The sequence below is a fragment of the Falco rusticolus genome, chromosome 7 (genome assembly GCF_015220075.1).
Source record: "Falco rusticolus isolate bFalRus1 chromosome 7, bFalRus1.pri, whole genome shotgun sequence".
NCBI classification, from domain to species: domain Eukaryota; kingdom Metazoa; phylum Chordata; class Aves; order Falconiformes; family Falconidae; genus Falco; species Falco rusticolus.
This window is the reverse complement of record NC_051193.1, coordinates 23,146,645-23,707,906: the sequence shown is the minus strand read 5'-3', so window position 1 is coordinate 23,707,906 and position 561,262 is coordinate 23,146,645. Positions and strand designations below refer to the sequence as shown.

The following is a 561,262-nucleotide window of genomic DNA, read 5'->3' as shown; positions in this document are numbered from 1 at the left end:
CTCCTGCCACATTTCAAAGAATAACTTCAGCTTTTTCCAGGATAACTGTGGTGTCAAATCTTTGCTAGCATCAGGCTGTGACTGAAGAACTGGAATGCATTTCTTCATGCAAATAAACTGCTTAAGCAAACCACTGATGTTTGGGGAGCTTGGGAGCATCTAGGATGTCTTGCGTGCAAAAGCTGTTTTGTAGATCAGAGTAGGAATCTGTCTAGAAACTGCTTTTGAACTGCTTCTGAAATTTTTCTTCCCACCTGGACAAATGAAGTGGTAAGATATGGAATTAAGTCATGCCTGCTACTGAATGAGGCTGCCAGCAAATCAAGTTAACGGGGCGGTATTCACAGGCTCTCAACTAGGAGTAAGGGAAAAATAAGTCATCTTTGGCAAAGATTGCATTGTGTAGTCCTGTGCCAGGCCTCTGCCAAACACCTCGCAGACGATGGGCAAGACTTCGCTTCCCAGTTCATAATGTAGAAGAACTAGGCACCGCTGGCACTTCCAGGACTTGGAGAATGCCTCATCCTTGGGAAGCGTGCTTATTACTTACTAATAGTCCAGCAATTTAAAACGTACTCTTGCACTTTGAATACAATACCCATTTTCAAAGCTTAAACCCACCATTTTAATCTGGCAGTGTTAATACACCTGGGTGGGAAACAAAGATGTCAACACTGAGAAATAGTGCATTGAGGATATACTACTTGGACTGAGCAAACTGAAGTTAAATTTGGGGCCTGTGCTGATAAGAACTGTGGTTAAAAGAGCTGGCACAGCACCCTGCCAGAGCAGGGAGGGTGCATTTCTCCAGATCACTTCTATCCCTAAAATAAGGGCTTCTCTTTGGTTTTGAATCCCCCTGTGGCTGCTGAATTGAGCACTGACCTTAGTAAAACCTTTAGCTGCCACTTAGCAGAACAAAGTCACTGTCACTCATGTCTCCCTTCCTCACAAGGGGTTCAGACACAAGAAGGGCTGTGCAGCCCTTCTCTAGACACAAAAAATTTCTCACGTCTATCAGTGCATTGAAAGCTTTCCCATTCACTCTTATGTTAACATTCTTATCCTGGGAAGGTTAAAGTTCACCAGTTTCCCAAGAAGTTCCTTCACGGACTGTTTTCAGCTTAAAATTTCAGAACAATTCTTCCATAGATGCAGCTGTTGAGCATTTGTGCCCTTGCAAAGAGGAAGGGAATGTACTGAACTCCCCCACACGCTCCCTGTATTGAGTGCAAGTGTTATGTCTGCAACCCCTTCCCAAGAGCCACCCAGTCATACTACAAAACAATCAATGGCACTGTGTACACAATATAATTTGTCCTGTTGTACAAGATTTTTCCATTGCAAATATTGATCTGACCACCACCCAATGCTAGCAGACTGAGTCTGGGATTGAACAATCCCAAAAATATTTAGTGTGCCAGAAGGATTTTCATCTCATGACATCCAAGTTCTTTACAGGCTCCCCATGATGAATGAGGAAACTGAGGTATGACTTCGGAGATGTCATACCTTTGCTTCACAAAGTCAGTAACTTTTTATGATTGAAGGTCTGGGCTCCTTGAACAATCCATACGTGTCATCCCACACTCAGGAAATTCCATTCAACTTTAGGCTAGAATTTTCTTTAGCTCTGTGTGTGTGTTTACCCTGAGGCAGGGTCTGCAGCAAATTCCAGAATTTCAGCCAAAGAGAATTTAAGTCAAAGTACCACTGAAGCGGTCAGTTCATTCAGTATTGCACCGGTTACCATGCTAGTTACTTCTCTGTATGTCTGCCCTTGATTTGGTGGTTTAGTTGAACTATGGTAAGGGCAGCAAATCTGGGATTATATGTGCTATTTTATGTTTTTGAATCTGTACAACTCTGGCTTTTTTAGATCTGATAAGTAAAATTTATTCTGATTATAAAGAACATCTTTAGGATGTCTGTTCCCTCTTCACCCCACCCCCAGTTGTTTTTCTACCCTCTTTGTCCTCAAGATGTTATGTGGAAATCCATGGCACTAAACTGGTAGTTATGTTCTGAGCTCGGTTCTGTTCACCCAGTAGCTTTGGAGGATTTTGTCTGTCGTCTTAGAAATTTCAAGGATGTCAAGTCTGACTTCTCCTGATTTTGCTAGGAGGTCTCAATGATTTCTCTTAAAATTTTATACCCAAAAGCAGTATCTAGCCTGTGCTTTCAGTCAGCGTACAGCACTGCTGTACATCTGCCTTTTGGGCCCATGTGTCAGACAAATGCCACAGCCACGTAGCACACAGCAGTGACAGGCTGTAAATGTGCTCTTAATGTTGCAGCAAGCGGTTTTGTGCCAGATCAGGTGTCAGCTGCCCTTTAAGAGCTGGTGGAAGGACAGGATGAGAACTGTACCATGTGCACTGGCTAATTTGATGGAAATGCGATTATTGGGCCATTCTAGAAACAGATCAAATTTGCACTGTGTGTGATCCAGGAGTGCAGAAATCTGGAGATAACTGTGGCTCTGAGCTTCCCCCATCCAAAATGTAAGCTGGCCACTGAAATTAGGTAATTGCTAACAAAGAATAGATAATGGCTAACAGTTTGACTAGAAGTTCTTTGCCCTCTTCGCTTTCTCTCAGTAGATGGGGTGTTGTCATTTTGTTAACAACCTGGTCACAGGCAGGGCACTAATTCCTGTTCCAAAATCTAGTTACTCTGCACAAGTGTCCTTTCCCCTACAAACAAACAGTCCAGCAGCCCCAGCAGGGCCCTAGCAGTCATTTACTGTCCAGAAGCCCGGTGTAACTTAGCATCACCACTGTATCTCCTTCCTGGGGAGCAAACCCCCAGCTATTCCCTCTCCTTTAGCCTCAGCTACAGTGAGCATGCCCAACACATCACAGCTGCACTATAAAAACGCCTGTAATGGGTACTGTTGTTAATTTAGGAAGCTGGTGGTGAATGGTACTGACTGACCCTGGTGCTGGTTTTAGTTTTGTAACAGCCAGCTCTTTTACTTCAGGGGCTTGGCTGCTTGGTCCTGCCTGTAACCCCATGGCAGCAAGGAGATACAGATCTCAGGGTAAAGGCGTCTCTAAGGGCATCTTCCTGCTCTCCTTGCTCACTAGCAATGAGTGTAGTTTCTATTTGAGGACACATGAAGTATTGGTAGCTATATAGCTGATAACTGCCCTTGCCCTCAGTGCCTCAGCCCTGCAAGGTGGAAAAACATGAAAGCAGGGAAAAGAGATGGCACTGATCAGCAGAGGCTGCTTTTCAGACCTTTACAGTTTGTCCTGTACCGTGCAGAGTTGTTGCCAGTCTACGCTGAAGGTTAACGGTGACCTTTCTCTGCAGCTTGTGTTTGTATGGTACTAGAGTCGCCTGGGTTCTCTGAGCCTGCAGTTAAGCCAGCTAGCAAATGATACACCCAAGAGGTTATACAAGACCAGAAAAGAAAGTGTAGTAGTTATCCACCAGTGTTTAGATATTTCTTAATGCCCAACCGGGCTCCTGTTAGACACCACCTGATGCCTGGCTTGCAAGGGGTCTCTTCCTGGCATCTGTGTGCTTCTAGTCAAACTGCATTCCGTAATCAGTGAGGTCTGAGCTGCAGTTTTGCCTAGAAAATTACTTCTGGAAAGGTGACTTGGACCTCAAGTACGCCTCTTGAAGAAGCAAGATGAGAAGGGATCCAAGGTAAGAGTTGCTACTGTATGTATTATGTACATGATCTGCCAGCACACTGGCTAAGTGTGCCGGGGTTATTTGTAATGCAGAGCTCAAGCCAGGGTCCTCAGGGAGGTGGCGAACACCTCAAATGTGGACCAGCCGCTGACTGCTCAGCTGTGAGCTGGCCAGGAGGCCCCTTGTTTGTGATTGAGCACTGGCTGTGTTGGCTGTTCCAGAGCTGGGCCTCCTGGATCTCTCTGTTTCTAGTCTGACACTACTTTGTTTCACCAAGTTTTACTACTGGCTTGTGGGCTTTTCGTGCCATATGCAGCAGCTGAAATCTGTTCTGTGCAGAGGTGGGCCTTGCATTGCACTTCATGTATGGTTGTGATGGGTTAAATGTTAATTTTAAACAGATTTTCCTGTTCTTCTCCTTAATTAATATGGTAGAAGAGAATAATATGCATATCTGAGTCCAGTTTAAGGGTACTGATGGCTGGATTACCTACTTTCAACCTTTGAATTCTTGTTGTGGTTAAAGGAATAATGGAACAGATTACTGCTACAGTTTTTCTCAATCTCATGGCCATGGTCCTCAAATGCAAAATCCATCTAGAAGAGCAGCAGGTGTCAGCCTCGGTCCCTTTCTGTTCTGTTCCGGCTTATCAGGGAAGTGACTTCTGGTCTTTCTTGCTGCTCTCATTTAATGGACAGGTGATGCCTGTTTCCTATGGCCTAGTCAAGATTTCTAGAGTTAAGTTAGAGGTCTGAAAATTTTTAGCACAAGATATTTGTTGTCTGTCATGCAAACTGAAGTCCTGCGGTGCTAAGTCAAAACCAGCTCAGTTACTTTATTGTAACTTCTCTTAATTTGTTTGTGTATACATACTAGCCACAAGCTAGGTAATTAGTTCCCCCTCCTTTGCAGAGCAGCTGGCAAAAGTGTGTTTCTTGCTCTCTGGCAATGTCAGTGAAGAGTTAGTCTGCTTATTGTCAGTGCACTATGAAATAGGAGTTAACTTGACAAATACACAACTTTGCCACTCTTGTGTCCCTTCATATTGCTTGGTGCCTCCTTGCAAAGAAACGGTAGCCAAAATGGAAGTGGAGGCTTATCAGAAGTGTTTGTCCAAAAGAATTTGAACCAAATCTCTTGAAGTTTAGTTTAGGAATGCCTCCCATTGGAAAGAACCCATCTTGGTTTCCCATCTTACATGAAAATTAAATGGTCACTTGAATGTGTCAGTTTTGTTGCCCAAGTGTTACCCAGCTGGAGAGGGAACAATGTTATTAAGGCAATATTATTAAGGCAGTAACCTACATTTGACCTTCCTGCTTTTCCTACTGATGAGGGGTGGGTGACGCCTAAAACGTGGGTGTATTCAGAGGGTGTGGGTATTTCTTGATATCTCTATTCTATTTCTGACAAGTGCTGCCACACCGATAGGGCAAACTGCCTAGGTATGGCTTGGTAACTACTTATCAGCCAAATTCTTCAATGTAAATAACAGAGGAATCATGAAAAAACGTTGCTGCTGCTTTTTCATTTCCTGAACAGTCTGGAGTTAGCATGTGGGACCCAAATGTTATGACACTGAGTAGATTTTGAAATGTCTATAGCCTCTTGCACTTACAATGGTATTTACTTGACAGTAGATGACAGGGGTAGAAAGGAAACCAGTTTCCTGAGTTTAACAGCAAAAATATGAAATTACATGATGGGGTAGGAACAGCAGTCACCATTCCACTAGCTGTCGGTGATGTAGACCATGCGGTACGTGTAAGCAAAGGTGATTTGTAACAGGATTTCAGGGTAACTAGGGCTGGGTACTGCAATGTCTTGTGTGAGGCTGTCTGGGCTCCCAGAGAAGCGAAGTGGCTTAGCAAAATCTGCGTGTCACATAATTAAAGGAGATGCATTTCAGTGGTTTATTTTTTCTCTTTAATTAAGATAATCTGAAAAATACCTCCCTAAATTTATTTAAGTATTTGTCGGTTTATTGCAGTTCTCTTTGTGGAAGATTGAGTGTTCAAGAAGAAAATATATTAAATCTCTCATACGTTAGGTTTCTTCTTATGCTGGACATAATGAGCAATGTTGTAGTTGTCTCTGACAGCTACTATTTACAGTGCTGTGGCCTCGTTGAAGGCTATTGTGGACCATCTTTCTATCACTATTCAATTCAGATGTGGTCACAGAAACCTGTCATTAACTCCTTGAGCCTGAACAAGAGTGCTGTTCATATAACCTCGTGCCTCAAATGCCATTTGAGTTCCTGCAGTTCCTCTGAGCCTGTGCTAATGCAAGGTACTAAGAGCCCTTCAGCACTGATGCAGATGTACTGCAGAGTAACTTGGGGAACTGTGGGAAGGACCAGTGTGCCTGTGCAGAGGACTGCGCAGCAACTGCAGGGAATTAAAGAAAAAGAGCCTGCAGCAACTTTTATTCCGTTCTTGAGGCAAGAAATTATAATAAGGTACTGCAAGTGCCTCTAACCTTCCTTCTGTTTCGTTTAAGGAGTAATTGTGTTGACCATTTTGGCTTTTTCTTCAGTCTAGATTTCTCTTTGTCTTTCCTGCTGGGTCTTAGCTAACAGTGTCTCCCTGTCTGTGCCTTGTGGGTAGCAATTTGATTCATTTTCATTGAGTTGGTTCAGTTTTAAGAGTTGAAACCTTGGCAAACAAGGTCATTCTGCCCCCAGAAATAGCATGCTGTGCTTCAGATCAAATCACTGATTTTTTTTTTTTTTTTTTTTTTTTTTTTTAACCGTCTCAAAATATTGAAAAGGGAGTAGTGGCAGAAAGTATCTATTGATCCCTTGATAAGTACAGTGGCAGTTGGGAACGTTCTTAAATACTAAACTAGAAAGACTGATAGAGCTGAAATCTGAAATAAAGTGAACCTGCACAGTGCGACTTCTCTGAAGAGGGTTGGTTTGTTAAAAACAAGGACATTAAAAGTGTCTGGAAAGGAACCAGGACACCCCAGAGGTGCAGAGGCTGTAGATAGCAGTTAGAGACAGAAAAGCCTGTGGGCAGAAGAGAAGGAGAGGATCAGCCAGATGGACAGAGGAGTTGAAAGGAGAATGCATCGATGACATGGGTATGGAGATCGCATGAGGAGGTAACGGGCACTTCTCTGTGGTGTTCGGAGGAGGGGGATCAGGGCAGTGCAGCACTGCTGGAGGTTTTGCTTATTTGTTGGGTTTGTTGGTTTTTAAACATGAGAGAGCCCAGTGAGGTGTCAGGGGAACCATCTGACCAAGCAAGCCTTTGGCTCACCATCTGTCCTTATTTTGCTGCCCCAGAATCCAGTGCAAAGCAGAGCCATGGGTAGCATGGGTTTCATTCTGTTAGGAGATGGCTGTGATGGGAAGTGCCTTATGTTTTCTTACTAGTGATGTGTCTCAATCCTTCAGGTTCTCCTCTCCCTCTGCATTCCTTGTTTTTGTATTTTCATCTGACTGACAAAGAACAGTGGAGGGTTCCCCATCTTTCTCTCAGGTTACTCCCATGCTGTAAGGGGGTAGCTTGAAAGGGGGCTGTTAAAAGGAACTTAAGAGAGCTTCTTCCTTGCTTTGTACAGCTAAGAGCCTGCAACATCAAAACTATATGCTTTCTGTGTGTGCTTTCCACCTCACTGTCAAAAATGCGTGCATGGGCTGTGCAGGGAGAGGAGGGGATCCATGGCAAGAATATGGCTGCTGTGACCACGAGGGTGGCTCACAGGCTGGCTGGAGGTGTTCCTCCATCCTGGAGAAACAGCACTTGTTTCCTTCATCTTTTTCCTTTAGTGCGGTTAAGTTCTGGGCCGGATTTTCCTCCCAGATTGGCCAAGCTTTGTGACACTGATGGCAGCACAGTGTGCCGAGGGCAGGAAGAACTGTGGTAAGAAATGCAAGTCCTAATCTCTCTGAGGTGAAGACGGTTTTTGCAGACAGTGTAGGCCAGGAGGTTCTGGGATGGGGCAGGAGTAAGGAAGAGGGAGGCATGGTCAGTTGGTTATTTCCTGACTTGTAGTTGCAGAAAATAGTATTATGGGTTGCCCTTGGTCAGCTGAAGCAGACCTTGTGTGTTGTTTGTTTTCGGTAATAGAATATTTTCCAGTCTAATGACTGGGGCTTCTTTTCATCAAAGCTTTTCAAGATAAGACCCTGGCACAAAGCCTCGCTGCCCATTCCTTTCGGCTGTCCACCAGCCATCCTCGTTTTCTTCAATGACAACTACAATGTCTCCTTCAGTGATGTCCAGTTCATCCATATTCTGAAAGGAAATAGAGAAAGGAAACAGGGTTAATCTGAGAGCACAGGAGAGCCCAAGTATGTATCTCATCTGATGGGTTTGGGGTTTTTTTATCCTGCCTTTCATCAACAGCCTGCCAGTGTCCTTGTGTTTGGGAATGAACCTGAAATACCAGACAGTGAGGGATTAAGCACTACTGAGATGGCTATTTCCTTAAGATCCTCAAATTTCCCCAGGCTTCATGGTATCTCCTCCTGAGCAACTTGACTGTTGTAGCATTGGGGAATGCCAGAAAGGGTTAAATACGACTGTCCTAAACCATGACCCTTCCATAGGCTGCAGCTGTTGCTACATAATACAGTGGACAGCTTAATTCCCAAGGGAGATGACAACAGCGTCTCTACTAATCCAGGCCTGAAATAGGTTTCTCAGTTCTTTTAATATGGAACAGCAGGACCAGTGGAGGTACAGTGACTCTTCCTCCGATAGGTAACTTCTACCTCCGAGACAAATGCAGTAGTTGCAAGTAAGCTAGTGCTGAGCTCACAAGTGGCTATCAGCCCATTCAGTGCTGCTGGTTTTTCTATATTCCATATTTTCCATAGGAAGCCGCTCTGCTACCTGCAGTGTAGTAAAATACAAAGCAGGGTAGGAGAGGCTTCCAGATACATCTGATGCATCAGCTAAACCTAAATTTAATGTACATGAGTAGGTGAGAACGGACTCAAAAAGTGAGAAGCCTCAATATACAATTTACTAAAAGTAGTAACAGGGTCTTTTCTCAGCAGGGAAAATCTCTGTGTGTCATATTTTCAAGGCAACTTCTGGAGTAAGGATCTGACAAAGATATCCTGCAGTCTCCTCAGGGGAACTGCCATTAATAGTGAGGTACTTTCAGCTCTGCTTGGGTGAAATTTCAGGCAGATAATAATACAGTGTTTAAAACACAGAGCTTATAATAAACGGTGTCAGAATGTTACTGTACCTAAGAGAAAGCGCTCCTTCCCAGCCCTTTCTCTGCTTTCATAATTTCTCTGGCTATCTAATTTGTCACATGCCAGCATTTCTTCAATGTTGGCTATTGATGGCAGATCCCTTTGGTGTGAGGGTCTCTCTGCACTGTTAGCTGCTCCTTCTGCTAATCTAAAGCTAATAAAAGAAACCTTTAAACTGACATGTAATTAAACTGTGAAAGTCCCATTAGGGGAGGCTAATGGTTTAGCAAGAGTCCAAGAGGTTCTGGAGTCCATCTGGTAAGAAAACATTAATAACCAGTCCATTCATAGCCTTTTACTAATGGTACTGTGCCTACATAGGTCTGAAGCCAGTGGGAGTTCAATATCCCAGGTAAGGATGCAGGTTGCTCCTTGTAACAATCTTTTGGTACGTGGACCATGTCCACTGTGGTTCTGCAACTTGCAACATTGGAAGTACAGGGAAAGAGTGTCATTTTTTATGGACATTCAGCCCTGCAGCCCTCTCCAGCATGGAATGCCAGTGTGTTAAACTGGAGCAGGATTCTCCAGATGCTAAGTGAGATCAAATGGAGGAGAGTTCCTAGATATGTATCTTACATACACGTATTCTTACATTCTACAGTTTGTAGCCATTTGCCCTAGGAAAACATTTCACAAGAGACTTACGTTCAAAATGCACAATACTGCATACTTAGCCATCACCCCCTAAAAAATAAAGTTTCCTTGTGTTTGCTGTCTTCTGTATCTCTAGAAGGAGGTTGTAACAGCTGAGGAGTGATTACACTAATCAGTTGCAAAAAATCTTATTATTTCATCTTGAGGCAGCATGGTCTAGTGATGTGCACCAAGAACTGGCAGTTGGGATTCCTGGCTTCTGCATGTGACCTTGACCGATAATTCTTGAACTACCCCTGGCTGTGAAGTGAAGATAACACTTCCTTCACAGAATTAACACTTTCAAAATGTTTGGATCAACATAATCTATTTTAAATCTGATGCTATGAGGTATTTTGAAGACTTTCATTACCTGAGCTGTGTAGTCATAAAGTACTCTGTAGTCCTGTGATGATGTGATTCCAGCTTGTTCATTTACAAAAATGGATGCATAGACTCTGTCTGTTTTCTCTCCTGGGCCAGGGGATGACACACACACAACAAAACCACCACAGAAACAAAGAGTTCAGTTGCTTATAAATGCATAGGATCATATGCAAGAGTTCACAAATACAAGGGTTTCTGTTCTCTCTGTCTGGAGATGTACATGTATAGAAAAGCTGCTGTGAACTGTAGGTAAAGTCTTACACAAAAACTGTGTCCCATTAATCAGAGGACAATGCACTCATTGAAATTTGTGGGAGGTCAGAAACTAGCTTTAGCCTCATCCAGGTTGGGAAAAATGTTTACCCTGCTAAAGCACAATCCAAATGATCTAAATGGGAAATGCTGTGATTAATGTGGTTTAAAATGGTTGCTACTGGTAGTATAAAATTCTGGTAGTTCAGTGACTCACATAAAGCTTTTCTTTTTCCCTTGAGAAAAATGCAAAATATTGTGCCGACATTTTCCAGTAGTTTACATAGTTCCCAGATAGCTATTTGTCACTGACATATCTTTTTTGGCAGATGTTTTAATCCAGCTTGTCATACTTAGGGAAACCTTTTACTCCTTCCCAGCATCTGCCTGGCAGCTTCCCCTGCTGTTGAGGTGAGCAGAAGTTTCCCACATAAAACCCCTTGGTGGGATGACAGTGCTCCGACACCGCACGGAGCGGCCAGGGTGCCTGTACCTTCCCCCAGTCAATCTGTGGTTTAGTTGTCCTGCTCTAAGGAGCACCGTCAGCTCCTTGACTTCTCAAATTTTGAAAGACAAGCATGGAAGCAGTTGAAAACTCCGAACACAGTGTGTTTGCCATTCCTGAGGGTCTTCTCCAGGGAATGTTCTCCCCTCCAGTCCCTAGCCTAAGGACATTCAGGAAGAGTGACGACCCTCAGCTGCTCAGCACTGCGTTGCTCTACATGTGCCCAAGCCCAGGCTGGTGCCTGGTAGGTCCAGCTGCTGTTTGATGGCACTGGAGAGTCCCCCCTGGCTGAGCACCAAATAGGATAGTCTGGCTTCATTTCTGGATGCCCAGGCAGGCAGGCCTGACAAAGGAAATTGTTCTGGGTACGTTTTAAATCTGTTCTAAAACAGCTTTTATTTTCATCAGGCAAGAATCACAGTTAAAATGTTTTTGTTTTAAATCAATGAAAATGTCATAACCTGTTACTTTCTGCATAGTCAAAATGCTATGTTTTAAATGTCATCTGATAAATGCCTAGCTGCAAGGTTTACAATAAGGCAGTGTAACTGTGAAATGAGATGGATATTTGCATTCATAAGGCATGAACCTGGTCTGTTAAAAACTTTAGGTATTCTCTTGGGCTTTTTAGAGGTAGCGTATTCTACCTTAGGAGCAAACTATTTAAGTCATACCGTGTCATTCTGAATGTACAGTTCCCTTTTGCCTAGACAGAGGTTTTGAAGACTATATGGATTATTTGGCAGTTCAAACTGTGAAATTTGTTTAATACACATCCAATTAAATTTGTTTCCAAACTACTCTTTACTCTTGACTGCCAACATGTGAATATTTGCTGTACCATTTTCTGCTCCGTGTCAAAGACTGATTTAGCAATATGATCTAAAACAAACACGTCTGATAAACTTATTTCCTGAAGATACATACCAAGAGGAGGGGCTGAAGGACTGGCAATCTCCATGTTGTTTTTACTGCTTCCATGCAGTAGTCCTGAGAATCTGCAGAACGAAGAGAAGCCAATGACAAAATGAGTAAGCAGGGCTGGGTATGTGCATTCCTTCATCTCAGCTGTCTGACTCAACCTTCCCTCCATCTGCTGCAGCACTGGGTAGATGTCACCTCTTCCTGTGGCTGACTGTTTTCATTTATGCTGTAGATATATTTATCTTCAGTTAAAAATATATTTTTAAAAATGCAGAACCATTGGCCATCACTAAATTGTCCACAGAATGGATCAGATACTATTTTGTTGTTGATTCAAAGGCTCGTGATGCAAAACTCCCATTATTTCACAACATTAATATTATGAGAATTATTAGTTGTGTGTAAGAAATTACCATCTCTTTGTCTTTAAGGAAAACTCTGATACAATTTAACATACAAAGCTTGTATAATAGGCCTTTTGTAAAAACTGAGTTTAAGTGAAAATTCTTTTTTTTTAATCTATCCCTAGTTATTTTCTGTATCACAGCTGGGTACTGGAGACTAACTAAAATGAGAAAATGGGTTAAGATTCTCAAGCACAGCTAGAAACAGCATCTCATGCTTCAGGCATATTTCAAAGGTCTGATTTTTCAGCTGGTGAACACTCAGTGTTTCTGGAAGACGGATGTCCAAACTCAACACTTTCTGAAAAACTTGGACTGAGTCTCTCTGCGCTACTTGCCCATGCAGAGCACAGTTATATTCTCAATGGCAGTACAGTTGTCTGCTGTAACTATAGAATGCAGTGTTAGAATTCATTATTATAGAAGACCCGGTTTCCCACTGAAAAGCAAGGTATTGTATATAAACCTAATCAGCCCACTAACAAGCCTGGACCATATTTTAAAGGGGAGTTCACAGCCTGCTCCTTGCCATGTAATAAGGCTTGTCAAAGTGTAAAGCTCCTCTGCTTCAAATATGATGCCATTCCCACTGTGAATTAGCCATTTTAGTATAAAATATTTAAACCAATAGATCTACCCTGCCCATCTGCTGATATAACTGCATTCATGCTACAGCATTTACCAGCATAAATGGATCAGAAAAGGAAAAATCACCTCCCTAATCATTACAGTTATTCTGCTAAGTGTTTTCTCCTTTGCTCTAGATACAGAGCACAGCTCTTTGTTCTGCTCAGTGGGGCGGTGCAGTAAGCTGGGAGATACTGCTGGAAAAGACGGCTCTCCCCAGCCTTTGCTCCTAGCAAGATTCACCTTTGCCCTCCCTTGAACAAATTATTTTTGTTGCTCTGTGCTGTGACTCACGAGGAAAGAGGAAATAGCGGCTGCTATCCATTGCTGGCCAACTAATTGTTTTATAAACTCATCCCCTCTCTCCTCCCACTAGGACATGGCAAAATTACTCTGACTGTTTTTAATAGGTTTACTTCTTTTGTCAAGTTATATTTATAGATACATAGCTGCCTCTTGCTACGATGAAGGAAGTAATAACTTTACAAGTCCTGTTGCCTGTCATCTTACATTGCTGTTCATACAGAGAGATACCTATTCTGGGAACTGAAGCGTGCCACTCACCTCTTCATCATGCCACAAGACTGGGTTGGGCTGCTGTTGCTTCTGTTTGGTTCTCTGCTGTAATAGTTTTCATATCCTATCGCATCTGCAACAAGAAAATAAAAATAAGATGTTCAAACAGGCAAAACTTTTTTCTCCCCACCAGAATGCAGCCAGATGCAACTGTCAGGGGTTGCTGCACCAAACCACAATACAGCACCTATCTGCTCCTGCCTGTAAAGCAGCTGGAGCAGCTCAGGGGGGCTGGAGAATTAAGAAAAGGCATTCAGATGATTTTAAGCAGGTGTGTCCTTGGTAGAAAGGCATGCTTGTCCTGAACCAAACACAGTCAAGGTCCTGAAGAACCATTCTAATGGCTGTGGCTAACCCTAATTAAGAAGGCAGTTAGCTCCATGACTGTTTCCTCTGTTGCCTTAAAGCTCAGGAATTAAGGGAGCAGAGCGTGGTCATTGTGAGCCTGGGACCATGTTCATGATACAGCTGGCTGCAGTGTGTTTTGCTTCTTTTTTTCTTAATGTACTGACTCAGGAATTCTTGTCAGAGCTGGGGAGATTTCTGAACATTATTGCCAGCAGCAATAATGAGGAATTTCCTGGTCTCCCCTTGTGCTTGAGTGTCTCCCTAAGTTTCATATCTCCCCTGTCCACCTCTGTTGTTTACTCACAGAGATCTGGGGGTTCTCTCAAATATAGTTATGTTAGAGTTCCTTCACTCTCCCTTATGGTGTCGTTAAGGGTGAAATGGAGACCATTTCCAAGTCTAGCTTTACAGATTAAATAGTTACAGATGGATTTATTTATTTTGCGTCTCATAACATCTAGTCTAGTTACTTAGAGCTGGTGGCCGTATACCCTTTCTGCCTTCTCTGTGGTAAAGTCAAACATGAGTTAAGTCTGTGATACCATATTATCTCAGTTCTGATACCTGCAAAATAAGAAAAGAGATTGGACTTCGGCTAAAGGTTGTGTTGACATTCTCACATTGGATCAGCCAAGATCATAAGCAGAGCAGGCACATACAACTAGTGAGTATGAAAAACCCCTACAAATAAGGCTCACATTAATTAGGGATTTTTCTGACCAACTTAAGGGTCTCCTGTTACCCTTCTAGATTGTTACCTTGGTATAGTTTCTAGTCTATAATGCATTGTAAGATTAGGTAGAAGAGGGGAGTGAGCAACAGCATCAAGAAACCCAAAAGGTTTGGTCAAGATGAAGGTGCAAAACACGTGGCTTTCCTCCTGCATTTTGCAAGCAATAAAACAGGCCAACAGCTCACCATGTGCTACTGTGCAAAGTCATTAGCCAGAGCTGTGGAGATACTAGGATATTACTTACAGAACTTCTAGAAGATGGCAAAAAAATCAACAAAAAAGCAAGCCTTTTTCTTCGCCTTTTGTAAAGCTCTCAAGGGTTTTTCCACCTGTTTCTTATTAGAATTTAGTCCTGTCATAGCCAAGAGTTGTTTGCAGACTATTGCCTAGGCAACCGGAGAATGAGAAATCTCACACAGAAAAAAAACAACAAAACCTAGCTGAGAATTACAAATGTCTTAGTATACAGAAGTTGTTTCACACTGTTGGAAGGCAATGTTCTCCCTTCTGCCAGTGAAAATGTAGTTTTTCCTTGATAAATGCTTCTATATCAGTGAATTTAAATTCCTTCTGTGAAGAATAAACTATAGCAGCAAAATGGCATCCAGTGCACCAGTTTCGATATATTAATTAAAAAAAAAAAATAATCCCTATATCCTAATTCTTAATCATCATAGGTGTAATGACAGAAAGGCTGAGTGAAGAACGCCTTGGGTAGCTCAGTGCTGAGTTAGTGGCAGCGCCCAGCTCCACGGAAGCAGTCCCTGGGCTGTAATTGCTGCCAGCTCTGCACTCTGCAACAAAACCAGAGGGGTGGGAGTTGTTCCTGTATGAGATAATTATCCCTTGGGACAGGGCCTTCAGACTGCTGGTGTTTGTACCTATACAACTCCCAGCATGAAAGGTTTTTGTCAGTATAAAATTTTCTTATGCCAGTATAGCTTATTTCCCCGCTCTGAAGGGAAATAAGCGCTGCGGACACTGCGGGGGGCAGGGTAAGGGGGTTTGCCTGTGACTTCCAGTCCGGTGTTAGAGCGGTTAGTGGAAGTGAAACAGTATCTGTGCACGGATTTTTTTTTAAAAAAGGAGCCACAGATCTTTTCAGCCCAGATTATGTATCATCAACTAATGAAGAGATGCAGCAGATGCAGTAGGGGTTTTTCTCTCCTTTTACAAAGGCTGTGAATCTTTGTTTACTGCAGCAGCTGCACAGAAGTGCAAGCATTCACTCAGTCTGTAGGTATCTTGTATTGCTTGTTGAAGTGCGAGGGTGGGGGTTGTATCTGGCTGTGTGAAACATCAGGTAGCCTATCCTTAGATAGGTGATGTGTTTGGAGAACTCCTACCCTGGAGCAGCATGTTTTCGTTTTGCAACTGCTCTTAGCTCTTGCTGTCTTGGTCTTGTTTCAGCCCAGATGTCTTCGTCATTGAAGGTTATAAAAAGGCTGCTTTGGCTTTACCGGACAGTCTGCAAACCTTACATGGCTTCTGCATGCTGGGGCAAAGCCAATTTCATTCAAAATTCCCCCCAGTTAGAATCTTGCCCTTATACAAACAACTTCCTGAGTGGACAAAAGATGCTATCCCCCATTGGGCAGGTGGAACAAAACAATACAAAGTTTGGTCTTCTCTGTGCTATAAATTAAAAGGCAGCATGTCTGTCAAGGGGACACCAGGGTGCAATTACACAATAAACTGGCTCTGACCTGTCACCGTTGCAGGAAACTGAAGTTGCCATCTCTGCAAGGCAGTTTGCCACCTCTTTAGCGGTGTCAGTACTGTGAAATAAGCCTGGTTGCAAAGCCGGGACAACTTGTGTTCTTCTTTTCTGGAATGTTATTTTTAACCTGCATCATTCAGCTATCCCACTCGCAGTGCCGCAGAAGGAGCGGTGGCAGCACAGTGCGGGGGAAGTGAGCTGCAGTGGGTAGGAATGAATAGCCAGAGCAGAAGCTCTGGCTGGCTTCAGCTCCAACAGGCGTGTAGCACACACCTGCAGCCTCAGCCTGATGGGTGACTCATCTAACAAGACCAATTGGAATAATTACCTGGAGGTTGTGTTCCCGTCATTTTGGTCTTAATGAAGTAGTCTATGTCTGACTCTACAATGCAGTTCTCCAAGCTTACCCGAACCTCTTCATATAGCTACAAAACAGAATAAAAAAAAATTAATTTAATTTTTAACATTTCGTATTGAATCAACAGTTAATGCTTTTCTAGTAATTTCCCCTTAGGAGACACTTTATACTTGGTACCTGTCTGACCTGGATGGATCTTTGGCCTGTCCCCCATACAAACATTCTTGTAAACGCAATTGTTTATTTGTGCTCTGGATATTCTTTTAAGAGAGGAGGATGAAGACAGTCCAGGGCTTTTCAATGCAACAAATTAACAGGAGGAAACAATCATTCAGCGTCATAACTAGCGTATTCTTTGTCTTCCAATTTTGAGACCATGACTGGATGCCTTTCTGAAAGTTGTGCTTGAGCCCAGATATACTCAACTGAGCGTTCTGGTAGCTGGAAGCATTCCCCAGCAAACTGAGGGGAGACAGCAAGTGCCAGCAAGTGTGACACAGACTGTCTGCAGGCATGTTTACATCTGGAGGGAGCAAGCTAGACTCGGAGTACCCCCCCTTCACTGAACATGCGCAACAGCCGGTTTGCTGGAGACAGGATGCACAGAGAAGGGCGAGCTAGTGCTGGTTGTTAGAGCCTTGCTCCTCTGCACATGAAGCGAGTTGGCAGGTGCCCCTACCTCATCGTCCTTCACACACTGCATGGAGAGCTGGTTGCAGTGAACCCACAGCGAGTTGCGGAGGACGGTGATGCGGTCACACTCCTGGAGCTGGAAGACCTAAAGCCAAAGAGGAGATGTGATGTAGCCTCATGGTAGTTATTTATTTGCATTGCAGGGAGCAACAGGGCTGGGGCTTCTCTGGGTCAGGTTCATAAGTCTGCAAGGATCCTTTGTAAAGGATGTGTTTACAATTACTGGAGAAAATACATTACTTGTTCATGCTCAAGAATTTGTTTTAATTGATTGCATCAAATTAAAGTTATGTTCTGTAGACAAAAATAAGCAGAGGAGAGGAATCAGGATCTGGATTTGACCACTACCTCTACTGCCAAGGATTTCTGAGTCGGTGTCTTGTCTGCCCATCACACTGAAATGTTGATGTTTAACTGATCAGTAGAATGCTGGTGTGAAAGGGCTGTATTTATGATAAAGGTAGAGCCAAAACTATCCATCTCTGCCTTCTAAAATGTCTTTCCAAACTTTTCTCTTTTCAAACTTTGAGGCTCTCTTGAGTTGCTTCTGTTCGTTTCTAAAGTTACTTTCATGCTAAAGAGAAGGCATTTTTCTTTCTTTTCATCTGTCTGTTTTTCTCATGTTGTGGCACAGCTTGAGAAGAATGAAGGGGGAAGAGAGAGAGGTGTGAACTGAGGTGGGGGAAGAGGCAGATAAACTAATGCTTTAAAAACTTAACAAAAATCAAAAAATCAAAACAAAACAACAAAACCCACCCTGATCTCTAAGTTGTACTGTTATAAGTAGAACATCAATTTTTGGTTTTCTATGAGGTGTGAAAAGCTCAGATGCTTCGAGCCATCTGTTTCCATCTCCACTTGCTAGTAATTATGTCCAGAATGCCACAAATGTATACAATGTTCAGCAGAACACTCAGTTGGGCATACTGCCTGCCATTGAATATCTTACTATCTAAAAAAAAAACACCAGAAAAAAGTCTGTCAAGGGTGTAAGCTGGCGTTGCAACCGGTTTCTGACAGAAAAAGCTTTTAAGGAAAACCTGAAGGGTGGAGAGTATTTCAATATCCATTCTGAACAAAAAGCCTATGGCTGCAGCCTAGCCCCTAAGGGGCTGCTGAAATAGCACAAAAGCCAGCTGGGAATTTTGCGGATAAATGATGTCCTGTCGGGAAATGCAGATCATCAGAGAGGCAAGTGTAGTGACTCCGGCCTTGTCAGGCCCTTTGCAAAATACAGCTGGGTGGTGTGTTAGACACAGCCCCTGTGGTTCTTTCAGCTTGTGTCACCAGACTGACTGTGAACCGGGGCGTCTCATGCCAAGGAGTATCACACAGCCCCCATGATGATGGTAGTCCCAGCACTGCCACTTGCTAGCCAAGATTTTTGGGCCATGAATGTGCAGTGCGCAGCCAGACACCTAAGCAACCTTGGCACTTCCAGATTCCCCACTATGCAGCCAGTAGTTTTAAGCAGGAGGTGTCAGAAAAGTTACCACAGGGATAACTGGCTTTTTGTACTGGTTACTAGTTTTAAACGCCTCAAAAAATCTATTAGTTCTTCTATCTACAACCACTTCTAAAAGAATGTGTTAAAGATGCCCTTCCTTTATGAATGCTTGTTTGAACTAAGCAGCAGGCAAGCCACAAGCTCTGTGGGCTATTCAGAATTTAGACACGGAGGAGAAATGAAGTGTGTTAGGTTGTGGAACATTTTGCTTGTTTGATGGCTTTTTAAGAAAGGGGAAAATGTGCATCTTGGGAAAAAATAAGGCTTGGCACAATTCCTGTGGAAAGTCTGCTGTGCTAGCCATGGGACTTTCCAGTTCTCCCAGATAGGGAATATTTAAGAGGAAGCAGAGAACTGGAAAGCTATGCTCTTGGCATTTTATTTTATCTGGAAATAAAGCCCGCAATGAGTAAACATAGCGAAATCATACTTCAGCAGATGGGCAAATGTACTTGAAGCATTAATATGACCAAATGTGTGGCTGATTTGGGTTCCTGTAAATTGTGCAAAACTTACTAGCCGAGTGCAAATCTTGTCCATCCTCAAACATAATGGAAACAGTTTTTCACCACCACCTTTCCACTGAAAGATTAGTCCACAGCAGACGGCAAATATTCTTGCAAGTGGATATAAAGTGCTACACAAAATAAAGATTCTGAGTGCCTTAGATATTTTTGCTCTCAGAATGCTATGGTACGTACTTCTTTAGCTTAGCCAGAAAATTTTATTTTTAATCTCCATTGAACCTGTAAGATTTAAAATGAAATGAAGACAAAAACCTCTCCTGCATTGGAACAAGTAGCCATTCTGGATGCTTTTTGCAAAACATAATCTAAAGGGCATCTCAAAGCTAGTGTATTCTTACGTTAAGTTGTAAGTGAAAACTGGCAGAAAATGCTTGCAAATAGATTGTACCAGTTCATATATTGTTCCCCTTCCCACACCTCTGCACTTATTCCCCTCCTTAATATTTACATACATATGCCAAACAGGCAGGGAGAGTGTAAGCAAGACAGGTAGCAACTATGCCTAAATCAACTCTAGTTTTTGCAGTATTTTTGCAAAGACATCTACTGAGATTCCATATAAAGCAAACAGCAAAGCCCTTGGGACAGTATCTCAGATCTTAGACTGATATCTGCAAGTAGGATAAAAAAACCAGTGCAGAAATACATTGCTACAAAAGTCAATGTTTACCTCGCAGGTTTTGATGTGTTCCTGTTCCCACTCTGTCCTGACCTTATCCAGCTGCTCAATGTTCTGTTTGTACACATTCTCTGTAAACACAGACACGCGTAATAGAAATCCAACAGTTAGGAAACAAAAAAAAGATACAGGCTTTCTTTTTTTCCGCCTCTTAGGACTTTGCTGCAGTTCTTACACTTTAGGCCTGGTTTGCTAGAGTATCACAATAATATGTGAACCTGAAACTGGTGGGTCACAAAGATATGTTTTTTTCTTTGCAATATATTAGAGTAAGGAATCTGTCTGTATGGTTTGCAGATCATCTATAAACTTTACAGTGGGGATAATGCAAGTCAGAGATGAAAAGCCTGGACTATACTTGGGCACTGAGCCTCCTTAGGCTCTTTCCGTGCTGAGCCAGACAGGTAAGGCATGGAAACTTTTACAAGCAGTGAGGGACAAGTCTGAACTCATGAACCAGTTCAGATGCCTGCTGGTGGGTCCTTCTGGGTATATACTTTGTTTCTGGCTTGAGGATGCTACCATGCTCATGTACAGGGAACCTGAGGACTGCGTATCTGGTTTGGGCTGGCTGGGAGCAATTCAACTGTCATTCTTTTGTGCTTTCAAACTTGCTTCAAGAAGAGTTTTTCTTTTCTGGGTGAAGTCCCTAAAGGAGGTCTTATATAAATTTTTTAATGAAAGCAGGAGAGTTGCATTTCCACAAAGGAAAGTGATTGTGGGTGACTATCAGGTTGTCATTCTTTAGAAGCTTCTTCATTAATCTTTGGGTAGGTGACTCTGGGAAACCTGACTTCAGACAGAGCCAGCCTGGGTGATTTGGATGCTGCTTTACCAAAATCAGTGTGGTGGTAGATCTTTGCTGAGAAAAATCTTAGTTCAGTTGCAAATAGAGCATCACCTGCTTCATTTGCTGCGCCTCTGCATTGCTTGGCTTTGTTCTGGCTCTGAAACAGGAAAAGAAACAACCCAAATTAATTTCTGACTGTATTTTTTGCTTCTGACCAAGGGTTTTTGCTGCCTGCTCCCTTTCCTTTTCTAGAGGAAAGGCTCAAACTTGCAAACACTTCTTGGCTGTCCTGCCTTGATGCATGGTTCTGTTGAATGTGCGCTATGGAAGAGAAGGGACCAGAATTTCACAAATGCAGCCATAGGTCTACTGATTTCAAGGGAAATGTGGTGATTTACATCTTTCCATTCAAATATCCCTGCCATAAGAGCTCAGTGCTACTGTGATCGATCTGAAGTTTCTGTCTACTGGCTGAATTGTTTTTTCTGAAGTGTTTGATGCACTTTTGAAATAGATATTTATAAGCAGAAATAAATGGCAGTTAGAATTCTTCATTTTCCAAGCTCCTCATGTAATACACAAATGGAAAGAACACAGCCTTTAAAACACTCTGCAAATGCTAGATTATTCCCATAACTCAGAAGCCTAAAAGCAAAATTCACTGTAAGCAGAAATTTTCTTTTTTAAAACCTGCAGCTTTTAACAAATGAAAATACAGCTGTTATTGACAGCTCTGTACTCCCAGATCTTTCTGCACAGATGGTGATGACAGTACATTAATGCACAGCTCTAGACATTCTTCCATTCTGCCCTTCAAGGAAAGGCTCAGGTACGGTTTCTTATGCCCATATTCCTCATCACAGCTGGTTAGAAAATGTGTAGTAAACTGGGAACATAAGCTTCATTCTTACTTGCTTCCTGGCCCAAACTGTTTGTGAGTGCAGAATTAAACAGCTGACGTGTTTCTTGTGAAATGCCTCTGTGCCTTTCAAACATGCTGGCATGTGTGTGGAAGTAATGAAGCACCCTGGGATCCTTCTGCATGAAAGGAGCTGGGTCAGATTTTGATGCCATTGTAGTTGCTAAGTGTTCTGGTGTAATTTCGGTAGGGCCAGGATTTCATCCACTCTTTACAGCTAAGCTAGAGGGTTTTGTTCATCAAAGATTAGCAAATGCTAGAAATAAAATGTAAAGTTCTGATCTGCTTCTAGTCTCCATCCCCCTGTCCTTGAGATGATTTTTGACCCTTTTTGCTTACACTGCACTGATTTTTATTGAGCCAAAGGGAGTTAATTTATTTTGTTTTCTCCCGTCTGTTCTGCTGTAAAATGTTCCCATTAAAAGTTAGTGAATTGTCAGCTACCAGTATCAAGACAATGCAATGAAGGACTGCAGTGTCTCAATCTCCAATGATTTATTTTTGAGTTTGTAAATTTAGTTGAAATAAAATTAACCATAAGGAGAAAAATACTGAGGAAAAATATGCATTTTAATGTCAGATACTATGCCTACTAAATGTAAGTGACCAAAAGGCAAAACTAAGTGCATGAATACTTCTGACTTGTTTCTTTATTTCTGTGAGTAATCTCTGATAAAAATCTCATTCAGTTTCCCTTCAGAATTCATAGAACAATTAGATCATAGCCTGGCATAAATGAATCAGGTAATTTAGTCCTTTCCCAGCCTTTTTAAAAATGCTTGGTCTATCACAGAACAAGATCAGGATTACTAAAGGAATTTGTGGAGGAAGACCTTCTTGGGAGGCGATTTGGTTTAATTTTGATTGTAAGAAGTTAATTAGAAGGGAAAGCAGCCCCTGGCATCCCAAACAATGGGTTGTTAAATTGTGTTCTCTTGTACCTGGTAAAGGAGAAAACCCCACAGTTTTCTGTCTGTCATCTAATGTACCTTTTCTGTTTGCTTTTGGTTGCCTGAAGCACTTGTCCGTTCGAAGGACTGCTCGGCCTCATCCGCCTCCTTGCACTTCTGTTCATAGGTCTTCTTTGACTGTATTGAAATGAAATCAGATGTGAGGGTTTGGGTTAGGGAACAAGGCTGGATTGTCTCCAGTGTGATGTTATAGGCATTTTGCAGTCTGGGGGAGAACATCAGTGCCCAAGTCTGGGCAACAGAAAAATTTTCCAATGATACCGTAAGACGATAGAACTGAAAAACTGGAGTTGGGGCTGGCAGCAGAAATTGGGTCCTTTTCTTGCAGTCCTGAAATTGTTTGCTTTGTACAATTGCAGCCAGCTCCCTGCAGGGGGGTAGTCACAAATGCACAGGCAGCTCTAGCACCATTGGTGCATCAGATGTCTGTCTGAGCTACAGCACAGAGACAAAATTGGGGGCCCATGTTCCCAGGGTGCCATTAAGGATGGGCTGTCCTTTCTGCAGAGTGACTTGGAGCATCAGGTGGCTGAAGTCAGCATGATGCCTTGCCCATTGCTCCAAGCTGTGAGACAGAGCCAGCACCCCATAGCTAACAGTCTCAGTGTAGTCCCCAGAAGCAAATAAATCCTGATTTGCACCAAAAGACCTCCCTGTCTTGGAGACTCACTTAGAACAACCATGTTTAAATAAAAATTGTCAGTACAGTTCCAGCTGTAGCGCTGGCAGGTGTGCAACTACTTTTCTTTAGAGGCAATTGCCCATTGGAAACCAAAACCAGCTGCCTGCAGTTCCTGTACATGCAAGCTTTCCACTTGGAGAGGTTTCCTCCTATTCACAAGATTCCCTCACCAATTTAAAAATTGTATTTACAGTATGAAAAATTACATTTGCTTCTGTAAGTATCCTTGCCTAGAAAGAATGAAATCTGGTTTGACCTGGAGTAATGTTCATTCCACATTAACTTTCTGCGTATTTGTTTTGGAGACTCTTCAGTGGGTGTAGCAGGGAAGATGAGCCTCCTTCTAGTAGCAGGAGGCACATATTTCCCCCTCCCCATTCTTTAAATATAGGTACATGTGATACAGATTCCACCCTGTCTCAAACTGGGGTCAGTCTGTATCAAGAAACCTGCACAAAACCCCCTTGCTTACCTCCATCGTTTTCTTATAATGGGACAGTTTGTTCTTTTGCATGCGCTCCATTGCAGACTCGTACTGTAAGAAACACGCAGAGGTAAGAACTTCTTGCTTTGGACTTTCTCCTCCCCTTTTTAGTGTCAGGATAGGAAAGCCATTGTCAGGGCCTTTCTAGAAGCCATGTGCCTGTGGGGAAAATTACTTCACTCTGTTTTTATAAATGACAGGTTTCTAAGTGGTACAGAGAGCATCCAAGTGCCAGGTAAAAAAAAAAAATCCAAGACAATTCTGCTTCAGTGGTTTCCATTAATAGCAGAGAGGATGTAGATCTTAATTTTCTTCCTCCCTGTTGTTTTCTTTTTTTTCCCATAAGGAGATTAAATAGTGTAACACCCAGTCACAGTGCCCATCAGCTCTGCCAGCAGTGGAGTTCCTGCTGGTGCAAGAGCCGGATCCCACATCTTTGCAGACCAAACTGCTTCTCACCCATGTGAGCAAGGGTAGTTGTCCATTTCAAACACAAACGTGTAATTTTTATTCCATTGCTTCTGGCAAATTTATGCTCAATGTGATTTGATTTCCAGACTGTCATCTGGTCAGCAGTGGAAGGACAGTGCTGAATTCGCTTTTATTGCTTTAGTTGTGGTATGCACAGCCTTATGTGACAGTGCGATATGCTCCTGTTTGGCAGGGTATGGGTTTCTTCAGGACTTTTGGTCCTTTAATCTTTATATTCTGCTCAAGCAAAACTCTGGGGCTACCCAGAGGCTTGCTTCACGTTGGACTAAATAGCACAGTCCCAAAAGCAGCTACAGTGAAATATGAATCACAGCATTTTGGGAGGTTACCAAAAATGCTGACACCATCTAGCATGTATAATGTTGACTTCCTAACAGCCACATGCTGGATGGAGGAAAAAAGTTTGCCTAAGGCTCCAGAGCAGGTTTTCTTTTTTTTTCCAGGCCCCTTCAACTGTTTCCAGCTGAGTTGTAGGCTTATGTTTTCAACAGAGAGTGTGCTTCCCTCTTTGCAAATCCTAGTGGCAATGGGTGAGGAGTGGGATAGAACTGCTGATGAACTACGTGCTGATGAACTACGTGCTGTCTGCTTTTATATGCCTTATTTGCTTCATCAGATCACTGTGGAACTCAAATCTCAGCTTTACCCACTTCATATTCAGAGTTCTTTGCTGTTTCAAGTTCCTATGTCAGGGTTGTAGATAAGATTTTTGTGGCATTGGATACTGGTCATATGCCTTTTAATTTGTTTAAAATTAGAACAGAACTGGATATTTTATTTTACTCCTCTATCAGTCAGTGCTTTCAGTGTTAAGTGGCTGTCCCATCTTTGTCTTCAACCCCAGAGAAGGTGTGAGAGTTACCACTGTTGTCTCTGTTGAGAGATACTTTTTCAAGGGACTTAGAGCTTGGTAAAATCAGAGGGGATGAAACCACCTTAAATATACTTGTATGTTTTTATTATACACCATCAACTAGGTGCTATTTATTAAAAAAATTTGTAATTCGACATGTATTGGTGTTGCATTCAGCATGATACTCATTTGCTTTTATGTTTTTAAATGTTTGTGTTACCCCTTTATTTTAGTGCACGTTGGAGATCATGCAGGATTATACAAAAGAAAGCCAATTAGCAAGGGTATAAAAAAGAGAAAAGGAAGGATTAAGTTCTTACAGGAACAATAATAGAATCTGCAGTTACACTGGAGAGAGTAAAAGTAACTAAAGCCTCTATCTACTGAGTGCTTTCTGAGCACTGCTTTATTTCCAGTCTAGTGTATGGAGTGCACAGGGCACACTGGGCATGCTTTATCATATTTTACAGCATTCACAGCCTATGACTGGACAAAGGTCACCAGCGTGGACCAGTGACCCATTCTGTTTCAATATTTCTGTAGTTCCTCACCTTTTTTCTTTGCTCCTTCTGTCTTTCTCGGAACTCCTCTATGCCTTTCAGTTCATCCTTCAGCATTACTGCCAGCTGGATATGAGAGTTTCCAACACTTTCGATTTCTAAAGCAAATCAGAATTCATATACAGTCAATAGAAAGGTCTTTAAATATGAAGTTACATTTTTCAGGAGATGTTTCTGGGAGTGACTTGCAGTGAACAGGGCAGCCTTAAAAAAGACCTTCCTATGTTTCTGCATGCACTGATGTTGTCGAGGGTTCACACAACCCGAATGGGGCTTATTGCAGGTCCTCTCGAGTGCCTGCAAAATGCATGGGCAAGACTCCTCACTGCAGAACTGCAACACCTGCTCAGAGCAGCCTTGGCAAGTGCAGAGCCAGCTGCATTTCTTCATATCCCCATTTACCCCAGCCACCCCTTTTCCTTCTGGAGCTGGAGATCAGATGTTGTGGTGCAGAGGGAGGGAGGGAGTTCTGACCTGCTCCTTCACCCCCTGTGTCTGCTTTCCCTCCACTACACTGCTGGATTGTCATTGCTCGTGGCAGCTGTTTGCCAGTTGCATCCAGCCTTGCACAAATGTCATTAGACAAGGTTGCAAGCTGAGAATTTCCGAGGGTCAGCAAAGACACGCTGAATTTCAAAGCACCTGGCTGGTGCTGTTTGAAGTGGCTGGTAACTTCTCTGCATTTATTTGCTTTGGTGCCTCTGAAATGGAACCCCACATTTTCCAGAAATGTTGAGCTCCCCCACCCAGGCTCTAAAAATACCTTAATTCACCAGCTGCTTTTCAAAAGGTGCTTTCATCTAAACAGCAGGTGCCAGTAGCCAGGTATGCTGTCCTGTTGGCTGTGATGGTGTAGCATTTTCTGTGTGTGAAAGGTTTCCATTCAACCTTGGACGCGTTTAGAAAGCATGTTGTTTTGACATCAGTGGTTTGCAGAAGAGGGAACAGAGTTGATGTTTTGTGACTTGATCCAGATAAAACTAACTTGAGCAATAAGCCATTTTCCTTGCTACCAGAGAGTGGATTGAGTGCCCAGCCTTGGAGGACTCTCAGTGAGTGTCCTTTCCCTCCACTCTCCACACTACAGACTGGGATTAAAAATTGGAAATAGAGGGGGGCAGAGGATGAAAGACCCCAGAGGAGATGAACACTTCATGTGCCTCTTACCTGGGTCAGAAATAAACATGTAAATACTTACGTTGCTTGAGCCTTTCAAATGCTGCCTTCAGTGTGCTGTGAAGGAGAAACAAGTGCACTTTATTAGTATAAACTTCTAAGGATGGGTTGTGAATCTAGAGAAAAAAACTTTCCCTCAGAATCTCAAAGATCCACATAGAGATAAAACTCTTAATAGTCTGGTAACAAAAGTTGATCATGCTAACAAGCACAATATCATCAATTTGTTACCATCAGGATATGTAATAAAATACTCCATGAAGCAAGGAATTGCACTATTCCTTATGTGCAGCCTCTTTTTTAATCCCACTGTATTTGTGACTGTGAATGTTAACAGGCGTTTCTCTGTTCTTGCACCTTGCCAATGGATACAACTGAACTGAGTGCAATAAAGATGGGCAAGGGGAATTGGCTTTTGGAGCCCTAGTCTGAAGGGCAGAGCGAAACCAGCTCCACCCTCTGTCTCGAATGCAGCACCAGCAAATTTTTCCTTCTCAGTCACCCTTGAAGCTGGAGCAGCTCTGCTCTGCAGCATCCTCCATACTACGCTTTCTGAGCACCCCCATGTGGCACAGCTCACTCTCCTTTCAAAGACTCACAAATGGTGTAGGCAGCCTACGGAGGCTTTGAAACCTTGATGCTCCCAGGGGTTTTCGACATCCCAGAAGCACAGCATAAATAAACCACGCTGTGAAATCAGGCCTCAGTGCTGGGCTGTGAAGAACGGGTGGGAATGAGCAGAAAGAGATGTTACGCTGTTCGTCCAGACGGACCTACGCAACTAAGTGGGCTTACAAGGTAGAGTTACAGAAGGGCATGAAAGGGTAACGACAGATCGCCTGATGTCCTGGTTTTTGGCAAGCCAGAGTCCATTTTAAGAAAGCACCAGAGATACCAGCATAGATGTGATGGGAGAGGAGAGAGCATAGTCTGTAAAAAGCATTTCCACTTCATAATTTTCTCTAGCTCTGAGTTTGCAGGCTGGCAGGTCATTTATATATGCAGAAGCCAGGGCTGTGGTGTGATTTGGAGCTTTTTCTTTTTCTTCTTTTTTTGCATCTTTAGCCTTGATGGTTTGGTTATGGTTTTTTTCAGTACTTTGCCTTTATAGACTGGTTTAACTGAGTAATTCAGAGAGTCCCTTTACACCCTTACACAGGAAGGCAAACAGGCTCTTCTAACCGGAAAACCACAACTCTTTTTAAATTTCCTTTCTTTTCTACCTTTGCTTGGTGAATAGACGGTGAAATTACCCCACCTTCCTTTCTGGAGGGTTTCTGTTTTAACGTCAATGTGGTCTACAATGTTCTGTTCTTATTGTAATTTTTAAAAATATTCTTTCTGAAACTGAGAGAAGCCTCTGCCAGATGAACTCTACAGACCATTTTCCAGCAGCCGTGTTTACCCCCTGCCTCCAGTAACCTAGATCCTGATAACACAGTTAGGAAACCAACCAAATACCTATCTCCTCTGAGGCCATGGTTAACATTTGTCTTTCCTCCTGCCACACAGGGAAGATCCAGTGTGGGTTTCACTAACATTCTTCTGTGGAGCCCAGTGGCAGTAGCAAAGCATGGGGAAACAAGTTCAGAAGCATCTGGTTTCAAATAATTTGCACCTGGGATTCTGTCTGCATTGCAAAAAAGAAAAGAAGGGGGACATGTTGTGCTCTTTTAACAGGGAGGTAACTAATTCACCACCAAGTCCTAGGCCAGGCCAGAGTATTTCACAAGAGAATCATGTCTAACATTGCTTAGTGGGGATGTGGTGAAAGCATCAAAGAATTAATTTTGCCAGGATGTTTTCTTCTGGTTCTCAGAGGAGCTATAAACAGAAAGGCAATGCCACTCCGTGCAACTGGAAGGATTTCTGTACGGTCCCAGCTGTGGTGTGATGTCAAAGCCACCTGTAGTGGAGAAAAGGCATGAGCAGCACCCTTTCTCTGACCAGTGGAGTCTACTTTTCTGTCTCTATAAATTCACAATATCAAGGCATTAGCTAGCATGAATAGTCGTATCAGCTGTTAAGGGAGGCCACGCCGTGCAGCAGGCCAGACTTAGTGTCAGGTTGGCTGTAGCATATCTTTCATGAAAGAGCAAGAAATCCTCTAGTGCTGTGGTGTGTCTGCATACGTGTTTTGCTTCTGGTGCTTGGATATTTTCAGATATGTGCCAGAAGAGGAAACAGCCCCAAACTGAATGGAAAGGGGCCTGTATCGTCACTTTCAGGGCCAGTTAGTGGGAGCGTGGACACATCATCCCTGACTTTGCTGGGGTAGAGGAGCAAGCAGGATGGTATCTCCATGTACCTTCTCTTCTATGTAAAGCTGTGCCCATAGACTCAAAATTAGACCCCTTGTGACTCCAGAATGACCTATGCCATTCATATCAAAGCATAAAACAATCAAAACAACTTTTGTGCCTTTAACATAAAACTGTTTCCTCATGTCTCTTGGAAAGAGAGCAGCACTGCTCAAAAATGTCTATCCTCATCACCAGAGGACTTATCTAGGTTGGATTTAACAAGAACTGAGCAGAGGCTTAGGTCTTTCAGAGTATGTGCTTGAGCCCATTTTCAGAGAGTCCTGAAAGTTCAAAGTACAAGCATATAAATTGTGCAGGTTCAGAACATTTGAGTGGAGAATAACTAGTCATGGAAAGATGTGACCTTCCAAAATGACTTCTAGATTCAGTTCAAAAATGCCTGCTTTGTGTGAATAATACAGAGGATTCTGTATATTGTGACACACACTCTATATTTATACACAGGAAGCAGCAATTGGCATTTCATTACAGATTCCCCCATCTCACACTCATTGAAATACTCTATTTCAGGCGCTGCAGAAAAGGGCAGAGCAGACATGGGCTTGAAGGAACTACCCTTTCCCAAGGTCTGAATGAGATGGTAGTGGAAAAGAGGGAAGGAAAAAATCAGGAATTCATATACATGAGAAGAGACAAACAGAGAAAATGACAAAAATAGCTGTTGTCAGACTAGGCAGAATTTAACCAGCTACTGCATGTTTACATCAGTTATTTTACGAAAGAATGGAGTTTCCAGAGGCTCTATTTTAGCTGAAGCCAAGGATGTATCTGAAAACTGAGCTTCATACCATATTTTGTTTTCATATTGTTCTGCTAAAGAGCTGCCCAAAGCTACTGCCTGGAAATTCCGTCACCTTGCAGCCTGAAAGGTGTTTCCTCTGAAAGGCACAAGCTCTGCTGAGAATCATCTATAGTGTGTTGAGACATCATTACTGCATGTGCTACCATCAAATACTTGCAAACTTGATCTCAGTTTGTAACTCAGCTGAAAATCCCCAGTTTCTGCATATCCTGTCCCCTGTGTGCAACACAGAATATGGTGAGCGCAAAACTATACCGCAGTTTAAACTTAATAACATGTAGTTCCCTCTCCCCAGCTGGATGTCGGTGTAACCTGGCATTTGCCAAGAATACACGGCTGTAGCTTTGTAATCAACTTTTTAAAATTTTATTTTATGAGTAGAGACTATGAAATTGTGATTATTATTTTTTTTATTTAAAAAAGTGGGATAACAGGGCTTTGAAAATAGTATAAGGTAGGAATGAAGACATCTTTAAAGATTTTAAACACTTTAGCCCTGACATGTTCTCCTTCTAGTGCTTTCACTAAGACTTCCCAGCTACCCATGTTCCCAGGCATACACATTCTCAGGACTGTGCTGACACATCCAGGTGATTAGCTTGAAGGAAGCAGCCGACCTTTTCCATAGCCTTGGCGTTATTACGGACCTGAGTTGTTTGTAAGAACCAGAATAGGCAGTGGGAGTGCAGCTCACCAGTGCAGAGGTGTGTTGAGGAACCCCGCTGGAAAGAAGCTAATCTGCCTTTGTCATGCATGTCTGATCTCACATGGCAAGTGTGGTGAGGTGAGCTGAAAATCAACAAAGAAAATGGCACTTCTGCACTTAACAGGAAAGTACGTTGCTTTACCTTAAGACTCGGTAGATGTGAAAATGTTGCAGGGTTTCAAATAAGAAAAAGACACAAGAAAACTCTATTGGAGGCTATTACATACAAAGCTGCTGCTGGTGTGGCAGCCCCTGAACTACCATTTGCTAAGGCTAGAAGATTATTTAGGAGAAATGTCCTCTCATGCTTCCCCTATTCTTCTGTTCTTCCCTTGGGATCTAGTGTTGGGGACACAATATTGGGCTGAAGGGGTTTTGGTCTGAGCCTGTGTGAACCTTCTTGCAGTCTTACACTTAGATTCAAGTATGTGCATCCTTCTGTACATTAGAATGAACTTGCCAAGGCCTATAGCAACTGCTGAGTTAGATCTGTGTCATGGGTTGGAAAGAGGGTATCTTCCTTCCCTATAGGAAGTACTTTCTCCCAGCTGCAGTGCTCGAGGCAAGGGCAAGCAGCCGGAACGCCTGAATTTGCTTGAATCAGGCTGAACATTGAACGACTGTGTCCTTTGGCGGTTAAGTAGCGCTTACAGGGAACTTTTATTTCTTGAGCTGGAAGTTGGAGTGTTTGTTTGCTATGCCCATGGTAACCAGCACCAGCTTCTTTTAGAAACCCTGTCTTTGTTTTTTTTTAAATAAAAAATAAAACAAAAAGTGATTGCAGCACATCTCCTCATTGCGGCATGTCTACCTCTCTCATTTTAGTTTTCTTAGGAATTTTTCTGTAGCTGCAGGCTTGCTATAGCCATTTCCAATATTGGTTTGAAAAAGAACAGCGAGGACCTCACTGAAGTCAGCTGCACCTCCCCTGGCAGTTACAAAAACTCATCCCCTGCTAGCTCTCAGGTCAAAGCGGTTTCCCACATTTCTGGTGCTAAGGAATCTGCAGAGGTGGAGGCACAACGCTGTCCTCTTGTCCTAGGTCATGATGTTGTATTACTGCTGATACTCAGTAGTGAAGTGTCTTGACTGAGCGGGAGCAGTGCGGGGCCTGAGGGGTCACTTCTCCTCTGGCCCTGACAGCGCTGAGGGAACAGGCACCGGACAGCACGTGGGATGGAAACCTGGTGGCTGCTGTCACCTAGATGTTTCTCAAAGCAATGGAGGGTAGTCCCAGGACTGGTGTTACATTTCAGCGAGCCTTCCCTACTATCTTTCTGTTGAGTCAGCAGCATATTTCTTCATCTGTCTTTCAGTGAATAAAAATGGGCAGTTGAATCTAATTATACATTTAGCTGAGTTCAGCAATTTGCTCCAGCTGAAGCAAAAGTTTGGGGGAGAAGGGAAGAGTCTGAAAAGATGTTGAAATTGTTCTTTTCTTTGATTCAAAACTAAAAGCTTTTAAAGTAGGGGGGAGGCTTGGGAGAGAGCTGTTTTCTACAGCAATGGCAGCTGCCTGGTGCAGTGTGCCATAGACTTCCCCGGGCCTCTCCCCATTGCTTGTATTTACTGATGCTTATTCTCTTCACCTTCTTGTTTTGTGCTGGCCCTGACTGTGCTGAAGTAACAACCCAGGCAGCACCTCCCCACTGCTGCCTAATTCCTCCCTTGAGCAGACCCCTCTCCTCCCCAAGCGCAGGAAGCAACAGCAAGGTGGGGGGTTCTCTGCGTTTTTTGACTCCTTTCAGATCAGGGGGTCCGGGCAGCTGCCAGGGACTGCATTTCTGAGGTTGGAAAGAGCTGTTCACACTGCTCCTGGGTGGATACTGGCACACGAGGCCCTGCCGGGCTGTCCATTGCATGTGGTGGTGCTGCCATTGCCGGTTCAGTAGATCTGGCACTGGCTGAGCTGTGGGTTTGCCACGGACACTTTGCCAACAGGCCTTTGCATGGGGGGGACCGCTGCTCACGCTGCCTTAGTGCCGCTTCTCTGCTGCTCTGCTTTCCGTAGCGGCCCCAGAGCACCGCTTTGTCCTGCAGGAGTGATGGGAAGTTTTTGCAGCCAAATAATTAGTTTCAGAAGTTGTGCTAAACGGAATTGATTGGTCATGCAGTTGTTTCTCTTAAGGTCTTCTGGGTATTTTCTGGTACTGGAAGTTTTTGGGTGGTTGTTGCAGACTGATTTCCTATGTTCTTTTTATCGACTTTTTGAAAGGGTATTGGGTACCTTCCCGATATGGAGAACTACTGGGGTGTGAAATAATTTCCCAGGAGAAGTGACAGAAGCCTTAGTCTCTCAGATGTTTAAAAGATGACTGAATTTAAGACTAAAGGATAATAATTGTGCATTAGTGGGAAAATGAGTGATGTAAAATTAGTAATTCCGGCTCCTCTGCAATACCTAGCATGGCACAGGAAGTTCCGTAAAATCTTCTGCAAAAAACCCTGGAAGATACTTTTTTTCTTGGTGATTGTCAAATGCAAATTTTAGGTACAAATACCTGCACAACACCTTCATTAGACTTTGAGAAATACTGCTACCCAAAGCTGCATTTAAAGATGCAAACAGCCCTGTTCAGCCTGTCAAGTAGCTGTAATACTATTAGGACTCGCTGTGCTATGGCAATAATATGGAATCCTGTAAAGAGGAAGCACAGGAATAATGCACAGGGACAGCTGTAGCATAGTCCTTTCAAGCTTTTCTTATTATAGGTAGTATATAGGTTCCCTCCCTCTGGCCTCACTGAAGGACTGACCTTGGGAGTAGTAGGCGCTGTCAGCAATCAACATCATATAAACAAAGAGAAACTTCACACCATGTCAAAATTTTTAGGGCATTAAAACCAAATATTTAATTTTCATGAGTTGTTCCTGCCCTGAATAGACTGTAGTTTTCCCTGATTTTGAAGTGTTTACTCTAGACCAATGCCCATCATTGCCCATCTGTGTAACTCAAACAGCCAGAGGATGCAGAATGACAGAAAGCAAAGTGTCTTCTGTCTGCTTCAGAACAGATACAGTGAGACATTTGCTCTGATGAAAATATCAGCGCAAAGCTGGTCACCACCCAGGCCAGGCATGGGTTTATGGAAAAATAGTAAATGTTGTCGGTATATTCAGCCTTCTCTCTATGCCAAGCTATAAAATTGTTGGATCAAAGTGGAGCTGGACCCGAGTCCAAACTTCCCCCAACTTGAGGGGAACTTGGATCCATATCCCAACTCTGGGACTTGGCTCTGCCCCTAAATCAAGCTCTTATAATCTCTTAGGAAAGGTCAGACCCATGAGTTATCCACTAAGTCACAGAAGGGCAACCAAAGCTGTCTGTTTCTGAACATGTTTGCTCTGCCTACCCTCCATGGCCAGTAAAGAAATTTGGGTGGAGCCTTTTGTTAATCCTGGAATGCTGATCTTCACCTTTGTTTAGGGAAGAAGCCATCCATCCTTAATTCACTATTTTAATTTCAAAATATTTTTTCTTCTTCTTCCTTTTCTCTGATTAGATTTGTGATTTGAGACACTAGAAAGGTAGAAGCCATCTCCAGCAGTCTTTGCTAGGAACCTTGCTATACCTTACCGCACTGCTCAGGAGCAAGGGAGAGATGGAGCACCAGGGCAGGAGAGGCTTGCACATTCTCCAGAGTGAGCCTCAGTGCTCTCTGCGCTACCAGGCACTTGGACTGATGCAAGTTTCCCTGTCAGCCTGGATGCGCCACCACCAAATTGATAGCAAGTGCTATGGGTAATTGCTTGGCACTTGCATGCCATGGTGGTGCAAGGGTTTGAGGTCAAGTTTTCCAATAAAATATGAACAGGAAACCAAGAGTGATAAAGCTATGTAATAAGGAGACTGCAATTAAGAAATGAGATATGGGATGGATGAGGGTAGCAAGCCCCAGGGATCAATACAGCTGTTTTGTGTTTAGATTGAGGTCTTCTCTTTCAGACTTGTCTTCTGTGACCACAAATCTTCATCCTCTACCGCCTTATTGCTGTATTATTACTGGTTACAATAATGACAAAATATCTAATTATTGCTGCTACCATCAATAATAGCAGCAGTTTATCAGCAGTGTTTATGAAGTTAAATTCAGTGCCAACATATATCTTCCCCTCCCAACACAATTTATATGTGATCTAAGATAGTAGTAGAGGAGATAGAGAAAAATATGTCATTTTAGTGTATTTCAGTAGTTCCATTGATTTGTTTCAGATTAAGTCCCTTCAAAGAGGTTTGAGTTTGTATTCCTAAGCAAAGACTTTTTCCTGCTGCAGAAGCTAATTTTTGGTGTCTTTGCACTTTGCATTTGTTCTGACACAGTCTCTCAGTGTCTACCAGCTTCCCAGAATTGCCAAGCCACCATCCTAAACATTCCACAACCTTCTCCTTTCCCCTTTTTTCACATCAGTTTGCTTTTGGAAGCAAATATTAAACATTGTTAGGAATCCTGACATTAAAACTTGTCTCAGTAAAGACCTACCAGCAATTCTCAAACAGAGATTTTGTGAATCCTGCTTTGAAGGCCTCTGGTGTTTCCCCATTTTTCCTCTGCACTGTGAAGTGCTGTGTGACACACTGCAGCGAGCAGCTTATGACCCCATTCATAGGCAAAACACACAAGTCTGATACTGTTTCCGAAATACTTTTGTTTGTACTACTAATAAAAGAATTCCTTACTTGATTTCTGTTTGTCCTCCTGCTTTTCGGGCTATTTGAATCAGCTCTCTCCCATATCTCTCTTCCGCTTGTGCTCTGTTAAAAGAAAAACTTACTCAATTTCTCTTAGTGGTACCAGGATCACGTTTACATAAATACTGTAATTGCATACAAGGTACAAAACATGAGAAATAAAATTTCGTTAATTTCTCTGTCTCCTCAATCCTAGTGCTATTAGTTACCTCTCAAATAATTTGGGTGAGCTGTTTATAGAAGAAATAAGGGAAAATGAAGCCCATCTCCATGGCTTTGATTACTGTGGATTAGTACATACATTTTGTATGTATGTAGTATTTACATATGTACATACTATACGATTACATACATATATATGATTACTACATACAATTCTGTCCCCCAAAAGTTGGATTCAATTAGAAGAGGTGTACAGAAGTGTACAGAAGATGCTCAGAGTAGAGGTCCTTTTTTGCAAAAGAAACCTGAAAGATGGTGGGTGACCTGACTCCTCAAAATGAAGAGAGGTTGTGAATAAATAGGAGCCAGGAGCAGCAGGAAAAGTCTGTTAGGAACACGAGGTGCTGCTTGAACAGTGGCAGGGAGGCAGAGGGGGCAGGAGCCTTGCTAGCTGTGAGGCTGTGACTGTTTTACAGGTTGGGCAGTGTGATGTGATGTCTCACCTAATGGGGAACTGTAACTACTGACTCGGGAACATAGTTCTGTTTCTATAGTTAATAAAGAAATACAATCATTTCTTCACTGTTTTCCCCACCCCCAGCTCTGGAAGAAATGTCTGTTCTCTGTTTAAAAAGAAAAAATAAAAGTATTTGTACTAAAGATCTTATTTCCTTTCTCCTGGGTGCGAGATGGGGGCAGAACTGAGGTTTCAGTCTTTGAGTAGCTGTTAAAAACGATGGAATGGTCAATAATAAATAATGAACAGATAGCCTGGTGCTAGGGTTGGATGGGGGGGAGCGGTTTGTTTAGGGTAATTCCAGTTCCCAAAAGGGGTTTAAAAGCATTTCAAACAGTTTTCAGCCTGAAACTTGGCAATTAGAGAAATGTATTCTGTTCAAAAATGGAATTTTGACGTGGGTGTGAGGCCATGCAACCCCGATGGTTTGTTCTTCCATCTACCTTCCCACTCAGTCAGGCTGTGCTTGATTATTGCTGTTTGCTGAGTTCCAGTGGTTTGAGGGCTTCTCTGTGGGTTTTGCACAGCAGCTGTTGGGGTGGGTCTCTGGGAAGGTCATTGACGGCCCTTTCGACTGTTCCTCGGTGTCCGATGGCTATGAGCACCTTGCGTTGTAACCAGCTGTACCAGTGGCTCTGGTGCAACCATCTTCTGTGACCTGAGGCAGGCTGGTCCTGGTGCAACCATCTTCTGTGACCTGAGGCAGGCTGGTCCTGGTGCAACCATCTTCTGTGATCTGAGGCAGGCTGGTCCTGGGGACTTTCCCCTAGTCCGAGGAGATGGGCCAGGCTGGCGGAACCACAGTGCTTGGTCATACAGCAGCCTACAGTCGCTGCAGCCCGGGGTGGAGGCTGTTCTTGGTCTCTGTCCATGGCTCCCACGTGTCTAACACCAGATGTATAGTTAGTTAATTGGTGTCATCCTGCTCTAGAAATTGCTAGCGAGGTGTTCCTACATCACTGCTTTGGGATTCCTCCCGGAAGAACAGGGTGCAAAATATGGTGATAGGCCACACCGAGGTACCGCTTTATTTCCATGTTACTTGTATGAAATTTCATCGAAATGGAAATATACTCCAGAGACACATAATATTGCAGTAGCAGAATACATTGATTTTCTTCTGATTTTAATAATAATAAACACTTCTGTGTCAGAGACTTTGCTTAGTGCCAGTGGGTGTACAGCAATGAGAAGAGCTCCGGTGCTACAGTCCCACTTTGCTTGCTCAGTACAGTGTATCACAGGGAAAAAGCACGGCCGGCTCTTACGCCAGTCCCAGCTCCTGCAGACCCTTTCTGAAACCTCAGGCATGGGCCTGGCCTAGCCCAGGGTCAGAGGAGTGTGGCAGGAGGCTCACACCATCTTTTCACGTCTTGGTGCTGCCTTTCCTGCTTTCCAGTACTCTTGCACTCCTCTTCTACGTTTCCCTGCAGCTGTTGGGAGCTGGAACATATTTTGTGTTTTAAATATGGGGCTTTGTCCTGGAATACAACAGCTTTTTCCCTTCCCAGTCTCTTAGGCCCTCCTCTGGACCAGGCAGGGGTGTTTGTGAGCAAAAGTAATTGACCTGGGTGGAAAACTGATAAAGTGTTAGTGTAGTGAGGGCAGTTGGTTTCAGGACTTAGGGCAGCTGCTGCAAGAGTCCCTTTTGAAATTCTGGCATGAAGCCCATGGTATGGGCTGCCTCTAGGAACAGGGATTCATCCCATGCTTTGATCTCCTCCTAGGTCATTCCCATGAATGACATGAGGACAAGCTGAACAAACATCTTCCAGAAATAAACTTTTCTGCAACTCAATGCTTACTATCTTTTCTCCTTATCCTCCTCCCCCAACGTGCATGTACACACACATATGCACACTCACTAGAACGTTCTGGGGGTGTGCAAAAGTTCATGGAAACATTTGTACTTGTGGCTTTCAGATCTGCGCAAGGACTGTATGTGTATTTTTTATTCTTTGTGGGAAGTCCTTCCTCCCTCCAGCACAAACCAGGAAGAACCTTATCCTGTAACTTGCAGAAACCTGTGTAATGTTGTGAAGGAAACACAGGCATACATAGCATCAGGTGCATGCTGCGGTGCAGAGCCTTCCTGAAGCCTGCAATGTAATTCTGATCTCTGTAAGTTATGAGTCACAAAGGAGCTGTTTTAAACAGTGAAGCTAAACTACCATCAGACAGATGTGACTTCAGGACTGAGAGAGATATGGCAGTAAAAGAGCTTCCACTGGTGGTTAAAAAAAAGCAATTCAGAGAGCTTCAGAATTTGATGGGAGACTCGTCACACTCTGAAATAGTCAGGGTTCAGTTTGACAGCTCGCATTGCCTTGAAGACCCCGTGCCTGAAAAGTAGCCTTCAGACACCAACCTAAAACCCGAAAGCTAGCTGGGGACAGCATGGCAAGAAAAAACAGGCTGTGCCTGAGGAAAGCAGAACAATACTTGTAAAGAGACAGTTCTGAGGTGAACTGCTGTAGGATTACCTGCTCAATGTACACTCTGGATTGCATGGTCTTTTCTACAGGTCACGCATGAGCGTGTATGTGTCTCATGCTACATGTTGAAACCCAGCTACTTCAGAAGCAAATTTCAGGTATATTTTTCTAAGACTGAAGTACAAAAATGAATGTCAAAGGAGTCAGAGGAGCTGTGTAGTATGTATTTTCTCACTCACAAATGTGTCAGCTGTCCATAGCTGTTGTTGAGCAGCACCCAAGAAGCCCGTAAAGGTCAGACATGAACTACATTTTTATTCAAAGTCTGGTAAGGTTGGCGAGTGATGTTGGCTGTCTTGGGTGTCTGGGAGAGGCTTTTGGTAGCATCTTATGTAGCTTTGTCTGTATTTGAAAAATCACCCATTTTTTGGTAGTTGCAGGAAACTGAAACAGTGCCTGTAGCAACAGCATGTTCAAAGAGAAAGTCATTTGCTCCTCATAAAAGGGGAAACTCAGTAATGCTACTTGTGGAGGTATGTGCTACTCTGTGATCCTGGGCCACTAATGACCTGGGTGTTAATGGAGCTCTGGATTTCTGTCTTTCAATCTTCTCTTTCTCTTTCTCTTTCTCTTTTTCTCTTTTCTCTTTTTTCTCTTTTCTCTTTTTTCTCTTTTCTCTTTTCTCTTTTCCCTTTTCTCTTTCTCTTTCTCTTTCTCTTTCTCTTTCTCTTTCTCTTTCTCTTTCTCTTTCTCTTTTCTCTTTTTTCTCTTTCTCTTTTCTCTTTCTCTTTCTCTTTTCTCTTCTCTTCTCTTCTCTTCTCTTCTCTTCTCTTCTCTTCTCTTCTTTCTCAAATCTTCTCAAATCTTCTTAAATCTTTGAAATTTCTATTTGTTATCTGCCTTCACAAATCACATCAAAAGGCTAGGATTCAAATCACCCAGGCTTTTCTACACAAACTAGTATCACTACCAAATTCAGAAACAGCCTACTATTCCCTTCCAGATGCCCAACAGGGAAGAAAATGGAGGCTGTTCAAACATTTTCACTCTGATTTTTCTTACCTCTGCTTGAGCAAATCCTCCACATCTTTGCACATCCTTCTCCCATCCAACAGCCGCTGTATGAGCACCTCATAGCCAGTGTGAAAGGTGAACTCCTTGCACTGGAGACAGAAAGATAAAGAGCTGAGGTGATTTGTGCACATAGTTTGCAGGTTTACCAGATGCCCACTGTCAGTCATATGGAACAAATTAACTTTCTGGAAAAATCAAAAGCACCTTTAGATTTGCCCAGAGTAATGGCAGCTGGGGCAGGACTATGGGCACAGGTACAGCTGAGGTTTATCCAAAGTGAAAATCTGTAGAAGTTTTTATTAAATCAAGAGGGTTTTTTAATACTGAAAAAGAGAAGTGAGTCACAAATTTTGCTGTGTGGAAGGCAGCACTAGCTGTCTGTTTGGGGAAGTCACATCTAGCATTGGGTGTGGGGTCTTTGCAGAGCAGAGCTGTATGGTAGAGCAGCTCTTAAGGACAACAGATGCTCTTACCATACATTTTCTAGAAAGAATGGTCAGAACCAAGTCACTGCCACAGGACTCTCAGAAAAACAGTGATCTGCTGTCTAGACATGAGTGGAGAAGTGAAGGAATCTTGTGCTCGTATTGATCCATGGGGCAGCCGTTGTGCCACCCAGTCAGCGGTGGGGTGGATTAATGAGAGGATTCAGAGCACAGGGAGGCAATTTGCTGTTAGACAACATGGGTTCTGATGTGCTGTTATGTTTTCCTTTAGTAGTGCTGTAACAACTCTTCTCATTGTTGGAATGAGTCTGTCTCTGGTGTAAATTCAATGTGACAGGGTTTTGGGGTTTTTTTTTGAGTAGAAGACAGGCATGTGGGGAGCTTTGGAATGTGGACATTGGATCTGCAGGAAACTGAAAGTCTGTGTTTCTGAGACACTGGCCAGTGAGCGCTGCTTCCCTTGGTTCTGTGGTCACCACCCAAGCTCCTGTGCAATACATGGGACTCACTTGTGCCTTTGGGAATTTTTGCCGCCTGTCCTGCTCCACGACCCCAAGTGGCAAATGCAGCTAGCTAAGGCAATCTGTGATTTCCAGCCAGCCACACTGGACAGGCCAGGTTGTGGAGCTGGGTGGAGTTTGCTGCCCCAAAGCCTCTTATCTCCTACCAGGGCTCTGCACTTTGCGTGGCTCAGGGCCGTGTTGCCCTGCTGTGGGCTGCCACTGCAGATCCCTCCCCATCACATAAGTCCATGCATCACACTTATCCCTCTCCACGTGATCCATCAGAGCACAGCCCTGTCATCTCAGACAAAAATATCTGAGTAATGAGAAGAAAAATAAATTAGTCTTGCACTTCTTTCATCTTTTTCCCAACTTCCAGATTGCACTACTGCAATGGTAAATCGGAGTCACAGCAAAGTCAGCACTGCTGGGGAAATGCTGGGAGCCCAGAAAGGGAAGGGAATAAACAGAGTTCTGATGTGCTCCGAGTGTGGCACTGGGAGAGGAGTTTTGTGTTCTGCTCCAGGTCTCCCACTGACTCACAACAGGATCAGGACAAGCCAATTTTACTTTGAGAGCCTCAGTTAACCAGTACATAGTGATAATGTTATTGACAATGTAGTGGTGAACGTTATAGCATTATGGTAAAATCATAGACTGTGTAACCATAAAGAGAATGAATACGTTCCTTCCCTCAAGCAGTTTATGTACAATACAAGTGCTTATATGCGAACTGAATAGAGTTTATACATCTATCCACTGTCCTCTAAGCAGTTATTGTTTAATAAATGTGTTAGTTCATTGCTCTCCACCATGACTGCAAAGAAGACAGCTGTTTAAGTTTTGGGACTCGGGAAGGATCCAGGCAAGCAACTGCTGGACACTTGAGCTTGCAGCTTTGCTTCCGTATTGCTGGGGCTGGAGTGGAAGAGGGCGAGCTCTGGGGGTGAACGGCAGCGGCAATGGCAGCCCCAGTGCTGCTCACCCACCCTCGCCCTAGGACATCTGTGGGGATGGGCAGGCCTGGGGGGCAGCGGGTTTTGCTTCTTCAAGTAAACCTACAGGTTTTAGTAACATTTCCAGTGCTACAGTTTCTTGACAGCAGTAATTCCTTCTTCCTTAATGGACACTCTTACTACCAGCAGTGGGGAGAAAGGAAAGACAGTAGGATAATGGTTCACAAGAGACACAGACAAATGCCTCTACCAGCAAAGTGTCTGCACTACAGAGCTAGCAAGATAATAATGTAGATAAAAGAATATGGAGAGAATGCAATGGATCTGCTGTTACCACTGTTGCAACCAGAGGAAAACTATAGGATTACATATGCTTATCTGATGAATATGATCACCCCTTAAGAAACAGGATCTCAAACCCAAAACATCAGTTTTCTTAATGCTTCCAAGGGCAAATTACACACACACATCCCAGGGAGGGATCCTGCTGTGAAATATATGAAAAGAAACACATTTTGGACATTCACAGAGGAAAGTAGGAAAGGTTCTTGATAATACCCCAACAATGGACTTTTCACATCCCCCCTCTCCCTGTTTTTTTGAGGACATCCCAATGGCAGAAGGCATTGCTGCTGTAAAAAACTCTCAGAAATTGCTCCCTCTGCCTGGCAGAAACTACTCTGGTTAGATGCTCCACAACCAACTCACAGCCCAAAAATTTTGATTGTATATTTTCAGATGCAATTAACTACATCCCATATCTTTGTACACAGCTTCCTTGTCCCAGAAATGCTGCCCAGAGGTAAGTGAAAATATTATATGGGTTTCTATCATCCCAGCAGTCAGGCATATTGCCACAAGCAACAAACTGAGAGTGACAATCACACTGTAAAGTTACTCTGCTGTTTCTGTTCAACATATCTCTTTGTTTAGTAAATGCTAAAACTCACTTAGTGTCTTCCCCCACCTCTTTTAAACTGGCCTAGTTGCCCTAATGAAAGGATGGCAAATTCCGTATGTCCAAGAGAACTGCTTATTAAATTCCCTAAATGGAGAATGCAGCGTCAGCTCAATATCAACCCAACACCACGCATGCAAACACCAGAGTGCTGGGGGTCAGCCTGCTGACCAGCAACCCTTCTAGGGGCCTGATACAACTACCTAATGCACTCAATTCAGCCATTTAGACATCTTGTTCTAAACCATAAAAATGCAGAGAAGAAATGCCATATTGAAAAGTGCATCGAGGTTCACTCTGCCTTGGTGTCTAAGACAATTAATTTTGCAGCATGCCTAACCAGACACTCTCTGATGTCTAACAAGATACAAAACACAGTCTGAGTCAAAGGACCCCTTGTGAACTACGCTGCCCTGGGTGGCACAGCAGTGCAGCCTTCTTGGAGCTCTGCAAACAGGCTTGCCTCCAGGACATTTACCAGCATTTTTCACCAGCACTAATGCAAAAGGAACAGGTTACTGTTCCCTTACTGCTCCCCACTGCTCATGACAGATTCTGTGCTCCATCTTTTTGCCTTCCTACTTGCTTACTTCAATGATTTTAGAAATGCAAAAGCCAGATTTTGCTTATTATAATTATAGGAATATTTTAGCCCTGTAATGCAGATAGAAAGATACCCGTTTAAATGTGCAATCTGTAATAGCACTTGCACATTCCTAGATCGCAGGCTTTCTACCAAGCAGGGTATGGGAGTAGTGTTCTCACTGCTCATTCTGTGCACTTGTGTGTGCATGTGTATGTGAAGTGCAAAGAGCCAGGTCCTTACTCAACAGTTTTGCTTTTTTTCTGCTGCCCGCTAACATGAGTAAGACATGAACTTGTCAAAAATGGAGCCACTGCAGCCACGTGTGAAGGAGAGCTGAAGTCTCCTCTGAAGGAGGCATCACTTACTGCCCGCTACATTTGTGGGGGTTTTGCCCCTGTGGCTGACCCTTGTAGAGGGATTTGGCTCCAGATAAATGCAGGTCTTAAAAGGGCTTCCTACCACAGGTACTCATTTAATCTTTCTTCATTTGGGGGGCATCAATCTCAAAATTTGCTTTATTGTCCTCACTATGTGTTCCTGAAGAACATGGAAGCCGTATTTCAGAAACCACAGCATCCAAAACAGAAAGCAGGGCTGCCTCAGCCTCCCGGGCAGCAGGTCTGGCTGTGGTCTAAATAGCACGTGCTTCTGGCACTTCACAGGCTACAGCAAGGAGGGAGAGGAAACACAGGCAGCTGACAGCCCAGGTTTAGACAAGTTTAGGCTGCTATGGTTGCTCACCCTGCAACATGGCTTCTTAATTTCCAACCACAATGTAGCTGTAAATCATATAGGCCTAAGTTTACTTACACAAACATTTCCCTTTCATTTCAACAGCTCTTTTTCTTCTTTCATGCATTACACAACTGCATCATCTCTCAACCTCTTCTTGAATCCAGATGAGCCTCCTTTGCCCTTTCCTGAGATACTGTTCTTTCATTCCGTTGGTTCCTGTGTGTTCTTGTAGTACCTGTTCAAGGCTGACTAAATCCCTGTTGGACAAAGATGATGCTCTACTACGCCAGTAAGGACTGATGCTTTGTACCATGGCATTCATGTGTGCTATCTGAGAAACACTTCTGGTACATCAGAGGAAGGTATTTGCCTTCTTCCACTATCAAATCACACCAGTAGCACCTAATTGAGCTACCTTCTATTGATATAACTCTAATTTTCTCCTCTTCTGCAATTTTACTTAACAAGGTCCCAGAGTGTATTGGACCTTTTTGCTTCTGATCTCTTATTCTCATTTTGCACTTTGAAATTTTATGTGCTGTCACCCCAGGCTTGAAAGTTATCCCGTACAATATTTCATTCTATGTATCTGTTTCAACAACAGCTACTTCCAGCCCATTAATGTCTTATGCCAGTATCTCCAATGAATATATTGAGCGAAATGAATCCCGAGACCAGCTTTCGAGGTCCCTTCCTCCAGCTCAGGCATTTCCATTTCAGCCCAAGCCACCAGCAGCTGCCCCACAGCAGTGTCTTTGCCCGTTTTACAGTTCTCCTCCTCCTGGGTCTGCTCTGCCGTTTCGGTTTTCTCCTCTCGTTTCTTAAGGATTTCCTGTGTAGCACCATAACAGGCCCCTCATTTTCTTTGTCAAGACAATCAAGACAGCAAGATTGCATCACATTAAACAACTGTTTAGCCTTGATAAGTTGTCTTGCCTTTATTCTGTTTTCCATTTATCACGTTCTGTCACAGTCAGCTTTCACATTGAATAGTTTTGCAAAGGCTGCTCAGGTACTGCTTGGGTACGTCTCAGCTGGGACTTTGTGATGATTGTAAGAACTAATGAATAGTCAAAGAGCTATTTTTTTAATTGGAAAAAATGCTTTAATTAGATAATGAATATATTCATTACATGTGTAAAACATAATTTGTTTATAACAAAATCTAGTTAGTTCTTTGGAGGAGGGTGATTTGAATCACCACCAGTAATTCATCTCATTTCCAAGAAAGTGATTCTGCATAGTCAAAGTGTTCGTGGCTGTGAAAGAGGATTTACTCTTTGTTACCTTAACAAAAAAGACAAATTAATCTGCATTGTCCAACAGACCCTTAATCACTAGTAAGAAAGTGCTTGACAAAGGGATGTCGGTGTTGCAGGCAGACTCACACTGTCCTGAGAGTCTTCCATTAACACTTCACACGTGCATCGGTCTCTGCCCCAGAGCCCGGGGTTTCTCTTCTCATGGGGAAAATCACAACTAATGGAGAAGTAGCATCTCCTCTCCTCTTCCCAGTTACAAAAATTGCTTCCCTCCAGTGCAATAAGCCCTGTTCCTCCAGAGATGGAAGGAAGGTGAAAGGGAGTATATGACTGAAAACCACAAATTTTATGCTCTAGTTTAACCGAAATAGCTAGAATACTTGAAAGGAGGCATGGAAGAGTGCAAGCAGCGGTGTTGGCAGTAAGCACACTGGGATATGCTTTCCTCTTTCAAATTCTTTTTTTCTCTGAGGCGTAAGGATGCTGTTCCCTCACATTAGCACTTTCCTAAAGAGACAGGCACCCTGGGACTGTGCCATCCCATCTAGTAAAATTTTCTCCATGGGCAATCACGCAGGTAAAAATTGGGAGTGAATTGTGGGAGAGATTATTCTGAGCTGGCTCTGAGCTGGCTCCTGCAGCCCTGAAGGAGAAGCTCTGAGGAGTTTGGTTTGGTAACAAAGGCCACAACTAGGAAAACTGATGGTGTCAGTTCCCTGCCCAGAGGGCAGAAAGTTATTAGGAATATAGCGGGGGGGTAATATAGTTTCTTCTTAACTTCCTGGTGGCTCAAAGCCTAGTAACCTTGTCCTGTGCCTTGCATCTTTAACTAGCTGAGAATCTCTTTTATGAGCCCTGTGCTGCTGGGTGCTCTGAGGGTACTGCAAGGATTTTAGAAAATCAAGTGTCTGTGTTTTGAAGTTATGAGGGTACTATTGCAATAACTTTAAGTAGGAAAGACTAAAATGCTTTCCTGGTTACTGAAGCATGGTTTTGGTAAACAGCTGTTACAGTGGACTGAAGCAAAAACATCCCAGCAGGCTTGTGTCCAAAGCGCTCACTAAATTGCGCGCCCTTGTATGTCCAACTACTAATATTCAGAAAGTGACGTGAATTGATCAAGTCATGGTGGTTGTGCTGTAGGAGCCTGCGGGCTCTTCTGTTGTGGCTGGTTTTCTTGGAGCATTTCTAACACCACACTGGGACCTGCTTTGCCCATCCAGAGCTTTTTTTACAGGTAGTTTACATACCACAGTTTATACCTCTAACCGCTCCTGCAGGGTAAGCTGGCTTGTCAGCAGCCCCAGGGAAGTGCAGCTGAGGTCCTATGTCCTGTTTGGTAAATGCCACTGCAGCTCCACCTCAGCTTGCTGCATTGCTCAGGGGAGCTGCAGTGCTGGCTGTCAGAAAAAAAAGCTTCTTTGCCAGCACCTCCAGCTGCAAAGCCTGCTTACTTGCTTTTTGCAAGGAACTAGGTCCAAGGTGGTACACAGGGAGAGTAACTCCGAAGATACAGCAGAGCAGCTGCACTACCCTGACAGGGAAGAAGGGCTGGAAAAGAAATAACCAGGTAACAGACACTGGGTGCATTGCCTGCTCATGGCAGGATAGTGCTGAGCTACTGTGGTGAGAAAGATAGTATCAAAATCTGCACGTTGGTTTGCATATCTAAGGTGGGCCTGGCTGCAAGTGTAGTGGTATGAGCCCTGACAGTTATAGAATCTATCTATAGCTATCAGGTATTCTTATAGCCCAATGATCCTTCATTTAGGAATTACTTGAAATGTATTATCTGCAAATATTAAAAAAAAATCTTCGAAAGAAACCCACTTTCTCTAAAGTTTGTCTTTGTTCTTAATGGTATTTTCTCAAGGCTTGTATCAGAAGTATTATCAAGATGGGATCTGGACTGAAAATTATACACATATTGCTAACTCACCTAAACAAAGTGTTCATACAGATTTTCAAAAGAAAAAAAGAAGCAGCTGAATCTGTTATGGGTATCTTTGGAATTAAAAAAAAAAATCAAACTTTTTTTCATCATAACTTACCTTGTTTAATTAAGGTAAGCTCTTGACAATTAAAGTAAAACAGAAACTTAAGATTCATTTTTCCAGGTTCAGAAATGAAAAAACTACTGGTGTGAGGAGGAAGTCTAGAGAGAACAGGGGATACTGAGTTTTGAACAAGCATCATTCTGCCGGTATCTTTTCCAACCGTCAGAAAGAAATCCTTTCTCTCCATAGCTGTATCACACATTATCTCAGTCCTGGACTGAAAGTAACCTGTTCTGACCAAGTTATATCAATGAACTGTATCATTGCATCACACCATTGTGTACTGGCACTGCTTAAAAAGAGCGTTTCTAGTTCTTGATCTCTTGATCTGCTAGTCTCCTTGTCAAGTGCTCAGTATTTACTGTCTGCAGGTGGGCAGCAAACAGATTGAATAGCCAACAGTCAAACATGATTTATAATCTCAAAGCACATTTGACTGGGCTGGACATGTTCTATCGTGTCATGGTCTTTCACTGTAATTGAATCACTTGCTTTATGTTTTGGGGTGGTTTTCTTTCCCCTGGGATACTTTAAAATTTCCTAGTATTCTAGGAATACGTTGACATGATACCAAATGGTTTAGGATGTTTACTGCTCTTTTTCTGCACCACTCAAGCTACCCTGAAATAAACTGTGAAATAAAATGGGACAGCAGTAAGCACCACTGATGTGTGTACCTGATGTCCAAGTGACAGCTTAAATCCCTGCTCCAGCTCAGCTGTGATACTGAGGAGGGGTGCCAGGCCCTACAGGGCCCTGGTGCAGCAAGAAGCAGTAAGGTATTGCTTCCCTTTATGTGAGATGCTGTCCTAGCTCTGCTCTACACCAGCAAGACATGAAAGAGCCTTTTTTCAACATAAAACCTGAGAGTCTCAGCCTGACCCTCTGCTGCCCTTGTCTGGAAAGGTGTTAGCAGCTGACAACCCAGCTATGCAACCTAATTAAGAGGTGAGCACATAAACAGGGGAGGATCATCTGTGTCCAGAGCAGAATAGCATGGCAGAAGCCTCTAATAGAGACAGTCTCCTCCAGCCAATGCTTGGTGTGATATTGCTGCAGCACAAACAAACCAGCAGGCCGCAACAAGGCTTTTACCATCAGTCAGATTCTACTGTCCATGTTGCTTCTCCTTCCTCCAGAGGCCAGACCACACTGCTCCTTCTCCACCTGACCCCCTCTCCCACCATCTTCAGGGCTATATAACTACTTAGTGGAATGAGCTACAGCTGCACATCATCCATGTCCATCAACCCACTGCCTTCGAGGCAAGGCCACGGCTGCAGATTATCAATGCTAATCAACCCACTGCCTTCATTGCTTTACGTGATATGAGTCCTTTTCTATAAATTTTCATGTGATAACCAACTGGTTAATGAGTTTAAAAGCATACAACTGTGCTGCATACTGCTGTACTGGGCAAAACCTCCTTTTTCTTATTGCCTGGAACTGGTTGGAATGGCCAGGAATGCAATGGTTGCTCGTGCTTTCCAAGATTGAACTGACTACAGAATTTATATGAACTTAAAAAATCAGTTGTTTTGTTTTGTTTTGTTTTTTAAAGTACATGATTTTTCCACATAAGCAGAAAAAAGTAGGTGGGCTGGAGCTGCCTGTGTAACATTTCTGTCATTTCTTGTAAATTCACTGGTTGCACATTAGAAGCATAAATGTTTGCTAAGGATGTAGGTGGCTGTCTTGGGACTTTGTGATAATTTGAAGAGTTGATACAGGCATTTTCAACATGAGGCTTAGTTTGCAATTTCACTGCAGCCTGTGACCTAAAGCTGAGGTGCAGTACTTGTCATGGTGAGCAAAGAGTATTTATTGCCAGACATAGCACAGATGTGAATGTTGAATGGGACCTTCAAAAATCAGCAGGAAAAAAACATTGCATTTGTAGCATTCCAACTGCCAACTCTGCTCCTTCCTGTAATGAGGTAGGCTGGAGAACCTCAAAGGAAAGCAGAGATTCTCATCAGACCAATCTACAGCAGCTAGGATATTCAGAAATAAATTGAAATTTGGGTTTCACAAACTACACAGTAGCATTGCAAAATTGGTCACGTTGAGCAAACCAGTAGCCTCCCTGTGGCCTTTTGCTCTCTATGACATTGCGGGTTTTCTCTGAGAAGGAAATGGTTGGTTTAGGGTTCTGCTGACAGAGGAATTTGCTCCTCAGCTTCCTAAGCCCTCACCCTCACTGACATCCTGAGCTGCTCAAGCGTTACAGATTAGACATTCTCATAGTCACAGCATGCGGTTTGCCTCTCTTCATATTTTAATCACCCCATGATTTGCATAGCTACAAAGTAATGGCTGCACAAAAGCCCTCTCAACTTTTGCAGGGGTTGCTGGGCTGGCAGACTAATAGCACACCAGGAACAGGCTTGGAAAGTCTCAGTTCCAGCCTAATAAAAGGATTCTGCTGTGCTTGCTACCTCCACTATAGCTTCCCTTCTTAATAATATGATTCAATAATATTCTGAGAACGTGCAATGCTTCCTAGGGAAGAAAAACTGTAGCTTAATTTTTGGTGTCTATAAAAGAGCAAGTGTTCTGTTTTTCTTTGCGTAGCCGTGTTTCTACATCTCTAACATGACTAATCACAAAAGCAGTCCTCCAAGATTTAGCCAGAGGACTGGGGAATGTGACAGTAACCTTTGAACTTTCAGCTTTTTTCAAACATTACATGGAAGGAGCTTTGCCTTTTGCAAGGCAGAAATAGAGCTTCGGGGACATGCCACAGTGTCACCTCCTTAGAGCTGTCCATCTGCCCATCTTTTGTAACGCCTCAGTTCAGGAACCTTCCACAAAGGACACAAGCAAAGTCAGGAACTGGAAACCTTGTGCCGTCCTTTTTCACAAGAACTCTTTCTGTGTACTGAGTAGAAGAAAAAGCATCTTGAGATGCTGTCATTTATTGGCTTATCCCAAGTGTCTGGTATCATAAAGCAGCTAGAGAAAACAATGCACTTTCTCTTGAACTGCGCATATTCTACCAGGTTGAGATCATGCTTTTATTTGCCCATTTCCAGGAGCTGTCACTGACTTCAGCCTTGCCTTAAAGTTCCTGCAGGTGGGGGTCTCAGGATGTTTCTGTCTACTTCCAGCTTCCATGCTCCTGCTGTGCAGCAGTTCAAACCCCTGATGCTTCTGTGCTAGAAAAAGGAGAAAGGGACCAGCAGCCAGATGTACGTCCCAAGTAAAAGTGTGACAAAAATTCAGGACATTCAGATATAACAAACTTCTGGAAAACCTTTTTGTTGGGGATAGTGAGATATGGGACAGGAGGAAGCCAAATCCCTCACTAGTTTTAAATTGGAGCTTGATGTGGCTATATGACATGAGTTTAAGGTGGTGGCATCCCTTTGTATTTTCTCCATGTGGTGACTTTAGACAATGGCTAAATCCATGAAGTAAGGTAGCTTCCTCCTGGGAGCCAACAGAGGGGCCTGATGTGAGCATTTGCACCTACCTTTCTTAAGGGATGGCACAGGTTTGCCATGGTGCCTTCCAGTCTGATAGATAAAGGAGTCAATGGTGAAATCACATGTTGCTTCAGTCTCTTATTCAATGATATTAGCTACACAAGAGAAACTGGAAGTAAACTAAGGAGAAATAGAATCTTAAAAGTAGAAGATACTTCTGTTTTATACAAAATAATTGTCTGAGTTTGTTTTTGTTTCTTTTCCTCTTTAGTTCATCCGCTTCCAGGTCTCTCTTACATGAGAGTTCCTCTCCATCTGCAAGCACTGTGGGCTCAGACCCAGACCGCTTTGAGCAAGGCAACGTGAAACAACCCTGCTTGTTCTGAAGGTCACAGGCACTGGAGCCAGACCTGCTTAGTTGGTACATTAATTTGTTTAAAAACCTATGTGTCTTTCTCCTCCCTGTCTTAAAGAACTTAGAATTGTTTCCTGTTAGCCCTGAAAAAGGCACTAAATACAACATACAGCTGCATCCACACTTTCTGCTTCCCCTATAAATGACCCAGGCATTTTGTCAGCAGTTTTTCTGGGCATGGAGAAAAGGGTAAAGTTTCAGGAAATCTTCCCAGTCTTGGTGTACAAGGGGAATGAATTAAAGATTTAGTTAATTTCTTAGTGAGGATTATTCCAATAGCTACATATTACCATTTCTGGTTTACAAGGGTTCTTCGCCACCGAAATAATAATTTTCAACATATCCTGTTACTCAATATGATGCAACATATTCTTACACTCCATTGGGTGGTGTATCACAAAGTCCTGGGGAATTGTGCAATCCAGCAGCACAAAATCAACTTTAGGCTTTTACAAATTCTTAAAACAGGGGTTTCATGTAAGTAAAGCCAAGCAATTTGTCCAGGTGGGACAACCATGCCACTATTACATTACCTTCCGGGAGGCATTTCTCTGTGTTTGCTCCTACTTGCATAAATGTCTCTCCACACAAAAATAATAAAAAATTGATTAATTCTGGGTATTTTAATGAGTTTGGTTTCCTGTTCCCCTTTTTAGTTAGAAATTTCACCTTAAACCTCCATCTCCAGAGGAAGCATTCACCAGATGTGAACTTTTTCATAGAAACCCACCTTTACCTTCCAAAACAGCTCCCCTACTTCAACTGCGTTTTCCTGCAAAAAAGATTTTGTCAAAAACATGAGTCCTAACCAACGTGTGACTGGGGTCTTTCAATGGCCAGTGACTCCTTTCCTTCTGGTGCTCCTGGGGATTTCCATCCTGCTGAACAGAAGCCCCAGGGCTGCTGTTCATCAGTCCTGACACTAATAACCCTCCAGTAATTACAGCACCTATTGCAGATAGTATGAAGTAATGAGACTCAGACCTCAGTGTTGTTGACCACCTGTTTTCTTTTTTCCCTTTTCCCCTACCCTTTACTTTTTGTTTTTCTTTCCTTTTAGGAAATAATGGGACCTGGACAGATTGAGACCAGCAGCAAACAGCATCTTGGTTTGAAAAGTCACTTTAAAGAAAAAAAAGTTTGTGTTTATTTATTTATTTGCTCGGAATGGAACAACAGAAGCTGGTATCTCTAAGCTAGCCCAAGCTGGTCAATTTTCACTTAATTCTCAAGATTCAGAGTAAATAACTGTTGCTTTCTATTTCAAGCAAAAATGAAGTTGCACAAGAGTGTTTTACCAAGAGCTATGGAACTTTTCAATTCCTCAGTCTTGTTCAGTGACAGTTTTCCACCACTTTGAAGAAGTACTAAATTCCATTTACAGTAAGGGACCAATTCTTTGGGGAACTGAAGAGCTGCTGGGATCTACATGCATATTGTCAACATCTTTTTTAACCTCGACACCCTGAGCAACACTGAGTGATCCCCATGCAGAACTGTGCCCCCCAGCCCTCACCTTGTCTCAGACTCCAATCCTCAAACTCTTACTGAGCAACACGGTGAACTTTGTACATTATTGAACTGTGGCTGCTAAGAAAAGTTTTATTACAAAACCTAGATTAAACAAGTGTTTTCTGTGCCATCTGCCAGCCAGAATCTACCTTGCTGCAGTATGGCATGAAAACAAAATCAGAAAAAAGGTCTTTTTCAGCTAAAAGGAGCTGAAGAATTACAAACAAAACAAAACTAAAATCTGTTTATCAGGCAGCCTAGTTTGCCTCCCATATCAGTATGCAATGAGTGTAACTGGATTGAAATTCAGAGTCTTCCACTGTGCCTGCAAAGCAGCACAAGGTCTGCGTCCCCAGTCAGACCCTATAAACTGAAGAAAGAGAAGTGGTGCAGCTCTGCGCTGCTGCATTGCAGGAGTGCAAGCCTTGTGGGAGGAAAGGGATGGGTCATGAATCACCCAGTCCTGCAAGAAAGAAAATACGTTGAAGTGAGATTCACAGGGAGACTCTGAGATTCACCCTGGAGACTGTCGTAGGAGAGGCCGAGAGCTGGGGTTGCTCAGCCTGCAGAAGAGATGGCTCAATGTGCATAAATACCCGGTGGGAGGGAGTAGGGGAGACAGAGCCAGGACTTCTCAGTGGTACCCAGTGACAGGGCAAGGGGTAACAAGCACAAACTGAAAATCAAGAAGTCCTATTTAAGTATAAGAAGGGGTTTTTTGCTGCAAGGGTGATGAGACTCTGAAACGGTTTGCTCAGAGAGGCTCTGGAGTCTCCATCTTTGGAAATACTCAAAACACTGGTCCTGTGCTGAGCAGGGGGTTGCCTGGACATTCTCCAGAAGCCCCTTCTAACCTCAGCTGTTCTGTGACTATCATCAGAAGCACCTCAGCAGGCTGCTTTAGCAAACCAGAGGACACCCTCTTCGATCTTTGTGTGAATTGCTGTTACAGATCCACAGGATCCGTTTCAAGCCATGTGCAACAAATACTCATTTAACTTGGTGGTGATTATTAGGTATGTCCACGTACGTGCAGATGAAAAGAGTTGATGAGTCAGCTATTACATATTTAAAATTCATACTCATGGCACAGTTAAAGTTGCCGTAAATAAGAATCCTCCATTTCTCTGAGCCCAAGCAAAACCAAACAACTTTTGCAGAGCAGGACAGATTAAAACAAACCAGACATAAATGTGTAAAAATGTTAACAAAATTGTCACAATGCTTCATCGATCAACCAATTTAAGCAGTCAAAACCCCTAGATAAGCCACTCAGTTTTAGCATGGTCATCAGAAAATTTTAATAAAACGTAATTACTTAACTGTCTAATTATTTCAGTCGCTGACCTAGAACAAGATTTTTGTAAACCCATTAATCTACCAGCTCTGGAAAGCATTCTGCAGCCTTAGGACCAGCCCACACTGTTTAAACCTCCCCAGATACTCTTCGTCCTGGTAGGGAAGATGCTCAGCCTGATGTGCCACATGCAGGCCACAAATGAGCAATAACCAAAAGCTGCAAACACAAAACTCTAGTCCTTCCATTTGAGCTCATCACCAAAGAAATAAACCACCCCAAATATGCTGTACTTGGTTCCTCAGAGAGCCTCCTAGGTGGTATTTTAGGAATACGGGAGATGGAAGTAGACATCGATGTGTTTGTCTCGCTGTTGATATCTGTGGTGGGAACATGAGTTCATTTGAGCTTCATTTTAGCTGTTAGGCTCTGCTCAGAAGTGATTTGTGAAACACCAGTGTTTCCACAGCCACAACAACTCACCAGGTCTTCTACTTGTGACTTCCTGTGACTTCAGTGACTTTTGGGAGATTGCACCCCCCTTCACGCACGCTTCTCATCGCCCCAGTGAGCTAAGTGTCCTTGCCAGACCAGCGGGGGGAATGTAGGAAAAAAATTCGTGTAAAAAACCAAATAAAGCAGCCTTTTCCGTGGAGATGAAGTTGACCTCCCAACAAACACAGACATCAGCTGGGGAGCCGGTTCAGCTTTTCTGAGTTGGTTCCCCCTTTATTCCCCGTTTCCACAGACACCCACCAGCATTGCCTTGCCCTGGGCATGAGCAGGGCCACCGCCACCCGCCTGCCTCTGGTCACACTGGAGTTCAGAGAGACGCGCTACGTACCAACCAGAGAGCCCGGCCTCCCCGTGAGCCACATGTGGTGAGATTACCTATCTTCATTGGCCTTGTGCCAGCAGATACAGGTGCAACAGGTGCAATCCAATCCAAATGAAACTCCGAGATGCCAGGGTGAGAGGTTTGGCAGCCACGTCCTGCCGCGGCCCTGCCAGGGCTGCCCGTTCCTCCCTCCCCACCAACCTGCTGCCCTCGCTTCCTCCGCGCCGGCCTGCTTAGAACAGCCCCTGCAAAACTTAACCTCTACAGGAAAGCAGGGTAGCTCCTGGTATAAAAAAACACTTCCTTTTTGAAGTAAAATGGTTGATATTGTATTTCTTCAGAACATTGCCTAGTAAGTCTAGGAAATAGTTTTACTGTGATGTTTATAATTGTCTCTGCACTCCTGTACTACAGTTAAGAGCCTTGTTAGATGTTAAATTATTTATGAAAGTAATTACATCTTTTTTGGCATCTATAATAGACCATTGTGTGAAAAGGCTACAGTAACAGTTGAAAGGCTCACCTATGAAGTCAACTTTGCATTGGACCTGATGCAGAATACAGCCTTAAGTCAAACCAAGAAAGATTAAGCAAGCATCTTTTTTTGTAACAGGCTCTTTATCTTAAGCACTTCCCCAGCTCCAACTGCTGTAGCACCTGGCCATAACCACAGGTAACGCACGGGCAGGAATGTGGCAAGAAGTCCACAGCAGGGCAGGGAGGCAAATCTTGCTATCTCATGTTCAAAGACTGCATCATATCTGCTGGCCCACACCTCCAGCTCACTCGTGCTTTTAAATCTGTGAGAATCCACAGGCGCTGAGCTTATCCCACTGCTGAGAACAAACAAGCACTTAACACTTTCACCTTTTTTTAAAAAAAAATCCTAAGCACCTTAGGACCCCCTGACACATTTTCAGAATTGACTTGGCCACTTGCGTTTGATCCAAAGCTGCCGAAGGGAACAGACTTGCTCCCACTCAACTCTTGGCACTTTGGAGCCTGCCCCAAAGCCAAATGCCTCCTTTGGAAGTCTTCCTCATTCCCCCTTTCCAGATGAGTGGGGCAAAGCCAGTACATGGTGCCAGTAAGCACCTACCTACCTCCTGGCCAGAAAGAGCTGCATTTCAGAAGGTTGCAACTGGAGCGTTGAGCAGCATGTTGGAGACAAACAAAATAGAAGGAAAAGGCAATGACAAGAATTTCAGAGGAAAAGCAAACAATGAGTAAAAGAACATAGAAAGAGACTAAGAAAGAGACTCTGTAACAGAAGGGGAAATATTTTCTTGATTACTGTTTGTTTTGTAAACCCCCCCCCCAAAAAAAAAAAAAGTGCTTAGATCTCTGCTTTAACATAACCCTGTTAAAATGAAACTCAGCTGGTGAGCTGGTGTTGCGAACTTACTCCCCATTAACAGGGGAATTTACCTACCTGTCTAACAAGATGCTGGAGAAGACAGGTAATATCTGTCACATTTGTACAGCAGCCCAGCAGATCCATTATTAATATTAATCCATTAGCAACTGCCCTGCACTGGCTATCAGAACTGATTCGTATTTTCACATCTCTAATATTTTCCAAAAAATATTATTCAGGGGTAGAAAGCTTCTGCTAAGAAGCACACTTTAGCAGAGGCTTTGAGCAACTTTGCCTTAAACCATTATGGAACATGTGCAGGTTATAAAACCAAAAATTGTAATAAAAACTTATACTAGTTTTAGCCCAGTCCATGCTACAGAGAAAAATGTAAAAAAAAAGCACAAGTATGAAATTTTAGTATAGTACTGTCACTGCTACATTTAATCAGGGAGAAGAGAGATTAGGTCACTGCTACATTTACTAGGAGAAAAGAGAGATTCAAACTTCTACCTGTTATGAGGAACCATTTGCATTTTCCTGAAAGACAGCACACCATGTTCTTACAAAGTTTGAGGAACTTTTGAGAAGCTCTGGGGAGGAATGAACAGAGCTCTTTCTTTGCTAGTTGGGGAAGATCTGCTGCTTTTAGGGTTACTTGACATATCTTACATTGCAATAGGTACTAAAGAAACTTCTGTGTACCCAAATGTTTACTGATGATAAGAGCAGGGAGTTGTTGCTCAGGTCTACGTTGTCAGGGTGAATTACAGAGACGGGGTGCAGCAGTGTCCTTAGGCAGGTCTTAGAGATCAGGGATCTGTATTGAGTGATCTGCTATGGTGCAAATACACTTTTTGGTTCTTAATCATAAAGACAGTTTCCGTTCACAGTACAAATCAAATAAAGGAGATAATTGCTCACTGAAGCAAACCGCGCAAATACATTTCCCTCTCACTAATCAGCATAACAGAACCTTATGAACGCAAAAGTAATTGCTGATCTTGTGATTTCAGAGTCAAGCTGTATGGTTTTGCTGCATTGTACAATATCCTGTAAGTTTTCATTTTAAAAGACTTATTGCATAGCTAAAACTACCATCCTGCAACCACGTTTATTTCTGCCCTCTTAATCAAGCTTGGTGATACAATGTTTCCAGCCAAACAACATTAAAAACAAAGATGTTTTTCTTTAAGGAAGGTGTTAGCATCAAAACTAAGCAAGGATTATAGTTGTGGTGATGTGACTAAGCACAGAAAAAAAGTTTAGGGAAGAAGAGCCATGAAGAACTGGCCTGGCCGGATTGTCAACTGGTGTTAATCACCCAAACCCTACTCCACTCCACGGAGTATGCCTGATTCATCCTCCCTAAAGACCAAGACCTTGAAAAGTAAATATACCAAATGTATCAGCTCTAAAAATCAGACAGCACGTTTTCAAAGGAAGTCCAGAAATGCAAAAGCTGAAGCTCCCAGGGCAGCACTGGCTTGCAGTTGTGTCCTACCCCGTGCATCAGGCTGTATATATACTGTGTATATATATATATAAACTGTATGCAGTTAGTAGCTGTATAAAAGAGGAGGCACGGATAATCTTGTGTAGGTGTGGTCAGGCACAGTTAGAGTTGACATCAAAATTAACTTTTGCATTTCCTTATTACATTTTTTTTTTAAACTCTTCAAATCTCGTAGTAGAGTGGGGGTGGGGAGGGCTTCCTGGAAGTGCTGGGAGGAAGGTGGTTCACTGAAATGTGTTCTTGCATCTGTCCTTCTATTTTATACCAAGAGAAGGATTATCGTGAAGAGCAACTGTATAGAAAGAAAGCACAAGCAGCAAATAGACCATGAAGGAGCTGTTCTAGTTGGCCTGATAGAAAAACAGCAGCAAGAATTCATATGCCTTCATGTCTTTCTTTAAGTCAGCCCTAGATGGTGGAAAAATGCTTGCCCAAACAAGAGACAACCATGTGACATCCTGTTTATCCAACTTTGTAATGTTAGAATTTTGTTGTTGGGAGAGTCTTTTTCCTTAAAATCTCCACTGAAGAAGCAATCGCAAGAGAACCTCAGGTTATCCTTGACAGAGAAATGACTAGCGTCTTTTTACCTTGTAACTGCAGAGAAGGAGCTTGAAAATAAGACACCAAGAGGTTCTTCAACCAGAAGTCAAATAACAAGAACAGCGCATGTCTACTTGGTTTAGTATTCACTGGTTTTAAGCCAGTTGTGAGTGTTCAGGCTTAGCACGGCAAGGGGCACGAGGTCTTTCTGCCGGTGCGGTACCCTGGGTGGCTGCATGCCTTGTGCCTGCCCCTCTGCACCTGGAGGCAGGCATGGACTCTGGAGGGGGCTCAGCCCTAGCAGCTTGCAAGCACCCGGCTGACTTTGCTCTACAAACAAACACGAGAATCAGGCTGAAATTAGCAAGAGTTCACCTGCTCTGGGGAGCCACTCCTAGGACTGAGGACACTCGCTGCAAGCAAGTGCTCTTAGGTCCCTTTCACAAATGGTCTCTGGACCTAGCACAGCAATTGGTTTATGTGGACTGGCTATATCCTTTACAACGCATCCTTCTGCCTAAAATCAAACACTTGGGACAACCAAACAGTACTTTTTTGCTTGGAGACAAATTTGTGTTTTTACTAAACTAAATGCCAAACAGGATTAGTTTTAAACTATTTCTAGAACCAAGCTGTATTTTAACAGATTTTTGAATTCCTGTATTTTAACCTATTTTTTAATAGAGGAAACACACATGAGATGCTCACTTACCCAAAATGCATCTTTAAACTGCAGCTGTGTCATTGTCGCCCTGTGGAGGGGAGGAATCCTTCAGCAGGGTCGTTCTCAGATGAGAGCAGCAACAGCAGCAGCCACAGCAGCGAGCCTTGTTGCCGTACCCCAGCCAAAGCAGAAAGCGCAGCACATCCACAGACCTGTCTCTTCTGAGGTCAAGCTGGTGAAAAAATAGCATTGGGCAGTTTCAGGCAGCTCAGGGTAATGACCTATAGCTGCAAAGGGACAGAGGGGAAAAAAAAGCTCTTGTTCACACACATAGACATGCATGCACTCAGCACCCTAACCCCAAACCTGTTTCTCTTCTGGTAAACAGTTAATATTGAAATGAGGAAGCAAGGAAATGTCAAATGATGTCAGGCTGCTCCCTGCCATGTGTGCATGTGAGTGGCTGGCAAATTAAAAAAAAAAAAAAAAAAAAAAGAGAGAGGGGGTGAGGCGGGGGGAAGTAGTACAATTCAATGATATGATTTGATCAGCTGCAGGAGGAGAGAAATCAATTAAAATGCAAAGGAAAACAGCACAATACAAAGAGATAAGCTATGGAGGAAATCACAAACTATCATATAGCACTGTGGTCTTACACAGAAAAGAAAAAGCAGCAAAAGAAATGTATGTGCCACATTTCTCCAGTACCTTCTGGGGCTGGCAGGTGCCCATGTATTTGCACATGGGAAGCGTAGCTCAAAGTTGCATTTTGCAAGCGACAAAGCTTTTCAAGACTCTGGTTAAATTAAGAACACTGTAAAGCATGCAGGTGTCAGCACACTTTCAGATACCTGAATGCCTGTAGAGAGAGAAAATTTCTGATTTGCATGCCCTCACGCAAATTCTTATATGAATAAGCAAGATATGAGAAATTTGGACGATCCAAACTCCTAAAAAACTTGATAAGAGAACTAAGAGTTTTTTAGCACCAGGACCTGAAGTGAAGCTTCACACATGCCTGAACTGGCAGCACGCCCAGCACCACACCCGGTGTGCCCTGACATCAGGGTTTCAGGCAGCTGGTTAAATAAGCTAACCGATCTGTTACAATGCAGCTGTAAATACTTGATAATGAGGTAATACATCTAACACTTCCATGAAACCATCTTCAAATTACTGGTCATACAGGTGAGGTTGCCTCTGTTTGCCTCCTTGGAATGTTTTAAGGATTCTTAAATATGTGTTTTTAAATACTCACTAGCATTTTCAGAGGGTAGGAAAAAAGAAGAAAAAACCTCCCTATCATGGTTGCCTGTGCAAAAATGTGTCCTTCCACAGCAAGAACACATCAGGCCTGACTTTGCTATAGCTAATTAATATTGCTCCTGATGCCCGGGTGTCACTTTTTTCTTACTGCCCCTGCAGCACCAGCCATGCCAGCAGATTATTCCATAGCGAGGAAGTCGCGCAACTTCACCGAGCTCCAGCGGGACACAGAGGTCTGCTCAGAGAGCAATGCAGCAGCTGGTGCCAGAGCTACCAGCAGTCACTCCCTAAGCAATTGGTAGGTGGCATTTTGGAGAATTGGCAAGTTTCCTTCCTGGTGGTCTGAAGAAGCCCAAGAGCATGCAGAGACTTTGAAGGGAAAAATGAAGCGCAAGCAAAGGAGAGCAAAAGAGAGAGTTTGCAGGGCCAGAGCTGCACAGCGGCTTTGATTGTCATAAGCAGCAGGGAAAAGCATTGTGTGAGACGGGGAGAAGGAGAAATGTGAGGATTCACTTGCAGAGGGTGCTGAGGCAGAATGAGTGAAGCTTTCTTACAGAAGGGAAAATTCCCTGAAAAAATGTAGTTTGAGGGCATGGACACTTCATAATGCTTGATCTGTAAGGAAAAAAAAAAAAGAATGTTTTATCTGTCTTTCTACATGTTTAAAACTAAATGTTTCCTCTTAGTATTTACGAATTACAGCTGTTTTGAAATGGATAGCTTTGATGCTGTTTGGGTTCATAAAAATGCATCAAATGCATTTTGGCCCTCCAAAGTGATATGCTACTTTCTCATTATTTTAGTTTGGCCCCAACCAAACAGCCAATTACTTGATTGAATCTCACGCTGAGCTCTGCCTGTGTCTGTCCCTCCCAACAGTGCTGGTGTAGCGGGGTCACCTCCCTGAGGAGCAGCCAGGGATGCCTCCCTACGTACTTTAAGCCTGGGCAGTCTTTGTGCTGCCGATGAGTTTGTCTCTTACCGTTGGCTGCAGAAGAGCCTGCATCAGCCATGTTTCTAGTTCAGTTATTTTGATGAGCTGTTGTCGGACATTAGCTGGTGTGAGCTGTAGCCCCCGGCTCTGATGAAACAGAGCTGTTGGGCAATGCTTCCTGTGGAGCCATCACTGCTCACGCATCCCAGTGTTGCTGGATTATATCCAGAGGGTGCTGTGCCTTGCAGTGGTGGTCAGGCTTTGCAGGGCTGTGGAAGAGGGAGAAAATTACCTCAGTTTTGCAGCTGAAGAAATTGAAAGCTACAGCAAGCAGTCCCGGCAAATATGACAGCCCTGGAAGTGAAGACCTGGGAGGGGGTTCCTTCTTCAGGGAGTCTTCTCCAGGTGGTTGTCCTTTGCAGCAGCTGAGGTGGGAGTAAGGTGTCGTCAGCCCATTGCACCAGCACCGGCCACAGAATCCATGAGCCCACACTGCTCAGTTCCTCTGCATGCAGCAGCATCACCTCTGCTTGGCCAAGGTATAACAACCTCTCTCCGCAGCTGGTAAGGAGCTCTCTGCAGAGCCACGGGCGTACCTGCCTGCTGCGCTGGCCGTGACCAGGTTCAAGAAAACTGGTAAAGGATTATTTTCCTTTTCTCCCATAAGCCAAAGCACCAAATAATACCTTAATACCTTGCAGTGGACATCTACTAAATTTATACTGAGCTGATCTACTACAACTGCTAGTCTGTAGGATGCAATTGCTTGTTGTGAGCTTGTTTAGCAGAGCTGGAAATAGTACCCAGAAATAGCAGTTCCCAAAGGCTGTCTTGCTTCAGAGACACACCAGCCTCCCGACCTCTCCAGAAATGTGTCTTAGTCCCTGTCCCAACTGCATGTATCAAGATAGTCTTGCGAGTCTTCTGTAAAACTGTCATGCTGAATGCTGCACCTGGAGAAGGAATCTTCCCCAAACCATCCTCTACAAACAAACGAAACAACACAGCACCCAGCCAGTTCTTAAATGCTGTGTCTCATGACTGGATTCACACTGGGTGAGCGGCCTGAGCTGCACAAGGCTGGAAAGGCTGAGCCTGGGAGGGAGGGGGCTCTGTGGGGCTGGGGGAAGGGCACCAAAATCAGGGAACCTGACAACACTGCTAACTACTGAGATCACCCTGAACTTCATGATGTTTTCCCCTACAAAAGCTAGGCAGATACATTTGTGCCAAGCAGAAGCACTTTCAGTGGGCAAGGGGCTTAGACTTTTGTCATTGTAGCGCGTGGGACTAGGCTGGCAATGACAAGTGATCAGCCACTTGTTCATTTACTTGCTTATTGACAGGCTGGATGCTTTGGAAACCGCAGGGCCTTCCAATTCCCCTTCCTCACCCTTTTAATGCGGCTTTTCATCTGATCTTCACATACAGCTCCACCCGCAAGTTTGGAAGTGTCAATAACACATCCCCAACAGCCACTGCAGCCCCTTCCCACCACTACTCTGAAAGGCTAAAAATCAGGTTTTCTGTTTGGTAAGACCAAGAATCAGTCTCCAGGCCAGAGTACGGGGGGGGGTGGGGGTATTCCAGTAATTAATTTGTTTGGCAGCAGAACGTATCATTTGAATCTGTTCTCTAGTGGAAAGTGATGAAAAGTGATTTAAAAAAAAGTCCATATTAAAACCCTTCAAATTTTGATCTGCGTCAGAATGGAAGTGCCATTTTGTTTTTAGTAACAGCATACTGCTTTGAGCAAAGATTTTTATTTGGGGTTTGGGTGGCAGGTTTGGACCTGACAGTAGTTAAAATATGAAGTGTCTACAAACAGGGCGGTGCTCATCCAGGGCTTCAAGCAAGACATTCTTTACAGTCATGTTTCTGATTTTGAGCAGTCTGATGGAGTCTACATTTTAGTCTACACAGAAATAGGATGAGGAAGTCTATGAAAAGTATTAAGACAGCATATAGAGGGATGTTGAATACTCAGGTCATTGTATTTGTCAAGATTCCCAGGGTATATTGGGGTCCCTTGGGATCATTGTGAAATGAAAATGGAAAATAGAAGGCACTTCCACAGTCCTTCCAAGCCTCTGTAACAGTTATATCTAACAGATACGGCTTCACAACACCTGCTGTAACACAGTCATGTTCAAAATTTAAACAGTCCAGCCTCTGGTATCTTACTGAGTTCTAAAGCCTAGAGACACCAACAGCAATGAAACCACTTCCAGAGCAAAACCACAACTAAAATACACAGTGTTTTAGCTGGTTAGCTGCACGTGCCATTTCTACTTCCATACAAATGGCTATCTGAGCTTCAGTGTGAGAAATGTTAGGGTCTTTCAAATTATCCACAATCGTGCCAATTTAAAATTTCTTAAATCACCTTGCCTTCTGTGAGAAGGCAATCTCTGTTCCCATGGAAACAGAAACAGCAGCCTCAGAGCATCCAGCTTGATTTGTTAGAAACTCCTCTGAACCCATCTATGGCTGCTGGCTGAAAGCCGATTCAATATGCTCCAGACCCTATGACATCAGCTCTGTTCGGCTCTCAGACACACTCCCTTTGCTTCTTTTAGAAGGAACTATTCAAACACCCTTCCAGAAGCACCGTTTCACAGTGCAAGACAGTCCTGCTGGCATTTGCTTCAGTAAAATTGACAACTAACAAAGAGTAATTGCATAGAGTGCATTCCTAACCAGTATCTAGCATCTCACAGTGGTTTCCAACAGAGGCCTTCCTTTCAGGGAAAACCCAGCCCCTGATGTTTTACCCGAAAGGTAACTGTGGTCTTCACCATACTTATGAAGCACATGAATGCATTTCCTCTAAAATGAACACCATGATACCCTGCATATCCTAAAATTATTGTTCGTATCGCAGAAATGTGGGGTCTTTTTGTGCTTGGTACATGTTTAACCATGGTTAGCTACCACCCTTACCCCTGAAAGTGTTTCAAAGACAAAAAAAGAAGAGAAACTGGGAAAATGCAATGTCAGAGGAGGCTTAACACGAACAGTAACTGGTAGTTCTTTGGAGAGAAGTACATCCACTCTGTGAAAGAGAAAATTAAAAGGATTTGGGTTTCTATCTCCCCTTCTTTTCGTAATTTTAGGTACCCGCAGAAAGATGTTTTTTATTTCTCTAATGTCTTGCATTTTACCAATATACTGGCTTTCTCCACCCCATTATTTCAAAGGAAATCACTATTCATATGGAAGCATTGCATATTCATTAGCCAAGTAGGCAATGCCTGCAGTGCTGAAGAGGTTTCCACTTCTCAGAAATTACTCTGAATTCTAGAAAGCAAGCAGGCTTCACATTCACAGAAACTGACAGAAGTTCAGGATATGCTTTGCAAAGAAATCATCTTACCTGATTGATACTACGGGGGTACGCACATAGGCAACAGCTGTTCAGACTGGCATTTGCAAAGACACCAATATGCTTTGTGCAGAATCATGGCATTTTCAGCTGAGCTCAAACGATTGGACCTTTGTCCAAAATGTACCGTTTCCAGCAGGTCTGTCTCTGTACAAAATGTCCCTTCTTCAGTAACGCAGTGAATTGTTTAGCATCATGGGAGGCAACAGTTTAGATGCCTTCATCAGCTTTTAGTAAATATTCTGCACATTTCCTCATTTAGAAACATCACCCATTGTTCCGTAATTATTTTTTTTCTCAGTAGAAATGCAAAACTGGAGCAAGTCAACAGTGAACATCTGAAAGATCTTTTAAAAGAATCTTTAAAAAACAACTTTTTTAGATAAATTATTTGCGTGTTTATGATTGTAAACAGCCTGAAATATTAAAGTCTATTTGTTTTAATTGCCAGAGAAAATGTAACTTAACACAGTTCAGACAAACTAGTTAGCACTGTAATCCTCTACCTGTTTGAGAAAACACCTTCTCAGATATTTTGCCATAGTCCTACCTCGATAGCTAGAAAGAGGAACAGGGAACTGGTAAAAGCATTTGTAGCATTTGTGCTTTTTGCAAATCTGAAATGCAGAAATGCTGATCAGCTGAATCACACTTCAGCTAGGTGAGTGATTATGCCTGATGTTTAACATTGCTCAGTCTTGGTTTTCTACTGTTACACTCTCAAAAGAAAGGTTTATCTCCGGCTTTCTCAAAACAATGTAACTTTTTATTTATAGCGAATTTCTTGTGGATTGTTTTTTCAGCTTCTTTCTTTTTGCTTTGATAGATCAGCGAGGCTGGTAAAATAGCATTCTTCATGAACAAGTATTTCCCTGCGCCTTCATTCAGAGACATTGGTATACATCCATGTGAGCAGCATTTATGCAGCACAAAGGATACTGCTTTAAGGACCAAATTCTTGTGGAATTACCCTTTAATGTGACTTTTCCTCTTGTAAGTAGGACACAAAGCACTTCACATGGGGCACTACCCTCTGTATAGAGAAGGTGTATTTATATACATATACAATATACATGTAACAAGAATAACTGCTACTTTAAAACCAATATTGAGATCAGTTTCCACCTGAGAGGTTTTTCTTGTTACTTCTAGCAAGCTCTGGGGTTTTTAAGACAGAAGAGGAAAGGATAGCTTGCAGTTTGAAATGCCACATCCTCAAAATAATTTACAATATAGAAAAAAACAAACATGTGTTGCCAAATTGTTTAGACAGGATCACTTTGAAGAGGATTATCTGTGCCTCCTGGTCCGTGCAAGGCAGGCCTCCACTTCAATCTCTGGCACCAAGCAGGGCTAACATCAAAGATGAATTACGTTCCCCAGGTCCTTTTTGAGCTCCAACTATCTCCAGGGCAGAAATTCTTCCACTGCCTCTCTGGGCCCATTTCACTGCTTAACCACCACTACCGTGACATTTTCATCTAGTCAGAATTTCTCTTGCTGGCACTTGTGACCATTGCCTCCTCTCCCTTCGTTGTGCACCTCTGAGGAGTCTGGCTTCTTCAGACCAGCAATGTACTTTTCCTTGTTCTGTCACCCACCCACTTTCCTTGAGATAACTGTGCTTCTGGTAGGATGGGGTTTTGTAGTATTAAATGGATGAGCTGCTTCATGTTCTGGAAACCTTTGCAAATCTAAGCTCTGTAACATTGATACTTTATCTACTTGCTGTCATATTAGTCTCCCTTTGCCCTTGTCACCTGACCTGACATGTTTAGAAATCACATTTTGCTAGATCATTGATTTTAGAAATGGAAGGATTTTGGAACAAACAGAAGAATTTTGTTCTCTTCATTGAGTTTAGTCAGTATTTGTTCCTCTGAAAGTCTCTCTCACTTAGACATCATGGAAGAATGATCAAGGAACCATCCTAATGCATATTCCCACTGAGCTGGGGACTGCCCCTGAACAGGGATAACTAATTTTGAGGGTGAGAATGAGGTTACCTCACCAAGAAAAATGCTCAGTCTCTAAGAAACCTGAGTGGTTACTACATGGAGACAAAGTGCTTTTACTAGCCTTAATATTTGAATTAGGAATATTCTACATTATGCTGCTTACACAGTGAGATCAGAGACCTTCAGCACAACATGCTGAAGAAGGATGCCTCCTCACCGTAAACCACGGTGTATTAACAAAGAAAATGTGACACTTAACCTTCACCATCTCTCTTTTTATTCTCCCCGCAAGTCAAAGCTATGGTTTCAATTCTGCGTTTGAACTTTCTGGTTTTCTTCAGACTGACTGTTTTGAGTTGTTCCAACTGACCAGAACCTGAACTGTGCTCATAAAACTTCCACAGGTAGAAGTTGTGCTGTTTAATTGAGTACAATCGCATTCCTCAAAAAGGGGATTCTGGGTTGAAATGTAGCATTAGCTGAATCTGCTCTTGCTTTCCAAAACATCCCTACAACCTCATTATTTTTTGTTGTTTGGTTAGGTTTGTGATTGGCAAGAAAATGAGAGAAGAATCAAAGTTCCAATAGCAGTGGGGTGGATAGGAACACAGAGAGACTGCCAAGGCGTTATGTCCCTAAGAAACCAGGCACAAACACTCTTACTTTTTCAAAGTTTGGATATTGTGGAAAACCTTCTGTAAAACTTGGCAGAGGGGAGGGAGCTACCAGACACTGCTCTCAGCCTTCACCGAACAGGGAAGCTCTGAATTTTCTACAAAGAATAGGGCCAACAGCAAACATAAGGACTAGGCTAACCTGAGTTTTATTGTGCGTGACTTTCACAGGCTCTGGTAATCCCCGATTCAGTACTAGTCATTCCTTCTATAAATACATAGAACAAAATATGCCACACTGGAGTGCTGAAAATCTCTACTCTGACTCCTTAGAACTAAGGTTTCTATTTAATTTCTATCTACAGTGCATCAGTTGTAAGCGCTACTTTGCTTCATTGCACTTTTTCTCAGTAGAGTTAAAAAACACTAGGTAAGAGACTGTCAGTGCAGAACCCTGACAATCCTGGAGCTACGCTCGGGTAGAATACTTGGATGGAAATCATTGAATGTAAGTGGTGGGCTGCCAATCTGCGCAACCTGAACACTGAACGATCAAAAGCCACGAATCTTTCTAAGATTGTGAAAGCACTGTTAAGCTTCTAACCCTAAAGTGAAAGAAGCCTAACTTTAAAAACATTATCAGAAATCAGAAGTCTAGATTAATTTGCTCTAGGAATTACAGAAACATTCAACAGAATACAGCATTATTAAAGGACTGAGCTTAGCATTTCTCCAAATCTACATTTTGGTTACATTAACGATTTTACTGTTTTCTTTTGAAGTACATTTTCAGTGCCCATAAAATTACATTAAGAGCTGCAAAGCAACAGAAGCTGTAGTTCTAGTTCTGTCTTACAGTGAGCTAAGCTTTAAGAATGCCTCTCACGATTGGCTTACAAAAATATTAAAATAAGCAGTAAATTGGGTATTTGGCACAGCCTCCAAGATGTCGATGTATAAATCAGGGGTCCTCAAACTATGGCCCGTGGGCCGGATAACAGCCCCCCAGGGTCCTCAATCCGGCCCCCGGTATTTACAGACCCCCCCGCTGGGGGTTGGGGGGGGGGAACCAAGCAGCTGCAGATGACTGCCTGCCACTTCATCCACACACCGGCCCCTGTTTAAAAAGTTCGAGGACCCCTGCTATGCTGTTTGGTATTTTACTAGTCTTACTACACCACTTCTTATTCTTGGTTTATGCAAATTATTGCAATTCAGCAAATGACTTGGAGCTGAGTAAAATGCAAAGGATAGTGGCATCCTTCCAAAGGCATTATTTTTTTCTCCTTGTTTTGGAAGTTGAACTTTCAAGTTGATGACAAGATTTTTAATACTAAATATGCAGTTGAATACGTCATTAAGACTCGTTTAAAAATGCCATAAAGAATAATAACAAATGGGCAACTCTGGGTATATTTCAAAGACGACAGCAACTGTTTTAATATTCCTAAGCACACTGGATTTAATTAGACTTCTTTTTTTTTTTTACATCAGATCCCACCACCACCACGGCAATAGTTGTACTCATATTCCCAGGAACTAAACCAAAAACTATGGGTAGAAAAAACCCCAACCACTAATACTGAAAAAGCATTTTGCATGTCTATCATTATGATACCTAAAAATATACAGTAGAAGTATATGTAGTTTTTGTTCTGAATCAAAATTGCTCGCCTTCTAATGGTGATACTTCATAACTTATGTCAAAAGGAAATGTCTGTTTATTCTGAGAATAATTAAGAGATGATATATTGGGAAAAAAACAAAGGCAGAACTAACTGCTTTCACTCAAGAAAAAGAAATTTGGCAGGAAGGAAAACATCAGTCAAGAAGAACATTGCAAGAGCATTACAGGAGCTAGTTACCTAGGAATCAAAAAAAAGCCTAATACACTCTACACTACCTGTTCTTCAAGGCTGTCTTTGTTTAGAATACTCAGCTAATTTCTGTGACTTTCTGTGAGATAAAAAGCAAATATATGTACTTTCCTAAATTTATTCTGCCATGCCATTAACCTCTCAGACCATGTCAATCAATCACTTAATAGGACAGTACTCACTTTCATGAATGGTAATTGTGGAGCTCTCAACCAAAGCTGACTTTCAGAGTTTATTACTACAAATACTATATAATACCTTGGTGCTTTGGAGTTCCATATCTTGCAAAATAAAAAAAACCCCAAACACAATTGTTTTTGCACACTTGTCCAGAAAGTGCTAAATGCATGTTGCTTTTTTTGAATCTTCTTTGGCATCTGTATGAGATGATGTCTTTGGTTTATAAAAGCCAAGAATGTTGCCATTGTACATTATGTACATTGCATACACTGTTCACGTTTCAAGAGTTGTTATAGGTGGCCCACAGTAATTAATAAATGGACAAACACAGAAAGACAGAATATTTTAAGTTTTAATCCAACAAATGAAGAGAGTCTCAACACTGTAAAATACCATTTATTGCTAATGCTGTAGAATTGTACATTAAAAACAAGTATTGTCTATAGATGTAAAAATAGCAAGTCTTATGATACAATAAAACACTTTATAGAAACCATTTAAGTTGAAACCTCTTAAACAATTGAGGCATTAATCTAAGTGTTTCTCCAAACGTATTAAATAAAACACAGTTAATACTGACTCTAAACATCCCCCCATCTTCCCCACTCCCCACCATAATTATACTAATTAGAAAAAATAGTAGTCTCTCAAGTTATACTACGTTTTGCATTCTTTCAGAACCATTTAGATTCTCCACTTTCTTCAAGTACCACAGAACAACTCTTCACGATACAGTACTACCCCTGGAGTAATTTATTTCCCAACACAATATTATTTTGGAACTAAGTAAGATTAATCTTGAAGGCCAGAAGAGGCCCAAGGAAGTCTGCAGGAGGGCAATTAAGTTTTGAATGCACATTATTTACACAAATATTAGTGTACTGTAATTACAGCATAAAACTTGCAACATAGCTCACAGGGGCTTTTAACAAAAGCTCCAAATGAAAGAAAGGGAAGAAAAACCGATTACAAAATAAATAATCTAAAGTTCTTCATGATAGAAACGTTCATCGTGAAGCTGCCTACCATAATCCGTCGCTTCACTGTTAAGAAACAAATCCTGGTTCTTAAGAATTTCTGCTTCAGAAAGCTTTTTATCATCATTCAAATCCATTTCTTCAATAAGGTGAAGAGCCTTTAAAATAAATGGAACACCATGTGCACAGTTAATAGATACTAGCATTTATAAATAATGCTTTTAGAATGGCTTTGTCAAAGTCTTGCCACACCACTACTATTTGTAACAAGCTAGGCAAGATTTTACATTCAGCAAAGAGCCTTTCCTTCCTCAGTTTTTTTCCATTGGCCTCTTTTATTTGGTGGCAAAATCATAGTATTAAACCTCTACCCTCACTATCAATTCTAAAGCAACAAATCAACGTCAAACCCATAGCTTTACTTCGAGGGCAGAAGACAGTATTAAACCAGAAAAGATTAATCATCTTCCTGGCAGCCCCTTGTCCTTGAAATCCACGGGTGAGTGCAGTACATGTTTGTCTTCAGTGCATCATCTGCAGAAAATGTAAGCTAGCATGTCAGCTAGAGCCCCTGTGTTTTCAGAGAGCCCCTCTGGACGTTCAGGCACTGAATGACAGCAAGTCCTTGATGTGTGGGACCTCAACTAGGATTTGAGCTAATACAGTCTTCAAGTAAGCATACAAACCTTCTCCTTCCTTGCAGGCAGCATCTAACATGTTCTGTCCCTCACTAACAGAATCCAGCACACTCTGTGTAACGAAAGATATTAGATTTCTGTGAAATCTACACTCTATTTTACAAGGAGTTTAAAATCTGTCTATCTAAGTTGCACTGGGGATGAGCATCCTCTTTCAGAAGTGTGCACCAGTTATCTCAGTCACATTCTTACTCTGTGTCTGACAAGATAAGCATTGCTTACAGGTTAAGCTGTAGGCATGCTTGCTTTCCACTCTGGAGGCATCTGCTGTGCTAAGCCATGTTCTATTCCCTGAATGTCTGGAGACACTTTTCCACCATATGTGCATATTAAGAAAAACCAAACCCAAAACAAGAAAGGACAGACAGAGATTTGTAGCTGGATATTCTCTGTCTATTTACGATTTGCAAAAAAAATGCTCCATGGCTGTAATTCATCATTAAAATGTAACTAGAAAGTATGTGATGTGCATCATGAAAAAGGGTTTTCTACCTTCAACAGTGGACAAGAGAGCCATCTATGCATAGGAACTTCAACTTTGGGTAGCAATTCATGTTTTCCCTCATTTGCTGAAAGTAAAAGCCTGCTTTTCTGAAAAACTTTTAAATACTAAATCGTGACTGTCAAATGAAACTGCAAGTTAAAATAATTCCCAGATCTTTGCTTATTTATGTGTTATAAAAGGAAGTTCAGCAGTAAAACAAGAAAACAAGTGCACAATTTTTCAGCTGCAGCTTATTCACAAGTACCACACAGCTGAAAGCTAGCAAGCTAGTACAGCAGCTCTATCCCATCTATTACTCCTGAGAAAGAGAGGAGCCAGTATTACATGGGTGGGTTTTTTTTCCTTTGCTAAACATCTATTAATACAATGATTTAGAGAATCCTTCTGTTCCTACTTTTTCTGATTGGTTTGGTTCCGTGTAACTGCTTAGTGATTTTTGTTAAAAATTAACTATTACCTACATTTAAGCTGACTACACCACCAAAAAAGGACCGAACAAAATAACAGGGACTAATGTCAGCCAAGCAGATCTTAAAAGCACTCTGCATGGTAAAAACTAAAAGTTTATTAAAACAAAGCATCTTGGTAAACATATAATAATTCCTGTAAATGGAATGCATAGTAATTTTTCTCTTGTTATGTTATTTAGTTACCAGGTTTCTCAAGTTGTTTTTGAAATGCTGAAATACAACTGCAATATTCAGCTTTCAAGCAGCAGTTTATGACTTAAGTCAATGCTACCTTCTCTTTAGGACAGGTGATGATGCTAAGCCCTTATATTAACTGAAGAAAAATAACAGCACATTAGAGAAACAAAGAAAAAAAAAAGATTTCTTCGAAGCTAAAATTTGAATAAATAGCAAAGAACTGCTAAAAAAACAACCAACCAACCAACCAAGCCAACACAGGTATGAATAGACTCAACACCATCCAGAGCCGATGTCAGAACAGTATTGTTTCTGCAAAACAGGAACCAGCCAGCCTCAAGAGTCAGACGTTAGAAGTCTGTGCAAAGACTTGCAGATCCACATTTACAAAAATATTACTAGAGCAACTTAACAGCTTAGCTTCCTACAAGGTTAGATACGTGAGCTCCCAGTGCTGTGTGCTAGCCACATTGCTTTTTCTGTCATCAACAGAGCTGAAAAGGAAGAGGTGGGACCTCAGTAACGAGATGCTCCAACACAGCAGAAAAGCTATACTATTTGGCACAAAGCATCTCCCCTCTTTACTAGGCATTATGGAGGCATGGGAAGACCTGTTGTTCCTGCCATTCTGAACACCAAAATCCTCCAGTGCAAAGGAAAGAGACTTGGACCAATCAAGATAAAAAGTTACTAGTGGAAAGGCAGAAATCCTCTCTGCTGCAGTTCGTGACTGTAAAGCGTGCTTACTGAAACAGGTTATTCTGGAACACTCAGTGCTTCTACTGCCTGCTACAAAAAAATACAGACAGCTAAAATGAGAATCCACTTAAACCTATTACGATGTTCTACCCCTGATTAAACCATTTTAATTATCATCACCAAAGTTTGCATTACAGCATCTTGAATCATGGAATGCTTCCATTTCCGTGTACTTATGAAAAGACAAGTTTTTAGTTCTACAAATTATGGTGATTTATGCAGTCAGAAGAATCACAATCAATTTTTGTTTCAAAACTATGCTGTCAGTATACAACAGCTTATTTTAGTAGTGTATCTCAATAGATTTATCTACAATAATGAAAAAATAACCCATTACAACACTGTACCTTTAAGTCAAACCAGATAAGCTATTTAAACCTGTAGAAAAGCACTTTGCCAATTTACAAACGTTCATACAATTAATAGGAACTTCAAATTTGCCTAATGCAGTTCAAGGACCTGCATTCTTTGTCAAACTGAAACAAGGTTAAAAATACATGCAAAGATCTACTAAATGTTCTTTTTCAACTACTAAGATATGATAAATCTGAATGCATCTATCATTTTGTTGTGATACTTTCAAAATTAAAATCTAAACAGCAATCAAAACACATACCTCCTCTTGTGCAATACCCTGATTATTAGGTACTATCCAAGACAACAGCTCTTGCGGGTCCAGTTTTCCATCGTTATCCTTGTCATAGTCATTCACAAACCGATCCTTCTCAACAAGTATCCATTCTGGATCTTCCCTTGCAGCTAGTAAGACACATTTGTAAAACTGAAAGCCACTCTTTACCTTAAAGCAGATGTTTTCACCTTTTGCCCTTACCAAATTCACTTAATCTCATAAAACATTAATATGAAAGTGATCTCACTACACAAAGACAAACCTTACAGACCAGTCCCAATAGATTAAATCAATGCATCTGTCTACATATGAAAAAAAATATTTGTATAGAATAAAACAGGATTTTCAAGCTAAGATAATAGTAAGACTGTAAATTTACAGTAGAACTAAGCAGACATTTAATTCAAGGTTTAACATCAACTGAACTGTTTATTTTAGTATCTCCACAATTACCCAAATTGATAGTGGAGAAAGCATACTTTCTATCGACTGTGTCGCCAAGGAGATGGTTTCCTACTTATTGGGTCAGCTGATATATCAGTAGGAAAAACACTGAATAGGTATCTTACATCTGCAGTATTTGTCTTGACGAAGTTAAGATTACTCTCTCCATTAATGTAAAGCAATCGTGTTGCAGATAGCACGTGGACAGTACCATGTGACAGCAATATGAGCTGTACTACAGGCCTCAGACACAGGTCATCTCGGCACTTAATGGAGGGAAAAGCCTTAAAGTGTCCCAAAAAGCAGGCAAATAAATAGTGTTTTTCAGTATGTGGGATCATGAAATTATAAGGCCATACGAAGTTTTTGGTAACATTCTACTGTCAATTCCCTTGCCTTAACATCAAGGGAGGTCCATCTGCGACAGGTAACAGAGAAGGCAAAGCTCTTGATTAGTGCAGGCTCAACAGTCTCAGGCCAACACTGCAGGCTTTCAAATTAGTTTACTGTCTAATTTTTTTGTTTTCTAAAATAACTGGAATATATCCAAAGCAATTTCATTTACTGTTGTTATTTATTTGTTCATTTGTATACTTGTTTTCTATTATGCACTGCTATTGCATACTGCAACCTAGCCAGCAGCCTTAAACTTGTCTCTAACTCAAGAAATTTAGAAGCCATTCATCAAACTGATAGACACTGCAGACAAGCACAAATAGTTATTAAGGCTTCCTAAACGTTATGAAAGTCAAAAGTAGTTGGCATCGCAAGCAGATAAATAAGAGTTTAAAAATAATTAGGTTGCTACTATAAAAGAACAAAAAGACTGAAGTCTCTCTCTTTCCTTTCTACCATCTAGCTTTGCAAGCAGATTATCTCTTAACGTCACAATTCACCATACACAATTTGTTGCCAAAACCACAAGACAATTATGAAATCAGACCCACCATGTAGTTTATTAGTCATTTCAAAGTGTGCTGTACAAATGCTTTCTGCAGAAGAGATGGCCATTTGGAGAAAAGTTGATGTATTTTCTACAATTATAGCTGATTCTGAATTCTTGCTAACAAGTTTTAATGACAAAGCTGTTATCTTCTCTATTACTGCAAGGACCCTAGCAACAATTTGACTCCTTTCCAACAAATCTGGATAGACTGGCTTGCAAAAGCTTTTTTCAAGGCAGAGCAGGAAAAAGATAAAGAACCCTGCAGCTGCATCAGAGATCTATTGTTTTACTGGCTCTGGCAAACAAAGATGGTTATAAAAGGTGAAAATCCAGGTGGTTGATTTGAGTGATGAAAAACTGACTGTTCCCCAATTTCTCCATATCCTCATGTGGCTTAAACATTTTCTCCTGCTAACATGCTAATCCACACTTAAGAACTAGCACTCCTTAGGACCAAGCAGACTTTCCAGATGCCTCAAGCTACCAGTCTTTCTGGAACTGGAGGATATATCTGCCTTATCTTGCAGCAAGTAAAATACAACATATAAAATATTTCTCTATTAGTGACATAGTTAGAGAAAAGTATTGATAAACACCAGGTAAGTGTTCTTTTTCTTGCTAAAGAAGGAATAGGTAAGTTTAAGGAAGGGCAAGCGTGGAAAAAACAAAAAGTGAAAGCAAATAGCCTTTTGATATCTGGTACAGTGAGAAGGCTCCTTACACTTCCCCTCCACCTCCTGAAACACACAGAGCTTCCATCCTTCTAACGAAAAGCTAACAGCTATCACTTTAGGCTGACAAAAGACCCAGGAAGTTTAACCTTACATTCATACTGGCGGGTTTCACAGATGTGTTCAGTTAGCAAAACTGCATCTTATTTCAGCTGCATACCTAGTACATGCTTCAGTCTTTAGGAAAACAATACGTAACGTGCAAGGAAACAGTGGAATGTGCTATACGCAAACTACTGCCAAATACATACAGGGCAGACTGAAATAATGAGCTGCTATGCCCAGTACCAGGAAACTGAATTACTCTAACAGACAGGGTAATGTTACTCAGAACCTGTAGGTGGAGGTGTGTGAAGCTGAAAATAAAGGTGCATACAATTCACCCCATTCCAAAAGCTTTTGTCTGTTCCTTCCTTCATGCCCCAGCCCCTTTTCCTTACTTGGGTCTCTTCTGTAATCACCAAGGAATTCTTCCAGGCTAACAAATCCATCACCATCTTTATCATGTTCTTCTAAAGCCTCCTGAATGACAAAGTCCTTTTGTATATATACAAAAAGCAAAAATAGCAGTTTGTGAAGAATTAGCAACTTTCAATCAAGAGAAACAGCAATAAATCATTTTAGAGCAATAAGGTATTCTTTGAAGTAAAGACTCCCTCATTTCAAATCTGCTTTTCTGTTTTATGCAGCCTAGTCCAGTGATTGGCTCTTGTGCAACAAAACAAATGTGTTCTTAGGAGTTTAGGATGTCCGATCTTATGAAAACCAAATCTGAAAGGTGTACAGTGTTGGAATCCTTCAGCATAATTCAAAAATAGAAAAGTAGCTGAGACACATGAATTTGTACAAAGCTGTATCATCTCATTTCACTGTTCTTTTTGCATGTGATATATTCACTAATTTGCATTTTTTCAACTTCTAAGAAACTGTTAGGAAAACTGGTTGGTCTTCTGGTCCTGTGTTTCCCAGTGAAGCCAGTGTGCCTGTTCTCACAGTTCTGTCTTTTCTTGTTCGTCCATAATCAACAGTTATGTCAACACAAACAGAGACACTGTTTGCATGGCACTCCTCCTGGCAGCTGGCTCTGCAGCATCAGACAGCCAGAACTGAAGCTCTATTGCAGAAAAGCACCAATGTACTTTTAATTGAGGTCAAGTGTCAATACCGAGCTGGAATGACACCAACAGTCATAGCAGTGTTGAAACACATGACCAGTGACAAAGTGTTCCTGGCTGAGATAATAACCCCCCAACTCTGACCATAGTGCAGTCAATATTAAAGCTTCATACAGCCTTGAATGCTCTTTTTTTTTGGCCAGAAAAGTGTCTACTGTGTCCCTTTAAGCAAAGTGAGAGTAACCGGCACTTGGCCCTTTTCCTGTGCAGAGAAATCTTTCCTGTAAGTCCCCCTAATGGGAACTGAACTCTGACATAGGCACAAAACTTCTTCAAGTCAAAATCTCACTGATGTATTTCCAACCTAACAGAGTTTAGAGATGGTTAAGGCATCCCAAAAGTCTGGGATAGTTGTGCAATACTAGTTCTTGAAACAGATTTCAATACTGCTCCAGCTCCTGACCTCCAGCACTGGATCCACAATGCACTACCTGATTTTTAATTTGGTCTGTAAAAGCAATACACATTAACTGCTCAAAAGCACACTTCCTATAGTACTGGGGCTAAAGCACATTTATTAACAAGATGTTGTATCTATATACAGAGGCTGATAAAGACACTCTAAATCTTACCGTCATATACTCCACTTCTTCAGGATGTTCAAAAGCAACAAATTCATCCACATTTAGATCAGGCACATCATCTCTATTAGCTTTTTCAAAACGCTTTTTCTCCTTTAAATGAAGCTTAGAAAACATATTTAGTTAGAGCACTTAATGAAAAGGAAAACCATTTTAGCAGCTGGCTGTAAGCTCCATTAGAATATTGCTTCACATTACCTATTCATATTATACTGATGTTATATTTTCATTACAAAGAGCTCACCCAGAGCAATGAGGACAGCATTTTTAATTGAGGTAGTTTTATTCTAAGAATCACATAAAAACTTTCTTTTCAATTTAAGGAGACATTTAAAACACAGCAAGGCTTCAAAAACACAAAAGGGAAATACATGAAAAGACCAAGAAGTCTTGTCTTTATACATGCATCCTCTTCTAAAAGTCACTGATTCCCAAACTCATCTAGTGGAGTATAATTATTATAATTAATAGTAGCCACTACAAATTCCAAAATTTAATTTTAAGGGCATTTAACCTTCTGGATCCATATCTGATTTCTGTCAAGGGCTGTTTGTAGTTCAAAGAAGATCGTGAAATATTATGTATGTAAAATGTCTTTTCAGAAGCCATTTTAAGTGCTGAAGGATTAGACAGATTCTTTTAATACAAGACTGCTGCCCATTACATCTGATCATATTTCAAAGCACAGTCACTTCTCTAATCCATTTTAGGTATAAATATTGGCATGCCTTTTCAAAATAAGTAATATCCACACTAAGCAGGCAAGCTCTTATTTCTGAATGTTGTTGCACTTCCTGTTTCTGTATTCCAAATGTAGAAAAATATTGTATTTCTTTTCTCGTTTCATTTCATACAGTCTCTTCAGACAAAGTAACGACCCACACCATTGATAACTGATCTCTACTCAAACTGCATGTGATGTGAACTATAAAAATTTTGGAATCCTGTGATTAAGCCCATTGTGCCACCAGTGTGACTCTGATCTGGGTAAGGGAGTGGCCAGCAAACCACAGATCACAAATGCTTTAAAAATAACCATTTGAAATTGTACTTCCTAGTTTATATCCTATTTATTGACACTTCTCTCAAAATTAGGCTAACCTGATTAATACAGAGCATAACATGTAACAAATAAAGTATAAGATCTTAACTATTCTGCAAAATAATTAAATGTACTTTTGAAGAAAAGCTGACTTTAGGTGAGAGTTTAAATAGGAAGGCAATTCAGAAGGACTGACTACAGAAAGCATTAGGCTGCAACATGAGCTTGCAGAGGGAAAGTCTGTTTTTTGAAACAGGATTAACAAGGCTGCCACCTTCTGGTAAATTCATGGTTACTTGATGACAATTCTAAATCAATGCCGTAGTCTTAACTCTTCCATTTTGATCAGAGCAGGATCACCAATTTCCAAATGTAAGGAAAACGCTGAAGATGGCTGACATACGCTTGTACAATGCTGCTAATTTTGCTCTTTACAATGTATGTTGAAGAAGTCAGCAAGCATGAAAACCTAGCAAGCAGTCAAAAAGTATAGCGTAAGCAAGTGAGTAGGCTCTAGCTCAGCATGTGTATCTATAATGGCTGTATCTCGAACATGGAATCAACACTTTGACTGGTAGTTCCATTTAAAGCCTGGTTTTATTTAAAAGCTATGTAATTAGCAACCTCCAAGGTGCTACAATTTTTCAGTGAGTACAATCCCCTGTCCATTATCTATTTTAGCTTCAGTTCTGCCAAGATCCTATATTATCTACTACTACTTTTCTAAAAGCAGCCAAAGCAATCCTCAAAGGGGGGAAAACACAAAACAAAACAAACAAAAAAAAACCAACAGAAAACCTCAGGCCAGAATAGTCACTCTCTTTTTGGGAAATATTTACATATACTTACAAATGTGTAACTTGAAAGAAAAAAAGTTTTGCAGTGTGGTGATTCTTGGTGAACATTTCCCCCTGTCTCTCTTGCCTCTTTCCACTCTTAAGTATCTGCTTGCATACATTAAATCAATCCATAACTTCTGTTGTTTATACATACAGTTTTAGCCATCAGAGTTGCATTTTGATTGCTGAAAATGTCTGAATTGCTATTGCTTTCTCTATGGGTCTCTAACGGACAGAAAATGCTACAGCAGGCAATAGCAACACCCCACACCGGGTACTTGAGAAATAACTGAAAAAGTGGATAGAACAGTATAATGAAGAGGGTTAAAGAGCACAAGCATTTCCTTTACCTCCACCACCAGTGGTACTGGCCTCTGCTGAAGGCAGGACACTGGTTAGGCTGCAGACCTAATCTAATAGATTGCCATCTTGTTTTAAGATGATGGCTGCAGACAGTGCTCTGTGGTAAGACTGTCAATAGACATACTCTGCTCAGCTAGCAAAATATACTCGGGAGGTACAATTTCATTCTGTCTTTGTTTTGTTTGTAGCAGCTTTAATACTCCATTACTTTCCTTCAATTATTCCCCTATCCCAGATAGATGAAACTGTTAAAACATGTGCCAGCTGCTACTGTTTCTCTACCCATCTTATTCCATCAAAATAAAGCTTAGAGAAACTGATGCTGAAACATTTTACCTGTCGAAATGATTCTTCTTCTTGATCCTCCAAGACAGTGTCCTCATCAAAATCAATTACACGATCGTACATTTGCATATTATACTCCTTCCAAGACACTAATCCATCACTATCTTTGTCATAGTCATTGAAGTGCTGCTTAGCTTCTTGCATAACATAGTGTTTAAAAGACTGCTGTATCCAGGAGCTCAGCTCATCTGTGGAAAACATTAAAAAAATAATAAAATAAAACCAGCATCATCTGCACTATAAAACCTGTAAAGATACCACAGGTCTATTCAGTCTGTAATGTACTCTGCAATTCAGATGTAACCATATAGGCAAGAAGTTAGTTAAAAGCAAAACAATCCGTTTCCTCCATGCTATGGCTTTTTTCAAGCTAACTGAATGAGAGAATGGATCACAGCTACAGCCTTTGGGTTTACTTTTGTAGTACCATTTCCCCATTGATATCCTTAGGCTAGAATTACAGTTACTTTAATCTGTCTTCTACTGGTGCTGCCAGAAAAAGCATGATGCGTCCCTCTGATACACACGGGAAGTGGCAGGAAAAAATTATTACAGGTAGCGTTCACATAGCTATATAGTGAACTGGATCACTAAAAGCCTGTAAGAAGAGTCTTACTAGTTTTCAGCTGAGAAAGTACCCTTATTTAGCTCACTGGGACATGAATGATGGAGGAATTTTTCTATGTGAGGGGACAAAATATGGTTTTAAAGACAAGATCAACTATATCTCTTGAATGTCTTTCACATAATGTGCTGAAACTAATGAACAGCAGTTGTTTCAGTGTTTCTGCATCTGATGGTGTAGAGTTGAAACAGTGTGTAAATTTGGTGGGATGGCTAATCCCTGTAATAAACAACAGGCAGTTCACAGTGTGAAAGCTGGAAGGGAAGAGGCCTTAAGTATAGAAATCTCAACCGTACTCCACCCTCACAGTATATATTGTGCCTGGGTTTCAGTCCAATGGAACCTTGCCTTACCATCACTTCCCAAAGGAAAACTCACAGTGGGATGTGTTTTTACACTAAGAAACTTAGGGCATCAAAGCTTTTTCAGCTCTGTTATTTGTCAGCGTATTGCCAAACACTGCTTGAGAACTTTTTACTTATTAGCGGTGTCTCCATTTGGAAGCTAACAGTGAGAGAAGATGTGATATATTAATACCACTTCTGTAATATTACTTAATTCTGTGTGTGTGCTTGTGCGAGACTCTTGGGTTTTTTTTCAAAATCGCTGCCAAACAACAAAAGTACATTTTTGTAATGAGTTTTAAAATTAAATTAAGAAAGCATCATGATGGTGTTCTGAAAGAAAGGGCCGGAGTTTAGCAGGGACTTCACAAGTCTGACTGACAAAAGCCTGTCCGAGAAGAGGTATGTGGCACTACACCGTGATGAAACGAACACACGATCCCCCTGTGTCACCACGCAGTGTTACGGCCGCCATATACTTCCTTTGTCTCTCCAACATGCCCTCCGAGTTGCACAAACAGGGTCTGAAACACAGGAATCCGCTCGAGTCGAGGCGCCTCCAGCCCGGCAAGGCGCAGACCCCGCGCAAAGCCCGTACTCGCAGCTCGGCGCCCCGCTCACCCGGGCGCCCCGCGGCCGTCGGGGGCCGCCCCCCACCGCAGCACCGCACCGCAGGGGCTGGGGGCGCCCTGCGCGCGCGGGGGCGCTTCTAACGCCCTGGGCAAGCGCGTCGGTGTTTGTCGTGAGTCACCGGCGGTTCCACTGGGAGCGCGCACTGGTTGCCGCCCCCGCCCCTGAGGGCGCGGACAAGGCCCGCGGCCCGCTCCCCGCCCGGCCCGGCCCGGCCGCTCCGTTACCCGCGGTGAGAAGCCCGTCCGCGTCCGAGTCGATCTTCTTCACGATGGCCCTCAGCCGCCGCTGCTGCTCCGCCGGGCTAAGCCGCGCGTACTCCTCCGCCTCCTCCTGCGGCAGAGCGAACCGCGCGTCAGCCCGCCGCTCCCGGGGCCGCCCCGGAGCTGGCCCAGCCCGACGGGCGGCGGAAAGCGTCCACCCCGCGGCCTGGCCGGCCCGCTCCCGCCCGCCGCCGCGTCCCGTCCCGTTCCCCGCCGGGGGCCGGAGGCGCCGCCCCCACCTGTCCGCCGAGCAGCGCCTCCCGGTCGTAGTCGGCGCGGTGCTGCCCGTGCGCCGCGCCCAGGGCCGCCAGGGCCAGGCCTAGGGCGAGGGCCAGGCCCGGCGCCAGCAGCAGCGCCCGGCGCCGCATCTCGCCCGGCGAGCAGCGGGCCCGCGGCGAGGGGCGGGGAAAGGGGCTGTGGAGGGCGGGCCGCGGCGGCGGGGTCGGGGGCGCGGGCTGCGCCCAGGCCCGCTGTCACTCGGCGGAATCCAGCCGCCGGCCGCGCAGGGCTGGTGCGGGAGCGGGCAGGTCGCCCTCCTCCCCTGCCGCCCCTTCGTGCTGCAGCGGCGGGCGGCAGCGAACGCTGGCAAGGCACAGAGGATTTTCCAACCTTCCAGCACCAGAGAAGCCTGGCAGACTGCGGCGGCTGCTACCAGAACTTGAGACAAGTATCAACTGACCCTGGCGTGGGCGAAGACTGCCGGGGAAACGAGCTGTGTCAAAAGTTTCATACCAGGAAAGAACAAACGTCCCTCTTGCCTGGGGACCCAACTCGCAAGTAACACTTTCAGGCAAAGTCAAAGGGAAGCACTGCTTTGTGCGCGTTAACAAGCCGGGTCGATACACATTTTTGTAACTGACCCACACAGGTAATAGAAAAGAAAGCTGTAAAATAAATTTAACCTCACTGACCGCTCAGACAAACTAAAGACATGTCAAGTAAATGAGCAAGGGGCCGCTCCAGGAATACCATTCCTAAGAGCTGTCACAAGAAACCAGGATTGCTCTGATTCTGAGCACACTGAGGTCAAATTAATCATTCTTACTGGACTAATTGAGATTTATGTAAGACCACTGTCAGATTTGTTGTTTCTCCTTTCAATATTAGTGTATTTGTGGAACTCCTCCTTTAAACAGAAAGAAATCAGATTAACCTACCTGGATCTCCAGAAACGCAGCTGTTGCCAGGTTTAAGCAGCGCCCTCAGTTAATGGAGGTTGTCCGCTGGGCTGTCCTACCTCTTCCGTGGTGATAGCTCCGGTTAACCTCAAATGCTATTAACTGTGAAGAGCTACGACAGTTCGTTTTGAAGATCTGAGAGTAAAATACTGCAATAAATCAGTAAATGTGTTATGGCAATTTCCTGCCCATATAAGAAATGTCTTTCTATTAAAAAAGCTAATAATGAGTTATCTTCTATTAGTCTAAATGTCAAATTTCCCATCAGTATTTACATAAATCACATATACAAAATGTGAATTAAGTCATACTGCTTGTAGCATGTATAGACAAAGCAGATCCTATAAGCAATCAAAGAAATAAGAAATAAGATTTGATTCATTTCTGAAATGGTATTAAGGATTCTTTGCCTGCTTTGTCTGATGCATTACCAACACCCCAGAAAACGTCTTTGCTGCATATTTCAAGGGTTGACAAGCATATCAGATTATACATTTCCATGCCTAAATAATTGTAATAGCCTCCAAATAATAAAGTAAATGTAGATGTGCAGAGAGCAAGTTTATTAACAATACATTCATACGCCAAGATGACTGAAGACAGGAGGAAATGCAAGTAACTGGAATAATAAAACAAGTGAAACCAAAAAGTCATAATATTCTATACATTAGGAAAAAATCTGAAGCTCAGCAGGAGGAAAAGCCTAGGAAATCCTGTTTTTCTCTTGGTAGTTACCCTGTGTCAAAATATAATCCAGACACTTCCCAGCACACAGATAATCAGTCATATAATGAAATCAAGATCGTTCTTGTATGAGTGCATGGGGGGGGGGGGGAGGGGGGCGGGTTCTCATATTCCTCTGGTATTTTCAATGAAGTCCACAGCAAATGCATCACTATTGTAAGTAGAAACAAAGTACCAGTGAAGCTATTTTAAAATCAGAATACTAGTCATGCTGTATAAAAACTTTTTTATGCCCTGAACTTTTGGACTTTTCTGAAAAATCCCCTCTTCCCTTAAGCCAAATCGCAGTCTTTCACAAATCTGTTTGGAGCTGTTCTTTCAGCCACAAAGGAATTAGTTAGGTCATGTTCAACATGACTTCTTCTCTATTAGATCTGCAAATGTAAATCTGTTCCTGTTAAACTATCAGCATGAGTGCAGTTGTCCAGCAACACAAACAGCAATTTCTTAACAGTTATTTCTAGCAAGCAAAGTTACCTGTATGGTGTTTACTGTAAGTTCTTGACGCTTCTACATTTTAGTTTTATAAATCACTGCCTAACTTGAATAAACCTTAACAAATTTCTTTACTCTAATGCATGTAATATATATACTTTCAGGATAAATGGATTTACAATAGTTTTATTTAGATAGGCTTCCATTTTGACATATTCTCCTAATTTTGTTTTTATGACACGAATGTTTTGAATTGCATACAAGATAGTTAAGTGCATCTAAGGCCTGCATGCAAAGATTATCCTTTCTTCTTCCATTATAAAAGTTGTTGGATTTTGGCATGAGGATTTCTGTAAGGGAGGAAAAAACCGAGCAACAATTTTCTTATAATCTGGTTCAAATACCCTGTGTTTGGATTTCAAAATGGCAGTCACTTGCTTTAGTGGTACCCAAATACAACTTTCTGAGAATGCTAATTGTTTCATGACACCTTGCACAAAGTACCCTGAAGTATTTTAGACTCTGCAGACATTACAGACCTGTTTTTCTACTTCTTAGCATTTAGTGCAGTTATTAGTATCTGAGGAACTAGGTTATAAAATGATGCTCTTGTGATGTGGTATCTGATTAGGCATTGAACCAGAACAGCGGGATTTGACATGAGGCCCAGTACTGCGATGCTCAGCTCAGCTGCACACCATAGTCACAGCTGTGGAAACTCAAACACCTGCCTGATAAATAATAAACAAGCTCGTGGGTGACCAGTGACAGTACAAAAGATTTGGGCAAGGCCTGCAGGGGCCACCTGGCTCAGCTATCTGCTCAGCACCCAGTCGAGCATATGTGCTGTTTCTGAGGTGTTTGCGCGGCTGTTCCTGGAGAGTTCAGCTGAAGTGTGTATAATCTCCCAAGCCACCTATTCCAATCCTTGTATTATTTTAAATAATTTACTGTGGTAATAAGTTAGTATTTAGGCCTCCTCTCATCGTTCCTGTCACAGTGGGGGACATGGATTACTCTTTGTCTGTTTACAACCATCCTTTGACATGCCTGAACACTCCCCCTACACCCCCTTCTGTCATCTCTTCTGGCCGAACAGATTCAACTTGTCCAGTATTTCCTCACAAATTGTATCTTCCAGGCCCCAGAGGCCATGGGAAGGGCCGGCCCCTCCACACGAACACCGCCTTTCCCCAGGCAGGGTGCCCGGGCCGGGCGCAGCCGCCTGACGCTCACCAGTGCCAGGCCCGCGGGGCTGGGCCCCGTTTCACCGTTTACCCGCGCGTACGCCCTGCGCATCGTACGCGATTCTTTACTGGTCCGCAGACGCTCGCCGTTCTCCCTGTCCCAGCTCCCCGCCGGCGGGGAACGGGCTGGGCGCTAAGGCACCGACCGCCATCCCCTTAGCGGTCCCGTCAGCCCGGGAAGCCAGGCCTGACGGCTCACGGGGCCGGCAGGATGGACCCCGGGGATAGATGGCCCCTGGCGACAGCCGGCCCGGCAGGCGCCAGGGGCCGCAGTTGCCTCCTCCCGCCGCCCCGGAGCCCCTCCGGGCACTGCGCGCCAGACCGCGGCCGGCGGGAGGCAGCCGAGTGAGGCAAGGCCGCGGCCCCCTCTCCTCCCCGCGTCGGGCGGCGCATGCGTGGCAGCGGCCGTTGGGCCGGGCGCGGCGAGCGGCAGCGGGCGGGCACTGGCTCGGGCGGGCGGCCGCGGGCGGCGGGTGCGATGACGTCACCGCGGCGGGACGCGCGCGGGCGGGACGGCGCGGCGCGGCGGAGAGCGTGAGTGGCCGCTCCGCGCGCCCCGGCGCGGGGGAGGGGCGCGGCGGCAGGGCGGTGCGGGGCGCGGCGGCGGGCCAAGATGGCGGCGGGCCAGCCCTTTCCCTCCTCCGCCCCGCGGAGCCCCCAAGAGCCGCCCCTGCGGGCGGCTCCGGGCCCTCGGCCTGCCCGGGCGGCGCGGCCCAGCCTGGTCGCTGCGCGGAGCGGAGCTGGGTTGAGGAAGCGAGGCCGGCTGTTGCAGGCGGCCGGGAAGCCCGTGGCGGTGAGCGAGGCTGGGGGGGGGTCGGTCAGGCCTTGCCTTGCTGTGTGGGAGAGCTTGGCCCCGCACCGGCGGGCCGCCCTGCCTCAGCCTCGCGGCGAGGGGCCGGCCCCGCCTCCGCGCCCGCCTCCGCGCCCGCTCCCGCAGCCTGTGAGGAGACGGGAGGGGCCGGGCCGCCAGTGCGGGCTGCGCAGGTCTGCCGTGCCGGCGGGTGGGCGTTGAGTGTGCGGAAGGGAGAGGCACGCACGCTGGGAGAACTGGCTGTAAACGCTGAAAAACGGCCCTAAGGCGTATAAGTATCTGCATTTTAGAAACTGTGAACGACGCCCCTGGTTTGAGCCTGGTGCCCTTCCCGTGCTGTCAGAGAGAAAGCCGTGGTTACAAAAGGTGACGGTGCAGGAGGTCTTGCAGTGTACTCAGGGGTAGGGTTTGTCATTCTACACGTTCTAAACACAGTTTCATGTTTCTAAATTATTTCCAAGTGTGTTGCAGTACTAGGAAAATACTTGGGCCCTCAGGTTTTTTCCTCGAATATATATGTCAATTTAATGAGCTTTTGTTACATATGGATTATAATTCAGTTAATTCGGTGGGCGAAAGATACTGCAGTGTTTCAAGGGTGCTGGTGCTGGGCCTGTCCTGATGTCTGAAGTGATGCTGAAACACAATCTTACTTTCTTTTCAAAAAGTGACCTTACTTCAGCCAACTGCAGAATGTTCCAGTTTTCATAGGCTCAGTAGGTTGTCTTAAAGCATACAAACGTGCAAATCTTAACAACTGCCTGCTTCTTGACATGGGTTTTGGCTATTTTTTGGAAGAATCAGCAATTTCTGAGGAGTATTGAGAGTGAACAGCCCACTTAAAGCAGTGTAATTAATGATAAAAGACCAACAAAATCCAACTTGGTATGTGATTAAAGGTTAATCTTGTTCAGTTGCCTAATTTCTGGTAGAGTGTAAGTATCTTTAACTTGTGGTTAGCACCTCATTCTTCAGAAGAGTGAGAACTTGCAGGAGAATGTTTGCACTTTAGTCAGTAGCTGGCTAGAATTTATTTCAACCTTGAAGCTCAGAGTTTAATTTTATCACAGTTGTGGAAATTCTTGATAAACCTATAAATATTTAGTCCCAGGCACTTCTGCATTTGTGGCAATGGTTCTGAAGCTCAGAACCACTTTCTCAGAGCTGACTTCCTCAGAAACCATCACATCTGTTTTTAGAAATGGCAACACAAGTTTTCAATTTTATTTTGCTTCACCACTAATAACCTGGTTCAGATTTTTTAGTGTGTCTTTGATTCGTTTTTCTTCTTGAAGCAGTAACAAACTTGCCTGGTCCTCTATCACAGGAAAGATTATTCTGCTTGCCATTCAGTATTCTAGAGCAGTCCATGCAATGATATTTTTTTTTAGAGTTTTAACATTCTCTATATTGTTTACTGACTTACTATGTATACATTTACATTTTTCTGTATGGTCATTCTGTTTTCTTGGGCTACTTTTAATAAGGAGCAATGCAAACACTTCATAAATAAAACTATCTTCTGAAAGCGTTACTGAGTCATCTGATGTCTGTGACATAAATGCTGCTAAGTACATAAAATTAATTTTAGAAGTGGTTTAAGTAAAAACAATGAATTGCATTTATTTTGACACAGGTATGAAAACTCAATGGGGTCATCCAAAAATGTAATAAGTGAGCCTGTTGATGTGGAGGAAGGCTATAACATAATGGTAAGACATTCAGCTGTTATAACTATGGTAGGATTTTTCCTACTGAAAGAAAAAACTAGTTTTTCTTGTTGGGATTAATTGATAGATCGATTCATTTGTACGTTCTCTGAAAGTATTGATTCTAGAAACTGAATTAATTCAATTTATTAATGCCATGATGAGAAACCTTCAAAAAACGAACTTTACTGTAGAAGGAATTTGAGTATTACCTCTGGTTTGGATTGTTTCTATTTCTGTTAGTATATAGAGGTTTTTGCACTTTAAGATACTTGTTTTGGCTGATTCCCATTTTAAACAGATTTCACCCAACTTGCATTCCAGTGTAAGTGCATAATGTTTAGTTACACCAATAGAGTGATACTCTTTGAAGTAGCTGAGGTTAGAGCTGAAGTAATTTCTTTGAGAATGCAATGGATGAAATGGATGGGTTTGTTTATAGCAAGGTATTTTTATATATATGAACAGTTTAGTACAGATACTGTTTTTTAATGTGCTTTGCTCGGGTTTCTTTGGACCAAAATACTTAATTTGCTTTATTTCATTATGCTTTCCAAAAACTCACTTATATAGCAGTGCTATTTTTTTTTTTCTTGCTTTTCATTGTATTACATGGTAATATCTCTAGGTAGGTCTGTGGAGCACTAGATGGCACACTGTGGCTTTGAAACAAGCAACTGCGGACATCTGTATGAGAGAAACCTAAGTTATATCCTACTGTATAAGCATTGAAGTAAAAGCAGTTTCTCATTTGTGTTGGTTTTCCTACAACCTTAATAAATTACAGCCACTTTTCTGCTATATTCAGTTTTACTGTATTTTCTTTGTAAAGATGTACTGGTACAATAAAACAAAGTGGTTGCAGGCTTGAGTCCTCTGATGGTAAGAATGAAAAGAGGAGACATAAGTCTTCTGATGAGTGCTATAGAAAGTCAGCCTGTCCGTGCCTGAAGTGAAGTTTAGATTTATGCAACTTCTTTGTGGTTAAGTTTGACAGTATTTAAAGGTAACTTGGTCAGCAGTTTTATGCTATTGTGGTATGTGAATTTATCTTTACAGTATATAGTTTGGCTTAGTTTCAAATTATTTTCTGAGGAATAACTCAATACTCTGTAGAAGAGGCAAGATTTTATCTAATTGACATCTGTCAGTTGATACAAGTATTTCTTAATACATTCGGTTTCAAATGTCTTAGGATGGTGTGTTTTTCAAGTGCAAAGAAGTATGTCTATTAGGTAAGCAAAGTTCATCTTCAGTGTCTCTCATTGTTTTTGATCATCTGCAGCTTTATAGTAACAACAGCTAACTTCGGTTGCCAGAAAATACTTTCTGGGTTCCTGTCTTCTCAGTAAAATAGAGGTGGTTTTTTTTAATAAATATTTCAGATTATTCTGATAGATCTTGTGCCTTTCTCCAGGTTCTCTCCAGTAAGCTAACATGTGCAGTTTGGTCTCATGCAGCTTTTATCTTGAATAATAAGTTATGACTAACACAAGGTAACAAAAACATCTGTGGAGTCTACTCTGATGCTCTAGCAGCATTGACAATCAATTAAATGAAGGTTAAAAATGTGTGTCGTAGACATATCCACACTGAGGGCTGGGTAGTAACTCTCATGTCATATTGATGAATCAGTTTGCTTATGCAGAGAAATGGTTCTGCAAATTAATATGTATACCTGTTTTGGATATTTGAGGAAAATTCAGGAACTGCGCACCCCATTTTGAATGGTTTAACCATATATTGGATGAAATTAGCATGTCAAAACAAAAATTTAGATGTTTTTTTCCATCACTGTATTTCTTGTTTTCAGGCTTCTTTTCAACGTTCTAATAGCCATGACAAAGTGAGGAAAATAGTTGCAGAAGAAGGACGTACAGCAAGGAACCTAATTGCATGGAGTGTTCCACTGGAAAACAAGGATGATGATGGTATGTATTCAGCAGTCTTCCACCAGCTTTTTCTACTTCCATCCCTATGTTCACTGGAGTTGCTTGCCTGGAAACTTGTTTCTTACAGAGGATTTCTTTATTGAAAAAAAAAAAGAAAAGGAAAATAAAAGGTGATGTTTAGTGTACTTGGTATAGTTTTAAAGCTTTTTTCCAAAATGCACCCTGCAATTGACAGATCGCTTTATAAAACCTTCACAGCGATAGATTAAAAACTGTTTTCATTCTGTCTGTAAGCAATCTCTAAGGCTGTTCTGTTTTGCTGATACTATCAACGTACTTGCATAATATAATACTGTTGTCTTAAACTGACCTCTTCTAACTTGGGAGTTCAGAATTGTAGGGATGGCTTAGAACAATCCAACAAATTCTCTCTATGCTCTAAAACAAGTAAGTTTGGAAGTATCACTTCAGTCTTTGGTAAACATCTGTGAAGAATCTGTAAGGAAGGGGATATGGGGAGACAGTTTTCCACAGTGCAAGTCCTCAGAACAGTTTTGTTACTGTTGGAATATTCTCTTGTGTTATGATGACTTAAGGAGCCAGGAATTGACTTCAATTTTTATACTATTCAAGCTGTTCCAGATATCGGAATGCTGTTTGTAGGACTTCATCTCAAGTATTTTTGTAGCTCAGTCTCTGTGCAGGTGCTGCTGCTTTTGAGACTTAGGCAAGAGTGTTAGAAGTAAATTATTATTTTTTCTTTTTTTGCTGTGAAGGTGGTTGAACACTGGAACAAGTTGCCTAGAGAAACTGTGGGCAGTCTTCATCCTTAGAGATGCTCAAAACCTGGCTGGACATAGGCCTGGGCAGCCTGCTGTAGTTGACCCTGTTTAAGCAGGGAGGTTGGGCAGATCTCTAGCAGTTTCTTCCAACCTCAGCTGTTCTGTGATTCTGCCAGTGGAGAAGATACTTTACACAAAGTTATGTCTAAGTTAGAAGATAATTAACCCTTATGTTTGAAGCAAACTGACGCAAAGTTGTAACTGTCTGTAGCTTTAAGATGTATTTGTGATATTAATTTTTTTTAAAGCTGAAAAATCTGAAGTCACAGAAGACAGTGAAAGACAGTGGGTTGCTTGAAACCTATTTATATGTTTGTACATGGACAAACGGAATCGAAATGTAGAACCTATAAGGTCTCATTAAGGAAGTTGCATTCATTTCAGAAGGCATAGCTGTACCTCTGTTGAACAGTGACAAGCAGAATGACAGTTAATTTACATTACATCCTAAACCTAATTACAAGCATCCACATTTACAAGCTTTGGTTTCAGATTCTGACCCTTTCACTTCAGTGTTGTCCCAGCTGTCTTAGTACATTTTGTATAGCAGCATTTTTAGTAAGCACTAGCTGGTCAGCAGGAAAACATATACTGGAATCTTTGTTATCTACACGTAGGAATAGAAAATAGAAATAAATTTAAGACTTGAGCATAATTTGAGCAAGTAGAATGCATACCTCACAGCTTTGGATTTTATGCAACAGCTACTGAGTTTATTATCGTGAATATGTGAGTTTTTAGGTGGGCCAGTTCTGTGTTCTTGTGACAACTTTGTTTATGTCTGTCTCTGGAAGATGCATTTATCTGTTTGCTAGTCTTACATTTGCTTGCATATTCTTCCATGTGTTAGTAGATCCACTGATGTTGGACTAGTCACATGTCATTTACGCAGAATAGAATTGGGGGCCAAAGTATTTCTAGTTTCTAAATTACACTTTTGGGGAGGTAATAGTATGAATGAGTGTATGCAAAAGGAACATGGAGTATGTTTCTCCCAGTATTTTTTGAGCTACTTGTGAGTTGATTCAATTTCTGTTTAAAGAGTCTTTTTATTTTTAAATGCTACCTTGCTTGTAATATTCTTTTAGAAACTTGCAAGTAAGACTTGAAAATGAATTTTTGTGAGTTTTAGATGAGTGTCTGCTTTAACATTTTCTGCCGAAACATGAAGAATGAATGTAAAAGTGAATTTTTAGCCTTCATTAAATAGTTGTATGTATGATAAGTAAAATCCAGGTAGCTATATTAATTTCCTTCTTTTGATTGTATCAGCACCATTGTAATTTTCAGACTTTTTGTCACTGGTGCTTTTTCCTTTCTAAAATTTCTTCATTAAATCATAGGCTGACCTTTTTGCACAATACAAGGATCTGATGATGATTGCCTGATGGATAATTTCCCTGTGGAAAGGAACTTGTGGCTAATGAAAGTCTGGCAGAACCAGATCCTTTATCTCTTGACCCTTGTCTTGTCATAGGTGGTATATATGTTGATGTCAGTGAGCTCTGATTTACTTTATGCTGATCTTTCAGTATGTATTTTGTCCCTGAGGAGTGATACAACAATATTACGAATTAGGACAGTCCTAACTCGTTCAGGGTTTGTGTAAATCAGGCCAAAGGTTCAGGTTACCTGAGCCAATCCAGCAACTCTTCTGTATGGAATTCTGTCTTTGGACATTTTCCTCTGCTTGTAATGTTCAGAAGTGTTGCTTTGGCAGTAACAGTGTGTGATTTAACATTTTATATTACATACTGTTACTCATCATAAGATCCGTCCTCTGAAACAGTGAGGGTATGGGCATTTGCTATTACTAGTGGTAGTGTTAATAGAGGGTTAATAAACGCTGGATTCAGTTTTTCCAGGTTGTATCCTTTCTTTTTCTGTTTCCTTTTAAAATTGTGTGCTTGTATCCTTCTTACCATTTAACTTTTCCTCTGAAAGACTTGTGTATTTTTTTCTAGAGGACACGGGTAAAAGAGCAATAACGAGAAGAATTGCAATTGGAATGTTCCGATTCCTTAATGGAAATACATAGTTCTATCAGTAAGAAATATTTTCTTAAAAAGAAGAGAGATTGCTGGAATGGCAGGTGGCACTTCTGTTACATGTTTTGGGGCAGCATGCACCCTTGTTATGTCAGATCTGAAAATGTAGTTATGAATACAGATCAATGACACGAGAAAATCCAGAACGTGGTGGCATAGGTCTAAAAGAGATAGTGACTGTTAACACATTTCAACTGTTGAATTAGAATGCTCCTTCACAGAATTCATTAATATGCAGCAGATTCTGTTGGATAGACTAATTAACAATGCAGTTGACTTTGTGTCCCAGGAGGAGGGTCTTATAACTCTGAAAAATTCACTAGTCTGATACTCTGTCTCCATAATGAAATTTGCATTCCAAAGCTATGGCCACTAATAGCATATCACAGTCACTGCTCTTGGGAAATCATGATCATTCTAATAGAAGATTTCAGAATTTTTACTTTTTGTAATTATTTTACATGCCTAGCATGAAATTTGAGGCACTGCACGCAGATAAGCACTACACACGCATTTTGTTACAAAATTTAAGGGATGATACTAGCAACAGTTAAAACATCACAGAAGCTTGACATTTAAGTGTTAATAGAAGGTAAGTTACCTTTGGAACTTTGAGATGTGTCAAAAAATTGGAAGATCTTCTATTTGAAACTGTTACCTTCTTATTTTCTACTTGTTCAGAATCATTTGAACCCTAGCCATGCAGAATTCATTTGTAGATTAAGCATTTCAGCATAAGGAAACATATTTTATTGGTTGAAAGGTACCTGGCACATTTGGGGAGTCTGCAGTATAATCTACTGCTTTAGCAAGAGCCTGATGGAGTAAATAGGTTTTACAGTATGTGATGAAAGTCATGAAACTTGGCTTTCTTTGGCCAAGTAAAGGAGTTGTAACAGTCATGACTGAGAACACTGTGTGTAAGCCTTAGCAGCATTGGATCTGATTGTAACTGGCAGAACATAACCTGAAGGGAAGGGTAGCCTTTGAGGCTCATAACTTTCAAACCTTGAATTTCACTGAAATGAATGGAAATCCACTCTAGTCTTGGTAGGTGAATATAGGGTCATTATATTCTGGATGAGGCAGTGATTTTTGTAAAAGTAATTTTTTTGTTTTGTAAAATTAGTTTTGTGCAAAATATAATGCTGTAATACAATCCAGAGGTGGAAAACTAGAGAATTTTGGTTATATCCATGCTTAAAGGCAGTAATTTTCCTAGATCCTTAGCACTGTACAGTTAGAAAAATCTTACCTACTACTGCTCAGACTTTTTAAAATGTATGGTTTATAATAATATTAGAAACTTCAATGTGCTTCCTCAATTAGGCGTCAAAAATAATCAGTCTCATCTAGTTGTTTCCTCCAGGCAGATGCCTCTGCCTTACTTTAAATGAGGTTCAGGCAACCAGGTCTTATCCCCAAGCCTCATTTTTGCAAAACAGTTTCTTAAGGTGGGTGACTGCACCAGCTGGGCTGGATCCTGGGGTGCAGACTGGTGATATGTAGCAATGGCATTATGATGTAGACTGGCTGTCTTGCAGGTTTTGTACATAACATGGCAGAGAGGTGACAGAGCAGATTTGCCATACTGTATATAAGAACTGGAGGCAAACAACAAAATGCTTACCTAGTTGTATGCTCAACTTTGTTCAAGGAGATGAGAAAAAATATAATTGAAAATTGTTATCATTCCTGCTGAAGGTCTGGTGATGAACAGTGTCAAAGGCACTGAAACAACATATACAGTTATCTCTGCCATAGTGAGGACAGAAATGAGAGCTGTTATTAATTAAACTTAAAGGCAGTTCCCACATTTCTCACATCATTAGAAGTATCCAAAAGAGAGAGATAAGAGGGATGATTGTTGAGATGGTTAGTATAAAAGATAGTTTTTGAAAATAGTCTATCAGTGGCTTTTTTTTTTTTGAGATACTAGCACCTCAGCTTTTTGTGACAGGAATTCTTCACAAATCAAACCCAGTGTGCTTCATATTTAATTACCAGACAGAGAGGAAATGGACTTCAGGTGTAAAATACAACTGTAGCTCCCTGAATGCTGCATAATTTTGCTACTTCATATATTTCACATTGGCAACTTAATAGCTAATGAGATGATCAGCTTTGGTCACTATTGTTCTTTCCTTAAAATTCAGAAAATTCCTAGTGGGTAATGCCCTTCATACATCATTGAGTTTCTATGCATCTCATAGCAATGCTAGTATTGTATAGTTACATACCAGTAGTCACTGAACATATGCATAACCATTGAGAAGTGATCTTTTGTTCTCACTGCTTGTCAATATAAAAGGACAAAAGCAGAAAGGAAGATATCTTTTAATAACGAGAAGCACTTACTAGAAGAGAAAGAATACTAAAGCTCAGAAACGTGTCTGTTGCTGAAATACAAAACTTTTTGGCCTCTACACCTTAAGAAAAAATTAGTCCTTGCTACATACTATTTGCTTTTAAGTTCGCAAAACCTGTTATTTCTGTAAGTTTTGTTTTCCCTACGTGCCTACCTTGTATAGGAGTGCCTGAAAACTTGCTTTTGTCTTTACAGGGGACTTGTTCATGCGTTTCCCAGTTCTTAGATGATGGAATAGTGTTTTGTTTTTTGTAGAATCTAAAGACTGCAAATTAATTTTTTTTTGTTCAACTGTCTTTTTTTAATGTTAACATACCCATATTTGTAAGCCTCTTCACTGTGGAAGTTTGGTATGCCATTGCATTCCAGATCTTGTCTTTGCAGAATGTAGATCAGAAGAGAGACTTTGATGATTGAAATATTTCAGTTATCATAATTCTGACACGGAAATGATCTGCAGTTTAACCTTTTTTGTGGATAGAAATTTTTTATATGTATGGTAGCTGAATCAAATTTTTTTCCTGGATACTGCTAAATTGAGTTCAGTATATCAATTTGTACCTGTTGTTTTGGCTAATCTACATGTTAAAAATTAATTATCAAGCAAATAATTTTTAATTTGCTTCAAAATAAAGGCCTTGTTTAGTGGAATAGCCAGTGATGCAAACCAGCTGTACAAACCAGCTGTACAAATGCTTGATTAAGAAAGGTTTACAGCTGCTTTACATAACCAGCACAATGTAAAACAGCTGGGCTGTGTTAGGGAATTTGGCCTAAGAACTGTTCAAAGCTCAACTGGACAATTCTGAAATTCAAGAATGATTTCCATGGACTAGGAAGGAGCTATATTCAACTAATACATTTATTTGCTTGGCTTCATCCAGCTAAATATAATCTTGAAACTTTTACTTGGATGTAATCTGTGCTAGAGAGTATTCTTGCCATAGTATTTTTTCTTAACTTTCTTACATTTCTGGTAATTGGATCCTGTGATTTTCATGTTGTGCAAGCTAGATACTAAATTGGAGGAATAAAATGTAAATTTAATTTTTTTTAATTACCCATGAGCAAATTTCAATAAATGAAGACATATCAGGTAGATCTAGGCTAACATAAATTTATCTATGCAAAGATAACTTTTAATCAGTTAAGAAACTGGTGCAATGTAGTATTGAGACCTGAAATCATCCTTTGTGACTGTGGGAATTTTAAACTGATTTTGGAAGCATAGTTGCCAAAGTCACTTCATATAAGCAGTGGTTGTAGGCAGGAACATTTGAGAAGGCATTCCAGATCTTAAGGGGATTGACTTAACTCTGTGAATGTTTTTCTCTCTTCCTTTGGCGACCTAAATGTAGGTGAACCACATCCAGTCCAAAGTTCTGTTTTTCCCAGTCTGTCTTGGCAGAAAATATTATGTCTGCTGGTAGGTTGTTTGAACAAGGAGAGAAAAACTAAATACATTTGGGTTTCCTTAAGAAAGATATTCCTTCCCTTAATTCTGTAATATGTAATTGAACAGTCATTCAAGAGCAGACTAGTTTTAAAAATCTAAATAGAAAAAAAATCTAAACAGAAAAAAATAAAAGTATTTGACACGATATGATTTTCAGAGGCACTGAGCACTTAAGTAGGTTATTTTTGTTTAATGAAGTCTATTTCTTGCCTTTCTTTGCATTTTTTTTTTTGTGTTTTCTGGCATTATCTACATTCTGAACTGTGAAATATATATTTGGAATATAAAATCTTACAAACCTTTTAACTCATAAATTGTGCCCATATCAGTACATTACAAGATGAGATATGTACATTTTAGAATGCTCTAATTAAAAGTTTTATTGTGGATTAAAACAGTTGCTTCTTCCACAGGAAAATCAAAATGGCAAGCTGGTGGAAAAACAAAGAGGGTGACTCAAGGAGCACACAAGACTGTAAAACAGGTTATCTGCTAATTTCTTATTAACATGAAATTTATGCCATAAAAATGTTCTGTGATATTGTTTATACATTGTTGTCTGAATAATGCATATGTAATACTGTGCATACATTGTATTTTTAAAGCATAGAAGTTTCAAAGTCAAGTATTTAGAAGTTAAAAAATGCCAGAATTCAGGTTATATTCCTCAGCCTTTACTTTTGGCACTTCCTAACTTCTGGAATCATGACTCTCTGGCCTTAAATTTATTTTAAGGCAAGTGCTGTTCAGTAAAATGATACAGGATATTCTCCCTGTAAGCTTGACGCTTACACAAAGGTTGTCTTTCTGCCTGATTTCTAATTTGAGGAAATGCTTTATTTCTTGACCTCAAGTGTTAATGGCTGAAATCAATATATCCTCTTTTGGAAAAAAATTAGTCCAGGTGAGTAAAACTGAGAATTATAACTGGAAAGCAAGTCCAAATGAGAAGTGCCAAGAACAAGCTGCTCATAATATTTTTTTTTCTATGTGACTGACAGACTTTATTACATTAATAAACTGATACCTCAGTCTTTCCTCATGTTTAATATTGAACAGTTGCTTTTTTTGATTACTGGATTTAGCTATTATTATGGCTAATTTAGTATTTTGAGACTAAAATTTTGAGTCAGATTTTGATAATAGGGTGTATGGGAGATGTTAATTTTTAGTGGAGAAAAAAGGAAAAAAAAAAAGAAAAAATGTTCTGCTTTCATAGAGATGTATTTGCATCTTTAAAATAGAGGCATGTTATTTTCCCAGTTTAGTTTAGCAGCTATGAACCTTGTCTTCTCCCTTTGTGTATTAAATATAAAAATGCTGTGTATCCCAGTTTTCTTTTTCTGTGAGGGTGGGATTTTATTGATGTAAGGGTTTACCCTCAGAACCTTTTGGGTGTAAAAGTAATGTACTGCATAGTTTGGGCTCTGTTTATTTTAGTCATTTGGGATTATTTAAATACTAGGTTTTCAGGAAAATACTTGATCGTTACTCAGTAGCTCTGTGTGGGATCGCTATACTAAACCTGCGTTGTAGAAGCAGCGTATTTGTGGTGGGTATAGTTAAGGTTTGAAATTGGCTGCTGAGTGCCTGTGCATCTTGGCACTTCAGTTTGGCATTCAGCACCTTTATTTCTACTGCGTTTTAGACACTGGATACTGCTGTAAATTGGTGAGGTTTTTTGTTAACTCATGTTGAGCCTTCAGTTCTGATTTTCTTTTACATATAAGTGAGCCACTGATCTCAAAGAAAATACTTTCAAAAACTCTTTCGTATGATCTTATCAACCTCATCTTCCTCTCAGTTTGGCACTGGCAAATCTACATTCAGTGAATTTTGGCATCCTGAGGATAAGTATACACTTCGTACTTGCCAGAACTCCAAGGCAAGTTACTGAAACTATTTTGGGGTGAGGGGAAGAGATTCAGTTTTAACATTACTTTCATCATCCACACTGAGTTACTTGACATGTAAGAAGGAATAGACCCATGTTTCTTAACTTCAAAAGCACAGAAGCTTTCCATTTTCTGCAGCTGAAAGTTTGAACTATCACTATGAGGGAGACTATATGAGCTAGCCCCTCTGAATTTTTGCTGTTCTTAGGTGGGTTTTTTGCTCTTGTGAGGGCAAACTTCATTGTAGGCCTCCTAGATCATGTCTATGGAAGCCATCATCACACTTCGGGTAAACATGCATAGCATTTGAGGGTAAGGCCAAGACAAGCTATTTTTTGGTGCGTTTGAATCCACTGATTATTTTCTTATTTTTTTAACATGCAATGGTCTGCAAAGTTGTTGAAGACAGGTTAAATTTTGGGTAGGTGTATTGTCAAAGGCTAAGGACTCTGAGATTGCTTAGAAGATACAGAAGTAAGTACTTATATCCTGTTAAGAATGATCTGTAGAAATTTGCAGGACTGGAGCTTTAGAACTCTGTTCATCTGTGTCTTTGCGTCTTGCCAGTAGAAAGAGGCTTGTGCCTCAACTACTAACAAAAGTGAAAATTCTGATAAGAGTTAGTTGAAAGCGCTAGGCACAAAGATGTAGGTGGAGTTTAAGTGGCTTGGGTATAACTCCTTCTTGGTGAAGATACAGTATCATTGCCTTATCGTTCTTCAGACTACATGTTAGAAATACTTTGTCCTGTGCCCATACGTTACCTCAGAATACCAGAGAGCTTGAGAGATGATCGTGTCTGGAAATTGAGTTTCACTACTGTGTCACTGTCAACCTGAGGTTGACACTGAAAATTATGATCTGGTCATAAGTACATCTTTCTAATAAATACTGCTTAATTAAAACTTAATACCAGGAAGGATGAATAAGAATAATAAAGCTATATCTGTACATCAGTACAGAAACTAGTCTTGAGAAGTCTGTACCTGATCCAGCATTTCTTGCTTTCTATAGTGAAAGGTTAGTTCGATTCATTAGAAAGTCTACTTAAGATGCTTACAAGTAAAGGTTCTGCGGAACAATGTACAGATTAACCCATAAATCCTGTTTGCATTAAACATTTGTACAGAATATAGCAGTCTGTGTAAAATATAAAAATAGTGTTTGCTGCAACCCTTAAATTTAGGTGAGGACTGGCTTTCATTTCAGTAAAGTTGATGCCAGTCAAACTTAATTGCAAGTAGCTTATCTGAGTTTGATCTTTTTTCATGGCATTTCTGGAGGCTGAAGTACCAAACATGGGACATGATTTGGGTTCTTCTCTGAAAATTGACTTATATTTCCTTGAGTGATAGATGCCAGGCTGTGACAAATTTAAATGTACAGTATTAGAACTAACTTGTATCAGGAACTTAAATATTATTTCTATTAGCTAACCACGAACGTAACGCCTGCCTGCTTATGTGATCGTGTTTACATGAAATTTGCTAATTTAGGAGTTTGCATCCTTTCAAGGGTATTCTGGAATATGAGTAACTGTAAATGTTGCTTAGGGTTTAGACACTAGAAATCTGCTTACAGGGGTAAAAATGGAACTGCCACAATTTAGAGTAGTTAACACAGTTCAGCATGCTGTTTTCCTGGTTAAAATGTGGCTGACATAAAAGAGAGATGATAAATCAATGCCAAATATATGAATAACATTTATTGCTAAATATCAAAACATATTCCATAACACTGTCTCACAGATAGATTTGAAAATCCATCTTTCAAATAGTAGGAATTATGCGTAGTTCCCGTTCCAGAACTACTGATCCTTTATATCAACAGTATTAGCTGAATCAGTAGAATACAACATTACTAAGGGCACATTTTGTAAATTTATAAAGGCAGCAACAGGTAGCGCTGTTATTTTAACACAGCTATTTATGATTCTGTAGTTAAGGTTGTGTCATTATAAACTGTATTTTAAAGGAGGTGTAAATTAGCCAGTGTAAGCTTTGCTTTAAAGTTTTATATACAAGGCCTCAGCTAAGGTGCGTCTTGTTCTCCACGCAGCTCTTTAAGAGGTGACTCTTCTGTCATAGAAGAAAAAATACGAAATACTCTGACATATGAAACCTTTCAGAAACTCCTGTTCATTGGTCATTTATGACTTGCATCTTTTCTGAACATGTCTCTTGTGCATACATTAGCTGGGGTTCATATGGAGTACATTTAGAGCATTTTGAGATATATGTAAGGGTAGCAGAGATGTTAGTATGACTGTAGTAAATCAGATCCCATTTTTTCCCCTTTCAATGGAAAAAATCAGAATTTGAACACAAATATAGGTGAGGCATTTTGATAGCACTGGGTCTACCTCCCTAATTCCAAAGTGGAATTTTCTGTGTTTGATGCCGTGTGGTACAGGTAGTCAGAGCACTGGAGGAAATAAGCAGACTGGAACCCAGAGAAGCTACTGAAGAAATAGGGCTTCGGAGTTTATGAAAGAGTTTTGCAGATTCTTCGTGGCAGGGTTCAGTTCCCTTGCAATGGGAAGCTGTATTTATGGTGTGAATTTATCAAATAAAGTTCCTGAAATCTAGAGAAGACAGACATTTGTAATGTTAAATACAGTGATTGAAAAATTTGATTATTGCCTACTTTCCCATCTGTAATTTGAGCATGAGAAACAAGGAGTTAATTTACATGTTTCTTAAACATGCAGGGAACTTCTTGTAGCTTAGGCACAATTTGTTGGAATTCAAGAGGAATCCGCAAAGAACAAAGATCCTCTTAAGGAGAATGAGGAAAACTTTCTCTAGACTTTGTACAATCTTTGGGTCTCTAGTCTATATATTTTTGTCATTAAAATGTTAATTATAGCTCTTCTTTAAAAGTACTGTGATTGATAAGTCCATCTAAAACTATGCTATGGTCCTGATTACTCTGTATTGCCTACAGTCTAAAATGACTTCTCTGTAAGAATTCTCTTTCTCCAAGTATAAGCTTACCTGCCATTAAACTAATCTTTTGACACTAAACGTTTCCCAGCTTTTTACATAAGGGACAAAAAGGCTTGAATCCCAGTCAGTTGTTCTGTGATTTCTGGTTAGTGATTAGGTATTGTAGTTATAAACTCTGCTTATTGCCTTCTGTGCAGTGTTGGTTTTGATTGTTTTTATTCTGTCAAAAAAGTAGAGTTTTTAGAGTGGAATTTTGCAGTAATCCCTACAAGTGTATTCCAGTAAGAACTGATTTTCGGGAGATCTATGCCACAGTGGACCAATGCATCAAAACTGCATTAAAGGTGCTATTAAAATGAACGCATCAATGAAAAAAACCCTCAAACCCCAGACTATAATAGCATGTAGCTAATATCTCCATCACAAAATGGCACACATTTGGCCATTACTTTGGGTTTACTGGAGGTCCTTATCTGCCTGGCTACTATGGAATGCAGAAGCTTATAGAAGTCTGGCATGGTAGCAGGATTTTCTGTTTGTTTTTTTTTTTTTTTGCTGTGGGAGAGATTTTAAAGTTTAACAATGACAGTGTCATGGGACCAAGTGCTGATCTGGTATTTTCAGCCCAATAGGCGTGCTTCAGAATCCTTTGCAATATCCGGTGCAGATGAGTGACAGTCTCTCTCTGTCAGGAGATACGTATCCCCATGTGAGCGACTGAGCTGGATGCACAAGGTCAGCAGGTACATAACTTGTGCTTTAACCCCAGCCAGCAATAAGTGCCACACAACTGCTTGCTTGCTCACCTCCCTGCCCCTAGAGGGATGGGAAGGGAAATCAGGGGAAAAGGTAAAGCTTTAGGACTGAGATAAGAACAATTTAATAACTGAAATAAAATACCCGTCAATAATAAGAGTAATGAAAGGGAGGGAGAAGGGGAGAGGATTGAAATCCAAGGGGAGGAATGGAGAGAAAAAAGCCCCAAGTGTGATGCACAATACAGTTGCTCACCACCTGCTGGCCCATGCCCAGCCACTCCCCAGGAAGCGATCTGCAGGCCTTGGCCAGCTACTCCTGGTTTATATACTGAGCATGACATCCCATGGTATGGAATATCCCCTTGGCTAGTTCAGGTCAGCTGTCCTGGCTGTGTCCCCTCCCAGTTCCTTGTGCCCCTCCAGCCCTCCGGCTGGCAGGGCCTAAGAAACTGAAGAGTCCTTGACTTAGTATAAACATTACTTAGCAACAGCTAAAAACACCAGCGTGTTATCAACAGTATTCTCACACCAAATCCAAAACTGCACTGCACAAGCTACTAAGAAGAAAATTAACTCTATCCCAGCTGAAACCAGAACGCCACCAAAGAGGTGGCATAGGTACATAGTGATCCCTCTCTATGCCAGCATTTGTGGAGACAGATACTCTGCCTCTGCTCACATCACATTTAGCGTATTGGTAGTCCTTGCATCTGTGCAGCAAAGCAGTGCTAGATTAGTTAGCCTGCATAATTAACTCTAAAAATCAAAACAGATTTCTTCTAGTTAAAGCTGTTAAACTACAACTTAAAACAGCATCAGGGCACTTTCAGACTCAGTGTAACTAGGAGCAACTTGATTCATTGGCACAGCACTTATATTGGGTTGAACTGAGCTTGTGATGTTAACAATATGGTGAATGGAAATCTCAGTACAAGTAGTCTGAAGTGTGAAAGCTTCCTTTCGTAGCTAATTCAGTGCTTGCTGGCATCTCCTCTGCAGTGTAGCCATAACATACTGATCAAAGGGCTAGCCACATCAGCATTTCACTGACATTAATGCTCATGTATTAGGATGAGGGTTTAATAAGCAATAAAGTTGTATGTAATAACTTGGTGATGGAATATTTGTAGTATAATTATTAGTAAAATGTGATTTTCATCTCTGGATGCCCATACTTGTCAGAGTAAGTTATACAGGATATTGCATTAGAAAATGTAACTTTCCAATGTGCTAAGAGGCAGAATATATTGTACTGTTGTGCATTGTGAATATTTGGTTATAAATGTCAAAGAAACATATTCCGGTTCTACATAGCTGCCGCTCGTATTTAAGGTAAGAAAGCGTGTTTTAAAAAGCTCAAGTCAAGTTTTCAGTTAAAAATGTCTTGTTTACAGATGTTTGAATATATTGAAAAAAATATGTATTGCACAGAAACCCAACCCCTTACCAAACTTCTGGTTTTTTATTTTCCTTTTCCGTTGTATCTTGTTTTTTCAGAGCACTACCATAGACTGTAAATTAACAGCAGCAGCAGCTGGAGATAAAACCTTTGACAAAAGCCCAACAAAAACAAGACAGCCTCGAAAAGTTGATCTGCGAGCTCGATACTGGGCATTTCTATTTGACAATCTCAGACGGGCAGTTGATGAAATCTATGTTACATGTGAATCGGATCAGAGTGTGGTAGAATGCAAGGTAAGTCTTCAGCTGTTCTTTGCTTGTTGTCACATGTCTCTTATTATGCTTTTTTAATACTTTACAGGAAAGCCAAATGAGGAAATAGTGTCTCAGAAACATGTTACTGTTTGATTTGTATTTAGTGAGGGCTTGTAAATAGGAAAACTGATGGCAGCTTTAAGAAGATGCGTTCATTTTAGGCAGTGACTAATTTTTTAAATGTATAAATCTTGTAGGGATGTATATAATGTTATTATATTTCAGCTTTTAAATCAGTTTTTGCTTATTGAGTTCTGATTTTGTTAAATTTTCTGATTGAACGCAATTTTTTTCCCCTCTAATGTTAATGTTCTTTACTGTAGGTGGCACTGTTGTGATTCCGCCTTTTTCACATTCGTTTGCTTCCTGTCAAGTGGCTTAATTATACATTGCTCCCTTTTTGCAGTGATAGTTATTCAACTAATTCTCTCTGTGATGCTAAGAAAGTGATTGGTGGTCAAGTGTAAACAATGTCTGGTTGGGATGTCACTGTAAGGCAAGCTTCCTAGTTTTGAATAACCTGTGTTTGTAATAGCTTGTGCATCTGTTCTACATTTCGTGAGCCATAGAAAGACCAGTGTCATTTAATAAAAATCACTCATTCTTTAGAAATTGAATTTATTGCAAGCCTTAAGAGAAGCCAGAAGAATGAATTTGAAACGTTAAAGATAGGACTTATGTTTTCATATTAAACATGGCTAAAAACTCAACACATTCTGGAAATGATTATCTAATCACTGTAAAAAATCACATATATCAATTTAAGTGAATTTTTTTCTTACAATCTGCATCTAGTTCTATGCTGTAATCAGACATGGCCAAATTGACTCTGAGATTAACATGCAAATATGTTTCATTGAACGCAGGTTTGAAAACTGAACAGTAGCTAGAGGATTCCAAATTGCTGATTGGTCTAAACGCAGTTTAACATGTTGTTACTGAACTGTCTTCCTGCTCAGGGAACTTCTCTGGAGAATTTTTTTTGGTTTAAGAAAATCAGTCAGCCTTGCATGGTAATTAGATTACCATTTTAAACTAGAACAGAAGCGTATTTGTATCTTTATCACATATTTTGGGGTTAGATATCATTCAGCATTTGAATTGTGCTACTTGATCTGTTCTTGGATGGAGATACTACATAGCCTAATTGAAAAGTCTTCGTTTCAGTAGATGCTTGACAATGATGTATGTATCCATGTGTATCAGATTACTTGTTTGTAAAACAAGAGGTGGAAAAAACAAAAATTGAGTAAACAGGGGAGTTCAATGTCATATGTTGTAAAACTTACATAACATTCGTGTTGCTTTTATATTTTAAAAGATCCTTTTTCTCAGCACAAAAAAGTGCTTTACCTGAGTAGCTGGAATATGTGTTTGTTTTACGGTCTTTTGTTTGCGAGAGTTTCTTTCAAATGTTACTGTTAAATGATGATTATCACTCTTGATAAATCACTAAAATTTCTGTTAATTAAGCTATGAAGTATAAAACTGTTTAGTCTGGCACATTATTTTTACTGATGTTTCACTTCTATCAACGCTATTGATTATCATTATTTATTTTGGGGTGGCTATTGTTGACAGATCCAGTCTGGTTTCTGCTAGAGGTAGAGTTGTCAATGTGTTCTAGCTAATGAGTTACAGCAGAATATCGTAACTGCTGTCTTCTGAAGTGACTGCTTTAAGTAAGTCTTAATAGATAAGCATATAACATTTTTGGTACTACATACTTCAACTAGGGAATGATTAAACATGTTAGTGTGGATGTAGTTTTGAATTTGGATGGATTATTTGTGATCACGAACCACAAACAGATGCTTGTGGAAACTGTGTCTTCCTCACCTCTGATCCTGAAAAGCCAGTGCTTGCTGTTCTCCATCAAATGAAATACCTTGTCTAAGTATAGCCTTCATATTTTGGAATATATAGAAAGTGCGTATTGTAGTACCCCAACCTTTTAGGAGTTCATAAATTAAAATCGTGATCTAGTCTCGGAGTTCATTTGGCAAGCAGTATTTGTTAAGAAGCACTCATTTGATGCTGTTTCAAGAGTTCATATAGCTTAGTAGAAGGGCTATGTCCTGCCTTAAAAATAGCTTCACTCAGTCACTCAGATCTTTACAATCTGTCCATTTGTAACTCAGTTCAGGCAAATAATCATAATTTATCTAAAACACACACTTGTTTTAGTGCCTTGGCTTTGGTAGTCCTGTATACATTGCTGTCATGTTACTCCCAAGCAGCAGGTTTCATCCTTTGTCTTGACTGTTCTGATCATGCTTGGTCAATCTTGCAAGATCTTCTGGTCATGCCTTTTCTTGCTACTTGGAAATGTTAAAGCAATGAACAGAGTCTAGATTCCCTGTTGATGTCAGCTTGGGTGTCCACTGTTGCAAGAAAGATGGCTGTAGCAAGGTTCTGTGTTACTCCAGGGGTGGCTCCGACCACTTGAATGTGGAGGATTGGGAGGATGCAAAGTGATTTTATGCCTCTGAATGAGGCATATGTGAATAACAGCGTAGTATGAGGCATAATATGAATTCTGTCTGGTCTAATGAGATACCTCCCTAACTGCTGTCATCAGTAGAATATCAGTAATGTAGATGTGGCATGGCAAAATATGTTAAGCTTCCTTGGCAGGAAAATAACATCTGTAATGTGTGTAGTTCTTTGGGTTTTGGACTTAGGAGGCCAGGTTTAATGCAGTCATGCCATGTCTTGTCTGTCCTTACATAGTCATGATTTTTCGGTCATCCCTGCCATAACTTTTAATATCAGTGGACCAAATTAAATTAACTTGGTGGTCATAGATTTCATGGTGGGAGTATGTGACTAGCTTGAAAGCTGATGTTCTGTTAAGGTTCACATTGCAGAAAAAATTGTGTCAATCTTTATTAAACCAGGGAATTCAGAGAAACAAGAGAAGATAAATGTACTGAGGGAAGAGGGATTGTGTATGTGGTTGTTTCTTGTTTGAGTGAGGATTTTTTTTTTTTTGTTTTAAATAAGAATTAATTGAAGCACATGTCATTGTGTCATTTCTGGCACAAGAGGAATCAGTAAGGACATAATGGGAAAACAGGCTCCACTAGATCCACAATGTGCAGAATCTCTTAGGCTTTTTTTGCTTAGTGGTTTGTTGTGGTGTTTTTGTTTGTTTGTTGTTTTTATTTATTATTTCTCTTTGAGCAGGAGGAGTTCTTAGCTTTTTCCATTTGTATGTATGACAGTACTGGTCTTCTGGATATTTTAATTTTAAGATGAAAAATCCATTTATAATAAATGTTTACTAAAGCTCATGCTAAAAATGAGAATGGATTAACTGTGCTTTTATGTTCTTTTTTGTAAATTTATTATACTACATAGAAAAAGATCAAGTGGTTAAAGTGTTACAAGGTATAGTAACAGACATCAGCTCATTTGAAAATGGATTAATGTATTTCTGCTATACCTGAAGAATTGAGAGGATTTTGATAAATGGGAATTCCACATTGCCTTGTTTATTTCTCATACTCATTTGACAGAGTATCTTTGTTAGCTTTTTTCATGAAGTACCATTTTTATTTTTACTACAGGACATATGTGGGAAATAATACTAAATAAGCAACCAAAATGGTTAAACTGCTAACTTTTCCTTTGTTTAAGTGGGGGTTTGAAAAATTATTTCTGTTAAGATAAATCCATGTTATCAAAAACTTCCTTAATTTCAACTTTTAAAGTGATCTCTCCTCAAACTTATGTCTTGGTCAAATGGACATGTGCTCTTCTATTTAAACATCTTAGTTGTATAAAGATTGTCTTAAAAGAAGACCTGTGTGAAAATGAAACATGACAACTTCTGGTATTTAAAACCTTCAGATTAACCTGGTATAAAAGTTCTGGTGGGTTTTTGTGTTGTTTTTTTTAATGTTTTGCTCTATTGTATTCTTACAAGTTGGTATAGTTTTATTGATTACATTGTCACTGAAGATAATGTTTGATGCTCCCAAATCAGAAAGGGCTCTAGTGGCTGGTTGTGGTTGAAATAGAGACAAAAGGGTTGAGGTAAGGATACAAACAGTGGAAATGTGTGTAAGAGGATCGGTGGTTGTGTGTATTTTCACTCAGCTTTGGGAACTGCTGAAGTTGCTATTTTGCTATTGATCTGGAATTGAGAACTCTCAAATCAAGTATATAGATGTGGCTTTGATACTTTGTATATAAAGATACAATGAACATGGTTGAATTATTTGTAAAATAAAGAGTTCGCAAGTTTAAGCATCATCTTACTGTCCATAAATCAGTTTGTGCAATAGTGATAGAGATTAGCTATAGTCTAATAGATTTGGCTATAACCTTCAGCATTTCAAACTGCAAACTGTATGGATATACTATACATTAGCTAGGTTTCTGTGTGTCTGATATTTATATGAATATTTTACTGCCTAGTATTTTCTAGGTTTGGGTGTTGAGCTTAGGCAGAAAAGAAATAATGCCTTTAAAACTCTGTTTTCTAAAAGGAATTAAGCCCAAAATTATTTTTAGATGGAAGAAGGCAAATTATATAGTCAGTTTTGGCCAATGGAATTGTGGTTAATGCAGCAGAGAAATGTGTCTGCTGCTGCTGTTTTGTGGTCTTCAGGTGTCTCAGCAACTGAGTTTATTTATATATGTGTCTGTGTATATATAACAAAGAAACAACACACTACACATAAAACTGACAAGAGTTTGAGCAACTGGATTCAGCAGCTAAGGATACAGTAAGTCTAGAAGAACCTCAGACTACTTCAAATTTCATCTTTGGGTATTTTTCTGCATTTTCTAGCATTACTTACATTTCTATAAGGTTTTGGCAAGGGTAGTTTCTCTCCTTGTTTTAAAGCTTACAGATGCATTCTGAAGTTGATCTGCCTTGAGTATAGTTCAGTGAAAACAGTTTCGTTCTGCTTGAGATTCTTATTCCCTGTTACAAAATGGAAAATTCAGCAATTAAGTTCTGTTGTGCTGAGTCTTATGGACAGCACAAGATACTCTAAAGAGGTGGGTAAAGCCTTTCCCTTAAAAGATTTGTCACAATGTGTGGTGGTGTTAAGAGAAAGAACCAGCTGAAACAACTTTTGTTAAGCTTCCAATCAGGGTGATACCTGTGAGAGGGTTTGAGTAGATCAAAGGCCTCCCAGAAGGAGAGAGGAACTTAGGTCATTAGAGTCTTTTGCTGAGCATGTCTTGTGAGGGCTGCTTTTGGTTCTGGGCGCACTAATTCTAATGATTTCAACCTCTGCGTGCAGACTGACACTCATGGTCATCCAGGCTGATTACTGGCTTTTAAGACAGCCAAGAAAATAAAACTGTGTCTACACGTGTTGGAGCTGAAAGTAGAAAACATGATTTTCCTAACCTCATTGAAAAGCAAATCTGCAACAATTTAATGTAATGGCCAAGCTGACCCGAACAGGATCTTGATCCTATTTCCACTGATAGGAGCCAGTTCAACTCTGTCCCATGTTACTTTTTTTGGAGGATAAGTTTTGATCCCCCCCCCCCCCTATTTTTTCATTTTTACAAATGTGAAAAGTACCTGGTTTGAGGGAGGTAAAAAATACAGAATCTGGTTTTGATACATAAGACTTTTTGGGAGACATTATTTTTTTTATGTGAATGTCACTTACCCCCTTGTAGTGCTACAAACCCTAAGAAAGGTATCCCAAGAAGGCTTATGAAGTAATTTTTTCCTCAGCACAGGCCTCTAAATATTTTGTTTAGAAGCATTAGTCTTGTTCCAATGTGCTGGATTCCTCTGGGTCTCTGTGTGAAAAAAATCATGGCTTTCCAAAGGAATTAAAAAAAAACCACCCAAAACCAAAACAACCCAAACTGCAAAATCTGTTAAGTGTTTTTTAATTAAGGTATATTCAGCATCCTTTGTGTTTTTACATCCAAATTCTTTTAATTGCTAATTATTTCCCCACTAGTGTTCTCTATTAAGTGTGTTCTATCAATTTTGTAACATTTTGAGCATTAATGCCTTGTTGTATTGGTGTCTTCATTATTTGAGCCTCTAGAATATTTCCAGTTAGGAGGAGAATTTCAGCATGGGATAAACTCTGTGACTGCATCTATTTTCTTTTTATTTAGTAAAACCAAGGTGATGATGAGTTTCCCTGAAAGGCTAAGTGAATGATTAAGATACTGGAACATGTATAATTACTTTTCTGTGTTTCTCATAAGGCGGTCTTTCAGATCTGTAGGGTTTTATTATATTCAGGTTGTTTGAGGTCTAATTCAGTGGTTGGGATATGTCAGAAGTATGCTAGGCTGCCACTTACCACTCACTTTAAAAATACATCTTCTATTTCTGAATTTGGGGTTATTTAGGAAAAATATGTTTATGCCTCTTTCTAAATAAATACGCTGTGGCCGTATTGTGGCAGTCAATGCCAAGTGAAAATCTCTTCTGTGAGTGTTCTTCTGCCTCTTTTGGGGCATTTACATTTTAATTGTTGTCATCTTCCGCAGATGAGTCAGCAGTGAAGGACAGGAAAATGGGGTAATGATTGGGCATTCAATCTCACAGGTGGAAATGGATGAGATCTTTCAGAATGGTAATTATTCTAAAAAGCCAGATACTGAAGAGCTGGCATCTCTTCTGGTTGGCAGTCTGGATAATCCTGTTCCTGCCTCTCCATCTTTCACATCGTGTGTGTATGCATATATATGTGTATATATAAAAAATAATAATAACTGTGTGATTAAGTCCCTGCATGTGCCCCCTGACCACTGCATTCATTCTTATGGAGAAAATTTACTTTGGTAATAGTTAGGCTTCTCAAGAGCAAATCCTTGGCAGGTAGTGGGTTACGGCTGTCATGTTGTAGGTGAAACAATGAGGAACAAGCTGAGGCCATATGCAGTGTATTGAATACTTGGATCTAAGAGGTCATGTGTTCTGCAACTTCATCGTGTTTGCTGCTTAGTGGCTTGTGCAAGGTCAGGGTGAGAGCATTTAAAAAAGGCATACCAATGGGAAGAACTTTTGCTACTGGAAAATTATTCTGTTTTCTTCTTCTCTGCATCTGTTTTATAGTTTTCTTTTTTTTTTTTTTGGTAATAAATAGTATCTACCATGTACTGAAGTTGGTATAATGAGAGTCATTTGGCTAGAGGAGCTGCTTCCTTTTATCCTTTCCCAAAGTTGTAAGAACCGCCTTGGCAATCATCTTTGTTTAACCTAACCCAGAGCTGGCTTAAAGTGCTTATAATTCAACTGTATGAAAAAAGCAACGAGGAAATTTTTTTTAAGCAATTTTCATGTCAAGTTACTGAAACACCCAGTTAACCTTAAAAACATAAAGGGGCAAAGAACTACTTAGGTTGTCTGTTAAAAATGTACTCCAGGGCAAGAAAATTGAGTTTGTTTTGGTAAATACATAATCTAACATATTTAGTATAGATAATGGAACAATGTAAAATAAACCATACATTTCTAGCCTTGAGAATAAATTAAAGTATAGGTGTATTGACTGAGTTAGCTTCTCTGACATGCATTCTACTGTTTTGAGTTGCGGGAACCTTCAAATTCTACCATCTTCCATGCTTCCCTGTTTTCCTGCTCCTTTTCTGAGAATGGGAGAATAAATGGGGAAGATGACATTTCAAAGGCATGTTGGGATTTCCAAAAAAAGTGAACTTCTGTTTTTAAGGATTATAACAGGCCTATCTAGGACCCAAGTTAAGATTGTCCGGATTCAGGAATACAGGATTATTCTGATGTAGCTACTATATATATATATATCAGATGTTCTGGTTGATTGCAGACTAACTGATATGGTCAACCAATTGAAGAGACAAGAAGTACCTCTTTGAGATAAATACATAGAAACCAAAGTAATGACTGAGAGCTGGAGGAAAGAAGGAAAAGCACAGCACTGTTTGACATGCAGGAGTATTGATCACAGAATAGAGGGGAGAAAGAAACAGGAGCTGTATTGTGAGTGGTTTTAGTTTTATGTCACAGATTTCCCTTTCAGTGTTGCTTTATAACAGTATTGCTTTCTTTTTCAGTTGCGCTGGCTCTTTAAAAACAGTATGGGATGGATATGACCTTGAAAAATAATGGGATTTAAAATTGTTTTGACTCTAGTGCAGCCCTAGTCTACCCCATAAAGGTTCCTTTTTGTCAGCACCTTCTCAAGTGGTGCAAGTTTCCACTGCTTCAGCACCACAGGGTATATCTGCTACACTCGGTATCGTAGGTGAGCTAGAGAGCTGTATTGATGTCCAGGACCCCAGAGCCCTGCACGCCAGTATTGTGTGTCACTAGGACAAAGGGATGGCGCCAACCGTCCTGCTGTACGCGCCAGTAACTAGAATTAATTACAAACCAATCGAATCCGTTGCAGCCAATTGGTAAACTAATTGGTAATTTTAGCTGTGCATCTATATGTAGTTATCTGGATGCCTGTAACGACGCTTTCAGAGCCACTTTTGTTCTGCTTCATCCTGCCTGACAAAATGGCCCTCATAGCTTTAAGGAGAAAGATGTGCATCAGTGAATATGGGGCCGCTCCAGCTGCTTGTCTTGTTTGTATTCCCTTGTTCGTAAAACATGACTCGGGTTACAGCTGCATGGTTCTGCTCTGATCATTTCTGATAATGTGTAGCTAAACATTCCTTAAAATAGGTTAAGCCATTTATTGTATTTTTTTTCCTGTGCCAGTGAACCTCAGGAATATTACTCATATTCAGATTTTTTTTTTTTTTTTAGGACTATCTCAGTGGCAGACTTGAAAAGTAAATGATTCAGAATTAGATTTTGCTTTCTATGCTCTTATTGTTACTAACAGTCAGCACAACTTAGTATGGGCTAACTTAAATGGACATGAATTGAATTAGAAAGCTGAAATTTTATTAGTGAACATGAAAAAAGAACTGGCTAAAATACTTGAATTGTTCATTTCTTGCAGCAGACTTTACTTAAGAATTATTTTGGTGCTGTAAACTAACTGCCCTGTAAGAAAGATTTTGTTAGCTCTTTTGTGGAGTATTTCCAAACAAAGAACAACTTCTACATCAGTGGTATTCTGTTTGATTTGCCTTGTGTTTGACTTTCTTGTGACTTTTCCCTTACAGCAACCAGCATATGCTCTAGATCTGTCATACATGCTAGTTGAAAGGATACTTCTGTGAAAACTGAAGCTGAATTTCAAACATGCATTTGTGTTAAAATGAATAATCATCCGTATAATTTTACATGATAAAGCATTTTGCATACATTAGAGGTCCTTTTTCTATTAAAAGGACAATTAAAATTAAAGATGAATGAGACGTGATGTTACAAAAATGTGCATTTGTCACCTGTATTGTAGTGGAGTGTTTTTACTGTTTTCAGTGTTGAAAGTTTTACTGTTAAAATGTTAAAATATACTTAAGGACCAATACATTTTCATTTGTAATTGTTCCCAAGATATTTCTAAGTAATAATTACTTGCTTTGAGCAGAAAATTTCTCTTAATACTAGCAGGAATGACTTTGACCTACTAAAGATTTTGCAAAACAGCAATACTTTCTCATTAGTGTTTTTCATTATACCATAAAATGATGTCTGTATTTTAAACTCTGCATGTGAAGCCAATGTAAGTTTTCATAGAATGCAAGTTTCATATATGGATTTTTATGATTTTGCAGCTTTGTCATCGTAGAGTACTGTATACATTTTTTTTTGGTTTTTGAAAGAGTAGTTATGAAAGCTTCTATTTCTGCTTGATGTTGTCTCAAACCCTCTCCTTTAGAAATGTATTAATGTGCTTTGTTGGGTGATACCAGCTCTGCTGAGGATGTGTGTTATGTCTGGTGGCTGTGGTGGTCTGTGTGTTTTTTGTCACATTCGGTAAATGATTTCTGAGTTTGTGTGAAGTATAAGTGATTTCCTAGCTTCACGCATGGTAAACAATTGCTCTTTTCTCTACCTGTGACAGTAGATAACCGTAGTTTGCTCAGGGAGCAAAGCTAAGAGTTTAATCATAAGGTCTTTTGCTCTGCCTTCCTGTGAAAAAAATGGCAGTATTGTCTGATTAAAGACTGCAGGATTCCAACTTACCTTCTGATTTTTTATTGTTTCTGTATGTAACTTGACCTTACTGTAGTTACTACACTTGTACATTTGAGCAAACCGGAAATCAGTACGTACAGTCAGTAATTCCTGAAAGTTAAGGATATTTTTATGAGAAGTCTTTTAGTTTCCTGCTGTTTAGCCACTGGCATTTTATGTATGAATTTCTTCCTGATAGGATGTGAAGTCAAGTTAATTTTATACGTCTTTTCATAACAGTTAATTTTATTTAAGACCAACACATAATTTGCAAGATTCTAACTAGTTAATCAAGATCTGCAATATTTTGAGTAAAGCTCCAGCATGCCCACATAATTTCTGACAGTGTGTGCTTAATCCTACCCAGGAAGTATGGGATGGACTAGATTGCTCTTAAAATCCATCCCAGTTGAGGTTTTTTTATGATAATGTGTAAATCTTTCAAGTCATAAAGTATGTTCAAGACTACATTGTTCAGTAATTCATGTAAAAATGCATAAATTCTTAGATAACTATGTCATTTAAAAGTACTTTTAAAAATGGTAACAAATTACTTGGTTTGTGATGGTCAAGAAGTATAATCTGGGTATTGGAGTCTGGACACGTAATTACTACATAGGTGAGAATGTGCAGTTAGCAACTTTTTCACTTGTTAAGCTGTGCTAATCAGAGAAGAGAATGTGAACTTTGCATCTTGCATCTTACCTTGTTTGTTTGCCAGTAAGTTTATGTCAAACTTGATTTTATAAACCCAAGTGTAATGCTACTTTCTCTTTTTCCATTCAAAATACCATCATGAGAGTCTTTTTGATTAAAAACTGGGCCGGTATTTGTTGGTACAGTAGTGTTGATGATCTCGCATGACAATAGAAGGTCTGTCATTAATCTGGACATGTACAAGCAGACATCATTTGAAAGCTCTGCGCACTTGAAAGTCTGTAGGAACAGGATATGGTTTGCTGAACTTCGGAGGCATAAGAACTTATCTTTAGTAACGCAGGGATCCCAGGATTCTCCAGAAGGAATTCGCTCCATCTGATGCAGTTGCCTTTGTGTATTTTTGTGTATTTTTACTTCACAAACAGATTAATCATGACATTTTTAGTCTCCCGCAGGTCTATCAGGTTTTACAGGCAGTTTTGCTTCATTTGATGAAGTATGTCTAGCATATTTGAAAAGATAACTCTGACAAAATCCTGAAACTGATACTGCTGTATGTTCAGAATTATTTTCTTGCCAAATTTTGCTGTTTTGTCCTGAGACATTGATGCTTGCCGAGATCTTAGAAAATGTGCACATTTTTTGATAGGATAAATGTTTTAGTGTTTTTTCACATAAAAATTTAACTATTTGGGCATTTTTGTATTCAAGGTTTTTCTTGGTTTTATTTTTGTAAGAGGGTGAAGATTAGTAAATTTCTTATTTTCTTTTCAGTTCCTTTATTGAGTGGGGGAATTGTTTTAAATACAAAGGTTGATGTAATGGTTGCTTTCCAGGAAGTCCTGATGATGCTTGATAACTATGTAAGGGACTTCAAAGCACTGATTGACTGGATACAGCTACAGGAGAAGCTAGAAAAAGCTGATGCTCAAAACAGGTAATTAGATTTATATTTTTTTTAATCTGCATCCAAACATTGACACATAGTAAACTTCATTCTGTAGCAGAGATTCAGCAAATGGAACCAATTTTAATACTTGCTCTGGGGCATCAGGAATGAAATTTTCCTTTTGGGGGCAGAATTGATGTGAGGACATAGAGGGGATTTTATCCTCCCTGGTAGTGTTACCAGTGAACAGCTGTGCTGGAAATGGTAAAGAGTTTGAAAATACAGTATCAGAAAGGTAAAACTGATCACATCATTTCAGTTTGTGCCTGGTGTTGAATTTGTGCCTTGGTGCCTAAGTTTTAGCTTTGAGAGGTAAGTGAGAAGTAAGGTTTCATTTGTGCCTGTAAAGTATGGGAGACCTGTACTATGTGTGGACTTCTGTTTTCCTTTGCTAGGTAGTGAGTTCAGTCACACATCTGCCTAGGTAGAGACAAAAAGTAGACTAAATGTGACAGTGTTTTATTAGTTGGTTATGGGTTGTTAATCCTGCCAGTTGGACTGGAACCAGTTAAAAATAATTTATGTAAGTGCTTTTTAGAATGTCTTCACCAGCACTGGGTTCTACAAGTTTGGTTTTGTTTTTAATTGCCAGTTGTAATTTTCATGTAATCAGCTTCAGGAGTAAGAGTTAAAAATGAAAAAAATCGCATCAGCTTCAAAGGGATGCATGATGAAACTGCAATCCTGGCTTCTGCTTCAAACTGTGTTTGGATGAGAACTTTTTAGGTTGGTGGCAGTTAACTTAAGTCAGCCTGTTCAGTTATCTTTGCAAGTATACATTTATCAGTAAATGTTATTGCTGACAAAGTTTGTATGTCAGTAGAATAATAGGAGGAGTAGATGGTGATCCATTTGGTTAGTTCTAAAGTTTTCTGTGTACTGGAGGTATTTGATACCTGTATTAACCAAAGCAGCATTTGAACTGCACTGAACACTCTGTTCCCCAGAGTGAGAAAGCTTAGGATACCTTAAATGACTGTGGCCTTTTATGTGCATTGCTATTGTCACTTGAACTAGAGGATATTTCCAGTCCTACGCCTAATCCCTTCCTTGTAACTGCTTGGTTTGATGTTTGGTCCCACACTGACATTTAAATTAGCATTGTAGTCTTGAGAGTATGCATTATTTTTTATATGGGTCTGGCTAATATGTCTTGGAGTTGATGTAAAAACAATTGCTAAGATGTACGATTAAATTCAAGAGTATTCATTAATACTTCACTGCATTTGTTGGTGCTGTTTTTCCTTTAAGGTGGTAGAAGAATAGTTATTGCAAATTTTATTTTAAAATTTCTCTTCCCTGAATTTGCAGACCTACTTCATTAGCCTGGGAAGTAAAGAAAATGTCTCCAGGACGCCATGTGATTCCGAGTCCATCAACAGATAGAATTAGTGTGACATCAAATGCTCGAAGAAGTTTAAATTTTGGGTATGAAACCAACCAGATCATAAGTTTATTAACGCTAACTTAAGGATTCATGTGAAGCAGAGTTTGTGATTATAGTATTTTTCTATAGTAATCAATATATTATTTTGCTGTTTATTAAGTCCTATATGCAATTATTTGCATTTATGAAAGAAAAGCGCATAATCTGTAAAAGAAAATCTTATCAGGGACTTATATAATGAAGTAAAAAAAAATTATTTAATTACTGGTTGCTCCAAAGACCTGAAGATAAAATACAATAAGTATATTTCATGTTATCATTTTAATACTTTAATGTCTTCCCACTGCAAAACAGAGGTTGAACTGTCTGTAATTGGCATTTTAAAATTGCCAGTGTATGCAATGCAAATGGCCAACTGCATATGCAAAAGTTAAATATAGGCCAAAAAGAGTGAATGTAAAGTGAGATAATGATTCTGATGAATAGCAAAACTGATAGCACTTAAATGTAGAGCATGTTATGTACTACAAAAAAGCATCTTTTACTTGTGAAAAGGTGGTGGTTTGAAAGCAGTTCAGCAAAAATGTTGCATAAACACCAGTTTAGAGCAGGACTGTCTGGTGCTGTTTCAGTTCTAGAGAGCACCTATTACATATCCAATTTAAATCTTTCTCAGGGTGTGTTTTTTAGTTCATTCATGTTTGTTGGCATCTAGAGCACATGCTATTCTGTTTCGTAAGTGGTTACAATGTCCTCTTGTATTGGTTAAAATAGCTGAGGTATACTATTAGAATATTTGGTCAGTACCTCTGAGTATTGAGCTCTCTTAAATTTTGAATATCAAATATTTCTACAAACATACTACAAAGTGTGTTTGGAAATACTGGTCCAGTGGTGCTGATCTCTTTGTGCGTATTGATACCGATCTGACATTTCAGAGCTATCTGCTTAAATACATGATGATGGGGAGAAAATATGCAGAAGTAGTCTAATGAAAAATTAGAGTCTGGTGGAAATCAGCGCTCTTTTATTTTTATTAATATTTTAATATTAATATTTATTTAATTTTATTAATTATTTATATATTCATCTATTTATATATTTAATTAGTATTTATTGATTTAATATTAATTATTAATATTACTATTAGTAATATAAGCACAGAAGCTCAGCGTAACAAAGTTATGCTAAGCCTTTTTTTGAATGTAATTACATGTTGCTGTTGTTGCTGGAGCTGTTTTATTCACCATCGCAGGAGATAATTACGAACTGCGTGTGTTAAAGCAGCTAATAACAAGATGAGTTTTCTATCCATCAGACTTGCAGACTTTTTCTTCTGTCTTAGTCTGCTTGTGTGTCTCAAAGCAGGGCAGCGCCAGACAAATAAGAGTATTTTGTGTGTGTTTGAGAAAATGCGATAAAAAATAAGGGTTTTGTCATACTGGGTACTATGGAAATTTTTGTGTGCTAGGAATTATTATGAAAGGAACAGAGGACAGAAGAGAAGGTGGTGGTGTACCGCTGTAGAAATTCATAGTGAACAACTTGTACTTTTGGTTGTCTTCACCTCTCCCAAAAGCAGTATAGAAAAAGTAGGAAAAGTACAGAAACTGGAAATGGGAACAATCAGAAGTATCCAACAGTATTAATACAGAAAGAAAATAATTTTGAGAAGAAGTAACAAGAAGGCTGTGATAAGTAAATTCACTTACAGAGAAGATGAGTAGGAAAATTTTGTTCATTATTTTTCACGAAAAGGAATTGGGAATACTAACTGAAATGACTAAACACTAACCTTAAAATGACAGAAGTGTTTTTCAAGACTTAGTATGTAGAATTTGTTACTATACAATGCTTTGGATGCCAAAAGCATAAATGACTTCAGAAATTCGTATCACAAAGATTAAAGTCTATCTCTTGTTATTAAACACAAAGATTGTTTAATAAATTACAACAACTTTCCAGTGTAAATTGCTGCAAACTGGAGAGTATGCAAAAGGCAAAGTTGTTCTGTACCACATGGTTCTGATAGTTTCTTTGCTGGTCTGTATGGCACTGTTAGGGTACAGGGCTTGGCCTCCTCCTGGTTTCCTCCCATGAAGTGGTATTGCATCCCCATAGGATGAATAGGGATTATTAAAAACAAACAAACCAATCAGCCACATTTTTATATTTTGTGGAATTATTCCTGATAGGGTTCTTTTTGACGGCTGACTTGATAAAACCAGGAAATAATGACAAACTGATGTCTCAGTGGGGTTAAAGTCAGTGAACAGTCAAGTTATATGGGGTTTTTCTACCTGTTTATTTGAAACTTGTAAGATTTCATTTTCTTTGTCCTTGATTTGCTTTAGCTAGTGAGACAGCTGCATTTGTTGGGTTATTTTAATGAGTTGTAAAGCTTGGAAGAAAAATCAGTTGTATGGTCGTAGATAAAATGACTTGTTACAAAAGAGAATTGGACAGTTCTTGAATATGTGCTTCTTGAATATTACCATTCTGCAATTTAAAATTTTGCTTGCATTCACTTAAGTGGAGCAAAACCCTATATAACTTTAAGCCGTGTGCAGAAAATGACAATTTTTTTACAAAAAGCAAAATAAAATAATTAAACAGTCACTGCAGTTCTGTCCATCCAGAAATTCAAAGTTTGGGTGGTCAGTGTTATTTGGACCTTTCTGAAAGTTAATAGAATGGCCTTCTAGATTTACAATTTATTTTTGCTGAGTAGGTAATAGAAAAGAGATCTGTTCCTTTATTTCCTTCACCTTGGAACAAAGTACATTATGGATTTGTGTTGATCTACATTTACAATTAAACCTGCACGTTTTTTGACTTCCTGCCCATATGCTTTGTTAGACTCCATATTAGTAATGGTTGTAGCCTATTCTATACAGGTCATTGATGAAATAGGCTGGACCCAGGAAGAAGAGGTGTTATATTTGGCTGTAAATACTCAAGATATGTTTGCTTCTATGATTTCAAAATTTGGTATCAGAGAATGTTTCCTGTGGTGTTTTTCCATCACTAGTGTGTTGCATGTTTCTTCTGTCATTTAACATGTCAGAAACTTTAATCTGAGCGTTTAGCTGCTTGTTAATTTAGTTTCATTGACTACTAAACATAAGGAATCTCACCTGCAGATTTTTGTCGAGGTGCAACACTGTTTTCTATCTTCTGACTTTTCTGTGACTGGGAGCATGTAATAGGCTATTGAGATAGTTACCTGATAGAAAAAAACAACCCAACAACACCAAACCCAAAAACCAGAACATCCCACCTGCTGATTTATTGCTACATCCTTGTTTCTGTGGTTAGATTTACTTTTTTTCATTAGTTGAATTTAAAAGGATTTTACTGATGAGAAATCTACTGAGGCTTTAATGTTCAAGAACTACAAATTTAATTTTTATAAACTAAGGAAAGAGAAAAGGAGGCAGGTAGGTTTTTGGAACTAGCTGTCAGCCTGAGTCATTGAACACCAAGATTAAGTAGAAAGTGTCCTGATAAAGTTTTCTAATGAACCATTCTGTTACTTGATTGGACGCTAAAAAGAGCTGTGACTTTCATTTAGGAACCCTGCAGTGACAATTTCTGCAACACGCCTGGCTCCTTCTGGTGTAAGTTGGGCTGATAAGGTAAAAGCCAATCATGGAATTAAAGCTGCCAGTCCTGAGCTAGCAACAGCACAAACCTTTATGCCACCTCCGGTACAGAAGTCATCGCGGAAAAATGGCAAGTTATTTTCACAAACTGTGTGGTGTAAACAGAGTGTGATGACCTATTTTCAAACAAAAATTAAGTGTAATTTTGCAAAATACAATGCTTAAATTAAGTATTGAAATAAATATCAATGCAGCCTTACATTGTAATAGTTCAATTGAAAAAGTTGTGTTATGCGTAGGTAACATTCCACTGTGTTTCCACTAGCTAGAATTTGATCTGTTGAAATACTAGTATATAATACCCTGAGAAACGAAAGGTCTTTGGTCACAAACTAACAATCTGACTGTGCAGTTTGGAATGGCTTAACAATATAAAGAATAGTATGTGTCCAGGAATCTGTAAAAGAGCTCAAGATGGTTTTATGTGCCCTGGGAGATGATGTTATTAGAACAGTGTTCAAGTAACAACTGGTCATTTTTTCTTTGAAGACAAGAGTTGCCACATAAAGTTATGAATTGTTTCTCCAAAGATTCTCCTTGGAGAATGCTTGATGCGGGCTCTTTTGTTCTAGAAGAGATTTTTTTAGCTGTAGACATAAAAAAAACCTTTACCATTTAGGCTTACAAAGTTAGTTTATTTGCACATGCTGAAACCCTGGGATTGTCTTCAGAGATACTTTTTTTCCATTTATTTTTTTCATGTGTGGTCCCAGATGACTTTCTGCAAAATCAGCAGGCAGAATGTAGAAAAAGATATTCCGAAAGAAATGAAAAAGAAATATTCATAATTTGGGGTTTTTTTAAAAGAAAAATTACTGGAAGAGAATATATTAATTTAACATAGTTGTATGTTTAACCTAGTAGTAACAGAAGTCGTATGTAGTGGTTTGGACACCTGTGGTATACTATGGAACTAAAATGCCTTGTACAAGTGCCTTGCAATTTAACATAAGTGAGTTCAGTAGAATGCGAGTCTTATGCTTAGAAAAGAACAATCAAAACCATATTCTAAAAATGATTGATTGAGTGGGAATTGATTTATGCTGTTTGCTTGAGGGAGTATCTTGCTGTCTGTAGTTGCAGTAAGCTGGTTAGAGAACAGTAGCAGTTTCGCTGTTTTCAACGCTAACTGAAGGTGTAATTCCACTTTTAATTTTTGCCAGTAGTTGAAGCTACTCATAACGAAACCTTTTCCTGTTCATTATTGCTCATATTAAAGTGACGGACTCCAAGCTGTTGTTAAAACACCTTTATTAGGGATTCCTGTTCGTATGGAGAATTTTATTAGTTACACAGGGGATAAAACTGATCTGCATTTCTGTATGGATAATGTATTTTTAAGAGGCTAAAAGGGAAAAAAAGGACCTTATCCTTACGTTAGTTTTAGGCATTTAAATGGCTGAAGAGTTGGGGTGCTGTGATTTGTTGGCCATTGCTTGCATCTGATGAGCACCAAAAAGAGTGAAACAACTTAGGTCCTGTAGTACCTACTGGCTTATAAGTGTTCAGCAATTTTCAAAATAAAATGTACTATACAATTCAGACTTGAAATATTTCATTTTAAGAAATAAGTCACTCCTTCTAGAGGCTTTGTTTATTCTTGAGACTCTCTTACCTCTGAAATTCAACATTGGAGAATTTCAGTGATTTTCTCATGACTGAATTGTAATGCTTTTAACAAATCAAATTCTCTTTAGGAGCATGTTATCCTTTGTGCGGAGGCTAGGATCACTTTGGTAAAATCGAATTAACCTCACTGATTGGAGCATAAGAGAACCTGTGAAGTTTACTCAAAGGGAGTCACAGAGGCTCTTCACATGCATTATTGAAGCAGATAGGAGGCTTGTGTATCATCTGCTCTGCCTGTTCACCAGCTCGTGCACTCACAGCTGTTAGGTACACGGAGGCCTCGTGGGAAGGAGGATTCCTCCTGCCCCTCTGGAGTGCTCTCTTGCCCAGCTGGGGCTTACAGTGGCAAGATTCCCCTAAAACACTTTCTCCAGTGGTTTCCCAGCAGCATTATCATTAGGTCTCACAATGGTTTTGTGAAGTGAATGAGTGGTATGATACAGTTTCCTGTTTCACGGTTGATGGAATTTCCAAATTTAACTAAATGTAAGTCCTTAGGGAGATAGGAAACATACATTTTTCCAGATACTACTTTAAATTATTTTTTTCTGGATGCATAATTACATGCGGTTAAATCATCTTACCTAATTTCCCTCACTAAACTTACCCTCGCTATTTTAATAAAAAAATAATTTTGTCATTTGTGCTTGAGTGTTTTCTACAATATGAAGCATAGTCTACTGTTACTGTCTGACCAGTTTACAGCAAGAGAAGATTGGTTTAGTAACAGTAGTACACAGAGGTAACAGCCTAGCATGAAATGAATTCCCAGGTGCTCATGGTAAGAGGTGAGACAGGTTATACAAGTTTAGAGTGTACATTAAGACTGGAAGTAGGTGCTTACAATTAAAACAATTGTTTATTGTTTTTACATAACTTAGGAGAAAGGGCAGTCAGGAACATGTAAACTTCTCAGAAATATCCAGTGGGTTTTTTTCTGTTGCCATACTTGAAATGTAGTATTATTATTTTATTGTTACTGTTGTTATTATTATTATCATCATCATGTATTAATTCCTGTATTAATTACTCATTCCCATAGTTGTGAATAATGTTCTTTGTAATGTAGGTAAGACTTCAGACTTTGCAGGACATAGAATCCTCTACTGTCCTCATTTGGGCTCAAACATGCTGGCACATGATCTTGTGGAAGCATGCGTAACTTCTCAATATTCAAGAACAAATTGCAGGAATGTCACCACAGACAGCAAAGGATAGTTTATTCTGGACTGGGTTGTCAAATTCTTAAGCACAGTTTCTGTTGTAAATTTTACATTTGTTCTCTTTTTTTATATAACCCTCCCCTGATATTTTAAAGTGACCATTAAAAGCAGCCCGACAATTAATATCTCTCAAGTCTTGCCTATTAACTCACCATCTCTTGTTATGATTTGTAAATTTACCACTTCTTGCACCACTACCTTTTCTCTGTTTTGGTTTGAGGTTTTTTGTTTGTGTGTTTGATTTGTTTTATTGTTCTGGGTTTTACGTTTTCTGCTCTGTAACTGTTTCAGCTGAGTTCTTATTTCTAGATCTGCTTCCAGATTCTCAAGTAATCATGGTTTTCCAAAGTGCCTCTTGAATACAGAAATACTACTTCAGATTAAAAAAAAAAAACAAAAAGGGACTGAAGTTTAGTACTGAGTGGGGAAGGTCAAATAGGCGTTGGTAGGATATTACTTTCAAGTAAATTTTTAAGAAGGGACATGTATCTCCTGAGGTAGAACTCGTAAGAGTTTTGCACATACTTGTCTAGATTTATTTTATTAAAGTTGCCAGTAAGGCTGCCTGGCCAGTTTTTCCAGATGGAGTAACTATGAAAGAATAAGGCCGTGGTGACTGTGAGGGGCTCAAGATAACAGATGGCTTGTCACTTCCATGTAATACAAGAGCAAGCAGGGACAGGGAAGTTCAAATGAAACTAGAGAATGATCAAGGTAGTCAAATGAATTATTCATTAACAAAACTCTGGGAGTAATCAAACCCTGCATGTGATACTAAGTATGTGGAGATGGCTACTGGGCTATATGAAAAGAATTCCAGACTTGGGGAGAAAAAAAGTGAAGAAGGGGTGATGCCCTGCTGAGTATTAAATTTGCTTCAGATTAAGAACTTTGTGATCTAATGTCAATAACTGTAATTAGGTTTGCAAGCTTCTTGTTAAAAACATGTCTGGAAATGACTGAATACTAAATTGATAGTTGAATTAAAATGAAAAAGTAACTTCTTGTGCACAACTAGCTATCAGATGGCATAAAACTGTTAAACTGGTTACAAATATTTCAACAGTCTGAATGCATGCTTGCGTTAGAAACTGTTTTGCATTTAAAGAATTCACCAAACAATATTCTTTCAAACACAAGTATTTCTGTGCTGTTAAAATAATTGGATGAGTCTTGAGTAATTATTATGAATCTGAAGTGAACAAATACAGACCAAAAATTGAACATGTATGGTTCTTACTAAAAGTTTAATTCCTATGGTAGTAAGTGTGATTATGGCTTTGATGTGCTCTGAATAATTTCATTCTGATTAATTCTACTCTTTTGAAGTACTAAGAAATATGCAATGAAACAAGGAATCAACTAGACAAGGCAGGCAAGAATATATATTATTTATTTATTTATTTAGAATTAACCTCTGTAGATACTAGTAAAGATATCAGAAGATATTAGTACAATTATTATCAAGATATGTAAAAGATTAGTATCTCTTATTATGTAGATCTTACGAAGATTGTCTTTAGGGCGTATCTCCTGATCTTTTTTTAATGTAAAAAAGATGCCTTATGTAAGAATTTACTTCAATTTTCAGAGCAAGAAGTGAAATCTTGCAACAGTCTTGTTTTGCAAATGATGAGCAAAAAGAATCGCAATCCAGAAGTCTGCTGCAGTAAAGTGGTTGCTTGCCAGGGATATTTCTTGGCCAAATTTTATCACAAGCTATATACAGCAAAATATTTGTAGTCCTACCAATTACAAAGGTCAGTGGGGTAGGAGCAGCTGTGATATACAAGGGGTTGAATTGGTCCTTGTTGTCCCATGTGATGCAGGGCCATATTCTACACAGGCTGCATGTGTGGAGCTTTCTGCAGTAAATCTGTTTGTGATTCTTGTGGAATTAAACCCCTATACCCTATAGCATTGTTGGAGATAAGATTGTCTCTGAGAGGGTAATAACATGTTTTTATCACTTGATCCTGTAGGTAATAATATTTTTTCCATATAAAGATGACGAAATGAAAATAAAGCCACAGTTGCTCACAGGGGTTGGATAGAAAGTCTGTGGTAAACCAAAACCTATAATCTGTGTGTTTTTGACTGCCATTCCCCTCTCTTAATCAGTGGTGCATACTGGAGCCTATGCAAGTGCACATAGGAGGAATGAACATTGAAAAAAATTTTGCAGAGGTATGCTGTCTCTGGTTACCATCAGTAATCTGAAGAGATCAGCTATAGACATTCACACAAAATTTTGGAACTTTGCTTTAAAATACACAGTGAGTTTTCTAGAGTAAAAAATTTCAACAGTAAAATATCAAATTGAATTATCTTTTTGCATTTGTCATATTATCAGTGGTGTTAAGGTTTGTAAACAATTATATAATTACGTAAATGCAGCTATTGCATGAGCTGCTCAGCTAAGATAAATTTCAGTAAAACCTGTCAAATTCACTGGAGACTCATGATTTACACCAGCCGTTGGTCTAGGCTGCTGTGTTTCATCATGAGATATTAAAAGAACCCAGTTGTTAGCACTTAATGTTTGTGAAACGCTATATGCCAGGAGTAGCAAAGTATGAAAGTGCCATTAGTTCTGGTTTAGGCTAATTTCCAGTTTACTGATTACTGCTGATGTTGAAACAGCTGAACATCAGTTCAAGTCCACGTAAAGGTCGTTTAGTCCAGTAGGTATAATGTTTTTATCTTTTACCTAAAATAATCTTCATTTTTATTGACAGTCCTATGACTGCCACTTTGCCGCTTTGTAGTCCAGCGTTCTAGTGTAAAGTGTTGGTACTTGTTTTAGAGCTGCCAGAAACATGTGCCCTGGAGGGAAATGTAAAAAGACTCAAGGGCTTTTGACTGTGACAATTAATGTTAAGACAGGTCCTTTCTATGTACTGTAAATTGCTTTTAAAATAAGCATACATATTCTGAAAGGAGGAAAAAGTCTTTTGCGCTGTCATCTCCCTCTGGGTGTGTGGACTTGCATATAGATGTTATTGACAGTCCATAAAGATGGTTCACATCTTATAACCTAACCATCATGTGTTCCTACTGAAAGCAGTTGGTATTTTTAGAGAAGGTAACACTTCTATATTTTTTTAAAACCACTTTATATTTTGCTTTAAAAATCAAAACTCTAGAACTGCAAGTTTTAAGCTAGTCTTTTAAGTTGGCAATGTGCAATTCATCATAATACACAGATCATTCAGTTCTCTCACCACCCTTGGGTGTTTCAAATTACATTTTTTGACAACCAAGTAGACTCATTCCTGTTCATATTTATGTTATACTTTAATGTTTGAGCTCTGATCTTCATGCCTGAGCTACAGGTCCGTCTTTGTTAGTAAAAAGCTTTAGAAATACCCAGAGAATTAATTTGGTTATACAGCTTCTGTTCTATTCTAGATTTTTTTTTTCCCCTCTGTAAAGCAGGAGATTTAGTGTTGGGGTTTTGATTCTGTATTCCTCCAGGTAAAAACAATCTCCCACACTTTTCCTTTTAGGTGAATGATCCTAAAAATAGTTTATGCCAAAAGTATATGGGAAAATTTGTGCATAGTTAGGGCTTGAGTTTTAGCAAGAACTTTTGTTCAGCAAATAGCCACATGTGAGCTTACCTTTCACACTATTCAGTTGTACCATCAAGTCTCAAAAGAATCGCCTAGAGTTATTTCAAGATGGGGAGATTACATGCTGATATGAATTGCTGGCCACAAAAATGTTATATATGGAGAAGGGGGTTCACCTTGACATTCTAGAAATCTGATCACACTTAAGACCTGATACTTTAGGCAGACAGTTGTAAGTTTGAAGACTTTTCAGGTATGTACCAAGGTTAGGTATCAGAAATGTTGATCAGCAAGTTGTATTTAACAGCTATTTAGTCATCAAAGTAAATTGAAGAAAAACACTCTTTTCTCCTTCAATTTGCACTGCCACTTGCCAGTATTTTGCTATTTCTTGGAATCCAGGAAAAGATATTTTCCAAAAGCTGACACTGATTAGTGTACTTTTATTATCCGGATGAAACAAATGGTAAAAGTAAAGAAAACATTTGTGGAAGAATAGTGTGGCAAGTACTGTCCAGAACTTGCCTTACTAAGACGTGCAATTAGGTCTGTACTTGCAGAGATTAGCAGTTTCACAAAAGACCTCTAACATCATTGTTGCTGCAAAGAGCAAGTGTGGTTACTTTGTTGTGCTGAGCATCTCATGAAATAGCATCATAGGCATGAAAAACTTAAGTACATGTTGCCATTTTTCACATGGCTTTGTATGACTAGCTTAGCTTCTCCAAGTAACAGAAGTCCCAGGAATAGAATTGTTCAGTGTTTGTGAAACTGATAACATCCTTGAAGTAAAAAGCTTTTCTAAAGAATATTTAATTGATTTTTTTTTTTTAGTACTGATTTTTAAAAAGAAAATTTTTCTCACACAACTTGTGTAATACTGTGATAAAATAGTTGTTTATAATACTTCTATTTGTAAGTCTTCCTTTCTTAGAATGGGGTGTTTTGTTTTTTCTGTAGATCGAAAAGATGCAGAGGGCTGGGAAACAGTTCAGCGTGGAAGGCCTGTTCGATCTCGATCCACAGCTTTGGCAACAAAAACTCCTGTAGCTGCAGATTCACTCAAGTCCAAAGGCGACAGTGACAAAGAAAATGCCATGTCACCACCATCAGAGAATAAGCCTGGGAGTTTGCTCACTGACAGTGGTGCATCCAAAAGCATAGAGCTTGTGCAGAAAGGTCTTTTACATCAGTGTGAAGGTCCTCTTACTGAAAGGACTCAGGTCAGTACGATTTTGAACCATTTCCTAACCTTGCACTTTTTCTTCAGAGCATTTTTGAAAGGTAGTGGTGTCTAGAGCTTTTACTCACTAACCAGACTGGAAAAGGCTTTAAAAGTAATGGCTTTCAGTTACCTTTATGGATGCTGGCACATATAGGCAAGTTAAAAATCATGCGATGAATCATATTTTACAGTGCTGTAGACAGGTTCCCTGTGTTTTCCAAAAACTCAGCATTAGGCACATCACATACATAGAAGATTTCTAGTAGAAAGGTCCAACTTTTGCAAAGTTATGAGCAACTGAAATTTCATGGAGTTACTTGCATCACTCACTGTAAGGTTGTGCCAGGTGCTTTTTTGAAACCCTTTGACTCTTGTGACTTAAAATCATTATGTTACATTGTGTTAATTTTGCAAATGCCTCTTGTTAGTTCACAGCACATGCGTCAGAAGACAATGGGACCACTGGCACACCACTGCAAGAAGATTCCTTACAAACAGTTTCTGAGACACCTCTGGTTCTCAAAAATACTGACTGTACTTCAAAAACTCTGCAGATTAATGAAGCTTCCTCACTAATTGCTGATACTACAGACCAGCATCAAACGGAAGAAGCTAAAACTGAAACTGAAATGGATCCCTCAGATATTTCAAATGTGAGTGCTGCCAGATTGGTAAGAAATCCTGTAAGATTTCTGAGTAAATAATAAACACAAGGCTTAGTTTTCTCATTCTGTGTTTATTGTTAGCCTGCTGTAGAAATTAAGGAAAACTCTATAAGGTATGTACTGTAGAAAAAATAGTTTGTTGCACAGATACTTTTAGTGATAGGATTTAATTCTAGTAAAGTTTCTGAACTTAAACTAGGAGGATATAAATGTTTCATTTGGAATAAAGACATTTGTGCTCTCATTATGTTTTTACATGTGTTTGGCATAATTTTTCATTTCCTTCCACTATCAATCATTTTAAGTCACACTCATTAAATTCTTACTCCAGTTTTGCTAATTATTCAAACTGGAAACACATGGGATATCAAGATTCTGTTAGCAACAAGGGTAGACCTCTGCCTTCTAAGCTAGCTGAACTGCCCTCTTGGGTCTTCCTATATAACTAGCAATTTGGATGAATGCCATTCTTAAGCAACAAATGTGAGGTCAATATTCTGTTTTTATGTGGCTTCCCAAAAAGAATGTCCTTTCTCGTCTATAGAATTTGGCAGTTTTCAAGGTGTGTCTGCTTTACGGGGATTGTCTAAGTGGAGAATTGCAGTAATGCTATGTAAAATCCAGGTTATACTTTCAGGTTATGTTTTGGCTTGGTTTTTTTCATAAACTAGTTTAAAAACTTGATTTGCAGAAATTTTCCTGTAAATTGCTTTCCCTTTAACGTCTTTTATAAACTGGACTCATGCTAGGTAATTTCCAAGTCAGGTATCTGTTTCTTTTTAGAACAAATTTCTAGCATCTCATACACCAACATTGCTTCAGATTCTCTATTATTAACGGTTCAGGATGCTGACAGTTTGGTGGGATCTGTGTCTCTTGTGCGCATTTTACTACTCCTGATCAGATTGCTTTGAACACTTGATTTGTGTATTGTGGCACACTGTTTCATAGCCATAGTGGAAGTGAACCAGTTAATACTGGACGTTAAAGAAGGAAAATCCATCGGTCAGCATGTTCAGACTTACATTCTTGCCTATCTATCTTGTCATTCATGTTGAAAAACAAGCATAGCCTGAGATTCCACTGGTTTAACTACAGTAAAGTTTCCAGATACAGTTCATCTGCAGATGCATTTTCATCTTTAAGTTACACTTTGCAGCATGATTCCTTTTCTGGACATAACAGCAGGGCATGTCATTAATGTTGTAAGAGTATGCATTGCTTAGTCCCTAAGACCAGGTATTTAAAAGAATAATCGGGAAGAACTGCCTTCATTGCTTTTAATGACAGTGTTCATGTAATACATTTTGCAATGATGTGAATGATAATTAATTTCATAAGCATTTCATGTAGCCATTAAATGAATTGATAGTTGATAACCGTTTTAGTGGGGTTTATATTTCAATTAACTTCACAAAATACAGCAGTAAAGGAGCTACAAGTTATTAGAAGTTGAACAAAATATCATATCATTCATATTAACTATATGGAAACCACTTTCCTGTGCCTGCTACTGATTTTGGGTTTTTCTCTGGTGTGGTGTTTCCTGCAGTCTATGGCAGAAGTCCTTGCTAAGAAAGAAGAGTTAGCAGATCGCCTGGAAAAGGCAAATGAAGAAGCCATTGCTAGTGCTATTGCAGAAGAAGAGCAATTAACTAGAGAGATCGAAGCGGAGGAAAACAATGACATTAATATCGAGACTGACAATGATAGCGATTTCTCTGTGAGTGTTCTGTTTATTTTCAAGTACCCAATTTCAAGCTGTCTCCGATGTCAGTGGACTATGAATATAGAATTTTAGTGTTCATTTTTGCATTAATGTAACCTGTTCTACTTGCAAATAAAGTAAATGGTGTCATGTAATAATTATATCATTCTGTCTAAGGTATATTTAGCAGCAGCACAATGCTGCTGAGTGGTATGGAGTCCTCTGATGCAGTGGTCATCCTGCTGCCTACATACATACTACATAAATTTTAGTGCTGTGTGCCAAACTGGGAGACCTGGGATTTGTTATTTTCATTGCTACCACACAGGAGCTAGAAGCAGAAGTCTCCATTTCTACTGTTAGAAGCAACAGGAACAGGGTCTGTCTTTGGGATGGCTAGTTCAGTTTGGAAGTATTGCTGAATGTTGCTGAGCTGGCACTGCTTAGTATGTGTGTACACCTGCAAATTAGTTTGGTTTTACTGTCTAGATTGTATTAAATTTCAGGCTAGTATGGGCAATGGAAGCATATCTTTCTGCGGTATGTCTATGGATTGGAATGATGTTCTGGCAGATTATGAAGGTAAACTTTCACATATTACTGTGCTTACATTGAAATGACAGCAAAATTTAGAAGAATGCCCATTTTACTGATGGCTAGTTAAGGTTTCAGCATATTATTAATTATTCAGAATATTGCAGGATCTCCAAATACTATTCCAAGTTATATTATTTTTATGTTGTTTCCTTAGAAAAGATGGATTTGTGTCTTCAAACTGTCTGTGTTTGTCTTTATTCTTCAGCTGTCTTCCCCTGTCTCTCTGTTAGAATTTTAAAATTTGTTACCCAGTTTTATCTTGGCATTACAATAGAAGTGTAATAAAATCATTAAGCATTGAAAATGCACAGGGATTAGAGATGCTTCAGCCTGTGTTTGCACCTTATGTAGGCTTAAGAGAACCCATTTGAGAGAGAACTTCAAGATGAACTAAGCCTCATTATTTGCACTTCTCCCAGCAGAGTGTTTTGCATTATTCAGAATGTGTGTTTTCTTCCTGTACAGCTCGTGAATCATGGCGCCAGAGTAATTCTTGGGGAGACAGAGTGGAAGAAGAGCCTGCACGTCCACCTGGACATGGAATACACATGCATGAGAAACTGTCGTCACCATCACGCAAAAGGTTTTAGAGTTGTTACCTGTCTCAGTTAGCCAGTGAGAACAAGCAACCAAACTCAATGGCTGTGTGAAACTGTTCATAAATCTAGTTTAATTCTGTGAAAGTGTTACAGGAATCAAACTAGGCTTGTGATACATTGTGCAGTATGTAACACTTGCAGACTAGAAGACCAGTATTTGCATTTAGGGGAAATAATTGCTCTCCAGTGGCCTGTGTGTTTTCTCTTACTGAAAAGGACATAGAAATGTTTGCAACACTGTCAGTAAATGCTGTCTAACTTGCCTTTGCTCATTTGTTGGTTTTTTGTTTTTTTTAATTAAAAGAACAATAGCAGAATCAAAAAAGAAACATGAAGAGAAACAAATGAAAGCTCAACAGCTGAGAGAAAAGTTGCGTGAAGAAAAGACACTGAAGCTTCAGAAATTAATGGAGAGGGTAAGTTTTCTGTGATACAGGGGAGCTGGTCTGCTGCCTTTCAGAAAAGCTTTTTGTTTCCACATAGTCTAGAAGTGTTAAGAGATTAACATTAGGGGTGAAATGAAATTTTCCTTTGAGTCTTAGTTCACATAGTTTTCACAGGTGACTCGTGCATCACAGACATTAAAGAAATCATTATTTCAAATCATGAACTTATGTGAGAGTGTTGCTGACATACTGACTCAGGTTCAGGGAAGTGTGATAAACATAGAAATGTGTTGTGTATCCAACACAAATGCTAAAATTCAGCAAACTGAAGCAGTTAGCAAATCAGAGTCCTTTGGGTTAAACTCAATGCAGGCTTGTTTAGGGCATCAAAATGTTTCATTACTTTAAAGCTTGAAATAGTAGAAAATTATGAGGAAAAAGGCTGTATTTTCAGTTACTGTATTAGTGATCAATTCACTGATATATAGGAGAAAGATGTACGGAAATGGAAAGAAGAATTACTAGATCAAAGGCGCAGGATGATGGAGGAAAAATTACTCCATGCAGAATTCAAACGTGAAGTGCAGCTACAAGCAATTGTGAAAAAAGCACAGGAGGAAGAAGCTAAGGTAAGTTAACTTTGTTTTAAAGGGGAGGTATTTAATAGTTGTATATGTTTTGTATCTCAAAGTGCTCGTGAATAGGTTGTAAAGGATTTTGCAAGTTAGATACGAACATGTGTGAACAGTGAACTGGATAAATGCCAGTCTTTAAACTGGACAGTTTTTCTCTGATATGAATTTAAAATTAATTACTTGTTACTAGATATCATGGTGTGTTGGACTGAAAGAAAAGGTGGGTTGAAATTTTGAGCTGATAGTTGTTTTGCTGCTTTTGTTCCTCACACAGGGTATGGCAACATTTTTGATATTAACTAGTCCTTCTGGAAGGAGTAGATTATCTGATTATTAATTCTGTTTTCTAACATGTGGAATGAGAAGTGCGGAGAGCTCGTTGCCCTTCTTTGTTACACATCCATTCTAGATCCAGCATTCTGTGTCCTGAAGCAATAGTTGTTGCTGTGTTTTGTACCCCTCATATTATTAAACACTTAGAAACAAACAGAAACCCATAATTAGCACGTGGCAGTTATTCTAAAGTAAGTATTTTTTTCAATGCTTTTCTGACTTTAGTAAGCAGTTTTGTAAGATGAGCACTTGAGGAACACTCTTGGGTTTACCTTATTCGTATTACTTTGATAAACATTGTCATGGTCTAACCCCAGCCAGCAACTAAACACCACACAGCCATCACTCACTCTCCGCCAGCACTGGTGGGACGGGAGAGAACTGGAAGTGCAAAAGTGAGAAAACTCGGGGGCTGAGGTAAAAACAGTTTAATAATTGGAGACAAAGAAAATTGTGAGGAAAAGGCAAATAACAGGGAGAGAGAAATAAAACCCCAGACAGACAAGAGGTGCAAATGAAAACAGTTGCTCGCCACCACCTGACCGATGCCCAGCCAGTCCCTCAGCAACGGGCCCCCCCCCAACCTCCCCCTCGTATTACTGCTGAGCACGACATCGTACGGTGTGGCACAGCCCTTGGGCCAGCTGGGGTCAGCGTCCCGGCTGTGTCCCCTCCCGGCCCCCTGTGCACCCCCCGCCTGCTGGCTGCTGGGGCGGGACGAGGAGCAGAAAAGGCCTTGGCGCTGTGTAAGCGCTGCTCGGCTGTAGCTAAAACATCCTGTGTTATCAGCACTGTTTTCAGCATAAATCCAGAACAGCCCATACTAGCTACTGTGAAGAAAATCAGCTCTTATCGCAGCCAAAACCACCACAACAGGAATGAAGTATTTTAAAGACTGTTTTTTCCAGGTAAAGAAAGATACATGCAGTTCCTTAAAACTAAAATGTTACAGTATATAATGAGCATGTATCCCAGCTGTGATTGATGCAGCTGTTCATCCATATTTAAGACAAGTACAAAAAAACTGATTTCGTTTTTTTACTTAGTTGCTGTTTCTGCCTTTTGGATTAAAACTAGATTACCTAATTCACTCTAGCATACCTTCATTATTATTTCATTACACTGTTGTCACTTCTATAATCGTATTAACTAAATCACACTTGTCGTCATTCCCCAGCCAAGCAGATGTTTCCCGTATTGTGTGTGTTTAAATGTGTAAGATCTGCTGCCTCTTGAGGTTCTTGTGTTCTGGAAATAAAGGTTAATAGGGCCAGAAGGCTTTAGAGAAATAGCTGATGAGTAGTATAGCTGAAGATCATGGTAGCTGTTGCTGCCCAGCTGGTGATCTAAATTCCCAGTGCTTACTAGTTCACTGAAAATTCTGTAAATGGATTCCAGTCAGTAAACAAAGCAATAAATACTGTCCTACCACCTTTTATGTGACTTGTTGTTGTCCGTCTGTGTATATTCTCTTTACTCATTTCTTTTGTGAATTCGGACAGAGCAAGAGCTTTGAGTACAGCAAAAGAATTTCTATTTCAGTCATAGGTTTTGAGTGGTTTATAGCTGATAAATTTTTATGATTTTCATCAGTAACTTTAGTTCTAAAATTTTGGTTTTATTAAATCAATGTGAAGAGTTTAATTTTCCCATCCAGGTAAGTTTCTAAAGCATATGCATTTAAAAGCCTAAAGATGACAAGAACTGTGTTCAGCAGCATCATAGTGAGGACAAAATAACGATTACCTTCCTGAACCTAGTAGTAGCATATTGTTTGGTATTTTTAGTATACACATTGAGGTACTTTTAAGACAGCCTTTTGATGGTATTTTCTTTTTTTATTATTATTGTGTAACGCACTGTCCAGTGGTTGAAAAAAATAGTATGTTTGTGAAATAGGCTATAATGATAAGAAATATTAAGACAGTGAGCTTGTTCATTTTTCGGTAAGCACCCATATATTTAAAGTTGGATCAAAGGACCTGTTTGGATTCTACTAGCACTTAGTATTTTATTGCTTTATCCAGCTGAGTCTTGGCATTCCACTTCTGGTGAATGAGAGAATAGATTAATTAAGTCTCATTGCTGAGAAGACTTGAGATTTTCCTGGTTATTTACCCAGAGTTTCTTGGTTTTCTGATACAGTTAAATTCTTGTTTTTATATTCCATGGGCTATCCTTTTTGGAAAAAACCACACCAAACAAACCAAAACAAACCCCAAGAAAAACCCCAAACAAAACACAAACAAAACAACCAAAACAAAACAAACAGAAAAACGCAACAACCAAAGCCTTACTTGCAACATGGTAGTTTTCCAACCGATTCTGGAGAAGCGTCACATCAGTTTAATTACCAAATGGATAATTACAAATGGATGGAATTCCCTAAGAATGAAACTGGTTGCAGCTTCTCATATCTGTTCTCACACTTGCTCATTATTTGCAGGTAAATGAAATTGCATTTATAAACACCTTAGAAGCTCAGAACAAACGTCATGATGTATTGAATAAACTAAAAGAATATGAACAACGCTTAAATGAATTACAAGAAGAGCGTCAACGAAGACAAGAGGAGAAACAAGCACGTGATGAAGCAGTTCAGGTATAATGCATCTGTAGTTGCAGGGAGACAATGAAATATATATTTGTTTTTCGTTTTTGCCATCTTTGTTGCTTTCTTGCCTCCTTTGTTCAACTTCAGAAAAGTATGATTATAATGTTTCAGTAGTAAGAAAGAGAAAGGTACACCTTAAAACCTCTATAGCAGAGGTATTATAGCTGTTGGGTAGATGATTCATGCATGTCTTAAGCTTAAAAAAATTCTTACGTTTTGGTAACACTTAAAACTTTGAGAGAGGAAATGGAAAAATATTCCTTATCATATAACTACTGTCATAATTACAATGCTTTTCACAGGATCCGTGAAAACCACAATGCAAATGTATTTGTGTTCCTGGAATCCTGGTGTGGGTTGGTTGGGGTTGTTGGATTTTTTTGTTTCTTTTTTTTTTTTTAATACAGCGTTCCAATACTAAGGTTTTCCAGCCCATGCATCCACTTTTTTGGCACTGTTCTCTATGTTAGAATTTAAAACATAAGTTTTCTTTTGATGTAAACACAGCCTGTTTCTCTATACATAACCTCAGATCACCATGAAGGCAGGTCACCTGTGAATCCAGCTTGTGCCAGAACTTAGAATCACCTGCTACTGCTTGGCACTGCCTCCTTGTTGAAAAATGGGGCATGTTATTGAAGTGGCTCAGAAGCCATTTTTGAGACAGAAGGTACTCCAAAAGTGCCGGATAATACTCTTCTTGAGAGAATATATTGTTAAAAGTTACCGGATTTCCAAGGGTTGATTGTGTTATCAGTGAGAAGTACCCTTCCACGTAGTTTGTGAAAAACCTGATCTCAGTGATCCTGTTTTTTGTAGTTATTCATACTCCCTTATTCTCGAATGCAGTTTTCCTGGAGTCCCTTTCTGGTATTTTGGGTTTTTTTGACTCTTTCGTGTCTTTGCCTTTTTTTTAGTCCTTTCCTGGGTTGTGTAGGCATTAGGGCATTTTTAAGCTGGTAGCTGAACTAGAACAAATGCTGCAGACAGGCTTTCAGAGCTAAATCCCACTTAGGACCACGCTGTTCTCTCCGTATCCTTTCTGCCAGACAAAGGATCAAGCTGATGCTTCCTGCTATGCTTTTTCAAGGCCCAAGTTGCTTAACAGTTGAGCAAAGCCTTATATTTTGAGGTATGATGTAGCTTCCCTGACCGTCCTCTATGGAACTATGTGTATTGACCTCTCAAGGAAACTTTTCCTGCATTGTTGTGGAGTTGGCCCCACTCCTGTATAAAAACTTTTAACAGTTAGTATAACCACGAACAAATAATTCCACTTAAGTGAACTGCAGTGAATGATGTGAGTTCAGGCCTATAAATAGGAATTTAACTTCATGCAAAACCTCCTAAACCACTGGGAGAACACACCTCTAAACATAACTACTTTATATTTACTGTAACAGTGATGGACTTCATGGAATTGCATAATTTAAAGTCACAAAGTTTCTAAAACTGGTATAAAATTTCAGTATCTTCTGGGGTGCTTCTGTTTATCTAACTGAGCAATGTCTTCCTTGACCTCAAGTATTTCTCATATCCATTCAGTAAAGTCTACTTGCTTCTCCCTGACACTAAACTCTGCAGATTCACCTTTAAACCTTTCCTTCCATCAAGCTTATTTTAACTTTTAATTACAGAATCTACTAAAGTTTTTAATTTTTTTAGCTTTTACTTGCTTTTCCATTTAGTAGCACTGGTACCTTATCCAAAATCTGCAAGCTATACTGGCACATCTTCAAATGCAGCCTTATAGGTCTTTGTAAGGAATGTCCAGGAGAACTAATATTTTTTTATGATCCACTGGGTGTATTCTGTAAAACAGTTTGTATTCTTGGTAATTTTATAGTACAGTTGTACTAAAGCATGCCATATCTTGTCTTACTTATTTTATTAAGAAGGATATTAATGAATTTGTGCAATGTTATTACTGAAACATTATGCAGGAAAGAATATGGTTACTGTAAAAGCCACAGTTTTGATTATCCATTACCAAGCTATGTTGCCTGTGAAGGTGAAGACAGTGAAGTTAACATCACATTTGCTTATATAAAATGCTGTGCGTGAAACAAAAAGTTCACTTATTTTTGTAGTTCTTCATTGCTTGAATAAAGCATAAAGGGTAATGTTTTCAGCTTTTCATATGTCTACATTTAACTGTGTAAAAATGTTCATAATTCCAGCAAGTTTTCATTTGTGCTAATGGAATCTCATACAATCTCCTGAAAGGAAGATAATTTATTTGCTAGTGTAGTGATGTGTGTTTACAGTGTTGGAGTTTGTGGCAAGGATGTTATATGTAATTTTATATACATATGTCTTGAGATATAATTATATATAACATACATATTTACGTATTGTATATTTTAAAATTTATTTAAATATCTGTTTTTCATTTAATCTGTCATACAAAACAGACTAATTTTTCAGTAAAATTAGTTGAAGAACCCATTAAAATCTAGTTCTCCCCAGACTTTAAACCAAATAACACTTTTCCTCTTAGTAAAACTCACTGACTTAATGTTCACTCATAAATGTCTTATATTTAAATTCAAACATGATCTGTTTTTACATTTGTTGCTGGTAGAAGTATAGCCACTTTGTCAGAAAGGTTTACAATACCACATATAGTTTCTTAATCAGAGACCAGTAAAAATTTAATATTGAGAGAGAAATCACATAATCAGTGAGAGCACAAAAATTAATTGTCAGAATCAATTTTGTTTTATAATATCATTCAGTTTCAGAGTCATAATTTAAATACTAATATTCCATGGGAGCATATGTTATTTCTACATTACCTGTATCCTGTAGGATGTTAAACTTTTTTCAAATGCTGTCATTATTGAACAAGTTTTATAAGCTTTCATAGTGGATAGACTTTTCTCAGAAAGAACAAAATATATGGCTGGTTAATATTTAGCTTAGTTCATACAACCGTGCTTTCAATGTATGTTCAAGCTTCTGAATATACTTATATTTGCATAATATTCCTCTAATAAAATTGCAGTTCTCACTCCATCATGAAAGTAAGGTAAAATTCTATAAGCAGATGTTAAAAACCAATTTCTGTTAATTCCTTTTTGGTTTTGCCCTAAAAGAAAAGTTAGAATTTATTTCTCTATGACTAGGAGCGCAAAAGAGCCCTAGAAGCAGAACGGCAAGCCCGAGTTGAGGAGCTGCTGATGAAGAGGAAAGAACAAGAAGCACGAATTGAACAGCAGAGGCAAGAGAAAGAAAAAGCACGAGAAGATGCAGCACGGGAGAGGGCCAGGTAACTGCGGTAATTTTGTACTTCCCTACCCTTTTCAGCAAACTGCAGCTTCTCTATGACAATAGTACCTTCTTAACTCTTCAGGCTTAGTATTTTAAAAAGTAACATTAGATGATATTCCTGATGAATGGTTTGAAAGAAAGTCAGGTGAGTAGTCATAAATTCTGTAATAGATTTTTGTATTCCTTAGATACATGCACAATATAACATGCAAGGATATATTTTATTATATTAATCTTAGTTTTATTGCTTACAAGATCTTTTAATAATTTTCCTTTTTCATATTTTAGCTTAGTTTCCAAAGGAAGCAAGATTAATGTCACCGTGTTCCCCATATCCTCCACTCTCCAGTAACTTTTGTACTTACTGGCATCAATTTGATTTCACCTTTTTGTAGACACCAGAGATTACATTTGCGAAGTGCAAAGCTGGGAAACCAGGCTTCGTTAATTCTACTGCCTGTTAACTACTTGGTTTCATTTTGCCCATAATCAAGTTTGTAAAGGTTTTTCATATGGGCTTTTCTCTCTCTTTGTTTTGAGCAAAACATGAGGTACAGAGAGGATGACTGTTGGGTGGCATTGCAGCATGTGAGAAGGGTTTACTTTGAAGTCTGATTCAGGAAAACTGCTTTCTGCTTGTTGTTTAATTTGCCAAATTCTATTTGTATTCATCTCCTGTTATTCCCTTTCCCTACAGTTCCACTGCCACAAGCATAGCATAAAACCTAAATAGAAGTTATGTTTTTCCTATGACAAGAAGTGTTCGCTAGTGGTTCTTCAAACATTTTTATTGTCTCAGCTTTTCTTCAAAATTGTCTTGAAGAGTTTTTTTTGGGGGGGGGTTCCCCTCCAAGTAAAATATTCAGAAATTTATTGCTCACTTTCTTTCATCTTCCAAAGGCATGAGTAATCCTAGCTTGACATCATAAAGATATTCAACTCTCAAGTAGATATTTAATGAATTGTGGATTGGATCTGTGGCCTTGCCCAGAACTTCAAGGACTGGACCTTTCCCCAATACATTGAGCCAGAGTCACAATGAGATAGGAGTTGGAAGGGATCCTTCAGTATCTTATTCTCATTCACAGACATTTGAGGGAGATTAGGACTGACAGGGAGAATTTTGGTTATGAACTTTAGGGAAGATAAGACACTGCATGTGTAAGGCTTCTATGTTTCTCTGAAATTTGAGGAAACCCTCACAGTAAGCAAATGGGAAATAATTGTCCCGTTGAAACCTTTGCCTTCTCAGGTCTTCTACAGTTAGAACTTGTCTAAAGGCTCAAGGCTTGTAATTCTTGGCTCTTTGTTTAATAAATTTTAAATCTGCCACTTTACTTTGTTGCATCCCATTTATTTCAGTATGACATGAAGAACGGCAGTTTCCATTTGCCTTTGTTAGTACAGTGCTTCAGTTTTCAGATGCTTTGTACTTGATACTGCAGTACCTTACTTAATTTGTTTTCCTTTGCAGATGCTGATGAGTTGTTTTCTTTCTTTTTTTTTTTTTTTGTAATTTTGGGAAAGAGTAGGAGAGAATGTATGTGTGGTGCCCTACAATCTGGTGATTATGTTATGTCAGAATGGCTTCAGGGTCATTTTGTTTTATTAATAACAGTTCTGAGGTTTCTCTAACATAGTAGGTTTAGAGGAGGATTCAAGGTGTCCTGATTTGGAAGTTACGGGAGAGGTGAGATTGACAGGAAGGTGGCTGTAAACGTCCCTTCCATGTTCTGGTGGAACCTTGGGGTATCATTTGATGTTTTGTTTTGCTGGGCTTTTTTTCCTACTTGCTAGGGTTTGATGCTTATCCTGAAGATTTAGTACTTGCTGGAATGAGTACTTTCTGGAGTATCTGCTTAAAGCTTCTTCATTGTAAGGTTTACCATGTGCATCTGGTGGTGATTAAAGCATCTGTATGAAAGGAATAGTGTACTTAAAACTGACTTCAAAAGCCCTTCTGCCCTTACATACATAAATGTGATTCCATTAAGGTTTTAGATGTAATTTCAGAGTGTTTTATATTCCAGAGAGTTTAAATCCATAATATGGAAAATTTTATTCTTGTCAATAGGAATCATAAAACTGTGTAATATAACCAAATCGTGCAAAAAGCATGCTTTTCAAAAGGGCTTGTACAGGAGTAATGTTGATGCTCTATAAATTTAAACTTCAGCATTTTGTTTCAACTATTATTAGTCCAGAGTATGCAGTGACAGCAGTTTGTCATAGTTTCTAGGATTAAACAAATATTTAAACACACATATTGAAAGAAATAACTAAAATAAGCTTTGGGTCATGTGTTATTTGTGATTTGTTTCAGCTCATGTGTGAGTCAGGAACGCTTTAAAATGGAAACAAAGACTGTAGTTCAGCCTTTATATACCTCTGGGGAGATAGCACATAAACTACCTAATGCTTCTCATCCGTCATCTCTTCCTCACACCCCTCCTCCCCATGGTGATTGGAAGAACTCACTTATACTTTCTGAAAGAACAATTGTGTGTAGTGTTTATTGTTAGACTTGTTTCCTCCCTGTCGTCTTTTCTATCTGCTTTTATATTTTCTGTGGCTTTTTGTTTTGAAGTGTTACTTTATCTGAGACTTTTACTTTTACTGAAATGACAGGTTTTTTCTATGAGTTTTCTGTTTAGAAAAGAAAAAAAGAGAAGTCCACACAAAACAAAAACCACTGCAGTCTGGTTAATGTTCTTTATGTTATTCTTTCTAGTTTTGTCACTCAAACTACTTTATTTTTAGAATGCTTTTTGAAGAGATGGCTAATGGCTTTGAATGCCTTATTCTTTGTTCAGTTTTACCTCTCTGGCCCTTCACAGCTGCCAGAGTTTTAGGAGAAGTGTTTCTCTCCCATCCCATTTCTTTTGTACAAACAGCATGAGTAGCTGACTTTCTTCCTTTTTAAGGTTTAATAGCTTTTGTGGCTTACTGATCACCAGTAAGTTGTTCTTGTTTAAACCGTTATCTGCAGGTTTCTGCTTAATAGTTTTAGTAACAGATTAAGTTGTACCTCTTGTCCTTTTCTCAGACAGAAAAAAAGAAATCTTAATCTCTTCAAGGATTGCTTAGAGGATTCACAGTCTCTTACTGACATCTGCCTGCATGACAGCTGTGCTTTGGCACTTTGCTGGGGAGGGGAAGGAGAGTTGCTAAAAGCAAAGAGGACAACTGAAGTTTGAGACGATTCAGTTTTTGGAAGAGAGATATAGGGTAGACAGGGTCAGTGAGCAAAATAGGTCCTGACTGCAGTTACGTGCAGGAGATGACAGTAAGATAAGTGCCTGATCTTTTGCTATCCTTTAGTGTCTTGATTATTTAGAATTGCAATATTCTAAAGCGTCAGTTCATCACTCATGACTGTATAATTTAGGGTTGGTCAAAGTGTTATCTGTAAGTGTATATAGTCAAACTTCCACTAATCATCATTTTTACAAAAGAGACCTCCCTCATTGCTTTATGGTTTTTCTTTGATTTGCCATTGTACTCCTCCCCTTTGGTTCCCTGACTATAGCTATTGGCTGAAGAATGCTAATGGTGGCAGGGTATCACATTCATCACTATTTTGTGGCATTCTGTTGACTATCATTGCTCTGATTTGGACTGAGGTGCGATCCAGGTTCTGCTACAGAAGTTCAAGAGTCTGCCTTTATCGAAGCATCTGTATTCTCTGATAACTAAGTTGCTTTTTGTTGTCTTTGTTTTTTGCTGAGCCATCTTCAGCTTCGTTTTTGGGGTGCTCGTTCTCCATTTCAAGCATAAATTAGTCATATTATGCATGCTTTACGTTACTACAAGTTTTTCCTGTATTTATTACCTTTTGGATAGAGATCGAGAAGAGAGGTTGGCAGCTCTTACTGCAGCTCAACAAGAAGCCATGGAAGAACTACAGAAGAAGATTCAACTGAAGGTATAGAAGGATACTTTAGTTGAAAACAATAAACAAAAACAAATCAACAATAAACAATTTCTGCAAAATTACTTTATGTATGTATGTTTTATTTGATGAAGAAGTTATGGTGCGCTGTACAGTGTCCCGAATTTCTTAACTTTTACAAGAGATTTTAGACTTTTGCATTAAGAAGAGGACCTTGCTGTATAATGTATACTCTGTAGCTGGAAAAAACAGGACTGAGCTCTATGGAATTCATTAATTTCAGAGCTCTGAACATGATAACAAGTGAACCTGTACTTTCCAAGAAAAGTCAAAGTAATTTTAAATTAAATCATGAGGAAAATCAATACATAAAAACTCTCATGCCATTTAGTGGAGAGTTCACCAATGGTCACACAGGTGCTGTCTAAAGGTATTGAAACTGATGCTGTCAAGTGTGGCATGCTATTTCCTTTTGTTTCATGAATGGCTCCAGTTATTTCATAAAATAGACATAAGGACTGAGCCCCTTGTAGTTCCCCTGTCCAGCTGAATTGGGTGTCCAGTGGAGAACCGAGGTATCAAAAGTTTTGAAGAGATACCCACTATTTTTCAAGAGATGTAAAGACTTCTAAAGTGATAAACTATATTTTGAAGGCTCTGAGATGGAACTATATATTAAAGTTTCAGTTAATGGTAAATCATTTAAGTACTTATTCTAGAATGGTTTATGTATGTACAAGTAACTTCATTTCAGTATTATTCTTTGCTCTGATCCCAGTCTTTAGCACCATAGCTACATTTACTTATACTGTAAAATGCAGTTTTGCTATTAAATACCGGTTCATACCCCAGCCTCTGATTTTAAATAATAGTTGAGAGTTTGTTCCATTGACATGAAGGTTAGGTGTGAAAACCCTCTGAAAGAATCCAGTGAACTATGCCTGCTACTGCGGATAAATAACAAGTAATTTATTTTACTTTTAATTTGTACTTCGTGATTTCATGTGAAAACAGCACTACGTAAGTTACATATTTGTAGAATTGAAAGTTGAACTTGTATTCTGTGCTAGTGTTTCATTAAGAACAAAACCAGAACTGAAATGTTAAATGTAACAAAGATTTACGGAAGGATTTGCAGCAGATTATTAGTTGATAATAACCTATAAAACAAAAAAAGAAATTGATTTCTGCTGGCTTTTAATGCCTTTCAGAAATAAAAACTAGTTTCTACTTAACAGAAGTTCATCCTAACTGTACAATATTTGGTAATTCTTTGCACAGTTTAATCCCATTTGCTATAATTCACCATGTTTTTTCTTTGTTGCTTTATTTTCCATTCAGCATGATGAAAGTATTAGAAGGCACATGGAACAAATTGAACAAAGAAAAGAGAAAGCAGCTGAATTAAGTAGTGGAAGACATGCTAATACTGATTATGCACCAAAACTTACACCATATGAACGAAAAAAACAGTGCTCATTATGCAATGTAATGGTAAGTTGGATCTCTGTCCATACTGAATACTGTCGGAATTGCAAGGCCACCCTAAGCCTTGAAGCTACAAATGTTGCTTTATTCACAGATGGGAGTACTTAAATTTACTGTGTCCCTGCTCTGCTCTCGTAAAGTACAACTTATTTTGGATTCTTCTGTCTATAAATCAGGTGGTTTAGGGGAGATCTGAAAGAACTATAGAGTTTTAGTAGAATGAAAAGTGTGGACAGTACTCATTTATTAGCTGTCCCGTATAAGAAAAGCAAGAATTTGGGAGCATCAGGTGAAGGTAGTTAAAAGCTAGATTTAATGCAAAGTAAAGAATGTGGTTCTTTACACAGCAGGTAGCTGAGTTGTTCCTGTGGATATTTGAATTTAATATGAGTTCAGGGAATGATTGGACAAATTTCATTGGACTGAATTTCACTGAAAGTTACTAGATACAGATAAACCACATCAAGCTTAAGTAGTTCTTGAACTGTGGTTGGAGGCTTAAAGTGTTCAGGGGGAGTGTTGTGGTTTAACCCCAGCTGGCAACTAGTACCATGCAGCTGCTTGCTTGTGCTGCCTCCTGATGGGTAGGAGATTCAGGGGAAAAAAAGTGAAGCTCATGGGTTGAGGTAAGAACAATTTTTAATAGTTAAAATAAGTTTATATATAATAATTGTAATGAGAAGGAGGGAAAAAAGGAGAGAGCTAAAATCCAAAAGGGGAAAAAAAGCAAGTCATGCATGGTACAGTTGCTCACCACCTGCCGACCGATGCCCAACCAGTCCCCCAGCAGTGACTGGCAAACCCCAGCCAATTCCTTCAAGTTTCTATGCTCAGTATGACATCCCATGGTATGGAATGGCCCCTTGGCTAGTTCAGGTCAGCTGTCCTGGCTGTGTCCCCTCCCAGTTTCTTGTGCCCCTCCAGCCCTCTGACTTGGTATAAACATCACTTAGCAACAACTGAAAACATCAGTGTGTTATCAACAGTATTTTCACACTAAATCCAAAACACAGCATTCTGCCAGCTACTAAGAAGAAAATTAATTCTATTCCAGCCAAAGCCAGGACAGGGAGAATCAGTGTTCGTTTTGTCTCCTCTTCTGCTTCTCCTTTAGGTATCACTTTTTGGTCACTGTTGGAAGCCAGGTACTTTGCTAGGCAGATCTGCGATCTCAACAGGGTATCTCTTCTCGTATCCACCGATCCCTGTGTCTCAGGAATGGTGGAGGAGAGGAAGCCATACAGTCACTGAGTAGGAAGTGAGCAAGGAGATCTGTTCTGGTTGATAACTGTTTTTACTGATTTGCAAAGAGTGTGCATTACTGAATAAAGCCTTATATCCTACAAAGCATTATTTCTCTAAATTACTTGGTTTAATGAGATTGCACAGGATCACTTCAGGCAGTGCTGGAACAGAAACTCAGGTTCAGCAGACTGGAGTCTTGTATTTTCACTGATCATACATTTCAGAATGAAAGTTCAATATATGAAGTTAGATTGAAGTGAAAGTGAGATGAGAAACCAAGATTATTTTTTTTCTTTCTTAGTATACTGCTGGCTAGAAAATCATTGTGTAATTTACTCTTAAGTCCTGCATCAAAGATATTTATGTAAATTAGGTTAAAGAATAAAGTACTGTGCTTGAAATTCTGAACATACTCTTGATAAATTGACATATAATGTATTGTATTTAAAATACTGTTATTTTTAGGTTATGGAATTACCAAGGGAAAAAAAATGTACTATTAAATCATTGTCATTGCAGATTTCATCAGAAGTATACCTTTTTAGTCACATTAAAGGGAAAAAGCACCAACAGGCTGTGAGAGAAAACAGTAGTATACAAGGGCGAGAGCTTTCAGATGAAGAAGTGGTAAGTTTTTGTAACCATTTTTTTATTTCTAGTTTTAAATGCCATACAGCTGAGTAGCCTAAGAAAGTCTTTAAAATTCCTGTAAAGGAATTGAACAAGAATATTTGTATTAGCATGGGAATAATAGTGCCTTTTGAATATAGACTGTCGATGAAAAGCAATGAAAGAAACAGCGGATTCAAATACTTCAGGCAATTGCCAGTTGAAATACATGGTGTATAAAAAATACAAAAAGTGACTAATTGCTTTTCTGTTAATCCAAAGGTGCTTTTCATCTCACTATATTTTTCCTTTCATCATAAAAATCTGATGTGCTGCAGGTGTCTGCATCTTGCCTAACCTTTTTTTTTTGTTCCTTCCTGCTGCTTAAAATATCTTAGTCCTCTTTTAGTTATCAGATATGCTGTCGTATGCATCAAGATCAATAATGCTGAAAATCATAGTGCTAAACTACTTTAAAAATTTAGGATTGGAAATGCTTTGCAAATATTGGGATTTCTAGAAAGAACAATAATTAGTTTTTCAGTAGCTTCTTTAGAAGAGTTGGCATTTAGGGTGATTCTTAGGAAGCCCTGCGGAGATTTTATACTAAACCAAGAAACTACTGTTTTGAAGAAAAGACTTCTGAACGGTTGTCTGATTTAATTTCTTGCTGCTGCTGCCTGAATTGAACTACAGTATTAAGTCAAGCCTTTTTCTATGAGACAAATTGTAACAGTCAGACTTTGAGTTCTGTCTTACCCAAAAAATTTGTGAATGCCTGAGTATTATACCTGTCAGATGTTAGGAAGAAATACTGTGCAAGCCAGTTCTCCGGAGCCGATTCAGATTTAACTTCATTGTGTTCAGAAACCTGTTTCCAGCCAAGCTGATTCAAATGACACTGCTCTGTACTTCTAATTTTTGACTGTCTCCTCCTTTCCTTTGCAATTCTTGTTACTATTTTTATTTTGAAATCTTGTTTACAGCTCTTACATCCAGTAGTAGCATCTTATATTTTCCTTTTTAAAAAGCTTTGGAGAGTTAAGTCCCTGAGATACTGAAATCCACAGATGTGGTTATCACTGGAAAAACAGAAGAAGAAAATCAGAGAGATACAGTAGTCTGGAGGAATAAATTTTTGCTGAGTTTGCAGACCCCTTCGTAACTGTAACAGAAGTACATAAACTGTCTTTCAGTTTCTTTGTCCCACTTTACAGTGTTTGGTGGGAGTTCTGTGCGTTTGGATTTGGTTTTAGATGCAGGATTTACCTAACTGGATATATGGGAGAATGCTTCATACTGCATCCATTTTCCTAGAAATACAAGCTGTGAGATTTCACAGAATCTTTCATGTTGATACACGCATCAAAGCGTGGGGAATCTATAATTCTGAAATTTTCTAGTATCTGTCTGGCCTTTGCTTTTATCTGTCTAGCTACTGATAATTGAACTATGGCTCTTGCTGGGCAGCTGTCTCAGATGAATATGGAGGAAAACAGTGAACTAGATTTTCTTTTGACTGGGTGTTACACACTATTCACAACGTCTAATTTGATAATTTTAACAATTCCAGCTTCCAGAAGAAGGGATCATGTTGGAACAGCTGCCTTTGTGCCCAGTTGGTGAAAAAGAATTCCACTAGAGGGCACAGATACCCTGATTTTTGTGGTGTTCAACATCATATGCTTAAATCCTATGTTTTTCAGCAAAACATTTTTATGTGAACTTAAGATCAAGATTAAGGTTAAATGTATGGGATTTCTTGAATGTGTCCTTTGTGTGGGATCAAAAGGAGAGAACAGCTTTAACTGAATGAACAGCTTGATGATTACAATGGGAGATTTAAATATCCTTAATCAAGATGGTGCATAGTATTTGGTATACTGGCAACATACAGATACTTCCAATGGTAGATATTTAATATATTATTTATACCTATATTTTAATTAGTCTGAGTATACAGTGCTGAACTATGCGGTTGTAATCCGAAATTTCGTTGGTCTGAGGCCTTCTCTGTGTGGTGTGTTTTTTGTTGTTTTTTGTTTTCCTCAAAGAGCAGGAGTAAGATATACATGCTAGAGATATGGTCACTGCAAAGCAAAAGAGCAATTTTATTTATCAAAGCGATCTGCTTTGTGTACCTCTATTCAACATGCGTAGTTAATGCCAGACTTTGCCTCCTCCACAACTGAAGCAGTCAGTAATTTAAGTTCTGAAATACTTGAGAAAAAATTTCCACAGTATTATATAGAAGTAAAACTGTATTCCATGGAAGCATTGTAATATTCATAGTTACTTATTCATCACTGTTTTCAATTTTTTTAGTCAGTAAAGATATCTGTAGTGAGAACACACTTGTACTACTTAAAGTTATTACACTTGTCATCTGTGATGTCTTTAGATTATATACATCTTGTCTGTGTCGCTGCTTTGACACAAAATATTTTATTTATATCACCTTTGACCTCATAAAATTTTACCTTTAACCTTGTGCACTTGACACCTCACATAACTTACTCTTGATCTTTGACTCATATTGTGTTAAGCCTGTTAAGTATAATAGGTAGCTGCCTAGAAAGAAAGCTTTTTTAAAATTGTAATCTGACCACAGAATTTCTTTGCTACTACTTGAGAGATCACAGAAGGACTTGAAATATCTTTATTTTGATTGTATTGGTATCACAGAAGGTAAGATTTAAGTATCTACTTAAGACTTCGGAAACTGGTTTAAGTAAGTGGTTACATAATATGTCTCCATACAGTAAGGACTTTTGTTGATTTGGCTGTAAGCAAAAAGTTAAAAACTGTAATGAATGATCATTGAGACCAATTTCTCTGGCCCAGGTGGATGCTACTAGTTGATCTTGCCAGAAATACAAAAATAAAATACTATATTCTAGGGTTTTCCCCTTTACTGTAGCATCTATATGTTCTGTAATTTTACAAACATTTTCAGAGATAAGAGTAGACTTCGTGCTGAAGCAGTTTTCCATTGGTGTGGAATTAAGCATATATTGTGCAAGAACTGACAGCTAGTATTAGATCATCAATAAGATGAATTCACTTGTAGATGTAATATACTTGTTGCAAGTCACAAAGAAAATAGGTTTCTTATGAATTAAGATACTAAAGATGAAAGAATACGAAGTTACTTCTAGGTTTGTGTGACAGCTTCATTTCGTTTCAGGCTTTTGGGTTTTCTTCCTTTGAGTACTTATTAGTCTCCAGCTGAAAAGGATGTAGATTTCTCTTAAAGCAATTATCTATTGATTTTGAAACAGTGGATATCATGTGAAAGCAAATTAAGTTTTGTCCACCTTTTTTACTTGCTTTTTAACTTTTCTTTTGTCTGGTCTCTTACACATTAATTCATGCAGATTATGTAGATCATGTAAATACGTTAATTCATGTAGATGGCAAAAGCCTTTCCAGTGTGGTAGGCTTCAGCCTAAAAGTTGTCTTTCCATCATTATATTCTGAAACTTGCAGTGCTATCACTGTCCCACATGATTTCACCCTTATCTTCAGTGCAGTAACAGTGTTCTGTCTACATTTTCTCTCTCAGCTTAAATGCATTTCTTCTTCCATCAAAGTTACAGCTTTACCTTCTTTTTACATTGCTATTTTGTATGCTATTCGTTTCCTGTCCCCTCTCTTAATATTCATATTACTTCCAGTGCAGCAAAAGATGTGAACAATGTGTGCAATTTGGTTTCATTGACTTCACTGGAATCAATTAGTATGTTTGAAGTTACGACTAATGGTTTTGCTGAATCAAAGCCTGTGTGACACGAAAGGCTTTTGACACAAAGGCCGTCACCGTAAAGGTGCCGTCTGAAAGCCATAGGATGACACATAGCAGTTTTGATAGGTTCCCGCAAGAACCTTGTAGCCGTTTGGTCCTACCTGTAGCTCCTAGAGTATTTATTCATTTTTATGCCCCTCTGCTTTCCCAATACACATAACATCAGTAATCATTATAGCTTGCTTCCTTTTACCCATTGTCCTATCTCTTGTCTGTATCTCCTGTCATTTAAATACCATGGTTTAAAGGCATTTTTAGAGTATAAATGATGTAATTCTATGCAGTCTGTGAATGTTTCTAATAAGTGAAAAGTACTTCAAAAAAACGTATCTAATAGCTAACGTGGTAGGGAGTTGGTTAATTTATATAAGGTGCATGCTCGAATTTTATGTATTCAAAGCAGGATGGAGGAATGTTAATGAACCTTTGCATATGTAAAAATGTGCTTTTTTTAATCAGGGAAGAAGACTGTTGTCATGATATTAAATGAAACAATGAACCTTCTTAGAGGTATATTTAGATCAAATGCAAATACACTCTCATAATGGAGCAAAGAAAGTGTTGTTGTCTGAAGACTGACAGTGTTAAAATGTGAGGATTTGTAGAAAGACATCACTGATTGAGCCCACCCACATTCTTTTTTGAAAAAAACACACAGTGGGTGACTAAAGCTTACTCTGTAGTGTGGGTTGTCAGGTTGGCTGGGGTTTGCAGTGCAAGCCTTTTCTGGCATAGGTCTGTCTAGGTTGTAGTGGGGTCTGATTTACGGTGTGCATAACTGTGCTGGCGAGTTCCCCTGGTACGGACACTGTTACACTTTTGCCGGGATGTGGTGAGAGGCTGCCTGAGAGAGCAGAGTTGTGCTGGTACAAGTTCTGTTCCAGCCATAGAAGGTTTATAGCTAGCACATCACACATGCAAAGATGATGTTCATATGAGGTTGAATTTCTAAAAGCTTTTTAGGACTGAGGATTTGTTCTTCTTTAAGAAATTGAGCTGTTTTCTCAAAGTTGTATGCTGCTTCCATTATTTCTTACAGAGGAAATTACTGATGGAAAGAGATGCGTGAATATTTTCATGCCTGACCTTTGCTCTTTCTGTTCTGTATTTAGAAGGAGCTACCTTGTCTAGAGGCATGGTGATGTCTGGACTTCACTATTTTATTTTTTTTTAATTCACTATATTTTCATTAAAATTAAATTACATCTAACTATTGTTTTATTGCTTCAGCCTTAGAAGTATTGGGGAAAAGGCTGTTTCTTTTTCCTTCTGAATCAGTGTTTTCAAGTTCTATTTGAATGAAGAATAGTGTCCTATGAAGTTCTTTGGTAACCTATCTAAAATAACGATCAAGAAAAATGGAAAATAACACTAAAGATGAACAGGTTTTTTTCATTTCCTCTAATAGTGGAGTTTGAGATATTCATACCTGTGGGTATGTGGTCTTTTAAAAATTGTTATGCAAGATTAATAGTTCTCTTTTTACTTCTTGAACATTGTTGTGTATGTTACACGTCTGCTTGTATTCATAGAATCATAGAATGGTTTGGGTGGGAAGGGACCTTAAAGACCACCCAGTCCCACCCCCAGCCACGGGCTGGGACAACCCCCGGCAGCTCAGGTTGCTCCCAGCCCCGTCCAGCCTGGCCTTGAGCACTGCCAGGGATGGGGCACCCACAGCTGCTCTGGGCAGCCTGTCCCAAGTCTCCCCAGCCTCACTGTAAAGAGTTTCTTCCCAATACCTGACCTAAACCTGCCCTCTTTCAGCTTAAAGCCATTACCCCCTTGTCCTGTCACTAGGCCCTTGTAAAAAGCCCCTCTCCAGCTTTCCTGTAGGTCGCTTTCAGGCACTGTAATGTCCCCCGGAGCCTTCTCCTCTCCAGGCTCTCAGCCCCAACTCTCTCAGCCGGTCCCCACAGAAGAGAGGCTCCAGCCCCCTGACCATCTTTGGGCCCCCCTCTGGACTCACTCCAGCAGGTCCATGGCCTTATGTCGGGGGCCCAGGAGCTGAACGCAGCATGCCAGGTGGGGTCTCGCCCGAGCGGAGAAGAGGGGGAGAATCACCACAGCCTGCTGGCCACGCTGCTTTTGATGCAGCCCAGGATTCAGTTGGCTGCTGGGCTGCAAGCGCACATTGCAGAGCCATGTTGAGCTTCTCACCAACCAGCACCCCTGAGTCCTGGCAGGGCTGCCCTCAATCCATTCTCTGCCCAGCCTGTGTTTGTGCTTGGACATGCAGGACCTGGCACTTGGCCTTGTTGAACTTCATGAGGTGCGCACCTCTCAAGCCTGTCAAGGTCCCTCTGGGTGGCATCCCTTGCCTCCAGCATGTCAGCCGAACCACACAGCTTGGTGGGGTGCACTTGATCCCACTGTCCATGTTGCCAGCAAAGGTGTTAAACAGCGTCGGTCCCAGTACAGACCCCTGAGGAATGCCACTCATTACTGGTCTCCACTTGGACATTGAGCTGTTGACCACAGTTCTTTGAGTGCAACCATCCAGCCCATTCCTTATCCACCGAGTGGTCCATCCATCAAATTCATGTCTCTCCAGTTTAGAGACAAGGATGTTACACAGGACAGTGTCAAAAGGTTTGCACAAGTCCAGGTAGATGTCATCGGTTGCTTTTCCCTTGTCCACCAACACTATAACCCCATTGTAAAAGGCCACCAGGTTTGTCAGGTGCGATTTGTCCTTAGCATAGCATCCAGGAGGATCTGCTCCATGATCTTGCCAGGCACTAAGGTAGTTCCCTGGGTCTTCCTTTTTTCCCTTCTTAAAAATGGGGGTTACTTTTCCCCTTTTCCAGTCACTGGAAACTTCACTAGACTGCCATGACTTCTCAAATATGATGGCTTGTGGCTTAGCCACTTCATCCAACAGGTCCCTCAGACCCACGGGTGCATCTCATCAGGTCCCATGGACTTGTGCACCCTCGGGTTCCTTAGATGGTCTTGAAGCTGATCACCTCCTAGAGCAGGCGGTTCTTCATTCTCCCAGTCCCTGCCTTTGCCTTCTGTGACTTGGGCAGTGTGGCTGAAGCACTTGCTGGTGCAAGACTGAGGCAAAAAAGTCATTGAGTACCTCAGCTTTCTCCATGTCCCAGGTAACATAGTCTCCCGTTTCCTTCTGGAGGGGGACCACATTTTCCTAGTCGTCTTTTTATCGCTGTTGTACCTATAGAAGCTTTTTATATTGCCTTTGATGTCCTTGGCTAGATATAATTCTATCAGGGCTTTAGCTTTCCTAACCTGGTCCTTGGCTGCTCAATAGTTTGTTTTCCTCTCAGGCTACTTGTCCTTGTTTCCACCCTCTGTGGCTTCCTTTTTGTGTTTGAGTTTGTCCAGGAGCATCTTGTTCATCCATGCAGCCTCCTGGCATTTTCGCCTGACTGTCTTTATTGCTGCTGATCTTGGAGGAGGTGATCTTGAATATTAACCAGTGCTCTTGGGGCCCCTCTTCCTTCCAGGGCTTTATCCCATGGTACTCTATCAAGCAGATCCCCAGAGAGGCCAAAGTCTATTCTCCAAAGTCCAGGTATTGTGTTGCCAAGTGTGGTTTTAGCCATCTTTATTTATTCTGAGTTTCACTCATAAGTAATGAAAGTCCTTAGCATTCAGTTTTAAGCTCTTTTCTTGCGTTTGATTAAGTAAGGCTCTGGACAAAAGCTTTCATGTGAGTGTGATCTTTTTCAACCATGAGCTGTGTGCAAGCATTTGCAGCCCTGGTCTTATTCTGGTGTATGTTTGCACTCCAGTCTCTTTTGAACATTTAAATGATCAGTTATGACCATTACAGTACAAGGACATGACCTTGGCTCAGCTCTGGTGGTATATAATACTTAAGCAATTTCTGGGCAATACAGGGGTGCATACAGGGTAATACTTGAAAGGTGCATACAGGTTTGGTCATATGTTAAACAATATTCGTGTTTCTTTTCATCCGCAGATTTGCAGAATATAGACTTCATTGTATATTCATTTTTTTCTTGGCATCTGATTATAGTTTTCCAACAGTAGCACATTTTTCTTCTCTATTGCTCAGTGGAAGCAATCTGTAAATCATCTACAAACCAGAACTCCCCATCCCAATAAAGCCTCAGGTTCCAGTTGAGTTTGCTTTACTCAACCTTCCTTCCCCCCCTGAGGAAGGGAGGATTTTTTTAGAGAGGGGTTGTATGTTGCTAGAGGAATGGAATTAGGCCAAGCATCCATGGTGCATTTTCATTTATGGATGTTTCATATGTGTTGGATACCCGTGGTCCTTTCAGTACAGGAACTCTGGCCTTGTAATTCTTCTGTGAATACATTTGTCCTAGAAGAAGCTGTCACGAATGATCATGTAATTAAAAAGTTTAATCCATGATATAGTTTGCAGAAGGTATCTCCATACTCTATACATCAATTCTAGTATTTTTTACTTTGTGCAGAGCTTCTTACCTTTAATATAGTACAAAGTGTTGTTTTTCTTGGTAAAAACGTATATGATTAATTGTTTATTGGCTGTGTCTTTAATTGTGATAGATCATTGCCAACAGCTGCACCCTTCCTGCTTTTGGCTTGGGTATCTTTAATATTCACAGCCAGTAAGAAAAACTACTGTTGGCAGGGCCGACTGCGCTCTCTTTTCCCCCTTTCTCTTGCTTGCCCTTGCAGCCGGGTGATAATAGCAATGCTTTCCAGCTTCCTTCCCTGATCTGCAGAGTGATGCTTTCTGTTTCCAGTATGTGGAATTCTCATTCTTGTGGAAGAAACAGCTTTACTTTGCCTTCTGTTTCCACATGTTGGTGTGACAAGTTGGAAAGGAAGTGATACTAAAAACCCAAAGAAATACCTGAACCTACTATTCAGAGTATTATTTGCTATTTATCTTAGTGGCAGGCTGTCATATCATTGAATTTATGGACAAGCAAGGTGACTAAAAGTGCAGTCGGTATTGGCAGTAAAAGTAGTATTTAGTTTGGACATGCTAAAAAGCAGTCTTGGTCTCTCATTTTAAAAAATTAATTAAAATCAAGAAGTTAAGGAGAAACTATTTTTACAATGAAAGATAAGGCTTCAGTTTGGAATGAATAATAAAAACTTTTAACAATCTACGCTCATCTTCTAAAGTGCATTTTAACATAGAAATGTGAATAATTAAAATCTTGATTTTGAGAAAATGGTAATTGAATATCCATTATTTTAATAACCTGTTTCTTCACATATGAAACACTTAAAATAACTCTTTATTAATGGCAACAGATAAATACCTTTCTTGTTTTGAATCTTCTCTGTATTTTGGGGTGGGTCATCACTTGTGGTATTAGAGCAGCATTTGATCATAGACTTTTGATCTCTTTATGTTTAAGCATTAATGACCATTTGTGTTTCAAGCTATTATTGGTTATAATATTGAAAACTAAATTTTGCATTTAATGTAGTTCATGGTCTGCTTCAGCATCTGTTTTCCATATTAAATATTGTCCTAGGCTATGAGGGGAAAAAAATACACTGAGGAGTTTTGTTGAAACGTGTAATAAAATCATGAACAAATATTCCTGTGGTAACATGATTTAGAATTGAACCTTAAAAACCTTTTCAAAATTTGGCAAATATATAACTTAAGTGATTACATACAAGTAAGAAACTGTTATTCCTGACATTGGTAATAAATATTGAAAAAAAATAATTATTTTCTGCAGTTACAGGATATTGTTTATTTTGAAACAGGTAAAGATGTAAATCCAAAAGATATATCTGTGCTTCAGTATAGTTACCTATTGATTTGCTAGAGTATTTTCCCTATGTACCTTACATTTACACATAATACTCGGTTTGCTATTAACTTTTTTTATTCAAATGGTAAATGAATGACAGCAATTATTATGTGATATAGGCTACTGCAAGTATTTCTTTATAATATTCCTCATGTCTATTATTTTAATGCTGATATGAGAAGGCAAGTAAAAACAAGTGTTTGGAAGTTCTGAAGATTGAGTTTAGATAAATAGCTAGAGTCAGATAGTCTTCAAGTTGCCTTGGTCTGCAGAACTGGGTTAGAACACTCACAAGAATGTCTTTGCTTTCCAAACTTGGGGATTCAAAGTTGGAAAGAACACAGAAATAATAAGAATAAGCAGTCTTATGGTATTCTGGCACTTCTGCTTCAGTTCTGGTCAGAATCCAGAAATACAGAAAGGAATGAAAATGAAAAATTATAATAGAGAAAAAAATATATAAGCTTTTCAGATTCCAAGAAGGTAATTTTGGCTCAGTTTTCTGGGTGAAAGTCCAATAGCCAGAAAAGTTTTCCACTTACATGAATTGGTTAGTTTATACATGATGGAAACAGAACTAATTTAGCACTGTGTCACAGCCTGTGCAAAGCAGACTGTATGTTGGAAAGGTCAGGCCTTTACATGCCTGTTGCTGGACAGTAAAATTTTGCTGTGGTGCTGCTTTGCAGGAGCTTATAGAAAGCGGCAGAAAATACTTGATATACAAGGTGGTGATCCTGGCCTCTCCTGCCAGCGACTGACTGGCTTCGAACTGGAGGATTTTCAGAGCCTTCCTTCCCTGGCTGTTACCGCTGCGTATTAGGAGGAATATTGTGCTTTGTGAGAGCCAGCAAGGCGTAACGTGCTCACAAGAGAACAGAGGATCTTTAAGTTAAAACTGCCCTACAGCAGCAAATGCCAGGCTGTGATTTTCTTCTCAGCTTGAGCAAATACAGATGCTTTACTGCAATATTGTCCTACCTGTGCAATCTTGCCCCAGGCAGAATTCATGAAAAGGCAATGCTTACTTGAAAGGAAAGGGAAGTAAGTATTTGTGTTATGCTCACTCCTAATTTTAGAATGAGGAAATTTTGTAAGGAAGAATTCTGTTTGGCACACTGTACATCGCAATTTAATAAAGTTACTATAAATAATTGCTGAGTAGTGAAAAGAACAGTAGCTTATATGTAATACAGAGAGCCAAAAGTGTCACAGTAAAAGAGATTGGGTAGGAAAGTAATTTTACAGTTGTGTTCTAGTTTGATAAATACTTACATATCCAGCATTTCATTTTTCAGGGTCAGGTACATGGGTGTTGTTGCTGTAATCAGGTCATTAAATGGGGAGAGCTATTCTAGAGTACTTGTCTTGTGAATGGACATTGTGCGAAGAGGCTGTCAATTTGGAAGTTTATTCTCCAGCTGTTGTATTTTGTATAGATTACCGAGGTTCAGAATCTAGTTTATGGTATGGTTTTCCTCATGTAAACTGAAGTGGACTGTACTCAACTGTGTAGCATTTCAGCATTTTGTAGTATTCACTAGGCTTTTCATGGAAAAAATCTGCAATTGTTTGTTTTAGAGTCAGAAAAATTAAATTCAGAGAGCACTGATAATAATGCTGTAATCCTTGTAGTATAAACATGTCATATAGGAAAAAGGGGTGTAATTTAGTGTGTAGAGAAAAACTTGGTTATAAGTTATGCTTAGTCGACTGAATCTGTCAACATCAAGATACTAAATGAACTGGGTAGTTTTTCTGTTTCAGGCAGTTGAATGGGACTAGGTAGTAACCAGCAAGGATGGGACTTCATAGGTGACCGTACTCGTTTTAGCTTTAATGGTTTCGGCAACTTGATTTCTTACGTAGTTTGTAGATGAAGCCCATCTGTTGCATGCAGAAAGTTTCAGGATTCTTGGTGACTAAAAGTCAGAACAGTTGAGGATGGAGGGAGAAGAGAGGAAAAGGAAAGACTTTTTTTTTAAATAATCTAATTCCTGTTTTGTCTGCTTTGTGGTGGCTGCGGATTTATGTATGCATTTAATGTTAGTTTTTATCACCCTGCTTTTACAGGAAATTTAGTTTGGTTGTTTTACAAATTACTTCAGTGTTGTATAAAAGTTATTAAGAGGTACATGGCTCACTTAACAATGTGTCTATACAGAATGTCATTAAATATCAAATTGTATATATTTACCAGGTTACTTTTATATTTCATAAGCTTTTTCAGCTAGAGACAGCCTCCCTCAGAGAAAATAGGTACAGTATACCTTGTGAGTTTTAAAACTAACCTTTAGTTTTGGGGAATGCAAGTAAATAACACTGGAGAGAAATACCAGGAGTGTTTCTACTCTAATACATCACTGAGTTGTCACCGTATGGGTGTATGTGGAGGACTATAAACAGATGATGATGAAGAAATACATCAGGATTCAGTTCTTATTTCTGCATTTTGCAGCTATACATCATAACATAGTACAGACTTAACTGCACTTCGTGGTACAGATTCTGCCATCTTCATGGAAGCTGTTACCCTGTTTTGTGACATAGTTGATCTCAGCTGTGCAACTTAGAGGGTGAGTTATCAAGTATGGAAAATAATGGCAGAAATCTGATACATAACAACAGTCATAGCTGGTCTTAGTTTGATCCTGAGATAAAAGGTATTCTGTTAGAGCAAAATCAGCAAAATTGCTATGTTATACGGCAGTCTTTATAACAAAGCTGTGGAGAAATTGCACAGATAAAATAAGCATTGCCGGTATGGAAACTGAAACTGCAGTGAACATATTTTCTAGGTCTGAATACAGATTTTAGTAACGGAGGCATTCACTAGAAAAGAGCCTTTACTTAATAATTCTTTGCATTTGTAATGGTCTAAATTCTCTGAAGTTCTGGTGGTTTACTAATACCTGAGGGTTTGGGTCAGAATAGTATGCTCAACATAGCACAGAATCGGGCAAGTAATGCCCCTTCATGTGGTTGTAAAAACAAACCCAGATTGTCTCTGTGGAAACGGTAAATTAGTCTTGGAAATTCTTACTGCATTTAGCATTTACTTGTATGAAAATAATAGTAAAAAAAAAAAAAAAAAAAAAGAGGTAAAACCCTTTCAGGAGCAAGTGACTAGATTACTCAGTTATTCTGCATTACCTTTATTAGAAATAAAAAATCCCTGAAATTGAATAGTTTTGTTATTGCTTAAATAAAAGCATTCAGAGGATGACAAAAGATTGCTTTCTAAACACTGCACTGGCTTTGCTCACTTTCATAGACTTACGGCAATTACTTTTATGGTATGTTACCTTGTCCAACTAATGGTTGTGCAAGTAGAATTACTCATGAATTTAATGATTTAAAGGATTGGACGTATTGTAGTTCAATGTGACTCAGTGGATTTAAAAACCTTTATTTTTTCAGATAACTGGTAGAGGCTTAATAGAACATGGGAATAAATATTTTTACACTGCTCTGAAGCATAATATAGCAGCAGCTATCTTCAGGTGTCAGTTGTCATTCAGTACCAACCTAAGAGTTACACTTGTTTCACACCTGAATGGTGTAGATCTGCCTACTGTGGTAGTCATACGCTTTGATCTGTATCTTCAAAAAGTGATTGTTTTTGTGACACAAGGTATTATTATTACTCTAGTCTTACTTTAATGAGCCATATGTGTGAAGTCTGATATTAATCCAGACTGCCACACGTGAAAGCTGAGAGCTCTGGGAAACACTGTTCATGAGGGTGCTTGAGTTCATGTGAACAAAATGGTTTGTACCCATCCTGTGCGTTACTGACAGCAAGACCTCTTTTGGCCCTCACAGGCTGATAAATGAATGTGCTTGTTGAACTCTGTGGTTCTCTTCAGGTCATCTGTTAAGCCACAGATAAGATTAGGAGAAAGAGGTGAGTGTCTGCCAAGGGGATACGGGGCTTTGTCTCACTCATTTCTGCCTAGCAGAAGTCTGACAGCAGGTTTGCTCAGGACCACAAGTTGACTGCACCTGGGTGAAGATGGTCTGCCCCTCTTGTAAGGGGGTGTCCATTTCAAAGGGCAGCCTTAACTTTGTTTTGCTCTGATGTTGTTTTGAAGGATATAGTAAATAATTTTCAGATCTGATGAACCAAAAAACCAGTTTCACTGTTGAACAAAGATGTGGAATTATGGTGTAATAGTCCTTGTTTTGTCTATTACAAGTGCTTCATCTCATTCATATGACAGGAGGTAAACTAATGGTAAATTACAGTGCTTGGGGGGGGCTAGTTCAGTCTGGAAAGCAGCGATGTACGTATCAGACTTTTTTTTAATAACTGAGCATCCACAAAATGTCACAGGTTAAGTACGCTGAAGCTTGGTGGCAAAGCAAGGGTAGTGTCTTAGTCTGTTCTGAGGAAATCCTTTCTTTTCTTAACATTGAAAAACTCACAACAATTTCCTATGAAGTGTCAGCCTCATGACCATGTTTCTGTTTTTTAAATGAAAGTTTAAAGGAAAAGCTATTTTTAAGTGGGTGTTGACAGATACATCTCTCTGAGGAGACAAAAATGAACTGGGGTTTGATAACCAGCACTGGGATGGTTTATGTCCTGTGCTACTACAGACTGGTTAAGAACTAACTCATCAGGAGCTGGGATGTTTTGCTAGTCTTGTACTACCGAGTCATGCTCAAAGGGGACAGCCTTCTGAGATATCTTAAGAAAGTTTTCCTTTAAGCACTTACTGCTGAAATTTAGTGGACAATATTAAGGTGGGAGGGAAATGATTACAAAAGCTGTTAGAATTACTTTACATGTGGATATAACAATATCCATGGTTGGAACAATTTGGACAATATATCCAGGAAAAAATGTTCAGGTGTACTGGGAGTTCTACAGTGTAGGCAGTGTAGTAAAGTTATAGTCAGTCTTATTTTTTAATTTGGTTAAGTTATTATGCTTGATTCCTTATGTCTAATATTAATTCAGTATTCATTTTGCATTCATATGATTTAAGATATAAATTTCAATTAACGTTTTGACTGAATATATATTGCTAGGTTATATCATGCAGCAATGACTTACAAAAACTAAATGGTCTTTTTCCAGGAAATTTCACAGAGATTTATTTTGTTTTCAAGAGGCATAATATTTTCCTGAATTGGTGGAAGAAAATATAGGTTGTTCTCTGGAAAATATTGTCTACAAATTTTTTAATGCTTCACCTTTTACTTTGAATTTTAAGGATAGTTACCAAAAAGGAAGAAATGACCACATCGGGTTGTGGCACTAACAATTTTCAAGGATAAGTTTTCCTAACAAGCAATGGTGCCCTGTACTTCATAGTGTGTTCAGCATTCTTTAAGGAAACAAATATAAGCCTCAGTATATAAAAAATGGGCTAAATGTATTCTAATAACTGTCATTAAACCAGTTGTTTATTGTTACTTGTAAAAAAAAAAAAAGGGAACAATTGGCTGTTGTAGCCCAGTGGTGCAAGCAGCTGTAATGCAGTATGGAGGTGCGGTGTCCACCACTTGCATTGAGGTATTTGTAGGAGAGTTTTCAATAGTGTGAACGTGTCCGTTAGTCTTTTCATTACCACAGAAGGACATTGCAGAATACCAGGTTACACATACTGTTCAACCAAAGTAGTCTTAATTGTGGGGATTGTAGTGGTTTAAGTGGATCACTTTTAAAATTGTGTTGATTGAATTTAAGTTTCTTGTAGTGACAAGGGCTCTGAAGTGCATTGCTAGTTCAGAAGTGGTGGAATTCAGTAATGCATATTTAAATTGAAAAGTCAGTTTAGAAGGGGCATGAGTAGAAATCCTTCTTGATTGTTGAAATTTTAACTTGCTACACAGAGTACTTTAAGTAAATTTCTAACTTGAGGGAGCTAGGGAAAGATAAGGTAGTCGTCCATTAGCAGCTGTGGTTTTTTTTGAGATTCGTTTGGTTTTGGTCTTTTGGGGGTGTGTGTGGTTGCATGTGTAGTTTCTGCATAGTCAATTGGACTGTTGACATCAGTCATTGGAATTGTTACAAGCACCTACATGTCCCTTTGTGGTTAGCATGGATCTATCAAAATTGAGAACAGCTGTAGGGGAATAGCTTTGTTGGTTATTCATCTTTAAATGATAAATATTTCTTTCAAATTTAGACGTTGAACTGTATTGGGGTAGTCTATACTTACACTGAAAGTACCTCCAAGGAAACAGGAAATTGTTCGTAACATTTTAAAAAAATCTTGAAACAAAGCATTTATTTAAAATCATATGGTGTAATCACATTTCCCTTTCTTGCATGCCAGTATGTAAGAGCTGTACTATTTAATAATTAAAGAATTTCTTTATGGGCAGCAGAGATTTTACCAATATTTTGCTTAAATACAGATTTGTTACTGTGGAGGAAAAGTAATATTCCATCAATAAATGGTACCATTAGTGCATAGTTTCAATGTGTTACAAAAAAAAAAGTTAAGTTTAGATTTTCATGAAGAGTTAAATCACAAACCAGAATTAGCTCATTTAATACAATGAGTGATGTCGGTTGGGTAGGGCATTGGTTTCAGGTAGCTCTAAAAGGCAGCTTGGAAAAGATTTGGAAAAGATGGCAGCTTGGAGTTCATACTTGTTAAATAACAGTTTCTTGAAAATGAGGGACAATGCTTGTTCTCCTTATCTCAGTAATTATTCTTCCTTAATACAAAATGTCCATGATGTTTTCTCTCCAGTGTGAAATAAACTCTTACCCAGAATTTATTGTAAAATTTTTCTTCTTTCCTTAACCTTTTGCTAAATATTTACCATTGTTGTTTCCTGGGAAGATAATCTATAATCTCCATCATATACGGTAAGATTAAATATTATTTCAATGTTTTCTGCAGGAGCACCTGTCATTGAAAAAGTACATTGTGGATATTGTGATTGAGAGTTCTGTTCCTGTGGAACCATTAAAAGATGGAGAGGAGAAACAAAAAACTAAAAAGAAAGCCAAAAAGCTAAAGGCACGGATGAACTCCAGGTAGAACAAATATTTTTTTTTCTTTTAAGTTTTGTTCTATACTTCACCTTTCATCCTTTAGTATGAATACAGTGGAAGGCTGAAAAAAATGTTAAAATTATTTGCTTTGGGAGTGTCTTGAAAATAGCACTGATGAGCCTAATTTATGGCCACTTTCTCTGATTGAGAAAGAAAACTGAGTATCGATCTGGAGCCCTTGGTTTCACCTGTTAAGAGCTTTTCTCATAATTGGATGCCAGTGCCTTGCCAAAACTGTAGCCTCTTCTAGCATACAATAGCATGTTTAAATTTGTGTAAACCATGCCTATTTTTCTTTCTAGCTATTGATTTTTAAATGAAGTATCAAAGAAAATCAATAGTAATCAACAAATAGAAGTCAGCCTGCTGTAGTGTCAAATCCCATGACTAAATCTAATCATTTTTTGTTGCCTGTCACAACAACAAGAAAGTTAAAAATATCTTAAAATGGAAAGTGAGTTGTCAGACCTGCGGTTTCTTAGTCTAAAAAGTGACTTCTGCAAGTCAGGATGATATGCAGGACATCATTATATCATGAACTGGCAATGTCAGTCTTCACAGCTGAATAGTCCCCCACTGACATTGATACTTGACTGAATATTATAACGTATTTTTGCATTTATCTCTAAAAGTATTTCACAGAAGGTAAGAATCATTGTTACGTATTTTGTCAGCCTTGTTTTTAAGCAAGGGTTACAAGTAAGAGAAAAACACCTGAATAGATTTTTAGAGCTAGAGTGAAAATGGTATGTTTTATTAACTCATAGTTGTGCTAATAATGGCATGCTAGTCTTCAAAAACACCATACTTGTACAGTGTGTTAGTGTTTCTGATTGTTTTCCTCTTTGGATGAGCAAATCCACTATCTGGATACCACATTAGAAGAACACATTGTTGAAATTGGATACTATTTTATTCCAGGTTTCTAATTGCTTAAGCTGCAGAGTTACTCATATTACCTGTTGATTTAATGCAGTTATTGGGTCCAAGTTTAATTCTTTCTCAAGAGCTGCTTCTGTTGAATTTAGTTGAAGATTTGTCAGACCTAGGAATATGAGCTCAAATGATAATTTGTTATTGGCACTGATAGCTGAAAAACTTTCTCAGAACATTTTGAATTTGTATGTGTCAGACTGCTGGGTGAGTCAGCACATGCGTCATCAAAAATTACAATTAAAACAGTAACAAAAGGGCATCATTTTACAAAGGTGATACAAAGGTTGAAAAATACAGTGAAAGTTTAAAAATCTGAGAGGAGTTATATTGGCAAGATATGTTCATTAAGCTTGGTTTTAGTTTTAAAGGGTAACTAAACTTTTTAATAGGATTACTGTCCTTGAAGATAACAGAGTTAAATTGATGATTTTGTCTTGAGTCTTCTAATGTTAACTCAGAAGACTTACTAATAAAAATGTCCAGTAGCAATATAAAGCAGAGGTTGTTCCACAGAATTTCAAACAAAAAATTGATGAGGGGGAGAAAAACCCACATCCATTTGGGAAATTAATTTTAGCCATGCAAGTCTTGCCGGTCTTCTACAGTTACTATAATTGACACTTGAGTAATAGTAATAGGCATAGTAATGACAAATACTGCCTGGATGTTCCTGCATTTTAGCTTATTACTGGTGAGGCGGGGAGGTTTTCCATGTTCAGAAAAAGAAAGAAGACTATCGTAAGTTATGTGGCTAAAGTAGTTAAAGCAATAACCTCAGAATTACAATGTGAAATACTGAATAATGTAGGTAATGTCTGCTAAGTTTCAGCCCAACAGTCTGGACAGTACTACCACCAGATGGCTGGGAGTTTACGGCTCAAAATCAGCTCAAAACTTAGGTGGAATACATAGTTAAACTACTTAATTTATCGCGAATGCTTTGAAGGTGAAGAGAATTTTATGTTGATAATTCACATATAGTTTCACAGCTGTTAGCAGATTATCTACAAACCGTATTTTAGTACATACTTGCAAGTGTTCCCCTTCTCCAGAAAGTGTAATAGTTATAACAAATCCCTTGTACCTTAAGACTTGAAATTATACATTCATTTTGGTTTCTAGAAAGCTGTGATATCTTAAACATGAAAAAAATTAGTAACTGCATCTAGAGAGTTTCCTGTTGCTCTCCTGAGTTTTTAGATCTTAAATCAGTATTACAGTATCAAAGCAATGAAGGGCAAAGGTGAATGAGGGGACAAATTGTGATCAATGGGTTGTTAGATATGTTGAGAAGTTTTGTTAGTCTTATTAATTATATTTATAACCCTAAGCCATTAAACTGGTGCTATAGTAACAACTGATATATAGCTAAGTAAATTATCTCAGGTTAACATGTATGTGCTGCTAGCAGAAGACTACTTTGGTACCTGCACAGCAGAAGGAAGCTTGATAAAAGCTAACCTCAAGCAGTAAAGATGTAGTTACCAACTAGGAGGTATGTACAGTTGAGAAATTCTTTGCAGTGGATTTAAAGCACTCCAGTCATGTTCATTTAGTAACAGATATTTTAGGTAATCATTTACGTTTGACTGACTTGTCTGTACAGAACTCAAAGCTGAAATGTGTTGTTTCTGGCTAAGAGGCAGGAATGAAGGCAAAAGGTTAATAAAGGAATCTCACCTTCATGTTTTAATACTAAATTCAGTTGTGATTAATAGCTTTATTAATGATCCACAAATCAGAGGTAGTGGTAATGTAAAAATATTTGCCTGTAGCATAGGTTGTATGGATGAAGCAAGCAATTTGAGTAGGGTTGGAAAGCTTGGTCCACATAGGTGAACAGAAAATAGATTTATGTGAGAGAAATAATAGGAACTAAAAAATATTTTATTTTTTCTTGCAGTGCAGCAATGAAACACATTTCCCATTGGAAGCCGTTGTCAAAATCTTAGATTTGAAAAAAACAAAACCAAAAAACCCACAATTGGACATTTGTAAAGTTGGCAAGAATGCCAACTGACAGCAGTTAAATATTCAGAATACCTTGAAAATTAATAGGAAACACCATTGTTATGGTTGAAAGTTGCCCTGAGTCATATCTTTTTTCTACTTCTGTCCTCGGGGGCTTCTGGCACTTCCCTCTGGGGCTTGTTATGGTGCTCTTGGTAGAGATGGGTGGATTGCATACATAATCACAGGTTTAGTCCATCGTGGCAGTTAACTGTACACACCCCCGAAGGAAACTTTTTCTGAAGAATTTTCCAAGCCATTAATGATGTTGTCCCTTGTTATCTGGGAACACGACCTTCAGAGGTTTGAACAGCGTATCTCCCTGAAGTCCCTAGAGATCTATGTTGCATCTGTGAAGTCTTCATTTCAGAATAGTAATTGAAAGGGCAATTTTAACAGATCAGATGTTTTTAATGGCTGAATGCTTTTACTGCCTGCTGGATGTTTCTTCATCTCAGGGCTCTGTGTCTGAGAACTGAATTTTTGTGCATTACTGTAGTGTCTGGATTAGTTTTACTTTGTGTTGTGTATATGTTGTTAAAAAAAAGGCTACAGGATTACCACCGTGAATCCTGGTTTGCTTGATGAGCTTGTCACGATTTTCATGTGTTGGCACAGGCTGACTGAAGTCAAAACAAGCAGTGGAAAAGTGTCTTGTCTCTGGCTTCCTACTTTTTGGCACATGGCCAGTCTAAATAATACTTTTAAGGGAGTAAAGAGATTTGTGTTTCTGTTTCCAGCAGTAAAGCAGTCATTTGAGTGGAAGTATTTACGTCTATGCTGTATGACTAACAAGGTTCATTATGTTACAATACAGTCATTAGTTACATAAAAAATACTCCTGTACCTGTAAATATTAACAAATTATATGCTAATTATAATTTCTATGATGTAGCGATCTTCTGGTCTGCACTACCTTGTCTAAATAACTAATATTTTCATCAGGTGAATGTGATAATTCTATAATAAGCAGTAGGTTACTGCAGTTTTGTGTACATTGCTCGTTCCATTTTCTACCATTTGGAAAGTCAAATATACCATTTGTGTACTGGTGTTATTCTAAAGTAGTAATCTTAATTATAAATTGTTAATGGTCAGTAGTTAAGCATCAGTATGGATCATGACAGGGCAGAATTGACAGAAATGCTGTATGTTACTATGAAAGACAAAAACCCCAAAGGTTAGAATTATCTCACTGGTATTACATATTGTACAGTGTAGACAATTGTCAATAATAATTAATATTTTCTCCTTCAGGGCAAAGGAATATGAGAGTTTGATGGAAGCAAAAAATGCTGTCTCTGATTCCCCGTTTAAAGCCAAGTAAGCATTTAACTTTATATATTTTAGACAACACTTTTTGCCCCCCCGGTCTGTAGCAGAAGTGCTTCTGAAATTTCCAGTGGAGCAGGTGTCGTAAGGTTCTCACTCAGTATGGTATTGCCATCTTGAATTACAAATCACTTTCTCATACAGAAGGTCAGATATTACAAATGCAGTTTTTTCTGAGGGCACTGAATATCTTAAACCATGTAAGATGCAATAGTAAAGAGAACATACGTTCATCCTTTTCTTACCTAGAAACAAGAAGGTTCTAGCTTTGTACTTCAAGACTGGTGGTGAAAACTCAGCACTGGAATTCTGGGACTGAAAATCTTATGTTTGGCCTCCATTTGGTCAGAAACAAAGGTTCATATGGTGAAAGCCCAGCTATTTTATTGCACAGATGTCTTAATCTGGCATTGAGCTTTTTGAAGAGTAGACGTCCTTATTTTCTAGGATAACGCACAGATGAAAACAGTTGGATACTGAGATTAAAACAAGCCCTGTTATCACTGAAAAATTCCTCCTCCTTATTTTGAAACTGAAAATCGCTCAGCCTTTGCTTTCTAAGTCCATTGAAACTGGTTGGCAAAAGATGCAGAATATTTGGATTTCCAAAAAGCTTTTGATAAGGTCTATCACGAAAAATGAAAAAACCCCACCTATGTAACTGTAGCATAAGTGGAAATCAGTGTAAAAAATTGAAAAGAAGTGGAGTATATATGATCAGTCCTTGCAGAATAGAGAGGTTACTGGTAGAGTTCTGCAGTCCTATGATGATCAGTGTATTCATAAGTACCTTGGAAAGAGGGCAGGCAGTGAGGTGACATAGTTTGATGGTGATGCAAAGATATTCAGGATAGTAGGGACAAGAGCTGATAACGGTAATTTTGAAGAGAGTGAGTGACTTGGCAGTAAAATGTCAGGCAGGTGAAATCCAGTGTATATTATATTAAGTGCTACACACCTGGAGGGGGAAGGCAGAACTCAATTACATCTTCTCATATAAAGCATGGGCTTTGAACTTAGAGAAGCGATAGGTAGTTCCAAGAAAATACCAGCACAGCACTTTTAGCAGTTAAAGGAAATCCTTTGTTAAAACCATTTAGTAAGGAGCAAAAGCAGAACAAAGAATGTAATTATCTACAAATTCCTGGGTCATCTATATCTTTTGAATACTATGTGCAGTTCTGTTTCGTTGTCTCAGAAATGATATGCTAAAATTGTTAAAGGTTCAGAGAAGGCAGGAAAGGAAAACAGTAATAATATGTGGCATAACTTCTGTGTTAGGAAAAGTAAAGTAGCAGTTCTCATTCTGGAGAAAAATGGGAGGAAGTTTTAATGGGGCTATGTTACAGCAATGTACAAGGTCAAAAATGGCATGGAAAAGATGAGTGTTGCTTGTTTACTGTCTGTCCTGGTAGCAGAATGAGGGGGCACAGAATGAAGGTGGAGCTACCTTCAAAGGAAACCAAAGTCTGGTTCTTAATGTGATGTGCAATTAGGTGTATGGAACTCATTGACAGGCACCATGCAGATGCTGACAGTTCACCTGCATTAGTGCAGTTCTAGGATGCTACATCCAGCCCAAGAGATCCCTAAGGTGAAAGTGGGCAAAGAAACAGATTAGTAAATTCTCTGTATTTTCCCGAGACATCAATTTATAGTTTGGTGTTCAACAGAATAGTGGGCACATGGTATGCCTCTCTTGTAGCTGTGCTCACAAAGTCTGTAGCAGGTCAGTCGAGAGGCTGGAGTCAAAAACCTTCATCCTGAAATTACAACTTTCTGGGTTAGTGATACTTGTCTTCAGACTGAGTTAATAACCTGTACCAGGTCCTGTATGTTTTGTGGGTGCTTTCATCACTCATAGATTGCTGGTACACTTCATTTTTTAGAGGTTACTGTTAGTTAAGATATTCAGCTCCTTGTTGTTAGACTTCCTTGGTTGTATATACAGCTAGCCTGTATGCGGTATCTTTTACATGATCTTTTCAATAGTTTGAAAACCTGTTGCTAAATCTTAGTATATATGTTAAATAATAAAAATCCATCACTGAGGTTTAACATAAGAAAACGAAGCATCTCCACCAGATGGCACACCTGCGTAAACACATTGAGGAAGGAGTTTTGGTTTTGGCTTCATTTCTTAATAATCAGCACTTCAATTTTCAAGATTAATTTTGTGGCAGATTAAGACTAGCTTCTGTGTTTTGTTTTTCTTTACTACCAGAAAATAAAAAATTAGAATCTAGTTGTCAGAAAGTAGAAATGTGTGCATTTGAGTGATTCTGAAAATATTGATAACCTGTAGCGTTTGAGTGATTCTGAAAATATTGATAACCTGTACTGCTTTCATTTTAAATTTCTTTCTGACTTCTGATTATCAGTGATGTAATTTGGTCAATTGTGTCTCAATTGCAGTGAAAAAGACACTTGGATATTTTTATTTTTTTTTTTTAATCTCTTGACTGAATTCAGACTTTACAATTTTTATTTCTCTTAGCAAAATGGCAAGTGTGCGTTCAGGCAGAATCTTCTGTTCCATCTGCTTTCCCATTTTCTTCCTCTGTTGCCTCTGTTAGGGCTGTACCATTTTAGATATGAACTAGTGTGAATGGCCACTGTGTAGCTCGCTTTCCTTAAACATCATCTGGGAGATTTCTTTTGCAGTCTTCATGTAGAAACCTAGTGATCTAGCAGATGCTTACATCTAAATTTTTAAAACATAGTTTCATATATCATAGTTGTTGTTTGCAAAATGACACAACTTTTTACTTACCGTAAGGGCTCAAATGTTTGCGAGTCTCTTTGAGATCAAGGTAGCAGGTGGAAGCTCAAGTCTGAACGGACTTTTTGAGAAGAAAGAGAGGGCTGTCAGTTAAAGGAAAGCCTCGTTTATTTCTATTAAGATTTGTTTACTTTACACAATATGTAATACAAAATGGAAGAAGGATAGGAGGGGTAGTTTTACCTCTTTCTGTAAGGAAAAGAATGAAAGGGCAAGGCATTTCATGAGGCAAGAGTTTTAGCCCAGACCGTATCTGCTTCCATGGAGAAACATATTCTTAATAAAGGAAAAACTAATAGGAAAATACCTTTTTAACAAAACTAAGTTACAGGATCCTACTTATCCTACTTATCCAAGAACAGTAGGAAGAAGAATCAGCTGAGAGAAGCAAACAGTAGATCTCCACTGAAACACTGTTACGCTGGGAAGCTATGAAAATAGACTCCTGTCTTTTTAGCCAGGACACGGCGTGCTGTGCTGTGTGCTGGTACTACTGCCACTGTGCCTGGCTGCGCGGGAGCCAGCTCTTGCCAATACAAGGAGTCTTTAACAGTTCCCAGGAGATCTGTGAAGTTACTGAGAGAAGTCATATCACAGAACAAAGGGGTAAAAATTGACAGTGCTGAAGGTGGTGTTTGTATCAAAACAAATGCCAATACTTCTTATTTATCCTAAAGGAAGGACTGAGGTGTTCAGGCTGGAGTAGAAGTATACTAATGAACAGAAAACACTTTTTCATTTTGTGAGCTACGGAATTTAAAAATGAAAATGATTTTTTAAGGTTCCATTTAAAATGTGGCACAGTCGGTAGGTTTGTTTATTTGCTTAACAGAAGCAAATGCATTTTAGAATGAAATCATTAAATATAACTTTCTTTAATGCTTCAGTGCTTATGCCGCATTTCTTTACTCCTCTCCCCCCCCAGTTTGATTGTGTCTTTGCAAACAACTAAAACCATTTATGGAATGCAATTTCTTATCTGATTTTAGTTCTTAGTCATGTTGTCAGTTGTTGCAGAGGAAAGACAGAACCCAGAATTAGTCTTTGGCAGGTAAAAAGCCTTTTTAGATCCCCTTTAAGATTAATCCACCTTAATATTATGAGACCACTGATTTCATGCTGCAGCTGATAGATTGTTTCAGTAGTTCTTACTAGTTTAAGGTTTGCGGATTTATAAAACCTTTTGCACTAAGGAAGCACTGATCCAGGTGCTTTCTAAGCTTTACATTGGTAATACACTAATATCAATAAGCAGACAAGGTTTATCCTGCTTTGATAGACACGGTATGTATACCTTTTTCAGTTTGAGTACTGAATCTGATTCCTGAGAGGGGTTGTAAATCCCTCCAAGTACTTCTTTTTTTAGAAGATGTGTGGAACAGATCTTTTTTGTTAGTATCTATTAGAAAAATTGTGTACCTTAATGGGGTGGGGGGATAATTTGAAATACTGCCTTATCTGGTAGGTATTTTCCTCTCTGAACTATTTGATCTGGTGAGAGGAACTTTCAAGGAAAAGGGCTACAGACCTTCTCACCTGGGAGCAGCCAGGCTGTTGCTCCTGGCCTCTCTCCGCTGTGCGTTAACTGGTTAGTCACTGGTGGCACTTGGGTAATCTTATAAATGGTGGTGGACTCTTGGTGGTTTTGTAGTGTTAATTCATACTCTCTGGGAACTGATCTGAATGTATTTAGTGTCCAGTCTGTTAAGTTAGCCTGTCAATAGGTGTGTTGGTGATGGCTCTTTCTGTTTGCAGTGTTCTCAGATGTTCATTACAGCACATTTTTAGAAGGGAAGGAAAATGTTTACATAAAGTTCGTGTTATTTATGTCTATTTAGCATCTTCAGTTCAAAGCCCGTATAGTTCAGTGTTGCAGCAATCTACAGGTAGCAAAGCGTTATTTGTCATTCTTTAATACAACATGAAAACCAAGGTAATGAAAGATTGCCATATGCCTAAAGGGAGTTCGGAGGATTGCAGGGCGGAGAATTTAACCCCCTAATGTAATACTTTAGCTAGTCTCTCTCCTCATGCAAGAAGGAGTTGTTTTCTTTGTTTGTTTGTTGTTGTTGTTGTTTATTACCCTCTTTTTAAACTATGTAAATGCACACTTCAGATAGTATGGAAATGGGAAAAACTATTATCCTGAAAAAAGTCTGCAGCACAAAAAGAGGAGAGTTAAGAACGGAAAAATTATTTCCTCTAAGAGTCTGCTGGAGAAGAGATGAAAATATGGTGTGAAGTTTGTTCTTGCAGAGGCCTAAACCTAAATGCCTTTAACAACACAGTTTGTTCTTGTTTTCATTATGGTATATCAGTGCATTCGCTGGTGAACCATATAAACTTACCTTGTAGGTTTTCCTGGTGTAGTAGGGCTAGGGTCCTGTTGGAGTAGTTATAAGATATTCCATCAAAATACTGGTTGATGGGAAAAAGAATATCAGATAATTTCTGAAGCTGGAAGTATTTGTGCAAAAGTTACTTTCCAAACAGCTGTGTGAACTATAGAAGAGCCAAAGCGTAAATAAAACAAAATTCAACTAAACTTTAAAAAAAGGTAAATACTTGCTTTATGATTGGGTGGGTGATAGATTTAATCTTCAGAGAATCGCTAGAGCATTCTTACAGGAATTCAAATAAATAATTTCAGAAAATAATCTTTATAGAATTTTTTCATAATTTTTCAGATGGTTTCCATTTCAAAAACCGAAGGAGGTGTGTGAAGCTGCAGATTTAGATGTTTAATGTCTAGCAGTGTTTGGGACTGTGTCAAGATGTAGACTGGTGTTTTCCAGTGTGTACCTAGAGCAATCGGAGTACGCCACATGTGCCACTATGTATATTAATTTTACTGCGAGGGGTCAAACTGCAGGCGGTACAGAACAGTGCAGGGACTGTGTGTTGCTTTTCAGGGGATACAGCGTAACTCCACTTCGGGCTGGGCAGGAACACCACAGGCTTTCTCAGTTCTCTCCAGGCACAGGCTGCACTGGGAAGAATTGGGGCTGTGTGTCCGGCTGGCACCCGGCCGCCCTCGGCAGGAGCATGCAGGAGAGGTAACCTCTCCTTCCACACAGGAACTGCTCAGAATCCAGCGCTCTGCCCAACTGTACTAATCCTTCCTTGCATGCGTTCAGAGTACAGCCAAGAAATCACGGATTTAAATGTGGAAGTGCTGAAATAAATTGATGTTGCTATTTCAAGACTTTTTTTTTCTAGAGATAAAATGTAGCCTATAAATATTAACAGATCTTTTTCCTTTAGCCTATAAAATATTTTAAACCTGCTAAAAATATTTACCCCATGCTAAAAATAAACCCTTAATTCACACAGTTTTTTAATTTTGTTTCCATATTTGCCATATAAACCTTTAATATGAATATCCCCATTTTCCCAATTGCAGTGCAAAAAGATCAGATAATGTATTTGTGTTTGCTGAAGGTACCGTTTATTAAGGTTTATGTTATAGTAACATTCCAAGACCAATCAGCGCCTTATGTCATTTCTGGTATTTTGTCTGCATTCTGAATTATGTTTGTGGGCAATGCTAAAGTCTTAATTAGTGAGATGTAAATAACTTCAGATAAAAAGACATTAACTTTAACTTTCCCTTTTATTTAGCCCAGTAAATTTTCATTTATTTATCATTCCCTCTATGGCATAGTAAGCATTGGAGGAATGCAGATTCAGAGACAGAAGATTAAATAATCGTCTTGAATTGTTTGGATTTGCACTCAACAGTATTTCCACGTAGTCACTGGATCAGTTGTTATTAACCATGCTTTATTAATCTACATAATATAGATAGTTTGCATACAAAGAGTGTACAAGGAGTACAGTATGTACAAAGAGTTCTCTCTTTCCAAATCCGTTCATAGCAATGATAAATTCTATATTCAAGCACAAGTCATCTTGCATAGATTTCTAGTCCTTTGAAACGGTCCTAAAATTATTCTTATTTCTTGACACTGCCAAGAAGTCAGTATAAAGGATATTAAATTAAAATAATTTCTCCAGGGTTCACTGTGTGGGAGAAGGGAGTTTTTATTTCCTTCTCTTCCCCATGTGATCACATAGCATACATTACGCTTTTTTTGGCAGAAAACCAACAACATACAGTAGGGTATGAGGATGTAATAGGTAATTTTTTTAATGTGGGAGAACTGAAAATTTATTCTTTGTGTGCCTTACGGTATGATGCTGAACACACACTTAGAAAGTTTGAATTTTGGTAAACGTGTCCAGAAAGACTTTTAGAAAAAAAGGAAAGTTGGAAGTCTTTCCATGTTAACATGTTGTACAACTTGTTTTTGGCTTTTTTCTTGAACTGAGGACAGAGACTGGATGTGATGCATAACTTACATAGCATCTTTATAGGCTGAAAAGAAAGGGGATTTGTCCACAGAAGTAACAATGTAATATGATTATTTTCTATTTGAGTCTTTGTGAGGTAGTGTTTTAATAAACCTTACACGTTTTGTATGCTGATGCCTGATATAGATTAGGAGCGTCCCTTTCTTTGGCCTCTGTGGTTAATCCTGGTTGAATTCCATTCCTCTGATGTTAAATGAAGCAAATGGAAACCCGTCTTGCTGTCTTCTGTTAGATGAAGTTACAATATTGTGTGGTGGGTTTTTTTTCAGTGCTTTATATATGCTTTAATCATGGAATTTGGGTAGATGTTTCAAAGAGAGGTCTTTTTTGCTTAAGGTGCTAGGATATTGCCGAGGCAATAGCTATTCTACATCCTGTTCTGTGAGAATACCTGAAATACTGTGCTTCTGGATCATCTTTCTGGACTGCAGCAATTCAGCTTTTCATTGGTGCTGATCCACTCCTTATGCTCAGCAGTTAATGGTCATCTGATTTACTGTCCAAGTCCTGCAGTTACTTGTGTTTTGGCTTTTAATTTTCTTTCCCAATTTAGCTCATGGCTTACTGAGACAGAGGTTTCCTCCAACCTCATTTTCCACAGAGGAAATAACAGTGCGGAAAATCTCATCGGGACATAATCTCCCTTTATTTTTCTTGTCATAGAAAAATCCTGGTTGAATGTTAGTGGATTCAGCTGGCCAGACAATAAGAAGTCCAAAACTCCAAATTATGCAAATTGTTTTTATTTATACTTTAAAAGCATATACATATTTTTGAGAGTGTCTTGAAAGCTTTTAACAAAGCTCTTAATTTTTTCATAGAGAAGATTCAGAGTGCTTGTTTCCTATCGATTAACTGGAAACTGTCTATTCTTGCCCTAAATTAATATTCTGATTCTTTTTTTTTAATTTTATTTTTGATACATGTGAATATTGTGGTACATTCCCTGGCCATTCTGTCTCCTTTCTCTCCTCTCAGTGACCAGTTAATGTAATTTTCTCCTTGCCATTACTCTGTGGTCACGTTGTGAATGCTTTCTGGGCCTTTTGTACTGACCTCCCATTTTATGATAAGCATTGATACTCTTCCCCTCTCTTTTCCTTCCGATAGAGATGTGTTTGCTCCTAGTCACAACAGTGTTTCTCTCACTCATCCTGCTCATTTACCAGCTTTGTCCTACTTTCAGTACAGGTTGCTTGATAGCCAGTCATTAAGAGCATGCAGTAGCAGATGCTACGGCAGTGATTGACAAACACATAGCAAGTACTGAACGATAACTTCCTCCCTGCTTCTCTCGGTCTCCAGTTAAAGGACTCTTTAACATTGGTACCATCTGCCTTAATGTGTCTGCAGATGCAGGAGTCTACATCTGAGCTAGTTAGTGACTTCACATTCACAGCAAAGAAGGATAAACTCTAAGTGTGTTTTGACTGCTTTATTTTAGACCTTCGGGTGAGATGAATAGTACCTTGGAACTGCATATTCCTCCTCACTACCTAGCAGGAGAGCGTAGCTGAATAGCCCAGATGTAGATGCGTAAAACTGAAACGAATCCTAACCCACATGTGTCTTCATCTCTCGCACCTCTACATTTTGGCTTCATTACTGACCCTCATTAATAAAATGCCCTTTTCTGAGGTGGTCTGCAAAACTACTACTTTTCACTTATTCAGTAACCCTAAGGAGCCATTTCTTTTATGATCCCCGTAAGAAATAAGCCAAGTGGCCTTCCCTTATTCATCTCAAGAGCAAACTACTCGGCTGAGTGGGCAGAAAGGATTGTATGGTGGTAGAAAAGTAGGATGAAACCATGTTGAAAATGAAGATGGCAAAAACTAGCAGGATAAACTGGAGGGAGAATAGGGATATTACTGAACAGCAACAGAAATAAACATGTAGCTGATGAAGAAACACCTTTATGGCTGTACTGTTCACACTGTGGACTTGGCAGTCATGGATTAATGGTTGAACTTGATCTCAAAGGTCATTTCCAACTGAAACCAAATGATTCTGTGATTCTGTCTTTCTATTTCTGTGTCTTTTCCCTGAAAAAGCAAATAGTGAAATGTCATAGACATTCTCAAGCTATCTCCTTGCTGTATTGCATATTTTACATGCTGTTCCATATAGATGGTAGTAATACTTTTACACAGATTTTCTTGATTGCTTTATTGAAATTCAGTAAGCAGTTTCATTACAAAGATGAAAGTTTACATGATAGGAGAGTTCTTGCTTTAACTGTTCTTTGTTTTCTGTTTAATGTTGAAGGTTACAGCGATTAGCAAAAGACCTTTCAAAGCACCTCCAAATGCAGGATAGCTGTTTATTGGGGAACAACAAGGTTTCTGCTTTGGACAGAACTTTAGGAGAGATCTCTCGTATTCTGGAAAAAGAGGTATTGTGATTGTTACTGTGTAACTTACAATTAACCTATAAACTGTGTTGCCCTCAAATGTCATCAGTTTGGATTTGGGAATGTTTTAAACATGGGTTGATGAATGCATGACCACTGTGTAACAAGTGATGTCTGCTATGACACTTCTCTGTGGTGGTTGCAGCAGTGGATGCTTGTATTTAGACATCAAAGTTTATATAGATAGTTTTGCAGAAGTGCTGAAAACCCGTTTGACTGATGCTAGATCATCTGGATAATGACAAACTGTACTTTTGCTTTATTTTCATTAAGATTGTTTTTAACCTGGGCCGTTTCAGTCATCTAGTTTATAGTGCATACCCATGAACAGCTTTTTACAGGGGGCCAAAACAGCTAGCAGACAACAGAGGAAAGAACTGGAGCCAGCTTTGCTGTCACAGTCACCATGTTGTGGTGTTATGGCTGAGTTTTGAAGGAGCACAAATCTGTTCAGTTTTCCCAGGATACAACAAAGCCAGTGTGTCTTTGATGGAGAATGAACATATGATGTCTATAATACATATGGGATATTTCTGTGTTTCAAATTTTTTTAAAGTTCTATGTTTGTAGAACATTGTTCCGGTGTGTGGTAAATGTTGGATTTTTTAAATGATAGCATAGCATTTGCATCTTTTTTTTTACGGATTCATCATGGTCAGTCTGCTGCCACAGTGCTTTGTGTCTTGTAATGCGGTTTTTTGGTCCATTAGGACCACGGTATTTGAGTTTTCAGCTGGAACATTGTGTTCTGTTCTCTCTAACCATTAGAAAATAGTTCTCTTTCGTATCTATGATCAAGAAATCAAGAAGAATAGTTCTGGGAGAAACCAAATGAATGGAATCTGAGGAGGGTGTTGCATCGTTGTGGTTCAGGATTGGAATCTGTAAAGATGAGAGCTCTGATGCTTTTCACAGCTTAGTCAATGCGGAACACGATTGCTAATAGTGTATGTTTTTAAATACTGAACGCTGCCTGGCATGCAGAGGGTTCTGACATGTATTCTGTTAGTTACCTTGAGCTGCTGATCAAGTTTAGTAGTGTTTTTGAAAGAGCTGTGAAGTTTTCAAATTTTGCAGTGTGTGTTAATTTTTACAAAATTAACTTGTTACTTATGTCAAAGTACTGAAATCATGTTGTTGCATGAAGGCTATAAAAAGATGTATCTATTTTGAAAATTATCTACATAATTACTGAAAACTGTTTCTTGGAAAGTGGTGTTGTATCCAGCCTCTCGTCAATAGATGTTTTCTGAGATTTTTTTAAATGAGATGTGAATTGCAGCTAAAGTTACCCGTTAATTGTTCACAACATTTTACTGGTTGTTGAGTCTGCAGTGGGGAATTAAAAGGTAAATTTGTTACTATTAATAGACCTGCATTATTTTGTTGTTGGTTTTGGTTTTTACCTCCAAAACATTATCACTGGAGAAGTATTACTATATACGAATGTCCTAATCAATAAGGTCAAAAAAGATTGATTTCAATAGCTGTCACTGTGTTTACGGCCCAGATCATACATAGTCATTTATAGAAGTGGATAGTAATTCTCTTGTTAACTTGCAAGTCAAGAAATCAGCAGACACATCTTACATGTCAATGGGTAGTGAAAAGAATCTTGATGGTGTCAGTCATCGACTGAGAGGAGGAGACTGACACTGTTAATTGAATTTCCCTGGAGAGCATAAAAATATACCATAATGTAGAAGGAGGAATGAGGGAGTGGGAACCACACAAGCTGTCAGCCTGTGTGAGCTGATAACATTGATTTACCCTTGCTAATGGCCTGGGTTGAATAAAGAATTGCCCTGAGGGAGGACAGAGTTCACTACAATAGATCCTTGCCACTTACTAGAAATTCTTCAGGCTCAGAAGTCGTCATGCAAAAGTATTCTAAAATAAAATTGATCCAACCCCCCTCTTTTCAGCCATACTGTGAAACATTGCGTTTTTCTTTTGTTAATAGTTTACACTGACAGGAAAATGTATTTATACAGTCTCACCAGGGAAGTATTTGTTTTACAAACCATGAAATAAAATGCTGAGCTGCTGTTGTAATTGTAAATAAGAAAAATAAATACCATTAAATTTCTCAAGGAAGGGTTGTGCAGCTCATAAGAAATTCCATGACTGTGCTAAAAAAGCATTGAAGAGTGGGGGTTTATAATATTTATGCAAACGTGAATCACAAAAAAGCCATATACAGAAAACTGGCAGCCATGTCTCACTGGGTTTTGTCTTCAGGTAGAATTGAATCAGACTAACAGTTCATTTTTGGACTTATCTTAATCTGTTGTGTTTCGTAGTAATAAGTAAGGCTTTTTCTCACTTCTGAGCTTCTTTTATAATGTGAGAACATTCTATGATGAGGCATGCCTGCATGATTGTTGTGGTCAGACTTGCTTTTGCTTTGCATCCCTTCCTGGTCAGCTGGATGTAACCAGGTTCTGCACTTGGAGCCATGTGATTTCACCAATATAGCAAGAGTTTGTTTAAGGTAAAGTAAAAGGTTTTTATATCGGTGTATCCTCTAGATACTAAAGTTGAGAAATCTGTCTCTTGGGCAAAGATGCATCTTAGGCACACTATTTTTTTTAATTCCTGCCTATTGTAGCACCATACCTGCTTCTCATTAACACAGAATTCATAGGCTGCTGCCAGTTCCTCATGCAACACAGCAAGATCTGCAACTTTCACTTTGAATCCAATGCAAGATTTGAGTGCTAATAAATGAAAGAGTTATTGCTTTGCTTCACACGGTTGTTAGATCTCCAGATACATCTTGGTATGTCCACATTGGCTTACTTGAATGAAGCCCTACAACCACTAGAAGTATTGTGCCCTATGCCAGGGAAGTATTTGCAAGTAAGCAAGTTGAAGTACGGGCTTTGAAGCTCTGACATGGAGTATGGCCATTAATTGCCTAAAACCTGTGGTTCACACGTGCATTAATTAAACAAAGAAGGTACTATAAAGTCATAAACCACCGTGTTGTTCCAGTTTCAAATAGATTTGTACCCCTTACGTCATATGTCCTTGCATATGTTGCTAGCAACATCCGGCAGGAGGCACAAACCCCGGTGGTATTGTCGGGATGTATGTACAGCATGTGCTGCTAGGGTGCTGGTTTGGGTGTGTGCTCGGCTATTGGAAGGCAGTCCTTGGGTTTTGTGCATAGTCTCTCATCCTTTCTGGCAGAAATCCTGGGAGGGAGTTGTATTTGCCTTCACCTGTACTTTGTTTAAAAGTATATTAAAAAAAACACGCACACAGAGACATAACAGCAAAATGTATTTAAACGTTACCAGAAAACCCTGGCCTGATGTTGGCAGATTATCGTATGGGACTCTTGAAGCTCTTAATAAGATCTGATAACACTCAGTTTGAGATCTCCTATAAATGGGCCTTTGATGCTAAAAGAAAAACTCCTGCACCCTCTTGAAGAAGGCAGAGCTGATGTTTGAAACTGCAGGACTAAAGAAGGTTTCTGCCACAGTTGTTTTGATTTTATACCTGTTCATTCCTTGATGGTCTGCTTTTACACATCCATTACCAAGGGCAGCAGTGTTTCAGCTGTGTATGGAATCCCAGATTAGCTGCTCAGGTTTGACTTGAGCACTCATACAGAAATGTTCTGTCAGAGGGAACACTTCAGAAACCAATATATTTAAAGCTCTGTATCCTATTACTGTGACTACATGTACAGTTTTAAGTTGCTTATGCTTTCCCTCATTGTATAGAATTTCTCATTATACGTTTCTTTCCCTTGATGTTTAGAAGCGAGATTGACTGATTAAAAAACCAAAACTGTTTTCTGCTGCATAGACATTATACTGACTGAAGCGCCCATATTTCTAAGGCTGTGAACCTGACCTGGGTCAGAGGTTACTGCCTCTCAGATGGTCACCCTTAGAATTGCTGACACATCACTTCCCTAAAGTTCTTCCTAAAATTTGGGGTTTAGAGGGTTTTTGAGGGCCAGGTTTTAAAAGTCCTGCTTTTAAATGTTTATATATTCTAGGTGATTTTGGTAGGTCCGGGCTAGGCAGAGATGTCAGACACCATTATTCAGAGGAACGTGGCAGGATGCTGCCTTCAGTAAGGGCAGTGATGAGCAGCTGAGGGTAGTAGCCTTTTCACCTGGCTCAGCTGTGGCTAAAACACTGCAGTTAAATCATTTTAGTTAGATTTGTACAATGCTCACATGTGACATTTAGACAAGCCCTTAATGTGTCTCCCATCTTGGCTGGGAGTATGACACAGAGATGCAGTATGATTGTGAGGGAACCTCGTCGTGGTTTTTGGAATCCAAGTGCAGCAGTTGATCTGCTCAACTGGAATTATTTTTATATGCTGTTTCTCATCCAACCACTACTTTGAAAATTATCTTTATCACAACACAAGTTACAAGATTCCTTTAACTAAGTGGTTTGACAGAAGATCTTAAGAGATGCTTCTGAAGAGAGGGGTACAGCTGCAGGAGGAGGATGGAGGTTTTATAGATGTCCCTGCCTAAGCAGACAGTACAGCTGAAGCTCACATCCATCACAAGGCACAAAGCCCTAACAAACAAGATTTCACTGGTTCTGATGTTCATAAAACTTACTACGATTTTGTACAGTTTTGAGGATAGCTGTGTCCCTACTCTCCTTCAGGTGCTCTCGGTGCTGTGAAAATCCAAGTGAAAAATAGTGTGCCCAAATTAAGTTGTTAAAATGTGGAAGTAAAACGGAACCAGAAGAATAGAAGGGGAGACTTTTAATAAATTGGGCCATGGCGCTTGTAATTACTTAGGAACTCTCTTCATACTATGTATGAAGTCTATGTAGCTGCTTTGCAGTAGGCTACATTTCAAGATACTTACTTTTATTGCTAATTCAGAATAGTAGCATTTCAGTGAGAAGAATATACTTTGTTAGAAAAAGTGTGATTTTGTAACTGAAAAAATGTGTGAATCTGAGCTATTAATTGACTGCAGTCTTTTAATACTTCTTTTTAAAAAGGATCTCAATGCTTATGACCTCTAAAACGTACTCTCTCAGTGACCATTAATGGTTTGTTTTGTGCCAGGCAATGTTTTTGGTTTTGTATTTTTTAGATAGATTTTTCAGTGTCCTGCTTCAGCAGTCGTGATGTCAGTTATTTACATTTCAGGAAAATGTTTGTCATAGCTTTCAAATACATGGGGACTGTAGACAGACAGTGTTTATCCCATTGTAAAGCCTGTCAGAAATGGCTGGCTTTAACAACACGGTCAGGCCTGGAATTTACATTTTATTCTCTAAACTGTCAGGCCCACTGGGTATGCTGACCATAGCCAGTGTGAAGATTAATAGGCCAGTTTTTGGAAGGCACACTGAACTGCCAGGCTGGCTACTCCAGATTCCCAACCACCCACCCCCACCCCCGATAAAAACTCTGAATCACCATAAACTGAAAAAAACAAAATTAAAAACTGTTTTAAGAACTAAGGCATGGAACAAAACCAGCGTTACATGGAACACTTGTAAGCTTTTGTACCGTTCATGAGAAATGTCTTCAAAAGTTTCTATGGACATGTAAAATTGTGTGTGTGTGTGTGTGTCTATAAGTATGTATATGGCATGTACATACAGACTAAATAGATTTTAGAAGCAAATGCTCCACGCTATAAATACTCAGTATGGTTACATATTTAAGTATATTTGAGAATACAGTGGGAATTGTGATTCCCAGACTCTGACGCATTTAATTCTGGTGCTGCAAGTATTTGTGAAGCTGGCTCAAGCACCTAGGTAGCTGCATGTTTCTTCTGTGGCAGAGTAGTGTAGCCATCAAAGAGAGAATTCAAAGAGACTGAATATAATGGCTGGATTTGATTTTTCAAGACCAGAATTCTGGACCAGCTGAAAGGCAATAATGTATCTTTAGGCTTTCCTTAACTTGCTCTTGATTATATTTTAACTGGATAATGCTGCACATAATCATTGTTACATTTAATGAGTATTAGACAAGATACCGTAATTTGATATCAAACTTTTGAAGGAAGTTGAATTCATAAGGCTAAGGAAGTGTGACATAAGTAGGTAGTGTGTTTTATGCTAGATTATGTCACTGGAAAAATCATACTAGCTTTAAAACACACAGGCCATAGCGTAAGTTTTGTGATTTATTATTTAATAATTGAAGAAAACTCTCAAGTGTGAATTAGAAGCAGCAAATTTTAAACCTAAATCTTGGCTAAAAAAAATTGGTCCAAGTATAACTTAGTTCTCTTAATCAGCCAGACTCCCTAGAAGCAAGGATGATCAGTATCTCTGAAGAAAGCAGGGGTGTTAGCAGGTGGAGCAGTGATTCAGCGATCTTTTCATAATTAATAATTCTTGTATTTGGAGCATTGAAATTCAGCTGAGAATAAGACGGTAGCAAAAATTTGTGGTCCTAAAACAAACGGTGGTGATTGTTTTTCCACATAACATTATTTTGGTTGGCTTTTATGTAGGAAAAGGGAGGGATGGAGAGAAGATGGCAATAATAGGTGAGTTTGGGAGTTGTGAATGGGATAGATTCCTCATTTCAGTAGCAGAGCGTTTCTGTAGCCAAGCTACAGTCACTAGTTCAGGTTGTTAAAGAAAACTACCTCTCTAGAAGAAACCCAGCGTAAAGCTTCATACATGGATTCACTGAAGGCTGAAGAAATCACAGGAGGTGTCAGCTTATCTGTCACCCTCTTACTATATCAGAAAAAGCACCGTAGGGTATTATATATGAAAGTGAAAATTACTTTTTTAGTGAATTTACTAAGTCATGGACTAATGGCTTTATCCATATTACAGCCACGTTGTCTGTATTTTGTGGTCTTAAATATATATACATGCATACACCCAGGGGCACCTTATATGTGCGTTATTTAAAACCAATTATTGTATATAGGCTCACAACTGATCCATCTCTGTCTGACTGAAGCTTTAAAAAGTTATTTTAATATTTATGTTTAAGCATTATTATAGTAGTGAAAAGCTTGGTCAAGATACAGAAGTTTTATAGGCGTGTTCATGATTGAGAGGTGTTTGTATTTTCCTTGACAAGGTGATTTCTGCGATGCAGCCCACTTCTGTTTTCTTGTTTACTCAGCATCTCCCTTTTCTCCACTAGAGGACACTACTTGCAGAAGCAACAGCATGTCCTTTTAATCCTTAGAAGTTATAAAGCTATTTAGAAGTCACATATTCTTTTTGGAAGAAAAATGCTTGCATAAGATTTTAATTTAATTAATACTGGTATGACCTCTAAGGCCAAAGGTGTTATCTGCTAAATTAATTCACATGTTAATTCTCAAAGTCCTGTGTTTAGTTCTGGCAGTGTTCAAAACAGGCTTTAAAATATTGTTGATCTGTGTGTTGGTCCCAGTTTTGTTCAGTTTGAGTACTCCTGTTGGAGCATGCCTTCATCTTTCTGACACCGGGGTCAGCCAATTCCGTGGCACTTCACACGCTTTGAAATTGCACAGCTTTTTTCCCTACTGAGCCTGCTTATAGCAGCATGTCTCCTGCTTTTGGCACGGTAGTGTATTTACATAGGTAATCAGTATATATCCTGTCAAGACTTAAATGTGCAGTCATACAGGGTGTTCCATAGGAAAAAATAGAAATACACACATGCACAGTATTCCATTTAAAAAAAAAAAAAAAAAAAAAAGTAGCCACATGCCCAGTTTAATAGGTGTATTTATGAGTCAGTGTTGTTTGTGCTGTGTACATTTTATACTAATCTGTAGTGCAGATGGAGGTGGCCAGTCGCTAGTGCTTGAGCAGCAGTTCAGCTAGGCTGCGTTGGCAGCAGTGTGGCAGGACCAGCAGCAGGGCTGACCCCTGGCAGCAGCTGGCACAGCAGATTCATGGCTGTGGTTGAAAACAAGCCGGCAAAGGCCCCCGAGTGCCACATCAGTCCTGCACCCTTTCCACCTCCACCCTTGCTACGGTGCAGTGGGACCCTGCGGAGCCATTGGTACTGTCATGTTGTAACCTACTGCCTTTGCCTTATGTATGTGATATGTGTCTTTTGGCTCTTAGCCATGTGAAGATTTTGATACATAGTGCGCTGGTTTACACCCAAAAGCCACCTTCTATATTGGGCAGAGGGCATTTCATGGCCAAAGTGTTAAAAAAATAAAATAAACTCTGACATACTGCCCTAACTCTGCTTTCATCTTTGTTCTTTATGGAAGTAATTGCTTCTCTTACTTTTTTATAGATAATCAGAAGTTAAAACTATAAGGTTTGCTTTAGCTAAACATATGTTGTATTTCTGTACAAAGAATGGATTAATTTTTTAATCCATCCATTAATTTTTCAACTTTGTATACTCCTGCAGCAGCCAGGTCGAGAGCTATAGTGATGTCATGTGACAAGAGGTCATTAATCCAGTGTAAAGCTGAATTCTAAAAGTTTAAAAATTATTTAAAGTAAAAATGCAAACTTTATGAAGTGTGCGGAATTGCAGAACTTAACAGTAAGTCTGTTTTGCCAGCTAAGACTAGAATTCAGGCCCTTTGACCTCTGTATTTTACCACCAAAAATCTAATAGTTTTGCTAGCACAGAAGGCAACATATAGAATTCTGTATTCATGCTTCCTTTATTGCAAATGTTGATTGAGCCTTTAGCTATTCTTAGGAAAGAGTAGAAGCTGAGTTCAGAGCATAAACTCTGGAACTGATAAAGCAAGTACAATTGATGGAAAATCTGAGAAGTAAGTAACCCTCCTCAAAACGAGGTCACTGTTTTAAACTGTTTAATTGGGAGATCACGGATTTTTAACGTATACGTGTTCAGCGCTGAGAGCCAGTGGCACACAGTGCCACTAAAACTTGGTTTGAAGCAGGTTCAGCAGTGTTCAAAGCCTGGAGTATGGGATATTGTCTTGTATTTGCCATCTGAATTGCATATGGTCCAAACTGCTACTGGTAGTAGAAGCATGACCTGATCTATCAGTGGCAGCAGCAGATTTGATGGTAACAGCACTGTGGCTGTGAGTTCAAAGAGCAGGCTCTGGCCAAACATGGGAGGAGCTCGTGGGACAGCATTTCCTACCCGAACAGCCTTTCCCCGGCACTGCCAGGAGGAAGTCAGTAGCTCAGATATGTGTTGCAGGTTGGATGAGGCAGCTTTATGTCATCAGTAATTTGTTTGCCCAGAATTTCTATAATCTGAGAATTAGCCTTTTTCTCGAGATGAATATGTAAATAGGAACTTGTTACTGTAGGTCAGCCACAGAGTATTTTTTAACTTGTTTGCTGGAAATGGTATTAAAGGGCAAGTTCATTTCACAGATAAGGTCTGCAGCGTATTTATTTCAAGATTATTTGGAAATTAATTTACTGTGCATAATGAGTGTAGCTGAAGACTGCTGTGTTGATTTCTGGTTCTGTGGGATGCAGCTAAATAGTAACTTGCAGTGTGCTTATTCTGTACTCTTTTGTGGCTTTTTGCTGTCATATCAGGCTTTTTTTTCCTTCTACATCAGTTTAGAACTAATACATCATATCAGAATGGATATAATGGATATATATACATTCCAAGGTGTGCAGAGTTTCTTCACTAAGCATTTACAAGATAAGAAATATGTTTTAATATCATTAGAGGCACTGATTTCTCAGTGATGAGAAAATGCCCTATGCAGTCGCTTTTCTGCTGATGGGCAGGTGCCAGTTTAGAGGTCATGACAACTTAATGATTATTACAGTTTCTAAAGAAATGGAAGTTATTTCATTTAGTCTGTTGGTGTATCTGTACATATATTTTCTTGAAAGGATTTTTAAAATTCTACATCTGATTTGAGACCATCACTTCTGACTTGAGAACACATCACCTAGAGGTCTTTGTTGTCTGTTCTCATGTTTGCAGTACTTGACAAAACCCACGTTATTAATCTGCCCTGCAGTCCTTTGTTGCTGTCCTGTAGATGGGGTAATGGGCAAACAGTCCAAGAGGTTACAAGAGAGTACCCAAGGCAATCAGTGTGAAAGCTATGTTTAGAATTCAAGTGCTCTTGAGTGCACTACAGGGCTTTAAACAACCATCACTCCCTCTGTCTTCCTCCACATAATTTTATTATCTTTAGTTTTGCTTGATTGCACTTGTTTTCATAGTTTAAGTTCAGCAGAAATCAGGTCTGCTTTCTGGTGGTTGAAGGGTTTCAATAGCAAAATGTCAGCCATAAAGGATTTAAGATTCAGCGTTGCAAGAGATCTGTAAGTTTCCTACTCACTGGACAAGTTCTTGTCCAATAAACTGCTGACAGAGAACAGGACAAGATCACATAACTGTGCTTTTTATATACTTGTTTGGAACTTCTGTTTATGAGATTATTCAGAAAAAGTCGGATTGACCCTAACTAATGGAACCATCTACGGAGATCTGGGAGTGGTTGTTCCTGGTATTAGAGACTTAAACCTTTATCCTTGCTTTCCTCCTTTAATTGAGGCACTTACTAGATGCCCTGTTATTTATAAATGGACTAAACATTTCTTTTTAATAAGCACGAGTGCTGCTGTGCTTAGTGCTGTCTTTCATGATACTATAAGGACAGTTCTTATTTTACCGGACAATATTGGCTGTTTCCCATTATGCTATTTAGCATGAGTGAAAGCATCTAAACACATAACATGGAATTAATTAGTTTACCTGTCTTTCCTGTAGGGCTTTCACTCTCTCTTGGAACTTCACAAACAAGACTGTGAGGGTCCTGTCTTTATCAACAGAAGTGTTAATAGAGTGCCTCTGTGTGATTTTACTATTGAACTGAAAAGACACTGCAGAACTTGGAAGGAGAGCGTGTAAATAAGGTTCATCTGATTCAGTGAGATATATAGTGATTCAGTAAGGAGCCCTAGCCAGTATGGTTTACCTTACATGCTTGGCAGAACTTTGGAAACAGAAGGATGAATAAAGTGTAAAATGTGCATAGACGTAAGTTAAATTTATAAGCATGGGACCCTTAGTGTTTGCAGGACAGGCTTAAGAATCAGTTTCTTAGTAGTGATACTGTCCCTAGGCCTGGACCAATTTTAAGTCGCTTGACAGTATTTTTTCTTGTTGCATTTGAGTGATATATAAACTGCTCTCTTTTTCATGCTTTATTTTTGTTGTAGTTCAGTATTTTGTCTTCCTTTAAACTAAATATATGTGAAGTTGCAGTTAGTATGCCTTAGCTATTAAAGTGAAAAAACAGTGTTATCCAAATGGCTTAGATGCTGTAGGCTGAGCTCTACAAGGAGTGTGCACGTACTGAATGTCAACTCAGGGGGTGGAACACCTTCTGCGAGATAAGGTCCGTGAACCAGCCTACCACCTCAGATGTTAGGTAACCTCCGTCTCCTGGACAAAGCCAGAGACTAGTCAGTATGGCCTGCACCCACAGAAACCAGAGGAGCTGCCTTATCTTTAAGGCTTCAGAATTCGCGCTTTGCTTTGTGGGCTAAGGTGCGAGGGAGCATTTCTCAAGGCCTCCTTTCTGCGGCCTTGCACAGCATTACCTAAAGATCTTAGGTGCTTTAACATGTAAGCAATGCGTGAGGGGGGGTGTTGATACAAATATATGGTGAATATGTCCTTAATGTGAATGAATACCTCCCCGCAATGGTATGCAAATGCTACTGAACCAATTCTGGCTCATGTTTTAATCCTAAACTAGTTTCCCATTGACGTTCAGTGCTTGAAATTCTATTCTGGGTGAAGTCAATCACGTTTGAAAACCAGTTTGAGATTTTCAGATGGAATGGGGTATTATTATTATATTGATTTCACTGGAGAGAAGTATTACAGGAAACAAAATAATTCATTTTTAATAAAAAATGTTATTTTGGTATATTCTACAGTGATTTTCACTATATAGAGTTTTATGTCTGGAGGACTAATCAAAGAGCATAGATTTTCTACAGTCACAAATGTATCTGTGGTTTGTATGTACATGTAAATATACTTGCTTATTTAAAGGGGGAGGTGAAAAAAAAAAAGGGAGGAGCCAGCCCAGGATTCAGTTGTCAGGTTTGTTTTTCTAAGGCAGCTTTGAACTGCATTTCTTAGCCCCAGGCATTTTAGATAAAATCTTCAAACACTAGATAAAAGGAAAGAAGAAAATTCCTAAGACTGATTTCAACTATATTTTACTAATTAGTTATTCTTTCTTCCTTCAGCAAACAGTTTAACAAGTATAGAGTTTTGCAAGTTCAGTGTGTTCTTTCAGAAATAGGAATCAGAATGTTTCAAACTATTTGGGTTCCATTCAGAAATATTTCTTCTGAGCAGTTTAGTGCCTGCGGTTTGTTCAGATGGGCTTTCCAGATCAGCTCCTTGTTGGACATAGTAGGCAGGACTAGCAGAAAGTGTCCTTTTGGCTGATGAAGGAAAATACTGGGGGGTGTGTGGGTTTTTTTAATTACATAAAAATATTAATTGTGGAAGTTTGTCTTAGGGGGAGGGTTTACACCAGGGACTTTACGTTAGTTCAAAAAGATTTGAATAGTTAAAATGCGAGGTGCTAAAGTTACATAGAACTGAGATGGTAAAGCTGACATTAAATCATTTCAGCTCTTAAAGCTCTGTGTTATTTCTGATTCTGCTCTACTTATTAACTAATAATAATACTTTAACAGGAGAAATGTATGGAAGTGAGTACTTTGGTCCAGGACATTGGATTTCACCCAATAACTGTTGCACCAAATTAATAAATTATGATTTAACTGGGATCATATTTTTCTAGGAGATAATCAGGTTTGATTTAAAAACTTAAAGTGATTGAGAGTCGACTATATCCTAAGTATATTATGCTCATCATTAATTTCTCTTGGCATTTAAAAAAAAAAAATTATTCTTACCTGAACTCATCCAGTTTCAGCTTCCAAATACTAGCTGTTACTGTGCATTATCAGAAATCTTCTTCCCATTCAGGTACTTCCATGCTTCCATCCCATCATATTTTTACTCTCCCCAGCATATACTCAATTGTACTTCTGTTGTGTCTCATGGTGAGGCAGGTTTCTCTGACCTCATATCTTCTTTTTTACAAACCTTCCAGTTTGCCAAATGTCCTGTGTAAAGGGGAGCAGCAGCGCAGCTCAGAGGTTTCGGCCTCGCTCCTGTCCTGGAATGTTGTACCTGGAACCCAAAAGCTGTTATTAATGACGCTCACTTTGTTTCACTTTATGTTACTTTGTATTGTCCACTGACTTGTACAAATAAATCAGAGATATTTTCCATTGATTTGGTTTTATTTCAGAAGCATGCAGTTTATATTATCCAGCCGCTTTTATTAGTTAAACCCCAGCAAAGTAACAGCACAGGTCTGTCGGCTGTTTCACGTATTTCTTTGTTGACCATGTTAGGTATGATGAGGCATACGTGCAAATCACTGGTTTTTTAGCTCTGTGTATTTTTCTGTACCAAATGTCAGATAATGAGATGAAAACATTATTTTGAACTTTCTGTTTAGCCTGCTAATTTTCAAATTTGCCAAACATACTTCTATCATTGGGTAAGTGGTGCTTCTGAAGGTGCCACAGATGCCATACCCTGATAAAATCCACCCTATCTTGTTAATGAACACACAAACAGTTGTTCCCCATCTGCTGCCTCTGTCTGAAAGGTTAGGAAGCCCTTCCTTCTTGATCACAAAGGACATAATTATTGTCTGTAGAGGAGTCAAGTACAAAGACAGTTCATCCAGTCTGACCGCTACTACACTGCAGGCCACCAAAGATTAACAGCTGCTTCTCCTTTGATTAGGTTAGGTAATAACAGTTACTTTAGTTAATAATTGGATGGATTCCCAGGCCATGTAATTCAGGTTTAGGCTGTCATTTTTTGCTGGCATGTGGCTGAGCTGTATTATTGGAACGGAGCCTGTAATCCTATTAGTCAGTTGTCACTCAAGCCATAGGAGAAGGGAGAAGGGGAATTCAAATCCATTAAGGTGTTGTAACAGGTAGGTAAATAAGCTGGCCACATTTGCCCAGCGTGCAGGGAGCTTTCTCAATTAATTCTTGTAATTAAAATTAATCCTTTTTTAAAAGTTTGTTAAAAAGTGTAGTTTGTAATTAATCCATAAAATGGTTGCACGATTTGTTTAATTTATTGTTATTTCTGTGTAATTTGCCACACATGCATTAGTGTACACATGCTGTCTGCTGAAGTTACTTGATTCAAGCACTGTTCTGCTGAAGTTGATTGCTGTGTGCTCTAAATAAAAAGTTCATAATGGTCCAAAGATGAAAAATCCATACTTAATGTCATATCAGCTGTGTTGGCTTTCCTCCTGTATAAACAAGATCACTGTATTTCACAATGATAGACTTGAGAGGGATAAGGGAAACAAGGCTCTTTTCATGTACTGGTTTTGAGTGCTACATCTGCTGTTCTGAAGAATGTTACTGTTTTTGTAATGGTTAAGACACATCTAGGTGGCATCCCCAAGGTTTTTATGCTGCCTCCTCTCCCTGTTAAGAAATGTGTAATGACAGTAATAATTATTTTTGCCTACATGTTCATTTATCCCTGCTCTCCTGCGTGACCAGGCAGTTTCAGAGCCTTGAAATCCTTTTTTACTTAGAAATCAAATTATTTTAAAATGTCACTTGAAGTAGTTGTGAATTTCTGAAAATGTGTAAGCAAGTCAAATTTTTACACACTGCTTGAAAACCAGGTGTTTATATATTTTCTGTTGTTCAAGAAACTTGAATCACATTATATCAGTAGTCTCTGTTGAATAATGTTCCCAATCTAAATATGCAGCCACTCAAAGAACTGTTTCTACAGCGAAATTATGAAATGGATTTCATAAACACCTAGCTAAGTAATTTGAGAGACTAAGTTAGAAGTCTGGAGGGTTCTTTCAAGCAGCAAAAATGTGCCATACTGGTTTATGCTATTTTCAAATAGGGATTTCTGTCATTTTTCATGCTCAGTGCCTTGGGTGCTACCAGAGTAAATGTCATAGCTACCTGAGTGGGGCTTTCATTCTGATGCAGATTCAGTTGGGGACCACTTTCAATAAGAATATTATGTGAGTAAGGGCTTTGAATAACTTAGATGCCTTGATCTACTTCTTTTGAATTTCTGTTATGTTTTAATGTTACACGTTACGTATTGGCTAATGTTAACCTTTAGCGCTACGGAACATGAAGTGAGTTTGGATCATATTTTGAAGGTTATAAGTTGATTTTGAAATGACAAATTGGATGAGATAGCCTGCTTCCATATGTTTATGCTTTAAGAAAGGTTTCTTCAGATGAATATATATAGATACTTCAAAATTTGAAAATCACCCCAAGTACGAATTAATTCAGACATATTTTTAAATAATTTGTTATTATTTGGCTGTTGTACTAAAGAGAATGACAATGTTTTCCAACACTGGGGAAATGTTACACTGTTCGCTCCTTATACGCAGCTCATCAATATGAGGTCTGGTACTGTGGATAGCTGAGGGACTTGCCTGTGCATGATTCCTACTTTTGCTGTTTCTTCCAGTAACACAGTCACACAATATTCACTCTGAAAACATCAGTAATGCGGTGTTCAAGTGACTCTTCTGCTCCTTTGTGGATAGGGCATATTTTCCCTTCAGTTCCCATGACCTCCACTGACCCAAGGCCAAGCTCAAGGAGCTGTGCCTGGACCTGGGATTCCTGATGGCAGGACACTTGCATGGTGACCGAGGTCATTCACAAGCATGGTACACCAGCAGTTACTTTGGTAATCAACATTGTATTTCAGTAATTGGGTTAAAAGCTCTTGGAGTTCTCAGTCTTAAAAGAATCCTTGGAGATAAGTATATTAAATATCATGCCAAAAGTAGTTTATTCCTAATCCCTGAGTGGCAGTTTTATAGATCTTTGTATGCATGGTGAACAAATACTGCGCTCGTGTGTCTTTCCCAACTTTGCTGCTTGTTTGTTTCTTCCTTTTATTGAAGGTTTTCCCCCTCTCTATTCCATGCACATGGTTAGGAATTTTTTCCCCTGATGGCAGAGCATCAAAATGCAAAGTAATTTTTATGGGTAACCTAGAGAAGAAATTAATAGGACATAATCCCAAATCATATAAAACTAGGAGAAATTACAAACTTGCTTCTGCTTGATACAAAATGGTAGTAGTAAAGGAAGTTCTTTAAAATGTGAATACGTATTTTGCAAAGTACACTTGTAATTTAGCAAAGTGTAGACAAAAGTGAAACAGGCACCCTGAAGAAAGTCTGTCTGTAAAAAAAGTGATACTCCAGATTGAAGTGGAAGGAGAGCATGTACGAAATCAAACAGCTTCAAAAGATTAGTATTCATTTTAAATAGATATGTGAAGATCTCCTCTCAGAACAGGGAGACATTACAGCTTTGTTCAGTGTGGCTTTGATGACTGGTTTGGAGGGAGGGGGGAAGTTTCTTCCCGAATACTTCGTTACTAGGTATTTATGGAGAAAAGAGGAGTTCTGGAAAAAAATCACAGACAAGAAAAGTTAACATAAAAAAATCAAAGAATGGGTTAGAATTAATGAGTATATAGAGTTGAGAAGCAAGCTGTGTAGGAAAATGTTAACAGTGTACGATTTCAAGAATGGAGTAATTACTAAGGGGAGAAAGAAAATGAGTGCAATAAAATGAGATATAACTCCGAGTAATGGGATGAAATAGAGAAAGGGCATATTTGGTCTAAATGACAGGAAAGACTTCTTCACCACCAGAGCTAATAGGTTGTGGCATAATCTCCCATGAGAAATAGGGAAAGTGAGAAGTGGGAAGTGCTTGGCACGTTTAAAACTAGAGTAGCACTAACAAATATGCTGTAGCAAATAAATCAGCAGTGTCACATAAAAGTCTTTCTCATTCGTGCGCTGTGGTGCCAGCATGCCAGTCGTATGCAGAAACCCGCGTGCACATTCGTCTGTACTGGTTACGCGTGTATGTTGATTACCAAGGAAAATGCACACTTGAAATAACAAAATCTCTCTTTGCACTCGTGAAGTTTTAAAGTGGAGAGAAAGTTGATCTGTTGGAAAGGCCCCAGGCTTTGTCTGAGGGTGCTGAACCACTCTGCAGCACTGGTGGGGCAGGGGAGGAAGGGGAGAAGGTTGGAGAACTGGGGCCGCAAGCCAGGGTAGTGCTGTCTGCTTGCGGGGGGACTGTTGCTTTGCTCTTTGGCTGCCTTTTCCTTACAGCTCTGTCAGGAGGCTGGTGGCAGCGTGGCAGGCAGGCAGCGCGTGCAGCAGGTTTGTCCCAGGCGCGGTGGCTGTACCACCTTGGAGCAGAGCCCCGGCCCTTGGTTTCCTTAGCTGGAAGCAAAGAGGAAGTCAAAGAGGAGTGTATGAGCCAAGCTCAGCATTAACTCTTCAGTTAAGGCACACTTACTGGGCTAACTGACTAAAATTGACTGCTAGAAATTATATTTATCAGTTAGCCTGTAGAAAATCAGTGGTTGATTATCTTAACTGCTAGGTGAATTGGCACACAGATTTCCGTTCGAGTCAAGTTATTCTTTTGAAGTTAACCTTTTGGCTGTCTAAAAAAATCTACATGCAGTTCATATTAATTGTGGAAATGTTTTCTTTTTGAATATCTGACTTCTCTGTTTGAACAGTTTTTCTGGAGGCTGGGGCTTAAATAGAATATAGATGCTTGCTTGGAAGAAACAATGGAGAGAACGTTGCATGATTTTAGAAAGATGTAAGAAATACACTTTTGTGTTTACCTTTTGATGTCTAATTCTCACAGGGAAAAAATATTTCCCTTCTAAACCATATCATATCTCACTCAGTTACATTTCTAATTGTTCAAAGAAAGATTTAGTTGCCAGAATCACTAGGGGGGCGTTCTGTTATATGGTCTGTTACAGTATAATACATTCTTTACGGACTAATAATGATTGTATTTATAGAGCAGTTCCCATTCTTTCCTACATACCAAGTGCTTGCAGCATTGGGGGAGAAAAAAATGATTATTTCTTACTAACTGGAATATCCTTATCATTGACAAGATCAAGATGATTAAGTACAAGGTGCCAATAAAGTAATACGAAGTCAGCAGCTGAAAAGTAGGGAAGAAGAAGATCTTACTTGCTTTGTTTTAAACAGTGGGAGATAAAACCAGTTTTTCAGGGAAGGAATAATGTGTTGTAAGTTCTAAAATACAGGATCTGCTCTAGCAAAAGCTCAGTCATCTGCAAACTGGAAGAATAATGGTAAGATGGTATTTAAAGGTAAAATTCTGCTAAATGGAAGCTCAAAGAGGACACCTAGATTAAAGAGAAGCTAATCTAGAAAGCTAGGAACACAAGACTAGTGTAAATTGAATCTTTCAATTTATAACCAACAACTTAGCATAACAAGTACAAAACAAGCTGGATGTGAATGTCATACCTCAAAGCTAGAAGTATTCATCTGTTCTGCTGCATTCTGAACAAGCTGCAGGCAGTGGATTATACAAAGGACTTGGGGGGTAATAAGCTGGAGCTGCTAAAGAGATAAACTACAGTCATCTAGGTGACGTTTTCAGGCTTCACCTCTGTAGTTCCCCATAACTGAAGCACTACCAAAAATCACATCCAGATTTTTAACCCGATTCTTAAACTCCAAGCAATTAATGTGAGAAGACAGAACAGCTAAACAACTTGGATCCTCAACAGCATCTGTCGGGCAACATTTCTGTCTTCCCAAGATTAAGGATAAAGTAAGACGTCTGACTGGTGACACTGTCAGGCTTCCTTCCAGACCAGCAACTTAACTTACAGGGTCCACAGTCTGTGAAATAAGTAAGCAGGTGTCATCATCGTAATGATGGTACTCGTGTTTTAAAGTGATCTGCCTAAGCTGCTTTATGCATACCATGGACAAATCGGGGAACTAGCCTGGAGGTTGCCGTTTTTCCAGAAAGTTTATAAAAGAACAGGAGGCACCCACCTTGAGATTGTCTATGTTCTTTAAATCGTATACAAAGCAATAAAGTATAGCTTCAAAGATAACAGCAACAGATAAAGATTAACTTTGTTAAAATCCCTATAACTATGTCGTTACAAAAATACGGTATTCAACTGTCCTAGCTTTATGATATTTGACACTTATATATGATCTTTGGGGGAAAAGCACCTGAGAATTTCAGCTTTTGCTTAAATAATACTCTTCCCTGTGCACTGGCAGTGAAGTGCTTCTTTTCAAGTGATCAACGTGATAAATATATATATTAAGGATTTTCTGTGTTGACAAAACTCAGGACAATTGTCTATCAGGCCTATCTTTTATGTAGAAATTTCTTTAATTTCTGTTGGTTCTTCTCTGTGTTTGTGTTTACCTAGAACACAGCGGATCAGATAGCATTTCGGGCTGCAGGAGGACTGACTGCTCTTGAAAATGTTCTTCAGGCGGTGACTTCTCCCACCAATCCGAATGCGGTTTCACGGATTCCTTTTAAGTAAGTATGATCAGTCCTTCATTTGCCAGAATCACCAGAATATTTATTTCACGTCTGCTTCTTCACTGATTATTCTTCTCATAGTCAAGTCTTGAACTTCAAAGAAAAAAAAATCCTGCCGTACTCTACACTGCCATTGAAGGTGAAAGATATTTCCACTCAACCTCTGGTTTTCTGACTTGGTGATTTTATTTCTAGCTATGATATGTTTTGGCATGCCTAATTCTACAAAGTGAGAAAAGGGAGAACTATATTAAACAGAAGAGGAGACACATACCTTTAAAGTTAGTCTGTAAAGATCTCTAGTGGGAAGTGGGGAATTTTTTTAAAGGGTTGTAATTCAGTGGAGTCTTACTGCTTTTAAAATGAAAGAGTTGTAAGATACTGCTAGCTGAACAGGCTTCTACAAACAGGTAAATCAAAATTCTTGTGGATTAGAGGAATTCCTCTTTATAGCACTTAACAATGGAAGGGTTTAAATGTCTAATCCCTAAAAAAAGGTGACTAAACAGCATGTCTGCAAAAACTGATAACTCAAAAGCATGCTTTTTACCCTTTTAACCATTCAAAAGCACTTATGTGCTTCCAGAGCAGAGCTAGGCATGCTTTTAGTACAAGAGGAACCAAGCCCATGATAACCTGTGGTGTACCATTGTCATCATTTGTTTGTAGATATAATTTAATATTGTAATAATTGGATTTTAAGCACTACCTTGTGAGGGCTGGGATTAAAACTGCCTGTTAATATGTTACGGGACAGGTGTGAAGTGCAAGGGAAGAACACCAAGGAAAAAGCATGCTTTTAATGTCTTAACTTTGCTCTTCCAAGAGAATAGAATTCCTACCTTCCCACTAAGTCCTGCAGAACACACTTGCTGCAAATCCAGCCAGCTCCACTGATGAACAATCTTGAATTGGTCCTATGGTGAGCAGCTCAGCAGCAGCCTTTGGACTCGTTAATTTGCAGAGGCTCTAATTCTGAGTTATCCTCGTCAATGTGGGATAAACTTTGCAAGGGAAAGGACTGCACTTAGTGGCCACATAAAACTTAGCTTAAAATTAGCTTTAAATTTTTAGAATGTGCATCTTTTATACATCTTCAATTTTTGTTCTTTCATTTTAGGTATAGTCTCACTTTGGCATCCTTTGTTGAGCAGGTTTGAGAATATTGTCTTTATGTTACTGAAAACATTTTGGTTTAAGTTTGTTAGACAGTATGAGGATGGATTAGTTCTCAAAGGAATTTGTGTGCTGGTAAATAAAGCCTCATGTCAACTACGTTTGTATAACAGAAAAAACATCCAAGGCGATTTATCAGAGGTTCTCCTCTCTGTGACAGCTGCTGTCTCTCACACCTATTTCAGACCAGTATAACTGGTTTCTCAGATTCCTGAACCTATTCATGACTGAACTATAAAAAGAGTTTCTAAGTCTTTGAAAAAGTCTTTAAATGTTGTTTTATTAACACAAGTTTTCAACTATCTGTGTTTCCAAAAGAAATATCAAGGCAGAAAAGAGATTAATGTAAACTAATGTGACAGCCTTGCATGTTAAAAAAATCTACTTGAAGAACTTAGCTCCACTACTGAAATACAGCGTTTCATTCAACTTTACAGCAAATTGCGTTCTCCAGTTCATAGGAATCTGAAAGTATTGTTGTTTGGAAGTTATACATCAGGTTGCATGTCATTTAACACAGGATCTTGCTTTCTAAAGCTAACTGCTCTTACAGTTTTTTTCTGCTTGAGCCTATCTTAGAGGGTCTAGAGTCTGCTGGAAGCGTCACGGTGGACTTGATGTTGCTGTGTGTGATGCAGAGCCTCCTCTGTTGCTACTTCTGTGGTCTTCTTTCTGATAGAGAGCATACTTTGTGCAGAATCTGCAGTTCAGCTGTCTAGAGCAAGCAGTAGTTCCAGAGGGTGGGACTTTCTGAGAGCACTTTGAAACAGCCACAAACATGGCTAGTTTACAGAAACCATGTTAATGCGTATTAGTACGGTCTCACTGAAGTAGCTAAGAAATTCTTCTAATGTGTTGCTTTAAATACAGAATGTTTGAGAGTGTTTCAAAACCAAAGAATAATCCTAGAATATTTTTAGTTCTTTCAATGAGGAAGAACATTTGTGTAACTTTTCTTCTCATGTGATGTTTGAAATGAGTTTGAAATTACTTTTCTTTCTTTTGTGCAAATACAACTTAACATCCTGACTTTTAAAATTTCAATCTAGCGAAGCAGCAGATTTCTCTGTTTAAAGACAAAGCAGAGGCCTGTGGAAAGAAGTTGAATTAAGACCTCTCATGAATTGCCCTCCAGTCTTCCCATAGCCAAATGTGCTTTGCTAAAGGACACTACTGTACTTAAGATTGTTTGTGTGCTCTTGCAGTGTTTAACCATTTGTACTCATCTTAAATTGGAAATTTGTTGTTTTGTGATGAGGATAAGCTATTTACAAGTAGGTGAGGAGATTACATGGGCTATTATCTACATCTCTCTTTCTCCAAAATCCTGGCAGTATGGTGCAGCTCAGAACTTTAATCCCATGTCTACAAGATAAAGCTTTATTGTCAGAAGATTTAACAATATGCCTGTTGTTTTGTACTACTTCCAGATTGGTAGTTAGCCCAGCAGGATGGCAAACGCTGTGAAAAAGATGTGACGTTTGAGACAGATGATATATTTGGTGCTGGAGCAGTTTTTCTCCCCTTTAAATAAATCACTGAAAAAGGAAAAGAGAAAGCAGTGTATTATAGCAAGTTTTATTATTGGTGTTAACATACAAATTAGTGTCCAGCCGTGTTATTTCCTAAAGCAGCGTTTTGCAATTTGTCTGAATTTGTTCAGTTCTCCACAAAATAAGACATACTCAGCAGAATTTCGAGAGGCTTCGGAGTCTCACAGTATTTTTCTTATGCTTCTGCTGAAAAGGAAGTGGGAGCTGTGCAGTGAAACAATGTGTTGACTCGAGACCAGAAGATGCATCTCATCCCGTGTGTTGCATTGCATATTTGCTATGGGCAACTCGTTTAGCCCCTTTGTGCCATGACATGTTACTGGCCTTGAAAATTGTAACAGATCTGCTAACAAATAAGGCTTGTAGGGTTTGTTTAATTAACATTTGTGAAATACTTTGAGTTCCTTGGGTGACCAGCATTTTTAAATAGAAATTAGCAGTTGTTGTGTAAGGAACAATGGAGGACTTTTGTTACAAGTTAAGACATGATTAAAGTCAGTTTTATTATAATGTATCTTCTCTGTTCGTACAATATTTTGTATAATTTATTTAAAGCAAGCATTATCAGGGTGAAAAACCCGGAACCATAATTATATACATAAAAAGGAGAAAACAGTGCCTGCATAATATTATGGGTGGTATTGATACAAATTATTTTTTTCAGTTAGAACTAATTTGAGCTGAGAACTGGTTTTACAGCTTGTTCTTTGTAATTTTTAGTTGGTTTGGTGAGCATGCATTTCTTAAGCTACGCTGTTAGTGTTCATGCAGTTCTGTAAGATTGCTCACACATTTTTTTATGTAAAGTACAAAACAAGCTTTCTTGTTTTCTTCTGAGGGTTAGTAGTCCCTCTAGAGAAACATTCATTGAAAACCAGCAGTTTGTAGAAGGACATAAAGAAACTGTAAAGCAGATGTCCACTGTGCAAGGTCAACATCTGAAACCTGCAGCATCTGTCTCTTTTCATGATGTATGCCTGTCTGTCTCAGAGCTGGATTTCAGGCTCTCAGAGCTCAAGATATTCTTGAGCAGTGTTGCCTTCCCATGCAATATAGGAACAAATTTTATTGTTGAATTGAGCTTGGTGAAATGTCACAGAACTGTAGGTTTGAGAGCCAGATCTTGCAGTGAAACAGTTGATAAGCTAGGGACTGGAGAATTCTGTAGAAGACTTTTCAAATGCTATCACACCTGTAAATGTTGGGGTAAATTGGTTGTTTGTCACTTGTCATCAAATAGTTTATTCATAAATACAGTAACATTTCAGAATGAGACTGATTTGGTTTTGGAAGTGTCTTAAGGAGAATTGATGTCCAGTTTTGTCTTCTCTCTATTAATTGAGACTAGACTTCAGCTGGGGCTCATTTTTTAAATGGATATCCTTAAATAATGTAAACCACAGACAAAATAGTAATTGATTATGAGTCTTTGAGGGTTCCTGATTGTGTAATGGGCCCTGTGAGTGAAGTATAAAGGCCTGTGTAGTCTTTGAGAGGTAAAATTGGTATTTTTACCTAAAAATCAATTGTTGTTGTTGTTGTTGTTTCAATCCATATTCTTACTGTGGTGGCTCTTGAACCATTCCACCCTACAGCCATTCTGTGCACCATTTTTCAGTAGGAGGTCACCTCCCATTTCTTCTCAGCTCAGCTTTTAAATGCCAGTACTAAACACTTTTTTCCCATCAGAGTGCTGCGTAATATTCAAACTGGTTAAAAATGGGCAGTTCACTGCTGAATTAGCACATCCTAAACTTGATAATGTTTAGGTGTGTATTGCTTTACTACCAAATCAAGATTCCCGGGTTATTTTCTTCATTGATAATCACGTTATATTAATTTATGATCTTCAGAAGTTGAAAGTATTGTGAAAAAGCTTTACGCTTGAAACGGGTTAACTCGTTATATGTTGATGATTCCCTGATTTTTATAAAGCAAAAGTTGGAGTTCTTACCTGTATACCCTGGTGCACTATGGTGGGTTAGTTTTGTGTGGCTGGAGCTGTTGCTGCCCCAGTATTTTAAATAAAAGTAACAGTTTGTCAACTTGTTTATATCAGGCAAATTGAGGAAAGGGAAGATGTGCTGGCATAAAAGAAAACCATGTACATACATATAAACTGTTGAGATCTAGCTTGAAAATGTTGATTAAAATGAATCCTCTTCCTATTTCTGTGTAGTCATGTAAAATAAATATAACATACAGATACATATTTTTGTCTAGTTTAAAGATGGATTTCTTTTTTGGATCAAAGTTTGTGTACCATAATGAGTGTTTTTATAATTGGATTTACTCCAGAGGAAAGCCTTATATCAGAGGGCAGACTTACTGTGCGGTTTGAGTATACACGCTGTCTAACATAGCTTTAAAGCTGATTTGCAGGTGTGATACAAAGTTTAGTGCAACATCAGTAATCGATAAAGAGCTGCTTTATGTGAGGCTCATACTTCACTATTTCGATTGATTTTGATGTGTCTGGAGATAAAAGTTTTGGAATTAATAGCAGTTAGAACTTCCAGCAGGGAAAAAAAGGCGATGAGAAATGTATTGTGCTTTTCATCCCACAGAGTTTAGCTGATGGTTAAATAAAGTTCTGGCTTGACATTTGCAGCAGTGCGCTTGTCTCAGAGGCCTTGTGCAGAAATGGTGACAGTTGACAGCTGTCGTTTCCTTAATAAGATTAAAGTAAAGAAATTAGTTGTGCTGTCTTTAATCTGCCATTTAACACTGCAAACCACCTGGGGACGACTTCTGTGCTGACACTTCCAATTTTGAATTAAAAAAGAATTGTGGAACCGAATCATAGTTCAGAGCGTGCCATGATTAGGATGTATTTAGACGAACTGTAGTTAGCAAGCTTATGTTATCAATTAAAAGAACCCTCTTTATTGTTGTGAAAAATTAATTTGACATCCATTTGCCTACACCACCTTTTCAAATTCATTATTTGAGTCTCTGAAAACGCAAGTACTTTTTCTGACAGGAGATTCAGCTGGGAAATAAAAAAGCATGATGCATTATTACAGTGAAATTTGTTCTATATATAAAGTGGGAAGTTTCTGTGTTTTCAAATGTAAAATAAATGAATCTCTTAGGAATGAGGAATCCCATATATCAAAACACATTATTGCAGTGAATTAACTAAATCACCTCAGAAACTCTGAAATGCTGTCAAAATTATGCATTAAACTAACAAATTTGTGTTTGACGTTTTGGGTAAATTATAATGTTTATAATTAAATAGAATTAATCTTTATTTCGGAATAGCTGATAAAATGACAGATGCTGATTTAAAGCATCTTCTTCTCAAGTGAAAATAGAAACTACTATTACAGTTTCATCTCTCCCCCCCCCCCCCCCCCCCGTAAACACACGCACACAGGGGAGTAATCTTGCATGAAAAGTAAAAGCAGGTTCCTCATGAAAAGTTTTTGCAGCATTACTGAGGAAAGTGAAATAAATACCTTTAGTCAGGGTAAGAAAAGGGAATCCTGTTGCAAGGCAGGTTTTAAAAAACACACATGAAGCATGTCACATGAATTTTGTATAGGTATTGTCCTTGTAGGGTAAAAATTAGGTGAAATAGGTGAAAATTAACCTGTCTTTGATCAATAAATGATGATTTAATACTGTTTTAATATCATATGAACTGCAAATTGAAATGGATTTAATTAGGCAGTAGAGTAAAATTCATTACCAGTACAGTAAAATTAATATGACTGGTAATATGGTGATACTCAGAATGTTATTATGTTCTTACAGATCAAACCAAGCAAGGTAGCGCTTCTTCATAAAATTCAGAATTACTTCTCCAGCTGAAGAAAAGACATCCAGAAATGCAAATGAAAAAAAATTTTACTCTTGAATTTTCTGGCCTCAGAGCATTTCCAGCTTTTCTTGGCTTGAGAAGTAGCATATATGTGTATAAGATGTTTCCATTTCAACTCTGGGGAGCCGTGCTAAGTAATCAGATGCCACAGGAATGAATACAGCAATCAGTAAAGCAGCCTTCCTTATTATGTAAATAACTTTGTTGTTTAAAAAAATATTCTAGGAGAAAAATAAAGCATAAAACTCAACTCTCTCTTTGTGTTGAATTAGTCTGCAGCTTGTATATTAAATACCAGCTTTGATGATTTCTGGATGATAACTTATTGTTTGTTGCAGTCCCACTTTTCTTTGACCTTTTGACAGTGCTCACGATTTATTTTCTTCTGTGGAGCTTATTTGAACTTAGTCACATTTTTTCATGTTAAAAAAATAACAACAACAAAGTAAGAGTTCTTTCCCTTTTGGTTTACTTCAGACAAACAATTTGAAGATCCAGCCATCTTTATTATTGTGTATGTTTTCGATATGTTTGTGTTGTGTGTCTGTGTGCATATTTGTATAGTTAACAGTGATAGCTTTTGTAGTAGGCAAAGTTCAAGAAATGAATTTTGTGTTGATTCTGAAATAGTATTATCTGTACTCAGATTTATCTTCTCTGTGAGTATATTCTGTAGGACTGGTCCCAGCTTCCCTGCAAGTTCTGTTTTGAGAAGAACACTTCAATTGGAGCAGATAGAAATGACTGCACGTGATGCAAAGAATGGTTGGGCATGTTTTGTACATCTGGAGCTTTCGCTGACTTGTCGTGCTTATGACTTTCTGTTCTTACCATTGCAAACGTGTTACCTCCTCATGCCAGCCGTAGGTTGTAGGTCAGTTGATGCCATTGTAGTTTCATACCAGCGCTTAAAGGCTCTGTACAGCAGTGGTTCACAGGATGTCAGGAGAAGTTTCTGGATAGGAATTTCACCTGCTCAGTTTTGCTGGCTTGGTGCAAGCTACTCAGTTCTCTCCGTTCCCTGTGTTAGTAGTTCACAGGCGCTACACAACAGCCTCCCTCTAGAGCTGGTCCTGGTGTACTGTGAATTGCTGTTAATGACTTCATACAGGGGGTGTTTTTTCTTGAAGGTTGCACTAGGAAAGGAACCTCGTACCCAAATTACTTGTGTGATAAAGCTGTAAGCCACAAGAAAATAATATTACATATCCAGATTATGAAATTAACTGATACTCTGTGTAAGTTGTGTTACACGTTTAGAATATGAAGGAGTCCAGTAGCCATACAGTGCATGACTTAAATAAGTATGGCTTCACTGTTTTGGAAGTTATTAATTATTTAGCTGATTTCATGTAAATTTTTAGGTCTGTTTGGAATCCCAAATTTGAGAAGATGGATGTGAGTTGCTGAAGGTTTGGTGATGTGCTTCCATTTAGTTGCTTTTAATTTACTGAAGAAAAAAATAAAATTCTTCCTTTTCTTTTTCTTTCCTTCTGATTTTTTAGGTCACTCTGCAATACATTAAATGTGTACAGCCTCACCTGCAGTAATTGCACAGAAAACTGCACCTATGTTCTTTTTAGTAATAGGATCACATTTCTAATGGACCTGTTGATACACCAGTTTACGGTATGTAAAATACCTTTTTATAATTCAAAAAATTTTACATGCGTCATAAACATTAATTAGAGTATTTAGAGTATAAGAACACCAGGAGATACATGTGAATAAAGCCTCCAAATAATAAGATTCTTTTATTGTATGTATTTGTTAACTGTATCTGCTGTACTTCTATACAAAGGGATATTCTTGCTTCTGCTAATAAACTCTGCAAAAGCATACGTACCAGGAACTTTAGTGAGTGGACAGTGTTCTGTCTTTAATTCTTTCTGAGGTCCTCTTCTTTAATTTACCCTATAGTAATACTTAAAATATAGAATATTATGAGTTATCCATGTGTGTTTGATTCTTACGTGTGTCAGGATCAGGAGTATGTCAGGTCGATACGTTAGTGTGGTTTGATTTGCTGAAGTGGTTCAGTAGCAGGACTTTCTAACTCTGAAAGTTTTAATTTTCCAATGTTTCATTTAATTTGAAATGTCATTAAATATTTTATTTGAAAACTCATTTTTAATTCATAGTGACCTGCTCATCATAAGATATTTAGTCTTGGTTTTCTACTTATAAATTGTGTGTATGTATTTTCATGAGCCAAGCAGTTTGTTAATTGAAAAGTTATGTACATACTTTAAATAATTTAAATGACACTGTTAGAATCAACAAGCCATAGGACTGTTGATGAACACTTTAAAAAGATGGTCCGAAGGTCCTTGACACAAAGAAAACCCCAGTGCAACCTGTGCATTCTCCTCTAAGTAGCTGCCAGCTCATTGTTTTTCACCAAATCTTTCCAAGAGGATTCCAGGTATTAGATCCACCGCGCTCAGTGAAAGGTGTGTTTCTGTGCTGGGCCGGCCAGAGCAGGGGTGCGCGCTCGTTACACAAGAGGCGAAATCCTTCAGCACTTCACAAGTGACAGGATTCATTCTGATGCCAGACACCTTCCCTTTTCTGGGAGTAGCACCGTGCAAATGACCTACGCTTCTGAAGAAATACAGAGGGTACATCTTAGGAGATGTTGGCCACCTAGAGAGCAGAGATACTGCACAAGAAAATACACTACACGTAGAGCCAGTTTCAGTCCCTTGCCAAACACTACCCTTGAATTGCAGCAAAACTGTAATTAAAGCTTAGTGTTCCCCGTGATGCACAGTGGACTTTTTTTTTTCCCCTATGCATAAAGCTTCTTATGTTCTCTTCAGACAAAATTGGCCCTTGCACCAGCATATCTTCATAGTTCCGTGAAGTACATATTTAAGTATAAAAAAATAAATGGTGGTGCGTTTCTGACCCTGATTTTTCTCTCTTGAAAATATAATAAACCAGATCAAGTCTGAATTTTTCTTTTTCACAAAAAAAAATTTGGACAAATGGAGAACACTTTTTTTTTAATGGATCCAGCTCTAAATACCAAAATATTAAAAGACACCCTTCCGAACAATTTACGTGCCTCCAGTATTCCTAGTTTGATGAGCTTGGATGATGTTGCCTTTGCCTGTAATGTGTGTATTTCCACTTATTGTTGGAAAAAAAGCCCGAGGTAATACCCAAAAGTAATAAATGAGAATGTATATTTGTAAGGTTTTAACAAATTGTTAACAAGTATGCCAATATTTGCTGAATACAAACAGAAAGAATTCAGTTTTGAGAAACCTTTAAATATATCCTTGAATACAGCTAGTATGAACATTACTTCCAACCAATTTAATGTGGTTTTAGTTTTGGTTTTATTCATCGGTAGAATGCAATGTCAGCTTCAGTGTTGCTAAAATGCAGAGCTATATATTTTTAAAGAATAAAATTTAAACAAGTCACTTCTCATTGATGATAAAATACTTACTTTTCTTTATTCATGTGTAACATTTTCCTCCTCAAAATATTACTTAAGGAATTATAAAAAAAGCAAAACTATTTTTTCTCTGACGAAAGCTGGGATACCAACGGGAAATGGTAGAATAACAAACGGACTGTATTTCTTACCATTTTGTGACATCCAGCTACCCAGGTTCGTTGTTAGAAGTGTCCTGTTTAGACCTCCTTTTATCTAATACCTAAACAGACTGGTAGAAAACCTTCTGTAGGCTACTTGCCATTTTACCTTTCTTAGCCTCCTTGGCTCAGGTGACACAAAGTCGATGGCTGTTGAGGTCAGCAGTAGTGTGTTTCCTGATTTCAGTGGTTAATGGATCAAACCTTCCCAACTACATCCATGCAGGTCTTGTGCTCGAGCTGTAACTTCATTTATCTACAGACTGAGCTCTCTGCTCTTCTTTGTCTACTGTACCCGGAAGACAGTTGCAAAATAATGAGAACTTTTTTGATTGTATATTTTGGAAGGTTTCACACTGAGAGAAGTATACGTGAAGCTGAGCTGTGAGTGTGTAAGGATAGTTTTGGGTTTGTTTTTTTTTTAGACAGCCGTCATACACTGTTCCGTGAAGATAACTGGAAAAAACGTAGATATAAACTGTAAATATCTGTGCCTGCATTTGTAAATAATTTTTCGTTTAGTAAACAGATTGGGGGTTGGGAGTGTTTCTTGGATATCTGTCCTTTCATGATTTCACAATGAGAATGACAGTTTGGTTTTGAACTATACGTTCTCGGATAGATGAAAGTGACATTTCAAAAAGCTTTTGAGAATAACAAGCTGGACAAGACCACCTTGTCCAGTAAAACTCCTTAGAAGATTTTGTTCATTTATTCAGATCTTTTCCATCATAGCATACCTGCTGTTACCAGTTAAAGCACAGTGCAAATCAATACTCATTGTGAATTAGACACTGAGACATTTCTGCTGTGCACTTCATAGAGTCGTGGAATTCTGTTCATGTGCGTTCCTGCTAGTACCCTGCACATGCAATAAAATCTTTAGACTCTTAAGATTAATTGCAAAAGGCTAGAATCAGATTATTTTTATTACTCCTTTAGGTAGCTACATAACACAGCACCAAGGCCTTTTCTGCTCCTCTTCCCGCCCCAGCAGCCAGCAGGCAGGGGGTGCACAGGGGGCCGGGAGGGGACACTGACCCCAGCTGGCCCAGGGGCTGTGCCACACTGTACGATGACGATGTCGATGTCGTGGTCGTGCTCAGCAGTAATACGAGGGGGAGGTTGGTGGGGGGCCGCTGCTGAGGGACTGGCTGGGCATTGGTCGGGTGGTGGCGAGCAAACTGTCTAGGGTTTTATTTCTCTCTCCCTGTTATTTGGCTTTTCCTTACGTCATCATCATTATTATTGTTATCATATTTCATTTATTAAATTGTTCTTAAACCACGAGTTTTCTCACTTTTACCCTTCCAGTTCTCTCCCCCAGTTCCACCACGGGGGGAGTGAGCTAGTGGCTGCTGGATGGTGCTTAGTTGCTGGCTGGGGTTAAACCACAACCAAATTACTGGAAGTTTTTTTAAGGCAATCTTTGAGTGTGTAACATCTGAACACCCTAAAGTAGATCATTAGTGAACATAAAAACATGTGAAGTTACATTCTGTCTCCCCAGCGTTGTGCTGTTGTGGCACTGACAGTACTTCCAGCCCCTAATAACGAGACTGTGGAGAGTTTCTACCTTCTCGGTCACTAAGAGATCTAAAGCTCTCCCTCTGGTTTCAGTTCTCGTTGAAGACCTGAGGACCAGCACCCAGAAGTATCAAGGCTGGCAAGGAAGTACCTCAGATGTCAGCTCTGTGCATCAGATCATTTCTAAGGCAATTTGGTCAGTGTTGACAGTGTAAAAAAAAAAAAAAAAAAAAGCACAGAAACTTCATGTATTTTTCTTTCTTTTTAATAATGTAACTTTTAAAAGACCAAAAACTTCTGTTTTGTTTATTTACTCCGGTAGGCAGCCAGTATGTTAATCCTGTAGTAAATCTTAAAGATAGGGCTGTGGTAAGAAAAGTCATGACATATTGAAGTGTTCAGCAGTGGAGAGTTTAAACCTTTCTGCACCATCTTAAGCCTATAGACTGCCTGGGCCATTTCCATTTCTTTAGCTGCCACGTAGCAACTCTGACATCCTATAGATAATATTTTGAAAATACATATTTTTTTAGAGTGTTTTTGAGGCAAGCCAAATGACTTACACATGCAAAAAGCACAAAACTGCCACTGTGGGTGGGAGAAGAATACAGCGTAAGTGACCAAATGAACAGCAGTTGGGTGCTTCGATGGGTCTGAAGACTTTCCATTTGGGTTTAGCAGCTCTGTATTTAAAACTCTTCATGGCTGTGAAGGATTATGCTTTTTCCAAGACAAAAATATAAATGAGTTTTCAGTGACAGCTCTAAGTAGCCAACTGTAAATTGTTTGTTGGGAAGTTTTTTTGTTAGCACTGAGAAAAAATGTGCTGTGATATGCAGAGGTACTTCTGGTGACATGAGCCAGAGTGGAGTAGCGTTTGCAGCTATATTAAATGTGTGCCTAAGTGCTTTACTGGATTGGGGCCATATTGTTCAGCATCTTGCAGGATTAAGTCCTGGGTGGTGGGCAGAGCTGAAGAGCTTATGGCAGCTCCGCACAAGCAAGGGAATCCCTGCACAAGGAATTCTCTGCTGAATGGCTTAACAGTGTATGGAGACTGTCACAGAGTTGAGAATCTGGTCATCAGAGCGTTTGGTTCAAGAAGTGATTTAAAGAAGCAGGAGTCTTGATTAGGTCCAGCATTGGCAGTCATCATAAATGCTAAAATAACATTGAGATGTTGGATGTATCAAATGATTGAACAATAGTTACATTTTCGTGGATTTTTCTTTGTGATTTAAATACATTTTATACCAATTACTTGACAAATCACTCTAAGTGTGTAATCATACCTATAGATTTGTGTCAGTTAAACTGTGAAACCAATGAAACCTCAGAAATAAAAATGTGGAATGTTTTAATGTTTATTCATCCACAGCCCATATTCAGCAAACAGTTTCTCTGAATACCATTAACTCCGTGTGTAATCAACACAATGAAAGCAGAGCTTGAAAGCTTTCGTAATTACACTATTAAATCTTAAGATTTCTGACCCCCTTGCCTGATATACTAATCAACAAGCAAAGAAAGACATCACTTTTGGAAGCACTCCAATTAATTCTGAACATAAATCTCAACACATTTTCACACTATCCCATTAATTACTTCTTTGGTAAAAGAGCTGATCTTTTGTCACTCATTTGAGTTTGTATAAGCGGACAGTATTAAAGGTAGGAATTAAGTTCAAACTTACCCATTTTCTGTAAAACAGATTTCTTTCTGTCTCCTCTTTCCCATACACTGTATAATAGCCACATTTGTTCTCACTTTATATTAATACACACACACACTTCCCCAAAAAATTGTATGTGAAAAATCAGCTCTGCAATAAGTGATTGTATTAAGAGTGCCAGATCTATTTATTATACAGATTAGGAAGAGCAGTTTTATATTAAAACACAAACTTGTGTAGCTAAGGGCTATATACTTAGAAAATACAGTTGTCATATGTACATTCAACTAGAAGACAAAAATAAACATTTATTTATAGTACCATCCATTACAGCAAATGGAAGGCTCTACTGCAAAATATTAATAAATCTTTTAGGAAATAAGTAATATATAATTTTTTTATATTAGGTGAAAAAGCAGTGAGTAACATTTGTTAGGAATTTTTAAAACTTGGCATTCCTAGTACAAAGTCACCACATTTAAGTCAATTTATACATTGCAAAGCTTAATCCATCTGTTTCAGTAGGCAATTAGAACCGTTAGGCGTGAATTATTTTAGTCAACAGAAGTTACTGGAGCAACATAATGAGCAACATAATACTATTTTTCCTATTGAACTTGAATAAGCAGCTGAAGACTTCTCACTTGCTCACTTGGCTCATCACCAGAAACAGACTATTACAATGAGTTTTAAGTACCAAGACAAGGCTCAGAGCTGATGAATAATACAGAAATGTGCATGTTGTTCTTTGTTACCAAGTGTTACCAAATCCCTCCTGATACCTGTGCAGAGAGGAATGGTTTTCTGTGACCTCACTCGCGCATACCGAGTGTAAATGATTTTAACCTGGAATGAAAATAAAATTTCAGCCAATATTGATCACTAATTACAGTGCTGAAAGCCTCAAGCCATCTCATAAAAGTGCCTGGGCAGAGGTGTGCTGCTCCGTGGGGTCTGGCAGCGTTAAGCGCAGGGACGTGCTGGGAGCCCTGTGCCCTGACCCCCTGTGCTGCCAGCAGAGCTGCAGGGCAGCTGCCCACGCCTCGCCTACGGCGTGATCCTAAGAGGGCAGGATGTCAGCTGGTTTAAGTTGTCTTGGACTTCAGAAATGAAAAAATAAAAGAAAAAGATACAAAGAAATGACAAGCTCCATGACGATTTCCTTCCAGATGTGTATCCTGCATGTAGATCTGTCTTCAGATTTACATTTGTACATCTCAACTTCAGAGCCTTTCGTAGGAGTGGGCTCTAGTTTAATGATGTAGGAAAATCATATTCGTCTCCTCTGAGGCCTGGTCAGAGAGAACTGCATGTTGTGCTTCTGACATGATTGACAGGTGGCTGACATCTGATGGACAAGTGCAGTGGTTGTCAGGTGATGTTTTATATTGTGATGTTCAGGCCTTTTTTATTCATGGGACTTTTTCCTGCTGTTCTTAATCATTAAAATATAAAGATATCCGTAAAAGTGCTCAGGCTTTCTCTGTGCCTCATGTGAGACTGGTGGGTAGAAGGAATTTCCCATTGGCATCTTTTAGAACCGTATTATTTATGTCATCCTTTACAATGTTCCGTATGTCAGGTTGTGCCCTAGGATTCACACAGTTTTTCTGTCTTCTTAGATAGCGCCTGTAGTTGTTTCGGGATTTGTTTGTTTTGGGTTTTTTTGCGGGGAGGGGATTGGATTCTTCTCATCAGATTTGGTCAGGACAGTTTTGTAGGTTTTTTGATAAGTCTCCTTCTCTGTCAGAAATTTCTACTTTGAACAGTTGGCTTTCAATTTTTACAAAATTGGGACTCTTCATATTTGTCGACTTTGGAAGATTTAGCAGTTCTCTTCCTTTGTGAAAAAAAGCTGGCTGAGAGGACTGTGACTCAAAGACCTGGAGCCTTGCCTTAAGGGTCATCTTGCCAGGGAGGAGCACTTTGCTCTTTGAAATACTTGGTTACTCCGGGTTAGCTTCAGTAGTAAACCACCTGGCTGAGAAGTTCTGACACCTGCTAGGGAAAGGGAATTCTCTGGCAGGTTTTTTCAGGTGCGAAGGGGAACCACTGTAATTCACCTACCTTGACTCAGGGAAGGTTTCCCTCTACGCTGGCGTAAACCAGCCCTGCGTTACCTTCTGCCTGCACCTCAGCAGGTGCCGTAAGTGCTTCTGAGTTCAGTTCTGCAGAAGCTCAGCAGCACAACTGGGTATCTCCTCATAGACTGGAAAAGTTTTGTGTTCCCCAGCATCTTCACCGTTGTTACCAGCTGGCATCTGTGGCCTTGCTGCGGGTTGTCTAAACCTGCTGCGCAGGTGCTTCAATGTGCTGTTTTCTAAAGGGTAAACTAGTATCCTTCCAGATACAGGTTTGGGTTTTTTTCTTAGTTGCGGTTTGAGTTGCATCGCAATCTATCTTGGGTTTTTTGGTAAAAAAAATCTGTAATTTTTCTAACATCAAAATTCCTCATAAAATTCTTTAGAAGGACACTTACATCAGGCTATTTCTGTAATTTTTTGTTTGTTTTTTTGCTATGAAAGAGAAAGTCCATCAGGGATTAGATCTCATTGCAAAGATCGTTCTTGTTGCCTGCAAAGCATATTGCCTTTTTCTGTGAAGAGCCACAGTTGTACCTGCTGTGACACAAGAAATTTTGCCTTTCAAAATACTCACTTCTGTAATCGTCTTTGTTGAGGACTCAAACTGTTGAGTAGCCTTCTGATGGTACATCGTGTTTTTTTCAAAAGTCAGGTAGGGGATTGCTATACAGCAGTAAATTTCTTGCACAGAAAATAGCTATTTTTCTTCTGTATTACTGAATGCTTTGTGTATCCTAGACATTTAATATGCCTTCGTGGTAATGCAGCGTAGTAGTCAAAAGGAACCCTCTCAGTAGTTTGTTTATTCACAGTCAAATTTAAAGGAAAATAAAAGCTTTTTTGCTAGTGACTCATCAAAAATCCTGTGTGTGCTTAAGAGCACAATCATACTGATGAAATACTCTGCTGCTGTAAGGCTTCCTTTGATTCTTGTACACTAAACACTGTTTTGACTTGATACATTCTGTTTCAGCCTGTATTATCTGCATAAGGGGTGTAGACCTCTTCTTGTACCCAAAATGCTTTCATGTCCATGTGTGTGCTATAATATATTGCTTTTTTTTATGTACTCTTATGCAGCTTTCTAATTGTTTCTCTACAAACTTTTATTCTTTTTACTGAATTCTAATTGTTCTTTCTTTTTTTCTCTTTATTTAGGTTAGTGTTCCAGATGACCATAATGCTATTTCAGGCAGAAGTGCAAATAAGCAGATATTTGAAGGTTTAACAACAGGACTTCTGAGGATAACTGCTGTGATTTTCAGATGTCTAATCTCGAGCTTCCCAGATGGAAACAACCACCCTACTGCACTGAAGTTATTACAGGAAGTGAAAAGTAAATCCTCACAAGTGGAAGCCTTCAACAGCAGAGTCCAAGACCTAATCAGGTTAAATAATTAAAAAAAAAACACCACAAACTTCTCTAAACCTTCTTTACTACAGAGAAAGAAAATTACAGTAATTTAAGAAAGGAACAAACTACTCTGACTCGTAACTTAGTAAGAGTAGGTTGTGTGTGTGATCAAGACACCTATTGAAATGCTATATTCTCAAACAAAGATGTTCTTCAAAAAACTGCACACACAGAAATACAGAAAACCAGGAGTCTTAATTTTAGGCTTGGTTTTCTGTGCCCTTTCTGTGCGTTTCATCTCCTGATTACCTAGGAGTCAGTTTCCATATTTATATTATTTTCTCTCAGTTCTCCATGTCAACAATGTGTGTGCCTATTGCCCATGTGGTCCTGCATACCATACATGTATTCATAGAAGCTTGCCGTAGAATATATACTGCTGACTTAAAGATTACCCAGTAATTCCTATAATTGGATTTCAGCCTTTATAATGCAGCTGTATTGTAACAGCAATTTTCTTTTCTAAGTATATTTCTTGAGCAAAATGTCAGTTAAAATAACTCAGTGAATTCTAACAAGTCGACTAAAAGAGAATACTTTTCTCATTCTTACTTGAAGCATTCTAATTCTTTGGTAGAAATACTTGAAGCTGAATACATTAATATATATAATTAGTGTCTATATAATATATACATAAAACTAATACATATCCAACAATATACCAGACTTGCTAGAGCTGTGCAGTTTCACTAGTCATCAGTAGTCATCAGTACTGATGACAGCCCTCTGAAGAAGTGAAATTCTGATTATATGCTACTGCAAATGTGTCACGGTGAGCATCTTCAGACTTTTCCAAGTCTGGTCTGATGTTGACGGATACAAAAAAGACAGCTGGAGGAGGAAAGCAAAACAGATAGTTGTCATAGATACCAGTGACCTCTAAAAGTTTATTGTTCTCATGTAACCCGCCTTCTCCCCAAACAGGTTTTGATAGAGTGTGAAATTTCAGGATGTTGTATTCTCCTCGTTTATGAATGGGAGAGTGGGAGGTCTGCTTATTGATATTTGTGCTGGACAGACATCTGACACTGACTGGGCCAAGCACAGGCATACCCTTAAGATAAGAAGATACATGAGAATCCAGCTAGGTCCCTCACCTCGGGCACTTTAGGGGATCTGGTTATAAATGGAGAATGAAAGGCACAATGACAAGGTAATAGCGCAATTAGGAAAAAAAGAGAGAGGGCATTTTAAACTAGTCAAAAACAGACAAATTCTGTTATTAATGAGAATCTTTCACCTCCTGGTCGTTGTATCGTATGTCCTTGGGGAGTTGATTAAATGAGAGTTTTAGGAAGATGGGGAAGAAAGAGGAAAGTTGATTTTTTTTTTTTTTCTCTCCATTTGGGGCTACTAGACCTGATGCATAAACAACAATTATCTCCACACTGGGTATGAAAGGGGAGCCCGGTTATTTGAACTCTGCCACCATGGGTAAAAAGACTGGGAGATGGAGGTGATAGATAAGAGAGCTTTGACATTCCACTTGTCTGCATGCTCAGTTCTTGAGCGAAGGGAGTGCTTCATGCATCTTCTCATTGTCTCCAGATGCCATTAAGGAATAGTCCCAGCAGACTGAAAACTCTCATCCATTTCTTCTCTGCCAAAAGAGCCGCCACTTTGTGTCCAGGTGTGGGTGTAAAGGAATAGGGACAATGAATACGTTTTGCAGGTGTCAGTCAGACTGTAGAGATGTTCTTAGGCAAAAAGGAAGAGAATATTGATGAGAATAGTTGTACCTTTTTGTGAGTAATCACCTGTCAGTATTAGCTGTATTTTATTTAGTTCTTCGTCTCCCCCCCCTCTGTTTCACAGAGAGATTTCTAGCACTTAGCATTTCTCTGTGACTGTGATGTATCTAATACCCAGCTCTGTTCCTGGAGTTATTCTGCTAATACAGGAGGGCTTGCTTATCACCTGTATGATCAGGTAGATTGCTTAGATCAAAATCTGCAAGAAACCTAACGCTGGTAACCTTTCATGTTGCTAAATAGGACAGACGAGCTTACCTGAGCAGCGAGTGTGCGATTAGTAACCTCGGTGTGTCTTAAAGTGTGTTTAACTGCTACACTTCAGCAGCTTTAAAAATTAATACTGCAGTTAGACTTCTTGCTTTATATCCACTGTGGTTTTATTCTTACTTTCGTTGCTTCCAAAAGCTTTGTGTCAGCAGAGTAAACTTTGGCAGAAAGTCTAGCTCCAAGCACTGAGGAGAGACCAGCCGTTGAGCAACAACACTGTCTGAGAAGTGGAGAGGTTTTCTTCCCTAATCTTAGAAATCTCTGCTTTTTCAAAGTCAGACTGTAAGACATGCGAGGGAATAGTTATTTTTAATAACGATTTGTACAGCTCCTGTGACAAGCATTATCTGATCAGTATAATTTATTTACTGGAATCAATATTATTTAATAATGTTCTGTACTTAGTCAAGTCAGGATGGTCGACATTATGGAAAGATACAGTCAATGGTGTTCCCATCTCAAGGGGGCTCTAAGGGGCAATCACTAACAAATGGTCTTGACAAGCAAGTAGACAGAACAGCTGGTAGGACTGAGTAATATTAATAACAGGATGGTTTAGTGTAGGCTGTTGGTGTAAAAACAGTGAATTGGTTGATGGTGTCTGAAAGCAAGTGGTTCCCTGTGTCTGTTAAGTCAGGTAGAGGCACAGGCTGTATAACAGCAGCTGTTCTGATTTTGACAAGAAGTTTCTCTCACTTAGTAAGAGTGAAGGAAAATACAAAGAAAATTACAGGGCAAAGAGGAGGAGGTGATTGCAGCAGATTTTTTGCCTCCACAAAGGAAGTTATCTCACATAAGTCAGCAGAACGAACAGTTGAGATGGAGTAAAGTCTGAGAAGCTGAATGTTTGTGGTAAAAAAAGGAAAGTGTGTGAAGTTAGGTGATATCAGTAAGGTGACATGGGAAAAAATATGTCTGTGTGCACAGGTTAAGTAGAGTTGGTGATGATCAAAGTATGAGAGAACCTGGTGTGGACAGAGAGTTCTTGGTACAAGGATGAACAGCAAATTTTTTGGCCTAAGTTTCCAAGCCATTAGAAATTCAAAAAAGAAACTTAAGCATGAGTGATCTGATGATCAGCAATCATGATCTCATCTACTCTGATAATAAAAAGGAAAGAGGAGTTTCCAGTTTAAAAATTAAAAAAAAAGTCACTAGCATGGTTTTCTGTGTTTAGTTTTAGTTCAGCTGCTGAGGTTTTTTGATCCTGACCCCTCCGTACTGATGGTAGAAGGTCGTTACCTGCATGTTCTGTATAGTCTCTTAACTGTTGCATATATTGAAAAATGGAAAAAAAATAACCAAAAACTGGGCAGTAGTTGTTATGATACATGTATTGCAATAAAACCTTGTGTGGGTAACATCATTGTCTTCTTGAATTAGTGTGTTCTACAAAGTTGTCTCTCCATGCTAAAAGGAAATTGTGCTGTTGTAAAGCTATCAGGATTATTATAAATCATTTAACCATGACAAAATTCCATTGTCATTCTAGGAGGATGATAAAATAAACATTTACACTCATCTTTCTTGTACAGTATAATACAGATTATCCTACAACAGACAGATCTCTTAACAGAAACTACTGATAGTTACAGAGAGCCAAATCTGAAGTCACCATAATTTGAATTGTTCTATTGAAAGAACAATTTCTTGTTCAATTGTTCTTTCAATAACAGAAAGAACAGAAATTGTTCTTTTCAGTTTCAGAAAGAGTGTTGAAGTAATCACAACCTGCGTTTTGTATGGTTTGATAGTGGAGAAGCAGAAATTGCTTTTGCAAAGTTACCAAAACTGGCATGGAACTATTTTTTTAATACAATTTTTCCTCTGTTTCTAGTTACGTGGTGAACATAGGATTGATAGACAAGCTGTGTTGCGGTTTCCTCTCCATTCAAGGCCCTGTTGATGAGAATCCCAAAATAGCAACTTTTCTACAAAATGCCACAGCAGTGCTGCATGGAATATGTCGACTCTGTTTTGCTGTTAATGGGAGGTAGGTGCGCTTGGCCTGTCATCTTGAATGCGTTCATCAGGCAGCAGCCATTGTAACTGCCCCAGCGCTGCGTTCGTGGAAACGAGCATTCTGATGAGGCTGTTCCACAGGACTGGTCTTAGTCACACAATAATAACCGGAAAAGAAACAGTGCAGGAAATGCACTCTGCTCACCCTTTCACCATTGAACTGTAATTAGTTACCTGCACTGAGTCTTGATTCTTTTAAGTCATTTGTCAGAACTGCAAACTTTATCTCCTTTGCTCATCATTACAGAGAGGGTTTTGTCACTGGTAATTTGAAGTGTCCAGTCCTAAGGACTTCAAGAGGTATTTTATTATCGGCTGAAATCAACTCTTTAATTGATTTGTCTCTACAGCAGCCTAATTCAGCTCCTGTTCTTCAAAATACTGCTGTCAGTATGGGAATTATATTTCCTATGAAGGAAGGTATTACTGTATTTGTCAGGGAATTTTCTAATGCAAAATGTTTGTTATTGTAACCTAATCAAGGCTGTGGGGAGTGAGCATGAGGGATGTGGCTGCTAGCAAATCTGGACTTCTGTCATCTTCAGCGTAGGGCAGCCTGGCACTGTGAAAGTCAGAATTTCAGAGCCCTGGCATGCACGTACTGGAACCCTTAGACTGTTACCTATTTCAGGAAAAGACGAGGCTGACAGAAGTTTACAATGAATTCCTGAAGGATACAATGATGCTATGGTTGAAAAACTAGAGTTAATAAAATATGCAGCAAGAAACAAAGCTGTAGGTAAGAGCTGTTGCTGGTAACCTGGGGATACAGGCACATGGAAAAAGAACTGCAAGAAATATGAGCCCAAAGAGACCATCCCAACTTACTGAAATTTCCCTTTCTGAAAGCTGCCAACTTGGCATTTTACATTCCAGGACAGCGCTGCCAAAAGTCAAATGCTTACTTAAAAAAAAAAAAAAAAGAAATTAAAATCACCCTTCTCTTAGAGGAGAGGAATAGTGGTTCTAGCTACAAAAGTGAGTAATGTAATATTTGCAATTTCTGAAGCAGACACATGCCTCACCCAAATAGTAGCAATCTTTGAACCCCAAATTATACAGCAGTGCTTCCTTCAAGAACATCTGTCCTTTGTAGCAGAATAATAATTTTGGAGGGGTTGAGTGTTTTTCTTCACAGTTGCATGACGTATCTGATCTTACTACCTGCATGTAACAGCAATGCTTGGGATTTTATCCAGGTGTGCTGATTGTGCTCGATTTCCAGGTTGGATTGTTCATTTGAGCGTGAAAAGAAATGAGGGAAATGAACTTGGAGACTTCAAAACTGTTGTCTTTCACTTTTAGATCAAAAGCTTTGGTGTAAATGATTAGAAGGGCAGTTTAAATTAAATATCTTTCATCAGCTGAGCCCACTCTCATTTAAGAAGTGAATGCAAAGTGTAATTCTGTCGTGTTATAGAAGTCCATAGTATTCAAGGTGATTTAAATGGAAAAAGGTATTGCCAAACACAGATGAAGGTGGCAGAAACAGAGCTCAAATGTACCGAATTCCTGTGTCACAATACAGTAATACATGTTGTGTGTTACATGATCTGCAGCACAAAAGGCAGCCTCTCTTTGTGAGAAATACAGGTACCTCTTTCATTCGTGGTAAATGGTAGTGGGAGGCAGCGCAGCCTGTTCAGTCAGAATCCAGCATTTCTCATTCTCCAGCTCGGTTGATACGTGGTTGAGCACCAAACAAACATGCTGTACTATGCTCCTCTGTACACCGGAGTAGCTAACCACTCTGATCATAAAACTTTTGAAGTTGTTACTGAGAGGAAAAATGTCTAGTAAGTAGTACCAACACTCCGATGCTGCATCATGAAAAGAAGGTTTGCCAAAACAATGTCAGCCTTTCACCATTGTTGCAAGAGCAATTGTGAATTGTTCTTTTGATATATCCTCCTCTATAGAATGTTTCCAGTTTGGGAACTTACCTTTATGCTCCTCAGTTGTCATCGTGGGGGGCACAAAATGAATTCGTTTTTTTCTGTTAGAACTATTTCAGGCTGTTATTTGTCATATAAAAGTCATTCCATATTAAATGCATTAGAGTATTTTTATACAGTGTTCTTTATACTGCGTGCAGAGCTTAGTATGCTGCGCTGCTGCGTGGCATAGCGGGGAGCTGGTAGGACAGTAGACACGGGTGGCTAACACCGGGGCCACCTCAGGGCTCTCAGACCATCCCCAGTGCCTGCAACAGTGAAATCCGTTAAGAGCCAGAGGTGACCAAGCCCTGCATGATGCTCCTCCTTTGCTTTCAGACACCCCCAGGCTGTTACGAGTTCTGGGACTGTAACCTGCGGTATCTCCGGAGGGCCAGAAATTAAACACTAACTCATGTATTAAACAATTAAGGGATCCTGTCCTGTGGGTACAAAGCTAGGCCATTTCTGGAGCTCTGCTGTAGGAAGAGCTGTCAGTCTGGATTTCCCTGTATGCCTCGCAAGAGCATTTCATAAAAGTATCCCAAATTTAGTCGAATTTTTCTGAATTGGTACCCAGTGTTTATTTGGACACTTGATGGAAAACAACTTTATAGGCAGGAAAGCGATCTCAGTCAAGTGCCTCCCTGCACCTACCTCTGCATCAGGCAAGATGTCACAACAATCATGATTATTAGAGAATAGCCTCAAATTGTATCATATATGCACGTCGGCATTAAGTATTAAATGAGATCTATGGTTGATATAATGTAGACGATAAACTTTTAAGACAGAAACTTAAGATAGTTTTTTTTATTCCTGTGGTAGACTGGAAAAAAAAACCCAAAGTCATGGAGTTAGCTAGAATAAAGGAAAGTCTTGCTAATGTAGAAACATAAACTGGAGGATTCTCAATTTTAACATCATAAAAAGTTATTGAATTGAGGGAATCCGTTCTGAACATATGTTATAAACATATCTTATTATAAGAGAGGTATTTTCATTAATGGTCAAGGTCTTTAAAAAGATTTAACTTTGATATTGATCTTACTTCTCAGATGATCATTTTTGGTACTGGCTAATAAATGCTAGATTGATTCTTTTAATTGAAGTTTTGCTGTGGATGTAATAGCACGTTTTCCAAACACTGTGTAATATATACAAAAGATCATTTGTTGAAAACGTTAATAACTGTAAACCCATGTGAACCTTGTTTTGATAATTTTTGCGCCCTCATCTCTCACACAGTCAGAATCAGTGAGGGTGACTTGAGACGCCCAGCTGGAAGTCCCACTTTCCCTATGCTGTGTTGCATCCATTGCTAGCAGTGGAGGTGAGAGCTCCTTTCTCCCTCACGAGCCAAAAAAATAAGTGTATGAGAGCTGAAAATAGAGTACTTTCCCTTATTGTACGTAGTGAAAAATCACAAATGCAGTATGTCTGAGTATTGAGCTGTCCCTGCTGAGCAAAAGATTAACCTGACATTTGATACTTTGGCTTGAAAATTGTGGCCATGACAATGCTTAACTTTTTTGCTCACCATTGAGAGTAACAGTAGCCAGAATTGAAAACAGAGACATTTTTATTGACCTGAAATAAAGCAAAATATTAAATAGACTTTATACAGAATAATAGTGGTTTATACAGCCATATAAATCTGTCTTGCAATTTGTGTCCAATTCCAGATGTCCAGTAGCAATGTGCGGGACGATAGCCTTGTTTTCCAGAGTTTATTATTGTATCTATGAGAGATATAAAGCCTATTTTGGGTCCTGGAGCCCTGAATAACACATATGGAGTATGCTTGGCTTGTAAACACAAGACAGAAAACGATGAGCAAGCATGGAATTCAATGAGCGTTAATAAAAATATGGCCATGCTGCCGCAGCTTACCCTTCCCTAAAAGCAGGAGTGAAGACTAAGAGAATATGTGGCAAGTCCTTCATCAGCATAGCAAGGATCTCACTTACATTCCTGTCTTGTCCTGTACTGCCCAGCGTTCTCTGTATCCCTTTTTTCACCCATCAGTCTCTGCAGCTAAAGATTTCTGTCCAAGAAGTGCAGTTGTTACGCTGTGGAGGACTGCGGTTAATGCCTTATTTAATTTTTGCCCAGTTCGTACTAACCAGTGTTAATACGAACAGCAGGAGGAAACTGTCGGCAGTAGTGCAGTGTTGTAGGGGTTAACCGCTAGGATTCTCCCTAGGAGCAGTACAGCAAACTAGCAACAGCACCGGTACAGGGAGAAGAATGAGTTGTTCGTAAGGAGAATACTGCAAATAATAGTCCCTTCAAATTATGTAGCTTCCTGGGACATCAGCTTTTTCAGAATTTTGCTGTTTCCATGATGTAAGAAATGCCTGCAAACTCTCTCGTTAATCTAGGAACACGGAGTGTCATGGCAGTACTGTAACTAAATTGATAGTTACATGTTATCTCAAAACAGTGGTGGAATGCACACAAATCTGGGTCAGCAGCTGAGGAAGCTGTGGATTACCAGCCGCAGTGGCTGAACGCTGCAGGTACCTGCGGTTCGGTCCAGGAAATAGGGACTGTCACGCTACAGGTGGGAGGAGGTGGCTGGTCTGTGCTCAGTTTTATTACAGTAATTAAGGTAATGCCTGTTTTGGCTGCTGGCTGTCTAATGAGATGCCAGTGTGCCTGGATGCTGGTTATGCTTCTCGCCACTTACAAGGGACAGCAAATCCAGCAAGTACTGTGAACTACCTAAAACTTGTGATTGAAGTTACTGAAAGGTTTCAAATCATCGCTTGTACACAGTACCATGATTCCTCATGTAACAGTGTGAGTTATAACAAGGTCTGACAGGTGCTAAATACTTCTTTATGCTTCTTTTATTACTATTTCGCCTCTTTATTTTGACATTTCTTTCTAAATAAAATAGTTTGGAAGCAAAAAGTACAGACGATAGTTTTTAAATCCTAATAATTAAAAAACCCCGAGATTATATTCTAAGCCTTTTGAAAACTCATGTTTCCATTTGGCTCCATGTTTTTAATCAGCAGTATATATTTCAAATATACAAACATCATAATGTATAGCCCTAGAGACGCTTGTCCGCTTGTTAGCTCAGTCAGTTTTTAAAACAACATATTTTCAGATATAAACAGTTTTTTCCTATTGAAGCTTGAAGAAATTGTAGTTTTATACTTGCTCTGTGGAGTATGCTGTTTCTCATCAAGCTGTATTCAATTCCTGTTTTTAATTGATAGTGGTGTATTTTAAGCAAGGAAGTACCACTGTTTAATATCTTTCCTGTGATAGATATGTCCACATTTTTAAGTTCTTAAACCATTTTTGTAAGTCGTAAACCCCATATCAATTGCTGAGACCCCTTGATGGCAGAAGCTAAAAGTCTTAACGGCAACTCAGGATGAAAATTCCCAGCATTTCATTAAACTTTTTAAAATCCTGCAGGTTGTTTGACCATAATGTAAATATTTGCCTGTTTTTCTGTGTTAAATATAGAGACTTGGTAGAGTTTGAAAGCCTATCTGTTTTCCCGGGTATATAAGCCAATGTAAAAAATCTGGTAAGCCTTGCTTCCCTTTGGTGATTGATTGGGGGGGTTTTGTCCATGCTGACTATTTTACTTTGGCAGCTGTTGCAGACACAGAGTAAGCTGCTTTAAATAGGAGAGCTGAAAGGAGGCCCATGTATAAGAATCTCCTCTCTTAACTTTAGTTATGTAAAACGTAGGTTTCTTATATGATGTCCTCATCTGATGATGGGAGGGGTTTTATGGGTTTTTACTTCAGTCTGTGTCCTGACAGTTAGCACTGAATTTTCACTGGGCTGATCTTTGAGGTGGACCAAGAATCTGCTACATGTATGAAATCCACTGTTGTACAGACTTGATGAAATCACTGAAATCGGCATACACAAGGGTTCAATGCTTTATTTTCCAACATCTCATATACCTTTTTTTTTCTATTTTAAAGCCTACAACCAGTATGAATAACATCTTTTACCTTTTTATTGTAAACATTTAGGCTTAAAGTGATTATAACTGACAGTTAAAACCAACAGGAACCAGTGGCTTGTTCATATACACATTAATTGTAATACAGGCAACATCAAGAATAAACATTTTTAGCAGTTCCTTCAATCCACCAAACCTAGCAGACAGATCTATTTATTTTTTGAACAGCTTTGTGCTGTGGTATAACTTTAAAATTCCTGCTCTTTTCTGTTAACAAAAAAAAAAGCTTGCAGCTTGAGTTATTTTACAGTTGACTTTTTTATGTATGTTTTGATTCATTCACTGCACCAGAGCAGCGCAAAATGGTAGAAGGATTTCATCCAGCAAAGTAAGCTTTTTCATATGGAACTGTTTAAAAATAATGATGGAGTGAGAGTCGAAAGCAAGCTGACTTTAACCTTTGGTAATATTGGTCAAGTTTGTCATCGCATATAGTCACAAAAAATTCTGTGAGGTCTCATACACGATAATTAATTTGGAGTTATCATTTGTCCACGAGCGCTTTTTCATCGGTTGTATACTGTTGAAAAAGCTAAGATTGAAATTAGAAATCCTGGTTGGCAACAGGAGCTGTGCTCTCACGTGATACTGTGGCAATAAACATTCTAGTTGTTTGAGAGTTAGTTAAGTGATGGTTAGCACGTTTGGCTACTGCGTTCTGCAAATTAAATAATTGGACATCAGAACATATTATGAAGTGAGGAAGACCAAGGTGTCCACGGACATACAAAGGTGTAAAAGTGGTGGTCCCAGACCTCTCCCTCCTCATACAGCCAGGAGGTTCGTTCCTCGCTTGCAGCCATGTTCACATACCAGCACGACTTGAAACTGCAGCCGGAACCTGCATCAAGGCACAGCTGGTGAGGCAGGGTGGCTCTGCTAGCGCCATTCACACTTAAAGACCACAGAGCCTCAAAATGAAGAATTTGGGCATGGATTCTGGGCGTAGGAAAAGGAAAGTAACACCATAAATTGTTGTGCAGCATAGCCCCACCCAAAACGCACTTAGAGCTCTACTAGTTTTCCACTTTTTTTATTCTTTACAGAGTAAATGTTACGGTCATTACGAGTGTCACAAACCACCAGCTGAATGTTTGTGGTTCTTCTTTTGCAGCAGGTAAATGGCATCAAATCATAGTTTTAATTCTTTTTAATTTACTTCAGCTTGTCTTTCAGTTGGCTACTGCAGGATTAAGCAAACATCCCATTTTTGGAACCTGTGCAGTAAGTTTGGCCACATTTGTCTCCAGCTGGCTCTGGCAATGCCTGCTGCCTTGCAGAGTGGTGGTGGAGGTCTGGTGGGGACTGGTGGTAATGGGTTCACTTGTGTAACAACACAGATCCTAGAAAATGGGCACAGCTGTGTTGCTTTTGTTCTTACCTAAAGTTCTGATTGCTTCTTTCAAAGATTTGTGAAGTAATTGTGCAGTCTTGTGTGAGTTTTGTACAGCATAGGTATCACTGAGAATAGGGCCAGGGCACCAACCCCTGAGGCAGCAGCAGAGGACGCTATACTGAAAGGCTTTTTCGGTAGCAGCAAACACTCACAGACTGGAAATAGAAATAACTTGGAAATAAACGGTACCCGTAAATGCTAATTGCTGGTACGTTCATTCCTTACACTTGTGTTCTAACTGATAAAAAATAGATGTGAGTCATCTGAGCAGCTGCTTTCTAACCGTGAAGGTGTGAGTGGGCAGTGATGGAGGCAGACGGGTGCGAGAAGAGTGAGTTGCGTACAACCCAGATACCACCCTTGGTACTCACCTGGGCTCCGGGCTGTGAGAAGAGCCCTCAAAGGCTGTGGGGAGATACCTCGTAGCCTGAGTGCTAAAATAACCTTCCTAAGTCTCCTGAATCTTCCCTCCTTCACCCACAGCGCGTTGTCCTCCTCGCAGGAGCTGCGCACTGTGTCCCCCCCAGCTGCCAGGCGGTCCCCGCTGGGGGCACAGCAGGAGGCTGCTGGCAGAAGGACCCCGCTACCAACCTGGCACTGCTCAGGTTTTTAGTGCCCACTCGCTACCATACAGAAGACTTGCATCCACAGGAAAACGCAGAGGTGCTGGCTTTCCGTTGGCTGTTACAACTGCAAAGGTGCTGGTGGTCCTTCTTCATACCCCATAACCCCATACCCCATACTCCAGCATAACCATGGTTCCTTCTCTCTTAAAATATTTAAGCTGTATTTGAAGTTAGCCCAGTACCAGGGCCTTCTTTGGGACACAGAGAATGCAGGTTCATTATCTTGCTCTGCCAGTTCGGTGCGAGGAAGCAGTGGCGTGCTGTCACACACAGAAGTTCTAACTGGCAGACAGTGGTGTTGGGTGAGGTCGTGCTTTCTTACCTGCTTGTTTTGCTTCACTAGAAAAAGCGAAAGTGACAGAACAAGATGATGATTGCCAAAACCTGGTGGTTGCTGAATTCGTGGTTTAGTTGCTGCACTGAAGACCAAGTGGCTATATCATAAAACACAGGATTAGCCTGGCAGGGGTCTGTGTGGGAAACCCCACTGGAGCGGAGCGCAGTGTGTAGCAGGATCGTACAGGGCGCTTCTGACGCCGATACTGAAAAGATAACTTGGAGCCGTTGTGGCAAGGAAGAGCTCCTTGCTGGTTCTGCTCAACAATATTCTCAGCCCTCTGAGTGTCCAGTCTTTTCTGTGTTAAACTGAGGTCTTCAAAGTTACAGACTGTTTCAGAAAGTGGTTCTTGTTTCCACTGCTTTACCGTTTACTTTGCTCATATCACCTGGCATATTTTCCTTTAATTATAAAAAGGATATTATATAGACTCAGTCTTTGTAGTCTCTTTTGATATTGACACTTCTTTTTTTTTCTCTTTTTTTCTTTTTTTTTTCCTTTTTTTTTTTTCAAGATGGAGACACAGTAGATGACGTAAAGACCAGATTTGATGTAGCATATCTTCAGTGTTACTGTTCAACTGTATCTTCATATCTTAGTGTTCCCTTTCATTGCCAGTATAGACTAAATGTATTTCCATAATGAAGTTCAGGTGATTTACACGATGGATCTGAATTAGAACTCAGAGTATCTAAAACTTGTTGAATTATTTTTGTGGTTTATTTTGTATTTGCCTGTTTCCCACACATATTTAACTTCCAGAGTAATGACAATCTTAGTCTTCCTTAGTAGTGACTGTCCTGCATCATCTTCTGGATTATTAATAATGTGAAAAAACATGAACTGTGCAAATCATGGAGGGATTATGTTAAGTGCTGTTGAAAGTTTGTATGTGAGAATGGAAAGGGCATCCTGAGTTACTTGCCTGTCTGTCCTGATATCCTTGATAGCCAAAACCCTTCGCCATTCTGTTATGCGCATACCCAAAAGATGCCAAAGCAGCCCAGTTTCCATTTGTACAAGCTGTGATGGTTTCTGTCAAGCATTTCATGCTTATTTGTGCTTCGCTGCCCTACAGTCTCCCATAATAACATCTGACTGAAACAAGTAGTGTGTTTTCTTAACTGCTCAACCACTTCATTCGTAAATTCCTACAGAACTATTTGATTAAGATCATCTGGTCCTAGTAACTTACTTTGCTACTTAGGTAGGCAGCGTGTTCCAGTGCCCGCAGCCCGTCACTGAGGCAGTGAGAGGCTCCAGTTCTCCCACTCCCCTGGTTGCTGTTGCAAGGAAGAAAGACAGGGGTAGGCTTCTGACCGAGACAGAGCTTGCTTGAAGCCCCTGAAGTGCTCCCAAGCCTCCAGCTTTAAAGATGTTGACTTTCTGCACGGTCTGCCGCTGGGATTGTGAACCCGTTTTGGGAGCAAAGACACCAGGGTGTGGAGAAAGATATTTAAAGATACAGCTGCACTGCAATTAAAGAGCGCATGAGACGGTGCCCAGATTATTGAAAGTGTTTCTGGAAATGTTGTGGCTTCTTGACCCGTTAGACATCAGTTTTTTTCCTTTTTAACAGTTTACTGTTTTTCTAACATATGGCTTCTTAGAAGTACTGCATCCCGGGCAGGCGGTCTCCCCCAGTGCTGCTCTCCTCCTCAGATGGCTTTGTGTTTCTTTGACAGATCTTGGAACATATTTGACAATACACGTCAGGACCCCACAGGACTAACGGCAGTTCTGCAGTCTACAGATCTGGTTGGAGTCTTGCATATGCTGTACTGTGTTCTTTTCCATGGGACAATTTCAGATCCAAACACAGCAAGTCCTAAAGACAGCTATGCAGCGAACACGATCCAGGTTGCCATTCAGAGTTTACGTTTCTTCAATAGTTTTGCTGTTCTGGATCTGCCCGCCTTTCAGGTAACAGATGTTTTAAAACTTTTACTTAGTGTGCAAATGTTGATTATTGCATATACTTTTGGACTAAGTTTCATCTTTAAGATCTTAGTTATTGAAGGAACTTCTGCGATTAAATGTTTAGGTTTTCTTCATGCATAGGATTGGTAACTGTTAGTTATTTCCCCCATGTAGCTGTGGCTAACAAATTTAACCAAAAAGTAAAAATGTAGAATACATGGAATGCTGAATCTGATCCATTACTACTTCTGTTGAAAACACCTCACTTTTAGCATAGTACTTTATATATTTGATAAGGCCCCAAAATGTAAGAAAATCTTGGTCAAAAGCAAGAAATCAGTTTTTCTAATGTGAAGCATATTATAACTACAGTTTACATTTGTCAGTGCTTTCAGTGGCCACTTGCTTTAAGGTTGTACAACTGAAACTGAAAATTACTTGATAGGTATTTTTTTTTTTAATCCAAATGAAATTTTATCAACCAGAAATTTGAAATCTAACTTTTTGTAATTTCTATTCATGAAAAACAATCCAAAAAGATTGCATTTAAGAGTCTTGAGAAGGCAAGTCTTTTCTTACCTTTTTTGGTGAACAGATTTCTAGTCTAAGTGAATCATTTTGCCATACAGAGAAGATACAAATACCAGTATAATTCTCAGATAAATTGGCAAAGCTATTGATCATTAATATAAAGCACCTGTCAAAAAGCATTGCTTTGCAAAACACGTTCAGTAGCGTCAATCTTATACAATCCATCAGAATAGGTTTCTGTTTCATTTAATGTAATGTATGTCTAAGTTATACCACACTCCATCTGAAATGCATTAAACTCAGCAAGAGCTTTGCATGAGTAAAGAATGTAGTATAAGTCTCCTTCAGTTTGTGTTTCTTGACTTTGATTTTTAGTACAGCAACAAGTGGTTTGCACGTAGCAACATTCAGCTGTATAGATGCAGCTACAGGATCCAGTCCGGTCAGGTTTTCTTTATAGGGCACAGAAACAGTCTATTTACTGGAGTTTGATGTAAAACAGCTCTTAGGTACACCATCAACTCCCATTTCTTTCTGTAAATGAAGATGTATCAAAGTAGTTCTGTTCTACAGCTTGTTCGGTAGCTCTTGGTTAGAGACTGGTTGTTTATTTGTTGCTGTAGGTAGGACAAGTGTATACCAGAGGAGTGAGACTTGAATTGAGGCAGGGGGAGCTTGTAGGGGAGCCATAGCTCTGCCTGAAGGGCTGCTCCCTGGTGTCTCAGGAAATTACTATTAATTTTTAAAATACAAGCTTCTACTTACGCTGCCTGTATTTTTCCCTCTACCAACTACCATTCTATCTGAAAATTTATAACAAACCATCAGCATTAGTTCCCAAATCCCATGATCTGCATCAGTTTGTTCTACATAAAATGGGGCAAGATAATAATTATTGCATAATAAAACTAACCAGGGGCGATTACTTGATTCAGTTCATCGATGCAGGGCTCCGCTCAGGGAGTATCTGCTTGGCTGTCTTACTGGATTGTAAGCGTAGTATTGTTTGTGGTGGACAGACACACTTGTGTAGTCTCAGCAGCCATCCCTGTCAACGTATTAATGTGATTTGTTTCTGTAATGTTAAAAAAATCAACATACACCTGGGGCAGTTTGCTGTCCATTCTGACCTTGTGGGCTATAGGCTAGCAGACAGCAGAGGAGAAAAAGCGTGGTTTATGTACCGTCTGATTATTATCTCTAAGGAATAGTTTTATCATGTAATAGTAGGACTATAGAATAGGGGGTTTTGATTAGCAGAAGAGGTCTGGTATTCTAGAGTTTGTATTAGCACAGATGGCTCATGGGTATATATTTCATTTAATTTGACAATCTAAACAATTGAAAGATGGTAGTGAGAAACAACGCAGGATCCTGAGCTGATATTAATTCTGGCTAAAAAGGAAGCATAGTTTCCTTGAAAAATTAGTTTAACTTTTATACACAAACTCAGGTGCCCTTTGACCTGTTGTTATCAGGGAAGGTTAAACCCTGAGTGCTAGGTCACAGCATGCGTGGACAGCACTAATTAAATAAGGGTGGACCTGAGAAAATGGCATTATGTGATGTAAAGCAGTAAATGGTGGCTGTATTGTGCATTAAATTTTGAAAATATACTAACTTACTGGAACGCTTGAGGTTCAAGATAGCGAGAATCCACAGCTGAGTATTTTAAATGTCAGTGATTGTACTTTTGCTGGGTAGACTTGCTAAAATTAAACCTTACTACTGTCTGGGATTTATATATATGTACTTAACACAGGCTACAAGGTATAAAATCAAGAAAACTCTTAAATGAAAGAGATTTTCTCACAGGCCTGCATTGCTGTTTCATTAGAGTTAGTAGACTGTCACGCTCATTCCTTGTGCTTTAGTTTTCCCCTTTGACCTTGTGTCGTTCTGTCTGTTTGACATGTTTATTAAATAGAGGCTGTAGGCTGCACAGATAAAATCTAATTCTGAATCTCTACATTACAGCAATTTGCCTCCTTTTAGAAAGCATCCTAAGAAGCTTTGCAGCTGAGTGTTCTCTCCTTTTGGGTGCTTCAAACTTTTTTTAATGTTTGAAAAGTCATTATTTGTTATTAATCTTTGTATTCCATTCAGAGCGTGAATTATTAATGAGTAATGCATTTTGCTCCTTTGCAGAAATGGGGACCGTTTGGTTTCTTTTGCTTATTACTGAGAAATAGTGCTAGCATTGAGTTTTCCTGGAACATTTAATGTGTGTCAAATGAAATGGTCAGCATAGTGTCGCACTGAATGTCAGCTAAGCAGAATCCAGTTTTTCCTGTGTCCTTTTAAAATTTGCATTTATTCTTATTTTTGTGACTTTTAATGCTATAGTCCAGTTGTAATTGGTAAGTTAATGAAAGAAGAGAGCTGATTCTGTCCTCCTCCAAAGTCACCACAACAAAGAACCTAGTCTATACTTTGCCAAAAAAAAAAATCAAAGGGTAAAATTGATGTATATATAATTCACACAATTTCTGTAACGTACTGCTAGACTGTAACTTCTGTTTCTTGGCCTGTTTTTTTCAGTCTATTGTGGGTGCTGAAGGAATGTCCCTTGCATTCCGGCATATTATCAGCTCTCTGCTGTGGTACTGTTCCCAGCATACCTGTGAAGGATTGCTGCACGAAGTCATTATTTGTGTGGGCTATTTTACTGTAAACAACACAGATAATCAGGTAAGGCAAATGGAAAATGGGATCAGAAGTTATCAAGGGGCACATTCAGTCATGGATCCCTCAAGAAAACTAATCCCCTCAATGTTGTTTTTGAAGCGCTTGGGATTCCTGTGCGCACAAATGCATGTGTTTGCCAGAGAAGCTGAAGTTGCATCTTGACACAAAAACATCAATTTTATGTGGCCGTAAGCAAACTCCATATTCTTCCACAGACAATGATGCTGACATTGCACTGATTTTAACTAGCCTTACCCGCTGCCAAGATATACTTAGCAACTGGTATTTTTAATTCCAAGTTAACTTCATGTCAGCTCGATCAGATGGCTGTGGTACCAGCCAGCCAGGCTAGTCTGCCATGAAGACATGTCCTCAGATGCCAATGTAACCTTCTGTAGCCAGAGCCCTCACTGAAGTTTAAGCCATTCTTTCCCTTGAAGCTTTTTAGTAGTAAACCAGATACTCTGTTGAAGAAACAGCAGAAATTCCCGTTCAGCTTCCTTGATTGTTCTCCACTGTTGTCAGTGGACTCTGTAACCTCTCTTGCTAGCATATAAAATAACCCAGACACAAAACTTCAAAAAATATTTCAAATATTTCAGTCTTAACGAGTTTCCTCAGCTTATATAGCTTCTCAGGTTGTATTGGGCAGGGCAGAAGTTGGCACTGGCTTTTGATGTGACTCTGGATGTGTAGAAACTGCGTTATGGTGCCTACGTCTTTGCTATGATAAAATTGAATGCTGCATTCTGTGAAGTTACTCATTTTGTTCTCTCTCCGTACTTGTAACACCTGGTTCCCGCTTTTGTTCAACTTCTGAGGCAGGAGTTTAGGTGGAGGAGCTCAGTGCCCTCGCTTAAACTGACGAGCAGAAGAAAAAAGCGTTACAACTTGTCAGCAAAGGTTTAGAGAAAAGCTGTCCGATAACGTTCTTACAGTTGTTGACTATAATTGGAACGTTATAATATCTTGAAGTTGACAGTGCTGTCAGAAGTATTATATAATTACGTAATGTAATTATATAGTAATGTTTCTGTGGCCCTGGCCACAGCCGGAGGGAGGATCCTGCAGCCTTCCTACCCTGTGCAACCAAGCCCTACGCAGGACCTGGAGCTGACTGCAGGCGATACGTTTTAATATGGGCGCTCTGCAAACCCATGTGGTATTGCTGCCATTTTCCCACTGCTACACAACGGGGCGTGCTGGCATCCAGAAGTGCCAGCAAGCAATGTTGTCTTTTCTCTGCAGTTCAAAAATGTCTTTTCTGGCACACAAGTATAAACAGATGTGATTCATTGCGTGGAGGACTTGCAACTATAAACGTGCCAGGAGTTAGCACGGCAGCGGGATTTCCTACCAGCAATGTCGGAGCGGCCTGTAGCGCCTGTCACTGTTCAGCACTCCAGCCCTGGGGTGCGGGTCCAGCTGCGGCGTGCAGGCGCTGTGCCGTGGCACCAGCTGGCTACGGTGGCTGCCGGCAGGCGGTCAAGAGGCTAAGTGTGTGCAGAATGCCTCTGTCTGTGGGCATGCTTCCCAGCTGGTGACCTTGCAGTGTCTTGGAGTCTTCAGCTCATGCCCTTGGGGTTGAGATCAGGTGCCATCACTGATCTGCCCCTGGGCTGAGTTAATTTTCAAGATTAAAAAGGTAGCTTCTGCAGCTCTGAGAGTCAAGTTTAGGCCCTCGGTTAAACAACCTCAGTGTGTTAGTACTTTTCATACATTAAAAGCGGTCTTTTATGGTGGTTCGCTTTGGTGGTATTGTCCCAAGAGACGTCATGATGTGCTTAACTTTTTATGTAGTTGCTAATGTTCCAAATTAATAGGTTTTTAACAGAGGAAGTGGTATTTTGGTCTGAGGTTTTTTGTTTAAGAAAACATTTTGAGAACCTGAAGTATTCCTCACCTAGGTACTTGCAAAATGTGGAGAAGATTTTTTATTTTTTTTTAGTAAAAGGAAGTATTTTTCCTTTTGCTACTAGGCAAAGCAGTACAGCTTGCTTGGAGTCATTATTTTCAGATACTATGAGTGTTGTGACTTCTAGTAAAGGTATGATGCCTTTCATCAAAAGGGAAGTGCTTTTTATTCATTCAGTTGTGGTTTATTTTTTTATTAGGTTACAGGCTTCCAGTATTTTTCCTTTGCTGTTGATCATCTCAGCATCCTACTAAAAATAAAAAATTGGTCTCACAGTGAAAGTCTTCAATTAGTAGGCTTGAAATCCTGGAAAGAACAGCATAATAAAAATAGATACACCAGACTTGAGGCATGAAAACAAATTTCCGTAGAGCCTAGTGGCTCTTTTTATTTAGAATTTGAACACACTTTAAAGGAATCAGTAACTGACATATTTCAAAGCAGATTCACATTATTCCTGCAGTCAAATGTACATTTGTTTTGAAATGTTTGTAGTTTACATAAGTCCTTTCCTCTTTAAATTTCTGTTCCTTATTACAAACCTTTGTATGTCTTCATTCCTTTCAACTCTCAGAAAAAAAAAAGAAAAAAAAAAAAGAGTAAATAGTTGTTTGGAGTTTCCGGTATGCCTTTTGTGATACCCACATCAACAGATAAATATACAAAATGGCATACTGGAATAAAGAAAAAAGGGCATTATATTGTTCAAAAAAGTTGCAGTTTCCCAGTTTGGAGAATAGATAGATTTCTAAAAAGGAAATTTTACAGCCTGTCAACCTCAACATTGACCTTCTGTAGTAGTACTGTGATTTAAGTAAGTGAATTATTACCACTATGCAGTCAAAATAATAAAAGGGCAATTTCCTAAATATTTCACATTCATAGAAGAAAATCTTCCAAGAGCATCATATGCCAATCATTTAATGTAATACAGGTTTGTCTGGGTTTATTACATTATCTGCAGAAGCCTTTATATTTAGTTGAATGGCAGATTAAAGGAAGGTTCTTTCCCAGCTTCAGGCTCTTACTTCATTGCAGTTCCCAGGAGCCCCAGACCAGAGTGGGGCCTGACGGTGGCTGGGGTCCCAGCTGGTGTTTTCACCGTGGCTGGCTTTTGGTCCAGGCCCAAGTGATTCTGTCGAGGAGCAGTGAGGACAATGGATTCCTAAGGAACACATTCCTCAGTGTTTTGTTAGCGCTTACTCTGTTTATTTTAAAAAGACTACAGTTTTTCTGACTCTGCCCACATACAATATATTAGTAATATTCCTTTCCTTTTTTCATATTTTAACATTCATAAAGGTTTTTCAGGGCAGCTGCTGTCACTGAAGAAATAAATCAGTTATGAACTGAAAATTTCAAAAACCAAAGAGTGTTTCTTTAATATTTTAAACTCTTTAACATCCTTAGTCAAACCTAAACTGCGCTGTCTGTTCTCTGTTGGCACGTGAACTTCTGCTTGCTAGAGTTCAGCCGCCTGCCTTTCACGAGATGGCATCCTGTAACCATGCCACGGCAGAGCTTGGCTTCATTAGGCATCTGCTTTGCATGAAGTATGATCAAGGAAACGGAATCTCTTTTTTTGGCCACCATTTAATCTACTAACAAGCCAAAACAGGTCCCATGATACTAAGGATAGACATGTAAAACTAAACTGCATAATAAAAATAATGTCCAATCTTTCAATGAGCCAACCATACTATATCAGACTATAGGATTACAGTTTCTAATTAAAATGTTCCTGTTACTTAAAAATATCCTTCTATTTCATTACATTTTTATTTCCTTTCATTGTTTGATTTAATTATTATAATGAATATAATTAGCATGTGCTGTCAACTTGCTTCATTTGCATATTATATTGGATAATTGAATGTGGTCCTGTAATTAAATTAACGTGAATGACGGACGAGTTGGCTTCTTTCACATTGCAGTATTGGGAATAAAAATCTTTCCGTAGTCATTGCAGTTAGTGAATATTTTTCATATGAAAAGTCATCACAGATCAGATCCTCAGACTCAGCCTGACCGGCTCCAAAAGAAGTTGCATTGTTTGTTTGTATTGCTGTGTATTTATTTAAATAAAAATAGCTTTTGTTCTTTCAGCCTTTGACACAGACTGTATTTAGAGTGTTCTGGAAAAATCTCACTAACTTTTGGGATTTGTAGGATATGGAACTGTATACTTCTAAACTCTTGAACTTCTAAACATGTTATCACTAGCTTGCAAACCAAAATCTCTGTGAAATAGCTAGGGAAAAGCGTATGCAACTTCTAAAAACTTAATTACGAACTTAGGGTTTGTAGATAGAAGCAAAAACTTCTCTTAGAATAACCAATACAATTGGAAAAATTTGGATACACAAACCACATTGTCCTTGAAGAAGGGTTTTCATCCCTGGAAGTTTGTCTTCCAGTTGCCAAAGTCTAAATTCTCTGTCCTAGACACTTGTGTCCATAAGCATGAGACATTATTCTTACTGCACACTTACAAATAATTGAAATGTTGATCTCTAATAATCCATATGTTGAAAATAGAAGCATACAGAATTAGATTTGATAGTGTTATTCACATACTAGAAATTTATCCTTGCTATATAAATGAGGAAAAATTACCACAAGGCATGTTTTGGGCATAGTAGGTAGCTCCAGTCAAAGGAATGAGCAACAGTAAGATTACAGGATATTCTGGGAGAGGGATTTCTCCTATCTTAAAAATGGAAGATGTCACATAGCAGTATCACAGGTATAAATACAATGTTGAAAGAAATTAAAACATTGTATGGTAGGCACAGTCCTGAAAGGATTGTGAAAGTTAGAACTCATTCCCAGCACAAAGCAGGCATGGTAGATAGTCCCCAAGAAAGGCTTCACCCTGAGATTGTCTTTTCCCTTTTTTGTTAAATGATTGGTTTATAGTTAGATTTTCTTACTTTTTAGCTTTTTGTTTTCCCATGTGGCAAAGTCTTACTTCTGTCACAAAATAGCAGTACATTTCGTTATTATGCAGTAAGTATATATCACATATATTTGTCTTATCTATGTATGTGACACATATAATAATGATGGTTACATGTAGCGCTAGGTTGTAAGGGACACTTAGGAAGTGGCTTTAGATTAAAAGTTCCCTTCTGTAGGGAAATTCCTTTGTGCTTTTGACAGTGTATACTGGAGTTTCAGTATGTGGCTAGTTTCCGCTGGTGTGAAAGTGAAGAAAAATCCCCACCTTTTAAAATGGAAAAATTCTGAAAATTAGAAGTTGACAGGAAAACTTGGTAGAGCAGTTATAAAAATAGATGTAGAGTTTCCATATGGGTTGTTTACTAGAGGCCATCATTCACCTTTCATTATTTATGTTGCTTTTGGGGCTGTGGAGTGACTGGAACAATTTTGATCTGGTAGGTGGGGTTTTTGGAAATGCAGCACAAGTAAAGATGCAGGAATTGGTAGTTATTGTGTAGTTAATGTCCATATTTCTAAGTAAGTAGTATCTGAAATTACTTAATTCTGATTTTGTTAGTTTCTTTTCAGAGGAGGGATTTTTAGGAGTGATGGATTTAATGTTGAGGTTGTGGGTTTATTTTCTTCAAATCTTAAAAACTATCACCAAAAACCACTAGTCTTTTAAAGCTTTATAGGTTTGAACAAAAAAATATGCCTGGTAAATTTTGTGGAAGAGCTGATTTCAGCGAGTGATCCATGTGAAGTTGTAGTCTTGACTGCCATTCGGGAGCATCGCAGTGTGCGAACAAAAAAATCCCCATAGGATTAAACTCACCCAGTTAAAACGGAGTACATTAAAGCAGACCTGTAACAAATGCTTTTCCTCGATGACCCGTGCGTACCCGGAGCACATGAAGTCACCGAAGGGACGGGTGTCCCACCGGTGGTGGCACCGTGGGGCAGGCAGGGGGCACCTCTTGCTGCCGGGGCGGGCACCGGTGCCCCGGGCTACCAGGGGAGCTGGGTCTGGCTTAAGAATGATCGATGGCAACACACATAAAACGCAGCAGAAGCGTGTAGGCCTGCACGTGTCATGCATCACATCTTAATTGTATTTCTAACATTCCCAAATGCATCCCCTAATTATTTTTTTTCTTAAATAATAGGGTGTGGGGAATAGAATTTAATATGAGCGAAGGCTTGATGCCCAGTGGAGTGTTCAGTTTCAGGTCGTGGTGGCTGGGAGATTCCTGTCGGGGGGGAAGGGGCGCGTGTGGGAATTATACGAGAAGTGAAGCCCTTGGGTGTCCCTTAAAACCGAGAACACGGACGAATAAACCTGGCGCCCAGTGCCACGGAAGCCAGCGCTTCCAGCACCCTCAGAACGCGGCGCAGCTCGGGCTAGGGCCCGGCGGGCGAGCGGCGGGCAGGCGGCCCCGGAGCGCCGGCCGCGGCCTGTGCCCGGGCGGGAGGGGCGGAGCGGCCCGCTGGGCCCCGCGGAGGCCCGGCCACCCGGGGGGCGCTCAGCACCGCCCCGCTAAGGGGCCGCCCCCGCCCCGCTAACGGGCTGGCACCGCCGGGAGCACACGGCGTCGGCGGGGCCCGGGGAGCTGCTGCCGCCCGCGGGGCCCCCGCCCGGCCCCGCCCGTGGGCCGCGCCTGCTGCCCGGCCGCGCCCCGCTGCTGCGGGCGCTGGGGGGGGTGCGCGGGGGGTGGGCTGGCCGCCCGGGGGGGCCGCTGGGCTGCGGGAGGCCGGGGCGGTGCGGGGCCCGTGCGGGGGCAGGGCGCAGGGAAGCCCGGCACGGGAGCGCTGCGGGCACGTCGGCCGCCCCCCGCACAGGGCAGCGCGGCTCCCCTCGGGGCGGCCCGGCTCCCTGCTCTGCCTGGAGCTCGGCCTCGGCCGGCCCTGCAGCGCGTCCCGCGGCTCGGCGTCCGCAGCCCTCAGGCGCGGTCAGACACTCACACCCGGCAATTCACCTGGGGGCCAGAAGGGAAAAGGATCTAGTGAGCAGATGCAAAGGCTGTGCAGCTGGCCTAGGGTAGGGCTGGGGAGAGTGGCAAGAAGAGCTTGCTTTCCAAGAGGGAAAATCCTCAGGCACAAAAAGATTTTACGTGGTTTAGACTGTAGTATCGTAATTTTTCACACCTTCCAGGATTTTGACCCATACTCGCTGTGTTGCCGTGGAGGATGGCAGAAGCCTCTGCCAGTAGTTGGCTGATTCTGTCGACTAAGACCCTGTTTCTTTTCTAGCCTTTAAATCAAGAATTCTTCGTGCACATCAGGTGTTTCATCTGTGTAAGTACGCAGAGAGCTGTGCCCAGGGCAGCAGCTTAAATTCGCAGGTAGAGTGTTACCAAAGCTGAAGATGTTATCTCAGTGTGAAGGTGAATCTTCAAACGCAGAGCAGGGCTGCAGGGGCTGATCCTAATCGTGTCAGTGTTGAGAATAACGCCTCAGGATCTGAGACGTGGCATGATGGGGGGTTTATTTGAGTTTGCAGAATACATGATTCCTTCATATGATTGATGTATAATAATATTCTCTGATGAAAAATTATTAGGCCAACACTTAAACATGTAAATGTCCTGTTAACGTTATTTTGGAAGCTGTGAAGCTTACCATTTTCTAGAAAGCGATGATACCCAGCAATTTAACAAGGTACATAAGTGTATGATTAAGCATGAGAGCAACCTCATGTTTAAACATTTATTTTTTATGTTAATATGTTAAATGTTGAAATGCTATCATTTTTAAAGTTAGGCTTTTCCTTAATACCTTTTCTAGTTTGGGCATTAGATTACTGTTTTATCCTGTAGCCTGGGCATGCGTTAAATTCACAAGTAGCCTCAATCCATATTAGAATTGTTTCCATTCTCCTTTCATCACAGTCTAATGCAGCTTATCTTTTACAGTATCTGTTTAATATTACTTATTTATTGCTGACTTTATATATATGTACTTCATTTGTTATCTTGTAACTAAGGTGACTTGTTAGTTGTCTTGTTATCTTGTAACTTGGGTGACATTTTTTCCAAGAGCTTTGTACACAGAACTTCTTTATCTGGATTTCCTTTCGACTTTCGACACATTTTTTACATCTTCACTGCATCACTGTGTTTGTATTTGTCACTGTCCTATCCTCAGTGCTTAAATGGCTTAGGATGATTACACAGAAAGTGCACAGGTAATTTTTTCTTTGTTATGTATACACAGAACACAACTGAATCTGCGTGCTTAAACCATAGACTAGCTCTAAAAGGACAATGCTCATAATGTGGTTTATAGGAAGACTAACTTTTTCTGAACTCTGTTATCTAAAAGCTTCCATGTGATGTTAAAAAAATAAACACTGGAATTTTTCAAATAGGCAAAATTCTTATTTTGAAATTTGAATGTCGCATTCTGGAGCACTGTTTTTGCATGGAAATGGTGCTCTGATTCCTGATAAATCTAAGTAGGAATTTAGAACATTCCTTGCACAGAGCCTTGCCAATAGTGGAGTTTGCAAAATGGAAAGAAAAGAGCTTGACCTTAAAACAGAAGAGCGTAAGTGGTGACATATTCTGCTGATTAAATACTAGCGGTATGAGATCTGTTTATATAGAAGCAAAGAAATAATGCAGATCTAACTTTGAAGAGAAACTCTGGACTACTAATATAAAGACTTATTTCTTTTTCAAAGTTATAAATAACCTGACATCAAACAAAAGGATTCAGCTGTTTGATGGAATACTGTAGTTCCAGAGATTAGATGAAGAGTTCCTGTTCAATGAAGTTATTATTCGTTTGTACAGATTAGAATTGGCATTTATATAAATGATAAATAGAAAAGAAACATTAATAGTTCCCATACCGACAGTACAGTTTTAAGATCCAAATGTTTATAATGGCCACGTTCAAGTTTGGACCCCTAGGTCATACAAGATACTACAAGAGGCAAGGACTGCCCCTTAGAGAACCATTAGCTTTTTAGTCTGACTTATTCTAAGAAAATTGCATCTGAACATGAAATACATTATAGCAGAAGAGCACAGTCAAGTAGGAGAGTACATTTTAAGGCTTCATTTTGTAAAAATAAGAGGAAATTCTATTGAGAAGGTTGTTTTTCTAGGAAGTTAATTCAGCTCACAGTGAGAATCACTGATATTTGTTTCTAAGTACCTATGGAATACATTTCATTTGCAGTTTTTTCTCTCTGTGAGGTGAGGAAGGTTTCACTTCAGGAAGTTTTAAACTTTGCAAAGTTAATATTTAAGTGCATTTTCCTGTATCCATTTTACCTTAATGTCATTTTGTCTCACTTCTGATTGATAAAAGAGCTACAACTTCTCCTGCTTGGTCAGAACTACTGAAAACCACCAGCCTGACTGTGGAGTGCTAAGAATGCGACATTGTTTATCAGGCTTAGTCAGGCAAGAGTGGAGCACTGAAACAACTTCTGAGGTTTTGTTCAGATCTTGACGTTTGGCCTTTTCATGGCTACAGATTTCAGTTCTCTCCTTGGCAATCTTCCTCCTTTCTCTGCTATCTTAAAGCAGCAAGAAGTGATTTTTCTTTTCTTCTGTGGATGAACGAAACTGGTAGGCTACAGAAAGCACCTCAAAGTGACATTATCTGCCTGCTGCAGTGTTGCCAAGCCAGCATCCCTCTGCTGCTGGGGAGGCCTGGCAGAGCATGTGCGGTTCCAGGTGGTCAGATGGTAGCAGAGAGTTGCTGGACATGGTTTCTGCCTCCTTAGTTGGACGTCCCCCTACCTCTGCTGGTCTCATTTATGGTGGCTGTGCCTTCCCTAGCAGTGCCGTTGATGCCAGCGATGCATTTGCTCCGAAAGTTTCTGCATTTTTACATTGCATATTATGGCAGCATAAACCATGACATAATGTTAAGATATAGCAAAAGGAATAGAAACAATAAACAAACAATATGACCAAGTTAACATCTAAAGACATTCATGTTTTTAAATCTTCCAATGTTTTTGTGTAGTTGATTTCTGGAAGGCAGTGTGAGCCGGCAGGCAGAGTAACCACATAGCTGCTGGGGGGGATGCGGGACAGTTTTCAGGCTGCAGTGAGCTTTTCTGATATTTGTCATGTGGAAGGCGCACCTGGACACCTTTGTGTACAAAAGTGTTACTGGTGACTTCAGCGAAGTGTCAGCTTAACAAAAAGGAAGCTTTTGCAAAATCATTGCCTTAATGGTAATGGGAAATTTGTGACAGAGGAAATCGTGGGACCACACAACAGAATGAAAAAAGAACTCAGATAGGTTACAGCATCTGCTGGGAAAAGTACGGTGTTTCTATATGGCAACATTTAAATCATGTCTTCCAGTTATGTTTGCAAAAAGTCTTCAGCAAGTCTTCCGAAAATGAAACAAAAGCAGTGCAAGTACGCGCCCACATTCCTGAGAGAGCCTGGGGCTGGGGGCTCTTGTGTATATGCTGTAGGTCTTCCAGGGGCCAGCACCGGCCATGTCCCCCCAGCCCTGGACTTAAAGGACCCTGGAACAACGGATTGTCGTTGGCAGCATTGACTGCCGTGCCAAAATGGATGGGGTGAATGTCTTGTAGCAAATGCACCATCCTCTTCAGCAACTTCCTTTAACTTCCTAGGGAAGCTGCTTTGATGAGTTAAGATCTTACCCTGCTGTGGGCTGAAACTTGGCCTTGATAACCTGACCAGTGTAACTATATGGAGGAGAACAGCTTCTTGCTAGGCTTAAACCCACTCATTTTCAACCTGGAATACTCTGATGAGTTGGTTTTTTAAAATTACTATTTTGTGGCGGTGCTGGGAAGTAACCTTTGAGGAAATTATTGAACAGAATGGTAAATATTATTATAATTTTAGACACGTGATGGATGTCTTGTACCTTTCTAAATCTTCAGGTAATCTTCAGTAAATGGTATTATAATTGATTCATAGTATTATTCTTTGGTCTCGCTTAGTTTAGTTCACTGAGAACCTGGCTTTCTGAATCAGTTGAATACTTCTCAGTTCTTTCTTTTGCCTTTGCACAGACAAAAAACTTGCTGGTGGCTTTCTGTTCTTCCTGACCAGAAAATTAATTAGCCTCTTTGAAAGATAATTGCAGTGTTTTTGTGGTATATATGGACAGAAATAACTGATGTGAATGATGCCTTTCCAGAGCTGCAAGTGTCCAAGTGAAGCAAAACCTAAATCCATCAGTAGAACGAGACTAAATATTGCTCTAAAAAACAGCACTTCCACTCTGCAGTAATCCTGGACTAACTTTTTGTAGTACACAGGGAATGAAAAAGTTCTTGGTCTGGGACGGAACCATTTGGGGGTTTTTTGTTACTTGTCGCAAAATAGCTGACAATTTTTAACATACACACATGGAACCAGTGGAAGAAAATCTGTGATCATAATCTTTAAATCTCTGGAAGGTTACAGGCAAAGTTTTAAATTCAATCACAGCTTGGAAACAGAAATCTAGATTGTCACCAAAAAATTGCTGCTCTGTAGTTTAAAAAATGTAAATCTTCACAAGGCAGTTTGATTGAACTACTAGTTCTTGAAAACTTAATAGCATCCATCTACATTACATGTCAAATTAGGACATATGAATATATGAATTACATGAATATATGAATTAGCAGTTTGGCTAATATTTTTTCAATATTTTACATACAGTCATTCTTCAGCTTTCTAGCTGACGTTTTGTTTTCCTAAAGAAAATCCTGTTCATTACTTACAAGATGCTTATAAACTCAGTTACCTGATGATGAAGATTTAGTTTCAAAGACCAGAGATTCTTATTTTAATTTTCTTGTAAAACTAACCATTGACTTGGTAAGATTTTACTTTTGATTTGACATGCAACTGCTGTTACATTCTGTGTCATTGCTGTATCATTCAGAAGGTCTGGATTCTTTTAGTTAGGAAGAGTTGTTTACTCTGCTTTGACAAAAATTCATGCGTACACATGTAAAAGTAATTGTAGTTTTCATTCATAATAAAAGGAATATAGAGGAGGATTAAATGAAAGAAAAATACTTGTATATACAGCCAGTAAGTGGAATTAGGAAGTGTTCACCAGAACATCTTGCCCTTGCTGGCTCTCATGCAGAGGTTGCTGCTGTATGCCTGGGGTTATCGCCCTGTCCTTGTGAGCAAGGTGGGGAGTCATGCTTTTATGATTCTTGTTCTTGCAGGATCATGAGAAGGTTATTTTTGGGCCCTTGGACCTTCACAGAAAAATCAAGTGTCCTGCAGCATTCCCTTTGATACCCAGAAGATCATACCCAAGTTATTTGGGTCCATATGGTTTATTAGTTCCTCAGTAAAGGCCTTCAGTCCTGGGGGCATCTCCTTCGCAAGGTGCCAGGAAGCAGTGGCAGGAGAGGAAGGCTGCTGGAGCTGGCCTGTTGGGACTGTGAGGGAAGAACTGCAGGATCAACGATGGGATTATCCTTCCAGCAGTCAGTCACCTCGGGTCTGTAACCAAACACCGTACCTGAGAGAGAGGGGAAGCCTTATCTCCCAGCAAAATTATGAGTTCCCCTCACAACCTTATTAATGTTCCATACCGCAAGGAGCTTTTAGGTTTTTGATTGATTGTCCTTTTTTATTGCCCAAGTGCTGTGTGGCATATTGCTGGCTTTTGTCATTGTAGTCAGTTTTGAAAGGCTGAGTTTTATACTGCTTCAGACTTCCACAGCTCAAAGAATTGCAGCAATCGGCCAAGCAATATGCTATACAGTGAGTGTTGGCCCGAGGAAATTTGAGGAAAAAATGAATTCTGTCTAGATACTTTAGCAGTCGTGAGTCATGCTTTACTAAGTGATCATCTTCAGAAATACCAAGACAGTGGGATCGGGATGGTTATTGCACTTGTGAGTGCAGAGTGCACTTCCCAAAGAGTCACACGGGAGCATGGATTGCCTGCTAGGGCAGAAGAGACTGCCTGACCCTCTGGCTGTTGGAGATTAAGCACATTAGTGGAACCTGCAGAAGGCTATAAACTGGTGGGAGTGACAGAAGATAACTGATGGGCAACCTTGAAAGGTGTTGCTGAGTAAAAAAGTTCCCACAGGTCATCACATCAGTCATTGTTCCGGACAGTCAGCTAGTGTGGCTGCACTAGGCACAGCATGCGTGCTATAGGAAAGCTGGAAATTCACAGAGACCTAGCAGGGAAAAATGTTTTCTTAAAGGTGACTTTAGTAGAGGTTAAAAATAAGCAAAATCGGGTATTATGGTGGCGTATATTGTGCAGCCTTGCCACGTCAGCTTACACGGTGTAGAGGTTGCTTCAGTCCAGCACAGTAAAGCATTTTAAGATGCTCTAGCCTCTCATTTTCAGCAGGCTTTGACACTGAGAGCAGACGGTGCTGTTGGCCAGTGTTTTCTGGCATGCTACTCAGTTCCATCCCCACGCTCTGTAACACGGACTCCACCTCAGAAACGTATCAAGGTCTTGAGTTTGGCTGGGAGCATGAAGAGAAACTTCATTAATTCACCATGAAACAGCATTTCAGAAATGTATTTGCTGTGTCTCTTCGCTGTGCATAGTTTGGGTCTTCAGGGGGTTATTCTAATGTTTACTGTGTTGGGCCAAAAATAAGCTAAGCTAAGCAGGTGCACCTTGTTTGCAATTTATTTAAGCTAAGCACGGGCAGATCCAGTAAAGCTGTATGAATATCTATAAGTTTTAAGAATGAGCAAAATTTTTAAAATGAAATACAGAAAACAAAAGTTGACTGCTCTGGATTAAAAAAAAAATGTAGTTTGTACTAATTTGATAGGTCTGAATTCAGAAAAAGAAAACCGCAAGCAAATATTAATGGAACCTAGGCAAATATCTGAAGTTAAGCAGGTGCTTAAATGCTTGGCTGTACAGAAATACAGTGATTTAATTAGGATCTTGTTATGTTTGACAGGCATATCTGACTTTCAGGCTAGAGAGAGAGCAACAAGAAAAGCTAAATCTAGGTAAATATACCTGGATTCCAGTATGTGGCAGGAGGAAAAGCAAGCTTTCTGTGCTGGATTTCAGTAAGGAGTTTGTACCTTGTATTAGAGCATTTTGTAAGATGAGTATTCCAGGCCTGCAAAAGTCCCTGGGATCATTAAGCCAAGTGACTGTTTTTTGTGTTGGTTTTTTTTTTTAAAAAAAAAAAAAAAAAAAAAAAAGTCAAGATAAGTCTTCCACCATAAAGAAATCATAGGAAAGTTTTAGTTTTTCTTTGTTGATCATCTGCTAAGTCAAGTGCTGGACTTCACTTTCTCCACCAGCTGGCAGCGAAACAAGGAATACATCCTCTGCTAGAGGTTTATTTGTTTGGGTTTTTTTCCAGTAAGGGGTGACTCATGATTATTTTTTTTTCCCAGAGTACATAATATAGTGTATCAGGTTTAGTAGCTGCATTAGTACAATGAGCTGAAATCATTAAATTGATTCCACATGTGATAAATACCAGGTTAAAACAATCCGCAGCCCTTCTATATGCCTTCCTATCTTTAATGTTGATAAAACCATAGCAGTAAAAATGTTGAAAATAAAAATATAATGAAATAATAACTCCATGGAAGCCGTTTGGGTATCTGCACTGTTCGTTTGGCAAGAGTTCACTGATTATCCATGGCATTTTTAGAACAGGTAATGGAAGTGTGAAATGAAAAATTAAAAATCCCAAAAACTTCTTTTCCTCTGCCTATTCATCAAGTGTACAGTGGCCATTAAAAAGAAAGCAAGAGTTCTGTTGTTCTGTCCTGGATCATAAATACAAATTGTAGTTATTTTACTACAGTCACAATTGATTTTAAGTACTTTCCTGACTGTAGAATTCACTATAGAAAAACATGGACTTATATAATAACCTCTCAGGTGAATTTAAAGTACAAACAGTTATCACAAACTGGAAAGGCACCCTCTTGCTTACAGGGTGGTAGCCAGTAGTTAAATTTAGAATCATCCACATGTTTCAGTGATATTTTCCTCAAAACAGTGCCCAAATGTATGCTTAATTGTCTCATAGTTGGCTGTCTTTTAAAAATTCCTCCTGTCTTAAAGGTCATTAAGACATTTCTACCAGCATTTTGAAAGGTTTTCAATGTCTTTTTGGCTGGTGAACTGAAAAAAATGCAAACTACTACTTTGTTGATCTTGTTTTTAATCTCAACTGCATTATCAACTGAGAGTATGCTCTGAAGGTATTGTTAAAAGTGCTTTGAAAACTTGTAAATCCCTGTAATTTATGTTCCTGTGGTCTCAACTGCTTCTTTCTGTCCTTCTGGTTTTAATTTGAATGCAGTCTTGTCTGGGTGTGTACCTGTAAAATTGTGTTTTTCCAAGCACAATTTACAGTCGTGACCCTAAGTTTTACAGTGTTCAAACCTTATAGGAGCTTCCTCCTATGCCGAAAAGCCAACTTTGGGTCAAACAGCTCTTTCATATTATAATTGTTCAATCAAGGTTACTTGGAACAGATCCGATTTTGGCATTTTTTAGTTTATCACAAAGACTTTATAAGAATATCAAGTAAATTGGAAAGGTTCCTTTCCCGGGGACCAGTAATAGCATTGCCTTATTTCTTCAGATGTACACAGTTGTAAACTTAGCCTGCTTCATGACAACAGTCCCATTTATCTAAACAATTCTCCTTTTAGAGTCAATGGCACTGATAGAAACTGAGATAAGAAATACAGATGGGAGGATCTTTCTGAGTCTCTACTTACTGAAACTCCTTGCTGTGCAGCTTACAATCACCTTTTCTTTTTGGTGCCTGAGAATGCGTGGCAGACATCTACCATGAAACAGAGTCCTCTCTAATTGCCAGAGAGCACTCCAGTAAAGGATGATCGAGCTTTGCAAGGGTTTTTACAGTCCTGGTGATCTCTTTCGTGATCCCCCCCCCACCACCACCACTTACTGTGTTTAAATGGCAGGGGTTGGAGGGTTTTGTTTCATAGCTCTAACTTACAGTATTCCTTTCACTATAATTCTTTGTCTTTTGAATGAAGGTATTAAATTAGTCTATTTTATTGTAATCTGCAGATGAATCCCCTTTTCATTTACTTACTGTCTTTTTGGGTGATACAGGAAAAAGAAGTTTCACAACTTTACATTCTTTGTGTTCCCCTGCAATAAAAATAATACTCGCACACTAAAACAGAAGTTGTTTGGACTAAATGTTATAAGCTTTACTTTTAGTATTTACTTCTTTGCTGTGCTCATTTTTTTAGCATGACTTCAACATCCTTGGTGGTTACCAGGAAGAGAAGAACAGATAGATCATGTGTTTTCTTTTTCGTATGTTTGTATTTTCAGATCATTGTACAATCTGGCCGTCACCCCACAGTGCTGCAAAAATTATGCCAGTTGCCTTTCCAGTATTTCAGTGATCCTCGTTTAATCAAAGTGCTCTTCCCTTCACTAATAGCTGCTTGTTACAATAACCCTCAGAACAAGATCATCCTGGAGCAGGAGATGAGTTGTGTTTTACTCGCCACGTTCATTCAGGTAGCTATTGCAGTAATACAACAGTGGTGTGCAGGGTAATGCGACAGTTTTTCTCGCCTTTGCTGTGTATATGGAACTCATTTGACTTAAGTAAAACAAGTAAACAGCTTTGAAGTACTTTAAGGTTCTCTGTAGCTCTTTTCAAACCACAGATTATGCCTGTACTTGAGGCATCTTATAACACGAAAAGGTTACAGAGCAGTTCAGATTCTCGCTATCGCATGCAGAATCCTGTTTTCATTAAAGTTGTTGGATGTGCTAGGAAGATTTGATGCAGATCCTGTTGTTACAAGGTAATTCTTAATATATTTATTTTTTTAAATGTACTGTAAATATAGCATATATGAAATCAGTATATTAATGTATTTACATACAAATGTACAGTTGTATACTGTGTACAATAGATTTACAGTGAGAACTGAACAGAAGTGTATATATTTTATGCAGAAAATACACAGAACATATGTTACCAGTCTAATCTTGCAGTCTTTATTTTTGACAGTAAGCCACTGAGGTCATTAAAAATACTGTTTTGAATAAGGATTTACAGCATTTTTTTCCCCTTTGTCTAAATGTATATGCTGTGCTTTACATATGCCTTATGTTTTCTGTACATTTTACTGAAATTTTTTTCCAATGAATAAATTAAGTTTTCCTAAGTACTCTACTATTAAAAAATAATATGGTTTTAGGACTCTAGTGACTGTATCAGTCACCTGAAAGGTACTGTTGTTAATGCAGAAATGTGTCAAACTTTTTTTTTTTTTCCTACTGCTTTACAGCTAGTCCAGGGGTAGGCTACACGGTTTTGGAAGAGAAGGCACAAGAACTAAGTATTTACTAGAAGTCCTCACACAATATCAAACTTCTGAGTGCAACTGCTTTTTGTCCTTTTAATACTAAAATATTTGCATAGCAGATTAAAAAAAAAAGTTTGGAACTTAGTATTAAAAGAATTTTCCATATAGTAATGAGTTTCTGGTTAAATACAAAGCTATAGTTGATCTTTGATTTCCTTATGGTGAAATGACAGGTTTCAATGTAGAAATCAGTGACAAAAAGTAATTTAAGCATTACGAGTAAATGCAGCAAGTTTAGTTTGTCTTTTTCAGCCAAAAAACGTGAGTGCAGAGGAGAGTGTTCCCTATATGAATAATTAAGGTTAATTTACCTTGATTTCTGTGCTAAAAGCGAGAGAATGGCATTTAAATCCCCAGTAGCTACAGCAAACCCTAAGTATATTTACAAGGGTCAACATTATTAAGTTGATTTCCAATTAGAGGTATATCTCAGATGCCCAGTCTACATGTTCTTGCAGGCTTTTAGAAAAAGTTACGTTAAAATATAGAAGATATTTGTGTGCTGAGAAGAGTCATGTCTTGACTTCACTGGTACTTTAGTATTTTACCCATCTTAAAATCTAATCCCAAGTGTTGCACACACGCACACACACACACGCATGCACACAGAGAACAATTCTGAGAGGAGCTCAGAAATGCTCAGATACCCACACACACAGAAGGGATTTGCTTCTGTACTTTTATTTTGACTTGCTGCTGTCTGTCAAGCAAAGCTCTCATTTGCTTCAGCAGAAGGTTTGGGAAAGACTGTAAAATGTTTCCCCGTGACTAGAAAATGAGATTCTTCCTGTGCCAGGGAATACAAAAAGAAGTGCCGTTTATGTAGAAGTTTGGTGGTGTGTGCGAATATAACACTTAAATACAGTTTGTTAAATGTGTGCAGCATAAATCAAAGGAAAATGATTGCTGGATTTTACAACAACCCACGTTATATCTCCCAACAGATTTATTTCCATCATCTGAAGTTTGCATCATCCTTTTTATTTTTGTTACTTCTGTTCTAGATGTGCTGAAATAATTAGAAAACATTTAGGAGTATTCATGATTTGCTAAATCATATCTCTTATGTCAAATAGTACCATCTCTGCTCAGTGACTACTCGAACAAAAGATAGCGTCCTAAAAGCCCTCTCTGTAGTGGGGCAGCTGGCTTGCATAATCCTACGTGGTTCCGAGTGAAGTCGGTGTCCGTGCTGACTCCGGAGGATGCAGCATCCTGTCCGGCAGCGGCAGGGATCGCACATCACCTTGGGCACTTGGATTAACTGCACCTCAGCTGGTTAGGCAGCTGGCCGCAGTGCTGGCGGCCAGAGTTCATCACCTCTGTGGAAGAACTTCACTTACTCTCAGGAGATCAGGACCGCAGGCTCCTGGGTCACTGGGAATCACAGCTGGTGAAATCAGGATAATGCAGGAATTTTGTAAGAGGGTATTTGGAGTCAGGAGCAGAAATCTAAACCACCATTTGTTTTAAAGAAACACAGCTATAGTAAATGTTCTCTTAAATTAAAAGTCATAATAACTATTTCCTAAGAAGCTATTAAAATCTTGTTTTTTCTGTTGTGTATTAACAGGTTTTTGGTTTGGGTTGGTTGGGGTTTTGGTTGGTGTTGGGTGTTTTTTTTTGTTTTGGGGGGGTTGGTTTTGTTTTGCTTTTCAAAAAAAGTACAAATAAAGGTATAAAAATCCACGATGTCTTATAGAATTTAAATGCTGGCAGTATTCTGTTAATACATTGCAAACAAGCCAGTTTGTTAATTTACAAGTTTCATAATGTATTAGTATTTTTGAGTGACTGTGAAGACTTAAAAATGTTGGTTTAATTCCTCAATTTTAAGAGCAGAAAAGCTGATGCTGTTGTTGTTGTTGTTGTCGTGTCATCCCGTCCCCCCCCCTCCCCTGCAGGATTTTGCACAGAGTTCAGGCCAAATGGATAATCAGTTATCTCGGCAGAGGGGTACGTCTGCAATGAAATGTAACAGAGTAGCAATTCGGTAACAAAATGTGTAGATGTTATATTTTACTGTGATTTAAATCTTTTGAGTCCACATCATGAAAGAATTACAGTAAATTGCAATATGATTTCATGGTTCGGGGAGAGGCTCCGTAGCTCACATTCTGACTTAAACATACATGTCTTCCAGTCTGCTGCTCATCATATCAGGAATTCAGACTGTTAATCTTTATTAAATGCTATGTGATACCATGTCTTAAAATGTGATACTGTGTATGCAAATATATAATTAGCTGTCACAAGGGTTACCTGCAGAAGTTTTAGGTTGCAGAAGCGGACACATGCCAGTATACCCAGGGAGCCAAAAATTAGTAAAATACTGTCCTGTAATTACCCTGTAAAGTTTGTCTGTTTGCAGAAAAGTTGCAATATTCTCCCCTCCCCGTTGCTGTAAATATTGTGTAAAATACAGTTAACCTCTTTAGACTACACATTTGAAAGATTCTCAGCTAAGATGGCTATTGTTAAACATGTCTGAAATTCAAGTGTGTTGATGGGTATCTGGTCTTGAGTCACCCGTGTTTTGCATAAAGGACGTTGCTCGGCCAGTCATTTCTTCCTAACAGCAAGCAGAAATACACCACCATTTTGCTAGCATTTGGCAGAAGACGAGCAGCTCTAGGTGTAAAACATAACTTTGTGTTTAAAACTAAATTATAAAATTAACATAATTTTATGGAGATCTTTACTGTCAACATTATACCTCTTAGTCTGAAGCAGCCTCGTGCAGTTCTGCAGAACAGACTTTCCAGGATTGTGTTTGCATGAGAATCTGCTCAAGAAAAATCTAAAATCTGAGCAGAAAACTGCTTTTTATTTTCACTGTTCAAACTGGGTGAACTTTTAAACAAAGATGACTATGTGGTGACGTGTGAGCGTGATTGCTAAACATTCCCCAGTTGCAAAAAAGCTGATTTAATAATAGTATAAGCAGGATTATTTTATCCATTATATCACTTGAATGTGAAGGATGGTGTCCCCAGAAAACAAATGGGAACAGTAACACTGCTGGGAATAAAACCTGGAAGCGCAGGCTCCACTGTTGGGTGCTGCGCTGCAGCGTGCTCCTCCAAGGGTTGGGCCCTGCAAGGCTGTGCACACATGTGGAGCCCCGCTCACGCCAGCACAGTACACAGAGGAGTAAAAGCTGCATTTGTAATCGTGCTGTGAGCTTTGGGGGAACTGGGGAGCAAAACTTCTCTGCAACCCTTTGTGGAAAAAGTTGCTGCTAAGTGGAGGGCACGCCGTGGAGGCTGCCTGAACCCAGATGAGGCTGCATTGGTCCCCGGGAGCTCCAAGAATATAAAATGTGTAAAGGTGCATAATGTTCCGATGCATAAAGCAGAGCGCCTGATCCAGAAGCCTAAAAATCTAAGCCTTTGCTCATCAGAGCCCTCTGCTCCCATTTTTACAGCCAAGCCTCAGTGTCCAGAGCTCCACAGAAATGTCACCCCGTGATTTGAGAAGTTTTTGGTAGGGGGAGGGGAGCGAATGACTCAAAGTATGTCAAATTGGCTTCGTGTTCATTATTCTTGTTTTATTGCCATCTTAAGAGGGAATAACTTGGTAATTTTATGTTCTGTCTTCAACAGAAAAATTTTTCAATTCTCAAGATTATCTTGAGCTGTCCAACAGATTCCCCCGCCAGTCCTGGGAAGAAGCTCGACAGTTCTTCTTGAAGAAATAAGCATTGTGTTTGGTTTTACAGTCCCTAACATCGTCACGCTGAGCAGTTCCTGCTGACCGCCTTCTTCCAAAGGCTCTTCCGGAAAGTTTTCCGATACCCTGAATACTTACGCTGTAGATACATAATTTGCACTATTTATATCGTATGTACTGTAGATAACTTTCAAGTTCTGTTTTGTAATTTTGATAATTTGAGTGTATTTCATTCACATACCCTGTGTCATGATGTGGGTGTTCTCTGCCCTGCGATGTGGCGGTACTTGCCCTGCGGAACTGCGGAAATAAGATGGCGAATGGAGCAAACGTGTTCTGTATATCTTGTAATAAAGTAACTTATCCCGTCTGCAGCCTGACCCGCGGGGCCGGCGCTGGTGCTGGCGCTGCCGCCAGCGACGCGGGGCTCGGGCAGGGGGGGAGAACAAAGAGGGGCCGCGGCGTCTTCTCCAGCGCCCGGCGGGCCGGGCTGCGGAGGCTGCGGGAGCTGCGGGGGCTGCGCAAACCGCGCGCGTCGGCGGCGCGTGGGGCGGGCGGCAGCGGCGCGCGGCGTCCGGGCGGCGGGCGCGGGCTGGGCGCGCGGGCGCGACGGGAACGGCGCTGCCGGAGGGCGGGCGGCCCCGGTCCCGGCTGTGCGGCCCCTTCGCCGGCCCCCGCGGCCGGGCGCGGCCCGCACCTGAGGCGGCTGCGGCGGCGATCCCGAGCCGGCCGGCGGGCCGCCGCGCTGCCTGAGGGGAGAGCGGGGCCTCCGCGGGGACTCGGGTTCCACGGTCGCCTCTGCCGAGGCGGCGTGACGGTCCGCGCGGCCCCGCTCCCCGGTGACGGCAACAGCTCGCTGCAGTCCAGGCCCCGGAGCCAAAACCCGACCCGGCCGGAGCCAGGTAACTGGGGCGGCCCCGCGGCCGAGGGGCGAGGGCGGGAGACGACCCCCTTGCCCACCTGTCCCCGGGCCGAGGGGCACCGCCCGCCGCGGCGGCGGCTGAAGAGCGCCTGGACGAGGCGGCCTCTCCGCCTCCCCGGCGGGCGCGCCCCCGGCAGCCCGGGCTGCTCCGCGCCCCCCGACGGCAGCTGCGGATCGGCCCGCGGGCCAGCTCGCCCGCGGGGGCCCGGCCGGGGCCTGCTCAGTCCACGGAGGCGGCGGAGCCGTTCCCACCTCGGCGCCGCGGCTACGCGCTCCCTCGCCGCTCGGCGAGGTGCCTCGGGTAGGCCCGGCTACGCTCGCGCCCCCCGAGGGTGCGGACCCGGTTGCCCGGGGACGGGGCCGCAGGGGCGGCTCGACGTGTGGTGTGAGGCTGCCCGGGCCGGCGATCCCGCGGGAGTCGGCCCTGAGCGCGCTCCCGCCCGGGTAACGGGGACGCAGCGGGAGCCGCGGCGGCCGCCCGCACTCGCAGGTGATGCCGAAGGCAGATAAGGAGCCGCCGCCCGCGTCTAGACGGGGGCACGGATACGCGCGAGGGGACGGGACGGCCAGCCGCGCCGCCGCCTCCCCGGGGCAGTACCCGCGGCCGAGCCCCCGCCGCCCCCGGGGAGGAGGCGAGGCGGCCCCGCACCGCGGCAGGTGCGGGCGCGGCCCGGCCGAGCCCGGGGGCTGCTCCGAAAGGGAAACCTGCGCTCCGCCTCCCCGGCTATAAATAAGCGGCCCCGCTCGGGAAAGCCGATTAGCGCCGTGTGGGGAGGCCGTGCCAGCAACGCCGGGGCTGCACCCTCTCCGCGCCCGGCGAGCCCCGCCGCCGCCCTCCCGCCCCCCACCTTTCTTTTTTTCGTTGCAATCCTTTCCTTTTCTTATTTTCTCTTTTTTTATTAAGTCCAAAATATTTAATCCCACTATCCAACCGCTGACTCTGACAATAAATAACAATAACTTACTTTTGTTCGTTAAAGGCTCAAACAATCCGTCCTCCGTCCATTGATAATTTAACATTATTAGTACTGGTTTTCCCGTTAAAAAGTCTCGTTTCCGTGTCCCGTTTTTCCAGCGATGGTGCGGGGCCGGGCGCCGCGGCCCGGGAGAGGCATCGGCGTGAGATGAGACTGGACGACGCGGCTCCGCGGAGGGAGGGCCAGGCCGGCTCCGCGGCCGCGGAAAGGCGCGCACGCCGGGGGAGTCTCTCTCCCCCTTTTGTATTCTCTCTCTTTTATTCCCCCCCCCCCCCCTTTTCTTTTCCCTTCCAAAAAAGGGAAGAAAAGCCGTCCCTAGCGCAAGCGGCGGGCAAGGCAGCCTGTGACCGTGCCGGGGTCCAGCGGGGAAACCCGCGTTTCTTTGGGGAAAAGAAACATCGAAATCCGCAGGGGGAAAAAACCCAAAACAACGAATAACCAGGGCGGGGGCTCTCTCTCCGGTCTGGTGAAGGCAGCGAGGATCCCGGTGCTTTTTTGGCCGTCAGTAACATATTTTTTGTTTGTTTTTAAATAAGAATAATTAAAAAACAAAGGCGTTTGTCCGGCGCTCTGGGAGCAGCCCGGGGCCGGGTGTCTCATGCAGGGAGCGCAGGCATGCGGAAGTCCCGCGGCGGCGGGCGGCCGGGCCGCCTCACGTCTCGGCCGGGCTGGGCACCATGCTGTTGGGGGTGTCGGGGAGTTGGGAGGACAGCGAGGTCACGTCGCTGCCGGAGGAGGTGCCCAAGGAGCCGGACTCGGAGAAGGAGACCTGGAGGAGCAGCGGCGGTGAGGACCCGGCGCGGTTCCCCCCGCCCCGGCCCCCTCCGGCAGCGCCCGAGCCCGGCGGGCCGCGGGGCCTGCCCACTCCCCGCGGCCCGACGGGGCGGCTCAGCGCGGCGCGGCGCGGCTCACCAACTGCTGGAAGGCGGCGGGCTGCTCCAGGTCGCTCTGCAGGGCGAACTCGCTGAGCGCCTTCCAGGGCGGCTGGTAGGTCTGGACCTCCACGGCGCTGCCCTGCACGGCGCTCTCGTGGCGGATGGGGCTTCCGGCCACCAGCGGCGTCCCGGTGAGGCCCTGCAGGCTCTGCGGGCACACTGGGCTTCAGTACGGCCGCCGTCCGAGCCCGCCGGCCCGGGGCTCCCCCCCCCCACCTCCCTCCCCGGTGGGGCGGGCGGGCGCTCACCGTCTTGTCGCTGTGCTGCTGCTGCTGGAGCTGCTTCATGAGGATGGACTTCTTCTTGTCCTTGCAGCGCTTGTTCTGGAACCAGACGCGGATGACGCGGGGGCTGAGCCCCGTCATCTCCACCAGCTGCTCCTTCATCAGGGCGTCGGGGCGCGGGTTGGCGGCATAGCAGGTCCGCAGCGTGTGCAGCTGCTTCTCGTTCAGCACCGTCCGCACGCGGGTGGTCTTCTCTGCCACCTTGTGCGCCGGCGGCCGCGGGGCGGGCGGCCGCCCGGACACCGGCTCTGCGGCAGGCGGGGAGGGCGCGCACCGTCAGGGTGGCCGCCCGCCGCAGCCCCCTCCCGGCCCCCCGCCCCTCCCGCCGCCCGCCCCAGGAGGGGGGAGCCGGTACCTGCGAGGTGCGCGGCGGCGGGCGGCTGCAGCGCGGGGCTGCGCGGCCCGCGGGCGGCGGCGCCGTCGGGGGCCGGCCCGTGGTCGGCGCGGCAGAGCAGGTCGCGCTCCCGCAGGCAGAACTGGTCGCCGGGCAGGAGCTGGCGGCCGCAGGCGGCGCAGCGGAAGCAGTCCAGGTGGTAAACGTGGTCGCGGGCGCGCATCACCAGGTCGCTGCTGCTGAAGGCCGCCCGGCACTGCGCGCACTTGATGCCGAAGAGCCTGCGGGGAGGCGACGCGCAGTCAGGGCCCGCGGCCGCGCCGTCGGGGAGGCTCCGGGCGGCGCCGTGGGGGCGGGCAGCGGCCGAGAGTCGGGTTTTCGTTTGGGGGAAATTCGGGGGTCTTAGGGGGCTTTAGTGCTTTTTCGGGCTTTTGGTTTGGTGGTTTGGTTTTTTTAACGAGCGTCGGCGCATTCGGGGTCACCTGCTGTAATCCCGCTTGCAGTAGGCTTTGCCGTCGCGCAGGAAGCATGTGCAGGTCTCGTCCAGAGGCTGCCCGCACTCGGCACACTTGAGGCAGGCGACGTGCCACTCCAGGTCCGGCGACACCCGCAGCAGGAAAGGGTCCTGGATGCGGCCCCCGCAGCCCGCGCACAGGGCCAGCCCCGGCCGCCCTGCCGGGAGCGAGTGAGGCACGGTCAGGGGCAGCGGTGTGCAAGAGCAGAAGCACCAGGAATTAGGGAAAGACTTTTTTTAAAAAAACAACATTTTTTCCCTTTTTTTTTCCTTTTTTCCTTCTCTTTTTTTTTTTTACTTTTTGTAAAATAGGAAGAAAGATCAATAAAGACAGAAACACGGAGAGAAATAAAGGACAGAAACACAAACGGAGAGAAATAAATACAGCCAGAAATAAACCCCAGAATTTTGATTGAGGGAAATTAACGCCGAAACCCGGAGACATAAAAGTAGAATTTCGGAAAAAGGAAACCAAAGCAGAAACACAGAAACAGTAAAAGAAAAGCCGAGGAAAAACGGAAAGAAAGAAAGAAAGGAAGGAAGAAAGAAAGAAAGAAAGAAACTGAATGATGGAAAGGAACAAAACCACCGAAAACCCAGAGACACTTTAAATGGGAACATGGACAAATGAAAACGGCAAGAGACAAAAAATCGAAGAGACGGAGAAATAAAACCAAACAAAAACAGAAGAACAGAAAGAGAAAGAATTTAATTAAAACGGAAAGAGAAATTTAAAAAAAGAAAGGCAAACCGAAACACGGAAAGAAACACGGCAAGAAAGAAGAACAGGCAGAAAGAAACGAAGACAGAGAGAAAAACGGTAACGCGGGCAGAGAAAGAGGGAATGCGAGAAAGAGCAAGCAGCGGGAAGGAGAGAAAGAAATGGAAACAGCGGAAAGAAAGGAGATCAGCAGCGCGGATAGCCGAAGGGGCAGGCGTTCGGTAAGAAGCGGAGCCAGCGGGGCAGGGCAGCGCCGGGCACGAACGGAAACAGCGGCACCGGAGATGCCCCGGGCCGAGCCCGCAGCCGCCCGCGCCCGCCGCGGTGCCGCAGCCCTTCCCGGCGCTGTCACCGCGCCCGCGGGGCCGGGCCGGCGCGGCGGCCGCCAGCCCGCCCGACGGCAGCGGCGGCGCGGAGCTCGGCCCCGCAGCGTCCCGCGCCCGCCCCGCCGCGCCTGCCCGCCCCGGCGCCGCGCCGCGCTGCGCGCACTTACTCTTGGAGGGCTCCCCCATGGCGCCCGGGAGCGGCCGCGGGAGGAGGATGTCCACCATGCGGGCGGCCCCCTGCGCACCGGCCGCGACGCGCGATGCGGGATGCGGCGCTGCCGCTCCACCACTACCCGCGCCGCGCGGGGCGGGGGCCGCGCCCGCCCCCCCGGGCCCGCCCCGCCGGGCCGCGCCGTGATGTCAGCGCGCAGCGGCCGCGGGGGGCGGTGGGGCGGCGCTGACCTCACCGCGCGGCCCCCAGAGGCGATTGGCGGCCGCGGGGAGGGCGCCCGCGGATTGGCCGTGGCGAACAATGGGCGCGCGGTGGCGCGCGGCGGGGCGCGGAGTCCCCGCGCAGCCCCGCGGGAGCCCGGCCCGGCGCGGCCCGACGGCGGCTCGGACGGGGCGGGCAGCTCCTCGGCGGAGGCGCGCCCCTGTGCCCGGGGCGGCCGCGGGACCCACCTGGCTGCCGCCGCCGCCCGCGGGACCCTCCGGCCGCCTGGCACGGGACCCGGCGCCGTGCGCCCCAGCCCTGTGCGCGGAGGGGACGGCGGCGCCGGCAGCCTGAGGGGGCGGAGATGCACTGTGGCTGTGCCCGCTCTGTGTCCCCTGCTATTTTCCTGGACTCTTAGCCTCGCCCTTATGTTCTCCTTTTATTTCCCTTTCCCGCTCCTTCCCCTCCCTTTCCCCTTTCATTTCGTTGTCCCTTCTCCCGGCGCCTCGGCGTGCCGAGGGCAGGTGCCTGCGGACGGGGCGGCGGGACGGTCCCTGGCGCTGCGCGGGGGCGCATCCTCGCGGCCGACGGGAAAGGGGCTCCGCCAAGGGCGCCGGCGCGGACCTGCGCGTCCGCAGAGCGGTTCCCTGCTGGCGGGCGTGCGCGGGAGGGCCGCCCCGACGGACGCGAACGGGACCGCCGGCATCGTCGGGGCGGCCCTGCAGGGAAGAAGACGCGTGACGAGCAGCCGCGCGATGAGTTGAAATCGGAGCGAAAAAATAGCATTTTACCTCATTTTCGTGCACCTGATCCTGTGCTGCTCCTGCAGCTCAGCTTCTCCTGTTGCTTTTTTATCCCTTCCATTAATTTTTCCTCCCTTCCGCTCCCCCCCTCCTCCCCCCCAAGTCTCCATGGGCTTCCTGTGCATTAGCTGAAAAATAGGGAAAGCCTTTCAGTGGCCTTTGCCTCAGTTTTAAATTCCCAAAGACTTCACAGCTCAGTGGCACGAGTCTCTCCAAAGGTCCGTGACAGCCCATACATACTGGAATTGAGATTGCTGCTGTCTTGGGGCTTCAGTCCTGTCCCTCCCCTCCATGCAATCAACTTTTTAATTTTACACACAGAATTTGACAGGTATAGACCAACCTGTACAGCCTGGGAAAGGATATAGTGACTGTAAGTTTTGGCTAAGGAAGGGCGAGCTGTGCTCATTTTGCTCAGAGGAGGGAAGCCAGCTGAAGCACTTGGTTTTTTGTATGTCAGGCACCTAGTAGATACGAAACCCCAGAAGCTGAGGAGGAGAAGAGGACAATTTGGATATTTGGCTATTTGACCCACTCTCCACAGCCCAGCCACAGCCCCTGCTACACCTTTGAGGACCCCAAATGTTCAAGTTTGCACAAGAGCTGAGGGGAGAAGTAGGATGGTATTTGGGGTACCCGCCAGGGGCATGTGTTGCCAGGGATTTCGGCACCCCTGCATGTGCCAAGGTGTGGTGTGGCAATGACTCCTCAGGGCAGGGTGAGGCCATGTGTCCCCTGCCTGTGTGGCAGTGGCAGGGTGGCTGTGGCGCCTGTCGGGGTTTGTGGTCTGCTGTTAGTGTGGCTCACTTGCCAGCAGCAGAGCTGAGCTGGTGGTGAGTGACACAAAGGGCATTGGAAAAGTTTAGCTGGCTCTTCAAGCTGGGGTGACCTCATAGGACGGGTGATGGGAACTGCCACAGTGCTGCTGCGGCTGTGGGGTGGCACAGGGTGTCCTGCCCATGCCTGGGAGCCTGGCAGGAAAGGGGTGCAGAAGGGTGACTTCGGTCTGAGCTAGAATCCATGGAGTCCTGAGTGAGTCAGTATCTGCATGTGTTAACAATAAAACACAAAAATAAAATGTCAGTGATAGGAGAATGCAACACGTCTAAGAATACAGCAGCTTGGCAGGGATGCTCCACGTTGCATCACCCTTTTCTCACTTGAGGGCAGGGTCCTCTCTATTCTCCCAAACCTCCCACCAGCTTAGGAATAAGAAGGTTAGGTTATAGCCGAGCCAGCCAAACTTTTCCAAACTGGCACAAAGCTGTGCTGCAGACACACCTGTGACAGTACAGAGCAGTGCACTGACATCAGGCAGGTATGCTGGGACTAGACTCAGTTCATGACTGGGCAGGTAGGAACAGCGTGGGCAGTGCAGCACAGGCAGTTTAGCAGAACACCCCCAACCCCTTCCCCCCCCCCCCCAACCCCCCGCCAAAAAAAACCCCAACCACCAACCAAACCCAAAACCCAGGGAAATGGTGAAAGCCCTGAACCTCCTCTAGGTGATGTACAAAACAGCTACAGGTAATGCCAAAAGGCATAAAACCAGCCTGATACCACCATGTTTTACAAACATGTTAATTGTTGGTTCACTTGAGGGGGGGTAAGGAAGCGCATCGTAAAATCATAGAGTAATTCAGGTCAGGAGGGACTTCTGGAAAACCACTTTCAGGTCGCTTGGAACTGCTTGCTGGAAGCATTTGCTAGTCAAACCCAAATGCAGTCTCTCCTTCTGCACTGATTACTTCTTGCTTTCCTCCACCCAGTATCCAGAGTTTCCGATGACTTTCGGGGCAATTCCGGCTGGGTTTGGTGCGAGAGCTGGCAGGGGCTGCCTGGCTGTGGGGCGAGGCCAGCTGACAGCACTTCACGCTCTCTGCAGAGCAACTCTTTGCTTTCTGCTCCCAAATAGAAATACAAGTTCTCTCTAGAAAGGGGAAACGGTAACAATTTTTTTGTTTGCAGCAGATTGCAAAGGCAGTAAATGCTGATTCTTTCAGAGCCAGCCATGGATTAAGTCCATTATAAAATTAAAACAGATGGAACACAATTTCACTTACATTACAAAAAAGGACAGGAACCATCTGCAATAAGATTTAGCTTTGCAAAGCTATTGTTATCATGTTACCATTAAAACCTTTGATGAAGGGTTTTCTTTTCTTTCATAAACTTGTTCACATGAAACAAATGTTTTATTTATCCATCTTCCTAAGATAATCATATTTTATTTAAAAAGATGACATCTCTCAGAAAAACAGCTCTTGGTTCTAACAGAACATGTAAAAACAAAGAAATGTTGTAAAACTCCAACATCGTACCATTGGGGGCTTCAGTGGGGAGGATGTAGCAAAAGGAGAATTCCCTGTCCATTTTTCCTTTAAAAAACATTTCCTGGTGTTTGGGCACAATGTCTGATACTGAAAATAGATAATTAATGAGATAATGGGATACTGCATGTCACCTCCTGTCCAATGGGATTATCTGATGGCTAATTATGGACAGATTGTGATTAATGTGATTATGGATTGGATATTAATCTGATTCTGGATTGATCTAGTTATGTTTTAGTCTGCTCCAAATGGTTAATTGGATCTGAGATAATAGAAATGCAGCTTGCAACAGATTTTGCCACATCAGTTGATGAAGTATCTTTTGATCTGGGTGGGTTGCGAACAATAAATTATTTACAGCTGTTGAGAAAATGACTCTTCCTTAGAATGTAGTCATTCATTTTATTTTCGAGAGCCTTTGAAAACAAAATCAATATCCTTTCTAAAAAGAGATGTTGACAAAAGAAAGGCACGTACATAACTCACAAACAAATGTGACGAAATTAAACAGTGGTTAACCCGGTGGCCTAATGTCTGGTGATGCATTTGAATTGCTATGTGGAGCTTTGGGCTCAATTCTTCTGAGACCAGCAGGGGTTGGGAGCATTGCAGGGGAAGAGGGCCCAGCTCTGGGGAAAGTGGTATTGCACAAGAGCTACTGCCAGCCCTGCTATTGATTAAGAATCAGCCATGGTAAAATGGCAAAGGGAGTCCTTGCCATTTCCCCCCCACTGGATAAGAAGGATTCAGAAAGTTCATGGGTGCAGAGGGGACTCATTGGCCCATCTCATTTGGCCTCCTTCGCACCAGACCATGCAATTGGACCCAGTGTTGTTATTTTTGACCCTCACAGCGAGCCTGTTAATTTACAGTTGACCTCAGTCTTGTCTCCCAGAGCTGTATCTGGTCTTGATGTAGCCTGCCCATGCGGAAGAGGCTGCCCCGCTCCCTGCAAAGCCATCCCTGCTCGTTAACTGCTTTCACTGAAATGGCAAATTAAGTGTATATTTTAGGTTCAACCCCCAGCCACTGGATCTCATTATGCCATTATCTGTGGGATTAAAGGCAATGGGCAAGTTGTAGCATCTTAGACTTTGTGACAGGGCAAGCAGGAGGTGCATTAGCCTTTGTCAGCAGGTGGCATAAGCTGCAGGTAACTTCGCCAAGGAGGTAGTCCTCTCTCAACAGGCTTTGCAACAAAAATAGCAAGAAACAAGCAGGTCCCAAAACACTGAAAGCAGAGGCCTATTGCAGCTGCTGCACTTGCACTAAAATCTTATTCACTGAGATGAAACTGAAGGAAAGAAAGGAAAAAATAACTTCTCCTGAAGTGCTTGCAGGCATGGAAAGAGCCATTCCCCTGGGGTGATTTCATGTGCTGGCCATCCCTGCCTCTGCAGGAACGGCTTGGGCTGGCACGAGCAGGAATACTGGCATCTGGATTTCTCTCCAGCAGTGTAACAGGCAGAAAAAGCAGCTACCTGTTTAAAAAATAATGCTGGTATAACCTGGCAGAGGATCTTACACGCATATCCCATTAGCAACAAGGCGAGCTGCGTGCAGGAGGAGGGTGGCTGGTCGCGAAATGCCTGTTGCAGGTGTCCATGCTGGGAGGGGAGCAGAGCTCTCCCCACTGCATCGCTTCCTTCCTTCCTTCCTGGGCAGGACAAGGTGCCTTCCACAGTAACCTGAGCCTTTGCTTCCAGGAGGTTGTGAGGGTCACTTTTTGCCTGTGACCTCAGCAGAAGGGGCTTCTTTAACTCCTCTGGTGATCTTGTTCTCTAGCAATACGCAGCAAATGTGATGCTGCTCCCTGACTCGCTCATTACTTGATTGGCACATGGAAATGATTAGCAAGTGAGAGGAGTTTATAAGAAAGGGAAAACACCTGCCTGTGGTGGTTTTGTAGGCTCAGTGCTAGTAGAAGGGTTGTCTTAGCTATGGGGTGGCTTTGGGGCGCTCTTTCCTCTACCCCTGGCATTGAAAATAGGAGCTCGTGGCATTGTTCCCTTCCAGAAGGCTACTGTGAGGCCTCCTGAGAGACTAGCTGCCAATCTGAGACACACAGGTGAGTGGCTGTAAGGTGATCGGGGCAAAGTATTGAGCACACCTGTGGTAGTGTTTTGTTATAAAGGATCTCAAAGGTCAGACGTGTTGAGATGTATTTTTGTGCCAGTGAGGATGAGAAGCAGAGAGCAGGGCCCTAGGGAGATGCATCCCCTGTTGTGCAGAGGGTCCTCTACTTGCGGCTGTGGGGAAGGGTAATGTCCTGGGGGGGCTGAACCACTTGGGTCATGTGAGCTGGCAGTGCTTGGGCAAAAAGTATCTCAGCAGTAGAGATCTTTGCTGCTGCCACTTCTGAGGTGGGATTTTGTTTGGTGCCCTCCTCGCTGCTGCCTGTCTGGTGTTGGGCGGTGGGTCCGGCCCATCAGCTCAGAGAGCCCTGCTGAGCTGTAAGCAGGTTGCAGTTGCTTTAATGTTATTGGATTTTGACAGATTAGGAGGTGAATCCTTTCGTGTGTTGGGGAAGCTTCCCAAATGCAGCTCTTTGAATTTATCTGAGTCAGCTATCTCCAGAGTGATTGCAGAGGAGTAAGCTAGGGATGACCTGTGACAGAGGGGACCATCGTAGCAGTAATAAAAATAATTCCTGCCCTTCACTAAATCCCTCAGTCATGAGACTGTATTAGCTGGATTCCATATGTTTTAATTAGGAATTATGTATTCTAAAGGAACCAAAATCCGATTCTAGTGGAGACATGATTACATATTTGTGATTGGTCCTCATTTCATCTGGCTTTTGTAGAGATACCAATACAGGTACCTGCTCTTGTCTGCAACCATATTTTAAAAAGTTTGATTAATCTGTGTTATTGATTTCTATTTTTTTTTTTTTGTCTTCCCCTTCCCAACTGTGAAAAAATGTAATTCCCTTTCCAATGCAGAAATTGGGTCAGCAGATCCTAATGAAATAATCCTGGATAACAATGCACTGTACAAGGATCTACTTCCACTAATTAATGATTTTTTCTTTCAAAGTACTATCCTCTGCTTGCAGTGGACAGTGACTCCACCTTCAGCAGCACCTGTTTGTTGCATGTTTTACCACTTTTATTAATTGTCATGCCCTAGGTGGGAAGGTCAAATAGAAAAAAGCTTTTTGCTATGGTTCAGCTAATATGGATCATGCTGATATAATCCCTACCTGATTACAGTTATAAGCTCCTAAAACACTGGCCATAAGTGATAAAGACTTCCTTTGTGCTTCAGGGTGTAATCTGCGTCAAGCCAGTTTCAATAAGGATTACGTGCATCTGAAGTGTTGCTGAGGTTTTGAATAAAACTTATAAACAGAAAACAATAAAAAGCATGTCACATCTCTGGATTGGTGACACTACATCATGAAATCTGACCTGAAGAATGGCAGTATCACTCTGCTCATAAAAATACGATGTATGCTATTAAGCCAGACGCATAGTGAAAGGATGTATTTATTCTAGGCTATGATGCCATTAGGTCAACTTTGATAGTAACTCACTTTTGTTTTGGTCTGAGGTATTAAAAATCAAACTGAAATGACAAGGGTGGGTTTGGGGTTTTGTGCTTTTGGATTTTTTAGGTGTATGTATGTTCTTTCTTTTTGTTAAATATTTCATCCCCATGAGATGTGCGTGTTGGAAGTTCAGTTTTGGAGCTTAAAATGGGATGATGAAATTGTGTGCCATGCTTCTGATGAGTAAAACACCTTAATTAAGAATACATAATGGCCAAATTAATGATGCCTAGGATGTTATTTTGTATCCTTACTTTGTTGTTATTTTTGTTGGATTACCTAGGATGCAGGTAAGGATTTCTATATTGTATAAAACTCCCATATCTAAAAGAGTCATGCTGCACCATAACCGTTACTCAAACTGGTGGTAAAGAGCTGCTTCAGTTATTCACAGTTTTCTCAGACCTGTCCTGGGGTCCAGTGACTTCAGCAAAATCGTTCTTCCCCTTGTATTCAATAAAACTTCCCCTCCAACCAGGCATTTGCTCAAGCCAGGACAAGCACAGGCAGCCCCAAGTATCCGTTCAGTTTTCTTCGTTTTTGGGGGGACTGGTGGAGCCAGGGCAGAAGTTAGAGCAGTGCTGGAGCTACTTTAATCTGCATAATCAAGCACAGGCCCGGAAGGGGTTTTGCTACCTCCTTCAGCTCTTCCCTCTGCAGCCCTCCCTTAGGGCTTGGGCAGTTTAGGTAGTGCTCTGGGGCCAGGAAGCTGGAATGTGTGCAACAGCTGCTTTTCCTCTATTATAGAGGCATTTGAGATTTGACACAAAGTAAATTGTCCATTCAGAGGCTTGTGTTGCTGGCCCTGGTTAGCTGTTGCTGTAAAGCAGTAGTACTTTTTGGCATCCGATGCAAAAATCATGCGGCAGAATACATTTTAGATGTGATCCTGTGCCAAGGCTGTGGCAAAGCTGAAAAGCCTTTTTGAACAGTTTGCCTTTTGCTATTTCTGTGGGATGCCCCAGAAATGCAGAACAAATCAGTGATATGCTGCAGATCACTGCTTATTCTTGGAAGAGCAGTCCAGTGGCCATAATCGTTCAGGGATTTGTTCTTGTGTTTTCTTTCTCTAAACCACTTCAGGATGTAAGAAACTGCACTCGTGGCTCGCTGTCTGGTGGTTTTGGGGATAGGAAGTCAGTCGCGAGCATCCCCGATCCCTGTGCACTCGTGGCTCCTGGGCTGGCGCACTGGCTACTCCAGCAGGATGCCAGGTTTTCAGAGACCCGCAGCACGTACCTCAGCAGTGAATTTGGCCTGAAGCATTCTGCTGCATGGATTTTCAAATCCCTGTCCTTGCCACCTGGAAAAAAACCCTGGAGGTATGGGAAAAACCAGAAAGCTCCAGCCTGGCCCCTGGGGCACCCTGGTGCCGTGGAAGGGGCAGGAACAAAATGTCTTGCCTTGATTCTGAGAAATCGGACAAATAAGTAATAAATATTCGGAGCAAGGGAGCTGTTCCCCAAAGACGCTGAGGGGCCGCGCACGGGGCGCGGGTGAGGCAGCTGTAAGCGTGCCCGCTGCTGTCACCCCGCTGGGCTTTGAAGCTGCCGGGACCGCGGGAGGGCTGCGGCGCTGGGGAAGCGCGGCGGTTCCCGGTCTCTCCGTGCGCTCCGTCCGCAGCCGCCGATGGGGGCCTTCCCCCTCTCCTCCTTCGCAAGGCGCGTTCCGCTGCAACGGGACGGGGTCGGGCCCGGAGCGTGGGCGGCCGCCGCTCCCCGCCGCCATCGGCCCGCGGGAGCCGCGCCGGGGCCGGGCGGGAAGGCGCACGTGCCGCCCGCCTCCCCTGGCGGCCGCGCCCCGGCCCCGCCCCGCCTCCTGCCGCCGCCCGCGCGGTGCGGGCCTGCCCGCGGCCCTCTGCGGCCCCCGCCGCTCCGCCGCTGCCTGCCAGCGGCTGGCGCGCGGGGCAGCCCCGCCGCTGCCCATTGGCCCGCCGCTCCGGCCAATGAGGCGGCGGGCTGGGGCGCGGCTCTCGCGAGAGCGGCGCGGGCCGGGGCGGCGGAGCCATGTTGCGGGCGGTCGCGGCGCAGCGCCTGCGGCGGGCGGTGAGTGCGGGCGGGGGGAGGCGGCAGGCTGGGCGGGAAGCGCGCGGGCCGAGGGGCTGCGGCCCGCTGAGGGGCTGGCCGCCGCCCGCGGCCGCCCCCCCTCCCGCCGCCCGGGCGGCCGCCCGCCGGGGCGGGGTGGTGCGGGGCGGGGCCGAGGCGAGCCTGGCCGACGGGGCGTGCGGGACGGAGCTCACCCGCAGCCCTCTGCGCGGCCCCGCACCGCGCCTGTTCAGAAGCAAAGTTCGCGCGTGGGTGCGAGCAAGCCGCGGCAGCGGAGCGGCGGGGGGCTGTCCTGTGGCGGAGGCCGGGGGAGCCGCCGGGCAGGCCGGTCGTCTCCGCCCCCCGCGCCGGGCAGGTGTCGCCCTCGCAGCGGCGCGGGGCCCTCGTTACCGCCAGCTCCGCGCACCGTCAGGAAGGCGCTGGCGGCTCCGGGCGCGGCTTTCTGCGGCTTTGAGAGGGCCCGGCGTGTTTCCCAGTCACCCGAGCGCAGCTGCGTAGAAGTGCGGTCGCTGTAACTACCGCGGTCTGCGGACGACGCTGACGTGAACACTTGTTGCTTTTCCATATTGACCTTCATATTGCTCAGCGCTGGGGAGTGCTGGGCTTTTGGAGGCCGTTTGCTGCTTGGCATGTCATGCTGGCCATGTTACCAAATTTAACGACTAGGTGAACTCAAGGTTAGTTTGGGTAGATGATTCATGAAATGCCCTTGAATACCTGTTTGATCTTGTAGCATGCACTAGGAGACACTTAGTCCACTAGAACTGGGTGAAAAGAGCCCTTCTAAACCAGCTTTAAATCTCACAAGTTTCTTTTTGGGCTCTCCAAGCAAGGCTCATACAGGTATTACAGCCCTAAAATAGGAATTATGGATATACTAATCTGTTTCAGGTACTAAGAATGGCTTCCAAGAAAAGCTAAGGCAGACCAGAGCATACATGATCTAGTTAATCTAGAAATTTTAACTGTTGTGATTATGGATGCCTTTCAGTTACTGTTAGGCTGTAGGCGTTGCAGAGCAAAGGTCTTCATGATCTCTGGACCTCATAGGACATACAGTACTGCTATGTAAATAATACTTTGCTCTCGTGATCACTGCACAGTTCAGTTCCACATCCTGGAAACATGAGGTCAGCTCCTTGTTTTTCAGCCATCTGCATCTAAACTCATAAGTTCATAAAATAAAGCAAATAAAACATTGTGCATGTCTTCGCTGTGTAGGTAACAATGTTGTCTGCCAGAGACACAAAGCAGGGTCCAGCACAGCTAACGCTTGTGCAGTTAAAGATTGAATAGTTTAGAGAAGAACAGGATGTGAGAGACAGGGAAGATTGGTGTTGCATAACTTAAAGATGGGAGGACTGAGGAGGAATACAAGACTGCAAATATACAAACGGTCGGTGCAGAGGATGGAAATGGAATAAGCCATCTAGTGAGTTCACTTCCAATAGTGTGTTGTCTGTATTTCAGAAAGCTCCGTTGCTTTGATTTTTTATTAATGGTTTGCATGGGACATATTTGGAAGAGTTCATTCTGCATTACATCTTTCTGTTGCTGCTTCAATTCCCGTGTAATTTTAAGTCTTTATTGTGATTCCTAAATAAACCCTTTTAAAAAGTCTTCATTTATTCTGCTGTTCTTCACCACAGTTACATCTCCCTTTTCAGTTCAGGGGACTCCAGTGTTGTTTTTCTAGTTAGCATTTCCTGGAGTTAAATAGATTCTCAGACCTCTTCTGTAGCCAGACCTGTACCGAGGTTCTATGAGAGGGTCTCTGTGAGATACATAATTCCTGTTAAGCAGTTTAAAAATTTTAATTTCTGGCCAGTTTGCTTCTGCAATGAAGAAAATCAGCTCTTGAGATGACTTCATGGGTCCAGTTAGGTGCTTTTGTGTTGTAATTTTCTATTTCGGTTTCAGTTTCTCTGCAGAGGTTGGGAGACGAGTTTCCTGGGTGAAGTTTCTAGCAGCCTATTTAATATTCATGCATATATGGAGTGTGGGGCCATACAGAACACGCCTGCTGGAAAGACTTCTGGGCTGTCCCATCTTTTGTTCCTGTGTCTGCCGTGTGTGTTACCTGCAGAGCTGATTTCGTAATTCCTGCATTACAACAAGTGTCCTTGGAGCAGGCCGCAGGCCTGGTTTAGTATTGGCTGTAAAGGCCACTGATCCCTGCCTGCTCACCAGCTCACCAAGCAGCAAGCAAAGATTCACAGCGGTTTTGTCTGTGTTTTTTTCCAGCTGTATGTTTTGTAGCATATAAGCAGCAAATCCGTATTTTAAGAAGCGCTGGGCCTGCTTGTGTGCTGTTCAGGTGACCTGTGTATGTGCTGGAAGACCCAATGTATGTACAATTTGCATTGGTGTTGCTGTGAAGAGCAGGTCACCTGTGCAAATTGAGCGAGTACTTTGCGTAGATGGGGTGTTGTCCTCATGTAGGTTTATTTGTGCACATATACTGGGCATGTCCCGATTTCTAATGTTTTGCCAAAACAGTAGCAGTGGGTAGTCTTGGTTATTTTGTCTGAAGTCTAGAAATTCTGGTATTACGCTTAAACTTCACATTCTGCTTGTAAAACGTTGCTGGGTTTCTCAGGTAGGGAGCAAAGAGGCGCTTTGGGGAAACTCGAGATGATGGATTCAGTGAATCCTTTGGTGCTTTGCAAGAGGCTTGATGTATACAGCACATCTAGGCTAATCTTACCACCTTTCAGGCATCTGGAAGTCAGAGTCTAGGTTTGCTCTACAGTGAATGCTGAGGTGGTGGTGGTGAGTTAGAAATTTCAAATGGTTTTCCTTCATAAATATTTATTTTAGTATAAATTGAATTACTGTTGTCATCAGAGAGGAAATGAAGAGGTTTCTGCTGTAAGGGGAACATGGGTGCATAGCTTCAATTTATGTCTAAACTTTGGTGAAATAAATGTCCAGTTCTACTGGTTGCTGGCAGATGTGTTTGTAATTTACTGGCATGCTTAGAGAAGCCACTCGATTGCCCAGGTTTGTAGGATGTTTAACTGTAATTGATTTCTTTGGATAGCTTGATTTTTCCAGAGCTTTCCAGGAACCTTCTGTGGCACAAGTGCTGAGAGCTGTTTCCTCTTGAATTGTTCTTTTCAATAAATTGGTTGTTCTGTGTGTCTTATCTCTTGTGCTTTTTATCCTTGCTGTTAGCTGGTTACATTATATTCAACCTCCCTATTTTATCTAGGCTTCAGAGTAGGCATCCTGCCCGAGTACAGGTGGAGAAATTAGGTCAGTGAAATAATGAGCTCTTCTTGCCCATGCGCAGCTGGACAAGTTAGTGCATCAAAATAACTACCTGTCCTTTTCATTGGCTTACTGCAGATTCTCAGTTTTCACATGTGACTGGATGAATTACCCTCTGCTTTTACTGCAGAATCCCTATTACAACAAACAAAAGTCAGTTTGTTTTGGTTTTGTTTACTTAAAAAAATTTTTACATGTGTTGGTATATTAAAAAATTCAGACTCACATAGGAATCTTATTTGTCATCCAGTATTTTTACACAAGATCTAGAATGTGACTTTTATTTTAAATCTGGTCTTGTCTTTCTGTTCAGAAATGTGATGCATGTAGGTATAAAGTGACCCTCTGGTGTGTGGTTCCCACAAATACAAAATGTGGGATTGTCAGTTTAGAAATAATACCTAGTTATAGTGCTATATCTTATATATATATATATATATATATATTACTATAGTGGATATAGTAATATATATATATATATATATATTACTATAGTGGATATAGTAATATCCAGTCTGCTCAGGCAACATCCGTTGCTCTTACTCTTTTTTGGCTAAAAAAAAATATTTCTCAGTTTATTCTAGAATCGTTTGACAGAATGATGTAGAGCTCCCACGGTGGTGCAGTACTTAATTTAGGGAAAAGATCGTAATATGGTCAGAATTAAGTGTGTTTAAAATGCATGCGGCTCCCTGCAGAAATTCAAAAACTTCAGAATCTTTCAGGAGCGTGGTCCACTTTACCCTGTGACATGACTAGAAATCCTAGGAAAAGTGGGCTTTTTGCCACAAAAACATGGATTTATTTTTCAAACGGTGACTGAAATCTTGTAACTTTTATTGCAAATGATGTATGAAAGATAATAAAAAATATGGTGTCTGATCTGTATTGAAAATAAATATTTTATTAGTTATTATTATTATATATAATTAATATTCACAATAATTATTAACAAAAAATTGTTACTGGCAATTGGCTTCAAATGATCCTAGAATCTTTCATCATAACAAATAACAAAGCGTAAAAGATGAAGTGCAGAGCACTTTTACAAGAATCCTTACTGTTTTAATCAAAATGACAAATTACAATACTGATTCTGCAAAAAGTTATCATCGTATTTTTATTTTTACACTGTGATTAGCTTCAGGGACATGCTCAGGATTTGCTTTCTCTGTGTGAAGTTTTTAGCATGTTGGTAGGCTTTGTGTGACTGAAGTCCATGTCCAAATTCTATTTGGACTCTTGAGATTTTCTGAAGCTCTTTTTACTAGTTTAAGTGGTGGGTAAGTACCTATTGGCATGAGGGGATACGGGGTCAGAATACATGTCTAAAAAAGGTAGTATCTGGCTGTGCAGTCTTAAGTGTTGTGTTAGTATTTGTGCCTTGGTCATATTAATGAATGTATTTTGTTTTCCATGTGTTCCATGTTACATTGATCATAACTTGATCTTGATAGCTTGGTGTAGGCTTTGTGTAGGATGAACAAAGACTTGAAGGATGATACTCCCATTCCCACCCCAAACGTTTTCCTTACCCTAGTAAGGAATCTTGGAGGAATAATGCTTTTTCCAGGTTCACCTGAAAATTAGAGAAGAAAGTCTTAGAGCTCAGAATATTTTGGTTTGGTTTTGTGGCAGTTCTTTGTCGTTTTTCTCTTCACCCCCACCCCACATTTCATTTTTGCTTTAAAGACTGTGTGTGGATTCTTTATTGGTCAGAATTATTTATTTAAGGAACACTGAATTGTGGTGGTAGACAAACTGATCAAGTGTCAAATGTTTTAAGGGGAAAATAGAAAAAAATGAACCTGTTGTTATCAACAGTTCTGTTAGTGTTTTTAGACTCTGAGCCTTTTTGCTACTTAAGTGTCATCCTGCCACTGCATACAATTTTGCCTTTATACGTAACTAATGAAAAAAGTGTGTTCTGTAGGTAGATTTTGGCTAAAACCTATAGTAAAAAACAAAAAAACCCAATGACCACAAAAAAACCAAGTAAGTATTTATTTGCTACCCTCAATTTTTCTTGTGTCTTAGTCTTGCTGGTTTAATCTTTAAGGTACTTAATTACATTGATCAACTGAGCTTGAATGTAATGTATTAAAATATTTTTCTTAATATTGTTCAATATTTTCCTGTGGAAGTTTCAGGTTAAACACAGCATGTTAGAGATATGCTGAAGTCAAGCAAGTTTATACCTTTTCTTAACACCTACTTAATAAAAATCATCTAGATTTAGCCTGTTTTGTTTGACAGCAGTGTTTTACAGTTTGTATAATTGATAACTTTCTGCTCTTAGGAACAGGTTTTTGCTTAAATGATAAGTATCAAACTCCTCTCTCCTTCTTTCTTATTTCTTTCTTTAAAGGGATTGCTGCTCCAGAGGTTTCAGAGTACATTAGTCATAGCAGAACACAACAATGAGACTCTTACACCCATTACACTAAATACTGTCACAGCGGCAAAAAGCCTTGGAGGTGAAGTTTCTTGTTTAGTAGCTGGTACCAGCTGCGACAAGGTAGGAAACGCTATTTTCATATGAATGAAATAATGAATGCGGTGAAACACTTGGTAGCATCTTGGTCCGCCTGAAAAATAATCTGTAGCGAAGAGAACTATGCCAGGAATCGCTAATCTGCCAGAAACGTCCTGCGTTTGAACTGCTTCTCTTCTGAAGTGAAAATAGATTTCATTTCACAAGTGAGAATATCAGTATCACCTGTTACAAGCTTAAGTGAGCAAATTTTTATGGGACCAATTAACTTCTAAAATAATATTTCCCTGTAAAGTTTCAAAGACAAACATAGCAGTGCTAAGAACTTCGGAAAAAAAACTTGCACTTTTTCAGATGGCAACCAGAAGAAGTGAAACAGGACAGTGACAAATAGGGCTTCTGAGCATCTTGGGTTTACTAGCCAACTAGTAGCGTAGTAAGAGTGTTTGCAACCTACAATTCTGAAATCGGTGCTGCTTGACTTTGTCATATAGGTCACGTCTTAAAAAAGTTTCTTGTAAGTTAACTGTTGTATTGTTAGTCTAAATTTTATGTGCAAAGTCTAGAGACAATATAGTTACTACATTAGTGATACTTTCATTCCAGCATGATGTACTCTTGTTTGAACAGTAAATGTAGAAATAATTATGCCTCATATTTCTCATAGTAGGCTCTTGTTCATGGATTGTTATTCTGAAAGCAGTCTGTAGTATCTTATGCAGGCGGCATACTTAGGGCAGCTAATTCACAAATAGGTGGAGAAACCTCAGTGGCTATTCTAAAGTGAGACCCAGGTGTTCTGAGGTGGAGACCCAGAGGCAAATATTTATCTAGATCAAGAAAATGGAAAAAAATATTTAATTTTGCCTGATATGTGAGCCTTTGATCTTTCCTTATTCTTTGGCACTCACATAGTAGAAGAATGGATCGGGAATTTTTTTTTGTTTGTTTTTTTAATACTAAGTATATGGTGTCTATTTGGCAACATATGTCATGGTGGGAAAAAGTACTTCACAAAAAATGAAGGTTTGCAGTTTTTTAAAAGTTTCTTTGTAAGAATCTGAATTGGTAGGACAAGAGAGCCATTTACTCAAGCAGATACTCTGTAGCAGCTATTATGGAATTGTTATTTATTTCCTTTTGTTAATTTTTGAGGGTAAACTGATACTCAGCAAACTCAGTAAAACTGCGCTAGTCCTGGGACAATGCATGTGGTCTCCAGACACTGCTGTCAGTCCTCTCTGATCTGCAACAACCCTTTTATCATTGAAACGTCAGTTCTGCAAATTTAAAAGAAAAAATGCATAAATACAGAATTGACAATATACATCACATCAGTAGGCAGAGAGTCAGCTGCAAGCAAAAGATGGCTCCTAAAATTTGAACAAAGATCATAACATCACCGTACTTCTGTATTTGCATTGTATGTTGTGTGGTAGATATCAGCTGATTTAAAAAGAAAGTAGGATTGGTTTCTTGATGATTTTATCAGAATACTGAGCAGTAATCCTCAAGTGTGATTGTTATCGGCTGTTGTAATAAATCATGAGATCGTTGTGTAATCCTGCATACAGGAGGCAAGCTTTCCTGTGTTTGATTTGCTTTGCAGTTTTCTTATCCACAGAATTAATTTTCATTATCCCATAAGGCACTATGCTATGAGTCAGAACATACACATTTTGTTCCATCAGGTTTGTTCTGCTTTCGAAATTCACATACTTTTGTGTTCCAGTTTGAACTATCTATAGGCTGTGAGCTCTTTGCAGCAGGGACTCTCTCTTGTTACTTGGTTGTGGTGCCTGTTATAATACAAACTAATAATTAATTTGTAATCATAGGTAGCACAAGAACTCAGCAAAGTGCAGGGTGTTGCAAAAGTTCTAGTGGCTCAGCATGATGTGTACAAGGGATTTCTAGCAGGTGAGAGTTGTTCTTACCTATTGACAAAAATAATGGTATTTATATTTGTGATTGAGAATAAGATAGTTGTAAATTTTGAGCAATATATTTTTATCCTCAGAGGAGCTGACTCCCTTGATTTTGGAAACTCATAAAAAATTTAATTACACCCACATTTGTGCTGGAGCATCTGCCTTCGGGAAGGTAAGTAGATCAAAGTGCATAAAAAAATAAAATGTCTTGTAGAAAAGAGACACGTGTCTGAGAGTATGAGTCAAAGACCTGAGAGAGGTCAGCTGTGGACAGTTTCAAATTTTCAAAAAATGTTACAGTAGTTCACTTAAGAAGTCATTAGTTAGAAACACTGATTCATGTCTGAGTTTTATTATGGGCTGACTTGGACAAAGGAACAGTATGGTAGAAATATATTTAGTGGTAACCAGCTAGTTCTGTGTACACAAGGCAAAATGTGCAATAACACAAAATAGATTAAGTGATCTGAAAGCATTATGAAAATTGTAAGGAGAAGTACAGTAAATTGAGATGAAAAATGTATGATAGGCGGGTTGAAATGAAAGTGCGCAGACATTGGAAGCATGTTTCTTTGGAGAAGGGGAATTGCTTCTGTGGTGTAGGTCATGTACATTGAAGCGTCTGTAAATATATATGAATAACACAGATCCAAGTCAGCCTAGCCAGGATGTTTTTAAATGAAAATACAGTTTTTCAAAACTTATTTTTTAAGCAGTGTGTTTTTAAGTACACAGGGAGCCTCAGTACTGACAATCTGGTCAATGTTGCGGTGCAGTTAAATTAGAGGAAAAAGGATACTTCAGAAATCTTGCCGATGTAGGATGAATAATGACATCAGCCTTCCATCTGACTACTTTCACTTCCAATCGATATCAATCAGTATACTTGTTATTTTGTTAAGAGAAATCTTTACATACCTTAAGACTTAGCGTTTTTTAATTTTATCTTTTATTTTTGATCTGCAGTATCTTAGTAAAGGTTAATAGCTTTTGCTTGAAAGCTTGTGCTTCCATTTTTGACTGCTTGATGTGAGTAAAGATTTCAGAAGTGGGCCCTTTGTGTTGTACCAAATTGGGGTGGGTGGCGGGTAAGCAAAGCTCTTGCTATCGTTAATTTCTTAATGATTTATGTTGCTTTTTATCCTCCTTCCCATTCGTAAAGGTGCTAAGTAATTTCCCAGTGTCAATTTCAGAGCAAGAGAATATTTGAATATTAATTTTTAAAATAAAATTTTTGGGGCTTTTGGGGGGTGAGTGTGACTTTTGGGTTTTTTTCCTATTGTCTTTGGTAACTAGCTTACAAAAATGCTTTTTTTTTTTTCCCCCTTGAAGTGCAAAGAACTCAGCAATCCATAATTGTCAATTTTCAGAGTAAATTGCATCTATATTTATTTTTAAAGTATTGAAGCAAATAAGCCTCCTAATTTAAGATATTAAATTAAGGGTTTACTTATGGTAAGTCACATAAAATGTCTAATGTTATTACAATAATGGGATTTTATTTGGCTGCTAAAGCTAAATGAGTAGCCCTAAAAAAATCTTACAGTTGTATGTGCCTTCTTACTTACAGACAGCATTATATGAAGTGAAAATCAGGACAGCAGGCATTTTTTTATTGACCATGTGAATTTTACTTAGCATTTACTTTGCTAACTTTTAATCTTTGACTTCTAGAATCTTATTCCCAGAGTGGCTGGCAAACTTGATGTTGCCCCTGTTTCTGACATTATTGAAATTCAGTCACCAGACACTTTTGTAAGAACTATCTATGCAGGTGGGTAATCAGAGAAGGTAAGTGGTATTTGTGCAATAAAGGACCCAACATTGATAACTCTTCTACATAACCCTGTTGCTACAACCTTGGAATATGACAGGAATTCTCACTTTATAATATGAATTGCTGTGGTTCATAAAAATGAAACCTGGTAATGGACATGATGCTTCATGTGTGAGAAAGCAAGTAATCCTAACAGCTTTGGTACTGTCAGTTAGAAACCAGGTCTGTTGCTTTAATTAATAGTATTTGGTAATGTCCTTTATACATACAGCATTTCTTTGGTAATTTACTTCTGATCAGATTTTGTAAAATGTAAGACATTAATTGTCCAACTTTATTTAATATGACTAGCATTAATTCTGATTTAAGATACCACAGGGTTATTTTTCCTAATTATGAAGACATTGAACTAATTATTTACAACATTTCATGGACTTAATTTGCAATTCTTTTTTCAGTCTTTTTTCTCTAATGCTTGTCTGATGCTGTGTTTTAATTTAGGTATGAGCTTATTAGCTTGTGTTTCTTAATTTTACTGTACAAGATTGTACCAATGTGGTATTACATTTTGAGTTGCATTACCAGAATGTGGTTTTGTGTTGCACTTTTAAGCTGCTTCCCAGGAATTCAGTTTCAAGATGACTTTGTTTATGAATAGCTGGTGTTGCAGCTTTTTTCTTTTTTAGTGTTCCCTGCAGCCTCCAGTGTGAAGTAAATACTTTGTAGTATATATTGTTGAGAGAAACACAATCGCACAGGTACTTGGGGCAGGCCTCGTTGTCTTCTGTTCTGATGAATTCATACAACAGGATAAAACATCTACTTTGAATTATACACACTCTTCATGTTTAAAAATGACACTTTCAACGTTGGGTTGTGGCCCCCTGCTTCTGAAATTTAAAAGCTCATTTGTAAGAGATTATTTGAATGCTTTATATCCTTCAAATATAGAAGATTTGTTATCGTACTTGGAAACAGGAAGCTAAAAAGTTAAATTACACTATTTGTAATCTATGTTTATTAAGTGCCAAGGTTTCATATTTTTTAGTCATCTAAAACTGCAATTTTGGGAAGTAACTTTCTGAATGTTGTCTGTTCTAGTAGAACTGCTAATGTGTTTCTGACACTAACTTTATTTGTTTTTTAAAAAGCATAGTATGTCTGATTATCTTCTTCACAAGTATAATGTGGGCTTTTTGTTTGTTTAGGAAATATTCTTTGCACCGTGCAGTGTGATGAAGCAGTTAAAGTATTTACTGTACGGGGAACTTCTTTTGAGGCTGCACCAACAAGTGGAGGTAGTGCCAGTTTAGAAAAGCGTGAGTATTTGTTTTGGTTGTTTGTTGTTTCATGTAGTAGAGTTGGTTTTGCTCACTGCATGGTGATGTTTTGCAGAAGTATGTATCAAAACAAACTGATTGCTATAACTGTGTACCTTTATGCTTTTAATACAGATACTTGCACTTTTTAGTGGTGTCTAGTAAGGGAAGATATGGTTTATCTGCTCACTTGCTACTTCTTCTTTGACCAGAAACTGAGATTATTTGTACTGAAATCTGTGCCTCTTTCACTTGCTGCTTAATCCTCGAGAATCTTGAAACTTTTCCTTTTTTAACTTACAGCTGCTTCAGTGGCCAGATTGGTGTTCAAAGCAAGATTGAGCAAAAATAAAACTCACTGGCTATCCACAGTTTTGGTTTATAATTGGTCATATTTCATTTGAGATAGGTTATTACAGTGTCTAGCTAAATTAGTAGCAGTTTAAATTGATTCGAGAACACCCGTTTGTTGTTTCAGATTGGTTTTAACTAAATTGGTTTAATTTATTGTTTCAATGAAGCCGGTGTAGCTTTGATAGTAAGAGAAATCCAGTTACAGAATCACAAAATAGTTGAAGTTGGATGGTACCTCTTGAGATTTAGTCCAACCCCCCTGGAGCAGTAGGTTGCTCAGGACTATGTCCAGTCAGGTTTGGCGTGTCTCCACAGATGCAGACTTCTAAACCACTCTGGGAAACCTGCTCCAGTGTTTGATCACCTCTACTGCTTTTTGCTGTGGGCCTTTTCATGACTGTGCTGTAAATGCAGCAGAGGCGATCGATCATTAGTAACCTGCTGCACGAGTGTGTTCATCCCAGTCCTCGTGCTTTTTCTCTGTGGCTTAGTACCTGCCCCTGAACCATCCTGTATTTCTTAACATCTGGATGTTAGGGAACGAATGCTGCTTGGTACTTGAGTAGAGTATTGCATTGTCATTGCACTGCTTAATTGGCTTGTTTGCCTGTCTTAAGAACCACACTTCCTGTGCTGGGTTGGTATCAATGTATTACTTACACAACAGACCTTCATTTTAGTGCAGTTTGTACTTTAGGTTACTTAAACACAACTAATGACAGAGGCTTATAAGTCAGAGCCACAGAGCTATTACTTACAGTAGTTAAAAGCTTGTGGTAGAATTGGTTACAGAACTGAGCTTTTGCATTAAGTTTAAGCTGAAATTTACGAGGTTGAAAATACAGGCTTTATCCTTTGTCTTGTGAATGTTTTTCTTCTGGGCAATGCAGTAACCCCTCCACCGCCAGTTGGTTTGTCTGAATGGATTGAGCAGAAGTTGACAAAAAGCGATCGACCAGAGCTTACTAGTGCAAAAGTGGTCGTATCAGGTGGTAAGTAGATAATACTAAAACTGTGTAATGTCGCGTTGAAGTAATGGTACATCTTGATTAAATAATATCTATAGCAGAACCCTATAATGTGATACATTAAAAAAAATATTATGATGTAATTCTGAAATAGGGCATAGGGGCCAGCGGGAATGCACCTAACATGTTTGTTTTGTGTAGAGGCAAAACATGAGTTTAACATATGCTAGTAGGCTTTTTAAGAGCATTGTCATATTTGTGAGTCCCTGTAAAATTAGAGCAAAATGAAGTGGTTTTAGATCCAAATCTGTCATCATTGCTAAGCATTACAGGCAGTCCAAAAATTAGTAAGTAATGGCTTTAATAATTTCAAAAATCATTGTTTGTATTCTGCTCTTCAGGTATGAAGTGATGGGCTGTAATTTTTACTGTAAGCCTGTGGCTAAAAAATTATTCCTTAGCTATCCCAATACAGAGTTTTGTACCTAAAGCCAGCAGAGGGAGCACAAATTGGTAAAAAAAAAAATCCCATTTCCCCGATTTCAGAGAATGATCTTGATGGTGCTGTGTGCAGGAAGTAAACTAGGCAGTGGTGTTGGTTTATATGCATGAAATAATATTAATTGCAAAGACAAAAGCTAAATCTCCAAAAGTTAAATACTATTTAGTAACAGATCCAAAAATACTCCATGCAGGCATATATTTGTGTCTTTGCAAACACAAATACTCATACAGAAAATATGTAGGCAATAAAAAAAAATCTTAAAGCAAATTATGTTCTTTATCTTTTTTGTTCTTAACTTTTAAGGGAGAGGCTTGAAGAGCGGTGAAAATTTTAAATTGTTGTATGATCTTGCGGATCAATTACATGCTGCAGGTAAACTTGTTTTGCTCCATGTTGTTTGTTTTTTTTTTTTTAACCCTGGTTATTATATTTCAAAGGTCACATTAAAAACAATGTTCATCTTAAGGCTTTTATTTTCATGTCTCAGTCAAATACTTAACATCCTTTTACTGTACTTGTAGATAAAGTTTTGTCTTGTCCTTGTGGTCTTTTGTGTATTTAAGTGCCTGTCTATGGAGCAAAATACTAAACTCTAATATTTCCTGTCCTCAAATCTCCAGAACACAAGCTCACAAACGAAAAGTGAAGTTGTATAAATTAAAAATTGGTCCTAGCTTACTCTGAAGAGCTGATATTTTCTTCATACATCGTTATATACTACTCCTTTACTGAATCCGTTTCACAGCTCTTGTAGTCTGAGTGGCTCTGTCTCTTTGTTATGCTTTTGTACGAACAGGAGGAAACTCACCATGTACAGTGTTTCAGCAAAATATTTTAAGGAAAGGTTGAAAGAGAAGGAGGAACTGTTTGCATTAACATTTTAACTACATTAGTTTTAGATTTCACATGTAATAATAAATTTACAGTTCTACATGAATGGCTTTGTTCTTAAATTGGTGGCTTCACTAACTAAACGTCTATGTGGCATTTTCAAGTTTACTTTGATATTTTTCTTCACTATGCCTGACTTTTGAGCTCCACAGCAGTGTAAGATGGCACATGTGTTCAGTTCAAACTTGGAGGAACATTATGGGAAGGCTTTTATGGGAAAATCCTCTTTTGACAAAGCAACAAGAGAAAATAATGGCAATATGCCAGACTGAAATCCTCGGTTTAAAATATATGGCCCTTTGGTGCTGGGAGTGAGGATTTCCTGTTGCTTATGAAGTGCATTAGCACTTAGTGTTTGGAAGTTTCAGCCAGTGGTATAGGGAGGGATTACTATAAGAGCTTTTAAGAGGGAAGTTTCTAAATACATGCCCTTACAGTGTGGGACTCTTCAGTAAAATACGTGTGCTTTTATGGTGATAGAAATTTGGCTCGCTAATATTTTAAAAGAAAACATTGGAAATATTTTCTTTCAACTAGTTGGAGCTTCCCGTGCAGCTGTTGATGCTGGCTTTGTTCCTAATGACATGCAAGTTGGACAGACGGGCAAAATAGTAGCACCAGTAAGTATGGAAATATCTTTCATACAAGAGCTGTGATGTTTTCTAGCATAGATTTTCCTTCAAATCAAATGCTTAGAAATGAGCTAAGTCTTAATACTGAGCCTAACAGGAAAATCTTAGTGTGCCCATTGTCATAGTGTCACTTGACTATGCATTTACAAAACTACAGCAGCAAGCTGTGATGTAAAGCTCTATTTTGGGTCAGTCGGAAGGGTTCTGGAGACATTTTTGTCAGAGGTTTTGTGTGCTGGATTTTTTTTATAGTTGCCTGTACTGAACCTTTTTTCGTTTTCTAACAGTTATTGTTGATATGCTGAAAGATATCATTGCCAACATAAAATTGAAATTATTGCTATGGGAAGAGCATTTTTTCATTTTTTTACAGGTGATGATTTGTATTTTAAGTTTTGGTAACTGTAACTGGATTATTGCATTACATTCTAAGTAAAATTTTTGTAAGAAATGAAACTGCAAGAAATTTAGGAGGTAAATAATCTATAGGTTGGCTGCTGTAGAGTGAAATACCAAGGGTGTACTCTTATGAGTGGTTTAATGTTGGGAAATAACATGCTGCATATCTTTTCTGCTATGCATCCTGATGCCACAGGGGACTGATTTCTGTCCCTGTGTCTCTTTGGATCTGGGGGGTGGCTTTCTGTCAGGTAGGAGTCTACTTTTGTTGTTCCTTTTGACCTGAGGAAATGTGGGGAAGTGGTAGACAAATAAAGCACGCTTCAGCTTTAGTAAATTGAGTAAATAAGAAGCTGAAAATGTAGCTCATCTCAAGTGGGGGGTAGGATGTGTGTTAGCATGTACTGAGGTACGATGTCATGGTCATGAGTAAGGAATAGTGATGAAGAACATGGGCAGGTGTGGCAATCTGTCATATATACACTTTGAGCTACATAATCAAGTAAATGTTTAACCTTTCAGTAAGCAGGTTTTTTTGCGTGTGTTACGGCGATGGAAGGCACCAAAGAGCAACTTTTTACTTGTTAATGGTTTAATGAGACCAGTAAGGGAGAGTGAGCTGGACCTTAGCAGAGAAACTTGTCTTACTTCAACTGCTGCATTTATAAAACCACAATAATTGAACAGTAAAAAGCTGTACATGTCCAAAGCCTTGACAGGATCTGAAATGTGTAGTCTTTGTACCGTTAAGAGCTGCAAATTTGAGAACTTCAAACCATGACCATTACTTTTCCAGTAATACATCCAGCAGAATAGAGCAGTACTTGAAGATACCAAAGACAGGAGCTTGTGATTCCTGGAGTCTGTTGTCGGTTCTGCTTGCTGGGTTTTCTTGGACAAGATACTTCGTGATTCCAAGTTCTTCTGTCTTGAAATATGGATAGGGATGTTTGCTGCTCTTGTTTTCAGTCCTTATCAGAGGCCATCTGATAGCCCTGTAGGCCTAAATGGAGCTATTTCTAGGCACACCAATGTTTAACCTGTAAATCTATGTGATAACCAACTGCTACAAAAAGCAGCTTCTGAGAAATAGACCTATTGACAAGACTTAAGGTCCATCCGGTTGCATAGTGTCCTTCCAAAATCTTGATAGCAGTGATAGTAACCTCTGCTGTGCCAGGAAATTGTGAGGCTTTACAGATTATAAATGCGACCCTAACTCTTCTTTCTGGCCATGTCTTTTGTGCATAGTGTGCAATTACTGGTTTTTTGGACATAGTTCAGGACAGCTGTAGCTCTCAGCGTAACACTTCCTCTTTGCTAAAAGAACATTCAGATTTAAATATAATGCCCATTCTTTTGATCATGCATTAGGCATAAGGCCCAACATACTGCAGCTGTAGGTTTCAGCAGGCTAATCAACATTAGTTCGGTAAGTGCAACTGCAACATACATGGAAATTGCAGGTTCTGAAGAAGGCAGAGTTGGTTGTCATAAGGAGGCAGTCTTTAGCTGGTTGTTGCATACCCAAACCTTTGAAAACCAGGGAGTGAGCTGAGTGTCACTTAACTGCGTACTTTGAAAGGGCCCGAGATGAGACTGGCCATCCTCCGTTCTTCACTACCCACATATCCATTAGTGAAGTGGTGAATGCTAATTTGAAGACAGCTCAGCTCTGGTTTGTGTGTCTTGAGGCTCAACGATGAGCATTCTTTCCACAGTCAAGGACACATAAACAATTATGAAACGAAAAACTAGGTTTTGATGAAGATACAGTGCTATAACTTGTCACAGATGGCTTGTAGCAGCATGTGGAAATCATAAGAATATACAGCCACATCGTAGGATCACGTCAATGTCATCGTTGTCATCTTCTTCTACAAGATTGTTAAAATAGCCCTTAGTCAGTCAGGACTGAGTAATGAATGTTTAACTATGGTGTCAATAAACGATCCTCACTGGCACAATCGCATGGTGCTACATCTTTTTGTCAGCAGGCTGAAGCATTTCTCTCTCATCTCCTTTCTTAACAAATATTAAGTAGAGAGTTATGAAGGGTACTGAAAACTATATGCCCCTTCTTTCAAATTGTTCAAATATTTATTCTTAAAATATATACAGGGACAGCATACAGTGGCTTAGAAGTATCAAAAATATTTTATCTTAATTGTAAGGAGAGGTGGAAGTTGAATTGATACGAAGCCCTCGGAGTTGCCAACTACAGAGGAACTGATTTTTCAGTGTGCTGGATGGGTGTCTTAAGTATGAGGCAGTTTAAAGCTGCATATTCTTACTTTACATTCCTAATTCTACTTCACCATCTTTTTGGTTCTTTAGCTAGAAAATTATTCTGTGCAGTGGAAGATAGAATTCACTTAATGAAGAAGTAGAACAAAGCTTTCTTGTTCACATCAAGATTATACTAGCTACAATTTTCTAGAAGATGGCTGCTTCTTTTTCCTATGAGGTATGCTCGATATCACTAGTTCAGGGAGAGCTCATGATGTTTTATCTGGAAAATTGCAAGGCAGCTTTGTACATTGGTTAGTTGTATTAGCCGAGACCTGGGGTTTGTGTTTGGTTTTGAACTCCAGTTGACATTGTGCATGCCCTCCTGGGCGCATGGGTTTTAAGCAGGGGAGGAATCTTGGATACGAGAAACTGTTGGAGTTTGAGACATACTTGGTCTCCTGTGCAGCTGTTCGTTTCTGATGGGAAAGTATCTCAGCGTATGATCTTACTCTTCTATTAATAGTCTCTTGCCCAGTCTCAGTGGAGGATTGGAATGCATTGTTTTAAAGGACCCTGGAATTGGGTCATTTTTGAGACTACAGAGGGAGAGGAGTCAGTTACAAGCTCAGGAAGAGGAGGTGCTTCTACTGCTGCTTTTCGTGTATGACTGCTGGGGAGTGCTTCTGTGCTGCTCATTGGGTAAGAAGGTAATCATGTAAAAGATGTCCTTATTTCTTCCCTTGTGCCTTTGATTGTGGATTTGGTGAAGGAAGGGTAATTTTGGTCATTGGTCTGGGCTGTGCTCTTCAGAGTACAGAGTACTCCAGTCATGGAATTACTGGCTGTGGTCTGAAGAGTACAGCCCAGACAGTGCATCGCAGGATGTGAGAACCTTGCAGCCACAGCAGCTTTCCTGAAATGCTCATGTATTAATACATGAACAAACTGCCAGTCAAGAAACAATTGTAGCTCGTTTTCCTGAAGTAATGAAACAATGCAGTTGATTAAGGAGTACAAACTTCGCCTTTTCACCTTCGTTCTGTTTGAGAATTAGTTCTGTACGGTACATCCACACTCCTAAAATAGCCTCGGACCTCTAGTTCGTGTTGGGATTTATGCATTTTGGTTTTTTTTGGCTGGATCGTTGGTAACTTTTTCTTTTGTATAGTTTTATTCCAGTTGTTAAAATGTTTGGTGTATTATTTTTTTTTCTGTTAGTAGCTTTTTTTACCTGTTGATTTCAGTTGATTGTAGCTCCTGTTTGAACATTCTGTCTTACGAAAGAGAAGGCCGATTTGTATTATTTGATTTTTAGGCATAAGTGAATAGATTAAAACATAAAATGTTACCTTCCTAATTAAAAAAGTAATTTAGTATATTCAGTGTCTTTAATCAGTGATAACCATTTTAGGAGTGTATTTTTTTAAGTTAGAAGCTAGTTGTTTTCCGCTGCTGCTTATATGCAGGTGTTCCACAGAAAAAGGAAATGCAGTTCTCAGATTAAGCACTGTATGTAGTTTCTGTTTTCAGAAAAAAAACCCCTGTAAGATTGTTCAAATTAGTTTTAGATAAGAATATCTTTCCCATGAGTGCCTATTGTTAAGTATTAGTTAAGTATATCCAGTTAGAAAATACTAAATTCCCTGCACAAATCAAGCCCCCCCCGCTTCCCCGAGTAACTGCTATTTTTAGATAAGAATTTTTCAATTAGTCAGGGTGCTAGTTTTCACAGTAAAAATCTTCCCAGCTATCTTTTTCACAAAAAAAGAAAGCAATGAACAAGAAAAAAGGAGGGAGGAGAAGAGCGGTTAAATAATGTACTCTTTTAAATGGAACATGAATGCTTTATTAGTTCAGTGTTAGCTTTCCTTACCCTAAGTGTAATTAGCAGCATTTCTAACATAAAAAGAACTATGTAATCTTTCTAATGAACTTGCATAATTTTCTAATATTTAAACAAAATATTCTGACTGTTGTGAGAGAAGGAAAGCAACTGCTACAAGCCTTAAGTAGCTTCTGTTACTTTCTGAACTCTGACTTGGCAGTACAGGTTTGTGAGGAAGGGGCACATAGGGCATGACTGAATGCCTACAAACAGGTGTGTAATGCCACTTCAGCCATCTGGGGTATTAAAACTACATTCACAGGGCTGGTAGTTACTGTGCGGGACCTGGAGACTTCCTTCTGGAGCAGCATCTGGGATTCGGGTGGGAAATCCTACACTGTCAGCAGTGCCACTAGGCACATATGTTTGGATCCCCATGGTCTCCCAAGTTTTCCCTGGTGTCCTATTGTAATTATATTCTCCCTTTAGCTTTTGAAGGAAGATGGAGTTGTACTGGGATTATCTTGCTCTCAGCTTCTCCCCCCACTCCTCAAAAACAAAAAAACCCTCAAGAGGCACTGAGAAGGTTTTTTTTTTTTCCAGAAAGCGTATGTAATTTTAGGCTGTTAATGTTATCCTCTGACCTTACAAAGAATCTGCTGCTGCCTGAAGGGCATCCTTCTAGTTTAGTCTCTTCAGAGTTTAAATGTTCACTCGTTCCTAATTTATTGTATTTTCCTGTATTGAAGTCTGTTCTTTCAAATTCCAGTTCTGTATCCGCTTTAGCTTGCTTTATAGGTTTTCCTAGGTGGCAATAGGGAAGACATGGCCAGTCCAGTATTTCACAATTGTAGGACTCAAGGTGTCCATCTGGGGTCAGCCATTGGTGGACCACAGCTAAACACCTCACCTTCACCATCCCGGACTTCATTGCAAGGCTTTCTTCTTGAGGAGGGTGCCATACAGAGGGTCCACCCAGCAGGGGAAGCATAGCCTGGCAGAACCTGGGTTTGGGTTTTTTTTGGTGTTCAGTTGCTGCTGCCTTGTTGCTTTCAACGTAGGGCACAAAATACTAACAGGCAACAAGAAAATGAGATGGCAAACTGAGGAAGGCAGAAGTTAGGAAATACATGATGTAGCAATAATTGACACTGGCCTAGATGATCGTGCTAGACATGGTATGATTGCATGGAGGGCAGATGCATTTGGGTATCGCATGTGCTGAGAAACCTCGGGTGGGGAAGGCAGATGGGAATTCAGTGTAGTTCTGATACGATTGCCAGGAGTAAACTTGCTGACCTGCTTAGCTTCAGTGCTTAAGCTTCGATTTCATATCAGAGGGTCTCTCTGGATGTAATGGATTGCAGGAACTTCAAAAGGGAGGTCAGGAACTGACAGTAATAATGAGGGGAAAAGAGGCATGTTGAAAGCGGTAGGTGCAGCTTCAGTTGAGATGCTGAAGAGGTAGATGTTGGTTCAGCTGAAAGGCACCAAAGCCATGGAAGAACAGGAACAACTTAACATGTTAAATTAGGTAGAAAATGCAGGAGTGGGGTGAGATTAGAAGCAGGAAAAGGAAAGCCGAGTAGCAAGGAAGCAGAGAGATACATGAAGTTGCAGAGTAGTCTCTTACAGAGGAGTGGAATTCCTGTTGCTCCAGCAAGAGGATGGGATGCTTTCTGAGCTTGTATATGCCCCAGTATTTTACTGGGCAGTCCCTTTCAGTGCAGTGGGTAGCTTTCTAGCGCTTAGTAGTCATCTGCTTGCTTTTGGAGTAGCAGGAAGGGAGAGAGACAGTATCACGTTATTTGTGTTATTCCTATGTTTAGTGTTTATTTGTATTTGGTGGCGAATCGATCAAATATTTCACCTAGCCCGGTTTTGTTTTCTCCAAAATGCACAAGTGACTCATGGTTTCATTGTGTAGTAAGTGGATACTAACTCTTCTTTGCTGTTACTTCCCATTGGTTTCCTAGGGATCATTTGCTTGCTCAGGTTAGCATATCTGTTAAGTTTTGTTTCCCATGTTTTCTTGTGGGGAAGCGTAGGGGAAGTGAAACAAGGTATATTTTATTCCAGTGTTTCTGTTGCTTTTTGTTCTCTAGCTCTTACCTAAAATTACTTACAACAGAATAAACTAATTAATTCCCTTAGCTTCATGAGAGGTATCACTCCTGTCTCTAGACTGTACTTACTTTAAAGATGTTCTACTCCTTGTTTATCGATAATAAGGTCTTCATTACTTCCTAATTTTGTACACGTACAAGAGAATATTAAGAAACTAATGTTTCTCATGGTACATTATTTCTTCAGCCTTCAGCTAGCTTCTTTGTAGGAATGTGTTATTTGTACATGATGTTTGTGGGTGTTACTAACATACCAGCAGGTGCACTTTGAATCTAAATGATTGAGGCTGTTAGATAGCTAGCAGAGGGAATAGTGTTGGGAAAACTGACCGTGCTTGGGAAATTGTTTTTGGATTATCTCCTCTGATAATTCACTATTGTTGAAAAGTCGCTTTATAGTGGCAAACTTCAGAGAGCTGCTTGTGTGCAGCTGGGACTGAATTTACAGACTACCTTTCTCTGGCTTGCTAAAAAGCTAAGGATTGACAACCCCTTTCATCCTACATTATCCAGTGTAGCTTTTAACTCCACGAAAACTATGTTCACAAATTGATGCTCTGCTCCTTTGGGGTTGGTGCAGAAACATTAAATTGTACTAAAATATTCATATGTGAGTGCATTTAGCTGAAAGCAATTGATGTGCTTTTCCCTAGAGAGAGAAAAAAAATTGCTGTGTGGCCCTGCACTCCAGCAGACACCCTAACCGCGCTTAAGAGTAATTACGTAGCTTGGCCGATCAAAGGTTCTTTAAGTGAAAAAGAAACTGTAGTTGGGATATAGTTTAGTAATGCGTGCTTCTTGAGTGGAACATACTCAATGCATCGAAGCAGTGCATAGCAGGTAATTGTTTGATATACAGTGTAATATGTATGAACTAATGTCAAGCCAGAAAATACTTTATTGGGTTAATAGCTTGTAATTGGAAGAAATCACTTGTATGAAGCAATTTTCATTACAAAGATTCCTTTCTAATTTCATTGTCCTTTCACTCTTGCAAAGAAAATAAAATACCAGAGCTGCCTTTAAAAAGAGTATGTGTGCCAAAGGGGTTTATTAAACTAGCCTGTTTAAAAGCATGCCACTGGTAGCATGATAAATTGATGTACACTGAAGATTTTCAGTGTAATTCAAAAATTGTCGTAAAAATCAATAGTAGCTGACAGCATGCCGGCAAAATGACTACCTCATCTTGTGTTGCACCTGTGGATGCACAGTAGTCTCTTTCAGCAGCATTTAAAGTCACTGTAAGTTGCAACTAAAAACTGTTGTTGTGGTTCTCTTACACAAATGTACCTTAATTGCCCCAAGGCAGCCTAAGGCATTTTAAAATATTCTCACAAATAAAAGTGAAATAATACTACATGCAGCAAATTATTCTGTAAATAATCGGAAGAGTCAGTGTGCACAGGAAAATAACTGCATTGCTATATTGGTAGTTATAATCATCCACATACAGCACTCTGGTGACACTTATCCAAGCTGTGTGTAACTGGCTATGTGGATTCTGGAGCCAGCTGTGCAGATTTGCACACGTGAAGACTTGCTGTAGACCCTAATATCTAAGTTGGGTAAGTTTAACGCAGAAATAGGACTTTAGGGGGGATAGCAAAGGGATTTAATTATTTAATGATTAGCATACAATGAGTATGCTACAAGACATAACACAGTCATGTTTGTCGGAAGAAAAAAAAAAACAACCCAAGGCTACATTAGTACTTCAGATAGCAAATGAGGAGTTGGATTCTTGATTTGGAATCTGGCCCTTTGAATAGGATAAATGTGGGACTTGGAGTTTTGTTTCTTTTTAGGGTTGTTGTGATGCAAATATGTGCTTACAAACTTTGAGGTCTCTGTCAGGGTCCTGGCTCCCACTTGTGGGTTATTGTGTGGGAGGACAAATGAAACGCTTTTGGCCTTTGTGCCAGCAAACTGGCAGAATGAGCTTTGGCTGCTGCTGTGAGAAACCTACTGGGTATGCTGCATGCTCATGCTCCCCGCTTCACGTATTCCCATTGCTGGCATACCAGGCCTTTTCTGCAACAGCACATCTTTAGGTACGTCCTGATTGCGCCTCCCTGCCCTCTGCTTTGTGCACTCGGGCTGTTTGGTCCATTCAGCTTCCTGTGCTGCGTGTTTCCTCCATTGTGCTCTTTCTTGCTGTTACCTCTCTTCTCTGGTGTCCCTTCTGCTGTGCTGGTGTTCATGATGTACTTCGCGAAAAATACAGATTTGTGGTATGGCTGTCATGTGTGCAGTAATTATTTCCTGTGTGAAATTAAGTTACTGTGAGGCAAGACAATTGTCTTAATCTGACGCCATGCCCTTACACACCAAAAGTTTCTTTGACTTTAATTGCTTTTGGGACTTAATTTGTATCAGCCGGTGCAGTGAGCCCGTTGGTACAGAATCGGTGTGCTGTTTTGTTATGCCGTTCTCATGTGGCACAGCGCTGGCAGCAGCCCTTCAGTGAAACCTGCCTGTGCACAAGCACCAGGGAGTTGATAAATGCTGCTCCGTGTCCTGGACTTTGATGTAAGTGCCTGTAACTGTAGGCTGTGGATCAGCCACCTGACAGCAGTAATTAGAGCAGCTTCCAGGGATCCAGAAAGCAGGAACTGGAAGTTGGTGTAAAGCCATCTTTGCTGGCACCTGAGAGGCATGATCCAGACTGTGATTCATGCGGTTTTGTGCTTTGGCATGGGTCTCCTGCATAGATGAGCTTTGATGAACTCCTTTTTTTTTTGAAGATCTCCTTCCAGACCTTAATGTGCTCTCTGCTGCGATGGCAGGCATGTGGCACTCCAGCTGGAAGGGTGCTGCTCTGGTGCCAGTCTGCTTTCCCTTTTCCTCCCTGACTGATTCCTAGTGCTTGGGGCTACAGCCCTGACTTGGGAGTTTGAACGCTAACACAGTAGGAATGGTAGGGCTCAGAAAAAGGCATGATAGAAGTGAACGATTTCAGGGGAGATGTGCAAACAAGGATATTACCCTGAAAACTTCCGAGATCTGAATTTCTGAGTCATTTATGACCTCTCTGGTTGACCAGTTGAATCTCCTTCCTTGGAGAGCGCTGAACAGTCCTGAATCTTCATCATTCAGACCTTGTGGGTCCTTTGTGTCCCTCCTATGAAACTGCAGAACAGATTTAAACTAAGATGTAAGCGGTGAAATCTTATTTCACAATGCAGAACTATTGGTAAGGGACATGCTGTCCTATGTGTTCTTCGTACGAAGACGTTCCTGAGGCGGTCTGCTCTCAGTGTTACTGAGCGGGCCCGTTAGCTTAGCCAGAGAGCCAGAGGCCCGGGACCTAGAAGGGTATGGCTTAGATGCATAATAAAGGCTTTTTAGATAAGCCTGGTGATTTATAAATGTCATTTTAATGAAACATCCTTGTCTTTCCTAGATATTTTAATAGAATATACACGTAGGCATCTGGCTCCTGGTTAGCTGGATGCTTTCCAAGGACTGAACTTGACAATGTTAAACAGACTGATAAGAGTATCTGGTAGTCTAGATGACTGGCACTTAATGAATTGCTCTAAAAAAAAAAAAAAAATTGCATTACAGTAATGTGTTTTAAAAAAGTATTAAAATGGCATTAAAGACTATATGATGTTAGAATAATTTCTCCTGTAACATCTGTTCTTTTATTTGGTATAATTAAAATACTGCATTCTTACTATGGTTCTTATATGGACATATTATATTACATTGCAGCTGCGGTTCAAATGGGTTGACCTCTAATAGTAATCTACTCAGTAAAAAGCTACCGAGGCTAAGAAATTTCTGAGCGTCTTCAACAGCTGTGTCTTTTTGTGGAAATACATAGACTAGGTTCTGTGTTTCAATTTCAAAGCAAGCCTTTTTAATAGGAAATACTTTATTCCTGCTGTTTTTCCTCCCCTTCAATTTTTACAGGAGATAGCTTTTGTAGAAAAGCTTCATAAAAATTTATTTATCTATTCCTGTTTAAAAGCTGATGTAATAGGTGAAATCTGTGGCTGTAGAAACGTCAGAAAACAATAATCTTTTTTTCCTTTAATTTATATAATGACTGTCAGGCCTGTATGGAACAAGCAGTCTGCGTGGTCTCTGTATTTGAACACCTTCATTTGCCAGCCTCTTTTGTAGGTCTGTGCCTGTTCCACAGCTGTGCTTTGTTCTGCATGTTAAAAGCCACTTAACTGTAATGCACATCTTCAGTTGCACAGGGAAAAGATTTTTTTTTTGACCCCCTTACCCTCGCTGGCCTCAAAAATAATTTCTTGAATTAGATTTCTGTGTTCTTAAAGATGGACTAACTTTGGTATTTTAAAAAAAGAAATTCTGTTAGCGTTTGAGGTTGCGTCTTCTCCAAACATTGTATAAATACCACCTTTTAATTGGTTTTGACAGACAATCTCCTGACTAGCTTTGTGTGTTAGTTTCCTCTTGCTGAATGAGTTGGTGAGAAGTACAGCCTTTGTGTCGTCTTCTGTAGAATTAGGTAGCTAAACAGTACAGGCTTGACTGCTACTTGGACTCCTTTGGTGGTGGGACAACTGTCACGGAGCTGAAAATAGACTTAGTTTTGGATAGATTGTAGCCTGGATGACTTTCAGCCTGAGGGGAAAAAATACTTTTCTGCTGTGAATTAAAGCTGTCGATAGAGATCTCTTTGCGTACACAGTTCTGTCTCTTTTGAATACAAGTCTCTTTGGAGATGCTGGATTGGGACCCCCAAAGTATAAAGATCTACTCCGTGTTGTTGCCTCCTTGGGAAGTGCTTCTTCACTCACCCTGAGCAGGAGCTGATAGTGAATGGAGGAAGAAAAGCTTCAGGGCGTATGAGGATTGAAGGTTGGGGTGAATAATAGAAACTATCACAACAAATGTATGGTGCACTAGCCCACCGCAGTATCTGAAGGGTTTTATCCTGCCACATAGGGGACTTTTTAAAGATTTCAAGACCTGGATTTCAGCATTGTGCATTCTGTCTTAAAGGATCCTAGGGGCTTCAAGCAAAAAAACCTGGGTTTTCTCTTCAGGCGACTGCATTATCCATTTGTAGGTTATACGTTCCTTAATATTTGCGTTGGGAATCTCCAGGGCCATGGGTAACACTGATCGCCCTGTCTTCTAGCTGAGCAGCAGTCTTGTGCGTTCAGGTCTTATGTTTGATGCAGACCTTTTGGGGGTTTTTTGTGTTTTTTTTTTTTTTCTTCCTCTTCTCCTCCCCTCTCTCATCTATCTTTGCCAGATGCCTCTTTGGGATTCTCATTTTACAGTTGCATTGCATGCCCAAGTGGGGAAGGCAACCAATCATCAGCTGTCTTTAATATTGAAAACTACTGTAATGTAAAAACTACTGCATGTAATTGATTCTGAGTAAGGTTTAGTGCGAGCTTACTGAAACTATGTCGTGGGTACCAAAAATGTCTCATTTTTGTTTTTTTCTAGGAACTTTATATTGCCGTGGGAATATCTGGAGCAATCCAACACTTGGCTGGAATGAAAGACAGCAAGGTATATAAAGATGGATGTGCTAGAAAAGATTTTTGAGGAAGGAAATGAGTTTACTTTCTTGCTTTTACATCAGTACTTTAGCCAGTTTTCCAGTTTTTTTGAATGTTAAGATTGCCCATTTGTCTGCTTCTTTAAAACATGCTAGCCCTCTAAGCCTTGCCAATAAAAAATATTGTGGCAAAACATCTAACACAGTAGAAAAACCATTGCACTACAACCCAAAGTGGTAAGTAGAAGCAGCTAATTGACTTTTTTCTAAAACAGGCAACAACCAAACCCACAAAAAACCACACATGCCTGCATTCTATACAATAGTTCCATTTGCGTTTATTTCAGAGTATGACATATTAATTCATGCATAACAATGTGCAATTTGAATTATGAACTTACTATTCCATAAAGTAAAAGATGTCTCTGACATTCTTGCATTTAGCCATTCAAATGGAAACCTATTATAAAATGGCAGTAAAACTTTAAAAGGTTTAACTCATTAGTTGCCAAAGCAAATAATCTGAAATAGGGATTGCCAGTTTGGCCCACAGTACAGTGTTTGTACAGAGGAGAATTGCCTGCTGAATCATACTATCGAATGCCAAACATCAGAAACTGTAGGTTGTCCTGCCTCCCTGTTAGTAGTTTTAGAAAAAGGATATATATATATATATATATATTTTTCTATTCCCAGGGAGTGAACTTAACGGTTTCTGGCAGAAACCAAACGCAGAACTTTGAATAGCTTATAAAACCGAGGAAAAGGTTTGCAAAACGTTACAGGCAGATCCTTGTGTTTAACCAGTGATAGACCAGTGGGTTTATGGGACTGATAATTGTCCTCACAAGCCAGCCTGTGTGGTAGGACAGTCTGTGCTTTCTTATAATGTAGTTCTTTTTGCATATATTACTTAAGTATCTTTTGGGCAAAGTCACGTAAGCTGGATTTGGCATACAGCACCTTTTTTGGGGCCTCAGTCTTCTAAAGTCAGGGACTCAATTGGTGTCGGCATTAGTCGACACAACGAGAAAAAACAACTGAAATTAGAAATGAAGGATGAACGATGGGCAGGGGTATGAAGGTCACTAATGAGCAGTGTGAATAATGGTGTCTGTAGCGGTGTGTGCTCACGGGTCTTCGTGCAACAGTATCTTCTGCTCACAGTGCAGCAACAGGGAGACAACAGGGACTGTCAGGCGGTGGGAGAGTCCGTGAGAGCAGCTCGGGTGCAGTACTACCACAGTCGTCCTTGGCTGCCTCTGGACCCTGCTAGCATCTGATGGGCCACAGGATGGAGAATGTCTGGGTTCCGAGGCGTTCGGTCTCCAGCTGTGCTTTTGGGCGAGGGGAAGATGGGCAGGTGGGGTTAGTATCAGCCGTTGGCTGAGAACTCTGTATTTTAAGCTGCTTAAAACTTGGTCTGACCCTGTTTTATATTTCTCTCTCCTGCCTTATCTCAGTCAAGACTACCAGCAATACTGGGAACCTGTTACTTTAAGTGTCAGAATTACCTTTGATATAAAACAATATAAAAACATTGGGCAGCACTATTGTCCCATACTGCAACAGCAAAACCTCAGCTTGTTTTGGCTCTTCCAATGCCACGTTTGGTATTTTGAGATGTTCTTGTATAGGAAATAAGGACAGATGGAATTCGTTGATAGGAGATGCATACTTTGCAGTTTAATTTCTCCCATCTATCGTAGTTTTCCTAGTGTAAACAAATGTGTGTATTGTAAAGTTCAGTCTTATTTGTGTTTGAAAAGTGTTCTGCTTTCCTTTTAGCCCAAGCCTGTAGGTGTTGTAGTTACTGAAAAGATCCAGTTTTTACAAATAATTACGCAGCCATGGGAACTTTCTGGAGTGTCCCCCGTCTTCCCTCAGCACTGAATTATCTGGCATTGTGAACTGGCACACTTGAGCATACATCTTCCAAAGCAGTCAGATGCTTTCTACCAAGTGAAATGTATAATTTGTTTGTCCTTTTATAGCAAGCTAGAAAATGCAGCTTTTGAGGAGACCTGGAGAATCGTCATTGCTTTCTTTCCTTATTTTTACTTCCCTCGTGAGGCAGCTACAGTTTCTTTTCTTTCGAAGAGATTTAACTTGCAAATCTCTGTTGCAAGCAAGGTGATGCTTTTGCTTCTTACCATGAAAAGTCTGATTTAGTGATGAGGTAGAGAACCAGATCTTACTAAAAAGTTACTTCAGCTACTGGAGACAGAGGAAGGACTAGGCTGCCAAACTAAAGCTTAAGACAGTTTTGCAACCAACCGGTGTTAAATCATTTTGTGACAAGGACAGAGCTGGCAGCCCCCAAAGTGTCATCAAGTGCTGGCCTCAGCGTTTGCCCCTGCGGATGGTTCTGTGGAGTGTGGCAGGGCCTCAGAGTACGGGTGGAAAAAGCCTTTGCTGAGCTAATGGCCTCCGGTGTCAGCCTGGGTTTTGCTTCCTGCACTGTAGAACTGTCAGTGGCAGCTGGCATTTGCAAATGGGGGTAAACTCCAGGGAAAATACTTCAGGGGAGGCATGACTGGAACTTGCAGGTTTCTGGCTGTGAGCTGGCAAGAGGGCAGCAGCCCAGCTCTGCTGTAGGTGCCTCCTTCTTGCATATACGATGTGGTCCTTCTTTATAGTGAGTCACAGGATACAAATGGCCTGTGAGGCAAAAACATTTCTGTGGGTCTGAAACCAGGATTTGCAAACTTTTATCTTTGAGTTACTGCCACTAAGTGTATGCTACTGAGCCATTAATTTTGCCGGACAAGTACATTCAGTGGAAGGAACAAAAGAGAGACATGAGCTGTGGCTCCCTGGGAATGGCAGGTAAATGTATCAAATAACTGTTGGGGTAAAGCTGTCCCAAGGAGTCATGTTGCCTTCAATCTGACCGAGTTCACGCTGGCAGCGCTGAGGTGGAAGTCTGGTTTAGACTGCCTGCTCGGTGTAAAGTTCATTTTATGAGCCGTTGTCTTTTTTTTCCTTTTTCTCCATCCTTTATGGAGTGCTCCCCATCCTGTTGCAGGTTTTGATGTGGACAGCCGCACTTATTTTGCTGGAAGCTGTCGCAGAGATTTAGAGGATGATTTACTGGTATGGCAGAGTTTAAACCAAGACAGACCTTTTCTGGACTGTGGTGTTGGGACTTTGATCACACCTGTTCTTCTGCTGTGTGACAAACCAAATGATATGTTCCATAGTAGGTACAGAGGCCTTTAGCCATGGCTTTATTGTACTTGCTTTAAAGGCTACCTCAAGTTATTTCTGTAATGGCTTAGATCTTGCAGATAATATTTTGCAATTTTTTTTCTAGACTCTCTCCAACAGGGAAGGATAGCCTGGATGTATGCAACAAGCGGGGAAGGGAGGGTTTTTTGAGGGGGTTGTTTGGGTTGGTTTGTTTTTTGAGGCGGAAAGGAAATGTTCGTTAAATGCCGTGATGCGCATCTTCTGCTTCTAGGGGCTTGGAGAGGGTTTAGCTCGTGTTTCCTGGATAGGGCGTGGCACTGTCACCCGGCCCTGGATGTTAATCCAGTGTCTCTGTTCACACGCTGCTTTGCTGTCGCTTGCAGACCATTGTTGCCATTAACAAGGATCCGGAAGCTCCGATTTTCCAAGTGGCAGACTATGGACTGGTGGCAGACCTGTTTCAGGTGAGGCTCAGCTTGGACGTGTGCGGGGCAACTGTTTCAGAGACCCACCATCTTAGATAATACAGTCTAGGGAGTGTTAAAGGTGTCTCTGTGAGGGTATTTGCTTTGGGTCATTTTGTGCAAGAATTTGCCTTCTGATTTCATCGTTTTCACACTCAAAATTCAGTCCCTGCAAGTAGCAGCAGTGTGTGCGCTGGGGGGTGTCACAGCCAGCCTGCCTTTGTTCTGTTTCTTGAACATGAACCATTTCGCGAAAGAACTGCACGTAGGTGCTTCTGTGTATTTGTAAGCTTCATAAAGTATGACAGTACAGCGTTGGCAGGAGGAGGTTTTGTCTTTTCCTGGGCGTGCTGCCTTACTGATGCCCGTGAGGAGCTTGCAGTTCTCTCCGAGCTGTGAGCCAGACCGTGCCCACCAGTGCCTGTGCCTCACGTGTGCGAGCCGCCTGCGTTGAGTGGCGGGAGCTTGTAGTGGCTCTGTGACGAGGCGTGGGCAGCAGCTCTGCCAGCACTTAATGCCATTCCTGAAATAATGCCCGCTGGCTCAGCGGCGAGCACAGGCCCTTCCGTAAGCCAGAGACAGTCCCATTCTGAAGAAACACCATGTAGACAATTTCCTTAATAAATTTTGTACGAATGCATTATTTCCACCTAATGGAAATGTAGCACTCTTAAATAATTAAGAGGCTTTATTCAGCAGGAGAGAAGTGGGGAGTGCTGTGAGCTGGGGTGACCCACAGCCCCTGGAGTGCTGTGCTGGGCAGGAGGGTGGGGAGTGACTGGGGGGTTGGGTGCTGCACATGGAGAGGTTGGGGGGAGGCGGGGGCAGAGGGGGAGCACGCACTACCCTGGCCCTGGTGCTCGCAGGCAGTGCCCGAGATGACGGAGCTCCTGAAGAAGAAGTGAGGGACGGCGACGGACCCCGCACTGCAGTCCCTAAGGGCAAATAAAGGCTTGTACTGGAAAGAGGGGGCCGCTGTGGTACTTCTTTTTGGGCGGGCAGTGGGGTAGCGCGCGGCGTGGTGGTGGGGTGGAAGACAGGCAGGAGGGGAAGGGAATGAAGAAGGGCTCCGAGGCAGGAGGCAGCACAGGAGCCGGTACGTTTGTCAGTGTTTATTCCCAGCCCCACTCAGCCGCTGCGTGGGGTCAGGCCGGGGGGCCAGGCTGTCCCACAGCTCCGTCCTGCCCCCGGGCGCCGTGGGGGGGCTGGGCCCTGCACTGCTGGAAGGCCCACGGTGCCCGGGAGCACCGCCCGGCTGGGGGCAGGGCAGGTCCCTCGTCTGTCCCCCCAGGCACTGTGGGTCGATGTTGGCCTAAGACTGCTGGAAGGGCCCTCGTGCTGCAGAAGACGCCGTAGGGCCCGGCTGGCCCAGAGGCGACGCTGGCTTCACCCTGGGCTGGCGGCTGCTGCGGGGGAGGCCGCGGCTCTCACGCCTTTCCTGCAGTGCTGTCGCCGTGCCTGTGGCAGCCTCGTGCCCCAGCACAGTGATGATGAGCGCATGCCCAGAGCGTCCCTACGCCTCCGGAACCCTGCCCAGCCGTGGCTCTGGGGGCCCCAGCGCCCCGTACTTCTCATCGATGGCCGGGGCGCCCTGCGGGCAGGTGATGAGCGGCTTGAGCTGGAAGACGTCAAGGCTCTCCTGGTTCTTGCGGTTGTAGACGCTGAGCCGGTGGCCCAGGTCAGGGCTGGCCCCCGCCGAGCAGGCCGGGCTGGGCAGCTTCAGGTTGACGGGATCCAGCCCCTTCTGGGCCAGGCAGGCCTCTTCCGACAGGGACGACAGCAGCTCCTGCACCATGGCCTGGGCTACCCGCTGCTGCGCGGGCACCAGGTCGGCCTGTGGGCTGGCACCGGCCTTGGCAGCGTCCTCGCTGCAGTCCGGGGAGGAGCCCAGCGTCTGGCTGATCTCGCTGCAGGCCTGGGTGCCCGAGCTGACGGTCGACCGCGAGGCGCTGCCCGAGGTGATGCTGGCCGACGTCCCCGTGCTGCCCAGGCGCATCGGCACCTCCACTGTGAAGAGGTCGGAAGAGATGTTGGGGCGATGGACGTCGATGGCGGCGGTGGTGACCATGCAGATGGCTGCTTCGGGGATGCCACTGTCTGCAGGGAACAGAGCAGAGAGGCAGCTGAGCGCCCCGCGGGGTAGCCGCGTCCAGGGGCTCCGCAGGCCGCACAGCCCCCTCGGCTTACAGAGCTGCCCTTACACCTACAGGTATATATCACCGTATGTGTAACACGGGTGCATTTATATATAAATAACACCATATACCTCCAGCTGTGTGTGTATATATATATGTAATGTTCTGCATATGGGGGGGGGGGGGGAGAAAGTGTATATGAAGTGATTATACATACCTGAACACATACCTGCATACCCCAACCCCTTTATTTAAAGCTATCTATCTCCCTGTGTTTAGATCACACATCTTTTATATAGGCAGATATATATATGCACCCTTATTAGAGAGGGCTAGTTATCTATAAATAGTATCACATACATCTATACAGGTGTACACAGATCCAGCTTGTAAATTATACACATAACACACGTGTAGGTACACTTTTTGCTGCCGATCTCCAAGTTTGTTACGGGGCTCTATATATAATACCATATACTTACATATATGTGCACGTACATACAAATATGTATGCATAAATAAAATACATAGGGGGGTATATATAGGGATATACAGATATAATACATTATACCTAGACTTGAGCACACACACAAAATTATGTATGTATGTATGTATGTATATACACAGACACTCGCACATCCATGTCCTTTTCATCTGTCTTTTTAAACATACACAAATAATACTGTATTATCTATATATGCATGCACATATTCTTTCTAGCTATATCTAGTTTATGTGTATATAGACACAGTCTTACCTTTTTTTTTCCTCTGTATATATGGGAAATTTACAGATAGAGATGTAGATTTATAATATATTATACCTGTATGTGATACACATATACTACAGAATACTTATAAAAACTTAAAGTATTAGTCATACCTTTTAATATATGATACATAACATCTATTGGTTATACACACATATACCCCCTTATGTATTTTTATATAGGCTCATATACATTATACCTACGTACACATTTTTTATATGTACTACATAAAAATATTATGTATATACACAACCACAGAATCACCTTTATAGATCTTTACATATATAGAGAAATGTACATATATTCATATGCACATGCAAGTATATATGCATGTGTATATATGTGGGGATATACATAAAAGACATTATTACCTATGTACATACCCAGGCCCTGTCTCTCACATATACCTGTGTTTCTCACACACGAAAAACCAAGATACCTTTTATAAGCACCTACATCCTCCCTCCCTATGTATTGCAATGCAGGTTGTATCTACAGGGATATAAATATGTAACACATTATACCCCGCATATGTAGAACCATACACTTACACTTCTATTATGTTACTTACACATGGCTATATATGTGTATAGGGCCATGTGTATTTATATATGGAGCTATAAATACGTAATACCCGCCTAAATACATTTTGTTACATCTATAATATATATACATATATTCAGGCCATCTTTCCTCCTCTCACACATCCCTTCACATGTATCTTTATACATTTTAATGTATTTAATATATGTATTTAGATAAAGTATGTATATACAGACACAGCCTCACACATATGTATGTAAAGACATATACAGATATCTTTACATATATGTATATAGTCACAACTTTATACATATATAATGTCATATATATGGGGATATATGTATGGAGATACATATATGATACATTATGCTCATATGTTCATATTGTTACTTCTGCCTTTGTGCATATATGTGGGATATACACCTGTAATACATAATTGCTTTATATGCATACACATATACACACACATTTATATATATATAATATATAGAGGTTATACACAGATACATCCTCATATATATGTATCTTTTTATATGTGTCCTACTTTGTGTATACATACTATCTATATAGGGGTATATATATGGAATAGATGCATATAATATTATACTTACATGTATACACATATATACCTATCTTCTCTATATGTACATGTATATGCAGACACACTTCTAATAGAGCCCTATGTATATATGAGAATCTATATAATACATTACACGTACACACACACACACATATGTACGTACGTACATGACATTTCAGGTAACTGAAGGGGGGAGGCATGTACACGCCTGCCCAGCGTGCGCTTACCGTGCTGCTCCAGCCGTCCACCCCTCCCCCCCCGGGGCAGCCCCACCAGGCCGCTGCCCACCCCCCCCCCCGCCGGGCCGCTGCCGGGGTGGCCGCCTGAGCTCAGGTCAGGGGCCGCGCGGCCGCAGGGGCTTCGTGCCACTCGGTTTAACCTGGCAGAAGGGTTCCCAGCACGGTGCTGGGCGAAGCCAACTCCCCACATCTTTTCGGGTTTTTTGTCCACGCTGCTCACTCTCGGGCCCATCTGCACCGCCCTGCAGACTGGGCAGCCCAGCGGGGGGGAACTAACCTCTCCCAGCTCTCCAAACCGTTGCCTTCAGCAAGAGCAAACCTGTGGTCCTTCAACCTTCAGAAAATTCCTTTTAATACAAACTTGCACGGAGCAAACCAAGAGATGCCACGGTGGGTTTCACGTCCAGGATGGATCTACGCCATCGTTCGGTCTCGCCTGGTTTACAGCACACAGCACAATGCAAAAAAGCAGTTCACAGTTACATTTTCCAGCAAAACTTACCACTGCTAGGCTCATTGTAGTATCGACTGATGTAATTATTCATGTCATCCTCTGGAAAAACAGAAAGGCAGCTGTTAGAAAACCATTTATTTGATTAAGGGGTTGAAACCCCACCCTGTTAAAGGCTCTCCTCTGCTCTGCACGCCCGGAGCACCACCTTTTGTGTGTTTTTAGGTCAGAACAGGTGTGATTTGGCAACACACCCCACCCACCCCGTGGCTGCAGCCAAAATAAGGGTTATCATTTATTGCGGTTCTTTATGGCAGCAGCCTGGGAATGAGGCGTGCTGGGTTCCACAGAACACATGCTCTGGACCTTTCCAGAGAGTGACGCAGGGCTGACCAGTTGCCCCGGCCCAGCTTCTCGCCACCTGGAAAGCCGAGCCTAACACTGGCCTTTTTCTGGCTGCAGGGCCCTCCCCTCCCCCAGGACGGAGCTGGCCTTTACCCCGATGGGCTGAACCGCAGGCACCAGCACAGGTGTTACAGTTGTAACTGGTAACTGCTGTACAGTTACGCCACCGAGTTGTCTAAAAAGAGAGCCAGAGAAGCCAGCTCTCCAGCACTTGTACATCCATGTAGTTTTAATGGTAAATCCATAATTCTAAAAATAATGTCTTTTTTTTTTCCATTCAGAAAGAATACAGAGTTACTTCATTGTATATTACTCATACATGTGTAATAAATAGCATAACATTAACATCACATTATCTGTTGGCTTAAAACATACCATAAAGATTTTTACGAGTCAGGGGTGTGGTATGTACATGAGAGCTACACCTGAACGTCCATAACGGTCAGACAGACATGAAGACGTGACACAAAAGGGAGAGCAGCAGCTATATAGCACAGACAGCTTTTAGGTGCTGCAGATGACAGTGGGATTTCCTGTGACCCTACAGAACACAGAACACTTTAAGGCACTGAAAAAGAAAATAACAAACTCCTCTTAATGCAATTCTGAGCAGAATGCAAATAATGCTGCTAGGAAGACAGTACCGGCAATCGAGGAAGAACGTCAAGCTTACAAGCAACCTGACCTGCCCAATTTGCGGTCTATGGCGCACTCTAAAAGCATCTTCTCCTTTTAAGTGCTCTTTTTGATACCATGTTTCAGAGAACCATGCTCATCCCTTTGAGCCAGATTTCCTTCATCCCCCTGGGTCTGTGTGGCTACAGTCCTGCCTCTTCACAGCACATTGCGGTTTGCAGGTGAAAGAAACAGATGTTTTCTGGGGAACACTTTCTCCACACAACATGACCCAAACCACCAAGCACTCTGTACCTGAAATAGCTGCACTCGTAAGAAGGCAATCTAACCTGACACTGAAAGGCAACATGGTGGTTTTCCTGGTTTCATTGGATCTTAAAAGCTTTTTTGGCCCTTGTTGATCTTTAAATGCCTGCAGTCAGAGGTGTGCTTTGTGCTAATGTCTGAGTTTACAAAAGAGGCCTCAGAGTAGCTCAAGGCAATGCCGCTGAATTAGGAGTACGTTGCAAGGCTTTTCAGCTACCCGCTACTAAAATACACTTCATTTCAATCATGCATGATTTATACTCTAAATGCCACCAAACCTGCCAGCCTGCATAGATACAGGCGTGGAACCTTCAGCTACCGTCAGAAAATACCTGCCTAGCTGTGCTTCTGGTGATGCACTTCCAGCATATTTAAGTTAAGAGTCTAATTCGAAAACAGAACTAGTTTGCCCTGGATGAGGGCATGTTCTGGCACCTTCTGCATGTGGGGGTTGCCCCTCCTCATCACCTGCCAAAAGCGCACACAGCGCACTCCGGGCAGCGACTGGGGGTCTGGGTGCTCGTTTCCCTTGGCTCTCCTCAAAATCTGCCCCAAATGCCAAGAGGGATGCTTTGCACCAAAGACAGAAAATGACTTGGAAAAGTTATTCATCTGCTTCTCATGTCTTACGGCAAGGCGCAAATCAAGTCTTCCTTGGGATGGCACACACTTACTGCCCGGCTGTCCCCTGTCAACCAACAGAATGTACCAGGGCATGATTTTCAAACCCATCAGCTGCTTTCAAGCCAATTTAGCAAGGAGATCCAGACCACTCGTCATATCAGCAGGGGCCACTGCTCAACACCTGCAGAGGAAACGCCGTAACGCACCTGCTCAGAGCCTCTGAGCGGTGAGCAAAGTCACCAGCCGTCATGGCTGTGCGTGCGACCACTTGCACCCAAGATCGGGAGAGCTGCCTGGCTGCCCCCTTCAATGTTATTGTGATGGCCTTATTACTGTAATGGTTTGACATTGCTTATCTATTTATCTATAAATAATATATATATATTTAAAAATATACCCATGTGTATGTAAAATATAATATACATATATTTTTACCTCAAATAGTTTCTTATTAATAAAAAACAATGAAGAGTAATGGAATAACAGTGGCAGAATAAATATTTTAAAAACAGATTAAGTTTCTGAATCATTACCTTAAAGCAAACTGACTATTAACAAACTCATCTTAGCCATATGGGAGTCTCAGCTGCTTTGGGCATAAAAGGCTACAAACAATTGCAGTTATCTCTCATTAAATTCTAGATTGCTGAAGGCAAGCAGTTTAAAAAAACTGCCACAAATATACAACTGAAAGCAACTATTTGTGCATATAAAATATATAAAAAGTACAGCCCTACACATTACTGCGGAACACTGCTTAAGTACTTTATGCTGATATACAATGAGACAAGGTCCTGCCGCAGTCCAGCAGGGTCAGGAGTGCAACGACATTTGCAGCTGGTGGCATGCAGGAAGTTCGCATGAGCAAGCAGGGGCGACCAGTTTCTACAGGAGGGGCAGATTGCTTGTATTATTTAAATTCTACATAGCGTTTTCTGCTGTCAAGTGTATTTTGGTTTCATTTTTCATAGTTTCCCTGTTTTTTTAAAACATTTTTTTTTCTTCTTTCTGCCACCCTGGTACTTTCAGGATCCAGAAGACTTGATTTTCCTAGAAATAAACCCACCTCTTCAAATACACAGCAACATTACCTGCACTTCCTTTTCCAGAAGATAAACTTCCCATTTAAAAGTCTTTGACCATAACAGTGTTGAAATGGTTTTCGTAGGAAATTAATGAACTGGCAACAAGTAGAAAGAAAAAGCATTTCCCTCTTATTTCCTCTGGAAATGGCAATCTTAGGAAAATGTCTATGGATGGTGATTGGGATCCTTTGCTACATGCACCAGGAGGAATCACAAAATCATTTATTTAGGTTAGAGAAGACCTTTAAGATCATTGAGTCCAACTGCAAACCTAACACTGCCACCAAACATGTCCCTAAGTGCCACGTCTACACATACCCACTGAAAGCCTTTATCCCCAGGAGATACGGTGACAGATCTGGTGACGAAGGCCCAATAGTTGTGACCTGAGAAGGTAGAGTGGGAAGAGGCAGCTCTTCCCCACGTGAAAACCCATCCTAACCTGTGGTGAACAAGGATGGTTCCGCACTCTTCCCTGGAAAGCAAGAGTGATGGGAAGCATTAAGATATGCAGGAGCACTATGGAGGAATTCAGCTGAGAGAAGGTTTTGCTGGGCAGGAGAAGGAACGAGCAGAGACAGGCCGTTCTCTGTGGTCCATAAGAATGTCAAAATGAGACACCTGGAACTGCGTCACCTACTAGTGGAAGACAGCAAGTACGTAACTGTATGAGGAGGCAGCAGATTAACGTGGGACCACAAATAGACAGTGGATCTGACTCCAGCATCATCGGGAGTTTTCACTAAGCAGAAGGGAATGTCTGGTTGGGAAGGCTGCTCAGACTCCTACCTATAAAAACAAAACCAAAAACCAAAACAGCCTTCCCTGACACGGTAACCAACCACTTCTGTGAGGCTGTAAGTGCAGCAAAGTCAGATGAAGCCCCACCTCTTAGCCTGCTACCCAAACCTCTGCTACTGAATAAACGTGTCTTTCTTGGTCAGGATCTGTCTGACAGCTACTGGATTTTGTCTGATGAAGGTTTTCAAATTACCTGCCTCTACTTTTCCTGCAAGACTCGGGACACACACTATAATGGTTCAGGGAGTAATAAACTGTTTAGAACACAGTCCCATATAATCTCATCTGACCCAAGAGACAACACTGTAATCTCTCTCTCCTGGCCCTATAAAAACCTAATAAATTTGGCAAAATGCATAAATGACATTCCACCAAGGCAGATCTCTCTTTCAGTTCTATAATCCCTCAACAGTGACCTTGTTTCATCACTGACTTTTGTGAATGAGTCTGCAACCCCCTTGCATACAATCAATACCATCTGCAGATCTTTAAGATTAGAGGCCTAAAAAAAAAGGGATTTCTTTCAAAACATTTCATTAGTAAAGTATTTTGCTTCATATTTTTATTGCCACTGACTGTACTGCCTTCTGTCTCTCAAAGCTGAATTTTCTCAGCTGGAAGGTTATTTTTTTCTGCTGTGTCGCCTACCGCTGAGGATGTGAGTCCTCAAAGTAGAGTAATGTCTTACCCTGACTTCCCTCCAGAAAGCCGTCTTTTCTAGGAGGTTTCTGAAGAAGGAGATCTTTCACCTCCATCACTGCTACTGGTGTCTTCTTGGAAGCATTTGAGGAAAAAAAAGTAGCATAAAATACACTTTGCAATAAAACCCACTAAAATACACTCTGAGCAGGCAGACTTTTCAAGGCACAAGCTATGAGATCAAGTTACTATCTGCCTAACACTTCTAGAAATAGCTACGCTGCTCTGACACTAGCCAGTAACACTGCCACAACCTGCCTTTGCCCAAAAAGAACATAGCTTTAGTACAACGTTGTACTGCAGTAAGAAAGGAAAACGTAACGTACATAAAAAACACATCTATAGGTGTTTGTGAGAGTTGACTGGCAATCCGTGGGGGAAAGTCCCCAGTGAAGAAGCTGTAACCTTCCTAGGGAGTTTTCCCCCGCAGATTGCCATACAATCTCTGGCATTCCAGATCTGCCTGATCCTCGCCATCTGAACTTCACCATTACCAAATCCTCAACCAGACTGAACCTCCTCTTCTCCTCAGCAGCCCTAGTATAGCTCACTGCTTACTTGTACATCCATTTGTTAGGGCACAGCCATGCTCCCCAGGCTGTGCTGTACTCTCTAAGTTCACCTTGCTGGTCTTGTGCAAGATGACCTGAGCAGAGTCTTTCCCCTTTGCTTTGCTGGTCCTAGGAGATCTCTCTCCCTTCCCCTCTAGCAACACGGAACGCTTGTGCCAACAGGAAACACACACAGCCAGCTGGCATGTCCCGGGGGACTTCCCCTGCTTCTCGTCTGAAGGCAGATTCTGCAGCACTCACACGACTGTTCCATTCAGATGGCTATCCAGTCCCCGCAGAGGTTGGATGGATACCTGAGCAGGTGGATAATCCACCTTGAGAAGATTCGTCAAAGTTAACTTTGCACAGAAACAGAGCGACAGGTTCAGCCTGGTTCTAAGTGAGAAATCACCCTGAGATGGAAGCTGTTATGCAGAAGGAAATCCTGGGATATGGATTTCCATGGAGCTCCATTATCAGCAGATACTGCTGGGACAGAAAAATCAGAACAGAAAACCAAGGTCCTTAACTGACAGCAAATTGGGTGGCTTTGGCCCTCGCTTCAGGAGATCATGCTGCAAGAGCACTGTGTGCCGAGTTGAGCATGGCTGAGATGTAAGACATCTGTGTGTCGGCATGGTGGGTGGCTTTGGGTAGAGGATGGCCTGGGGGACCTCTGAGTGCTCTTTCCAACCTTGTTCTCTATGAATATGGATCTGCAGATCCACATCTGAGTTGGCTTGTTCCACTCGGCCTGAAGCAAACACAGAGGAACTGGAGTCTGTCTCTGCAAAATAGCCACATTTGTTGAGTCTAGAAAGACAAAGGTTGAGAAAGAATATGGCTACCAACAAAACAATAATATGCTGGGTAAACATCAGGGAAAGAATAACTTAAGCAAAAGCATTCAAAACCAAATTGTTATAATCTGGCAACAAATAAATGTAGACTGGGAATTAGGAAAAGATTTCTAATAATTTAGAAAAGCGAGATGCTGGAACAGTGTTATAATGGCGGCGAAGGGCAAAATACTTCACTGCTGTCACAGGGACCACAATCTGTTTATGAAAGGGGTTATTATGAAAGGGGCTGCATGCTTGGACAGTGGAAAAAATTCAAGTTCTGTGTTCCTATACCTGTCAGCAATGTCTTCGCACCTCTTCACATTAAACGATGGGAGACAACTTCAACCTCACACGCGTGACTGTATGCTCACCACTTCTGGAAGTGAAAAGTTTCTGCTCCACCCATTTGGTGAATGTGAAATTCAAGAGCCTAACTTCACTAACTGCATACACATTTATGTAAGTGTTGCTTAAGGTTTAATTCCTTTGATTCCTGCCTGGAGGATCAGTGCACAGAGAACCACAAAGCCTGAAAGAGGCACCTACAGAGAAGCCAAATCCTCACTCTTCCATGGATACATGGACTTCAACCAGGAAGCGGAGTGCACTTAAGATATAACCACTTACAGGAGTAGGCTTCAAAGTAGATACATTTCAACATTTGAAAATAACCATAAACTATTTTTTATCTATTGTCTGCAGTAACAGGGCTCTCTTAGAGCACCAACAGATGATCACCAAAGGGACTGGCTTAGAGTTTAAAAGTGTTCAGCCAGCTCAGACTGCCTTGCAAGGAACAACTGACAAAATCCTTCCCAGTGCCCTGCTTTGCCTTCTCAGACAGCTTATGAATAATCTTAAGGGAAGCCCTCTGAAGCTCCAGATTTTTTCACATTCCCCTCCCAATATCCTACTTTCTTCGCTTACAAAACTGTGCGTACCTACAGGGAGAGCAAGCTTTACTTTTCTCCAAGCACGATCATAAATTGCAGCAGTCCCCCAAAGCAAGACACTTGCCACTAACCCCAGAAAAATCAAAGTTTGACTAAGAATAGCTAAAATAAGCTTTCTGTGACACAAAGTAACAGGGCTAGGATCCAGTTCTTGCTCAGAGGAATAGAAGGGTGGCATATTAATCTTAAACTATGTCAGTGCTGTAGAATTTCAAAAACTGAAATGATATATGCAGGAAAACGAGGAAATTCCACTAGGGACTCTAATTCATATATTATGGGAGAGATTAAAGAATAATAAATTTTGGAAGGAAGTATTAATGACTATATGGGGCACTGTGAACCTGGCATTCCCTGAAGCCTGGAACTTTGTATACCAAACACTAAAAATGATTTGTGAAGGAGCAGAACACATTAAATGTTATTCTGACCATGACCAGTTACATACTGTACAAGGTAAGAACTCAGCAAAAGAAAAACCTTCCCTTTATAATTCAGAGATGAACAGACAGGATAATATTTGCCATTATGTTAAAGATCTTCGGGAAGAAGAAAGAAGATGACAGCACTTCGAACATTTGCCTTGCTCTTAAAGAAAGGCTGACCACAATGGTCCTGAAAAATCATTAGCGATGCTGATGTGCAGTCACATGCAACAACTTTCACCCTTGACCACAATGGTCCTGAAAAATCATTAGCGATGCTGATGTGCATTCACATGCAACAACTTTCATCCTAAGCTCTTTACAAACTGAGGGAGAGAAGCAAAGTGCTCACAGTGCAGCACGCAGCTTTGCCCTGGGTTTATAGCTCCTAGAGCTGTGTGCTTCTCTTGAGTTCGTATCTTTCCTGGTGTTGGCAACGGTACTCTCTGATGTGCATGCTGAAGCCTGTGTTTCAGCCTTCATGTTTGTCCACTCTGGAGATTATTTTTTTGGCAAAACAAATAAAATCTCTGTTCAAAGAAAGTTAAAGGTGAAAAATTTCCCGCTTTCAGCTAAATGAATTAGAAAATCCCACATATGCATACGTTTTCCACAGAGTTATTCCTACTATGTTAGGAGGTCTCTTGGTGAACTGCTCTGAGGAGATAGAAGTGTGTGAGGCAGCAACCAATCCATTATTCAGGGAACTAGCACAAGACTGACCAGGCCACAAGCAGCTTACAGCTGTACAGCCTCAAGAAGAGGCATGAAATACTAGTTGGGAAATTATGGGACACTTTCACAGAGCCTGTTGACCATCTAACTACAGCTCTTGCCTCTCCCAGCCTCGTACCGGCAATTAAGGCACTGCAGATACAAAGAGAAAGAGATCTGCAGAAGAAAAGGTGGGCAAAGACCGTACTGAAAAGCTACCAAATCAGCCAGCACGTGCAGTAGTCTCCTGGTGGCAGGCCACAGCGTGTGTCTACACAAATTCCCTCAGGTGCTGTGTACCATGTGATGCTGGGCTTACCTGACTTACTTTACTGAACACTGTAGTAAATGGCTACACAAAATCCAGTGTAAATACCAGAGCACAAGCTGCAGCTGCCCCTGAGGAGCTTTAACTTACGCACTATCCCATAAAACTCCCAGGTAGGGAAATGAGTAAAAAGTCTCAATGCTTTCTTATTCCATAACCCCTTTGTGGTAAAGTGTTCTGCACTGAATGTTTCCATTGTTCAACAGAGAACGGGGAAATAAGATTAGCTTGAGATGGAATATCCCATTTTCTCATGCAGTATGTTCTCTAGCCAACTCAGTCTTGCTGGTTTGGCAGAATTCAGGGCTCTCCCAAGACGGTGATTTTTTGAAGGCTGACAAAGTTTGGCACAAACATGTGCATTCTGTGCCATACCCTTCCCTCAGGTGTTACATGTAGCGCTAATGTTCTGCCAGAGCATAAGAGAACAGCATAACAGAGCCTGTTTTGCCTAACAGTTGAATTGTAGCTTTGAACTGTAACTTTTCTTTTAACAGTATTAGCAACCGGGTCCCTTATTTCTCTTCCAACCAGTCAGTGTCATAGGCAACTGCAGATATTTCTCAAAGCTCACAAATGCCGTGTGGCATACAGAACGATTAACTGCAGTCATCGCTCTGGAATCTTTAAGGGGGGAAAAACACAGCTTGGAGAAAATGGATGCAAAGCAATTCCTAGTGTGGTCTGACACACAGGGTAACTTGCAAAACATAACCCTTGACCCAAAAGTCAGGAGTTAAAACACTGGTGGCTTACAGTTCCGGGCAGAACAAGTGGTGCGGAAAGCCCTGAAGATAGCACAGCCAGCATCACTGCAGCACGTGCGAAGCGGGAGGATACAGCGATGACCCACGGGAAAAGTCTTACTCATCTGTGCTCTGCAGAGCCATGTCTCAGGAGTATTTCACATGCCTGAGCAGGTAGGGAGATGGGAGACCCTACACCAGCCAGATACACCACTTCCACACTGTGCAAATGGAGGCACCTTCAGCTGAAGAGATGCTCTTCTTCCATCTGACATACCACACGCTGGTTTTGCTGATACATTTATCGCTCAGAATGGCCACAGCATAGATGAAGAAAACGCAAAGCGATAATGTGAAAGCTGCTGCAGCAATAGCCAGCATATTACTGGGAGTGCAAGCTGGTGCTGGCAGAGCTGGAGAAGAAAGACCCAGCTGAGGTGGGGAGGGAGAAGAACCGTGCAGGGCAGGCTCGTGATCCATCTTCCCCAGGGATAACCGCCTTGTTAAGCTGTTAGTTGAGGTTCTGAAGTCCTGTATCTTACATAGAAGCAATCTCTAAGCCAGCATTGCTAGTGCAGGATTCCCAGCCCTGTTAGCTTACTACTACTTTCCTTTGCAAAATAATCCCAGAAATAACACACAAAATCATCTGCCTCAATTGACTGTGACATGGATTGTGAACTAAAGCACTGCCCGTTATTGCTGGGTTCGTGGTCTCTCATGCAGTCTTAACTGGGCCCCTTGTCAGTAACTCACCATGATGGTAGACCACCACAGATGGGTGTCCCTTGCTATAAGACCGTAGGAAGTACTTTTCTGTCAAACTCCTGCCTCATTCAACTTAAAAGGACAATTGTTAGAATAGAGTCACCCCAATCTAGCTTCTGAAGACAAGCACTCAATGCTTCTACAAAACCTTTGTATGTAATACATGATACAATGCACAAAAAATATTTCCTCTGATATAGTTAGATGACTTCCGGGAGTCAGAAATTCTGGATACTCAATACAAACATTTAAAGATAACATAACTGCACCTTAGCCAGTATGTAAAGTAATGCACGTCCTCTTATTTGCTGAACGTAGAAATCAATCCTGAAGATTGTGTGTCTACTTTGTTGCATGTGTGCACAGCATTTTACAGGGAGACACAAATAATGAGTAATTCTGGTAACCTGGAAGTTTGAATGAATACCTTAGAATTTTTAGATGAATCTCCACAGCACTAAAATTCCAGCAAGCCTCCTTATAATGTGTGCAACACTCTCCAGTTCCAAATGTAACCCTCAAGGAACACATGCATAAATTATAATATATCCACTGGGGAAACCTCTGAAATACTACAAAAAAGGGGGAAATGCATTTTAAGGGGCAGTCTGCTCAACTGTCTGCTTTTAAATACAATTTCAGATCAGGAATAATTAATGGCTGAACTGTGGTTAGCGCTTAGATATTATAAAGAGGAAAAAACAAAACCAATTTCTACATGCTTTCATTACTGTGCAGAGAATGGAAAGGATTATCATTTGAAAATGTCTGGTGAGCTTTTTCTCTTAAACCTTTTGATTAATGTACTTCTGTGCCTTGAATTCTAAGGAGTTTGAACAAAATAAAGATACCATGCAAACCTCTTATTCAGATATATTCACATACTGATCATCTACTAAAATAAACAAGGTAAGTCATCCAAAAGTACTAAAGTAGAAAGTGTTGTCTCCTCTGGAATATTACATTAAATGTTACTGACATCAGGACACATTCTGCACTCCACTGCAAGGGCGGGGGGAATCACAGGAAGAAGAACTATGTATTTTCCAAAATAATTCTAGTCTGGCACCTGTGTGATAAAAGTGGATCCAAGTAAATATAACTGTTGATGTCTCCCCGACCCACACGCCTGCCCAACAGACAGCTCACAGACAACAGACTGCTCTTCACCATGGACACACGGCACTTCAGCATCTGAGCAGGAGCTGCCTACACAGCGCATCACTCCTCTTCTGGCACCGGAGCTGCCTGTCCAAGCCCAGCCAGGCCGTCCAGCATCGGCAGTTTTAAGCAAGCTGGTGAGAGCACAGCCTCTAGGCGAGGCAAGCTTCACAGCTGACGCATGGGTCCTCCTTAAACCACAGAAATGCAACTGGCCAAAGACTGAAACTGGCTTGCAGTGTTCTTAATTTCCCTGCTTTTACCTCTAAGTGATTATCCTTTTGCCAATTCTGATTTGGCTGCTGCTGCTTTAGCATTTGACGGATATAATCATGAGGACACTGGGAAGGTACATCGTAAGTAATTTTCTTCCCGAGTCGTTTTATTGGCTCTGTTCAGAATCTGTTCACAAAGACCACAGCTCCTGCCACTTTGAAGCAGATGAAGCCCCTTTGGAAAAATGGGGAAACGCAGTCTTCAGGGGAAGTAATCAATTCACTGGTAAAGTGAAGGTACTCAGTGGGTTCAATAACTGCATGTAAGGGAGGAGCTGTGCCAGCGGGTAGCAGTGCACAGGCAGCACTCACCTCGTGGAGGTCGCAACTCAGTGATGTTCTCAGTGGCTTCATCATCCGAATCTTCAATCGCTACCACCTTGTATCTCTTGCTGCTCTGTTTGTTCAGCACATGTGGGACCTGCAGCGCAGCCTCTCTCTCTGCAGCCAGGTCCAAATCTTGCTGTGCAAGGTGGGCCCTCAGCTGCCTGATTTCAAACTAGAGGAAAAAACAACACCACATACTGATATCATATAAGCATGGCCAGAAGGCTGTGTTCCTCAGTTGGGGACCTATTACTCGTTTCATCACTAAACTGCTACAGACTGGTCACAGCAAATACTATGCGGTCAAGCTGGGATGCAAGTCCAAGCTGCTGATGCTCTCCCGGAGCCACGTGAGCTGGACCATTGCTCACGATCTACAAATAATGACTGCCTCGTGCTAGTCTTCTATTTTGCGCGTTTGCATTCTGAAGATATGATTTTAGACAATTTTTAACAAATCTACCTGCCAAGTCAAATGACATCTTTATAGAAAACCACTCTTAACAGGTGTTTAGGGATTTAGGTTCATGACAAACATCCCATACCTGCTAGACTTTGTAATGAGGATTTCTGCGGAGGGAGAGTCTATAAGCAGTTCCCAGAACTGTGCTCCCTCACTAACTAGGCAAGGGACACCACAGTCCTCCTCCAGCTTGGAATCTTCTGTACTCAACAGTGTGTACAAAACCCTGGGGAAGGTTGCCACTTCCCTGGCTACTCCCCTCAAATATATGAGCCACAGCAGTCAATAATTTTCTGCAGTCAAGAGGGGATTTGCCTTATGACTGGTGTTATAAAGCAGACACCTCACAAAAAGACAGAAGCTACCAAGTACAATCTGATTGATGGACACAGTGTTTCTCTAGTGTTTGACAGCCACAGGTCTTCCACAATGCAAGAAAGAAAATAATTTCTCTGCAGAGACCCTTATATAACTACTACAAAATCCCACTGTCCTTCCCCTCTGCCATCCAGCACAGCTATGGGGCTGCATAGCAGTTTCTCTGTTCTAAACTCTTTTTAAGATCAGTAGTACAGCAGTGACCAAGTCATATCTAATTATAGAGAGTCTGAGAGCAAAAAGCAAATGAGGCAAGTAATAGGCTAAGGCATTTAAAATTTAGCATTGCTGGGCCTCCCATAGTTCAAGGCCTGAAAAGCCATCAGAGAGCATGATGCTACAGCGAGCCACACTGCACCTGTCACTCTGCATTTACAACAGAGATGGAATTAGCACCTCGATGCTTGAAAACTGGTGTGTAACAGCATGTAGGTTAAATGAATCTGGTTCTGGCTCTTGCCTCTCAGATGCTGACTCAAATCTACTTCGCTGTCAGATTTTGGAATCCACCAGCAGACCTAGTTTGTTCCACCACGGTCCACACCAGACATGGCACAAACCCCAGGCATGCTGCAGAGCAGCAGCCGTTGCTCCAAGCTGTGTAAGCAACTGGAGTTGAAACAAGACAGAATTTCCACAGATTTTAGAAAGAAAAAGGGATTCCAGTTTGCCACATCTGGAGACTATCTGCTTTCCAGAGCATAAGGGAAAGAACTACAGCAACTGGAAGGCCCACTGCGAGACTCAAATCTAAAGAGCAAGAGGGCAGTTTAAGCTTTCCAGGTCATATTCAAATCACCTAAACCAGGGACCTAACAAAGCACAGAGCTTTTCCTCTGACTTGAAATCAGTGGGCAGAAGTCTGGCAGCTGCAGACAGCTGGCTGCATGAAACGCTCACTGCTCTTAACTAAAGGTTCTCTGACAGCGGCAGCCAGAGTATCAGGTAGTACCAGCAAAATACAGCCCTGCTCCTTGATTCCCTCAGTGAAACCTCTATGGCACATCCCAGCGGGCGGGTTTTGTGTTAACCTGTCAGCTACGAAGCAGCAGCAAACTGGTAGTGCTAACTTCTCCCAGCCAGCCCTAAGCTTCCTGAGGCGTAACGTGCCTTTGCCATACCAGAGGTGCCAACGTGTGTCATTCAGTCGTGAAAGGACTGTCTCAAGTTCAGCTTTACAACACAGAGAACTTCAGGTTTTACCTTTGACATGAAAAAAACTCGTAAATCCTAAAATATCTCATATTTCAGTTTTCAAAGGAGAAAGATACCCTTTCGGACACTCCCTTGATTTAAAGGAAGAAATGCACTCAAACACGATAGGCAAAAAATAAGTCTGGAGGTTTTTTTAAAAAAAAATATTGCCTGACCATATGTACTTATTTAGCTCAACTAAAAGGCATTAAGAATTAGGCATCATTACTGTTTTTCTACATTTCATCCTTCAAAAACATTCTTGTGTGTCAGAAAAAGAAATATTGCAACCGAAATGCTTAATTCTGGCCTAGAGGCAGGATATGATTTTTTTTTTCTTCACAGAAGACAAAAGAATTAGCAGGTATTTTGTAACACAGATAGATAAAGCTACCTAAAAGTCAGCTCAACAACTGTAGTTCTGCCTCACACCCAATTTAACCAGCTTAAGCATTTACAAAGATTGGCTAAAAATCGTAACAATCAAAAGCTTGAAGGGCATCGCTGCATTTTACAGATATGAAAAAGGAAGCACATTGGGTGAACCTTCCTGCCACGGTGAAAAATGGGGTAAAAGACCAGACCTTCTGATGGCCACTTACATGTTCTATTTGATAAAGCAAGCATTTCCAAATATCCACAGATTATTGTAAATCTTTAACTTCTCCACGGCCATCCAGTTTTTAACAGATGAGCTCATAAATATTATTGTTCAATTCGGCTCTGCCAATGCCAACAAGCTACGAACTATTGAGCCTGGCACACCGGACAAAGCAGCAGTCTGCAACCACTGCTGGGATCACCACTCCGGACAACTACACTTTATACAAACAAGTCTTTATTTCCTATTTAAGTGGGAGAAATGCCTGCCTCGGTTGACTCCGGCCGCGCAGCACGGGGCAGGGGCTCCGCGCAGCAGCCGCCTTCGCGGTTCCCGGGCTCGGCCAGCGCCGCCGGACGCCACCCAGGAGGGGCTCTGCTGCCCCCTGGCGGCCGGAGGCAGAGCTGCAACCCGGCCGCGCAGCAGGAGCACACCTGCCGGGGACGGGCGCACAATGGCACATTCTAGCAGCAGGAACCAGAACCCAGACCTGATGTCTTGGCTCACCCAACGCTTCCCTCATCCACTGCCTGAGGATAAGAAGGTATGCAGGACTTGCAACTTTATAAGTGATATGCGACCCCTCTTTTATTGCTAGCCGCAAACACAATCCACATGCTTGTCTTACTTTCAGCTATTAACGCAGCTAGTTCAGCAGGTCTGCAGTCCAGAACTGAACATGAGAATGTCAAGAGCAGATATGGAAATTGAATTCCTAGGCACAGTAAAGCAGCACAGTGCTCTGGACTTCAGCAACACGTGCAAGGTGAATAGCAGCGCACAGAGATGTTCAGAAAGATAACAGCAGAAACTGATGTTGCCTACAAACCCAACACAGCTGCAGCTAATTATCACAGGCTCTCCCTTCCACTTTTTCATTACCTCAGATGATCAGCTTCCAGGTCCCATTTATGTTTGCCCTAAAGTCTATATAAGTCATTAAAACAGTAGAAAGCTGGAATGAAATACTGTTGCGTAACTAATTTATTTTTTTTATTGACAGAGAAGAGGGTATTTATTTTGATAATGCTGTTCGTCTCACTCCCACGTTCACTGTTACTGATGCAAAGTCATCTGTACGTGCTCCACAGAGATGCAGAACTGTAACCCTGTTACAGATGCAGAGCATAAGATAGAGCCAAACCCCAACCCAATATACTGCATTCAAATGCAAACCCAAAATCTGAGTCTCTAGCATGTTCAAAAAGGGACTGGGTGGGATGAAAAAAAAATAATCACAGTTTATCCTAAGGATCGATTTAAGAAAATGAAGGGATGTTCAATAAAATACCTAGGAAAAGTTAAACAAGAAACTGGTATTTGCTCACAAAAGGCATGCATCTACTCAGGAAATCAGTTTAGTATTAATTATTTCCAATTATTACTTTAAAATTATCCCAAGATATTGTAGAAACTGGAATACAGTTTTAGCCACTAAAAGCAACCCACTAAAAACAAAGGTTAAGTCTAAGAGAAGTGGGTGTTCCTTATGGGCATAATTCAATGAGAGACTGCACAAGCAAATTATGTTGTAGGTGCTTATATCTATCGAACATTATATTGAACACTGACCTCGGGCAGTTCTAATGTGTAAAAGAGCTAATGAGATTGCTCTGACTGCATGTCATACAGTCCAGGGCAGGTTAAATAAATCATTAAAAGGTATAAAATGTAACAGTCTTTTTAAGTAAAAATTCTGGGCCAAGTTAAACACATGAAATTTCTATTTGCAGTAGGAGCTGATGTAGCTATCTGAATGTAGACCTGAGCCTTCCTAACACAGAGTACTGCAGAAGAGCTGTACTGAGAAAACCATGTTGCATGCTTTCAGGTAGACCATCCTTCCTTCAGCCTCTAAGGAAGGATGAACATTATGCATACCATGAGGGGAAAAAAAAGAAAAAAGCATATAAACTTACAAAACATGCTTTGATCTGTTTAAATTAAGACTTACTCATAGGTATCAGCTCTGTGTTAAGAACCTTGTAAATACCACAGAGCGCCAGCAGGCAAATAATGCTGTTGTGTGAAAGAGAACTTGTTGCTATCAAGGAGAGTAAGGTAAACCCTCTCCTGACCCAAGATAGTTACAACCTGAGCACTGGCCCAATTGAGACTGCTACTGACATTATTTACCAGGATACCTATGATATTCATCATCTTTTAACTACATGTACTTTGGTAGCTTCTGGTGGGTTCCTTTATCAGTAAGTTCCAACATACTTTGCAATAGAAAAAATATATTTGAAAACTACATAGTCTCACAGCTAATCTAGGCTGAAATGGGCCTGTGAGGGTCATCTAGTCCAACAACCCACTTAAAGCAAGTCCGCTTAGCTCAGGTTGCTAAAAGCCTGTCCTGTCAAGTTGTGATTATCTCCAAGGTTGTATACACCACAACCTCCCCAGCAATCTGCTCCAGTGCCTGATCATTCTAGCAAAAATGTTTGTTCTTGTATCACATTCCAAGCTTGGGTACTGACACCCTGCACCTCTGAGAAGAGCCTGGCTACACCTGCCCATAAGGGAGCTGAAGACAGCGATAAATGTGTAATACAGGTGGCTAATGTGAAAATACCAAGAAAAAAAAGGGAGATTCTTATATGAGACCATCTGTATGAGTAGATTGTCAGGCATGAATAGAAAGTTAATTGATGGTAAGTTTAAACTTACTTAAGTTCGTTCAAAATTTGTTACATGTCCTCTTGTTGCACAAACTTCGCAACATTTTGGCAGGAAACAAACCAAAAAGAACTATGGGGCAACCTCTGCATCTCCTCACTCAAAGAATGCATCAGGTGATTATTTATAAGCAGGTAAAATGATAGAGACCTACCCAAAGCTCTAGACAACATCTTAGTTTACATGCCTGGTTTTATAAAATGTGCCACCCACCCTATCAGATATTATACAACATGCATGTAAGACTCAAAAAGGGGCTTAGCAGTGAATCATACAGTACTTCCCTTTAATGGCCTAGCAACGGAGTATGATTGACATAGTTTCAGAGAGATCAATGAACATTTTAGCCAGAAGCTTATTCGTGTCTAATGCAGGAGCAATAACTTTGCTCAATTCTATTAGTGCTGTCTGTACAGAATGCCCTGCCCTAAAACTCATCTGCCACTGGGATACAATCCAATGTTTATTTCCATTAGTTTAGCCATTGTTGGTAACAATAAAAATCAGGAGACAGTTGCAAACTAATGATTTACGGACAGAATGAAACACGGGATGACCTTGGCTGCCTTCCATTCACCAAGAAAATGACTGGTAGTTTGAAATAAATTAAAATTATTGCAAAAGGATAACATAAGTTATTCCTCCGATAGGTAATTTTACCAGCTAAATAGCCCTGTCATTAAACTAGCAGCTGTTGGACAAATTATATTCCAAGATAAAAATTATAATTTCCATAGTAGTTGCAGCTTTGAGAATGATGAAACTCCCAGTTCTATAGAAGCTGACAGAAAAGGAGCTCCTGCGATAAGGCTGAATACAGAGTCTTGGCTGGACTGTACTCAGCTGAATGACTCTTGTGAAAGTTAAGCAGAAAATATCACATAAGTATATCTATTATCAGAAGTGGAAATTCCTTTACAGGTGATTCCAGAGGAAAAAAGCAACTTCCCTGACTGGAATTCACATTGTTAATGAAATTTTGGAACTCTGTTTTTCAATTTAAGTTATTCTGATAAAACAATACCATCAGCAAAATACTCTTCATGTTTTTCACAGTAATTTCAGTGAAACTTTTTTACCTTTTACCTTTACCCATTTTTAGAAATCCCTGCTACTGTGATTGTTAACGTTTCTCATGTTTTGTGAAGTCCTATACAGCCACCTCAGCCCTTTCAGTATTTTCTGCCTTGACTACCCTCATGCTCCACTCCCTTTCAATGACTTCTTTCTTGGCCAATGGACAATAAATAAAACTGCAAACTACTCAAACAGTTTCAGTGGGGTACTACAGAGAACAAAGCAGTAGTCCATGCAACTATAAGTTATAAAACATATTCTGGTTTTCACATGTATGGCTAGCCAAAAATCAACATCTGGAAAGAGTTTTCATGTTTGCAGAAGTATGTCTCTAATGTCATTTAGGAATGGAAATGTACTTTATAGTTGTGATACCCTATCACTGGCCAAAAAAAATGTACAACTGACAAAAGAAACAGATTTCAAAAAGTATGATGAAGGGAGGTTGCATCTTTCCTGCATTTATTTTTTTAAAGCAGGAACTCTCGGTTTTGCCTGTCATGTGTTAAGTACCAGCTTCAAAACAGGAAGGCATGGGACTTCTCAGAGAACTGGCCACCAATTATTTTGGTTTTAAATCTTGAACAAAACAGGCTAATACTTTTTCCCCAGTTTCTCTTCAGAAATAATGAATATTTTGTCTGAAACGTTCAAAATTAATTTCATCTGCAGAAGATGCCAGACTTTGAGAATTTCAATCCCAATTGCCTGATAAGCGGCAAAGCAGTAAGAAACTGAACACAGGATCTCAGAAAAGAAAGTGTTGGGACTTTCTGACAGGAATGTTTTCAGCCCTGTCTATAATTATCAAGTAAACTCAAATCATCAGTGTGATCACAAAGATGCAGCCTCACAATGAATCAGTATCTACATCCACTACTGGGGTGTAGGCAACCATGGTGGCTTGCCCGTTCTTCCTACTTGGGCTGGCACTGGTATGTCCCAGCATGTATTAGAGGCAACAGGTCAACCCCTACAGGCCACTGCCAGCCACCCTATCTGCCATGCCAGACATGGCACCACACACACAGCAGACTGGAATCCCTTGTGGCCAGCACTCCAGATTTGGGAACAGCCAGACTGCTGAGGCAAACCTTCACCCAAAAACACAGGGATGCACACAAATGCCACAAACAAGCCATCCTTAAAAAGGTCAGAAAAGATGATAAAATGAAAAAGCAAAAAAACTGGCAGAATTTTAGACATTAAATACCATTAGGAGACATTTTTCCCACCAGATACTGTACACAATGTTAATGTGAATATTATAATGCTGATAAGTTGTTCCTGACTGAATTATGAAGCTAATAATTTACAAAGGAAAGATGCAGTACTTGTGTCAATGTCTTACGTTGCTAACTGTAGCAAATTAGTACATTTACCTCATATTATACAGCTGAGACATTTGTTTGGCAGGCAGCCAGGACAGTAAAATAAGAAGGATTAGCATGCTGTCATTTTTCTATAGTCCCTATTTTTCCATAGCTGATGACACTTGAAAGCTAGGAGAGAACCTGCTTTGTTTTCACAGATTTACTCATCTACCAATGCAGTATTTCTTTGTGCTTGATGTACAGCTATGCTGTAACCATCAGAGCTCAGATTAGGGCTACTATGCTCAGATGTTTTGCAAGCCGGGAATGCAGATAAGAAGTATATGGATGAGAATGGAGAGCAGCAAAAGCTGCTCCTGAACCCCACCTGGGATGAGTCCACCTTTATTCAAAGGCTATGAAATAACACCTAAAATTGTCTAGAGATTGAGAGTGTTATCTGGCTGCACAATACATTTCCTACAATTCAGTGTTTTCAAATGTATGACTGTCAAGAACTTTAGCCTAATAGTTGTCTGTCTGACAGACAAAATACTGCAACAGGAGTCCAGAAATCATTGATTTGCCTAGTGCATTTGGTCAAAGAATAATCCCTCCCCTGTAAAATGGGGTATATACCATTTCCTAGTTCTTTTCACAACCATGACAGAGCCATGAATCAATAACACTGTGCAAAGCCATCATGAAGAGGACTGAAGTTTTGCCATTGAAGATACTTAGACAGTTGGAAGAAACTAATTTTTGGCAAAAGTCAAGCCTAAGTTTTAGGAATTGGTTACGGTTAACATGAGAGACTCTCTAAAACAGTGCTATGAAATGACACACAGTGTCAACAGGTCTTTGAAATTCATCACACAGACAAGACAACCTAACACTACCAAGAGTTCATTGCAGCATCCTAGGCTGAGACCCCGGAGACCTGGAACTAAATCTAAAAAGCCATTTGGGGACTTAAAATACTTCTGAAACCATCAGTATTTAGCTTCCTCGGTAAAATGTGGGCACCTAAATCTCTGCTTCAGATTATGTACCTTTTGGGCTGTTGGTCTGTTCTGGGACAAGTTGCCTCTCCTCCTGTCTGCTCAGGCCTGTCAACTTTTTGACTGATTAAGCCATTCAGACTTACAAGTCTCCTCATTTTTGTATTTGAAAAGCACCTACCACAAGTGGGAAGTGGGAACTGAAGCTAGAAATCTCCAGGATTTATTTGGACACCTCACAGTTACCCTTACAACTGACACAAGAAACAAGTCACTTGGGCAATCATTCTGCTGTGGTTTGACGGTTACCTGAACGCCCACCTAGGGTGGGCCTCAACATGCATCCCCGGTATCCCTGGTTTCTACTTTAAGTTAAGCTATTCAAGAACTCATTTGCATGAGACAAACTGCAAAAACTCCTGGCTCATTGCCCAAAAACAGTGGTTTTATGTGTTTTTCATGTGAAGGTATTAATTTGAGATATTTTAAGCTTTACCTTCCCTTACCTCAAAAGACTGAATCACTCAACATTTGGGGGCCTGGGAAAAGTCTTAAATCTTGACTTGGTTCCAGGAACTAGAAGCTTCTATTGCAACATTTTGAATCTGCCAAAAGAGTCTCTGACCTACAGGGAAGCTGCATTCTGCATTTAAAGCAGGGAGATTCATTAGCTTTCAACTGCATATACTTTTCCTAGGAATATGGCCTTAATATATCTGCAACTGCTAATACAGCCAACAACAGCAATCACTTTGGCATGTTCTTTGTATCATGTCTAGCTATCTTTCCTCAATCAGTTAATTACACACTGGAAGCACTCTTTTTTCTATTTCATACTTTTGTTTTCCTCACCTTAAAAAACAAAAGCACAGCAGCAGAGGGAGACAACTGCTGTTTCACAAATAGCATGCTGACGATAGCCTGGCTGCGGCTAATACTTCCTTAACACCGAGACCTGTCACCTTACACTAGAAGTCCTAGGGATACTTCACAAACCTTAACTTGCAGCAAAGTACATGAACTGTTTGATTTGCCATGACAAGCTATGCGTAAAGAAAGACATAACTGAACTTTACCCCTTGTTCTTGGCAGATCTGGGTTAGTCTTTCCAGCTGCTCATCTTGAATAACCTTTGCCTTCTCATATTGCTGAATCATCATCTCCATCTCCACTTTCACTGGAAGGACATAGGCTGGAAAACACAAATAAGCACTTAAAGTAACCCAGCTGTGATTAAGTTTTTTTATCAGAGGGAAAACCTTTACAGGCCAAAAAGAGTGTCACCCCTTTCACTTGCATCTGGAGAACTAGAGTATTTCTTATAGAAAAAGCACTGGACTATTTCTTGTGGGGAAGGATAGCTAACATGTGCAGTGCATCAGCAGGGTCTAGATGTTGTTTGGTGAGACCTCCATTCGCCTGGCTGAGCTGAAAGGCGCCCAGCATGCTCCTCCTAGCTTCTGCTGCACTAATACAGTTCTTTTCCAGTGTTTACCACAGAATTCCTGAATTGTGTGGTAGGAGGATTTTCTGCTTAGAGTTAGGCCCATCCCCTCTAAACCTGAACAGCATGGCTCCCTTAGGAAAAGAACTATTCCAGAGCCCAGGGCACTTAATTCCTAGACTTCGCTGTAAGAAATGAATCCTTAATGGAAATAGCAGAATAAGAGGGATATTTCAAAAAAAAACGAAAAAGACGTGTGTCTTCTATTGTTTTTCCAAGCTGCAGCCCAGTTTTCAATAGGTCTTCTGAACACCCCTGGCAATTTTGCTCCTGTCATAACTATGGCAAACTCAGACTTGATCAGCAAGGCTGTTCAATGCATACTGCAATTCTTGTTGTTTTCTGAAACTACAGGAGATCCCGAACTTTTCTTGGACGCTTCAGTCGGAGAGCTTTCTTCAGCTCTGAATACAGAGCTTCCTGGGCATCTAAACCCAACATACCAACTTGATTCAGATCTTCCACATATGAGCAAAGTGACCATTTATTCCTTTTCCGCTTCTCTTCTCTGTAACCTGCAATGCCTGAAATCACTGAACACAAAGTAGAACAGTGAAGTCCTTGCTTCCAAGCACTGCCACCAGCTCTGCTCTCTGCAACCTCAACTTGCTGGGGCTTTATCATCTTCCCTGGTGCTTCCCTACAGAGATCTGTGCAAAACAATACCAATTCATGCTTCATTGCACACCAGCCCCGCAGAAAGCACCTTCAGCATGGAACCCCCATGGTGAGAAAATGCTCCTGGAATCTGACATAAAAATAGTATTACAGATGAAAACTTGGAAAAGAAAGCCCCAAGACAGAGTTAGCTGTATGGAAATAGAGAGGGTGCAGCAAAGATCAGGAAAGCAGATTGGAAGCAATTATTTTGCAGAATCAGGAAGCAGGTCAGGGCATTTGCTTTACAGGATAGGGGATGTGAAGATGTCTAACAGAAAACCAAACCGATCGATTATAAAGGCTCCTAGGTAACAGGAGATACACAGCCATGAACTTGAGACCTGCTCTCCTCCATGGGAGTCATAACTTTTCTGTTCAGTGCTTTTAAAATGTAAGAGGAATGAGAACGACAGAAACAGTGGTGGCAAAAGAAACTTTTTGTATTTTTAAAAAATCTTTTTTCCGATCCTGCCAGGTAATTCTGGGGAGTCATAAACTGTATCACCACTCACCATCAACGATCCTCTTCACCCTCCATATTCGTAGTGTGATAATAAGGCTGATAGCATCCCATGGGCTGCTGGGGCCATTAGCCACTGTTGAGGCCACCATTGGTGCCAAGGACAAGATTATGACAGCACCATCAAACACCTAAAGAGAAATCAGCTTTTTCAAACCCTTCCTAAAGACCGTAATGCTGCCATTCCTGCTTGGGGTCTTGAAGGGCTCCCACTTTGCCAAAAAGAAATGCAATTACAGTACATATTTGAAAGGGATCAAGCTACGGAAAGGCTGCATCCTTTTTAGGCAGCACAACAGAATTCCTTTGTGCATTTTATGAGGTGAGAAGAGATAAACTGTGGTGGAAGGGCAGGGAGAGAGAAAGGTATTTGGAAACACTGGCCAAAATCCCCAAGCAGAAGTGATAGCCTAAATGATATTACAGCCAAAGAGTTTTATTATCATTGGTATTTATTACCTGATTACTTGGCATTATGTCATCCCAAAAAAGGATACAGCCCCTGCCCATAGATCTTACTGTCTAAATGAAGAGATCAAGATGACAAGTAGAAAACGATGGAGCAAAGAGACTTGATGGCTCTTGGTCACGTCCTGACTGCACAATGTGTGTGGGAATGGCTGTGCATCAAGACAGAAAGACTCCCTGCTCTCACCTTTATTGAGCAGCTAGGTTTCCAAGGATTTTGACAACTGGGACTATTCAGAATGATTTGTATGACATTCGTTGCACTGGGATTAGATCAGAAAAGAATATTGTACAAAGTATTAGAAACGTGTGAGTAAATAAATTTCAGAGCAAACTGGCAATGGTGGTGTGCCTGCCCTACACTCACCTAGCAGGGTAGAAAAGAATAAATACCATGTTCTCACTCCTACTGAGACATTTCCCAGCTGCCAAAGACCATTGATTAATGGTTTGCATAAGGAAGTGGGACGGATTTTTATAAGCACCACACATTCAGAATTGTGCGTAACAATTTAGTGTGTTGAAAAGAAACACTTCTTACTGCCACCATTTCATGGGCAGTGAACAATATGACTCCATTTCAAATTACCAAAATGAATTATCAGAAATTGCTGCATTTAGTCTCACTAATGAGTCTCTGAATCAGTAATTTAAGTTTCACTTCAGTTTTTCTGAAAAACATGTTAAAAGGTTTACAACTTTAGTATTAAAATGTGTGAGCCTCTAGACCGAGAAAACCCATTTTTTTCTTCTGGTGCATCCTATGCAGTATTAATTTATCAGACCGGTATCAAGAAAGAGCTTTTAATTTTTCTGATCTCCAGATTTCTGTTAAGTTTAGGATTATGTGTTGCTTCTAACACATGTATTTCCTTATCTGCCTTTGCAACAGTATGCACATTCTACCTCATTTTTAATTTGAGGTACAAATTACAGTGTTTATCATAATTGATTTTAATTAAAAAAAAATTCACAACAAAATTGGGGGGTTTGCCAAACCACTATTTTTTATCAGAAAGTTTGTGTTGCTCATTATCCCAGGGTGGCAGTACCAACAGTCAGACTAGCACAACTCTAACAAAAGAGACACAAATAACAAAAATGCCACAATCCCTCCTTTCTTAAAATATTTCCAAATATTGCACTCTTCTCAGTGTCTCACATAGAGAGACGACATCATACAGCTATGTATACCTGCATGCAATGAGAAGAATGTGCATATTTATCAGAGTTAAAAGATACTGTATTGCATCAGGTCTACAACAAACTGCTACCCAAAGCAGTTTGAATATTCTTACTGTGTGTGTCTCAAAAACAGTACAAAGAGTAGGAGTGCTTACCTCTATTTTGTTTTCAATGTAATCCCATATGCCAAGGACCACAATCCTCAAAATAGTCTAGTAAAATAATTAGGGGGAAAAGAGACGATGAATGTTTTTGTAATTTTAGACAAACATTTAGTCTTTTATCTGTTTAGGGGATAATTTTTTGTCTTTATTTAAGCATTATGCATTTCTTCCGAATAATAGTAAGGATCTAGAAAAGCTACGCTTCTGTATTATAAATGCAGGTGTTGCTTTCCCACCACTATATTGACTCAGTGAAACTTCCATAAACAACTTTCCAGTTCAAATGTTCATCAGCCTTTCCATCCTCCTACAAATTCGCTTTTAGACTTGTCAGATTTAGATTACCCATCCCTCTCCACCCCACCCCCGACCCAAACCTATACAAGATCCACTGTGGGGCCCCCTCAATTGGAATGGGGGAAGATTCTCTTTTCTTGCCATCTTTGATATGCCAGTGCTTACTATTTTCTAAGAAAAGAGAGGAGGCACTGCCCTCTCTTGATACCTAAAGAAACTGACATTTCGTCAATCTGAAGAGCAGAGGCTCCTACTCTCTCCCTCTGGAGTACAGGGCTCTTGGCCTACTATGAAACCTCCCAGAAAGTCACAGGATAAGGGAGAAAAATATCTCTGTGATCTTCCTCTACAAAGTAAAACAGCTATACGTAGCGTCAGTAGCTAGAAAAGAGGAATAAGGAGCGAACACAGAATGAACCAATGGTGAATTCCCATTTAAAAATTCAACGGCATCTTTCCTACTGATTTTTAACTTGGCTTTCGGAAAATGCAATGCAAAAATAAAAATCAATCATCCAACTAATGACTGAAATTGAATTCACATAAAAGTGTAACTGGTAGGGACATCTTCTGCCAACAGCAACATCAAGGTCAGATTTTGACAAACTGTACAGGCACGAAAAGTCTAACTGCAGCTGCATGCCTTGCGAAAAAGATCAAAATGCTACTGTCTCCATCACAGAACAGTACTAATGACAGAGCTCAGCAGGCCTGTGTGTGGGGGGTGACCAGGCCAAGAATTGTGCAGAAAAAAGTTACTCTGATGAATATATGTATCTCTTCTTCATTACAAATACAAATATATTAAATCCCAACCAACTCTGAATTTATGCCAAACATATCAGCGCTAATTGCAGAACACCACTGGGTTTTTCGGTAGTGTTCCCATGCATGGTTCTGCCAACCCCCATGAGCCCAATTGCCTGACTTGGCCCAGGATGACTGTACCAAGTTCTGTCTTGGCCCAAACCTGGGTAACAGCACTTAATCCTGTTTCGCAGAGGGGGACATTGCTGTGGGAGATACGGTCCTTTCAGACCCCGGCCTCATACCATCAATGAGCAGGAAAGGGAACCAGCCAACGCTTACTCAGAAATGGCGTATGAGGAGCATTGGCCAAGTCTGGCTAAGAAAGGGAGTCACTAGCCAGAAAAGAAAGCACAGTGCTCTCCTTCCTCTACAAAAAATTACGAGACTTTACATAGACGCCAAGAACTGTTAATGCTGCTGGTCTGTGCTCCTAAAAAGAACATTTTACTTCCAAAGCATTTTACAAATGCAGTGTAGGAATAAAGCTCACAGCAATTTCCTTATTAACTTATATGTTCGACGTTTCTATGTGGAGGAAGAGGTACACAACAGCAGCTCCTCAAATCCCTCAACGACCCCAAATTCACCAGCATGATGTGATGTAAACACAACGTGTAAGTACACTTGCTGCTGTAAAACTAAGGCACTCCTGCAGCCTCAGCTCAGGCCTTGAGCAGAATACTTTCAGACAAAACCATCCCAGCTCCTCTGTAAGCACCTCCCTTGCTCCCCCGCTGAGAAGCTCCACAAAACTTAAGCACAAGTTACTGGTGAGCCTGTGAGTTCAGCTGTATCCGTTACCCTCAGGTCTGCCACAGCCAGTTCCACAGTGGCCAGACATTGGGAAATGTAGAAGAGGTGCCTTCATTAAAGCTTGGATGCTACCCTTCCTACAGCAATTCTGTTGACAGCATAGAGAAACCTGGCTCCTTCTACACCTAGGCAGCATTTATGAAGTGCTAGGTCAACTAACTAAATGATGGCTGAACACTCAACACCTTCACAGTAACTGAGGGTTAAAATCTTTTGACCTTTGGATAGGTGTGCACAAAGGTATTTTCACTGAAATAAGGTGTATCTGCACAAAGAGATTTGAAACACTGTCTCACAACCCTAAATATGATTTAACATGGGGCTGTTGAGGGAACATGAAAAAGGATTTTCCTTTCTACCTTTTTGAATTCCTCATCACAGTGTTTAAATCAGACTGTGCTGCTGTCATATTAATGGGTGTGAGCAGTTCCAGGGGCTGGAAGCTAGCACAAATGTTTCCATTTTCAGTCTGCTGGTGTGAATCAGCACAAGTCAGCAGTGACTGTGAGTCTACTCAGCAGACAATTTAATGCAGTAATGGTTGTTGGTGCTACCTCTGGAAGATAGGTCTCCTCTTCACAAAATACCTTGATGATTAGCATCTTTGCTCTCAGCTAGAGCAGACACACTGTGGGAAGGGGGAGTATAAGGGCAGAATGAACCCAGCTCCCCATCTGAGATGCACTCTTCAGAACAAACTAGGCACAGCTTGTTCTGTATGGAAGGTCTTAAAGATATGTATCAGCAATGTCACTCTTAACAAAAAAAGCCCACATCGTCACTGAAGTGACAAGACTGTCAGGCAGCTTTTCCTTGGTGCCCTGGGGAAAAGTACCATGACTTAGAAAGTCACAGACCGCATGCGTCTGGAGACACAGGTGCCATACACTTACTACTCACTGGCCAGTCTTCACTAGCAGCAACACCAAACTAGGTTTAGCTTCCTCTACTCTCCCTCTGTTCGTACAAAGCACAAGATAGATCCACTGCTGCTGCCATAACTCTTACCCAGAGGAGTCTGAACCAAGCAAACGCGGACTTCACCGAGCAAATCTCCCTGACTGTTCAATATCATACTTTGACTGAAATGAAAGCATTGGCATTACCTATAAACAACATCTTAGTACTTTCCCTAAACTATCAAAAATATATTTCAAACAAATACATATTGCATTTGATTGTGTACTTTCTCTGTACAGAACCTAAAAAATGAGAACCTGTAGCAGAATCTGAAAAAAACAGAGACAGAAATCAATAATCCAGGAAGCTTCCTATGTACATGTACCAAACCAAAAAATGCATATGAATTAGGAGAGAATTGCAAACTGTTCATCACAGACAAAATATAAACGTTAGTCACAACTCTACCATTTGTAGACTGTAGAATCTAGAAGAAATAGGGAAAAAATGGAGCAGCACTGCTGTTTCCTACTGATGTGCAGGCATTTTTCAGCACTGTAGCAAATGCACACATAGTTTTGCATTACACAGGCATTCTGCATTTTGGGACAGATAGATTTGAAAGCAAACGTTAAATATCAGTGGGAGTACTCTTCTGTTAAAGGCCACTGCCAGCTTGTTTTTTGTACTTGCAAAAAAATGCTTTAGCATTTCTTGACTAGAAGTCTTTCAATTAGAACGTCCTTAACATACAGATTTTTTGGTTGTATCAAAGGTTGTACCTTTTTTGTTTTATGAGAAAAGCTAAACTATAACATAAAAGTCTGTCCAGTGCACTAATAAAAGGGAAACGACTGAAGACTTCTGTTAACTTCTTTAACTCGCAGGAAATGCAAAGAGAAGTAAAATTTTAAACTGTTTTTCAGACAGAAATGTAATTTTGAAGTTGACAGTATCCCTTGGTGACAACACAGTTGTCTGACCTACATTAAGTGTCCTCTGTGAAGTTTATGAAGCACTGTGTGACACTGCAGGTTTTCTCTCTAAGGGAAACCTGGTCAAGTCCTTTGCTGAGCCACCTGTGTGAATTCCCACAATCTGTGCGAGCTGGCTACATTTGTCAGCTGACTGCAAATGTGCATTAGGTAATTTTAAATACTTTCTTGCTTGCAGTTAGTATGCAATTTTCTAGTCAGTGACTCACTGTGCCAAATTAGTCCATAGATTAAAGAGATCAAAAGCAGGCAGCACAGGAGGTGAAGCAGGCCCACCAGGTTTAGCTAACAGCAAAGAGAGCAACTCAGCACTTGAAGATGGAGTAGTGGTAGCACACGAGACAGGAGGAGGGAGTGGGGTGGAAGAGGTGTCTTTAGAAGAGCCCTTCTTCCTTCCACTGCTACAAAACCAATCTATCTGTTACAGAGTATCTTTAACTCTGACTTGTACAGAAACTCTGAAGATTAAGCTTCTGCCTTTCGGATATACCTTGTAAAGATAAAGTATTTATTGAAATCTTTCCCAGAAAGAACACCTTGTACCCAAACTGTAATATATAACCTCACTGGTTTGGGTCACTCCACAGAGGCCTTAGCTCATTCCCTCCTTCAAAGAATCTCCTCTCGCTATCTTCTGGTGCACCCATCCTGAGACCCTGCATTGGCTGTTCTGGCACACGCTACCCCCAGCCCACCAGCGCACGGAAGAACTTATCAGCATCTTTAAACTGAGATCTCCTGTTTCCAGTGCATAGGCATCCTCCTCACGTGGTTCCTCTTCCGTCAAGCTCTCAAAGGCAACACGTAACTACTGACCTTACTCCGCATATTGCCCAGTACAAAACGCTCCCTGTGTACTGTGCTCTGTAACTGCTGTGGCTCTATTAGCACATGTGGTCACAGAGAAATAATTAACTGCAAAAGCGTGGTGACACCCACAGACATGAACACAGTATATTCTTTATGCTTTTTCACTGACTACAGCTAATACTACCCTAATAGGATACAGGATCCAAATGCATAAACACTGCAGGTCTATGTGTTCTTCCATTCTCCCGTAATACCTGTTCTTAGGATATGGAAAAAAATTATTAATTTTAAACTGACAACTCTGGATGGATTAGAAAGGGCTTTTCGGGAACAGGAACAGCTTACTAGAGACACAGTGCACTACCATAAGGTAAATGCAGATTGGATAGAGAACTGTTCTTAAAAACCCTGCATCAGACGTTCCCTCCGGGCCCGATTACACTAGCACCAATTCCTGTCTTTGAAGTGCACCACGTAAAAGGTGCTGGACTGTCACTGTCAAGAGATGAAAGCACAGATGAAGCACGGACAGAGCACACCATATAGGTCAGGTATATTCTTGGAAATGACACTGGCAGACTGGCATTTCAGGAAGGTGTCTAGCTAAATTCCTAGACTTCCACAAAACCATTTTCCTTGGTAACTCCTTTTTTGTGAAGCAAGAAAAATTATTAGAAAAGAATTTGCACAGTATATTAAATATTTATTTTTTACACACCGGCAAAGAAGGAAGTTTAAATTAACCTTTATAAATCAGTATATAAAATCCGTACCTTTGTTTCTAGATCCCCCAATCAACCCCCTTAAAAATCAAAACATACACAGCCAGCAATGCAGTGCATTTATGCACCATGAGAAAAGTTGTGTGCACATTGAATGAAAGTAAATATCCACAAAAGAAGCCATAGCTTATGGAAGACTTATAGAATTAATAGAAGATTATGATCTTTCTGCTTAGCTGTTTAAAGCTCAGAAAAAAATGTAACAAAAAAACCCATAACTGATTTCTCTAATATAAAATTATTAATTTGTTACGAAAAATCTATATGAGAAAGGCAGTATTTTCTCTGTCATTTGGGATGTTTTTCTTTTGTAACAGAACCTTAGTAGTAGGCTCTTCCTTAGCAAGTTGTGTTCCTTCCAAGGACTGCTTTTAACAAGGAGTAAAGTGTCAAACTACTACAAATACTTCCTTTAAACACATAGGATGAGGAAAACCTTGGGTTGGTTTTTTTTCCCCTGAAAGCGAAAATCTAAAATGCGCTTGTGAGCCATAGCTAACGAAACAAATTCTTTATCAGCTAGGACTCCAGACTTACTCTACTCAATTTGAGAAATTATTTCTTGGACGCAGATGCAGGAAAAAAGTTGCAATTCCGTGACTGCCTAACTTTTAAGCACATCAGAAGACTTGGTTACTCCCAGGGAAACACTCAAGTGCTGAAAGCTAGCAGAATGCCTGAGTGCTTGGCTGACTGAAGCACATACAGAGCAATGCAAACAACTAATATCAAAGAACTCAATCCTTGCACGCAAACAGTCTCATCAGTCTTAGTGGAAAAGAAGAACTGAACAACAGCTACAGAATCAAATATTTGTGGCAATGTGATAAGACTATTAAAATACAAGCAAACTCCAATCCACTTACCAAAACACTGTGACATTCCCCATCTTCCTTTTCTCAGCCAACTATTACCAAGGCTGAATTTGCCCTCTTGATAGGGTGTAACCCCGGCCTTGCCTTGCTGTTGGTACTGGTGTTTCCCCCCCAGTGTCTTTCTCTTCTCTTCTGTCTTAACATCTGGGTAACATTTGGTGCACAGACAAATCATAGTGATGTATGTAAACAGAGACAAACATACACAATCAACACCACTAGTAAATCCTGTTCTAATTGTTTGAAAAAAAGCAAAAAACTGATGTGCACTTCACTTGAATAAGGAACATTTTAACATTGGAAAGTCACAGACAGTGACAGAGAATATAAAATTAACAGAGTGCAATAAATTCCTTTAAGGCTTGTGGCTATAACACAAGCATAGAAAGAGCAGAAAGATGTTGTGACAGTAGCTACTTAATTTTGTTGGCAGCTGTTCTGTTAACATTTGCCAGCTGCTGGCATGTTTGTCCCCTCCATTTTAACCAAGCAGAAAGCCAGTGCTTGTTTAACTCCAACATGATAGGATTGTAATTATTTGCGATTACCTTTCTAGCAGCAGCTTTTAATCAGTCATATTTTTCTAAAACATTCAGATTTTGTGCTGAAAGTTTCCTGGTTTTTAAGTAGTCTTTCACAACTTTGTATTATTTGCTCTCTAATTCTGAGTTGAGGCCTTTCTAAAGAATTGTGTGTCTACATTTACAACTAATGGGAAGCAAACTACAGAATAAACAAACATCCAAGCTTAGGACATGATACTTGCTATGGAAACAACCCTTTCTGAACACCAGAAACCTTGAATCCTTGCTTGCAGGAAAAAGGCACTGACTGAAGGACTAATCAATCCTCAGCAGTTGCCTGTTATATCCAAGCAAACAAATTAAGCCTACTCATCTCTGGAAAATCATCCCAGCATGGATAGTCACAGACTGCAAAATCTCACTATTAACACACAATCTTCTCAACAAGTAATTCCAAACAAAGACAGCTGACTCATGGTATTGTGAATCAGAGGGCAAAAAATCCCCTGAAGGCACAAGAACAGTAAATAAAATTAAGATGGATGAAAAAAAAATTATCCATGCGATCCGCAGTTTTCGCAATAGTTCATAAGCTCTTGAAGAAAATCAAAAGTTTTGATTTGGATGAGAAAAAAATAAACCCTCTGTTTTTCCTTTGATGAGATGCATTTCAATGCAACCAGAAGTGCTGTTGCTCATTAACCTGGCACAAGGCCAGCCCCAGCAATCGCAGTAGGCAAGGTACCTTCATTGTCTTCCAGACCTGTGGTCTTTGAAGCACATCCAGTTGCTCTGTGGAGCCACCTCTGTTACTTGAACCCAGCCAAAGACTGAGCTGCCAAATGAACCAATACTCCAAAATCTACCCTCCTCCGTGCACTTTCCGTGGCTGCCTTGTGGCCTCATTCTTCTTCGGTATAAATTCAAACCATAACTGAATAGGCAAAGGAAGGTACTTTGGAAGATAGAAACAGATAACGAAGTGAGTGGTAAGAGGTTTATAAAAAATGAGAACAGCAAGCAGACAAGGAAAAGTAGTTCCAAATACCTAATACAGAGAGAAGGAGAAAAGCCAGCACAGATCCTAAATGAGGATGATGAGTCAGGCAACCACTTCTGGCTCTGTGAAGTATTCCTGTTATTGTTTTCCTGCAAAACACTTCTGAACCAGTTCATCCACTTAAGGGGGTACTCTGTCTCAGCAGAACTGAAACAACTGATTTTTTCCTTGAGACAGGTGATTACTGGCCTGGAGGATCTGTCTGCACTGCCACAACCAACCACTATCAGCATAAGAACTGAACTACGGAAGGGATACAGGAGCAAGGTACTGTATCAGGGTTTGAGAAGAGTGGTTGGTGGTACAAGTGAATGAAAACAGAACTTGAGACTACACCCCAGTAGAAGGGAACTGCAGACCACAGAAGTTTTTAGTGAAACAAGCTCCAGAAAGTGATGAAGATCAGGTGAGCATCCATGTGCAGCCATGCTGCTAGTAGCAGAGTTACAAACTGATCCTGTTGGGAAGCTCAGGATTACCACGAGCCCCAGAGTGCTAATCCCCACTGAAGATAGGTTCTGGGGGAGAGGGGGAAGTATTTTTTTACATGGAATGGACTCCATCTAACAAACTTGAGTCTTTGAGAATTAGGATGTGCAATTCACAAAGGAAAGAGTCTGCAAGTTTTTTTAATTGTTTAAAGATATTTTTTTTCAGTTGGTTTACATGAATCCTACAACCCACACTGTCAAAGGATGGGGGTGGTAATCACATCTATTTGTGCAACTGCAGCACCAGAAGGCTAGGATGCAAAGCAGCCTTGAGACCCCTGTCTGTTACAAAGGAATCCTCTCAGAAGGTGCCCACTGATGGTCTGGCAACACCAGCTAGAAAAATCCATGTTATGAGTAGAAATACAAAGTAATATACATAAAAAAATGTATTTCATCAATAGAACCATGGAAAAAAGCAGGTATATAATACCGTGAGTATGAATTCAACACAAGTGATCTATCAAATCATTTGCAGATATCACAGCTCCTTGGTTTTTGGTGGGTTGGTTTGGGGTCGTTTTGGTTGGTTGGTTTTTTAACCTTCACCTACATTTACCACAGAGTGAAGACTAACATCTGTTCGGATGATAATATTTTCTCCCATGAAACTAGAAAAAATATTTAAAAATATTTAAGTCCAAGCTATCTTCCAACTTAACAAAATGTGTTTTTTTCTGACAAGTAATACACCATGACCTGAAAAAATAGCCTTAAAAATAATTTTGGGATTTTCAGGAGTAGTATAGATGTCTCAATATCAATGACTTCTTTTTGGAATAAAGCTGAAAACTGTAACGTATTATCCCAATTTGGTCATTTGTTATATCATGATTACAGCCTTTTCCAATGCATGCATTCATTCAAAGTTTTGCAAAGAAATTCACCATTTGTTTCATTCTCTTACTGTATCTACTAGAACATCTACACTACCTACATGAACTGTGACAGGCGATAACTTCATTCTTAAACACATCTTTTTGCAAAAAAGCTCTGTGGATCTTTAATCCTGAATAATATATCTTATTCCTATCCCTTATACCCAGTGACACTAAAAAGATTTCTGTGAGAACAAATGGATGAAACTAGTCCTGTCCTGCACCTGTAGTGAGTCGGAGATGATTATTTTTTTGTAGTTTTCAAATTACAATTTGCAAGATAGTATCTTCCATGTTTCCTTACCAATTCTAGGCAACTGACAAAGAGTGCTAATCTGTTTTGTGTGTTACTTTGTTTGCTGTGTAGGAGTGGCAACTGTTGGCTTGGTGGTTTTTTTCCTTAAAGTACTCTGTGCTACATTTACTCACAGTCAAATTACTGTTAAACTCTTACTAATTCCAGTGACAGCATAAAAATACTTTGCAGTTCTGTATGTGGTGAAAGACTGATTATACATACCTCCGAAAAGAAAACAGACAGGATGACTAGGCTGATCCAGTGAATTATTCCTGCAAACTGTGATGCACTTGAAACTGCAATTAACACAATACAACGAAGCATCATTATAGTAGCAGAAAGCAACTTCGGTTTAATATAATTAGTACTGCTACAACTTAGATACGGGTAAAACTTCCTTTCTTACATTTTGTAATGGAAGTACCAGAAAAAGGATGGGATGTAAAGGGACATGAAACTCCAGCCCTGTCAGCTGCTCACCCTAATTCAGGCCAACATGTTAGCAGCCACAGCAGCTGTTCATTGGAGCTCTTACAGATAGGACTGCTGGTAAGCAATAACATACACGTTTTAGGTCTTTGATGCTCTGTCACTGCTCCGTGCTCTCATTCCATGCACTGCCTTAGTCCAAGATGTGTGACTAAATCCAGTATACCTAAAAGTCCAGAGTTAGAATTCTGTAAGGAGACAGAATGCTCTACTATCCCCACATTGTTCCTTGTATTCAGTCTTTGACAACTCAGCTCAGAAGATTGCTAATTGTCTGGAATGGGTACTTAAAAAACAGTGCTCAAACTGGGCTTCCAAATACATTTCTATCATCTAAATAAATAAATAGGGTGACTTTTGTACAGCTTTCCGGACATGGCATGAACAGCTCTGACTAGCTCAGCACCCCATTCCCCTCAGAGTCAAGTTTGACTCCAGGAAAACCACAGCAAGAGAAGCAACAGAAAGAATCAATGTAATTGTTAACTGTTAATAATATCAAATCTTAATGCCTTAATTTTAAGGAGCTTGTGAAATACCAGCAATTCTAATCTGTACAGCAAACGTGACTGGTTTTGTGCAGCGTTTCAGGAAACGTGGCTGTCACAGGGACAGGTTTATGTTTAAAGAAGTTTCTACGAGAACACTCAAAAAAGCTACACTAAACAAAATAAAATTCCAGTTTAAGTAAATGGTTAATTCATAATTTCCTTTGTAAGCGCTCTTTTTCAGAAAGACAGTGACCATTAAAGTTAGTTATGTTCACTTCATTGCAAACTCCTCCACAAAAATAAGTCTGTAAAGGGCAAGTTAAAATACTGGTTTATGAAACTCTGGATTCTACATACTAATTTCCCATATAGGTACTCTTTACGCATGCAAAATGTTGAGGTAGTTATTCCACTTTCAAAGTGAAATGACTTTCAACAAAAGTCCTTTCAGGAACTGACTGGCAGGAATGCTCAGGAAAACTTCCCTGCATTCATTAAAAGTATGGTTTTACAGAGTACTTAAGCCTTGTACAGGCACTCACTGGCATTAAATCAGCCTTTCCTTCGATACAATTTATTTTGCTTATAAGTTAAATGAAATAAACCGAGGCAAATTTGCTGCAAGACTGCATAAGAGGCCCTATGATATATGGGTTGTCTTCATGTTCTTAAATCAATCTCTTGAAATCTGGAGGACTCCTTTAACAAGTAAGTTCATCTGAAATTCTGTGATCAAAGTTCCCTTCACTTCTGACAAAAACAGGAAGCTGAAAGGGTCCTGTATCTGAACTGCTGGTAACTCCTGCTCTGAAGGTCACATGCTTTCAAGTTTGAAATAAGGGAATGAAGAGAAAAGATTCTGTCTTTACTACAGGGCATTTGTGAGTCAACCATCCCTACAGAAGCCATCAAAATAGTCTATGCAGTCTTGCAGTTTTGAAGAATTACTGTGTAACAGCAAAGTTTAAGGCAATCAATATGTGCATAGAGGTGCAAGACTGGCAGAATTAAAGTCTCAAGAACATACAGGGCATGCACTAAATAAAGCATCTTATTTTAAAATTAAAACTGTTTAAAACGGGAAGGGATGTAGGAAGACATTAGGACACAAAGAAAACTGTTAGTATGGGCTGCCACTGGAACTGTCACAGCTGAGGCTCATCTGGTGCTTGATGAAAGAGGGTTTGCTGTGGTGCAGCAGAAGAGCCACTTAAAGATGAAACAACTGGGCAAAAAAGAATATATTTAACTTTCCCAAGACACTGTCGTTAAAGGGTGGCATAAAGAACAAGAAAAGGAAACCGTTTGCAGGCAGTTTCCAAACCGCTGCCGACTGACATGCAGGGCTCTTGCTGCCCCCTAGCGGACCGGAGCGATACAGCAGCCGGGGGGGGGGGAAATCGGTGTCGCCCGGCGCACCAGCTGTGGCAGTGCTGGGTGCGCTGCCGGACGGCGCGCCATCCAATTGCCAGGAAAACAGTAAATTTGAAAAATCCTTCCAAGCAGGAAGCTTTTGTACAACAGCTGAATCGCTAGCCCATACACTGAATCTGGGTATTTCCCTCCTCCAAAATACTCCTTTTCAAAACTGCCGTGAAAAGCTACAAAAATGGGAGCAGGCTCTTCTCCAAGAGGTGCTCCTCCCTGCTCTGCGGTGGTCCACATACATCATTGGGATTCAGTTTGAGAGAAAGCACCTAAGCTAGGCAGCTTCCACTTTTATCTGGAACAGAATTGCACATTTGTTGAACTTGTAAACTTTTTTCCCCCCAAATTTTTAACCTAAAAGCCCAAAAGTTTTGCTTTATTTCACATTTCGCTTGTCTGTTGCTACAGGGAAGAAACAAATCAAATCCAGATGCTTTTTAGTTGTGAAGAAGCTGGTTCAGTATAAAATGCTGAGCACAGCCAATGTCAACACACCTCCTGCCCCTCTCCCTCACTTTCATCTCCTCTCAAAATGTATATCCAGGAGAGGAGGGATGAAGAATACATCCTAACTGTCCTGGGTTTGGCTGGGATGGAGTTAACTTTCTTCTTAGTAGCTGGTGCAGGGCTGTGTTTTGGCTCTGATGGAAGACCAGTGTTGATAACCACTGATGTTGTTAGCTGTTGCTGGGTGATGTTTATACTCAGTCAAGGATTTTTTGGTTTCTTGGGCTTTGCCAGCGAGAGGGCTGGAGGGGCGCAGGAAACTGGGAGGGGACACAGCCAGGGCAGGTGACCTGAACCAGCCAAAGAGGTATTCCATACCATGGGATGTCATGCTTGGTATATAAACTTGGAGGGTTAGCTGGGGGGTGGGGGGGCTGGGTAGGGGGTTGCTGCTAAGGGACTGGCTGGGCATCAGTCAGCAGTTGTGCTGTGCATCACTTGTTTTCCTTTGTCCCTTTTCCCTTGGATTTTATCTTTTTCCCCACCTTTTCATTGTAACTATTACTATTATTGTTGTTATTCTTAAATTTTGTAATTGTTTTAATTACTAGATTGTTCTTATCTCAACCCTCAAGTTTTACATTCTCTTTCCAATTCTCCTCCCCACCCCTCCAGGTCAGGGAGAGTAAGCAGGCAGCTGCGTGGTGCTCTGTGATCAGCTGGGGTTAAACCACAATGCTGACAAACCCTGAGTGGCCATTACAGAAGCTCATCCTATCAGTGCTTGCTTTCGGTGGATGTTGTTCTTGATGATTTCCTGGCAGGTACAAACTATACTGCTTCTGCAAGGAGCAGAGAGCAGACTGTCACTGCGCCATTTGGGCAAGCCCTGAACCCACTCTTACTGAGGCATTGCTGCACTGCCTTGTGCGCTTCCTTTGCACAGCTATGCATGTACTCACACAGGGCCCCGATCTAGCAATCAAATGACCAGGAGCAGAACTTTTCACCTTCACAGTTTTCCAGAAGGCCTGATGCCTTTTACAGACACACCTGCTGTAGTTGGTTGCAGAAGAAAGGCAATACTAAGATAGTTTCCTGACTTGCTTTCCCCCAAAACTACTGAACACAAGGAAGGGACACAGCATGGTCTGTATTTCTGAGGAGTGGGGATTGGAACCTGCCATGATCTTTTTTTTTTTTAAATGAGGTGCAAGTGGCTTAATACATATCTATTTCTGCATTTGCAAAACATCACAAGATACTGAGATGTTATTTCATTAATGCGTGTGAAGAGCTTTAAAGATAGAACTAAAAAAGCTGACTATAGGACAGAGACCTGTAATAAAAGATCTGTTATATGTCTGCTGCTTTCGGGGGTTTCTAATTCCAGCATGAATATGCTTTGTGCTAAAATACACTAAAAGATCTCTGTCCTTTTCATGTCTGTGACCTACAACATTTGCAAATATGGTCTCCATCACTGATACTGACAGTTTGCTGTATGGGACAAGTGCACAGTGCAAGCAAAGACTGCCCTAAAAGTATGAGAGGAAAATCATGCTCTCAAAATGTCACAGCCAAAGAAAACATCAGTTAAAAAAAGGGGGGGGAGGAGGCTCCATAAGTAATGACAAACTATAATTGTGGATTAGCACTTGTTATCAAAAAAATTGGCAGTGAAGTGCCATAACATTCTAGTGCATTGGCTGATTTCATATAGAATAAGGAATCATTTAAAACTGTAATTACATTTTTTGAAAAAAAAAAAAAAAAAAAACCACAGAATTGTGGCCTAATGACTTTCTAAAACTTTAATGTAAGTGACCCACGTTTTTCATATGACACAACTACAATACTTATACCAGTCCCACCAAGATAGCCTTCATCTGATTTAAAACAAAACAGAACGTATTCAACTTAAAGACAAGGTGGCTGATGTGTTGGTTCATTAGTTAAAATGCAAAGTAGCAACACAGAGTGGAATGGCTCCTTTCTCAGGTGATGAGAAAATCCATACAGGCAGGGGCAGCCTCTGAACAGTGAGATCATCTGGCTTGACCAAACACCTATAGGTCATGCACAAGGTATAAGCTGCAGAGCTTTTATAACATGCACTAGACACATAAAGGAGGAATGACCCCTAAAATAAAGCCTTCTTTAGAAGATTCTTCAGAAAATAAATGGTAAGAGAGCAGGCACTCCCAGAGGAGACTCCCTGAAACTGTGTAACAGAAATCAAGAGAAACCATTTTAAACTCCTGGATCTACAGGAAATGACAATTCTCTACATAATATTTCTCAAGGTGCCACATCTTTCTGTTTGTTGAAAGCTTCTTCCTCATTCAATTTTTAAGGACATACACCCATATAATTAGCATTCCTAAAGTTTTTTGAAAGCAGAAGATTTGTCCATATTCTAGGCTTCCTCATCCAAAATGGAAACTCACCAGAGACTACAAAAAATAACTGCCACGGAGTGGCCATGCTCAGAACAGTATATGTAAACAGAGGTGTAAATGGTGGACAACAGTGTGGAAAGACAGCTTAGTCATTTATTCATCTTATAGGGTTTATATTGATAATTGCAGCAATTTTAAAGTCCCTTAAACTAATCTTAATATAATTGCAATATTTACACTGAAATCTAACTCCACTAATATTAATAGACAAATCACAAAAATAAAAGGACTTCAACAGAATAAGAAGTTTGTTTGCTCACTTTAAAGTTGCCATAGAAGATACCAGACCATGACTCTCCCATGTTATACATTCAGCATTTATGGTACTGACCGAACCCCACCACTGTCATTTCAACCTATCTGAGATTGTACAGAGATGCTAGAGGCTGCTCTTTGACATTTAGCATAGGGAAAATTGCAGCTGGCATTCGTATTCATGTCAGCTTTGTATCATAAGAGCAAAAAAAAAGGAGGGGAGGGGAATGGAGGAAAAGAGCAGTAGAAAAAAAAAGATTAATTGGGAAGCAAAACAGCAGCATTACAATTTCCATTGTGGAACCTGTGTAGAGTGAATTCAGATACAGTAAAACTCCATTTAAGCTATTATTTGACTCCCAGTGTATTAGCAAAGTAGAAAGGAAATCTTTATCACTTCAGTACATAAGATAGAAAACATAACTTCAGTTCCTACCCACCTGAATAGAAGTAAATTAATCATGCAGATAGCACCAAATACACTAGCAAGTTCATCACTTCTGTTTATCTACATGCATGTGAAAAGTATCAGAGATTAATGACGCACAAATTATCTTTCTTCTGTGTATACAGAGTGCGTTCATAAAGGACAGACCTTTTCAAGTACTAACAGCAGTATGTGCAGATCTCTGCATGTACACTCCGCTTGTATCCTCTGAAAATTTGTCCTATACTGAAGTTGGTCAGCAAAATAAGGAAGAGACTGACTTCACTATACCAGGGTTCCACAAAAACACATTTCTTACCTAGACTAGCAATCATTTAAATGGTAGGAAAAAAATCCCCACAATCCTCCCCACTTCAAAAACCTCCCAGCAAGTTAAGCCTTTATTTCACCAAATATAAAAATATAAAGGGGGGGGGGGGGAGAAAAGAAGAGAAAAATTTGAAAAATTAAAAAATTAAAAAAAAAATCCTCCTACTCACACTGGAGAAGCTTTATATCTATTAGGAGTTCCAGAGTCAGAAGAATCACCACCAATACTACACAGGCTACCAGGAAACTGTTGAGACTTGCACTGAGCAAAAATACCTGCCACACAGCTGCTCGTCTCCCACAGCACGGTTTTAGCCAGTTAGATCTAAGGAAATAAAATTAAGAGGAAAAACAAGAAAAGAAAAGAAAAGAAGTGAAAAAGGAAGAGAGCTAAAAAGCAGTGAACTCAAAATCACAAGTTCTGTTGTTATTGATACACTCAGCAATAATACAAAGTTGTTGCAAAACTCAGTTTCATTGATTTCTTTACCAAGAAAACCACTTCACAAACAACTTCACCCTGGGGATCTTGTGCATCTCTTCAACCCTCTGGAGTGTACTGGTGTTCAAATACCTTTCAATGTATTGAGTAACACAACCCTAATTATCATACATACTTTTCTACTTTCTTCCTGTCATTTTTTCATGTGTTTTTATTTTGACATACATGCTGCGTTCCCTTACATCTGTGAGTACCAAGGCACAGCAGGACTCCGCTATTAGGTTAAAAGCCAATGATGTTTTTTAAGAATTTCTCTGCTACTTAATTTTATGGTTGTGCACCTTTATCCTCATTGTAGCATGTGACAAATCAGACAAGCACTGCCAAATTTGGTTTGCAACAATCAGTCCATGACATCATAGAAAAGAGCAATAGGAATCTGGAAAACACTGAAGCAGCTCAGTGACTCCACAGCTACACCTACATCTATATGCAGCCTGGCAAAGTGTCAAGCCACTGGCCAAGGCTGTCTAGCTCGTCTAGTTGTCTAACTCTCACCAACCTGCTTGTGCACCAGGCCAAAAACGACTTCCCCAGACTTTAGGGTAGCTCAGTTTTGGGGACAGCATATGCTAGGGACTGTTCCCAAACCTGGTTTAGATGAGGTCAAATTGTTCGGAGGAACAAGACAAGGCAAGATGAAGGGAGCTACGAGGAGGCTACAAGGACAGAACTCTGGAAGGAAGCTGATGCATCAGTAATTGTTGCACTAGTAGTCTGCTAATGCAGATACACATTTCAAGTGAGTTGTTTAAAAAAAAATATTTTTTTCTTTTGAAAATATTTGTGCTAGGAGTAAAGTAGCATAAAGCCCACTCATACTTTTTTTCCTCCTAAAATCCCCCCATAGTTTCACTTTGATACAGTACTGTATGATTTCTCATCACAGTGTTTCATAATGTTCTTGTATTGGCTCACCTCTGAAAGTTCTGATGCTTGCCTGACACTTCATATTTTCAAAGCACTGTAAATACACATTAGCTAATGAAGAGCTGACATGATTTATTAACTAGAGTTTAAGAAGCTGCAAGCACACAGACGTGTGGTGCAGTAATGGCACTGTCCAAACTAAAAAGTCAATACACACAAATCAATGGTGTACAAGGTGATATAATGATACTGATCAATTCCAGAAAACCAGCTCTAGACTCAGTAACTCATGATATATTCAAACACTTGGAGAAACATTACAAAACACTCCCTGACATAACCACACTCAAAAATGAGGGAGAAAGTGATGCTACATAGTGCTCAGAGACTTGACACTTTCAAGCAGCTTCTCAGAATTAAGCATATTGACTAAATACTTGTACTCAAGATGCCCGATTACTTGACCATGAAATACTCCTAAACTGACTCTTAAAACTTCAGAGAAGATTTGACAAGTGCTACTATCGGGAAATTGCCCTTAGTTTAACTTTGTTATGGTTCTAGCCTGAATACAGAATGCACTAGGTTTTAAAAATATGTATGTTTAAAACATAAAGGGGAAAAAGGCATTGGGATAGGTAATTTTTGCAAATTTGATCTTTTAATGGATTTTACTTTATATTATCTCAAAAGAGGATAACTTGTCTTTACTGCAACTGTTATTTCAGATTTTGTGGGGTTTTTTTCAGGGGTGGGGTGGTGGGGTTGCTTTTTTTTAGATCTTTCTGAAAATAATGCCAGGGAATGGCCCTGTTTAAATAGAACAGTTTTTAGTTCTGCTCTCTCCCTACATTTATCTTCCCTTTTCAAAAAAGACCCATTTTTCCAGTGTTTTAATATTGCAGGGCAGTTTTTCCTCTTTCCTATTCTCAGAATGATCAGCAGAGGGCCTAAGTCCATTCTTTTAAAAGCTCTACATAGTCGAGATTTTCAAATATACCAAATGTTCCTACCAGTAAGAAAAAATTAACTGTGATACTCAACACACGTTACATATAGCCACAATAATCATTATTCAAGCTAACAGTTACTTATAGAATGCTAAAGAATGTGGAGTTATTCCATCTGTATGGTAGTAATATTCCATTGATTCCAAAAAGCTTCAAAACAAAACTGTCAGTTCATGATTCAAAAAAGCAATTAACTTCAAACATCAAGTGCAGATAGATCATCTGCCTGTTTACACATATATATCACTCACAAAATAAATACATTGATTTCAAAGACATAAAAGTGTTTGAAATTTAAGCACTGAAAAGCTACCTCCAGTTTCATATTTTAATTTATTACACCAAGGTGCATTTGTTCAATCCTTGTCCTACAAATGGACATTGATTAGCATCTTCACATCACTGCCTAGCAGACCTCTTCCCAGACCTCCTCCAAGTCCTCTGAATCCACTGACATTAACAACCACGTTACGCTCTGAAAGGAGCGCTGGATGGTTTCTTTTCTGGATGCTGCTTAACTAGCTCATTCCCTGCTGCTTCTACACTCCAAAGCAAGATCAGGACTCTGTCATACAGGATTGTTGGTTTTTGGGGCTTTTTTACTTCTTACCCTTGTAAAGGACAGACATAAATAATAAAAGGAACTATAATCCAAGTAGAAATGTATTTTAAATATACTTGTTGACATGCTAACCACACTGACTCCTGGTACACAAATCTCCTCAACTCCTTCAACCATGTAACTTGCCTTAGTAGAGTGGTATCTCTCCCTGCTGATGTGTAAGGGCTCATCCATTCAACAGATGAGAAATCTGGTATTTGAGAGGAAAAAAAATAATCCCATAATTAGTGTGGTTTAAACTTACCTTCAAAATCCTGGCCATTTCCTCTGCAATTCTGCAAAGCTACACTAAATTTAAAGCTCAGATTAGAAACCCAGCTGCACAGACCTTAAAGAAAAAAGTTAACATACACAGTTCAAATTTATGAAGAGATTACATACTAACCCTATACAATTCCCTCACTCCAGACCAAAAATAAAAATATATAAAAAAAATAGAAAAAAGGTGCCCTGTTTTGTTCAGAGAACAAGTACAACTTATTTTGGTGCCCTGTGTTGTTTCTGTATACCATGCACTATATGGATACAAGTATAGTATGACTTAAGACAACTCTTAAAACAACTTTACTGCATAACTTCAAACAGGTTCATTGGGTACCTCAGTTACTCCATCTCTACAACAGGAATATTTTTCACCTTTCTCACAATGCATGGGCGAAGTAAACAAGTGTGCTAGTAGCATGGGAATTTCTTGGTTGATGGTGATACAGGGCTGTAAAGTTTGGTTATGAGACATTAAAATTATTTAGTGGAATTTTATTGCCGGGGTAATTCTTTTTAAAGATACTTTCACACACGGCTTTGTGGAAAAACAATCTGTCATCATCACTGCTAGTTTTATTATTAAACAGCTTGGAAAAAAGAACATAAGGCAAAACTGGGAAAGGTTTAACATGTTTATTCAGCAAGGAACCACTACAAACAATTTGTTCAAGCTGTTAACAGCTGTCACTGTTTCTATTTTCTGGTCTTGCAAACAAATACCCCAAAATCTGCATTATACCTTATACCCTGAGGTTTTTGTGGGGTTTTTAAAATATATTTTTGTGTGTTTGTTTTTTCTTTCTTCTCTTGGTTAAACAGCAAGTGTTTGTATCTCACAAGATGGCTAAGATCAGAAAACAGAAGGATGGATGAGATCCAAATCACTATCTGAAGGAGTAGAAAGGCCATGGTCAGGAAGTAACAGGAACACAGAAAGGCTCAGTAACAACACAAAATCTGGCTGAGACAGAAAAGACAGCAGAGCCTCACAGCAGGCTACAGGTAGCAGCTGGAGGCCTTGAGCAACTCCAAGGAACAGATAGAGCTTGGCACCCCTTTCCTGGACTTCTCCTACAAGCTTAGATTAACTACAGAAGTTTAACTATTGAGAGCTCCCTCATCCTTTTTTTTCCCCTAGAAGTTTTATTATTTCAAACTCTGTGACATTCCTCAGAAGACTGACGCAAAACTGTTGCTCAAATGGCAATAAAGATTCCCCCATTTCCTGCCTAAATTCACATATGGCCAGTTTATACATATTTGTTCTTATGCAGATGTTGTTAACTCAATTAGTTGTTCTTCCTTGCTGGAAGTTTGTCCATGATGCATTTATACACAGCGATGGCCTCCACTCATGTAATGTAAGTAAAGCCCATGCTCTTTGTGAACAGCGAGTTTCTGTAACTGTCCTAGTAGTCTCTTCTGCACATGAATACAGACAACTGGAGCAGTACATTATTCTGGAATAGGTTTAATTACATGAATGCAGCCCAGCTCTATTTGAAGTACTTTCTGCTTTGTGCTTTCTTTACAGGCGTATATCACAACATTTGGTCACAGACATCCTGTGATTACTTGGCATATTACTACGCTCACCAGAAAATTGCTTATCAGGCTTTTCCTTTTTATGCTAAATTCTTTAGTGAAATACTAACATCGTGCTCAAAAACAACATTTAAGAAACATAAGAACAGCCATATTAAGTCAGAACAAAGACTTGGTATCCTGTCTCCAGTAGTGGCCAGAGCAGATGTCTCAAGATGACTAAGAACACAGCAAACATACAATACTTCCCCTTAAAACCCTCACAGCATCCAGCTGTTTTCAACTCAGTGACTTCCTGAGACAGATGCTGTTTCTCAGATTCTATTTAGTAACCTTCAATGAATTTCTCTTCCGCAAACTTGTTCAACCTCCCCTTAAGGCTAGATAAGCTGTTAGCAGCCATGCATCCTTTAGAACGCAGTTCCACACATCTACGGCGCTCTGTGAAAAGAGAAACCTCTTCTTGTTTCTTTTGACCTGGGTCTTAATCTATTAATAATATACCCTAGCACCTGTATCGGGGTGGGGTAGGTGGGTGTCAAATGTTAAACGTCTCTGTGTCTCAGATTTTGTAATCTCAATCAAACCTCATGTGAGTCTTCTGTTTTCCAGACTGAAGAGTCCTAGCTTACATAGTAATCTCCAATGGAAGTCATAGCACATCTTTGGTCACAGCCTTCCTCTGAATCTTTTCCAGTTCTTGTATATCTACCATATCCTTTTTGACAGGGACCAGAAGTACACTCACATTCAAGACACGGGCAAGGCTTGGATATATAGAGGAGTACAACAGCAACCTCTCTTTTATTCTCTACTCCTTTTCCTAATGAATCCTAACATCTGATTTGCTTTTAGACTGCTGCCCAGCACTCAGATGACCTTGTCATGGGACTCCCCTTGCAGACTAATATTCCTCCTTTCCATATTTCTCCTTTGTCCTATTGCTTACCCATCTTTCAATTTTTGCACCAAGTCATATCTTCTCCACTTAGACAATTAATTCCAGTGTTGAGCCAGATAAATTAGATCCCTATCTTTTCTACTCTCCAATAAAAAGCTTTGCAAACAGTGGTCTCTGCAGGCTACAACTACATTTCTACCCACAAAAAGTATCTGGGAAAAGCAAGTTTTGTTGGAAAAATACAGAAAGATCTACAATCCAAAAAGCCTGAAAATCACTGAGCTAGAAAATTAATTCTTTTTTTTTTTTTTTTAACTTACATTACTGCTCCCTCTACCAATTGGTGTTGCTGATAAAACCCATTAGAGGGACACACTCAAAGGATTTAGGTACTAGGGTAAACACAGTAATGAGCTATTCTGGAAAACAACATTTACAAAGAAAAACACAGAATCTGTACAGAAAAAGAAGTTTCTAAAGCACTGAACATCTCTGTAACGTAACCCAGAATTTCATGTATTCTCTTGTGAAAAGCTGGTCACCTCACAGGTTCTGTCATGCCGAATGCTCATTTTCTGCTGCAGTGCAGGTCTTAGTTTTGGACCAGAGCACAGAGAGTAGCAGTGATATAGTACTGCACAAAGAACAAATCAGCACTACAGTCTCATTCATTATTTTGCTGTTAGGATTTTGCACCATCTTTCTGGATTCAGACTGGCTGGCAGCTAAAAACATACATCACTTTTGTAAATACAAGGGAGCTTGCTCACATCATGAAATAGTTCTGCCCTCCAAAACCTTTGCACTTTATCTCCAGCTTGGACCTCATTATTCACCATGTATCAACATCATGTGCTCCAGGATCTGCATGAGCTGCACAGAACTTTTCAGAAAAGGGACTATTTTCAAATTATGCTGCCAGGTAAAGACAAGAAAAGCAGAATATAAGGGAAGCATGAGAACTTCATCCATGTGAGTTCTTTTAGTTAAAGCACCTTTAAGCTTTGTAGAAAACACAGGTAATATACCTTAGAAACCAAAATAAAACCTGAAAGATGAATATGAAACCCAGAAATAATGGCACCTATTTGGGTGCAATTACAGAAGACAGACTGAAGGAACAGACACCCTTTTCTCCCAAGATGAGTGAATATATTCATCAGTGAAGGTTTGCAACCAATTTAAAATGAAAAGCTCATGACTCTCTCCTGTGTCAACTTCCGAATCTCTGCAAATCTCTGTTCAGTTTTGGTTTCCCTTTTTTTTTTCCTTCTCTATCTCTCTCCTCCCCTTCCCTATAATTTTCTTTTTTCAGATATTCATACTGTTTAATGCACTTTCTAGCTGCAACCAAACAAATCTAAAGCTACTAACAGACAATCATAAATCATTAAATTACAATGCCATGACTATTTACAGCTAATGTCGTCACATTAACTATGAACTCCAAACCTTTACAGCTGTTTATGTAAAACAGTACTTGAAAGCAACTTCAAGTTTCAAATTTGTGTAATATATAAAAATCTAAGATCTGCAATCTAAACCAAATAATTTCAATACGGTGTATCTCTCCCCTTGCTTCCCAACCCTCATTAAACACAGTTCTTTATCAAGAGGCAGGCTCACAGAACAACTGCATATTCACAAAAAGAATACAGCCTGTTGTGCAACTGTCTGTAACAATTTTTTTATAATTTGTGTGAATGATACCTCCTAATTGGAATTTAAGAAAAAACAGGAAGAACTCTTCCCTATCCCTGTTTGTCTTTAGCACAGATATACCACTTTCTTCATTCCCCATCGTTTCTATTGGTCATTGACGCAAAAATAGAAGAGAGAAAGCATTTTTTGGAAAACAGAATACTTGATTTGAAAAAAAAAGAAATTAAGAGTGGCACTTAAAGCTAATGTTAACATCTAAAAACCTCCTTAGCTTTCTGAGTAATTAGTCTCCTCAAAGGAACGTTTACATATTCTTTTCATGCAAACCTCGTTCAGTGCAGACACAGCCTCCCCAGTAAATTCACAGAAACAAAGAAAATCGGCAACTTTGCTGCTGCTTTTTGTATACAAGTATCACCTAATCTGTTACAGGTATTTTAGAAGTGTACCCCGTGTGTTCTTCTTGGCACCCAAGGCACATTTTTTGAATCAGTTTATTTCTCATAGACACATCTCCAGCCTATGCCTCAATCATTTCTGCAATGTCTAAGCATAGGGTACAGTGCACAGCAGCAATATCTAAGAATAATTCCAAGGAGTTAACTGCAGGGCAGCTCAGCAGGACTAGGAGGTAATGAACATCTCACTCATTTTGGACCTGAGAACTAAGCTCCTGTTTCTTCACAGTGCTACACAGGATGGAAAAGAGATAAATAGAGATTGCTGTAGTCACACAAAGCTCAAAATGTTTTAGTGACATATTGTCAGCATTTATCAGAAAATTTCCTTTTCTGAAGGGTAAGACCCATAGATAGCTCTATTAACACCAGGCACATCAGCCCCACTGCAGCTAGGAAGCAAGCCAGATGCAGGAATCCCTCCTATTCCACATGCAGTGACCACAGGTACCTTGCTCCTCTTCAGTGCAAAGGCGGCAATGCCAGCTCACCCACATGATTTATAATGAGTGAGAATATTTGCAATGCAGAATCCATCCAACTTAACCAACTTCCAACATGTAAATCTTTGTACTTTCCCTGTTTGGGAACTCTACAGAGAAAAGAATTTTTGCTCAACCCACATTAGAAGACAACATATTTCACATTTTGTTTGAGGGTTTCTGGGAGAGTGGAAAGGGTTTTCTTGCCTGATTACCTTTTCACTACTTACAGGTGTACTTCAGGGACAGGCTTAATGCATAGTCTAATCTGCAGTTCGTTCTTTGTTGCTTAGCACAGGGATCAGCATTGTAAACTAAATTTCTGACAAAACCAGCTCAAACAGTCCACAAAATCCCTTCAACAACACTGACAGATGGGAACTGACTGCCCTGAGCATTTGATATAATAAAGACCCAAACTGCACAAAATAAGATTTCTTTATTCTAGTATCTTTAAAGCCATGGGAAGGTCAGTTTACATATGGTCTGTCTAGCAAAAGGCAGACCATAATGTTCCTTCCTTTTTGCTTTTCTTTTTTCATTTCTTTGTGGGGGAGTTAGCTAGTCGGGTGCCATCCAAGAGTTTCTAGGCACACAACAAGGGCTGAGCTATGACCCACCTATTCCTAGTTGCCTATTAACATTGGCTTCATTGAGGGAAACATTCTCTCAGATGAAACAAAAAGCTCCTCTAGTTAGCAATCTGGTTAAATTTGTACTTGTGCTTGGACCCTGACCATCTTCTAGCCTTGAAGAAGGAAAGTTAGAGGAAAGCCTTGGGGTGCACACAACCAAACCATCAAATCAGAAGACTCCTTTATTGCATACTCATCCATCTCTAGCCTGATGTGTCTCTCATTGCTCTGCACATGGAGATGGAGACATACTAGTGATGAAGCGTGACAACCCACGTCAGGAACTAGGCATTGTGGACAATTATGTTGAAAACCAAAATGTCATGTATAGATGCAGCTTGTAACAACAACCCAGCACTTTCCAAGCACAAGGATGTGCCAGACCTTCCTGCTGCAAAGCCTTGCAGTTAGAATGACTACAACTTGCTTAGATCAGGTACAGATCTAGAGTAACAGAGCCATACAGAATATATGCAGGTCATACAGGTTGGCACCTTCCCTGAAATTCTCAGGGAAAAGGATACAGAAGGTAACGCTTGGAGTCTGTGACAAGGCAAACTGACAGGGAGGGGAAGACGAGTCCTACATCACCTTTTAGTACTCTCCAGCATTTGCAGCATCTTCTGGTATCTGCACCAGCAACCCGTATCGCAGCATTGGGGTAACAGCTTCACAGTTACGAATATGGATGCTGGCAGAAACTACAGGGACTTAGATATTTTCTGCCACCTCCTGTGCTGCCCTTCCCACACCACTCTTCATACATGAGGAAGATGTAGCTGTCAGTTCCTGTACCAAACTCATCCGACCCACCCTATCTCCTTCTTACTCAGGTGGAAGCCAGTCGCATCTAACAAGGCCATGAGAAAGAAATTACACCACATTCATAAAACCAGATATATTCCCAATGAAGCCATGAGGTAGTATGGGGACAGTATTTTACTTTTGCTGCTGGGCTTCTTGAGCTCAGCTCTGCTCCTAATTTTCACAAGGCATCAGTTGCAGATCAGTGCTTCTGAAAGGAGGAAGCCACCATTCCCACAAGGCAGGTGCGGTCCTGGGACTTCGCTGAGCATAAACAGCCAAAATGCATTGAGACATACAAACTAAAGCTCTGAATTTTCTTCAGAGAATCCACTCTACAGCTGGGAGGTGTGGATGGCACCTGCTTGTTTCTGTTCAGACCAATGAAGCCACAAAAGAAGAGATCTCGGCTGAGAAAAAGAATGACAAGTCTATTTCCATACTTAAGGCTGCAAAGCTGCTCATATGGTCACAATGAGAGATCTGTGCACTTTGGCACAGTGAAAAATTGAGTTTCAGATCATAAAAATCTATAAAAAGTGCATATTAACTAAACTGGTATTTACTCAGCACCAAAATAGCCTGAGGGTTACACCTGCATACTCAAATTAATTTTCAAGTGCCTCTTTTGCTATGCAGGGTATTTTATGTTACAGTTGTACCATACTTATGTAACCTACTTGAAATGTATTTCCCCTTGTTTGGAGTAACAACTTTCTGGAGATGTCTCAAAGTCCTATTTGGAAAGAAATTAAAGGCAAGAGCCCTCCCTGCATACAGCTTCCTGGCTACCACACAGAATAGCCACTGAGCAGAGATCAAGCAGGTGTGTCTCTGCTGGTTTCAGAGCACAGGTTAGAGCACACTGAGCTGTTAATAAATGGAGGCTTATATAAAGCCTTTTAACGTCTTCATCAATGGGAGCTCCGTATGACTTACTGTGAAGTGCTTTTAGATGGATGCTGTTGACAGTGAAGTATATATACATTCAGTGTGACACACAGTGGACACTAATCACAGAATCAGAGCGGCTAGGCACAAGCGGTGACCTGATCTCTGTCCCAAGAGATGTTAAACTATAGTGTTAATCATTCCTGACAAATGCATTGTCTTAAAGACATCTAGCAATAGCAATTCCATTCCCCTCCTCCATACACACACTATTAGCTACCCTAGCACTTTGCTACCCTCATTATTCTTCTCTTTGCTACAATTCAAGCTTTTTACTTCTTGTCCTAAACATCATGGAGATTGGTAACAGACTGTTCTCTTCCTCACTGAAGTTTCTTATAAGCTCCCCTGACAGTCTCTTCTTCACGTGAAACACAGTTACTTCAATCAGTACTCCACAACAGGTTTTCTAAGCCTCTGATCTGCCTTCCTCTGGATTCTCTCCAGTTGACCCCAATCTTTCAGAAAAAATTTAGTATAGCAGTCCACCTACAGCCACTTCAAGCCTGAACCAGGCAAAAGGATGACTTCTAATCTCCTGCAGGACAACACCACTACATAATCTGACACTGGCTTATGTTTGAGCAAACATTATGAACTGATTAAGATCTTTTATTCCAATAAAACTGGAACAGTTGTCTAGGAAAATAGGGGTAGTATGTATACATATTATCAAAGACAATGTTCTGTCCAGGAATTGGCAGAGTCATTATCTCTCAGTCAGGAGATATACAAAAAATCACAGTAGCCATCTCTGTCAACCTGAAACATTTCACAAAGACCTTTCACGAGGCCATTCTGCTTGTCTGCTGGACTAGATGCTTGGTCTAGTTTTCCCTGAAAGAAGGCTTCCAAACTGTGCTAAAAGAGCAGCTACGAATCACTTAAAATTATAAAGAGCCCCAAACCAGCACAGATTAGTTACATTAGAAAACATCACTTCCATCCTGTGACAATAGTTTTTTTAAAGAGTTTGAGGACAACTGGTTACACTTCTCCAACTCAAGGTTTTCTTTTTCTACAGGCCATGAAATCCCTATAGCGTAAAACTAGAAAAAAATTTCTGTCCTTTGTACTTACCCTTCTCTTTGGTACTCCTCATCCAAATTTGACAAAAGCTGGGACCCAGCCACAGACAGATCAAGTGCAGCTAAAGGTAGATCTCGATAAGCAAAATTAACAAGCTGTACAGGAGCAATGCTTTTGGTCTCTTCTTCCACTTGTTGCGAAATTATCTCAACTTCTGAAACACCACCTTCTATTGTAGGCCTGAAAATGTAATAGGCAAAATAGAAAGCCCTCTCTCTCCACACACACATATACATATAAATATAAATAAGCAAGCAAGTAAAAATAAGTTAGAGACCAGAACTTTAGAATCCTAAAAAGCCAGCAACATAACAGAACTTTGTGAGGTCATTGAGGGGACAGACTAGATCCCAGACTTGTCTTTTGCAGATCCCACTGCAGTCAACAGAAACGTCAGACAAACAGCAGCATTTCACTCTGCTGAATCTGCTTCAAAAGCACTAAATATAAGTGGATGCGACACAAACACATACGAAAAAATGTATGAACCCAAATGCAAAACATTTGTGCAAAACAGAAAGGCGGCATGTAACTACGCCACCTAAAAACTTACTGCTTTATAAGTTAGATCAGTGAGCAACGAATAGCTAAGCTTATTTATCATCATATACAAATCAACTGTTAAATTAATGGATGCAGTTTGACCCCTCTTCCATTGTGGGTTAATATTCAAATAGTTTTGACAGATGGCAAATTTGTTTCATAGCAACTAGAAAGGAACATTCTATTGCAAGTTATTTCAAAATAATTCTGAAAGGAGAACAACAATTCAGAAGAATTATGGACTCCTCTATAAAGATCATCTTAACTATCCTTATGTGCAGCTTCCAAATCTTAACATGTATTCTTCTATCACCCCACTAACATTAATGGGAACTCCATGCAGGTAAAACCAGAGTCTGACTACGTACGTGTCTTCCACATTTATAACAAGATACTACTTATCTAGAAACTCAAACTTTGTCAGTTAGCATATTATCTAGTGCATGCAAAGATGATTTCATTGCAGGAGAGAGGTTGCATGACAAGCCCCAGCAGGGATTGATCCTTTGTAGTACCCAGTGAAAGCTACTTGCTCCATTTGATTCAGAGTAGGTGCAAGCAAAAACTTCTCTAGCTTTCATCCAGGGGAGCTTGTTAACTTCTGAAGACATCACAGGCTACTTGTCAGAGATATTCAACAGCAGGTGTGAAGATACTCTTTTTCCTTAGGGATATAGTTAAAGCGCTTAGCACCCAAATTCTGTCTGTTATTTGACTGCAAAAGTTACATTGGTGACTGTTTTAAAAAAGCTTATTAAAATCTTCTAGCTATTCAAGCAGCCTGAATAACAGTTCAGGTTTTTCTTCCAGAAAAAAAAAAAAGAATAATTTTGAAGAGTTCTTAACTCTTATATCTTGTAAGTCTAAGGATGTGGGTGAAGGAACTAAAATTCTATGTGAAAGAGAGAAATATTCTGTTAGTCAGAGCCTCGCCATTAAACTAACCCTTTCTGATGGAAAACATCATTCCTAAATTAAAACAAGCTAACTGCTGCTGCCAGCATTACACAAGAATAATTTTAAAAATCAGAAAACGCTGTTATAGCTGAAGTATTTGGCAGGGAAAGGCTGCAACTGTCTACTATGGCAGAAAGCAGGAGCAAGAGGAAGTACTATTTGAACAACCTAAAGGCTTATTTCATTCTTTGTCTAACCAATAATGGAAAGTAATGAGATTCTTTTGCAACAGAACTGTATTCCTCTGTAAGCAATCTGAAAACAGAAGCCCAGAGGGAAGAGCTAATTTTAGCAAGAATTTTCTTTCTTTGATTTTCACCTTTAGTGCCATCCTGTGAACATGTACCTTTACAAGTCCAAGCCAGTTCAGTTTTGCATGAAAGAGCATATAATGATCCAATATCCAGTCTTATAAAGGAAAAACGAAATGGGTTGTTGCAGCTTTCCCACTCCCAACAGGTCTTACTTTCTATATTCTTAGACAGAACAAATGACAGGCATTGTCTGATTTGACTGAAAAGAAAAACAAGCAAACCAACAGACTTAAGTGTTGGCAAACAGCTTTGAGACAGGTTTGGTGGCAGCAAAGAAAAAAGGCAAACAGATCTGAAAATAATATGACATACTAGTTTTCAGCCACTGGCTGTTAGTAACATAGACATGCTTACAGCATTCATGTTTTTTCTGTTAATTCACACTCTTTAGACAACTAACCAAATCCTACTATTCCTTCTCCAAATATCAGCTTTTCCTTCCAATAATACCTACAGAACCCTTTTGATGTCACAACATCATTCTCCTACAGGTAAGCAACCTGTTCCCTTCTCTTTAAAGTAATTTATTAGCTACCTTCACATGGTACTTACTGAGGATTGGTCATGCTGAAGGATGCAACTGAATCAGCAGCGGTTCCAGTATTTGACTAATTAAAGCTGTTCTGCACAGAAGTTCTAGCCTTCCAAGATTAGGTCTCTGTGAGAAGCAAACCAAAGTTATGTAAAGCACAGTTGAAAGAACTCCAGAGGGTTGCAGTGATGTTTGTTGTCATGTTGTGAGTTTGCCTAATATTTTATTTCCCCCATGATTCCTTTTCAATGTGGTTTTATTCCATGTTCATTCCTCCATATTATGGAAGCTGTAAAGTTACAGCGCATTTGCTTATACACACGGACACCTGCTCACATATATACTTCCATAAGAACTCAGGTCTCACTTTAAACCACTAGTTTGTTGATAAAGATAACCAAGATCAGAGGGGGGAGTGGATTTTCAAAGAAAGCTCATGGCTTTGGGAGCAAAAATTCTATTAGAACTTTTTTTTTTAACAATTTAATATATATTTTATGGGGATAAGCATTAGCTTTGTCAACAAAGTTTGGGGGTTTGTTCTCCATTTTCCAATTTGAACTGTGTCCTGACTCCCTTTGTTGACTTTAGAAAGTCTCTTCCAAGAATTAACTCATGTTGTCAAACATTCTAGGTGGGCTGTTAATCAAGATAATATTTTGATCATCAAAACACACTAAAACATTTGGAAAAGGCACCACATTTGCTTGTTGCAAAATCTCTGTGTTGTACCTGGACAAATGCATGGTAACCAGAATGGAAGAGGACAAGCTTGTGAGAGTGAAACCTAGTGACACAAGGTTTTTGTAGCTGAAAAAATATAAACTGGAGAATACTATACAATAAAACAAAAATTCTTAGAAAGAGGTATCATGAGAGACTTTGTAAAGCTACTGTCAAGATTATATGCCAAATAAGTTTTAAAAGTAACAAACACACACTCTTATTGTAATTAAACAGAAATACTCACTGACAAATTCTAATATTACAGACACACCAAAAAAGTTTCATAATGAAAAATGTTTCTTACACTAAACTTTATACTAGAGTTATTTACAGACTGAATTGTTAGTATTAGTCAAGTATTTACAGTGGAGAAAAATAACGTAGCAACAGTATGACCCTTAACAATCACTTGATACCAAACAATAAAACTGAACTTACATGTTTTGTGAAGCCATTTCCAAGTCTTTATATCACGTCTTCTAACCTTATAATAAGGCAAAACATAGTCAATGCATTCTCAGATTTTCCAGATAACGTGCCTGGGTATGCAAAAAGAAAGGGTCTACACTGTGATCACCCTCCTCAAGTTGTTAAGTCGGCCAAAAGCAATTTAATTATTCCTATGAAGAAAAGAAACACGACCAACAACCAGAAAAATACACATATTTCAGGAAAACACACACTCCATTTATCTATAACCTTGTAATAGCTCTAAAGTCAGAGTAAGAAGCAAATCTTTTTCAGATAAACCTTCCCCGATACAGCAGAGACTTACTTCTACATTCATTTGTTACAGCAGAGACTTAATTTCTACATTCATTCGATATCAAGGAAAGTCTCTTCCCTGGCCTTTGCAGTCCTTGAATTATTTATTATATCCCTAAGGTAGCAAAATACTACAACATTTGCCTGAAGTTACGTACTGAAGGGATTTGGTGAATCCGTACCTATGACAGCTTTATTATAGCAATTGTTATGCCTACTAGCACAACAAAACTAAAACTTATCAGGTTTGTTTTGCTATTTAGCTCCCTAACACCTTATTTTGGGTTGACATTTTACAACACACTTCAAAAAACCACTATTTAACAGAAAATTTTACCCAAAGCAATTGTCCTAAGCACTCAGGCTGAGCAAATGGTAATGTCACAAGGTACCATGCACACATCTGGCGAGACTGAGGAAACTGAGAATCCTGCTATAACTGCATTCGCAGACCTGGAGAATAAAAGGTGAATGGGGATATAGCTGATTTAGGAAATGGGAATAAAATTGATGGAAACTGGCCTTAGAGAACAGGGAGACAGATGTAGATATGGGAATTCCTTAACACAGTAAAAGATTCACCATTTGTTTGGGAAACAGCCCAGTGCTAATACTCACAACCTCCCTCTCAAAGGGGTTTAGAAAACAAAACAATGACAAAAAATGTACAGCCATTATCTTTTAGATCAATCTCAAGATTTTGAGGGAACTTAAGTCATAACAGTGGGGCCAGCAACACTGCAGTTCTTTCATAGGACATGAACATGAAATACCTGCCCCTCCAGAATACACTAAGTCTCTGTCTTTTGTTAATTTTTTTCCTAAAGCTAGAAATACATTCACAGTCATACACGATTTTGTGTTACACCTCAACCAGATCTGACCAGTGGCAACACCAACAAGCCAGACCTGCTCCCTCCTACTGGAGTTGCCAGCTCTACAGATAAAATCTGCTCACCACCAGGACTGAAGGAGAAACTCGCAGCCAGGCAGCAAGCTCTTCTGATAGCTCTGATGGCTCCACAGGGAGCAGAGTCCAACTCGCCTTAGCCGAAAGGATCGTTACCATGACATAAGGTGCTCACAAAGGTGAGACGAGTAAAGTGGAGAGAGACCTGAAAGGAGATAGAGGGAGTCAAGTCTCCAAAGGACTCAGTGGAGCCTTCCAGAGAGAAAAAGTGGCAAAAAGTGAGTAATTTCTGGTGCAGATGACTAATGTATTACCTAATGTAATGAATTAAAAAGACAAATAGTTAATATGTGCAGTAAGAGAGCAGCACAACTGAAACCTTCAAAATGGACGTAATAGGTTGTGTATATCTATATCCTAAATGGATTACCATGATTCATGCTTCTTTCTAGGCTTTATGCAAGCAACAGAAATGTCTTAACATATACTAACATTTTGCAGAAATTTATTTTTTCCATCCACTCCACCTCATCTGTTATGTTCAAAACTTCCTTAAAAAAACCCACAACTTTTATAGCAACAACAAACCCACCACTTCAAACTTCCACAGGAAATTTCTGTGCAACCAAGTAGTGTTTAAAGGCAACAAGGAACAGCAGGATATTTTACTCTTCTGCACTTCTCTCTCACTTGCATTCCTATAGGATATGGTGTAGGCAAAGAGCAACGATGTGGCTGTCCTCCCTACCAACAGAGACAGGCTGGGGGCAGAGGGCAACATTTGGGTATGCCATCCACCACTCAAGTGGAATTTTTTCTATACCTTTTCACACTTATCCCACTCAGTGCTTGGTAGACAAAAAAGCCTCATCTCTCATGGTCTCATGCCAGGGAATTAACTAACAGTTCCAGGGTTTGGGTTTCAGGGGGTTTTCCCCACTTTTTGGAAGAGACCAGACAGCACATTGTACATGCTGAGCTGCTTGTGAGTATGAGCAATGCCCATTTTGTAAGAGTTCAGCGATTCTATTTGTTCTGTGGTTTAAGTGTTTTCAAGGCGAGATGGCTATATAACGAGCAGAGTTTCCCCAAGTTAAAGAGAGTTATAAAGGAGATATGACAGAAAGGAAGGAATTATCCCAAAAAGTTTTAGTGCGGGCTGTGAGGTGGTATACAACCCAGGAACATTCACCAGACGAAATGGCTAACATACTGTCTTGTATGTATCAAGAGGAGAGTGCAATTTGGTGGGAAGTGTATTTCTGCATCTGGTTTTCTGCATAGTCACGTTCATAGACTAGTAGCCCAGCTTAAAATGTGTGGGATCACAGGTCAAACCTCAGCAAAGCTGACTCGGCTCCTCACCCCTCTGCAGTAGCTGAAAGAAGTTGCTCAGCTTTCCTCTGTTCTTTGCACAGGTATTACACACAGGCATTCCTCAAAGCTTTTGCAAGGTACCCTTTAATTGATTATGATTTCTTTCACCCTCCTCTCTGTTGGGGCACTGGCAAACAACTGCTTCACAGTTCACGGGTTATGCTCAGAACCATGCGGGTTGAAAAGCGGGGTCACGCGCTGTAGTGGAGCAAAGGTTCATGCCGCTGCCCTTGCCCAGCACACATCCTGCCTGAGTTCGTTTGTTAATGTTTAGATCAACCTATTGTCAGTCACCACACCTCAGCTGCAGCTTGCTAATAAAGAGATAAAGTCCAGCTTAAAAACATGAAGCATAGAACAGATTTTGAAAAACTTACATTAAAGCATAGCACGTGTGTGTGTGTACACTCCCGAGTTTAAAAAAAAACCCACTACACAAAATCCCAACAACCACCTTAAAAAAAAAAAAAGAAGATCTGTATTCCATTTGTGCATGAAACCCATGACTTTTAGCGTTGATGTAAGCACGGTCTTACGCGCCACAATGTAGCATGCTCAATCCTGGGTGGGGACTAGGAAGATCGTTTAATTTAAGCGTTTTGCAACCAAGTCTCTACTAACTTGTAACCTGTTTAACTGAGCTGAGTCAAGACCCCATGGTTCAGTGTAGTTTTTTGCATTTGCTTATGTTCTGGGGGGTATTATCATTCAGCTGTAAGCTCCTGTACAAAATACAGACACTAACTGAAACATCTGAATTTAACAAGTAGCTACAACACCAAACTCTGACATGCTCTTCTAAGAAAAGATTCTTCCACAAAGCTCCCCAACAGCAGCTTAGACACATGAACAGGTTCACAGTTTGTATTCAAAATAAATAGAATAAGCCACACTTGAGGAAACGCTGCTGTTAGCTGCAATGCAGGTTTTAGGTATCTTGCCCAGCTTCTGCTCCTTCCTCTGCCCATGCCATAGCCATGCATCTGCACACACCTCACCTTAGCGTAAGCTGGACCAAGAAACTGATTTGGAAAAACTTTTCTTTTCCTGCACTTTTTTTTAAAAAAGCAGGATTGCTTCCCTGATACAGGTCACAGTACAACTCCAAAAACAGTTATGTCAGCAAAAATGAGAAGGTAGGGCAGCGCACTATGGGCACAACCATAGAAACAATCAGCATGGTGGAGAAATACTCAAATCAAAGATAATGTGTTGAGCCCTGGCCATTGGCAATATTCAACCAGAGTAAGCACCCAAACTGAAAGTGCTTAACAGATTGGGAAAGGGGTAGAAATAAAAAGAGATTCTGTGTGGGTTTTTTTTCCTCCTTCTGTGTCATGCTGGAGCTTTTTATTCTGTAGCTAGTACACATCAGGAAATGGAATTTTGTTTCCTTTGTGCAAAAAAAGTTATGGTCTTATTTCAGTCTATAAATAAAAATTCTTGTAGTCTAAAGCCCAAATGCAAACTACTGCTATTAAAGTTCCTACTGAGCAATCCTAAGGAGGTCATAGAGCTACTCAGAAAAATGGAAAGAAGAAATAATTTGAAATAGGAATTGGGGAAACACCTAACCAGACATTACCCCAGAAGCTTTCAAAGTGAATGGGGAAATGTGATTTAGGGGTAGATACATCAAGCTCTTGTGAATTAGACTAGCCCCATTTTCTTTTGTGATCAACACCACCGATACCACCCTGTGGATCAGCACTGAACATATGACTGCTCCTCTCTACTAGTGCAAATCGCGTTTCTCCAAGGACTGAAACTAGGCTCCCCATGATCACAACCTACCAATTCTGACAACTGTTTTTGTTTTAACCTCTCCATGAGAATTTTAACGAGCTCCACACATCTGCATTTAGAAAGTTTTATTGGTCATGTATGTCAAAACCTCTTCCTTCAGAAATCCAGTAACCTGCACTTCTGCAGGAGAAACCCTGAAAATCTCCTGCAGGAGAGGTCCCACCAATTCCTTGCTTCACTTCAGGTTGAACAAAACTGGGTTTTTTTCCCTAATGGGTGAACAGGTTTACTGTGATAAAGAATTAAAAAGCTTCTTTTGATTAAACTGACCCTCCCTAATCCCACTTCTATTGAAGACAAGAGTTTGATAAAGTATGTGTTTATATGGCTCTATACAGTTGAAAGGAATACTTCCTTTGTTTTTTAAAAAACAACAAGAATTAGTCAGAAGATTATGACTGCAGAATGCCACACAGAAAACAGTAAATCAACTTCCTTAACAAGTCAAGTATATTTGATACATATTTTCACACTGCAGATTCCCAATTCCATTCCTATCTTCACATTCCCATGCAGTATCCAAAAAAGAAAAGGAGGTACAAGAGAGAGCTTTTTATTTCAAGGAAGAAGGGACATCAAATTTTGCATCTTTTTAAATGTGATGTATTAAAAAACTTTACTGTAGATTCCTCCATTAAAAAAAGGAAAAAAACCTTCCATCACAGCAAAGTTATTTAGATTGGAAAAAATCAAGCATTCAGAAATTAGGGAAATGACAGATTTGAACTTGCTCATGCGGCCATAATTCTATTCCCTTGTGGGATCACCCTGTATGCTGAAATTAAGCAGAATGCTGTTTAGGGAAAAAGGAGCATGTACTCTTGTAACTAAAGACTGTCTCATTGTTCATAAGTATAGCTCATACTTCCTAGAGAGCAGTTTAGATGGGCCAAAAAGGGAGAAAAATTATCTCGTGTACAATCATAATAAATCTCTCTGCAAATGCATCATGACCATTGGTTGAATTTTTAACTTTTCAGTATTGCAGATCTAGACAACAGGACAAATAACACTAGCTGGAAGAAAGACTTTAGAGGAGAACTAGACTAATACAAATTCCTAGGACAGCCCAGCCAAGCCCACCCTCTTGCAAGGAGTTTGCAGATGTGCAGTACATGGCACTTGCAGACCGAAACGAACAGGAGGAGCTGCTCTGTTTGGGATGGTTACGAAAAGACTCATGCTCCTTCCCTCTGCTATCTCTTCACCTACAAGCTGGGACGACAGGGTGGGGTCTATGTAGCAGATCTACAAACAGGGTTCCAACATGCAAACACTCCAGCATGAATATGCTTTTAACACATACCAGTGCTTCCCTGACAGCTCCTTCAGGCTCTCCTTCCAGTTCATGCTACACAGTGCATACTGGCACTGTTGAAATTCAGTTGTTCTGATATACAATCAACAATTTCCAGAAAAGGCACGTGTCCAGCAGGTACTGCAGCAAGCAATCCATAAGGTAGCCAATTCTGAAGATGTCATGGGCCAAAGAATGGACTGAGGGCCTTCTGCTTGCCGAATTGTAACACTATGGCAAATAACAGGAGCAATATGGCATCTCAAAAATCTGGAAGAACCAAGTAACTACCAAGGATACGCAAACAGAAAGTTTGCTTTCAGCTCCTTCATAAAAAACATGCATTCATTCAGCAAGAAGATTACTCATTTGATTTCTTACTCTGGAGTAAATTCAAGCTTGCCATTTACCTTACCATTTTACAAACTGCCCCCATTTAGCTGTAAGAAATTGGTGATCCAACAGTTGTTCTCCATACCTTCCCCATGTGGTTAAAGTGGAAGAAAAAAAGCCCCACACTACAGGGTTGAGTCCAAAGAATGAACAGAAGACAGCAACCACATATTTAAAAGGTCCCTTTACAGATTTGTCTAGTCTTTTAAGTTTGGACCTGCTTAATAAGAAGGGAAACCACAAACAGCATGTTTCACATGAGCATTAGGCACAAGGCTGCCAGCTTACACTGTTCTATTGTATGTCTTCACATCTCCCGCTCTGCTTATGACTCCAGCTGCTGGAGACAGTACTTTGATTTGAGAAAAAGCGAGGTGTCACCTACATACGTGGCAGCACCACTTAGACCAGTCGTGGCTGGCTCCTAGTGAGATGATCTCTCTTTACAGCCCAGCACAAGGATACTAACAGGGACCATGGGCTTGGATAAATAGCTCCAGCAGGATGCCATGCTGATACTGCTTCTGGGCTCACAGCTGGAAAGCTCAGTATCAGTTAGCTTTTGCGATGTGCCACTGCACATGTTGATAGGAATGAGCCTGGCATCAACAGCTCCACTGGACTGAAAACATCTGGGTTTTTTTCCCCATCTGAGAAACTAAATGACTCTGGGGTCTGTCAGCACATGGTTAGAGGATTATTTAGACAAATTTTGTAACACAGACAACTCCCTGGCCCCTCAACCCAACAAAGATTTTTTTTGTGCCACAAATTCTAGTTCTCAAAAGGGAAAAAAAAACCACCCAAAACCCCACAAACTCCAGTCTCCCTTGGATTAAATATTAAATTTGAAACACAAACAAAGTTTATATTTGCTTGGCTAATAACAATTCCATTTCTGAATTTTAAATGCTTGGGAATGACACTAACCTAGCTGAGTCATAATAAGCTCAATTATTACTATTGGAAGCAAATAAAGTACCAATTTAGAGTCAAAGAAGTTTGATTTGCTTGCATCTGTCAAGAGTCAACTCTTGGATTTCACTTCTAAGTTCTCATTTTCTTACTCTCCAGCACTACAGTGAAAGGTCACTGCCCAGAGACCTGCAGCCATGTCTTTTCAAGCCAAGCAAGACTGGTCCAGTCACTCTTTAGAACAGTAATGAAAAAATACACACACTTTTCGACATCCTAGAATGAATGGTTTTAGTTCTGTAGAGATACCTTGCAGGTCTTTTCAGATTAGATTTGAGTTAATCACACATGCACTTAACTTTTGCAGTCTGCTAATCACTTTTGAGGTAACAATACAAGTCCATTTGAATCCAACAGCAAATTTTACTTGGACAGAGCTGGAATTTCACTCAGGCTTTTAACAACAGCAACAGATAACACAAACACTTGAGCCAACCTGCTTTGAGACATCCTTCAGTATGATGTATGTCTCAATTCAGAGGGGTGACACCTACAGTCTGTCTTAGGGGATACTGTCTTAGTCAGATGGAAGTACTAGGGTCACACCCTGCCATGAAAATAGTCAAATCTCAGTACATTTTAATCTCCATCCACGATATCTGCTGCTTATCTTACTTGTAGGTTAACCTTCTAACAAATCACAAGCCTGAGTATCTGCCCATATCCTTAGATTAATATAACTTGAAGACTGCCTTTCAGCCATTAGACTTCAACCTTAAGACTCTTCCTCAAGCTATTAATTTTGCTTTTCTTTAGAATCCTGGGCCTAACAGATTCTGGATTGAAATGCCTTTAGAAAATTTTAAAGTATTCTCTAATTTTGTAGAGGAGCTGATGTCAAGCAAAATACAAAAGACTCACAACACTACAAGAAGAATTGGGGAAGTATAAAGAAAACCTCATGAGAAATTCTTGGCATTTAATCTCTTGGAGCTGGGTATTTCAATGTATCTGCCAATTATGGCTCTATGAAGCCATATGTATTTCTTATATTTCTGCGTAAGGAGACTGAAAAGGAAATTCTTTAGACCAATCCTGTCTCACAATCAGCAGTACAGATGCAACACAAACCTAAGCAGACTAGTGCTAAATCCAGTCAAGCTATTAGACAAGTCAAAACCACCATCTGGAAGTAAAGATTTCATTCTAAGAACCAACTATACTACAAATATATTTTTGAGAAATATCTATCTTCTGTCATTCCTGACAAGCATTATGGGCAACGTTTCAGACAAAATGCAATAAATTTATATGAATTTATGGCTTTACTGTGTATCTTGCAAAAGCAAGTATATAATAATTAGCCCATTGATGTGAAATACATTGTTCTTCTCCCAACAGCACTATGCTCTGTTGTTTAGCTTTTGGAAACAAATAGCCCAGCTATTTTGATGGCAAATTTACAAACAGTTGCAGTATTTAATCCTAGTGATGCATACAGGGTAAACCTCACTCTGCAAGAGCAGAGAGCTAATAGAATTCTTGAATTCATGTCCTGTTTGGTACTTCAGAGGAAAGGTATTTCATGCAGTACATGTGGACACAATGGTCATGCTGTTCATGGCTGGAAAAACCTTTCCTGACCACTGGGAGCCTAAAATGCAAGATTTGACTACCTTATTGTAGTATGCAGCATACTGATAGTCATTTTAATGTACAGCTAGTTCATTTAACTGTATAATCCTAGCTTCCTCAGCAGGTGATGGAATGCATGTACTACATATTATAGGCCAGGTTTCTGCCACAAAATACCGATGGCGAGGGACTCAGTCCAAGCTGTGAGTAAGCAGGCCCTGCCCTGACAGTCTGGAGGAAGCAGTCCACCCAATGCAGCCATTTCAACTGGCCAGTAACTTCCACATTAGCAGTGAAGTCTGCACCTTTCCCCCTTCACTTCTAACTGAGGTCCGGAAGACAACATCACAAGGAGACACACATGGCCAGTGTATGTTTGGAGACTGCCTAGACTGTCTGCTGCAAACACATAGGTAAAAAAAACAATTCTTCCCACTGGACCTGGAAACAGGATGGGGACAGGCTGCTCTTTGTCCTGCAGCAAAAAGTCACTATAGTGCAACGGCTAGCATAATTTATTTTTTTTTTTTAGAAGTATAAAGGGGAAAGAAAAAGCAGAAACCTGAACGGTCTCTGCAAAAGTTCATCCAGTTGACTATGGCCCTGCTCATTCTGGGAGGGTTGGACTAGATGACCTTTAAAAGGTCCCATCCAATCCCAACCATTCTATAGTTCTATGAAAAGCAGCACAGCAATGGATGGGGAGAGAAGGGACAGGATCTGGTTTGACACCTGTTGCAGCCAAATCCCAGGATATGGCCTGGTGAAGAAATCATGTAACAAAAAGCCAACACCCTCAAGGTCTGCTTCAGTATGCAACTACAAACTATATACCTCATGAACAATTACACTTTTACTTCCACCTTACACATTGTGCATTTAAAGTAGGTAGTTTTAAGCTTAAAAAACAGTATGTTCTTTTAAAAATAATAATTTCAAGCACTATCTGTACGTAAATAAATGCTTTGGAACTTTGAAGCTCTCGTTTTTCTACTTATAAAACCAAAAAAATTTGTGTGTGTGTGTGTGAACTTTAAGCATTAGGTTTTCAGACCTTTTTTACTAGAAGTAATTGATTTATTAGTTATTTTGCATGGAATACAAGAAGGATCACTGAGGTATGCAGGAGAATTCTGAAAATGCTGAAAAGCATTTGCTCTGCACAGGCATGCACAATTTCTCCTGCAGGCTGAATCTATTTGCTTATTCATATAAATCCATATTAAAATGCATTCAGTTACTGGTCATATAACACACCACACATGGAAAGTAAAAATGCTAGACTGATCTTTCTCCCCCTTCAAGAATACATAACTAACATCACCATCCCCACCCAGCCCCCATCCCTTTTAAACTCTGCAAAAACAGAGAGGGCTGGTAGATAATCTTGTCACGTGAGTAAGTAAAGGGAAACCCAAGCCACTGAATAAATTCCCAAGAGTGCAGGAACACCCACCCATGAACCCACTTTGTTTTAAAGTGGAGAACTGTCAGCTCCTGCTTTTCCACTGATACCATCAGTATCACAGAGAAACTTGAGATTAAATTCTCAGCTGCTAAGGGCTCACAAAGTTTACTCTTCACTAGGAAGCTAATCTTACTGTGATTTAACACTGTGAGCACAGAACCAGTTTTCCCTGTGGCACACTAATCTGGTGCTACTGCTAACATACTAAGAAATCCAGGTTGTAAAGCAATGAGGATGGTACTCTGGGACTCAGATTTTAAATTTAATTCTGTAAAGGACTTTGAATCTGGGCCTTAAGACACATGGTAGAACTGAGCACTATCACATCTAGCCATGCTAATCAACCAAGATCCCAGCAGAATGTTAATGAGTGAGAGCCACTGAGCAACAAGAACAATACTTCAGTATGTCAGAGGCAAATAAAACTCATGCTACGGTTCAAATAGAAGTGTGTTGCTGTGATGCTGCTTCAGCTGTTAGGACTTTGGTGCCTGCACGCTACTTCAGGTGCCCAAGTGCTTTCATAGGACTATACCATGACTCCCTGGACCACAGTTCTCCCTTCAAGGAGATGGCAGCCGGAAGAAGGGGAAGAAAAAAGGAAAAAAAAAAAAAAAAAAAAGGAAAAAAAGCACTAAAGTACTTCCCTGCCTTAGAGAGGTGTTGATCATAAACTTAAAGATAGCATAGTGGTAAGATACAGTGATAAGGAAAAGCAACTGATTAGTTGAACAAAAACACAGAGAACCCTCACCTCGGAGCTGGTCTTCCCTGAAGTGGCACCAAAAACCCCAAAGGTGCTCCACAGCCCAGCAAGGCTTCTGCCATCACAAACGCAGCGAGAAAGTACAGGAAACATTGCACAGACAGGGACCAGGCTTCAGCTTCCCCAGCAATTCCAGAAGTAAACTTTTCAGTAATTTTGCTACTCAGTACTTACAAAGTCTTAGTAAAATGGGAAGAAACAAACAGCATATAAAAACCTCACACGTATTTTCCACTAAGTCACATATGTTAATTCCTAGGCTGCTCTTTAAATATAGTTTATTTACAGTTGAAAAAAGTTGGGGAGATGAACTGATTGAGAGAAGTTATTCACATTTCAAATACCTGGCACTAACTCTGAATCAGACCACAGCTGATGTTGCCTGTGTATTAAGTAATCATAACAAACATATTAAAGGAGATGTAAGTGTTCATGGAAAAGTGTATCACACCTGACAGTGTCTGCTGGAGAAAGATAGTACAATGGACAAGTTTATACAACAGACCCTGCTACCCTGGAGTTCAGTCCAGGGAATATATAAAGCAGATGTATTTTAAAAAGCTTTGCTTACTCACTATTTTCTTAAAAACAGAAGATCATGAAGATGACAGGACAACCCAACCACATGGGCCCCCAGGAAAAAATCTCTGTCACCCTTCAACATTCTGTGCTGTTGTCCCTAAGCATCTACCAGAGCAAGTGCAGGGCCTTCTGGCTCTTTTGGCATCACACAGAAAAGCTTTGGCCACCCCTGCATGACCCAACATAGCAGTCATCCCGACACCCTCCACAGCTCTATTTTAGCAGTATCTTATTTAGTACGTCAAGTCCCATGACCCATATCCAATAAGGAGGTTCTAATACACTGATGAGATAAAAGGCTGCTTTTCAAGCAATGGTTATGCAAGGGATCCATACAGCAATGCAAGCTCCAAAACACTAAACAAATACTAAGTTACAAATAAAGCACATTCCTGCTCTTAAATCCATAACACGTACCAATCACCTGCTTCAAACTAAACTGTGTCTGTTACAATTGCAAACACAAGAGCTTTGTTAAGATTTATGATTTCACCTTTATTAAAATTCAAAAACCTCCAAACTTTACCAGGATAGTCATTAACATTTCTAGGAGGCGGGAAACTCAGAGCAACATGCCCAAAGCAGGGAGATGACAGCAAGGAAGCTACATCTGTATTAGCTTCTGGATTAAAAACATGATGAGCTGGCCAAACTGCTAGAAATTTTTCAGAAGTATTTTTACATGAACATTGCACTAACCCCTCCACCCAATCACTATCTACTAAATAATTTACCAATCTCCAGCCAAAGACTTACTAGCACTTTCAATAAAACAAGTAAATTAATGAGTACATACACCCTAAATAAACCCGAAGTCCAAGACCACATAGCAAACAGGTCCCAGAGTCTGAATTGGAGCTCATGTTTCTGAGTTTTGGTCTGTCACTCCATTGGTGAAAAATGTCACTTCTCAATAGAAAGAAAAAGCTCTAACATTATCAGTGTAGGTTGTTGGGGTTTTTTCAAATACATGTATAAAATCTTTCAAAAAACCCCAAAATTAATTTTGAAGTCTTGCTTAAATCGGAAAACCAAAATCAATAAAAATTCTCCAATAAAACAAGAATATCTGCAAGGAATTAAGATTATACTGGCCTCAGGTCAGAGATTTACTGCACTTGACACTGTGAAAAACAAGCAGTAGAAATGAGACAAACTGCTTGCTGCAAAGACCAGTAAGGGGTTTAAAGAGGCAGTATCTTGTGATTATTAATTTCTAATCCCTACAAATGCAAAACACAGGTCCTTCATAAAACTGTTATTCTCTTGAGTTATCCTTCTCACAATATACTGATTTCAAACATGATGTTGACAATTGACAGTTCGTGACCTATTAAGTTTAAAACATTTGAAAAGAGCAGGATAGAAAGCTTTCAGAAGCGTCTTTTCTCAGTGAGAGCCGTTGAAGGCATGCACTGCAAACTTCACTGCAAGACTGAGACTGGAAAGATACCAAGATGACAATCAGAATTCCATGATCTTTTAAGGTCCTAGAAATGAACAGTCTTTCAAGACAGGAAAAATTGGCCCATACCTTTTACTATTCACATGCTACTTAGAGACACATTAGGTATTTTAGAAGGTGGGGTTTTTTTGAAGTCACATAAGCCCAAAGTACTTAATCTAATTTGAGACAATGTTTGCAGTAATAAGATAACACAGTTTTGAACAAGCATATACTAAATAGCTTATAAATACAGGTTGGTTAAACAGACCTACCACACTTTTTGTGATATTGAACAGAATCCTTCAGGAACAACAGAAGGATTAGACAGCATGAGAAACAGGGAAAGCTTCAGGATAGGAAAACTTCTCTCTTGAATTAAAAATGGACAAGTTCTTGAAAAAAATATTCCATTAAAAAATCATTTATTTTTCTAACACACATTACCCTTCTTTAACAGCTGGTAATACCAAAACACTCATTTAGAGCACAAAACAGGTGTCCAAACCAAGTGTAATGAATTTCAGAGAATATTCAGAGAGCAGAAGTGTTAGGCATTACCCAAAGGCTAGAAAAATCATCTGCCAAGCACAGGCAGGCCCAAAACACAGGGCACCCTCATCGAGCAGAACACTGTCTCCTATGGCAGTAAGAAAATGAATGAGTTTACATCAGTTCAGGCAGCTGTATACTTTTAAAACATTTTACCACCTTTTGTACTGCTGCAGATGGCAGACAGAGCACACATTTCCAGGGCAGAACCAATTTCTCCGACTTTCAACACAGCATGCCCAAGGCATACCTGTGCTATAGTGTGATACATAATTGTAGCATGCAAATTTCACCCATATAAGGAGTCAATACATTCATTTTCCTTTAAATTATTATGCCTCCCTTTGTTCTTGTAAAAAAAACCCCAACCAACAACACTATGTAACACGAACCATAAAAATTAACACATTTTTCCCCTGCTTTCAGAGGAAATAGCTTACTGAAAGAAAAGATTGCTTTACTGCATCCAGGTCAATGGTTTTCCTCTTTGGATTAAAAACAAGGATTATAGCAGCTCATGCTGAGCTAGCGCTGCTGCAGCCGGACTTCGATACTAGCTGCCAGGCTGCCTAGTTTAAAGCTAGCTCAGATATAGCTGTACAAACTGCTGTATGCAATGCAGCAGCAAATTAACTAACTCAAACCAAGATCCTTTTCTCCTACTTACTGAAAGACAGCAGCTGACTGGATTTGGCATTTTCACATGCAGTAAGATTTACTGCAAGTATCTAAAAATATACTACATGGCTGATAGCCCAAGGAACCAAACAATGAAAGTTCAAGAGGCACATTTCACAGTCCAGATGTTCCCAAACTGTGCTCCATCAACCTAGAGAGATGGTCGCTCACATTATGCTGACTTCCCCCACCTCCAACCCCCCTTGCTGTATCAATTTGTGTCCAAAAGATGAAAAGTACATCTAGATTTCTTGAAGTATTTCTCCTTAAACATATTCTCTTTTTGCTACAGTTAGCATAAAAATATCACAGCAACTAAATGGGATGAGATTGTCCCAGGGAAAAGTTGGTGTAAAGCATCAAACAGATTTGAACCTCTGCAGCAGGATAACCTTAATGAGGGCTCTGAAGACACAAAAGTTACAGGATCCACATGCACATACATATACTCAAGATAGTGACAAAAACTCCAGAAGGCAAACACACTTTTCCTAACCTGACCTATGCACTTTTTTTGGTGGATATGGTGTCAAAACTTGTGCAAAACCAGGGAAAGAGCAAGAAATCTTGCTTAAGGAAAAATCCGGCAGGATTTTCTAGGCAAATGGATCGCAACATTGAGCAGTGTTAACTACATCTTTACTAAATATTCATGCCTGAAAGGTTTCCTTTAACACTTCAGTTATAAATGATTATAAAAATGCAAAACTATGCCTTGGAGAAAAGATGAGAACTAGTTTAAATGTGTATTTACCCATGCGCTAAAACAAACAGAAAACCATCTCAAAACTGACAAAAATCTAGGCTTGGACACAACACACCTTGTATTGGGGATACACACACTCCAGCTATGGAGATACCCAGGTCTTCATCTTTTCATGTGGATGTTAAATTAACCACTAGCAACATGAATGCCACTGACACCAAATGCCATGATAGGCAAGAAAGAAGGGGAGCAGCAAGGTCCAGCACATAACTGTTGCTACATCTATCTCTCCTTGCTCAAATCACAAGAGTCCTTATAGTTCAGTTCTTTGGGGGTGAAAGGAAGAGAAAGCTTAGCCTGATATGAGGAAAGTCATGAGAAATTAAGTACCACGTAAGCTTCATTGCCCATAGCAGAGAACTGAAAAAAAACAGGTCACGTACAACACCTTTATACATAATTTTTTATTTTGATCTTGGCTTGCAAGTAATTTATTTCTCCTTCCCTTGCAAAGGCATACACTTCTCATATGAGCACAAATCTGTAAGCATACCCAGAGCAGCCTCTGAGGCCATTTTGCTGCATTTTCCAGAAAGCAGTCTTAATTTTGCCAAGTCAGAAGAATCACTGATCCATCTTTGCCACGTATTATAAAGCACAGGACCACAGCAAAGTTCAAATGTTCAGTGTTTTTCCTTGGAAAAGTGCTCTGCCACTTCAGTCTGCTCCATCTTTCCTTCCCTAAATAGAAGTTCTGCCCTTGGTTTCACATCTCTGCTCCAGTCACAGGGCTACTTGATGGTAGCAGAACACGCATTACATTCTGGGCTTTTTTCAACCCTAAATTAACCAGGCAGACTCCCTGCTCTTATTAAAACAGTGGTGTGCATTTGGATTTTTCCTTCAACACCAACCCTTGCCTGTCATTTTACTTCAAATAACCATTTTTAATGTAAACTACAGCATTCTATCTGCATACTCATTTTCTGCAGTGAGCCAAGAATTTGGTTTTCACCTAAAGGTTCACATCTTCAAAGCACAGGTCAATAGCTTCATGCACAGACCACTACACCAGCATTTCAGCCAATATTCTGCTAGCAGATTCCCTTACAAACACACTACCAAATCAGCCTAACTCTTCACTATTGCTGTGGCTAAACATGGGGTTCGGGTGAGAAACGGGGAAGCAATTTCCTTAGTTCGCCATCAGTTTTGCTGTCGGAGGGGCCACTGAGATCATGGACACTGCCACCTTTGTCCCTATTTTTCACATGTCTTTCAGCAGCTATATACAGCAAGACAGATTCCTTTGTGTATGATAAATACTACAATCACTGCCATCTCCTTAGGGAAGGCAAAGAGTGCTGATCGCAGCTCAAATGGGTATATAGTTCACACTGAAAATACAGCTTCTCTACTACAAGGCAGACTGATCTGCAGGCTAAACAGTCACAGATATATAACACATTCTGAATAACACAGTATGCTGCACTTGACACAATAAAAGCATTACTTCGGGTGGGTTTGATCACTTTTGTTGTCCTTTAAGGCAATAATTTTATCACCTTATTGCTTTAAAACTCCAGCTTGGAAAAAATGAAAATGAGATGCTTGTTGTCTTAAGTAGGATGAAATCTAGAGGATAAAGGTCTGTTCGTGATCACCTGTTCCCCAGCCCTTCTAAAACACAGTACTGAAGCAATCGTGGATTTTACCAAGCTGATAGTTACCTCTAAGTGTGAGCTCATGTGAGTGCCCAGAGGAACCTGCAAACTTACCTTAGATCATACTCTGACATCCTTGAAAAAATTATCAGGTATTGACACTGCAGTTGATTTCCTATTCCACCCTGGGGTCTTAAAGCATTAAAAAGCCTAAGAAATTATTCATAAATTAGAAAAACTTCCTCTTCTATAGATCAGTAAAATAAGGCACAGTGTGTGACCGAGAAAGACATGCCATTTCTCTTCTACTTGCGCATCTTAATCATACACTTCTCCCTCACTATTTAATGTCTTCCTTTTCTGCCCTTAAGCAGTTTGGGAAGTTTCTAAACTGTTTTATTCTTCAGGGCATTTTTTGTTTGTTTTGGTTTTTAATAGTCTATATTAAACATTCTGTATGGCCTAAGTGTTTATAAACAAAAAAAAAAATCTCTTGGACACTTTCAGAACTGCTGGTAGTATACAGTAAGTAGAAGTGTGACATGCACAGTAGAATAGGCAATCTTTGCTGTTGTAAAAGCTTTTACTGAACGCTGTTCTGCTTAGTTCTTACATCAGCTGGATAACAGATGATTTCAAAACCAAATATTCTATGTCATATACTTCAGACCTAGGCCGTGAATGCAAACAGTGCCATTATCTGCTTGACAAAGACCAAATACTCAATGAATAATCAAGCTACTATGCAAGTTCTGAATGCCTGCAATATGTTATTTGATATGGTGTCTTCTGACCTAGACAGAGCTGCCTCCAGCACATAATTAAAGGTTTTGGATACATAATGTTCCTCTCCTGCCAAATGCTGTTCATGCAGTACCCCGTGAAACCAGTAGAAAAAGTCTATCTCAGACAGAAGTGCTTTGTTAAACCATTTAAACAAAACCAGTATACAGCCCCAAGATCCGAGGAGGTCCTTCTAGGGAAGGAAAGCACCACCATCAGCTGTTTTTCCTCTGATACTAAATTCTCCATTTTGTAATGTAATGTTTTGAACACTGGCCTTCCCTTTATCTTCATTCCATGATAAAACACTGTTTTATGATAGCATCATAATCAAGATAAGTATTTAATTACATTAGACATTATGCGGAGAGAAAGTTCCTGTCACACACAGCCAACGAGTATGTTTTAAAGTGATTTTTAAAGCCTGTGAAATATACAGACACTAGGGCATGAAGTTCTCCCTCTCTTAATGAAACGAATTGTGCAAGCCTGTATTTCCCAGTCAATGTATGCCATGTACCCCAATGTTTATTTGAAGGCATAGAAAGCTTACTTCACGTGTTCACTCAGTCTGTGAAATCTCTTCACCAAGGCAGTCAACAGTGGGTTTAGATGAGGATATAGATCATTTATCAGTAGATTATATACTTACTTCACTTAACCCAATACTAGCTGATGCTGTCACCTAGGCGCTCCAAGAACTGGCTGCATTTCCAAATGTGTCAAACAAATAACCAATTAGTCTTTGCTTGCTAGTTCACTGTATCCAGTGTTTCTGTATTTAAGCCTTGGCAGGCTACCAGCTACTTTCACTGCAGTCCCTTCCCTTTCCCCAAAAAAGGGAAAACATCTTTGACTGAAAGAAGTTCTTCAAAGGCAACCAGTCTATCTAATCTTCAGAATGAAACACCACACTCAGATTGGGTGCAACATCCAGCCACTAAATTAAAAAGGACCAAGCTTCTCTCTGTAGCTCCCAAAATTCAGAAGAGTACAAGGGAGCTGCTGACAAGCATTTCTAATCAGAAGAGAACGTAATTAAAAAAAACACAAAAAAACACCAAAACCCACCCTCCCTTACAACTAACTGCACAGTATGTAGCTCAATATTCAAAGGGCTGGATGAGTCCCTGAGCTCCTATTCCTCAGGCTGTAGAGGGAATCCTTTGCCTGGCACTCCAGGCCTTCCCAGCATTTCAAAGAATCCCTTCATTTACACATCAAAACTCCTCTGCTTTCTGGCAGGATACAAAGCCTGGGTCCCAGCCTAAAAGCAGCACTTCACTATAAAGTTGTAGTCCCTTGCTTAGCTGGAATCACGTTATTTTACCTTCACAACCATTACTTTTTCTACAGCAGAGTAACAGATGCACAAAGATGGTCTCTACCTTTAAACTAAAGATCTCAGATGTCAGCCTCGAGAGTCACGACGGTGACCTGATCCCGACTTACAAGACCATAGAGAAACTACCTTATCAGTCATTTCTGTCTCTCAAGCAGCAGATCACTAAAGGAATTCTTCCTCATTTTCACACTAACATTAGACAAAAACAGCAGTGAGTCAAATTTGGTGAAGATATCCATGAATCTGAACATGTCACAGTTCCACCCATCACAGATTTACCCTTTAACAAACTCCTGAACATTTAAGTAATGTATTTCCAAAAACTTCAATAAAAGTTGTACCTACACTGTGCATTTAAAAAATCCCAACCACTACACACTAAAGTCCTCTGATTTGGAGGCTAAAAGCAAATCTTTGGGGTTTTCTGTGCCTCTGGGGTTTTTCCCTCCTTTTGAGTTGGAAAAAAAAAAATCCACAGAGCACAAGTCTTTCAACAAAGTACTGCAAGATGCAGCTCAGCAGTGATTTCACAGACCCCACCACTCATTTTCAGACAGCAGAGCTGGCTGTTCTCTGTGATACAAGTACTTACAGATATTCAGCTATAGATCACCAATAGCTAGGCCACTGCTGTCATGAGACTGTAATAGAAGCCATTAAATATTTCCTTTTCCCAAAAACTACTCCATATTCCCACTGTCAGCCTAGTTTCACAGCTGCGTACTGAGGTTGGGTTTCCATTTTAAAATACTTAAAAGAATTAATAACACACAGAATATCTGTTAAAAAAGTTCATTCAGAGTAAGCCTCAAATGCAGCTTTTCTTGGAAAACTTACAATGAATTTCTTTCTCATTGCCTGTTTCAGTTTCAGTACAGGACAAAAGCTTTCTAGAAAGCTATCTGCAGTCTTTTAAATTAACTCTTGCAGGAGAAAAGGCAAAAAAAATCCCAGTGCTGTGCTAAAAACTTGACTGCCCTTCTGATCAAAACAAAATAAAAACATCAAAGAATGCAGTGAACAAACTCTAGCCACTCTCCTCCCCAAAGCCAAAACTATTACCAGCCCATGAGCATTGTCATATCACAGCAGGGTCACTGCAGCACTGTCCTACATGATAAATATGCATATAACAATCAAAAGAGAAGATCCCTGCGAGGAAGCGAGGAAGATTCAGATAAATTACTTGCTCCTGACTCTCCCACTTACTTCCCAATTTTATAACCAACTCTTCGAGTTTTTAAAAAAATACAGGCTTTTCCACGTGGCTATGTGAAAAACAAACTATTGGCTGACAAAGCAGACAGTGTACAAAAGTTAACATGTATAAAATAAATTGAATTCTAAGATTACCTTTGGAAGTACTCATCTTCAGGTAAAATCTTGCAATATTATAGTACAAATACAGCCTAATTGTTTTTTTCAGTGGTACTCCTCTAGATAACTAGAAGAAAGTTAGGTTATTACAATTTCAATGTTAGTAATGTGAAATCTGATGACAGCAAAAACATACACATTCTCATGCTGCAAAAGGCAGTAAGACTTCTCTTTGCCAGTGTTAATTCCTGAAAGGTAGATGAAGAGTAGTATCTGGATATACCCAAAACGTGCACAACCTGAATTAACGATTCTTAAAAGTGTTGCACTTAATCACTTTAAAAAAGAAACTACTGCTGAACAATGAATTTACTACCTGCTATGCATTTAAAGAGATCACATTACAAGCTTGTCCTAGGATACAAATTTTTAATTACGTCTATCCAAATTTTTAATTACATATATCCAGTATTACCTATATAACCAAGGTTTTATTGAACACCTATCACCATTCACAATGTTCTCATTAAAATGTATTTAGATTGCAAATCCCCTGGGACATGACTTTTATCCGCAGTTGAACAATCTACAGCACGAAGGTCCCAGTCTCTTTTGCTTTAAATACTAGTATAGCATGAATAATTTTTTTAATGTAGAACAATACTGAAATATTCAGAAAGCACCCTTTGTGTTTGTTCTCTGTGCTTAACTCCCATTTACAGTTCAGAATAAACACTTCAGCTGTCATTCTATTAGCAGTTTTAGCTACATAAGAAATTCAAGACGGGGCCAAATTTCCTTGCGTAATGATTTCACAGTAAGTGGCAACCAGATGGACAGCACACTGCCATATGCTCCCCTTTGCTGAAAGGTGGAAAAGTGAGCAAATATGAATCAGAAAAAAAGAGAGTGAGGAGACAAATATCAGTGCAGTATGCTCATTAATTCATGCACACATCCTTTCCTACAAGAAACGTACACAAACTTCTCCGTTCCTTGTACACCAAGATCTGAATTGCAGGGAAGCAACGGCAATGGTTAGGGGGGGAGCTAGGGAACAGATGTTGTCTCCAGCATAATCACTGCTAGGCAGGTGCAGACCTCTGCTACGTCCAACAGCGTTACACCGGTAAGAAAAGCCATTGTACAAGCACAGGGGGAAGAACAAGCATCACCGTGGCCCTAATAAAGGGAAGAGAACAAAGACCCTTCATAGCAGTTTGCCTCTCTGGAAGCCAGCACTTGTTCCAACACAGCACCAAGAGCTGAGAGGCTCAGAAGCTGTGCCCACTCTGCAGCCTCCTCTGAATTTCATTTTTTTGCCCACAGAAAACGTATGTCAAAAACTTTTAAGTAAACCTTGATGCTACCTAAGCCTTGCATTGCTCTTTTCAGTTGGAGCGATCTGGCCGTATTATAATGTCTCCAAGGAGTACCTGCCCTTTTGAGCTAGTCCCAAAAATAACACCTTTCAAAGTTAAGCACATCTATTTAAACACACTACTGCTCCCTGCTCAGAAAGTCCTTCTTAAGACCAAGGTAGGGGGTGTGTGTGGGGTGTGGTGGTGGTGAGCATTCAGGTTTCTGCAGGTGGCAGTGGTAACAGAAGAAAAAAAACCCAGTAAATATGTGCAAGAAAAATCTTTGAGATTGCCTTTGAGACACTTGTGCAAGTTAACACATAAAACTTGACCCATATCTCATTTTACCGTTAAAAAGTTGTTTCTAAATCTAATTTTATCATTCCAGATAAGAACATAATTATTTACTAGATATGGGTTGTAAAATCTGGGCAGATATTATATACATAGAAAACTTATGGACTGTTTGCTAGCTGAGACACACCACATGCCTCATGTTTACATCCTGGATGTTTGTTAACTTTATTTCAGACAAGGAGCTCTTCAGCTCACTTCAAGAAGAGCTTTAAGTTTGTACCATCACCTAAATCAACTGGTAGTCCAAATTGCATACTCTTCTGTAAGAAATTATTTGATAGACTCAAACAGAAGTATTCAAGGCAAAATACTAAAATAATTTGACGGCAAGAAGTCTCACCAACTTCAAAAAAATTTGTATTTTGCTATTTTTATATATGAACTTTCATTTTCTATTAGTAGAAGAAGCTGGTAGGCACACTTAAATACCAGACACATAACACTTTACACTACAAAGGCTTTTGCAACCTTTTTGAGAAGCTGTGACACTTGCCTGGTTTGCAGACAGCCTTTGAAGTTCCCTGGAATAACAGGGATGCTCTTTGTCTCATGGCAATCCATTCAAGTTAAGCCGAATCGTTTTCCTATACCTGCTTGCTTTTCTAAATGAAGTATTTGGTGACCTCTCTCAAAAAAAATAATCAAATGGACATGAACGACACCTACACAATGGCTGGGCAGGTTGCACCTCTGGCAGAACAGTGACAGACAGTGCGCTATGAAGCACTTAACAGATTGCTGAAGCAAAGAAGTAGAGAGGCAGGACAGACAGCAGAAAGGAGAATGAAATAGGTCAGACTTTACCCATTGTTCCCCTAGACAAAGCACAGACTCCGAAGGTCCTTCCCCTTTTACCAAATAACCACCTTACCAAGTAAGGCAATTACCTGAACTAGAAATCACTACTGAAGGCTCAAATCCCACTCAGGGATTTGTTAAGGTCAACAAGGGAAATTTACACCTCCGTATAATACAGTTTTACCAAAAAGAAAAAAAAAAAAGCTAAACCACACAATACTAAGAGGGGCCATGTTAGAAACTAATCTGCAAGAAGGTTGTTTGGGTTCCAAATTAAGCTCCTGGAAATTAGGAAGCATCATATTTAAAACAACATATGAATTAATACTCCACTTGCATTAATGTTCTTTTTAACTGTTTAGATCACTTACTAATTTTCCTGCAAATCATTGGCTCATTCAGTGAACAAGGTGGTTCACAACATAGAAGTGCATCTGCATAACCCTAAATTAGACATTTTCCGACTTACATGTCTGACTTTACAACCAAATATTTGAACATATACTTTTAAATATAGTTTCATTTGTGTGTAATGCTATAGATGCACATGATGCTTTACACGATGTAAGAAGAGACAGTAATTGCCACAAAAGAAGAAATCTTACAGTTCAAATGTATCAAAGCAACACTGAACCCTAGACAAGATAAAATGGAAGTGAGACAGAGGGAGAACCTCTTTATGCTGAAAATATTACGACTTGAATAAAGCAAGAAGCTGATATTGCATTTTGTAATGCTTAGTTAACGACAAAACTATCATTAGAAAACCTCCATTACAACTTGAGTTTACAAGAAGGCCTGTCTTTAATTATACTCATGCAAAACCAGTGATTTCAACAAGATTACATGGACATGGCAGAGCTCATTGCAACCTTATAACTAAATTAAGAATTAAACCCCAATACATCACTCTTGTCAAGCAAAATCCTAAGCCCAGCAAATAGGTGGGCTGAAAGACAACAGAGAGACTGAAGTAAACCTTCCACAGTCTTTCACCTAGCCCCTGCCCCTAACACTTCATCTAAGAACTCGGTGGGTAAAAAGCTTTCAGTTCACCTTGGGCAGGGACTTCCTGAGCCAAAGAATGCACAACAGCTAAGCTCTACCCCACAGTGATAACAAACCAACTTTTATTATTTTTCTCTTGAAGATGGAATTTCACTAAGTATGCTCATGCCTACCTCACTACAAAAATACCCCTAAAAGTATTGAGAGTTCCAAATTTTTTGAGTCCAAAAAATTCAAAACTCCCTGTATTCCAACACCACAGATTCCAGACTTACCCCTCATATTATTAAACCTAACAAGAGCGTGGCAAGAAGTTTCAACAGCACGCAGTATCAGGACAGAACCAGGAAGGAGAGGAAAAAGAGGAATCAAATCACAACCTTCATCTCACATACCAACTATCAATGAAGATTCTGCAAATAGCACTTGGTTAACACTTTAGATGTTAACATATGAGGCAGAAAGGACTGCAGCTCACTATCCTGTGTCAGTATTGGTTCTGCAGTGTTTGTAAGGATAAAGTTTTTTGTCTGTCAAGTAATCCGCACCGGCCAGGAAGCAGATATGTTGAGCACTACTACACAAACATAAAACCCTATATGCTGCTCTTGTCGGTTTTATACCATGTAACACAATTCAGTTAATTGTTGTTCTATTGCTAGGTAATGCAACTACTTTAATACTGATGATATGACTAAAATTTACCTGTAATATATCAGGATCTCATAGGGCAATGCAGCTTCTCCGCCTAATCTGCACGTAACCACATGTAATAACACTGAAACCATGCTCTTGAAGATGCTTGAGGTTTTGCTAGTTCTGCCCTCAGTGCTGAAGGTAAAATCTGTGATGCAATATTACTGCAGTCAGAAACTGCAGCATATAGACCATCAGAGACAAAACAACAAGCTGCCAGGTAGTCAGGTTTCAGAGAGTCACCACTGAATCCAAGTTGGAGTAATAGCACAACAGTAGCGGGGGCCAGGAGAGGAGAATTATAATGAGCAGTATGCATCTTTTACAGGGCACCTTCAGAATTGTAATCACGCATACACACAACTAACCTTTGCAAACAGACACAGTGAAAGGGAAAACAGCTATACCATGCATTACGTTCCCCATTTATGCTGTCAGTCACAGTCCGAAAATACTTCAGCTGAGTAGCAGGCATGCACTAGTAGCTGCACTGCAAGCATACATAGTTCACATCTTAATTTTCTTACTGACCTTTTCACAAACCAGTTGGAGTCAAGACCTTCATTTCACCTACAACTCCAGTTCTGAAGCTAGAATAGCTGATGCATATACTCTTGCTACGTGTCCTCTTTGCCCACTGTTGTCTTTAGCATAGTTATCACCTGCTAACCACATCTAACTTTTTGTGGAACTTAAACCTCTTTTCACCCTTTCGGCAAAAACTCCACCTTGCACTGAACAGGCAAGCCGATTTTGCAATCTAATGGGCAGCATCAGGACACAGTTGCAAAAATTTCACTTTGTTCAGAAACATACAGGAATGAGTACACGTATGCACTGCTTCTGGAATGTGGGCTCCTCACTCACAGAGCCACTTCACTGACTGTAAGCACATTCTTCACAGTGTTTAGGAACTGTAACACAACTGAAGCAGGACACCCTTACTTCTTACTCCACATGCTCTGGAAATAAGCAGCATTCCTTCCCTTCTCTACACAGAGTACACCGCCTGGTAATACGGATACTGTTCACAAGATCAAGTCAACAGCTCTTCCCATACAAGATAATTGCGCATAATGTTAATCACAATATCTTGTTGCAAAGTACTTACATGCTACTATTGTATGGTCTAATTTATAATCCTCCCCTAATATGACTGTACTATTAATGACTCTTTTACAAGTGTCCCGCAGGAACTTGCGGCATCTTCACAGGAACTACCAGAAAATGGTTGAGCTTCAATACCATCTCACTCAATCCATGCTTGGGTAGTAATGTTTTACTACACGTTAAAAACATACAGGCTGCTTACCCTTCTTTTCTTGTGCAAATTCCAGTAATAAGTCTTACCAAAACCCCCAGGACTCCTGACAGTCACATCACAAAACGGCAGTTTCTCACTGTGTTTCTGTACACGACAGGTGCCCATGTTCAGACAAACAAGCCTCTCTGCTGATTGCATTCACAGCTGTAAACGTCCCTACATCATTACTCATTTTACTCCTTTTAGAGACACAGATTTTTTGCAGCTGTTACAACAGTATCAGGTGCATGCTCTAGTTAACAAAAGAGCCTGTAGGTCAGTTCGCTCTCAAATCCACACATAAGAACCAAGAAATGCTGCTGAAGTCACATCTAGCAGATGCGTCTCCTAACTTCAGCACACCAGAAAAAAAACCCATCACCCTAGAAACCACACGTGCTGAAGTACTATTTTCCTTAAGAAAAGTTACTGTGACATCCTATCCCGTTACAGCACATCACTCACAGTTTACAGATTTCACCTCTAGAGATGCCACAAAAAAAGGTCTATTAGATTCATTACATTTTTGTGGAAGGCAAACCGAAAATTCCCTGGTTAAGAGCAGTCTAAAGGGATTTCAGCTTCCAAAAAGACACTGCGGTTCCTTTTCTCGTTGTGGCAAGCCACGATGCCGCTCTAGGGCAGAGGGTTTCCAAGACGAGCTGCAGCACCGTACGGATCCACAGCACCCACGGCAGGAGCTGCCGGGGCGGCCGTTCCGCAGAGGCGCTGCGCGGCCGGCGGGCGCTCCCGCAGAGCCAGCGCGAAGCGACTCTCACGCCGCGGCGCTACGCGGGCTGTGTGCACGCGGAGCCGCCCGCGCCCGATACGGGACCCCCGCCGGCTCCTCCCGCCCCCCGCCCGGCTGCCCACCGCTGCGCGCCAACCGCCGCGGCCCGAAGACAGCCCCCTCGCCCCGCGCCGCCACACCGAGCCCGCGGGAAGGTGCCCCGGCCCCGCCGCAGGCCGGCCCGCGGCTGGGCGCCCGCAGGGCCCCCCCGGCCCCGCCGCCGGCGAGCTGGCGGGAGGCGGCGCCCGCCGCCAAACTTTCTCCGCCGCCAAAGGGCTCCCCGCGCCCCGTCCGCCGGCGCGGGGACCCCGCCGGGCCGCCCCGCCCGCCCTCGGGGGTGGCCCGCCGCGGCGGCAGGGCGAGGGGCGGCGGCAGGGGCGGCCCCAGGCCGGCACGGCACGTACCTGCTGCCCGCGGCGCCGGCGCCCGCAAAGCCCCCGCTCCGCCGACGGGCCGCCGCGCGCCTCGCGCGGAGCCGGCAGCGGCGAGGAGAGGGGCGGGGGCGAAACCTGCGCGCGAGCCCGCCCGCCCGCGCGCGCCCGCCCTTCCTCCGGGTCGCCTAGGCAACAGCGGGCCCCGCGCGGGCCGGCGGGCGGGCGGGAAAGGGAAAAGGGGGGGGCGGGGCGGTTTAAAGGGGGCGCGCGCGCGTGCTCGCCCCCATCACGTGGGCGCCGCCGACCCAATAGCGGCGGCGGAGGGCGGGCTCCGTAGTACTACGGGACGCGGAGGGCGGGGGGGGGCGGGGGGGGCGGAGCGGAGCGCTGCCGCCTCCCGCCCCGGCTGGTCCCCTCATGGCGGGAGCCGCTGCGTCGATCGCCGACCCCCGGGACAGGGCGGGCAGGTGGGAGCCGCGGTATGAGGAGGGGCCGCGGGCCGCCGCAGCACGCTGGCGGTGGGGCCGGCTCCTGTGGGGCGGCCGGGGCCCGGCGCAACCGCCTCGCTCGGGGCCCGCCCGCGCCCCGTGCCGCCGTGCCCCCGGAGCCGCCCGCGTTGCATAACGGCGCGCGCCGCGGGCGGCTGCCGGATTACACGGGGCAGATTAGAGATTACGTTGATTCAGCAGATTGTCCGGTGCATGTCTGGGAAAGATTACACCAGCAGAGTTAAGAATACCCATTTGCTGTGGTAAGCTGCGGCTTAAGTAGAACAAATTAACTCAATACAAAATTAAGGGGGGGGGGGGGGGGCGGGGAATAATAAAAATACCCCAAGGTTAAGAACATGCTTTAAATGAGCAAAACGAAAAAAAGAGGTTGAAATTCAAGTTTTAACAGTTCTTTACCATAAGCTGAACTGCTGTGGAATAGCTGGTGATGGCAGCCACCAGTTACTACCGTCCAGACGATGTTTGGCTTCAAAAAAAGCAAAATCAGTACTGGGATGCCTAGTTACATTAGCTTCCTGAGGACTCCCATATAAAAATAAGTATTTAAACTCTTTTGATAGATATTTTTTAGTATCTTAAAATTACGGAAGTGATACCGATCTGTTTAATGGAATGTCCATGTGCTAAACCATCTCCTTGTATGCCAGTTTGTAATACACATTTTTTGAGTTCTGATTTTTGGATCTGAGATTACTGACATCTGAGAGTTGACATTCTCATGGGCACTCTATCTACCACTGAGATAGGAATAAAAATTAATCACACAGTGAAAACCTGTAAGTTGTATGACATTTCAGTTGATTTCTTAGAGAGTTCAGGGATGAAAGCAAAAGTGCTGTAGGAGAAATCAGTAAGCACACAGAATGAAACAATAGTGTTGTGGGGGTTTTTTCCAAACTTGATAGTGATTTTTTTTTAATGTAGATGTCTTCTAAAATTTATCACTTCCCCTGCATGAGCACACACAAGCTCATGACTACCTCAAAATTACAAAAAAAAAAAAAAAGAAAAAAAAAAGACTACAGTACTTACGTTTGACAGAGGCCTCAACTGAAAGGTAGCTCTGCCAACTTCCGTATGAATATCTCATACACTAGAACTGGGGTTTCGGGTGGGAATTTGCAGTTGGTTGCAAACTACTTGCAAAATTTTAGCAATAGAAAGTTTTCCCTTAAATTTACTGTAATGTCTCACATTGTGATTTCAACATTGTGACAACAGTTTTATCAGCTGGTTTAGTATATAATTAATCCTAGACATAGGTCAGCGGATAAAATCAGAATGTAAACCTTTTGCTGTAGGCGTTCCTAAGACAAGAAGACTCAGTCATTTGGTGTCATTTCAGAAAACTGTCATGGAAAGAATTTTGAACATCTGGATTCAAAAAATTCATCTGTCAATCATAAGCATGCTGACACTTGCAAGCCATTTGGCATCAGCCCTTGCTTCTGTCTTTTGTTACGGTTCCTTCATGTTATGGCTATTCCATCTTAAAAGAAACTCAGTGTGTGAGTAATGCATTGTCCTTACACAAAAAATTATCTCATCTTGAATTCTTCCTTATTGAGATTTCCATTTGTTTCAGGCAGTTTGATTTTTTTTTTTTTGATGCCTGATGATTTTCAGTGCTAAAATCAGTTATGAGCTTCATATGTGAGGGTACTAGAAGTTACCGCCTAGATAAGCACGCTCCTTTTAACAAGACCTCAGGACAGTTCCTGGCTCTTGGAGAAAATAAGAGGTGTGGTTGGCAAACTACTTGATAGATATCAAGGACACATCTCAGAAGGAAATTTATGTGTAATTAGCAGATAGTGCAATTTTATTTTTTTTTCCCTTCATAGTTTTCATAACACAAATATTTGAACTCAGTATTGGGGCAGAATGAGATTTTTACCTCTTGGATCTTAAAAAAAGAATACACAAAGCAGTAAAATCCCATTCTTGAAAACAGCTGTAAGGTGCGACTTAATCTAAATGAACAAACAATGTATATTTGAAATAGCCATGTGACTGAAATGATCTTTAATTTGGGTGAGAGTTTATTTAGAGATTAATTTTAAGAATGTTTGAATAGCAAAGAACCATAAAACAAAACCTAAATCATTGTTCAGTGCTTTCTTTTTATCTGCCTGTGCTCATTAAAACTTCCAGTTACCATCTTTTGGGGATACTGCATCTCACAGATGCTTAGAATAGTTAGCCATGAGAAGTACACAAAACTATGTGGCAATAAGGATTCTGCGTGAAGGGGAGTAAAACAGGTTAAAGGCAGATCTAATGAGTCCAGAAGAGTTGTTCCAGCCAGCCTCCAGTATGTGAGGTCCTGGAGCACATTTTTTTTGCTGAAGAGCTGAACCCATTGCAGTTTTGTGACTGAGCACTCAAGTTGCCCAGAAATCCAACAGCAGTTCCCAAAAAAGAGATAAATGTATTCTTTCCCTTAGTGTTTTAGTGCCCGGGAAGCACTAGGCTATATGAATTTTCCTTTGTTGGCCCACTTTAATCTATGGCTTCTCTGCTACAGAATAGTAACCCAGTATTTCCGTCATGTTGCCAGAATTCAGTGTGACACACGCATACACATAGAGCTCATGCTTCATTCAGCAAAGTACTGGAACATACTTTAAAGAGATTTAAGATACGGTTAACTCTAAACATGATTTAAATCCTTTAAAGCCCTTGTTAACGGATTCAGACTACGAAGATAAAGATGCCCAGGAGTTTCAAGTAATTGAAGAGGCTGAAATAGTATATATCGGTATATATCAGTACACAGGTGATCTAACTTTAATGTATAAACTGTAATCTTTCAAACAATATATTGCGATTATTAATATCAGTTCAGATGACAGATGTCAGGAAAAGGGTAGTACTGATCTGAAGATTTTTCAACAAGCTGGCACAAAGAAAATTAGGCTATATCTTAAATTTCAGATTAAAGTATTCTAACTTGATTCAATGTATGCAAAATAAACATTTGAGCATTCATAGAACTGTATTTTTAGTTTCTGTGAGCATAAGCTACAGCTGTGTCTTAAAAGAAGATAAAGAATTTGGAAAGTGTTAGGTAGATGCACAAATGACCTCTTGTTTCTAGTACGGAAAAAACTTCAGTGCACAGGTAGATGTCAGCAAGTTAGAATCAAGTTTAGCAACAATTTCTTCTATAGCTTTTCATTTTCTTTACAATATATCAGCTTACTTTTCTAATGAGATAGAGAGTCTGATATAATCCTTTTTAGGACACTGATGCATACTTGAACTTCTGTTCGGAGTGCAACAAACACCCTAGAGAAAAACTTACAAATACATGACTACCTCATTAGTTGCTTTTCAGTCTCTTTTAAAAAAAAAAAAAAAAAAAAAAAAGCCACAGCTGTGAATGGTGTCAGCAACATCTCTTTTGAAAGTAATCTTTAGACTCAAGTTGTGATACTTATCGTCAGGACTTAAAGCACAGAATTACACACATACATCTTCTTGCACTATTTAGGAAGTATTCTCACCTCCTTCCTTTGCCACCCTGTTTCCTTGAATATGCAGGCAATAAAGTTTGAAAATAAACTATTAGTAGTCCCATAGCCTTCCTCTTTGTTTTGTTCTTGTTCTCTACAGTCGTCTCAGAAACAATTTGTAGTACATGTAACAATTAGTCCTAGTCCGAACAGCTGATGAGGTGCATAGCACATCCGTTTAACACACACTGGTGAAGTAGAAAACGGTCAGCTTCCTCTAAGGAATTTTATGCTGCATCATTGGATTCAAGCATCTCCTGAAAAAGTTCAACTTATACCAGCAGCAGCACCAGAGAGATAGGGAGATGCATACTGACAATAAGATGAAGGAAAGGAGATGTGAGAACTCCTTTTTGCAGTAGCAAAATCAAATTTTTTTGTCTGTTCAAGGACCTATATCCTAATTAAATGTGGTAAAGGAGGTGGTCTGAAATTTAGGTTATATATCCTATTAATATTTTCTGTTGAGAGCTATTGGATATTACACAATTTTGTGGAATATTCCAAGAACAGGGAAAAAAAATTAAAAAGGACTGCTTGCTCCAATAAAATAGAAATTTAAATCAGATTTTTGACTGCTGCATGTAATATTTGTATGATGGAATTTATATATACTGCATTATGTGAATGTTTTGAATTCAGCAATAAACTGTAGTATTGGTAACCCTAGAAAAGCATGCGAGTAATTCTGTGAGCATAACGGGGCGTTACCCTGTCCCGTACTTGGCCTCTGTATGCACGTTTGTCTTTGTTGTGACCTCACCCACATTGCACTATATGTAAATGTGAAGCCTTTTTAACAGCACATACACAATCCGGATCTTGCCTGCTAAAAACAACCATCTCCAGGACAATGTAATTCTTTTAAAAACAGGATTACAATTCTGAAGTAGATCGCGGTTTTTTGTTTCTTTGTGCCACATGCCATGTTAATAGTACTTGGTTGTGTACACAAAGTAAACAAAGTTGCATGTCTGCAGACAGCCCAAGAGGACAGCCTTTGGGTGGGGACCTTGCTGTTACAGCCCAGTATCACAGGGAGCTGCCATTTCAGATTTTCTTGTATGGACAGGACGCTTAAAGAGCTAGAGAAGCCATCTGAGGTCCTGTGAAAAACAGAACTGTGTGCTTATACAGTAAGTACAAATGCATTATACCTTTTGAAACAGGCCTCTACAGAGTTGCCTTTCTATCACTAAAAGTTGAAGCATAAGCAATTATTTTTGGTAAAGCTGGTAATTTATTTTATTTGATCATTTAATGGGAAAAAGTCTTTCTTCCAATATAGGACAGTTTGCTCAAATATTTATGTATGCTTTAAAGTATAATTAAGAAAAAAAAGAGCAAATATTAAAAAATATCTATTGCATTAGGCTTGTTCGGTAACCTTTTTGGTACAGTAAACCTCGACTATATCATACAAGAAGACAGAATATAACAGCATTAGATCGTTATAGAGCTGGCATATCTACAGAGTAAGTTTCTTTTCAGCGATGTCAAGTGAAGATCGGTTTCTGTCCAGGCAGAGAGTTTCTATTCCATATTTAAAAAATAATTGTACAAGTCCTGACCTTGCTGAGTTCTCCTAAATTCACGGTTTATATTAGTAATTTCACCTGACATCCAGACATGAAAAACACTTACGTAAAACACACACATTCTCTCTGAGAAATTATAAATTGGGAAGCTGGTTTTTGTGAAATGCAAGAATTCTAACACCAAGGTCTTCCCTGACTGAATAATTACTAGTCTGAGGACTGGTTCAATTGTATGCACTGTCTTTCAATGTATTTTCAAGGTACAAATGTCAATTTAATTTGATAGCTAGAAACAATAATGTATATTGCCTAAAAGCATCAAGTATTACAATTCTGAATAAGCATGGCAGTTTCAAAAAGGTATTCATTGTTTAAATGTACTTTAGTGTGAATTTGGTGTTACTCTGTGGAGTTCACTGAACTTGACAGCAGACTTAAATGTTTGCCATTAACTGTGAATTAACGGAACTCACATCTAATATAAGTGTATTACTGTCAAAATACAACAAATGTCTTAGCAGCAACACTGAAAGATGCATTCCAATAGCTGTTTCTACAGGGAAAAAAGTCACTAGGATTAAAAATGACGTGCTAAATTTGCATATTTGTCTTTAGGTGCTGTTTTAGAAGAATAGCCTCTGACCAAGAATAAAAATTGTTGTCGGAATAATATGCGAACAGGTAATTTCTTCCAAGTCTTTACTTCAACGTGTATACATATATAATTAGAATTCATTAAAATTGCATTGATTTTGACAGCTGCCATTGGGATTGTCACAACTGCTCCATAGGGCTGTCATCACTTACTAGTCAGCGAACTAGTTCACCAGTCAGGGGCACAAATTCTCTAAGGAGATGTTTGCTTTGATCAATCCTAGTATTTCATAGTTCATGACTGACTAGCATGCACTCCAAAGTTGCTTACAAGTGAGGAAGCATGCATCAGCCTCTTTATCTTCTGTCAACCTTTCCCATTCCTCCTCCTTCCCTTTTTGGTTTTAGCAGACTTCAGGATTAGACAGTCTCTAGTATTTTAGCCTCTGGATTAGGCAAAATAGCTGAGTCAACATGTGGATTATCAAGGCTGGCTTGGTTCTTTGGGGGTGAAGGTGGTGTGGAGCCTTTATTTGTTTTTCTTTTTAATAGATAGGACAGTCAGGTTACAAAAGTTTAAATGCAAACAGACAAGATAGTTTAAGGGCAGGGTTTTGTGCATGTCCTCAAACAGAATAATTGAGAATCAGTGTATTTAGAGACTGCTGTTACATTTGCCAGTTTTAAGTATTCGCAGTCCAGTATTGGAACAATTTTGTTTCATTCCTCTTCACTTCTCCCAAAAAAACCTGACTTTTTAAAAAAGTAACATTTGTGTCCTACTTCTCTTTATTTAATCTCTCACTTAGAAGGACATATCAAATTACATATATAGATATATATTATGTAGAACATACGTTGATAGAGTTTCTACAGTCATATTAATTGAAAAGCTAAATCTTTTGTTGTTTTTTTTTAATTGCCCATCGCCACTTGACTTGTTAAACTTTTCTATCTTGATTATGGTAGTCTGAATGTAGTATACATTTGACTTTCAAAGCATACCATTTGCATTTTTAGATTAATATAATGTATTGACTTACCTCATGAAAAATCATAACACATTCACCAATGCTAATGTAATTGGATTTTGGCTTGAATTGAACTCCTTCTGATTCTCCAGTATACTCTTTTGCATCACTGACTATAAATTTAAAGGGATAAACTGTTGCTTTCATACTTTCCTGTCTATAAATACAGATCAGTAGCTTTCAAATGAGGTCCAAACTACTGTATTTCAGTGAAGTGTACAATACTAGAGTACAATAGTACTCTATAGCAAGTCCACTACTAGTAGTAATTAATGTGGGTTTTTAGTGTTAGAGCTTCCTAAATTTTCTTTTATTCACTTTCATAATTTTCTCGTCTACTTTGTACTGTATTACCCTGGTACTTTCAATAAGTAGTAGCAAAGTATTAATACACAAAGTAGAACTAATGAAAAGCACAATTGGATGGAAAATAGGGCACCTGATCTACATGGACATAGGTGTTCCTTCAAGTATTTCATTACCGACAAAATTAAGGTTACCATTTTTCCCTTAGCACTGGAAAGAAGTCTCTCTCTAGAAAGAAATAGCCTATAGAGAAATTGCCTGTAACTACAATCCAAAAGGTTTTGAAGGCTTCCTAGGCACTTTTTGTTCTCTCTCTCCACCTCTCTCACTTTTCTTTAATAGGCCTAAGACAGTGCCTGAGGCCAGAACAGAAGTGTGGAGTTGGGCTGCAGAGCTGGTCCTTCATACACAGATCACACCCTAACAGTGAGAGAATGATTCTCCCAAATGTTCTGAGACCTGAATGACTTGAGGCATTTAGTTTTATTCAGTAGCCTACCACTATGCCAGTGTGAGACAGGCCTACTCCTGCATAAAGACAAAGAGAAGAAATAGAACCGTAAGGCAGGATTTTAAGGAGGTTAACAAGTTTTCATTAATTCTCATGAGAATTTCTTTGAAGGCTTTCCATGAGCTGTCTAAAGGGATTTTTCTGTGTGACCTACCTTCTGTCATGTCACTTTTCTGTCTGGTAGAATTTCAACAACACTTAACTCCCTCAGATGCTTAGTAGAGTTGGGAGCAGGTCAAAGTTGAGAGTTTTGCTTTTTCTCTCTTGGTTCTTATAGTTGTATAGATACCCAGATATACTGTTCATGTATTCAGTAGCCTCTCTTCATTTAAGGAAGGATGTAGCCTTCAATGAAATTACACTGTCACAAATGTTCCACTGTTATGTTTGAATAGGCTGAAGTAAAGTAATCTGGAGTTCTTGTTTAAAAACCTGCTTGTTTTTTTCTGTTACCATTTTATTCCTATTGCAGTTATGCTGTTACCCATGCAAAAGAATTTTAGAAGACTTTTAATACTGAACTTTCAGTAAATTAATTAACAGTAGACAAGCAGAGAAACCTTCAGAGTTAAAATAAATTTCCATTTAACTTCTAACGAAGTAGGGCAGAACACACATTTCCATTATGCCACATCCTAAGCCAATGCAACAAGGTCAAACATGAGTAATTTTTCTCGCCTTACATCCCCCTTCCTCCAACTCCCTAATATATCTGCACACATGCAAAAAGGTCCAGTTACCATTTGGATGCCAGTATTTTGATAACGTGAATGTGAAACTGAATTCCCATTGAGCTCTGTGGTATAACTGCCTTCATCTTAAAATAATATAAGGACTGTACTCACACTCCTACATCAATATGTTGTCATAAAAATGGAAGAATATATGAAAAGACGGGAGACTGGAATTATTAGAGGTGGTCTAGAGGACAGCACGATGCACAATGTTTTTGCTGCACAGGTTTAGAAGTAGCTAAATTTTTCTGTTACTCTTGGAAAAGTCAGGTTTCTTTTATTTACAAAGCTGTAACAGCTCTCTGCCACAGAACGTCTTATGGCCACTCTCCTCACTTTTTTTCTGCAGGAAAAACCCTAACTCTTTCCTGAAGGACAAATAAAAAAACTAAAATCTTGATTCCTCTTAAACAACACTATATTTTGTATAGAACATGGCGTCTGTACATAACCAGTGAGACAGCAGAATTCTTATTTTAAGAACTTCTGGGAGAAATAACAGCAAAAACAACACCGAAAGTGTGAGGTAACACATGATTCTCACACCTGTGATGCCAGAAGACTGCTCTGTTTTGCTTGTGATTGAGATATTGTGGTTTCATGAGATTGAAGAATATAGAAAAAATATATATCCATATATATCAAACCAGTTACTGATGCATTATATGTATCATAAATATATGCAGTCCAACTTCCAAATTTAGACTGCTTTCAGAAAGAGTGAAATGGTACAGTTAGATATTCTTTTTAAGCATAAAAACACATGGACAACTGCTGCTACAAGTGCCAACATTCGTATCGTGTATTTGGGGGTTTATTAGAACACCTAATTGTGTTTAACACACAAACAATTCATATAAGAAGCCTACTGAGTTAGGAAAAAGCTTTTCTGAGATCTGTGGAAATTAACATTGTAACAGGCAGTCTTCTGCATAAGTGATACTTCATAGGCTAGCTCCTCTGTTAGTTGTTAAAAATTGAGGTGGGAAAACCTAGCGGTGTCTAGCTGCGCTATGATGCAGCTCTTAATACAACCTGACACAGTCTCAGAATGTCCTGGTCCACACCTGAGACTATTCTGGGTTTATCTGTACCGACTCCCGTTCTCTCACAGAAGCTAGTTAAGCTAAAGATAGTTTGTGGTGCTGGAACAGGACAAACCAGACTTCATATAGGTCATCATATGAGTCACTCAACTTGGTATGGCTTGTGGTTGTGAAAGGCAAATGAAGTAGCGGAGAATTCAAAAGTTCCTCTCGCTGAAAGAGAAATTTTGCATTTATTCATAGAACAAGTGCTTCATGATGTCTAAATTTTTGATCTTTTTGCATATCGTTAAATGAAATAATTCTGCAAGATAGATAGTGCTCTGTGTTGCTGGCTTGGAAGGCAAGACATACCTTATTTGTTCATAGAGTGGTTTTGTTTGTGTGTGGTGGTTTGTTTTGGTGTTTTTGATTATTTTTTTTAAGGAAGCCACCCCTACTCCCTGAAAGTATAATTAAGATCTTTTATTGATAAAAATACAGAAGTCTCTATTTTTCTTTGTGTTTATTTTGGTCTTATTTTTAAGATCATGAAGAACTCTGTGGCACCAGTTATGGATCTTTTTGTCTAAATGGAGGGATTTGCTATATGATTCCTACTGTATCCAGTCCATTCTGCAGGTCAGTGAAACTAAAGTTTGTGTGTTTAAGAATTGGACAGTAGCTGCCTAAAGACTATTTCTCCATTTTGCTTCTTTAAGAAACTACTGTTAAAACATTATAGAAAAGAAAATACCTAATACCTACGGCTGTTCCAAATTCAGCAATTCATGCTCAGATCACTTCTGTAGCTTGCAGAGACATGACAATATGAGAAGAATAAACGTGTATATTTGGTGCTTGCTTGTTCGACAGGTGCAACCGCACTCAGTTATGTATGCATTCAGGATGTTATCTATATTTAGAACCATATTTCCTCCCTTCATTACAATACAGAAAGGAACAAAATACCCTTTGCCTTATGAATATAGACTGTAGGAAAGGCATACAGAAAGGCAATGTACATCCCTAGTTTTCCTTCCAGATGAATTATATTGCAAAAATTCTTATAACATAAAATGGCCTGACCTGAACAAAGTGAGAAAGTACAAAAAGGAATATGATCTTTTAAGGGGGAAAAAGAATGGAGTTCAAGACTTACTGTTATCTGAATCTCACCAAAACACTCAAAGGGCAGCTTTACAGTGACAGCCAAAGACGACTTGAAGACCACAAAGAAATATCAAGGCAGCAAACATAGGTACTTCTTACACCATTTGTTGATGGGATTGTTCTTCTTTTTGAAGCCCATGTAGCACACTGGAAAAGAAGCGCTTCCTATTTTTGCATGTGGATAAGTTTCCTGCATAACTACAGCCCTATCCTTTTATTTTCTCATTTACCAAGACATAAGAAGATGCTAAATTAAATTCTGATTTTTCATGGTTCTGCATTTACTAATTCTGAGTTATTCATCAAAATAAATCATGGTTAATTTAATGGTTTTACTTAACATAGTAATAGATATTCAGACATGTATTACATACACTTAAGGATATTAGCTTTTTTTCTTCTGTGGCAACTTCTGCTCCCTCTTCAATTTTAAGCTATAGCTGACGATAACTGGATGAAACACTTGAATAAGGAAACAAAATTTTCTGACATCCTTAATTAAAGTCTTTCTTTTGTTTGGCACAGATCATTTTAAAGATTTGAACTCAAGCATGTAAACTCACCTAGTAGATGAGAGAAGAGGAAAATTTGTCGTAAATGCTAGCTGGAAAAATACATACAGCATATCACTGTCCCTAAGCATATTGTCCAGTGTCATACAATGAATCAGATCCAGGAGTGAGGGTAAAGCTTGGAAGTGCTGTATGATGACGATTCTAATTGCTAAACCTTGCAAGCTTATCTAATGTAAAATGAATACTACACACACAAAAAGTAAAATATGTTGAAGTACATGAGCGTTTTTTCTAGAAGGAATCCCATAAGCATTTTTTCTAGAAGGAATCCCATATTATTGATACTAAAGTACTTAAATGAAAAAAGAATGGTCAGACTAAACAGCATCAGTTACACAATTTCAAAGTGCCCTCTCAACTATTGCTGGACTGTGTAATGAGGAAGGTGTATTTGATGCAATAACTGTAAATATGAAGTAACAAATAGAACAAATCATTCTTCAGGAGCACAAGCTAGTCGGCACAGATAATTTCCGCTTTAAAAGGGCTCCAAATGAAGTAATTTGTAATTCAGGTACTAGAGGATTTTATAATCTGCTGAAGCAGAAAAGTAACATCTTGAGAGCATTTCTGTTACACTCAGGCAATCTTATTGCATTTAAATTATCAAGTATTTTTCTTCTGTATCTAGTGGTTGATTATGAAGTTATAGGGGTTTAAATAGCAGCATTCTATTTAAGCATGTCCTCATTCTAAACATGTTCCTTAATCAGTCAGAGAAGGCTAATTATAGATGAGAAAGGTTTTGTTTACACACAGATATCTTAGTAATCAGCAATGATGTGAACAGAAACAACAGAAAAAATGCATCACTATCCAGCAGAATTCAGTAAAATATTTGGTGCTTTGGAACTTGAAGACTGGCATCATCACATAGTTGCATAAAGTTTCTTTGATGCAGGTTTCTGCCAAATCCCACCTAAAGCTTCCAAGTGTTCTCAAATTATCATCTCCTACCAACAGGAAAATTGCATCAGTTGTGGAATCAAAGGCTGAATGATCATTAGCGCAGCATTGATTAAAAGGGGGAATAGAACAAGAAGAGACTAACAAACTGTAAAAATACCTTAAAACACATTTGCCTTAAAGAATGATGCCAAGTTACATCATTCTTTAGAAATATGTATTTTGTAGCATGCTAACAAATTAAGAGCCACTGTTTACTTTTGGAATTTCAGGTTTTTTTACCATTCCAAAATGAATAAATATAGATAGATACATAGATATACACATACACACAAGGTAGAGATTTAATAGAAACAAAACATTAGTTGATTCCCATCCCCTGTGCAACATTAGCAGATTTTAAATACAGCTGATGTGTGTTAAAACATGAAGTTGCGCAGCTGCCATCTTCCCTCATTCCTGACAATGTGTTAAATGATATTAGCAGCAAAAGGCACACCTGTCACCATAAACAAGATGAGCTTCAAACCCAGGAATGCTCAAATGTACTAAATAAACATGCAGCAGAATGGAGAAGGATGGAAAAGCAGCTGCCTCAGGTGTATCATTTAACATGAGGCTGAAAGCTGTTTGCCTCAGCACCTGATGCACAGCTGTCCCATAATCATTAATTAATGCAGTGCAGAGTTAAGTGAAGATCTTGTTTGACAGGAAGCTCCGGTCCTTCCCTTTTGTCTTACACTTGGCAGATTTCTGAGAGCCTTCTTTCTGTATTTCAGCCAAAATACAGATGGTGTGAGACCACATAGACACAGCTCCTCTGCTTCCGAGGGCAGCACGCACAGAAATCAATAGTGAATGCTCTCCTTTTGAGGAAGGGATCATATTCTGCAGAGGACAGTGCATTCAGACCAAATACTGCAAGAGACAAAGACAGAGGCAGACCTTCCTGAAATCCTTGTGTGTGATTAAAGGGTATCTCTGCATTCCCCTTCCTTTGCTTCTATCCTAACACAAACTCTTCTCCACCTTTCCTATACTAGTCCAGTAAATGCTGTGCAAATTTCTTCTGTGACTTTCTGTATACCCCATCCTTGTCTGGCTCCTTCTCCAAGATGGGTCCTTCATTTTCTTTTTAAACGTCCCTACAAGTGGTGTACTTGCTGTGCCATAAGCCTTCAGAATATACATGCTGCAAGTTGCCAGTGAAGGGCTTCCCACTCATCTGGGCTTTTCTTCTTTCTCTGCCCCTAAAACTAAACTTTCATACACCCCAGGCTCTTCTGGAAACAAAGTGTCCAATTAGTATTTTTCAATTCTGCTTTTAGCTTGAATGGTAGGAACAAAAGTTAAGACTATGCACCAAAAGTATAGACAAAAAAAGTGAGTCATTAAGATTTATTTTTAATGGGACATAAAAAATAAAATGCAACACTAGGTTATGTGTTTGAAAAGTATGTGAGCAGAATTACCAGATACTGTAAAGCTTGCCACATAAACACATAGCTAAGGGAGTTCTAGGGGGAAATAACCCATTCTTTCAATTTCTCTCCAGTAGTAGCATTCTTATTTTACTCTGTATGTGAATACAACTTCAGAGTAACAGTTTTGAAGCTCATCTGAACACAGAACTTTTAAAAAAGCTGCTTAGGGCTTCCAATTAATTCTGCTATTGCTTATTCACTTTGGCTTTAAATTCTTTTTCATACCTATTAGATGCCCTTATAGTGTATAGATCTGGACAATATTTAGGACCCTGCTACAGACTGAAGATTATGGTGATTTTTTGAAGCTATCAGCCATGTAATCTGAATTGTATTGACAAGCAGATAATTTTTCAGCTTTTTCCTGCTTGGAGTTCTGTATTTACATGCAAGTAATTTTTATACCGTGAAGCATCAGCTTTTCCCTGATAAAAAAGAAGAATAAACAAAACCTGAAGTGAAAACGCCTGTAGTGTAATACTAAGCAATGGGAGGCTGTGCATATTTGACTCAAATCCTACTTCTATTTTTAAAGTCTGTCAGATACTTGCTTATGACACCCACCTCAGAGTCTGGAAGAGAAAGAAACCTTACCTTCTTACCTAAATCAGACAGGCAGTAGATCACTTGTACTGTCTCATGAACTGCATCTGCAAATGAGACAGCAGTAATGCCTTCTTATAAGGGGGCTGTTATGCTTACATTTTAGTAACTGATTAGATTGTAAAGGATCCATATAATTGCAGACCCACTGGTCATCTCCTGACATCTTATCCAGTGCCATCTATTTCCTTCTGCCTTGCATTGATGCTAATACAGTTCATTTTGATTAATATCCTATGTTGAAAGAGGCTGTGGATTTCTGTTTACCTGTATTGCATTAGTGTTTTGTGTCCAGCACAGCTCCTATACTACGTTTGTATACAACAGTTAAGGCTGGCTCATCTCATCTGACAAGAGGTGTGGGCGTGTGTGCAGGCATCTAGGAAAGCAGAAATCTGGATGTCATCTGAAAATGGGAGTTTCTGGTCTCACAGCTTTTCCTCAAACATTTGAAGGCTGTTCTCTTTTAAGTCTGATCGAATTCAAAATTATAATTTCTTAGAGGAGGAATGACCTTTTTTTCCCATTTTAAAAATCAACTCTGGAATGCTACATAGTAGGATCATTTAAAGCCAACACACAGCATGTGCTGAAACAGCAGGCAAACACCATATAGATGATGTTGTGCAACAGCAACACCTGGCGTAGTGACCACAAGACTTAATTAGCTTAACTTTCTCTTACTATAGCCTAGAAGCAGGCTTCTCTGGTTTTTGCACTCATTCACTCAAGTACAAAGCACAGTTGCCTGCCATATGTGCAACTGCAAATGTGTCATGTTTAGCTTGTGCTCTACTTTTAGGCATCTGTTACAAACAAGATAAACTATGAGTTGCTACTTATTTTTAAGGCTGTGTATAGTAAGACTGACTACCTCTAGGAGACACTATGTAGATACCATCTGCCTGGATTATGTTCATAGCCCACATGCTTGTTAGAGGCTACTTTTCTGTCTGGCTTGCAGTCACTGTGTATGTAACTCCACGGAAATTACTCGAACCCTCCTAATGCAACACGATAAGCACATCTTCTGAGGGAGTTCCACTGCTAAGTCCTGAAGTCTGCTTATTTTCTTTCCCACCAATTTTAGGAAAGGACTTAGGGTAGAAACCTCTCCCTCTCTTGGTCGTCTTAAAGCATCGGTTGCTTCTATATTTGACATAGTCCTTCACCTGTTTGTACACCAGCACCAATGACTTCATAAAAGCTTGTGCAAGCCAATATTTGAACATCTGGATTTTCAGAAGTGCCCTAACTGTAGCAGAGACTGGTGGTAGGCTCACATGAGCTATAATTTTGTTTATTTAAATACAACCAAGATATAGCTCATCTCATTGTTGCTGCTGCTATGAAAACCTCCATAATTTTTAGGTTATACGACAGTATTTTCAACACAGCATGGAATCGCTTCCAGCAAGTGTGTCAACAAGTCAGCCTAGAGAAAGTGAAGGTAGCTTTGCAATCCTCAATCCGTTGAACACAGTTAAACAGATACTGTCTGTTACTAACAGATACTAACTGGCAAGTCATGGAAAACATGTTTCTAAAACTTTTTTTTGTTTTATCCAGGAAGAATTAATAGGTTCAGCATCTAACATGTTTCAGTTTTGCATGTGCTTTTTTAGGGTATGTCTGTTTCCCTTTGCTATAACCTTGGATTCATACTGGCTATAGTTTTCCCCTTACAGTCTTAGGCCTTCTGGCTGCTCTTGAGGGCTTGTGGCTACCTTAAGCATCTGGTTCCATTTTCTGTTTAGTAGAAAGTGGCCACGATCTCAGTGATCCTCTTGCTACACTGCCATCACATTCCCACTTTTTTCCCCATGGTCTTCACAGAATATGAATATGGCTTCCATGCACTCTACTGGATGTCAACAGTTCTCTAATCCTAGCCTTTTACCTAATCCTATTTGCAACTCTCTTCATCTAGGACTATCTTCTCTTCCTCCTACTTCATTTTTCTCTTTAGGCGACTGACTTACTCCCTTTACACCCATTCTCTAGAACTTTTCCATGAGTCTTTGATGCAAAAACCCGTTTTTTTTCCTTCCTGTATAATTTTAGCCTTGCATTAGTCTCCAGTTTTCATTGGTATTCAATACTTCTATGAATTTTATATCCCATTTTCTATCCCTGTTATTCTATTCAGTTCTTCAAAGCATTTCTCTCACACTTGCTAGAGAACAATGCCCTAAACTACACTTCTCAAAGTATTCTACACTATTTCAGAAATAGGCCACTGAAATGCCACTATACTTACTGTAAATATCTGGGACATTATCTCAAGCAATCAGAGCAGTCCTTCCTTCTCCCAGCAGTCAAACATAGGCATTTTGAAAAGTGTCCTTAGTAAATGGTGGCTGTTTGATCAGTTGCACAACTTTTATATACGATAATAATTAAATCTTTTTTCTAGTGTCTAAATCTTCCATTTTATTCCCAAAGGCAAAGAATTGAAAGACATGGTAGTAATTCTTTGCACAATAGTTTAGACCAGAAGGTCCATATTCTACAGAAAGTGGTGCTGGGAGTCACATCAAGCATGCATCTTGGTATGTTCACTGTGATCCATTTATCTTATTTAGATACGCTAGACTTCTTTCTTTTTTGCTAGTTCCTCCCCACTCCGCCTTCTTATCCCTCATCTGAAATTATACTTTGCAGCTGCCAATGGCAGTTGAGAACTTCAAGTATGTTATGGAGTTTAGCCCATTTTTCTCAGCTGGAGCCTGAAATTGCTTATGTCACAGACTATTATGACTTCAGTGCCAGAAATAGCAAGAGGGAGCAAGATCTTTAGTAATACAACTAGAGAGAAGCAAATTTACATGTATAAAAGACACATGCAGAATATAGTTACTGAATAAAGTGCTTTCCATTTTCTGTAAGGCAGTAAATTCCTTAAGAAAACTTAGCAGAGTAAGTGCAAAGTATAAGACAAATGAAGATCAGTTTAGGTTCAACCTATCGATTTTTGACTCAATATGAATTACTAAGCCGTTTTATTTATTTTTCATAAAATATCATAACATTTTACCATGGTAAAATACCACATTCAGTTTAAGTCTTTCTTCAGAAGAAATTTTCAGAAGCTCAATACATAAAATTATCATGGTGGGGAAGACTTTTATAGTTCTCTCCAGGAGAGGGTCATTCACCAAGCACATAACATGTTCTGGCATGAATTGTTACACCTCACAAACTACTCCTGCAATTTAAGGTGTACTCTGACTCAATGAATTCCCATTTCCTTGATCTATTTAGCTGACAGTACTAGCCCTTCAAAGGACAGCTAGCAAGTTACATGAAAGGGGGAGAAGAATGCGTGACTGCTCTACGAGAAACAGTGGGGTGACACAGTTAACACTAATGAAGTGGATTTAATTAATTAAATATGCTAGTGGAGGAGACAGATTTAACTGCAAAGTACACCACTGTGAAGTATATTACTAATCCAATGAATATATTCAGAAAATATGGTTTAATATAGAAAAGCAGTATGGATCAGAATGTAAACTAGATGCCCAATGTACCCAATTCCCTTTGTTCCACAAATATGAGGCAAGTGGAAATTCCATAATAAGGCTTGCTGTGAAGCAAATATAAATGTTGAATTATGCCATAACAAGTTCACTCCCCACTTAAGACCAAAAGAAGCCTTTGTGCTTTGCATATTAGATGACAAATTACCATGTAATCCCAATAACACTTGGTTTCCCAGGTGTATTGAGAACTACACAGGAGCCCGTTGCGAGGAAGTTTTGCTGCCCAGCATCAAGTCCCAAGCAAAAGGTGACCTGTTCGCAGCTTTCTTGGCTTCACTTCTTCTTCTAGGAGTCCTTGTAATTGGAGCATTCTACTTCCTTTGCAGGTAAAAGTGCTTCAGAGTGCTGAAGCTATTTAATCAAGTAGAAATTTCTTCTGGTAATCATGTACTGATTATTTGAATGTAAAAGTATGTGATGAATTATCCATAAGGTTTGTATGGTTATTCAGCATAATTAATGTGGATGTCTTTAACTTGTTGCTTGTAATAGTTTACTTCCTGGCTTTTAGTTTTCTCAGTGTCTTTTCTAGCTACTACCTATAGTTGTTTTGTAAAAAAATACATGTAGTACACCCATTTCTGAGGGATTTTACAGTCTACCTAGAGATAGTGCTAACATTTTAAAACATTAGTCAACCTTTACGTTGTCCAAAGATTGAGAAGCAGAAGCAAATTACCAAAGTGCTTAAGGATCAGAAACTGGTCCACTGCATTGAATTGGCAGCCAAACCAACTGGTGCCATTAGCTCCCAATTCCTTTACAGCTCCTGGTTTAAAAGAGGAGAATGAAGGAAAGAATACAATTCAAGAATAATCTCAGGTAGATGTTTATTAGCTAACTAACATCTAGAATAAATCAGAGGGCTAACTCATTTATCCAGGATGATCCACGTTTGAGTAGCATGAAAATGTCAGTGCTAGAGAGCAAGTGCTGCAGGTTTGGTTTCAGTTCTTTCAGGCACATTAGGACTGACTGGAAACCCAGAAGCAGTTACTGGGATTAAGTCAACGATTTGATGCTGTACATATATCCGTACACTTACACACCAAACCCAAACAAACTTACTGTCTTCACTTACTCGCTGCATTTATGTACACAAGTCAACCTCTTATGTCTCCTCTTGTTTTTAGAGTTTACTTTTTGTAAGAGCTCATTTTGTCATACACTGTTAATTTATGCCTTTATGAGGCAACTTACTAGCCCCTGTACTTCTCCGCCATCACAGGATTGCAGCCTCTTCCTCTGCCTCCTATGCTGCATTTCTCCTTGGTTATGATAACCTAAGGTTCTTGCAATTCTGTTCTTTGCTCTCCTGTAATCACAATGCCAAATCAACCTCTGTGATCAGTGCCTTTCAGTGAGCAACCTTTGGAACAGCTGGTCTAGTTTTACCTCAGCTGCTGTCATGGAAACCCATTGAATGCCAGTTTTTCCCGTAGCTGAATATATTTAGAAGAGATGGGAGAGCTTTTGATAAAACAGTTTGTATTAATAAAAAAAACTTGTTGTAAAGGTTACTCCCCACCTTAGTAATTTTATTTAATTAATCTTGTCTTAGCAGTGGAATGCCGCAGCATTTGTTCGCTAACAAACATTTGCAAATTACTATAAAGTTATTAGAACAGAATGCAGCTTTAAATAACTAAAGAAAAATTAATTCAAGTCTCACAGAGGTATGGAGAGTATTTCTTTAGAAGTAAAGCCTGTCTCTGAGAAGAGGAAAAAAGGGCTTCAGAGAGCAGAGAATTCAGAGAGTAAGCTGTTAAAAGATCCTTGTCCTCTTGCATACAGTAAAATTTGGGGAAGACTGGGGACAGTCTGCTGAGTTTTATGGTCAGAGCCTTGCACTGCAAAGTACAGAAGCTTAGACTAACAGCAGTGACAGGTCTGTGCAAGTCTTTCATTAGACAGTTGGAAGATGAACCTCAGCTACTCTCTTTATAGAAGATCGATTTACTCAAGCTTTACCTAACCGGCAGAACACGTAGTAGAGCCTTTTTATTAGAAAATTAACAAGGGCAGCAACTCAGTCTTAACATAGTTGCTCTTGAACCTATCTTACATACCAGGCCAACCTGGGAAATCTCATAAAATCACTATCAACTTCTTTAGTGTAAAGAAAAGAATGTAACTGGCTAAAAATTGAATTGTCTTACCTTTACACTCCAGAGGCTGATGTAGCACTGTCATCTGCTAAAGAACTCATCTATTAAAGAAACTCTTTACATCTAGAAGTCCTTATCTCTTGACTGAAGTGACCAACATATAAGAGGAATCTCAAGAGGATACTTTAATCTACTCCCCTCTTTTCAGCTATATAAACAAGGATTATTGCTAGCAGATATCATTAATATTGCTGTAATTTTTTCCCCCCACAAATCTACCACCTGTATCACATTCTGGAAGAGGAGGGAACTGGGGCTTTTAAGGGTTAGCAGAGAGTTTACATCATCCTTGACTTGCCCATTTGATAGAATATATTACATTTAAAATGTTAAGAAAAATATTGTGCTATGAAATTCCCACTATTACACTGTATTAACCAATATGTTTGATCCAGAATCAGAAAGCAGAGAGCTTTTTCCCCCACACTGTGTGTTAGTAAGCATTTCCGTGGCTCTTCCAGCAGGGGAGTCTAGTGTGGTTTTAGTATAAACAGTAATGCAATATGAAGAGATGCAGAAGAGGAGATACTAAGCGCAATTTAGGATACAGTAATTGAATCCCTAAAATTATACATCACATCTTTTAGAATTTAGAAAATCAGTGCTCTTTTTTTCTTGTCCCTGTCATCACTTTCACCCGCCTTCCAAGTTTTTTTCCTCTCAGGTTGCTTGGGGCAGATTTCAGGACCAGGCATGTGCACGTGCATTGAATGCTCCCTACAAACAAATCCATTCAGTGTACACGGGTAGAAAGAAAGGATTTCATTGCTCTGCTTAGAAAACCAAATCACAAGTAACGGTGAAAGTAACCCATAAAAGAGGGCTGCATAGGAAAAGCTCTGGGTGAACAGTGGGAGAATTCTCCTTTTATATTTAGCTGAGTCATTAAATTTTTATCAGCCGAGGATTTGTTTTTTCCAGTCTGCCAACAATCTGCTGTTAGGCTGATTTCATGCTGTATTTGATTTACTAGGATTCATCAAGATGGTATGGTTTGGGAAAGCAAACCTACAATGAGAAAGAGAGGAAATCAGAGATAATGAAGAAACAGTATTTGAAATGGCTAGAGGGTGACAGTGATGATAAGTAGAACACAAAAGAGGAAAAGAACTGAAGGTTTAAGTGAAAGGAACAGCAGAGAATGGAGGGAAATAAGAGGGAGAGAGTGGTCAAGGACTGGTGATGAAAAAAGGCGTCTTAAAACTGGAAAAGATAAACAGTAGTCTCATTTGCTGGAACCTGCTGCAGGAAAGGCTACTATAGAGCTATCTTACCGAGTCTCAGATTGACAGAATATAATTATTCGGATAGTAAAGTGAGTAGCTTTAATTTACTTTCTGAAAAAACAATGAGGGATGTTTTTGAAAAGAAAAAAATATGCTTTTGTGTCTCCTCAAAGGTGAGTCCTATAAACCAACTTTATATCATATTGTAGAAATTCGTAAGAACAGTACTGTCCACACCCAAAATTAATGTGAAAACCAGTTCAATACGTTAGCTTCCTATGTTACTTTATCAAGTTTTCTCCAGGACTGTGTTGTTTCACAGGCAATAAATGTTGCTTCTCTGTCAAAGGGGGAATCCTGATCTTTAAAGAGCATGCTCAGTTCAGTTTGCTACCTTCCTGTAAAAGCTCAGCACACAAAACTGTTGCTATTTCTAACTATTGGGATTCACTAGAAGATACGGCATCAGGCCAGCAATTGTATTTTAGCTAATACTAATAAAGATAGTAAAATACTTACATTATGAATGTAAAACTTATATATATCTCTATGTTGTTGTTTTGGGTTTTTTTAAATCAGAACTGTTTTTTTGAGAGCGATTTGCTATTTAACACCAAAAAAACCATCCTGGATTGGAGTAGGCTTCTGTGCAGCTAATAGGCCCAGGAGCTGCATATCCTGTTAGTAGAGCAGAGAGTTTGGAGGTAGAGCAAATCCAGATCTAGCCGCTCTCTGTCTTGACACAAGCACACGTACACACCCTGCCAACAAATGGTACCGATAAAGCCTATCACTTTGACCTGGGGAAAACAGGGAAGTATGCAAAAATCCTTGCTATTTTGTTTTTACTAAGGCATATACTGAATACGCCATAACAAATGGCATATTTTGCTGTAAGCAATTCACCTATCAGTACAGGTTCATCTGGCCTTCTTTCTCTAGAAACATATTGCACAAGGGTTACTGGAAGAATAAGGTAGCTGATCAGTATAGAATCCACATAAGCCAGCTTTTATTTAGAAACAATAGAGGCCTGAATGCCACACACACAGCTTAGAGGAATAGAGAAAATCTTAGGGAAAACTAAAATAAACCTGCAGTTCCTTTCTGTACTTTATTATAAGTCCATGTTGAAATGCCAAACTAGGTAAAGTGCGTATTGATGAACAGGAACTCAGCCAGCCAAAACAACAGGGTCTAGGAATAAAGCCATTTAAGCTGTCCAAGATGACAGACTTTGTGGAGGAGTTGTATCACCGCAGGACACAAACTGGACAGAAAGGAGAACAGCTCATGACTCGTCTCAAGAGAGCAGATGCCTAATTACTATTAAAAGAAAGCGAAAAAGAAAGCAAGAGATCAGACCTGCTTAAACAGATCTGTTTCTCCTCAAGAAGGTGTGGAAAATATCACATTATTGATATTTCACTTCCAAATGCTGAGAGTTAATGAAAAATTAAATCATTTTGTGATAGCTACTAATTGCTTAAAGACTGGAGAAATCAAACGGGAACATTAGCTTTAGGGAAGAAGTCATGTAGTTCCAAGTGCTGATCTCTGTTCTTTTCCCTTGAATAAGTGCTTGTCAAAAATGTTCAGTGTTAGAAAGTAATTGCTGAAGATCCATGTCACTTTTTGCAGTGAAGCATCGTTCAATTAATGTATGTCTTCTCTGATAACTTTTTTCACTCTGAGTGTGGGATTTTTTTTTTTCCTCCCTGTTGTCTGTGGTTTTGTTTCTTATGGTCAGGAAAGCTTCAATTCCAAGGACAAGTTCTTCGGAGTGTGGTGCCAGCCTGGTTGAGACTACAAGCAGCAATGGCTGCAACAGTGAGTACCTTGAAGTTAAATGACTGGACTCCATACAGAAGGCAGGGGAGGAAGCTTTCTTTAATTAAAAGCATATGTTTTGTTTACTTTTCAGAAATAATAACAGAGCATTAGAGTGGAAGAATGGTGGGAAAAGAACATGCAGAGCAACCCTAAGAATACAACAGCTGTAGAGGATGATGCGGTAAGCAAGACGAGAAGAAAGTAGTCTGAAATAGGAAGCGTAGACATCAGTAGATGTCTTGGAGAAGACTGCAACTAAGACATAAACAGTTGCACTTACTAGAGTTTCTATGTATTTTTAAAGGCATATCAAATTATACAGAAATCACTACAATCAGTATAATTTGTTTAAATTTTTTGAGATTTTTCATGACAAGTTACTGTTTTCAGTAATGCACAGGTAGAAGCATGAGATAATTTGGGGGTTTACTACATGGGAAATACGAATCTTTTTTTTCTTTCACTGCAGAGAATATAAGATAATCATAGGGGTTTTAGTGTGAAGTAATACTATGCGTTTTTCGCAGGATTGTCCTTTTTCACGAGATTGCCCCCGAGGAGCTGAGGACTGTCTTGGCTCTGTAGTTTCAAAATTTATACCTGTGATACATGTCCAGAATTGTCTTGTTTCAGATACACTTACCAGATTGGGGGGGGGGGGGGGGGGGGAAGTACCTTTCTCCAGCTAATACTGACTCTTCTTTCTTTTCTTCTTTTTTTTTTTTAATAGTAAGAAAACATAAAGATGAGGTACCACTGCTAGTATATTAGCCAGCTTCCTGACACAATATTTTAATTCAAATTAAAACAAAATATTAAGAAAAGAGATTGGTAATGGTTAAAAGAAGTTTACTAGGCAGAGTATTTACCTTTTGTTCAGTATACGTCCCTAATATTAAGCAAGACACTTTCCTTGATGGTTTTATTTTGTCTTGCTTCCTTCTGAAAATCTCGCTGCTGAGGGAGATTTAAACCTTACTTTACATTTTCCAGTTGATATTTCAGATACTAGAATTGAGGAATTTTATTCATCAGGTCCATTCTTGACACAAAATATTATCCAGACAGGGGTCTTGGCTGAACAAGTGCTTCCCTCTCTAAAAATGTATTTGTTTTACTCACGTAACCATTTGTTAATCACACCAGTATATTATATATCACTGTCTGGTTCCTCACAGGATTCTCTTTCTCAGACGAAGACAGACCAAATGACACGGTCCATCTCTCTTTCTGCCTTGACAACAGAAAGAGACTGTCCGGTTAGTCAGAGGCATAGAAAATGTGAACTGAACCATTCTCTTTTCAACTCATTCCTAGCACTGGAGGTTGAAACCAGCAAAAATCAGACACGTTTCCATAATGGCACATCACCTAGCAGCTCATTATATGGGATTTATAAGGTTGTATTGAAGAGAAAATTAATTGAGAAAACTTCAGTAATTGCAAAGGGAGAAAATGCAGAATACAGATTTCCTATCTCTGAAATAAACAATCTGGACATGTATAAAAATACAGGTGCAAAGAAAATGTTGAATAACCTTCTGTTTCTAGGGTGTCTACTCCATGCTGTAGTGTCAGAAAACATAGCGTGTATTTTCTATCAACGTAGACAAAATTACCACAAGACAGAGAAGAAGAGACATGCTGTTACAGTGTGTAAGGTAAGAAGTCAAAGAGAAAACCATATTGTAATAGCTTGTAGAAAACAAAACAGAAAAATACATTACCTTCTGAGAACTCATGACAGAGAGGTTAAAATCCAAGTTAACACTCGGCATCTAAATGGAGAATCTGAGGGCACCAAGTCAAGTAGAGGACCTGATCCAGAGATTAAGTTATACGAAGCACTGAAAGATCACTTTCTCCCCAAATTAACTGATCTGTTATATTATTTTCTGGACTTCAAACCTTTAGCAGGTACTCCGAAGGAAGCTGATAATACTATTTTAAAGGCTGGGAAACATAAAAGTGATTTTTCATCACAGAAGGACATGCCACTGCTAAATAGAGAGCTTAGGAGATCTATGGCAGTACTGACAGCTACATTGGAATCAGTATTACCTCAAGTACTTTGCACAGCCTCGGTGGAAATTAGTCAGAGACAACTGCTGTTTGGTAACTTCCATATGTTACCGCTCATGAGACATTCAGACTTAATGAAGTTTGGTATACTGTTTTCATTGAAGAAGGAAAAGGCTTGTGGTTACCTTAAGTGGAAATTCTGGAAGGAAATATTAATAGAAGATGTAAGCGATAAATGGACTGAAGTTGTAGTCTATAAACTCTTAGAACCCTCTCAGCTTCCTAGACAGACATAGCAGAGTTACTCACTGTTACCAATCTTGTTTGCATTATTTGGGAAACAAGTTGTACAAAATGTGAGGACGAATAAACTAAAACCATGTTTAAATGCAAACAAGTTGATTTATGAAACAGTGTTATCTTTGAAGGAAGTCCTATTAGTGATTCAGGCTGCTTCACACCCATTGCATCTGAGAACATTTCAGCTTCTAAAATTAATTCTTTCAGTTCACAAGCTTTGTGAATATGATGTTCAGGTCAAAATGAGATCAAGCTACAAATTCATGTTAAGGTGGTCAAAAGCCACAGAAACTACAGGGTAGCCAACATTACATACAATTTAATAAAATACTACAAGACTCCCTAGCAATACTTGCTTACATAACTAAGCAAGTAGTCCTGTGAGCAATAAAGCTAAGGAAACACCAGTTCCAGTGGATCAGTTCATGTGGTTGGAGTCACTGGAGTACAAAAACAGTGTTAGGTGTATATGCAGGGATGAGTAATAAGGTTTCTCTTCCCTGCTTGACTCCTGACTTCATGAAACGCAAGATCTCGTCTTTAAAATTACCTCTCCACCAGCTGAAAGGTTATGGAGGGAAGAAGAGCGGAAAAGACCAGTTTCCTAGGAACCTCCACTAATATGATTACACAACAATTTATTAATAGTCTTACGGCAAAAATTCTTTTATACCTGAGGATCATGTTTTCCCTCCAGAATCTTGTAGTAATGGTCTCTTCATAATGTTTTGCAAAACCCTTTTGATCACTTGCAGAATGAAATGCCAGCCATTAGCAGGAAATCTCTTTATAGACCTAAGTAAGAATTTGCTTATGTTACTGAGTATGCAATTTTTTTTCATTAGTAGCCCAAACACTGGGGCAAAGTAAAATGAAAGAAGAAGGAATGGCTCTCCAAAGAAAACAAGAGGATTTCTCTGTGCTGCATAGTCTTTTGATTTATATTGTTAAATATTAAGCGGGAAGACCAACAGGAAGTCCGTTTGATACCACTTCCCATTTTAAAGGTACCTTCGATGTTGTGCGACCCCTTCACAATTTACTGCACTCAAAAAAAAAAAAAAATTTCCTTCTGGCCCTGCATCTTTGAAGAGCAGTAGAGAGGTTCTGGTAGTATGATTCAGTTATTTGAAAATGGAAAGCAGAGGAGAAATGAAGGAGAGAACTTACCACAACAGAAACGGTGTCTGTGCCACTGCTGTCTGTTGTGAGCGTTCTGACTAGGAGCTACCAAACTGACCCGAGTCCAGGCAGAAAGGGAAAGCTGTGAGCTTACCTGAAAGGGGAAATTCCTGCTGCATGTTCAGCTGTTCCTGTATCAGGACATACTTGCCCAGAAAGGGATGCTCAGGGACAGGGAGAGCTTTAGCCAGAGGTGGTTATGGACTTAACATCAGACAGCCAACTTTTCTACATTAAAAAATGAAACAACTCAACCCAACCCGCTCAATTATGTTCCTTTGGCATTTAGCACCCTTTCAGATTTAAAGGACATAAAGCTATCTCCAGTAAAAATTGAAAAGACCGTGGATTAGTTTGGGTAAGAGTTTTTACTTGTACTATGACCATATTCAGACCCAGGGATATTAATGAAGACATACCTGTCCAAGTTTGAAAAAAAACCCTAGAACTAAATTGTGTTATGATTCTCTGGCGATGTTGTTTAGATTACCAGGATGTGTATGTTCACTGTACCTCTCTCAGTTATAATGCCTTTTGTTGACATATATATACTTAAATGAAGAGATGGAATATTCCTGTATCTCAGATGATATGGAATAACCAGAAGAATCCAGACATAAATTATTTGGGTTTTGTGGTTGAGATCAGTGGAAAAGGCTTTTTTCAAGAAAGTACTGCAGTATTTCCTGCACTTTGGAGGAAAATGAGCAAAGAAAAAAAAAAAAAAACCAAACCCAAAAACTTCTTCATTATTGTGTGTAACTGTCTGCTTGTGTTTATCCAAAGCCTGTTCTTGCTTTTCTTCCAATTGTAACCTGTTCAACATAATCTGCATGTAATGTCGGATCAGTTTCTTGATAGCACAGTACCAAATACAAGTTTTGTGAAATGCCCATAGGCAGGTTGCCACTCAGTTCCATGTTTGGGACTGATACTCCACAAAACCTTTCGCAAGGAATTATTTCTGTAGCTAGCTAAGTGCGTGTAAACAGAACCTGCGGCTGTAGAACCTGAAATGGCAGGAAGATACTGCTGTTTTCATGCCCCAAATTGCAACTACAACCAACCTCTAACACTTCCAAAAGCACCTGTATGTCTGTGTAAGATTTGAACCTTCTTTTTCAGTGTACGTTGAAAGAGACTGTTTTCAAATTATCCTCTCAATGTATTTTGCATAGAACTTTTGAACAGGGAAATGATGGGCTCTACAAATGTAGCTGAGCACCCACTGGTGGCATTTTTTAACAGGGCTCTCTAATTTGAATCTATGCTCTCCATCACAGAATTTGCTGCTGTTTCAAACTATTCAGTCATTTTCACCTGTTCTGGAGATTCTAGGAGAGTTCCTGTTTTGAGGGGATTAGTGGTTGCTCTTACTGCTGCCATGCTGGCAACTTAGCTAAGACAAGCTTACGTTAAAAAAGCTGTTTCTAACTCTTATAGCTGTGAAAATTATCTCAGAGAAGGTGACATGACTGCCACTGATTCAATGACAGGAATCACTCTAAAACATTTATTTTGAGAAGTTTGTGCTACCTGCTAATCTCAGTGAGGATCTGTGAAATGTCATGATGACAAATTATACGTTGCTTTTTAAAAGCACTTGGAAGCACAAATCCCACTGATTTAGGAATAAAGTTTTTGCTCCTAAATTATCAAAGCACTTGAAAAAAATTCCAATTAGCTATTTCTCTGCTAATAATTCTAACGTAAGTATCTGGGTAATATTTCCAAAAAATCCAAACCTATCTTATGCATCTCCTTTGGAACAAAAGGTTTGTAGTTTTTTGCTGTAGCTATATGTTGTCTGTTTAGGAAAATACCCTCATTATGTCTCGTTATGAAGTGCTGGTGGGCACAGAATAATCAGTACAAGGGTCCCACAGTGTTTGAAGTCGTATTTGTTTGACCCAGAACTGGGGTACAGGACCAAGGCACACCCCGCCACCACCAGGACTTAGCACAATTTACCTTGCTGCATACCTTTGAGCCTGTAGTTGCAAGAGACACATTCCTAGAGAGAACTTGGGGCTAATGCAGGGCCCTTCCAAACCAGCCTCTTCTGGAGCCTGTCCCTGGCTGAGAAACAGCTTGGGAACAGGAAAAAATTCAAGTAAGAAATTTGATAATTAGAGTCTTAACGTTTATCTTGCCTGCTTTTGTGTGCACAAAATACAACAGCTGTATTAAGATGGAATGTATTTTAGAGATCTACCTCAGACTCGTAACAGTAAAAAAAAAAAAATTTCTTCCCCACAATATAATCATGAAAAATAATTACATGGTGGGGAAATAATTATTTTCTTAATATTTGCAGAGTGCGCAGAAATTACAAAAGACCCTAGAGAAGGCCATTTAAATGTACATGTTTACTGTCTTTGTAACTTAACTATATAAACTTCCAGACCTCAAACGTTACTTTCCTGTATCATTCCATTGAGTAAAACAGAAGTAGGCATCTGAATGGCAAGTGTTTTTTTAAATTGTTCTCTCATTTGGCCACAGTAGGGGTTTAGAAAAATGAGGCTAATACCAAACTTAGTGTCTTATATGAAAGCTAATGAGCACCACTACAGAGCTGCTTCTCTGAAAGAGAAACACAAATAAGTAAACTCAACAGGAGCAATCTGGCTCTTTGTCCTCTCACTTTCTTACAACTGCATGTTACAGAAACTTCCTGTAATGAGAGGGATTTTGGGTCAGTAATTTTAATATAAAAATTACAGTAATAATTTAATGTTTGGGAATTGCTGGTTTGGTCATGCAAGTATGAGCTCACACATTACACTGCCTGCCTATTTTTTGTACTTCTAAAACTTACAGTTCACTTAATTGCACGATGCATTAAGAACGAATGTGCAACGGAACATTATTCATATTCAAGAGAAAAAAAGAATGTCTTTTACCTTTTGTCAGCAAAACCATCACTTCTCCCTGCAGGTCTTGTGACTTTGAAAGTTTTCTTTTTTTTCTTAACAAAAGCAAAATCCAGTTGTGATCACTTAGGGATTATAGTCTCTTGCTGGAAATGTATCACCATCAGCACTGCAGATTAATTATCTTCAGAGCAGTCCTGCTATTCACGTTTGCCCCAGTTGCTGAATATTCATTTAACTTTGCCTACTTTAAAGCTTCATGGTTGTTTTTTGAGTGACAGCTATATATTGCACTGCAAAACTGTCCATCAATTAAGAACGAGCCCTGCCTTTTGGTACATGCACTGTTAAAGCAAATACATTTTGATTTCACTTAGGAGTTGTCGTGGTTGAAGAGCAAATGGCAGTGTGGGGGCAAGATGAATTTGGATAGCAGAACTTTAATCACAGAGGTTGCACTGTTATCAATTGCACTACTTCCCTGTTGCCTGGAAGTCTAGGAGAGGCAGTGTAGCGATGCAGCCCATGGTTCTGGGCTCACCGGGCTCATCCCCACTCCCCGAGGCTGGAGAGATGCTGCTGGACTCTGTTGCAGGCTCTTGGGAGCTCCCCCCACAGATCCTTTCTGTACTGTGCTTACCCCTTAAGTGCCCTCAGCCACTCGCTGCCGATCAGCCTTTCCAAACCGCGCCTGCCTTCCCTGTTCCGCTGCGCCCACACTGCAGCTTGCCGCCTGCTGCTTTGGACACTTCTGGGTGCATTCGCGGTGTTGCTCAGGATGCACAGCTGATCTACTTTTAACGCTTGGACATCAGCATCTCAAAGGACTTTTTCAACCAAAATGATTCTATGATTTACTTCTACTATAGCAAAAAGTTAGTTAAAAGGTCACAGGCTTATGGTATAGCGATGCTGACTAGCCCTAACTCATGGCAACAGCTACAGGGATCCTGTCCAGTTACAGAAGTGAAACATTTTCTTTGCCTCCTGTTAAACATGCAGCTTATGCAGACAGAAAGGGCCAAACGTGACATTCAGGTTCTGCTGAAAAAACCAGGCACACGCCTCCCATGAGACTTCTCTTAAAATTCAGGCATACTCCATTTCCTTCTAAATACAGTAACTACACATTTTCCAGCTCACACCCACACTTACTAATCTACCCCTAGGTGGCCACTGGGAGTTCACAGCTCATCCTCTGCCTTCTAACTAAAACAAACCAAAAAAAAAAAAAAACCCCAACAAAACCCCATCAACACAGCCACCAGCAAGGCTGCCTGTGCTCAGTGCCCACGGATACCAACGGCTAACTCGCCACACACATGCCTCTACCCCAGCTCATCAGGCCAAATTCAGGAAAAGTTTTTACTAGACATGGGCAGAAGGTTGCCCAATGTACTCTTGGTTGGTACATGTAAAGAAAAATATCATTACTTTGTTGTACAACGTACAACCAAGTATTTTGGGTTTACTACACTGAAAACGGGCCAGCTGCCTGATTTGGCATTTAAAAGCGTGATGAAATGGTGCAAAATTAATCTTACTTTCTTGTCATTCTATTATTAAGTGAAAATAAAAGGGAGGAAAGAATTTAAAAGGCAGCAAATGTATTAATTAGCTGTACTGAGGCTGCTGAATTTACTTACTCGAACCTTGCAATACTGCATTCCAGCTGCAGCAGTCAAAGCAGGCGACTGATGTAGAAGCATGGGAAAAACATGCAAAAGCACAGATCTTGTTTAAAGGCCCTACATAAACAGGACATGGTCAGATCTTGTGTGCCTCACAATTTCAAATGATAAAGCAAAAATGTTTTAAAGGAACTTAAAGATACCAGGTAGTCTTAATTTTTAGCACTCTGGATTTTAGTGTTTATAATAGAGAGCATCATGCTACAAGAGAGCCAAAGGAGGCAACCAGTACATTTTGGTTGGGTAAACTTAAATACACAAAGACTGAAATTGCTGGTACACACAAAGCATCAAATATTATTCTAAACCCGATATTTAAGACAACTGAAATTCAATTCAAGGTGGTGAGACAAGTTGAGCTTGTAACTGGACATCTCTTTAGGTCAGAGATTTTTCTCCAAGAATGGAAGGCAAGGTACTTTTATGTATTTTCATCTTTATTTAATGAGCACTCTGTTAATTCTCTCTGAAGATTTTCATTCATTTTATCTACTAAAACTATTCAGTTTTGTAAATAGGACTCTGGGCAGGTTGTGCATCTCTCTTGAAATAAAATCCAGGAAATGGTGGATTTTATGCATCAGCTATTTCAGTATGCAGCCATAGTTTTTCTGGACCCTTTTTACATACATAAATAGAGCACATCCAGGTACCGTGTCTTTCTGCGTGTTGGTATTTGGACTCCAACTGCTATCTGTGCAAACTGTTCTCATTTTGGAAGAAACAGGCTTTCTTCGACTCCAGAATTCCATCAAACTTCATTTACCTGCAATTCTGAGCTGTACAGGGGATTACACAAAATGCAAAGCTTTCTCGCAGCTATTATAATAAACCTATTCCAACTACAAGATTTGATACAAAATGATGTTTATCTTTTGGAAGGGGTTTTGATTGCAAGATGTCCACCCTTCCAGACTTCTCTGCTTTCTGGAATGAAACAAACAGCTCACTGAAGCATTAAAAACATTTACGCTTGGTTTGCTTTAGTTGAACCAAGATGAATAAGGGTCATAACAGTAGTGTAACCATGCAGCAGGTCATCCTTTATGTCATTACATTCTCTTAATACGAAATTCCCAGTAACTATTCGATCACATCCTATTTCCCCATGTCCAAAAAAGCCAAAGAGGGGAACGTTTGGAAAAAACTTCCTGAAGGCATCCGCTTCCATATTCCTTTTGGTTTTATAATGCCGATATCCTCTGCCAACACAGGCAAACATGAAGCCAATGGTGTTACACTCCGGGATGTTTGCTGCTTTGAGACGCTGCATGGCGGCTTCTGCTGTCCTCTCATCGGCTACGTCCTGGTCTAACAGGACAGTGGCACTCTGGATCTGGGGCCCACTGAAAGCCAGCCCGACCACACCACAGGCATCGCCGGGCTGCGCGTTGCTACTGAAAGGCAACAGGCACTGAGTTAGAGAACGCTCCAGGGGCGCCGCTTCCGACCCCAAAACACTTCTGCTGTGGCAGAAGTCGGTTTCAAAGCAGACCAACACATCAGTCATCCTGAAAGCCTCCCACAGTTCAAAACCAAACCAACACCTTCAACTCTTAGCAGCTTTTTTTCTTTTTTTTAGCAACCTTTCACAAGGAAAAACTTTCACATCTGTTACCAGGGATTAAGCATAAGCCTACCTCTCAAATACATGGAAAAGTTGGTGGTTTGTGTACATCACAGCTCTGTAATTCCAACTGAACTACTAGTTAAACCAAAGAAACTCTGCATTTGTGTATCAAAGCAGGGCAGCAGTCAGTAACAGCTGAAGATTCATGTTGCTTTAGGTCTCCTTGGGTGGCCAGGACACGTTGGTTTCAGTAGTTACCTCCTTATGCTTTATTACCAGCAAGTTAATAGATAAGGTCAGCTCCTTATCTGGAGCAATGGTGCAGCTGCCATAAATCAGGTGCAAGAAAAAAAGTGATGTTACTGTGGAGTCCAGACCTACGCTGCCATGAGAGGAGCCCGTGGCAATGTCCGCCCTGCACTCCCCAGCACAGGACGCATCAGGGGGCACCTCGGGCTCTCCCTGCACGGCAGAGCAGCTGGGGCAAGCAGGGCCCGAGCCTGCCCTGCAGGGATCCCAGCGGAGGGAAGGGGCTGGTTAAGCTGGATGAGATCTAGCGCAGTCCTCCGAGTGCCAAGCCCCTCAGCAGCAGCAGCAGCAGCAGCACACCAGGTGTGCTCCTGGGCACGGTCCTGTTCACAGAGCAGCAGCTGAACACACAACGTGAACCAAGCCAAGGCTGATCGAGAAACAGAACCTTCCCATAAATGGTCTCTGTCACAACGAGTGATAATTTATCAGCAAGGCAGAGAATAAACATAGACTACAATAAACTCACATGGGGTATCTCCTTCAGAGTGAGTTTCTCCTAGCCAAGTTTCCAGAACCCAATTTGTAACAGTCAAAGCTTCCAGCTTTTCTAGCTAAATCACAGTGCACCAGTTGTGCTTTATTGTCTTAAAACAAAAAAAATTATCATTTTACTACTGTTAAAGGGCACTCATATGACTTAACTAAAAGGCGACAACTTTTGCAGCGTTTCTCCCGTTTTACATCTTCTTTACAATTTACCCTGAAAAAGATACTTACGTCTCAGAGGTAAGCGATGTAAAGCTCTCCACTTGTCCCCCAGCCAGGATGATACTTTTCTCATTCAAGGGATTGACTATTTGATGAAGAAATCGAGTAGCTCCAGACTTCCAGGAGTTGTAGCCAAACAGAAGAACCACCCGGAGATCCGGGTTATTCTTCAGACCTACAAACAAAACCACAAACACCAACCCTCTCATTTTTAAATCCTGACCCCTGAAGCCCTGCCATCCCAGTCTCTCCTCAAACCATACACCACACCTTCAGTCACGGCTTTCTGTTGCTGCCGCTGGCAAAACCAAGACACAAGCTGCCCAGGCACTCAGGAGCTGAGCTGCATTCCCCACGTAACGGAGAATTTCTGAGAAGACCCTAGCAAGGGAGACAACTGCATCTGCTTCCTCCAGCTTTCCACTCCTTTAGCAGAGCACCTGAGTTCTACCACAGCCTCTGAAGGCACAGCAACTAAGTTTTACTTGGCAGCCCTAACCATCCTTTTACAGATAAGAACCAAGCGTTATTTAAGAACCACAACGTGGTGAATAGCTTTACCTGAAAATTAAATGACATCAGCTAGTGGCTTATCCCGAGGTAGAAACTCTCATTATATCACCCTTCATAAATGACCTACCCTGCTGAGGGCACAATGTCAGGAATGCAAACTGTATTTATGGAAATATGCCATCTTTTGTTCTGCCTTTCCTTGCCAGACCACCTGACTCAGGATCTAAATGCAACGTTATTTTGGAGAATAAGAGAAGCAGCCCCTCCCCACCTGTTTCTAAACCGTAGCGAAAGGAATCATTCCCAATGGCACAGATGCATTTATCACAATTTTTAACCAATGACTGACTGCTCAAAACCTAACAAACTGTTCCCTGTGAACAGCTCCGTGTCAAACCTGAGGTAATCTGAGATGGGAACTCAAGATAACCTTAACACTCCAGAGAACGAGAAGAACAGAGATGCGTAAGTACCAGCCGCAGCCCTAGAGCCCCAGCGGGCCCTGGGAATGGAATTTGTGCAGAAGCTGCTGGTTCCACACGTAACTCCGCACTGGCACCTAAAAGGGCACCACAACACTTCACAAAAGCCCAAATAAAGGGGAGAACAAGGACATACCTGCTTCCGCAAATTTACTTTCATCAAAGACCCTGTTCTTCAAGTCTTTAGAAAAATGGAAGGTATGAATTTTCACCCCATCAATTTTGGGAAACAACAGAGCAAAACCAGCTTCGCCCTCTTCAATTTCTTGAGGCTGATTACTGCTTGAACCCATAGGGGTAACTACAAAAATACAAAACCAGACAACTTACATTCAGTGATTCCAATACTTCTGTCTACACCGTTAACACAGATTAAAAGAGGCAGAACAGCTTAGGTGATGTAAAACGTGACAGCTCATTTCCGTAACAACGTATCTAACTGACAGCTGGTGTGACATTTTTGTTGATGTTTTGTAAGGGCGAAGCATGTAGGAGTCCTGGCCGCCGATCAAGCTGCAGTCACTTTGGACAAGGAGTCGCGGGTACATCTGGACATTCTCTCCCCAGCCACAGCAAATGTAAAACGGCTGGAGAACGAGCCCTGTGCCATACAGCTGTCTCAAGCCTTGCTGCCAACTTCTGCAGGCAGGCAAACACACTCACGTTTTCAAGATGTTAAGCAAGCGTGTGATGACAATATAAAGCAAACTGACAGAAACATTGGGAGCACGTCATTGAATCATGCTAGCGACAATGATGCTTAGGCTGCAGAAAGAGAATCTGAGGCAAGAAATTAGGAAAAAAACTTTATAATGATAAAAAAAGTGAAGCACTAGAAAAACACTGCTGAGGGAGACTGTGAATTTTCCACAGTTGCTGTGTATGCCTCCTGCTAGACCGTAACAAAGAGGTACATACCGAGGCCATCCCATGTAAGTAGTCACAATGTGACTCTGAAAAATACATATAAAGCCAAAACCCATTCAATAATTACATTCAAGTGCCAGGTAAACCTGCAATGAGCTGCCTGCTCAATTAAATCAACCCTTATAATCATAACTGCATCACTTGAAGCAAGAACTTAAGGTCACTCGACTTATCAGCGACACTGTGAACTCCTTAAAACCGAAGCTAAGGCTGAGCAAGGTGGCAGCAGGACAGGGCGGTCACTGCAAGAGCTCTCCTGCTGCTCTGCCAGACGACGCTTTGAAAAACGGGTGAAGTTGCGATAAACTGGCACTGGAGCAGCTGTGCGATACGCTGGACACCTTCAAGCCGATATCTCACGGACTCACGCATTTTCCTCCTACCTACAATCCCTGGGGTGACCAGTCCAAGAACCTGACATCGCTTTGGCAACAATTTTTCAAGTGCGGTTGCTGTTTCTTTACTGTTTCTCTTCCTGGCTGTTACAAAAAGAAGAAAAAAAGAAAAAGGAGAAAGAAGTAAGAGCAGCGCCGGAACCTGCCCTGCGGCCCAGCCCGGCCCATCCGGCTCCCCCGCCGCGCCACAGAGCGGCTGCCCCGCAGGGCTGCGGCACCCGGCCCTACCTTTCTTCTGCTCATGGCATTCCTCGTGTCCGCTGAACGTCTCTGCGTCTGCCACGTACAGCACCGTGTGCGGCAGCACCTGCACCTTCTGCGGGGGTGGGGGAGAAGGCCTGCTGCCCCGCCCCACCCCTGCCCCGCCCCCCACCCCACCCTGCCTGCTGCCCCACCCCACCCCCTGCCTCACCCCCACCCCACCCTGCCCGCTGCCCTGCCCCACCCCCTGCCCCACCCTGCCTGCTGCCCTGCCCACTGCCCCACCTTGCACCCTGCCCCGCCCCCGCCCCACCCTGCCCACTGCCCCACCCTCTGCCCCACCCTGCCTGCTACCCTACCCACCGCCCCACCTCACCCCCTGCCGCCCCACCCGCTGCCCCCCCATCCCCAGCCCCTCCGCTGCTCCACCTTGTCTCTATCCTGCTCTGCCTGCTGCCCCGCCCCGCCCCCTGCCCCGCCCCGCCCGCTGACCCGCCCCACCCCCTCGCCGCACCCCGCCCGCCGCGTCGCGAGGCCCCGCGCGCCCCCACCTCCAGCTCGCGGGCCAGCGCGCGCACCAGCGCGTGGCTCTCGGCGGGGCCCGGCTCCAGCGCCGACACCCAGGCGACGCGCTGCCTCGCCCGCAGGGCCCGCCGGGCGCACTCCCTCCATAGCCGGCTCACGCTGCAACGCACCGCGCACACGCCGCGTCGGCGGGGCCGCCCCGGCCCCGGCCCCGGCCCGCCCGCCCGCGGCCCCGCCGCTTACCAGGCGGCGCGCAGCAGCGCCTTGGTGGGCAGGAAGCCGAGGACGCGCTCCACCACCTCGGCCAGGTTGCCCAGGACGAAGCCGCCCTTGGCTGCGGCCTCCATGGCGCCGCCCCCTTCCCGCCGCGGCGTCACCCGCGCGCCGGCGCTCCCGCCACGGACTTCCGGCCGCGCGGGGGCGGGGCGGCGGCAACGGCCGCGGTAGCGCCGCCCGGCGGCGCGGAGGACCCTGCTCGCGCCCGCCCGCCCGCCCGCCCCAGCACGGACACAGCGCACTGTGAAAAGGGCTTTTATTCATCAACTTGATGCAAGTTTACAGAGCAGCGTACATCGCGCCCGGCTGCGCCGCCAGCCCCAGGCGCGGGGGGGGCCCGGCCGCCGCCGCCCGCCCCGGCCCCGGGAGCGCGCAGCCAGCCCCGCCCCCGGCCCCGCACAGCGCCCGGGCGTCCCGCAGCGCCGCGCCCCGCTCCCCGCCGCTTCTATATAAAACTGTTTCGTTCAAGGATTTCCATCGCGATTTGTGCCAATCACTTTATAAGTTCATTAGTTTACAAATGATTGCAACAACCCGTTAATAAAATGGAACACCTAAAAAGGTTTTTAGTATTTAAATAACTCCAAGCTCCACACTGCTGCTCTTCTGGTTAGGGAGGTTGAGCCGACAAGTAGCAGGAACAGCCCGGCAAGTTCTGATGCCCCAGTGGAAGTGACTAGGTACAAGGTTTTATTGGCACAGCCTTGCTCTGCTTAAAAAAAAAAAAAAAAAACAACCAACAAAACAAAACCAACAAACAACAACAAAAAAAAACCAACAAAAAGCAAACCAAACAAAAAAAAAAAACCAACCAAACCAAAAAATGAACAGAATCTAAACAAAGAGCATCTTTTCCAAGAAACAGTTCATATTCTCATACAGCCATGAAAAATGTTTAATGACTTAACATACACGTGTTGTTCCTATATAATTAATTTGGAAATACTACAGATGCTGTCATTTTTAGACCAGAAAAAACTACTGTGATTTGCAAGACCTGACATATCCTAAAACAGTATTAAACAATGTATTAAACTTCTTGGCTTTAAATGAAACGATACAACGCAAGTCTCCGCAGTCTGCATTTTGCAAAAGGTAAGAAATACACAGAAGTGTGTGAACAACTCACTCCTACTGAATGATCTTTAGTAACTCGATAGGCTGCTGTAGGGAGCTTATGCTTTCAAATAAAATTAAAAAAAAAAAAAAAGGGTGGGGGGAGAAGGGAGGGCGTGGCCCAAACACGCTTAATCCATAAGAACAAATACGGTAAAGGCCCAAACTGCTCAGTCCAGGTACCTAAGAAGAGCGGAATGGTAAGGCTGTAACTTATACTTTACGTGTCAGTTGACAGATTATCCACTAACTTATCTAATAGCTAAAGTCTTCAGTACAGCTGTTATAGGGGCACTCATAGCTTGAGTCTGTGTGTTGGAAAATATAAAAAAGAGCTTGTTTTGTTGACATTGGTCCAGGTATACAACAGTCCTCAATGTTAGCCATCTTCTTTTGGAGGAGTGTACCAGCCTATGGAGAACAGAGAAATGCGTTAGGGACCGACATCGCTACGTCAAGACCATCTTTACCCATCTCACTCCCAATCGGTGGGAGACGGCAGCCTCGTGGGGCTCGTCCCTCCCCTCTTGGAGCAGGTCAGCTCAGCGAGACCCAGAGCGCCCTGAGGGCTAGCGGTCCGCAGAGGGAGATGAAGCATGCGGCATATGTTTCAGGATCACATCCAGTATTCCGATGCGAAAGGTAAAAAAAAGTAAAAACGAGTTTGAGGGGTTTTGTGGTAGCAGCTATCCTGAGCTGGACATCAATGGAGGAAGCTGCTGCAGGTTAAACAAAACCAAACGGAAGAGGGGCAAAACTCCCAAGTCTTCAAGCCACTCAGTGCACAGACATACAAGTGTGGCTACACGGAGATGCCGACGTACGAGCCCCCTCCTGCATAGCGCACAGCCAGGCGCACACAAGCATTTGAATGGTTTACCCTGCTCCTGCACATCTTGCTGTAGGAACAGGCTCAGAAGCGTCAGTTGAGTAACTTGTCTCCTGATCGGATTTGGCATGTTTTAGCAGTTGAATCGTACCTGGTCAAGTGTGCAGTTTTTTTCTAGCCACCTCCAGGTCTCTCATCTTAACTCTTTCAGACACTATTGTAAAAATTCCTCCGAATTTTTATACAGTGAATACAGGGCCTAGTTATGTTGTCCCAGAGAACAGGTAGCAGCTCTAAGCTAAAGACACCTTTTGCAGCAGCAATAAATGCTGTGACTGCTTTGTGTACAGCTCCTGACGCGGCAGTAATCACTGTAGTCAAGGCTGGCACATAGCTAGAAGTAAACAGCCAGTCATACCGGCTTTTGTGGCAAACTAAAAAAGCAGAAGACTCAGTTAATGGCAAGATCAAAATATCATCAAACTGGAAAGCATTTTAAAGTAGTTATCTTTGATCTTCCTTCCAATATCAGAGGCAGCATTAGGTTCAATTTTAGAGGTAGGGGAACAGAGATGCTCACTACAGTCACGCTGAAATACGCTCTCGTGTTCACAGTGATACCAATTCCCAGAGGACACTGTGTCCAGCCTGAACCAAAGAACATCATGGAAGTGGTAACTGCCTCAGCTCCCCTCGTCATGAGACCAGGGTACCGATTCTGCTGACTATTTTTACATAACATGTAAGCTACTTAAACCTTTTAAAGCCTCAGGTCATTTGTTACCTTCTCATCCTGGCACAATGAATGAAATTATACCTGAAGCACTTAAATACTTTTTTTCTGCAGCTGAGGCACCATTAACTGGCTTTTAAAGGGTTAAAAAACCCCACACAAACAAATGTGTCTCCCATTTCTTTTGCACAATTTTCCAGCCAGTGTACTTCACCTGGACTTTTTGTATCTTTTAGTCTCTGCTCTTTCTTTCCGCTTTATCTCTTCCTTAATGATTATTACTGCTAAGGTTTTGCCACACTGAAACAAAGCCTTTCGAGGCAAGAGGCAAGCTTCCAGCAGGTACTTCACTAACAAATAAGACACTTTAAAAGCTACAGTGATGATAAAGTTCCTAGATCAACTAGCTGAAAATGAAATTGAACTACCTTCCAAAAGATAGTAGGAACACATGGAACATTCACAAATGCTGGAAGAGTTGCAACAATTGTTAGTCAAGTTACTTTAAGCACTATTGTCTCTCTAGTGCAAGCTAGGAGAGAGGAACCACCATTTACAGCCCTCCCAAGGCCACTTAAGGCACTCCAGCACTTCAAGTATTACTGCAGCCAAACACCAATTCCCGGGTTGCTGTGCAGACAAGAACAAAGTCACAAGAATATACATACCATTTTTCTCGTGTATTTGTACTAGTGACTTATAGGACTGCTGTGCTCTTGCTAGATTATATTGATTCTGAAAGGAGAACAAACTAATGTAAGAAACCCTGCATCTAGATAGGCAGGACTTAAAAACAGTTTTACGAAGAAACTCTACAGTGTGCTTGCAAGTAAAAACCATACACAAAGTTACAACATTCCTGGCTTTAAAGTACAAGATTTTCAAGACAAATACCCTTATTTTCTCATTTCTCCTCCATCATAATGACAATAATTTGCATACCCTGCTGCTGGAAAGATCCTTCTCTCAGAAGGTTCAGAACCTGAGGTAAGTCAGAAGTGTGGGCAACCACAACAGCGGGCTTCAGACAGTCTGGACCCTAACGCTGCCTTCCTCGGCAGGGTTAGACAGAATTGTGATCATCAACTTTCACATCTTTTCACTGTTCTTGAATCACTACTAAAAAACTGGCATCCAAGTGACAATTTCTTGGCTAAAATATTTAAACACCCGTTCAAAATAGCATTTAGTACTTCGAAGTCTTTTAAGTTATGGTCTGTTACCAGCATGCACACTTGAACTGACTAATGATTTTGATTAACGATGAATGGCTAGCTCAGGATTATTTGCATGTTATTATTTTTCACTCCTCATGAAACTTTACAGGTGTTTAGTCCAGCAAAAGGAAGAGAACATCAGTGTATATCATCCTGGCAGTCAGGCTGTCATCTATAGCCCTTCTCAGAGCCAAAATTTCTAAGTCCTCCTGATTCCCAATTCTGATCCTCCTTCCCACCCCTCTTGCCAATACAGGGATAGTACAAGTCTAACTACTTTCACACTCTGTCCACCCCAAGGTTTTACTCTCCTCATACATTCATAATTTCACAGAATCACAGGCTGGTTGGGGTCAGAAGGCACCCCTGGAGGTCACCCAGCCCAACCCCCTGCTACAGCAGGGTCGTGTCCAGGCGGGTTTGAATGTCTCCAGAGAAGGAGACACCACGACCTCTCTAGGCAGCCTGTGCCAGGGCTCTGTCACCCTCGGAGTAGAGAAGTTCTTCCTCACGTTCAGATGGAGCTGCCTGTGTCCCAGTTTGTGCCCGCTGCCCCCTGCCCTGCCGCTGGGCACCACTGAACAGAGCCTGGCCCCAGCCGCCTGACTCTTGCCCTGAAGATACTTGTAGACGTCGGCAAGATCCCTCTCGGCCTTCTCCAGGCTGGGCAGGCCCGGCTGCCTCAGTCCTTCCTCATCAGGGAGATGCTCCATTCCCTCATCATCTTCATAGCCTCCCCTGGCCCCTCTCCAGCAGTTCCCAGTCCCTCGAACTGGGGAGTCCACAACTGGGCACAGCGCTCCAGATGCGGCCTCGCCAGGGCAGAGAGCGGGATCTCCTCCCTCCACCTGCTGGCCACGCTCCTTCTCATGCCCCCCAGGATCCCACTAGCCCTCCTGGCCACATGGGCACGCTGGGCTGGCCCACGGGCAACTTGTTGCCCACCAGCACTCCCAGGTCCTTCCCCGCAGAGCTGCCCCCAGCAGGTCAGCCCCGGCCTGGGCTGGTACGCGGGCTTGTGCCTCCCCAGGGGCAGGACCCGACACTTCCCTTGGTTGACCTCCATGAGGTCCCTCCCTGCCAGCTCTCCAGCCTGCCCAGGTCTCGCTGAAGGGCAGCGCGGCCTTCACCAGTCAGCCACCCCTCCCGGCTTTGTATCATCCCCAAACTTGCTGAGGGCGCGCCCTGTCCCTTCATCCAGGTCACCCTTTTCCTGCTGATGTACTTGAAGAAGCCCCTCATGTCCTTGCCCTCCCCCAACAGATTTAGGACCTTAGCGTTCCTTGTCACTCCCCTGCATGTTCTGACCACGTCCCTATGTTCCTCCCAAGCGGCCCGTCCTTTGATCCACGTCTCATAATCCTCCTTCTTCTGTCTGAGGTTTGCCAGAAGCTCCGTGCTTGTCCATGCAGGCTTCCTGCCCCACTTCGCTCCATTTCCTACTTGGGGGGATGCACCCATATTGAGCTTGGAGGAAGCGATGCTTGAGTATTGGCCAGCTCTCTTGGGCCCCACTACCTTCTAGGGCCCTAACAAACTCATAGTTAACTGCCCGTAAAGTACTCACGCATGCACCAGACATCAAGATAAATCAAAATGCAAATATATTTGTAATGACAATTCTGTCATCAAGCATCTTCTCTGCAAGTCAAAGAAACAGAAGCCTAACAGTAATTTAATTCATATACGCAGCACATTTACCTTATTGGCTCCAAACTGTACTCTGGCTTTTCCTTTGACTAAAGTGGCATTGATCTGCATGATGACTGATTCTATTGAATAGGCACTGCTCCAGCCCTGGAGAAGGAAAGAAATATTTCTATATAACACGTACTCACTGCCTTTGCTCACCTTGCAAATCTAGTTTGGAATGTGTGCTTAGGGATTATTTATTTTTTTTCCACTCCCACACTCCAGTTTCAGTTTTACCTACTTGTTCCCAGTTAACTTTTATTTTCCAGAGAAAATCTGGAAACCGATACACAGTATTAGTACCAAGACCCTGCAGTAAAAATGAAAAGGCTGAATCACACATTTCCAAGACACAGCGAGGCAGAAACAGGATTAACTCCATTGTTACAGCATTTACAAATTTTCAGCAATGTCACAACAGAAATTACAGCTTCTTGTTGTAAGCAGAAAAGATTGCAATCTAATGAAGTCATCCAGTGAGCTATGACAATTTTGCTTCCACGAAAATTACTGCTCATCTCTGGTATTGCTTTACCTTTCAGGGTTCACAAAAGTTTCTGCCAGAGCCTGCAGACATCTACTTTGTTCATTTACTACTTAAAGAGAAAGCCAATCACACTGTCTACGCAAGAGTGTCTATGCCTAGAATCCTCTGCATTCCCCACTTCTCCAGAGCTCACTTTGTGCAGTAGCAGAGGCTTCTGGAAAAGAAAACAATGCATCTTGCTCCTCAGAACTCACTCTTTACACTGGCTTCCTCCCAGAAATTCTGAGAATTCAAAGTTGATGTGCTCTCACTTCTTGCCTCTTCCTCAGACCTCTCGTAAGCCATCCAAGATCTCACACAAGATCAGCAAGGCAAATCTTGTGGGACTATTTCACCATCTTTCCTTTGGAGTGTGTAATTTATTCCACACAGGGATTCTTCAACTCGGGGGAAACACCTATTTTCATTATTTTAAAGCATGCTTTGTTATTATCCAGATAACAGAGCCTGTGTTCACCTGTTTAGTAAGAAGTTCCATGCATAATGCACCTCCACCTAGGACATACCTAGAAACAAATGTGAAAGAAAATATATTTGACATCAGCAGTTAGTGAAAAAAGATGAAACTGTTCACACAGCCACACAGCATTTTAAGCTCTTGCAGGCTAATTTGTTAATTTTTTTGTTCACATAAAGCTGAAATGCCCTTTAACTAGTAATATATTGTAACTAGTTAGCCATGTTATACTTACATACAGAAGAATAGCATTGTGAGACCAAAGGAAAAAAACATAATTCCTTTGCTAATGACAGTTAAAAAATCAGAAACCAAGCTAGTCTACACAACTGTACACAGACCGTGAAAAAAGGAAGGTTGCTTTTTATGGCTACACTCTGCATATGTAGTAGTGACATAGAGTTGTAAAAAACCCAAACAAATTCACTTCTGTAAAGAAATTTAACACAATTCCAAGCAATGAAGGTATACCTATAAATCAAAGATGTAGACAAATGAGATTAGAAAAGAGCAAGTGAAAGTCTGCTCTATAAACCACTTTCTAGTTTCAATCACACTTAATCACATGTTGTGCTGACTGGGACTCGGCAGTCGGAACACCCGGCCATCACAAAACCCGGACTGAGGGAGCAGAATTTGCCACTCCGAGAAGATAGTCTCCCCTATGACAGAGGCATTCAAACAACATAGATCTGTACAACATCCCTAGGGAAACAAGCAGTGAAAACCTTCAGGGCCATTCTTTCTTTCGTTCTACTGGGAAGTCCAAGTATAACAAAACCAAAATCCAAATGAGCTTTCTGGCATCTGGCACTGCTTGTTTACTTTTTTGGTAGCAGCAACCCTCAGGAACACTGTTTAACTGCACTATTTCCTGAAAGCAAGAAAGACACACAGCAACTAAAACCAAACCAGATTCAGCACCAGCTATCGCAGACCACGATACTTTCAAAGGTACAGGTATCACCTCCTGTCAGTGAGAGATGCATAAAAGCCTTGGAAGGTGAATTTAATCTTCTCTCTATGGGTATATACAAGACAGCACTACAAATACGTTTTAGATGCCTGTTACAGCACGGTGTCCATTGAATTTAGTGGGTTTGTTTTAGCATTTGAAGAGTTTTTAGGCAAAAGCTTTACAGCAGGGTTACCAGCAAAAGTCAGGTAAAACTATACGACAAGTTTAAGGCAACCCAGGGATCAAGACCCCTTGTCAAAGTAAAAACTCAAAGCATGTTACAACAGAAGCAACAGCGACGTTAGCTATCCACAGAGGACAGTTCCTAAACTTTATGGCAGGCACAGATTCTTTCAAGGCTTGACACAAACAAAGCAAGTCAAAGCGGAATTGCACCCAGCTGTTTGCCTACTATTGGCTCATCGCTTGAGAAGCAAGTCTCGGTATCACACTGAGCTCTTCACCAAACTCAAGGTTACAGCTGCTCATGCTCTTAAAAGTCTACATGGTCCTCTCGAAACGTTCCCTGCAAACCCAGTCAACTAGTCTCAATTGTAACATTTTTACCAGAAAGTAAAATTTCCGTAAGGCAGCTCACACCTACCCTCCTGTGAGCACAGGAGATACCACTCGCACAAAGGGAGGATCAAAAGGGAAGTTATCCTGAAAAGCATAACAAAAAACAACGTTAAGAAACATCCCGTGACATTGTTTTCCTATCCAGGAAGTATTTCATTAGCCTAATTTGGCAAATCAGACTTAAAGCAGTAAAATTTAGCAGTAAAATTTTTCAGTTCTCTATAAAGCACTTTTTCACAGTACTGGCTATAAAGCAGTATTTGGGAAGCTTTAGTGCCAAACTTAAAAGTGGCATTTCCACCCCCCCACCCCTCCCTTTTTTTTTTTTTTTTTTTTCTTTTTTAATGCAGCAGCTTCATCTTTACCCAAGTAACAACTGAGGGTCATTTCAGTCACTTTCTATGGTAAGCTACAAATGTAACCCCAGCATTCCTTCCCATAGACACATACCTTAAAAGAGAAGTTGAGTAAAATGTATTCTACACCTTCTTTTTCTTTTAAGACCTGAAGATCACTATGCAGTGGGCTATCAGGATCAACCCTATAATAGAAGCAGGGGTGAGATCCTAGTTGAAGTGAATATTTTCACTACCTGTAAATAGTAATTACTCTTAAAGAGCTCCTTTATGTACTTGTAGCTTACAAACTGTAATTTAATGTGAACTGTAAAAAACTCTGGCTCCCTTTACAAAGTAAACACGTTGCCATGAGATCAGCATGGAAGCTTGCTGCAACACACTACATTCCCAATACTAATCAAGTGTTACTTGAACATAGTTAGCACAAAATAACCTTTTTTTTTTTTTTAAATAGCAATTTTAATTCTCTTCAGTTCACTGGAAATCTATGTTCTGAGAAAGGGGGCAGGGGGATTTTAACAGGAAGACTGTATGATCTAGTTTTCAGTACGCAGTGAAACCTTTATGGAATATGTTATCGTAGCTCTGTATCAGCTGTTAGAAGTAATCCGCATCAGCAGAATTACTGAAGCCAGCAGCTTCTACTCAGCAGAATTTCAACAACTGTTTGTTGCAAAATGCTGGTGTTGAGCAGCCTACACTAATGCAGACACTACTGGGTTAACCCCACCCAGGCTCTTACACCCCAGCTTTCAAAAGAGAGGAGTCAAAAAAGGCCTGCAGCAAGCCAAAAGCATACATTAGACATATGTTACGGGCTATTACAGCCAATCCTCTGCTGCAGGTGAAACCAACAGTCATCTGTCCCCACCCTACCAGTGGGAAGGGGTTTCAGAAGAAAATCTCCCAGTGCCCCACAACCCATCGTATCCAGCCACAGCTTGTACTAGGCCAGTTCAGTTACTTGCTCTAGTAACGATACCGTTCCTTAGTCAGACGGGCTCTTTTCTCTCTGACGTTTAGCCCCTCAACTCGTCTGCACACACGTTGGGTTTTTTTCAGACACTTTTTGCTGTGACAAACACACAGTATTTCTTCTCTTAGTCATTCTGGAAGCCATTTGCTGCATGTGCTCCATTTTCTCTTTATTGAAGGTAGAAAATCAGACCTGTTCACGGCACTTGAAAACAGGTTTCAAATCCCTGCACAGCAGTTTGAGCACTTCGTTACAGAAGCGCTGAATGGACAAGGCCTCCTGTAATATGGCACAGATTTTTCTGACACACGTCACCCCTGCCATTTTCAGCTTCCAAACGTTCACACGCCTGTGATTACACTAAGGAAACAAAACTGTGTTTCAGCAGCTGGCGACACAGCCATACAAATCTTACCACTAGGACACGGCAACAGTTCCCACGGGCAGGTCAGCTACTGTGCTGAAACAGCTTGTGCCCTTACACGTATTGACCATGACAGATCTGAACTGATGGAAGTTCTTTCATCCACTGCCATCTTCTGCAGCCACCCAGCCTAGCCTGGATAGGCTTTTCCTTCCTACAGGTTATCTTGTAGGATAATGGCAGGTGATCCTGTTACCAGGAATAATTTCAATATGATACCTCTAGAATTAAAGTTATTGGACTACGGGTACCACAAGGTGAGTTCTCATCTAGTACACACAGTGAAAATCAGAAAAGAGCAGACAAGTAATAATTATGCTGTACCTAAAAGTTTCAGTCCTATGTGTCTGCTCAACTGCAGAAATAAAGAACTAATGAGACTAAGACCGTTCTGTTCCTTCTTACATCGTGAATGAAACTACAAGTTGCATTTTCTTGAAATTAAAAACAAACAAAACCACAATAAAATCATCCAGACAAAAAAATTTCATCATTTAAGGCTTCATATTTTGGAGTAGTTTTGGAAAGAATTGAACAGTAATGAGAGGTACAGTAATACACACTGTGTTGACTGTGACAAGAGGGTTTGTTTTTTTGCCAGCTCAACTACTACAGTTGAATCTGTGTGTATTTCTCTATACCAGAACTGTAGCGATCACACACTACTTTATATGTTCTAGCTAGAGATTCTCATCTGTCAGAAGCAAGAATCTCTGCAGCAATAAAAAAAATGGATTCTTCAGGACATAAAAAACTTGAATAACTTACTTTAGAAGCTTAACATGCCATTCATACAAGCTGTCATTTACCAGTTCCACTGAATATATCCCTGTAGAAATATTAGACAGAATTAATTATGCACTAAAAGTTTACAGATTTTGTTTACAGTATTACAGATTTTGCAAAAACATTCTTTGTTTTTAAGTACAAACACTGTCAGTAGATGTAAGCAATAGATAAAATACTGAGATACTGATACTGAGGCAGATCCTTCCTTCAGGAAGCAGCAGCAGCTACTTCCTCCAGAAGTAGCAGAAGCACTTCTGCGCAAGACAAGGAAAAAAAGTCCTTTCACTTCTATAAAAAAAAATATCCACGTGAATCAAAATGTTTTTCTGACACTCAACCATTTCCCCTTCTCCCAGCGCCCCTTCAAACTTTCCACAGCTACAACTCCAGCTTGCTTAGTGCTCAGTATATTTTATACCCAGTACATGACCAACACACTTTTAAAACACTTAACACACAGTCTGAGTATGCAGCATTATATCTCATGGGTTCCCGTCTGTACTGGTAGACCAGGACAGAACACTGGATAGCATGTGGAGCAAAAACCCAAAAAAAGAAGATACTGTATTGGATGAAGCACATTCCCAGCAGATGACCAAAGAAACCAGAAAAAAGCATCAAAAGAATAGTTGTTTCTGGCAGCCAGCTAGTGGTATTCAGCAGTTGGTAAGTTTTAAGCACATTAAACAATAGTTATGCATTTCATTCAAAGGGAAGGATGAAAGGTTATCTGCCGTTTTCTCGTATGTTCAAGCTTCCTTTTGCAGCGGTTCACAAGCAGCCCAGGAAAAAACAATGAATCTTTAGCCATCAGACAAGATTTAGAAAATGGTATTGGTGATGTTCAAATGTCTAATCCCTTCCCCCATGGACTATTGATGCGTACACGCTAAACAACTATTATTAAACTTGCTCTTGTTAGCTGGGCCAATATTTAACAGTGTATCTGTTGCTGACATAATTATTGGGAAGACATACGCAAATCAGGAATCAGCCTAGGATTTTTGAAGGATATACAACCCATAGATTGCACTCATCACATTCTCTCCAAGGAATTACAGTATTCATTTCTGAGAATTATTATTCCAGAATACATTATCTTGCCATTGAAACTTTTAAGCATTAGTACTTGGGAGTACAGATACCATTTCAAGCTGCCCAGACACCTTTCCTTCTCAAAGCATTCTAACACTAAGTAAACAAGGTAAAGAAACCATGCTTGTTCCTCCTTACCATAGCACCACAAACAGTGGGTACTGCAGTCAAGATAATGATTTCAAGTTTTTTTTAAGTCTAGGACAACAAAGCAGGTCTGAAAATTTAGTCACTGTGCTCTCTCCATCTCTTTCAATCAGCAGCTAGTTCAGAGACACCACTCATTTCTGTTCAAGGATGAACAGAAGAAGCTATTAAGGCCTTTTTCCAATTTCCCAGATTCAAGGATGTTATTTTCTGAATTGCCCTTAGTATAAGTGGACACCACGAATTGTATGAATTTCAGTTTGTACCGCTCCAATATAATAACAGAAGAGTTGGCATTCAGAACTCCGCTCATTGTCAACTCCCATTAATGATGAATCTATTCCACCATTATATCCAGAATATTTCTTCCACCTACCTCCAAAAGGGAGTGAAGACTGGAAGAAGCAGCCTCTCAGTATTAGATTTGCCTCCTAGCACAAGTATTAAATGCTTGTTAAAGACAACAGAACAAGTTACAGTAAGGATGCTGACAATATCCTAAATAATGGAAGATGACAAGAGAACTTCTATCAGCTCGTTTATTCACTAAGCCTCTATCCCTATTCCTGTGTTCCTTCCATCGCCTCAGAAGTCCTGCTCTTGCCCAGCATTCCTGTACCAGTCCCTCATGTTTTGCTAGCTTCCTTTGAGGAATAACTTTGGCTCCCCTCGAGAGCTGCACTGTCCCTAAACCAGAAGCTGTAAACAGGTTCGTCAGAGACACGTGCATAGTTCAGGACCGACAAGAACGCACCTTAATGGAACAGTGAGCTACCTAATGTACCCTTCAAGCACCCACGTTTTGAGCTGAATAGTATCTGTACGTTCTCATGAACAGCATCAGAGTCGCTCGCTATCTTGACACAGAAGCTTCTTAACAACAATACCCAAAGGGGGTGGGGGTTTAATAGTGAAGAGGTGTTATCTGGAACCAGCTCATGTGTTTTTCTTAATTTAGGCAGTAAGAGGGAAAAAAAGTTATTGTCAAGAAGAATTTATCTGATTAGTATGGATTCCTGAAAGGCCTTTAAGGCAGCGAAGGGAATCAAGGTAGGATCCCCTCACTTCAAACACAGGAAGTTTTTTGGTTTGCCTCTCGAAGAGGCTATCCAAAGAGGTGATGCAGTACAAGCAAGCACACAGAACCATGAAGCAAGCAAAAAACTGAGATGAAAAGGCAGGAAGAAAAACAACGCCTTCAAAACACAGGCAAATGTCTTACTTGTACCAACTTTACTACAACTAGAAATCCCACGTAGTCTTTGGATAAAAGCAGTGAGTTGAAGACACTATATATAAACAACACAGCCGCTAAAGATACTAATAGGAAATATTTCATTTATTGTCTCCAAATTCTTTGTTCATCCCCCTCCCACCCTAGCCTTCCTAAATGACGTTAAGGCCTTTGGGAATTCTTCCATATGAACTATCCAAATCTTCAACTTTGTATTTAGAAATGAGATCATCTTAGTTTGGAGGACTTGTGACTCCTATTATCAAAACAAACTAATGAAACCGTCTAATTTGTAACATAATATCTTAATTTGCTGGAGTAATTTCTGCTTCTGTTAATTCATAAGAAAATAGCATTTTCTGTTTGTTTTTAAGGGTAGTTCTTCACCTAGATTTTCCAGTGAGATGAGCAACTGTCCTGTTAACAGCAATCTTTTGCTTTAACTCCAACAGTAGCATTTCAACCAGTAAAGGAACTTCAGCTCAAAAATGCATAGTACCTTGAATATACACCCATAACTGAAGTCCTGACAGTGTTTTTTAACGCTAGTTTTGTATAACATAGTTTAAAAGAAAAAAATTTAAAGGACTATTACTACAAGTACTATTCACTTCAGAAGTCCTGGGGGTTGTCCCATTGTCAATCCTGAAAACATGTAACCTCACATACACTAAAAGTGATCCTTATGCAACTGAAAAACAGCCTTAGGATTTTCTGGCTTCTATTACAAAAAAAAAAAAAAAAAAAAAAAAAAAAAAAAAAAAAAAAAAAAAAAAGTAGTGTTAAATTACCTTGCAACAGTTACCAGAACCTTTAAGTTTCACAATGGTTCCCTTTGTGTGTTAATAGTAGGAAATTAAATTAAGGGAAAAATGGACCATGGAGCAAGTACTCAGAACAAAGATCACATTAAAAAAACAGAAAGCCAATTATCTACCATGCCCCTGCTCACATGGTGACAGTTATCTAATAACCAAAGACAGAACTAGGCTATAAAAGCAGGAGTTTTGTGCAGAGGAGAAGAACTGATATTTAAATTCACTCAAGGCCTAAGAGACTAAATGAAGCCGTAAGGAATGAATCTAGGTAAGTTTTATAACAAAGAGCATCATTTACTGGCAAAATTTAATAGATGTATCAGTAGGATGGTGTTGCAAAGCAGAATTGCCATCAGTTTTAGAGCGTCAGCCTTCTTTTGACACACTTCATTGCCATGTTTTAGAGATCGACACAAGGCATCTAGTTGCAGTCTTTTTACATATTTCTGAGTCATAAGCTAATAATATGTTACTACATTCACCCTTTAGTATCTCAGCTTTCTTTATGGTTTAGCAAGATGTACTTTATCTCATCATTTAGAGTATGCTTTCCTACATCAGGAGTTCAGTCTTCTGTGACTAAGATTTTTTACTCACCTAAAGCCAAGAAATGGCATTATTAAGGAACCTAAACCCTCACCTCAAGCTACGCTTTTATGGGGGCTCCTGGTTGTGCCTCCAGCCATACCGCTACACAGTTAAGCGCCATACAGTCTTTATAGTCACGTAGATTTGTTACACCCAATCCTTTTTCTAACCACAAAACCAAACCCTGAAGATCATACGTGGGCAGTAAAGCATCCCTCGTGACCTAATACAGATCTATTTCTAGGCTCTTCCTTAGAACCACTAATCCGTTCTTTACCAGATAGACGGTAATTGGGGCATAGCAGCAAGCACTCAGCTGCAATAAAGCCTAAAAGAAGTAGGCTGCATTGTATCAACACTAGGTTACCCGATCAGATTTATACTTCAGACCTTTTACCACTGTCCACAGTACTTCAACACATAAAACTATTTACCTAAAAGGTAAATACAGCAAATCAAACAGGAGACTCTTGTCTCTTCAACTCTGTCCTTTTACACATGAATTAAAATGCCATAGCCACCAAGTGAAATTAAAGCCCACTAGAAATAAACTAGAGGATAATTTCAGAAAAGTAACAGATAGATTAAAGTTTAGACTGACTTTCTAATCAGGCACTCCTGCTCCTAGCCTGGCCTGCACCAGGTTCTCATACCTGGCTGCAGTGATGGCGTTGTCTATGCAGCTGACCTACACGAATACAACTTGCCTGAAATCCATGTAATTTCTATTTCTCATATGGTAACTCTCAGAAAAATCAATATACCCATCCCTTTGCTGAGCTAGTTTCAATACAGCCCTTATATGGAGCAAGTGGAACAGCCAACCACCTGTCTACCTAAAGCTGATCAGTGTTTTGTTACTCAAACAAATTTAAAGGACAAGTTTGTTTTCTGTTGCCATTTGTAACCTTATTCCAAGGAATACATGGAGCTCTGGATCAGATTAACACAACCAAAAAACCACAAAAGTAACAGCAGTGTAATTAAGGCTAAAACCTCTGTGATAACTAAACCTTCTGCTGTTAAACACAAATCCCCGTACAGCAAGCATCTTCTTGTGAGCAGTACTACACACTGTTAGTGGTCAAAGCTTTTGCCCTATATGCCTGGAGAGCTTAATTTCAGGTAGATCTGAAAAGTCAAGAAGTCCCACAGAAGTGATTTTGAGTTGTTCTTTCTAGTCATCCACCCCAAGAGCATTCTCACAGTTACACCATTCCTGTAAATTCTTGTATTAAGATGTGCATAACAAAAAGAAAGAATGTTTTAGAGGATATGCATCCTGACTTCCCTTTTCTCCATAAATACACTCTCTTATGTAATGACATTATATGTAATGTATGTATCTATGTATTCTTGTGTATATGTGCACACATATACACACGTATATACACACATATGACAACAGAACGCAGAAGGATAAGCAGAAAGCATTTGCTAAGAGAATTCTTCTAAAGCGTATTTTAAGGAGGGAAATCTGAAGCATTTTACCTGTTTTGTAACTCTGTGATCTATATATATCCCTGAGTTCTTTCATAAGTCGATCTGAAGCCTGAACTGACCCAGAGACTGCACCCTGAAACAAACAAAAAAAACTCCAAATAAGTGAAATGCAGTATTTACAAAGAGCTTTATTTCCATTACAAAGTTACACTCACTAGAAGGTATTAGGAATATACTATTTTCTGCATTAGGATTAGGTTTTTTCAAAAGTTACACATTCTAGTGAGCAAAGACTACCGAAAAGAAACAAGACACTCCCTCCAAAGCAACACATTATAATACACTACTATATGGTATAAGTGATACAAGCTTTTAATCAAGGTACAACAGACATTTTTTTCTGTAAAGGCATTTAATCCCTTTGACATTTTGATTTCCAAGATGGACACACAGTCTATTTCTGATAGAAAAATATTTCATTTTATATTCTGCTTTTATGTACTAGAAGCAAGAGTAAGACTAATCCTAAGAACAAGCTTCTGCACATAAGGTTTTACTGTTTTCTCAGAAGTATATTTTTATTTGGTTATGAAAAAAAAAAGGTACAGGGGTTGGGAAGCATCCACTATAGAACAGCAGCTTCTGGATGAATTAAGACCAGCCAATATACTTAGAAAACGCAGAACAAAAGCAACACTATTATTTGCAATAGAGTGGGAAGAAAAAAAAATATCCTCAAATGCCTACACAGAGGAATACTAAGATAAGTAAACGTCAAAATACCAATTTATTTTTTTATTATTATTAGCCATACTTTTTGTGGTTTATGCAACCTGGGCAGAAATCGCCTCTGTTCTTCTAGAGCTCAGTTCTGTGTTACTCAGCATCTCAAAGTGATAGAAAACTTAGCATACGATTTCTGAACATGGTATTTCAGCCTGAGAGACAGTGCTTAAACAAAAACCAGAAGTGACATACATATAAAATATGACTGGCTCTAAAACCCACCAGTTATTGATGAAGCAAGGAACAGTTATCAAGTAACTGATGTCTACTTGTATCAACGGCTGCTGCACTACGTGTATTCTGCACACATCCCCAACGCTGACAGTTCTGTGGCCTTGGCATTACATTTTGTCCTGATTTTCTGAGCTTTAAAGTAAGGACAGAACTTTTTCCTCTGACAGAATTAAAGTGCTTATTTAATGGCCACCAAAAACACCTACTACACTAACTCTCTCCAATTCAATGCCAAACCTAGCAGGAAAGATTCTGATACTAATCCTTAGGTGTTACATGATTAACCTGCTTATATATTCTACCCAAAACACCATTTTACATTTCTGGAAAACAGAGATATAAAAACTATCATTACAAGATTTAAAATATGGAAAAGGAATGAAGACTTCAAATGAGGTAAGGTAGTTATCACCCTGAACCTCAACCCCAAGAAACTCTGGCTTTCACTGGCAGTCCATTCCCAAAAGGAAGAATCTTTATTGGGACCCATGCAGTTCTCTGCTGCTGCTTGGACTGCGGCCAGTCCCACTGAAATGCAGGCTAATACATGTGGCTCACAAACACGGTTTCAGGATAAGGAAGGAAAAAAAAAAAACCAACAAAAAAAAAAAAACACACCACAAACACCACCAAACAGAAAAAGCCCCCACCTAGAATAAAGTTAATTCAGCCTCTCTATATGAAGTACTGAGGTATTAGCTTATGGGAATGTTTTTCCTACTACAGCTAACAATTCGAAGAGAGATTTGTTTCTCCAGTTTCCTTTCAGACACTATGAACATCTACAAACAGATCCTTTTTTGACAGAAGTGTCAGAAAAGTATTTCTGGAGGAATCTCAAGCAGCTGTGACCAGAGTCTAACACCTATCACCCCTGTTTGCCTGAAGTCGGCAGTGACAATATATGTTCTACAAGGTCTTAATTGTAGGATCAAGCTATTTCTTAATAAAGATTAAATATCAGTAAGTTACTTGATGCTAAAGCCTCCACATACTCCTTTGTCTTCGCTGTTCAGTAGCATCATATAATATGTTTAGCTTCACACTACAGTGTGCAGACTTAAACTGTTCATTTTCATATTCCACTGGATTTAGTTATGCAGATTTCTGAAATTCCACTCGTTTTTATTTAGGGACTGGTATGAAGAATGAATTTGTAATTAAATATGCAAATAAAAGGCAGCTCCTTTTATCTGATTAAAACAAAAGCTACGTAAAGACAGGGCTCCAGACAAGTCACTTCTTACTTTACTGAAGCCCCTTGTCTACAGAGCAGTATCAAAGAAGGGATTTCTCTTCCTTTAACAGCAAGCAAATTAAGTTTTATGAAAAGAACCTGGTTCTTTAAATGTTATTTGCAGATTACTATTTATATGCACTACTTGCAGATTAGTTGGAAAAGAAAGCATTACACTTAACAAGATAACACAATAGAGTGTTAACCACCGTTCTCTGTACAATTGCTGTGCTTTTTCAGACCTGTACTGGGAGTATTAAGGTTGAGACTCATGGATGTGTTGAGTCCCCAGAAAAGAAACCTCCAAGAGAAGTGTCAGGATTTTGGCTTTCCTCTGTGCAGAGCTGTGCAATATCTTTGCCTCATTTGCCGTATTACTTACTGAAAGAAAGAATTCTCTTAGATTTTTCACAGAATATCAACCTCTATAGGCAATTTAAAAACAACTTTGATTCTCAAAGACATCCTGTGGAAAACTAGTTTCCTCATTGCATCTTTATTTCTATCAAATTAAGCTACTGAATTTCTGTACATAATGCTGGAAGGTCACCTTTGCCTATGAAAATTTAAGAATCTTCTGCGCTGTAGTAATTTAAGAAGCAAAACTTAACATACCCACATACTCCTGAGTGCCATAATAACTAACTGCTAATAAACAGAAGTGGTATTAAAAAAAAAAGTTAGTTTTAGTACGTGTAAGCTAGCCTCAGTAGACTTTGTCTGTAACAGTGTTTTTCACCCTTTTTTCCTAGGACTTTCTAGTTGGGTTGCCCACTCTAAATATCATTAGGCTTGCTACTCTAAGCAATCGATAGGCTGCAAACTAGTAATCTATGATCGAGAGAGAGAGGCTAGCAAGCTTAACTTAAGTAGTTCAGCACAGCAGCTTGCTTTACGTGCTCTGAACCACCCTCGGAGGAAGTCGAAGAAGAAGCCTGCAGAGATTAACTGCTACACCTCTTGGTAACTTGATGTCAAACACCACTGCTTTGAAACACAGCATCTTCATTCTGGTGTCACTTTTGGTTTTCATAACTACTGTTAAAGTGCAGTTAAGAAGAGTGTACTTACTACTTGGATCACACCACTGCATGATGTAGTACAGCAGTGAGTTCAGTTTTGACTGTAATGGTACTAAAATTAAAAAATTCAACTTTCAATACCTTGCTATACACAAATTATAATTTCAAAGACCGAATTCAGATATAAATAACTGAGTATCCTTCTGAAAAAGTGGGACTTATGACTCCAAGGGAGATAAAGCTCCCATTTCTCCAGAGATCAAGACTCACAGTTGCCTTAGAAATAACTGGTCAATCACAGGATCTGACAAGTATCGGTCATGTGGGGTTGACACAAAGAGCAGAAATGCAAAACCATTTGATATGTAAACTGAAGAAGTTAACCAAGGTGCCAGACAAGCCCCAAGTGACTTTTTTCTATTAAACAATCACACAGGCACAAAACGTCTCACTCGATCATCCTCTCCTGTACAAGTTTACTTGTGGTTCTCCAGAGCCATGAGCAAGTAAACTGGAGAAATCCCTGCTACAGGAGGTAAACTTCTATGGGGACAACATACCGATGGATGAGAGCTGCAAATAATGGAGGCACCTGGCGCATAAACTCCCAGAGCCAAAACGGTTGGGCATGAAAAATACTCATGAGATACACTACTACAAGTTTGTCCTGTTCTCAAACTCCTCCCCCTAAGGACATGCTTCTGCCTTTGTCAGAAATGTGAAACTTTGGTCCAAGCCAGTGTATTTTAAGAAGTGTTTCTACCCTTAATTAGCATTTTAGTGTGACTGTGTAAGTTTGGGTAAAATACTTTATAGAAGAGTTAAGCAAATTTAAGAAAACTAGGACTTCAGAACTGAGCTTCTGCATTCACAAGTCAGTAGGGCACACCTAATGGTGCAGAAATCAGCACACACCACTACCCTAGCTGTCTGCTGCACTAAGTCTCCAGAGATAGGTTTTGCAGCCTCAGCTTTTCTCCTTTGGACGTTTTCTTCTTCCCTTCCACCCCTCAAGACACAACTCATTTAAGGAGCAGCCTGTGGTTATCTCAGGTACAGTTCACTGCACTTCTAAATGTAAAGACTGGATTGTCTGTTTTCTATCTGACCAGAAAAATACTGTCAGCCATCAAAACAGTACAGTAAATCGCCTCACAATACTTTTCAGATAATTCATCCACAAGACCAGGACTTACCTGCTAAAAAAAAACAAACAAAAAACCCACACCAAAAAAACCTCACAAAAAAAGTAAACTCCTCCAAGATAATAAAGTGACATCTAAAGTGACCTAAAACCAAAGAGCTAAAGAATAAAACTGTGCTCTATTGTCACTGCACATTCTCAGCATTTGTGCAGAAGTACACTCATTCCTGGAAGTTAAAGTAGATCCATATTTTTACTTCAAGGATTAGACTAAAAATGGAAATTACACCTTAGACTTCATAAAATCTGAAGATGAAAGGGAAGACATTTGAAACGTCTAAAGGAAAGTGCATAAACTCCTCAGTAGGAAATGGAAAAAGCTAATAGCATTATCTACATAAGAAAAGCATTAATCTCTAAAATGACTATGTGGGGAGAGACCTCTGAAAAGCAAGCAGCAGCAAGTTGTTAAATATTTGAAGTTAATGATTCCAGCTCAAAAACCTTTTCTCACTCCCAGTAAGCAAGCAGTTCTTTAAAGTTATTACAATGTTAAGAGGAGGATTAATTCTTGCTCCAAGTTACATACTGTACCGCAAGCCAAATTTATTTCCCAATGCTGAGATGAATAGGATTAGGTATACTACCAAGGAAGAGAACTCATTTACAAGATTAGTAGATGTATATTCTTAACTGGTATAACACTCACAAACCCTAAAAAACTCCTGCAGCAGAAGTCTTGAGCAGCAAGGCCGGTTAAGAATATGTGAGAACGGGACCGCACACGCTCCTTTCCTATGGAAAAAGCCTTTAGCATGAGCCATAACTCCAACCCACGTTTCAGTCAAGGGGCGAAAGGATGACCCATGAATTTGGGTCAAAGAACGATAAAGAAACCAAAAAGTCTTTTTGTTGCATTGGGCACTAGTCAAAGCCCTACATTAGGCTTCACGTTCCCTCTTCCACCACCAAGCGTAGCAATGGCATGGCTTTGTTCTGCTTCCCCCTGCTGAGAAACAAAGCACACCCAGAGAACGGTGTGGTTTGCGTGAAAACCACACTATGTTTAGCCACTCCATTTTGGTTTGTGAAACCCATACCCTCCTTTAAGAAAAGCCACTGTGAAGAGCCGTGCCGATTTACGTTTTGCTTTATGTCAGGACAGTGAGCACACCTGCTATCTCAGAGAGTGTTTAACGTGCCCTACTTGTGTTTTGGCAGCATAAAGGGGCATTCAAGTGCTGCTAGGTTAGATCCTTCCTAGGTCAGTAGTGCAGCCATAGTTTTCAGTTTTCAAGCACTTAGGAGTGCTCACAAGTCCTTTGAGAAATTATTTATGCAGCACAGCTATTTCTGGTGACCCACAAAACACACCACAGTTCCTCAGCAGCAGTCGAATACCCTGTTCCCTGCACTCAGCTGACCTTGTTTATGCACCAGCATCAACGACAGCATCTTGGCATAGGAAACTGCTATTATGTAATTTGAATCTACTGTTGTCAAACAAAAAACCAGCAGTGTTCATTTCAGCTCCACTAGATGTGGAGGGAAAAAGAAAACGGGAAGGCAATATTTGCCAAATGGGAAAGAACAGATAGCAACAGAAAGTCTGCAGTTTTAAGAGGCTTTCCACACCAAGAATGTTGAGACTACAGAAACCTTTATTCAGTTCTACCAAATTTTTAGATAACAGTAAAGCAGACCATGCTCTTCAGACTGCAAGATCATTTTCTTTCTTTAACAATTTAGGCAGTCTTTACCATTAGGTCTGCATTATAAATGCAGAAATTATACAGAATCTCAACAGGCATCTTCCCAAACTGTGAACACACATTTACATTTAAACTAACCCAGTAAGTTACCATTGTGTTTAAGGTTAGTCAAGTCTTAAAACAGCAAAAGCAGTTTGGCACCTTATGTTTACCTGCTTTAAAATATTGAAATGCTGACCAGGTTTGGGGTTGGTTTGTTGTTGTTTGGTTTTGTTTTGTGTTGTTTGTTGGGTTTTTGTTTGCTTTTGTTTGGTTGGTTTTTTTGGGGGGGTGGGGTGGTTGTTTTTTTTTTTACCCTGATTGAGTGATCATTACTGTACACTTTCCTTCAGACAACCCAATAGGTAACTATTGAATTCACACCCAAATCAAAAAGCAGTCTCCTCTAGCCAGCTACTTCATGCTGCATATTTCAGCAGAACGTAAGTCTAAGGTATTTTTTATTTTTGACAGGGTTGCACTCAAGTCATTAGAACAGCACATGGGACAGGAGTAGAGGCCTTGTAGCTGAGGAACCCCAACAGAAACATTGTTTTATTTCCTTTGTAAAGCAGATGGCTACAAACCAGAACTCTTTTCCATGTTAAATTGTCATTAACTAAGAGAATGAAGGTTTTTTCTAAATGAAAGTTATTTAGGGGCAGTAATTCATGACAAGAAACAGTCAAGATTCTAACTGAAGGAGTCTTTTCCCTAAATTCTTATGGAAACTAGATCTATCAGCAGTGCATCCAATATTAAAAACGGATTGGCTTGGCTAGTGGCAAGCACTTTGAATGCATATAGTTCTCACTACAAATCAAGAGGTTTGAAACAGCAATGCTCTTGAATCTAATGTATTTTTAAAGTGCAATTTAAGCTTTTTATAAAATATTCACTGGAAAAATCATCAAGTGTAAGAACTGGAACAAAGCTGGTTCCTTGGGCAAAAATCCAGGTGTTCCCTACATATCAATCCTAAATCATCTTCCCTCCTTAAATACTCACAGGTCCTGTTCCCTGTACCTAACTACTGCTTGCATCCTCAACTATTAGCTTAATGAGAAATAATACATCATGTGTCTGTACATGACCTACATGTTTGCTGACTTGCCAAACAATATGTAAGAACTTAGGAGCTCACACAGTAGCAAGCACCAGTTCAAGCATCTTCTTTAGAACTTTTACCTATGGTTGAAATTAGTCATGAACAGGAGTATCGAATTTCACATATTACACTTTGTAAGCCTTCGTGAAATAAAAGTTTTTGTTTCTTTGGAAGTTAGGCTAAATAAAATTAAGGTTGTATGACATCATCATTCCCTTCTACATGCACCCTCGAGAAGTAGAAGGTTCTCTGGAACTTGGCACTTGTGACAAAACATTTCTAAGCCTCTGAAGAACAAAGAAGTTTGGGTTTGTTTGTGTTTTTTTTTTTTTTACAACTGCCCACTGGCAGAATCACTCAGAAAACTCTGATAATAAAGCTGCAGAGCTGCTGAAGGCCCCTTGCTTTTCGGCTGGCAAAACCCCACCCTTCAGTAATTTGCACAGCACATAGATATTACTGAAAAACAAATGCATGCATAAAATGGATCTAAAGCATGAATTCCTGGGTTTGACAAGTATGCTAAGTCACCCATAACTTTTAACACAGTCAGTTTTATATATGGCTTTATTTGTTATTTTAAATATTTAAGGGCTCAGCAACAAAAGTCATGCTTACAGCTTAGATGTTTTATGCTGATTCTGCAAGGAGGACTAATGCTCGTAACAAAGGCATCAAGCAAGAGAGAGACACAACCAAACAGACACCTTTGAGATTAGATGAGCAGTTAAAGATCATTAACAAGTATGAAACCTGGATTTACATGTAGGAGTTGACCCTAGTGAAAACCTAAAAGACGGTTCTTCATCCAAAATGCCAAGAATACCCCAGCCCAGTTTTGTCAAAATAAATTATGATAGCATTCTCCCAGGCTGAATGAGTGTGCTCTGAAGTAGCTTTTGTGCCTCTGTGGAATGTGGACTGACAACTACCTTCCTCACCAAAGATTTTGATGGAACATAAGTTCATTTATTAAGTGGCCTTGGCATCTTAGTCGACCTATTCAAACATCTGCAAAAAGAGCTATTTAGGTCCCATAACTTGATATGTTTGCCCTATACATGCTGGAAGTCAGCTACAGGTTAGTTCATGTCTAGGTGCATAGCAGTAAGCTTTACTTGCTGAAAACCATTTCCATCTTAAAACCAGAAGTATTGCAAGGAAAAAACATAAACCACTAACTCACATTTAAGTGATCTTGCCTTTGATTTTTTCTGATTTTTTCTAAGATTGCAAGGTTCTCTTTTTCAATGCCTTCATCCTCAGATTTCTTCCCATCGACTGGTTCCTCCTCCTTCATATCATAGTGATCCAGATCTTCAATGTCCTACAGGATAGGGGAAAATTCACCGTAAATAACTTAACTATGCTCTTCGTTCAATGAAACCCTCTCCAAGGGCATTTAGGGATACAGTCACATACTGCACAGTACTATCTATTAGCGATTGTTGGTTGCTATTTCTATTTTGCTTACAATTTCACTCCCTTAGGCAACAGTATTCACTGGAAGCGTAGGGAGCCTTCACAGTACAGATGAGACCCAAATTTATGTGTTTCTGGTCACATAAACAGGCACAATAAAACCTCTGCAAGAAGTTAATATTGTAGTGAATTAGCCCGTTAAAGTAGAAGAGAGGAAGTTAAGGCATTTTGAACAGGGCTTGAGAATCCAAAAGGACTCTAAGTTAGAGTGTCTCCAAGATGTTTCTGAAAACAGACTTTTTTTTCAATTAGAATCCTAGCTATATTACACTTCTGACAAACAATGATTAACGTATCTGGCAGGGCTACAGCAACCCTTCAAGAAAGTTAAGTATTGGAAAGCTACCTTTATTTAAAGTGAACACTTCAGCAGAAGATTAGATGCAGCAATTTTGGAATTACGGTAAAAGACGAAATTATGTGGTCAAGTATTCTAATCACACAAACCAGCAGTTCGGTTCCGAGTTCTAGACTAAGACTGAAAAACCTTCCACTCTGTATTCTGAGATGAGGTTATTCTGCTGCAAAGGAGCGCTCTGAACTTAAGACCAACTGCCTGCAAGGTGATTCAAGTGCTATTTGTGGAGAGAAGGGGAAGAATGTAAGTGCCTTGAGATGAAAAAAGAAGGGCTACAGCAACCACACCAGCAAGCTACGTGTACGTAACTATCGGATATGCTCCACTATGCAGTGCTCCACCACACCTGTGGCCACTCTTTATGCACTGTCTGTTTGCATGGCAGGAAAACCTGTCCATAAATGCATATTCAAGGATGTCTTATGTAGTAAGAAATGCACCTAATCTGGTGCCTTTGGCAACACTTTCCTCCAACTGTAACAGATTTTAGACAGAGTATTCCTTAAAATGCTCAGGTTTCTCAAAATAACACTATAGCTCTAGGAACAATAAGCTGCTTTTCAATTTAGTAACTGGACTAGATTAAAAGTTGAAGATAACAGTGCCACACACACTACCACCTGACAGCTTATAAATAGTGATAGACGTGACAATTTTTTTTGTGCAAAGTAACCTGAACAGAGTGCAAAAGGCTTCTTAGAAGTCTGCAAGCAACAAGAGCCTTGTGGCAGGACATGGGACTGTACACACTACCTTTGCAGAAACCCTGGCTCCAAGAAACGTGGTCTGGATTAGGCTAAATATGGTGTAAGAGAGGCTGTTTCAAATTAATTCCAGAACACTGCTAACATTTAAATGTTTTCTAAAGGAAGACCTTTTATTCAGAGAACAAGTTGCTCATTCTTACTACACACCTCGTTCATTTAAAATCTAAATCTGAAGTAGTCAGAATAGTTCTTCTATAATAAGACTATTTATAGTGGTTTGAAAAGCAAGCACCTTGGAGCTATTCTTATATATTTTAGAAGTAATGAAAAGGGGTGGTTCTCACACAGTAAAGAGCTCATTAAAAGGAGCACCATGTTGCCAGACAGTGACATAAGCCCCTTAACGTTTAGCACACCTGTTTTGGATGTCCTTCCATTTCCTTCAGTGTATTATAGTTAAAAGCTAGCTCACCTGTTTAATGAATCAGAAAATTGATTTACTCTTAGCCAGCCTGCTTCAACTTGGGAAACACTTTCAACTGTATCACAGCCAGTTCATAGGCCACTTGAAATAGCAGTTAACAATGCAAACTTACTGATTTGGCACACAATGTTATGTATTGTTTGACTAAAGCACAAACAGATGTCCAATTCTCTGAATCCAAGTACCTCACAGCTGAGATCTAGGTTTAAGAAGAAAATTTCACTAGTTTTGTGGTTGAAGTGAAAGCTGACATCAAGGTAAACATCCAAATTTTTAATCATCTTTTCTGTTGAACTCTAGGGAGATTACATTTTACAGTCTGGCTTAATAATTAGCCAGCCACTGCAGAGCAAAATGCCACAAGTCTATTAGATTAGGACAATCTTACATATACACATACTTCACCCATATCTTCTTCTTCCTCCTCCTCTGACGTAACTTCTTCTGTTGTTCCATTCTGTAATACAACAATGAGGTTTCTGCATAAATCCTTTCTTTAAAAAACAGGAAGTCTACTATCAATAAGAAAGCAGTATATACAAAAGTTACATTTAGCAAGGTCTGCACATGACTGAAGTTTAATGTGAAAGATACACAAAGATGCTTTCCTATAGTATGACAGCAAAGAGATTTTTGCATGAAGCAAAGAAACAGAATGTCACAATTAATTTCACATTAAGTTCTACATGGAAACTTCAGATTCAAATAATAAACATGCTATTCTGATACAGTGACAAATGCAACAAGCTAGTCAAGCGGGTTGTAACTCATGATCTTTTAACCATGAAATCAGATCATGGCTCTGACTAGAATCCATATACATGCTAGACCTCTAACAAGAAAAAGCTCAAGCTTTAGACCCCTAAAATTTGATGGATTTTTGTATCACTACCTAGAACTTCTATGCAACAATTACTATCATCATAGAGGCACTGTTATTAGATTATTTGATAAAATACCAACACCACATATTGAGTTCATTTTTCCTGGCTTTCCATTTCAGGCTGCAACTTCAAGCTCAGGGAGTTTGAGCTGCAGAAATACTCAGGATCATTCTGATATGCTTGTCCTCTGCTTTGTCACTCATCCTTTGGCAAAGGAGGAATGCCAGTGCTGTGAACAACACAGGGGACTAAATGGATGTCTGGTTTGACTTACTACAGCCACTCTTACTTAACTTGAAAATCAGCTGGCATTTCTAGCTAAGAAACCTTTCACGAATTTGTTTCTGAGTTTCAGAGCATAAGCAAAACTCTTCAACGAAGCCAGTTCCTGATATTACAAGCCTATTGCCTTACAGTTGCACTGCTATGTGGGTGGCTGAGAGAAAAATCCTATAGGCTTACAATTTGGCACATGACCAAAATTAAGCAAGTTATTTGTCATTAGTATAGTACTGTCACCACAGGAAAACCATCTGTTATGCTACAGGAATTTTCAGAACTCGTGTCATCTGAACAAGTATAAGCAAAAGACGACATCATAATCTTATTAAAAATACCAAAAAAAGGAACAGTGACTGTCTATTACCAGTTCTGTTTTCAGCACAATACAAAACATTTTGGTTAACCAGAACATTTCACAGCCCTTCGCAACTCTTAATTTGCCAAGTGCATAAAAAGTAAACATAGCACCTCAGACACTCCCTACCCAAAGTAGCATATGGCCTTGATATCCCATGTCTCCGCAAGGGATTGAAGAGGAAGGAAAACATCAATAGTAGTTCATCCAAGTGCACACTGTAAAACATATACTCTTCAAGAAAAAGCAAACAGTGTTTAATCACATTTATGTTTCAGAAGAAAGTAAATTTGGAAAGCACTAGGAATGCACAGCAATTGGCTTGAACAGTATTTAGGAGGGAATTAAACCAACAGCACTGGTATCACATACACACCTTTCAATGAGACAGAAACTCCAAAGCAAATTGTGTAATATTACCACACCATTATTAAATGGAATCCGCAAACAAAATTCAGATTGAGGACACCATAAACCAACAGTGCTCCACATCTCAGTTCTGGCTCACACAAGGTTTAATTGTTCCCATGATCTTGTTTCTTGCAGTTGAAAAAACAAATCCTTCATTACCATAAGGAGCCACAGCTTTTTAATTTACCTGTCCAGCTGGTAATGGCTGATCTAGCATTTCAACATCTGGATGCTGAGGAAGATTATATAATCTGCAGAGGTCACATATTAATCGCTTCAGCTGTTGAAGAAGCTATAAAAAAAGAAAACATGGAAACATCTATTTAAATCAAAGCACAGAACAATATATTTTGAGTTTTCTTCATGTGTTGGTACTGAACTTGCAGTCAGTGCACAGCATTTAAATCTGCACGCACCAGAATAAAGTTTTAAGACCCCTCTTTTTCCCTGTAGTCATTGTAATAAAACCCCCACAAAGGGAAACCAAGGACACAGCAAGTTAAAGATGGCTCCTGTTCATCTCGTCATGTCAAGTGAAAAAGTGAGCAAAAGAACAATCTGCTCTGACAGCATCATCCATTCCAGGCAGAGTTGTCTCAGCCACAAGTCACTAGGGAATAATCAAACAGTCATATTCTACGAGACAAGATGGCCTGTTCCAGTTTCCTAGGTTAAAGAACCACGTCTTCAGAAAAAACCGAGGAACAGCCTGATTTTCTACATTCCAAATCCCTTTCTAGGGCACACCAGTGAGGCACCAGAAGCAACACACATACTGTACAAGGCGTTTAAGCAGCCAGCCTTTGAGCGAGACCCAGGCAGCCTGCTTGCTCTACCTTGTATCAGGCCGAGGCACAATCTGTTACCATCACTGACTTCTGTTCCCAGCCTTCAGTGTTACACTGACTGCGTGCGTTCTGTTAATTGCAAAATAGGGAACACCTTTCGCTCACTGTAATGCTATCCAGAAAACAAATTTAGTTCTGCAGAAACAGAGGAACATTGTTTGCTTCTTGATCACCATACTAATTAAGTGGATTTCCATAGCTGTTAACTTTCTTAGGCAACCTCAGATTCCTAGTTAAGGCCATGACCATAAAAGACTGTTCTACTGCGTGTCCTAGCTTCCCAAGGTCTTCGCATAGTTATGTCAGAAAAATAAAGAAGGGACTGCAGAATACATGTGCAAAATGGACAACACTTCGTTATTTGCACAGCAGTACCCTAAGTGAAGCTGTTACAAATTATATATCCATTTATGGACTTTTCTTTCAGATACTAAAGGGAGTTTGCCTTGCCACTTGTGCAAGGCAGCGTGCAAGACAACCATTTCTGTACACATACCCTTGGCACTATTAGTAGTTACACTCAGAGCAGCAGCCTCCACTCCACTTTGAGTATCTCTCCAAAAAGGAGGGAGATTGAGGCAACGTGGCCTCACCCAAGGTACAGCATAGACTGCATTATCCTGAAAGGATACCTCTACAACACTATTTGGTGTCTGTACGCTGGATTTCTTAAAACATACAATAAATTAAGGCATCTAAGAAAAAAAAATCTTATCATTCCAAAATATTCTACATGTCTAAAGCCTGCTATTGGCCAGTTTAAATGCTCTTACCTTACCCTATTGCAAGTGAAAATTCAGCCTCTTCAAGGTTAAGAACTCATTTCCAAGCCCAAACTGCTAGCAGTGACAAGCAAACGTTGTCCTTATGCTGTCTGAAAGCTTCAGTGCTTTTCCCTTCTCCAGTAGAACTCAAATAATATTCCTATTAAACAGGTACGTTATTTATTGGAGTCCATGAACAGACATACCAGCCTGCCTTGCAAGAATTATGATCGTCTCTATCACACAATGTTTGTGTTCCCATATCATTAGTGACAGTCATCCTTAGCTCAAAAGTAAAGCAGATGACACTAAAAGGATTGGTATATCAGCAACACATTTCTTGTGGGTATATACGTAAGATGTGATAGTTTATGCTGCCAGAAGCTTTCTGTAACCATCACATTTCTCATCAGTGTTAAGACTCTACACCTGTTTGAAACTTTCTGGGTGTCTGAAACATCAGGAAATCTTTGAGCAGTCGTAAAGTGGGCTGATCAATCAAAAAGTCAGTTGGCAGATAGAATCACAGGTCTCAGAACTACTAGTCTCGGTATGTGTAAGATGCTTAAAGATGCACTGCTACACTTCTTGTTGAGAAAATTTTCCTCTGCACAAACAACACTGCCTCATGCAGAGCTGGAGCATAAACTATAAAATTCTAGGAACTGTAATTTTTCTCGTGTATCTATGTAAAGCTAGGCAAGTCATTAATTTGTTTGTATCTGTTGTGAAGCATAGAAAAAACGCCTAAATGGTGGGGAAAGAATACCACCACCGGCATTTAGCTGGTCCAAAGCTTGAAAAAGCAAGTGAACACAATATTAAATGCGTCTTTACAGAAAGAGGCACTAAGGGCTGGGAAAAGAGTTAAGAACCACTTCCTGCCCTGCTTCCTCCACTCCTCATCCTCTTCACGGGATGTCCTGTCGCCTGAATTGAAATTCAGAAGGAACCTGTGCAGCCAGGACCTACATTGTAAGCCTGTCTCACTTCCCTCTGCAGACAGTACTGCTGCAAGGTATGCAGACACTCTCAAAGCAACCAGCTGCTGGCACGACCTGGACCCGAGTACACAGCGGCTGTGCCTGAAGAGGGGTCTCCCCGTCTCCACCAGCACGTTTTCACCTTCTTATTTGCACTGGCAAGAGAGATCACACAACCACGTCACAGCTTACAAACTTCACGACAGATCAATTCCTGACGTGCTTCAGCACATCGGCACCGGTTTCGCTGTACAGGGCGAGGCAGGACCATGCAGCCGAGAGCAGGGACACCCTCCCATGGCAGCAGCCTACACTTCAGGGTTAGGTTAATGCAACGGTGAAACTGCATTGTTATAGCTAAGTTGTTTTACTCGACATCTGTTTCTACGACCTGCAAAGGTGGTGGCAGAGCGAGAAGCTGATCCCATCTCTACAACCCTTCTTCCTTACTCCTGTTTTTCCTCCACAGGAATTCATTTCATATCCTTGATACCTCTGCCATGGATGACCATCACCATTATCCCTTATGCTCTGTTCATACATACGAAAAATCATAGGATAATGCAGGCTGAAAGACATGCCTGGAAGCCACCTGATCGAACCCCCTGCTCTAAGCAGGGTCTAGCATGATTTGGTATGTGTTAATTGTACAGGAATAGACTGTTATCAAAAAAGGATAGCAGATTTCTGCCATGTATTAATAATTTACATGTATTTCCAGGCTAACTTCACGTGCTTGGCTAATGTAAAATACACTTTACACACACTTTAGGGCTACTGAGAAAAGCAGGCTACCAGTACATCAATAGTTTCCCTGGAATACAAACTGCCTAAAGCAGAAACTAAACAGCAACTGGAATGAATAATTCACAGGGTATTAAAGGAACAATGTAAACTGCCAGTGACAAAATATAATGACAAATTTATATATTAATGATATTGATTATAATTAACATGAAAATAACAGCAAAATATTAAAATATTATATATACATCTATAACTTTTAATGCTTCAGGAGTTCTGAAAAGTTGGGACAGTTATGGAAACCATAATGCTGTTATTGAACACAAAAGCACCTCTCAATTTTTTTTTTCCTGTGTTAACATCTTACAAATCTGAAAACAGTTTAGAACAAGTTTTCTGAAACCTGTCCTACATTAGGAGGCCTTTTCATGCACAAGGAGATCAGTATGAAAGCATTGAAAATTTTAGGATACTTTCAATGATATTAATACACTGCTGGGTCTACTATGAAGCAGCTTGTTTTCTGATTACCAAGAAACATAGATATAGTATAAGTATACATATACTTATTCTTCTACATGTATGTATCTATCTATATACTCACATGTTATACCTATTGATTTATTTTATTTTTATTTTTATATAAGTCTTAGCCTACCACCGAAGGAAACCGCTGAAAAAGGATATAACTGTCATTTGGAGCGTGACTCCCTACTTAGCCATCAGGTAGTCTGTGACAGTAACTGGTCTCACACACATTCAGCAGCTTCGGGCGGTTTCAGAAAGTAAAGCAAAGCTGCTTCCTGCATATCATCTTTGACCCCCAACACAGAATTACTTGTTGCCACATTGGTAGCTTGCAAAATCCAACATTCTTTCCTGAAATGCCATCATGTGAGACTAAATCTAAATTCTTAATACAGAAGCAGAGTGCTTGGGGACAGCAGCTTATCCAAGTTGTACGCATACTTATCCCAGGAATTCTATACTTTCGATGTCTTCCATGCAAGTCTAAGCCCTCAAGGTTTGCAGAGTGTGAGAACTGAAGCTGCCTATCTGAATTTAAGTCCATTTCAATATTGTCTTTAAAAAGAAAACCTCCAAATCATGTACAGTTATATTTAAATATATTAAGTAAGATTTGAGACTTTAGACTTGCAACTATAACTTCCATTATATTAAAAAGAATAACGAAATTGAAGTAGGATTTATCTTTTGCATGGCACAACCACTAGAAGGCAGCTGTCAGTTTCAGCTACCTACCAAGTCTAACATAATGCAGATTTTCAGGATCTGAAAAGGAATTCAGGAGACACTAGAGGTCAGAGGGAATTCTGTAGCCCTTCAATCTGCTGACTGAAGCTTGTTCAGTATGAACAGCCAAGTAGCTAAGCCTCCAAACCTAACGTTATCTCTGCTGATCACGTTCTCAACAACTTTTCAGCATTTATAGTTTTGCCTTGACAAATTTTCATAGCAAAAAGCACCATGCTGATGCCAAAGTAAGTAATACAGTTTCAGACCCACAGGAGGTTTTCCAGGAGACATGTGCATGATGTTAACATGGTAAAACAGTTTTCCTTTTATGATGTCAAATGACAAGGCTTCCATATATATATAGTCCTGTCAAGCTCTGGTGCCTGAAGAACATGTTCTTCAGTTTCCCAAACAGCTGATACCTGTCAAAAGTTACAAAGAAAGTACAAAGGACAGAGTAATACCAAAGAACACTAAATCGGTCTACACGTGCTAGCAGTGCTTTTAGCACGTTTGCTATGCTCAGTTGAGCTCCTGGAAGAGTCCAATGCAATTTTCTCATTCAAAATTTGACCATTCCAATAACTTTATGAGTTTAGAGCAACATGGCACAAATCATCTTTTAGCTACAATAAATTAAATGGAAACTGGTTTGAAACATTCCAAAGGTCTAAACTGAACTAAGTGACTTTTTGGGAGATAGCATGATAAGTCAGAAGCCTCTGCATTTCCACAGGTAGTTCCTTATCCTTTCCTATCCTACTCCAAGAAGTCTGTGTGTGAGTTGCTCTAACACCCTTGAAGGGGAGGGAGTTGCAGGGGGAAAAGTTGTAGGGAGAAAAAACAAACCCAAACCCCACAAAGCCAAGCCTTTTGAGCAAAACAAAGTAGTCATATTTTTGTAGTCTTAAGTATTTGTCTCTTCAACCACTCCCATCTGTCTTCACCTTGGCATAACATGATGTGGGGTGGATTCCCGAGAAACCAATGGGCCATCCACAGGTGTCTATTACATCAACCCATCAGCTTTTACACGGGCAAGTACAATCTTGATATCAGAAACTGTTTTCTTACAACATACGTAAGCAGCCTATGTGCATATACAATTCAGTACAGCAAGTCCTATGATGTTTGTGATAAAGCTTTCTACCTTCCTGCAAGCAAAGCTGTAGGTAGTTAAACATAGGAAATACCTTGCCTAAAACCTTTAGTCTGAAGCTGTAGTCACACAGCTTCAAGGTGGAGAACCTTCTGAAAATTGTATTACAGAAAAAGATTGATTTGCCCACATTTTCTGCTACCATACTGTTGAACTTCTTTCTACACAGAAGTCACAAAGACTAAGAGTTCTATAACATTCTTCTAAGTGTAGTTTAGTCAAAGTTTAGGTTGTAAGAAGAAAATACACACCTGATAGGTATGTCTCCTGTATATTATGTTGGATCTGATGACAGGTTACTAAACCACTAGCGTTTCTTTGCAATGCCCCTTTGTTTTTAATTATGGCAAGACCCATGAAGACTCTCGCCTGTTAGTTTTCTAATTATTTCTGCTAACAGTCAAATGCATCCTAAATATTCTTCAGAAAAAGAAATTTACACATCCTTATTTAAGGTCAAGTACATTTGATTAACATTATCCCAGTAAACATCACAGGTAAGTGATTTCACGAGAAAGAATATTCTCAATTTTTCCAAAACCAGGCAAATACCAATGCCACCACACCGTCCATGTAATAAACAGTATTCTGCAGACTGATTAGTTTCATATGCATCACGTGCATGCATGCACCCCTGTACACAAAAATAAACAAAGAATGTTGAAATAATTTGTTAATAAAGATCATCCTTAAGGGCTATTTGATATCCATAATGCTGAATTTGGAGAGGCAAAGCAACTCTTTTAATCACAGAATTTGTCAGTAGGATGCAATACTGCTCTTTGTGGAACAAAGTATATTTGTGCTGAAATTTATTTCCAAGGAACATCCAAGGACATCAAGAAACGCTTACTTTCATGCATAGCATGTGAAGTTGATTTTTATGTTATATGTATACACACACAGAGCTCCTATCACTACATCAAAATACTTACTCAAGTGAGATATAATGCCTGATAGTTTTCCGAAATACAAAACTACCATTAGAATCTGTGCAAAGATGTTTCTTTAAATAGCAATCATCTGAAGTCACGACACTGCTCAAACTTATCACTATCTAAGGAACATTCTGATGAACCAGAAGCTAACAGGTCAAGTTATGTCTTTATTGATAGCAGGAATTCTTTGTATCATAGCCATGTATTGGAGAACACACATTCTCAAGAACACAAAGGTTTTGCCTCCATAACTGATCTCTATGCAAAGAAAACTCTAGAAAAGCTGTTTTATTCAATAGTTTTAAGTTCTCATGCATTTCACTGTTTAAGTATTTTCAGAAAACTTTAAACCATGTCATTATTGGGGCTGAAACTTAACCTTTCAGAAAGCAAGCATTTAAGTCATCTCCTCCTCCTTGCCCCAGATCTTTTGGATTACTTTTGGTTTGTATATTTTTAGAAGAGAAACTTGTGCTTCCAAAAAACCCCAAATAACCCCAAAACTGCACTTACTTAATTGCTTGTTAACGTGACAAAGCTAAATAAACACCCAAAACAACCAAAACACTTGCTCACCAGAGTATTGCTCTTCTTAATATCTTCTAAACGCTCTAAGACTGAAGTCAGGTTTGGGTCATCTGATTCTACAAACCATATTGGTGATGAAGAGGGGTAAGACTCCTGTTAAAAAAAACAAAACAACACAAAAGACCCAACAAATAAATGAATAAAACCCAAAAAGCTTTTTAAATTAATTCACACAAAAAATTTCACAACACAGTATTAACATGACCTTTAATCTTACTCTAAGTCAGGTAACACAGAAGCTTTTAACACAGTATTTTTAAGCAACACAAGAGAAGTTGAAAGAAATCCAGCCAACTGGTTCTTCTAGTATTTCATCCTATTTTCATCTTGATCAGGTGATGGACATACACAAGAAACAGTGCTGAAAAGTTTAAAACCCTGGTGGCAGGTGGAGCAGGAGGGAGAAATTTAGAAACGCATGAAGGTGTTCATTACCAAAAAATGGAATCACACTGAGTACATGTCCAAGAATAAAACTCTACCATTTTTTTATAAAAATACTCTTCCAAATAAAAGCTGTGAGCAACAAACCTGGAATCTTCAGATCTGCTCAAACAGGATTATTCAAACTCTTCTAGCACTAGCCCTCAGAGTTCAGCAACACCGCTCATATCTCCTGCCTTGGAGGACAAGTTAACAGGCAGATCACTATGTCAAAAATCTGCAATTTTATCTTTGTATCATCAAGGCACATAGAGGAGTTTCCACTGTTGAAAGATTTCTCAGACAATATATTGCATACAACCCTATCAAGAAAGCTTACAGAGTAACTGTCCCCCATCGATACAGCCCTACAGTTGTTAGGCAGGTGCCAAAACACATCCTGGTGACAGTGGTGAGACCAAATGCATTCACAGGGTTAGAAGCGTACTCAGTTTTCCAGAACAAGCCACTGTTAGGGCACATACAACATACGGAACACATGTGGCACACAACCTCATACAATCCTTGGTAAGTGATTTTTTCTGTCACTAAGCTGCCACAGCATGCAGCTCTTCAAAAGGGTGCTACAGAGAGCCTTGCTTACAGAAAAGTAAGCAGAAGTCCTTTGCCTCTTGATTAGATATTTCAAATGGCAATACCAATCTTTTTACCGACATGGCTTTGGCAACAGTGAGGATGGATGAAACCACATAGCTTCCAACTCTACAGGAAGCGTCCCTTCATATCAGCAGCACGTTTGGATCTTTTTGTTTTGCTTTAGTTAAGGCATTTTCCACTTCTCACCCATTCAATTAAATTCTAGTAGCTGAAGACAAATTGCTGAACCTCAGTTTTATCAACCAGATATTACCTTCATATCCCCAGGCCTTAAAAAATAATATGACTGAATTTTAATTCATCACCCTCACTGCAGTTTAAAAGGAAAAATTCCCTATTTCTCATTCCAGAGACAACAAATCACGCTTCATCCTTCAACACTTAAGAGTCAAGGTTCCTACTGCCACTCTAACAGGTGACTTCAAAATGTGCACTATGCTTACAAACTTACACCCTTTCTTGATTGCATCTTGCATATTTTTTGCTTTATGGTTTTCAAGACAGCAGTAAAAAGTTTCACAGAAGGCAGGCATCATACCTGTCTGTCAGTGTTAGCATCTGGTCTTTAGTGATTCCCAAGCAAACTTAGCCTTGGCAAGCTCTCAAAGAGCAAGTTCCAAAAGAAAAACCCAGACCTTCCTAACTTAAACTAGCTTCTGTCACTTCAAAGATACTGGGTTTATTAGAATACAGAACACTATCCATTTGAGAACTGGAGAGAAATAGAAGCATGTTAGAATTGGCTTTTAACAACACTTACTTCCTATCTGACCTTCTAGCTGAAGAGCTGAACTTCATAAAAGAAACCATGAGATTAGATCAAGGACATCAGCTTTGGCAAAACAGACCATTCGTGGAGTTCCCACCTGGCAGCATGCTCCAGGGAAGTGCTAGCTCCAGAAGTCTCAGAATTCCCACCTGTAAACTGAAGCCTTTGCACAAACTGAAACAAGCTCAATTACCCCACCCCCACCAAGTTTCTATTTATTTTTTTAAGTCAGAGCTAAAAATACCTTAGAACACATGATATTCCTGGTATCTTTATGAAAAGACGAACTGTTTACACCTTTCAGGTTCACTCCGAAGCATAGCACATGCAGCAGAGGCCTCAAAACACCTGCTCTCGCTTAACTGAGGTCCGACATCCCGAAGGCCTGTCCGCAAAGCCCAGTGCTCAGCTTGCCAAGGTCTTAAGGCTAAGGCGGGCAAATGGACGGGTAAGTTACAGCTGGTTTAATTACCTTCTTCCTTCACCAAACGCAGTACCTTGGAAAAGTGTGTTTTCTCCTCAGTTTCACTTAAGATACTCCTGAAAGACTAACCACTATGACTGCTGGAGAAACATCGAATTCCCAGTTGCCACTGGGTTCCCAAACTATTATTTTTAGGAGCTAGAGCTCATTAAAGATGTTATCAGTACAAACCCTGTAATGTCTCATTCATTTTTAATAACATGCAGCCTACCTGTGAAGTCCTCTGCAACACAGCAATACCCTCAGCCCAAGGCTTCCACGCTGCACGCTGGACCTTTATGCACAGTGGGGACATCGGAAGGGAGACCCTGCCGACTATGGCCTGACTGCCTGAAGACTTGTTTGAACCAGCTGCTTTTGAGGCCTGAACTTCTCTGGCCAGCTCATGAAGAGAAAAGCAATGTGCCAAACACTACTGCTGCAACTTCAGATCACACCAACATTTCCATCAGAAAACACAAAGAATAAGCACGACCCCTTCCAAGATTCATTGAGCCCCTGCTTATTAAAATCCCCAGACTCATTAGAATAAAAATATTCTCCAGATACAGTCAACATTTGTACTGTGTGTGTGTGCATTCTCCCAACAGGTATTTTTCGCCTTTAAAAAAAAAACAAACAAAAAACCCCCAAGTGTTTTTAGTTACGTTAACCCAGTTCTAAGCCAGTCTATTAATTGCAATGATTTATAGAAGATTAACAACCGACAGGCCACTCTTCTAAACCATATCTGGAATCTGAAGAGTGCTTACAGAATAAAGCTCAACTCTTCACTGCCTACATTATTCTTTTCTGACAACTGTTTCTCCTTTCTCCACCAGAAGGATTTAATAAACAAACCCACAGTAGGACATTTGCTGGTCGCAGTCAGTATCTATCCCAGTCTGGTGCGCCTATACAAAAATGTCCTCTGAAGAACTTGCAGCAAATCCTTTGTCAGACAGGGACACGACAGATAGTGCAGATCTGACGATCAAGCAGTCCCACCGTGTGTTGAAATACATTACAGTGGCTACCTGCACGTGCTGATACCTTCTGTACTGAACAACAGTCCTTCTAGGATTTGAAACTGTCTGCATATTTGTGTAGAGACATATGAATTACTATACCCTAAAAATTATTAAATATTCAAATTTTTAGTCTACTTTAGCTTTTGAAACATGAATGGGAACAACACATTTATCAGAAAGGCTTTTCTTAAACACTGTGTGAGCACATTCATTCATCCACATCAGAAAAGGCTTCAAATTTTAGACTTCTGGAACACGGATATTCAATTGCGTATTCCAACTTTTTCACAACAGATGCTTAATATTAACATAGAGGTTCAATCAAACTTCCAGTTTGTTGCAACACTAATTCTTCAGACTTAGCAATAAATACGTTCATTTAACTTAAAAACATAAATAGCACTAAGATTCTCCAGATCTGTAAGTAATCCATATTTTTGGAACAGTTGAGTTTCATGCGAATATGAGTCACTATATTTTGAAATATAGAATTCACACACAAAACTTCGAACATTCTGAGATACATCTTGAGATATAAACAAGCTCATGAGTTTGTACCACCATAGCATGCAATGAAAAACTACGCTTGTGGTTTGTAAGGTCAACTGAACTTCACAGCAGCTAATTCTGTCGAGAGAATTAAGTTGGGTTTTTCCTCCATACCTGCACCCTATAGAGAGAAGAGATGGATTTGAGTTGTCATGTAAGGAACACAAGCTTCCCACATGCAAAAACAAAATTTCATGAGAGGAACCCTAAAATAGCAGTTATTCTACTATTAGTCCTCAGTGGCTAAAACCCAAAACCACCACATGTTATTTTGGGCCTTTTACAAAATCACGGTACGTCAGCTGTGTGGTGTAACCTAGCCTGGCTGCGCAAGCACCACCCACAGTAAGTGTTTGAAATCTTTTATGCAACTGCTGCAACGTGACATTTCCCTGCTCTCTACAAGTAAAACCAAAAATTCATCACAAGAGGCAAAGGCTACAGTGCTTGGATTCAAGCAGCTTTCACAAGCTAGCTTTCCAAGCTGTACGGCGTGCGTTAACGCAACCACTCAGTAAGACGTGACACGATGAGACGACATCACACCGAGCATGCACCCAGGCCCGAGGACAAAGGCTGAATATGTTCACAGACGACTCAGAGACAATTGCAATTCATGGGATCACCACTTCTAGAGAGTCTTTGTATGAACACCAGGACAGGCTGGGACCTTTGTCAACACTAACGCTTCTGTAACAGAATGCAGCAAAAGCATTTCGCCTACTAATAAACATACAAAATACAAAGAGAATAAAGCCCCGCGCTCCTGCCGCTGGAACAATTTCAAAACCTATCATGTCATTTCGGAAAACCACGGCGTATTAGAAGAATACACACAGGATCATGCTGATCAGACATTCCTTTGCATCCTCTACAAGAGGCTCTACTTATATTTTACTAACGATTTTAATTACTGGGGGGAAAAAAGGCAGCAAAAAGTGACAGAAGATACCAGGAACACATGCATTAAGACAGCTTTTCCTGGGTAGAGATCTGTCATCTAAGTATATCCTATCTAAGTTTTCTCACCCTTAACAATATGGCTGTTTTACTTGCAGTGTTATGTAATCTTTATCCTGTTCTGTAAAGCTACAGTGACACAATTTTGACGTTAGAGACTTTTAAACGAGCTCTTTCTATATCACTACAATACTGTTGAAATCGTGAAGTTGCTAAATTAAAACAACCCATCTTGCTCCCATTCCTAAGATCAGAACAACCTATACAGGCAGTTTGCTATGAGGCAGCAGAGCACCCACATTACTTGGCTACACAATGGTGCCATTTTATCATGGCCAAATGGCAGGAAAACATACATCTTCAGCATCATGATTTAAAATTGCAATTACATGCTGACAGCTCTTCATTTTCTTTAATTTGCAGATCATTATAGATTGAAAATTTTTTTCTTCTAAAACTCCTTAGTATACTGGGTAAAAAAGAAATACAAATTGGTTTAATCTTGTAAGTTTTTGCAAGATCTCTATCATTGAGAGAACCTAGTTCTGTTCTTTTTACACCAGCTACAACTAAAACACAGCTGATTTTCACAACACAACTTCTGTCTTCTCAGTCCAAAAGTTTTTGTCCACCCCCCTTTACTTCCAAACAACAGAACATCAAACCCCCAAATCTTTCGAACAGCTTAATTGCTTTGAGAACGCTAGCAAGAGACCATTCCAGCTCACACAAATCTTGGTAACAAAGTAAATACTAATGTAACAAGGCATTTCAGAAGGCTAATACAGTCTTTTCAAGGTGAAAATGTTTGCAGCTATAAACACACAAGTGATTGATCTCAAATCATAGATGGCTTTCCCTCGGCAGACACCTTGATGCTACCAAGTTTGCTAGTTTGAATTAAATAGCAGAATTAATTATTTTTAACTAAAATCAAGTCCCACTAGTTAGGGATCACATACATATCCTATACGAACATCCAAAAAAACACTGAAGATTAAACTATACAATTAGCTACAGTTTAGTACACATTTGAAATTGTTAGCCATTCACTAAATTTTTCACCTGTGTCAACCTGCCTTTAGAGGAAAAAGAAAAACCCCACAGAGTTAACATTAACAAAAATATCAGGATTTGAGAAGATACTCTTAAAGCTAAAGTTTAGCTTGATGGCCATAAAATACTAGAGCTTACAGCTTCTTAAAAGTATTAGTTGTGATCACACAACTGACAGACTGCTTCCCATAATTAGGGGCCAAATTTTCCAAAGGCAGCTTAAGATGCAAGTAAGACTCTTCTGCCACTAAGTATTTGAGTGCCTGTGAAATCTACAGGCCAAGAAACTTTAAAAGTCAGCAGACTGTCATCTGCCCTCCCATGCAATTCTTTATCATAATTAAAAAAGGAAGAAAGCATGAAGGGTCACTTTCAACTCGGGTTTTTTGAAACTTCAGTGGAAGTACTCCAAACAAAGCTACTTCAAAGAAACCTCAAGGTGCTAAAACCCCAAAATTTTGTGTTTTCAAACATCCAGACATCACCATTTGCTCTGTTGTACAGACTGAATGAGTTATTTAACATATTATAGTATTCTAACATTTAATAATTTCCAAGCCCAAGTAAAAATTTGCACTTTTACATATGAAATAATTGTAATTTCTTTAAGAATCTACCAGTTCGGTGATCCAGAGTTCCAAAAGAAAAGCATATGTGATGGGGGGTGGGGGTGGCATTTAAAAATAAAATTTAATATTGGGGGTAAGGAAGCAGCAAAGTGAATTTTACCCATCCCTGCTGAACAAGGGGAAAACTTCAACCTGCTTCTGCATTTTAAGGTTGTATACAACATGCTATTAACTTGTTCAATGCATATAAACAGAAGGATATTTTTTATTCACTAGAGTTCAGTTAAACAGAGATCTTTTAACTGTTCCCATACCACGAAAAGCAAGCTTGTACTAGCTTTAATTTTCTAACACTTCTCCTGGAGTCAAGGCCTGACACGCTCAGTTCAGTGAGAATACTTGTTACAACTTACGCATTTGGTAAGGTACCAAGTTCAACTGACAGACACGTGTCTCTCAAACATAGAAAATTACCGCAGTTCTACCCTCAAGTTTAATGACTGTCTTGACAGCTACAGCCTATACAAGACAATCCCAGATGAAGCGGCATGCTTTGGTTGGATCCCTGGAGACTGCAAGAGCTTAATCATCCTGCACCTTTACAGAGGTATTATGGGATTCATTCACTTACTCTTCTGTAGGCTTGCCGATAACACTCATCGCTGCCGAACTGAACACCTTCAGGAGTGCGTTAAGACAACACAACTAACAGGGTCATGATTTTCCTCTCCCACACACTCTCCAGGGAACAAGGCAAGTGTAGCAGAGTATCTTGTTTTAGATTAGTTTGTGTTATTGAATACAGCCGTGTTGGAGAAGAAGGGGTCAAAGGCATGTGCTTTATTAAACAGAAAAACCGTCACAAACCACAATTCTATAGGTACCTGTAAAATTCACCCTACAATCACAAATTGCCCCCAAAAAAACCACAGTTGTCTGTACAAACAAGTTCTACTGATTGCAGAAAGCTACAACAAAATAACCACAAGGAAGCATTTCTGTTAAGAGCATACAGGATCGTTATGGATGTTACTTCTGTCTTCACAACAGACATCCTCTTGGGCAGAGCAAGGCAGCTCCTCTCCTGTCACATCAGGCTTTTATAGACACACTTGCCACAGTCTGCCACTTTGCACCTTCTACAGTCACTTTCTGCACAAGTGCACATTGCCTACAGCATGTTTTTAAATCAACAGAAAGCCAAGATTATGGAACACTTTTTGCAATATACAGATTCAGCAGCATTTGCAAGCACCAGTATTTATAAGATGGTGACCACAGCTGAGTACGTATGAATGGGGACAGTATTTCAATGACACTTCATATGTAAAAATTATTCCAAACCCCAAGAAGCTTGTAATTTGCAGCTCTGCATAAATTCATTTGTTCAATCCAAGCCCATAGAATTCTCTCAAAATTATTAGAGAATCTTTGACTTCTTTACTTCTGGATACACCCAAGACATAAAGTGATGTTTTGAGAAAAAAAGAATTCCTTAAGCAAATGCTGCTTTCAAACAGACACATAGAAGAGCATAGAAGAGGCCAATATTTTCAAAGTTCATGAAACAATCTAAGCTACTTCCATGTTTTAGTTCCACATCTCTATCCAGGGGCACACATTTAAATCTCCCACTGCTCAAACATCATTACCTTAGAGGCAGCCAAAACACATACAACCGAAGTAGCAAAGGCATCAAACATCACTTCAAGTGGTCACAAACATGAATGCAGATGTGGCATCATAGTTCTTATATTTCTTATGGTCAAGTTCTTTTGGTCAAGTTTTTACAGCCAGTCATTCTTCAAACTATTTAATCTACACAAAATGTCCCAACTCCTGATGTTGGTATGTGAAACTGCACACTACCCATGGAAAAACAGGTTTATCAGACTCTCTTATCAGCTGCCACAACCTCATCCACTCCCCTTCCCAAACAAAAGGCAGCAGGCCTTGTTCAGTATAACATAACTGCACAGTACATATACTTGTCCAGTGTAACTACACAGAATTAAAATACAAGGTTTAGCATAAAAACAAAAAAAGGCACATTTTCTGATAAAAACACAGATATTTATGATGATGGCCTGGGGAATAAAATGTTGCTTCACAGTCAAGATAATGTGGCATGCCACCTATCCATTCAAAGAAATTCACAGAAAAGACAGAACACTCTTAACACTTTTGTATGGACCTGAAGTAAAATCCACCAAACGCTCACATACTGCTGCTCCAACACAACTCCTAAGTTAACACTAAGTATGATTTAGCTAACAGCATAGCAAGGGATACTCGTTCAAGAGCAGCGTGTAGTCACTGAAAATGAAAACTGTTGTAGAGGGCCAGCCCAGCTAAGTGAGCGACGGAACATTCCTTTGCCAATACTACTAACAGCAACGAATACAGTTACAGATCACCCGCACTGAAAATCGAGTGAAGAACACAGCATCGCTGGAGGCTAAGTGACTGGCTTATCAGGAGAAAGGTTGTAGAGCTGAGACTTGAATCCAGATTGTCACCATGGCACCTCACGCAGTCAAAACAAACCTGTCCTGATCCTCACATACAAAAACCCCGCTGAGTGCTTGTACTCCTGTCTTGACAGTTGTCAGAGGATGTTTCTTTTAGAGCCCTCAGCCACAAGGGGTTCTCTTCTTTAATGCACATATAATACAGGCACTCCAGCTGGCAATGGTTTATCTAATAAGCAGCTAGACATGCACTGAAGAGAAAGGTATTTTGCCAATCTGATTCTCCAATACTCTTTCTTTACCAGCAGCACAGTATGCTAGGTGCCCAAATTCCTGAAGGAAGTCTGGTTTCTTGAAAAAAAATTATCAACGCATTTGAATCATCAAGAGTTATTAATTACCAACTTCTGCAACTGTACAGAAAGTACATTCAGAAAAGGTACCATCAACACCAGTGTCACAAAGCCAGAGTGGCAAGAAACAGCTTCTACTACAGCCAGAACTGAAGAAGTTTTGTAACTAAGTTGGCGCATGTCACACTCCTCACAACTTCACTTGAAAGTTTCCTAGCAGACTTATTCTTGCCTTTATCACTTTGTTATCCCACAGCATGCAAAGTCTGACGCCACTTTTGCTGCCAGCCAAAAATCCAGACTTCCCCTTCCTCCTCTTCATCCTCTCACCATTCCTAGAATGTTGCAGCAAAAGCCTGACTTTGACAGGTCTACAAACTCCTACTGCAAACAATCAGAAAATCAACTCTGTGAGAAACTCCAGAGCAGACTTCTAACTTGCAAATTCTCCAAGAATTTACATCTTTCAAGTGTTCAAATCGCTTAGTCCCCCTTCCATCCAAGGCACTGCGCCCTTTCCCCTTCTCTGTGAACAGTTCTCCTCTTACGCCCTTTCCTTTTACAAATGTGCTGTGCCCCAGACATCTGCAGATAGAAGGATTTTTCATTCTCACCCACTGCTAACAGAGGTCCTGCTGCTCTACCGCTCTTACACCCGAGTTCCCCAGCTCCCCCTCACAGCAACCTGTATGCAGCCACCCTGACTGCTAGTCACCGGCCTTCAGATTAGAGCCATTTAGATGGAACTTTGTCCCCCACATGCAAAATCTCACTATCATGGAGTTCAACCAATGTTTACCATCAATAAATTAAATACTGCGCTCTTACCAGTCATTTCCTACTTCAAAAATTCAAGGAAGCCTGTGGTATCTTGAACACCACCTCACAGGAACACTTTCATCTTTTTTTCCTAATGCCACTATACAAGTTCTGACAGAGCTTATGTTTCTGCCTTTCTGGATATACACTGAAGAAACCATTGCAACATCTGCACCTGTACCAAACTCTTGCTCTCAGAGGGGTTAAAAAAAACCTAGGTACCTGGGAGAATGGAGAATGCAGTCCAAACTAAAGTTCAAGAAATCAGGTACTAACTGCTCTACAGTACTTAATACACCAGGATGTCTTGTATGCATGAGATAACATAAAAGACACAGAACACACAAGGTCATTATTTTAATTGCACCCTTAAAGATTAGGACTGGAAGCAAGAAATCAGCAAAACATACACGAACTGGTAGGCTTGTTTCCAGCAAAGATCAACTGAGAACTATTCTGATCATACTAGCTTCAGCTGTACAGATAGGCTGATGTAAGGAGCTAAATGTTAAACAGCCTCTCCTTACTATAATGAGTCATTTAACTTTCCAGTTGTCTTCTATGAGCTGGTGACAGGTCATTTTCACTTCTAAGGAGTCTGCAGCTGAAGACATACAGTGGAATGCTTACTAAACCATAAACTTGTGTCTCTTAAAAATAGCATATTACCATTCACGGTCTAAAACAAAAATTCTAAAAAAATCAATTTCAGGCAGGAGTTCAGGGTTTTATAACCCTTCAAAACTACTTAAAGGCAAACAAGCTGACAGTACCGAACACTAGTCCACACTGAGGCATAACTAAAATATTTCTGTTAATCAGCTTCTACAAACATTTGTTCCTATGCATAAGTTTTGCCCCTCTTTGGTTGGTTTTTGTGGGTTGGGTTGGTTTCTTTGGGGGAGGGTGGGTGGGTGGCGGTGGTGTGAGTGTGTCTGATAATACTATTTAGAGAACTGTCTCCATCTTTGCATCCTCCATTGTCCTGAAAGGAATTTGATTTTAGAAGTAAACAAACAACTTGTCTGGTCCAGTCGTCTCTATTTAGCTGTCACTGTAACAAACCAGACACTCATGTAGGGGCACCGGCCTGATGCTGGCTCGGATATTCTGCACAGGAGTGATCCCAAGTGCTGCCGAGGGCTCAGCCAGCGCTTGGCAAGCGGCTCGGTCAGCAATGCTGGCTTCAGCAGTCTTCCCCAGTACTCGCTCGCTCCTGTGCCCTCTGTTGTGACGGTACAGCTGTTTGTGCAGCCACGCAGCGAACCAGACTGGGAAATGATCCAGACTAACAATAACCTAGTAGAAAAATTTTACACGCCAGCCAGGTCCTTAATCCAGTAATCTTAATTTTGGCCAACTCACAGGGCAAATAGCCTGTGCTGCCCTGCGAGCAACAGCAGCATTACAGAGTGCACAGACACACAACCATACTTTGTTCTTTCTAGCATTCATGATTTTTAATTAATGTTGAGGATATCGACGTGTCATCAATATGCAATATCCCCTGGTAGAACACAGAAAAGACACTTGCAGATTCATTCTAGACTAACAGAATGAGGTTACTCTTTTTCCGGGAACATACTGGATTAACTCCATTAATAACTTCTGATTTTACAAACTTCCACTGTAGACATACCACCACAACAAATTTGAAAGTACAACCTTATTTTCCAGAGTAACTCCCTTGGTTTTTCCTCATTTCATTGATAAAAAGCTTTGACAGAAAAGTCAAAAATCTTAACAGACCCCACCCCAACTCCAGCACCCCTTGTCATCCATCTGTCCATCCATCCCCAAACCAAAGGTAGCAGTACATAGTCATCTTTCTTGTAGCCTGAAGGGTCCCTGGTAAGGCCCACAACCAGTGCTTCAATTTTGACACAAAGTAAATATCGTTGGCAACACAAGCCAAAGGCAACCATCACATACCTGCAGACGCCTGTTACACAGTAGCCCTACTCTGTTAGCCTCTTAAAAATTAGTGAATATGAAGAAACTTACAAAAATCAAAAAGTATCTTTCAATCTTTCACAAAAACCTCATGAACAATTAACATGAGGAAGCATGCTAAGTAAAAAGAACATAATGATTTTCTATAAAACTTTTTCCAATTATCAAAGTGCAGGGAGAGCTCTTTTGAGGACCACAACAGTCCCACTTCCGAAATTATAGTATCACACAAGAAATCCATTTGAAGTAAGCGCAATTTCCTGTACATTAAAACCTCAAAATAAGCCAGCATTTATATTTGAAGCCCACCACTGTGCTTTTCTAGGATGTTTTAGAAGCACTCCATAAATCATAGAGGAGGAAGAACAACTGCCTGCAAGGTCCTGCAGCACTAACAGTTACAGCCTTTCACACATAGGACAACTGAGCTGTGGTGTCAGAAAGTAAGGTCCTATGTCTTCCAGCCACAAAAGACTCCTGCCACCCCTTTTTGCAATGTTCTTTTTCCAGTTGCACTCTTGGCATACAAAGAAGTTAAAGTCCTCACTCTTCTAGTATTTTTTGTTTACTTAATTTTGTTTTGCTAAATAAAACAAGACTAAGCTTCTCAGTTTGTATTGCGCAAGTCATGTTTGATAACAGCTACTTGATTGCCTTTTTTAAAATGCCAACTATATCTAATTCTAGTTAGAAAAGTACATATTATCAAGACAAAGCTGTGTATGCTTTTATTTAGTCCTGGTATTCATATGCTGCAAGACAAAGGTCTCAACCTCACTACAGGATGTCTAGTGATCTAAAAACAACAAAAAAAATATATCTGTGGTTTGAACTGAACACCTCATTCATTATGTGGTTAGTTCCGTGTACAAATAAATCTTTTTAAAAGGTTATTGGCTGCCTAGGCACTACCTAGGAGTGCATTTAATCTTTAGATCTTATGTATATACCCAACTTGTCAAAAGCTTTCACTGGTAATATCCTTTCATCCATTCTGGTTTGGGGGGTGGGGGGGGGGGTGGGGGGGGTGGAAGTGCCTTCTACCATCAATTGCAGTTATCTGTAGACAGCAACCTTTTCAATTCTTTCATAACAACTTCTAACTCCAATTTAGCAGCAGAGTATTTTTCAGTGAAAGCAGAAGATACTACTTTCCAGAAGAGAAGCAAGAGTATACTGGAGTCAGCCATATCACCTGAATCGAATCGTTCATGTATGAACATTATCACTGCACATCAGAAAAAAAGGTAAAATCTGCTCCCACTCAGAGCTGGCACAAACCTCATTCTACCTGCAAGTGCTACTGGAAGACACAGAATTTCAACGGTAGTTTGGTGTATGGGTGGAGAGATATTAATATCCAGTTTCTCTCTGAAGAGATCATATAAAAAATATGAGATGTTTTATAGCAGTCCATATGAGTCCTTTTCCTTACAACAACAAGGAAAATACTGAGTAATTCTGACACACCCTTTGGTATACTATGACGTAAGTCCAATCAGGTACCAAAGTGAAATTACAGATTGCATTGAAAGGCACTTACATAAAGTCATGATCAATAAACACACTCCTCTAAGGCCACTGTTTTGATACTATTTAAAAAAATATGCAGAACAGGACCAGGATAAATACATATAATTTGTGAAGGACACCGGTTTATTGAACTTCATTAATAGGAATGCTGCTGTTATATAAAAAGGAAACCAGAATAAAACTCCAGAACGGAGACACTGCTGTTGGCATAACAAATGGGAATGTGAAGGTACACAGCCTGAACAAGTTCAATAATTAGACAGTTCTCAGGATAAGCAGCAGTGTTTCTGACAGGGGTGACTCCACCCTGAAGAGCCTTGTTTAAAATAAACTGATTAACCATTTAAGTTCCAATATGGGTCACTACCAGCAGTTAGGACAGACAGACTTGGACAAAGTTTGCCTGTCGCTTTATGAAACAGAGGAGCTATTGAATGAAGTATAGCTTGCTTTAATTCCAAGCATTGCTCAGTATCACAGGTACGCTACTCCTAGGATGCTGCAGCAAATGCCCGACTTTGACAGGTCTACAAACTCATACTGCAGACAATCAGAAAATCAACTCAGTGAGAAATTCCAGAGCAGGCTTCTAATCAAACTGTAGAACTCAGTCTAGGAAACTTGTGGAGATCCATGCAGCTCCTAAGCAGACATTCTCCCTCTCCTCTCCGGGAGGACATTTCCCCTTTCCTCTGCCTTATCCCTCCAGACCAGAGAAAAGAAAGAGATCCACTGCGAAGATCAGAACAACTTGGTGATCAGGTCTCTTTTCAGACTTTGTGCAGAAGCTACTGCAAGCTTACTTCCCCACCAGGTTTTTCTCCATCCAGTAAATTCAGCATCTGTATACAATGCTAGACAGCTTTCATTTTAGTTAAAACACTGAGATACCCAAACGGAACAAAGAAAAAAGTGATTATTGAGCTTTGTGCTTACTCTTCCCCTTAACAGGATTCTTGAGCATCCAGATGCAGAATCTACGGCCAGCTTTTGTTGAGTAAGGGAAATACTGTGGCTTGATCAGTATTGTATGGGTTAAGCTGGTTAGAAGAAGCAAACAGCTAAAGTTATGTATCTGCACTGCAAATCCAGAGCACTAAGATAGCAGCTTCTGACGCAGAAGGTGAGTCTCCCCAAGAAAACATATTTACCAAGAACTTTGCAGCCTTAACCAGCTTTTTCATGCTACTACTGCCATTTCAAGTTCTCACAGTACCTGCAGATCCACTGAAACGCAGTAAACAAGACTTATGCTTTTCTAGTTTACAGTACCTACAGAAAAAAAAAACCTGGAGGCAATTAGGAGTGGGAGCCAAGAGACTCAATTCGGGGGGGGAATACCACTTTTGTCACACAGAGTTTCTAACACCTGTGTCAAAAATCTAAGGACAGAAGTCAAAAGGTCAGCTTTCTCTTTTTGGCCCCATCATCTGCTGCCCACTTGTTTCAAGAGAGCCACCTCTATCTCAGGTTGCCCTCTCCCATTTATTTTTAACAGACAGGGCAAATAGCCATTTACCTCAAAGAGCCAAAAGTTAGTCAACACTGGGAAGCACCAAGCTGCTTGCAGACAACTGTGAAACAAGTTTCAAGAAGCTCAGACACAGCCTTCTCCCACAGCAGAAGTCTTGGCTCTAAGGTTTGAAACTACTCTTTCCCTGTTCTTTGCCACGGTTCCAATAGCATGCGAAAGACCTCTTGACCTTTAGGGCAAGTGACAGTAATAGCAGATTGCAGACACTGTTTCCTCCTCAATACATAAAGACACCAAGACTGAGCTAAGCTTGTTTCTTGCTTGCTCAGACACACATCAACCAACGGCCTACAAGCAAGCGGGTGTATTTATTTGCAACTTAGCAGAGAATGACTATTTGTCTTAGCTACTTTCAAAGCAGCCTCAGAAGTAGGCAGACACCACAGCACAAAAATCCAAGGCACCAAAAGCTTCAGGGCTTACTACTTGGCAAAGAAGAAATAATCCATCAAATTCAACCGGCAACTGAAGGTGCACAATCATCAGACCTTTTATTTTACTCTTTAGAGACTTAGGAAACAGATCATGTTGTGAGGAAAGAAACAGCCAGACTTCTCAGCAACGAAATCCCCTCTACCAAATACAAAAATTGTTCAAACGAAGTCACACAATCCATCATCGGAACAGTCACATCCAAAAACCAGAACACCAAAGCATCTTGCTTATTTTACCCCAGAAACATCTTATGTCTGACAAGTCTATACAAGTGTCAGGTAAAGCAAACACCTGTCCCATGACCACAAAACTGGCTTCTCACACCAACCGACTGTGAGACCCGAGAGTGTCCTTCAATTTTACAGTCACTTTGTAAGTGTGTAACTTTGTAAGTTACAAAGTAAGGATCTGACCAAGATTATTAGGTTCGGGTGCACATTTTCACCTTTCGCTACTCCAGTATTTACACTTCTACACATTTCTACCTCCACCATATCTGTCTGAAACGTTCACCCTTTTAAAGGAAAAAAAAAAAAAAAGAAAAAAGAAAAAAAAAAAAAGAAAAAAGAAAAAAAAAAAAAAGGCCTTCCTCACACCCTGGAGCACTGAGCTTCACCCAGTGAATCACACACGATCCCTGTCTTCACCCTGTCAGACACTGTCAGTGCTCTACTCTCGCACTGAACCTTGACAAGGCGTCTGAACTCACCTGCACCCACAGCCAGCCCAGCAAACCCGCACCGCGGCCGCGCAGACCCCCGGGCAAGCTCAGGCCCTGAACTCCCAGGCACCCAGCGGGGCTCGCCACGGCACGCAGCGCCGCCGAGTTCACGCTGCTCCCCCCCCGCACAAGCCAGCCCCGGCGAACTCACGGGGGACCCGCCGCACGGCGCCGGGACGCGCACGCCCGCCGGCGGGAGCCCCTCCGCTGAGGCGGCGCCCCGAGCCCCACAGCCCCCCTGGTCGCCGCCGCGCCCCGGGAAGCGCCCGGCGGGGGCCAGCGGCGCGGTCCCAGCCCCACACGCCGCCGCGGAAGGCAGGGCGACTGGTCCCGTCCCCCCCCGCCGCGCCGAGCCCCGTGGCCCGGCCGCCACCCCGGCCGCCGTGCGGCTGCAGGCCGCGGCGCGCTCGGCAACGCGCCGGCCCCCGGGCCCCCGCCGCTCGGGCAGGCGGCCGGCGCTGCCCGTGCCCCGCCGAGGCGCCCCAGGGGCGGGAGGGGCGCCTCCGCTGCCCCCGCCGCCCTCCCGCTGCCCCGGGCGCGGCCCCGCGGACCGGCCGCCCGCTCGCCCCGGGCCCAGCCGCCCTTTGTTCCGGCTCCCGGCCCCGCGGCGCCCGCGTCCTTCCCCCGCGCCCGCCGCCGGCCCCGGGGAGGCTGCCGGGCCCCCACCCCGGCGAGTAGCGGCGGCCGGGGGGCGCCCGCTCCCTAACTTTCGCGGCGGGGAGGAGCCGCGGCGCCTCTGGGGGAAGCGGGCCCAGGCGCCTCGGCGGCCCCCCGGCCCGGCCCCGCGGTGGGCGGAGGCCCCGGGCCCCCCGGTGCTGAGTCACCCCCGCGGCGGGGCTGCGCCCGCTCCCCGCGCCCCGCAGACAATGGCGAGGGCGGGCCATGCCCCGGCCCTCCCCCGCCGCCCCCGGCCCGCTCGGCCCCCGCACCGTGATGTTGCAGTGGATGGTGAGCGGCGGCGGCGGCTGCGGGCCGGAGCCCGGCGGCGGCGGCAGCAGCACGAACTGGCAGTGGAGCTCGTCCAGCTTCCAGGAGACGATGCGGAAGCGCTCGTGGTCCTTGTCGAAGATGGACTCGAGGAACTTCAGCTCGGCCTTGAGCCCTGACACCGACATCCTGGCCTCATCTCCGGGCCCGGGCCTGCGCCGCCTCGCCCGCGCTGCCACCGCCTCCCTCCGCCTCAGCCCGGCCCGACCCTGGCCCCGGCCGCGCCTGCGGGGCGGAAGATGGCGGGAGGGCGGGGGGCCGGGGCAGCCCCAGCCGGCGGGGGGACGGCGAGCGCGGCGGCGGCTCCCTTTGTACCGGCCTGCTGCGCCCGCTCGCCCGCTTGAAAGGGCAACAGCGCAGCCCGCTCCCCCTTCCCTTCCCCTTCCTCCCCGGCGGGCTGGGCCAGGCCCGCCAGCCGCCCCGCCCTCGCCCTGCCCTCCTCCCGCTAGGCCGGCCCCGCTCCCGGGACACGCAGGAGGACCGGGCCGGCCCTCTGCCCCTCCCCCGGGGCAGCCGCCCGCCTCCCCGCGCCCGCCCCACCGCTCCCGGCCAGCGCCGGCCCCGGTCCCCGGCCCGCCACCACCACCGGCTCGCCACCCCCAGCCCCCGCCCCCGGCCCGCCACCCCCTGCCCGCCGCCGCCGCTGCTCACCCGCGCCGGCTCCGCCCCGGCTTCGGCCCCGCGGGAGGGCACCCGGGCTGCGGCCGTACCGCGCTCGCATCCCGCCGGGAGAAAGCTGCGGGCTGGGTGTGCACTGGCCACGCCGGCGCCCCGCCAGCCCCCAGTGCTCCTCGGTCAGCCAGCACCAGCCGGCGGCTCCTGCCCCGCCCGGACCGGTCAGTGCGAGCGCAGCCCGGGCCGGTATCTGCGGGCTGGCGGGCGGCAACGCAGCGGCCAGGAAAAACGCCGGGGTTGCACGTACGTTCCTCTGGAGCTGTTCGTACAACACGGTGCCCCCAGAAAAAGCGCCGCGAAGTATGAAAGCCCAGTAAAGTGAATACTCGCTGCGTTCAGGGTTCAGGGATCAAGAGATGCCGCCTCCATTTCTATCACTCCCCGGCGCTGGGAAAATCACCTCTGTGCCTTTATTTGTCCCTTTCCATCTTGGTTTGGGCTATAGGCAGCTGACAGCTCTTAGGGAGCCAGGATCAGCTCTCCATGGCATAAAGAAATTGCTGTGATACAAGTAATACTGACGCACAGCATCCTTCTTGTTTCCTAACCAGCTTTCAACTAATGCAGTACACACATGCACACGCGCAAACCTGGAATAAGGAATCGCCTTTTTTTTTTTTATTGATATTTTATATGAACCTTTAATTTCAGAGGAACTGGCAGCACTTCACAAACCACAAGCTGAATCTTGTCAAGTGGTGAGAACTCTAATCTTCATCCAGAAAAACAGTTAACGCACATACCCAACTCCAAACATATGGAAGTCTTACTGATTTGTGGGCCTGAAATCTCCTGTTCTTCCGGCAAACAGAGCTGCAAAGAACACACATTGCTACAAAAGAAGCCAGGAAGGATCGACACTGGTTTAAATACTCTGAATGAGAGATACCAGAAAGTCCACTGAGCTGAAAGACCTGTTTTCCCCAGGGATCACTTGAAAGGCTCCTGTCACACACTGTGTGCAACTCAGCTTTTCTAGCAGGGCTGAACTGTTGGCTCAGACCGCAGGGCCTGTGAAGTGAGGGCAGAGCGGGTACAAACCTTGTCTGCCATTGCGTCAACAGGCAGGGTGAAGACCTTTGAGAGGTAAGATTTAAGTGTAAGGGCAAATTAGCTATAAATAAACAGCAGAAAATTACGACTACCTGTTAGAAAAGGAGAATGTGGAAGAGTCTTTCACTGGGAACACAAGAGACAAAACTAAACAGAACAGACTTTGTCAAGCATTACATGACACCATGCATGAGACAGCAGAGGAATGAATTTGGTGACTCAGCCTTATTTCCCTCATATGATAGGATTTTGGCCTCAGACACCTCACTGTAGCAGATAGGCGGGTAGGCTTAGCAAGTCCAAACTGCACCTTTCGTCATACCTTACCAGAACTGCCTCTACCACTACCTCTGGTCCTTTATCCTCCTTGTCTTCTCATCTGCCTTCCCCCTCTGCCTCTCCATGGACTGTGACACCCCATTTATTTTGGCAGCGGCACTGCTGAGAGGTGCATATGTGCTGCCTGGTGGGATGCCTGGCCTACACTGGCTGGCAAGCTGGTAGGAGGCATGAGAACCTCTCTAAGGCACCCAGTGAACCAAATGGTGTCTCCTGACCCTCTGGCAGGCCAAAAAAGTTGCTTAATTGGCCAGCTGTGTCCTGCAAGCCATATATTGTTCAAGTCTGGCCTAGAGCTTTCCCCGGCTCCTTCACAGAATCACAGGCTGGTTGGGGTCAGAAGGCACCCCTGGAGGTCACCCAGCCCAACACCCTGCTACAGCAGGGTCGTGTCCAGGCGAGTTTGAATGTCTCCAGAGAAGGAGACACCACGACCTCTCCAGGCAGCCTGTGCCAGGGCTCTGTCACCCTCGGAGTAGAGAAGTTCTTCCTCACGTTCAGATGGAGCTGCCTGTGTCCCAGTTTGTGCCCGCTGCCCCCTGCCCTGCCGCTGGGCACCACTGAACAGAGCCTGGCCCCAGCCGCCTGACTCTTGCCCTGAAGATACTTGTAGACGTCGGCAAGATCCCTCTCGGCCTTCTCCAGGCTGGGCAGGCCCGGCTGCCTCAGTCCTTCCTCATCAGGGAGATGCTCCATTCCCTCATCATCTTCATAGCCTCCCCTGGCCCCTCTCCAGCAGTTCCCAGTCTCTCGAACTGGGGAGTCCACAACTGGACACAGCGCTCCAGATGCGGCCTCGCCAGGGCAGAGAGCGGGATCTCCTCCCTCCACCTGCTGGCCACGCTCCTTCTCATGCCCCCCAGGATCCCACTAGCCCTCCTGGCCACATGGGCACGCTGGGCTGGCCCACGGGCAACTTGTTGCCCACCAGCACTCCCAGGTCCTTCCCCGCAGAGCTGCCCCCAGCAGGTCAGCCCCGGCCTGGGCTGGTACGCGGGCTTGTGCCTCCCCAGGGGCAGGACCCGACACTTCCCTTGGTTGACCTCCATGAGGTCCCTCCCTGCCAGCTCTCCAGCCTGCCCAGGTCTCGCTGAAGGGCAGCGCGGCCTTCACCAGTCAGCCACCCCTCCCGGCTTTGTATCATCCCCAAACTTGCTGAGGACGCGCCCTGTCCCTTCATCCAGGTCACTGATGGATAAGTTGAACAGGACTGGACCCAGCACTGACCCCTGGGGAACCCGGCTCTGCCATTCAGCCTGTTCTCAATCCACCTCACTGTCCTCCCACATAGTCCATGCTTCTCAAGTTTTTTTTATGTAGGAGGATGTTACTGGTGACAGTGTCAAAAGCCTTGCTGAGGTCAAGGCAGACAACATCCACTGCTCTCCCCTTGTCCACCGAGCCAGTCATTCCATCATGGAAGGCTATCTGGTTGGTCAGGAATGATTTCCCCTTGGTGAATCCATGTTGACCATTCCTGATTACCTTCTTTTCCTCCACATGCTTCGAGATGACCTCCAGGATGAGCTGTTCCATCACATTTCCAGGGATGGAAGTGAGGCTGACCAGCCTGTAGTTTCCTGGGTCCTCCTTTTTTCAGTCTGCCTCTTTTGCAGGCTTCAAGAAGCAACATGCAACTGCACAGCTACCACTCCTCTAAATCCTGTTGCACTTCTCTGTATTCAGTAGGCATTGTGCAAGCTGCAACATCGCCTGTGAGTTCATTCCTGTGATAAGACCTTGAGAACACATTGGGGCTGCCTTGCTCTCTGGAATACAGAGGCTGCTTCAGAGGTGTAAAGAGTTGCTCTTTGTGTCTGACTCATTCCTTTTTCCTCCTTCAGGGACTTGCCATGAATCTCAGGTTAGTCACAAGGTGACTCAGAAATTCCTGACGGTCCCAAAGACCAAAATGAATGCACAGAGGGAAAGACCTGACGACTCTGGGTAATAAAGGAAATTAATCCTGGCAAAGACCCTCAGGAGCACTGTATCAGATTCTAGTAATTACAGATGCTCTTGAAGTCCCTTCTTCTCTATTGCCTGTAAGCACTGGGGGTTTCTACCTTTCTTCCTAAATGTTCACCTTCAATATCATGGGAACCTCTCTTTATCTATGATACAGCTAGATTTCCTCTTCCAGGGATCTGAACTCTGGCCAGACCTCTCTGTTAGGAAGATAACATACCCTCATAACCTTCTTTGTTTCTTTTCCCTTCCTTTCATATAAATATGAAAACTTACAAGATTTGTAAGAGTTCTTAACTGAAACTCTCAGAAAAAAACAGCTGATTCCTCATTGCTTTCTTGGGTAGAACTGGCAAGAAAAAGAGGCAAACAGTTCACACCAAAATTTTCTCTTCCATTAGCATTTACTGCCAGTGCTGCCTCCAACATATCAGCTAGACACATCCCTGGTGAGACAGAAAGCCATCAGCAAGGGGCGAAGGGAACGAAAGGAAAGATGAGTCCAGGAGGAGCCATTAAGAAAGAAATAAACAAAGATGTAGGATGGATGTGATATAGGAATTATTTATTTCCAAAAGAAAAAGAGAGAGGAGGGGAAAGTAAATATCTCTAGTGAAAACCAAGAAAGAATTTGAAAAACTGTTACAAACAGTTAACAAAACACAGACTTGGGAAAAGGAACAGGCACTGTAAATATGTCCAGCTGGGGCACAACAAGATAAGGTCAAGGAGAAACAAATGGTTAATAAGACTAAACAGAAAATTACTAGAACTATGTGTGAACTACCCTAATCAGCACACTAAAAGATCCACCCTGGAGGAAAGAAACCCCCCTATGAACATGGGGGGTGAAGCTGTACCTTTAGATAGAGATGAGGCTTGTAAGAACCAGTGAGAATTAGGTATGACTAAACCTAATTGTAAACACTTGTTCAAAGTGTATAAAAAGTTTTGCTATGTGTTAAGGGGTCTGCTAGGTTCATGGATTACCACCCCACCCCCCACCCCCACCCCCCACCCCACCCCCGTGCAGCCACACAATACACAAGCATCTCAGCTCTGTGTGTGGATCAGCTCTGGGTGAAGAGCCCAGAACTGAGGTACCACATTGGCTTTGAAGAAAGCAAGAGTTCTTTGGTGCTTAAAGAAAGAATGTTCTAGAGCACAAATGAATTACAGTTTATATTAGTCCTTTTCTTCCAGTGAATGCCTTTTCCAGGCCTCCTGTATTTCCAGCTTTACCCCTGAGTGAAGCTCCCGCACGTTCAGTTGAGTGTTTGTGCCTAGCAGAGGATTGATTTGTTTCCCTGAGAATAGTTTATGAGTTTCGGTTTTGAGCTCACCTCTCATTTACAGCCTAGCAGCCTAGCCCTTAGAAGGGGTCTTTCTGTTTAATTCTGATGTCACCTTCCTGAGAGAAATGGCAGGCACCAAAGAGGGAACTGCCAGTTCAGAAATAAGGAAGGTCCAGATCTTCTGTAACCCTGAACCTCAGCAGAAGGAGAAAGAAAAGGATAAAGTTTATGAGATGGGAGGAAGTGTAAATTGGTTTTAGAGATGGATGATGCAGTTTGATAATAGCTGATCCTGAGGTAGAACAGACAACCTTTTTCACAGATAGCAGCAGAACCTGAGACTAGAAAAGACAAATAATACCCGACACCCATAAAGAGAAGGATATGACGGGAACCTTACCTGAAAGCCTGGGGCAAAGGCAGAAAGATTGAGGGGGATCCTGCTTTTCCTATATACAACCCAAGCTGTCTTGTTCACCAAAGCCAGGCCTTCACATCAGCTTCTGAGCTCACAGCACCAAAGTCGTCATCACTTCAGTAACAAAGTCACTTTCAAAGCATTTTAGGAAATCATGCATCAGTGCATAAAAGCTGACAAAATGGTTGGACAACGCAGTTTCAAGAAGCATGGCATGCAGTGGACATGGGATTGCTCAGTCCCTCAAATACCTATTTTATTTTTAAAGGCTTTAACCGTTAAGAAATGTAATTTCAAAACCTATTCTAGAGCAGCTTTGGACAGATAGCGATACTGTTGCCCAGATGGGACAGGGGTCAAGGAGTTGTCTGCAGGCACTCAAATACTATGGCCGTAACTTTAACACTGGGGGGGGGGGGGCAGTCAGAGAGGAGTTTTCAGTTACAATTCTTCTGAGTCCATCCTCTGTCAGCAACTGAGTCAAATAGGTCCCTTCTTTAGAGTGTTTTTGCTCAGCTACTGAAGAGTGTTGGCAATCCTATACAGGAAACAGCAATAATCTTTTGGTAAAGATTTCATCACTGTTTGTGGGTTTGTAGTTCTGGTTATATTTACATATATTACTGAACAGTGCATATTTCAGAATGGTCAAAAGCTGAATAGTGTCTGCAAGCAAGGTTAATGATATGTTTTTGTTCCATATGAAAGTTTTGGGAATTAAATTTATTGCCAGAAAGGTGCTACTAGAAAGCAAAGCCATGTTAATCACAGTCTTGCAGTGCTGCAGATGAGGGTTAGAATCCACTGTACAAACATCATAAATGAAACTCCTTGAGCATACTTTAAAATGCACAGTCAGGGAATATGCCTGGTGTTCTCCTTTATGGCTCCATAGATTCTTAAAAACAGAAGAAAAGCACAGCTATGAAAGCAATGAGGAAGTATGCAGCCATATGTGAGGTACGCCGTTTAATGAAATAACAGAACAAGCCAGACAAAAAAGGAAATCATGACAACATTTTCCCAAAGCCAGCTGGGTGAGGGAAGAGGCAGCTGTGTGGAGCACTATTCAGGGTATGATAACGCACTTTCCCTGGACACCCTAGGACTTGCACCCCTTCCTTGGCATCCATGCAGAGTCATAAGCATTATAGGGCTCAGCAAGCTTATTGTCCCCTGCCATCACAGAGGCTTAAAAGGGATGTAGATGTAGCTCAGTCCTGCTAAATACATTTCTGGCTGGAGGGGGAGGCAGGGAAATGGGCAGATCCCCAGATCGAGTACTCACAGTGCTGAGATACAATATTAGTCACAGCTAAATATGCAGCTCCTTCATCCCCCTTCTTTTTTCTTCTTTTATAGGTAGCAAAATAGTTAACTTTGTCTGTATTACAGTATCAGCTCAGGGCATCTGATGTGGCAGGCACTGAGATGAGCCGGGCAGGTCAGAGTTATTGTTTCAGATTCTGCAAGCACAGCCAGACACCACTGCGTCACTTAGCCTGGAAAACACAAATCAAATGCATCTCAGCAACCACACCAGCCAGGGCTTCTCATTTACTCTTACTACTTTTTGTAGGTAAGTTTAGGTTTTGGGGAACAAAGCGGTGCCTGTGGCAGTACTCTCCTGTTCAAACCCTCAACAGAATGCCTGAAGTGCTGCACAAGCCCTAATCCTGTCAGTGTCACAGCAAACCAGGCATAGGATGCAGCCTCATTTTGTAGGTGGGGAAAGTCAGACACATCTTGAAGGCAGTGCCATTGCAGAGCCAGGTGTACAGCCAGCCTTAGGACCCAACCGCAGCCCAGCACTGCAGTAACTCAGCTAACCACACGTCTGAGCCAGACTTGGAAGAGACAAAATCAAAGTTACACAGCAAGCTGTTGTCAGTGCTGGTGTTTGTCCTGCTTATGCTGTTTGTCAAGAGAGCCCAGCTGTCCACAAAGAGGAAAGGCACCTTGAGTCTGGGGCCAGTTCTGCAGCGGCCCCATCCACAGCCTTGTATAGGCTGAAACAGTCACAGCTTCGCTGTGCCTAGCCACGTCCCGTCCTACCCCAACGCCCTCCTCGCACAAGGGGAGCAGGCAGAGTGCTGTTGGAGCCCATGCTTTGGGTGGTGTCCACCCCTCTGTGCCAAGAATGCTCACAGGGGACATGGAGCAGAGGAGTGGAAGGAGGTTCAGGGCCCACGGTCCCTGGAGAAGCAGCATGAGAGACGGCACATCCATTTGAGATGATGCTTAAATTTTTATGGGAATCAATTAATCCCAGATCTTAAGTTGCTCCCTACTGCACATAATAAACAGTTTTTTCTCACTATCTCAACAACAGGACGGGCTATGCCTTACCAAGATCACACAGTACTCACGGGAATTAAAATACTGGTGAGCTAGATCAGTGATTTTCAATCATTCTCTGATTTGGAGGTCACAGGAGTCCATACACCACAATTCAAGATCTACCAAGCTCTGGTATGGGATTTTTTACATACTCTGCGTCTGGTAACTTTTAAATACCAAAACCACAACATCGAGTTTGGTAGATACAGCACTGAAAAAAACCCCATGGTGAAGTACATCTGTAAAACTAACCCATGTATCTTTATGAGTGAAAGAAGGATAGAAAAGACTTTTTTCCGTTATAGAGATGACTTGAAGTATGAAGAGTTGCCTGAGAAAAAGCCACAGGAAACAGCAGTCTCAGAGAATCAAATGCAAGACCAAACATCAGAAAAGAATGATCCCAACAATTACCATTCTGTAAACCTGTCACTTTTCCTACTAGAAACAAATTCTAAGCACAAAAAGCCAATAAAACAGATGAAGGGTAACAGACTCACAAGCAGTTATATTTGCCCTGGAGTTTATAAGGAAGGGAACCTCTTACAGATTTACAAGGTCAGTGAGTAAAAGGGAAGTAGCAGAATCAACATACTCCACTTTAAACAAACATATGAAAGAGTGAATCACAAAAGTCTGAATATAACATTAATTCATGTCTCTTGCGACTTAACAGAACCCACATAGCTTGAGAACTGGCTTAAGAACTGTGAACCAGGAATAAAACCAGGAAATTACTGAGCAGGGAAAGGTACTTAGTGTGTTTAAAAAGGATCGTGGTAGTACTGCGTTAGAGTTGAGATCAAGGTTTTCATAGTGATCTAGAAGGAACTATCATTGATGAAATTATCAGATGACACAGAAAGGCATTTTGAATAATAATGAGAACAAGGAAATAATTTCAAGAAGTGCAGAGAAATGGTAAACCCCCCCGAACTCTTTGATCTATAAGCCACAAACCTAGTGAATCTGGTTTCCTATGGATTACTTTTTTATCCCACCATCAGACTGCATCTTACTTGATCTCATATTATAAATCGCCTTGCCCTTTCCCAATTCCATCCCATGTTTTTACACTTCTTACTTTCCACAGGATTCTCCATATTCCCACCACCTACATTCACCACTTGTTTTGGCTAGGGGAGACAGAGCAGATGCTGTGGCTGGTTTCAGAATCTGTTCTGCCTGGTATTGTATTCTTTACTTCAATCTGTTTATTTAAGAAAATGTTTTTATAGATAAGAGTCCATCTTTTTGTCCAGTATATTCTATATGTGCTCAGATGAGCTCTGATTTGTGGACAGGGTAAGACTAGGGTCTTACCAATATTTTCAAAAGGGGAACACTTACTTTCCTCCAGTTAGCCACTGATTTTTAAAAAAATTTGTGGAACATAATACTTTACTCCACATTTCTATGAATTTTAAACAGGCTAACAAGTTCAAGATGCAGTTAAGAGCAAGGTCAGCACGAAGTTCAGTGGTGTTTGGCAGTGTCATTCCATAAAGGAAAGCTCCTTGATAAATAGAACACTGCAACTATGATCTTGGCAGAGAATTATCAAAAATCAGAGCAAAGTGGGAGACTCAGAGAACAGATTTCTGAAGCGAGACTTAAAAGGACTAAACACCAGAGTGAGTGTCTCAGATGCAGCTGATGGCTATTAGGATCCTCTTTTACACCCCTTAAATCTAGACCTGGCTTGCACGCACTTTAGCTCCAGGCACAACACAGAGCAACCTCAGAACAACACAGCATCTGTGTGACACCTACAAGAACAGAGAATGTCAATACGCTCACCAGGGTGATCTTTTTCTCTAGACAAGAGTCTTAACTTCTCCCCTACCTGGCTAAGGAAGATTCTTCTGGCTTGAAGAACCTATCTCATATAAACTAACTAAAGGATAGTTAAACAGGTATATACTAGCTTCCCACAGGGGCAGGAGGAGAGGAACAGGGCTGGAGAGAAGGAGTTAAAGGATCTTTTATCATCCCCTCCCTGCATTAGCACATGGTTGCATCGTATACCCAACAGTACAGGTAGCTGCACAGCCCTGCGTTTGTGTCCTGGCTCCCTAAGTCTGCAGGCTGCCAGCACTAAGCAAAGGGAGTTATTTAGCATCGATATACAGAGGGAGTGGGGGATTTAAGCAAGAAAAATTAAAATCTGGGGAAGAAAACACAACTTGACGGTTGGCCCAAAGCCTCCTGCCACTACGACAACGTTAAGAGCCTCTGGGAATCTCCGAGGGAGCCTTGCCGTAGTGCCAAAGAGCTGCCAAGAGCGGCCACCAAGGTGGGACAAGGGTGGCCCAAGCTGTGCATGACAGGTAAGGCCCAGGGAAGGGGCTGATTTCATGGCGGCAAGGTAAGCTGGGCAAGGTGAGCTCTACGGAAGAAATGTTGATCACAGACTGCTTAGAAACCTCCTCCGGCCCTGACGCTTCAAAAAGCCAAGCCTCGCCGCGCCGGTAACCCAGCTTCGGCCTCCCGCGCTCCCGGCAGCACGCGCAGCCCCGGCGGGGCGCAGCCAGGCTCGGTGCGGGCCCTGCGGCAGCTCCCGCACCTTCCGTGGGCGCACACCACCACCTAGCGCCAGCGCCCCGCGGCCGGGCGGGGGACCTGGAGCGCTGCGGGGGGGGGACGGGGACGGGGGGAGCGGTCCCGCTGCAAGGGGGGGACGGGGGGAGCGGTCCCGCTGCGGGGGGACACGGAGCGGCCCCGCTGCCGGGGGGGGAACGGGAGGAGCGGTTCCGCTGCGGGGGACGGGGGTGCGGGGGGGGACACGGAGCGGTCCCGCTGCAGGAGGGGGAACGGAGGGAGTGGTTCCGCTGCTGGGGGGGGAACGGGGGACGGGGGGAGCGGTCCCGCTGCGGGGGTGGAGCGGGGGACGGGGGGAGCCGTCCCGCTGCGGGGGGGGAGCGGTCCCGCTGCGGGGGAGCGAGCGCCCTGCAGCACGGGGCGCTGCGGGCACGGGCGGGAGGCAGCCGCCGGCCCGGCGGGGCGCTAACAGCCTGCGTGCTTGGGAGAAGGAAAAAGCCCCTGTAATGCTGACAACCCTAAAGATGAACCAAGAGACACCGATAAAAAAGGCAGCAGCCCTTTTCTGTGCTCTGAAATTGTTTCCAAGCAGGCAGGACAGTCAGTCCCACGTTATCCGTTGCCTACAGTGGACTGCAGGGAACGCACTGACACGGTGCGAGTCCTTAGACTCAGGTGAGCAGTGTAAAAAAGGGATATAAGCCCTGTAAGTGTAACAAAGGGGGTTACTCTCCCCTTTCCCTGCCTCATTGTCAGCTTCTTAGACAGTAATATTAACCCAAACAACTGATCGGGGGAACCATCCCGCTGCGTGTCTGTTGGCCTTGTGAGCCAATACGGCTGACCACAAATTCATGGTAATTCTTCACGTCAATCATACTATTTAATAAAATGTTTTTACAGATGAGGTTCTGTCTTTTTGTCCAGGTACTCCAGAATCAGCAAAATCAACACCATACTCTCTGATTTATCTTTGCAGTTATTCAAAGGCTTACACATTTACTCTCCAGGCAAGGGGATGAGCCAGTAATATTTTCAACCCCCTTTTCCATTCACAGGATTTTAACTTTTTACAATAACAGCTTTTAGAAACACACAGCCATTTACCAGCTGGTGGACCTCAACAAACAGCAGGAAGATTTGTCCACAAGCATTCTCTGAATTGGAAGTGAACTCAGCCACATTTACTAGCCTTCTGCTTTCATTTCCACAGAAGCTTATGCCTTTGGGATTTTACTGTTTTTCTGCTGGCAGAAAGCATCATAAACACACCAAATTAGCTGTGGAGTTACTACCACCTTCATTTATTGAAGATCTGCAGAACAGATCTCCTTGGCATGAATACAGACCTAGGCACAAATGTGTAACTTTCTAGAACAGCTGTGGGTAGGTCCAGTTATCAACTGATGAAATTAGTCAGAGCATTAACTTTTAATGGACCTGGTGTTGCTGAATTCATGCCTCTCACTGTCTCATTACCAAAAGTGGCCAGCCAGAGCAACAGTAACAACTCCATACAGCTCATGGGACTGACAAACATGAATCATAAACTGGGAAGATCCAGACTAAACCACCTGTCTAATTCTGAGGAACAGCCACTGAGCTCCAGTGGAAGCCTACCCATCGAGTCCAGTAAGCTCTGAGTCCCTGTCTGAAGGGCAACATTTAGCCACTGAAGAGGTACCCTGAGTATTTTGTTTGTAGTATGATCAGGGGAACAAAAGACTATAGTTAATGTAAATGAGTAAAATATTACATGTTATCTTTCAAACATACTTGCAACAGGAATTGAATATTCAGCATTGACACCTATTCAAAGAACCGTAAATCACAGACCTGACTAAAAGATGTTTTAACCCGCCCAGATCTTTGAACTAATATACATGCAGTGTTTTCTTAATTTGCCTCCGGTTTTCATTTGTTTTCTTGGAGACATAAGGATATTTTCATACTTTTCTCAGCCACTTTGAGTGCCAAAACATACCTTAAAATGAAGACAGTAATTCTTAAGTACTTAATCCAGAAACTGTGTCTTTAATGAAAAATAAAAAATACCATATGAGCAGCTATATTAAAACAGTTATTTAATTTGGGAGCACAAATACTTGTGTTAGACTGAAATTATGATCAAACTTCTACATTTTCTGAAGTAATTTTAAAAAAAATTACTCTCTATCATAGAATCAATAGAATTAAAAGATGTCCGGTGTCCTAAGTACTGGAAGGAACTACAAAAAGCATTATTCAAACACTTTTCCAGGTTGCAGAAGCAGAGACAGTGATCTAATCAAGCACTCAATTTACAACATATCCTCTTTAAAAACTGCTGTTTGGACATCCTTCAGACCATTCCTGTACTGGTAATTTTGATGATTGTGAAACATGCATGCCACTTTGGCTTAACTAAAGCAACCAGAAGGTTTTACCAGGCCACATCACTCTCATCTAGGAAAAAAATTAAAGTGTAGACCTTGTTCTAGGCATACAAGCAGTGCCATAGAATTAATTGGAATTTAAGCACATACTTTATATTAAAAGCAAATGCTCAACTCTTTTGCTGGATCAAGAGCTGTAAGTGTTAGTGATGCCATGGTTTCTGTGACAACTAAGTGTGATATTACATGAAGGATTATGATTTAAAGGAACACTCTTACATCTGGCCTTTGCAACTGATGTGGTACGTACCTTGTGCACAAATCTGCTTGTCTTTGTGAAATCAGTGAGCCTACGACCAGGAGGGGAAGGCTCAGCAGACCAGGCTGAAAGTGAGCAAAGGACACTGCTCCACTCTATTCCTGCAGATCCCAAGAAGAAAAAATAAATACAGACTCAAGGCAAGCCAAAAGCCAGGTAGAGAGTGGCAGTGCAGGCGCTATGAGGCCACGCTCCCTCCCTTCAGAGCCCTCACAGCCCTGGAGCTGTGCCCTGCACCCACAACCTGTCTTATGGGCTTGGCTCCACACCCTGTTGAAGACCTGAGCGCCTGTGAAATCGCTAACAGAACTCCAGTATGTGCAGGTCTCGCACCTGCAGTCGCCTACCTCCATCCCAGCAGTGATCTCTGCTGGCTCACTGCTCCTCGCAGCCCTGGAAAATGCAGAAACTCCACTCCACCCTTGCTTTCTAAATAACTCATTCTCATTTGGCTCAGTTGCGAGCATGTTTGATCTCCTGGAGATGTACTCCAGCTAGCTCTGTGGTCCTCAGTGACCTCTGCAAACATAACCAGAAAGGTATTTTCCTCCCTTGGGAACAGGTACTAAAAGCAAATACATACAACTTAGCACTAAAAGCTACCCCAGACTAGCTAGTTTGGAGCAGGGTAGGAAATAACTGAGAAATAACTCTCTTACTGTCCTTGGTGGAGTAACAGCAGCCTGCTTTTTAACTACTAAACCCGCACCTGCAGACCTCGGGCAGCCGGCTGGCTACAGCGCCTTCTCAGCTGCTCATGTGCTGTTGCCTACGTTCATCTCAGCTCGTTGCAGCCATTTTGGGTAGGAATATTGTCTCCTCTGTCTCACTGTCTCATTTTCAGAGAGCAGCCTGGCTCTCGGGCTGCTGTGCGTTCAGGACACTCTGATTCACCTGCTGCTTTTACAGGCAAATGAGAGCCAGCGGTGCAGATTTGTTCAATGGCCCTTTTATGTACACGGCTGGCTTTGTAGGAGCAGCTCCCTTTAGATTAGGGTAAACGCTTTACCAGGGAGATTAGTGCCACTGCACTTGTGAAGTCATGATATTCCTTACAAGTAAAATCAGTGACTATAAATAGCCAGCACATCTTCCATCCTATGAGATTATGAATTTCTTCCTTGCAAAACAGATGAGCTCACTGAAAGATAATTTTGTGATAGTCAGATAGCTTCAACATAAGATTGAGCCCATCATCATTAGTCCAATTGAAGCTCCTTTTTATCCCAGTAAAATAACTGATGCGCTGATAAACTGCCTCGGTTCATTGTTACTGCGATATCCACAGCTCTGAACACATCCGTGTAATCAATATGGCCCACTAAAAGGTTTCTAAATGAGTTAACTCCTCTGGGAACCAGCCAGGTTTCTGAGGGGCTATTAGCTTATAAAATCTCAGGCTTTTTGTTCTGTGTTTCTTTTATTTACAGAGGCATTAAGTCCGATCAGGAGCTGATCACACACACTTGAGCAGAGCATAATATGGATGTCACATGCTATTATCATAATAGAAGTTGAGTGAGGGAACCTGGCCTTGAGGCTACCCTTCCCATATTAAAAAATACTTAACCTAACCTGCATCATTCTGACAGAACTAGGTTAGGGAGTGACTGTGTGCAGTTACACTGGCAGAGCATGAGGCACCATGAGGGATGGGAGAAGGGTAGCCAAAGACAGTAAGCTCTTACTCCAGCAGCAGCCAGAACAACATCTCCCAGAACAGCCTCAGTAACATGATCAAAAGGGCCTGTTTGCCACTGTGCTTAGCTGCAGGCCATCATTTAACACAAACTGAATCTCTAGTGTCCCTGGTCTTTTTCAGTGGCATTGCCCCCACGCACTCTGCTGCAGGTCCAAACAACTGCGCGGCTCCCAGGGCAGCTGAGAACTGAATTTCTGTTTAAACGGTGCCGCTGTAGCTACAGTCATCAGGTTCCTGCACTGCTTTCTAGGGTAGATTAGAAACATTCCCAGGAGCCACACAAAACCTCTTGGAATGCCTGACTTTACTGCACATCCAGGAGAAACAAATCTCTCTGGCCAGCCTCTTCCCTGCCCCCCCTCTTCAGGGGGAAGATTGTGTGGAAGACAAACCTGCACACATTTCTCAGGGATTTTGGAGCTTTTGTTGGCAGCTCCGGTTAAAATCCCCAACTAAAACTGCAAAGCCTTTTAAGAGCTTTGTTAACCTTCAAGGAGGCAAATGCCTGAACTTCAAACCTTCTCACCCACCAATCTCCTTTTTGAATCCAACACTTCGGTTTCATGCATTGGCTGCATTCGGTAGATACAGGATGTCTAGCAGCTGCAGAGACCCATGCAAAAGCCATCACTCCCACCTGATGCTTGCAGCATTACATGAGAACTTCACCGCGCAAAATGCAGCTGACATCTCCTCTGAAAGTTAACTCCACCAGCCACATACCAAGCAATAATGCTGGGTGCTGTATACGCATTAGGAGGAGCTACAGAGAAATAACCTTTTCACACTTAAAAGTGGTCATCACATGCTCGTAGTCTATTAGGGGGCCAGGAAGTGAATTCTTCTTGACCTCAACAGAGCTTTTCGCCTGTTCATTGCTATCTGCTGCTGATGTCGCTGCTAGAAATGCAAAAAGGCAACTCTGCGCTTCCCATGCTGAAACACAAACCTCTCCTGAGTTCATTTGTGCCTCAAAGACCAGACAGAGATGGTAGTAGGATGCATAGCTTTAAATAACTTGTCAAAATCCTTTTGGGAGATGAAATAGTGTACATTTTTTGAGAGGTTCCCATCTGTTTGAATTTCTAATTTGTTTTTTGCAGCTAAGACAGCTCAGGTGGGAGTTAGCTGAGAATACACATCCTGAAGCTGGGTTTCTGAAGCCTTCTTCACACCAGGATACCAGGATGGTACCTGCATAACAAAATTCATAAGCTGCAGAGCTAGAGCTCAGGCCCAACGCCTCTTCTACCTTCTTCAGATAAGGAGGGTCACCAAGACCCCAGAGACAGTGCTCTGAAAGGCCCCTGCAGCAGCTCCTCAGGGCCTGGTACAGCTGCAGGGGCACAGCTGGTGCCAGGGATGCAGTACTGAGCCTTCTGAGCTGGCTCTGGCTGGTTGATGCCTCTGGCCACCTTGGCATTGCCATTCCTGTTGGTCCTGCTGCAGCTCAAAAAGACCCTTTAGCTACCACAGGCCCAGCTCTCAGCTGGCCCAGGTGGTCCACACCACGTTTGTGGTTGGTTTTTAAATCCCTTTGGAGGTTGTTTACAAAGGCTTTGCATCCCATGAGAAGCACGAGGGCCACTTTGAAAGGGTGGTGTCCCCAGAGGCAGTGAATTCTACATTGTAGAACTCTGCCTTACAGTCCCCATCCAGGGAAGCGAGCCAACGATAGCTACATCTTCCAAATAAAGACTTTGTGGAGGCTGCATCACCCTCTAATGTTTTGAGGTTTCCAGTGGACCACATCAGTCATGGTAAAGTGAGAAGCAGTATTTAAACTCAGCCTTTCATCAGGAAGTAGGACCCCATTTGTGATGGGGACAGCATCTTCTTGTTTCAAAAATCACACATCTGTCAGAATCCTTTTGGCTCTTATGACAACATATATTGACCAAAAATAATTGCTTGTTTTCTGTTGTTTCAGTTAGTTGCTCTGCATGCTTGGCAGCATTTTTTGCAGAGTTTCACTGTTTCCCCAAGACTGTTAGTGTTTCCCCTGTTGTTTCTGTGTTTTTTTCACACGCCACAAAGAAGAGGAGAGCATTTAAAAAAAAGAAAAAAAAAAAGAAAAAGAAAGGACAGTGTGAGTATAATTTGCTTAAAGCAGCTGGAGGCAGGGGCATGTGTTACCAAGAACTCTAACTTTTTTTGAAAAGTGATTACATTTCAAACTTACTATCCCTATTTAGCTGCAAAAGATATATAGTCTCTTTCTGTAACAAAGGCTAAGAGCACAAGTTCCCAGACTACCACTGTCTGTGGCAATTTCAAAATCATCTGAGCAAACACAATTTCATCTCTATTCATTAAATGATGCATGAATACATTAATTAAATGAGCATCAGAAGTCAGTGATTAATGTAACTTCTGCCTAGTATTTATTTACTCACATTTTTAGAAACACAGAGTTGGGTAACACGATACTCTTTTCACAATGAAAAAAAAAAAGCATGTAGTTATCAAGTCAAAAAGCTCAGAACTTTTTTTTTTTTTTCCCTGCCAGTAATTAGCTCCACTAATTACAGCTCTTTAGTTCTATTCTAATTTAATCAGTTGTGGTCTTCAGTCCGTGAAGGTAAGCTCTGCACCCCTCCAGAGGGGGACACCTACTTTCAGCTTCTCTCTCCCAGCAGCACAAGATGCTCCTCTGGCCACCAGGATAACGCACCAGGCTGCGCCCGAGAGCGGGGCCCCGGAGCCACAGCGCTTCGGTGTGAGCAGTTACGGAGAAATGACCTCGTTAAACTCCCCGGTGCTAATGTTTGTCGCCGTTCGTGGAGCCGCCTGCCTCAGGAAAGAGACCATCCAGCACATAGAGCTCCTGTCTAGGTGGGGAGGGAGCTGAGAGCATTGTCTGTGACTTTCCTATCTGACAGCAGGCTTGACGTTTCATGCAAACAACCTTCCTCAACACACTCGTACAAAGTGCCGCCCGCACCGCGCGTTTGCTGTTGGTCGCAGGCCGGGGGGCAGCGGCAGGAACCGGGAGGAGAGCGAGCCCCAACGCCGTCACCGAGCGGGGACACCGCCGCACCTCGGCCGGCGGGGGAGGAGGGTCCCTCAGCCCAGGTACGGCCAGGCCCGGAGAGGTGACCAGAAGGTGGCGGGAGAGGAACGCTTTTCAGAGGTGACCAGCCGTGGCCTGCTGAGCCAGCGGCGGCGGAGCCCGGTGTCCCAGCGCTCCGCTCCGCGGGGCCGGGGCCGGGGCTGGGCCGGGACAGGGCAGGGGCCGGGGTCCCGCAGGGGCCGGGTGCGGGTCCGGGACCGGCCAGGAGCCGGAGAAGGGGCAGGAGAGCGGGGCAGGCGTGGGCGGGCAGCGCAGGGGGCTGGGTGATTATAGGAACATTTTTTTGTTCTCCAAAATCCAGTTTGCTCTGGAAATTTGACATGTTCCAAAAATCTGTGACACACGAGTACGAAAGGGAAGTAGCGTCTGAAAATACCTCTTAATGTTCTTCAGACGTCAAGGTTGGCTCTCAGAAGGCCATGCGACCACCAGGCTCCCCGGCCGGTGTCTCCACACAAGGTGTCAGTGACAGTCAGGTAAACCTGGGGCATTCATTCCTATTAAACCACCGCAGCTACCGCGGGTTGGTATTCAGCCAGAGGAAACCAAAAATCTGGACCTTCAAAGATAATTCCTCATGAGTTGCCATGGTTCTCCTACCAAGCTGATGTGTTGGTTCAGGTAACATATCTTGAATTAAACTGAACTATAAAGTTCAAGCAAAGACTGCTATTTCTAGAAAATTGCTGCTAATAATTTAAATAGCACCAGTTTTGATGTTCAACATCTTGGGAAAACTGTTGCGACGGAGGGAAGACACAGTCGCTCAATATGAGTGATCAGCAGACTTCGTTTATTGTCTCTTACAGTCACCTTTTATGCCTTCTTATAATTAGCTCATACATATTACAAAAGTTAAGCTCATTATTGGTTAGTTGCCTAAATACCAAGCCCACCCCTAGTTTCTCTTCTGTAGTTTTCTGTTCCCACCTGCAACATTCTTTTCCCACCAAAATCTTCCTGTTATTGTGTAACAAGGACAGCCAAAGACAGTGTATTTTGCTTTACTTCAGATAAGCTGAGAGCGATGTGCATTTTTGTCCAGCCAGCTGGACTATGTCTATGTGACCCTTTTCAGCTAGCCAGTTATCCACAATTCCCCCCGTTTTTATTTTGGGCGACATAGGCTTGGTTGACCATTTTCAATAACAGCATTTTAACACAGGAAAATACACAGCCAACTTATAAAATCTCAGTTCAGAAGTATAATTCCAGAAATACTTGAAAAATAAAGTTAGCTTGAAGCTTTAATTTAGATGCTCTTTCTGTTCCAGTGATATAAAAAGTTTAAAAAATTCAAAGGTAATTTTAAAGTTCTGAACATGGACTAATGCAAGCTCAAAACCCCAAAAGAAACCAAACTGATGTTTGACTAGGAATATTTGCAAATATTTTAGTGGAAAATCCCTGACCATTAACAATTTTCTGTCCAAATAACAACTGCCCTTATGCAACCAACCAGTCCATACATTTTCTGAAGAATACCTCATTGATATCAAGAATTAACCAAGGGGAAAAATTAGTTCTAAGCTATATACATTCATAAGTGTTTTTTTTCAATAGTTACATACAGATTTACACACTAAGCCATAATGGCTTGTAGGTCATACACACAAGAATAGTACATTGCTTATCTGTCTGAATGTCTATGCTAAATTTGACAACTGTGCCACAAGCCAGCCTACATGGGTGCTGTATGTTATGCACGTCCTTAACAAACAGAAGTATAATAGACAAATCCCAAGACCTAGTCCCCAACCTAATTATATTATTTTATAGCCAATTAAGGAAAATAACACAAATGTGCATATCTGCATGTGCACACACCTTTTAGTTCAGAACCAATCTGTGATAAAAGGCCTTAGCCTTATGGCATCATCGAATCTTAACGAGTACAGTAATTAAAAATGCAGTCTTACTGTAAGGGCGATTTATGCTGACATTCCCTCAAATGCTACACGTGAGTATTTCTCACTCAACTGCCTCAAGTTAAAATAGTAGTATTTGTTAATATGTATTAAAAAAAATCATTAATTCTCTACAATAGCAGTTGACTTCCATAACACTATGTAGCAAAAGAGGCCTAAGATGGGTTTTCTGAATACTAACAATTTATTTTAGACTGTCTAAACTCAGTCTTGAAAGATTTCACTCTGCCAGACATAGAAACACTGTTGCACTCCAGTTGTGATATCCCTTTTCCCAAGTTGTCACATGCACATCTCGCTCAAGCAACATTATTGTCAAGTTTCTCTCTGCTACATAAAAGCATGTTGCACTTGTGATATAAAAGACAGCACCCTTCCTTAGATTATTACCTTATTACCTCATAACTCTTAGTATACCTTTGTATCTCGTGATTTCATCCCTTCAAAAATTCACCAGAAGCAGAATAAACCACAGCCTCAGACTAAAACTACACCTTAACTGCTGATTCAAATAAAGGCATTCTCTTCAGATATGCCTAATGCTTACAAATAGTGTTGGCTGGTTTTGATCAAGAAACTATTATTACATACATGATCAAAAATAATAATCCCGTTTTGCAAAAGCCTTTAAGCCAGCCTGCCTAGTCCCAACCAATTTCCACATTCAGAATACAGCATAAATACAGAATACAGAATAATATTCTCCATCAAGGCCCAAAGGCTTCTTTTTAAAAACCAGAAATGTTTGCTTCGTTTCCCGGCAGAACCCATTTCGTTGCTAGGTGACATCTGACGCTTTTTTTTTTTTTTTTTTTTTTTTTTTTTTTTTTTGTGGGGATTGTAATCAAGTCCGTATTTTTCCTTGAGAAGCTTAAGCTGTTCCTCTTGTTTCAGGAGTGTTTCCAACTCTGATTTGTCGACTAGGTCCATATTTCCCAAAGATATCATACATTTCCTCCGCTGTGATTTCATACGGCAGGTTCCGAATATAAAGGATCCGATTGACCTCTGGGGGCAGCCAGATGTTAGCTCGCTTGGCCGCTTGCATTGCCATGGCGCCGATCGGAGCGGGGGGGGTGGAGGGGGGGGGTGCAGCCTCGGAGAGAAACCGCGGCCGGGAAGGGGCCTGCCGGGCCGCGCCGCCGCTCGCCGCTGCCGCGGGGGTCCCGGATGCTATCCCATACGCTAATAACCCGAGTAATTCCTTTTTACAATCTATGTCCCGAACGCTCCGCTTTTTCTAAAAAGCCTTTGAGCAAATTATACGCCGCGTGTCTGTTCATACCTCTATTTGTGCACAATTGCAGGCCTTTGCAGACTTCGGCGGCGCGTAGCAGGCGGGCCAGCCTCTATAGGTGCTCCCGGGCGCGGGGAAGATATCCCTTCGCCTCCTGCGCTGCTTACAGGACCGCACTCACTTCTCCGCCGACCGTGGCTCCCGGACTCCGCTATCGGGTCGCCGGGTCCGGACTCCGCTATCGGGTCGCCGGTCCTATGTCCCTCTGGTCCCTGTTCGGGCGCCATTTGTCGCGACGGAGGAAGACACAGTCGCTCAATATGAGTGATCAGCAGACTTCGTTTATTGTCTCTTACAGTCACCTTTTATGCCTTCTTATAATTAGCTCATACATATTACAAAAGTTAAGCTCATTATTGGTTAGTTGCCTAAATACCAAGCCCACCCCTAGTTTCTCTTCTGTAGTTTTCTGTTCCCACCTGCAACATTCTTTTCCCACCAAAATCTTCCTGTTATTGTGTAACAAGGACAGCCAAAGACAGTGTATTTTGCTTTACTTCAGATAAGCTGAGAGCGATGTGCATTTTTTGTCCAGCCAGCTGGACTATGTCTATGTGACCCTTTTCAGCTAGCCAGTTATCCACAGGAAAACCACATGGTATTTCCAGTACAGGATTAATGGTCCCTGATAATTTCTACTTGAAAATCTACAACATGCTTTATATTCTGAAAAAGCATCTAGAAATCTTTCTTTTCCTGAGGTTCATACAGCCTTCATCTGTTTGCCAATATTTGCTTTGGCTTACACTTAGGTGGACCAGGGAGTTAATTTTGTATGATAGCCACATAGAAAATATGAAGTATTTCCACGCAGAACTTGAAAGAAGTTTTACCATCCGAGGCAGCACAGGACAGTGTGGTGTACAGCTTCCAGTGTAGATCCATCAGCAGTGGTTACAATTCAATGTTGTAAAAGGAAAAATAAATTCACATGATGTCCAAAGCTAATTATTCAATTTGATTAAACTGCCACATCTTCACAGGGGAAAAACTCACAGTTTGGAGAAGCACCAACACTCAATAATTATCCATTACTTCTCCTCCTTTTAATATTGCATTTATTTCACTTTTTCCAGCCCATTTTCAACTAGGAAACTCTTCACATCTGTCCTGATCGACCCTATGTCCTTATCTTATATATGCTAATACATTAAATGCTCAAAATAAGAAGGGCTTGATATGAATACTTTACATTATCTGTTAAACCGGGATCTTCAATATCACCTACTTCAGTTACTCAACCTCCAGTGGCACTTCTGCTTCTTCTGGGTCCTTTATCCATGCATAGAGATCCAAATGGCCTCAGTGTTAGTCAAGCCCAGACCTTGTATTCACTATTGCTTGGTTGTGCACATCAACACTGGGGGCCACACAGGTGAAAGAGTGTCCAGCTCCACAGAGGAATAACTCCAACAACTGCTGGAAGCTCCCTCCTCTGCACTGGCTGCATTGGATCATTTCCAACCCATCTGACGCTTTGGGATGATGCTACCTGATTGCATGTCCTGGAAAATCCTGCTCTGACTAACTTTGTGAGGGTAGCTTTGTGTGTCTTGGAAGCTCTTATCTTCAGAAGGAGATTATGTGACAAGTAAGGCAACGTTACAGACTGTTTTCCTCAGTACATCAGATGTTGGCTTTGGTACCTGGAATCCATCTGTCACACTCATAATCAAGCCAACTTCTTGGCAGACTGCTACAATGCTCTTCACATTTGTTTGATATTAACCTTTTACATTACTGACTTCACTGTCAATTGACTGCTGTCTCTTTTGCAGAATGATTGGCAAGAATATTTGGAAAACACCCTTCCAATGACCTAACTATACACCATTTCAAATATTTTTGGCAGTACTACCTTACACAAACAGTCTGCAAATACCTTCCTCCGCAACAACACTCTCTTAACAGCCGTGGATTTACAGCACAGGGCCCCTAAACAGCAGAGGTAAGATGGGAGACTCACACCAAAGACTTTTCAATCACACACTATGAACAGTTAAAATAGAACCTCTCTGAATATACAAGGTAGGTAATCAGTGGGAGAAAAAAAGCACATGATCAGCTGTGAGCCACAGAGGAGGAACAAAGACCAAGAAGACTGAAAACTAACCTCCCGGGAGGTTCTCTGGGCAGGTCCAAAACTCCATCCCTATCAGCAGGCACCTAAGCACCTTTCGAACACAGGCTTGGAGTCTCTGGGCGGCTCTCCGCAATCGGCCTGTGGTTCTTCTTGGCTAGTTCTTAGTCATGAGGTTTTCTCCACTCTGGCTCTGATTTTGCAGCTCAGTGGTTAACATAGTACTTCATAGCTGTGCTGGCCACCAGCCATTTCCCATGCCCTCCTCTCCTGGCACTCTCCCCAATAAACCTTGGAAGTGTTGTAAGGTAGGGTGGGAGACAATCCTGCATAGCCTCAGCTGTGAGGTTTTCCCCTTGTCTACACAGAAAAGGCAGCAGGGACAGAGCGTGATGGCCTTCAAGGCTCACTAAAGCATGCCGCATGCCTCAGGGAGACAGCTGGCTATGTCTCCACCAGTTTTTACCCTTAGACATCTCCCCTCCTGTAAGTCATGAGGAGAAACAGTTGGCTGGGAGGCAGCTATGAATGTTCGACAAGGGGAACAAACACCAAGGCATGCCGAATAGCACCTGCCCCTAAGAACTTCAGAAAACCAGAGGTACAAATGCACCCTCCCGCAGAGAAACTCAAGTTTCAGAGGCCTGAGAAATAATACAATATATTGATGCTGCAGTGAAAATTCCTTAGTATAGCTGGCAGTCTCTTCAGTTTGAGTGTGAAAACATTTGATTTCCTAACAAACAGGTGGTTTCAGCTTCACCTGTTCCCTGCACAGCACCTCTTTGCCACAAGAGTGCATCCTTGCAGTTTGCACGGGGCGCATCCCCTCTTACTGCAGTTTCAGGGTAACCATGCGTTAAATCCAGAGCCGTCTTGTGCCAGCGGCCTTTATCACAGTCTTTGATGAACAATTATTTGTACATACTTAGTTTGATATTAGATCTGGTTTATAGCATACCAGATCAGTGGGAGGGTAACAAAATGCCTGTTAACTAGGTTTAAGATAGGTACTGTGCCGTAGTGCACTAACAAAACACTGCTAAGTATCTGGAAAAACTGTCTCCAAAGCAATACTGTAGTTCTTTCTGGCCAGCTTTGGTTTCCTTACCATAGTACCCCCTTTGCTCTATCACGCTAACATCAAAGGAAAAACCACCCCAGTATTTTTAACTCACAATTCCTCACCAGGTGGTGGCTATGTCTTAGCAGTGTTGTAAAAAAGTTATTTTGTAAATTAATCTTTTCAGCAGATGATCTCAAAGCATGTTTCTAGGGGTAGAAAACTAGGTGAATATAAATACCACAGTATCTGAAGTACACACTTGATATTATGCAAACTCCCACAAAACAAAGACTTTGAGCCTTGTGTGTAAACTGGGCAAAGGGAAAGCCGATCAACAGAGAAACCTCCTCAGGCTCTCCTTTCTAAAAGCAGCTGTTCCATCTTTTTGTGGATTTTGCCTTTCCCAGCTGTGCTTGTTCACTCCTGCTCTTGCCTTGCATAGCTGGGTGCAGAGTCAGGAACCTAAAAAGAATGATGATCCGAGTGTTTCCTACTTTGGCCAAAGAATATTCTTACTGAGACCCTATCTATTAATAGCAGCAGTACGGCTCATCCCTAGACAGGCTATTTCATTGCCACAGGCATTTTTCTGGAACTTTAACACTGTCTTCCCAGAAATCACTCCCTGTGGAATGATCTTGTACTTTACAGAAGTTGATACATCACAATTATTTCCACAATTTCTCCATCACTGCTACCCTCAAAAGAATCCAGTAGAAACCCCTATCAATCCCATTTAAGACACAAAGGCTCTACAGATCATACACTTACTCCTGATAATTTTTCATGGGATGACAAATGTTTGCAGTGTTTTGATTTACAGCCACGCTGCACTGTTAGACCATTTGTAAGGTCTGACTGCCTGATGCTTTGAGGGACTGTCTGATCTAGAAGATGTGCCAGAGAGATGGGGACCCAGATAGCTGGATCATTTTCCCAGCTTTGTCACAGGCCTCGCATGTGGGATCTGGCAATAGCCACATGAGGTCAAGCAAGTCACACAGATTGCTGGTGCTTTTGTTTCATTTTCACCTGTCATTTGCCTCATTTATTTAGATTGCCAGCTCTGCAGAACAGGGGCTTCTTCTTACAATAAACACATTCAAGATTACAGGTGTTGTTTCTAGACAGAACTGAAGTACAACAGAAAACATGAAAGCAGAGCTGAGCTATGCTGCATGGCTTTCCATGGCATTAGGCTGGTGATGCCCAAGAATTACTGTCAGGACATGCCAAGGGCAAAATTCATGATGAGTAAGGTTGCTTATCTGAATTTCTACAAGCAAATAAGAGCGCACATTATAGTCCTTGAATTCACTTAAGAATAGGCAGACAATTAACCTGTGACACATGCTGTTGTGAGTAAAGGGCAGACAGTGTAGTCACTGAAATGATCTAACTAATAAATACTGGAGGCTGATCTAGGGAATGATCTGGTTTCCCAATGACCTTGGAGGATTTTTTGGTTTTAACTTCTTAAAAAGGAAGGAAGAAAAATCTCTGGCAAAAGAAAGGAGGGTTAAACTTATCAATGCCTTTGGTTAAGTGGATATATGTCAGAGAAAAATACTTACTGGCATGAGGGGTGGTTATAAATATGGAGCAGTCTGGGATGTTGGTGTGAAGTGGTGGCATTCCTACTAGCAGGCAGACAATCAATAGCTTCTGCATAAAAAAAGAAAATAGGGCAACAGAGAACAGCACTGTTAGAAAAAACATTAAAAACCCCCATCCTCTCATAGGCTGCAGAGGCCAATATTAGGAAATACAAACAAGAGCCTGTCCCAAAACAGATAGTTATACATATGTCCCAAATGCCATGCAAGTAGCTGATTAGTAAAAGCCCTGGGTAGGCTGGGACTAGTCACCAAAAAAGAGAGTTAGACCTGAATACAAGGCTGGCCCTAGGATGGAGAAACCAGCAGAGCAGCAAGCCTTAGGCAGGCCAGGAAAGGCTCAGGTGCTGTAGTTTTAATGAGTTTTTGAACTGAACATCTCAGTTCAGAAACTACAAATCTGTGATCTTTCACTCATCAACTGACAGATTCTCCGGCAGTAAAACTGGCAAAACAGCATGTGGAGGATGATGAGGTACTCTAAATCTGGAATAGTCTGATTATCAAAAGAAGGATTTAGTGCATCCCAACAATTAAGATACAGCTGCTACAGCTGTACCTGCCAGCTACTGGGTTTGGACTTTTTAGGAATTTTCTTCCACTTTGAGAGCTTTCTGTACTAGAAAAGAACAAAATATCTGCCAAGACCTCAGAGACCTTCCCACCATGGCTTCATTAAGTGCAGCCCTAAGACACATTCAAGCAACGCCCCTGGAACAAGGACTGTGGTGTCTGGCATTTTTTCCCTGAGCACTTTTTTTTCTTGCTTGGGTTCATTCAGTCCTTGTTCTTCTTCCTTCTCTACTTCTCCATTCTTTTCTCCTGCCTTTCTCCCACCATTCCCTTCTACAGTCAGCTACAGTTTTATTGCAAAAAGGAGATACACGATACAAATGTTAATCAATGTATGTCAGTGACTCAGAAGTCATTAATGAAACAAAGCCTAATCTCATTACTGTGTCTCGAATTTTGTGGGCTTTGCAGTGTTACTGTTTACTGCAGAATAAACTCCGAGAGCGACTTATTTACACAGCAACTTCGGTGAGCTAGAAAAGTGCCAAAGCATGTACAGAAGAAATAAAGTCAGTCAGTTCTTGGGCTTCTGTTTGTCTGAGTTTAGTCTCTCAATGCTATGACATTACAAATATCAGACTTATTATTCTTTACTTTTATCTCACATCACTAACAAATCATACATATGTAAGGTCAAAGGTTAATCCAGAAGAACTTCTGGTTGTATGTCTGAATAAGCACTCTTAAATGGAAAGTTTGCCACAACACTGAAGTTGTTCCCTTTATTTTAATGAAAACTTCCCTACTACAAGAAAATGCAGAGCAGCACAGCTATGTTCTCCCAGCCTATTACCAGGCATTTCATACTATCTCTTATCAAGAGTTTCAGGCAACAGGTCAAGTCCTACTTTCAGGCATATGTGATTAGCCGTGGATCAAATTCATCACAGATGAAAACACAGCTATGTCAACCAGGTAAATGGGTCTTGTGCTTAAATCTGTCTTTTAAAGTCCAAATATAGGCAAAACTGCTTGCAAAATTCTGCCTTAGCTTTACTATACTTCCAGTAAGCTGAAGTACAGTCTGCTAAGCTATATTCCGCAATTTCTGGCTTTATCATTTGTAAAGAAAAGATATCTTGCCCAGCCTACAGTGTTCTCCCTATGGGAGAAAATGGCATCCAAACAGAGGAACAGGTTTCATCTTTCTTGCTATCCTCTTCTGTGCTCCAAGCAGATCTGGGAAGAGATTGACCAGTTCCACTCATCTTCTGCAATACTGCTCTGTGACTTGGTTGCCACATGTATCAAAATCTCATTCAAGCCTCCCTCCAAGGAGTTGAGGACCTGCAGTTGTTCATCATGCTCCTTAGCGAGCAGAGGCAGACAACCAGAAACAGCCAAGCAAACAGCACTGGCCCATGAGGGAGGAACCACTGCAACCTGTTCCTTGGTCTTGGCATCCTGCAACACCATTCTGTTGCGACAACAAAATTGGGCTTCATGCATGCTGTTAAGAAGCTTTGGGCTGCCCCTAATGCTGGACAGCGGAACTGGCATGAAGTTTGACAGTGACATAACCAGCGGAAATGTTGGCTGGAAATAGCTCCTGGGTTTTCTAGATGTCAGTGCTGGGGGAGGAACGTTAAGGACTTCACTTTTGACTATTTCGGGCCTGGTCAAATGGACAGAATGAAGGGACAAAGCATCAGGTTTTTGCCAGTGCCACTACCAATCCACGGGTATCTGGGTCAGTGATTCAAGGGGCTTTCCCTGGACAGAAGGGCTCTGTCCCGGCACTTTCCCAGGCTTTTGTGCATGGGCGTCCCTTGGCGCCTGTCAGAAGCTCTGAGAGACGACAGGTCTGGAGAGCTTCCTGTCAGCTGTCACATTGCTGCTTCCCTGGTTTCTAGGACAGTCAAGACAGACAACTGATTTGTGGATCCAGGTCCTCAATTGGCAAACAACACAGAGAGACAGAATCTGTCCTCCTTGCCCAGGCTGCCTCTACCAGTAATTACTGTTGGTAGCTTTTGTATCCAGTTGGATAAGGAACGACCAGGCAGCAGTGACAGCTCAAAACCTACCTGCTGTTTCCTTGCAATCCAGGTTTGAGAGACTGCCTAGTCCTTCTCTGGCCCCTACAGCAGGTGATTAAAACAGAGAGCACGCAATGAGTCATACCACTAACAGCAGAAGAATTGTATTCATTATTTACCAGTCTCTGGGGTCTCTGTGCTGCTTACAGACAGCCTACATCTCCTATCAATCATTTAACACGTTCCAGTTCAGTGCAGTTACATACGGCTCGAAGCACGGACCTTGTCCGGAAGAATCCCTCACTTAGCACTCCTGTTGTGCAGCGTCCTCCCAAGCCTCATGTACCTTCCCCAGCCTCATAACTTCTTGGCAACGGTTCAGCTCTTTTTCACTTTAAAAATTGATTTAGCGATCATGAAAGGTGCCAGAATGCCAGCACGCAAAACTGTAGCCTGATGTTTGCCCACAGAGCAGGTACTGCCCAAGCAGCAGCAGGTTATGTCGTGTGACACTGACCTGATGATGTGCCTTAGCCTGTTTTAAGAGGGGCAGTCTTCAGAGATCAGCCAGGTACATTTACAAACTACATTTCTCACCTTCTAGCTGAGAACATGCTAGGTCCAGCCACACATGGTTGGACTTAATATTCCCCTGGCCCTGGTATCCTGCCTCTCTCAGTGATGGAGCTGGATACATGGGGAAGAAAAGCAAGAGGGGAAGCAGCAGCCCCAAGTACCCTTCCACGCATAGCAGCTCACAGGGTTCCTGGTTCCGAGGGATTTAGTGGTGCCTAGATAGTATGAATGTCTCTTCCATGAATTTGTTCATGGAAATCTGTGGCAGCTGCAATGCTACAGCAGCAATTACACAGCTTATCTACAAGTTGCAATAAGCCTCGTATTCTTTCCCCTGTTTTGAGCCTCCCACACACTGCTAGACCACAGGGGACACTGGCTCTTGCTGCCTCCTCTGCCATTGACCTACCAAAAGATGCAGGATGAAATACAGTGACCGCAGCTCTGCTCTATGGCACAGACCAGCAGTGAGCTTCTCTAGGACATGTCCAGACACCTCTGGATGAAGAACTGTGTGTTGTGTATTGCTGCTCCTAGGTGAATGGTGGTTATAGCCTGACAAGCAACCACAGGGTCATTAAATGGTAACATTTAATTCATAGCTAATCTGGAACAAATATAAAACACACCCTTAGGAATAGGCCTAGAGCTCTGTTCTGATCCTCCCTGAGTGGTAACATAACAGCACTGCTGGGCCACCCACCCCCAGGGAAACAGCTGGCCACCTGCTTGTGTCCCCACTCATGCTCCTGGAGGGAGGGCGTACGCCTCACACCTGCAGTGACAGTTTGGCAAGCAGTGCAGGGTGGAAAGGATTTAGAAATATTCCAAAATAAAGGCACCTGGAGCAAAAAAAAATTCTATTAAATGCTTTCCAATCACAAACAAGGTTTCGTGTGAAATGTTGAGTTTTCACTGCAAACCACAGCTGTTTAAAGCAAAATTATAAACATGGGAGATTTCAGTGTTTCTTCTCTTCATTTTTGACAGAAATATGACTGCATTAACAGAAAGCATTTTTTTTTCTTAAAAAAATCTTTGGCAAAACCGATCTTTGCTGAAACAACTCAACCAATCCTTAAAAACCTTTAGCAATTGGAAACAGCAACAACTGACATGTGGAAGACAAATAAAAGTGACATTTTCAGCACTATGAAGACTTGGTGAGCTAGAAAGAAGATAGAAAATGAATTATGGCAGAGGGAAAGGAATCTTAAGAATTTTAAAGGCAAAATTCTATAGGAGAATCTGTGTCAGCCACTGGGTTTTAGAGGAACAGTTATGTGTCTGAGCACCTTGGCATTGATTTATGGAGTTAATTGATAATTAACAGCAAGTTGATTAGCTGTTGCTCTTTCTCCTGATGCAATTCCAAATTGCTTAAAGTTCACTGAAAAGATTATTGGTTGGGTTTTATGTAGCCAGATTGGAGGAAACTGACAGTAAGTATATTTATCCTTCCATGCTTTGGGCAAAGCCAAAGTGCTTCAGTCTGTACGAGAACCAGGGAATATGTATTTTGTAGGTGATGACTTCTGAAGAGTTGTCTAAAAAGAGACAAAAATGGAATGCTGCCATGGAATACTCAGTGCTTCATGACCATGGCAAGCCTCAGCAGCTGTCTCCTTGCCTCATTTCTACAACAAAACACAGCAAAGCACTTCAGGCAATACCATAGATTGGTATTTGCCTGGACTAAGTCTATTAAACCCAGCTTAAGCACTAGCAAGTGTTAGTAGTTTTGCCGATTCTCTGTCCAAATATTTTAAATTATTGGGATTCTGGTCTATATCTTTTGGAATACATTATGAAAAGATAATATTTTTCTGACAGTACTGGCTCATTTCTCCCCACTACCAATTGCGGCAGGAACTTTCAGTTGCTCCTAGACTTTTTCACAACTTATTTATGTGCCACTATTCTTAATGCATTCCTCATGATTACACAGGAAACAGACTGGCAACTATACTGTATGAAGTAATCAGTTGCAGTAACTGTGCTCTTAATGTAACATGACAGCTTTTCGCTCAGCGACTTTGCAATAGAAGCCCTGGTATTTAGAACTGTTATTTTTATTTTGAGCTTACACAGTAAGAGATTAAAACTGAGTTGTCTGCAGGCAAAATGAACACAAAGTCTACGTGCAACCACAGTATATAAAACCGTGTGGCTCTGTTTTCCTCTGGTGAACTGGGACTGACACCCATCTAGGCAATGAGGTCCAGCTTCCGCAAGACCAAATTTCCCATGATTTTACCCAACTTCAAGTTATAAATATCCAGAGTACTCAGATGGCATCTTCAATACAGCGTTCACGAGATCCTAGTCAAGGAATGTAAAATAGAATAGACTTAAGTCAGCTGGCAGATTGTTTGCTTGCGGTGACAGTAACTAGTGAGAACTACTTTGCATATGCAGGTACTTTCTAGGAACACCTAAATCACGTTTCAGCTGTAGAAGGGGCATGTCACACCTCAATGCTCCATGCAAAAGAGATAGATTTCTACTATGGATCACACAACCATATCACAATCACTCATCTGGATTCTGGCTTTTCAGTCAGGAGGCAATAAAACCTCACTTCCACCCCATCCTTCCCCCCAGTAAACCACCTCTGCTCTTAGCAGTAGGAGCCAACATACCATATATTCTTTGACGCTGTTAGCTGGGCTCAATCATTTACACACTTAAACTATTTGTGAATATCCCAGCATGAAGGAAACACAGGAATACAATGTACTTTAAGAAGCCTCCGGAATTTCTAATTTAGACTATCACCTCTATCTAAATACAAACACTTAGATTGAAGTTTACATACAGGACAGAGATGAAGGGGGTAGTGTCACACCCATGCTACAGATGGAGAAGTGAGGTATAAAAATTGACAAGACTTCCCATGGCCACACACAGTGACAGCAGCAAAGTCAGGGACCAGTTTGTTTCCTGGTTCTCAATCCACTGACTGAAGGATAACAGTCTTGTCTTTTCTTTTTAAAGCATGGAAAAGAAAAGCTTTACTGACTTAGAACCAAAAATATACCACCTTGCTCCACATGCAAAAATATCAATTATGACCTATGTTCATCTATTATGTACAAAATACATATGCAGATATCTTTTGCACAACAGAAGGTGGCGGGGAGATTAAACAGAATGAACAAGAACAAGATACTAAAGTAATTGAACGAGAGGAATGAATTTCATTGCACTGAGTATCTGTGCTAAATGCAAGATTTGAGTGCAAAAGCAAACACCCTGCCATATAAGGCTCAAACCAAATTGCATCTGCAGTTTGGTGAATGAGCTTCATGTTATCTCCAAGAAAATTCACACTGCACTTTCATTCCACTTCATTTCTTCAGGGCAACAGCAGAGTGCCAATACTCATTATCATCATTACGCTTATTCACAGCTCTTCATGTGCACCTGCCTGCTCTCACAGGACTGCCCTGAATCAGCACACTGTTAATTTTTACAGATGGAGAAACATATAGTAGTTTCTGAACTTGGCACAGCTTGCTCTGTGAGAACCTCCCTTGCTGCTGGGTCAGTGTTGGTTTCACGGGGTACGTTCATCCTGCAGACTGTGGTGCGGTGCAGTTCCCTCAGCGAGCCACCCATGAGCTAGCTTCGGCGCCCGCAGCAGCAAGGAACCCTTGACAAGCTGCAAACTATGCAAGGAGCTCTGTGCTGCCAGACTGCAGCCCTAAGCACAACCCACAGGAGTGTGCTGAGAGCCAGCCCTGGGACAGGCCTATGGGACAGGTCTGCTTTGGTGTCCAGGACACGCTGTCCTCAAAGCTGGGAGAGAACTGACCTGGACAATGAAGCTTTGGCTGTACCCAAGCCGAAACTTTGCTTCTCAGTGGTTTTTGCTGCCCCTTTGGTTCCTTAGAAGCTGCACCCCAAAAGCTGCCCTGTTCAGTGCTGCTCCTCTTGTCACCCACCATTCAACACTCACGTCTGGTCCGATGCTCCCCTGAGCAGAGACCCCTCTCTTTCTGCCTTGCTCAGGCACGTCTGTGCGCTCCTGCAGAGCCGTGTAATGGACTGCAGAGCAGGCTGAGGCATAAACACACCTGTATCCACGATCTCCAAGTGATCTAATGCACGTGTGCTGTCACTCAGCTTCTCTAGCACTACGCAAGAAGTGAACTCAGCAGACTTTTAAAAATTGCATTCCACGTTTTGACATCTTACATGAGTTTATCATTACATCAGCATGAGAGTATTTGCTTGACCGAAATTCATGCATCTCCATTTTTTAGACTGCAGGAAGGTTAAGAAAACCATGAATACTAATACACTTTATATAATCAGAGTGCGTGGAACAGCTCACTTATGACTCAGAGATGACACTATTTAAGCATTCTAAAGAGCGAGAAGATAGTATTGCATTGAACAATGTACAGATGGCCTACTTCACACAGGAAAGAAATTAGTATTTTCATACTTCACGGCAGTAGTTTGAAACTCAGTGAAGCAGTGTAACAGAGAAGCTAGAACTGCTGATGTTTGCAGGCAGTGAAATGATTCAGTGTCTAGTGCTGCCTGCATATACTCAGGCTGACAAAACAGTTTCTCTCTAGTTTATCGGGAGGTTAATATAGGATGGGTAGTGACGATAATGTATGATAATAGTTTTCAGGTTCAGCCCTTCATTGAAAGGTCACAGCCACAAGCACAAAGATACTATAGACCCCATGCATTATCAGAGTCGCTGCAATTTAGCAGCAACTTTAACTACAATTGTTGCGTCTTTACAAGTGGAAGTAGAGTTCACAGGTAAGTAAAACAGTCTCTGTGAGTTCTTGCTGAACACGATATTTTTGTTCTTTCGTAAGCCAGGCTTAAAAGAAGAATAGAATGCAGCCAGGCAAGCATATGCATAGTGCACAGGTGGATGGTTTTAAATTATTTTTTTTATATAAAATGCATCTCAGAAATATTAGCTACAAGCATTATTTGCCATACTTGGCAGAGGATCTTATGACAACGAAGAAAAAGTTGGTTTTTTTCTTTTTTACTCCTCTCCAAAGTAAAGAATCTTGTTCCGATCCCCAAGTATGTACACTTTCCTAACCCTCACTCTTTCTTTACTATTCCACTCAGGAATTTAAATATTAAGCATTTATTTTAATAAAAAGTGTTATATATATATATTGTACATGTAATTAACACCACACGGAGGTAGAGATATGCTGTCCCAATGGATTTTACTGATAAAACTACTACTGACCTGTGGCAAAGACCAGCAGAAAAGGCAAGGTGAGACTTGGGAAATCTGGAGCTGTGATTCCAAATCCTTTGATTCAGATGGATTCTGATGTGTTATCTTCTGATGGATCACCCGCCTTTAGTCAGTTCTGAAATGCATAACCGGGTTACAAGCTATACCACTTGCACAGAAAGGCAGTCAGCTGATCGACTACACTCACTCCGATCATCACTTTTATTTCAAAAGTGGTTGCTCAGACTGGGAATCTCAGAGAGCAAGGATAAATATCTGCTCTTAAAACACCAAGGTCTTGAACCCAAATTTCCCACATCTGAAAATTAATGTCCTAATTATTGCTTGCTTTTAGAATAATTTCCATCTTGTGCCTGAGAAACTTCCTGACAGATTTTGACCAGACTTGTTTCCAGTAAGATGCAGACATAGTTGATATTTTCCAATGAGAAAGTTTCCATCGGAACGCTCACAGCCAGCTCTCCTTCTAACACCATTTGTTCAGTTAATGACGAAGCTTGTTTTGTAGCTCTGGGAGCAAAGGCTGGCTGGAGGGCCCAGCCACATGCCGACTGCATTACTGCCATGTCTTCCCACCCGCAGCAGCAGCAGCACTGCAGCTGTCCAGGAGTGGCTGGAGAAGGTCCCAGCTCCAAGGCGGGTCCTGACGACAGCGGGCTACAAGTGACCGAGGCAGAAGCATCCTGACATTACAGGTATTTAGGCTCAAGGGCACAGGCCAGCTGTGCCCCCAGCTTCTCTCCCAGCATTGGCCCTGATACTAAAAAGCAACAGCCCAACAGCCACATACAGCCGCACCCAGAGAACATAAGGTTTCTTATTCCTCTTGGAAGTGCTGCTTTGAAGAACTACAAAAGCGAGAACGTCCATTCTCTTACCAGTGCTCTGATGTGAGAAACCTTCCTTCAGCTAGCAGCAGGCTCAGAAGGAGGAACGTCATCACAAAAGCAATGCTGAGCAAAGAATTACACCCCTACTGTAAAAGGGTACAACACTGTACTGGCACACAGAACCTTCTACAGTCTCCAAGACCCACATGCTAAAAAGCCCCTGAGGAAAATGAGTGAGAAATATTCCTGCTCGTAACAGCCGTGTGTGGCTTCGGCCCAGCAATGAGGGAGAATTAACGACAGTTTAGTTTGTGTGCCCACTCAGCCGTACGCACAAGAATAGAAGGGTGGACATCTGAAGATGCCATGCTCTTACGTTAAGTTAAAGGTGTTCTCCCCTAGCATTGTACTGATGCTGGCAGAGCACTACGATGGAAAGACAGATGTAAGGACCACAGGAATGCAGATGGCAAGGCAGGAACCAGCGAAGAGGAAGAGGGAAGCGCAGAGCCAAAGCAATACCAGAAGTTTGCTAAGCCACTCACAAAAGTCGCCAGGAGTGATATTAATATAAGCCTGACACCCAAACACAGAAGGCCTTGCTTGGTCCCTTATACTTTATAGTACCTGTATCTTCTTGTCCGGTCTCAAGTTGGAGTCTGAGTAAAAGCTATCTAAGAATCTGGAGTTTGGCCATGTGTCTCAGAACACAGCAGCACTTGGGATCAGGGGAACTTTGCTAAGATGGAAGTGATGGTGAAAACGCAAAGGCAAGCCTCTGTGCAACTCTACAGAGACAGGTAAGTGAAGCACAAAGAATGGTCTGTAGTCTCCTGCCGAGAGATTGGAATTTGTAACTCTATGACTTAAAGTGATGCTAGCCTGAGAAATCTGCATTTAATGAGTAACGTTTAGGATATTTACTAGCCAGACTTCAGCATGCCTCAGGCCTTGGGCCAGTATCGCTGGAGTCAGAAGGAAGCACTAGCAATTCTCATATGAATTTTAAGCACACAATAAATAGAAAGATTTGAGGCAAGATAAAAATATCCCTCTATAGTCCTTGGCACAGGGAGAAGCAGAAGGAACAATTACTCTGGAAATCCTTGTAACTGTGGGAAAGTCAAATGACACTGGAACTAAAGAAAGCGCAATTTCTTTTCCTCTGAGCAGCCTTCCAAGGACCAGAGAGCATTGGTAGTTGCTATTCTCAGCTACCAGGAGCCAAAGCTGAATAGGCAGAAGTGGAAGAGAGAAAAAATAAAAACTTTGTAGCAGTAAGCACTGGACTTCCAAGGAGAATGAATGCATAGCTTTCACACAGAAATGGCTATAGGGAATTTCTGTTGAAACTTTAAATAAAGAGTCACTTAATGTTGTGAGAGTTCTTTACAGAAATGATGAAACAGAGAAAGCACAAACTGGACTAGAGATGTAATCTACTTCACAGTATATACGAGTAGCTGGCCCCTACACATGCCAGAATAACATCATCTTTAGCTACATGTATGATAAGCATATCCAGTATTGGTATTCTAAAACCTGTATGCTACCACACTTGCCCTAGCCACTCCCAGTGGTCTCTAACCATTGTTGTTTTTCTAACAATTCCACACTTACCTCTGACCCATCATCCTTGTACTTGCCCTAAAAAAGAACCCAGCTAGGGTCAACCCTGGATGTTTGATCAGTATCAGACACATATCTTCCCCATGGGAAAATCTCTTTCATTAAATTTTAGTGCTTGCTTGCAACCCTGCAGCTTCAACCACAAAGTACAGAAGACAAAATGAAGCTCCATCATTACTAAATGTACAATCTTGAAAGTTCATGAGTGCCCATAATTCCATTTGGATTTCCATTTAGGATTAGACCACTGTTTTGCAAATTACACCACTGACCAAATACACATTTTTTTAGAAGTGACACTAAATCTAGCTTCCTAGTACTAGCTCAGTGATCTCATCCTAGAAGTACAAGCACACAGAGACTACATTACCAGAGAAAAACAACAGGGAAGGAACTTTTTGAAACCCTTTTGAGGATTCCATTATGTTGCTTCTTCTAAGAAAAATACTATCAAGTTGAAAACCAGCCAATTTGCATCCTGGACTATTAGCAAAGTCATTAGGATCCCATTATTATGTAAGATTACAATGGAAAAACGACTGTAATGCAATGCAACAGAAACCCACTGATGATCTTCCAGCCTGAAATTGTAACAAGGGTACATGTGGTAGCTTCCTCTGAAGATGAAGTCACAAGGAAAATGGGACAGTTTTAAGCCAACTCCCATAGCTTTTTCAAAAGAATATAAGGAATTAAAGACTGTAATTTAAATTAATACTGGATTATGAACAATAAAGCCTACTGACAACAAGCGAGTTAAGTACTTTTGCAGTTCATTGTTTTCAGCCTGCCCAAGTGTTACCGTTCAAGTGTCTGTTCCGTAGCGTAGTGTGAGACCTGGACAAAGCAGCTCTCCTTTGTGTGAAGTGACCATACAGCGGGACAGGAGCTGCCTGTGTCATAGTGTCCCCGTTCAGATGGACAAGAGCACACCTCAGAAATACTGCAAAGCGCTAACAAGCAGAGCTTGTAATTGGCAGTACAAAGCACCGGGCCAAAAGGATGGTCTGCAATATGACATTTCCAGTTCCCTGTGGATCGCTTAAAGGTTTAGACCCCAGTTCAACACACCCTCTAAACAGATGTTTTGTTCTAAGCATATATCCAAACTTCAGCACTTTTCCATAAGCGGGTGGATATTTGTACCAGGTCTTAACACAGGTGGAACAAATGCTATATTTACAAACTGCATCAATCTCAGAAGGCAAATAACATTTGCGTGATTTAACTAAGTAAAGATTGTCCTTGAAAAAATATTTTTCTTACCCCTTTTGAAATAACCCAGTCAATAGTCCTTCCATTTCCTCACTGTTCCACTGGACTGTAATAGCAAGACTATTTTTTCCCAAACATTCATCCTGGTTTTCGATTTGCCTAACCTTCACCCTCTGACTAATCCTTGAAATAATCTACTCTCCTCTTCAGTGATCGTATCCTCTGAAATGATTATACAACAAAGCACACTCACTATCTTCTGTTTATATATTGTGGATTCCATTTTTTTTTTAAATAAATGCATGATAAGGCCTAGATACTGCCACTGCTGAGGGCAGGGTTAGGTGCACAGAGCTCAAAACAAAACTCTTTCTTATCCCTCTTTTTGGTCTCAGTCCAGCTTTCAATTAATGCAACAGGACCATCCACTGGTTTTAAATATATCAAATTGGGCCAGCTGTTATTTGAAACGCTATAAAGGGGCAGAGGTGGTGAACACAGAGCAGTGACTGTAAACACTACGTTCACTCCACTGATTACAGAGAGAGAGAAGATATTGTTTGAAACTACAGATGCCCAGATAACCATCTTTCATCCAACCACAAAAAACAATTTATGCCCAGATGCAGCACCATCAATAAAGATAAAGAACATCAGTAAAGGTCTGAAAGGACAGTATCAAGAATGTTGTTAACAAAATGCTGTGTGAGTTTTCAGGTAAAACATCTGCAGCAGGTATATAAATAGAAAACACAACTGAAGCTTGAAGGATTATTCCAGAACTATGATTTGCTTTTCCAAACTATTTTTGGAATGAATTGCTATATGAATATAATATATATGCTTAAGACATAACCCAGTAAGACATGCCAGGATGAATTCAGCTTCATATGAGTATCAAGACAAATGCTTCAAACGGACCACAGGCTTAAATAACTTACTGCACTGGGACTTGTCAAGAAATCCCTTAAAAATTATTTGGAAGGAAACAGGTATTTACACCTCTGTGATACATAAAAAGTGCAGCGCACTACCACTGATGGACCTATAGCAGGGAACCAAACCACTGAAGTCAGGGCGAGACTAGCAGCCTTCCACACAGAGAGTTTCCTTCTGTGCCACACAAAGCGCGGTGCCGTGGTACAAGGCATCCACGGAGTCATGGCGTGCAGCAGTGGCTCACCACGCAGGCCAGAGGTGCATTCTGACCCTTACAGATTTCTTGCTTAAAGCCCAGCAAGTCCCAAGCTTTGTGCCTAGGGGTCTGTACGGTTCACATGAACAGTGCACTCCCTGGTTGTCCTTCTCAAGTGATTTGATAATAATCGTGATAAGGACTCAAGTGCAGTCCTTATCACAAATTCTGTGAGTTATCATGTTGAGTGCTACCTTCTAGACATCCCAGGCAGCTTCAGACACTAGGTCTGAGCTTCCCGAACAGTTCCTGTTTCAGAGAGAGAAGAAAAAGAAAAAATATAATGGAAAGGTTAAAATTGCAAATCGTGTCACAGCTGAATATGTTACTGAGATTGTCAGCTGGGGCGTTCAAACCCAGTACCAAATCATCCCGTACAACTGCCAAAACCCACAAATGCGTCCCATTCAGCTGCCAGCAGTCTCAGCTGGCGCTGCACATCTTGATCGCAATACAGACAGAAATCTGTGCTATGGCAAGTGCTGACAGTGCAGCACAGCCAAAATAGTATCTATCAGCATCACAGGTCTAGCAGTCTACAGAGGGAGTGGTATTTCTTTTCAAATCCTTATACTCAATATCATATTCTGATTATTAGAACGCAGGCCGGGAGAAAGCTGGAAAAAATATCCTTCAATACAGAAATGCCTCCTGATAGTATGGAGCTACGAGGAGCATCAAGGATGTTTCATAATTTTCTGTAAAGCACCCTGTACTCAAGAACATTGCCCAGATTAGACCATGCTACAGTTGCTGTATTCTCCTGCTCCACTCAGGTTTAAGGTCCTGGTCCTGCATGATTTAGTCCCATGTTCATCCTTATCTCTATGAACAGTCCAGGCAAGTTCAATAGACCTGTTTGCATCTGAACCCCAGAACACACAGGAATCTTTGCAGGGCCAAGGGACAAGAAAGCACATTCCCACACTCCCAAAATATGTACTGTTCTTGATAACCCATGTTTTTTTAAGTTGACCCTGGCCCAAAGCTACAGAAAGCCAGAACAGGTTTGAAGAACAATTTTAGTGTTACACATCTGTCACTTCTCGGTGCATAACAAAAAGTCGTGCTGGCAATCCATGGAGATTTAGAGACTTATGGTTTGGCAGCCCCATTGTAAATTCCTGTTACCACATGAAACTAATTGACTTTGAAGAAGGAAAAATAATTAGAAGAAAGAAAATTCACATGGTAGGAAAATATACAGCATCAATGAGCATTACTATTTATTGCTCATACTTCTGCTTGTCTATTTTGTCTCTGTTGTAGACTAGCTGGAACTGCTAAATAAAAACGTAAGAATGAAAACCAACTTCCTTTAGCTTTTATCAGACTATTCAGAATAGAAGTAGAGGAGATGACAGCAACACAAATCAGGAAAAAATAGGAAATACCAGGATATAAGAGCAAAATGGGGACAAGGTCATTTACCCAACCAGTTAAGGAGACCGAAGTTAAAGCAGCTGCCTCAGCAAGAAGTGGTATTTCAGAGAGGAGCAAAACCTAGACTCAGGACTGAGCCTGCATATGAGAATGAAGTGCAATGACTCTGCCTGCTGAGACTGCAGTTACAGAAAGCAGCAGGTAAGGGTCATTGTGGTCTGGAGGAGCTCTGGTCATACGGTCCTGTTCTCAGAATTCTAGAACAAACCTGATGACTTCTGGTGCCACTGTGCTCACTCCTCTCAAGTGACTGCAGTCAAGAACAACTTCAGAGAAGTCAGCAGAAACACTGCATAATAGCAGAGTGGTAAATTGCAAGCAGACCAACCATATGTTCAAGAATGGAAACTTATGAGGGAATTATCACAGAAACCAGCAGCCTGGTCCAAGCCCAGGAGAAGCTGTAGCCTGCACTGCAGGTACCACATGACACTCAGCTCCTGCCTGGGAATGTGTGCGCAAGGAGTGGGAGAAGCCGAGAACAATAATATCTCTTCCAAATTGATGGCAGAGACCTGACATGGGGTTCACAGGTACAATGCAACAGCTAATAAATAGCATCGCCTTCCTTCGCTCTGCACGGTGCAGGCTGAGTGTGCTATCACCACTGCTTACTTATATTAAAAGTCACCCAGAAAACTCCACTCCCCCATACAGGACTCACTGCTCTTGGGCTAATGGGTCTTAAAAACCCCCAACTCTTTCCTTAATACACAGATGGTTCATTTAAGTGCTTTGAAGCTTCCCATTTTGAAGTGAGAAAGGGAGGGAAAGAGGGACAAGGAGGAAAGAGTTGTAGAAGTCACCGGGGCCATGGAGAAGCATACCAAGGCACATTCAGCGGATGTGGCCACAGATCACCCATATAAAATGCTGTTAGCGCTATTTTGCCTGGTGGTTACGGCCAAGGGAGATTTTGATGCAATAGAACAAGAGAGACTGTGGAAGAAAGAGATGACATAGACCATTCCTACCCTGTGAGCACCATGAGGCCAACAGTAGCATTTTCGTTGACTTTGGTAGAAGTGACATCACCAGTAGTGTTGCAATTCAGATAAAGAAAAAATGGGGGATAGGGTTGGAGGGAGAACATGCACACACTAAAAAATTTCCACTCAAGAGCAAGACTACTCAGAGTCTCCTGTCCCTTTTTCTCCCCAGTACCAAGCTTATGGAGTAAAATATGAAAGAGTACATTAGATGCAACTGACAGACTGTGTAATAGAATATGTAGTAATTACTAGAATTAACAAGGCACTTCTCTAGCAAGGCAGCAAAACCTCAATTCGGGATTTTCTTCTTTGTGTAACTGAATAAATATTTTAAAGTCTCACTCCAGATATGCAAAACCCATCATCTTCTGCTTACATGTTGTCTACAATGAAAACAGCAAAACAGAAAATTATTTTTGCATTAAAAAACTCTATAAAGGAAGATACTGCTAAACTGTGCTGCTGCGGGAGGAAGAGGCAGATGTTGCACTCTCATTTAGAAGTACTGGACATGGAAACAATGACAATTAAGGGAATGAATTCAAAGAAGTTACAAACTTTTCCCTGTCCTTCCCCAATGACACAAGAGCAGCAGAAACTGCATTTCCCATAAGGCAGGTATCCAGCTACTTGCTACGCTGAAGTCTTTAAAAAGCCATATCTCCTGGGACAATTGTATTTTTTAATGTCTAGAACCGCTCTGCTGCTCTTTCCCCTCTTCCCTGAGCAGCTGGCTGCCAGTTAACTGCTAGCTGCTGCTCTCCAAGGCTGGCTGAACCAGAAGACACTACAGGCAGTGCCCGGATCTTGCTCACACAGACAGACATGCAGCAAGTTCCATTGAATTTACAGCCAGGACTTGAGTGGTGTGAACCAAGATCAGAAACCCAGTGCAGGAAAGCGCTGCTGGGGCAGATGTGGCAACCCCCAGAGGGGCCATAGTAAGAACACAAGCTCTCACTGCAGGCACCCCAGCTGTGGGGACGGTCACTAGCAGAGCTGTCATCTGCAGGCATATATATAAATACCTTGGGCTTTAAAATGTTGCCAGAAGAAGAGAGGGTTGTCACAGGGTAAATCCGTGAGGCCACATTTTAATCTCACCTGTTCTCTTTCCATCTGAGTGAAGTTCTGGTTTTGGACCAGCAGCAGGGAGAGCACAATCTGCCTGGGAACAACTATTTCCACCAGACAAGCCAACAGGAACCGTTCCAGTCACTCTCAGCCCATATGGGGCATTCAGTGCTTTTTGGCCTCCAATAGATTATTTTCCAAATGTGCTAGGAAAGCTTCCTAGGACCTGTCATCCACTGAGCTAAAATCTTCCAGCACTCCCTGAGGTTCAATTAAACTGGGTACAGAACTGGACACAGAGTTTTAGATGGCTCATAAATGCTATGGACCTCAGTACTGTTCTTCCCAGTGGATGCTTTTATAACATGACTCAGAATCTCATGAGGAATTGCTCAAAGCCATGCAAGACATTATTAGCATGTGTCACAGCTGGAAACCTCCTTTTACTGTGTCTTTTTTTTTATTACTTTGAGATTCTTCACTGTTGCTCTGTTTTCAAGAGAGCCCAGTTTTTGAGTGATGTTGGAAAGTCTCAGTATTTTGACAGGAAACAGATTTGTCCAGGACATTCTTTTCCCCAAAAAAGAAGTAAAACACAGAAATTCACTTCTCAATATAATGATTCTTCCATTTCAAAAAAGCCTCAAGACTTATAAAACCCCCACAGCTATACAGACAAAGAGCAACCTTTTCCAGTACCATTCATCGCCATAAATCAGACACTGAGAAATCACTCTGACAGCTCTAAAAGCAATTAAACTTTATGCTGGTAGAGACAACCTTTATTGGCAAGGCAAACTGTTTACCTACTAGTCTTTGGAGATATTTTATAAGCCGTATGTAAAGACCCTTTTAAAATCCTCTTACACTCATAAAAAAAGCCAGCAAAGCAAAAAGAAAACCATAAAATGCCATCAGAGTATTACCAGAAGCTCTGCAGATACAAAATTCGCAAGCCTTGCACATCCAGGCATAATATAAGCAGCTCTGCAATAAGCAGCACACAGTTAGTACCGTACTTGGCTGTCTAGCTGCTTTGCCCTCTGTAAGGAAGAAGAGGCAAACACAAGAGCTATCACTTGCTTTCTGCTTTTACTGGGAAAAAAAAAAAAGGTAGACATATTTTTTCTGGATTATAAGAGCTCAAGCAAACAAATTTCCAAGACACCAAATAAAAACCCATCTATCTTCTGGACACCAAAATGGTTCAGAAATTAAAATGAGATCCATATCAACCACTGGTGCAGTGACTTGACACACTGGTTAAATATATGCTTTTCTGTTAGTCTTTTTCTTAATATGTCTTTGTTTCTGACTGCTCTGAAGGAAGATTCCTCAGATAGACTGTCTTGGCAATTAAATCAGTCCTTAAAGACAGTATAAATTTGATGCTACATTAAATACAGAGCAGTGGAAAGAAATAATGTTCAACCAGCACCTGGGTTTGCAGTGTGCAGGCTGTAGTTGCTTATTCAGAGTATCTACACAGCAATTACAATTCTGCTTGTAGCTGAGCGTAGATGCATCTGGAGGGTCTGTGCCAAATACTGGCATTAGCAGCACTGCTGCCTGCCAGCTTATTTGACATCTTTGCCGCACTGCAGACACAGCTGTGATTGCAAGAGATGCACGCTTGTATTTACCCCCACCATTTAGGTCTGGGCCACAGTATAGATGCAAATTTTAGACTCTGAATCTCACATGTGGCTTTCCACACTCGGTTTGGACTAGTACCTATTGTTTTGAGTATATAACTTCAGTTTGGAAGGATCACTCAGGTTTTTTTCCTTCCAAAGTTCGGTTTGCCCACATGAATTTTCCTCTCCCTCAAATGCAGTTGCAAAAAATCAAAGTGTAAAGGGAATGCATAACCCCAAACAACCTGCAGAGCTGTGGTAGCCCTTTTTCTTTGAATGGTACCTGTAAAACCTGTTCAGCTCAATGCATATATCTGCAGAGAGCAAATGGACACTATCTGCATCTGCCTCCCTGGAGATTTAGCTTTTATTTCAACTTCATTGTTCTCTTAGTGAGGCTAAAAGCTTACTCTTTTTTTTTCTTTTTTTTTTGTCCTGTGTAAAAGGAAGCCATATAAACCTCATTTTACCCTGAAACTACATAAACTTTTGCATGCAGTCTCCTTCCCCAAATAAAAATCTTAGTGAAGTCCAGTTTCAGCACCTGTGTTTGATTCTCTCACTTTGTCATATCCGACATCCTTTTTCCTAAATCCACCCTCTTCTGCTTATTCACAACTGAAAAGACCAGGGTTCCTATGAGAGTTGCGCATTGTAAAAGGTGGCAGCGTTATGACTTGCTGCTGTTCCAGCAGATGAGCTGGCTGCTTTGGTTTTACCTCAGTGCCTTCAGCTCACAAAGCCAAGAGAAAAAGAGAAGCGGTGGGAATCTAAGCCAGAACGACCTGACGGGCTACACTACTGTTAAAGAGAGACAGAAACTTCAAAACAGAGCATGAGCCTCTTTCATACATAGAAACTCTGGCATTTTAGCTGTCCTGTTAACATCGACAAGATACAGGCCACTATTCCCAAGTATTGGTGTGCATGTGTAGGATTAAATCAGAAAGGCTTATTCCTGCACAGGGAGCTAATTTGATAAAAGGCAATTTGATTCCATTTTAATTAGATTAATTATGACTTGCACAGCTATCAGTTTATCAGGCAAATGTATTTGTAAAAATATAAACCAACATTTTTTTCCACTGACGCACTGGCTTTTTTCTCCTGGTACGAAAACCTACACATGCAGAAAGGTCTAGAAGTGCTGTTGTGGGAGGAATGATCTACTCTTCAGTTCCTAAATTATCCCCTCTCACTATCAGCCTTGGAAGTTGTACTTCTCCACATTTTAAAACTGCACTTGTCATCCTCATGGAAACTCTCTCGTTACATGTGAGGATACACAATTTCAGAAGCTCACAGTCACTCTGGGCTTGGCATGTGCTGCTGTACGAACAGACTGATCTGGAAACATTCTGTGTCTGTGGCTGTGAGAAATCCCACAAGTGCTGCTGCCTTTCGGGCTGCAGCAAGTTACAGCATAGGGATCATGCATAACTGTTTTCACAAAATCAGCAGAAGGCAAGGTTAGAGCAGCCTTACTGATATACAAGCTGATGGCGACATGTCCTCAAGGTGCAAAAGGAGAAGTAACGCTAACTCAAGAGAACACTTCGCTCAACAGTAAAGGCTGAGAAAGAAATAATCAATCTTTTCTCCCCTCCATCAAAAATTAAACTGCTGAGTGTTTTGGAGAGGAAAAGGCGGCGGTGGAAACCCTTCCTCTGTTTATTCCCAACAGAGGGCAACAAGAGGCTGCCTCCCTTGCCCGGACAGCTTTCTTTGAACCTCCCAACAGACACATCCCTCCTGGGGCGTAAGCAATCTTGTCTTTCAGCTTTATTCTTTGGCCTGAATGCTGATGTTACCAAAAGGACATGCTCACCCATGTGTTTGCCACAGAGAAGTGTTTGATGCGGACTGTGTATGACACACAAATCGCTTTCAGGCAGTACTGAGCCCCGCAATCACTTCAAACAAGATTATAACCCAAGTGAAGAAAAACCAAACCAATACCAATTCAGCAGTGGAAGAACAGACATTGAAGAAATTCTTGCCTTGACAGAGAACTGCAGTGCACAGAGTTAGAAAAGGAAGCAGAAATGTTCGAGTATTCTGAACACCTGAAATGTTAGGAAGACCTGGCAGAAGGCAAATACAACAGGAGGCACTGTGGCACTACCACTCCCCTCAAAACCCCAAGAACAGTTATTTTGCAGCACCTTTACGTTACAACCACTTCATATATTCACTCCTTGGAGCCCATCTCCTTACTTCTTACCTTCTCTAGGTTTGTAACAGAAAGAACATCATCATTGGTATTTGTATACAGTTTCTAGATTTGTTTCATGCATGCACTGACATGAAGGCCTTCTGCTCTGTACTACAAATATGAAGACATTTTTGTGAGAACTTGCTAAGGGTGTGAAAAAGATTTTATTGAGTTTTGCTCTGATTCAAGGACTCAAAAATCTGTGTAAAACATTTCCATAGTTCTCCCTGTGTGATTCTGTGACCTCCAGCCATTCCCAAATTTCCTAGCAACACAACCTTTTCCTGCTTTATTCAGGCTAGTTTTAGTTGTGTTCCCAAGGCTCCTGATGGCCAAAGGAATGGAGTACGTCTCAGCACCTTGGCAACACCTCCTGTGCTGCCAAAGCCAACACATCTCAAATACGTCACTCTCCATGATGCAGTTGTTAGAGAGAACCAGTAACCAAATTTGCCTACAGTACCCAAGCCTGCTCTTTCCAGGAATGGAAAAAGAAGAAATGGGACACTGGGAGAAGGAGGAGTTGAAAGGAAGGTGAGGGAGAAACAGGAATTAAGTTTCTTCTCAGCCTGCCACAGAACACACATAAGCCTCTGCTTCTCCGTTTTCCTCAGTATCCCATAGAAAAATACATATAAACTACAATTCTGCAAATGTCAACCAAAAAAGAAAAGCTGTGGAAAACATACCTGCCCTTTACACAGCTTTTACGTTCTTTAGTCTAAAGGCAACAAGAACACGGTACAAAGGAGTGCTTTAGACTGTCACCTAGACTAAGAAGTGGCCTATCCTGGCCCGTCCTTACCCTTTCTATTGAGCTCCTGCGTCGCCAGTGCGAAGCTGCGACTCAGGCTGTCATACAGGCAGCAAGGCCCCGCTCGCCTTCCAGTCCTGTCCGCCGTGGTCTCAGGACTCCACAGAGACATCACGCCATTTGCCCAGCAGGCTAAACACAGTGCTCAGTGTGTCTGGCGTGCCCCTGCTCCCCACAGCAGGCAGGCATGTCAGTCCGTGGTGATTCCTGGCGTGGCCTTGATCTGTGCCACGCGTGACAGCACAGAGCCCATGCGCAGGGTGTGAGGAAGCGCTGGCAGGACTGGCCTCAGGCACAGCCTTGGGTTCACACGGGCTATGCAGCCTGGATGTTCCCTGATGACAGCCCTGAGCCACCCCTGTCATTGGGCCTTCATTTAATTTACACCAGCTTCATTATACTCTGCTGTAGGGTTGTCAATCAAAATGACGGTTGGTCCATTAAGGCTGCCATCAGTCAAATGCGATTTCGGATAACTCAGGAGGTGAACTCACTCACTGCATGCACACTGACAAATTGGCTATCACCTTTTTTCCTTTTTTTTTTTTTTTCCTAAAGTCACCATGTGAGCCATTTCTTGCATTTCTAGTAATCCTATTAACTTTCAAAGTGATGCAGCATGGGAGTCCAGTCAATCAGCCAGCCAGCTGGAATTAATGGCCAGTGTGAAGGTTGCCTGTGATAGATGGAGCTTTCATGCAAACAAAATTGGAAATGCAAGTGAAAGAGTCAATGGAGTGAGCCGCAGTAGCCTGGAGCTCTGCCAACAACTGAGTGAAAAATATCTGCAGAACACACTGTACATCTCACTGCAACCAACCTGACCCTCAGATCACGTCCCGAGCAGATTGCTCAGGCCACAGAAAAATAAGGTCTGACACCAACGCATTTTTGCAGTGTCCCACCAACCTCAGGTAGAGCTGCTAACTCATTAGTGGAATGAAGTAGGGGGAAGAAGATGAGGCACTGTGTTTTGGAGAAGATCCAAACCATCTCCAAGCCTTTTACACGTGGGTGGGTGAGGCTTGCAAAAGGCCACAGAACACAGAGTCCTTCCCCACAACTCGCTCAGTGTCTGCTCACCTCTACGTCAGCTAATAGAAACCGACAGCAGCTTCCCCAGTGGAACACACCAAAGGTAAATGCATATTGTTTCCCTTCTTCTGGCAGTAAAACAGTGATCCATCATCTAGGACTTGAGATGGGAATTCAAGGCTTCAGTCAGACTGAAGGGTTCAAGACAGCTTGATTGCAGCTCTCTGCTCCTCTGCATTTGAAGTAAAAATCTTCCAGTCTTGGCTGCTTGATGCAGTCTGCTTCCATAAAAGCTTTTCCAGTAGAAAAGCAGAAATCTCCAAATCCGTCAGATGGTTCTGAAATATAATCCTCCTTCCAACGGAAATAATGGGAGCAAACCTAACCAGTTTAGATGTACAAGCCCATGATGCAACAACCGAGGATGAGGTCTGTTGATTTCCTAGGGTCATAGGTAGGCGGACCACAGCCATTTAAAAGCTTTCACTGGCACACAAAAGCAAACTGGAATGCAGCTGGCCTTGTTCTGGATCCTTGACATTGTTCTTTTTATGTCTTGTGACACTCTGCATTAAAGCAGTGGACATAGTACCAAGAGCACAAGAATCACTTTCTCACAAATAAGATTTTCTTGGTCCTGTAACTAAGAGAAGCAGATAAAGATGGGTTTGGATGGTCTTTAGTCCTACATGCATTTTATACCACCTATATTATACAGATGTCACACAAACCACTCACTTGTATCAAAACACATCTGGGAAAAATTTATCACTGACAGTCTGAGAAGCTTAGATTTTGTAAATGAGGTCTGCAGGGGTGTCTTCTCACCTGATTACTTCTGGAGAGCTTCACTTGTATCAAAGGAAGAGCTTTCATCCAAGAATAAGTGAGAGAGTAATAAACATGCTTTTTTTTCTACACTTTCTGAGTTATTTCAAATAAGATATGTAAATATTCCACTGCTGGAGTCTAATTTCTGTAGGACTGAATCAAATTACCTTTTGGAAGAAGTGACTTCTGGTTAGCACTCTAGTTAATTCATTCTGTCAGCGTGTGCTTTAGTGCTCTGTGTGGGAGACCGACTTCGTCCAAGACTGATGCTGTCTGCTCTATAAATTGAATCCACTGATGCATAATTGAGCCCTTGACTATATCAAGTATTTGCTTCACCAGACCCTCTTCTTGCTTACTTGCTATATTTGCTGTGTGAAAAATACGTTTTTTCATTCTGGGGAAGGAAACTAAGAGGTGCTGAGCATCCTTGGAGCCCTGCAGAAGTAAATAACATTAGATGCATGTCAGGTAACACCTTTGATTTCCACTATTTTGCTGTGTCTTTCATTTCTCACAACATGTTTTTAACCAAAAATTGTTGGAAGTAAAACACAGTGCGTTGAAACAGTAATTGCTTCTGGTTTTGGAAAGACAAAACCCAGGCTCACCTCATACCATTCCATAAACCTGCGTGTATTAGTAGACTCACAAGCCCACTCTTGGAGAAGCAATCCAGCAGGCAGAGTTCACCCAACGTTCTGTTCTGTCAATTGATTGTACACCATCCATAGCATACACCATTTCACACAGTCTAGATACTTAATCTGCAGAATGAGTTCTCGTTTTTAATTGATGAATAAATGTCTCATGGGGAGGCCAATTTCTTTTTTTCTTTGTCGGTACTAACTAACAGCACATCGAAATGGTTTTTTCATCATTACGAGAGAAACACAAAACAGTGGGAGTGCCATTCTAAGTGCCATTTGCTTCTGTTACAAACTTCCAGGCTTTGTTCCAAGGGGATTTGGAAGATGTTAGGAAGCAGCTGCTCACGGCTAAGGTTTTCTGACAGGCACAAGTGTCTGAGAACATCAGCCTAAGCCAGACGTAAGCAGCCACAGCAGAGCCCTGCTCCACACTCCGTGCTATGTCCCTAAGGCTGTGCTGTTGGGATTCCTGCAGCCCTGGCCTGCGTTTTGCTGTATTCCAGTACGCTGCTGTAACTGAACTGGAGAAACCTTGCCTGCCTTTCTAGATGTGGTGAAACATGGAAAGGCACCACAGTACTACTAGCACCATACAAAATGGATAAGAAAGCGAGCAAATGGCAGGTTTTAGTCAGCACACCTATCTGGACAAGCATATCCACAGCCAAGCATCACCAACGCTATTGACAGGGGTTTGTGTGTGGACCAAGACAATGCAGAACAGCTTGAAGCGGTGGCAGAGGAAAGCCATACCGGTAGTGCAGTGGTTGCTTCTAACACTCCTTAAACTCTTTTTGCTGTAACCAGGAACTAAGTGATCATGTTAGTCTGAAACGGGGCAGCTTATTCCACAAGCGTAATATAATTATACCTCACTCAGGGGATACTGAAAATTCTATTAAAACCTTCCAAGTTAGTCCTCACTGGCTTCACTTACGACAGCCTTGTAATGCTGGGGAATTTCAAACCTAGTGTTCCCGAGGGGGGGCAATGCTGAGGTTACCAAGCCTGATGCAGTTCACCAGCTCTGGGTTCAAAACTCCACTTTTTGGAGTGCACCAGACTTCCTGCACTAGTTGGCCAAGCTACTCCCTGCCTGTTTTGGAGAAAAAAATACTTTTGCCTCCACCATTTGGAAGCGACCCATGTGGGACAGCACAAATGGATGCTCTTTGAAACAGGGATGACGTCCCAGAGCACATGGCAGCACTCAGTGCAACAGGGCTCTGCTTTTAATTCATTCCTGAGACTGTATCGTAGTATATGCAACAAAACAAGTGTATATATAACAACAATCACCTATGGACACTATGTCACAATGAATTTATTTTCTACTTGAGAAATCTCTGCTATCATCAGCACTAGTCCCTACCAGAAGACATGACCTGGAGTCTTTGTACAGGAGACAAGTCATAACAGAGAAAATCAAATAATAAGTAGAAGTAATTTCCAGTAAAACAACCCACAGCTAAACTTCTGGAATAACTGTGCCTTGAATTCTATGTCACACTTACAGAAGTTTGCCACCATTATAAATATTTAGGTTTCCTCTGTCAGGTTCTATCAAGAACGTATCTGTGGTATTTTTACAACGCTGATGTCATTAGCACACGTAAGCTATCCCATGACTTTCATTCAGTAACAAAGTGGGGACAGGTTTTTACAAGTTTAACTTTATTTGAACCCCCTCGGGCCCTACAGCAGTCAGGCAGATTGCTTTCGACATGTGGGTTGCACTTGCAGGTGCCAGTCACAGACCAGCAGACAGCTTCCAGCAGCCTGTCACCCCTGGGCCGTAGAGGTCCCTGCACAAGGATTACACTCGATATTCCCTCAGGAGCTTCTGGCTTAGTCACAGCTGAACAGACCCTGTGGTGCCATACCCATCCCTAGGATTTTCAAGTTCTCCCTATATGTATAATTAATACTGTAATACTGCACCTTGGGTTATATTATTCCTCAAATAAACCATATTCAAATGGAATTCAGATGAAGGATGCTATTAAAAAATACAGTAAGTGTACTACATAATAAAAAGTTTACAATTTTCTGAATTTTTTTTGAAAATAGTAGTATTCAAAATTTAATTTAAGAAACTTCATACTTTAAGGTCTCAGAATACTTTACCTGCTTTAAAAGAGTTAGAACTCTTCTAAAGAGGCAAAAATAAATAAAGGTGAAATGTATGTTCAAGCAATGCATGTTTACTAAGAAGGTTTGACCTGACTGACCACTGAGGTGAGGGAGGCTGCGACTGAACACGCTCATTCAGAACCTCAGTAGAAATATATCTGCACAACTGCAGTCTCTTGCGCAGGTGCATAAAACTGTTTTTTCTTATTATTTTATAATTCATTAAAAGTTTAAAATAGAGTAGGAATTGAAAAATCTGGAAAGCTTATTTTCCTTTCCTAATCTTGGACTAAAAGCCAGTTAAGAGAGGCTAAAATATACTAACTCTAAATTCCTAGGGACCTAATAATCAAGTAACCAGATCAATTCACTCAGGTATTACAAGTAATATTTAATAGGTATCAACTCCCCCCAGGCCAAAATGAACTGATGCTTCCCTATATTTTTTTTAACAGAATTCTATTTGTGGCATGCAAATATACCAGAAAGTACCAACTACACAGGGGACGTTCCCTGGAAGAGTCTTTTACATCAGTTTCTCCAGTTATTTTATAAATAAAGACACATATATATATACATTCAGGCAGGCGTGTATGTTTTCTCTAGTAATTTTCCCTTTCTCACAGCACCAGTATGAACTTTCTCCTTAGGAAGCTTCCAGTTATAAAGAAATTGAGAACTTTGTTGGGAAAACTAACAGATGAATTAATGGTGTTACTAATATTAGTATGTTACATTACAGTATAAATTGAAAGTTCAGATGAAGAATGTGCATGATGTTATAGAACATTTGAAAGGAGCCCAAAACTCCTAATACGAAGGGACAGAGCTTTATATTCAAAAGTTAAAATCCTGCAATTAACACAAAAGGAAAAAAGGCCTGCAGCAATTTATTTTATTTATTTATTTTTCAAATAAGCTTAGTCTAGGTAAGCTTTCTGCATGCAGAAACTGTTCTCCCTGGAATAACTGGAGGTCACTCAGTACTGGAGCAGGACCCTAAGATGTGATTTCCAAGTACTGGAATCAGAAAGTAGTAAATTATTTGCTAACATAATATGTAAAATTCAGTTGAATTACATTGGAGAAAATCTCTTCCCAAGCTCTTAAAAGCCCAGGAAAGATCCTTACAGTTCTGTGACTTAAATCCATCCTTTTCTTACTCTGCTTTCACCTTACTGAACTGCAAAGGAATCAACACAATAACAGTAGGTGGATGCAATCAGGTCAGACCTTTCCTAAGAAGGCTGAAACATGAGCATCTCCATTGCTCATATCAAAATCACTGGTGAATGTGATATCCTGCTTTAACGACTCCATACACATAGAAAAATAAACATACATGTGAGCCTCAGAAGAATTTGGAAAGATCCAGACACAGAAAGAAATGCAAATTTACAGTTTCCCCAAATATCATTCTGCCTATGCCTGCTATGATGAAGATGGACAGTCCCGATACATAATTTACAACGCTGTTGGGAGTGCCCCAGAGCCAAAAAGCAGCATATTGTAGGCAAAGACTAATGCAAGAAAGCTTGTCTTGTGGAAATACAGTAAAGAGCCAAGCAGGCAGATTAGCCAGGGCTTCCCATGGCACTGCAGCAAACGCAGGCTGAGGACATGGATGAGGCTTTTGGGTAGTAACAGAATTGTTCTTTCTGAAAGGAATCTGACACTCGTGAAGCATGGCATTTTTCAAAAGCACTGAGAAGCATAAAGGCTCAGCACCCTCCATTAACAATTCTAACTTTCCATACTTTGCTTTATTTTGTGAGTCGACCACATTTGTTAATTATTCCCCTTTTTCTTCTGCAAAAGTGCCTCAGCTCAGCACTTGCTCTGACCAGCCTTTCCCCTCCAGCTTTCTTCCACAGCTGTCCTCTTGCTAGTCACTCCCTCCCACACTCCATGCACCAGGTCTCACCTCTTTACTCAAATCCATGATTACTCTCTCTCCCTTCAAATCCATCACTACAAATACCTCACAGGACGATGCTTTCAGACCAGCCTCAAAATAAAAAAGCCAGCCAGTATCATGCCCATACATTAACTATTCTTCAAAGTCTTCCAGCACTTTATTTTATTGCTTAGCAAGGATCTGGTTCTGCAATGGTATTTCCTGTTGGTGTGACTTCAAAAAGCAGCTGAAAGCATCAGTTGATCAGTAAAAGGCTGCACAGCTCACAGAGGTGGCATGTGGATTTTAAACTCAAGAAAACAGGGAACATCCAGCTCACTCTGCTGCAGTACCCAGAAATCCGCTGGCGCTTGACAGATCAGATGGGTAACAACAGCAGCAGCAACTCCATCTATAGGGACCTGCCTGGACTTCTGTGCTTCTCCCTCCACTGTGCCCGAGGGCCTGGTGGGAGGTAAGCCCTGAGGCAGCATCACATGCTGAACAAAAGGCTGGTGGTTTGAAGGGTGTAGCTGAAGAACCCACTTACATGTCAGTACAGATCCTTAGCTGAGGCATCTGAGTGCTACTCAAAGGTCTCCTGCCCTAGCCTATCAAAAGAACACGCCTTCCTGCTTCCCTGTCCCCCTACTTAATGAGTTACTTATTTTCAGGTGGCTTTTTTGAGACGTTGTGCCTTTGTAAATATAACAATATACGATATTTCAGTAAGACACTGCAAGGAATGAATGACAGAACAGTAATTTATGGCTAGTATGTAGTTACTTCTCAACCACGGCCCCAACAGAAGAGCTGGCATGAATCACAGCACTGTAATTCACGCTGTATTGCTGAATGACTATATATTGAAAGTAGTTATTAAATATGGACAGACGTTATTAATGTCAGTGGCCAATCCAGATATATTTACTACTCAATTATTTGCAGCCTTTTCTGTGAAGGTCTGTAAGAAGCTGATGTAGAGCTGCAGTCTATTTTGGAACTGGAAATTTTACTAAGCCTATATATTTGGTTTCAGAGTTTTTCAATTGGTATTTTGATATTAAGGAAATATTTGAACCCACAAGTGCCTTTTTTTTTTAAAAGACATGCTTTCTCTAGTAAGTGAGCAAATATAACCAAAGGGGCCAGGAGATGAGATGCAATACCTCCTGGAGTGTAATCTAGACCTCTTTCTTACCATTAGCTTAAAAATAAATAAACAACAAAAAAATATTAAAAGATAACTACCATGAACCACCTCATTCCAAGCTCACTGAAAGCAGTCTGCAAAACACTCTGAAACTCTGGGAGAAAGAGACTGTAAAAACATTGGCTGCGTTTTGCTACTGTATTACTCTGTTTGTGAACGTCCTGGGAGACAAAGACAACTGTTTTTCCTAAAACCTCTTTCTGAACCAGATTTCTCTTCCATGGGTGATGGAGCTGCACCGAGGGTCTCCCAGGGGCTAGGCTAAGGGGCAGCAACTTCTCCAGAGACACCCCACCTGCTCCACGACACCTTTTGTCAACACCCTTCTGCTCACCTTTCCTTTGATGAACCTCCCCTGCCTCCCTGAGACCTCTGGTAACCGTGACAGGGACCAGGAGCAGCGAAGTTTAATTCCATTCCACACGTGAAATGAGCACCCAGCAAGCCACATATAGTACTTATTGCGGGGCTCAAAAATTCAGTTACACCTACATGAGGTCTACATGCGAATCACGGGGATGTAATTCAAGGCAGGGTGCTATAAGCAAGTGAGGGAAAGGAAAAAAGGATCATTAGGGGCAAACCCAAAAAGGTGCAGTCTGGTACAAAGAATACAAAAATAATCCCTGTATTGGTTACAGAAAAATACACAAGAAAACCTGTCACAACGTTAGGTAACAGACACTGCAGAACAGACAGTAAAATAACATCCAGGGTATGGATCTGCTTGGTGAGCATGATGAGGTTCAGTAACCATTCTGCTTAACAGAGGGAGAAAGGTGCCCCCCCAGCACCACGCCGCTCTCGGCAGGGCAGAGGGAAAACTCGGCTGCCCAGCGCACCCTCCATGGGGCACACCATCACTGCCCTGCCAAGCTCTAGAATATTTGTGAGAGCTTTATTAGCAAGGCTAATCTATACATGGAATAGGATGACAGAGTTGTTAAATGCCTTCACAGATTTACATTTAAAAATAGAACGTGCAAAAGAATAGAGAACAGAAAAGGACAAACAACAAGCTCCTATACATATTTCTGCTATCACTTAAAGGCAAAACCAATCCAATAAAATGAAACTTCATTTTTCCAAAGCTCTTTCCAACTGTCTATTTTAAAACGTAGCAGAAGCACTGCCATCTGAAAACTCTTCCATGAGGTACAACCTTCTCCATTTTACATTTCGTAAATCCAGAGGCTACAGTCATGGGTCCAACGTTCACGAGTCAGTAAAGCACAAATTAAGCTATGCACAAACAGCAACAGGACTTTTGCAAGTAGGTTTCTCTGCTAAAAAAAACAAAACAAAACAAAAAAACCCCAACAACAACAACAACAAAAAAACCCAACAAAGAAGTACACAGGAAAAGAAACACATTAAATGCTAGCTTTATTGCCACTGGCTTAAAAGCATAAGGATCCCAGCCTTACTGACATTTTACTCCTCAGGATCACTCCAGGGGGTTACTCTCAAGTAGCCTACATCAAAACTAGCACATCACGAAACGCCTGCATCTTAGGAGCAGGTGCAACTTCAGACCTGAGGGGCTCATGTCGAAGCTGAATGGGCATTTGAAAGCCTGCAGCTTTAATGTTTCAATTCATTCTTAGCAAGTAATTCTGGTGAAGTTTGCTAAAGCTATTTAAATGTTAGAGCATTTCTGCACGTTGATTAGCAGCCAAGAGCTATAAGCATGAAAATACCATTTGAAACACTCATAGCATAATTTGCACATGCTTGTCGCAGAACCTAATCAGGATTGCAGTGCTTGAAACAGTAACTGAAGGCAAGTTATAAACTTCTCCAAAAAGTTAACATTCAGCATTTTGCAGGAGCTGGGCAAACGTTAGTGCCAAGATAAGAATACAGTCCAACGCAGGCTCTCACATCCACAGAACTAACACAAGTCCGTTTATATTTAGAAAGAAGTATTGCACCCTGGGATTTATCTGTTATGTGACATATGAAAATGCTGCCTAATGAGGACTGACCTAGTTTTAAGAATGGTGAGCACACCCTCTGTTTGCTTCTCATTTCACTGTTCATTAGCAAGCCTTCTTCCCCTCTGACAGCTCCTGACCAAACATCTTTCCACCATGGCTGGTAACATCAGCTTTTCACGATTGCTTTAGGATTTCATTGGGTAATAAAATCCCTAGGGATAGAACAAACAACCACCACCACCACACAAACCACAACCATCCAAACCCAAACCCCATAATTAAAAAAAAAAACCCAACAAAACCCAAAACCCTAAAAGATGACCAAAAACCCCACTACACAGATACTGCCTGGCTTAGGAGTCAGGTTGGGGTAACTCGCACTTTGCGAGCTCAGCAGCTCAGCTCTGCCACCCCTGCAAAGCACAGGGGCTTCTTGACAGTGACATCCTCATGGCGGAGGCTAGGGGAGGGTTCAGAGCTCCTGGCTGGGGAACTTGTTTGAATATTAGTTACTCCAGCAATGCTAATGCACCATAAGGAGACAACAGTGCAAAGCGAATTAAAATATTTCTCTGATTGCATTGAAAATTCAGCTCCAATTAAAAATCATTGACATTGGGGAAAAAAAAGGATCTACTTGTCTTAAATGGTTCCTAAATTAGAAGAAGTCTCAGAGAGGCCCCTCACCCAGGCAGATTTAATGAAAGATTATTTCAGAAGCAGAGATCATGATGGCACAGCACAAGCACTTCATCAAAGGTGATCTGGCTTAAAATACATCTGCATCCTAAATAGACAAGGTATACTGTTATAAATTATAACAATTAAAACAATTTTATTTTGGGTTCAATCAATTTAGTTTGAGAAACAATAAGCAAAACCAGCGCTGGGTGCGCGGAGAACTCAGTTAGTTCCACCACAGGCACCCCTGAGTCCTAACAGCAGCGTCTTTTATGCCCGGATCTCGACCAATCTCCTCTCGCCGGCTGTTCGTCCCGCTCTTTCCCCACTGGGCCGTTAGGGTACGCCTTCTCCTCCTACTGGCTCTCCTTTGGCGCGCTTTTTCAAATCTCAAGGTCTTTGTCTCCTTCGTGGGCCTTCTCTGGCGTGGTTCGCTTTCCTTATCTCCTTCGGCCGGGGCTTTGCCAAGCAGCGATTGCCTCAGGGGAAGGGGAAGCCATCACATCGTCTCAAAGGAGAACCACACGCGCCCACTCACAACTGCGATACAGGTCCCAGACTTACACAGGGTGCAACAATTACACTTATCACACTACATTCTATTTTTGACATGAATCATGGCTGCGTTTATCACATCTACCCAAGGTCAGAGGGCAAATGAAAGCTGATGGGACTGAGGCAGTGTGCCCAAAATCATGCCACGGACCTGAGTCAGTTCTACAATAGGTGTCCTAACTCCCACTCTGAGACTTTGTTCAAGCAGTCCTGAAAGGATATTACTCACTGCTTAATCTTCCTTCAGCTGATCATGTGTGGATTAAACTAAACCTCTTATAAGCAATTTCTGAATTAAAAGCAGTCTTTCATCGTATAACAAATGTCTTCCAAACATACCTGGAAAACTTGTGTTTGCTCTTGTGAAAATTCACCACTGTACTTATATTACACATCTTTCTATCCTCAGTAAGTTTTAGATTTGTTCATGTCTGTTTTCTCTACTATTTATATGACTTTTTTAATTTAAAAAAACCAACAAACCCACAGAGAGGATATAAAGAAAAAAATAGTAAAAGCTAAAACCATTTAGTTTTGAAAGAGTAAAGTTACCACGATTAGGGAAGCACCGAATTATCTGAAATTACCTGATGTTCTCTGTTCTGCATGTCTCAGGTAGCTAGCACCTCTTTACAGCAGGCACAAAGAAACTGCAACTGAATCAGACAGATGCACAAGTAGTCAGTCGCATGAAAAGCTACTAGGCAGATGACCAATATTAAGACCAATAACACAAAAAAGGAACATAACTGCATTTCACACTGCTTCTTACCACACATGTAAGATTCAGGGGTTCTGCTCTTTTCTGACATTGTCATTTCCTATTTTGACATCTGGGAAAACATAAAATTTAGAGAGCCATTGCCATATGAATATAATAACCAAAAAACGACAGATCTTTCATATTTATGGGCAAAATTACAAACAGTAAAACACTTGCTTTAATCCTGTGTGCAACAGCTCTATAAAGCCCAGCTCTGGACAGCATGGTGACCACCCATGCAATGACTTTTACAACAGATCATGTGAATTAACTGTTCTTGAACCACGGCAAATTGAAAGCCCTCAAGTTTTCTCTGTAGAAGGGAAGAAACGCTTTTTTAATTCTTAATTAAGAAACATAATGGAAGTCTATATGCAAGAAACCTCTTCTCTTCCTATTGAAAGTCCCTGGCCTGTGACAAAGTGACGGGCAATTGGCAGTGGGTTGAACTGCCACTCTGGACACACTTTCTTCCCCCACTGCCTGCCCAGCCCAAGGGGACTGCGCACCACAGAGATCAGGACATCGTCCCACTCCCCAGCCATCACTGCAGCCTCGCGCTTCAAGGCAAACCCTGTCTGCTTCCCGCAGGCAGGCACGCCAGGCGGAGGCTTGTGCCCGGCTGGCGCTGGCTGGTGGCCCGTTGGGCTCTCGGCACTTGGCAAAGCCGGGCAAAGGCTCTCAGCTGCTTGAACCCTTGTAACTTACGCACTGCCAAGGACACGTCAGCTCTGAGAGTTAGTGGCGCAAAGCTGACTGTGACTGAGCCCGGAAAGTGAACCCCGTGGCCAGAGTCTTGTCACAGTGACAATTTAATCCTGTTCTTATTTACGCTGACTACTAAATCATGGCTTTGCCCAGGCAAGCAAGCTTAATTGCTTGCACTCCTGCACCTGCAGGAGCAGTGCCCAGTTCAAGTGAGGTCCCAGTGGATAAACCCTAACGAGGTCTCTGGCTCTGTCATCCTCCACCCCCATGGCTAAAGGCACCATCTACAAATCAGCCTGAGAAACACACACCTCTCCCGTGGGTCTGCAGGCCTCTGCACAGGCAATGACCGTGGTTTGCACCAGACCTGGGAGGCAAAACCAAGTGTCACTTCAGAAGGTAAAGCATTCAAAGATTGAAAAAAACAAAAATGAGCTGGCTAGTACCTTCCTCTCTTCTCCAATTTCAAGTTATTTTAAGTGGGCTAACAAGTAAGGGAAACAGGCCAGCATTATGAAGCAGAGAATTAAGTCGTTCTGCATTACTTCTGTGTATGATATTGACCATCCACAAATATAATTGGTAGCTGATGGTGAATTAGTGCTGCCAAGCCTAATTCTCTCCATTTCCCTCTGCCTTCTCTCTACTTTCCTCACATCATTTTCCCTGGGGATGCACTGGAAAGGAGATATTGAAAGCTGCTATTAAATAGACTTTCAAAAGAAGCAATTGAAAAGGACAAAGCAGAGAAAATTACTTCGAGAACTAACTTCATAACCTAGGAAATGGATTTGTTCTCATTCGCATCAAGTGAGTAAGAACTTGATGGTCTCAAGCAATCCTTCCTGGTTTTCCTCAGGCCACAACCTCACTACATTTTCTGCCCTTGAGCAGCTCAGCACCGAGGCACAAGGGCCCCGTGTTGAGAGACTCCAGCAGGGAAGCTCCAGCATGCCGGGTATACCTATAAATATTAGCCATGTACTTTTCCAAATCCCAAGACTAGAATAGGACCAGGGTCAGCAGATGAATCTGCAAAAAGAGGGTGTCAGCTTAGCCAGTTCTGGTTTTGAGTTTCCAAATGTTCTTGAAGAATTTTGAAGTTTGTTTGGCAAAGCTGCACTTGTGATCATACTACTTACAAGCGCAAAAGAGCAAACCCCTGGTTAAAGAAATGCATGCTTGCAAATTTAAAAATAGCTCACTCTCACAATGCACAAAGAAACTCCAGAGCTATTGTATGTAAAATTCAGCTTCAAAGAACTTGCATACTGGCACAAAGGAACCTCATACAACTGCCGCCCCCCCTGCTCAGACAGCTTTGCTGTGGGCAGCCCCACAGAAGGTGTATGCCCCTCAAAAGCAGCTGCCTTCAGGGAGGAACAAAGCAAGTTTTTATCAACATGAGCTATTCGGTACTCAGTAGGCTCCATCCATGGCAAGGCCAAGTACGCTGTATCAAAAAACTCTGGAGTGTCTGGGGTAAAAGGTACGATGTCTGGAGTGAATTCTTTCATGTGAATAAACTGGCTTGATGAATGACTGCTCCCATGATAAATAGTCTGTGCATCCCAGAGCACCTACAGTTGACTATAGACCATGAGGGGAACCCTTCCATCCAAGTCTTTCTTTTAAATATATTTTCTACTGTAAGAACCTCTAGTTCCCTTTAAAGAAATTCATCCTCCAAAGAGTTTGCCTTGTTCATCCAAATCCTGTACCTACTGAAATCATTTCAAGCCAATAGTCCATAAGGAAATTGGTATTATTAATGCTTTATTACCCTTATTTTATTGCATCTTTACAGAAAAGAGACTTTACTTTCTTTACGATTTAATCAAGCCTTTTCTGTACTTTAAAATTCATACAGGATTTAAAAACTACTTTCAGATAGCAGGCTCACCCTATGAGGTCCATTTGTGGTTGCTCTCAAAGCACTGCTTTTTTTCGGATTAATTTTACCAGTGCAAATAATTATAGAGCAACTATGTTATCAGCTATTGCCAACTCTCTACTTACTGCTACAATTTGACACAATAGCTAGATTACTTCAGCATATTGAAGTAATTTGAAGTTATGGATGTAAAAAGCAAGACGACACTTTAATTTCTGCCCTTAAATAAGTAAAATAAATGCGCTTTCAGTGTTGCTTCCTAATCTCCAGAGGAAATATGCATTCTTCTCTAAATGCAAGAACTGCATTAACTAACAAGAACAGAACTGTGGAGTCTAAGTGTTGTCTCTGGGCGCACAAGCGAGATTTGATACTGGATGCAGTAGGTTACCCTACCCGTTATCCACAGGTATAATCATATTTTTTTTAAATCCTGGACTTTAGCCTTAGTGATTTTATTAAGACATTTAAATCTAAAAAAAGAGTTAGCAAAGCTATACCATCGTTCGCAGAATAATATCAGCATGAAAACCTGTATTTATATTCAAAACATACACGCACTCAAAGTGTCTTCTCTCAAAGCTAAATTGCCTTGCAGTCGCACAACTAAGTGGCTTGAATAGGAAACTTGCTTGATTGGCTTGGTGAGGATACAAAGTTATTTCAGGTAATCAAATCTAAATGTGACTGCAAGGAGTTTCAGAAAAATCTCACAACGCTGAATGAGCATTCAAGTTCAACATTCTTAAAACACAGTAATGCACCCAAGGGTAAACCAATGCTAGCTATATGTATTTATCAATAGATTACTTACTATCCCTAAAGAAGGTAATATGGGAGTCATCATGAACAGGTCTATGAAAGCGTTAGTTCGACACTCAGGGGCAGTAAAAAGGCAGATGTATTTGGAATTATTAAAAAGAAAATGAAGCAAACCAGTATATATGGGTTTTTCCTTGCAGAAATCTCTGATATACCTGTATTTTGAGTACTATGCTGTTATATTCTTCCCTAAGCACCTTACGTATTACTAAACTTCATCAGAGATTAAGTATTTAAATGTAAGGTACTTTGTTTGTTCCAGCAGGATTGTTCTTACCCATGTGTTAGTTACTAGTCACCCTTTTCCTGCTTACATTTTCAGGGCAGTTATGACAAACAAAGATAAAACCGAATGTTTATTTATTTTTAAATGCCTGCATACAGTGGAGGTCTCGTAGCAGAAACTACGGAGCAGTTATCACTGCCTCTCACAGAACACACGTTATCCAGCACTTCCCATCACACTTGACTGGCACGTGGATCCACACCCAGCTCCGACCAAAGCCCCCACAGCACTGTGACCTCTCCCCTGCCACTGCATGTCCTGAGAGCACATCAAATGCTCTGTTTGCCAAATGTGTCTGCAGGACAAAGATGTGCTGAAGAAGGACTAATGCTGGTTCAGAGACAACACCTTCAAGACTGTCATAACTGAAAGAGGTGTCAGAAAACTTAACAAATAATGAAATCCAATGTTACTTTTTAGTATCTGCAAGTCTGGCATTTAAAAATTGTCTGTAATCCTGAAGTCTAAGAAACCTGATGATTCAAGCAGAATAATCAATTATTGTAGAAAGAGCAATGAATTCAATTCAGGACGAAGCAAATCAGTTTCCCTGCATGGGTACAGCAGCAGAATAAGCAATGCTTGCAAAACACTCCCTCCCAGCTGCTGCACCCTGGCAATAGTCAGTGTGACTGCATGGATGGGGTAGGGCTGAGCTGGCGTGAGAAGGCAGCAGAGCAGACTTATCATCTCCCTGAGAACTCATAGATGGACAAGGAGAGCCTAAGGTAGTGCCCCTGGCCCTCACCACCTAGCACCAGGTGGAAACACTGTGCTGAAAAGCGTATCAGACACAGGTGGTCAGTATGGGCACCCACCTCCCTCTGCAATTATACAGGAATGCAGCACTTCAGGTTATTGGTGCCACTGAGAAATCACTCTCCCTGCACAAAAGGAAACAACTGAAGACAAGCAAAATCTTTATGGTGATTTCTGTGGTCTTTAAATCATGTTTTAAATACACTCTCTTCAACCACTGCCCTTGAAGACACTACAACTGTTCCCAGCTTTCACCCATGAGAAGTCCATAGCAAGTCCTGCCCTGCCAAAATGACTCATCTGCTTGGGACTGTCCTTTTCTTGCTCTGCCTTGAGAGCTGACAGAGAAACTTCCAGTTCCTTAATCACCTCTGTGCTTTTTCTTCTCATACCACACAAAATTAAGGTGCTTACTCCTAAGGACCAGGTTCTAGTCCTTCATATATGATTTAACTATTGGAATTTTCACATTTCAGAGAGAGTTTGGGACCAGTCACTTGACTTTCTTCATCAGTTTCTGTATTTATGAAGGGTGGTAAGATCTGTATTACGCAGACAGTCCTCTCCATTATGAGACAGCACCAGCTCCGTACCACTGTAAGCAAAATGCACTTGTCACCCACGAGAGGACTTTTTGGTAACTTTTATAGCGATGGTTATAAATGGGCTGCATTGATTTATCTACAGCCTGGTGCACACACCAGGCTGCAGGGACTAGACTTCTTCCATTTTTGCAACACTTTACACTATCTTAAAGGAAGACACTGTCTCACTACCTACGTACATTTGCAGAGTAAGCAGATTTCACTATTTTCATTACTCATTGACTTCTCATTCAACTTCCTGTAAGTCCTAAGCATCCTGAAAGCCGCAGTGACCTCTCAAATAATTCCATTATCAGAGCAAGCCAGGACCCCAAAAATATGAGAATATAATTCCAAAATCCCTTTGCTTTGATTCTTCATTTGCTATACAGGAATAAAGTTTTCAACCCAGACAGCGGGGAGCTCTGGCAAACAGGTGAAAGTCTGAGAGATGGCAATATCCCACATCAATTATTTTTCTTTGTGTCAGTTCTTCCATCCCAGAATATTTACAAGGATGGCATGACAGTTCTATCAGCAATACTGGGATAGGAAAGAGTAAAAGAAACAATTAAAAAAAAAAACAACAACCAAACAAAAAAAAAAAGACATCAACATAACACTCAGCGTCCATTTTCTTAACAGCCTCTGGGATAGCATGATCTATAATAGCATGCCTTTCAGGAAAAGTGGAATGGAAAAGGCATATATGTTTAAATATTAATAATTTCTTACTGCTCCTAAGCATTAGAAAGCTCTGCTCACTACACACTAGAGAGCTGATCCTAGCACCAGAAGTACAACACACCATTATCTTCCTAATGTCAGCAACGTATTGATTTTTGTTCCTTTTACTTGCGCATCAAGGCTCCCAGTCTCCACATGTGCACATCTGTGTGTATTTGAGTGCGTAGGGCAAAGACTAGAGATGGATGATATTCTCTGGAGATTTTGGTCCATGTCTTTGGACAGAACAGCTTTTCCCCTAACCTTTTATGTTTCTCTGCTCCTTCATGTAGGTGATGATGTTTCTACACTCACCCTGCAGCTGTGAAACAAAACAAATCACACATGTGCAAACCCCATGCCTCAGCTGACAGCAAGCAGCAGAGCACGACACAGACTGGACCTTCCACCCTCTCTGAGGGCAGATGTTGCTTTTACAATGCTTCCTGCCTCAGGAAGCCTGAGCAGAGGTTGAGAGGACAGACTAATTCCTGATCCTGCAGCTAGTGTGGGATGATGCATGGTGTGCACATCACATCTCAGCTGAAGTCTCTGTTAACAAATCCAGCCATGCCAGAACTGTCTATAAAGGCAGGAGAAATGGAAAGCTAAGCATCCTGACAAAGTGTATTTGCAAGCCTGTATCATTTATTACTCACTAATAGTAACACTTTCTGTTAAAAAAAAAAAAGGTAGTTCTCATACTTTATTGATGTGTCAAAAATGTAACAGAAGATCATGAACCCTACCCTTTTTTTGTAAAAAAAAAAAAAAAAAAAAAAAAAGAAAGAAAGGAGTTTTTACAGTAAACTCCTTTTGTAAAGGTGGAACTGGCCCGGAGCCCCAGTGTACATTTAGGGCTCTGACGTGTCCTTATTTCTTTTTGCAAAAGACCAGGACTTTTCCTAAGGGGAAAGGGCAGAATCCCAGTTAAGTCAGTCTAGCAGGTGTTTTGTCAATCAGCTTAGGCACTCATGTCAAGAGCTTGTCCAGCTGGAATTGCAAATCAGGGAAAGGATAGTGGAAAACTGGAAGAACCATGGGAACTGAAACTATCTCAAGGCATTTCTATGAAGGTTCCACTTGTAATGAAAAAAATCAGGGAAGGCACTCTGAGTACTGCACTTATGAGGGTCTCTACCCAGACTCCCGTCCCTGCCTTTCAAAGCCCCTGTGGCCCTGTCCCTGCTGGGCTCACCAGACCCTCCCCGTGTCACAGAACATCTGCCTCCTGGGCCCAGCCCCCCGCAGCTTCCCAGCCCCATGCCACACGCTGCTGATCCCGTCAGCTCTCTTGTTCATCCTTCTCAGTTTGGCGACTCAGAGGTAAAATTAAGCCTATTTCCACACATCTAGCGTCTAAGACACATCTGCGGGATAACCCCACTCTGCACAGTCACATTGTCTTCAGTCACTTTACCTCCAGACCCTAACTACCACATGTGCTTGTAGCGGTCCTTCTTCCTCTCATTTGAGCTCAGCCCCATCTTCCTCAGTTCTCAGGCCCACCCGTCGTCCCACAGCTGCCTCCCCGGCCTCAACCTTCTGTCTCCGTCTGTACAGCCCATTCCCCGGCCCTGCATTCGTGGTGCCTGCTCACAGCTGCTTCGCAACAGCACCTCCGTGCAGCCCTCCCAAGCAGATCCCCAACATCTCTGCCTTCAGCCCCGATTCCCACCTCCCCCGGCTTCACAGCTCTCTCTTGCTGCACATCCACTTGCCTCATCTCTTATCTAAATCAAGACTGTTCTGTTCCCCACAAAAAGCCTCAAAAAGCATAGTGCATACGCTCCAGCCACTACATCTTCAGAGACTTAGCACGCCTGGAGCAACAGGTCTGAAGGGAAGAGTGTTTTGAATATTCTGAGCCTCACTCCACACTTGCTCCAGTAGCGTAGGTTTGATCTGTTTGACTTTCATGATAATTCTCAGGTTGATGTAAGATTCAAATACGCGACAGCCTGGATATAGCACAATAAAAAAAAAGTAACATATATTTGGACCAGACAAGGTATTTAGACCACCATTAACCATCAACACAAAGGAATAAGGCCTGAGTATTCCAGATGGCTGGTTTTAGGAATGTCTGAGCATTTGTGTGAAAGATATTGTTGCTGTTACAGGACACATCATATGTGAATGGGAACACCAGGGCCGCATGAGTTCTGTCTGCAGACCCCAGCCTACAGGGCTTCTCCTCCAGCCAGGACCTGGGAAAGATAAGAAGAGATATGAATAGCATGCAGCATGCTGTCAAGCAGAGCTGTGACAAAGTGCTGTGCTGACTGCCAAGTCCCATCCTGAAGGAACTGGCCTTTTTTTTGGATGCTACTTCAAATCTTTATAATTGGAATCGATCAAACAGATTAAACATGCCAAATGCACTGAGTCCAGTTCAGAGCAAAAGTACACAAAAATCAGGGACATGGAAAGAAAATACCCTCTAGAAATAGTCTTTCTTCCTCTCACTTATCTAATCCAAAAGGATTTAGCCTAGAACTCAACTTACACACTAGCTAGAGAAACCAATCTATCCAGCACTATGTGCTTTCCATAGCACCCGCTGCACAAATCCAGTGTCCCAGAATACTCCTGACTTTACCACACTGGTTGAGTGATGTCATGCACAAAGGCAAGAGGAAAAAAAAAATACAGGCAGGCTAGACAGAAAATGCATTTCCAGAAACCTCAAATCATCTTTTGATTTACATCAGCGAAGTTACATGAGGGATAATTCTGCCCAAAGCATAGCATGGTGATGACTTCAAAAGGCTGTGCCAGCTGGCAGGAGAAAGAGAAGGGTCTAACAGGAGTGGTGTTTAGAGCACGTACAATCCCAGAAAGGCTTCCTTGACTGCCCTGTTAGAACACGGGAAGCATAGAAATGAATCCAGGCAAGCTTCTAAGGAAGGGGTGGTTTGGTTTTATTTTCAGCTATAATTCCTGTTTACCTAGCCCTTGCCAAAGCCTGCCTAACTACAAATAAAATGACTTCCCCAGCCTTCTCGCCCTCCTAAGTACACAACAATGTCATGTATCTTTCTGTACTCCCCAGGAATGACCTCCCTGGCTGTTCAACACGCCAAAATGTTTCTCTTATCATACGCCTCTATCAGACCCCAAAATAAAGACAGGATGCCTTGACAAACCCAGCAAGGCAGGCTTCAGAACATCATTTATAGTGACCTAGACAAACCAAATGATTGTCTTGCCCAGATTTCTTGTGCAGGTCTACCTCCAAAGGAGACAGCCTGGGACTTCAGACACTAAACGCTGCTGCTATAGGCTTTGAAGGAGATCTCAGCAGGAACACAGCCCCCACTGTACCCAGTTAGAGGAGCCTTTCAAGCACAGGAGAAAAGAACAGTCTAAAACTTCCTCCTTTCCTAGGTCTTTAATCAAAAAAGATTTACCAAAATGTTTACATCTAGGTATTGTTTGGAGGTCATGATGTCTCTACTGCTGCTCTAGAAGCCACAAGGAAGAAGTAATCATCCTCTCCTGCAACATTATGAAAAGCAGTGACAGAAAGCATTTTCCCCACAGTTTCTGTTTGGTGTGGTTTCTTTTTTGGTTTTGGTTTTTTTTTTTTTCCTCTGTAGAGCAGCAGAAGGCTCTAAAAGAACACCAACAATGCAATGCAAAATCTTCTTCCCCGATCACAGCAGGAACAAACTCAACCATACGCAAAACAGAACTTGCTTGTATGCTCCCGCTGGGAGGCAAGAAAGCAAGCAGGATTTTAACTGGAGCCACAGGCGGCACGCTCCCAGCTCAGCCACTGACTTGCTGCACAACCTTTGGGCCAGTCACTTCACTTCTGCATCTCTAGGAAACTGGTCAATATCGAAATCCTCACAAGTCCGTTATCAAGCTGTGGTGGTAATAAACTGATAAATGTCTGATGAAGAGAAGAAAGGAACCTCACTTTGAATTTCTGTAGCCGTCAGTTGATTATTATGGCCCAAATAGAGTAAGATGTTAATTAACTTAAGAGGCTGACTGCATGAAGATTCAGACTCAGGAGCTTCTATCCATAGATGCACCTGGCCTGGCCTGCATACTGTAAATCACTGGGTATTTCCACCTTACCAGAATTCGTTCTCCCCTTTTCTGTCAGTTTGACTCAGTCGCAGAGCAAAATAATTGGCCTTTACCAGAGCAGGCATCCAAAAATATCATCACTGAAAGGTATACTGTCCAGTATTCCACTTTTTTATTCTATTCCTCTGCCTACATTTTTGAATTTTCTGTTAAAAAGTCAGAAAACAATCACACTGACAGAACACGTACAGCAAGATCTTCTGCCCAGCTTCCAATAAACTCAGTGGGTTTGGGAGTTGGAATGTTCATTCTCCTGAAATACAAATCATCTTAGTCTTTACCTCATTGGGTTGATGTTCCAGCTGTTGTAAGTCACTCCTTTTGGGCTAAAGAAAATGTCTTTTGCATGAACCGAGCCTGAAGCAGACACCACCAGAGCAATTTTTAGAAGTACTCCTAAAGCAACTGAATATCCTGGGTGAGGGAAGCTTGGACTGGCACGTGAATCAAGCTGAATAGGTATAGTTCACATTAACTTGTCATGGAAAAGGGGCACCACATGGAATCCATAATAAAATGCAAACTCTTAGTTGTTATGGGCTCATGAATTATTTGGTAATTCTGGTAGATTTACTTTTTTATTTTTGAAATGTTTTACTTTAATTTGTCATACGAGACACTGAAAAAGAACAAATAGGGCTAATTTAGCAATATAATACAGCAATGCCCTCACTGTGTTATCTGTGGGGACTGAATTTAGGACCTATGAAGGCATCAGCCTGGGAAAAGGGAAGAGGCAGGTGGAAGGAGCAGAGGGGAAAGAAGAGGGGGAAACACAGAGAAAGAAGAACCCCCCCCTGCTTCTATGAACTCCTTACCCTTCAGTTTTAGGTCTGGACCTCCAACTGGTTGAACAGCTCTGAATTTCACTAAGAGAGGAAGCAACCATAGCCCCCCTCAACCCACTCCTAAAACCAGGTAAGGTCAACCCAGTCCCCTGGCCCAGGCTTTTTGTCTGGGGTAGGAAAGCTGACCCTGCCAAGTGTAAATCACCACTGCGCTGCAGCAGCCTTCCCCTACTGAAACGACTGCCAGGCTTTGTATCACTTTGCATTACCACTCCACCTTCTGCAAACACAAGCAGAACCTCCTTGCACAGTTTGGGAGGTGTAATACAACCACTGTAACAGCCAGATTTTTACTGATGTGTGTTTACTGAAATACATGTATGTGATGCCTATTAACATGGCATTTTCCCAGTTTATAATGCATTTATCCTCTCAGCTTCCCCATGAGGAAGCACAGAGAAGCCAAGTGACTTGTTCAAGCACACAGAGAAAGTGTGGAGAAGAAAGAGGGGTGCCACAGACCCAAAGCACCTGCTGAACTATCAATGCAAAAAGAAAAGTCATGAGGAGAATCGACACAGCAACCTCAGTCTTGGGCAAAACCATTTCTTTCCATGGCTCTCCTCTCTGCCTGCTGGTTGCTTGCCAACAAGCGCCAGTGATTTCAGCAAGGCTCAGCCTTGCTCCAAATGCTCTTAACGGAAGGTGAAGGAACCAGCTGAGCCAACTCTATTCACTGCTGAATTCAGCTACAGGAATGGCTTATTTTCCTGCTGCTAAGACAAAACTCCTGAACATATCAAAAAAATTGAGAACTGTCTCACTTTTTGGCTGTTCCCCATCTTCCCCTTATTTAGATGACTAACTAAAACACAGCCAGGTAATCATCCTTTATACTGGTAGGTAGATGAATTAGATTTTTTAAATTGCTGCAAGATAAAAAAAACCTCTCCAAATTAAAGTGCACAAACAGGAGCAGCAGATGACATGACCCCATCTCAGAGCTCGTAACACGAGGAGCCAGTTGCAGTGCAAGCACCAGAAAGCAGTTCAGTGCTGTGCCCCTGCGAGCTGTACAGTAACACTAATCTTTTTAGCAGAACACACAGTTGGCCCTGAAGCCACATCTCATGAAACGGGCTATTTGTCTTTTGCCTTACAAAAAGTAATCAACTATTGCAATGCTGCATTCATCAGAAAATTTCCCCTTCAGCAACCTGATGATGGACCCGATTTGTTTTCTAAATGGTGATAGAAGTAAAAATAAAACATTTATTTATTTATTTATTTGCTATTTAAACCAATAATGCTTGCAATAAATAGCGACCCAGTAGCCAGAACTCCTAATATCCAATTGGCAGGCTCACAGCTCGCATTTTTCACCCCACTGGATTAAGGTGACCCTGACATAAGAGGATTGTACACAGGTTAGGATCTGAGGTTGCACAGTCAGCATCATTGACCTCAGAGGGGGAAGAAATCATTGATGTTTAATGAACAGTGAAATCCAGCCTTCCTCATGCGGATGGCTACCAGTTTCTGAGACCAGCTTCCCTCCTTAGAGCACCTGTAAACCTGCAGTTGAGTAAGAAGTGAAGAGCCTCCACACAACACCTCCGTTAAGTTCTGCGCTGCGGACACAGCGCCTGCTCAGTGCTGCTCAGGATGGCTTGAATCACCTCTAGTCAGGCTCACTAGTTTTAAATCCCCATTGCTCTGCTCCTGGCATCTTGTTTTACAGGTCATCAGCTCCTGGAAGCCAAGGCTCTATCCTGCCTCAGTGCAACACATGTACAACAGGCACCCTAGGTCAGAGGCTGCAACTCTGTGGATTGGCGTCATATAATAAAGACTACACAAGTAGTAAGTCCTCCACGTGCCATGTGCCAAGCCTACAGCACACAATTCCTTAACTCCGGGTTCACAGAAGCCTGTATGTCCCCTTCCAGTCTGCTTCCAAACTCATGCTCTGGACATCTGCTATACTTAAGAACGTAACATCTGACCATGCTTAGCCACCGAGACTGACCCCATGTAACCTGCCTGGCCAGCAAGCGAACAAAACCAGCATTCTGAGCTGCTTACCTAGAAAAGCGCCCCGCTTGTGTCTTCACAAGCTGGTTGCCTACAGTTTTGTGCAACCTGCCTCCTTAGACACCTGTCTGACATGTAGGCATTACGGAGCTGAGCAGCACAATCGCAAACCTCTGCACATCTCGTTCAGACCTCCACCTCCCCAACTGCTCCCAGTGGCAGAGCCACTACCAGCAGGTGGCTACAGCACCTGCACAGAGAAGACCATCAGGGTGACACCTGAGCCTCTTTGTACCTCAGCCTCCTCATGCAGTTAAAAACCTCTCAAAATAACGAGGTTTCCTTTGTCAATAACTTCCTGGGGAAACAATACTGCAGAAATATTGACCACTGCACACAGCCCTTCAAATGTACCTGAAAGCACTGATTGCTCCCAGCACTTCCCAAACACTCACAGATTAGCAACACACAGAGTATTTCTATGTTTTGCAGTTACTAGTTAGTTCAAAGCTATCTTTTGTGAAAACTGCAATACAGAGTGATGTATCAGACATAACCTTTCCAACTGGGAGTCTTTTATCCTCTGTACCACTTCCTCTGAGATTCCATCTCTTCTTACTGCAGCTGCCTGAAAACAACCTGGATACGAATTGTATTAATAAAATACTAATCTGCTTTAATTGAAGTATTTTCCAAGCACACATAATAAGGTAATAAGAAACACCCTAAAGGTAATTTGCAAAAGAGCACTGAAGCCGACATAAACCTCAATGTGATGATCATAATTGCCTGGCAAAGCACAAGGAAGAGAAACAGACCTGGGAGATCTGCAGTTCCCTACAGGCTCACAACCCTGCTGCCCCATGCCCAGGCACTACATGAGTGCAAGGACAAACGGGCTGGACTGACATTTTCAGTGCAGCTGTGTTTTGGAGAGCCTAACTTAATATAAACAGCATTACTCTTGGTTTAACAGGGAACAGCACCTCATACTAACAGTGTGTACACTCAGATCAGTTCTACTCCTGCAGCTTTGGAGGCTTCCCTAACTAAGGAACCCGTGCAGACATGGGAGGGGTAGCGGGAAGTAATATCTCAGGCAGGAGAGCCCTGAGTACAAGCTGGCGGAGGCAGAACTTGGGGGAGCTGGGGAATGTGATATTTCTCCATGCCCACCACACAGTGATTGACTTCAGTTAGCCAGATGGAGAGTAATGTAAGGTGCGGGGTGGGGGTGGGGCTGGGGGGGATACCAAAATAAGCTACTATATCACAAGCTAATGTTCCGCGCTCATTTGTGACCACTCTTCTCTGAAATTGTGGTCTTTGTCACAGACAGTTTGGAATGATTCCTCCGCAAGCAGAGCACTGTTCCGTACAACACCAGTTTGCCAAAGCCACCTCATTAAAGCCCCTGGGCACTAATGAACAGCTTCTCCCTTCCTCTCTCCGCCTCGGCTCCAGCTGACAAAGGCCCGTAGCTCTGCTTTGAGAGCAGAGAGGAAGTTCTGTTGGCTTGAAAGTCCAAATTCCATTCCCAACACAGGTACTCTTATCTTTTTAATCCACACATTCCTGCTCTCCTGTGCCAGTCACTTCCTACAGCCTCCCTGATCCCAATGCTGGTAGCCCGACCGCCAGAAAGAACTGGTCTCAAGCAAACACAGAACAGTTTGATTATAAATGGATTATAAATTTTACATATCAAAAAAGAGCTTTTTCTTGTGAGAATTAAGCAAAGCCAAAGGGATTAATCTGAAAGAAGGTTTAGAAAATTTAGAAATATACACTTTATCAAGGCTAGCTTCCCTTGACATTGCTAAGGCGCTATGAAAGGCCTTTGGCCTCTTTATTTGTCATTCTCACATCTTAAATTGAAGGGTGATGATGAAACTTTAACACCATTTATGCTTCTTCTCTCCAAAACACAAATTATTCAGTTAAAGTAGAAAAAAACAAGTGCAAAAAGGCCAAACCAGTTTTAAATAACCAGAAGTCCTGTGCCACCTTGCTCCTGATTCCTTGCAGTAATCGTTTCACTTGCACCTTGTTCCTTAACCTTCCAGTCTACAAAGGAGTAGAATTTAATACAGGAAATATTAAATTTAAATCCTTTAGAGTAGCAAACACAAACAGGAAGTCTTCTCCTGTTTTAAAACCCCAGGGTTTTTTTTCCTCACAACCCAGGACATCCTCCTCAGGCTGCCACTGGGGCAGACACACACTCAGAAAGGACCGACCCCCCGACCCCTGGGTAGCACTCATGCAGAGACAAGGTATTTACACCGAGCAATAAACAGCAGCCACTTTTCTGACTGAGCATGACACCTTTAGCAAAATGGCAAGTTTTACAAAAGATATCTGATTCAGTCAAAAACATGTCTGCCTTTTAACTGAGAAAAAGAACACATTTCCTTCTTTTTTCTCTGCAAATCTCAAAATCCAGTTTCAATAGGGAAAAAGATGCATTCATGTTTGTCATATCAAAAAAATAATAATTCCCCAACTAAGCACACACTTTCACCTGCTTTACACCCCTCCTTCACATTAGCGGGCCACACCGAGCCTTACAGCACGGCCTTTGGGAGCTTTGCCCCTCCAGCGCCGCGGGCCTGGGGAGCGAGTGTTTACCATCAAGGGGTGCAGCTACACCAGGCACCCTCTACCCTTTCCCCCCATGTAAAAGGGAGCCACACATCACATCCATCAGTCAGTGTGTTGAAACTCACTGCAACCGATCACTAATTAAAGAAGACTTCTCTCCTCTAATACCAAAAAACGGAGAAGAAAATAGCTAGTGTTAAGTCAACAGCACAGCACCATGATTCTCTACAGCATGTATGTCTTTATTGACATCAAAGTGTAATAAGTAACTCAGGGTAATTTGCTGATCAAAGGGGTTTTTAACAAAAGGAATGATCTTGCTGCAACAGATTTGAGAATGTTTTGTCTGGCGAGAAAAAGAGTTAACTGTTAACCATGAGATTGGAGATGTACTTTCTCAAGGCCAATGTTAAACCATAATCTCATGTTACTATGACAACCTTTGTCTTCATCTAGACTTTAGTGTAAAAATAGTTTAGTTTTGTAATATACAGCTTCTTGCTACGGGACTGAGAGCATAACTGTTTGCTTAAACCAGCCTTGAAGTTGAGAATAAAAGGGCTGTGTTACTTGTCGGAATTTGCGAGCCTGGATGGAGCTGCGACTCCCCGGCCGCCCAGCGCTGTTTTTGCTTTCCCACCTTAATAAATACTTAGTGAATTTATTTCGGACTCTAGTTATTTCAATTTCAACTATAACAAAAGTATTCTTTAGGGGGTGCTTAAAATTCCTGTACATAAAATGGTTGATAAAATTCAGGTTAAGCTGCCTCTTGCTCCATGTTCTTTTTAAAACATTTATGTTGAAGCCATTTTAAATTCTTTGTCCTGACACATCTAGCCTTTATAAAGAAACAATCATTATAAGCGCACTGGGAAGTTTTTCCTCCTTTCTCAGCCAGTGTAACTGGTCTGTGGAGAAACTGTTTTCCAGCACCTTGACTTCCAGCTGCTTTCATTTCAAGTTCTAAGACTGCTTAACTCTATGTTTCAGTGACAGCAGCCCAAGCACATCATCTTCTAAAAGTGCAAGGATTAAAGGAATTCACGTCACCAAGAACTGGGAGGATGAATGTGGTTCTCTGGACAAACCACAGCTCAAATGGCAAAGGATTCACCCTTCTCTCAGCTGCTCACATTCAACAACTGTCTCCAGGTGAAAACAGCCTCCCACAGACAGTTGTTACAAAAATTAATCGTGCTTTGAAGTAACTGAAACCTTAACAAAATGTTATTTAGGTAGAACAACCAGTCACGACCAGTCAGGGCACATCTGTAGGAAACAAGGTAGGGGCAGGCAGAAATACCCACCCCCACTCTGAATTTCCAGTGGCTGCAGGTGCTTCACACCAGGCAGGTCTCCTGCTCCCGGTATCGGGAAATGGCCATTTGAAGTAGAGGAACTGGAAAGAAAGGAATACAAATACTTTAGAAGCTCTGGGAAAGCCAAGCAGTGGCAGTCAGAGACTGGAAGCATTCCACCTCAGAACATCTCCAGTTCTGTGACTGGGATGTTTACAACATATACAAAATCAAAGCATTTTGTCTGGAATGATGACAAAGTATTTTTTTTAAATTTTCAGCAAGAAAAATCCTCAAAAAATGAGTTCAACATTGATCTAGCCCGATCTGTCTGTTTTCGTGCCAATCCCGCTAAATTGATTACTCCTATTGCCTCAAATGGGACAGTACAAAGCAAATCGCAGACACTGGTCGAGCCTAGTGAAAATGGGATTGCTTTTGTTCTCTTGCACACTGGCACGCTTTAGACTGCCACAAAAAACGAGCAGATGGAAATGTAGATTGCACTGGGTAGAACTCAGAATAGATTTTTGGCTATCCAAGACATAGTTGTCTCTGGAAACTCAGTTACGTATAAGAAATTGTAAGGTTCCAGTTGAATTCTAAACATATAGCACCTTTACTGACAAGCAAATGTATCACATGTTTATATTTAGCTCATGTTCACATCCAGAGGGACTGCTGCTGTATGGTATGTGACAACAGGGAAACTATTGTTTTTGACCACACACTGAGATAGACATGTCACAAAACCAATCTGACAGAGATTTTATGGACAGCTATAGAGGACTCTCACTCACATACACAAGTTAATTATTTAGGATACAAAAAACCCCAGGTCACATACTAAGCCAGATACTTTGTTAATTACCTTATTTGTACTACTTACCAAGCAAATAAATGACCCAGTGAGTCAGATCTGTTGCTCACTGATTCAAAGGTATCACCTATTCAATCAGATACATTATCTCTTCAATAGAAACATGGTTTCTGAAACTAGAGGCAATATATTGTCTTATATGTTGTATAACATGAGCTATGCTATAGCCATGCTAGCTGAAGACATCCCGGGACAGAAAGGCAGCATTATGAGCCAGTAACCGAAAGAACAAAGGTGATGCTTTAATAAACAAGCAAGGATCAAATAAAATCCAGAAGGAAGCAATCCACTGAGCATGTAGCGAGACCAAGACCCAACACTGTGGACATCAGAGCTGTGAGCAGCTTGACAAATTACAGAAAGAACTACGAGAATGATTTATGGCCTGGGAAAAGAACCTGCTTTATAAATGAGACACCAAGCAAGCTAATCTATTTTGCTTATGCAAAATGAAGCTAGAGTCTAAACTTAGCTAATAAGGGAGATTTCAGAGTGCAAATGGACCTTTGACAAGGACATAAAGACACAGAGTGGCTAAAACATAGAAACAAGGTGCAAACTTCAAACGATTTAATTAACTGTCAAACCTTGCTACCTAGGGATAGAGTTATTCTTCATCATCTGAAGTCAAGATGTTAAAAACTGTGGAAGTTTTAAAATTATGTTCTAGATTAACCTGAAGTTATGCATGAGAGGTAAGAATCCTGTGGTCTGTAGTAGGGAGGACACTAGATGACGCGTTCTGTTTTTAGTCTACATATCTACAGATGTCACACGAGTACATAATTGTTAAATTCTTACAGAGTGAATCTTTCTGTGCCTACATTAACACATACAGGAACCAAGAACATAGATAATTCCATCTGCTGTGTATTAACATACTGAACTCTACAGCAAACAGCACGCAGTGGGTAGCAAACCTGTCATCTATTTATTGGAAGACTATTCTGAAACTAGACCCAGCCCTTTGCTAGGATTGAGGAAGAAGTCAAAGCAGCTCATCTCTTAAATACTGGGAAGGCTTGGATGTGATATAAATCCATCCCACCCTCTAAGGAAGCAGCACAGAAATGTGACTGAATTTTTAAGAACTGATAACTAGATTCTAATCCTCATTTTACCACCAATTTCTCACACAATTGGTCTAAAGTTCATTCTGTCAGTTTACTTTTTTTCCCTGACCTATAAAACAGGACTAGTGGTGCTGCGACTGAGTTACGGCAGTCAGGAAATAACGCAACACAAAGTAGCAAGCAGCAAAAAGCTTTACCATTGGTCAAACTCCACTGCCCACCCGGTCCCTCCATCCTCCGGAGAGCAGACCACACTCCTTGGCTCTGCTTCATCCAGGTTTTCCTCCCCTACTCCTCAGAGCTATTTAACCACTTTGCTGCAGGCTCACAGCTGCACATCATCAAAGCAAGGCCACAGCTGCATATTATCAATGTCAATCAACCCACTGTCTTCGTTCCCCTACATAGTGGTACTTCAAGTGCCTAGCAAAGTAGGTTGATATCTGACTCAGATGTGCTATGTGAGTATTAAACAGGGAGCCATCAGGTCTGTACAAGGAAAAGCTGTAGAGCGAAAGATGCTGTGTTGGTTAATGAAGCCAAGGCTTCATTAGCTTCAAGGTACCATTAGCTCTAAACTGGATGATGAAAGGTGGAGGCAGGAGCCTTGCAACAAGGCCCCCGAAACAGCCATCCTGGGTTTACACAGCTCTGCTTTTCAGGACTAAAAAGCCTAATCAAAGCATGTTGTTACTTACTCAGCTTGCACAAGGCACTGGCAGCAGGGAAGAGATGGCCTGTTCCCAAACACATATGGCTGTTTTGTAATCAAGCCTAAGCACAACATCCACCGCTCTACAGCACTTTTAAAAGCTTCATAGTGCCATTATTGGATATAGCACAGCAAAGCCAGTAACCAGACATGCATGTGAAATGTATTAAATACAACAAACAGATACACAGTATCAAAATAAAGAGCAGTTCCTACCCCAAATCCCACAGTCTACAACCTGAAAAATATCCTAGAGTGAAAGGAAACTACACAACTGGTGGGAAAAGCTGCCCTCCTGGTACTCCTACAGCAGTGGTGAATGGAGGAGAAGAGCACAGCTGCAGGACAGAGGTCTCAGCAGTACACCAGGAGACAGCACCCTGTCCTGCTCTGGGGCTTCAGCAGATGGATCTGAACTGGGTGGGTGTTCTGAGGGCCATATTAAGCTGATCCACGCTGAACCCCAGCGCCAGCACCCTTCCTCTGGATACACACAGCACCCATACAGCAGCATCAGCACACAGGGCCATGCTGACTACCTGCTGGGAAAAAAACACAGATACAATAAGTGCATGTGGAAGGTAAAGGTAAGGTCACAGAAGCTGCTGGATAGAGGTCCCCCAGAGAGCTCTAGGGAACCACATGGGCCTGAAAATGGGGAGACAGTGGCAACCCACAGCCATTGCAGCGGTGTGCTGCAGGCAGGGCATCCCACGGCCACTGCAACAGTGTGCTGCAGGCAGGGCATCCCATGGCCATTGCAGTGGTGCAGCGGTGTGCTGCAGGCAGGGCATCCCATGGCCAGTGAAGTGGTGTGCTGCAGGCAGGGCATCCCACGGCCATTGCAGCGGTGCAGCGGTGTGCTGCAGGCAGGGCATCCCATGGCCAGTGCAGCGGTGCAGCGGTGTGCTGCAGGCAGGGCATCCCATGGCCAGTGAAGTGGTGTGCTGCAGGCAGGGCATCCCACGGCCATTGCAGCGGTGCAGCGGTGTGCTGCAGGCAGGGCATCCCATGGCCAGTGCAGCGGTGCAGCGGTGTGCTGCAGGCAGGGCATCCCATGGCCAGTGAAGTGGTGTGCTGCAGGCAGGGCATCCCATGGCCAGTGCAGCGGTGCAGCAGTGCTGCAGGCAGGGCAGCCGCGCTGGCCTGGCTGGTTAAGGAACTGCAAATAGCCCCCAAAAGCCCACCGGATCAACCCGGGCTGTCACAGTGGCTGGCTGCTGGAGAGGAGGACCTTGCCTGTTGTTCAGTGTCAGCACCTCGATACACACCCACCCACCCACGAAATGTCAATCATTGGTGGGGGGTTTCTTGCTTGGAAAAACAAACAGCTCCTGAGTTCTCATAAGCACAACTGCCACAAAGGAGAATAAACCTCAGACGTGGTTACAAAACTGAGGCCCTTCTAACGATTTCCCTTCAGTCATAACTGATTACATCCACACAACAGAATCCCAAGACATTGCTAATGACAGTAGACTCTGTCAGTATGTGAGATGCTATGAGACTTTGCGAATTAAACCCCATTATTGTCCTAAATTATAGATAAATTTCTCCCTTTCCATGGTGATATGCAACATATTTTTTCTTCAGGGCAGTCAGATGATGTCAGCACAAATTACTGCTTTCCACACAGTGCAGATGATAGAACCGGAGGCATTAAAGAAGCTTACAGAAACCAAATCTGAAGAGACAGAAGGAACTGCTTCCTTTGACTTGGAAATAACAAATGTTTTTGCTGTGGCATGTTGGGTAAGGCGAAAGAAAAATAACTTAACTTAGGACACCGATGGAGCTTCAAAAGATTCATGTACTTAAAAATCAAAATTCAGGTTTGGATTATTGCTCTATATTACAAAAAATCCAATAAAGTGCCTATCTTTAGATGCTCATATTCCTCCATTAAATATATACTGATGTGTAATACTGAGATAATAGGTTATTGTCTAGCAAACTAGGGAATTCTATTTTCAGCTTGGAAAAAAATGAATGTAAGATGTAATTTACAGTGTTTTCCTAAACAGTGTCTTATTCTTTTAGTGTTTCCTAGTAGATCACAGCTGAAGGTAGGGCAAAGGAAACGCTAGTGGTTACAAGTTTGAGAAAGGTTCACAAATTCTACAGGGGGCAAGGTTTGCAGGAGGTAATAGCATCTTTTACTGGATCGAGTGATATGATCAGAAAAATCCCCAGGTTGTCAAGCATATGGATCTATACAACTTTTTGTTACTTGATGTGCAAATCTGCAAGTCCAACAACGGGGAATTACTTCATTATCCTGCAGTTTTCCTTTCTCATCGTTACCGCACTCTGTACTAGACGTCAAGCTCTTGGTTGCCATCTGCTGTTCCTTGTTTACACCTCACCATTTTTATTAGCGGGGCCAAGTCATGACAAGCGAGTTTTAAAGAACTGTTAAGAACAGACACAAATGCTGCTTCACACACAACCTGCCAGAGACAGGTGACCAAAAAATCCTCCGGAAGGCTTTCTTAGTGACGTGCTGCCCAGCGACCCATATGGAGAATATGTGACCTCCCCTCAAACCCAAATGCAGAGCAGGAGCAGAAGTCTAGGTTTAATAGTAGCAGATCCACTAGATTTGCTACAGACCATTTCGTGACTACAGCACTGGCATGAAACCATCTGTGAGTCTGTTTTCCTGACTGCCAGGTCTGTGCTCGATGCCATGGTGACTGGCAGCATCCCCTGCTGCCACGCACTCCTTGATGGCAGCGGCACTAGGACAAGATACCGCCTGGATTTCCACTTCAGCCCCAGCACCACGACCTTCTCCACCCAAGATGGAGTTCCTGTCTCCCAGCTGGCTGCACTGGTACCAGACTCCTGGCACTGGTAGCAGGCTCCTGGGCTTGCAAGTCTCCCACTGCCTGCTGCTTCCCAAGCGAAGCGGATATAAAAGCGCCAGATCAAAACTATTCCGTTTGGAGCCTCCGTCTAGGCAAAAATTAAGGCTGTGCCTGCGTCTGCACCTGTGAGACCTTTTCCTCCAGGGTTTTCAGTTCCATCCCGCTCAGCATGACAGCAGGAACAGCCCTGACTTGTATCCAAATGCCTTTTAAGTGACCTTGAGGAAAGTCACTCCCACTGGAGATTTTATCCTTTTTGCACTCCCATATTTACAGAACCACATGCCCTGTACAACTGTCCTGGCCACATTCCTTTATATTTAACATGCTTAATTTTTTAAAGAGTTTAGAGAGATTAAATACATCCATGTTATATGTTAAATACTTTCCAAACAAAAGCCAGCTTTGTCAGGGCCTCTGAAACTAAAATCACGGCGAACATTGAGCTCTGTCCTACCAACAACAGGATCATAGAGCTTCTATTTCAAACTTCCACACTTCCACTGGCAACTGCCCGGGGTTGTCCAATTGATTCTTCTCAGAGCCAACCCACTGTCTGCACTTCCAGAGTTTCAGCATGTGCCAGGGAACAGAAAGAGCAGCCACCTCTGCTCCCTCGTGTCAGTCTGTGTAGACTTCACAGTCGTTCTCACTACTCTGTGTAACCACCAGAAGGTTAGGGGAACCCGAAGAACTCCACACAGGAGGGTCTCACAGGAGTCATACGACTGGGCTTCCTGCTGGGCTAAAGCTGATTCCAGGCAAGGATCCTGCTCTCCCTGACACCAGCCATAACAAAGTCAACTTCCAGCAGAACGTTGTTAAACCTGAAACCGGATTTTTATTTTCCATTATGTCTCTTCAAAGCAATTTAAATAAGAAAGAAATCTCACGAACAACCTCCTGTGCTGCACTGGGAGGCTGGGTACTTTAAAACTGCAGAAGCCTGAAAACTGGAAGTTGGAAGTCCAGCCAGTCCCCAATCCTTCATGGGTTTCTTCCAACTCTTAATGTGATCTTAACAATTCTCACTTTGAGGTAGTGATAATGCAGTTATTGCATAAGCTGTATTCATCACTCTAGCCACATCTGGACCTTTGTCTTCAAGGAGAAGAAAAAAGAAAAGAAAAAAAAGGATTACAAAGTTTAAAAGATATTAATGATTATCAGTCCTGATGGAGCAGTGTTACGAGGCTAGCTGCCTAACAGAAAAAACCATATCTGTTCCATTTGCTTGTTGAGGAACAAGCAAAAGCCTCTTTGGTAGGGGATGGTACTTATCTAAACGCAGCCCTGGAGACTCATGGTAGAGCTGAGAGCAAAGCCCATGTCTTCTGGCTCTCAGTTGTATATCCTAAAGTCCTCTTTTTCTCTGCACTTTTCAAATTCCTCATTTTGAAATGCAGCAGTTCCTAACAAAAAGGTTCGTCTCAAACAGTACAATTGTCCTCCATTCTTCTGCTCCGCCACTCGAAGGGATGTGCAGATACAGATGGTCTGACTGCCTCCATCCTAAGTGTGAGAGAGAAACTTTTGGACTTGGCTACAAACAGTTGTGGGTTTGGGTTTTTTCTGGCAGACAAGTGATCTCAGTAACAGAAGAATAGCCCACACATGCCAATGGCCCATCCTATGAGCCCCCGCGTACAAAACAGCCATCACCACCCCGGCATGGGCACCGCACAGTGAAAGCAAGGACGGAGGCAGCAGTGTGCAGATCTGCCTCAGTCAAGAGCGAAAGCCAGAAATCGAGCACAACTCTTCACTATTTTGCAGTCACGTGTGCTGCACCACAGCAGTTCTGTGTTTCCCAGATGACCATGTATGCACAAGGAACTTACCCATTGCTATTAGCATCCTGCAGTATATAGAGGCATCTGGAAAAGAAAAATCATTTTACTGCCAAAAATTCAGTGATCCTTCTAATACAACTCTGTCCGGTACAAAATTGGCCAACCTCATAGGCAAACCTCACATCACACTACAGTCTGAGCAAGGTCTGCATGTCTGGCCCTGCAACATTAAATTCCACATACAGCTTGCAAATATCATGTGTGATTTATTCATAGCATCTACTCTGAGTAGACAGTAGAACTTTTCTCAATAGCTTACCAATTACTGCAGAAAGCACAGTAGTAGTAAATGCTATTAAAATGTCAATCTGCATAGTTGAATGTGTATTTGCCTTAGCACAGGCTTTACTATCTTTACTCTTAGGATAGTCATGTTTTGTTTCACAGGAATGTTACACGCTTTGCAATTTTTGGCACCCCTAGTAAACTATTCTTTGCTGTAGGATTTTGCTATAGGATGTTCCAGATGTTTCGGTAGAAAGGTTTTTCCAAAAAAGCTGAAAATAAATTGTTAACAACCGACTTTTACGTTTAGTTTGATAAAGCAACATAAAGTGATCAGGATTACAAGGGACAATTCTACTGAGTCTGGAATACACGTTGTAAATACTAAAAACTTAAGACTAGACCTTTGCCAAGGATGTGCCAACATAGATAAATATAAAAAATAGATCTTTCTACTCCTGGAATTTACATTTGATTTTTTTTACTTCAAAAAGTAAGAGCACACAAAAAATGCTTATGCTGCGTATAGAAACACACTGGCATTGGCAAAGATGTGTTCTTAAACATGTACATATTTAGCCCCTTTTTATTAATTTCATACAAAACGAGGCATTGCAAAAATGGCTATGACTTCATTTACACTATTTTCAAAGAAAATACAACTGTTTGCCAGTTAGATATTGGGCAGTCAACAGGTTGCTCTGCCACAAATCTCAAAGCATGTAAGAGGAAGAGAAAGAAACTGATAAATATAAAAGCATCAGCTCCAAAACAGCGTAACTACACCCAGCTGCTGCTTCTGCGGTGCTTTGAAGAACTCTCTGGATCTTTACACTTGTGCATTTTGGAGGTTAAAGATGCTGATGATAATCAGTGAGTGTTAGAGGCTTTAATATTACTGCCTTAAATATTCTACAAACATAACGCACCTGCCAGCTCACAAAACAGGATGACAGATTTCAGAAATTAACCAGAAAAGGAAATGTTGTTTTTCCAGGAGTGACTGTGTCTGCCATCAGACATATTCCAGAGCAGAAAGGTGGCTTTTCATTGATCCATAATCATTCAGATTTTGACAATGAAAACTGGAATCGCATCCGTTGTTACCAACTCATTTGTACACATTGTCACAGTGCTATTAGTGGCGATTCTCTGGAACATTTTGTGGGTTTGGAGCAGATTCTAATGTGATGACATATCAGGCACCAACATACGGTATCATCATTTGAAAACTTCAAGGACTGTTATTTTCCTGATCATCTGGTAGCATCCACATCTCTGTTTCCCACTGTCATTTGCAGAAGTGTGATGGTGGTATACCTTGCCTGAAGACATCTGATTACAAATACCTGTACATATTGGTTAGAACCCATTTGGCAAGGCAAATTCAATTACAGAAGTGCTGTAGAAAATGGACTTTAAGACATAATTACCCAAATAGACATGGCTCATCACTGTAGAGCAAGCCTCTGGGTGAAAACCAGTTCTCCAACGTAAAACATCTACTAATCCAAAAAAGCTTGCTAAATTCTAAAGCTTTAGATTACAACAGACTAAATATCCCATATACCCTTGCCCTTCCCACTGATTTCTACCAACAGCTGTTTTGTGTGAGGACCTAGCTGGGCTCATCCAGCTGGGAACTACAGTGCCGCAGGTTTGTTTTGGCTTGCAGACTTCCCATCTGCACAAACTCCAGAACTGGTCAATGAAGCTGCAGCAGGACAGCTTAACCCAAAAACATTGTCACCAGGATGGCTGAGGTATCGCACCTCCCTAATGGGACTGTAAATGCATGGGTAAGGGAAAACAAATCCAGGACTGCAGAATGTTAGCACAGCTGTTTTAATGAGCTCATTTAGACTGCGGTGAGTAAGGAAAACTATGATTTTGCCTGCAGGGAGCCACGCTGGATATTTGCAGAAGTTACTTGCAAGAAGGTCCATGTTTCAACCAACCAGAGAGCAAAGTATGCCTGGCTGCTGCTGGGCTGAGCCAGGACCGTGGCAGATACCACTGAAGTTCACTCACACCTGAGGTGCTAGAAAAACAAAATTTGCCATTCGTTGACATTTACTGCAGCAATTTGCAACCAGAAAGTGACAGCTGTTCTGCTAGTGCGACAATGTGAGTCCTGTGTGTTCTGTGAGGCCAGTATTTAACAAGCTGAAGTCCCTTATCAATTCAGTTTAGCCGTGAGCTCAGCACTGAACTTCATTTCAGTGTCACAACTACTGGAAACTAATTGTGGCTTTCCACCTGGAAGCATTTATTTTTGCAACCTGTCTCATTAAGGAGCCCAGCTGCACCCCAGGTTGCTTCCACTTTGGAAGCTCCAGCACTTCTGACTGGTTCTTTCCTAATGCAAGCAGCAGCTTGAAAACACCATAAAAAATCCACGAAAGGGGACTGCCAGTTTTCCTGGGCACTTGGACATCTTGCATTTCCTATGCATCGAAGAGCCCTGACACCCTAAGGCATGCAAAGCATTACAGTACCAGGAACAAACCCCCAGCCAGCGCAGTGGATGGCTCTGCCACGCTATTCCCATGCTTGCACAATGCATTAACATGCAAACCTGGAATATCACATACTCTAAGTTCTACTAAATAAGCTTTGCATTTCAGGATCTAAACTTAATGAACAAATGGAATCCTGCAGCATCACTGTGGGGAAAATGATCGCATAGCTCAAGTGATCAAGGAATACCTTCAGTGATCTGTGAAAATGAATGAACGCAAGTGAATGGCAAAGGAAGGAATATGGCTAGAGAGAGGAAAACCAGCTATGGTAATTCTGCCTGCGCACCTCAGCTTCAGCAGCAAAACCAGTGCAATCAGTGAATGGTCTGTGACCCTTTGGCTCTGTGGTGGCCCACTTCAGTGAAGTGATGCCAATTTGTTTTGTTACTCCTTGAGCTGCTACTCAACTCTAAGGCATCAAGCAGCGTAGGTGGTACAAATGCAGACCTCAAGGCCCATGTACCTGTTACTCCTGTACCCGCTGCAAAAGCACAGAGGCTGGGTTGGCGGACGGAATATTTGCCTTTGAGGAGAAATAGGTCAGATATCAGAAAGTAAAAACTGAGAAACAGATGCAGTCTTTCTTCCCCAGCAGACCGGTCCTTTGCTCAAACATAGACCCTTAGTAACTGAAGGCAGAGCTCCTTGAGAGCAACTTCCCCTACATTACGACAGACAACACTGCCCAGCAGCCTCAAGTGTGTAAGAAGGTCTCTGACCATGCACGCTTCTGACAAGGTACCAGCCAAGCACACTGTAGCAAGAAGTGGAGGGCTCAGCAGAAGCACTTTGCTTGGGACACACCTCCTAGAGTTGGTGACTGTTAGAAGAGGGTAATTTTCTGTGGGAAGGCTCCATTTCTACATGCTGTTGATTAAATTCTGGAGGAAACAAAGAAATAGCATTATATTTTCACGCAGTTTGTCTGTTCACAGGTACTCGCTAGGATTGCACTGGCTGTTTTCATCCAAGTAGATGTCCCCACAATGACTGTTCCGTTTGTCTCAAGAAACCATTCTCCTCCCCCTTAATTGCCACATTATTTTGAGGTAAGAATTTTAGCTCATATTTAGAATCATAGAATAGTTTGAATTTGAATGGACCTTTAAAGGCCATCTAGCCTAACTCTCCTGCAATAAGCAGGGATATCTACAACTAGATCAGGTTGCTCAGAGCCCCGTCGAACCTGACTTTCCGGGAATGGGGCATCTACAGCCTCACTGGGCAACCTGTTCCAGTGTGCCACCACCTCATCGTAAAAAATGTCTTCCTTATATATAGTCTGAATATATGCTCTTCTAATTTAAAACCATTATCCGTTGTCCTATCACTACAGGCCCTATTTAAAAATTTGTCCCCATCTTTCTTGTAAGTTTAAAACCCTTTATGTATTGAAAGGCCACATTAAGGTCTCCCAGGAGCCTTCTCTTCTCCAGGCTGAACAACCCAAATTTAAATCAATTCCAACTAACAAAGAGCAAATAAGAGAGAAAACGAAGTGATGAAAGCACAAACCCCCCAGACTTAAAATAACAGGCAGGAGCTAGCACAGGGGATCTCTGATACCAGGCTGGACATAATCATTTAGATCAGCAAGAAAAATAGCACATTTATGTCAGAGCAGCTAACAATAAGGCAACAGGGTGTTGTAACAATTGTTTGAGTATACAGTAATCATCAACCATCAATTCCTAGATAGTCCACAGAACTTTTTACCATCTAAGATATTTGAATAGCCTTAATATGCAATAAATCCACCTCTGAATAAAGTGATCACGTGTGTGTCTGTGTATATATATATATATATATGTAAGGTTAGTAGTTATAAGAGATTAAAGTTCTATTCTTTTTAAAGTTAAAAAAAAACAACTGAGAGATTATAACTGAGGGTGTTAAACATATATTAAAAGAAATTGTTTGAGATGGCAGGTGGAGGAAGGTGAGAAAGGACAAGCCATCCTTCTCATGGTAGAAGGCTGTGAGCTTTTTAAAGAACAACAGGGAATCCTCAGCGGAGGTTATGGCACAGTTGACATACCTTGAGTTTTCAGATTAAGGGAAGGCAATTGCACAAGTCGCTACATCAAGGCTGAGTTGTAACAGTTCGCTTTATCCAAGCCGAAGTCTATTACTTTTTGGCTCATTTCTTTAGGGTAAGAGGATGGATTCAGTGAGACAAACGGAAAAGCACCACTGTTTAGAGGAGTTACATAGATTGCAGATAGTAGAATTACCAAAAATTTTAGAAGAGTCTCTTTATGTATTGGGCTACTTCTGATGGCAGCTCCTTGAAAGGCAACAAAGTTATAACATACTGGCCTATTTCGTGAAAAAAGAAGGTGGCCAAAATGTTTAGGGAGAAGGCAATGAGTTGTCCAGCGTTACACTGACAGCTTGCCTAAAACGAGCAGTAGGTGACCTTCTCCAAACCACCCCAGCCAGGCAGCAAGCGCGCTAGATGCAGAGGTCTGGTATGTTATCCTGGTAAACCAGGAACACCTGCGTCCCAGCAAATGGTGTTAGACTGCTGGGAGATGAGACCAGCAGAACTTCATCCTGTGGCCAGCTGAAGCAGAAAGGAACCTCAACATGGAGATAAAACAGTATTTAGAAAATTAGCACCTTTTCTTCTATCCAGGGACTTCAGCCTGTCCTATAGGGCTTGCAAAGGACATAGAAGAACTTCTTTCCCCTTCCTTCTACACAAATCTTCCCGTAGCACAACCCAAGACACATCACATGCTATATTCTGCTGAACCCTTCAGCTGTAAAAGATGACATCCATAGAATTTCTCTAAAGCTCTCTGGAGTGTCTTTATAGCTATTGCTGCTTCTCAACAGGTTGCTTTAGCTTTCTTTCAAAAATCCTGTCAAATGCTAATGCAACTAATTCTCTGTTCCTCTCCTGCTGCTCCCAAAAAGGCTTTTGGAGTACTAGTTTAGAGAGATCACATGTGCGTGCCTTGGAGTGAAAAAGGCTTGGCAGTAGACAATCTACTTTTGACACAGAATGTTACCTGCTGCTAGGGCTATAATTTATTGACACATCTTTCACTAATAGGTCTTATGGCACAAGGTTATATCCAGCTCTTTCCACACAGCTATTCCCACCCACTGCACT

General features: G+C 41.1%; 9 protein-coding genes, 2 long non-coding RNA genes and 1 other non-coding gene across 34 annotated transcripts; 4 read left to right on the top strand and 8 right to left on the bottom strand.

Moving 5' to 3' along the window:
- Positions 1–6,357: 6,357 nt before the first annotated feature.
- Positions 6,358–58,874, bottom strand: PSTPIP1 (proline-serine-threonine phosphatase interacting protein 1). 2 transcript variants are annotated; one of them, XM_037394298.1, is made up of 17 exons: positions 58,783–58,874; positions 58,633–58,688; positions 58,505–58,544; positions 39,372–39,472; positions 35,184–35,258; positions 26,696–26,730; positions 25,489–25,595; positions 23,581–23,643; positions 22,445–22,543; positions 20,648–20,693; positions 19,738–19,817; positions 17,020–17,118; positions 16,311–16,407; positions 13,170–13,254; positions 11,578–11,648; positions 9,880–9,980; positions 6,358–7,896 (listed from the first exon to the last, which is right to left on the bottom strand). In XM_037394298.1, exons 1-17 carry the CDS (start codon positions 58,792–58,794, stop codon positions 7,765–7,767), a joined length of 1,299 nt encoding a protein of 432 aa, XP_037250195.1. In that variant the 5' UTR covers positions 58,795–58,874; the 3' UTR covers positions 6,358–7,764. The 2 variants fall into 2 exon arrangements, with proteins under 2 accessions (XP_037250195.1, XP_037250196.1); XM_037394299.1 differs by lacking the exons at positions 58,505–58,544; positions 58,633–58,688; positions 58,783–58,874 and adding an exon at positions 56,247–58,480.
- On the top strand, positions 50,056–51,858 carry LOC119151013. Its single transcript, XR_005105273.1, has 2 exons — positions 50,056–50,735; positions 51,790–51,858. It is a non-coding gene; the product is annotated as an uncharacterized LOC119151013 (long non-coding RNA).
- Positions 58,875–69,004: 10,130 nt separating the features above from the next.
- RCN2 (reticulocalbin 2) lies at positions 69,005–81,628 on the bottom strand. 2 transcript variants are annotated; one of them, XM_037394445.1, is made up of 7 exons: positions 81,455–81,628; positions 81,180–81,285; positions 79,345–79,541; positions 76,756–76,869; positions 75,449–75,545; positions 72,873–73,015; positions 69,005–69,805 (listed from the first exon to the last, which is right to left on the bottom strand). In XM_037394445.1, exons 1-7 carry the CDS (start codon positions 81,581–81,583, stop codon positions 69,653–69,655), a joined length of 939 nt encoding a protein of 312 aa, XP_037250342.1. In that variant the 5' UTR covers positions 81,584–81,628; the 3' UTR covers positions 69,005–69,652. The 2 variants fall into 2 exon arrangements, with proteins under 2 accessions (XP_037250342.1, XP_037250343.1); XM_037394446.1 differs by having other exon boundaries at positions 76,756–76,857.
- A 3,669-nt stretch (positions 81,629–85,297) lies between these two features.
- Positions 85,298–251,143, top strand: SCAPER (S-phase cyclin A associated protein in the ER). Of its 5 annotated transcripts, XM_037393735.1 has the most exons (33): positions 85,335–85,353; positions 85,921–86,031; positions 87,267–87,342; positions 89,153–89,270; positions 96,359–96,429; positions 103,044–103,241; positions 114,822–114,922; positions 116,246–116,362; positions 119,896–120,056; positions 127,374–127,636; positions 128,067–128,291; positions 129,856–130,026; positions 130,518–130,593; positions 131,074–131,191; positions 131,512–131,623; positions 132,082–132,222; positions 135,008–135,163; positions 138,304–138,446; positions 142,292–142,373; positions 143,682–143,834; positions 145,593–145,700; positions 162,113–162,249; positions 166,471–166,536; positions 175,970–176,096; positions 195,426–195,541; positions 203,608–203,731; positions 212,153–212,382; positions 216,267–216,422; positions 226,433–226,670; positions 229,740–229,889; positions 246,040–246,231; positions 248,996–249,047; positions 250,697–251,143. In XM_037393735.1, exons 3-33 carry the CDS (start codon positions 87,280–87,282, stop codon positions 250,789–250,791), a joined length of 4,260 nt encoding a protein of 1,419 aa, XP_037249632.1. In that variant the 5' UTR covers positions 85,335–85,353; positions 85,921–86,031; positions 87,267–87,279; the 3' UTR covers positions 250,792–251,143. The 5 variants fall into 5 exon arrangements, with proteins under 5 accessions (XP_037249635.1, XP_037249631.1, XP_037249632.1 ...); XM_037393738.1 differs by lacking the exon at positions 85,921–86,031 and having other exon boundaries at positions 85,298–85,353; positions 246,175–246,231; XM_037393734.1 differs by lacking the exon at positions 85,921–86,031 and having other exon boundaries at positions 85,298–85,353.
- Positions 251,144–252,576: 1,433 nt separating this feature from the next.
- Positions 252,577–256,124, bottom strand: ISL2 (ISL LIM homeobox 2). The gene is made up of 6 exons (XM_037394216.1): positions 255,944–256,124; positions 254,698–254,887; positions 254,237–254,496; positions 253,846–254,129; positions 253,575–253,745; positions 252,577–253,431 (listed from the first exon to the last, which is right to left on the bottom strand). The coding sequence occupies exons 1-6, from the start codon at positions 255,999–256,001 to the stop codon at positions 253,315–253,317; spliced, it is 1,080 nt and encodes a 359-aa protein (XP_037250113.1). The 5' UTR covers positions 256,002–256,124; the 3' UTR covers positions 252,577–253,314.
- Positions 256,125–264,790: 8,666 nt separating this feature from the next.
- ETFA (electron transfer flavoprotein subunit alpha) lies at positions 264,791–295,730 on the top strand. The gene is made up of 12 exons (XM_037394217.1): positions 264,791–264,883; positions 270,525–270,674; positions 272,489–272,570; positions 272,671–272,753; positions 274,256–274,355; positions 275,567–275,677; positions 276,922–277,023; positions 277,808–277,876; positions 278,933–279,015; positions 291,052–291,117; positions 294,682–294,762; positions 295,629–295,730. The coding sequence occupies exons 1-12, from the start codon at positions 264,845–264,847 to the stop codon at positions 295,665–295,667; spliced, it is 1,005 nt and encodes a 334-aa protein (XP_037250114.1). The 5' UTR covers positions 264,791–264,844; the 3' UTR covers positions 295,668–295,730.
- A 129-nt stretch (positions 295,731–295,859) lies between these two features.
- TMEM266 (transmembrane protein 266) lies at positions 295,860–382,336 on the bottom strand. Of its 4 annotated transcripts, none has more exons than XM_037394212.1 (13): positions 382,188–382,336; positions 356,791–356,947; positions 355,506–355,687; positions 354,362–354,467; positions 351,987–352,175; positions 340,371–340,525; positions 334,094–334,167; positions 324,330–324,386; positions 322,514–322,652; positions 320,914–321,029; positions 311,114–311,300; positions 299,531–299,581; positions 295,860–296,859 (listed from the first exon to the last, which is right to left on the bottom strand). In XM_037394212.1, the coding sequence occupies exons 4-13, from the start codon at positions 354,373–354,375 to the stop codon at positions 296,276–296,278; spliced, it is 1,566 nt and encodes a 521-aa protein (XP_037250109.1). In that variant the 5' UTR covers positions 354,376–354,467; positions 355,506–355,687; positions 356,791–356,947; positions 382,188–382,336; the 3' UTR covers positions 295,860–296,275. The 4 variants fall into 4 exon arrangements, with proteins under 4 accessions (XP_037250109.1, XP_037250108.1, XP_037250110.1 ...); XM_037394211.1 differs by having other exon boundaries at positions 355,506–355,606; XM_037394213.1 differs by lacking the exon at positions 356,791–356,947 and having other exon boundaries at positions 355,506–355,606; positions 382,188–382,254.
- NRG4 (neuregulin 4) lies at positions 356,957–414,162 on the top strand. 14 transcript variants are annotated; one of them, XR_005105257.1, is made up of 9 exons: positions 382,655–382,908; positions 388,341–388,406; positions 392,475–392,568; positions 400,389–400,538; positions 405,357–405,436; positions 405,531–405,620; positions 406,991–407,100; positions 408,607–408,768; positions 412,197–414,162. XR_005105257.1 is itself a non-coding variant. In XM_037394222.1 (6 exons), exons 2-5 carry the CDS (start codon positions 388,397–388,399, stop codon positions 405,607–405,609), a joined length of 333 nt encoding a protein of 110 aa, XP_037250119.1. In that variant the 5' UTR covers positions 382,644–382,908; positions 388,341–388,396; the 3' UTR covers positions 405,610–405,620; positions 406,618–406,984. The 14 variants fall into 14 exon arrangements, 4 of the variants coding, with proteins under 4 accessions (XP_037250119.1, XP_037250118.1, XP_037250117.1 ...); XR_005105256.1 differs by having other exon boundaries at positions 408,607–409,301; positions 412,197–414,109; XR_005105259.1 differs by lacking the exon at positions 382,655–382,908 and adding an exon at positions 356,957–357,020 and having other exon boundaries at positions 408,607–414,097.
- On the bottom strand, positions 413,930–419,522 carry FBXO22 (F-box protein 22). The gene is made up of 7 exons (XM_037394215.1): positions 419,387–419,522; positions 419,170–419,302; positions 418,646–418,733; positions 418,406–418,501; positions 417,232–417,396; positions 416,110–416,275; positions 413,930–414,907 (listed from the first exon to the last, which is right to left on the bottom strand). The coding sequence occupies exons 1-7, from the start codon at positions 419,488–419,490 to the stop codon at positions 414,478–414,480; spliced, it is 1,182 nt and encodes a 393-aa protein (XP_037250112.1). The 5' UTR covers positions 419,491–419,522; the 3' UTR covers positions 413,930–414,477.
- A 368-nt stretch (positions 419,523–419,890) lies between these two features.
- UBE2Q2 (ubiquitin conjugating enzyme E2 Q2) lies at positions 419,891–472,588 on the bottom strand. Its single transcript, XM_037394116.1, has 13 exons — positions 472,133–472,588; positions 454,935–455,039; positions 447,853–447,957; positions 446,134–446,190; positions 443,889–444,029; positions 435,469–435,553; positions 430,075–430,135; positions 427,998–428,088; positions 427,573–427,631; positions 426,011–426,059; positions 425,016–425,111; positions 422,766–422,832; positions 419,891–420,946 (listed from the first exon to the last, which is right to left on the bottom strand). The coding sequence occupies exons 1-13, from the start codon at positions 472,316–472,318 to the stop codon at positions 420,915–420,917; spliced, it is 1,134 nt and encodes a 377-aa protein (XP_037250013.1). The 5' UTR covers positions 472,319–472,588; the 3' UTR covers positions 419,891–420,914.
- On the bottom strand, positions 453,839–453,905 carry LOC119151898. Its single transcript, XR_005105601.1, has one exon. It is a non-coding gene; the product is annotated as a small nucleolar RNA SNORD78 (small nucleolar RNA).
- A 6,224-nt stretch (positions 472,589–478,812) lies between the features above and the next one.
- LOC119151655 lies at positions 478,813–486,447 on the bottom strand. The gene is made up of 3 exons (XR_005105493.1): positions 486,223–486,447; positions 485,505–485,614; positions 478,813–479,440 (listed from the first exon to the last, which is right to left on the bottom strand). It is a non-coding gene; the product is annotated as an uncharacterized LOC119151655 (long non-coding RNA).
- Positions 486,448–561,262: the final 74,815 nt, after the last annotated feature.

What these genes read in the sequence shown, in the direction of transcription:
- ETFA (XM_037394217.1), top strand. Translation starts at nt 264,845, where the DNA reads ATGTTGCGGGCGGTCGCGGCGCAGCGCCTGCGGCGGGCG. An exon ending in TGTAAGAACTATCTATGCAG is followed by an intron (nt 274,356 to 275,566) that starts GTGGGTAATCAG and finishes TTGTTTGTTTAG; the next exon opens with GAAATATTCTTTGCACCGTG. An exon ending in CTGGAATGAAAGACAGCAAG is followed by an intron (nt 291,118 to 294,681) that starts GTATATAAAGAT and finishes TGTCGCTTGCAG; the next exon opens with ACCATTGTTGCCATTAACAA.
- PSTPIP1 (XM_037394298.1), bottom strand. An exon ending in GAGGATTTGCTCAAGCAGAG is followed by an intron (nt 35,259 to 39,371) that starts GTAAGAAAAATC and finishes TTCTTTTAACAG; the next exon opens with AGCACAAGCGGAAGAGAGAT. An exon ending in AGGCGCAGCAAATGAAGCAG is followed by an intron (nt 19,818 to 20,647) that starts GTGATGCTCTAT and finishes CTGTGTTTACAG; the next exon opens with AGAATGTGTACAAACAGAAC.
- FBXO22 (XM_037394215.1), bottom strand. Translation starts at nt 419,490, where the DNA reads ATGGAGGCCGCAGCCAAGGGCGGCTTCGTCCTGGGCAACCTGGCCGAG. An exon ending in CGCTGGCCCGCGAGCTGGAG is followed by an intron (nt 418,734 to 419,169) that starts GTGGGGGCGCGC and finishes CCACCCCCGCAG; the next exon opens with AAGGTGCAGGTGCTGCCGCA. An exon ending in ATGCCATGAGCAGAAGAAAG is followed by an intron (nt 418,502 to 418,645) that starts GTAGGGCCGGGT and finishes TTTTTGTAACAG; the next exon opens with CCAGGAAGAGAAACAGTAAA.
- NRG4 (XM_037394219.1), top strand. An exon ending in GTATCCAGTCCATTCTGCAG is followed by an intron (nt 392,569 to 400,388) that starts GTCAGTGAAACT and finishes TTGGTTTCCCAG; the next exon opens with GTGTATTGAGAACTACACAG. An exon ending in GCATTCTACTTCCTTTGCAG is followed by an intron (nt 400,539 to 405,356) that starts GTAAAAGTGCTT and finishes TCTTATGGTCAG; the next exon opens with GAAAGCTTCAATTCCAAGGA.
- RCN2 (XM_037394445.1), bottom strand. Translation starts at nt 81,583, where the DNA reads ATGCGGCGCCGGGCGCTGCTGCTGGCGCCGGGCCTGGCCCTCGCCCTA. An exon ending in AAGAAGTGGAGTATATGACG is followed by an intron (nt 75,546 to 76,755) that starts GTAAGATTTAGA and finishes TATATACAAAAG; the next exon opens with GACTTTGTCATTCAGGAGGC. An exon ending in AGGGTATTGCACAAGAGGAG is followed by an intron (nt 69,806 to 72,872) that starts GTATGTGTTTTG and finishes TTTATTTTAAAG; the next exon opens with GCTCTTCACCTTATTGAAGA.
- UBE2Q2 (XM_037394116.1), bottom strand. Translation starts at nt 472,318, where the DNA reads ATGTCGGTGTCAGGGCTCAAGGCCGAGCTGAAGTTCCTCGAGTCCATC. An exon ending in TCTCCTGTGCTCACAGGAGG is followed by an intron (nt 426,060 to 427,572) that starts GTAGGTGTGAGC and finishes ATTTGTTTCTAG; the next exon opens with GTATGTCCTAGGTGGAGGTG. An exon ending in TACAGTTTGGAGCCAATAAG is followed by an intron (nt 422,833 to 425,015) that starts GTAAATGTGCTG and finishes TTCTCCTTTCAG; the next exon opens with AATCAATATAATCTAGCAAG.
- TMEM266 (XM_037394212.1), bottom strand. An exon ending in AGATATAAAGCTTCTCCAGT is followed by an intron (nt 334,168 to 340,370) that starts GTGAGTAGGAGG and finishes TGTTAATTGCAG; the next exon opens with TTTCAAGTGCATCACAGTTT. An exon ending in TGAGTTGCGACCTCCACGAG is followed by an intron (nt 299,582 to 311,113) that starts GTGAGTGCTGCC and finishes CTGTTTTTCCAG; the next exon opens with AGGATGACATGAATAATTAC.
- ISL2 (XM_037394216.1), bottom strand. Translation starts at nt 256,001, where the DNA reads ATGGTGGACATCCTCCTCCCGCGGCCGCTCCCGGGCGCCATGGGGGAG. An exon ending in AGCAGCACAGCGACAAGACG is followed by an intron (nt 253,746 to 253,845) that starts GTGAGCGCCCGC and finishes GTGTGCCCGCAG; the next exon opens with AGCCTGCAGGGCCTCACCGG. An exon ending in CCGCCGCCTTCCAGCAGTTG is followed by an intron (nt 253,432 to 253,574) that starts GTGAGCCGCGCC and finishes CTGCTCCTCCAG; the next exon opens with GTCTCCTTCTCCGAGTCCGG.
- SCAPER (XM_037393734.1), top strand. Translation starts at nt 85,298, where the DNA reads ATGACGTCACCGCGGCGGGACGCGCGCGGGCGGGACGGCGCGGCGCGG. An exon ending in GATTCCCCGTTTAAAGCCAA is followed by an intron (nt 166,537 to 175,969) that starts GTAAGCATTTAA and finishes TTAATGTTGAAG; the next exon opens with GTTACAGCGATTAGCAAAAG. An exon ending in TAAACAACACAGATAATCAG is followed by an intron (nt 229,890 to 246,039) that starts GTAAGGCAAATG and finishes TTGTATTTTCAG; the next exon opens with ATCATTGTACAATCTGGCCG.